The sequence below is a fragment of the Spermophilus citellus genome (genome assembly GCF_964194105.1).
Source record: "Spermophilus citellus genome assembly, chromosome: 6".
Classification (NCBI taxonomy): domain Eukaryota; kingdom Metazoa; phylum Chordata; class Mammalia; order Rodentia; family Sciuridae; genus Spermophilus; species Spermophilus citellus.
Window position 1 is genome coordinate 93,708,463 of NC_138187.1, and position 557,581 is coordinate 94,266,043.

The 557,581-nt window shown below is 41.8% G+C and overlaps 1 protein-coding gene across 1 annotated transcript; it reads left to right on the top strand.

Annotated features, from left to right (window-relative positions):
• Positions 1-2,713: 2,713 nt before the first annotated feature.
• ADARB2 (adenosine deaminase RNA specific B2 (inactive)) lies at positions 2,714-482,076 on the top strand (the record flags this gene model as incomplete). Its single annotated transcript, XM_081300315.1, has 10 exons — positions 2,714-2,813; positions 322,703-322,789; positions 333,709-334,616; positions 406,769-406,883; positions 437,818-437,986; positions 441,141-441,292; positions 450,301-450,469; positions 464,976-465,157; positions 479,942-480,120; positions 481,900-482,076. The coding sequence occupies 10 exons, from the start codon at positions 2,714-2,716 to the stop codon at positions 482,074-482,076; spliced, it is 2,238 nt and encodes a 745-aa protein (XP_081156441.1).
• Positions 482,077-557,581: the final 75,505 nt, after the last annotated feature.

Here is a 557,581-nt window from a genome sequence, read left to right on the forward strand (position 1 = left end):
CATGGCAGATGATCAACATTGCTCATTCTAAGCCCTGTCTGCGACAACAAAACGAAACCTATTAGGAACCATGGTTGAGTATAAAAATGTGTCATTGTGAACCATGTCTTTAAAAGCCTCTGCTCCTGGGGTGAGAGATGCACATTTTTGTCACTCTACCCTCATTCTTGTATCATCTCAAGCAATTGCATTATCACAAATATAATAAATAAAAGGAAGAAAAAAAAACATATCTCTGTTAAAATAAAATTTTCATAAATTACATGCAAATAAACAAATTTAGAAACTTCGAGAAAAGTGAAGATTTGTCAAGACTTTGACTAACTTTTAAATCAGGATCTGAACTAAGCATCAAAATACAGGTTTCAGTTTTATTCCCCTTCCCACTAAAATCAGAAGGAAAATATTACTTAGCCATTCTGTTTTCTGCCTACCCTCTCTACTGTCTTAATAAAACAAAGGTCAATATGTACGCATCTCAGAGGCAGCAACTTTGCTTTGGGTGATGATGGGGACATGAGAGAGCCATTAATAATTCCAATCTTGCAGTATTGTCTGAAACATCTTCCTTTGATGACTCAACACCGTGGTGGGTTTCAAGCAGACACCTAAGTAGGGCAGCCCTGGATTAGTGCAGGCATACGGTACAGAGCTCATAAGTTTCCAGGGCAGAGTCCCACAGCTGCATTTCTGGATATATTTAAACATTATATTCTTCATAGTGTAGGTTAAGTGGGCAAGCCATATACTTTTTCAACATTCACTAGAAATTACCAGCAGTAGTAAGTTGTATTGTGGTGGGATGAAAGAGTTGAATGCAGTGCAAAAGAGGATGTTGGTTTGATTGAAGTCATTGGCCTACAATGAGCTAGACATTAGAACCTTCTAAAAGAAAAACATACAAACAAACCCTACATCTCTAAAGCCTACCTGTAAGATTCTTTCAAAATCACTTGCTAAATCAACTTCTAAAAAATTATGGAGTAATTAACACATACCAGTTACTATTTCTACTGATTCAAAAGTATGAATGAACCTATGAAGTTGGTGCTGCTTTAAATCTCATTCTACAGATGAGGAGCCTGAGGAATAGTTTAAATAACTTGCCCCAAATCATAGCAGTAGAGTCAGTATTTAAAATCAAATATCTCTCTCTCTCTCTCTCTCTCTCTCTCTCTCTCCTCTCTTTGGTGAAAACTGAGCTATGATCTGTCAGCTCACCACATAACAACACATGAGTATGCTAATTATTTCCAATATTCCTCGGAGGAATTATTTTTTTTATATAAGGAAAATTACATGGAAAGGTTTAGGCCTATAAAGACTGTACAAAGCAGTATACATTATAAATATTTGTGTGCCATTCATATCAACAGGATAATGCAAGCTAATGAATTTTGGAGTGCATGGTTTTCAAACTATCATTATTGTAACTAATAGTTCATGTGATTTAAATATGATGCAATGATGATTGCTGGATTATATTCCTTCTTATATTTTATGTTAGAGACTTACGGTTCCCTGGGTATAGTCTTGAAATCCAGGATATCCCTGAAATAAATAAATAAATTGTATAAAGCTATTTCAATTTGCAATCCACCTCCTGGTAAATGCTACTTTATTTCATCCAAATGTCACATTTGGCAATAAAACTCTATCCAATGAGAGCCCTGTCTGCTTTTCATGTCATTGTTCCCTAAATAAAGCAACACATGAAATCAATCGCTCTCTGTAAAATTCAGACTCAGATCTTAACACCTCTGTCTTTACACAGTATTTTTCTTTTGCAAAGGGAACAGCCCAGGGTTATGAAGGGGGGTGGGAGAGGGGGACAATAAACAAACCAAACTAGCAAACAGAGAAACGCAGTCTCTGAGAAATAAATATCCCTAAAGAGGTTGTCTCCTGGGGAATTGCAAATCTCAATCCCTTTCAGAGGAAGTGAGGTCTCCGTATTTCTGAGTTATTTCCCCCTCGACACAACAAGCATTATAATGAATTAACTAGTTAGAAACTATTGGGTCAGAGAACCGTCTCTGCCTCTTTCTGAACAGAGAAAGCCGTCCAAGTGACTGCAGTAAGAAGCCTGGTCATCCCAGTATAGGGTCCCTCCAGTAAACCACCCCTTAGGCTTCTCCCAGATAAACCAGCCCTGTGTTGTGGGTCCCTCTGAGCAGCCTCTTTCCTTCTACCAGGTCCTGGGCAGCTCCATCCGTCCAAATGCGAGCTGAGTTTGCAAGCTGCCAGGGGCGGAGGGGCTGGTGCTGCTGATGTCAGAGCTAGGAGACAGTTGTGATTGGATCTAATTAGACTTTGCAGCAGCAAATAGACAAGCTCCCTGCGTGATTGGCTTCAAAGTGGCTGGTGCCAAACAACTAGCAGAGGTGCAAAAGTAGCAGCCCTGCGTTGGGAGCCCAGATGAAGAGGCAGCCCGAGGAGAGCTCCGGGGCGCTCAGGACCTGCGGGCGCACCTTTCCCAGCGCTTCCTGCCCAAGGAGAGGTTCCTCGCTCCGACTCCCATCGGAAGCTCTCACCCAGCTGGAACCAAGTGACAGAGAACAAGTAGCGAGAGCGCTCAGTTCTGGGTCCTAAAAAGTGATCCTGCTCTCCGATTTGCAGAGGCAGAAGCGCCGCGGCGGCGACAGCCGGAGAAAGAAAGGTGAAATTGCTTAAGGAGGAGCTCCTCTCCCGTTCTCCCGACTGGGTCTCAGCCATGGCATCTGTCCTGGGGAGCGGCAGAGGGTCTGGAGGGCTAAGTAATCAACTCAAATGCAAGTCCAAGCGGCGGCGGCGGAGGAGGTCCAAGAGGAAAGGTAAGGAGGCTCGCTCTGCGCTCGCCGCAACTCTCCCGGCTCCCTTCGTCCTTCCAGCTATCTCTGGGGTTTGTCTATTTTGAGCAGCTTCACTTTAGGATGCTGGTGGGATGCCCGCGCATATCAGGGCACAGGGAGTTCAGATCCTTTTGTAAATGACTGGGGGCTTCCTCAAGCTCAGAAGGGAAAGGGAGCCAGCAGCCGCTCAGCCAAAGATTTTTGACAAGAGGGCTGTGGTCCAGGAGCAACCATCCTTGGACAGGAGGATGTTCCCCTTTTCTAGGTACCACTATGCCCTCTCCGTACCCGAGGCTGGCACCGCTTTAGACTCTCTTGGAGGCCACATTATCAAACGGTGCCAAAGGAAACACTCACTTAAGCCAACATACATAAAACCGAGGGAATGAACCTTCTCGCCAGCTCTTCCTATCCAAATTGTCTCAGAGAAAGGAATGGGCAGCCCCTGAGGATCGCCTCCCCCAAACTGGCCGGCTAGTTTCTACTTAGTGTGGTGTCCCGTCATTTTGTAAACACTGGGATGTACAAAGAGCACAGGGCTCTCCTTCTTGGAGAAATATGCGGAAATTAAAACATGCAAAGAAATAAGCATTATGTCTTGTTAGCAGAGAAATACCCTGCAAGCACCAGAAAAAAAGAGAAAAGGCAACTGGGTGACAGGTTGCTGCTGACAATCTGTCATGCTATGCCTTGTTACTGATATTCTTGGAGATCGGCTGTATTGAAGTTAGTCAGTGTCATCACAAGCCGAGGGCTTTCACGTAAGGGCTAATTTTGTATAAAATTAGTGATTGCTAATATGAGAGGCAATGTCTTTAAAATGCCATCTTAGACTGAGTCCATTCCACAGAAGGATTCAAAGAGCATTCTAATGTTGTCCCTTGTTTCTCAGGAAGGAACTTGTATTATTGTTAGTTTCTTATTATGAGTTTGCAATTATAGGAGAAAGTTCAGGTCTTATTATTTGAAATGTGTTGATTTTTCTTTTTTTCTTTTTTTTTTACAATAGTGAATATAAAGCTGTAATGAACAGCTGGAAAGACACAACTCACATGTATCAGATTTTCCAGTTTTCTATGGCAGAACACATTGTTAAATGTAGTTGTGATCCTACATCCTCCCTGGAGAATTTTCATCTTTTTAATGGCTTAAGATAAGTTTGTTTCCTAACTGCTCTCCAACAGTCCCTAAGTTCTTGATTACTTCTTCCAATTGTAGAAATTAGCCAGTTAGTTTGAAGACATAAATGTCAATAGCAAACAGTCATTAATTATGATCACACGTCAGGACAACTGGGAGAAAATACAGCCTGATGAGTTCCTTATAATGTTTCAGAGGCTACAGTTTTAGGGGTGATTTTGTAATTATAAGCTTAACTCTTAAGTTACTAAAATGTATGCTTGCTATTCATATTGTTACTTGAAAATATTTTGAAACTGACATGTTAGTGTCTTTTAAAGATAATGCTAACAAAGTGATATTTAGAACGTGACAGGATTGCATAATGAATATAACTTTGAACACAGATAAAAAGAAACATAATCTTTACACTTGTTCATGCTTCCCAGTATTTTTTACTTAGTCCATTTAGATATTTAATATTCAAGAGTCTAGAATAATATTTTCCAGTAATGCAACCTATAAAAATGTAAGCTGAATGGAAATTGTTACCTTTCTTCAAATTCATTTGCCTTACCATTAAATGTCAGACATACTAACTTAGAAAGCATTCATATTCATCGTGGGGGGAAAAAAGAGAAGAAACCTGAGGAAAGTCTTCATTTGCTATAAACCTAACTGAAACAATTCAAAATAGAATTTTTACAGCAAAAAGCTCTTTGCCTTAGTAATTTTGACAAGACCAAGTCTCTTACTTTTTACAGCCAAATGTTGAAGGGGGTGGGTCATCAGGCTTAGTATACCAATTCACATTATGGGGAGACGTGTATGGAGCTGCCTTTCCTCTGGTACCTACTGACAGCTATCATGGCTGGAAAGTCAGATTGCTAAGTAGTCACTTTGCGGGGGGAAGTAAACAATTGCAAATGTACAACGATCAAATAAAAAAATAACATAACAAACTATGAGACACATTAAATAAGTATTTACATATTTCTGAGAACATACCACAAAATTATATGGGGTTCCTAGTTATAACAGATGCCTGGTTTTCTGTTCTACGAGGAACAATGGTGAGCTTAAACTTGTCTTAATAGTCATGCGTCTTCACTGTCCCTGAACCAAATAGCCTCTATTTTTAAGCTTATCTAATAATTAAACTCTGTCTTGGTTATAATTTAAATTCCCCAAGTTCATGGGTGACTGTTAAAAAATTCTAGTAAGGCTGTACTAACTGAAGATGCTGACTATAAGTACAAAGTATGCTTTTCATAAGTGAATAATACAGTTAGATAAATGTTGACCTTTGGCCTATGAAATTTATATTTTCACCTATTTTAATGGACAAGAGTCATTTTTGAAGATGCATCCTAGCATTTAGTTTCCCGGTGTCATAAGATGCTCTTCATTTTCTCTACATCTACTCTGAGTGCCTTTAGTATGAGATGCCTTCTATTGTCAGATCTATTTGCAGACTCTGAACGAAACACTCTAGCCACAGCTGAAGTGTGAGAATGAAACCACACCTTCATTATTGTTAATTACAATCCCTCATCATTCTGGAAATGAAGCATTTCCTCTACAAGGTAGATTTTAGTCACTGCACTACACAGGAACTAGTATGTATCTTCAAAACTAAAAAAAAAAAAAAAAAAAAAAATAGGAAAGGAAAAAAAGGTGGTAAGGGGAAGAACTCCATCACAGAATGTCACTTTTAGGGATTCATTGGCAGAACCTGCATTTCTTTCTCAGATAAACTTTGAAGAAAATTCTCAGAATAGATCTCCCCACCTGCCAGTCCCACTCTGTTGTTTTATCGGACATAGAGCTGTGCACTTTTGCATTTTCTCCTTGTGACATTGTTTAGTTGGAATTTTTTCTTAGAAATTATTTGCAAAAGATTTGTATTTTTAATTTTCTATAGAAATGAGACATGTCAATTTTTAAAAAATTTGGAACAAAGTCAAGCAACAACAAAAAAAGTGTAAGAAAGACAGGGAATATCTTATGTTTACATACATGGCAAAGCACACATCCTACATAACATATGAAAGACATCAATTTATCTTGCTTCTATTTCATTTGGAGGCTTTTAGAAAATAATAGTAGCACGTGCAATTTGTAGGGACTATTTCCTGCCATCTCTAAATGCTAACAGACTTCACTACTCACGGAGAATATGGGAAAATGCTTTTTTTTTTTTCTAACTCTTAGTAGAATTTTGCAAGGTGATTTTGCCCAACCAAATCTGTTATGTGGTTATATAAGAAAATATCTATTTGTATTAGAAAACAACTAAGTATGACTATTATAAAAGTAAACATTTTAAACCAAATAATAAACACAAAGGGTGAAGGTTTTTTTATTATTATTATAGTATCAGCTCAATCAGGTTGTTTAACAGAACTCATCAAAAACAATGTAGTACATTAAAACAAATAGCTTAAAAATTGATCAATCTCTGAGCCATGGGATAATGTCAGGATAATATGTTTGAGGAATCTCATAAATATCTTTTCATTTACTACTTTACTCAAACTAGTGCACATGTTCTGTTTGGCATAGCTGGGGTTTTCTACCTTTTATAAGGGTATTCACCCCCACACACAAAGTTATGCACTGGCATGAAGCATTTTGTAAATAACATATTTCTATTATCCTACCCATTACTGCATATAATGTGTAAAATGACTGAGGTTTGGGGAATTTTTTCTTAAAGTCTCTTTCAAGACAAACCTATTTGGAAATAGATTGAGAACATATACAAATTCAGCCATTTTCATAGGATAAATTGAAGGATGGAGTTTTAAGTGAGGTGTATCAATCATTCATAAACCAGAAAGAGGAAGGAACTTGGGGGAACTCTTTGCAATGCTTGTAAACCATCATTGGGTAAGTCAGTTCAGTTGAATTTGAGCATTGGCAATGGGATATGCCCCTTTTTCAGGCATTTGACAGCAAAACACGTTAACTCTTCACATTTAGATAGTATTCCAGGGGGATTGTTACAGAGTTTTAGAAAATTGAAAATAAATGTTGAGAGCACCCACACAAGGTAGCTCTCTAAACGAGAAATGATGAATCACGGGAAGGTAGTGAGGAAGAAGCAGGTTGCTGAACGTTGTGAAATGCAAATAAAAGTTGGCAAAAGAGACAGAATAAGTAGAGCAGATGGATGGCAGACGCCTGCTTGTTGTGAAATGAAATTCCATGAAAAATTAATGAAATAGAAAGACTGTGCCCTGGATGAGGGTGGAGCGGCTGCGCGACTCTCTGTCCCCTGAAATGCCAGCATCACCCATGCTGCTGTCACCCGGCTGGCGAGGGACACAGCCCTTCTACACCGCTGGCTCAAGCCCCGACACACTCTGCTTATCTTGTGCGCTGACAGCTCAAGAGGAAGAACTGGATTTAATGATAAAATCAAATTGATTAAACCGTTAGCCAGCATCTAATTGTGCGGGGCTTTTTTTTTTTCCTCTTTCTTTTAAAATTTATATGGGTGCCTCTGGTTTCTAGTGACCCGTGTAATAACAGTAATTTGAGATTGCTTCGAGGGCATTAGATATGATGAGTGAACTCGAATTTAGAATAAAAATGTGAGATTCATGCATTCGTAGCTAAATAGTAGTGATTGGGGTATGGCAGAGAAGCCAAGCTAGATGAGTGTTATATAAGGAAACATGGAGAAGAAAACTGTAATTTTCATTTTGGAGGCATAGAAAGGTGACTTATACTGTGTAATTATTTAGTTTTCAATTTTAAAACTATATTTAGATGCTTTCTGTACACATATGTATTGTGCATGTGTATATGTACATTATTTTGCTCTGTGTGTGTGTGTGCACAGGAACATACACAGAAAAGACAACTGACATACTTGTGTAATTTTTATATCTGCCTGCTTCTTTTTCTAAAATGCTAGAAAGTTATGTCAGTGTCTTTGTAGTACAAACAATTTTGAACAACTTCTAAAATCAAAAATAATTATATTGCTCTTCATCGTTTAAAAATATTATATCTAAATAGATGTTTCTGTGAGAAATTTGACTCCTAAATACTTGCAAATAAAAAATTTAAAGGGACAAATTTCCACATCATAATCAAGATTTTCAAAGCATTTACCCATTTTTACAAACTGGTACAAAAGCACAAAAGAAAAACAAAACTCAAGTTAGCAATGTACGCTGGTTCATGTATTACCAACAGCCCCAATTCATGTTGCTAAGTGTTTTTAAATATTAACCTAAATCAACCCCATATTCACAATTAAAATGTTTTTCTTCACTCAGAGAAATATATGCTGTAAATATTTGGTTATACAAAGACAACTATTTACTCCTAGCTGTTAGTACATTAAAAATCACATAAGAAGGTACTAATATCAAATAAAGAGGAATTTCTTTCAAAAACAGAAGGAAAAAGTTCTTTTTAAATTTTCCACCCACATGTAAATCTGAAAAATTCTTGTGAGACTTTAGAAAGCAGAATTAGAGAGTACATTTACAAACTGACAAACTTAGAGCAAGAACTACTCTTCTCCTGGAATACAATACTGTCTTGACCCCAGGATGGACATCTCTTCATGATGACCCAAGTTGAACTTTTACTTAGTTATTTGTTTTGTTTGGGAGGAAAGAAGGTCAGGGCTACTGCATCTGATTTCTTGGCTGACTTAGTGTTCGCAATGTCATAGCAAACCTGGCTCTTAGGCTCCAAATGTCCAGTTGCAAATTTATGAGTGAATCCAGTGGCCCCAGAATCACAACCAAAAATTTATAACTTGGAAATTAATTTGTTTGCTGTTTAAGAGATCTGTAATTTTTGCAAAAAATAAATTTGGCCCTTGTAGAGATAGCAGACTGTTTTTGAACAACAATATGTATTTGAAAATGAAGAGTTAATCATCTGCGTCTCCGGGGTTTTCTAAATACACTGTGGATATTTAATCATCTTTTATTTCTAGTTATAGGTATTGAGTATGAAGGGCAGGAAAATAATTATATTTTATTATGTTATTAATGGGGAATGAATACAATTAGTAGCTTGTTTCTAGTGAGAAAATGGCTAATAAATGTCCTCATTGTGTTAAAATATACAAATGTATTGAAATTCACTATCATTCATTTTAAATTCAAAAATTGCCAATACTGAATGTTAGCTTTTTAATCTCAAAAAATAGAAAACAAGCCATATACACATTTAATGTTCATATGAAGGAGGGGATTTTATACTTGGTTAAGAAATGTGTCTGATAAATAAAGCATTCATATAAACAAAGAAAAGCAGCATTTACATTTAAGATTAAAGAGAAATACAATACAAATGCTCCAGTGACTTTTAGATTTTAAGGTAATTTCTTTTGATTCCTAAGAGATGAAAGTCAAAAGCTTTTTTGAACTGTGTACACTTACAATTATGAGATCGAGGTGGGCTTTGCTGAGCTGCTTCCAACGCAGGAGAGCATTAGAACCAGCATGTTTGTGTAATTGCTAATTCGAGACCATGAACATTCACCCTAACAGAAGCCTCCTCACACCTTGTGAGATCCAGATCTCCTACAAAATAGAAAGAAAAAAAAATCCAGAAGCAATATAAATTCAAAGGTTCAATAGGGCAGGTGTTATTTTTAGTGTAAGTACCTGCTCAATTGTCTTAACGCTATAACTCAAATCTGGTTACATTCATTCTATTGAGCATTTTTATAACAGTGTCAACAGATAACTCATTTACCACATAGAGGAAGGTTTCTTTCCCTGGCTGTTGTTTTGCCATTTGGATAATAAATAAAACCGATACTGCTCAGAATATCTGTAAACCTCTTTGCTGGGGTCTGTAATAGAATGAGTGAATCTTAGGCCTAAATCTTAGCTCGACACTTTCACGTGTTGTGAGCATAGTGGAAAGTATTCTTTTAAATACCTTCACCAGGACGTGCTTTGGAGAATTTTATAGATTTAATTAACTTTTGCTGCTCCATTTATTTGAGATGAAATCCCTGATTCCTGTGTCCTACCGCCTCATCATTTTGTAATGTCTTACATGATTTCTCAAATATGTCTTATCAAATGTGATATTAAAATAGACAGGGGTGGGGGACTCAGTTTGCTCACGCTGCGCCTATCTCAAGTAGAAAATGCTAACATGAGTCGGATCCCTTCATATGATTAAAAAGAAACACAAGTGAGCAGGCTGCTGTTTCTAAGAAGCAGGACTGGGGGCTCATAATAAGCTTGGGCAAAGCGTATACCTAGGACGCCAATAACTGATTACAAAAGCAGATTGTGCTAGCCAAAGTCCATCGGAAATACACAGCTTTCCTCACTTTAAAATCAATGCAATATTTCCTAAAAGTTTAATTGCATTTGGAGAAATGCAATTTAATAAGCATGACAGAAACGTCAGCAAAATAGATTTTGACCTCCTCGAAACCCCAAGTCTGGCTGAGTTCACTCATCCCTGTCTACAACAGATGCTGCGCTCACATCGGGCTCCTGGCTGTGAAAATAGCCGTGTCCTTAAAGGAAATGCCCACCCTCTCTATATTAGACTGTGTTCAAGCCTAAGTACTGAAACAGAAAATGCATACAAATGTTCACAGGCTCAGACACTATCTGAAAAGATATAAATTTAGAGAATGAGAAACAGATTATTGAAAAATAGCATGTCTTACTTATTTTTAGGTGAAAAAAATAATGATGTAATTTATCCGCAGGCATGAGGATATTTTGTTCATGCTTCAACTCTAAATATTATTTCTGTAGTTAAAACTTATAAAAACACTCTTCAGATTCTAACAGAGTTCTAACAGAAAGCAACTTGTTAATCCAAAGCAGAGGGTTCAAAGAGAAATTTTTAAAATTCAAATAATTCCATACTTCCAATTTTCTCTCTAAAGAAGAAATAATATTTAAATAAAAATCATTTGTTAAATACCTAGGGAAAAGACTAAAACAAGAGTAATATTTGGAAAACTCTGAAACAGTTTATGGGGAATCAACTAACTTTGATAGTCCTTGAAAGATACTGAACTAAGGGCAGCCACCTTTCAAGGAATCTTTGGTGTGTTTCTGGTAACATTTTACTCCAATACCCGTACCCCACCCACTGTTGGGACCTGCAGATGGGTATAAATTCATTATTTGTTGAAATTGAAGGCTTATTTATTTATTAAGCATTTAGATAAAGTTATTTATTTTGTAAGTCTAACAAAATTGAGAGTTTCTATGATTTCATGTAATCACCTGAGATTTTAAACCAATTGTCCTTTTTCAAGAAAGTTAAGTCATGACATGGACTTTTATTTGTAGCTAATTAGTAAAATTTATTCGTTAAAATGTGCACTTGTGTGTTTTTTGGTAGATTCCCAATATATGTACATAATAAATAGGGAAGGCAGACTCAAGATTTAAAATGCATGAGCATTTATTGAAATATTGAATATTGAAATGTTAAGAGATTCTCTAACTCTAGAACAGCAGCACTCTAATATGAACTTTAAAAAAAATAACATAGAGGAAAAAAAAAATCTTGCCTTAACTTTTGAGGGAACAACTCTTTGAGAGAGAAAGTGGGAAACGATGTTGGTTTGTGACTTAAGGTTTTTAACATAGAACACTAATCGCTTAATTAGAAAACTTCCAAAACAATATCAATTGAGATTTCCCTTTGTGCATATTTTACATGAAACAAGATAAATCATTTTGTATTTATCACAAATATCTTCTTACACCATCATACAAGAGAGAAACAACCATGGTAGCCTAGAGGAGTTTAAAGAAGAAGAGGAAGAGTCAGAAGAACTCAGAAGATGCCTTTTTCTCATGCTTGATTAGAGTTCATGGCTCCTGAGTTTTATTTTACATAGCTTTTGATATCGAAAGCATACTTGATTTAAAAACCATGGTGCATACTATCCAACACTATTCTGTTTATGATGTTCCTTACACTAGTGTATGTGTTCACACAAGATCTATATTTAGTGAGTTTTTTTTTAAATTAAATTTTCAAGTTTCAGTAGGTCTCCAGTGCCTACTATGGGTTATGCAAAGAGTTAGACAGCACAAAGACACAAGAAAAATAAGTGGACATGGCCCTTCTCTCTGAGCTCATATTGTGTTATCGAGATCAAGCACATACATATGAAGTCAAAATGGAATGAAAATGAAGTACCATCACCCCGACACAATATTAGGTGTCATGGTAAATTTTTAAAAATACGAAATAGTTCCAGTTGTTTTTGCAAAATTTGGAATACATTGCATTTCCTTTATTTTTTCAAGTGAAACTCCCAAATAAAATTAAGCCATTAAAATATAAGTTCCTCTAGGTTTGAACATTTTTATTCCTTCTACCGTGTCAAAACATCATAGCTACTGAATTAAAACACACAAGAAAATTGATTTAGTTTTTGAAAGAACAATTTGTTAAAGAAATAGAACATTAAAGGAGAAAGGAACAATTTCTGCAGTGATTGTGTATAGGTGATGTGAGTTCTAACAGCCGAGGCAAGGAGCGGTTAATGTAGAGTTCATGTGTGAGGTGACAGCCACAAACCATCTTTGGGATAACAACGTCTAGGAAGGAATAGTCTCTTCAGGTCTTTCTTTGTAAAACTACATGCAAGTTTGCACGTCAGGTGCTGTGGTCTTCCTGTCATTTCCCAAGGCTGGTGTTTTCCTGTTATGCATCTTTGCATTCCCAAATTTAGCACAGTGACCATCTTATGGTACATCAACAATAAACATCTGCTGTGGAGTTATCGGATTGTGGTTGTAAACTTGTAAAACACATTGACTTATTTTTAAATCATAGTTACACAAATTGAAGTTTATCCATTCAACAAGCACTTATTGAGTACCTTGATTTGTGAGCCACCATTGCTGAATGATAAGGGTTAGGCAGTATTGGAAGCTCTGAAAAATGGTGTAAAATAGCCAGAAAGCAAATCTCAGTATGGTTCTGCCTTCTCTATAGTCTATGTTGAAGAAATATTTTGCAAAACTTCCCTTTCAGAAAACATGGAAGGCACTCATCTCTTCTTTGCTAAATCAGGCCCCTGATGATTGGCACTCTGGTCTCTCATCAGTATTTCACATGCAAGAAATGAAAAGAAATCCTCAGGACCAAACATATTCAAAACAGCCTCACATCTCTCTGAGGGAGCAAGCTTTTGTAGTCATCCCTGAGGATCTCTTTTCAGCCTCCTTCTTTTACTCCTGTGCTTCCCACATGGTCACCTGCCATCTCTGTTGGAAGCATGTGCTTCCTTTATGGATTCAACCACCTGTCAATCTCCCACATCAGTATCTGGCTCCCTGACTTCCTCCTCTAGGCAGTCCAGGCACTGCCAAGGGCTCAGCTACCACAGTTTCTGGAGGCAAGCATCATGCTACTCTCTGTAATGCCAAGGTCTGGAGTCCAGCCCAAGAAAGCAACTTAAATTACAGGCTCTTACTTGTAATATAACCTGAATTTTTTTTTTTGACCAAGGATGATCTTTGCTGGAGATCAGATAAAGTAGGATGGACACCCACCTGTCTGATACAATTTAAGTAGAGCTCATATATCTATATAATTATAGACGGTGATGGTATGCCCATGTCTGCTCAGTACTGTGATGCAGGATGGATGGTAGAAAAGATGATTGTCACCGAACTTGTTCCTTGCTTCTGTGTAGACAATGTGTTTCTTGCTCTCTTTTATCTTAATTATTAGATAACTTCAGAATCATATTTATCATCTACCTATCTATCATCTCTATACTCTTCATAGTAAGCAGGGGACATATATAGAACACATATCCAAAATGCAGCATGACAAGACAAAATTGTTTGGCAATTACTGTTGACTTGCTCATTTTCAGCCTGAGAAATATTGGCTACAGTAGTTAGATGTAGATATTTCTCTATGATCACACTTGGGAATGTTTGAAAATTTGACCATCAGGGAAACTAAAAATTCAAAACCAACAATTTAAATCATACAATGGATTGGATGCTACATGCTTTGCACATATTGATGCATAATAAATTATAAACTTCCCACAGTGAAATTCTGGCCCAAGCATCCATACTCTGCATTTTGTCCTGAAGTCAGTGTGGCTGAGGAAATCGTCCTCACGCTTGGACTGTTCTGTGTTGGGTGTTTAGGCTGTGCTGTTCCCTCAGTGCTTCCCAAGAGGGCTTGACTTGTCTCTCTTCCTTCTGAAAAGTTATTTCCTTATACCAGAGCTCTGATGGCCAATCCCAATAATTATCTATGACTGAGAAGACTCTAATTTCAATCACAAATGCAATGACATTATCTTCCATATTTAAAGGACGTTCCCTGTCACTACACTTCATAAAAATACTGAAAAAATAAAAATGGATAAATAGAAGAGAAATAAAAAATAAGTAGAAATGAGTCTGTCATCGCATTGATACTACTAAATTTGCAGTTTTCTCCTGTTGCAGACAAAAAGTACATTAACTAAAAATGTATGAAATCATATTTGTCTAGTTTACAAAGTGTTAGCCTAGCCCCAAAGGTCAGCACAACACAAGCGAGGTAGCATCCTGAAAGACCCATTGAGTTGAGACTCTTCTTTAGTGTTTTCAACAAGATTCACTTGAGAATCCAAGGGTAAATCAACAACCCACATCAGAATTGTTTAACCAGCTGTCTGTTTGGCCCCTGGGCAACATGATTAAAAATTCTAACTGATATTTATGGAGTACTTGGACTATCCTAAGAGCTTAGGGCACATTATCTCACTTAATTCTCCAACAACATTATAGCACAGTGAAACATATGGTCTTCATGTTGCAGAGAAGATGCCAGAACACAGGTTAGGATATGCACCTGAGGCCACACATTCAGGAAGTGGCTACATCAGGCATCATGGATGTCCATGGTCTCAGCAATGACACCCTGGTTTATAGAAAATTCTGCTGCTGCCTTCCTGGGTTAAGTGTTGATATTCCACAAAGGGTGGAGGGGGTTAGATTTCCCTAATTTTAATATGGAACCCCTGGGCAAATTTATTCTTTCATCTGGTTTTTCTCTTATTACTCTATGGGATCCCAAGCTGTGCCAAGACCCCAACAGACTGGATGACTTTAGCACAGAATGGAATAAAACCAAGATGATTAGGATAAGGAATACCCCACCCAACTTGCAGCCAGTGACCCCAGGACTCTGGCACAGCACCTGGAGGAAGGTCAGTGGGTGCCAGTCACTTGGTCATCTTGGGGGTACCATTTCCTACTCAGATGCTTGTGAAGCCCTGAGGTACTGGATTCTCAGGAATAAAGATAGTTCCAGAGGAAGATGTGCTCTAATCTAAAGATGCTTTTACCCAATAGCATGATGGGCTTCTTTTTATAATTAGAAGAGTTTACCAGTCAAGGATCATTTGCCTTGTGAATCTCCATGGGCTATGCATAGAGATGGGTGTAAACACAGGGATAGTAGCAAAAAAGCATCATGTGTATGTGTGAGCAACATATATATGGCCACATGTTTATCATCTCTTAAGTTCCAGAGATTTCTCTCTGCTGAACCACTTCCTTATCTATAAAATATGACAAGTTTTGAATTATAAGACTGTGATATGTGTCTGTGTGTGAATGAGACTTTATTTTAACTTGATCACCCCCTAAAACATGCTGTCTCCAAATATGGTTCCATTCTGAGGTGCTTACCTGTGTTTGGGGGAGACACTATTCAGCCCACAGCAGACAGAAAGCCACAGTTCTATTCACCTTTGGAGACATTTTCTAAACTCTAAAGCGAGCAGTCAGGCACTCTTTTCCAGAAATGTTATTTTTACCTCAGTAAGTGCCAAAAAAAAATCATGAATTTCAGTGTGTCACTGTAAAAATTCTCATAGATAAACCACAATATATCCAGGAGATAGAAAGTACTTATAGAAATGAACTAACATCATATTTGATGAAAAAATGTCCAGAAAATTGTCCTTGATTATTTGGGCTAAGTGTTGCCATCCAGCAGAATGAAGTAGACCTCTGCAGAGGCTTCTGTCCTGTCTCTTCCTCTTCTCCTGGGTGGCTAATGATGCATGCTTCTGGCTTAAAGTAGTGGGAGTTGTCAGGGATTCTAAGAGTTACAATGTAAATGACAGGAGGGTTTTCTTTTTTCACCTCCCACTGATGGCTCTTTTTACAACTTGAGTAGAATCAGTCTTGCATCTTTGTATGGGGAGATAAAAAGGAACCTAAGAGATGATTAACTAAACACCTTGCCTATGGATAGGAAAGTGAGACCCAATTAACAAATGTGGCTACTTTAGAAAGCTAGGGAGTGAACAAGCTGGATTAGATCCAGACCATTTCAGCTTCGATCAGATGTTCTTGACTTGAGAAGAGATCATGGCTCCGGTGTGGGATGAAACACACAGGTACTGAAAGGTCCCTAGGGGAGCCCAGGCCCCTGGAAGGATCAGACTTTCATTGTGAGGATGCACAAAATGCTGGAGCAGGTGTACTCTGAGAAACATGGAGTTAATTTGCATATAGGAGATGCCCATAGATACATTTCCACGTTGATTTTTAAACCAGCATCTCAAAATCAATGTTACAAAATCCCTGATATGAAGCCATATTACAAAGGGCTTAGAAGGGAAGTTCTGTACTTTGGTTTCCAGGATAGCATACAGCCAAGCTTATGATGTCTCCATGAATATGCAGGTGGATGCATGTGTGTACCCGTTGTTTGTGCGTGTGATTGTGCAGACAGGTAAAGGTGCACATATTTACATACACTTTCCACTCTGCTTTGACTTGTGCAATTTTCTGTTGTGAAAATTAAAGGAAACCTTAGAGATTGTTGAATTAAACTCACATTTGCAAACATCTTCCTTTTTCAGATGTCTCTAAAAAATGCACATTGAATTTCAAAATAATTATTAATTACCGTACACTTAAAGAATTCAATGAAATGAGATTAGAGAATAAAAATTTCCAAATTCTATTTCTCCAAAAACAAATAGAATAAAAGGAAGCCAACATGCCATAAAGATGCCCACAATACACATATACAACATTGTGCATCACAAGATAAGACTAGATGAATACACTGTTGTAATATTCAAATCAGTTAATAGTTTGTAATTAAATAAAGCATGGTATTCACAAAGCAAAACCCTGGAACCAAATTTAAATATTGTGAAGTGTACCCATCAGATTTAAATGCGTTTTTTTTTTTTTTTTGGTTATTGTGTATCTAGGTTTACAAAAAACACTCTGCATTACCTTGTGTGTATGTCTGTGTCTTGTGTACAAGATATTTTTCATCTACTTTCATGCATAAACAATGAGCTTAATGTTCCAATTTCCTAGATTAAGCTTGTCCAGATTCTATGCTGGCAATACAAAGTCAAAATCAAATTCAAATCCCTGGTAAACATATGTAGGTAAACATATGTGTTCTGTTTCAAATTTAGTGAGTAAATGAATGAAAAGTAGATTAAGAAATAAATTTGGATGCAAAATAGTCAAATGGGACATTTGAACTCACCATATTGTTATTGATTCTCAAAGTGTTAACTTAAATAAAAAAAATAATTAAATAAGTGAAACACTCCTAAAAAGTCCCACTATGCTCCCCAGAATAACAAAACATCTTTAAGTAGAATATGCATAAATTGACTAAAATGACTTCTCCTTTGTTCAAAACCTTATTTATACAGTCATTTTTACTTAAACACCTAAAGGTAAAATTTCTAGGTTTTTAAATTTTTAAAAACAAATCATTAATTCTTGATGGCATTTTATTTATGATGGTCCATGAATATGTATATTGAATTTCAAAACAATTATTAATTATAGTACAATTAAGGAATTCAATGAACTGAGATTAAATATCAGAAATTTCTAAATTAGAAATTCTATTTCTTTTTTTTTTGGTCAGGGATCTGACAAACAAAAATGGAAATATGAGGCTTCCTCATGCCAATTAACTCAAAGAAGTAGACTGTAGCAATATTACTTAGTTCTATGCTCTGGTCAGATGTGTGGAGGTGAGGGACCCTCCAGATATAGGACTGGGAGAGACAGGCATGCTGGGAAGACATAGACACCAGTTACATGAACCTGAGAAACAGCTTTGTCAAACGTGAACACATCATGTGGCAACGCTATGCACTGGACTGGGGTGACACATGAAAAGTCTATACATCTGGGTTAAATGGGATTCTGTGGATTTCTCTGTTGGTGTGATAGCAATGCATAAAATTCTGGAAGCAATCATCCCTCAGTATCCACAGATGATTGCTTACAGGACCCCCTTGGATACCAAAATCTCTGAATGCTCAAGTTCCTTATTTTAAAAAATGGTTCACTATTTGCATAAAACCTATGTACATCCTCTCCAATATACCTGGAAATCATCTCTAGATTATTACTAATACCTAATACCAAGCCAATGATACATCAATAGTTATTGTACAGTACTGTTTAAGAATAAGAGAAGCTTCAAGTCCCCATGTGTCCAGGACAGATGCAATTTCGTTTTTTAACATTTTTGATCCACTCTGGTTTGGTGGATGCTAAAGCCTCTGACATGAAGATCCTACTGTATATAAAATTCCTTTATTTTTAATGCCTCGATGACTTTACACGTAACACTTGTCTCTAAGCTTCCTACTTAAAATTGAATGTGTGTGTCTGTGTGTTTTTGTGTGTCTTTTCACACCATAATACAAGCGTAGGCACCAAAGTCAGGTTATTTATTATAAATAGATTAAAAACTGCCTGGGCAAACAGAAAGTATGTTAATTGTCAGTTTGTTTTGAAGTCTGTTTTTGATACTTGTTCCTTTGAAATTATTTTATATCAACACCAACATTTCTTCACTCTTATCTTACAACATATATTAAAAATTTAGATTCTAGCCATATTTTGGATCATTTTCTTCTCTTTGTCACCGCACATTTTCTAAAGCGATTTTCTGTCTACACAATTCAGATGATAATGAGTTAATTATGATACGGACATCATGGTCATTCTCTCTGCTGATATTCCCTTCAAACTGCGAAAGGCAAAAGGCTTGAGCTTGAAATTTACGTTTGTTAATTAATCTCTTCCTTCGTTCAAATAAGCACTTGTTTTGCTTTCAGTTGTGTTAATTGTATTTTTCCCTTATAAAATGTCACATTTGTATTATATTTTTGGAATCATCTTTATCAAAATAGTGGGAAGGTCAGACAGATAATGTTCAATAGAGATTGATTTAAGGAAAGATAACAGACACCTTAGCTCTCCCATAAGAAGCATCCTACTGAGCAAGTGCTGCCACATACCAGCCACACAAGTTTAGAAAAGAACAATAATCATTTAAATAAATTAATAAATGTATTTATGCATAATATATTATATATTTATTTATCATATATTTATTAATAGATTCATTATATGTATTTATATGATTCCCTCTTCTTTTTTTCAGTAATACATCGGTTGCTATCCCAAAATTGGCTTGGTTGAACTGTCTAGCTTCACTAAATGTTTCGTAAGAGGGTTTTCATGTGTCCAGAATTGCTCAGGTCACCCCTGTGTACACGTGCAGTCTATGATTTATTAGGAATAATGTGCCAATTCACTCATAAGGATCCTGGCTTGATAGTAAATCATACAGTCATATGTCCCATAACTAACCAAACCATACTAATAATTCTACCACATACTCAAAAATCCACCAAGATTTTTCATTTAGCAATTGTTTGTCAAAAGGCTAACATATAAAAGTAAATAAATAAATAAATAAAAGGCTAAAATATTAAATGCTTCTCAAGCTATGGAGCTAAGGGGGGAATAGCTTGATCTGCAGAAATCACATGTTTATTACAAGGCATTTTTTTTTTCCAAAAATTAAAAGATTTGAAATGTTGAACTAAGTGAAAGAATAAGTGGCTTAAAGTGGCGACATTCGCAGGTTGGAGTGCAAGACAGGGGGCACACTGGACTCTGACACTCTGGGGTTTTCTAGAGGACCCCTGGGAAAAGAGAAAAACAAAAAAAAACTAAGTTTTTCAGTAAATAATATGGTTAAGATAAGGAAGATAAGGTCTGCACTACAGTCAAAATAAATTTTCAATGTCTTCTTTATTAGGAATCAAATGAGATTGGAGGGAAATGCTTATCATCTCAACAACACGCACAGGAACCTCTTGCCCATGGCATCAATCTCGTGTCTCAAAGCCTGGGACTTGGGTGCCAGGTGAAAAGGCTCAAGCTGACCACCCATGCCAGGAGTGTGAGCCCTGGAATGCATTGGTGACTGCGGGGTAACCAAGGTGTCACATGGTCCACGAGGTGGAGCAGTCTGTGCCAGACCTCCTGGCCCACCATCCCCACTCAGGGATGCTCAGAGCCAGAACCTCCAAATAGCCTCTCCAGGTCCCATTCTTCTACATGGTGATGGCCCTTGTGTAACTTCCAGCTAAGGCACAGGAACAGCCCACGACTGACCAAGGGATTCAACTGTGGACCTCCCTGGGTATTTTCAGGTTGGCAGTGGCTGCAATGATCAGCACATGCCAAGATGGATTAGCAACCTTGTGATGATGAATTAACACAGGCAGACTATAAGCATGAGATTCCCACAAGGGTTTCTGGATGGTCCTTCCTGGTCACAAACCAAGAATGTGGTATTCAGGAAAGCTTAGCCCCAGAATCAAGAAAATGAGACAGATGCAATTTCTCCCAAATTATAATTATTTGTGTTCCATTTTCCACTTTCACAATGTCTGCTATAATGGAGCATCAATTTACTACTTGTGTCAAGTTTTTTTTATTTGTTCTTTTTAGTTATACATGACCATAAAATGTATTTTGGCAAATTATGCATACATAGAGTACAATTTATTCCATTTAGGATCCCACTCTTGTAGTTGTACATGATGTGGAGTTACCCTGCTTGTTTGTTCAAATGCTAGGAAAGTTATATCCAATTAATCCTACTGAATCAAGTTTCTCTTTATGTTTGCCTGGATGTTTTGTTGTTGCTGTTGTCCTCCCTCCATCCTTCCCTCCCTCTTTCCCTCCTTCCTTACTCCTCACTTTCCTATTTGTGGATTAGATGCTCCTGATTTGAATTATTCTAAGTCTCATTAAAGCGTAACATGGCATTTAAATTTTTATTAATTCCTATCATTTTAATTTTATATTTTAAAAATTTCAAAGGTTTTCACATACCACTCCAAATCAACAGGCAAGCTTCTGTCTGTATGCTTACCAGGAGTCTGGAGTCATTTCCAAAACAGCATGTGAGTGGGGTACAGGGACATATGCCTGTAATCCCAGAAACTCAGGAGGCTGAGGCAGGAGGATTGCAAGTTCAAAGCCAGCCTCAGCAAGGTAGTGAGGCTCTACGTAACTTAGCAAGAACCTGCCTCAAAATAAAAAAGGGCTGGGGGTGTGTCTCCGTTAACCACTCAGTGGTTAAGTGTCCCTGGATTTAATCCCTGGTACCAAAAATAAAGAAATAAATAAAGCAGGATGTGTTAATAGGGGGTGAGAGCAGTGAGCTTCCCGGGGAACCAAGGCCGCACTGGCCACTGCTGGAGAAACAAAGAACACGGAGGATAGGACTTACAGACCCCACTGTCAGAGACCATGGCTCAGATCGCCAGACCTGCTGCCTGCTGAGTTCCCTTGGCAATCTCTCAAGTCCTGGGAGAACAGTCAGTCCCAGTGACAAGACGCTGTGGTTTCTGCCCCAAAATTGTTCCAAAAAGTAGGCCAATCTCGTTCTGCAAATGGGAAGAGCACAGAGATTTTCCAAAACAAAACTAATGTAAAGAGCATAGGGCCAAAGCCAGGTGGAAGTATAGGAAAATTTTTTCTTGATAAAACAAAGGTAGCAGGCCCCATTTTCTTTCTTGCAAGAAGAGGGAAAGGTTATAATTAGGATAAAATGAACACATTTGAAAGAATGGACTCTCCAGAGAATTTTGGGAGTGCTTTTAATCCACAATATTGCAGTGAATCAAGGCTTACGTATATTTTATTGTTATCCAAGGTGCGTGTGAACTTTAGGGTTATTTCCTAGACATTTTGTTCTTGGAGATATTCTCTATGGTACCTCCTTGATATTCATAAGAGATATATCCTCAGAGATTTCAGAATCTTAAATCTGTCAAAACTTTTATAGCATGCCATTTCTCCCATGGAACGGGGTAAAGTAAAAATTCCAAATGGACTTCTATGCAAGATGGATTTGTTGTTGTTTTTTTTTTTTTTTAAAGTTTGAGGTATTTTGATTTACATATATTGAACAGGTTGCTTTGCTGTAATACTTCACACAGCTAGTGCATTTTGAAAATCTCTGAAGAAGAGACATATGCTATATTTTCTAAAGTTATTTCAACTATAAACAATTGGGGTGTGTGATACATACATTGTATGCACACTAAACATTAGTATCTAATAGGATAGCATTTAGGAAATACCCACATAATTAATCAGTAACACCCACAATGTTCACTTGCTACTTCACAATGGAATTCGCTACTAAGTAATTGACATTGCAATTTTCAATTTATCAGAAATGTCTATTTTCTTCTTAAGAACCATAATATTTTTAGAGCCTTTAACACCTTCATTACTGTCACCAGCTATATTGGACAAGTGCTTATTAGACTATTATTTTCTGGCTATTCAGAATCTAAATAACCTTTCTACCTGGGGAAGCCAAAGTGGCTGGCCAGCTTGTTTCTGGAGCTGGGGCCGTGGTTCATAAGTGCCTTATGGAACATGAAATGGCACACGGAATCATGAAGGGTGAAGCTTTTGCGAAGCATAACAAAAATAAGTAGCCTTATTTTTGTTCAGTAAAGCATCCACAGTTTGGAGCCAGTGGCTAATGGAGAGGGGAAAGCAGCACTGATGGAGAACTGGCCTATTGTAGTGTTTGCCACCTGGCTCTAGGACTTTCTAGAAAATTCCAGAGCCTCTCACTTTCTCAGCTGCAATAGCCTTCTTTCACTCAAGGAATCTTTGTGCATGTCAGATATGCTCCTTCAGTTAAAACTAATGGACTATTCAACTTCTTACAAATAAGAAGTACCATATTATTTTATTATCAGGACCTTGTAAAGATAATAGAACAAAAGATGACATAGGAAATATTGGTGAGAAGTGGATTTTGAGCCACTGGTCAGAGCATCTACCAGTTTAGTTATTTTAATGCATCATTTAGGAGACAATTATTTTTCTGAATTTGAATACTTACATAAGTTCTAATCCACAACTTTTAGAAAATCATATTTAATATGAGAAGACCTTGAAAGTTCATCAAAAAATTATTATTCATACAGTAAAAGAACACTAAATGCATATTTTATTTTTTTTCTTAAGCCATACTTACTTTGAAAAAGAATTTTCCATGATTGCCATAAAAGTATTGATAAAGTTTTACAAATAAAAATATAGTTCCAAATTGAATGGAAAACTCTGCAAGATATCATGACTACTATACCTAAACATTATGTAAAATGCTAGGCTTCCTGGTAGCCAAGGCAAAAAAAGAGAAACACAATGAGTTGGAGACATTTTGTTATCTAATAAAAACAATCAAACCACAGGAGGAACAAAATTAGATTATTTGATTTAGGAAAGAATGGAAACAGATGTAACTAATTGGGTATCATGACTATTGTTTTAGTCAGTTTTTTGCTGCTGTGACTAAAAGATCTGACCAGAACAGTTGTAGAGGAGGAAAAGTTTATTTGAAAGCTCACGGATGGTATCAAAGGACTCAGTCCATAGACAGCCAGCTCCATTCCTCAGGGCTGGAGGTGAGGCAGATCATCAGAGCAGTAGAGTGTGGCATAGGGAAGCAGCTCATGATCAGAAAGGAGAGAGAGAGAGAAAGAGAGAGAGAGAGAGAGAGAGAGAGAGAGAGAGAGAGAGAGAGAGGGAGGGAGGGAGGGAGGGAGGGACTCCACTTGCCTGATACAGATATATACCCAAATCCACACCCCCAATGCCCCACCTCCTCCAGCCACACTCCGCCTGCCTTCAATTACCTGATTGGGTTAAGGCTCTCACAATTCAATCATTTCCCTCTGAACCCTCTCACATCATCTCACATGTGAGCTTTGGGGGGATACCTCACATTTAAACCATAACAACCATAGAAGAACTTAAAAGTTTCAATGAGGCATCTGTTTTTTAAGTAGCTGGTTTCCAAGTGGCCGGGCTCTCCAAGGAGAGGTAGCTATGAATTGTTCTCCTGTGTAACTCAAGAAGCTCACAAGCTCTGTGGAGCCACTCTCTGTGGTTCAGGCTGGCACCATTGTGTCAAGCCTGTGGCAGGTATTAATCTTTTTATCTTCTATGGCAGCAGAGGCTGCATATAAAAAAATGAAAGATAATTCAAGTTAAGTACCAAATGTTAGAAGGAGTTGAGAATCCAGACCTAGAGTTTACCAGTTAAGGCTGAATTTTGAGGGTACCAAGTTTACATTCTAGATGGACAGGAAGATTCTGAAAGGCACTGAATGGACCTGAATATAGTTTAAATACATGCCCAAATGCTAGCTCTGACCAGTGAGTGAAAGGCACCACACAAATTAGAAATGCTCATGAAGTGCATTATTTTTAACTTTGGTTTTTAATAAATGAAATAAATATTAGTATTTAGCCTTTAAAATTTGTGCCTAAATCTTCTGCTTCTTATGCCAAGTCTACATGGAGACAACCATATCTCAATTTGCTGAGGCTCTTTACACTGCCATTTGTAAACTCAGTCTAAGCTGTGCAACCCTCCTCCCCCCACTGCACAACGGAGTGGACACTGACCTCCCATGCCTTCAGATTCTACACCCTAGTTTTTATGAACTGCTTAAACAATTTTTTATCTTTTCTGTCATTCTAGCTCAAGAAAAACCTTCCACTGCTTAAATTTTCTAGACACATTCTGACCCACCAGTTTCAACAAAATAAATTTTTAGGTGATGGATTGTCTTTTCATTGAAATAATAGGTTGAATCTCCTTATTCAAAACAAATAGCTGGAGCTGGAAATTAGCTTAGTAGAGTGCTTGCAGCTGGGTCAAGCAAACATGGATTGAAACTTGTGAAACAGAGGCAAAATAAGCCTTTCCTTCTCCTTTAAGTCCCTGGTATTTTGTCAGGGCAATGAAACTAACATGGCTTTTTTTTTTTTTTTTTTTTTTTTTGGTGGTAGTGTTGAGGATTGAACCCAGGGCCTTGTGCATGCAAGGCAAGCACTCTACTTGGCGGGTGTATGACTGAGGGAGACAGAAGCAAATGGAGAGAAAGAGCTGGGGTCTGTAATCAGCTAGAAAGTGAAAAAAAGTATGAATCTGGTCTCTCCGTGCTCCATATGAGCTCTGGAGCACGGAGTTTCTCCTGCAGGAAAAATTCAGTTGATGCATGTAGCCTGATGCTGTTTTCGCATCTAGGCATTCTGCTCCTTTCCTCTCTCCTCTGTCAACTCTGCTTCTTGCTAATCAAATTGTAACATCGTAAGAGCAATGTGGCCTGGCTTCATTTTCTTTTCCTAATTCTCTATGCAGCCAGGATAATTTTGTCAACAAGGCAATTGGGGCAGGTCAGGGGCACTGAATATTTCATTTGAAAGTCTGCACTAGTTAACGTAAACTTTTCTGAAATGATTAGCTGACTATGACTTTGCATATTCCATCCCATGCTATATCACCTGTCAACCTCTCCAGGTGTGTGTGGCAACCTCCTTAGTACCCAATATCTTCAGTCTGAATTCTGGTGGTCCAGAGCCTGACCCTCCCATGTCTTTTAACAGCCGGACTTTTCCTCTAACTGGCCACTGTTCAATCTGATGTCAACTAGTTGGCAACTGGAAACACAGGAAAGTGCACATGGTGTCATGACTAAGGAGTCTCCTGTAGGTTTGAAAACAGTTTTTGCCTGATGCACCTAAAATAACCTTGGTTTTAGTAACTGGGGTAGTTTTCTAGGTAGGTGAAAAGGGGGTCTTCCTGATGCCCTTAGTAGCACCCAACAAGCTCCTCCAGTATCTCCTATGAGAGGGACACCTACTTTCTCTTAAAAAAAAGTGTGCAAAAAAGCGGGGGGTGGGGGGGTGGGGAGCTACTCCTATAATCCACCAGTATTTCTTACCTCTGTATAAAACAGAGTCCATCAGACTATACACTGGGTACTTGCACAAGAGCTGTGTAAGTTCTTTCCCAAACTGGTAATTTTTACCAGAAAAAAAAAAAAAACTACTGAATTTCTGCTTGGTCAGGTTGTATAAAATGATTTTTGAGCACCTGTGATGTGTCAGAACACGAGCATAGATTCACTCATAAGTAAGGCATTGTTGTAGTCAATTTTTGCCCAGAAGGCACTTTGGGGCATGGATAATAACATCTGTTTTAGACCTGGCTTATAACGTTATTACCTGCACACCTTCTCAATGTATCTTAATCATATATAATTTGTAAACTTCTTTATTTTTTAATGAGTTTATTTTGAGTAACAAAAATTATGGGTGGTTTGAGAATTCCAGAGAACCAAAAGCAAACATCAGTTTAAAGATAAATGACTAAAACCCCCCAGAGAACGTATCTATGTTTTAATTCCTCATCAGCATGCCTTGGTGGCACAAAAGCAGTTCTGTATTGTATTTAATTCTAAGTAGCAAGGAGAATTCTACTACAATCTGGAATAACCTAGAAATGTCACAGCCCCTTTCTTCTTATTTCTTATAAAGAAGCTGTACATGTAAGCATACAATAACATGGACAGAAAAGAAACACTTTTTTATCATTTATTTACTTGAAAAAAGATAAATAAGCCATCAGTTTCAAGGGTGTTGGTATTCCTCATAGCTCTTGCTTACTGGAAGATCCAAAACAAAACTAAGTTACTGAAAAAGTAAGTGACTTGTCTCAGATCAGCTGGTAAATTTGCTCAAAATGTCTCAAAATCTCTTATTGTTGTCACTCTTTCTTCTTTGTCAAGTGTAGAAAAGCACTTTGGTAAGGCCTCCTTCATCTACCTCAAGGAGAAAAGAAATGTGTGCCAAGTTTCAATACTGAAGGTGTGCTCGTCGGCTATGACGACATTCCAGGATCAATACTGGCCCTGGCCAGGAACGACAGCACCCTCGGGGGTTCCTTCAGACCTGGGGCCTCATTGCCACTGCCTAAGCAGCATGCAGAGGCCAGTCCAGCCTGGGTGCTGAGTCTGGTCCCGCACCCATTGGAGACATTGAGTTCTGGCTTTATGTGCTGAAGGTGTAACCCAGCTCCCCTCTGAATGAACAGGAATAAGTGGCCTCTGAGAGCCAGCTCACAGCTGTCAGACAGGCTGCCTGGTTCCCCCAGAAACCAGGGTTTGGATTCAGTTGTCCCCAGCCACAGTAGCCTATTTGGGACCTGTTAGACAATGTACTGGCCAGGCTCAGAACAATGGTTAAAATGCCCTGCGTGATGGCAAGCACTGAATGTCCGATACAGACAGAAGCTAACCTGAACAAGAATGGGGTTCCAGAAACTGGATCCTCTGTTTGCTCATATTTGACCTTGCAGTGCTCTTGGGCAGTCCTCAAAGGTGTCCCTGGGTCATAAAGAACCCCTTCTCTTCTCCACACTGGTCTGAAAACTTGAGAGATAATATAAGGAGTGAGGCTGAAGTCCCAATGTAGTCGTTATGGCCAGTAAAGACATAGCTAAAGGCAGGCACAGGTGTGAGAGCCAGAGCAGCCGCAGGACCTCAGAGGTGGTGATAGGTAGGCACCAGAGGGCAGGCCACTGGGTCCTCTGACTCATGTCCGTCAAAAGTGAAGTCCCTCCACTCCCCCATGGGTGGCATGAATAAGGGCAGCAAGAGGCCAGGAGAGAGGGGAAGGTGCCCCTCCCTCCCATACACTCGGGGTACAGTTTCCAATTGCCATTTTATTCTTATTTTTCCCACTTATCCTCTTTCATGCTTGTGTCCTAATTGCAGACGCAGGGCCTATGTCATCAACTCCAAACCCAGGGAGACTCATAACTCTTTTTATATCCATGATATTTCTTTCAAATAGCAACTTTTTAGGAGGAAGGGTGGTAATTATCAAAGACGCACAAGATCCATGGCATGTATCCAAGCATCACAGTTTACTATGGAGGATTTCAAAACTCTGTATTTGTTATTAAGATTCAGAGTCTCTGAGTGACCGGGAAAATATAACTAGATATTTGTAAATATATTTAAAAAACTATGGTTGGCACATGAAAAATTAATAAACAGAATCTATCACTAGATGAGGACACCAGTTCCCCTTAACCATCTTCAGTGCTTGTTCCCCTTTCTGGTGAACTGCAAACCATCTTGGGTTTGGGATGTGGAGGTTTAGGACAGGCTGTCCTCTACCAAACACGGGGAGGGAAGGTTATTAGCACCGTGCGGGGACTGTGCTCTCAGGAGAGCCGCACGTAAAATGACCAGGGAAGAAAATAGCAGCAACTTCTCAAATTAGCATAATTAGTAATTATCTCTTAATAGCCCCACTTGGCTTTAGAGACTTGGCACTTGAAATTCTGCTTAAAGTTCAGTGAGGAAAAACAAATTTCATGCTAAAATGTCTCAATAGCACAGCTGAGCTGCCAAGAGGGTCGCTGGTTGAGGTTAGGGGAAGGAGGGAACCGTGGTCGCATACCTATGTTCTAGGGGTATAATCATGTGTATTTTGAAAGAAAATCTAAATAGTACATAGCATACTAGAACATCCCTATTTCTATCTCTCCCTTTCTGAGTTCAAAGATAGTTTCAGAATTGTTCCTCCCCTGAAAATCCAAGTCATTCCCTATGCTGAGGGTTATTCTATCTAATTAAAATATAATCTAGCTTCTCTTAGATTAAGTCATTCAAACTAAATGGAATATCAAGAAGAAAAAGATACAGAAGAAAGGAAAGAAACTTTCACACCTACATCGTCAGCAGATAATAAACCTTGCTATTTGCTTACTGGAATTAAAATCCAAATAAGATTTACAAATAAATTAGAGTCTTCAGCAAGAAAACAGATTCTAGCAAGGAATATTTTGTAACACTTTTGTTGTTAATTAGCTCTACTTATATACATTATAGCCATTTGTACAAAGTTTAAGCCATCATCTTACCAGACTGATCAGTAAACCACACTGGACAGTAGGTTTATATAGAAACATAAATAGGTCTCCACTTGGCAACTGTAGCACAAAGCTTATTCAACACATGGATAAGAAGCATATGAAATGGTGACTCTTTAGGCAATCTAGATAGAGGGTGAAAAAGTTCATCCAGAACTTTTACTCTCACTCCTCCTGGTTTAAAATGCTCCATTGACATCCTCTCCACAGCCCCTAGCTCCGTGAGCTCCCTCTGTCCATGATCATACCCCCTTTGTACATCTATCCATACCAGACTGCAACCCCACCCTCAATTAGCCAGCAGCAGGTGTTGGTTTTCACAGACATGGCTCAACGGCTGGCAGTTCGATTGTGCAATGGCTCTAGAGAGAAAAAGGAGGGAAAAATAATTTAATATTGGGAGGATTTGATATGATCAAGTGTTTCCATGCCTCTTGTGGCATTGAATCCTCATAAAACCCCAAGGAAGTAGAAGCTCTTATTTCCATTTTTCAGAAAAGGAAAAAACCTCTTCCAAAAATGATATAAAATATGGCAAAAAAAAGCAACTGAACCTAAACATTTCCCATGATGCCAGGCTGCCCCTCAGAACCTGTGCTGCTTCTTGAATCATCTGGCAATGTTAAAGCAGTTCAAGGGCCAGTCCATGAACAACACATGCAAATTCAACATCACTATCTTGAGTAGACAAGTCTCAGCCCTTGTTGGTGGACAGCAGAGTTCCTTGCTACAGGATTCTGAGCAGGGATTATGTACACATACACATATATTCACGAACAGAGATTGATTGCATATTTAGTCAGGGCTGACTGTTGTCATGAATTACTATATAAATGAGCACATTATTGCATCATCTTTGAGGGACAGTTTGTGCTTTCTCAGGCCAAAGTGTGGTTTGGGGGTCTACCATAATTAAATTGCAAATAAGTGGTTTGTTTGGCTTTGGCAGCCTGAGATCCTTTAACTTTGTCCCCTTTAATTTTCTCAGCTCACCTCTGACACAAAGAATTTTCCCTGAGTTTCTCTAATCTTCCACTTTGTACAGGCACTGAATTATATTGAGTTAAAGTAGTATCTCTGTCATCGAGAAACTGAAACACCAAGAGGCAGCAGGCAGCCCGCACTGTGCAGAAGCTAGAAAGAATTGCTACGTGCCGAGAGGTACCAAGAGCTCATCTCTGTCGTTTCTACCTTAACATGAGCATGAGTCAATCTGTCATTTTTTTCCTAGAAAGACCTGCATTTTAGGCTTTAGCACACTGTAGAATGTTAAAGACTTCCAATTGGTACTTTTCATGATGAGAAATAATTGTAGTCAGTTCTTGTTCTTAGAGCCCCTGCAATTTCACCTGTTGGTCAAGAGCCGCCTTCTCTGTGTGCATAGATCAGTCTGGTTTCCTCTGCAGGCAGAGTATAAATCAGGAAAAATCCTGAATTCTGTGCTACCTGGAGAATAGTTCTTTCATCCTAAACTTTAACTTCTTAGTGTTGTAAGCCAAATGTCTATTTAATGTACAACCAAAGGAAAAGTCTAACTATTTCTTATAGAAAATTGTAAGTAAAGTCAAACCAAGCGCACAATGCATCTCTATTAAGTTGCTGATTAGCACACTCCAAATGTCCTCATGTCCTCCCAGTTTAATGTCAGACATGGTATTGAGTACTGGGTACTCCCTATTACACAGGCCAGATTACTGGAGCAATTTTCAAACGCTGTTTAAAAAAAATAATAAAATTGACTTCCTAAATCAGGAAGAGTTGAAGGCTGAAGAAAGCAAATACTAGGAAACTGTATCCAAGTGATGATACAATAAAAAAAAAAAGGTTGTGAGAAAAAGATGATAACGTGAACTATCTGAAAATCAGAGATGAAACTGAGGCATCACTGGGTAATACAAACATTTACAGATAGAAGAAAATTCTAAAAAATGGGACTAATTAGAATCTGAAAAATGATTTGTAGTGCTTATCAATTTCTTCCTGGTCCTTGGAGCTTTCCCTCTGCTGTCTGACGTGAGGTAGATATGAAATGGAAGCAATAAAAGGAGTATTGTGTGGGAAGGTCAAGAGCAGATTGGGGTCACAAGTGCTGAACTGTGAAATTATAGGAAACCAGGACACCTTGAGAAGGAATGCTTTGAAGGATGTATTTTTGGAAACCATGTTTGTTATCATGGAAATCATTTGTTGTTGTTGTTGTTGTTTTTAATATTTTCTAGTTGTAGATAGACACCATAACTTCATTGTTTATTTATTAGTTAGTTTGTTTGTTTATTTCTTAGGTGGTGCTAAGGATAAAACCCAGTGCCTCACATGTGCTAGGCAAGCGCTCTACCACTGAGCCACAACCCCAACCCAACAGAAATCGTTTTGATATAAAAATTTAAAATCCTAAACCTTTTTCTACTGAATGTATTTCATTTTTCATGCTGGAGTGGGGAAGGACAGAAGAGCATGAAAGTTATAGTGGAGGCTCTGGGAGAAACCCTTTGGCCCGATAAGTGGGACATTGAGATGTCACTAGGGAGAATATACATTTTTTTTTTGTCTTTTAACAGCTTCCTATTAAAATGTCAGTACTCTGATAAAGTTGTCTTTCTGATTAGTGTGTCAATGTGTGATTCTTTACAGGCTGGGGATCTTTGACCTCACATATGGGAAGAAAATTATATTTGAGGAACCAGACTTTGGATTCTCCAAATTACTGTGTAGAGCTGTGCAGTCCCATAGTTCACAGTCTATAGAAGAGGCCTTCGGTTTGTTGGAAAGTAGGACTCTTTGTCTTTGAAATAAATACTCAAGAGACTCAAAAAGAACTGGTAAATGCCCTACTGGAACACCATTGGATTTGTTATCATAAGAAGAATTAGCTTCAAACCAGAATGTGCTATTCAAATACACAAATGCCTGTGGGTTGACTTCTCCTGGTTTCTAGAACAGAGAGAAGCCCCGGGGAGATGTGGCCAAGGAAGGCAAGATTTTGAAGCAGGGGGATATTTTCCTCTTTTGCTTCTCTTTTACTCTCCATCTTTCCAGTTCTCTTTCTACCCATTTCTCACCACTTTTCATGCATGGAATGTTCTGCTTCTGAGCAGCTAGCAACTTGATGTTCATAATGTCAACAGGCACACCTTTGACCTGAATCAAAAGCTGTTCAGGACAGCAAAAGTGCCAGGGACACTTCAGAACAGGGTGAGAAAACACCTGCAGAGTAGCAGACAAAGTAAATGAGAGCACCTGGCCATCCTGTACCTTCTTTTCTTTTATCCAATAAAAGCAGGTCAGTGCTTTATGCCACTCAGAGCGGCGCCATTCACTTCAGCTTTACCAATAAAAGCTAATGGTTGGTTAAGCATGTATGTGGACTGGAACCACAGGTAAGGAATAAAAAATAAGAAAATAAAAGGGCATAAATAAGAATATAAATTTTAAAATAAGACATTTAACTACTAAAAATTACCTATTCAGTATTTTGCAACTTTGGTATTTTAGAATACCTAAAGAAGAAATTTTTAGGAAAAAGAAAATTTTGATCTCCAGATTTAGATGACCCCAGATTCTTTTGTAATAATTTGTATTGTCCCTTTGACTCTTTATCTACAGACATCAGAGCTAGTTATTGACAGGAACCTTCAGCGTGACACAGTCCCAGGAGGCATCACAGTGTTCTTCCTTTGTAAGATGGCTTTGGGTGGTGACATATAAACCCATCCAATGGGGAATGTGAGAAGAAAAAAAGAGAGAGAAAGAAAGAGAGGGCTGCTTCAGCAAGTTTCCTCGACTGCCACTCCATGCTTTTGAGGGCAATTATATTCTGAATTTTCAGCTTAATCTTCTCTGCAAATCTTCGTCTAAACATTCTGTCTCTGCTAACCCCTGCTTAGCCTCCTGCCTGACCTCCTGTGACCTCCTTTGTCTCTTCTCTTACACCCCTTCTTTGGACAGCCAGGTCACATGCTATCCTTATTCATACTTGGTCTCTCCCGGTCCCAGCTGCCCCTTTGTCCCCTTAGTACTGCTGCTTTGGGTCTCTAAGCAGTACTGAAGCTAAGTGATGTGGTCCATCTCCTCCTGCCCCCACAGGCTTTGCCTTGTCCATCCTTCAAGCAACTCTTCTGATCCACAGCTGTCCTCCACAGTCACTGACCCAGAAGCAGACCTGGCCCTGTAAAACACAGCCACCTTGAGCCAACCCACCACGTCTTCCAAGCTTTGAAGCAGCCACTTCATTAAATGTGACCGTCATGGCAAAGCCACTCTAGGATTGCAGACGTTTGGGAAATGTGAAGAAATTGCTGCTTAAATTAAATAGAAAAATCAGTCTAATTTTGTTTCCAACTTTTATTGGAATTATGGTATTTTAAGTATAGTTTTTTTTTTTTGTTTTTTGGGTTTTTTTTTTTACCCAAATTGAAGAAAGTTCAAAATGACTTCTACCAGTCCTTTTTTCCAACAGCTTCATGCTCAGGGACTCAATATCTGTGGGATCTATGCCCCGTGTCCTCACCATCTCCCTTTTTCCTCTTCCCACCCAATCATAACTGGCAGGCTTCCTAGGAGGAAACAGAGGCAACGGGGCCTGGTGTCTCTACGTTCCCCTTTCTCAATAATTCCTAACCTGGGAACATCTTGATCTTGATGCATTCTACATTTCCAGGTTCTCTGGAGCCCTGCCAACTTTTTCTTTCCCTTAGAGTAATATCTCTGACCCCAAATAATTCCAAACTGCTTCACATGTACACCTCACAAAGCCCCAAAGAGACAGTCTTTTACTGATCCCATTCTGCAGAGGAGAAAATGGAGGTTCAGTAATGTCTCCAGGCCCATTCACTTGTGAGTACAGAGCTGGAACCAAACCCCCAAAAAAATGGGTACATACTTAAAATAGAAGTCCAAATTATATCACGGTGAATAGGCAGTTATTTGTGTTTTGATCTGTTTCCTTTCCTTCTGTATCAGAAATCCATAGCAAATGGGGAAAAGGAGATAAAGTACACTGCAAGCTGAAGGAAGAGTCACTAAACCTGTTTGATCAAAATGCATCTCACTGAAATGCCTCTGTGACAACACACACACCAACACACCCCTGCAGGGTGAGCTGACCTGTGATACTTCTAATGAAAGCACATGACAAGAGTAAGGGGACTCCTCCCTGAGGCCCAGAGCAAGATAGTTGTGCTCCTCTCCTGCTAACTTCTCAGTTGGCTCCCTCAGCCCACGGGAAGCAGGTGGCCATGCCATGAGTGCCCTTGGAGGGGACAAGAATGGAGCGGCCAAGTCTCACCTGAAGCACCACAGTGAGCCTGGGAGAGGACCAAGTGGCCAGGTCTTCAGATCAGACCACAGCCCAGCCAGCGCCTTGGGAGAACCTGCAGGGAGGCAAAGGTGCAGACAGTGTGTGTTCTTCCAGTGTCTTAACTTTGGAGATAATTCGTCACAAAACAGTAGATCACTGAAACAGCACCCAAAGGGACACCCGCAAACAAGGCCAGTCCTCTTGGACTAATTCTTCCCCTAAGGGGACGCTGCTTCTTCCAGTAGGCACCACACAGGTTCAGGTTCCCATGGTCAGCCTCATTTAACAAACATTCACTCAGAGTGTAAACCACATGTAACAAACAGAGGTCAGATAGCCAAATCCTGCTTTCAAAAAATGCTCCTACATGTAATAACCATCTGATTTAATATGCATTTTATCTTACCTAAGACAAACCAAGCTATAAGAAAATATTTATCTAGCTATTTAGTCAAAGTCATCTGAAATATTTTCTAATTTTTTAAAAATTATAATAAACAGCCTATTTCTTTCATTGTACTAATCTGACACAAAAATTTCCCCATTGCATTATTGGAAGGGATGCTCCCCCAAATACCTCACACTTTACCATTTTTCCATCTTCTTTCCTATTGTTAAATTTTCTCAGTGATACCAGTCAAGAAGCTCACCTGCTGCAGTTCTCCCTTTAAAAAAATTTCCCCTTTCTGGTTCCCAGACTGTGTCCCAACCACTCTCATCACTGCTTCCTGAATATTCCAGATCTCCCAGGCTTTTGCACGGCTGCATCTCCTTCCAAACGCTGTTCCTCCTTCTCTCCATGCGCTGCTGTGCACTGAGGCAATGATGTAAATGTCATTTTCCCCAGTGTAGGTGGAGCATTCCAAGGAAGACCCTTCTGACCCATAGCCCTAAGCCCACTCACATGTCCCTGTCCTTGCCCTCCTAAAAATGTTAAGTCCCACTAAGATAGGAGTATTTGTCTTTATTCTTATTAATTATTATATCTCAAGAACCCATGAATATACAGTATACAGTAGTATACAGTAAGTGCTTAATATTTGTAATGAATTAACGAATACATCTGTCTTCCCATGTGATCCAGCATTTTACACTCAAAATCAGTCTGCATTTGTTCTGTTTTTCTGATTTTAAAATGATTGAAGTTTCATGGCAGACATGTCTGCAACTATAGAAAAATATTGAAACGACAATGAAAATCAATGATCTGACCATTTAAAGATAACAGCAGCTGATTTTTTACCACGTACACTTCCAATCTTTCTCGCAAGGATTCTAATTTGTGGCAAAGAATGCATCTTGCATTATGATCTCCTTTTTAATAATAATATTTTTAATAATCACCACTTGTCATTGAATATTGTTGTACAGGAGGGATAGTCAGGGCCAAGAAATCCAAGCTAAACCTGTGGAAGGAAACCAAGCTGAAGACTGTTGGCACAGCGTACACTCCCAAACACAGGTCTTGGGAAAGCTTTACGGGAACAAAGGCAGAATATCTTGCGGGGCTTTAGCGGGAGCAGGGCCACTGAGGTTCAGCATTTTGAGAATGGAGGAATTGTCCTTATGGATTAGTAGCCATTGTTTGGACCATCTGGATTTTAATCAAGAGAGATAGAAGCAGGGGCAGGAGGTAACAGAAAAGATAAAACTCTCCGTGCTTCTGGGCCTCCTACCAACCCCAGGGCTTGGTGGCTGGCAGATTGAGTGCTGCCACCTCAGGAGGGGAAGAATCAGGAGGAAAAACTCCCTCTCTCCTTCCCTGCCCCACAGCCCTGTCATTCCAGAAGAGTTTGAGAGCTTGTGCTGAGCTGTGGTGGCTGTGAGATAATTCCATCCAAGGAGCACGGCTTACTTATTTCCTTATGACTATAAGTAATTGAGTTTACGTTTAAAAAAATGTAGCATTTTTATGGTATGCTTCAATATTTATCTGCCCTAGTGCGTTAGTCTTCATGTGTATGTGCCTGACTCCTTTTCAAAGTGAACAATCTACCTATCCAAAGTTGATAGTTTTAATCAATCAGAAATAGAATGCTCGATTATGATTGCATAGACTATGTCAACTTTCATTTGGTTCAGAGTTGGAGAGGCCTATTTGTCAACAGGTGCAATATGTACCTTACTTTTGCCCTTCTATTTCTTTATCATGGTTTTTCTTTAACTTCCAGTCTTCTTTCGCTTCTCACAAGCCAAGGATGCACACCACTTTATACAATAGAAGACGTTAGGAAGTGATGGGTCTTTCAGTTGCATGGAATTGTGACATGCTGTAGCTGGTAGGAGATAAATCCTTGATTTGATTTGATGGCATTTCTCATTTAAAATTGCTCTCCTATCAACCTTGGCCAAACAAGGTTAAAAATGTAGTCATTTGCCCTTAAACCATTTTAACTTCACTGTTTTATTACAATTAAGTCTGTTTCTTGGTCCTTCAATCTACTTTTAACTACCCTTTCACCACACAGAGCTGTGTCTTTTCCAACAGTAGAAAAGGCCTTTTTAATCAAGTTCTTACTCCAACACTTCTTCTATCCCCAACTGTAATGTTAGCCTCGGGCTGTTCTGCAGCTTCAGGAATGGAAACCTTTGAATCCTACCACCTTCGATGCATAGCATATTGTTATTCTAACAAGAAGCAGGATCTTTGCTGCCTTGGAAGGCAGAGGCTAAAGCTCCAGGCTGCTTTTGTTGCCAGGCTCACAGTGAAATCTGAGGGTTTATAACCACACCTGGGGACTGCTTGGACTATCTTTGCTCAGGGTGGTTCATAACAGCGCAAGTGACCTCCAAGCCCCCTGCCCCCTCCAGGCAGCTAGGCAACTGCCCCAATTCCTGTAGCTGTTTATATGAATGCACCTTTGGCATGGTGGAAAATTAATAATTTGGGTTCCTAATAATAAAGAAACAACAGATAAAATTTAACACCTAAAGCATTCGTAATTCCTTAGTATTCAAATCAGAGTACTTAACTATACTGTTTATCCGTCAGAGTACTTAACTAAACTTGTTTATCCATTATACTATGTTACCCCAGTCCCTACAAAATAATGCAATCTGCAGCCTTTAGACTGTTGACCATATAATGGAGTATTGAATAGTATCCAAACCCAAAAGATGAATAAAATAAACTGGAAGGACAATTTACTCATTATCTTGCACAGGTGACGGGTCTTATTTATCACAAAACACTCACATGTATATTGCAGAGTAGATTATACAATTTTCATTATTTTTCTAATATACAACTCAGTCCACCAAAGACCTTTCAGGCTTGCCTAGGTTCTTTGGGCTGCTTTATGAGATGAAAAGAGAAATATTCAGTGGTCATGTTGGGAAATACAGTGGGGTCAAGGGAAAACAGGATGCTGGTCATTGCTTATTTGTCTTTTGGAAGGATTTCGAGTATCAAGAGAAAGTATACTTAATTTAGGGAAGACTGCAGATTTGTGAGTGCTATCATCTCAGAAACTATCCAGGGAAGTTTCCAAACTCTGCTGAGGCACTTAGGTGTGTGATTAAGGTGAAGGGCGTTGAAGGTCACTCAGGAGGGGAGTGTCAGAGTGGTGGGTGGACAAGATGGAGAAAGCCCTGCCCTTGGATGACAGAGAGATGATGTAAAGGACAAGGTGAGCTGGACACATTGGGCAGACATTCTAGGGTGGAACCAGGGAGACAGTGAGCTAACTGTGGGCTGGGGCAGAGAAGACCTGGTGTCCAGTGTCAGGATGCACTCACTGTAGCATGTGAGAAATTAACACGTAGGGAGCCACAGGAGTGTGTGGGATGGGGATGGAGAGAGAATGTAATTTATAAAATTAATCATACTGAGGAATATTGTGCATTTTTTCTAAGAGATGGAATTAACATAATATCATTTGATTTGATTTACCAGAACTGGGTAAGAAACTGTCCATTCTCTACTTTCCACAGCTAGATATACCCTAGTTCCTCCTGTGCTGCCTTGTCTGAAACAAATGCTCTCACAGGGATGGAGTCAATTCACAGATACAGAATGAACATGATTGAAGAAAGTTGCAGAGAGCTAAGGGACTTGGGGAAAATGACAGGATCAACTGAAGAAGTCCACTGGGACTTCTTAATATCATGCTGAGATCATTGCCTCCAGCACACAGGAGACACTCAACTCCAGATCTTTCTATGAACTTGCTAGGGCTCATGACAGCACACAACAGGAAGAGAATAACTCGGAGCTGTGGGATTTCCTTCAGACTCGCCCTTGCCTGGGGTCAGGTGGACATGGAAAGTGCTACATTTCCCACTAAAAGACAGTTCAATAGGAGGTTTCCAGGTTTCCCACACCTTTGGTTAATCTGTGTGTTCGAATATTTTCTCACTTTCTCAATGTCTTTCTTTTCTACCTAGTTTCTTCTCACTCTTTCCTTCTTCTTCCCAATAAACATTTCCTATAAATATACTCGCACACTCATGCACATAGTCATACATATACACATAAATACATAATCTCTCACATACATCATGCGCATGCATACACATGCTCTTTCACACGTGTGCACTTATGCTCATGCCTACTCTCACACGCTCTTTCTCATACACCCTGGCTTCAGCCCGCCTCTTCTTCTTCATTTATCTCTGTAGCACTTTTACCTACTTATGTTGAGAGATTGTTCAACAAACACTTGCTGAATAAATGAGTCAATGATGATGGGGACCCTTAGCATGAGTATGTTGTCAGGGAAAGGAGGAGAACCATGCTGGCTGAGCTTCAGATTTGTGTTCTGCTCCTCCCTCTTGAGAGCCTGTTACAGATGAGGAAGCTGAAGCTCAAGGGTCACTACCTAGTTTATCCCATGTTGCATATGGTAAGGCCAAGGCATATCTGTTCTTATAGACCCTGTCCTGTCCAGGAGAAAAGGATTCTGTGCTCATCAGCTACTGTCCCTATTGCAGAACCCAAATCTCTGAGAAGCCACCTGTTTTTTTCAGGGATGCCAATTGTGGCTGAACTGCCCTACTGACCAGAGCCTGTGGGTCACAGGCTTTGCTCTTCTTACTGCATAAAATCTAAGGGGCATCAGCTGAAACATAGGTCTATGACCCTGCAAATTGCCAAAGTTTTTACCATCTCCCTGGGAACCTGGGTGAGTTAGACAAACTCCAGGTGCAAGTATGAGGCCATTTTGACTCTCCACACAACCGATTCAATTGAAACCAGCCCCACACACAAGGACACACCAGGCTCCAGCATGAAGACTGCACTCCAGCGGGCTTAGCCTGCTAAACTTCCGACCACGCTGCACCCGAGCCGCTGCAGCAACTTCCTACTGATGTCTCACATGTCTGCTTCCAAAAGTTAGGCTAAAAAGGTAGATGCACTTGACCTATTTCTCTAATTGTCCAAAATAGACCTTATATTCAATTCTATTTCAAAATATCTTTATTAGGACTGATAAACTTCAGTATTGACTGATATTCTATATATTGACCCAAGTATAAGATAAGCCAGGTTGACCAACCAGCAAAATCATACAGACCTAGAGAGCCCCACGAAATGTCAGCATTGCATTTGTCTCACTGTGCTCTTCACTCATATAAATTCTTAGTGAAAAGAAAGTGCAATTAATTGAGGGTAGTGTATGTAGAGTTCATAATTTGTATTCAATTAGAGACTAAACAAGAGTTTAAAATCAGCACTCAAGAAGACAGAATAAACATATGCATTATTTTTACTACATTGACCTTCACAAAAGATTGTATATTTCATAACAGTTTGCAGAGAATGAATTAGCTAAATAACATATTGCTATTCTTAATATATGGATTCATATACAATTATATGAATACAATATGCTATTTATATTAATTTCATGAATATAATACATTATTCATATAAATATATGAATGATATACAATTCATAAGTATGGATTTCAAAAGCTCTGAATTTCACACCCAGAATTGAAGCTTAATCAATATTTCTTACAGATAACATCTATAGGAAAAGTATACTGAATATTTTAGAGCAATACCTACTCATCAGAATAAAATCTAAACAAAAACATAAAGGTTGTAATAATAATCTAATAAGCATGGGAAATCTGTATGCTATGTACCCTAACAAGATACAACTTGAGATTAAAATAGTTAAAGATCTGGGAAGTCTGTTAGTAAAAACAGGCTGAGACATCCAGAAGCTACTTGGCTGAAGAATCACTTCTCTGTGTGATGCCTGCTGCCATACTAAGGAGCTAGCGTTCCCTAGAGTGCTTGTTGGGTAACCCCATGGAGTGGCAGTGCCCCTGCTTGTCTTTAAAAATGATTTTCAAAGTGAAAAGTCACTAACTCATTTATTAATGGAAATTCTAAGAAATGCATTATTTTGCTGTATTCCTCAGTATAACTAACTACCATAGAAATTTGGTGTAATTTTTCTTTTAGTTTAACCTTTTGTCTTCTTCACCTCTTCAACAACGGTCTCAGGTTAATATTGCAGATGCAGCTGCCATAGGAGCAAATACAACGTGACCATTCGTGACCATCTGTTGCCAGATACAAAAGACACATATGTTACAGTGTGAATGAATTCTGGTATCTTTAATAGGCATGTTATAATCCATGAATTTGACTTCAACTTTTGATTTAAAAACAGTGAAGTAGTTCTAAATGTATCAGATTATTTGGTTATTATCCAAATGGTTAATAGCTGGTTATAATTAGGGTTTTTTTGTGTTATATTTTTATCCCTTTACTATATGGAGCAATGACAAAAATCAAGAAAAAAAGAAAATAAATAATTGAGGGTGGTGGTTTTGTAGTCTCAGCACTTCCTGCCCACAGTGTACTAGCTAGCAGTAGCCAAAGGGTCCAGACATGAGGACCTTGACAGCCACTTCATCTCCCTAGACTTAGTTCGCTCATCTGGAAAATGAGGAGCAGGGTAAGGATTGATTCTAAGGCGACTTGCAGGTTAGAAACCCCAGGCTTTGATGCTCCCCAGTGCCCACAGCCTTCAGCAGTAGACAGCGCCATTCCTTCCATAATTAGAGATAAAAGGCTTAGAAAATACCTGAGAGATTAACACACTGGCGCTAATGAGTTTCCAGCCCATGTAGATGATGACATCAAATCCTTCCTCCTGGGTAGAGGAAGAGTGCTCCAAAGACTGAAGGCTTTGGCACTGCCTCCTGGAGGGTGGGGACAAGTGAGGAATGCCAGGTATTAACCCAACTCCTTGGGCTCTGGAGGATTCCATGAATCACTGCACAAGTCACAGCTAACCTACTAACTAACATAGCCCTCAATTATTTGGGATGGGCAAAATGGGTCTTCAGATTAAAATATTGTCCCTTAGCAAGTGTTTTGGCCATCCTCTGCCCAGAAGCCTGTTTTTATCATCCTATATGTTTGTTTATTTATTGTGTTTTTAAAAAATATTTGTAGAATTTAAGCCATGCAGGAGAGAAGGCATTTAAGGAGTTAATTATACATCATAAAGCATCTGATTTTACACAAATTTTCTGCACTTCGGTTGTTCTCATGATGCGGAATAAGAAGACACTACCATTCCCAATAAACACCTCCCCAGTAAGTAAACACTTAAAAGTGGTTTTCTGTTTGTTTGTTTGTTTGTTTGTTTTAATCAGGATCCTAGGACTTGAGTCCAAAACTACCTGTACAGCTCTGAAACTATGAGCACAGCCAATGTGGTTGTCTCTGAAAGTGACTCAAGCCAACAGCGTGCACAATACACACCTCACACTGAGCTTGCCTTCATCAATACTAAACAACTCTCTGCCCTCTGAGTTTCCTAGAGGATAATTTAAACAAATGAAAGAGGGGAAGTGTTTGCCCCAATTAAATCATTGTTGTGGTTGTCATACTGGTTCATTCAGTGAGAAGATTCTCTACCATGAATCTAAAGATCCATGCTGTATCTTATAAGTGATGCTTTCAATTCACACTTGCTCATCATCCACTGTTGCTCTCCAGTGACAGAAGGTACTCACTTTGGAAAGCCAGCAGTTTGGCTCTGGATTGTTTGATGGCATTCACAATCGTTCACTAAGTAAGGACGTTGTTTATCGAGCACTCCCCATGTGCTCTGTGTTCTGCATCAGAGATGGGCAAGGAGGGAAGCAGATATGCTTCTCTTTGAAACTGCAATTTATGTAAAGATGTAGATGTGAATCAAAAAGTCAAACACACACACACACACACACACACATATTTAGAAATAATTTTAAACACCAAATAAAGTACACAAAATCAGGAATATTTAGCTACAGCAGCTCACCTATGTTGAGGGGACAGAAGAAGTGAGATCAGAGCTGATGTTTGAACAGAACAAAGAGGGTGACCGTGTATGGGATATGGTGAGGGGAGTGGAGGGATGAGCCTAGTGGAGAAGCTAGACCAGTTTAGCACAGAGTGTACTAAATGAGAGCCATACAGGATCTTCTGTACTTCTAGTAGACACATATAAAGGGCAAGAAGAAGTAGAAGGAGGTGACATTAGTTTTTACTTTAAATTTTATTTAGCCCAATAGATTTAAATATCATCTTTCAACATTAGTCAACATAAAACATTATAAATGAGGTGATCCACTCGTTCTTTTCTCACGAGTCTGTAAGTCGGTTGTGTGTTTCTCATGGTGTGTCTTAGCTCATGGCTGGTGGCTGCCATATTGAAAAGGGCAAAGCCAGACAAAGAGAAAATGAGAACAAAACCTCTGAGGCATACAAACACAGCAAATTTCAGGAACAAACGCCATTGGTTTATAGTGGCTGCCATGATAAAGCACCACACACTGGCCATAGAAATTTATTTTCTCAAGTTCACAGTTCTGGAGGCTGGGAAGTACACTATTAAAGTGTCAGCAGGTAGATTTCCTCCAAGACCTCTCTCTTGGAGCTGGCTACCTTTTCCCTGCCTTCCCTCTTTGTGTTTGAGTCCTAATTTCTTCTTCTTGTCAGTCTGATTATGTCAGGGCCACCCTTATGATCACACTGGAACTTAGTCACCTCTTAAAAGAACCCGTCTTCCAACTCAGTCACATATTGAAGGACTGAGGCTTAGAACTCAGCATGTGAATTTGGGGAAACACACTTCAGCCCACAGCAGGCAAAAAATCAGTGGCACTAGCACCAGAAAAAAAGGGGGGGGGGCATGAATGGAGGTGGAGAAGTAGGCAGCGGGCAAGAAGAGCCAGCTCTCTCGGGAGCACTCAGCAGATAGGGCTAGCTCCTCACTTAAGTAAGATCCTGTGGGTCACCTGGAAAACGGATTATTGGGTCTATGCAGAGAAGGGTTCGGGAGACACCTGCTGAGAAGGGATGGAATCATGTGGCAGGATGGGGAAGACATGATAGTTTCCAGATGGATTGTGGAAGATATTTGAGAGGTACAGTTCACAGGCTTTGGAGATACCCTGGACATGGGATATGACAAGCAGGGTTGTAGTCTACAAGAGGGAGAAGAAAGAAGAACAATGAGGAATAATCCTTGTCTTGTTGTCCGGGTCTTCCTCTCCTGTACTTCATTCTTTCCAGTTGTGCTTTACTAGCCCTGAAGAACTCCTAGTAGAAGGACTAGGAAGCAAACGCCCACCTAGGACATTGATATACATAATTGAATACAAGTATTTGGAACTCTGCGGCTGTTCTCTAGGGACCCCACACTTCCCTCCCTGTCTGGCCCACCACAGGGCTCTTCTTCTGTCTTTGGATCAGTAATGATGCACCAGCACATGACAAATTGTGTTTGATATCTCAAAGCAGTTATGTCATAAGGTGCTAACATCCCAAACAGCTTGTTCACATTTAATTAGGTATCCAAGCTAGGCTTTCTGTTTCTGTTCCTTGTGCAGGAAACTATCATTAGTTAAACTTCAGCCATGCACGTGCTTCTACAAGCTGGGAAACATAAGTTAACACAGCCCTGTGGCATTAGCTGCAAATTCACAGTGGAAATTAATCTCTTTTCACTTAGCTCTTCATACCGACTGTTGTCTAAGAATAGCTGGTGTTTTAATGTGCATGTTTTGTTTGCTTTCTACCCCACCAACTCTTTGATATCAGGAAGTCTTAGGTAAGCAGGCTTTGCAAAAGAAGTCTCTTTCTTTCTAAAAATTATTGCTGCTTTAACAACAGAATCTCTAATTGCATTATTCCCATCATTTCAAAATTACCTGAGAGATGTAGGAAAAAAGATAACCTACTTACCTGCTGAGGCTAATGTGAATTGGTGGGTAATTTAACTCTATTCAAATCCTAAGTCCATATAGTCCTGAACCCAACAATTTCATCTTAACATACAGTACATGTATTTCCATGTATATGCATGTGTGTATGTGACAAAGAAGATTTTGAACAAGGATGTTTATTGCAACATTTCTTGAGAGCAAGTACCTGCTGCAGACCAAGTAGCAGCTGTCAAGAAGAGACTAATAAATGAATTCTTCTATGTCCTTCCCATGAATACTTTGTTTCCCTAAAAGGAACAGGGCAGATCAGTGTGTGCAGAATGGAACATCCTCTGAGACACACTGCTGGGTGTATTATTAGTGGTGTCTCTTCACCTCAAATGTCACGTGAACATGCATTTATCACAAAGGACATAGGGAAGGAGACGAAAGGCAGGGCCCTGAGGAAGTAACATGACCTGATTTCCATATACATACAGTCCTGTGTCCCTCCATGATGTGATACGTCCTGATAAAAGTGACATTAAGCGACTCCCTCATCATGGGAAATCTTACACCAAGTAGGATAGCAATGGCCTCACTGCTACTGTGGTATGTCTTACAGTGGTCTGTCACTGACAAATAAGTCACATGCCTTGTGACAATGGTTACAATCTTTGCGAATGTACATTTACCATATTATTATTACTTTTTATTATGTTTTACAATGTTTTGCAAAAGCTGTCCACCTCGTCACTTCAGTGACAGGCATGGGGACCGTGAGGAGGCTCTGAGGAATGGTGTGCAATGGCCACAGCAGTTTGCAGCCAGCTCAGCAAGGCCAAGGTGGTGCCAGTACCAACTTAAGTCACCATTTCCCTCCCAAACTGAACCAGTTCATTAGAGGTTGCTTGTTATTTTTAAGCCCGTTAGTGTACTGAGTAATCACCCTTAGTTAACTTTTCAAATTTATTTTTTTGTGGGAGGGAGATAGATGGAGGAGCTGGACAGGAGACAAGGTGGGAGGATGGGGAAGGCCCCCAGGGCTTCCTGGATTTCCTTCCACAGTAGTATTTTTCAAGGGCCCAACATGCTGCTTCTTACTAGGCACATGGCTTTACTGAGAGACCCCTCCACACACCCTCAGAAGCCTGTCATCTGAGTGTCATCCAGAAGAATGGAAATGTGGGGGTTCCAGAGCCCTACACTGCCCATCTCCAGGCCTGGAGCTTGTGATGTCATCCTGTCTGAACTAGATCATCGAAGAGCTGTGGCAGCACAGGCAAGTCAGCAAGGAAGTCCCCTCCCTGCTCTGCATGCCCAGCGCTGAGCCAGACCTCCTCCAGTGTGGAGGGCCACCCAGGCCAGGCGCAGGACCCCAAGGTGCGAGTGACAGGGTCAGGGGTTAGAAAATGTATGCAGGCCTTCAATCCACTCAGCCTCCAGATTCCTCACTGGCTGTCTACACTCGAAACTAAACCAAAGCTCACATATTCATCTCAGCTCTGTGGGACACCCTGCACATGCTTATTTACTTATTTATTTATTCACTTATTGATTTGCATAATGGAAACCGGTTACATTGCTTTATTTAAACTAATTGTGTTTTTCAGGCATATATTTGAAATAATAATATCATAAACAAAATACCATCTGCTCACAACCTTCTTAAAAGGAGACTGTGGATCTAATGACATATGTGATATGCAAACATTTAAATTATTGAGAAGTGCCACTTCATAGCCACTAGCAACTTTAATATTTACCTATTCAAACTTCCTCAAGAAGACAGTGGAACCAAATGGATGAGGTGGCTTCCTCTTCTTTCACCAAGTGTCTAAATGCTGTGATGCCTAGACCCTGTCTCCCCAGGGTCCCTATCACAATTCATAACTGGGCTGTCACCACCATTCACTATGTGACACTTAGAATCCAGCCAGGGACCCCAAAGACTTTAGATTGTATTCAGGAAAATCTTTTGCAAAATTTTTATTTTGAAAAAAAAACATTACTTTATTACTTAAATAATTTAATGCATATTTATTTTTATAAATTTATACATAAAATCTCTAACTTTACTCTCTTATAAAATAAGCCAAAGAGAATGATGAGGCTGTTTTTGTAGCATAACATTTTAAATCTGAGAATTTTGGAACCAGTGGATTTTGCTAACTTTGTTTTGCCCACCACTGTGGAAAGACTATTGATTGCCACAGATAAAGAATATGAAAATAGCAATCACGTTTTAAAATAAAACTCAAAATTTCCAGAAACTTTTCCTTTGTGCAGATATAGGAGAGGTCTGCTCTGAAATCCACACAGCAGCAATTTAATGACCTTGCTGAGCGGGGAGGGGAGTCTGGCTCGCCTTGTAAGTGTGCTGAGAATCAATGACAAGTAGACAAGATATAAGTATGTGTAAAACAGTTCAATTTCTTTATTTCAGACTCAATCATGATCAATTAGCTGACATTTGCACATGTCAAAGCTCTCTCTCTTTCTCTGTGTGTGTGTATATATATGATTATTGTTATTTGAGAGTAATAAACAATAAACATTCACTAATGTTAATATATTAATTATAGTATGCTTAATTAATATAATTAATATTATAACATTATTACTTTGTTCACTTCATAAAGTAGTTTAAGGCATAGCCTCTGATCTTAAAGTGTGCACAACTTAATCAGAAAAATAATATGCACATCTGGAGCAGAGCTGGAGTACACAATAGCATAGGCTAATTGTGCACTGAAGCCCATTCATAGTCTTGTACATTCCTTACCCATGTGATGAGCGTTCTTCTATTCTCTGAAGATTGATGGGCTCCATCAGCACCCTGCAGCCTTTGTTTCTTATCACCTAAATACCATTAGACCTTTCTCTAGTTTCACACAAATTAACTGCTCATCAATTTCATGATTGCACAAGCTTTGCAGCAGCTGTAGCTTTCAAACTATGATTACTTTAAATCTATTTGGTTCTAACTTCCCAGCACATGATCCTCTCTTTGTTCAACTCAATTGATTCATTCCAACTAGTTTATAACCAGGACATTCATTTCAGTTAACTATCTATCTGCACAGACCACAGGGAGGCTCCGCCACCGCCTCTGCCCTGTCTCCAGAACCTGCAGATGGATGATCCCACCGTGAGCACCAGCCCTCAGATTAAAGCGCTGGTCTCCACTAACTGGCTTCCATTTGTTTCTGTTTTTGTTTTGCAGACAGTTTTAAGAAGTGGGTGAAAACTCTAATAGCCCTCAAATACCAAGGATTATTTCACTTACAAGTATTTATCCTTTTGTGTCTGATTCAATTAAAAAAGAAAAGGAAGGTGGAAGAGCATCAGAGGAGCAATTCCGGGAAAGTCGAGGGTGACCCAGCCTCCAGGGGCTCTGCACACTTGACCCTCCCAGAGGAGGGCCAAGACCCCTTCTGCTCCCAGCCCATCTCCAGGATAGACAAGTGCTTGTTGTGTTTAGCTAATGACTTCCCAGAAGCTCACAGAAATGCAAGCAGGACCCCCTGGCTGTTTGCCTTTTTGTAAGGAGGTACTGATGTTCACAGTTTGAAAAGCTGTGAAATACCCCATCCTGGGGCCACTTCCCTTCTCTCTGTTGAATCTGTGCTGCACACAAGCCTCGAAAGGTTACTTTGCATTTTAAAATAGGAAAATATATATATATATGACTTTATTTCTTACGCTCCTTTGTATAAGGAAATGAGAATTATTATAATTTGTCCAAGAGAAAATTTAGAATTTTTTAAGGACCTGTTACTTACTAAAACTATATTGTTCTCCTCTATAAGCTCTTTGGTACCTGCATGTTATTTAGGATTCTGAGTATAAGGTAAGAGGTACTGAAAAGAGAAGAAAGAAAAAGGTGAATCTTATGATAATGAAATAGTGACCATCGTAGAGTTCCCATCACATAGTGGCCTAGGATGGATTTTGTCATCCAGTGAGTCAAAATGACAGTGAAGTGCGTACTCTAGTGGCTCCTGTCTCCGTCTCTGCCCCCCACCCTCTGCACAGGGCACACTCGTACGAGCACATGTGTACACACACCTGCTAGACACCAGGTAGCCTGCTCATGGAGGACCTTATTTGGCAGCTCACACTTCATCTCCTCTTGTCCCCAGGGCTGGTGAAATTCTGTCCCTCATTCTCCTCCCCCATCGGTTCTCACACCCCCACCTCTGAGCACAGGAGGAGCTGGATTTAGCACAACCTGCTTTCCTTGGGTAGGTTTTGCTCTTCATAAAGAATTCCTCCATAACTACTAAAATTGGAAACCCTTTTGGTGAAAATAGCTCGTACTTACCAAAGCCTCACCTCTCCCAGGAATATTTAGTAGTTAAAAATAAAACAACTGTTTAGGACATATTAAATAATCAAGGTGAATGGAACAAGGAGAACTCAAAGACTTATAGAGCTAATCCTATTTAGTCCAATGTATAACCTTTCAGTTAAGGGACATGAAAAAAGAGGAATCTAGAACTCACTTTCTAAAATCCAGTTCTGACATTCTCCTGCTTCCTTCTGGTTTGTCTATAACAGAAATACCTGAAGGAAATGTGCCCTTGTCATTAATTCAGTCCATTCACTCTTTCCATTTGGGAGTTTCAGGGAATAGCATTACAGTGTTCTAGACTGATGGGTAGATAGATCTTTGTATCTCTGTGTTCAGCTTTCCATCACCACCACGGATACCTGACACGAACAATTGTAATGGGGAAAGTTTATTTGCGCTCACAGTTTTGGAGGTTCCCGTTCATAGCAGACTGGTCTTGATGCTTTGGGGTCTGTGGTAGCACATGATGGGTAAGAGTCTGTGATGGAGCAAAACCAAACAACTCCTAGCTAGGACACAGAGAGCAGAAGAAAGGGACCAGGGCACCATCATTCCCTTTGAGGCACACTCTCAATGATCAGAACAGCTCCCAGTAGTCTTTCCACCATCTCCAGGTGGCACCAAGATAACTCATGGAACTTTGGAGACATTCCTGATCCAAACTGTAGGAGTCTCTCTGTGTACACAGATATACAGAGCTGTGTGCATATGTGTGCATATATGAAAACACACACACACACTTTTTAAATACAAAACTCTACTTTGAATATTATGACACTTTGCATCTACTGTTTCTATGAGATATGAAAAAAAAATTTTAGAGGATATTTTGCCAGTTCTAAAAGTTTATAGGAAATTAAAAATCTTTAGTAGCTAAGAAAGATGTCTTTAAGACTTCCACTGTCTTCTCAAAAAATTTTCTCAGAGAGAAGACTATTTTTCTGTCACGGGTTTTACAAAAGCCTATTTTAACTTAATAGAACACCATTGATGGAGTTTGCTTCTGTTCTATGGAAGTTTGCTTCTCATATTTAAGTGCATTAAAATGTGCTCTTTAGAGTCTGAGAATGCATTTTTTACTCCTGAAAGGGGAATTCTTCACATCTCTTTTTGATTATAGTACAAACTTCCACACTAAGTTTTAGAATTTTGACACATTGACAGGGTTTTTTTCCTACTGACCTAAGTGGCTCTTTATATAATCTTTTAAAAATAGCCTGATTCAGACCAGTCTCCTCTCAACTCAGAACCATGGTTACAGAGCACATTGGTCACCATTTTCTTATGTGACTGTTTGCCTGAACTGTGTTCTGGGGTCATCCAAACCAAGCTATCATTTCTACACTGCAATTTCTTTGGGAACAGTCATGATGTCCATTTTTCTTCCTGAACACTTCAAAATATGACAGGTGTATAAAGTTAACAACCAAAAATTTGTTGTTTTTATGAGTCTTGTCTGGATAATAATACCTCAGGGAAGCTGGCATTAAAACCCTGAGTGCCTTTCCCCCCGGACGTCGGTCTGGGGACAAGGCACAAGTTGATCTGAGAATAAACCTATTTCTGCCCTTGGCTTCTGACCTGATGAGCTTGGCACATAGCAGCCAACATCAAGGAGTGCATCTGGGGTGCTGGGAGCTTCCTAACACGAGGTAACTGTGAAACATTTTGAGCTGATTTTGCAATGGATGGAGTGGTCTGTGAATCTGGATGAGTGCTCACTTTTTTCTTCCTTTTGGAAAAAAAAATAGAGATTGTTAATGTGCTTTCCTGCAGTTTTCTTCTTCTCATACTCCACTTCCTGTTTTAAACATTGTCCTCTGAAATGGCATCAGTCTGATCAAATTGTATTTCTTATGAAACACAAGTTTAATGTTTTCAGAAATAACATTTTATTTGGAACCAAGATGCATGAGCTGACATGGAAAAGTGAACTGTCTCTGGAGTCAGACAAATCTCAGTAGGAATTCTAGTGCTACCTACTTCTATCCATGTACACTCAAACACAGGCTCCCCATTCTCATTTGTGAATGAGAAATAATGTACATCCCATGAGAAAATTATGAAAAAACACACAAAATGATGTATGTGTGATATATATATATATATATATATATATATATATATATATATAGAGAGAGAGAGAGAGAGAGAGAGAGAGAGAGAGAGAGAGAGAGAATGAATCATCTCTGCTACCACCCAAATAAACCTATGATTAATTGCAGGATTCAATAATGATGTGCTTCTTGAATCAGAATCCTCTGTCATTTTGTTGTCTTGATTTGAACCTTAGGATCTTATTTGAAAGAGATGTATCAGCCATTGGCCTTGGCAAGATTGTATTGCTCTTACGCTTTCTACAGACCTTGCCATAGTAGTTCTGACCATGAGGAGAACTGTGTCTCAAGGCTATCTTCCCCATCCATTTGAAATATTCTTTTGTTTTAGTAAACATACACAGTTTAAATTTCTTAGAATCACATCTAATGTTCTCCTCACCTCAACACACTTATTTGGCAGATGGTTGTAGACAACTTGGGTATGCTGCCCCTTGTTTTGCAGGTGGACGCCTGTGAATAGCACAGAACATATTACGAGCCCTCAGCTGCAGTTGATGGAAAGAAGATGTTGTAGACAATGTTGGCATTCAGAAATTATACCAAAACCTTGTTTAGATCCACATTAACGGAGGAAATGACCAACCTGGGGAGAAAGCAAATAAACTACATAGTACTGATGACATTTTTTAGTTTCTTTGCTTTCATTAGGTTGTTCATTAATTTGAGTAGATGGTTTCTTAAGACAGATCTTCAGGTAATCATTTCTGTGTATACTTTTCTACTGTAAATGTTAATTACTTAATTCATTGTTCATTTAGCAAAGTATCTCACCACTGTTCCTCCAGGGAGACCCTCAGTGGCTCCCACAACATATAGGAGAAGATTTGGACCATGGCATGACTGCCCTGATCTAACTTTTCATTTTTCTTTCTGCTAATGTCAGGGAGCTGTTGGCTTCGTGCTGAAGGCTCTGTTTACCTTTGACACTCAATGCTTTCTCATTCCTTTGTCTTTCCATCTTTGTGAAGTTCTTGTCCATCTTTTTTCAATTCATCTTTCATGAGTTAGAAAGTGCTTTCAATTTTATTTTAAACATCTGTATGAGCTAGCATCCAGGGTATACCAAGCACATAAGTATTTGTCTGTTAAAAAAATCAAGAATGTCATAGTTTGGCTGGGAGCTTCGAAGCCTGTGGAATTTCACTTTGCCCTCACCTGCTGTTCCTAACACAGTCCATCCTGGGGACAGCCCTTTTCTTCATTAGCGCTGATGCAGTTTGGTCTGTGCTATATCTACTTGTCCTTGAATCACTGCTTTAAATTGCTGCCCTTCCATTTGGGATTCAGTGTCTGGCAGGACTGTTTGCACAGACTCAAACCAAATGCCCAAACCTCACTGGGGACATTATTTGATTGCATATAAAATAAATGTTGTTAAGTGCCATTATAAGGGTGGAGACAGGGGGTTGCAGGTAGCAAAAGCCCCAGTGTGGTACCAGAGGGTCTTTGAAGAGCTCTGGCTCACTGGAGAATTGCAGAATAGTGGGGCTCTTAGAAAGCTCAAGACCATCCAATTCAATCACCTCATTTTACAGGTGAGGAAACTATGACCCTGAGGCCAAACAATTTGCCCAAAGCCATACAGATAATTTATTGCAGAGCCAGGACTAGAATCTATGTGTCCTAATTCCTGGTTTAGGGCTTTTTTATAAAAACTATACATGTCTGCCTCTTTAAGTTTGGGGCTTTCCTATAACAGGGAGAAATGAAATAGTAATAGCCATAATAATATTTCTTTGGGAATTTTTTTTTACAAGTTGTTGGAAAAAGGGACATTAAGAACCATGCTGCATGTGTTCTGGTTTAGAATAGACTGCTTTGAGGAAATGAATTTGAGAGAAATATATTCTGGTCTGCATGGCTTGGACATAAAAATTATTTTATAGCTACTACGAGGTAAACTTTTTCTTCCTAAGCAAAATAAATCAGTTGAAAACAAGTCAGAATGATGTGCATGCAGGCAGGGAGGTTCCCACAATTAGAAAACTGAGCTTTGTTCACAAGACAGGACTACTGTAGCTTCCCTTTGTTCCTGATCAGGTGACGCTTTTGCCTGACATTTTCTACTTCTCTGCTGACCCAGAGGGGTCCCTAACCCCCTTAGTTTAGTTTGTAGACACTCAGCCATCTCTATTTGTCTTGAGAATACATTGTTCTATTGGTATTGCCAGTGTCTGACAAATATATATATATATATATATATATATATATATATATATATATATATATATATATATATAAACTGTTATAGATGCAGTCCCCCATTATGAACTGCCTAGAATACAAGAGTTTTCATTTCTCAGATTTACATGTGTGTCCTCCAAACTCAGCCCAGCATAACCCAGATGCACGTGGATTGAGTTAACTCTAGCAAAAGACCAGGATTAGTCAGTCCATCCTGACCTACCCAAAGTGAATGGTTAAGACACAACAGTCCTGGGCATTTGGGAGGAGGAAACACATGAAAGATGAGCTTTAATAAAGCAGTAACTCTCCTCTCGCATCCGTTCACCCTCTCATTCAATGCATCTTAAGTGACAATCTCAGTAGAGAATGACATTGGAAAAATACAATAGGCTCTGTCCGTGCTTTCAAAAGTGCTCATGTATAATAACTGCACAGCACGGTGGGGAAAAGATGGCGGAGGAGTGAGAGCTGAGGAGACCTGGCAAGTGGGACTCAGCCCTGGTTGGAGGACCAGTAAGTCTTCGTGGAGGAAGCTAAGCAGGCCCTCATTGGGGGATCTTAATGGGCAAAGATGGAAAGGGAGGGGCCCTTCAACCCAAAAAGAAAAAGACAAGAGTTAAAGATCAGAGCATGGAAGGTGTGTGGTCCAGAAGTGACCAGAATGCCAAGCAGTTTATCTAATTATGGATTTTTTCACAGGACAGAGGTCACAGACAAATGGTTTAAGCAAACAGAGAGAAAATTACAAGATTCTGGAGAGGGTGGATGGCTCCCCCAGCATCTGGACTCTATTTAGCAGGTTTCCTTGACCCTGGGCAGCCTTTGAGTGCACCTGCTTTGGAATGGGGTGAATCCAAAGAAAGAGTCCTACCTGGGAGCATTTCTAAACAAACGGGAAAAAAGTGAAGCCAGGAAGCAAAATGTTGAGTAGAAAATAAGAAGGATAACATATGTCCTCAGTAGAAAGGGAATTGTCCAGTTGTCAACATAGCTGACATTTTTTTGAGTTTGATTCCAGTGTGGAGTCCAAGTGATCTGGTGATCTGAACATTTTCTCATTAAATAATAGATACCCATGTTCTTAAATTCTGGATGTGTACTAAGTCAATCCGCAGCTCTGAAATCTTGAATGTTAACCTTGATTGTGGTGGAGAGTGATCTGAATACTCGAACTCTAACTCTCCCTTCCATGGCCACAATGAGGCATTAACGTAAAAACGCCTCAATTAACGGGGTCACGTGAAATGAGATTTTAAGGGTCCCAGAGTTGCACCAAGTGCTACCCGATCACCTTGACTATAATCAGCCTTTCAGTCCAGGACAGATTTCAAGCCAAAATAATAGCACAAGGGTAAATCTCTCATTAGTAATTCCATTTATGCAAAATTCTAATTAGCTCTGCTTGGAGAGATATGTGTCTGATGATATGATGGAGCGAGGAAAATAAAGAGGCCTCTGCTGTTGTGCACACAGCACAGATCTCCTCTAAATAGGGTGCTCATATAATTTATCATCCAAACCAGGACACTCTTAAAAGTGAGAGAGGGCGCTATTAATAATTATGCGGGGACAATAGGCATAAACTGGGGCTGTCCCAGACAACCTGGAATGTATAGTCACCCGCCTTCCAAGGATGACTGAGAAATAGAGCGCCTTTCCGCCTTTCATTTCTCAATGGCCTGAGTTATCTTTGGAGATGAAACAGCAAGTGGCCCATATTTGTTTTTTTCAAGCCACCTTTCCGGAAATGTAGCACAGAACATGTGTTTCTTATTGTTAGATTTGCCCCAAATCGTGACTGATAGAAGCTTGCAGGACAATGACTAGACAGTTCAGTCACATCCTGGTTCTGGGGCTGAGGGCTTGAATGTCCGTGTGGGAGCAGATTCAGACTCTCCAGAGCCACGGAAAACCCTGTCCTCTTGCTTTATTTGTGCTAAGAGGGCGTCCAGCTCTAGGGACCTGTGCTAAGTACTAGAACCTACAGGGATGTTGGCAGATAGGATGTTGATCACTAAGAGCCTCCAGGGAGAAGCAGGGAGTAGCCATAGGAAGAGGGTTCTCACGGTCAAGAAAGCTGCTTCTAAGCATGGGGGCAGCGTAGGATAGATGGAAGGGGCCACTCTCATTGCCAAGACCAACTCTAACTTGTACTGGAGTCAGCTACAAGTGAAGTTGCACTATTAAAGAGAAATGAGCTCCTCACTCTGAAAATGGTCTAACTGTATCAGAACCCGTGGAAGGGACTCAAGGGGGTAGGTTACCCTGAACATCTTTTTAGGCTCTGAGATTACAAGAGGCTATCAAGGGGGAAAATGAATGTGGAAAGGGGTACTTAGTGTGACAGGGAAATCTGAGTCCCCAAACCCCAGCTACAAAGCCCTGAGTCTCCACCCCATCACACACAAGCCTGTGCTCATTACTCCACTGATTGCTGGGAGAGGAGTTGTTCAGGTGCTGCACTGACCCTGTGTGGATGATGACATGGGCATTTGCCAGGTTACTGCTGTCCCTTTGCTAGACACTAGAATTGCCACTTGCAAGTCACTTACTCCACTTCGAAATTTGTAGCTAGAGAAATTGGCCTGTCAAACCACGAGGCTTGTGGTACCTGCCAGGTGATCTAGTTTGTTCCCCTGGCATCTCCTGGCAGTGGAAATCAAAGAAAGTGATAGTGGAGAATTTGGTGCAAGAAGCAGGCTGTACTGAAAACTCTATGGTAATCTTCTGCTACCTGTAAGAAGAGAGAGCAGCACCATTTACTGGAAGTAAAATAAATACAAAGAGCAACTGTGTTAGGAGGGGTTTCCAGGAAACAGGGAACTTGATGTTCAGGCTGCTTCTCAGAAGAAGCAGGGAAGCCAGAATCTTCTAGGTCAGACAAGCAGGAGTCAGTGGTTAAACAACCTTCTTAACTCTTTGAGTCGAATGAGTTATTTAATAGGTGGATAGGAACACCACCTTGGGAGAATGTGACTCTGAGGTCCTGGCTAAATACTCCTACTCTCTTACCAACAGGTCCCACTGTGGCCTTTCCCTGGCAGTTCCCCTTCAGCCTTTGACCTCCTGCAATGTCACCAGCAACCCCACCTCCTTTTATGGGTGGGTATTTGTCATGTTCCTAAATGGGGTAGCACCAGCATAGTTCTGCCCAAATCCAACAAGTTCCACCATTTTGAAAACCTGTCGGGCCTCATTTCACCAAATCTGTTAAAAACTACTGCAGTCTTTTAATATACAAAGAGTCATGTTGTCCAAGTGTAGAATGGCCATCATCCACCACTTTTGTTCAAAGAATGTAATGACAAATTTCTTTTAAAATACCAAAACCCGAGGCTTAAAGAACACAAATTGGACCCATAGAGGGAAAACAATTATTTTCGTCTGAGCCTTGGTGTGCAGGTTTTCAACTCAAAGTTTGTTCTTTCATGTACCATTCTGTTCTTTAAATTGAAAATTAGCATGTTGATTAAAAATTTCCACCCTCTTGGGCCTCAATCCATGTTTTCTGAACTTCTAGGGTGGAAGGGATTTGCATGGTACCTGGTGAGCAACAGGGGTCCTTGTTTTCCAAGACAGGTGGTCAGAGGAGGTTCTTCCTCAGCTAGTAGGATGCCAGAAGAGGGTTTGACACTAAAGACATGTACCAAGGCTCCAAGACTCACTTTTTCCCCATCTCGTTGTGGCTCTCCTATGATCATTATTTCATATAGCAAATACCCTTTGCAGTAAAAAGGCAATATAATAAAATAAAAATGGCAATAAAAAGTAACGGTGTCAGTGAGGCATGGTGGTATATGCCTTTAATGACTGCTACTTGGGAGGCTGAGATAGGAGGATCATCAGCATGTAAGTTTTAGGCCAGCCTCAGCAAATTATTGAGACCCTGTCTCAAAATACAAAATAAAAAGGGCTATAGCTTAGTGACAGAGGGCTTGCCTAACAAGCATGAAGTCCTAGGCTCAATCCCCAATACTGGTGGCTGGGGAAGGATGTCTCTGAGAGCAGGCTGAGAGTTTAAAGTAATCACCTTGAAGTGTCTAAGATTGCATGTTTTGCTCTCATTAAACTCCTAAACAATTGGGATGCAATTGAAGGAAAGTCACAGTCCATTTAGCATATCATATGGTCATTTGCATGTTGAGATACATTATTAAAACAAAGGAACTATTTTTCTTTCAAAGGAATATCTGTGCTTTAAATATCTTGCTATAAAATGTATATGAATTTAAGACATTTTTTTAAAATAAAAGTCTCTAAGCTTGTAAAAGTCAATGACTCACATGCCAGGGCTCCTAAACAAGTCTCAGGTCTGTGAGCTGCACACAGAGAAGGCTCTTATATCTGAGAAAACAGGAACTCCTCCTGTTCTCTATAGGGTAGGTGGCATTTAATGCTGCTCCAGCATGTTTCCAGGAACATATTTACACAAACCACGCAATATTATTCCCTCACTGACCTGCTAATGGCACTTTTGTCCCATGGTGCACTGGAAACTTCCAGGTGGGATTCTGTAACCCAGGATCTTCTGGGCACAAAAGTCATAAGCCCACAGAGACACAAGAATCCTACCACAGTGATATGGCTAAGTGGGTGAGGCATTAAGCCTCCAAGATGTGCATATTTGTTCCACGTCTGAGAGGATTCAGACCTGTCTGATCCATATGGAAATCTGCAGCCCCTTCCCCTGAGTTGTCACTCAGAGCAGAGTCAGGTAGCTGCGCTTCTTGAGGGAGAGAAGAGACAGGACTTTTCTTTTCTCCATGCCAAGATCCTCAACATTGTCAGAATCTACTTGTCCCCCACTTAGTGAGTACCAGCAAAGTGTTTGGCATCTCTCTCAGTATTGTTCACACACATAGTCTCATTGGTGATGGACAATACTCCTTTGAAAGTGGCATTATTATCTCTATTATTACAGATAAGGACACTAGTTCAGTGAGATTGAACAACTAACACTAGCCTTGAGGGTTTTGTTGGAATCTAATCATGTGTCCATGAATCCAAAACCCCTGATACCCAGGCCCTAGTCTTCTGAGACCATCATATGGAGAGCAGGAAAAGATGCAGAAGGGATTTCCTTTATGAATGACTTTTCTGAGATTTTCTTAAGTACTGGACTTCCTAGAGATGTGTTTGGGCTCTTTTATATACTTGCAGTTGATTAGTGAGTAGAATGTGACCTTTGGTGCTGGTCACATCGAGAAGATGTATCATAGTATGAGCAAAAGGCTAGAAATCAAAATAGCATGCACTCTTGAACCTCTCAACCACAACGTGGGCAAAGGGCTTGGCACAGATAACTTGAGGTTTTTGGCTAACCATTTTTGTGCAGTTTGTCAGACCAACAATGTCACTATTTCATTTGAGGTTGTTGAAGCTTTTTCTTCTGACTTTTAACTAAGAGCCAGCTGAATACAGATCAAACCAGCATTATTTAATGAAGAGTGCCACCAAAACCTTTCAAAATGTAACCAATAATGTCCAGGAAGCCAAATTCAGCCTTTGCAGATGCATGCAACAAATTCACTGGAATTCAGCATAAAAATCACTCTAAGGAAGCAACTTAAATGTGTGGAGATGAATTTCTGGGGCTACCACTCTTGTCAGTTTTCAAACATGGAGGTTAAGGACATTTTTTAAATGAATTTTCCCAAAGAATCATCCCTAAAATAGCAAAAGAGAAAATGATGTGAAAAGTACTTTCAGCAGAAAAGCTCAGCTCTGGGCAAGTGGCCAATGTGGACATTCCCAAGGGTCTTTTCTCATCCCTCACATCTAACATTCAACTTCATTTGATTACAATGGCTAAAAACTCTCCTGCAGAATTTTATTCAGCCTAATAACACTATTACATGTTTGTTTTCTTAACTTCTACATTGAACAAATATTTATCATTTTGATTAGTTTGTGGATACTAAGTCACAGCCCTTTTAACAACCCTTTAGATAAAGTAGATGGTATTATTATTTTGCAAGTGAGAAATGAAAGCACACAGAAGATAAGTAACTTGCCTCAGATCTGGTCCCAGGAGTGGTTGGGTCAAGACACCACCCAGCGGCACCCGGAGGCCCAGACCACATGCAGCCCATAATCAGTAAGAGGCATCGCTGGAGCTGAATTGGTGCTCAGCCCTGAGAGTCTCTCTGCCACTCACTTCTTTCTCATCAACACAATACATTCAATCATTCAAAAAGGTTTGATGGTCATCATCTTCATAAGCCGGACCGTTTTGTAATGCTGAACCTGAGTTTTTTGTGTTCTTCTTTATTGTATGTCTTTCTTAGAATAAGCAATATCTACCAGATACAGTCTATGCAGTCTGTTAAGACTCAGAAGTGAATTTTTATGACTGCTAATAATAGGTAAAGAAATTGTTTTGAAATGTTCATCATGTCAGGTTGATTTTTTATTATTATTATTATTATTATTATGGTGACTTGGTTTCACAAATATTTTCCCTAAGGAAAAAAATATGAATGCTTGCTTAGGATACTTTGGTAGAAAGTTGCTTACTTAGAAAGTTCCTCAAAAGGGTCCGGGCTGTGGCTCAGTTGGTAGAGCACTTGCCTGGCATGTGTGAGGCACTGGGTTCAAGTCTCAGCACTGCATATAAATAAATGAATAAAATAAATGTTAATCACATCTAAAAAATACTTTAAAAAACGAAAGCTCCTCAAAATATGTACCTCATAAAATCACTTGTTTTGCAACTGTTAACACATCTATATGTGAATAAGTGTTATGCATCACACACAAACACACAGTCACAAAACAATCTCTCATCATTGTAATAAAATTTATGTTTTTGGAATTTGAGTTGAGGGCTATTCCAGATCCAAGGTTATAGCCTTTTTTAAGTTATCCACCAAACCCCTAAACAGAATCATTCACCTTGGAAGACGTTGCATCAGTAAGGAGCTGAGATGAAGCCAGTTTGGTCCGTGAGGTTGGGTTTGAAGCAGGACTGTCCTCTTCCAGTCTGTGAGTGTCTCTTGATAGTAGGGCTGGCAGCATTTGAAGAGCAGCGGAGGCAATCTCAAGGTTAACAGTGTGCTTCCCTCCCTGACTTGTGAACCACCCTGAGTAATTACTCCCCATTTCTAGCTCTTGGATGTCTCATTTGTAAAATGATTTGTCTTCACTAACTTACTTATTCCTCCAGAACAAACGATGTGGAAGTTGCTACATATGCGTTAGCAAGAGGTGGGAGGGGACATGCAGACCATGGAGCACAGCAGTGGGAGCAAGTGGTGCCTCAGAGGCAAACGCTCTTCTCAGACAAGACCTGATTTTCCTTTACCTGCTCAGAGATGTCCTTATTTTAATTGTAGTTGTTGGTACCTTTGAAGCGGTAAGCAGCATTCATTCAAGAAATATTAATTAGGGAATTTGCATTCTCCAGGGTAAAGCCTCACTCAGGGCAGTAGAAGAGAGAAAAACAGAAGCATCTAAACAAGAGATATGGTAATTTCCCAAGTGCACTGGTGGCCACCAGAGCCTGTTTGGGACTCCATAAGGTCAAGGTGGGACCTCAGTTCATCTTCCTACTGAACACCTCTCAAAGCTATCTCCATACATGTGTCTGAGCCTCAGCTGTCACTTCAGAGTTCCAGAACAAAAAGGAAATGAGATCATTCAGTGGCCTTTTAGCATCTCCCAGGAATCCTGCCCAAACATCTTGTTTGGTTTCCACAGACTACAGCACCCTAGCTGCATAGAAGGCTGGAAGGTGGGGTCTTAGCTGTGTTCAGGACACTAAGGAGGGAGAGGGCAAGGGATGGAGAGAAGTGGCCTTCAATCCCTACCCTTCCCATGTGCTTCCCGTGACTGCTGAACCTGGGCCCCAAGGAGGCATGTGTTAGCAGAAGCATAGGAATGAAGGGCCCTTTGTGTTAGAAAGGCCTGACCTGGGGAGAAAGAATGCTAAAGGAGATCCCAGCACTCCTCTCAGTGAAAGAGAGAAGAAAACCTAAGTATTTCCTCACATTCTGCATTTCTAAGCACATTTTGGCAGTATCTGTGGCAGATTAGCTGTGTGCACCTCAGTTTGACACAAAGTTATTGGGTATCTCTTGACGGCAGGTCACTGGATGTGGTAGAGCAAGGGATGCTATCAAAGCCAAAAAGATGAACTTACACTCCAGGGAGGATGTTGGTCATAAACACATGACCAAGAATCTAACTTGACCTTTTATGCTATGGGCTGTGACTCAAGATAGAATCCAAAAATGGGCAGGTGTGCTGCTACACAAAGGGGCAAGGTTGCTCTGCCCAGATTTAGCATCATGAATCTAGCTCCTGAGCCTGTGGTAAACTGAAAATGTGCCACGGGTGGAACATCCTAAATATTTCCAATTTGACAACACAGTCAGTGCTTCATCTGGGCTAAAATTGACTGGTATTACCAGTTTCATAAACAAAATAATAATAATAATAATAATCAAAACAAAAATACATATGCTTCCCCTAGCAAACCATGGTGAAAAACATCTGGTGGGATTCAGAAGAGCTAAGAAAGTTCCAAGGAGGGAGAGAAACAGATCACAGTCACCAGGGAGTGTACACATGGATGGCAGGAGACAGGATCTGTGCAGGCAGATGACTGGGATCCTCACTGCCCTGGAAACAGGCTCCGTCACTCAGATGAGTGAAGCAAGAGGCGGATGTGAGCACAGACAAGGAGGTTGGGAATCATATCTGAAAAGTGGTTGTATGGCAGGAAGACGAAATTACCTATCTTTGACCTTTCTTTTTCTTTCCCTTTTAAAGAGCTTGAAATTCCATTTAAAAATCAAAATAAGAAAAAGGCTTGAGGTGTGTCGCTGACTCACTCCCTAGCTGTGTAATAAATGTGATCCACATTTGTCTGCGCTGCTGACTCTCTGCCTCCTCCACGCTGCCAGGCGTCTGAGTTTCCCATTGTCTGGAAAGGTTCCTTGTCATGGTTCCTGTACAGACGTCCTAATCACCTGCTCATCATGGCTGTCTTACAGAAGTGGGGCAGTGACAAGAGGCAAAGCACAGAGGAGTTCAGGAAGCCCAAATCTGCCCTCAGGTCTGTGGGGTATTAATTAAGCCACAGCCTCTCAGAGCCTCAATCCCCTAAGCTACAGTGAAAGGCACTGAACTCCATGGGGGGTGGCAAACTCACGTGTTTCCAGGTACTGGGTAGATTATAGGAAGCAAACCAGGGCAGATGTCCTTCCTGCAAAGGAGGTGGAAGGGACCAGGTCATCATGAAGAGTGACAGCTGCTGGTCAGCATCTATCACCTGGAGGCCCAAGGAGGCAGATCTTCTGATTTTTCTAAGGGAAACTAATAACCCAAGTCATAATGTAAAACATCCTACTTTTTAAGCTGGAGAATTGCTTAAAAATTTAAAAATAATGTGACCAAAGCAAAAATCTACCTGCTGCTGGCTTCAGCCCTCTTAAGACCTATGTTCAAACTTCGAGAAAGATAATAAAGTTATTTTACTTCTACACGTCAATGTGCTATGACAGAAACTATGCAAGACCTTCCAAATCCTATCCCATATTTTAAAATTATAAAAGCAGATGAATTACTCTGAGTTAATCCAGTAGAGACAGGGCCTAGGGAGAGGAAGGGAACAAGGGAAGTTGGCAACTTGCCCTTCATTGTGGTGCCCTGGGATGCTGACCCAGTGTGCTACAGGTCTGCTGTTACCTGTTGAAGAATCAAGACCCCACTAAAGTTCTAGGTGGTCCTCAGAGCTGGGACAGCCCTTGGAGTCACCTGCAAGGTCTCACAGCAGAAGCCAGGGCTGAGATGCTGACTAGCTTTTGAACCCACCATGATGTTACTAATATGAAAATGATTCCCAAGCTTAATATTAATGGAAGTTTAATCTGAGCTAGATTGTAACAATATTTTTCCCAATATGATAAATCTTCAGTGCTGAGAGTTTCAAATGGACATGTCCTTGTTACCAGAGTCTGAGACTTCCTAGAGGTCCAAGTCATTATCTGATGCGACTGAGCAGATCCTTCCACCACATGCAGACGTCTTTTTTCACTGTGTGTGTGTGTGTGTGTCCATGTGCACTAGTGTGTTTCCGTGTGTGTATGTCTATCTGTGTGTGAGCATGGGGGCACACATGTGTAAGGTGCCTCTTTTATTCACATGAGGTAGATGTGTGTAAAGCTTTCAGGTCACCCCATCTACCAAGTCCTTGGCATCCAGCTGTCTCTGGGACTGCCCTTTCCTTTTCAGAATTGATGTCAACTCCTCAGTGAGGACACCTGTAGCTCCGTCACCTCATAGCTCTTTATAAAATTGTCGGGGAAAGAGAAGGTCAGCCTGCATGGCACTGTAGATCTGGGCCTCCACGGTTCCCCCCAGAACTGATTTACTTTCCTATACTTGGGCTTTACATGTAGTCAGCAAGCAAAAAAGGACAGGTGGGAATTCTACAGAATGAAAACAAAGAGGAGGCAAAGATTACAGAGCTCAGGGGTTCTTCCTGGTGGGGCTGAGCATTCTGTGACTTTGTAGTTAACACAGGCTGAAAATGCATGGGAATAAGAGAGAGAAAAGCAGTGGTGGGGAGCACTCTTTCCTTTAGGCTGTGGGAGGGCCTGGGCCAAGTACCAAGGTCCACTCACCACCACCTGAGGCCATTTTTGCTGCATCTTGTAGCCTGTGTTCACATTCTAGATCCTACTGCGCCATGAGGCTTGAAGAGGACGACATCCTGGCCCACCATGGAAAGTCTCTGCTTCACTCCTTCTGCCTCAGTGATGCCTAATTCCCAATTCCTCTATAATAATGGGTAGCATAATTCCTACTAATTAGACATATTCCTAGCAAATACCACATCCCTAATAATTGGACATAATTCCTAATGATAATTCCTAATTTCTCTGCAAGCCTGTGTGTCAGAGTGAATCCACTGGACCTTCCTGGAGTCATGATGGTCAGGTGGAGGTGTCACTGGATGACAGCTCCAGTAGACCTCATAAAACTTCACCATCAGGAACTCTCCAAGGATGGGTCATCATGAACAGAACAGATAGTCCCTAGAAGCTACAAAAGAGGGGTATTGCTTTATTTTTTTTAATTAAAATTCTAAGAGATTGAAGTGCCTTTTGTCCATTTTAAAAGTGTATGAAACATAATTCAATCTTTCCTTGGAGAATCTGGCTTATTATTTTTATCATTTAATCAGTTATCACAAGATGCAGCAGAACAGGGGACATGGGACCTCTTGAAATTACAAGGCTCTATGTCCTTTCATTGGACAGCCCAGATTGCTGTGTGCCACTTGAGTTCTTGTCCCTGTGTCCCTTCTTTACTTCAATTTTCCTCACTATTAGGGGGCCCACAAGCCCCTCTGCTGCTTCTGACTGGCTAAGTTGAACCTGTAGAGGGTTCAGAAACCAAAAACTCAAGATCATTAGATGTTTATTTAAAATACTAGCAAACTGTCTCTGAACTCATATCCCAGGAGTTTTCCACCGCACGAACAACACAAATGTCAACTGTATAACATTTGAGCAGTATATTTTGATTCTTCAGATGCCATTAAAGCCTCATTTCTGGAAAAGCAAAGTTTTCATACAACTAGGTCCTAAAAAGCTATCATAAAAATAACAAGAAAAATCATAACAGGCAAGTCAAACAGATGAGAAAAAATTCCAAACTATTGTCGCAGGAGAGTGAACCCAACTTCAAACACCAGGGACCAGTGTGGCTTTATAACTAAAAGTCGGGTCAGAGATTAGATGGGAGACTGTTGTGTTCATGATGACCCATCCTTGGAGAGTTCCTAGGATACCTTGGTGAGTCATGAGGGGTAGGTACATGAGGTGGTGGTTCTCAATAAACTGGTTTAGTGAGACTTCTATTAACACTGGCCATGGATAAGACCTAGTCCAGAGAGAGCCCAGAGGATCCTGACCAATGTTTGTTCAAGGAGAGTGTGTCCTTGTTAGGGAGAACTGACCTAGTCCAACACGTCACCAGCAAGAGCACACGGGTGGGACCCGATCCATTTTTTTATGGTTAGGGTTGATTTTTGGAAAGGTTATTAGACTTGAACAATAGCTCTTGTGAAATTCAAGAAGAGGATTAGTACAAATGGAAATCAGAATTTTATCATTACCTTCAGAAATCACTAGGGATAGCCCAGAACTTCTTCTAATTTGTGGCTTTTTAGGACAATTGAGCAGCACTCTTCTTGTTTATCTAAGGACTTGCAACAAATAATTTAGGACCTATTTTGAAGCCTGCTAAGTATGGGCTACTTAAACTGTCAAGAGTCCTCCAATTATGGTAAACATCTCTTTGAATATTCAGCTGTGAAAACAAGGATCACTCAGTTCCACTGGAGATCAGAAAATTGCTTAGTTCACATCTTTTCAGCAATGGCTGTTTATAAAAGCATGATTTATTTTCCTGGAACCATATCTGGAATTATCTACATAAGGAAAATGTTTTTTATTAGCAAGGCTATTTATCAAGAACCCCATTTGTAATTGGATAATTGATTTTACTTACGTATTGTATGAGTTCCACTTAAACATATCAAATTTGAGTGTCTATGGATTCCTTATAAATAACTATGTGGATGTTTTGCATGTTTTTTAATTATTATTATTTTTGTTCTACTTAGTTGTACCTGATAGCAGAATGTATTTCAATTCAGCATACACAAATGGAGCGCAACATTTCAATTCTCTGGTTGTACACAGTGTAGAGACCCACCATTCATACAATCATACATGTACCCAGGGTCATGATGTGCCTTCATAAACCACTTGATTCTGTTCTGATACCTAAGGAGAGAAAAATAGTCAAGAGATCTTAGGTATAATATCATAGTATCTGATTGATTAGAAACATTTAATTTAATGTTTGACTCATCATCCTGTGCTTTTCAATGACAGAAGATCATTACATCTATGATTTCAAATTCAATTTTGTTTGTGACAACTTATGCAAATAATTTCTCAGACAAATGTACCTATTATACATGCAAAACATTTTCTGAACACAACTAATAATAGAAATGTTAGTTTTATAATAATAAGTCCAAAAGAATCTAACTTTTTAATAGATTGTTTTAGGGATCATTTCAGATCTACACAAATGCTGAACTATGTAAACTCATACATTTTTGCCAAAAGTTTCTATGTAATCCTTTAGCAATTAAGTCTTATGAAACCTCCACTAATCTTAATTGTTTGAACACATAATGTCAAATAATTTCAACAATGTTTGTCAAAGCTGGTTTCATTAAATATTGGCCATTTTGAAGTCTCAGATTCTTTTTCTTTTTAATTCTTAATTTTCACATAATAATTATGCAAATTTTAGGGTTACAATGTGAAAATTTGATTCATGATTAAAATGTGTAACAATCAAATCAGAGCAATTAGTATGTCCAACTCCTCAAACATGTATCATTTACTTGGGAAACTTGAAACTCCTCATTTACCATTTTTTAGAAAATATATAATAAATTGTTACAAACTATAGTCACCTTACTGTGCTTTAGAACATTAGAACTAAGCTGAGATATGGACTAGCTAACATAAGATGTTGAATACCTGTGATGGCACAAACTATGGGAAACTAAGAAAAAGTAGTGTTGACATTGCTGTTGTTCATAATGGAAAACCTCTGATACTTTTCCTATGGGAAATGTGATTCAGGAAAAATAGACACCATCTTTCATACAATAAAGACCTGTGTGGTCCTAAGAATCTCTCAGCGCAGAGCACGGAACATAGAGCAGATACTCGCTCCTCCAGATTCTGGCGTGAGGCTGGGCTGGAGCTAGGAGACGTTGATTTCCAAGGATGTCCCAGGACTACCTGATGCTCAGGCTGTAAGGTGCACAAGTCCCCATGGTGCCTCCACCTGGCCTTTTGGCTTGTCTTGCTTCAGAAAGTCCCTCACATTTCTCTCCTGTTGTCTTGTTTCTGCAGCAGGGCTTCCTCTTTGTGGGTGTGTCGATTTCTCTACTCATGGATTCTTGGACCCACAATAATCACTGGTCTGCAGTTTAACTGGCCTATTACCTGATCTAGCATTGCCTCTCAGCCTTGAGAATCCACACCCACCTTGTCTTATTTATCTTGTGGAGCAATCTCATGAGACTCTGGTCTGTCCACTTGTTTCAAGCTGGTCAAGCTGCGTGTTCCTGGATATTGACTGAGTGTCTGACACTCCATCATTTCATGTATGATTCCTCTATGCCTTCAGATAATTCTCATTGCTCTTTGTTCTGGGTTCTGGAAGTTTGGTAAAAGCCCCAAGATTCTGTAAATCTCAGTTGCTTCCAGGGGCATCAATGCTGCTGGTCTGAAGACTTCTCTCTGGGAATCAAAGCCCCCAGAGCACCATCCTCTCTGGGGACTTCCCAGAGAACATATCATTCCACTCACAACTCCACTTCCACACCCAGTACAATCTTTCCTGCATTTCCTTTCTCTTGCTCTCCTCCAGGAGGAGAAGTTGACCTCCATGGGATGCTTCCTGAGTGCTGATGATTATTTTCATCATCAGTGATCACTTCTTAGCATGGGGCATATTTCAAAGAGTGCTGGATTGGAACCAAGTGGGTAGGTGCTGACATTAGCCCATCCAGCCCCCAAATGAGGCACTGGACCAAGGAACCAGAACTCTTGAGCTTCAGATGACTTGTGTGAAACAGAAAGTGCTGCCTGGATCATCTCCAGGGTTTGCTCAATTCTTCTGTGTTGGGAGTGGCTGTAAATCTGTTTTATTCCCCAGGCTGGCAATTGGTCCCCACATGCAGCTCATCTCTACTTCCACTGCCCCTCCTCATGACCAAATGGGATGTTGGACACAATTCCCACTTGGTGTGCTTTTTGAATTAGCTAGAAATGGTCATGAAGGTTTTATATTAACTGTTATGCAAAGCTTTAAATATTAAAGAAAGATCTAGGGCAATAAGCAAAGGAGCCAGGGGAAATAACCAAAATTAAAGATGTTGAAGTTGGAAGTTAGCAATGACCTAAGCCTTTTTCTTCTTTCTTTCTTAATTATGACTCCTCTACTTCCTGTGGGAAAAGAGGAAATCTTAATACATGAAGTTTTGGCAAAGTTAGTGATCTTAGTGCCAAAATACAGTCTCCTTCCGCTTTGTCCCTGGTCAAGGTATGAACATGATAAACCTTGGATGCCTATGGCCTCCTGGGTGTGATCTATTTTTTTTTTTACTTTCATTCTCTGTTATTCTGTGTTTCTTCTTCCATCTCATGTTAAACAATTAAAACCAAGCAACTCAGCCAGGCATAGAACTGCCCTAGATAGTGCTTGAGAGGGAATTTCAGAACGTGTAACACATGATACATGACACGATAGTGAGAAAGTACCACAGGGTGGAAAGAACATGGCCTTCCAAGTCAGCTGAACTTGAATTTCAACTTCTGCTCTTGCTATTTGCTGACTGTGACCATTGGGAAGTTCCTTAACCTTCCCAGCCTGCAGCTTTTTGTTTTTTTAATACCAAGAGAGAATAGTATTGCCTACCAGGTCAGTGAGATAATTAAATGAGATGATGAATGTAAAATGTCCAGCACATGGTATGCGTGGAATGAAATTATTAACTAATTTAAAAGTTATTAGTAAACTGTAGTTCTCTGGACAATGAAACTTCCTAAGAAGAAAGCCCTGATAGCAGCATCATGTAGGCCATTACGTCAGGTCTCTGAAGGATGTGGAACACCAGCAGCTCTCATTCTTACTGGTGAGAACAAGAAGACTGACAGTTTCCTACAAAATTAAATACACCATTACCATACTACTCAGAAACTGCCTTCCTTGGTGTTTACCAAATGAGATAAAACTTATGTGCACACAAAAATCTGCACATGGGGGTATCTTTATATAATTGCCAAACTTGTTCTTCCTTAGGTGGATTGACAAATAATTTGTGGTACATTGAGGCAATGGAGTATGACTTAGCACTAAAAAGAAATGAGTTATAAAGCCATGAAAGGACATGGAGAAAATGTATATTACTAAGTGAAAGAAGCCAGTATGAAGAGTCTTCATACTGCATAATTCCAACCATATGACATTTTGGAAAAACAAAACTATGGACAGTAAAAAGATGAGTGATAGCTAGGAGATGCCGTGGGGAGGGATGGATAGGCCAAATGTAGAGGACTTTAAGGTCAGTGAGACATTATTTTTGATAAACAAAAGAACTATATGACCAAAAGGATAGACCAAAGTATAAATTTAGTTACTAATAATGTTGTATGTTGCTTCAGTAGTTGTAAAAGATCTACCATTAGATTTCCTGTTAATAATCAGAAAAAAATACATGCAGGACAAGAGACCTTGTGGGGAATTTCTGTACATTCTGCTCAATATTTCTGCAGATCTAAAACTACTGTAAAATAGTTTGTTCATTTCAAAATACTTTAATGGCATACCATAATACTTTATTCAACCAATTTATTAAATGAAGTGACGATTACAAGTGATCACATGCATACTATATGAATTTAAATTTAAATTCAGTTTGTTCCAGAATATGCCTATATACAGAGATATTGACTATTTCACTCACCACATCATGGTCCACTCCATTTGGTTAATGGGTAGTTGGTAGTTGGTGTTCTGTGATGTTTATAATCTGTGTGTTCAAATGTCTGGTCAGTAGAGAACAAGAGAAGAGAGAGTATGCTGCCCTTTAGGAAATGTGTTCTTGTTTCTACAGAGTAGTCATTGCTGGTGAGGAGCATTCTAGGGCATACGCCTAGAATCCCTTGTGCATCAATGAAAACTGAGCAGAAATTATGTGACTCCCTTCCAGGTCATGACTTCTCAAGAGGCCTGTCTTTCTTCTTGGACCATCTGGGAGAAATAGTTGATTGCAGAGCCCAGCTTGCTCTGGGAAGCATCACCCAGATTCAACAGTTCCTTGAACAAGTGTCTAGTTTATGCAGCTGTGGTAAAATCACCACAGACTTAGTGGCATAAAACAATACCATTTATTACCTCAGTACCTGGGCTAGATGTGTAGTCACAGTGTGACTTGACTCAGCTCACAAGGCTAAGGTCAAAGTCTTAGGTAGGCAGGGTAACTCCTGGAGGCTCCAGGGAAGCTCACTTCTAGTACAAACAGGGAGTTGACTGAATTCCCTTGGGGGGCTATAGGACAGAGACTTCATGTCCTTGCTGTCAGTCAAAGGCCAGTCTTGGCACCCAAAGGCTGCCCAAATAAATTCCTTCTCATGAATTCCTTGTCACCCACTCATCTTGGAATCTCCAAGAGAGAAAAGGTTCCATGAGTTTAAGTGTTATTAAATCATCCCAAATAATCCAGGATCTCTCCCCTTTCTAGGGTCAGTAACCTTAAACACATCTGCAGTGGGACATCTTTGGGGGATTGTTTTGCCCATGTGCCACGTACTATAAACCACTGAAGTTTGGGCTTATTTGTTAAAGCATCTATCATTGCTTGAGTATGATCACTTTTACTTTCTCTGGCCTGATTCATCTCTCTTGGCCTGCTTCTTTTCCCAGTAGCAGTGCTTTCTTTCTTTTTTTTTTTAAGAGAGAGTGAGAGAGGAGAGAGAGAGAGAGAGAGAGAGAATTTTTAATATTTATTTTTTAGTTCTCGGCGGACACAACATCTTTGTTGGTATGTGGTGCTCAGGATCGAACCCAGGCCGCGCGCATGCCAGGCGAGCGCGCTACCGCTTGAGCCACATCCCCAGCCCCCAGTAGCAGTGCTTTCTGATGGAAGTAGAGGAAAGGTCTGGGAGCATGAGAGACTTGGGTCGCTATCTGTTTGGAGTCTTAGTGCATATTTGTGAATGTTAAAACCTTCCGAATCTCATCTGTACATTGTGAGTACTGGCAATGTTGTCTCACAGTTGTTCAGAAAGGTGATTGCAGAAACTCTATTCTTGGCACATGTTTATTCAATGAATGCCAACTGGACAGCATCCATCTCTGATCTGATGCTGGCTTTGTGCCCATTGTTTGCACCCCCCTCCATGTTTCTGTGTGTTCTTCTTAACTTCCCTGCACTCCCTTTACCTGCTGGGAGTCACTCTACAGCATACCTACCTCTTCAAACTGGTGAGGACAAATTCTAAGGCATCCAATAAAATAAAGACAATAAAGATAAAGGACCTATCCCAGTGCAGTTGCTCTAATTCTTTTCCTCCTGTGCTCCTGTAAGGAGAAGATGAGATGAGATTTCAGGGTAAGAAAGGGATAGCATAAGACATTGGCCATCTGTGACCTGTGAACATGGAACACCCTCCTCGAGCTGTGGTCTGCAGAAGAAGGGGGAGTGCGCCAGACTCCAACCCAGAGAAGGTGATTCAGGGCAGTGGGACATGATTAAATGCACCTTGGAAGAAAGAAGAGGCCAAATGTGAACTGAGATCTCAAGTGTAAAATGAAATTTCAGAGAATCAGGAAACAGGGGCACCAGGTTGACAAAGAAACGGGCAGGCGAGGCATCCACAGATATCCCGTGCTGCCTAACTCCAGCTATGCTCATTCTGTGCACCTGCTCACCTGATAAATCGGTGCCAAATGAGGGATCCAGGAAACTTGGGGGAAAGTAACAATAAGATGAATCAACTCTGTTTATGGAGTCTTGGGCTGGTCATCCTTAGGTTTTCTGGCTGATAACGTGAAATCCAAGGGGTGGCTGAGCCCTGGAGAAAAGCTCTGTGTTAGGTCTCTACTACTCATTATATGTGATTGACACAACTAGCTGTCATTCCCTTCCAATTTAATTCAGTATGTGTCGTCCCACTGGTTTGTAAACTTCCCAGGGATAGGACCTTAATAACTGTCTTTGTTTCACTCGTCTTAATGTAATTCCTGGCATGGAATAAAATTCTCAGTAAGTATTTGTTGACTCAAGACAGGGCCCAATGCATGTTAACACATCTGCAGTAGTTTACCTATGACTTGTCCTCCAGGAAAATGAGTTAATGCCATGTGCATTTTCTCAGGATAGAAGAGAAGCTGGATAATATCGAGCTTCCTTCCTGCCCTTCTCTCCACAGGTCATAATGGGTGGACAGGGAAGGAGGGTAGCTAAGCAGGAGGTCCCTACCCTCAGAAACTCACCAGAGACAACAGGAATGATCTTGGGCAATTTAGGAAACAGAGCAGCAGAATACAACAATTACTAATAGGGCATTATGTAAAATTGTGGATGTGTAACCGAAGTGATTCTGCAATCTGCATTTGGGGTAAAATTGGGGGTTCATAACCCACTTCAATCTAATGTATGAAATATGATATGTCAAGAGCTTTGTAATGTTGTGAACAACCAATAAAAAAATAAAATAATACTATCCAAAAAAAAAATCCCTGCAGAATCAAGCAGATGCTAAGAGCGATTGCAGATTGTTGTAAGACAAGTTTACAAAGGACATAAAAGTGGGACTAGTACTCTATAGACTTGAGAGATTGCTGTGTGTTTCAACCTCCTTGTTCCACAACAACTGGGAGGTTGTAGGAATTCAGACCACAGTGAACAAGTCCTGGGCCTCCAGACTTCTTTCAGTGAAGAGACCTCCTCAGTTTTACGATCCAAGGTTGTGTATCTGAGCATATTTTAGTTCTAGTGTTTTGCTTTCATTAATTTTGTGCAGCACCAACTATTTAATGTTTCTCTTTAGCAGAGTTGCAGGGGGTCTTATATTCTGTCTGGGTGGCTGGCACTTGCCTTTCTTCTGCTTCTAGATAGGATGAGAATTTGAAAAGCAGAGAAACCCTGGGGCAAGTCGGTAAAGATGGCCATTATCATTTATTAAGCAGGTGTTGAATGAATTGGTCTTTTTATCGTAATGCAGATTTACAGAGCAATAGGCAATCCATTTTTCAATTTGGTGTACTGCTTCTGATAAATTAACAGATGTCGATTGATTTTTTTTTCCCTCCAGTCCCTGTTTACACCTGACAGGCCGTACTTTATAGCTGAACAGTTATTTGAAGTTATAAACATTATAATTAGCAATTTTTTAATTAGGCTGACAATTAACAGGAGATTTGCAAAGCTGCTAATTTGACATGTCATACTCTCTGTAGTGTTTATGTTAACCACAACTTGAGTGAATTCAATTGAACAGAACCACAGTGTCTGGAAAAAAAAAAATCAGTCTCAGAAGGACCTTTCCTCCCCACTTGGCTGGCATCGTGACACTTTTGACAGAGGAGAGAAACTTCAGTGAGATTCTGCAGGATAACGGGACTGACAGCTGAACCTGAGACAAGAGAGGTTCCACGAAGACATTAGCTCAAGGTACACAACACAAAATCGCTTTCCATTAATTGCAGTTGAGGCTTGAGGCACACACTTCAAAGTCTTGGCAACCTAAGGCAGTTTGCGGCTTTGTTCTGATTCAAGGATGCTGCCTGAGAACAAAGCAACTCCTTAGACCTCCCGACCCAGGCGACTTTCCCAAGACTGGCAACTGGCAGGGTTACCAGGACTGGTGTGGTCTTTTCAGTGAGGAGTTTTCTCAGTACCCTATGTACTGTATTGAAACTGATAGAAGGAGAGAAGAGAGAGACACACAGACACACACAGACACACACACACACACACACACACACACACACACGGAAAGAGAGAAAGAGACAGAGTTTGAACCTCTGGATTTCTAGGAAACTTCCCAGATTTTCTCTCATCTCTCAGTGTTTTCCTATCAAAAGCTGCATTCCATTACAGCTCTCTGATTCTAGAATTCTAAAATGCTACACTGGCTTGGTGGGCATATTGCATTTAAATTCTTTGCCATCTTCTGGGTTCTGTTACTTGGTAACAGCTTCCAGTCAAGGAGATGCCATGTTCTGTTGGGCCCCCAAGAGGTTCAAAGAAAGGAATGTTCAGTCATTCGCAGTTTCCCAGGTAAGATGGACATTGGGACTCATTATCGCCACAATCTGTCTGAGGCTGAGAGAATAGGAAAGACATTACTTAAAATTTTTCAGTAAGAAGATAAGAAATTGTTGCTTCTTTGGTGCTTTGAAAAAGAGGAAAACATTTTAAACATAAGAGAATATGGATTTTTCAAGTGTCGTGAGTTTTCCCTGGTTTTCTTTTCCCAAGGCTGAATCTCACTTCCTATTCTCCATGAGCAAGCTATTAATTAAAATTTGCAATTCTACCAGAAACCAATTTATTGAAGTTGAGATGTGCCATTGAGCTTTGATTAATAACTTCTTGTTGCTTTCATATTTTTTTGAAAATCTAGATCTGAAGAAATTTGACACCTGGAGATACTGATTCTGAAACCTTCTTTTTGAACTTTTCATGAATCTGCACACTTCTATGGTGTACATTGCTAAAGAATATAATATTGTAGGTTTCAACATCACTAAATTAGTGAGAAAATCTAAGTTCCATGAGCACCTTTGTTTGAAAAAATTGAATGAACAGCATTGCTTTAGGAAATGAGTGTATCTGAATTCTTTTACCTTAAAGAAGCTAGCTTTTTAATATGTTTGCTTTGTTTTTCTCTGGCTTATCCTAATACCTCCACTTTACGTCATGGAAAGCCTCCAGTTTGAGCAACAGAATAGCTAAACCGTGAAAATAAGTTTAAGGTATCTCCTAATTATGATAAATGTATTCCCTTTTAAGATTATTAATTATGATTATTATAATTAATTTGATGCTGCTGAGAGCACTGGCCTGATGAAGTTCAGTCCTAACACAGGCAAATTCCATACCCATCCCACAAGGTCAAGGGTCACATCTCCATGTCCTTGACCACAGTGAAGATGCCAGTGTTAGGGAAAGACCTTTATGCAATAAGAGGTACAGTGTTCACAGGGCCAAATGCTTTATTATAAAGAAGCACATGGTTTTATATAATGAAATGTTCTGTCTCTCTTCCTCTCTCTCCTTCTCCAACTAGTAGGAAAGCCACACAATCTAATTTTCACACTTAAAAAACATCATGTAATATAGAATTTGCACCTTAAGAGATTGAAAAGAGAAGTTTCTTTCTGTTTGAGGTTAGGAGGCATAGCAGAGGAATAAAATCAGACACAGATCAAGGGACGGAGCAGGTGGTGAAGAACAGAAAATTATGCTGTGAATCCTTAGGCCTGAGGACTTCTGGGACCCTCAGATAAGCAAAACTTGGTCTGAATACTCTGTTAACCCAAAGGGAATTATTTCAAAATTACTCTATGGGATCTTAATTGATATCCATATGGATGATGCTATGCTTTTAAAAAAAAGGATAATTATTATGTACTTACTGCTTTAAGATGCAATGAAGTCAATTTTTTTAAATTCCAGAAATACATTATAAAATATGCCTACAATTATGTACAAACTTTACTCTTAAATGGGTTCATTTCATTATTCCAAAAATTAAATTTAGGCATTATTTTACCTCTATAAATTTTGATAAATGAGACATAAAATTGTGCGTGTAACTCACACCTTACAAACAAGAGTCATGGCTTACTTTTTAAAGCAAACTTTGTTGAAAGTCACTAATTTATAAACTCATGTGAAATGTACACATGAAAAGCACATCTCTTTCTTCCCTCTAGGAGATGATCTGACATCCACAATACTAACTGGGAACAGGGATTCCATTTGAAACAGTCAACACCTTGCCTGCCTCTGTACTGACCAGTTAGAAGGGCAACAGCTGTGAATTTGCTGCCAAAAGTCAGCTGGGCCCGTGAGGGAATTTTCTAATAAAAACTCATTCTCCAGCTTTCAATTGTTTTTCTTTTTTAATTCCACTTTTTCTAATGTGGCTTTCCATCTCCTCTCTAGAATCAATCAAAATGCTGAACTTTGACCCAGAGAATAGAATGTTAGAAAATAACAAAAAGATTTCAGTGCTCCTTGGCTGTGATGGTTCAACACACAGGACAGTGTTACTGGGGTTATTTTAGAACAAGTGGCTAATAGATGGCAAATTAGTTATAATTGAGTGTATGCTGCAGAGGTGTTTACTGCCTACCTATTAAGAGTGTTTTCCTCTAATGGATGCAATGAGCCTCACAGAAAACTCAGCCCAGGAGGGCAACATCTGGAGACCTCCTTGAAAATCTGCGCTTTTCCCTCTCTTCTAAACCTGCCTGGTCCCTTTGAATACTGGGTTATCAAAGAGGTACCCACTTTCCATGACCTTTGTGTTTGCAGTCAATTAAATGACAGTCCCCAGTTGTTCCAAGGTTTGTTTTTTCAGGATGATGTATGGTCACAGTGGCATGGCCAGGTAGATATACTGCCCAACTCTCTGGAAACACCCCAGAGAGAAACTCCAAGAGAAAAGCAGTAATCTATGACCACTGCTCAAATGCCCTAACCTTCCCATCCCCTCCTTCAAAGGGGATCGCTCCTCCAAAGACCTGAATTCTTGCATTGAAAAATAAAGATTCCTTCATCCCTCTGTCAGTCATCAGCTTTGATAGCTCCAGTTCCACTTGGAACTTAGCTTCACATTGTCACCAAATAAAGGACACAAGAAATGGAAATGCTGATATTTTACCCCTCGTAGATCCATCAACATATTATTGCAACCAATGCAATCTCAGTGTTTCATTGTAAGTGACAAAAATGGACCCAGCAAGTGTCACCGGAACCCCTGCCTGCCCACAGCCGAGGAGACAGTGAGGACTCAGGAAGAGATGTGTCAGATGGCAGGCATCCCTGCCATCTCTGAGCAAAGAGTTTGGGGCTGACCTGGCGGCAGGAAGCTTCCTCAGGCAGCAGCATCATAATCAATGGCTCCGTGGCCACCTTTACCAAACAAGACCTCAAACAAGTGCACTTCACTCTTGGAGGACCTGGGCCACTTTGCAAGGTGTCAGGACAAAAATGAGAAATAGCCACCCTCAGAGAATGCATGTTTCAGAGGAAGCAGCAGAAGATGGCAGTGAACACGAGGGAGGGGCTGGGCAGTGCAAATCCTGGGGAAGCAAGGACACATTGGACACAAGTGGGCAAGGCACTGCTGTAGCATGAACTACGAAGGCCATGAGGAAAGGGGAAGGAAGAGCAGGGATGACAGGCAGTGAAGGTGGCCACAGCTTGCTGAGGGAGGACCATTTCAGTAGAGGAGGTCAGAGGGAAAGAATGTAAGCTCCCTGAGGCTGGCGTGTACCCAGAACAGTGTCCAGGCCAAGCACATGGCAAGGCAGGGCTGCCAGGGAAAACGAGGCAGAGGGGTTGGACTGGGTGGGAGAGGAGTTTGGAATGTTCACATAGGCATCATGGGACATGGTGAGGACTCGTGTGGCTTTTGTTCTGATCAGTGAGACAACATGGAAGGCTGCAGCCCAGGAGAGGACCTAGACTGTGAAAGGATCAAGTTTTCATGCTAAGAACAGATGGTGTCTCAGTCTGTACCAGTGGCCCTAACAAAGTACCACAGAGGGGGTGACTAGTGGACAACAGAATTATTTCACATAGTCTGGAGGCTGAAGAGAGAGATCAAGGAGCCAGCTCCATCAGGTCCTGGTGAGGGTTCTCTTCCTAGATTGCAGAAGGCCAGTTCTCATGTCCTCACATGGAAAGAGGGCTAGAGAGCTCTCTCTGTTCTCTTTCCTAAGGGGACTAATCCTGTTCACAGGGTTTCAGCCAAATGACTTAATCACCACCCAAATGCCCCATTTCTTGATTCCATTGCCCAGGGGCCAGGATTTCAGGTCAAGAACTTGGAAGGATGGATGCTCAGGCCATAGCTGAGGACATGGGGCAGGGGGCAACAGGTGGGTGAGGGTCTGCTGTACACATCAGAGACATTGATGGTGTCACAAGAGGAGGGCAAGGTGGAGGGGAGGTTCTGTGAAACTCCAAAGCCAGACACTGTGATAGTCCAAAGCCAGTCTCTTGGTACATTGAGACTGGGGCAGGAGGGAAAGGAGAGAGTCAAGTTTCCAGTGCAACAAGAGGGAGCAGAGAGGGTCATTGTTGACCCAGGAAGGCTGGTGAGTGTGATTGGAATGGCTTGGCGTGGCCCCAAACACAGCAACCATGGGCTTCCAGAGCAGTAGCTGCCATTGTAGCTGAGTTAAGTCCCTACCAGGGGAGGTGTGTGACTTGTATTCCAAGAGCCACTGGAGAACAACGAGGGTCTGATTTGAACCTCTTGAGATGAAGCCTGACATCTAAATCACAGGTATCCAGGAAGCCAGGTGTTATCATCAGGAGAGTATCAATTTACTTTTGTATTGATCTATTCATCTCGCCTCATTTTGAGTGGATTCAGTGTGGCCCAGGATACCTGGGCTGAGGCGTCAGCCATGGAAGCAGAGACTGGGAGCTGGAGGACAAAGGCGAGGAGCAGGGATGCAGATGGCAGTCAGGATCAAGTATTGAAGGGGCTGCAGGGTGTTTATTGGCTGCTAGACCAAGGCATGGTGTTACGATTTGGTTTTGTGAAGATTGGAAAGGTCAAAACAAAAATTAGGAAAAGCACCAGGAGAAGTCTCACAGTTACTGGGAGAAATATCCAAGCAGCAGGAAGCACTGCAGACGGGCACTGTGGTGTGGTCAGCTCTGTGGAAGATGCAGGGATGTCTTTATCCAGCAGCCCTGGCAGCCTCTGCAGACTTCTTCAATATGCCGTCACACTGACCCCTGCCTGTGCTCCTCCTCCAGCACCAAGGGGTGCCACACACCAGGCCCTTCAGTTACTTGCTGTTGACCAAAAACCACATAAATAAAAACCCCATATAGAGAGGTTTTAAAAAAATCAATTCTTTACATTCAATTCAATTTATCATTTATGGAGGTTCTATTACATCCACAGTATTGGACCTGGTCCTGAATTCAGAGAAATTTAAGAGCATTTTGGAGATGAGACCAAACTTGCTGAGCACCAATCCTTACACCCTCATTGCCCTATAGACAGAAAAGGGCAGGTGAACACCACGGACAAAGATTGACAGTGACAGTCTTTTCTGTGCTCCCTCCTCCACAGGCCCCTACCCTATGGCTCCTTTTGCATCTCAGGAGAAGATTGTGTGGGCTCTTCTCCCTGCTGCCTCCCCAGATAGTGGCCAACTGTGACCGCAGGGCCAGGCAGAGCCAGCTTCCCACTCCCCTCTTCCTCATGGTCTGTCCCTAGACCAAGAAATTGCTCCCGCCTTTTCCCTGGACAGCTGGACTCCCCTGAAAAGTGCTAGGACATGTGGCGTGGCCTCACAGGGGCTCAGCCAACCTTTCGCATGGGGAAACTTAAGGTGACATTTCCAAAAACACTAGGATTGAGTGGCTGGAACAGGGATTGTCACCTCAGACCACAGGAAGGGGAGGTCTTTGTCATCTGAAATTGGGCAGCATTTCATAGAAGACACTGAAAGATGGGCCAAGGAGCAAACATGTGAAGGGAGGATGTTCTCTATTGTATACAAATCCGTAAATCACCACTATTGATTGATCGATTTGTCGAATGTAAGATCAAAACTTCAGGGGAAGGTAGGAGGGGGTTTGTTTATAGTAAAAGTTCATGGTCAAGTTTAGCAACATCTAATCTTCAACCAAAATAGATAATTAATGTATTTTGTTGGTGATGCTGTCCAGTACTAATAAAGCCAGTCTTTTTGTGGTTTGGTTTCATGAGGACAGAAAAGGTTGAAACAAAACCAAGAATAGGGACAGTACCACACCAGGAAATACAGTAATAAGAAAAAAGTAATAAACAGCAATTCTATCAAGAAATGACACTGTCCATCTACTTAAAGGGCCCATCTCTGTTGAAGAAAGTATCACCATGGTGTATGAATTACCTACTTGTTACCTGGAGGAGGTTTCTCTTTGTCCTGTGAAAGTAGATGTCAGGGAAGAGGAAAGAATTGAGGTCTGGGAATGAAGGTGGGTGTCCAAGGGAGGGCAGTCTGTCCTCTGGTTTTCCTGAGTTAGTGGAGCTGACCTGACAGCGACACCGGATGAATTAAATGCGAGGGGCTCTGGAAATTATTCTGGTCATTGCTGTATCCCTAGAGAGCCCAGCTCTCAGTAGTGTGCCCAGTGCATGCTCTCATTGAAAATCCAGACTCAAGCAGCCTGGTTGAGTTAGTACACACACACACACACACACACACACACACACACACACACACACACAGTGGGAAGCACTTTTCAGAGCCAGGACTAAAGACGAGATGCAGCCCTATCCAGAGTCAACAGGCACAGGGCAGAGATTTGATTTTCATACTATGTGACCACCCAGAACATCACAGGCATGAGGCAGCCAGTCAGAACTCATCCCAATTAGTTAAACACAATGATCAGAATCACAAAGAGCAATGCACATGCTACCCTGTTTGAGGAACCCCAAGGGTTTCAGTAGAGCTGGTGAGGCCCACTCCTTGTTTTTAAAACCATGATATTTATAACATACTTTAAATTTTTTTCACTTTCCATTTGTTCCTTAGCTTGCATTTTTTTAAAATCTTTATTTTTCTTAACTCTTTCTCTCAACAATTGAGGTTTTTCAGCTGATCTGTTTTCTAAGATGGCATGGAATCCGTAAATGATTGAAAGAGGGGAGAGAGCAGTCTGTCCTCAGCCAGACTCCTGCTGGGAACCCGAGTCATGTTTAGGTGAGAAGTCCCTTTGAGTCAGGCATCAGCAGTCCTGTGTGAACCATTTTCCAAGACATCCTCAGTAGGTCCTGGCAGCCCTCACTCCTCTCTAGATCAACAGGCTTCTGGATCCACCAAGCTCCAGGACACATACCCTACTGTGCCTCTTAGTGTCTTCATTCATTATGCATGAAGTGTGTCCCTTATGAAGCAATAATTATAAGTGACAAATTCTGTTTGTCTAAAATTTCTGTATTTGCTAAAAAAAAAATGCACTTAGTTAGCAAGGAGCTGGCATCCTGAATGCATGAGATGATTCTGGAACCACCAGCCAGTCAGAAGCAGCTTTACAGACAAGCATCTGCAGAGGGGGCACAGCTGATGAAGAATGGACCCTGGTCATCGGCCAGCAGGAATGTGGCCTCCTTCCTCATCACCTACTATTGCAGGATGGGAACAGTGCTGAAGTCCAGGCATCCCCTCCAGGTTCGCCAAGAACAGATCTTTTGGAGATCCAGTCCATAGAGGACTGGAGCAGCACACACACAGGACTCTGATGGAGACACTATTTGTTTTGAGCTGTTTATTTAAGCACAGGAGGATTCCTAATGGAGCCATCAGACCTTGCTCATTGGCTAATAGTTTAATTAGGCCCATCTGGAGGATGCTGTGGTGAGAACTGTCCCAGCTCTGATATTGGCAGAGAGGTAATTTGTCATCCTGTGGCCAGTGACTGGCACTCTCTCATCCCCTAAGCCATGCAGAAGCTGTGCCGTCTGTCTCATGAGGAGACAGTTCAACCTCTGAAACATTACTGTGACTCACCTTGATGCAGAAGGAGAACATAACAATTCTCCAAAATCCTTGAGATGACCTCAACCAAGGGAAACATGGCTCCTGATAGTCAGGCAGGCATTGTGACACCTGCCAAGCCTGGCACAGGGAAAAGGCGTCTCCACCTCGCATCAACCGCACATTCAAGTGGCTGTGGGATATCAGCATTTGTCAAATGCCCTCTGACCCTTAGCTGTGGGATATGACTCCTGGCTAAGAGAACCTGAGACATATGAAATTCCATCTCATGGGAGACCTTGCTGACTGCAGGGTGGGTCATGGGCCCAATCTAAGAGAGTAAGGGACAGATTAAATCAAACCTTTCAAGGACTGATAGCAAGGATTTCTGATGCAGTTAGATCCATATCTGACACTTCTATACTGGAAAGTTCTATAATGTCCATGAAGAAAAGACTCAAAGGAAAGTTCCATTTTTAGGTTGTTGATTTTTTTTTAATCTATGTTTCAAATCTGCTTACCTAGTTTTGTTTATGAGGCAGCACCTCTTATTCTCCCACTTTCTTTTGTAGCCGTTTCCTTTATCACAACTCCTAAAGTACTTAGCTTGTCAAATGTCTTATCAAAGTGCTTTTACTATCTCATAATGTGGATGCTGACTTCACCAAAACATCAGGAGGCGCCCGTTGCCAACCTAGCATTTTCTTCATCTTTAAGTGACATAGACTGAGAGTGAGAAGCTTCTAGATACATTGAGAGATCCCCCTCCTATCAAAAAATATAAACTAGCCTATAAATCTCCCTGTTTGTAGAGCTGTCATTAACTCCTGCTGCACAATAGTATTCAGAAACAGCCCTGAATATGGACAATCCCAAGGTACCTTTTACTATGGCTGCATCCTCTGTAGGAACAACTGGCAATGGCACATGCAATTTAGTTGCCCATCTATATTTGACATTATAAAGACCTTCAGAGAGAGTTTATAATTGCATTTATAATTGTGAAAAGGTAGCAGGTGGAATCAGCAGCCCAATCCAATCATGGAAGCAGGACTTCCAAACCATCCCATGTTTGTGTCATGGTCACCCTTCAAAAAGCCAGCAAGCACGAGATTTCACAAGCTCTCTTATGTGATTTTAGGAATAATTAGGTGTAAATCACAAACTCAAGAAGTTCAGTGGAAGTTAGAGACTCTCCTGTGTGCCTAAATCTATACTATGTTAAAAAATAATACAATAAATATCTAGAAAACCAGTGGCTCAGCAAACTGGTGAAAGAAAGAGGATCTGGAATTGGGTAGGTCCAGCACATGCCAGTGGCTGTCCTGCCATGACCCAACCCAACAGACTCAGGACCTGTCCCATCAGACCAGGATGCTCCCTCTAGTCTGTCTAGCAATCTTTCCCAAGTTATGGGATCATTCTTTTTTCACGTTTATATTAGGGCATTGTGGTTAACAGTGTGGCTCATTTTGATATATTCACATAGGCATATGACATAATTCGCTCCATTTCAGTTCCCAGTACTTTCCTGACCCTCCTTGCCTTCCTCTTCTTGATCCCTTTCCTCTACTCTGATGGTCTTCCTCCTGTATATTTACTGTGTTTTAATTGGTGCATTATATTTACACATAAAAGTGGGATTCATTGTGATATGTTCACACATGCACCCAGCACAGTTTGGTTAACTCCAACCCACAGTTCCTCCCTTTTCCCTCCCTCCTCCTTCCCCTCCATCCTCTTCCCTTGTTCCATTGTTCTTCCTTCCATTTGCATGAGATTTCTCATTTGTTTATTGCTTATTTCTTTCTGGCTTCTACATGTGAGAAAAGACATTTGACCCTTGAATTTCTGATTCTGGCAGGTTAGGATTGTTTGTATCTATCTAAACATTTCAGATACTCATAGCTAGTATAAAGAAACCAGTTGGGGACCAAAAAAAAAACAAAAAACAAAAATAAACTCACCCAGAAAACAAAATGGTGTCTGTAGACACAACTTAGGAGTTAAATAAGCAAAAGAAACAATAGAAGGGAGAAATTATTGCAGATTAGAATGTCCAGGAAAGATTAACTGTGACTACAGATTCAGGTGGATAGCTAGGTGAAGACAGGAAAGGTTTCTTATGTGACAATTTGGAATATGTGATCTGAAGACTGTGCTATAAGGGTCACATTAGACTTCGGAAAATCTGTAATGAGGTCAACTTACAGCATCATGTCAAATCAAATGCATTGTGGAGGATATTTTAAAGGATATAAAAAAAGTCCTCCTTTCTCCTAAGTTTGATCCATACCAGCAAATTAAGGTGATCCAACCACATAAAACTTGAAAAGTTTAAGTCAGTATGGTTGAGTTTAAATCTGAGATTTGGATCTATATATTAGTAGTTGTGTGTCCTGAGTATCTTACTTGGACTCTGATCTTCATTAAAGCATCTACTTTCTGGAGATTTCTGTATACAAAATCTGATAATATTCTTTGTAAATTGCTGTATAAACGAAAGTTACTGAAAGATAGCTCTGCCTACTATTTAACAGGTCAACCACTACCACTAACTAGCAGTTCAATATTGCACAATTGCATAAACCCTCTGAGTCTCAGTTTCCTCTGCAAAAATCAGTGGATAGCAGTCATCACAGGGCAGAGGCACTAACATTAAGGTCCAATGCACAGAAGATAGTTTCTCAAATAGATGGAGTAGAAAAAGTGCTCAATACATAGTCATCGCTTCTGCTACTACAATATTGATATCACTATTACAAGGTTCTAAGAGTATAACTTTAGGTTTAGCCAGTAATATGCATTAAAATAGGTAATTCCAATAGTACCAAAGGTTAAGCACACAAAAGCATGTTCTTATGAAGGCCAAAATCTCTCTGTGAACATAATTACAGACCAATTCTTAGACACACATTTATCTTCTAAATTTACACATCTTGGGAGAATACTGGATGGTTTAAAGCATAATATGGATTATTTTTAAAAACTATTGAAGTAGTGTGGGGGGAAAAATGAACCAATATTTTCTAGAAAAAAATAGACTTTTAAATAAACGTTTCAGCCATTTCTATTATCTCTTTAGGCCAGTCTGAATTAATTCAGTTTGTAAAGTGCCCTGGGGATGCTTGAGGAAGAGGTTGAGAATAAAACTTGCTGTACTTCCTGTTCTGTGCGTGGGAACTTCAAGTTAAAGAACATTGCTTTGTGCCTGGTTATGTGTGAAAGGGTTAGAAATAAATCTACTTTGAAGAGAGTGTTACTGAGGAAGATGAATTATTTTAGGAAGCAAAGGAGAGAGTCTAGGACAGATACAGTATAAACTTCATATAATAATCTTCAGAAGCTCAAAAGGCCAGAGAAATGTTACACTTTGTTTAAAAAAAAAAGCACAAGCTTTTTAGAACTGTAAAAATATTTTTTCAGGTTTCTAAGCTTTTGTTCACATACCTGTAAGTCCTTAAGCCCTAATCTTATAGAATTTCTATAAATTATTCCTCTCAGAAAATACAGGTACCTACCTATTTCAAATTTCTTGTAACAGCTTAATGGTATTTCAAGATTGGGAATTAGAACCTCCAGGTCCTGATATATCCTAAATAAATTAAATATTTTTTTCACATAGGGTCAATGGTGGGAAAAATCCCTGCTAAAAGGAAGAAATGGCTTAGGCCATCTTGCATGTTTTCCAGAAAGTTTCTTCAAAGAGCACTAAACACCCTTTTTCTAATGTTCCTAGAAAAAGTCATCAAAATGAAAAAGCCCCAAATTATTTATTGATCTTGGTGAGGGTCTCTACAGCTATTTATCTTTCTAAATTATGCCTCAAAAGCAATGTGGAGCTGTAATAAATAAAATCAATGACAGAGGAACCTATAGGAGAGTCTCAGTACAATAGTGGGCAGCTTTCTCTTCTGGATTTCATCCTCCCCCAAAACTATGTACCTGGGATTGGTCTTTAAGTATGTGGTCCTTCTTCCTCATCAGCCACCATCTTTAGTAGCTGCCTTGTTTCTGGAATCAGGGAAGCTCTGCTGTTTGCTGGTCAAAGGTACAGAGACCATGGCAGAATTACATCCTGGGATGGTATGCACAGCTGCTGAGAGCACTTGCACCTTGGTGTTATCTCTAGAGCCTCCCTGAGCTTAGCAGCACTCAGAAATAATCTCGAGTTCCCCCTCCCAAACATTAAAACAAATTCAAAAGAAGGTGAGGCATCAACCGGGGGATATCATGCTGTCCTAGAGTAGAGAATCTAGACAGATAAAGGATTGTTGCAATTCTGAGTTTGGAGAAACCAGCTCAAACCAAATATCAAATAACCTGTCCAAAGCCTTTGATTCCAGAGCATGCTCCTACTGTGTTGGGACAAGTTGTGTTCTGTTGCCAACGGGTGCTGCATAATACTTTTCTGGGATCATACTGGTGACATTGTGAAATCACTGTGCAATCACACCAGGCAACTCTATGATTAGCCTCAAAGAAGCACCTTTTCTGAATAATCCTCAATATCCACTAGCCACAAGCTGTTTTTCCTTAAAGGTCTATTTCTTTTTCTTATTATGCAAGACAACTGATGCTCATTGTTTGTGGGCCCAGATGATGCATAAAACATGTACCTGGGATACCAAGGTGAAAAGAAAGCTCTTAAGATGTGCACAGCCTGGGCATACGTGGGGACTCAAGGCCACACAATTGTGCTGTGTTTCATAAAGTCAATCTTGCTAACATAGCCGTGTGATGGAAACTGGTGCTAGATAGGCTGGCTTCCAAATATGCACAGTTTTTAAAGCATTAAGTAAATCCATATGTACTCTATTGAAAATACCTTCACATTCCAAGCTTACCCTAATCAGTCCATATCCAGCATAGATACTTTCCCCTCTAGGAGCACTTTCTGGACCTGCCTGCCTCAGGTGAGGTGCTCAAAGTCCTTTTCGTAGACTTCATTATTTGACAATGTCTAGTGCCTCTCGTCTGGGCAAGGAGCTCCACAGAGGCAGGTATGAAGTGTGTTTCACAGAGAACCTCGTGTGTTTGAGTGACTAGTTGAATTTATGAATGAATAAGTCTTGATGGATGAAGAAGAGTGAGGATGGAAAAGGTAACTCAAGGAAAAGTAAAGAGAAGCTGGTCATTGGGATGTGGGCATTTAACCGATGATATGGACCGGAGGGAGAAGGACCACTTGAACATCACTGAGTTATAACAGAGATGGAGTGTAGACAGTGGTGGGAACAGAAGGCAGGAAGGCAGCAGGTGTGGGCCTAGAGAGAGCTGGAGTGATGGGAGTCTCCTGTGGGTCTTGTAACTGGTTAGATATAGACTTAGTTAGATCATAATCATCTATTCAGTTTTTGGGCTGGTGTGACTGAGAATAGCCTCAGATTAGGCGAGGAAGCTGTTGTAACTGGGATTGGTCTGTAAGTATGTGCTCCTTCTTGCTAGCATCAAGAATCATAGTAGAGGCTTCATCTGGAAAGTGATCCTGTGGGCATCTCCCACCACATACCATGTGCTGCTACCTGGTGGCATGGACTGGGGCAGGAGGAGTTCCACCAGCTGTGCAGAGCTCCAGGTTTTAGCGGTCTGCTTTCATCTCTTACCTGAGCTCATCTGATTCCTCAGTAGTGACTTAGGGAAGCACTATCTCTTGGCCCCTCTCTCCTGAGACTTTAGAACCAATCCAGTCCGCTATACCCCCACAAGACATAGGTGAGCAGTGCCCCCAAGTTAGTGTGAAGCCAGTCTTACCATGGGTTACTGTTTCAACATCGTGGATTCTCAGAGCCTTTATTCCTGTGTGTCCCCATGTCCCTGGCAAGAGGAACCATTTTTGTTAGTCCCCTGCACTTGTCTCAGTACCTCTGACCCTCAGCTCTGAAGTCACCATTCCATGTGCTGGGAGCTTTGCCAAATAGGTTCTTTTATATTCACAAACCTCATGAGGATCCTATTCAACCACACAACAGCACAGAAAGACCCTATCCAACCACACTCCAGCAACCTACATTGTACCCCAGTCTTTTGCTCTGTGTGTACATGGAGGCATGGCATGCACTTTTGAAAAACGTGAATGAACATTAGCATTACAAAGTCACACTTGAAGAATCCGCAGGCATCATCATTTGAGAGCAAAATCTCATGTCAAAAATTTAAACATTAACAAAACAAAGTGAAAATCCAAACCTCAAAAAAAGGAGTTTGATGTCAATGCAATCTATCACTCTATTGGAAAAGTCATTTAAAAGGCTTTATATCCTTTTTTAAAGTATGGGACGCATCCGCAGCAGGGAGCTCTACAGAGCTTCTCTAGGACAGACAAGAAAAATTGCACATACACTAGCATCATCATTGACTGTCCACTTTGCGCTGGTACCTGGCAGGACAAGACAAAGCTCCTGTGACAGCAATTGGAACAGTCTGCACATTTCTCTGTCACTGCCTATGATAACCTGTGTCACTGCCAGTGTGCTCACGTTTTGCTTTCTTTAAGGAATAGCTAAAGCATTCCCCACTTCTTTGTCCTTCTTCACTCTGCTCCCCCAACCAAGCCTTGATAGCAAAGTGAGGTGATAGATGTAGGTGGCTAAAAATAGTTTGTTTTGCATGTAACATACAAGCAAGTGAATAATTTTCTTCTGTAAGCAAGATGCCCGGGGACAGGGAGAGCCTGGTGGCAGTGGCAGCTCAGGGACGTTGATGGAGTGCTGCTTCCAGCACAGTAAATCAGTAATGGCATAGCTTGGCACACTTGCGAATGCAGCTGCGGCCCAGAAGCAGAAAATATCAAAGCCCCGGAGAAATACTCCCTGCATTTAAAAATTATACTTGAGCTCTTTGTGGTTGACAGAGGGAATTCGATCATTTATTCTCAGCCAGTGTAAATGGTATAATGAATGCCCCATCTCTCTGCATTAGCTGTTTCCACTCCTGCCTTCAAGATAACCTGGAGTCTTTATTTATCCTGAGCCAGGAGATGGTCGAGTGAAGTATGTGTGATTTGGTAACGAAGCCCTTCGTAATGAAACAAGGGGAGAGGAGACCACGCCGCCTCTGGTTTCATCTCACTGATCTAAAGTAGCATCCAGGTTGAGGGGATGTTTTCAGGCAACCAGTCGGATCCATGAGGCACCTCCGTCACCATCACTACCACCATCACTACCTCCATCAAGTTCCAAATCACTTGCAGAGTTGGATTTAGAGATCGGGGAATGGATTTCTGCAGAGATAGAAAATAAGCCCAAACACCTCTTTTCAGAGTGGGGAACAGTTAATTTTGGAATAAAAGAGGCCAGATGGACAAGCCCAGTCCATCCTTTAAACAGTAGAGGGATGCAATGAGCTGTCCGTGGTGCTGATCCCACCTAAAGAGCTCATGGAGGTACCCCACTACCTCTTCCACCTAGCTTTGCACCTTTGTGATGCTGACATCACCGTTGCTGTTGCTGTTTTGTTTTGGTGAATGGGAATTAAATTATGGGATGACATTAGCCCCCGACTATGGGCTGCCCTCCAGACACCCGCCTTAGGGATGATCTGTAGTTTTCCAGTCCAGGAGAATTTAACATGTAAAGTATAAAATACAATGACCACCTCTGAAACAAGAGCATGGAAAAAAAAAATTGTCATTAGCTTTCTACCTCTGGATGTCTAATACAAAGACCTTGTATTAAAAATTCTGCAGAAGGGAAATTTCAGTATTCTATTTTAAAAATCATTAATATCCTATAGGCAAGAAATATTTTTTTTTTACTTTTCCCTCTGTATTTTGGGGAATATCTTATTTATGACACAGTACTTTAGATAAGGCAAGCATAGTAGAGTTTATCATAGTAGAGCTGAGTTTTAAATTCTAGCTCTGCTGCTTGCCAGCTCCAAGCTTTTAGAGATCTATACCTCAGTTTATACCTCTGTGAAGCAGAAAAGAGGCCCTCCCTCCTAGTTAATTGGAAAAATTCTACAAAAATAACATACACAAGCCTTTTAGCACTGTGCTTGTCCACAACAGGTAAACAGTTAATGCTGATCTTACTAAGCAGATGAAGGGCCAAACAGGATAGAATTTTCCTGCATGTAGAGGGATTGATACTGGAGCTCATCTGCTGCTCAAATTTCTCCTGTAAAGCACCTGAAGTTCTAAGTCAAGAGACTGAGTGTGTGAGTGTGTGTGTGTGTGTGTGTGTGTGTGTGTGTGTAAGTGAATGTGAGTCTATAACTGAATGTAAATGAGCCCGAGTATGTGTGTGGATACGTGCACAACTGAATATATGTGTGTGTGAGAGAGAGAGAGAGAGAAAGCAAGTGTAGCAAAATTTATTTATAGAATAATATAGCACAATAGTGTTTTAGAGGATCTCCCATAAAAATATTTATGATAAACACACACACACACACACACACACACACACACACACTTACAATATATCACACAGCCATATAGATCTCCCAGGAAATAGTAGGATTTGCTTTAGGTTGGTCTGTTATCTGTAAAATGCTTGGCTCAAATTATGCATTTAGTTTAGAGCATCCACCATTTTTTATTATTTCTCCCTCAATTGTGTTTTCCTCATATTTCAAGTCAAAATGTAAATGGGCCACTTGAGCCCCTTTAGCTGTGATAGACTGTACTTGCTTTTAACCTTTCCTGAAAGGTAGGATTGCTTTTTGCTCATTTGTCACTTTTCACCCACTTTCTTTTAAACATCACTAGTGATTATCATACTGAAAGGAAAAGTAATATTCTATCACCTCCTTTCCAACTTGTCCACATCAAAAAAATGAGCACCTAAACGGGAGAGAGCTTAAACTTAACTCCTTCCATCTAAGGAGCAAGACTCTGATGATCAAGTGAAATGAGACTGTTAAATTGAATTTCTACAAAGATACAATCTCTAGCAAGGTGCCTAAAGACGGAAGAAACAGGAATCCTGCATAGGATGCAGTGAGTTCTCCATCACTGGACATGTTTAAGCATAGCTGCTTCTTGACCAGTGGCATCTGGACATGTGTGCACAGTGGCCTAAAACATACTTCAGACCCCTCCCACCTGAATATTCCACCAAGGTCTGAAATTTGACTCTGAGTCCGTCACATGGACAACAACTCTGCTGCAAGGAACTTGTGGATTTAAGGCTCAGCCTGACCTCAGCCACCCCTCCCCTCTTGACAGCTTGTAACAGTGGGGCATAGACAGAAATCAGGAATGGGATGTAAAGCTTTCTCTTGGAAGTTGGGACAAACTCTTGGAAGTTGAAACAACTTTAAAAAAAGCTTATCTAGATCCAAACCTGGTGGAATATCCCAGGACTTTCTTGATTTCTGAGAGGCTAAGACATCCCTGAAGGCTGGGAGACTTCTTTTCTAATGGGTAAGTGACAACCATGGAAGCTCTGAGCATAGCTACCTACAAAACAGTGCCCTGAGCCAAGGACAGAACTCTAGGATGGGGCTCAGCAGACAGAACAGGCATGCTCTGATTCATGGGAAGATAGCCCCTATCATTATTCTAAAGTTTTCTGGCAATACTAGAGGCATGTTTTATATTGTTGCTACTCCAGCTGCAAAAAAAAAAAAAAATCAAAAAAACATTCACTATAAAGAAGGGTGATGGCCCTGATATTCCCAAACAGACATTCAGCGAGCCGGCTTCTTCCCAACTGGCAAACTGTGACGGGATGCAAGTCAGCCAAGTTCCCTTTGCTCCAGTTAAAAAATAAATAAAGACAGCCTCCTTGCAAGAGTTAGAAATATGTGAACACCTGGCATACCATAATAAGCAAACAGAGAATGACTAATGAATGGCAGCTTATTCTCTTTTGGCTCAGTCAAGACCTGGCCCTGTTGTGTTGTAGGCATCCCACCAGAACTGGCTACAGTAGGAGATGCTCCTTATTAGATGTGTGATCCTAGGCAAAGTATCTCAGTCTCCTCATCTCGGAAATGGCTGTAATAAAATGATCTGCTGCTTAGGGCTATTGTAAGAAACTATCTAATGCATAGAAGGCACAAAAAGAAATATTTGCTCGGTAGTCACCACTCAAACAAAGATAAATTTGGAATATATATTATTTTCTACAATTGGCCTGAAAAAAATCCTAATAAAAATAGAACAATAGACTGATGCTTCTTAAGGTCTCAATTGAGTAGAACTGTTTAAGAAAGCATGCCTTCAGCTACATTCATTATAGCTTTTATAAATGCCATTTTTATATTAATGCCAAAAGATTTATTTGACATCAAGTTACTCAAATATATGTACTTTTAGCATTTAAATTAACTTCTTGTCCAAGACTCTAAATGGGGAAATATGTCATCTTTTTTCAAACAATCAAGGCTCATTGCTAATTCAGAAGTTAATGACATTTTCTGACTATTTCCATATATTCAAGTATAATATCTACATCTGTCCTCCATCTCTCCTGGTACGATTAAAAGTTGCTTCATTTATATTGGGTGTTGGACTTGACAGGGTAATTCAAGAACTTTAATAGCAACTAATGAGAGTTGAAAATGCAACTTTTCACTGTAAAATTTTGTCCAGGTTCAAAAGAGTCTAAAAATCTTCTTCCAGTCACCCAACTGGTCATATTCTCCCCAAACTTTATTCTGTATCTAATTAATGGAAGCAGCTCAAACTCTCTACACTCACATAATAATATTTGCTGACTTTCCCCCAAGACAGACAATTCACCATTTTAATTTCTATTTTTCCACCTGGCACCTCAATGCAAATAATTTTAGAAAAATAGCCGAGGCAGCATGGTGACGCATTGAGAGCAGTAGGAGAACCTTGCTTGGCCTGTACAACAGCAGCTACCCCAACCCGTGACACTGAGCAAGGAGGCAAGTTATGGAGAGTGGCCACGGATATATCACCCTATGAAAATGTCACTTCAGAACAGTACCCAGTTTAAATTCTATATTTTTTCCTGGGGATAGCACAGAAGTCTTATCAAAAGAGTATAACACTAAGAACATGAAATTATCATAGGATATTCCCCACATGTTGCCATGGGTTCCATTTAATTTTCCAGTGCCAAGGAACATATGAGTCATTTCGTGGAAAATTATTTGAAAACTTGAAGACTCCAAAAGTCTTAAGTTGAGGGTAATTATTTAAGAAAAAAAATCAGCATCTACTAAGAAATGCATATTTACTTTTCAAGGGTACCCCAGTTTTCATTACACACATTTCTCCGCAGTAATCAAGGTTGGGAAACACTGTGTGATTATGGCTCTAATCAAGGAAGAATACCATAATTAAAGAGTGAAAGTTGTGACAAACAATGCTATATCCTTACCCGCTCTGAAATTGGCAAGACACGATTTAAATTGTTCTGTAGAAACAGGATTTACATCGTCACTGTCAGAAAAATAAATCACCAAGTCTCTGGTATTACCTGTAACAGGGACACTGTGGCCCCAGAAATCCTAAGATTTTCAAATTAAATGGCTTATTGCAGCAGTAAATGTTTTGTTCAGTGCTCTATGGAGTTAGGGATAGCTTTCTACTAGGTTTTGAGCAATCGTCTTTCACTAGTGAACGAATATTAAATCATAAGACATTTTTCAGATAACAAAGACTATTTCAGTGACAGAAGTTAAAGGGATCAAAATTTGATATTTAAAAAATTAATTTTTTGGATTATATGCAAACAGAATAAGTTCAACTATTATATGTTCAAATTTTTCTTACAGAGAGTGGTTACATTAACTATAGTGCCACTTTGGGTATCTCTCATGACTACTGGTGTGTGCACAGCTTTCCCAAGGTAGAAAGGCGTGGTTTCTTTTGTACTTTCTAAGCAGCTCCATCGTTTGGGTTTGCCCTCTCAGCCTTGCTTTTATCCTTCCACCTGCCTCGATTTGCTCCCATGCTACCCCTGAGCTGTTTCTATGTTATACTTCAGAAAGGAGCAACAGCACTCCCAATGCATACAGTTGTAGCAAAGGATAGTGATGTCCACACGTGGACTTTTGTTCAGTTGTTTGCACTACAAAGTAGCCTTGGTCTTTTTTCTTTTTCTTTTTTTCTTTTTTTAACTTTGGTGTCTGCGCATTGTTCTGACTAGTTCCGTTTGCTCTGTGTACACGGAGGCATTTTGATAGCACTACCAATAATGGTCCAAGGATGAAAATAAAGAGCAGTTCGGAGACCAGCCAAAGCCTATTTGAAAGGAAATTTTAGGGAAGGTAAAAGGGACCGAAATCACTCAGTGTGACAAGGAGAAATGGAGGGCAGCTGAGTGATGACTTTAACAGCTCTAAGAAAAGCATTGCAGTGGTTCTGCCCTAGAGGTAGGCAGGGATGTAGAGGGGGGGGGAGGTCTCAGAACGTACATCAAGGAAGTTCTGAGAAGGATGCTTAACTATGGAAAACTGCACATGGAGGCTGCTTTTTAATCAAGCAATAAGTAGTCATATTTGAGTGAGACTTTTTAATCTGGTCGTCTCTGGTGGTAAATTTGAAGTCAAGGCTTTTTGGTAAACACAGTTATGTTCTCTCAACACCTAGGTGGTCTAAGATGCAGCCCCTTGGGATGTTTCATCTGATACATTCAATATATGCATTCCAGTACTGACTAGGTCACGTTCCTAGGCATCACCCTGCTGAATTTACGACTCCATCCCTAAAATTTTGCACATAATTAATTGGACTCCAAAAACTCCTTATTAAATGAACTACTATACAAACATTTCACCTGGACAAGAACTTTAAATAATAAATGGGGATAATTGTTCTCAGGATAACCAATTAAAATTAACACCCATGGTTTAAAAAAACAAAGGCACTGTTGTATGTAAGGTGAATTTTAAAGTGTAAAAATGCCACAAACTTTCCCAGTGTACACTGTGATCTCCACACATATATTTACTTTAGATAACATGCATTGGTTCCTAAGGAAAAATTCAAATTTATGTCATATTTTAAGTGTTTAAGTGAAAATTGGATTCTATAAATACAGACTGGTTTACTGCATGCAGCCATGACAGCAAATAAGCTAGAATGAGAAAAAAAATCAGAAAAATTTAAAAGTGTTAGTTTTATAAAATAACAACTGGTCTTATGAAAATCTTATTAGAGTTAGTTAAAGCTGGGTTATTAATGAATATTTTCACATTTATATTGCTTTCAACCAACATTGGTTGTTCTGTTAATGAACTGAATTCATTTAAAATATTTTTATTATATATACATATACTTCTTTAAAGTGTATTAACTGGAAAGATTATATGAACATTGTGTTACTTCTAAATCTCTTGAAGCAATTTGAAATATTGTGATAAATATGAATTCAGTGCAGAAGTATTGCTGAATATATGACAATACCTGGCACATTCATTTCCAAATACCTTGCACAGCAAGAGCAATTACACCCGGCACACTTCAGAAGAAAGCAAGCCCTTACTGGGTAGAACAGGTCAGCTGAGAGGAAGAGGCTTTCAGTACAGAATCAGCTGACTGTGTGTTGTCTGAATTCAGGCGGCAACTCAGATGGGGCTGGGGAAGGAACTACATTGAGATTGACAAGGGCTAAGCTCATTCTTATCCCCGAACTGCACTGGACACATAGAGGATTTCTTGAAAGTGCTCCTGCCATTGTTTACTTTAGCAAACAGCACCTTCATGTGCTCTGTCTGAGCACATGTACATATATGCTTGCACATGTGTGCATGCACAAACATGCATGAGTGTTTAAGCAACTATATGTTTAAAATTTATGTCATTTTTATTCATGGGATATTTAATATAATGATGAGTTTATAATCCAATTTAGATTCTTTTTATGAACCTAGCATTAGCTTAGATATTAGCTAAAAAACAATTATATTTCTAAGATTTATAACTTTGGAAATCAACAGCATTCTATTAACTGTCATCTCACTTTCCTCTTCAAGGAACAAATACATCTTTCTAAGGTGACACATGCAGTGAGATCTAAGGTCAAGTTCATTGATACCTTTCTGTAGCAGTTTCAAAAGAAGAATGTGATCATTCTAATAGTTGTTATTCAGAATTTCTGTGACAATATAAATTAAATAAAGTCCTTTCTAATCATCAAAACATGATGAAGTTGCCATTGTTCATTTAGAGATTAGTGGAAAGCATATTTTGTTCCATGTGAACATGGTACACTGGAAAGATTATGGGACTTTGGTGTAAGACTAGCTGACTCTCAGTCCAAACATGCTCAGTCTCTAGGAATGTGGCCTCATAGTAGTAAAAACAGCGTCCTAATATTCAGGAAGGAAGCATAAGTTACACATTAACAGCGTAAGTGACATGTTCACAGCTATGTCACCATCACATCTCAGAGCTTAGCAATGGTGAGCACTTGATAAGCATCATGGGAAGGAAAAGGAAGGAAGCAAAGATGGGAGAGATGGAAGAACAGGGCAGAATCAGGATAAAATGTGGAAGTGCTTGGCAAGCTCTGTGCATCACAAACAGTAGTTTCTTCTTGGTTTGTGGAAGTTAGAAATTCCTGGGTTGTGCACTGATCCATAGATTTTTCTTCTGACATGATTCACAATGGGAAAGGATTCTACTAAGCTATATGCATTTCTCTTATATTTCTGTAATTCAGAAATCCAAACAAGGTGGTTCCTGTGAAAATAGGCACAGACATATGACTTAGGGCTTCAATATTGCTCTGCCCAAAATCAAGTTTTTGGATACAGGATCTAAACATCCACTACCTAGCTCGGAGTTACTACCAACTAGTAATACCCAAGTATTTGTACTTGGATAGAGCCTGGAGCTGCTTCTTATGACCAAAATGAAGATGCCCCATTTCTTCAGATTGAGATCTCCTTTAGCAAGAAGTAGAATGCCTTCCCAATCCCTCTGTCCCAGAAACTCACTGATGCAGAGATGAAGGACATCACCAGCTAAGCATAAGCCCCACATTTTGATTGGTTATAGCCTTTACCACCATGTGGAATTCTTTCTTTCTTTCTTTGTGTGTGTTCTGCCCCTGGCCTCACCTCAAGAGCATAAGCTTCATGATAGGCAAAGTCCTTGTCTTATTCACAGACCCACAGTGGCTTTTGACCCATAGTGATCTGAAAGAGTATTTACTAAATAGATGAAGAAATAATTATCTTCTATCTATCTGTGGATTGAAATGCTTTAGGCAAAACTACCTACTGCTGATTGGTTATCTCATAAGTGAACTATCTGGGCACTAAGGCTCTGGGCTGTTGGCAAGGCAATCCCAAGCTGCATGGTGCCCAGCAGCTGTGCCGGGATGCCTACAGGGGTCAAAAAGACACAACCTCAGCCAGGTGTATTGTGCAAGGAAAGGAATGACCAAGGCGGCTGAGTTGAAAGTCCTCTCTCCTGGACCTCCCTTTTGTTCCTTTTCTCTCATTTTCTGTGTCTCATCTCTGTGTCCCTGTCACCCTGCCTCCTCTCTTCAGGCCTTTTTGTATTAATGCCTTTCCTATCAGGTAACATTCAGTGTGTGTCATGACCAAGGCTGCCAAGCTAACCTCTGTGGGAGTCACAGAGTTAGTGACAGGTCAGAGCTAAGTCCCCTCCTGTGAATTCATACCTCCTCCCCAGTTGGCCTTCTTGGGGTTTCTGCCAAGTTCAAGAACACAACCCGATGATGTTTTCCAACCACTTCTTTAGCAAAGTTGCTGAAAAGAACAAAACTGCTGCCTATTGGTTTTTGATGAATTGTGTAGTTCCCATCATAAGCCTGTTGGGGTTTATAAAGAGAGATCCCAGTGTGGGAGAGGACATTTGGGGGAGGCTTAGTAAAGGGGGCGATGGATGACTGCACCTCGGGAAGGGTCTGAAGAGGCCCGGAGTAGAGAGGACAGAAATCATAATGGACACATCTGAGTACTAGTGACAAGCGTCCAGGGGTGATGAAGCTGTGGGCTTGAGCTGAATAGCAGGAGAGGACCAAAATGGAGAGAGTGTATCAGTATCCTTGTAGACATCCTGAATGTCGCCATAATGAGATGACTAGCAGTTCCAGGAAAGTAGTATTCTAAGAAAGAACCCTTCAATTGTTTCAGAAATTGACTTTTAAGAACTTCAAAGTGGCAGATAGAAACCTTGTGCTCTGATCCAAGCCACTCACTAGAGTGTGGTTTTGGAGTTGAACTCTCTGGATCTTAGTTTTCCTTTTGAAACAAAAGAGGAGGGGTGCATGAAATAGGTCCTAGGCTCTAAAAAGAAACAAACAAAAAAAACGAAGCCTCCTGAATATAAAGGAACACTTCACTCTTGGACTGTTCATGGGGTTTAGGGACATTTGAAAGAAGGCACTTGTGACTAGTTTAGGCCAGTTCTGGTGACAGATTCCCTTGGCGGGAACTTGCCTATTTGGGTAATGATGACTTTGATCTGACTCACCATGGAGCTTGAGGACAAGATGTCTGTGTGTTTCTCTTGTGCAATGCACTTGTCAGAGTCTCCAAGTCCTTCCTGAGATGAAACATGGTCCATCTACCTGCCGAGCCCTCACCAGGAACAGGGAAGCACAGACTGATCTTGAATGAAAACCTCAATGTCCAGCAGTGCTGGTGAGCCCCTTATTTGTAACAACCCAAGGCAGTGATGCCAGGTGCCCTCAGGTTGGAAGTGGCTCCAAGGCTAGGTGGGGAAAGCCCTCAGAACAGAGAGATGGGCCTCATTTCCTTTTTCCCCATCGTTTACAAGAGAGCTATGGACTCTCAAGGTGATTCTTTTTGTATTTCTCACAAATCACCAAAGTGCTCATAATAAATATTTTATTAAAATTCATTGCAAAACGTCTGAGGATTTGAATTTGTTCCCTCCAATCTGACTTCCACATCTAGAAAGGCATTCCATTTCATTTGTGTGCAGAAAAAAAAAAAAAAAGAGGAATCCAGAGTAGCTGAGATTCACAAGTGACATTCAGCAGAATGTCAAAAATACATTTTTGTCAGCAACAGCTCAGGAAGAAAAGGCCATAATTAAATTACTTTGGTTTTTAAAAAATATCTGTTCGCCTTGCTCATGCACAATAGCGGCTTATTAAGTTCCTCCCTGTGCCATCACAGTAGCGGAATCCTAAAATGTTTTGAAAACATTCCTTGGAGCCACACAACAATAATTAACAGCCTGGCAAGTGCTGAACAGCAAGCAGCTGATAATAACGCAGTCTAATGTCGACAGAATGCAATGAATCATGACAACTACCCATCGCGAGGAGGATTTACGCTCTGTTATCGCAAAGTGCTGATGAGGCCCCTCTTGGTCCTTTACGATGTCTGTATTAAGCGTCTCTTTTCCCCCTGAGTGTACCAAGGGAAGCAGAAGGAAGGCGCAGGGGGCTGGCTTTCTTAATGTGTTTACTCTCACTCCCCTCTGCACCCACTCACCAGGGATCTGCAAGGATGGTGGTGTCCTGGGGACCCGCAGCTGCCCATGGCCCTGACCCCCCACCCGCAGTTGTACCATAGTGGCAGTAAGGCCATTCCCAGAGTGACAGACATATGCCCACACTCAGCCATCAGCTTTCCTAGTCTGGACACTGTCAGGAGGAAAGTTCCTGCTGCTTTAGGACAGTGGCCCATCTGTCTGCAGTGCTGGTTGATGTTAGGAGGGCAGCAAACTGCAGGGACTTGCTGGGGCTTCGTGGCCACTTCCTACCACATCTACCTAAGTTCCTAAAAAGGAAAAGGAGTCGATACAGATCACTCTACACAGCACTAGCAGTGAAAGTAAGTGTTCTCGATGTACAAGTTGGTCAGGATTCTGACCTGTGGCCAGGAGGCATTGGTCCATAGCAACAGGCAGCATCTCCTCCCAGGCACAGCCCTGTGGGACTCTCTATTTCCTTTCAACAGGATGACTATGGTTAATTTATGAAAAAATATGACAGTAAATTAGTGTCGTATTAAATATAGGCCGAATTTGTCAGTTCCAGGCACATGCCTGGTTCCCATGCCATGACAAGATAAATTCCAATGTTGATTAATTACTGTCATCTATAGAATGATGAGGAGCAATGTAGGGTAGCTTGAGGGCTGGGGACAAAATCCGTGATAGAGGATCCCTGCTCCCAGGTGATCTGATTTCAGTGGAAAGAAACGGATTAATGTCAAAGTAGAAGGCAGACTCTCTGTAAAGAGGAGGGGAATCAGGGGGGACAGGGGAGGGGAAGGTAAGTGCCAGTAATGGGAGGAAAAATGACTAAAATGTGTTGTACGCTTATATGAATAACGCACCGCAAAACCCAGTGTATCGTAGAATTAACATGCGCTGATAAGAATCTTTCTAAAATGTTTACAAGCACATATTTATGTCTTTTAATATAATGTGGTGAGAGCCAAACAGAAGTGAATTCTAGTGAGTGAAACATACATAAGAGAGAAATTTAATTGAGTCGAGCAGTTGTTTTGTTGTTGTTGTTGTTGTTGTTGTTTGTTCTGTTTCATTTTGTTTGGCTGGGAGGATGGAACTCAGAAGTGCTTAACCAATGAGCCACATCCCCAGCCCTTTTTATTTCTTATTTTGAGGCAGGGTCTCACCACGTTGCTTAGGCCTTGCAAGTTGCTGGGATGGCTTTGGACTTGTGATTCCCCTGCTTCAGCCTCCCAAGCTGCTGGGATCACAGGTGTGCATCACCACACTAGGCAAAAAAAGTGGATTTGGGGGATGGGCCAGAATATGTGGTTTCGGGTGCTCTAGTAACTCATATTAAGAAGAAACTGGTTCAAAAAGATGGTCAAGTTCTAAACAAGTTTCATTTGCAATAGTGTTATGTCATGTTATGTTGTGTTATGTTATTTTCTGTGACAGAGAGTAAGTGATTAATGAAAGGATAAAAACCACCAGGGAGATGGAGGGGGAGATGGAGGACCAGATCTAACAGCTATAGAGGGAACAAACCAGAGATCATATCCATCCCTATTCCTAGTGCTGCTTTTGTAAAACAACCAGTGTCTTTACACCTTCATCTCCTATGATAAATCAACCAGTAGGAGTTAGCTCTACTAGAAATCCAGGAATTTTAGATGGTAATGCCATGGTCTTATATTGTGTGGGTAAACTAGATAAAATTTTTGTATCTTAGGTTTTTATACTTTGATTATGGGATCCTTGCAAGGATTAAGGTTTAAGTTTAAAGTCTAAGTTTTGTGTTAGTTACTGAGCTATTGCCCTTTAACCTCCAGTAGACATGAGAAGATGGTAAGAGAGAGATAAAAATATTACAACAGAAAGGCAATCAGGAGGAAAACAGAGAAGGGTCTCTCTCCTACATATGAGGCAATCTTGAATGCACAGATTGGCCCTACTCTCAAAATGGAATCAAGTGCCTCATGATCACCAAAGTCCTTCTCATGTCGCAAATCCAATAATACAATCTTCCAGGATTCCAATCTTCAGTAACTGGCTAGAAAAGCCACCTCCAAATCAATAAATCAATCTGAGGCTCGTCAAGGCCCCCTCTTGGGCACGTCTAGAGTTATTAAAATGTATAAGTCTTAGTCTCCGTGCTTGAGGAGCTAATGACATACCTGGAGAGCTGCCTCCAGGATGAGGGGTGAACGAGTCACCTCTGAACAAGTGAGGAGAGAGTCGGCTTCACATCCAGAGTGACCAGAAAGTGGTTCTCAGGAGAGGAGGTAAAATGAATCTGTGGGATGAAGAAAGGACCAGAGCCCGCAAGGCCAGGAGAGGGAAGCAGGGCATGACAAAGAGGAATTCATTAAGAGACCAGCATATGGTGCGTTTTGAGGAATGGGAGACATGTGACCACAGAAGAGCTCTGCATCTATTTGTGAAAAATTTACACACAGGGCAGTCAGAATATATAGGGTACTTCACGAGTGACTTTAAAGTTGTCATAGGAAGGACAGATGTCTAGGATGTCTATAGTCACCCCACTCTTTCCTTCCCTCCTCTTATAACCTAGGCAAATCATTTAGATTGTTTTCTCCTGTTGAACTAAGAGGAAGCCTCTACTACTAAAGACAGACAATCACTGTACATTTGAGAGGAAGCAAGTTTGCCTTATAGGGGTGTCCTGAAAACACCCATTATCAGAGCCACCTTGGTAAATGCACAAGGGAGAATTCACAACTGGGAGAGAAGGGTCAGACAGAGCCACCAGAAAAGACCACAGATGTTAAGTAGAAGCCAAATCTGGTATGTCACAATGAACCTAAGATGACAGGCCAGATGTGGCATTTGTGTTGGTGGTCATGCAGAAACCAACATCCATGCAGGAGAGGAAGCGCAGAAATAGGGAAGAAGTAAGCAAAGGTGGTGTCAGAATGAGAAGGAGCACATGGGGAGGGCAAGGAACAGAAAGAAACTCCAGCTTTGCTCGGGATTGTAGAGGAAGGCAACCAGGGCAAGAGTAAAAACAAGATGGCAGATGGGAGATGAGTCACAGAAGGCCTCAAGAGAGTTAAGAAGTTTGAACTGGGTCTTACAGGCTGCAATACTGAAGACTGTGCTCCTAGATTGTTTCTGTTGTCTGATTAGCCAAAAAAAAATTTTTTTTAGTTCTGTATTTTACCATCAGCTTAATCTTGCTCAGTACCAATTTGATTGTGCTCAGAAACACTTCACGGCTTTCCAGTTCTTAAAGAAGCAAGTGGATACTTCGTAGTAAGCTATTCAAGGACCTCCACAATATGAATTCAGACTACAAACACAAGCCCCACGTGCCTGCAGTCCTATTTCCCTTTCTGAGAACCATTTCCTCTGTCCATTGGTACTGACCCTGACATCATCACGGCCCACACTCTAGACAATACCCATCCATGCTAAGGTCCAGATCCAAGTCTCTGTAAGCTGCTGGTCCCTGCCCTGAGCTCCCTCACCTACTGTGACTGGGGGATTTGGTCTGCATTTTATGCTTGCTGCTCATTCACTAGCTATTTTCTTTTAAATCATGGTAAAGAGGCTGACTTAGACCTTAGACTCAACCCTGGATTCAAGAGCAAAATGAAGGAAGAAGACCCATCTGTCTTGTACCAAATTCCTTTTTGCCTTGTAGAAAGCAAGTTAGAAAATGTCTGTTGGGATCTGGATTTCAGGACTCATCAAAAACATTGAATAGTTTATGGAGATATTTTTCCAAATATGAACAGATACAGATAAATTCATATTTTTCTAGAGAGTGAAAAAATAAGAAGGACTCTTTGGATAAAACAACAGTGTGGGAAAAAATATGTACTTGAGACTGGAAACTTAGCTAAGGGGCAGAGCATGTGTATAGTATGTGTGAGGCTCTGGGTTCAATCTCCATTAACACCAAAAAATAAAGATTAAAAAATAAGTGCTGGAATCATCTCTACAAGTATGTTTGCAAATTTATTTTTGATGAGAGGTTCATTTTTTTAGTGTTTTTAAACTGATTAAATCAAAGTAGCATAACAGTATTTGTGATTAACCTTTACATTTTTTATTTCAAATCAAGAAAATCTCAGGTTTACAATAGCCATCTCCTCTTCCTAGTTTCTTTCCTTTTAAAGTACTTTCTCTACCTTTAGAGACTCTGAAGATGGAATTAGCAGTCATTTTCTTCCTGCATATCGGTAATGAATAATTATGCTGTCAAGCAGTACATAACTATTAATTACATGACTGCCTCTTTATTTCAAGGATTTATTTAATAATTTTTTAATAAAGAGTTACATATGTCAGTCTCTTAAAAACATATCAATCAATGTTATTTTCAGAGGTGGAGAACTGTCATAACCTCATGAAGATTCACTTGGTTTGTGATTATAGACTTCACTGATACATAGGCTTCATCCTTGCAATAAATGCATACAACATTTGGAAGCACACACAGGAGTCCCTGCCCTGGGCCTGCCCTGGGACACTAAGACAAGAAAATTGTGGGGTTCATCTCACCTGTTAAAAAGCCACACTGCAGAAAAGCAAGGTGTACCTGTGGTTCCATCAGAAAATAGGAGAGACCAAAATCATATTTAATGGTTCAGGCAGTGTAGATTTTTATCCTGAATCCATATTGGGCCAGTTGAGTTACCTGGCAAATCATTTCACCACGCTGTGCCTCAATTGGATTGTGCATAAAATCAGAAGAGTAATGATGTCTGTCTCATGGGGTTGTTAGAGGATTAAATGCCATAGTTCTCTAATAAGCTCTGTAAGTATTAGTTAGCTATTGTTACTGCAATGCTCAGCCTTCAGTATGCATATTCCTGAGGGTAAAAAAGAGCCATAGTCCCTGGTTCTTTATTTAGGAGGTCTCCAATCTATTCCAGAAAACAAGGAATCCATACACAAAGGAGGAGCACTTATGTACAATTGTATGCCAATAAAATACCAGCTAAGCGGGACAGACGAAGAGTTCAAGGAAATGACAGCTTGCTATGAACCTAGCACTACACATAGAAAACCATGAAGGATGTTGTGGGGTTTGGATGCCAATGATGGAATTCTGCAGTTGGTGACAAGAATATGGGATGCAGGGAGGGGTATGAAATCTAGCATCATAACAAGTTTTTCCCAAACAACACTACCTATATTTTTACTTAAGTGGAATAATGTAAGTGGTATTCAAGTTATATAGAATAAAATTTATTATTTTTTACAATTTTACTGATAGATAATCTTCCAAACCAAAATTCACCCATATTATTAGTACAATTTAATAACCAGTAAATTTATAGTGTTGAGTGATCATCCACCTCCAAGAAATCTTTTCATGCTGGCTTGAGTAAGTGCCCAACCTCATTGCCATCCCTGAACAACCAGTAATTGACTTTATACCTGTCCACTTTATATATCTTTATTTGCTCCTTCTAGACAGTAGGTATAAATAGCATTATATAATATGCAAGTTTTATTCAGTACCATTTTTCTGAGACTCACATTGTAGCACATATCAGGAAACATACACCTTTGATTTACCAAATAGTATCTCAGGGTTTGGAAACCCACTACATTTTGTCTATCCATTCACTGTTGATGGACATTAGTATTGTCTCCAACTCTTGTTGCTGTGAATGATGCCATTGTAAATATTCCCTAAAATGTCTTCCTGTGGCCGTGTGTTTTTGTTCCGTTTGGGTAGATTCCTAGGTATTGAATTATTCTGTCATATTGCAAGTGTGTGTTTCACCATTTAAGAAACCATTGCAATAGTTTTGAAAGTACGTATACAATTTTATATTACAACAGCAAAGTATAAAGGGTCCAGTTTTCCCGAATTCTATCCAATATTTGGCATTTTCTGTCCTTTTAATTAGTGATAAGTGAGTTGGTATATGACTATATCTCATTCTGCCTCTATTTGCATCCTGCTAATGGCTAGTGATGCTCAGAAACTCACCTTGTTCTTATTTGCTTCTTATTTAAATCATTTCTGATGTGAATTTTCAAAATGTTTACTTTTTATTAATTTTCTTGTATTAATATTAAGCTGCAAGATTCTTTGCACAATCTCAATTGATTCCTTTATCAGATAAATAATTTGAAACTATTTCTTCCAAGTTTGAGGCTTATTGTTTCATTTCTTCAGTGGTATTTTTTGAAGCAGAAAAGTTTTAAAATTTGATGAAGTTCCATTTTTTAACATTTCCTTTGATGGTCTGTGTTTTTATATCAGATCCAAGTGTTCTTTGCTAAATACAAGTACCAAAGAATTCTTTCTATTTTGTACCAGACATTTAAAACAATTTTACTCGTACCTCTTAATATATGATCCATTTTGAGTCCATATTTATATATGGTACATAGTAATGGTTTAAGTTCATTTCTTGAGTGTCATATATTGTCCCAGAACCATCTCTTTAAAAGGACTATATCCTTTTTCCACTGACATGTCTGAGTGCCTCCGTGGAAATTAGTTGTGAATGAATGTGCCCATTCATTTGTTAATTCTCATCTGTAAAATTAATCTAGATTATTGTGCTTTTATGGTAAATTTAATAATCAGCTAGTGTAAGTTTTCCAACTTTGCTCTTTTTTTGCAAAATTGTTTGACTACTAGGTCCTTTGTACTGTCATATAAATTTTAGGAGCAGCTCATCATCCTTCACAAAAAAAAAAAAAAAAAAAAAAAAACCTTCCAGGATTTGACAGGGATTATGCTGAGCTCATAGATCACTTTGAAAAGAATTGCTATCTTGACATCACTGAAACTCTCAACCCACAAACATGGACTGTCCCCACTTATTTAGGTCTTTAATCTCTCTCAGTGATGTTTGTAGTGTCCAGTATAGAAGTCTTGCATTTATTTTATGAAGAAGGTTCCTAGTTATTTATTTTTGATGCTGTTATAAATGTAACATTTTTTAAAAAAATTTTCATAGTGTCATTAATACAAACAAAAATAAACAATGTGTTTATATTATTCAGATATCCTACAAGTCTTGCTAAAATCACTTCTTAGTTGCAGTCATCTTCTTGTTGATTCTGTCAGAGCTGCTACATGGCTGATAATGTCATGTACAGACCGCAGTTATTTCCCTTAGGGATGCTTGCACTGGCTGGCCTGTTTTTGATTTTGTTTGTTGGTTTGTTGTACTATCATACTAACTAGAACAAGCAATAAGATATTGTGAAAGTGAGTATCCTTGCTTTGTCCCCAGGAAAGTATTCAACCATTCGTGAGTATGTTTGACGTTAGTTGTGATGTTTCATATTGAGCCTTAGTTAGATCAGGGAAGCTTCCTTTCTCTCATACTTTTTGGGAAAATTTTATTATAAATGAATATTGGACTTTTTTTTTTTTGGTACTTGCAATTGAACCCAGGGCTGCTTAACCACAGAGCCACATCCCTGGTCCTTTTATTTTTATTTTTTATTTTGAGATAGGTTCTTGCTAAGTTGTTGAGAGCCTTGCAAAGTTGCTGAGCCTGACTTTAAATTTGCAATTCTTCTGCTTCTGCTTCCCAAGCTGCTTTGATTACAGGCATGTGCCACTGTGCCAGCAATATTGGACTTTTAAAATATATTTTCTTGCATTTATTGTAAAGACCAGTGTATTACATCGTGCATTACATTAATGGATTTTCATAATTTAAGCCATTTTTTCCTTTTTATCCTGTCAATTTATCCTATTCAGTCTTGATGTACCTTTTATATGGTACTGGATTCATTTCACTAATATTGTGTTGATAGTATTTTTTTAAATTTGCATTCTTCATGAAAATTGGGCTGTAGTTTTCTTTTTTATGTGATATCATTGTGCTTTGTATCAACATAATATTGAAATCAAAAAACAGGTAGGAGCTGCTCCCCCCAACTCCTTGGTTTTATGAAGAAGTTTGTGAAAGATTGTTCTTGTTTCTTCTTTAAAGAGTGGATAGATTCACTAATGATATCATCTAGGCCTGGGGTTTTCTTGTGGAAAAATATTCAATTATTGATTTAATTTTATAAAATTATTATTGGTCTCTTCAGAGAAAAGAATAAATCTTTGTATTTTTAAATCATTTTTGGAAATGTGTGTGTGTCCAGAAATTTCTGTAAGTTATCTAATTGGGCATAAATTTGCTCACTAAATACTCTCATGGTTCCTCTAATATTTGTAGGTTGATAATAATGTTTCTTCATTCACACCTAATTTTGATAATTTGTGTTTTCTGTTTTTTGTCAGTCTATCCAAAGATCTTTCAATTTTCTTGGTGTTTGTCAGTCTAATAATTACAGATTTCTGCTCTAGTCTTTATTTTGTCTTACATTGAACTTAGATCTTTCATCCTTTCTGATAAAGGTGTTTACAACTATGAATTGTTTTCTTGGTACTGTTTTAGTGGCACTTCACAAATTTTGACATGCTGTAAATTTTTAAAATTCACTCACAATATTTTCTTATTTCCCTTGTGGTTTCATTTATCCATATGTTGTTTAGAGGTATATCATGTAATTTCAAAGTATTCATAAATTCCCTCTCTCTCTCTCTCTCTCTCTCTCTCTCTCTCTCTCTTTCTCTCTCTCTGATATCTTATTTAATTTCATTGTGGTCAGTAAACATACTTTGCATAATGTAAGTGCTATTAATCTTACCAAAATTGTTTTTATCTGGTGTACCATCTACCTGATAAAGCATTACATTTTTTCTTGAAAATTATATGTACTGTGCAGATACTGCATGGATTAGATTATCAATTAGATTGAGTAGGTTTATATTCTTGTTTAGATCTCCAATTTATAATTTCCACATAATTCTTAACTAAAGTAGAAAATAAAACTTTTCTTGATTTGCTGTTTGCATGGGATGTATTTTTCCATTCTTTTTATTTTCAACTTATTGGTGTCTTTGATTCTATGGTATGTAACTTGTAGAAAGCATTTAGTAAAGCATTTATCCAATGTGATAATCTCTTTCTTTTTGAGTATTTAGTCCACTCACATTTAATGCAGTTATTGATACAGGTGGATCTATATTTGCTATTTTGGTTTTTATTTTCCTTGTGTCTCCTGCCATTTTGTGTTTCTCATCTCTCCTTGAATGACTGAGTTTGCAACTTTAATTCTTGTGTTGATTATTTCACACTGCCCATCATCACAAACCAAGTGAGCTAGTAAGTGCAGACAAGAAGCGGCAGGTGATCATAGCCAACCCTCACCTGGCAGAATCTTTACTGGCTATACAGGTCAAGGGGAGCTTTTTGAAGGGAGGACTTGATGGTCTCTTCAACTTGTCATTGCCAGAAATCCTACATACAATTTATTTTTAGTGCTTTCAATTTTTTTGTTATTGTTGAATCTACCACAATATTCTTTCTACTAAAAGTATTCTCTTATTCTTTTTAGTTCACTGAGAAACTATCCATCATCATGTCCCAGGTTGTAACTACCTCAGCCTTGCTAGGTGGTATCAACTAAGATCCAATTTTAAAAATTAGTGATATTTTTTCAATTGATAATTGAAAAAAAATGACTCATTAAATGTGAGAATTACTTTAGGAAATAATGACAAAATGTTTTGTGACTGAATATTTAGTGTTTCCTATAGTTATGAGTTTTTAGGAATCTTCTCATTCCTTTTAGGTTTGTTTCCATTACAGGACTTGTTTATAGTAAATAAACTATAGGTGTTACCATAATATCCACCAAACAATTATAATCTTGGTTGTTCAATATCAGTAAAGGAGCAATAGTAATGGTGGTGCATATTTTTTAAAATAAAGTTAGAATCATAGACTCTTAAATGAGAAAAAAAACTCATCAATGAGTCCACTGTTCTTATTTACAGAGCAATTGTGTGACTCACCCATGGGCATAATGTTCATGCCAAGACTAGAACTTGGGTGCACTGATTTGGGGCGGCAGGAGACGGTGCACTCAAAGGGATAAATCAGTAAATGTATAAAGGTAGTGTTCTCAGTGGTGTTAGAATGTTGGGGAAGCTAAAGAGAACAATGAAGCACTCAGGGACATTCAGATTACAGAGAAAAGGGAGGGAGACATTATCTAAATTCAGGGAGGTTTATAACATGATAACAGAGCCACCAAAGGGAAGTCATGGTCTGAGGACGAGGAACACAAGAACTGGTAGGAACAGGCTGGTAGGAAAAGGACCCTAGAACCTTCCTTCCCACCCTCTGAAATAGGCCCTCCCATGTGTATCAGCTCAAACCAAGAGAATCCAGAGGTGATATGATGCTTGGATGTTAGTTTCCCAGAATGTAGAGCAAAGCACGCTGTGGTGGAGATAGGTTCCAGGCAGGAAATGGCACATCTATGACCCTCATTCTTTTTAGCCTGGATGAAACACTCAAGTTTCTAGCACAAGAGAAACACAAAGTCCCATCAGCACAAGTATTTTTGAAATGATTTGAACTCCGTCGTACTCCTATACTGGGATCCTCTTGAAATGTAAGCCACCATTGTTGTCCTTCCTGAATGGTGGCAGGAAACATGAGGAAAATGTAGAATTCATCAGCAAAAAAAGTAGCTGCCATATTCTTCACTTTTGAAGAATGTTCAAATGCCTGTATGTATAATTCTAGCCTCCTCCTGCCACCAACTTTGTGAAATTTCCCTTATGATTTGCAAACTCTTTTGCTAATTTGGGGGTGGTCTGAACCTTCATTCCCTCAGAATCCACATCTCAGTGGCTTTCTCTTTACTTGAGGTCACAGTTTTCCTCTGGTAAATACAATAGGCATCAGAGTGTTAGTGAATTCTGTGTGTCCCCAACACAGGTGTCATCGTAGACCCCAGGGTGTGTGAGAATCTCAACTTTCCTGTGAATCGCTTATGGCAGTAAGGACTATTGCCCCTTCCTTGCCGTTGTTCAGACACTGGAGAGATGAAAACACCCATGGAGCAATCTTAGCTTCCGACATAAAGACTTGGCCATGCTACAGGGATTCTGCCTTTGGTTCTTAACCTCCAAATCTGACACACACAAGGTTATAAGGAAAAAACACTCACCTTCCCATTGTGCCCTGGTTCTGGGCTTCCTTACCTCCTTCCTGGGGAATGGCACAGACACTCAGTTTCCTGCAAGGCACATGTTGCTCCTCCACGGGCAGCATCTCACCCACACAGCTGGTGCCACGACTAAGCCTTGAAGCATCCATTCTACCTCCGAGGGCAGGCACACAGCAACAGCAGGGAGTTCAGGAGCCTGGGCCAGGAGTATGATTTCCATGGAGGATGTGATGCCCAGGCTGCTCTGGCAGAGAATGGGCGTCTTCTAGCCCATGAGTGCTGCTGCGAGTGGAGTGTCACAGGAAAGAAAGGCAAGTCCTTAGGCATCAGCTCCACAGAGACAGGACTGAGAGTGACTCTGGAGTTTAAAGTGAGATTATGAAGCACAGTGCACCTTCCGGTCGCTTCTAGGGCTTTCCTTTATGGCCCATTTTCTCTGTGGTAATTTTTGGCATTATATTCTGAAAGCAGGGGCAGAGGAAGGAAGGAAAATAGGTAGATGGATGGAGGGGGAATCAAAATCAGTCTCTGAAGAATGTTCTAAATTTGTGTTTTAAAACCCTTTGCCTCACACCCACCTCAGAAACAGACACAAGGGCCCATGTGGCTCCTCCATGAAAAGACTGCCACAAAAGAGCAGAGCTCGTCAGCTCTGGGGACTCATTCATTCTCCTGGATCCAAAAGAAAAGGTGTATTTTCTAATATTCTGGCATGGAATCACTAAATAGGCACATTTTCTCACTACCATCTCACATTGAGGAACATGTTTTTCTACACCATGGGTGGAGCTAATTGACAAAATCCTAACATTTTCCTTCACTCATTTTAAACTCTATGGAAAGAATCTTCCAGAGTTCAATTTCAGAAACTGATCCATAATTGAGAAAAAGGAATCCATTGCCTTTTTTTTTTTTTTGTATTTCCTAATGTTCTAATTAAAACTTGCACTGATGTATCTAAATGCGTTTGCTGTACCTGGCTTGAAAATCCTCAGTGAGAATGGTTGAAGGAAAAAACAACATTTATTTCACTTTTAAAGGTTGATTATATAGTGTAATCAGATTTTTTATATTACTTGTCCTAAAACATAGTTTCACCTTTGATCATTTTACTTTGATGACATCTATACAAAAAGAAAAAAAAGAAATATCCATTTTCCTCTGCTGAAGATGGAAATGCTGTATTTCTCTCCTTAACAGCTTTGGCTGCTTTCAGGCTTGAATTAACGTGTGTGTCTGTGTGTTATATCCATGATGGACATTTAGACTTCAAGGTATAATTTCCAGTAAAGAAAAGGCATTTTATTTCCATCTGAATAAGCACTCTGTCATACTAACCAAGTCAAACAAAGTTATTATCTGGCTTTTTTCCAAGGTATAAAAAAAATAGAAAGGTCATATTTTTAATAGCTTTGTACTCCATAGTAATCAAATTTGTAAGCCTGGAGAAATAAACTCCTTGAATCTCTCCGTGCCCCCCAGCACACTGAACCACCGCCTGCTGCTCACAGGTGCAAAGCTGTGGGGCTGCTGGGCTTGCCTCAGCCTTATCTCAGTTATTAGCTTTGTACATGAAGGCACCATGTTCTAATCATAAAGTGGCAGAAAACAGCTAATAAGAACCATGTCTATTCAACTCTACCTTTGAAGACTGTACCAAAAGATAACTACCAGTCAAATTTCAGCTCGGGGACAAACAAGATTACAGCATGTAAACCTGGATACACTTAAAGTGTTAATGGATTACTGAGTTCGACATTAATTAAAATGAACACCTGCTCTAAAAGTCACTGTTGTTTTGGGTGACTGCACCGCATTGCTTGAAATTCTAAACAAATTACTCCAGAGTGTTTCTTTAGTAGACTTTCAAGTTTCATTTTGAAATTATGGATAATCCTTAGGTTTGAAGAATGTTTCCTGGGCATTAGCATCAAAATAGTAACGATAAGACATGGTAGGAAAAATTATAAAGACATTGTGTTGGAGAATCATAAAATATTATTATTATTACGGTGCTAGAGATCAAACCCACCCAGGGCTTCATGCATGATAAGCATGTACTCTACCGCTGAGCTACTTCCTTAGTCATTCATATTTTTGCTTAAAAATGTTTTCATGGTATGGCTCTTAGGCTATTCAGCTAACCACCACAATACACATTTCAATTGTGATCAGCGCTGATTTTGTTCCACCAAGAGTCATGTTGCTACCTGTAAGTAAATCACCTTACTTTGCATAGTTCCCTTCAATACATCCCTGCTCTTGAGATATTGGTATAAGAATAAAGATTATTTTCTCTGCCATACACGTGCTGCTAAACTGTCCTGTGGAGCCTCTATAAACCAAAGCTCTATAGATTTGTTTAAAAAAAACCATTTAATTGACAGGGACTATGATTCTAAAAGTAAAAAAAAAAAAGTGTCAACCTGTACATACCCTACAAGATTTTCATCAAAACTTCAGACCCAGTCAGACATGGTGGTACGCACTTATAATCCCAGCAATTCAGGTGGCTGAGGCAGGAGGATTACAAGTTCAAGTCCAGCCTCAGCAATTCAGGGAGACCCTGTCTCAAAACAAAAACTGAAAAGGGCTGGGGATGTGGCTCAGCAGTAAAGAGTTCCTGAATTCAATCCCTAGTACAAAAATAAATAAATAAATAAATAAAAAATAAAATTTCAGACACTAGTTTTAAACAAAATAAATTTCTTTCAGAAACAAATCATTTCAACCCAATATTTCAAAGTGGGTCTCAGAAACTTTTCCTCAATGTCAGATTGTAAATATTTTAGGATCTACAGACCAAGAAGCAAAACAGAATATAATATCAATACTTATATAATTATTTAAAATATAACCATGTTAAGATGGAAAAACCACTGTTACCCATAAGTAATAAAATAAATATTTAACAAATAAAACATTAAATAAGTAAAAACCATGCTACTGGCTGTCTTCATCCCAAGCACCATTGAAGAACAGAGTCTCATGTGTCATAGACCAATGGTCAATAATATAGTCTCTAAGTTCACAGCAACTGGAGTGGCAGAACTGTCTCCACCACTGGCCAAGCAACTTGGACACACTCTTAAATGTCTTTCTGCCCTAATTGTCTTGTGGATAGATGAGGATAATAATAGGACTACCTAAACAATATGGGGATGAGTAGTATTAATGATAGGAAGTACCAACTGAACAATTCTAGCACGGTTCACAAGTCTCCATTTCAAGAAAATTTCATGAGCACCTAGCACTCTCTAATGCTTTTTCCCATTGATATTCTGATATGCACCCAAATCCTTCTTCCAGGACTAAGCAGCTCAGGCCTCAGTGACTAACAGCTCTTGGGGTCTTGGCCACTGTAACAGCTCTGTTTGATGAATGCTATCCAGTGGTCCCTCCAGGACAGATGAGAGGTTGGTACATAAGAATGAAGATCTACCCCCTTCCCACCATCAGAAGAACACTGAAGGAGGCCCCAGCACCTCCACTGTTTGTCCCTGTATGTTGTGTAAGCTGTGTACCCTCTGTGCATAGTAACAGTCAACTCCCCTACCCCACCTACCTCTTCACCCCTCTCCAGGGGTTGAATTTCAGAGCACTTCCTGAAATGTCATGTTCATGAAAACCTCAGCCTCAGAGCCTGCTCCTGGAGTTCAGCTTGTACAAGTAGTACCAGGTAAGGGCTCAGGAACAGATGGAAACCATGGAGGAGGGGGCTCTACCGTGAACCTAAGGAGGAATGCTCAGAGACTCATAGGCATTGTGGACTGAACACATCCACTCCAATTTCCCTGGGTTGGGTTGGGTTGGGTAGATTTTAGCACACCCTTTATCCCCTGGACATGTGGCCTTCCTTAATTTTTGGTGGAAACTGTTTTGATGGCTTGGCATAGGATAGAACAGTGGGAAGTGACAAAGGACCCCAAGGTGAGGAAAAGATCCTTTGGCTAGGCACCTGACAGCACCACTCTCCTGATGATGGAAAGTCCAGGAATTTCCAGGGCTCTGTATCTCCATTTTTTCCACTATTACAAAGGTTTCTCTCAGAAGGGAAAGGGTGGATGGGTGAGACACAAAAAATATCTCATTGTTGGGAAAATATATCAAGTCACCTTGAGGTAAGGTCGTCTGGAATGAATCCTACATTTCTGGACTGAAATTACAGCAAAGGCAGAATTATTTTTTTCTCCTTTCCTTCAGCCTAATGCATGTGTCATATTCCTGTCTTAAGAATGTCAACAGGAAGATAGTCCTTGTTCCCAAGGAGAGAGAAGAGGGCAGGATGCCTCTAGGGTGAGAACAGAGAAAGAGAGAGAGACCAGGTTCCCGTCCTGGAGAGGTCCTCCATTTCCTGGGTATCAGGGTCTGAGAAGCTCTAGGAATGTGGGTCTGGTTCAGAGAAGCTGCAAGAGGGAGAAAACCAATTACCGGAGAGAGACTTCCATCCAGACAGGTGATTTCCAAAGGTAGGAGAGTGAATTTCCCCCTCGGATCAAATATACTGCAACTGTCTTAATGCCTTAAATTATTTGTTCTGAGAGTAATTTGAAAGAGGAACTGAGTATTACAGATTTTAGCAGTAACTGAGAGCACAAGTTGATTTCTGGGCCTTTGGCACACTGAAGGTTCAAAGGAAAAAAAAGATCAGCTACTTTTAACACATAGTCCTTTCACTCCAGGCCTCCAAGATGGACTTAGTGAGAAACACTCATGTGTGACATTCCTCAGCCTTTTAAGAGACAAGCCTCACTGGTAGAGGATTTCCTTGACATCCTTCACCTTCCTTTGGCATTCTAGGGTAGGTTACACACACGCACACGCACACACACACAAACACACACTCAAGCAGGGACCAGAAAATAAAAATTCTTTTAACATTGATAATTTAATATTATTTCCCATCATTAATTGGGGATTGAATTGTGTCCTCAAAATTTACATATTGAAGCCCCAACCCCCAATACCTCAGATGGGGACAGTATTTGGAAACAGGGCCTGTAAGGAGGAGAGTAAGGGACAATGAAGACATTGAGGAGGCCCTGATCAAACATGACTGTTGTTTTGGTAAGGAGAGTAGATTAGGCCACCAACACACATAGAAGCTGGCTCGGTGAGGACACGGGGAGAAAGCAGCCCTTTGCAAGCGGAGGAGAAGTCTCAGGAGGAGCCACTCTGGCCACACCTTGATTCTGGAATTTCTAGCCTCCAGAACTGTGAGAGAATAAGTTCCTGTTGACTAGCCCCCCCCCCCCCCCCCGCCAGGGTCTGGTGTTTTCTACGGGAGCCCAAGGAAATGAAGCCACCAGGATTTCACAAAACACACTAGGACAAGTAAGAAAATCCCACCCAGAGGTGAGGATGGAGGTTTGAGTGCAGGCTGAGTGCTCTGAGAAGGCAGCAACAACCTGAGCTAGGCGAGAAGGCACTGATGACACAGGGATGGCATCCAGGGACTTGCCTGGGAGCCTGGGGCTGTGGAGTAAGCAGAGCAGCTGCTGCTCCATCACCAGGAATCTTAGGCATGTATGCCCACAGAGGAGGCCAGGCCAGAAAGGCTGGGGAGGTGAGGCTCTGCAGGGGAAGAAGATGAGGCCCCAGCAGGGAGCTGACCCTGGGCAGGATGAACTGGTTCTGTCCATGGCCAAGTTCACCCCGTGAACCTCACTCCTACATCTCCAGCCAGCCCTTGGCTGAAGAGCTGGCCCAAAGTCCAGCCAGGCAAGCCCAAGAACTGTGGAGGGTATGCAGCTTGAGGCCCACACAGGTGTGACTTAAGGGCACGCTGGGCTGGTGGACAGCAGATTTCACTTCCTTTATCCTGTAACTCATCTTCAGTGGGCAACTGGACCTCCGCAGAGCTTTGCTGCTCTGTGTGAGGTAACATACTAGTTCCCAAATCCAGTCCCCAGCATGAACCTAAACCCTGTGTAGCCTCATATCCAGGTTCCACCGGCTCTGTCCCTACCTCAGTCTGTCATTCTGTAACCACATCTGGCTATTTTCTTAGGAGGTGGCTTTGTCCATTACTGGAGAGTGGTGTGTGTGTGCACTTGTGTGCACACGTGTGTGTATGCACTGTATTTCACTTTGTCTATGTGTGTCTCGGTGTGTGACTGCATCTGTCTGTGTCTGTGTGTTCCACGTGTATGTGTGTGCTAAAATGTGTACTTTGTGTTTGTGTGTTTTTATGTATATGAATGTCTGCCTGTGTGTGTGGGCCTCGGTTTTTCTATATGTCTGTACCTGTATGTCTGTGTGTATGTCTGTTCATGTACACATTTGTATGTATACATGTGTGTGCATGTGTACACATCTCAATGAACCATACTGCATAAAAGATCCTTGCTTGGCTTTATTTTAGTGAATGTTTTGTTTTTATCTTTGAAACTTTATCATAAGGTTGGAAAGAAAATTCACAAATCCATGTATGCACACTATCTCCAGGGACCTTATTAAATATTAGAACACAAATACTAATCATCATTGATCATGAAGTTCTCATAGACCAGAATAAGGCCAACAAGTCATCAAAGGATGGCCAGTTATGGAAGCAGCATGCAGGCTTCCATGGTGAAGAGTGGTACCCACTGTGCTAGACACTGCACCAGAGGCTGGACAACCAAACACAACTATTTGTACCGACTCCAAGTAAATTATTCAGGTTTTACAGATGCTCAGCATCCCATTTATATCCTTTTCATCATCTATTTTACCCAGAAAAGTAGCTACACTTACTGAAAATTGTCCTTCCCATCTTAGCCAAAGCATGCATTGAATGTCCATTAAGGGCCTGGCACTGCAGGAGGTGTGGGGACCAGAAAACAAAGCATTATTCTGGTTCTTGTCTCATGACTTGGGAAAAAGGAACCTTGAACATGCTGTGTCAGACAGCTGGGTTCTATGTGAGCACTTTGTGCAGAGGCCGCACTGTTGCCAAGGTACCAGCAACACATGGGCTCAGTATCTTCAGGGATGAGGTGAGCCAGATGGAGAGGACTCTGGAAAGATCGGTGAGGACGGTGAGGACTGGTCTGAGAAGAGACTGATGGAGATAAAGCCTCCTTCTCTCATCCCTCTCTCTATTCAAAGCCCACTCTGCTGGCCAGAGCTCTGGGGCCTGCCTCAGAAGATGGCCAACTGCTGCTGGCAGCCTTTTAATATATTTAGAAATATGGCAAAGGTGGAAAATAATAGCGAGTTCATCCTTGCTACTGTCTATCCTAGCTTTGGTGGCAGAAAGCATTGTGCTAGAATAAAGGTGAATCTTCTGCTAGGACTTCTTCTATGGAGCCAGGTGGAGTAGCGTACAGGTGCACCAAGGAGATGCCAAGACCCGGGTCCAGCTCCACCTTGGAGGAGCTCATGAAATTAGAATGACTCCAGGTGCTCATCCCTGATGGTTTCCTACCAGGTAAATCAACCAGGCTGCATGAGGTGATGGTAGCCTTTGCCTGACATAGCCATGAGCCACATAAGATGAGCTTCTGTCATTAATTGCTGTATATTACAGTTTATCGCAGTGCAATTTACTCTCTGACCTGTTGGTCTCCTCATAATAAAACAATCTTTAAAAGGAAAACAGGCAGTAATGATAAAAAATATTCAGCCATCCGGTTCAGCTGGTGGCTGCCCAAGCTTGAAGGTCTCTGGGCACCTTGGCTTAAATAGCTAAAAACAAAATTATAATAAACGGAAGCACGAGGAGTCAATTGGAAGCTGGCCTGCTAAAATCACAATGAGAATGGCAGACTGGGGCTGCAAGCACCCCGCTATTAATTACTTGCCTTTAAACGCCAGAGAAGTGTATTTAAACCAGACACCTGGAGAGGCTATTTGCTAATTGCATGCACTGTAATGACTACAAAAACGTGAAAGAACACACACATTTCTGCTACACAACTTGTCCCATCCACACAAAGCTAATATATTGATTATAGCCACACCCGTGCACCTGCGCTTTCCAATAAAAGGAAGGCTGCCCCAGCGCAGTCTCCTTTTCAGACACACTCGCAAAAACAGGCAGCATCCCCTGGATTTAGCTTTTTAAGCACACAATTAGGAGAGCCAAGGATCCTGTCCTAATACATGTGAATATTAAGTTTCCCTCTGTGCAGTCGTGGCTGATACTCAGGCTTGCGACTACAGGTTTCTACAAGGAACAGAAGACCTAGTGATTGGATAAGGGGAAGGAAAATGAGGCTGGGAGACCCCTGTTCATGCATCCTGGCCCGAGAACCTGAACCACAGAGAGAGCAGGCTGCTGGCCATGCCCCTTCCCCTCCTTGCAGCCTGGCCCCCTCCCCATGCTGTTTAGACATGGCACCAGGGCAGGAAAGAGTTAACCAAGGAGACAAAACCCACTGTGACCAGCAGGTCTCCTCGCAATCATCAGTAGAACTAGCTATTATAGCCAATTTAATAGCTTGAAAATGAACTCATTAGTGGTCTTTTATCAGTGGAAAAAAGTCTATTAAATCCGGATGTGTGAAGCAGCGGCCCAGCAGCTCATTTCCATCCCACTTGTGACCTGAACAAATCTGAGGAACGCTTTTCGGGGAGCGAGGGTCAGGCTCCATGCAAGGAGAGCCAGGGACCGCCGGCCTCCCCCAGCCCGTGTCTTTCCTGGAGGCCTTCACGTTCATTTACAGCTGGGTGGGGTGTTTTGCTTACCTCTTTCTTGCCTTATGTATTATCTGTACACAGCCCAATAATTTAGAAGGGCAGGAAAATAAGAGGCCACCACTCAGCTGCCAATTGAAAGGGGGCATCACTTGTGACCAAATCATCCAGCCCCGGCCACAACTGCTGAGCAGAATTTGAGACAAAGACGATAGATGTCACAACAGGGAAAAGGCCTTTCCATCCTCCCTCCTGTCTCCCAGCCCTCTCTCTCTCCTTCCTTCTCTCTGCCAGTGGCTTCTGAAGGCATCACAGGGCAGGATGCTCATGCACTACACACCCACTGATGATTACAATTCAAATTCTCTTGGACAAATGGCTCAGCTCAAGCACAGGCAAGCTGACTCTTCATTAGCTGTGGGACTGAGGGACCCAGTTAGCATAAATCTATGAGAAAAAATTGCAGGGCATATACAAAAGGCTTTCTCAGAATGCCTCCTTTTCTTTAATATCACCTGGACTTTCCTGGGCCCTGCTTCAGAAGTTAGTACTTGCTTTTATACTATACAGAATCATTTTTCATCTGCATGGGTCTTGTCTAGTGTATTAGATAATAAATGAGCTTATGGCAAAGATTATATTTTATCCTTCTCTTATAATCCCCCCCAAAACCTAGGGTAGTTTTCAATGAGGACGTGTGGACTTTATTCCCAGTTGTGGCAGGATTAGCACCTCAGGAACTAATTGGGTTGTCTTTCATTGTTAGTGCACACTCTTGTGTTAGGCATGGTCGGTAGGCAGCCGTCTTTGGAGTCACCAAGCCAGATGGCAATGCCACGCACAGCCATTGCTTGCCTATTAGAAGCCTCCCTTGCACTTATATTTCACACAACCCCTGGAGGTATGTTTCATTAGCCCCACAGGAAAGTCAGAAAGTGAGGCTCAGAGGAGCCAGAATGTCTCCCAGGGTTAGGAATCCAGGGGCTGCATGACTTCCAGTATGTGTGAACATGTAGGTGCCCCTGTACAGATCCAGAACTGCAGTGACACCCTCCTTCAAGTATTTCACAGATAGACAACATGGTACAACATGGTACAGAAGCACAAGCCCTTTCAGGGAATAATTTCAAATTCAAGTTTATTTCACAAACATTTGTTGGTGACTAAACAAGCCATGGTTTTTCATAGGCTCCTTGTCCCCAGGTGGGAAACAGGGACCAGCTTTTTGGAGTGATGGGGACTGGTCAGCTCTCCCAGTTCTCTGACCCACACTTTCTCCTCCGTCCACGTTCACTGGACTTGAAGAGAAAAAAAAATTCCAGTCAGAGAGGAATTACCCTTTTCCATTTCACTTCTGTTGCCTCTGGACAATCCACAGACTCTTCCTGGCTTCCTCATACTCTCTGTCTGGCATCAACACAGGTGTGGAGCACTGGCCTCATTGTGTGTCTGGTATCCCAGCCTCCTGTCTGAAAGCTTGCTTCCTCCTGCAGACCCCAAACTCTTTCTACCCTTGCCTTCTCTTGGCCTGTTAAACTCAGCTCTCAGCCTTGCTGGGAAGTATTCTTGTGGGTTCCTCACCTGGAACATCCTAGAATCACCTGCAAGGCTTGCTAACCCCACATTGGGGTCTCCAGCTTGTTGGGCCTGAGGCAGGATCAAGCTTTGTGTTTCTAAGGATCCCTGGTCTCACTGATGCTGCTGGTCCTAGGAGACCTTTGAGAACCCCTGATTTAAAGTGAGGATCTTCTGTGCCCCACCAGGTGCTAATACCCCAGGTAATAATCCATACTAGTAGCAGGAAAAGCTGGGAAGAGAAGAGAAACAAGGGATTTTGAAACCCACCAAGGAATAACCAGTAAAGACAGGTTAATTTCCATGTAAAAACAAATTCTGAGTGCCATAGTTTCCAACTGAATCACTAACAAATTGATCATGATTATTAGGCTCTTCAAGATTTTGAATTGTAAAACTGCTTCTGTTCACCCAACTGACTTGCTTTATGGACATTTTGTCATGAAAATCAATATTTTATTCCATCTTACTCATTGATTTGGGGCATTCATTTGCCAAAATTGGGCTGCTATTCCTCCTGGCATTCTCTAATTTGTACAGGAATTCATATTCTAGGTCAATATATATTGAAGCCCTTAAGCATCACTGACCCTGCCACTGAGACATCTAGAGCAAAAATCCCAATCTTGTGAAAGGTAACGACTCCCTTTAAATGTCAGAAATCTCTTAGATCTTATACAGTTGTAGATATAGATTGGGCATTGATTGTTCCAGAAAATGCATATAATAACCAAAAGCCACAGTGACCTTAAAAATAAGGCACATTGGGGCTGGGGATGTGGCTCAAGTGGTAGCGTGCTTGCCTAGCATTCGCGAGGCACTGGATTCGATTCTCAGCACCACATAAAAATAAAAATGAAGATATTGTGTCCACCTAAAAAACTAAAAAATAAATATTAAAAAATAATAAGACACATTTATTTATCCCAATAGAAAGGTAAAAATAAACTGTATATATATATATGCAGAGTTAATCCCAAGTGCAACAGTAAAGAATTCTTAAAGGGAGGGTCACCCCTCATCCCCAAGCCAGCCTGGCCATACTGTCAGTAATGATAACCCTGGACTTTTGACTGAATCCTGAATCCAGCCTTCCCAGATAAGATCACTCACTCTATTCAAATCAGAATCACAGGTTTACACAGGAGAAAGGATAACCAAGTGACATTCTGGACACATCACTCCCCAGCACTAACTCTAATATAAGTGAGAGTGACATAATTAAAGTAGGAGCTGCATGTAATAAAAAAAACTGATTAAATTAGTGACCAACAAACGTCTGGAGGTTCCCTGTAAATCACTGACTGATGGGATGGAGGCACACAGTGACCCCTGAGGCCACAGAGGCCAAGCTGAATTTGCCAATGAGATGAGAAGACAGAAAGGGAGAAATAATCTGTAGAACTTATTTTCCCCCAGGGGTAGTCTATTTGGAAACAGCTTATTCAGCCTGGTTTTACATAGATGAGATTTTCATCATCTCTAAGTTATTTTCCCAACAGGAAAATTTAATATACTATTTATTAGCATAACTCCATTATATAAATGGGTTTATTCTGCTATTACAAAAATAATTGCATGGAAAATGTGCCCTCTGAGTTCTCTGACCATAATAGTTTGCCATTCTTTCTTTTTCTAGTCTTCCAAGTTTTAGCTACAAAAGTGGGCACACCAGAAGGAACAGATGAAAACAGTGTGCTTTAGCACAAAGGATGAGATTAGGAGGTATTTGTAGTATTATTCAAATTTGGAGGCACACAAACCTCCTCACTACACTTACTGCTTAAAGTGATCAGGTGCCCTTTCAATTCAGAACCAAATCAAATATACCTGATAACTAGTGTTCGTGCATGGAATGAGTAACACGTTCTCACTTGCTAAAGAGGGACAGACTCAGGCAAGGTAAAGATCAATTACAGAGACTATATTCATGCCAGCAATTTCCTTTTGAAGTTAACAGTAATTAGAGTATACTACTCATTTCAATGTGGTAAAAGACAGTTTCACCAACTGCTTACAAATTATTTCCTATCACAGTTTTTCAGATGCCACCCTTAGCTATTCCAAAAAGGATTATTGGTATAACCATTTGGTTCAGATGCCCCTTCAACTCTGAATGTGTGAAGCATCCTTAATTTTCTACTTTTTCATGTTCTCCCCAATCAACCAACTGGTTCTTCAGTCTCTGTGAGAAAAGTAGCTCTTGACCTTTAGTGTTAGGTAAATGTAAATAAATATAAATGTGCACATTTGTGGCCATGTATGCTAGTGTCTGATTCCAGCAATTACCTAAAACTTTTTAAAATGTGAAGCATTTTGTTTCTTCCTAGTTACAGAAAGCTAGAGAACATTCAGCCCTCTGCCTACTGTCTGCATGTGCAGCTGTTCTGTATACAGTAGGCCCAGAGGAAAATGAGGTAAAGGGAAGGTATCTTTCCACACTCGCACACACGTGCACACTAAGGAATCACTCAGTCTCCACATCTGTATGTAAAATCCTACACAGCAGTGCCAGGTAAACACTCTTGAGGAACTTCACAAACATTCTCAAAGTCCTGTGTTTGTAGTTCAGATGTCTTTCCCCCACTGCTGGTAATGTTGGACTTCCACAAGGGAAGAGGATTCTGGTTCTAAAAGCACAGCCCCAGCTAATGACAGGTGGCTCTCGATTCTTATCTAACATGGACCAGCCCAGGCCAGAACTAAACCACATTTCGGAAACTGTTGTCCCAAATTTATTTAAACAGGCTCCTAAATTTGTGCTGAAAAAAAAAAACTGAAAGAGACTGACACATAATTAATTAAAGCTGTCTGAAGTAAACAAATTCTCTAAAGGCATAAGACAATTTTAGAGGGGTGGGTCATGCTGTTGTTCAGACTAAAATGGTTCTACCCATGCTTTTAACACCAAATATTTCCCCCGGGTTTCATAGGTCATTTCCTCGATAGCCTGACTCACAGGGAGGGCCTTCAGAGGCCCGTGACAGCCAAACCAAATCTAAAGTTGGCCATAGCCATGAGATTATTGTGACATCTTCACATTTTACCTTACAGGACGCTGGTGAAATTTGCATGTTATCAATTAAAGGAAATATTTCTAAATGTGATCTCTACCTTTAAATAATTGTGTGGCCTTTAAAAGAATATAATGGTGATAGCTGGAGAACACTCACTGTAATGATATATAAAGCAAAATCTATGGTTTGATTTTTAACAATAAGTCTGTCTGGGAGGCTGGAGGAACCTAGATCAGAGAAAGTACTGAATTTTACAGATGCTCAGGATATACCAAAATCTCAGCCCAGATAAAAGACAGATATAAGTTTCAAAACATTACAAAACCAATCTTTGTAGTTTGGCCTCCTAAACTGTGCTAAAATATTCCTAACCATAATATGCAAATATAAACTGTGGTATGCAATCAGAAGAGCTCTTTACCAGCCCTCAGATCCACGAAGTGCTGAGACTATGAACTTCATCGGCTTTAGGGTCAATGTCTTTCAACCAGCTACCAGTCTGAGACCACAGACAATGACTTAGAACCTCAAGTTCAGTTTCTTCTTACATAAAAAAGTCACATCAACTTTGAATAATTTTTGTAGGATAAAAATGAGATGATGCAAAAGAGGCACATGGTATTTACTAACTTTAAAAATATTACTAATATTTTTGTCAATGTATCAGGAAGTTTCTTAAGAGTTGAGATAAAATCTCTAATCATAGCTGAAAGTTGAGAATAAATATTGATAGGTAGCTGATTATTTCATACTAGTTTTTTACTAAGCAAATAAATGGTCAGATATTTTGGGGTCAGTTTCTTACTATAGAATTTGAAAATGGTAGGAAAACTGAGCATAGTATTAAAATGTTATGAAATTGTAATCTTTACTAATCATTAGTTGCCCCCTAGAATAATATTTTGTGAGTTACAGTACAAATGACACAAGTTTAAATTGTAGCATAAATAAAACCCTACATGACATGTGACACCTAATGGACTCTCAATTATATTCACGTTTCTCTTAGAAGCCAAGGAAATCATTCTAATCAGAATAATTTCAGGGGCTATGGAGAGAGTGTTGGGGAACTTTCTTTTCATAGTCAATGAGAGATCACAGCACTGTGTGCAGGTAGCAAGGCTGGCCCTACCTGGAGCTTAGGGATTCTAACGTCCTAACAGCTAAATAATTGCAGGAGAAGCTGTTGCTGTCTCTTGGCTTTTGACTGATGTGACACTGGCAGTCCAGGAGTAACTACTGGCACTTTGTCCCTGACACTGCCCTGCTTGTCATCCCAAGTGGGCTGCCATACTGATTTCTCTAAAAATTGATCTTTGTCTCGCTTGGCTCCTGGGCTGTGGGTTATGTGTGTGTGAGTGTGCGTGCGCACGTGCATATGTGCAGAATGATACAAACAAGGTACATTCTTGAAGAAATAGCCAGGGCAGCCTATGTCCTGCTCTGCATTGTGATGGAGTCAGTTTCCTCAATGACAAGAGAGGCCAAGTACCTCCTCATTTATCACTGCAGAGTGAACCGACATGCCAAGAGATGAGGGGAGGAGGAAAAGAAGAATAACCTCCTCTCCTCCTCCATTCTTCAAAGGATCTGTCTTTGGGAGTGACTTTCCCTCGCAGGCATGTTGTGAAGAATAGCTAATTTGGGCAAGGAAGCGCTGGAAAATACAAAGTGGAGCAGAAGTGACATTCAAAGCAGAGTGGACCTGATTTCCAGGGACTCTCGAGGCATGAAGTGAACCTTGGGGAGTGACTCACCTATCCCAGTGCAGTGATTTCCCACAAAATACATTCAGCCAGTGCCAATTAGGTAAATACACCCCTGGGTCTCTGAAAGAGCGACCCCTGCGCGTATGGGTGAACACACCTCTGTGCAGGAGCAACCGTCACTGGATTCTGCTCTTCTCACCTCAGAGCATCAGTGGGAGTTTCCTGCCACCCTCAGAGCCCTGGGGGGCACCTTTCAGTGGAGACTCTGTCTTCCTCAGTTTGTAGAGAAGATGAAACCTACACTGGCTCCCATTGACTCTCTTGCGGGTACTGTCCACAAGAGTTGACCTCAGAGGGAGGTTTTGTTAAAACGATGGGTCCATGAAGAATACCTAGGTTTTCTTCTCATTTCTGGGTTTCCAGGAAGGGAAGGAGACTTCCCTAGTATTATTCTTTCCTCATCTTTGGCTTGGTGTTCTTTTGAAAATAAGTTGTTGAAATTGTGATCTCTAAGCATTACTTTAATAAATGTTCCTAAAGATATCTTTGAAAGAAATCTTGAAGTACCCCAAAACACAGACAACAACTACCACCGCTGCTTGCCTTTGGGGTGGAGGTGTGGTCTTTTTGCATATGTCATCTTCCCTGCCAAGGATCACGAGATGCATACCAGCTTGTAATATGAGAAACTCATTAACCCAGCATCTATTTACAATGTGTGTACAGCATGCCAAACTTTGTGCACAAAGGAACAGACATGGGTCCTTCCCTCCACTATCTGACTGGGACACTTCAGCTAAGGTAGGTGTTTCTGCAAAGAGCAGACTTTTGATCACATTGTTCCCAAAAAGCTTGTTATGTTATGGCAAGGCACAGATGGGGAAATTCATTCAGGGCACAGGGAATAGTCTACTGCAAGAAGATGGTCAAGCCAGCAAGAGAATCTGAAAAAAGTTGGCTTAGAATCAGAGAGCAGAGTTGACCTTGGACTTGGTCCAATGATCACATGCTAACAACGCCTGGTGCCTGCCTGGTGCATGACCATGTTTTCTACCTGGCCATTGATGCTGGACTCAGGCAACTGTTAACATGTATAATGAAAATCTATGGGAGCTCTTTCAGAAGCTCACCATTATACTTGGTGTCTACAAAGAGGATGTAAGTTGGGAGCTTCAGGGAAGGAAGAAGCTGGTAAATTAGCTTCCCGTTGTTGGCAGCCAATCTATGGAGGATGGAGACTCGCCTCATGTTGTATCTGAGTGCTGCAAGCTCTTCACACTAAGAGATTATTTCCTCCAATAAATCATATCAAGCCTCAACCCTGTGTGGCTGCATGAGAACCTGCCACTGCCATCAACATCAGAGCGTTCTCACTGTTGTTATTGTTACTATCACCACTGCACCAGCTAATCCGCTCTGAGAACCTCCTGCCAAGAGTTCCCTACATATCATTGAATGTGCTCTCCACCAAAACCTGAGAAAGCCAGTGTGCTGTTGTGGATCAGGGGCTTGAGGCTCAGGGAATCATGAATGTTTGCAAAGACAGAATGTAGGTGCCTTGGAGACCGTCAACACCTCTAGTCGACACCCATTCCTTGCAGTTGTGTACAGCTTCCCACTGGAATCTTAATTTCTATTGTATTGGGTCATAGAGGTAAAGGACAGTAGTCTGCTGGTTGTGGTATTGCCAATGCCAGTTCCTGTAAGTGTCACTGTGAGTTAGGGACTGATTCAAGGTCGATGCTCAAACAGGCACCTTCGCAAACTATGACTTCTCTCTGCAGACAGATAATCATTTCCTGCCACCTCTGTTCCTGTGCTATTTCTGCAACATTTGGCTGGCCAGCAGGTGAACCTGACTTTGTCATGGAGTTACTATGACTTCTTAAAGCATAGAAATAATTTTTTGAAAAAAAAATTTTTGGCTTACATTTTTAAAAATTGTTTTTCACAAAGACAGAGACAGGATTCTTAAGAAGCTGTTAGCATTTTTTTTTCTTAAATCTCTTTAATGATCTGTGCCATATCCATTTGTCATTTAAGGGACAATTGGGAGGGTGACAACTTTCCATTAACAAACTGAGTGTCTTTGTTGGTCATGAAAGTGTACTAAAGTACTCCTCAGAAGCACACCCTCCCCCAACCCATAGCTCCTCCATTAACGAGTTCCTATCACACTCAGTACATCAGGAACATACACATGCATCACACAGAGGGTTATATCTAAGGTAGTAGTGGTAATAATGATCATGATGATGACAATAGGAATATTAACCCTACTAATAGTTCCTGAATGCTTACAGGTCAAAGCACTAAGCACTTTATACATTTTCTCACTTAATCTTCACAATAACCCTATGATTCGGGATCTATTATCATCCTCATTTTGCAGATCAGCAAACTGAAGCACATAAGTAAGTCCCTGGTAATAGAATGGTGAGATTATCCATGGCCTTTGATCAGTGTTTTCCACCACCCCTGGACCCTGAGGCCTTTTATCAAGCAAGCCAGAGGTGGTGGAGGATGGCTGGTACCAAATCACACACTCGGGAGTTGGAGTTTTATGTTTGAGATGCACTATTAGCTCACAGAGTACATTTCCTCAATTTATCATTTAAATTTTCTCTTACGTCTTTTCATCAACGTCGCACCCATGACATGTGAGTTCTATTTTCGACTGCACAGTGGAGGAAGGAAGTACATGTAACCTATAAGCCCTCCATCCCCTCGCACACCTGTCATGCTCTGTCCTTGGGTGTCATTCAATACAATAGGTACACAGAGCGGCCAAGGAGGCCTCCTGGTAGGAGCCACAGGCTGGTGTCTGCCCTTAACATGGGCTTCATTTATTCCAATCTTAGTCCCTCAGCCTGGGGGGGGGGGGGGCTTTTTGCTTCCATCCGCAGAGTTCGGTTCTGCCTCCTAACTAGACCTTCCTTCTGAGTTCTGTGACTCCCTCATGGAGCTTTTATCTTTTTTACCCTTTTGAGAGAGTCAAAATAGCCAAGTGGCTCCCAAGCTCCACTGCAACCAGCTCCTAAGAGCAATTTCTGGTTTCCCACTGAGTGGCCCTGAGATTTCTAGTCCACCCTCTTTAGTCTCCTCACTGCCTAAGGCTGCTTAGGGTAACTTCTTCATCATGGCATAAGGTTAATGGTCAGGCCCTCGGGGAATTGTGTGTGGATCAGCATCAGGACCCCAATACATTTGCCACTCATTTGCAATTCATTTATGAATGGGCACCTTGTCTATTGTGGGCTCCTGAGTAAGACAGAGTGATGAAGAATTACTTCAAAGATGATAAAAATTACAGTCATCTAAATGTCTGCTTTATTTTTGCAACATATACATATCCAAAAAATGGATTAAAAAAAGAAAAACCCAGAGGGTTTTACTTGAAAGGCTATATTTTCATTTCATTACTGTCACTTGCAAGATTTTAATGAAGGCTTACAACTCTTCAAAAGAAAGGCACCATCAGCTTTGAGTATAATTATTTTATGCTCTTTGCTTATATAATCATAACTCCTTAAGTATGTGGTCAGTAGTTCTGGTGAACTTTCATGAGCCAACCAGCCCCTGGGCAGAAGGCCCACTTCACCTCTAATATAACACACTCCATGGAGAGAATTTAGTCATTATGTACCTCTGTTCACTTAAGCTTAGAAAGAAAATTGGGACCAATGGTGGGAAATTGAATAAAGAAGGGCTCAGTCCTCTGGGCTTCATCCAGTTATGGTCTTGTTCCCAGTCTCCTTCCCTGCAGGTTAGCTATCCTCGTTCAGTTCCCTCACCAACATCAACATGATGGCTCTATTGTAAGAGCTGTCAGGCCTGCCCAGTGGCCTCTGACCAGTTGTGTTCCACAGATGGGAACATGCTGCTTGGTGGGTACTAACCCTGTCTTCCTGTTCTGGGCAGCTGCCCTCTCCCCTAGGTTATACCACAGGTAAAGCCCCAGTCACTGGTCATTGATTGTCATCTGAGCCATTGCCCAGAGTGGTGGGCATTTCCTGTCCTTCAGACCCTCATCCTGTTGAAAAGCACCAGTGCTTTTATGAGACTTTGCCCATCATCCAGCATAGGATTTTGCAAGCAAATATTTGTTAAATAACACTTCTTGCCTGGTGTTAGATTTTATTCTCCTAACTCCTGACATTAGTATTATTAAATCATTAAATGAGAAATAATACTTGTAGGGAAATAACGATGATCCCCTTCACAGGAGGAATTCTCTGTTAGCCATTTTGTCCCCAAATAAGATAGATTTGTTGGTTTTCTTTTTCCCAAGAAAATGAAATATAAGAAAGACAGTGATGACATTAGCTTGGGTTGTCACTTTTTTCCTCATCTAATGACATCATTGTCATGAAGTAACTCCTCAGACTATGTTACTGTTATTTCTGAATATGAATTCTTGAATTACAGAAATCCTAAAGTTAGGTACAACTCCACACTTCAGTCATCTGGACCACCTTGTGCCTGGGAGTTTTGCAGGCATGAATGAAGCCTGCAGATGAAGGCAGAGTCCATGTCATGTGGTCCAAAGCCATCCATTCCTGTGACCCACGTGATCTTTCTGTTCTCCCTGTTACTTTGTCTCCACTCTGAGACCTTCACCATTTCATACAATGGTTTAATCATGGACAGACACTAAACACACTCTTGAGTATGTTTCTTAAATACAGAATCTTCATCTTTTTCTTCATCTTGTAAACTTCTACTCGTTTTTTTTCCAAAAAACAGCTCACAGATTATCCACTAGGAGAAACCTTACCTACATTAGAAATATGCCATTACCCAAGCCTCAGCTCCTCAGCGACATTCAGGGCACATCCCAGACCTCATGGCCTCCTGTGCCACTCCTGCTCACTGTGTGTCTATAAACCATTCAGAGCAACCATAAGCTCCTGAGAAAAGGCTGCATTTTGTCCACCTTCAGATTCTGCACACAACCTGACTCCTAGCAGATACTGAGCAGGTTACAGATGCTTGATCAGTGCTCATCAAACAGATGCATAAGTGAATGAACTGGCCTTGTCAAAGGCAAGTCAAGGCGTTGATGGAAGGGTATGATAATCAGATGTTATACTCTATATACATATATGATTATACAACCAGTGTGATTCTACATCATGTACAACCAGAAGAAAGTGAAGTTATACTCCATTTATGTATGAAGTATCAAAATGCATTCTATTGTCATATAATTAGAACTAATTAGAACAACACCAAAAAAAAAAAAAAGAGTAAGATGAAGCAGTCCAGAGAAGGAATTCCTAATAGTAAAATTCTGCTTCTCCACTACTATGGTTTTCAAGATCTAAACTCCTGCACCTGGCTACAGAATGACTGAGGCTCTTTAAATGATTCCACTTCCACTTTACATTGCTCCAGTGGCTTAAGCTGCTTTAAATGTTAATTTTGCAAAGGAGTCTTCTGGGCAGCCAAGAAAATGATGAACAAATGTTTCCAGTAGCATTAAAGCCATTATGAAGTATTTGTCAGAGTCTTTGTGCTGGCACGATAGGGTGTTAACAAACACACAGATACCAGGCTGCGTGCTGCTCAACCCACTCAGAGAGTTTGGGCCATTTTACAACTAATTAGCGGCATCAACTCATACCAAGCGTCCATGCCAAAATCCCGTCCAGTGAAACTTGGTGGAAAGCATTCACTCTTGGAGGCTGAGCTCTGTAAATGGTCCCATCACTCAGAGCTTTAGCAGAAAAGAAGAGAGAACAAAGCTCTGGGTACATAGAAAGCCTGATATGTACTGCCCGGTATGTCATAATGCAAATGCGTAAAAGTGCAGTTACCAGACAAGCGTTCATGCCAAAGGTCTGTTGTGTGTATCTTTGTGTCCTACAGCTTTCTGAGCTCAGTGAGATGGATCCTAATTTAAGCATGCATGTGAAGCACTTTACTCATTGTCAAATGCTATTCTCGGGCAAAGGATTATTCTTATAAATCTTTCCCAAACTATCCCACCAAACACTATATTGGTAAATAAGAGGAACAGGGCCAGAGGTTAAATAAATTTAGAAAAAGCCGTAAATGCATATATGCAGTTAATCTGCATGTTAGTGTTTCCAAGGAGTCTCACTGTGATAAGCAACTCTACAAACTACATAATTTAAACAAGGCTTGGCCAAATTATCTTCTTTCATTTTTTTTAGAACTCTTTCCTTTTTTTTCCAAGGCTCTCACTTATCAATATTTCACAGAAATGGTGTACAATGGAATATCCTTTGGAAATTATTGTGGTTTTTTAATTGCCACATTTATATCTAATTGCTAGCTACCAAAAGAATATTTGATGTAAGTTAAAGAAATTCAAGTCCTCTGAGCACTCTTATGGTGTGCCTGACGCCATGTAGAACCAAAAGAGGACATTTAAAAGGCAAAGCTTGGAGAATAGGAGCCTATGAGACTGGGCAGGAAGCATCACAGGGCAATTTGGGGGTCAGGCACTGAGGGAGCTTGACTTCATTGCACTTGAACTGCAAAGACTTTGAGCATTATTACAGGTGTCGGAGACTTTTAGCATCTTCTTCCAATCCTTCTTAAACAGGATCCCAGATGCACAGTAAGTTGATCCCAGAGTACCAAGAGAATCTGTGGAAGATGAGAGGGTGTAAAATCCTCATACACCAGGGTCAGATGTAGAACAGAACTTCCCTTCCCAGGAGAGCCCAGACAGTTCTTATGGCCTGGGCTTTTGATGAAGGTGAATAATGTTGGCTGGAAGAATTTGATCTTGCATTTTCCAAGACTAACTGATGAGCAGATTTTCTTTCATTATAATAATTTATCACTTACAAGATACTAGAGCTACACAGAGACTGCTGAATAATAGATGAAATTGTGCTGAACCAAATCTCTGCCCTAAGGAGTTTTCCATGTAGAGGTGTAAGTACAATCGTGTTAGACAAGCATAACAATCCAGCTGCCTTGTCAAACACGTCCTGGTGAGTGTGTGTGTATGTGAAAGAGAAACAGAGAGGTAAAGTACAGAGTGAGAGAGAAAAGCAGAAAGAGAGATACAGAAAGAGAAATTGGAGATTCACTTAATATGGAGGATACAATGACAAACTGTATTCTGTCAATTGGGCAGACAACACTGGAGATAATAAGGGAGCAACATCACCCTGCAAGGGCATGGAATGAATCCATCAGGCTACAATGAAGACCCCAGGCCCCAAATACAACCTCACTATCTGGGAGTCCTGACATTCACCAATAAATACCGATGGGAGACTCTTCCCAGCTAATGCTTGAGCCATGCTTGATAGGAATGGAACACGAGTTGAGAGTGAAGGAGCACTTTTAGGAGTAGGGAAGGATATAAGATGACCAAAGACCACCTTCACTGGTTCTGTTAGAGTCACCCTGGGTGCAGGATAAGGGCAGTGACAATCTGAGATCATCTCTGATCACATCCATTGTTCTTCTGAGTAGTGTTGTCTCTGAAATTCAGGACATCTTGTTCTCGCACATGGTGTTGGTCCTGGTACTGAGGTTCACTCATTAAAAATGTTCACCACCCTGGCTCCAAAACTGTTTCAGATGCATAACGTGGGAGGTCTTCATATTTGAAAGAAAGGAAGACAGTGTAGATTAAGTAATACCACAGTAGAGTTCATGAAATCATACTATAACATAAGAAAATACATACATGTTCTCATCAGACAGAGTGTGATGAGGGATGAAGAGTGAGTCATTGAAAGGTCCCAACTACACGATGCTTGGGGTGTTGGACTTTGTGTCTGAAGGGTCCTCAAATTCCACACTTCCCAGCTTTTCTGTCTACCCTCATTGATGAACTGCCATGGAATGAAAAGCTCATCATCATCAGCCCTCCTCTGCCTCTCTCCTCCCTTGGGTTAGGTTGTTTTCCAATCATCCTTTTAGCAAGCAGTATCATGATAGTTATAATTTTTCAGTATTAGCAGGTTTGTAAAAGAAAAACAAGATATTACTTAACAACTAAATAATTGAGCAGTCTTTCCTTTTTTGGAAGCACATAATAGAAAAATGAGGTTTGTGTCTGCTGGAGATATAACCATGAGAAGTTGATTCCAGCACACAAAGAGACTACAGCTACCTTTCAACATGCTGAACATAACTGGATCCTTCTTCTGCAAACTTGTCTAAGTTTCAGCCTTGTCACCACACAATGACTTCTTATAAGCTGGTGAACTTCCTCTATCAAATTAATGAAAAAGTACCTTAGCAGAGATGTGTAATGAATAGGTAAGTGTTAAGTGTTAAATAGAATAGGAGGCTGCATATATCCCTTCCCCACCACACACACACACACACACACACATGCACACACACGCACACACAACACACACACACATGCACACACACCACACACACACACACCACACACACACACACCACACACACACACACCACACACACACACACCACACACATACACCACACACACACACACACACACACAACTTGGCATTTTGTCCTGAGGAGAATGCTCAGTTTCTTTTGTGGCTGCTCAAGTTCCCTTGATTATTTCTTTTAGACTTGGTGCAAATGTCTAAGGGTAATAATTGGTCAATGCACATTTGGGTGGACTCTGAGAGAGTGACCAAGCAAGAAACGAACCTCCTCACACACACCTCATCATGCCACAAACTGCCATTTTGATATCCTAAAAATGAACATCAAATCCAAAAGTTAAATTCTTGATGTTTAAAGGCAGGAGGAAGATGTGGAGGAGAAAGAAGAGAAAGAAGGAAGCAGCAGGTAGGAAAAAAGGAAGAAATTGTCCTTGGAGGTTCTCTGGGCCAACCTCGAGTTCTCTTCCGGTCCTTTTTCAACATACCTGGAAGCTCTTCACCCTTCCCACACATGCAGAAATAGGGTGCTCATTCTTGTACCACAACCTATTTTATTCTTGCATGACTATACCTTGCTGAATCCTATATATATTGAGTAAAACATCTCCTTGCATCTTCTGCCCATTATCCTGGGTAGTTCTGCCTTCTGCAGGCAGCAACAATAAAATGATAACTTTAAATTAATAGGAAACAGTGACCTCCTTCCTCAACCTCCACGTACCTCTCTTAAGTCTTCTCAAGTCTGTCAAGTAGCATTTCACCATTATTCTCTTTAAAATACAATGAGTAGAATTTCAATACGGTTCTCCATTTTTTCTCCCTCATGGGTGGCCTAGTGACCTGCAAATCAGCATAACCACATGCTTATTAGAAATACAGATTCTCAGCTCCCACCCCAGATCAGCTGAAGCAGAAAACCTGGAGGTGAGCTGGGCAGGAATCTGTGATCTGTGTGCATACTTGTAAGCCTTTGGACAATCTTGGGCCTCTGAATTTGGGAGGCACCAGCCCAATTAAGACAGAGCAGATCAGGCTTCAAGCTGACTCCAAAATGGGTTCCCTATTTCCATGAAAGGATCCTGAGTTCACTTTACCTTTTAAAGGACCTCCATTTTATTTGCCAATATTGATCTTGCCATCTGCTAAACATGGCCAAGTCTTTTTCTCATGGGACTTTGTCAAAACAGGTCTACATTCTTTATCTCCAGAATTGAATTTGAACTGAAATGTAGGAATTATGTTTATACAGTTGAGTTTTATCTTTTTGCTTTTGTTCCTTGATCCATGCCTGTCAAACTCACTTTCTCCTTGTCATTTCAAGAATTCAAGAGTTCCTTGTATGTTTACTTTCTCTAACGCCATCTCATGAGGATAATTTCTCTACTTGCACCCAGGCAATATGCATGCTGCAAAAGGTTGGGTGCTGGTCTGTGACAAACCCTCAACCACCATCCCTCTGTGCCCGGCTCTTCACCAGTGTTCAGCCTCTGTGCTTCCCCTTACCAGGGAGGCATTTTTCCCAAGATCACCTACCCATGGAATGCCCATCTTTGGAATTTCTTGTCTGAATTGCTGCCTCTCAAAAATCAAACACAGAGACGATTTTGTCAATCAAGCAAAGCTGATCAATTAAAAAAATTTAAATAGAAGAACATGGCCTTGGCATAGCATCCATAGTAGTTCAAAAATGGGAAATTAGAGGAAAGTAATTCTAGGGTTTGGACCTGAGCTGGTAACTTTAAGGTTGTCTTGCCAGGCAGTCAACTGGTGGGGATCAGGCAGAGTTCACAATCTCAGAGGTTAGAACTGGTCAGCATGCAGATGAGAGCCTCAAAGAAAGTGGTCATGATAAGTACCTGTAGGAGTTGGCTCAGTCTTATCATTTGAAAGCAAGAATTTTCTGGAGCTATTATTTGTGTTTGTTATCTTATTGTTCAGCACACGCAGGCAGGCGAACACACACACGCGCACACACACACATACACACACACACACACACATGTATGCATACCTATGTAAAGATCATCAGCCCTGTCAAAGTAGTGACTTTCACATATATTTTTCTTATTTCTTTTTCCCCCAAGAGAAGCAAGAAAGTCATATATTTAAAACAAAACTAAACTCTTATCAATAAGGAGTGATACATCAACAGTTCCCCCTTTTGCCAAAAGGTTGCCTAGAGGACTACAAAGGTCCCCAGAAGTCCAAGGAACTAAACTAATACCCTAGGGTCTCATACCAGAAATCATTGTTGATTTTTTTTAAATTTGAGACCAAAATCATTACTTAGGGCAAACTAATTTTATATCTAAATTATGTGTAAACAAGAAAGGAGATGAGAACCTTTGGTAGCAGAAATGAGTATACAAGTAGTTACAATAATTTTAACCAGAAATGAAAAAAAGAAATCTTTTGAGTGTCAGGAGACAGAAAATTTGCAGTTCCCTAATGTAATGGAGTACACTCTTATAGACTTCATTTTTGTTTTGGAAATGAATTCTTCCACAATGGAGATACTCTGGTTAATTTAAGTTATAATTAAAAACAACCCTAGCTTATATATTGATTTCATTACATTGTATTTCATTTCTGTTTATTGTTTCACATTTTAATGAGTTAATAAAGGAGCCCTTTTATGTATTGCTTTATACTACTTACAAACCCAAACTACTTTTTGAATAGAAATCACATTTGTGGAACTCATTTTTTTTGCCTCCCACTACGATAATGAGGATGTTGTTCAACCTACATTAAATTGTCAAGGAGAAGCCAGGAATCCATTATTTGCTTAGGAGGTAGTCTGTTTTCTTGGTTTTTCAGGTGATATCAACTCTAGTTGCACTCGAAAGACAAAAGTCTGGAGAAAGTTCCTGTCACCACCTGTTAGAAGAAGGTGAGGTCTTCTCTGGGGTTCAGAGTGCCGGTGACGTCAGGAGCTTGCGATCTGGACAGAGGCTCCAGGTGAAATGCAAGCCTGGAGACAGGGGCGCTCCCCCACAGCAGGCTTCCCTGCTTGCTCCAAGAGAATCCAGACACCTGGAGAAACAGGAGAGGAGCCATCCCTTGTCAACATAGCCTCTTAAGTCCAGGACTCTTTGTTTTCAAACCAAGGGAGCAGAGTCTGCTCAGCTGATGGTCTTCAGTGTCTCCTACTTCTTGAACCCCTGGGGGTTCAGAGACCTGGGATTTTTTTTGTCATTGTCACTATTTTTATGGTACTTTAATAACAATAACAGAAAACAAAGTTTTCAGATCCTCAGCAAAATGGAGTGGAAAGTGCAGATTTCCATATGCTCCCTGCATCTTCACTGTGCACATCTGCGGTCAAAGTGGTGCCCTTGTTTACTTCTGGTGCACTACATGGCTGCATCCTTGACACCCCAAGACCACAGGCTTCTATTGCTCTTGGCATTGCACATTATGAATTTGGGCAAATGGGAAATGATGTGCATCCACCACCATGGTATCAGATGGAGTAGTTACATGCCCTGAAAATTCTCTCCTCTGTCTCTTCATCCCCCGCCCCCCAACCCTTGGCCACCGTCCATCTGTTACTGTCACCACAGGTTTGCCCTTTCCAGAATGCCAACACGTTGGAACCATACAGTGTTTAGCTTTTTCACACTGACTTCTTTCACTTAAATACAGGTATAACTTCCCTCCATGTCTTTTCAGGGCTTGACGGCTCACCTCCTTTTAGCACTGAATAATACCCCACTGTCTAGATGGACCACAGTGTATCTCCTCCCTCTCTACCAAAGGCCACCTTGTTTGCTTCCAAGTTTTGACAATTATGAGTACACTTGCTGTAAATGTCTCTGCACAGGTTTTGAAATGGACGTTAATTTTCTACTCCTTTGGGCAAATACCAAGGAGCACGACTTCTCTATCATATGGAAAAAGTATGTATAGTTTTGTTAGAAACCACCAGCTGAGCTCCCCCGCGCTGTGCTTTTTGCACTCCCATCAGCAGTGAAGGAGAGCTGCTATTACTCCGTGATCTCACCAGCATTTGCTATTGTCGGGATCAGGGATCTGGGTCATTTTGATAGATGTCTGATGGTGTTTTACTGATGTTTTAAATCTGTGTTTTTCTGAAGATATCTGGAGCAACTTTTCATACATTTATTTGCTATCTGTATATCTTCTTTGGTGAGATATCAGTTAAGGTCTTTGGTCCATTTTTGAATTGAGTTATTTTGTTTTCTTATTGTTAAATTTTAAGAGTTCTGTATATCTTGTAGATAATAGTCCTTTATCTGACATCTTCTGCAAATATTTTCTCCAAGTCTGCGACATGCTTTCTCATTCTATTGATATTGTCTTTCACAGAACAGATGTTTTTAATTTTAATGAAATGCAGCTTATCAATTATTCCTTTCATGGATTGTGCCTTTGGTGTTGTACCTGCGGCCATCTAGATTTCCTCCTACATTATCTTGCAGGCATTTCATAGTTTTGCACTTTGTACTTAGGTCTGTGATTCATTTGGATTTCATTTCTGTGGAATGTAAGGTCTTTTTGCTTGTGAATGTCCAGTTGCTCTAGTGCCTCTGCTCCTTCGTCCGAGTTCAGCTGACTATATTACTGGGGTCAAGTTCTGGGCTCTCTGTGCTGTTCCATTGAGCTGTTTGGTTCCCTTTTCCACATGCATTGCACTGTCTTGGTTCCTGAGGTTCATAGCCAGTCTTGAAGTTGGGTCATTCCAGTTCTCCAACTTCATTCTTCTCCTTGAACATGGTATTGGCTATTCGGGTCTCTTGTCTCTCCTTGTGAAATTTAAAATCAGTTTGTTTCTATCCACAACTTTCTAGGAATTCAATGGAGATGTTGTGGCACCCAGACATCAAGTGGGAAAGACACAGGTTCTTCCTACGCATAATGTAGACTATCTCCCGATTCATTTAATTCTATTTTGACTTTTTTTTTTCAACACAGTTTTGTACTTTTCCTCATATTGACCTTGTACATATATTTTGTTAGATTTATACCTAAGTATTCCATTTTTGGGGTGGTGCCTTGGGTTCTTTTTGACTTAATTTTTCACCATAGGAAGTCATTTATTTTCCTGGGGCCAACAGAACCTCATCTAAAAACTGCTGCTCTATATACTGCACAGTGCTGCTGCAAAGACCAAATAATAAATCAACTTTGAAAGCCCTTTGTAAAATGCAAAGCTCTGTGGATGCTCAAGATCATATTTATATTAAAGGTCCTGCCAGTATTTAGAATTCTGTGATTCTTTGTAAGACAGTGACCCCTCATCACCATCTTGTTGTGTGGCGTTTTTCACACATCTCCTGGGAGGCAAAATTTGGGGACGTTTGATGTTGAAACGTGGCCTCTGTGAAAGCAAGTATGGGCAAGTGTTGATCTATGGCATGAAGTCACAGTTTGTTATAATCCTGGAGAAGAGTTTATCCTGTTATCAGAACATGACCAAATAATTACTTTATGGTGATAGATGGCATCCCACAGCTACCTGGAGAAATAATATTGATTCTAAGAAGTGCAAAGTGGACACCAGTGGGAATCAGAGGAGCAACTACTCAGTCCATAAATTGGGGAGTGCTTTCAAAGACAGGCCCATGATGAATCTCTCACATAAGTAATCAGTTCAACAGAGCTGAGAAGGTTCTTACGTTTGCTGGATCTGATCAGAGATGTCACGACTGTGAAACCAGCATGAAGGAGAGCTATAGGGGGTATAATCACCCTGGTCTAGTTGAGGCTGATCTTTATGACTGTGCTTCCCTGTAAACTACAACATGGGGGGTTGTTAAGAGCAATACAAACAGCCTGAGATGGTCCCATCTGCATTAGGGTTGGGGTAGGACCATGGAGTCCTTCAGATGTAGCTTTTTTTTTTTTTTTTAAGAGAGAGAGAGAGACAGAGAGAGTTTTAATATTTATTTTTTAGTTTTTGGTGGACACAACATCTTTATTTTATTTTTATGTGGTGCTGAGGATCTAACCCAGTGCCCCGTGCATGCCAGGTGAGCACGTTACCGCTTGAGCCACATCCCCAGCCCCAGATGTAGCTTTAATTCAGGCTCTGGAAATTAATATCTGGCTGAATGTATCTGGGCATACTCATTGCCTTCCAAATGTGTGATACAGTAGTTGTAATGGAAGTGATAATAACTTCATAGCTACATAACTATTATTGTCATTAATTGAAAGAAAAGGTGGAAATGATTTAAGAAACATAATGCTTGGGTTTGCTTGCTTTTTAAAACCCATTTCTGATTTCCAGTGCCTGGATGTGACTATAACTACTGATGTTTCCTGGTTCCTTCCCCAAAACAACATATCTGGAAGCCCAGGGGCTGGGCAGGGCCACAAGGATAACAGGAGAAATGAGTTTGCTTCCTGAGGCAAAAAAGGTGGAGTGGAGCTTGGGGCAGGGTCTACTGATTACTGGTCATGGCATGCAGGCCCCCAGCAGAGCGTCCTGCTACTAGGAAGCATCCAAGACTGATTCTTTTTTTTTTTTTTATTTTTTTTTATTGGTTGTTCACAACATTACAAAGCTCTTGACATATCATATTTCATACATTAGATTGAAGTGGGTTATGAACTCCCAATTTTACCCCAAATGCAGATTGCAGAATCACGTCGGTTACACATCCACAATTTTACATAATTCCCTATTAGTAACTGTTGTATTCCAAGACTGACTCTGATCACACAGAGTCATATCATCTCCTACTGCAGCCCAAGTAGCTGGCTAGAGGAAGCTCCGAGATGGTTCCCTTTTGTCCCAAGGTGCTCATCTACCACTTAATCCATTTTTGCATCTCATCCATCATGTAAATGAAATGTGGAACAGCCCCAAGCTTCTTCAAGAGGCTGTTAGCCCTCAACAGCAAGTAGTTCAGAGATGATTAGATTAAGAAGGTCCACTCGGACCGCAATTCAAGGGCTGTTTGTGCAGTTTGAGTGCAAGCTGACATGGGTGAGGGCGAGAACTCTGAGGGGCTGCTGATAGCATCCTGCTCCAGTGAAAACAGCTCAGTGGGGCTTCTCCTGCAGGAGGCCTACGCTAAGATTGTGTAAAACAGTCCCCAGTCCCATCCCTCTCTCCTTACATATGTATGCCTTTATCTATTTATCTACCTACCTACGTACCTACCTGTCTGTATGTATATATGCTTACATGTGTATGTCACTAACATGTGTATTGATATAAATAAGCATGCCCTCATATGTGTGTGTTACATATGCATCACTCAATATATGTAGATCTACATAGATGCTGCTATACAAACACACGCATTCACCCATTTAATACTCAGAAAACTTATGTCATGTAGTAAATATTATCAAATATTTAAAACAACCTCTGTGTATGGTAGGTGCTATTATGGTTCCATTTTAAAGCTTTATGTTGAGGCTGATTAACTGGCCCCAGGTCATAGCTAATGGGCAGTGAAGCCAGGTTAGGGACCCAGCTGACTGCTCCAGGGTCCCTGCTCTGTTGTTCCATCCTCCTGCTGTCAGAAGGAAGGAGCTTCATGGCTGCCCATACCCCTGATCTTAGGGAGGATGATTCCTGCCCCTGGACAGGTAAACGTGGAATCAGCCTGGAATTCCATGTCCCATGAACTTGGCCATGTCATCCCTCTCAGTGCTCCACGGGAGAGCTCCCAGGGGAGAACTTCTATCACATTGACTCGACCTCATATAGCTCTAGGCTTCTTCTCTGCACATTGATCATCACTTCAGGGCTATAAGTTACACACCAGGCTTCTCCTAGCCCAGGATTCCTTTCTGTTTCCAGTGAATCCATGAGAACATAAAAAGGCTTATACGTATTCTCACCGTACAACCCACTAACTCTGCTCCTTGGTAATTTATCCAAAGGAACTGAAAATTTGCACTTGGACAAAAACTGCACATGCATGTTTATAGTAGCTTTATTCAAAGTAAGTAAAATGTGGAAGTACCAGATGTTCTTCAGTAGCTATGTGGACAAAGAAATGGTGGTACATCCAGAAAATGGAATATTATTCAGTGCTAGAAAGAAATGTACTCTCAAGCCATGAAAAGACATGGAGGCATTACTAAGAAGTCAATAAATATATATATAAACTCTTTCCTGTGTAATCACAGCTGTATGACATTCTTGGAAAAGAGGAATCACAGACTCAGTGGACAGAGGAGTGGCTTCCAGGGTTCAGGAGGGAGGGTTGAATAAAAGTTAAAAAGATTTTAGAGCAGTGACATTGGCCTCTGTAACACTGGGTGGTGCCATGATGGTGGATGCTATTGTCATTGTCTATTATCATTATAGATTTGTCCAAACATAGAACATACAACACCACGAACAAAGCCCCGGTGGACATGGACCCTGGTGATAATGACTGATGTGTCCCTGTAGATTCTCAATGTCACACAGCTCCAGTCTCCTGGGGAGGGGCTGATAACACAGGAAGCTCTGCAGGTTGGGGCTAGGGACATAGGGAATTCTCTGTACCTTCCCATCAGTTTTGCTTTTGACTTTAAACTCCCTTAAGACATAGTTTTTGTTTTTGTTTTTGTTTTCCTTTTTCAAAAACAGAGAAAAGGCCTAAGGCGAGTTTCTTCATATCCCTGAAGAGATAGCTACCACACAGGAGCACGGTAGGTACTCTCCTGCAGAAATGTGCCATACAGTGTGGACCACTCCAGGGCAGTGGACTGCACTATATAATCTGCTTGTTGGGCTCAGCCACCACATTGCAAATCTTTGGAGAGAGTGGCCAGAGTTTTAGAATACAGGGGATAACTGAAGTTCACTGGGTGATCAGAGAGGATTTCAAAGGTGAGTCAGCTGCCAGACACTGAGAAAGAGTTAGAGGTTTCAGGGAGAGAATGGCACACACAAGAATGGTCACCAGACCATGCAGGACCCATAGGGAGCTGAGCTCAGATGGCAGGTAACAGAGCATTCGGGATGAGGAGCAACAGGTGAGAGGGTTAGAGGTGTCTGTTAGGACCAAGGAACTCTGCAGTTGTCTTTGCTCTTCCTCACTGGGCAATCTGTAACTCCCCTGCTCTGATGTGAAGCTTTTACTTTATTTTTTTTTTCAATGCAGAATTTCCGTTTACATAGAAAGCTGCAGTGCTCAGCTGCTTTAACACAATGCCATCGTGACACTGAGTTGGAGCATATTGTAGAGTCCCCCCACCCCATGCCTGTAGCTGTATCAAATCCAAATCCAAAAGGAAACTACTTTGTTGAATGCAGGCTGACTGTGTAACTTGACAGCTGAATAACCATATCTCAAGTCATAGTCAACAATTTTCTTGATTCTTTAAAAATGGGGAGTAACTGGGGCTAGGTATAGACTATAATCACCCCACTTTCATCTTTCTTTAATAAAATGCAGAAATTATATGAATCAACTACAAACATAAGTGTGTGGGGAGCCTAGCTCAGCAGTAGACTGAGGGTCTTGTCGTCCTTCTGTTTATGGCTGGGTTTCGTGGCTCATTCACCCCTGTAAATGGCATCTCCCTTCACAGATGCTGGGTGGGGGGCGGGGGTTGACTGCCTGTGTCACCCCAACCTGGATAGAAGGATGTGCCAGAGGGCACAGGCCAAGGGGGGTGGGAAGGCAGGCCAACTGAGGCAGTGTAGGCAAGGGTCCCCCCCATCTCTTGATCCCCTGGGTCCTCACCCTGCTCTGTCACAGACTGGGCTGGAGGACTCCCAGCAGTTCACCTGCCTCCAAAACTTCTGCCAAGGCCCCAAGCTCCAGGTCCACACCCCGACCCAGAGGGCTGGCCTGTCTCATCAGCCCCAGCCAGACTCCCAGTGTGCTTCCCACGCATCCCCAACCCTGAGTCAGAAGCCCCACTTTCCTTCAGTGAGCCACAACCAGGGCACATGGGGCTGTGGCTATGGCTATGGGGGGAGGGTGTGAATGTGTGTATGTATGTGCTTGTATGTTCATATATGTGTATATTTGTGTGGCGTAGGTGTATATGTGTGTGTGGGTGTGTGTGTACAGTGTGGTGTGTGTCTGTGTGTACTGTATGTGGTATAGGTATCTGTGAGGGTGTAAGTGTCTGTGTGTATGGTATATGCAAACATGTACATACTTGCCTCTGTATGTGTATCTCTGGGCACAGGTGTGTTTTTGGGAAAGGAACATGGCAATAAGCCTGGGTACCTTGAGGAAAGAGGATGTAGAAGGAGTGGATACTCAGTGCCCCAGTAACCCCCCAGCGCCTCAGAGAGATGGCTCCCCAGTAGGACCCCGGGAAATACCAGTATGTGCCCAGGGTTTGCGATCTGCACTTGGCCCAATACTAAATGCTACTGCCAACTAAATTTTAACTTCCAAGTTGCCCTAAAGATAAAACTCCATGTAGGTTTCAGAGTCACTAATAATAATGAAATGAAGTCATGTTGTTTACATTTTTTAAATTTAAATATGTCACAACATAGACTCCTTGAAGAAAAAAAAAATAGTAAACAAAATATTTTTAAAGTAGTTATTCAAACCTGGGCTAAATCTCCATGTCACGTTTTCAGCCTGTTTTTTGTCGGCCCCAGCTCTGGGGTTGAGGCCCGGTCTAACCCTGCTCTCTGCACCACATTGGGAAATGATGGGAAACCTTCCTACAACCTCCCATCGATTTGGGATGAGACCACCTCCATCCTGCGAACCATGATGGTGAGGAAGAGGGATGAAGCCCCTGTGGGAGTTGGCCCAGGTCACACAGCACCACACACCAGGAAGCCTGAGCAGCCATGGTTCGTTTCCTCAGTTCTGGAACTGACTCCATGATCAAGGTGCCAACTTCCCTCTAACCCAATATGCCCATGTCCTTCCTTCCACGAGGACATATTGGGTTAGACTCTGCCTCAGGGACTTTGGTTCACCCTTATCTCCTCTTTAAGGCCCCATCTCTAGAAGCAGTCACATCCTGCGGCCCTGGGTTTTTAGGGCTTTGTCAAATGAATTTGAGGGGAGTACAACTCAGCCGCCACATACCTTGATTATTGAGTGGCTCTGGAAACATGGTATAACAGTGGTCACCGCTAAGGTTTCCACCCTCCCCACCTGTCAGCTGCTCAACAGGGCTGGTTTTTGGTCCTACCCACCATCCTCACTAGCAGTGACCCCAAAGCCTTTTTTGTATTGTCAGGAACATTTACAAAACACCAGCCCTTGTCAAAGGCCCTGGTCTCTGCAAGGTCAGCACTAGCTTGGAGCCAAGCATCCCAGATGTAGTATAAAATTGACAGACAAAATAGAGCATATCTAGTTATATTTGAGTATCAATAAACAACATAGTTATAAATATCTTTAGGGACATACTTTTACTAAAATGTATCTTTTGTTCTTTTGAATTTCATTTGGGCTGGGTATGTTAGTCTATTTTTATTACTATAATGAAACACTTGAGGCTAGATCACTTTAAAAAAAGAAAAAAAAAGTTTTATTTTGGTCATGATTCTAGACATCCAAAGTCAAGGGCCTACAGCTGATAATGGCTCTCTTGCTGGATTGCCCCAAGGTGGTACAGGCCATCACATGGTAAGAGACAAAAATATATATTTGTATGTCTGTATCTCCTGTCACTTATAAGGACACCTGTCAGTAGATTTAGGGGCTACCCCAATCCAGGATGATCTTACCTCAAGGTTGTTCACTTAATTATACGTACCAAGACCCTACTTATAAATAAAGCCAAATACACAGGTTCAGAGGTTGGAACATGAGCATATCTTTTGGAGGCCACCGTCTAACCCACCACTGTTGCACCCAATTCTTTCTGGAGGTTCTAGGGAAAGATCCTCCCTGTCTCTTCCAGTTTCTGGGGACTCCAGATCTTCCTCAGCTTGACCACATCACTCCAATCTGTGCCTCTTCTGTCTTTACGTGGCCCTCCGTTCTGTGTCTGGTCTCCCTACCTCTTTTTACAAAGCTGCCAGGATTCAATTGCGGGCCCCCTACCCTGATGACATTATCTAATCCTGACCATTTCCCAAAGGCCCACCTCTAAACACCGTAGTAGGATTAAGTGCTTGCCCCCTAGTACCTCACAATGGGGATTAAATTTCAACACGTGAGACCTTGAGGGATGCTCAGCTCATATCCAAGCCCCAGCACTAGGCACTTGAACTTTAAGTCTGGCAACTCCAGTGCAAGGCCATGATTGGCTACTCACCCTCCCTTTTGCTGACTCATAATTATTTTAGCCATGTTTTCTGGAGTCACTTCATGAACTCCAAGGTAGAGAGTTTACAAAGCACCTGGAATGGTGAGGGCAAGAATGCTCCTTAGACTAACTGGCAAATATTGCCATTGAACCTGTGCAGTAAGCTGATGAGAAACCCAAATGAATGGACATCACTAAATCTGCTCTGTCTGGATATGTGTCAGGCACTGTGCTGAGCAATTAAGAAGCACCTTCATTTACCTATCAGATCCTGGTGGAGATGACTTATTGTCTCCAAGTCTCAGGATGGGGATCTGAGACTTGGAGAGGGGAAAGAGACTACCACAGAACCCACAGAGGGGAAGGGGAAAAATGGGTCCTGAGCCATGCTTGCTGGAGTTCAAAGGTCCCCACTCACCTTCAGACGTGTGAGCTGCAATGCTGGCCCTGAGTCTCAAATGTAAACCCTTCCCAAGACACACTGACAGAAGAGGGGCGACAGCTTTCATGGCTAACCAGATGCAGGAAACAGGATGCTTGGTCTCCAGCTAGGGGAAGCATGACTCACATCAGCCCACTAAATGCTGAGAAATTGCCTGCCACAAAAGCAGGTTTAACAATGTTTGGTCTAAAGGGCCCCAGGCATGATTCACCCAGAGCCTCAGCTCCCCTCAGCTCTTACCAGCATAGTATGCTACCACACAATAAAATCCTACCATGGTATTTTCCAAAATATTCCAGCACTTTCCAATATTTGGGAAGTGCACAGACCTTTCCAATGTCTCTGGCACTAGATTTGATTTGATTAGTTCAGGAAGGTATGGAAGAGAGTATGTCTGCACCCAGTTTGTCATTTTTCAAAAACACCTTAGAGATGACTGCCATGGTATCTGGGTGTCCACAGACCATGGGAGTAAAATGTGACCACTACCATCCTGCTCATTCTGGAAACAGGATAGATAGGACTCATCCTCTGCCAGTCTGCATGGTACTGAGATTCCCCAAGGCCCAGGGAAATACCCCTACCCCAATGGGACCTGAGAGAGCCCCTTACTCCAGTGGACACTGAGAGCCCCTCACCTAGCAGACACTAAGTGTCCGGTGAGGGGTCCTTGTTATGCTTTGATTGACAGAAGCAGAGACCTTGAAAAGATACGCCTTGGAGGAGGGAAGGGACCAGACCAGGGTGGTCAGACTCAGAAGGGCTCTCTCACCCTACTTCTGATACTCCAGCCACATCCCTCTCCCTGGGCCACACTGGCCCATCTAAACATCATGGGGCTTGCTTCTGAGTCTCTTAGATTTCCTGCCCCTCCCTGTATGCCACAGCAACCCTCTGCTGACCACTCTGGTTCTGCCCCCTCAGGGCCCAGGGAGCAGCACACAGGTGATAGGAGCCACAGAGGTGCATCCAAGGTAGGAGGAAGGCAGAGGAAGTGAAGAGGGACAGAGAAGTGGACAGGGGTTCAGATGCCCAACATGTGCCTTTCCATGTGTGTATGCAGACCTGAGGCTGCAGAAGAGTATTTAAAAGCAGGGTAATTTATGGCTCTCTGACCCAGCAGGTACTTACACTGAAACACTGCTTGCAGGTTTGTGTATTTCTCCGCTGCGAAATGCATTGCTTTGGCATCTTTAAGACCCATTATTCTCCGTGATTACCACCTGTGAGCTGGCAAGGAGCAGCCGTACGTTTTCCCCTCTCAGAGAAGTATCAGCAGTGAGAACACAGAATCAAACCTCTCTACCTTTTTAATGAGCTGAGCAGCCGGCCATTAATTTATAGCAGCTTTTTAAGCAGCTAGTGGGATATATTAGTTTTAATTTTTTTTAAGAAACAAAAACAGCAGAATTGCTCTGCTCATAAAATCCAATCACAGGCATGCCGTTCTGTGAGGGGGGAATTAATTAGCACTACTTATTACGGTTTTACTGTTATTGATTCATTCTGCTCTATCAATAATCTTAATTCACCCACAAAAACCAATCCAGTTTAACAACCTGTAAAAGGGAGTCAGGAAATCAAGTTGCCTGTTAAAATATTACTTTCCAGAGCTTTCTCGTTTGAGCTTAGCTTTTCTTTTCTGCTGTAAGCGCAGTCCCTGAGTTGCTGGCCCCTGGAACTCCCCGTTGGTGGTGTTAGACACCCTTGAAAACCTCCCTCGAATCTGTCCCACATATATTGTGCCAGGTGACTGAAACTCCCTTGCAATGCTGGATTGTGTCTGAAATTCAAAATACTGAAGCTCAACCCCCAGCATCACCCCCAAGAATGGAACTGGGTAAAATAGGTGGACCACCAATGGGTGGTCACCAGTATGACTGGTGACCCTATAAGAAGAGGAGATTAGGACACAGACACACAAGGAGGGACAATTGTTTTAAGACACAGGGAGAAGGCAGCCAAAGAGAGAGACCTTAGGTGAATCAACCCTGTCCATACCTTGGTCTTGGACTGAGACAATAGCTTCCTGCTGTCTGAACTACCTGGTCTGTGGTGCCAGTTGCTGCCACCCAAGTTGACAGACACACATTCCATCCTCTTGTTTCCAGTCTCTTCCCAATCCATTAGCTCTTTCCTATAAACTCCACATGTCACAGTGTCCCCTCCCACTACAGAGCACCAGGTTTCTCTGCCTGGGACTTAAAGCCCTTTAATCAACAGGATGCCTGTAACCCCTCATTATCCATCCATGCGCTCTCCCAATGCATCCTAACAGGAGGCTTTCTCCACTCCATGGGTGTGCAGGAGGCCTCCTCCTTTCTACATCTCCCTCCAGGCCTGCAGAGGTTTCTCAGGCCACCCAGCAAAATGTTGTATTGGGAGGCAGAGGAAAGAGCCTCCTTCTGGAAGTCTGGAGGCTTGGAACTGGCTAAGAGGCTGGGCTTCTCCTGTCAGTCTGTATAAGAGTTATGAACATCCCTGAGGTTTCCCAGGGAAGTGTTCTCTAGACTACAGAACATTCTAGAAGGAATTCTGCCTTAGAGGAAGGAAGTGGGGAGCAAAGCCTTGACCCCACACTCCCTGACTTCCCACCTAGAAGATGCCTTTCTATCCAGCCTCAACCATGCACCTCTGAGCCCCAGCTTAACAGCTGCTGCTGAATCCTGCAGCCCATACTTACCTGTCTGGAGTGTCATTTGTGGTCAATATCATATGGCTCAGTGCTTTGTCTTATAAGGTCTTATTTTGTGCTTTGTGCTTTGTATGGGTGGGTCTTGCTTTTCTGGCCAGATAGCCCAATACTTCTGAAGGGCAGAAGCTGAGCCTTCTGCCCTCATCCTATTTGGAGGGAGCTGCCACCTAGGCCAACCTCCCAGGGCAATGGCTATCTCCAAGTGCAAGCCACCCTGTGGCCCTCTCCTGGTTTGGCTGCCAAATAGTCCAGGTGGCTGCTAAAATGTGCTCTCTTTGAAGAAAGGAGCTTCATCTCCTAGAACCAGAGGCATCTCAGTCACACCCTTTGGAAGCTCATAAAACAAACATGGTTGTAATTCCTTGTGTGCACATTTTGTTTCTTTTCAAAAGCTCCTTCAACTACAAGACATTTTGATCCTCTGAAAAAAGCCAGGTACATCAGGGAGATATTATCATCATTGTTTTAAAGCAAGAAACAATCCCAAAGGCTAAGCAACTTAGTTTATGACAGAATGAGGATAAGCATCCAAGCCTCTCCTTTTCCTGTTGAATGGACTTTCCACACCATGTGTTGCTGCCCTTTATCACCTGTCAGGGGGAGCCAGCTATGGTGGCTACAGGGCAGCAGGAGGGCCAGCGTGGCTCAACATTCTGAATGGACTCCATCCAGACCCAAACACAGTCTTCAGAGAGCTCAGAACAGCCCGGTACCCCTCAGTCCCAGGCCTCAGCCCGGTACCCCGATGGACAGCCAGGCCGTGGAGCCTACTGTGTCCAAGACCATAAGTAACGGGAACTCTAGGCATTTTCTTCTCAGTCTCCAGAAGGACCACTGAGCTCTTTTCCTCCTGCGCTTATGGAAGTGATCCAAGAGGGGCTGAGGCCTAGAAGGAGCAGGAAGAGGAGGAGAGAGAGCTGAATGCAGGGACCCCACCTAGGAAAGGGAGGCAAGAAGGAGGCTGCCCACGCTCTGATTCAGAGATGCTCATTTCTCTCTCATTGCCATCTTCTTTAGGACATGGACCTAAGGGAGTGGAATGGCTGCTGGAAGAGAGTAGGGCCCAGGTGGGCGCCCTGCAGGGAATGTCTGCACTTTCTCATGTACTCCAGCCACTCAGGTTCCCACACCATGCTGAGCACGAGCCAGTTTTATTCCCAGGAAACAGCTGAGGTAGGGCTTGGTCTTCAGCATTTGCAACATGAATTCCCTGAGTGCCGGTGACTGGAGATGGCTGCTCTGCCAAGCTAATTTGGAATGTCCTTCTGGAGCCTAAGATCCCTGATTCCAAGGCTTGCTGAGCCCCTTCTCCCTTACTCTGTGACAGGAATGGGACCACCCAGATAAGCTATGTGGAGCACCTGACTATTTCTAAGTGAGCATTTGCAGAAAAACCCTTTCAAGTCTAAAGCCCTATTTCCCAGATCCTCCATATGGAGGGTACTTGCTGCCTGAGCCAACTCTAACAGTAGCAGGGACCCTGTGTCCACAGTAAGTGAGACTTCTGGGCCACTAAAGTCAAAAAATATTACTATTGCATGTGGGCAGCCCAAGATCTTTAGACCAGGCAGAGAACAGAGACACACAAGCCAGAAGCAGATGTATGAGTCACAAAGGGAAGGAAAGACATGGACGTGCACAGATGGACAGTTAGGAGCACACAGGGCCCACAAAAACTTTGTCAGCAAACACCCAGCACAGCAGAGAGGGTGTCCTGGCAAGGCTGTGCTTGGACTCTGTCACCCCAGCCCTGGAGAGCAGCCCCCTTCCTGGGAAGACTCAGGCTTGGGACAAGTGCTCTCTGAGTCCTCCTTCCAATCTCTCCTTCCCTCCATGGGTTCCAGAGGAGGTGGGATAAGAGGTGAGGCAGGGACTCTCTGTCCTCCCACACTGAGCAGGGAAAAGGGGTGGCTTATGATGGGTACAGGCCTGGCCAGCCGTGGAAACAGCACTAGGTTTTGCAGGTGGTCAGGACCGCCACCTGGGATTCTGCCGGTGAAGAGCTGGTCAAACCCAGACAGAGGAGGTGCCCTGCTGTAGCCTAGGGCTGCTCCGGTGGCTGAGCTATGAAACAGATTCCGAGAAGCTTCCTGCACACACAGGAAGGAGACAGTCACCACGGCTAAGCCTCCCTCGAGCTACTGCCAAGGTCCCAAGATTAGTCTACTCTTCTGGTGGAGCAGTTGACTACCTGTCCAAGCTGAAGGGACCCAGAGGTTTGGGGGCTGCTGTGAGTCACCCACAAAACACAGTATGGTTTCTTAGCCAGTGACCCAGAGCAGGACAGATTGCTGAGCCCTTCTGGTCCCCACTCGACTGCCCTCGGAGCTTCTCAGGGGATGCTGCCTGCCCTACCGCATCTGCAATCCCAGATCACTTTCAGCAGAAAAACACCTGAATCCCAGGGGCAGTTTCGCTCTGAACAACTCCTCATCATTTCTCTGTTTTACTTCCTAAATTTATAAAAAGAAAAAAAAAAAGCACAGAAAGCAAACACAACTGAAATGAAATATACTATTACCAGCAAGCACTATGCAAATATTTTCATGAAACGGTAAACAAAACCTGTCAAACAGGCTTCCTTTTAAAAAGTAAAAATAGATCAAATGTTGCACCTCCAAAAGTATACTATTTTATTTGAGCAATGGATCACTATACACACTAGGTCTGTGGCCAATTATGAACCTCCCTTGCTGGATGAGAAGATACCCAAAGGCAAGCTCCTCAAGGGAGCAGAGTTAAGGCATGTTCTTTCTTTGAAATCAACTTTAATTGGAGGCTCCTATGAATCTATTCTTAGAAACAGGGATATTTTCACATCACTCAATACCTATGTATTAGGAGAAATAAATGGAATTAACTTAATTCCATTAAGTTGAGAAGACCCTGTAATACATTTCCTCTGGGAGGTAGATTTCCCACCCCAAACTCAGAGTTATTTGTTCTATATTATGCATCTAGAATCATCTTGACATTAATTGTTTTAATTAGATGATCAAAGTAGCACAGCTGACATTTCCAAAAGAGGGTCCAACTCCTACAGAAAAGTTTCAGGACATCTTAGAGAGGGTTGCCATCTCTATGTTCCCATACTTCATCTGGGTAACCCCCACACTTGCCTTGACATCTGCTCCCCTATCCTCCTGGCTGGGACTTGTACCTTCTTACTCCCCTTCAAAATCCCCAACTCCTTTCCTGTGGTTCTTCTTTTCTGGCTCACCTACCAAAGAGCTATCCCAGTAAATAGAGTTTATAGGTGAGAATGGCTGATATAATAGACCAATGCTGCCCAAGGCAAAACATCTGTCTGTCTGCAGGGGCTTTTACCAAGAAATAATCTCATCCTCTAAATATCAGGCTGAAGAAAGATGAGGGTGAAGAGGCTTCTCTTAACCTATGCAGGGAACATGTCTGTCTTACTCCACCCTTTGCCTCTCACACCTACTGTGTGTGACTGACTATTCTAGATGCTGGAGGAACTGAAGGTCAATCATGTTAATCAGGCCCAAATGGTAAAAGTACAAAGGGAGAGGAGAGAGAGTTAAGTAAATAAGCATTTTTAATACATTTTACCAAATGTCAGTCTCTAACTAAAACCTGACTTAAGTTTACCAGTACTCAAACATCTTTAAATGAGGATGTACTCAACTTCAAAAAAAAATTATTAAAAACCAAAACCTTGGGGCTGGGGATGTGGCTCAAGCGGTAGCGCGCTCGCCTGGCATGCGAGCGGCCCAGGTTCAATCCTCAGCACCACATACAAACAAAGATGTTGTGTCCACTGAAAAACTAAAAATAAATATTAAAAAAAACTCACAAATGGTTATGTTATAGCAACATGCAATTAAAATCCTCTAAATCACACTGAAGTTTAATAGCTATTTTAAAATATGCACATTTATGTACACATAGGACTAGACAACTTGCTTTAGCTCCTAAAAGCCAACCTATATTATTTTCATGCACAGAAAAGACTGTTTCTTCCAGAATGACGTTCTCAGCAATGATTTAGTAATTTATTCAAGGAAAAACACAATGACAAATGATGTCAATTATTCTGAGTTTCCTTTTCAATTTAAATAATAATTGTCAATATCCCGGGGCAGTATGGAAATGTAGGGATGGAAAGCAAGAAGCCCCAAATTTTGTTTTCTTTTAAAAAGTCATGTAGAAGAAAGTATTGCACATAATATCTTATAATAATTTGAGCAATATTCCATTTTGAGAAAAAAAATGATGCTTTAGAAAATAATTTCTCTGTGTCTAGAGTACTAAGGTAAAAGATGATCAGATTTATAGGCAATTAAACCTTTAACTGATTTGAAGATATGGCAAATGGATACATCTAATTTCTAAAGAGGAGACAGGTGCTAAGGTAAAAAATACTTATTTCCTAAGGCTTCCTCCTCTGCAGCTCATCAGAATGGAATTTAAGAATAAAATTAGAAACTGAAAAATAGACTGCATAAGAACCCAGAGGCAACCTTTGTTGACCTCATTATGTGTTGTAGATGTTGGGTATCAGCCATGCTCCCATGGGAGATGGAAAGACTCTGGTTCCCCAGCAACGCAGACTCCCAGTTCCCCTTCTGCAGGCAAGGGTTGTGGTAGGCGCTGTGTATGGGGTGCCCTGCACCAGGCAAGAATCCATGAACAACCGCTGCTGGGATTTCAAACAGGTTACTACACAAATCCCACAGCAAGCTTTCCCTCTGTGTCTGACAGTCTCTCTCTGTCTCCATTTGTCTCTGTGTCTATCTGTCTTTGTCTGCCTCTCTCTGTATCTGTGTCTCTGTCACTCATATCTGTCTCTGTTTCTGTCACTGTTTCTGTGTTTCTCTGTCTTTCTCTCTCTCACTGCATTTCTCTTTCAGCCTGTACCTGTGCCTGTTTCTTTCTCTCCTCTTTCTCTCTTTCTCTTTCACCTTCTCCCCTCTCCTTCCATCTGACCTCTCTCCTATCTCAAGTCCTTCCAGGTCATCATATAAATCATAACTTGCTCATCTGAAGAAATGAAAGTATCCCCAGTGACCCACGGTAAACAAGGGATCCTACCACGTGTGTTTTGTTCATCAATAAAAAGTTAAATCATTTTAGATTCAAACGTCAGCATTTCAGGAGGTGGGGTCAGCATCCATCAATCAAATGCACTTTTGCTTCAGTGAGCGGAGTGTGCTTCCAAACAGAGAAGGACAACATGGGCACCTCCACATGGAGGTCTAGAGCTTCCTTTCATCCTCCTTCCCTCCTCCCTTTGTTCCTTCCTTTCTTCACTCACTCCCTCCTTCCTCCTCTCCCTCCCTCCTTCCTTCTCTCCCTCTCTTCTTCCTTCTTTCCTTCCTTCCTTCTCAGTTTTTAAACCGATTTCTTAATGAATGGCCTTTTAATGATACTGTAGATATCTGGGCTAAAATGCAGATGACCTCTGTTGAGACCCTCCTGCAGATCGGCAATTAGGGCTGCTTTTCTCTGTCACTGGTGCCTTGTCCCCTCCCTTCCTCACACCAAGGGAGTTTCCTGAAGGTTGTCTGTCTTCTAGAACTGTGCCCCATAGTCAAATCGAGCCACTCCCTCGGACTGTGGAGGTCAGGCCCGTGCCTTCTGCAGGGTGTCTCCACTGTATATAAACTGCCTCTGGGGCACGGGGCTCCTGTGAGCAGTGACAGTTACCTGGGGCAGTTCGCAAATGCTTGTCTCTTGCTGGTCACTGAAATGTAGTCATTTCTCTTCTTCCTTCTTCGTCACTCTTCAGCTGTGGTTCTTGTTAACTGTTCAAGTTCCCTGTAAACTCAGTGACTATCACAATGCCTGGCTTGTGGCATATGTCCCCCAAAAGGAAGTTGCTCTAGACAGGGAAAGACTGGGTTATCAACAGCATCTTGACTTGTTCCTGAGAGTCCAGAGCAAAGATTGCTCCTGGATGGAAGGGGACCTGTACCATAGGTCCATTCTGCTGCTGAGAAACAGGAAAGTTTACCTTTCTGGAACTCAGTTTCCCATGTGAAAATGCTTAGCTAATCGTTTGCACCTCTGCCATGCACATGACAGTCCTTAGTCCTGTAGAAGAGTATGACTGTAAGGAAGAAAGGGTAACACACTCCCCCTCTGCTGAGCATCCACAGTATAGTCAAGAACACTGCAAGAGATGAGGGTATCTGCAGTGCTTCTAGAAGTGTCTTGTGAGTGCTCAAACAGCTAAACATAAAATCACTGGGTATGCTAGCCTGGCCTGGAGGGCAGGAAAGTTAGTAGTGTTCTCTGTCTCTCTCCAGAGCAGCGGTGGGTGTCAAGGAGGGACACAATTCTGGGCAGATTGAGGTAGATCTGGAAGGAGGGTCTGCGGTTTATGCCTAGTAGATTCTGGAGCAGGGACCAGGGGAGGCACCTCTGAGCAGGGAGCTGAGGTGAGCTGCAAAGGTCCAAACATGGAGCCTGGCTGAACCCAAGGCAGGGAGAGCCTGGCTCCACCTGTCACGTCCATGGAGAATTCTTGTACCCAAGGTTCAATGGATAGCAATAGAAAGGACATTGGCAGAGCACTGAGTCAGTTTTCTTAGAACAGGATTCACAAGATGGTGGAAAATTTTTCCAAAAACTGGACTGCATCGTTCCACAGGCACACATGGATCTGTGAGCAGGTTTGTTTTTCTTGAGGGAGGAGCTCCAGACTTCATTTCACTATTATTCTAAGGACTTCTTCTTCCACCCTAACCAAAGCAATAATGATGGTCACTAAAGTTCATGACACCAGGCGGGTGGTCCTTCACTTTCTAAAATTCTACAATTCTACATACCCCCTCTGAAGTCTAAGTAGAACACAATTAAGAATTCTTACTTAAATTTTATTCCTCTGTCCCCAGGATTTTTTATTATATATTCCTGACAGGAATGTTTATGTTTATATATCTCCACTGCTGATTTTCCTAGTGCTTTCAAGTCAATCGTAGTCACATTTTATATTCATAAAAATTACTCTAGCTAGACTTTAGAATTTAAAAGAAAGTATATTTTCTGGAAACGAATATTTTTTTATTAGTGCATTACAGTTATACATAATTTTGAAGTTCATTTTGATGTAATCATGGTCTGAGGACCAGCATGGAATATATCTTACTCCACTTGAGTCCCCAGTAATCTTCCTTTCCTTCCCTCACTCCTCCCTCCTCCTTCCCTTCCTCTACTCCACTAGTCTTCCTTCTCTTTATTTATAGTTTCATTTAACTAGTGCCTTATGATATACATAAAGGTGAAATTCACCTGGGGTATATTCATATATGTATATAGGATAGTTTGGTCAATTTCATCCCACTGTTCTCCCCATTTCCTGTCTCTCTTCTCTTCCCCTCAATCTGCTTCCCCTACTATAACTGATCTCTCTTTTCTTTTCATGGAATTCTGTCCCCCACTCTTTGTTTGTTATATTCATCTAGCTGCAAGCAAATTTTAAGCAAAGCCATCTGCAATTAATCTACTTTAAGAATTTAGCAATAGGAAAGGTAGCAGAATACAACAGTCACTAATATGCCATTATGTAAAAATGTGAATGTGTAACCGATGTGATTCTGCAATTTGTATTTGGGGTAAAAATGGGAGTTCATAACCCACTTGAGTCAAATGTATGAAAGATGATATGTCATGAGCTTTGTAATGTTTTGAACAACCAATTAAAAAAAAGAATTTAGCATCGAAAATAATTGCATAGATACATATAATGGTTATATACCAAACATATAGAACAGTTATAAAGCAAACATGCAAAAGCAAATAGCATATGGATGTCAACTTTCAGTTTAGAATGCAAATAGCCACATCTCATAAAGTGGCAATAATTTTTTAACTAATGATCAGAGTAGTGATTCCTCTGGTTGAGTCAGCCTTCTGCTATGGGAAAGTAAACATCACTGAGCCACATGACAATCTTTGTTACCCAAAATGAACATGATGCCTTTTCTTCCCTACAGTACCTCTCTACCAGCACTGGAACCCTGTCCATTATTTTCAAATATCTTTACTTTCTCAGCAGTACAGCTATTAAGGGAAAGTAATTAGGATCTCATGGTACCTAGTCTTCAGAGTAGCAACTTTGGGGGAAAAAAGTAGGATTGCCAAAAATGAAGAAAAGAACAGTTTCTTGGCACTGTCCTTTGAAGGAGACATGGACTAGAGGGATAATGTTTGTGTTTTGGGTTAAAAGCTGCAATCTCTCAAATGGGCAGGGGCTACTACCAGAAATCACATGGGATTCAGACAGAAAGGAAGTCCACTCTTGACAGACCCAGCCACTGGCCTCCATGCCTGTGAATGAGAATGAAAGTTTTACATGTGGTAAACCAACCCTACAAATAAGCATTAAATATTTTCAGTGAGATACATACAGAGGATTGCTTTGTTCTTACTGGGCCAACCTCAACCTAGAGGAGAAATAGCTTTCACAGCAGTACTGAGACCCTCATCTGTCATTCATGGATTGACCTACAGGAAGAGGTCCAAGACCACGGCCTCACTCTCTTGCAATGAGTCACAAAGAGAGAGATCTGAAGGGGAGGCTTGAGGAACTGGGGATCTCATGATTTATGAGCAATTCAGGCTGGCTTTGGGAGGAGAAAACCTCCTGTCTTTCCCTTTGCCTTAGACAACCAAAACAACTTGCTTAAATCAATGGATTTTAGCCTGCATTCACTCAGTGGGATGCCTCATCTAAATAGGTTTTGATGGGAAAACCAAATATTTATTAAAAAAAAAAAAAAAGATAAACCCAGCTCTCCTATAATTAGAAAGTGGGAGCATCTCTGAGAAGTCATTGATCTCCAGTAAAGAAAGCAGAACTGTAGTTTGTTACTTTTTTTTTATTGTTTTCTGTGTTTTCATCCTGTCATTATTTCCTGTTTCAAAATGACAAGAATTGTCAAATCTATAAAGAATCCTATGAAATTTCTTAAAATTTCTAAAATCATTTGAATTCAGCCCAAAGGAACAAGGAAAGTAGCTGTGCGCGTGACTTTGGTTCTCCTGGTGTCGTCCCCAACATTTCCTTCCACCGCCACTGACCTTGCAGGAGCCCCCTCCAGGCTCCCTGGGCCTGTCTGTCAAAATCCAGGCTAGAATCTACTAGAGAGCATTTGGATTCCCAGTGACAGGTTAGCTAAGCACATTTGCTATAAACCCTTAGGGAATTTGTGTGTGAGGACAGGCCAAGGGCAGAAGAAGAGTCTTGCTGTCCCTGGGACCCAGGCCTCTCCACTGTGGACCTGGCCTCTGGGGGACCCTCAGGGATCACCTAAGAATCCCAGGACATGTTTTGACTTCATAATATATATCAGCATTTCAGGAGCTTATATATATCATGAAGTCAATGGTACATGTATCCTGGTACATTATCAGGAACAGGTTGAATAGGAAAAAAAAAAAAAAAGAATTCATTCTGTCCCCTTCCTTCCTTCCATGTCACAATGATGTGTATTTCTATAGAGAGCAACGGAGTCCTTGGTGGGGACAAATGGAAGTTTGGCATTTATCTCTGGAGACCTTGTCTTTCCCATCTGACTTTGCAGCTCAAGTGCTTCTGTGTTTTAAGGTCTCCCAGGAAGGGGGCCGAGTGTTTCGTCACTGGGAATGCTAGCAAAAGTTACTTCTAAATGTTTAACACATGTGCTGGGCATTGAGTTCAAGTGTGAACAAGATAACAAAGTATTCATTCTCATCAAACTTAAATTTTAGTGGGATAAAATAGGTAATAAATATATATTGTGTTAAGAAGTAAAAGTGGCTTTGAAATAAAATTGAGTGAGATATGTGCTGACCACTGACCAGGAAAGGTTCGGATGTGAGTTTAGATAGGGTCCTGGGTGGGGCCTCTCTGAGAAGATGGTGCATGATCATAACCTGAATGATGGGAGGTAGAACCATGGGGTTTCAGTAGCAAGAGACTCCAGGCAGCTCACATCTTCACTCCACACCTGTGGGTGCCTGGAAGCCAAGTTCACTGCCAGGTCTGGTGGTGAAGTTGCTGAGGCTGAGACCTGAGCTGTGGCTCCTGGTTGGCCCCTCCATGTGGCTTGGGCTTCCTTAGAATATGGCGTGCCCAAGACAGTGAGCACCAGATGGGGGTCAAGAGAGCTGTACAACCCAGCTCGGGAGCTCCACAGTACACATCCGCACTGCAGCCCAATCTGTGTGCGAGGCTCTGGAAAAGACCTGCCAGGCTCTCGGAGAGGGAAGATAGACCCCAGCTTTTGATGGTGTGTGGTGAGGATTTGGAGGAGAATGTGGGGCTGGAAATGCTGCCATGCTCTTCTTGAAAGACACCAACCACAAATACCCACCACAATGATGTGGACAAGAGAGGATGGTGTTCTAGACAAGGTGTGAGGTGACAGGAAGGGATCAGTTTGGGAGCAGAACTCCAGGAAAGAACTGACAGGAGGGAATAAAGGAGAAATTGAGGGTGACTGGAACCCCTAATTACTGTCAGGGAAAGACTACAAAGGGAAAGATTCTAAAATCAATGTCCTCAGTATCCGAATAGAGTATTGAGTAGGCAGTACTTACATGATCTAGGAATCAGGGGAGGTTAAAACCTCCATGAATTCTATCCATGGAGATAAAAACTTAGCAGTGGACAGTATTCCATGTTGTATATAAAATTTAAAGCCGCACAACAGATGAGGTCATCTAAGAAATGAGTGTTGGGAAAGAAGAGGAAAGAGCTCAGGTCTTCTATGAGACCCAGCAGTCCACATTTGGGGAGACAGAGAAGAGAAGAAGGATCTGTCAGAGGAGACCAGAGGGAACAACCAGTGAGAGAGAAGGAAAGCCAAGAGAGCAGTGTTCTGGAAGCAGGGAGAAGCAGGTGCTTCAGGAAGGGAATGCCGAAGGTCTGCTAAATTTCCAGAATGATGAGGTCTTGGGTAGGATTGTTGGGGGAAAAAAATCTCATCAGACTTTGTTCAGTAAAGAATGGAAGGAAATGAATTCTTTAAAATTTTACAGTATTCGGTAGCAGGAAAACCTGTGAGATGGAGGAAGTCATCTGTGTGAACTTTGGATGGGAAATTCTACACTCATGGAGTTTTCTAGTAAAAAGTAAAAGCTGATGATGTCCAAGCAAGAAGGTATGAAAGGAAGAGAAAGCCTAGAGGTGATGAGAAAGGATGGGAGGCAGCATCCATGGGTGCTGCTGCAGCTGTGGGAAGATGCTGATGTTCTCCAATAAAATAAAATTTTAAAAAAAAGCATGAGCAACAGCTAAGAATGAGGACAACAAGTAGATGTGAATGGAGAGAGGAGAAATTGTAAAATAGTCCTTCCAAAAAATGGGATTATGGTTGGATGGGTGAGAAGCATGAGGAGCTGCTTGAGGCTCATGTTGTGAATTGTAGGTGGCACAGCTGGCAACATTTGCTACTTCTGTCCTGTCACATTTCAAATGCTCAGGTGCAGACCTGAAATGGGCTGTGAGTTGGAGCCAACCAAGGCTGGGGTCGCTCCAAGGCTGGGGTTGTTCCAGGTGAGCATTATGGAGGAACAGAGCAACTAGGGAATTGGGAATCCAGAGTGAGTTCTGAACAGACACCAGCAGACAGGTGGCCACAGAGGAAGGACAGTGGGCCCAGCGGATGGGAGATGGGATGCAGAGGGAATCATTGAAGCCAATAGTATAAAAAAGTAAGAGATGAGATTTGGAAAGTTGGATGCCTAAAACTGAGGTTCTAAAGGAGGTTCAAGGGGATGATCATAGGAAGAGACTAGCAAAGTAAAATGCTGGACAAATTTCTGGAGGTAAAAATGTTATAAAGGAAAGATCAGTTATTACCTTCATGAATATTGAGATCACCAAAATTAAGGATAGGAATGGAGGTAACTGGAGGCAATGTTCCAGGTACCACAATCTTTTACCCACAGAAGAGAAATGTACAGAAATTCTTAAACAGAGAGCTGCTGTCTGAGGGCAAGGGCTTCCAAAGAGCTGGGGTTGTAGTTAGAGGGTGGAAGGGCTGAGGGAGTTCAATTCTGGGCATGGTTGTGTTTCAGCACAACTTTGTTCACAAACACTGGAGAGAGCTTGTGTCTTCAGGTTCCAGTTCGCAGATGGCTGGTTACAGGATTCAAATATGGTCTGTCAATCGTTAGCATCACCATATCACAGTCACCTGGGAACTTGATGGAAATACAAATTCCTGGGCCCACTCCAGATATTGAATCAAGATCATCACTAATAAGATCCCAGATGATTTGAATTCACAAGCAAAGTTTGGGAAGCACCAGTGGAGAATGGGTGAAGAAATACTCAGAGAAAATGTTGAAGTTGGAATGCGGAATGCTTTGGGGACCAGACTTTGAGATCAGCCTCCGACAAGACTGAGAATCTCTTCATCCACAAAAGTGAAAACATAAATCCAAAGATCCTAAACAGTGCATGTTGCCACTTCTCTTTTATAAAACCCTCTCAAGAAAAGGGTGTGTTCCCTTTTACAGAAACCTTCTGGAGAAATGGTGAAGAGGAAGGAGGGTTTCTTTGTAGATGTTCCTTGTAGGCTGAGAACAGGACCAGTCCTGTTACCCTGAGGCCACTCCGTTTGCTTCCTCTGCTAAAGTTGAGCCATAGGACCTTTTTCTCTCTTATCCTGTGAATTAATCGAATTAAATGCTGTATAGACAATCAAAGGATTTGGGATCCTCTGAGAGTTGCTAATCTAGAATATAAAATACAGACAAGGAAAAGGAGCGAGCTCCAATTTTAAATACTTTCCATTTTTTCATTAATGTGCCCAACATACTTGCTTTTACAAAACTGTAAATTCTGCCTTTGAGTCCTAGCATATTTAAAATGGGGTCTCAGTTTCTTAATCAAGCCCATTTGCCATTCTGTACTTCTGACAAGCGCATACTCATCTTTTCTAGAGACAAGCATCTCATTCATTTCAAGAATTCACAGATGACAGGTTCCCTAAAATATTATTAGCCCCCACTATTCTTAAGAGGGAAATTAAGCTACCAACTTTATTAAAATAAACCCCCCTTTAGTGTTGTAATATAGAAGTTATTTTCGAAGCAAGACACAAGACAGACTTAGAAACACATGTTGCTTCAAATGTGAGAAGGTTTATGAAGCTCTCAGAGAGAGTTAAGTACCATTGGGTGTTATGGAGAGCAATGCTCTGAAGCCACTTTCTTTGTTGGGGGAGGAAGTGGGACCTGCTAGAGCAGCTAGAACCTGGAATTGGAGGAATGGCTGTCAATGGAAAGGCAGGGCAGGGAAGAGGTTCTCAGCTCGTATTTCCAAAATGAAGTTTTAATTTCTGCTATATATCAGGAAAGAGAAGAAACATTGATGGTTCCGTCAGGGTCCAACCAGGAACAAAATCTCTGGGTGTTCATATGAGAGGGAATTGATTCCATAGTAAGGAGAGGGCTGGGATGTCCAAAGAAAATGACAAGGAAGGTAGAAGCCCCCAAATCCTCAGCTTAGAGGGAGGAGGGGAGATGGGGTATGGACCCCAGAGCCTAGGGCCACCAGTAGCGACAGACCCAGGGCACCACCGTCCTTTAAGACCAGAGGGAGAAAGATGCATGACCTCTTGAGACCAAGCTGAGGCATCCAGGAGAGACCAGATCCTGGCTTCTGTACCCTCTCAGAGTCCCAGGGACTCAGGGCCACCTAAAAAGCTAGCAGAACCAGGCACAGGGAGAGAAGGACCCAGTGTGGCAGGCTCCAAGCCAGCACAGCCTCCTATCACATCCCAAGCCAGGAGTCTCTAAGGTCCCTTTGCCTATCATTTGTACAGTTTTCAAAACTCTATTGATTCTAAGTGAATACAGATTTCATTTACAAATGAGATGAGTGGGATTCGTGTTTGAGGAAGTGGGAAACTCGTGTATAGATCTGCGGCTTGTTATTTCTGCCATCGTCTCTTTGCTTAGAAGAAAAGTGTAAGGTTTTATTCAGCCAGTGCTCTAGATACCTTTTTTATTCTTAACCTACTATGTCAGTTCTCTCAAAAGCATGTATTTTTAGGCTTCTGGATAGAAAGGACTGTGGGTTCCTCTAGGAATAACTTGTTTGAAATCAAACAGCAGAAACCAGGATGCTTCTGAACAATGTGAAGACGGCGCTGCCTACTCCAGTCGATCAGAGAGTCCTCTCCCTTTGATTTCCATTTCCACAGTGGGAACTGCATACTTTGCGTGAGACCCGCTAGAATCTCCTCTCTGATTAAAGGGACTTCTTGCTTTCCACTGAATCCTCTCTCCCATGATTAGGCCAAATGCTTTTGTGAGAAATCTGGTAACTCTTGAACTGTTGAAACCATCAGAATCCAGTGTTTTTGTCGCCGGTTGCCAGTTCTCAGAATGTGCCCATGTGCCAGAGAAGTTTGAACCGGATCCAAAATGAGTGCACCATGTAGCTTGGGAAATTTTAGCAATTAAAAGCAGCTAAAACTAAGCAATTTATGACTTACAGATGTCAATTTATGACAGAAATCACTGCATATATTGTACCAGCAAAGTGACATTTATTTGGTAATTAATGATTAAAGCAGTAATTTCCCAATGTTATTGGCCACCTGGTGTCTGATAGCATTTAGAGAATGTGTGCTACACAGCTCTTCTCACCAGGCTGTGAGGACAGGATGCATTCCTGTCAATGGAGCAGTGTCTCCAACAGAGAACTTTCTGCTGTGGGCTGGACTGTTCTCCCCACTCTGTCCCTGAGTGTCCCCAGAGCAATTGGCACAGACCCTAAGGTTAATGTACAGTTTCTCCCTCAAAAATCTTTACAAATGTTTGCTGAATGAGCAACTAAATAAATGAACTAATTAATGGTTCCATTGCATGGGAAGCAAAAACCAAAACAAATATAGAAAATGTAGGTCAATAAAAATATCTGCTCATATCACATGCATCTATACTACTCCTCCTGGAGAAAAATATCTGGCTGAACCAGGTCTGACTCAAAGGATGCTATCTGGCCTCAGAGTGGGAATAAAGCCTTTCTCTCCCTCTCATTCTTCCTCCTCTCAGCAGACCATTGTCCCTGATACCTTGCACCTCCCTGACCAAGCATCAGGCAGAACAGCAGCCCATTTCTCTGTACTGGCCACCTCTGCAGGCAGCACACCAATCCTGGTCGTGCCATCACCGTGTGCAGTGCTGCATGCAACCTGACCTGAGCTCTCTGGACTCTGCTTCCCTCCTCCCTTCACTCACCCAAGTGGATGCACCCGCAGTACATCTGCTGATGATGTCTCTGTCACCCTCGAGGCAGTGCAGCAAGGGGACCCAGGTCTGTGCCTGCCTTGGAAACTGGTAGCACAACTGGCCTCAGAACACGCCTGACAATCTCAACATGAAAGTCTCTTAACCCACAGCCTTACCCCACCACTCTCTACTGTTGAGGGCCACCCTAGGGACTGTCTGCAATGCCACCTTTAGGGAAACATACTTTGGAGCAGCCTCTCAATCCTCTTTGGCCAGTGACTTCTTAGCACAGATAAGAGTGTTTTGTGATCAGTTATGAGGCAGGAGGCTCCAGATCCCATGAGAAGTCTTCTGCCATCTTAGAAAAACTCCATCCATGCTCAGAGAAGGGTGTGCACCCACCGCCCCCATGCCCTCCACTCTCAGGCTCCCTCTGGAGGCCATACCATCCCCCCCTAGACCATGTGCCTCAGCCCTTCCAGTGTGAGAGCTGGTCACTTGTGGCCCCTCTAGCATCCAGTCATCTGTTTTGTCATCTGGCTCTTCGAGGTGGGTTCCAACAACAGGACGCTTCCCTGTCAATAGAGCAGTGTCTCCAACAGGGAACTCTGTGTTCTGGGCTGTACTCTTCTCCCCCCCTCTGTCCCTGAGTGTCCCCAGAGCAATTTGGCACAGAATCTGAGATTTATGTCATTTCTGCCTCAATAATCCTTACAAATGTTTGCCAAATGAGTGACTAAATAATAAATAGCTTAGCCCCAGTTTTTCCAAATTCATCTATTTGATACCTCACTTCCCAGACAAGTCCACTGCTGCCAGCCTTGCAGGTTTAACCTGCTCCAGGTCTTTGCTCCTCCCAGGCCTATTCTGCCCCTGAGAGAGGGAGGCTGGGAAGATCCCCAGGGCCGGGGTATCCACAGGTTACTTCCTGAAAGGACCCTTCTTTCTCTTCTTTTACCTGTTTTATTTCTAAATTAATAGGTAAGATCTTGTTGCAAAAAAGAGTCGTTTTACTAATAATATAAGTTTGTAAGATACGTGTTTGGTGAGTGTTGAAGACCTAAAGGCATGACTTACTAGAGATGCCAGAGTAGTCAGGGACACAGGTAGGCATAAGGACTATGGGCACATCGTGGTGTCCACTACAAGGAGGGGTGGACAGAGATGGAGGAACAGTCACTCCTTTACTTGGCTGACCTAGACTTGACCCTGACCATCAGCATAGTATTCTTTCATTAACAAGTAATGAAAATAATCGTTTTAGGCTTTTAGAATTTTTTAAGAAAAAAAAGGATACTTGGGTGCTTGGCCTTGTTGAAGGCCATTACCAATGAGAAAATGTATTTGACACAGATATGGCTGTTTGAATTTCACCAAAAGAACATGACCAAACAGCATTGACACTAAGAAAGAAAGTGTTGGCTTAAACAAAGTGCTTTCTTTTTAAAAAATGCATGGAAGAATGAAATCCATTCATTCATTTGTTCTTCTTCATGGTCCAACTATAGCTTTTAAACTCTATGCAACTTGCTTCCCATAACTCTCGGGTTACTGAGGCTAAGACCGCAGGAAATGGGAGTCTTGGTGAATATTGGCTCTTTTCACTTTGCATACGAATGTTCTGTGTATACTTTGACTTGCAGATACCCTGCATCAGGCACTGGAAACACCTTGACTCGGGAGGTGGAGCCTAAGATTTTCATGATTAGCGCCCTCAAAGTTCTTTGGTAAACGAGCATCAATGTCCACATGGATTTCATTAATATGTCCTAAAGGGGAGGGCTCCTTTTAAAGCAGAAACATCCATTCTGCTGATTGGGTCAATAAAGGGAAGATTATAACAGCTAGGTTCCTACATATTCCATCTTTTATCTTTAAAAGTCAACTAGTGAGGGCTGGGGTTCTGGCTCAGTGGTAGAGCACTTGCCTGGCAGGCACAAGGCCCTGGGTTCAACTCCCAGCACCGCAAAAGAAAAAAAATTCAACTAACAAAATAAATTAGTGGGAACAAAGAAAAAGGCATCCCAGAAGGACAAACATAGAGCTCCCCAGTGGCTATGCAGGCTTCCTAGACCTGGAAAGGGTTAGAAAGTTTCTGCTTCTCTGACTTAAGCTGCCAAACACCTTCTTCTTTCTCAAAGCAGGGATAAGAATACTTATGTTGGACCCTGTGTTCCGTTCAGGGTGATCTTAACAAAGTACCACAAGCTGGTGATGTAAACAACAGGAGCTTATTCTCACAGTTTTGGGGACCAGAAATTCAATATCAAGATCATCAAGAAGTCAGCAGAACTGGTTTCTTCTCAAGTCACTTTCCTTGCCTAGTAGACAGTCATCTTCTCTCTGTGTCCTCAAATGGTCACCCTCTGTGTTTCTGTGTCCTAATCCCTCCTTTGCAAGGACACCAGACAGAGTGGATAGGAGCCCACCCTATGGCCTCCCCTATCTATCTCCAAACCCTCATATTGGGAAGTCCTGGGGATTAGAACTTCAACAAATACATTGGGAGGGTGCACAGTTAGCCCATAACAGCTCTTTTCCTACTCTTCCTTATATTTTAAAAATATAGTAAATTTTAAGGATCTGCTCTTTTTGCTCTGAGTTCTGTGCAAAACCATCCAGAAGTAAACCAGCAGTTCTCCTTCACCCATTTGGAAGAATGGATAACCCTTCTGTGGGCTTTCCCATCTGCACAGTCAATGTATCTGTCCAATGTGCTCCTCAATCTAAAGAACCTGTAACCAAATTCCACAATCAAACCATGTAATTCTGAAGCCACAGGATTGCTTCAAGTACATTCCATTAAGACTGTTCCATGTGAGCCTGTGTAACTGTGACCTACCTGAAGGATACTGGGGGTGCCTGTCTTCAGATCTCAGGTAAAGAAAGGTGTCTTGGACCCATGAGCTGCTAGGTTTTAATCAACAATAGAATGTATGCACACTTTCATCAAGTGATTCTGGAAAATGTTTTGACTCATTCTTGGTTTTCAAAGACCTACGGTGTCTTGGAGGTTTCTGGAGCCAAGCAAAATCGGTACCATTGCATTGAAAGTCTCAAAGAATGAGCTTTCTTAGAAAATAGCTGCTATTCACCATTCTCAGGCCAAAGGTACAGTAAGAAAGGCATTTCTATGGTACTTTCAGGTTAGCACTTCCAGGAAATTCAGTAAGAACAAAGCAACAAAGAGGTGCTTGAAAATTTGATCAGAAATAAGAAGAGGAAAACAAATCAAATATAGTCGTGTGTTTGCTGAGCAGAGAGAGAATGGGCTCCATGGTCAGCTGAGCCTGCAGTAAGAAGCGTTTCTGGTGAAGCCTGCAAGGGTGGGGTACTGGCGAAGGGGCCAGGTTTTCAGAGCCACTTGAAGAGACAAAAATATTTTTGGCTCTGCTGGATGTGTAGAATTTTCTGGTTTTTTTTATGTACAAGTGCTTATCTTTAAGTCTTTTCTGAACTCTTAAAAACATTATGGGACTTATTTTATCTGTGGGGAGGGAATCTCCTCTATTATAAACTCATATTATTAAGAAAAGCTCAAGGTTCAGTGGGTATGCACTGAAAGCAAAAGAACAGAATCAAAGACACACCTGCTATAATAAGCTCACAGAATAGAAAGGCTCTCTGCCCCCCACAACCCTCCCACCACTCTGCTGTTTCTTGGCGGAGCAACACTGTGTGCTCCCCAGGTGGGCAAGAAGAAGAGTGCCAGGGTGTGTTCTCCAACTTTGTTTTTTGCTAAGTCTGCTTTGTGTTTAAATTAGGAATAAGCCCATCAGATACAAGGAAAAAGAAATACTAATTACTTCATGCCTTCCAACCCCACACTCAACACAGTAATACTTGCTTATCTTTATATTGATAAAGTCAATTTAGCTTTTTCATCATTGTGACCAAAAGACTTAACAAGAACAACATAGAGGAGCGAAGTTTACTTGGGGCTAACAGTCTCAGAGGTTTTGGTCCTTAGATGGCCAACTCCGTAGCTCTGGCCCTGAGGTAAGGCAGTACATTTTGGTAGAAAGACATGGTAGAGAAAGAAGCTCAAGATATGGCAACCAGGAAGCAGATAGAGCTCTGCTCACCAGAGATAAAATCTAAATTCCAAAGGCATGCCCCCAATGACTTCCCTCTTCCAGATATACCCAACCTGCCTACAGATACCACCCAGTTAATCCACTTAAGCGGATTCATGCATTGATTAGGTTAAGGCTCTCATAACCCAACGATTTCACCTCTCAACATTCTTGCACTATTTCCCACATGAGCTTTTGGGGGACACCGCATATCCTAGTGCCACACCTCCTCCAGCCATGCCCACTTGCCTACTGTTAACCACCCAGTATTCCATTCAACTTGCCAATTCATCAAATGGATTAATCCACTGATGAGGTTATAGGTCTCATCCTCTATCATCTCACCTTTGAACATTGCTACATTGAATATCACGTTTCCAACACATGAGCTTTCTGGGAAACATTTCATATCCATATTCTAAAGGTAATCTTTCTTTTATCCTCATTTGATGAATAAGAAAACCAAGGCTCCCAGGATTGAGTAACTGAGGAAGATTTCTAAAGAAGCGGTGAAGCCTGTTGGCAATCAATCCCAGTCAGGTCTAGCTCCAGCTTTTGCATTGCTAACCCCCACCTCCTACTGTCACTTCCACGGTAGGAATTTAATAAAACATGTGAAATGAAAGAAAAGCATTTGGAAGAGATAAACATACCAAAAATTGGTCCATCACATGGCCTGCTGGTGACCCCAGCTGGACTCATGACTTGCAGCCCTGTAGGTCAGCCCTAGGTAGATCTCTGTGCTGTCCAGGTCTCTGCTACTGTTCTTAGATCAGTGTGTATCCTACAACACTCCTGTTGGCCAATGCCTGCCATGGAACATGCTTCTTCTGCACATCTTGATTTTATGGAGCTCAGGCCTTTTTCCCGGGTCCTGCTCTGACCAGGGTCATCCTTAATTCTTTGACTATCTCCTGAGCTGCATTTGCTTTAGTTTATCTTATCTGTTCTTGACATGCAGTGTTCATTCCATGGTTCACTCTCTCCCCAAAACCAGTGTAAGTGTGTTAGCACCTCCCTGTCCCTCCTTCCTTGGAACCTCAGCAGTTGCAGCTCTCTGTCTTGCCCAGCAGTATGCTGATGAATATCCAGGGCTTATCCAGCTTTGTAGCGAGTAATCTGTCAGGGCCCTTTTAGTTGGAATGGTTATCAGGAGCTCTGTAATGGGTTCTGGACCCTTTTGACCTCTCCACCATTGTTCTCACCCTTAGCCCAGCTGTGGTCTTCTAAATCATTACCTTTCTGGCTGCAAGGCAGAATTTCTATAGAAATTTTAGCTTTGGCTTTAATGGGCAGAGAGATGCCTTTAAGGGATTATGCTTTTGTCTGAGAAGGAAAACATGCAGGACACAGAGGGAAGGGAGAAGCTATGTTTTCTACAGGGACTTGGAGCAAAGCGTTGCCACTTAAGAGACCACTGATGGGTATTGACTGTGGTTCCTCACCTCCTCTGATAAAGAACAGGACAGAAATAGACTGACAGTCCTTTCAAAATGCAAGTTGTGGGTGGTCATTGCAGAAGTGGAAAGGGAATCACCCCCTTCTTCCTAACTAGGGGAACTTCCCCACACCAGCCCCCGCCTAAGATTGGACTGGAGCATGAAGATGAAGGAGCCACCTAGATTGGAATATGGTCTAGGGCGTGGAGCACTGGCCCTTGCTCCAGCTGAGACATAGCTATAGCGGGAAGATCTTTACTCAGCAGAGCCTGGGTCACTCAAGTGCTTCAGGTGGCTGACAAGTTGTCTGTGAGGCCATTGACTGACCTGGGGTGTCCTGTACTTCTGCCTCTGGTGACATTAAGGATTTTCTTGTTGCTTTCAATGATGTGGGGTATGGTCAGCTTTCCATGGTCCCTTCCTGATGTCTGCTACACCTATTCCCATGACAAGGTGACATTCCTCAGACTGCCATGGCAACAGTACTTCCAGGGCTGGTGAGACTCCTTTCCCTGAGGGGAGGCGGAAGAGAGGGAAGAAAAATCAGCCTGAAGGAGAGATAGTTATGGACCAATTTTTGGTATGTTTATCTCTTCCACACAAGATTGTCAGGTTTGCTTCCCACATTAACTCATTCTAACTGTCTCTGCATACAAGGATATCCATCCTCTCTGTCCTACTTGATCTTAATTGGGTTTTTCTATGCGGAATACCAAAGGATCTATGGCTTATTTTTGAAAATATCCTCATCAAATTGATTTTAGTCATTTTGAATTATCTTTAAATTTACAAAAGATAGAAATGAAGCAAGAAGAAAAATGTAGATAGATGTCCAGAATCCAGACATAAGTGTCAACCATATCCACCATCTTTGGTTCTGGAGTATTCCTGCAGTATAATAAATACTCTTATGAAGGATGGAGGGATGGCCATACCATTCTACATGCTCTTCAAAATGTATTGGACCCTCATAACACAGGCACAATGAACTCAGGGGAAATAGCTGTGAGACAGTGGGACAGATGAGGACTGATTTTTCAACTACCTTGTTGGAGATAATTAGAAATTGGCTTATGGAGTGTCCCAAACTTATTAGGGATCACTCATATCCTTGCTGAAAGTACACATGTATATACATACAATTCATATATACACTTCTATGTGTGAGTTCATATACATTTGTGTGTGTATTCCTTGAATATATACATCATGCATTATCTAGACTTTACCTTTGAGTATGGTTTGGATATGGTTAGAGTGTGTTCCCTAAAGATACATGTGTTGAAATTTAATCCCTTCATAAGATATCAAGGTAGGAACTTAATCCAGTATGGTATTTAGAACTAGAGCCTCTGAGAAGTGATGGGATTAGATAAGGCCACTGGTAAACGTGGAGTATGGTATGACATGGAGTTAGGCCATTGGATTATTTGTCTCACAAATTTGAGGAATGAAATCCACAGACACAAGGGTGAGAGCAAAGTAACAGGATTTATTAGAGTAATAGAAAGAAAGTAAAGCCCCTGACAAGGAGGGGACCCAAGAGAGAGATGCCAGCAAGGGTCTGCTGTCTAGGGCTTTTTAAAGGCGTATCTGATGGCCCAGCATAGGTGGTTGGTGCCAGCATGGACCAATCAAGCTCTTCAAGCTCTGAGTTTAATAAGTCAATCAGAAGTGCATGATTTCAATCTCACATCTGCATAATTAAAAGGAGGGGTCCAACCTTGTGGTTTAACATGTCTGTTAGGGAGAGGAAGCACTTTGGGTAGGGGTCTGCTTTGTGGTCAGCTGTTGTTGCCAGGTCAGGGGCGGGGTGACTGAGGAAGGCTGCTGTGGTTGAAGCTGTGGGGAACAGAATCGGGTACTCTCAGAAGAAGTCATGTGGTTAAAGTGGACAGGGAGCAGCAAGTCACAGGATGTCCTCAGACCCCATGTCTCCTTTCAGGTTGGCCTGTTGTCCCCTCCCCTCCTTTCCTTCTCCAAGGCCCTTACCCTGGCTGCCTATGGGAGATCTATCTTTCTGCCCCACAAACATGGAACTCCCATGATTTGGGTGGCTTTATAAAAGAAGGGAGAGACCAGAATAGACACACACCCACGTGCTCCCTCATGCTTGCCATGGGATGCCCTGCATGCCTCACGACTCTTCCAGGAAAAAGGGCGTCACCACATGGAAGCCCTTGAACCTCCAGAACTAGGAGCTTAAATAAACATCTCTTTTTTATAAAGCTACCCAGCCTTAGGTATTTCATGGTAGTAATGTAAAGTGAACTAATAGACGTGTTAACTTGACTTTGCAAGTCACATGGACTTTACTTACTATATAAATGTATTATACAAACATTACATGTCAAATAGGCTACTATTATATTAACTTTACATATTACATATATTTTATATTATACTCATCTTACATGTGATATACACTTCACATATGATATATGCTTTACATATTATATGTACCTTACATATTATATAGACTTTATATATATGTGTATTTATGAATTATATGCATTTTACATTTTACGCATAACAGACTTTTCATGTTCCCTCAGTGTGGGGATCTATTCACATACATGCGCTCCTGCCCCCTTCTCTGTCCTACACCCTGGCATTATCCCCTGGCATGCCTGGCTGCACCTGTCACTAACACAGTCCTCCCTACCCACCACCCTACAGACCCCCACCCTTTTTTGCCCTGGCTGCTCTCAGGCGAGGTCCACTACAGCCCAGAAGGAGCAACACCAAACACCAGTGAGTTGCTGGTCTGTGCCACTTGTGGTCTGTGGGTCATGTGAAAGCCCACAGTTGCTGCTTCTGAGGAATCTGGGCCCACCCTGAGCAAAGGAATGGAAATGCAGCTGTAGAGCCCACCCATGGTGGGGCACCAGCCAAAGTCCGCTACCACAAGTGCAGTGAGCTTATGCTACTGGCCACAGGGCTGGGACCACCAAGATAGGACAGTGGTCACTTACTGGCTGGTGGTCCCAGAATCTCTGCAGCTCCAGGTCCTCCCAACACAATCTACGCGGCACCCCAGGCTAGATTAACCCTGTGTACCTTCTCATACCCTTCCCATCAATCTTGATAGTTAAACATCAGTGGGATGGGAATCTCATGACCACACAGCTGGAACAGTGTGATTCCAGGACAGCCTACTTGACAGCCAGAAAAACACAGATGGCAACCATCATCACTGTACACTCAGTTCCAGGAGTCTCCAACTACGTGTTCTTTTTTCATCACAAATCTTGCTTTCAGAAGACATCGCATGGGCCATTAGAAATACTTAGCCCCCTCTTGCAAGAGATAAGTTCTTAAAATACAGACAAATTGACTGAAATGGGATGAACTTGAGATTTTTGGCCAGAGCTATCTCACATTAGTGGAGAGGCTATAAATGTAATAGTTCTCTGCGGCTGGCACTAATAAGTGAGCCCGGGGCTGCCCCTTTACAAAGAACGAATAATGAATACAAGTCTCTGGTTATTCAGAAGAATATAGGCACAAATATTTCCATCACATAATTTTTCAGATGTATTTTTCATTTCAAAAGCTCCCTTCATCCATTGAAGAATGAAGTTGGAGACAATGTATCTTTCTTCTGATGTTAACGTTTCTGGTCCAGTGTGAAATCTCTTCATCTGCAGAGGGTTTGTGAGACATGAATCATTCCGAAGGCTGAATAAATGCAACAATGGACAGAATAATCTGTGTGCACTGTGATGTCTAAATTGTCCTTCAATTAAGTTTGAGAGGTTTGTGAGAGCTTTAATTGATCTCTTTTTAGATACAATGAGCTATCAAAAATGGAATACTAAATAACAGGCTTTTTTGTCAGTGGATGCTATTAAAGGGAGTAGGGAGCTATTTTGAAATGTGTCCTCAGCATATTGATTGCAAAGGGCCCTTGACTGGCTCTGCAAACCCACCTAGAGGACATCCTTCACAGGAGTCATCCTTCAGAAATGTGAAGGTCCCGAATGCTCAGCCCTCTTCAGGGGGACTGGAGAAGATTCAGCAAGACGCTGAGGTTCAGTCTTTCACGATTTCATTTCCGATTCGTTTTTCTGGCCATGCATATCAACATCCTACAACATAGGAATACAGAGAATAGGGAGAGGGAAACGCACCCCAGACATTTTCCAAGATGGAATCCCACCTGCTTCAGCAACTCAAGGTTGATGAAGATCTCACTTCATCACCACTCTCAGCAGGGCCTGAACAGCCCAGTCGCCCTATTGCAAGTTGGAAAACAAGGCTTGCATGACAATCTGTTTGTGCAGAATCTAACTTCAGGGCCCACACTGTGCCTGAGTGGGGAATCTCTGCTCCCAAAGGCACAGAAGAGACTCCTGTCCCCATGAGATATTTCAGGAGGCTGCCCAGAGTGCTCGGGGTGGTGTAAGCTGTCTTACCTCCATCTTATTTCTGACTATGCTGGCTACTGAACAATTCCTTATTTCCGGGTTGTGGAGCAGATGTACCCTTCTCCTTGTAGAACCTGTGAACTTTCCTTGAGGGACAAGACAACATGCACCAGCCATGAATGAGCAACTGAAAATAAAATCCTGTGTTTTTTTTTGTTTGTTTGTTTGTTTTTTTATTGCTCTGGAAAATGGAAGACTTGATTTGCTTCTTAGCTTAAAAAGAAATCAGAACTGTCACCACTCAGATAAAATCCAAACTGTCTGTTACACCTCTAATTATCAGCTTGCCTTCTGAGTAAAATGGTACTATTCAATTATTGGTTTTTGTTCACTTGTCAGCTACCAAAAAAAAAATTATCACTGCTTTCAACCACTAAAAGATCCAAAATTCTGCAAATTGCTTTTTAAACATACTCACTTCAGACCCAATACCTCTCTGCAGAGTGTCAAAAACTGTATAATGTCATGTTGCTTGCAAACCATATTTAATGTGGCTGTTTCAATGGTTTGTTGTACATTATGTAATTTTATTGAAATGATTTCTTTTGTCACCACTTTCTATGTGGCTCATTTTGACACTTCCCACTTATCACATAAAATATAAGTTGGATCCAGCCCCTGTAAATAGAAGCAAAATTGTCAAACAATAGGATGTTGCTTATAACCCTTTGTGAAGTTATGGTAAGAACCAGCTCTACCAGGTAGATTAATTTCAGGATTCCAGAAAAGGTGAGCCTCTTCAAGGTCCAGCTCATTCTTTATCCTTCCTATTCCAAAAGAGTGAGACTGGCCTCGTTAGTGCAGTCCTAGAGTCACTACTCTTGAACGCTAGCAAGTGTAACATCTGCTACCTCTAGTCCCTGGGATCAGGGCACACTGTAGTGGCTGAAGTGTTTACATCAGGCCAGATCAAGACATGGAAATAACACTAGCAGCTCATTATCAGGCACTGAGCTGGTACAAGATTTGTCATGAAAAGACAATTCTCCTTTATTCTCATTATCAGGTTTTTCCTTAAAACACGTAAAGTGAGTAACAGACCCTGTTGCACGTATGGACAAAAAGAAAAAGAAAAAATTTTTTTCTGAAAGAGTTCAAGAAATTTTAAATAATATGTCAAGGTCCCAGTATCATGAAGGCAGACTTTTATTATTGCCACTCAAGTTTCCATATTGAGCCACACTTATATTGTTATTCCTTTGCTATAATTTCATAATGGAAACTCTGGCCTTAAACTCTATTTTAGCCAGCTTTTCATGGCTGTGACTAAAGAACCTGACTAGCACTACGAAAAGCTGACGAAAGGTTTATTCAGGGGCTCACGGTTTCAGAGGTCTCCATCGACAGTCAGCAGGCTCCATTCCTTGGAGCTGGAGGTGAGGCAGAATACCATGGCAGAGGGTGTGGCAGAGGGAAGCAGCTCACACGGCGCTCAGAAGGACAGAGAAAGAGACTCCACTCTCCAGATACAAAATATATACCCCATGGCCCCGCCCCAATGAACCACTTCCTCCAGCCATACCCCACCTGCCTCCAGTTACCACCCAGTTAATCCCATTAGGGGGTAATTTCACTGATTAGGTTAAAACTATAGCCCAATCATTTCTTTTCAAAATCTTCTTGCATTGTCTCACATGTGAGCTTTTAGGGGACACCTCACATCCAAATGATAATAAACTCCAAAGACGCATGTCCCAGGGCTGCTATTAAGGCTATGTGGAGCTGGTAAGGTCACTTCCCCTCTCTGTTCTAATACTCTGCACCTGCCCTAAAAAATATGCCTGCTGCCCATCAAGTTCCAAAGACAGTGAAAAGGAAAGAAGGAGTACATGATTTATTTCCTTTTTTTTGTAAAAGCAATTTCAAGTTTTTTAATTTTTCTTGGGATGATTTAAGAAATGAAGTTTTATACCCAGATATTTGGAGTCCTGATTCATGATTTTAGTTATTTATGAAATAAATACATACATAGATTCATAGTTATGCGTCATCCAAAAGAGTGTCTTCTCTGCTCTCCATATCAGATGCTGCTTTCTGAAGACAGATGGGAAGATGTTAATAGCAGACATTTCCAATAGGTTCTTCTGACTGACAGTATCTCCTGACCCTAAATCGTAGAGAGAAGGGCAACCCCAAGCCTTGCAGAAAGACCCTACAGGGGAGGCCAGAATTCCAGAATACCACAGTTTCGGTGGCTTAAATAACAGAAATCTGTTTTCTCAAGTTTAGCAGCTAGAAGTCCAAGATGGCAGTGCCTGTGCAGCAGTAGAGTTCCTGGTGAGGCCCCTCTTCTAAGCTAGTGAATGGCACCTTCTCACCTATCTTCTAGTGATAGAGAAGGAGGGAACTCTGGGCTCTCTCTTCTTGTCAGGGAGCCCAAACTCATGGTATCATCTAAACCTAATCCCCTTGACAGGTCCCACCTTCTAACACTACCAGCCCATTGGAATCATGAAGTCTGCATATAAATTGGTGGGACATATTCAGTCATTAGCAAAGAGGCTGAAACCAGTCCCTCCAGCAACCTGCACTCTCAGGCCATTTCCCCAAAGTTTTCTGGGCCTGGTTGTTGGACCATGGTCTCATCATTTTCTTCCCTCTTAAGAGACCAGATTCTGAGCTGTCCAGAAAACCATGAAAGAAATGTAACTCTACCTCCCTTTGAAATAAATGAAACACAACTGGGCAGGAGGAGACCTGTGCTTACCCACATCTGCAACCCCACCCTTTCCCTGAACCACTGCAGACCAGAATTTAACTTCTATTGACTGGTAGGGGCTGAGGGTCAGGGACAAGGAGATTCACCCGGCCCAGGGAAGTCACACCTCATTAGGAGGCCAGAGGTAAGCAGAAGCGCGGACCTGTCTCGGGACAGCTTGAGTTATGTTGACAGGGTCCCCTCAAAGGGAAGCAAGTGTCCTGGCAGCAGATGAAACATGCTTCACTGTCACCTTCCACCCACAATAAATGGATGGCCTAGAATCTCACCATCAGCGACATTGCTATCTGGGGAAAAAATGGAAGAGTTGAGTTTGATGTTATAAATCACCATAATTTGTTACAATTTCCAAAGACAAATATGACAGGATGGAATTACTTTGCTGCGCTGAGGCAGTCATTTGCAGAAGCCATAAAGTGCCAGTATAAATCTAAAGACGAGATATATTTAATCTGAGGAAACGGAGCACAATATCACTTCGGTATATTGTGTTTACCAAGAACTTAGCTATCTGCCTATTGCCAAATGTTCATTTCATTTCACCCTTTGAATAAGACTGATTCCTGGATAAAGAGTCCGTTGGCGTCTGGGAGGGATCCTCCTCCATGTTTCACATTTGCTCTGTTGAGGAAGAGAAGAGCTGGCGTTCTGTTGCCCAGGAACGATATGAGCAGCAGCAGAGTCCTGGCAGAACTCACGGTTCTATGAGCACCCTACCCAGGGCAGACTGGAGGAGGAGATGAGACGGGCATCATGCTTCATCAGGAGCCTGCTGAACTCATCACCGCTGGTTGATGGAAAAATGGCTCCCGTTTGTTGCACGTCCACTCACTCATGCAGCCTTCCAGTTCTTGACACCTCTGTCTCCAAACTCTATCCTGGTACTTCCCTGTCTGTAAGGAGCTATGTGCATGGATTGTAGCTCCCAGAAACAGATGTTAGTAGAAACATCCAAAAGTGAGATCAAAAGTGAAACTAAAGTACTGAAGTGAGCACCATCACTTCTACAAACTCAGGCAGGGTCCCTCTACCCTAGGAGAAACATCATTTTCATTTGAGAAACATCAAGGAATGTAACAACAATGAAATGACGTAAAACTGGCTATTTCTAGAAACTCTAATGAGCTGCTGTTTGGATCTGCCCCATACCAGCAATTCATCTTGGTTCTGAACGACTGTGAACTCCTAACCTGACGCTGACCATGTGAATGATCCTTGCACCATACTCACTGGGACTGTGCTGTCAGATGGACACAGAAAGGATAGACTTGCAAGAAGTAGCTCCTGGTCATCTTTCAAAAGAGAATAAATTATTAAAAACAGAAAAAAAATCATATGCCATCCTTCCCCCAAACCAGTAGGAGTTTGTCATGCAGAGGAAAAACCACTGTAAAAAATAGAAAAAAAAAAACTGTAATAGTTTGAAGGCTTCGCAGAGCATCTGGATTGCAAGTAGTCTGAAAAGCCCGGGATGGCCCCAACTTTCCTGCATTGGAACCCAGGGTGCTCTGAGTCTTCCTGCAAGTTGTGGGAATGGTTAATTCCAGCAGCTGGCCTGTGGCAGTGTCTCAGCCCTGTGTCCTGGCAAACCTGTGGCACTACAGAGCCAAATGCAAATACGCCTGTTTCCAGAAGAGCAGAATATCTTCCAGGTGGTTCTAAGCCAACACTGGACACCCCACACAGCAGTGGGCACTGCACTCAACCCTTTAGAATGCAAGCAAATCACAGGATTCTGGGAACTCAATGGCAAGCCTTGTATTCTCTGGCATCTGCAAGGACCCTGGAATTCTCGGCTCAAAGATTACCAGGAGAAAGTAAACTCAGTCAAATTGACTGATAACCAGCAAGTGTTCTTCCATGACCAGCTGCCTCCAAACACTTTGTAATGAATTATCAAATTCATGTGGGGATGGGGGAAGGACATATAGTTAGCATAGTTAAATTCCCACAAATTGAACACACAAGTTTATAAAACACCTGATCCAGAAATGGAACTTTTCCAGCACCCCAGAGGCCCCCCATCCTGTGCTCTCTCCAAGTCCTCAGCCTCAAGGATTAGGACCAGCCTGACTTCTAAATGCATAGATTAATTTTGCCCACTTTTCCAAACATGTGATCACACACCCCTACTAGAAAACACTTTTTTGAGCAAGCATTTTATATTTTTCTTATTTATGTATTTATCTTATATATGTGTGCTATTTATAATGCTTCTATATGACTTACACAATAACCTGTACACAGTGCAAGATAAAAAAAATATGATACATGTATTAGGACTTCTAATACTTTCTCCCAACATTCAAGACACCAATGACTTTCAATATAACTGCTCTGTAGAAGGCAGGGAAAAGAAGGACATAATAGGGTTCTAATCAGTGCTTATTTGGTGTGAGATATTTAGAATTCATTACTGCAAGACATTCCAAAGTATTTGGACTTCCTTGATTGGCTACAGAAAGTGCCCAACAGAAAAGCAGGTCCCTTCTTGCCTCATCCGTCTGTGTCACTCTCTGCTGCCTTGGTGTCCCCAAGATGCTTATGCAGAAAGGCATACCATTATAGCGATGTTGTAGCATGACGTGAAATATTGCACTTATATCCAGTGTCATTATCAGTTAGACCCTCTGAGAGTTACCCCTCCAGTGGTTTTGATCTGGTGTGGAAATTCCCCTGTGTGGCCCTGGACATGGAAGGTGGAGTCAGCTTTTATGTTTCTGCTTCTCTCAGTAAGCCAGATTATGGTGTTTCCCTAGGATCTTCTGCCTGTGGGAAGTCCCAGGGAACTCCCCATGGTTAGAGACATGTATCTTTTAGGTAACTAGTGAGTCTTTCCTTCAAATGTTTGTCTTTTGAAAAAATCTCTCCTAGGGTGTCATATTGCCAGTTGAAATCACCAGGGCATGAGACTTCAGCTGGACTTGGGGGACAAAGGCCTAGAAGTCACCTGATGTCCCTCCTTCCTTGTAGTTTCGTAGTCACCCAAGCCTAGCATCTGCCCACTCCCTAAAACTGAATAACAGTGAGAGGGGAAGAAGACGTGTTCTTTGGACTTGCCTCTGTTGAAATCACCTCAGCCATCTCTTCTACTCTCCAAGTCCACCCTCCATGGAAGGACACAGGCAGCATGTCACAGCTTCCCTGTTCACTGTATGCCACATGCATCATTAGCTCAAGACAGCTGTCCCGATCTCCACTACTGATCTCCACTGTTGTTGAAGTTCCAAGATTCACATCTCTATCTTTACTCCCCATTTGGACTGTAAACTCAAAAATGCACGAGTTATGTATTTTATTTATTGGAGTTTCTTGCCTGTGTCTAGTACACTGCTGGCTCCATACAGCAGCTTTTAAAACAATACACTGGGCGAGGCAGGAGTAGTGAAGAACAAGCCCTGGGGAGGACCAGCAGTGAATATGAGCATTCTTTGGGGAAAGTGCTTAGGATGCTTAACAGCCCCCAGGAAGCAGCTAGTTGGCAGGAAGACAGAAAGGGAAGGATGGTGGGAGAAACAAAAGCATGCTCTTCCTGTGCAGACCAGATCCTATGCAGCCTCCTCCTCATACACCCGACTCTGCGAATGGGGGCCAAGAACAGGAGCCAGGTCCTGAGACACCGTCAAGGCCAGCGGACATGAGCACCAGGCTCACTGCAACACTCGGCCATTCCCACCTCCCACCACACTGCTTGAAAACCTCCTTCCAGCCTCTCCTTCCATCTCTTCAAACCAAGACCTCTATTTCCTACCCAAAGCCTTCCCTCTCCTCCTGTTAAGGCTTTATTTCCCATTTCTCTCCTGGGGTTTTACTCCATTAATTTTCTAATATCTCCCTGATCTCCCAGGTCCAGGGCTGCCAACTTCCTTGAACACAGGACCCATCTGTACAATTTTCTAGTTATTGAAACCCTTTGAACTCTACGTGCCTATCACTGACCAATATGATAGAATAAGCCAATTCACTAAGAGTGTGGACTTGGATGGGAAGACTTGAGTTAGGTCCTGTCCTCATCACTCTTTAAATGTTGTATCTTATGCACCACCATATGCCTAGCTTCCTGAACCAGAGGGTGTGCGTTAGTGAGGGCTGGCATCTCCTAAGATCCTTTCAAATAAGAACCTCGGAAGCCTAACTAAGTCGTTACTGGACCACCCCACTTTCCTGCATAAAGTCCTCTTCATGAGCTCTGTTCCACCAACAATCTGACCCACACTTAGCTCTTCAAATCCATTACATGCCACTTTCCACTTGATACGCATAATCTGTTGAAATCCAGCTTATGCCATGGTTCTCATTAAGCACCATGTCTCTGCTCATAAACGCCCTCTGGGGCCTTGATTGTATCTCCTCCCTGGATCCCTTGTCTCCTTGTCCTTGAGTGGACACCCTGTTATGTTTGATCAGGAGTAAAGACTTCTAAGGGGGCATCTCCCTCCTGTGGGTCAATGTTACAGGCTGGGTGGGTCCTTGCTCTGTGCTTCTAGGACATGGGGTCCACAGACCTCTCAGAGCTTCTGTCAAAGCACACATTGCACTGTATTGCAACCATCTGTCTACATGTCCCACTAGAATAGATGTGTCGATGCCAAGAGCTTCTCTCACTCACTGCCTCTCCATCCCTCCAAACTGACCCTCACAGCCAAGGTTTATGAAGACACTGAGTGTGATTCTGGGTCCCAACTCGTCACTTGGAAAGAGTAGAGGTAGCTTATGAGGACATGTTTGACACAACAGGTCAGAGAAGAACATTCTAGTCTGTAAATCATCTTTCAGTGATGTTAGTAAGCCAAAGTGTGATACCTGAAAAGTTCTATCAAGATAAATGCTCAGGCTCCATAATTAACTCCTTGAAGACAGGCCTGTGTGTTGTCTCTGTGCCTCTCACCATGTCTAGCACAGGGCTTTGCCTGAGTAAGCTGAGGAAAAGGGAACTAAGCCCTGGTTTCTTACAAATGGCCCTCTTGGGACCAACCCTGGGAGCCCTGAGTCCCCCACTGACTGTGTTGTATGGAGCAGCTGTTGGCCCCTGCTTCTCTGGTTTCTGTCTCCTGTAGCCACCATCCCTATTTCTTCCAAGAGTTTCCTCTCCCTGGGACTCTGTGGAGCTGAATGTATTATAACCTGCGTCCTCCATCTTCTGAGGCATCCACTCACCTTTATGGGGTGAAGTTAGACCCCTTGCAGAGGCTAACAGCAAAAAACAAAAAATGCTAAAGGAAGAAAAAGACCAAAGGAAAAAGATCTTCAACACCCCTGACCAGAACACAGAACACATCTTAAGCATTTTGAGAGGTCCCAGACTTGTGAACCCAGTAAGGCTGGTGACCTGGTACCAGCCTGTGACTGTGTGTGACCCAAGGTACAAAAAATGAGGAAGTAAGTCAGACTAAGCTGGGACCTCAACACACACCTCCACTCCCCAGCACTCCAGTGTGCTTCCAATTCATCCTATCAAAATCACCCCTCCTGGGTCTTCATCTGGCTCAGACAGGAGGAGACATTGGGAATGTGAATATAAAAATGCCAAAGGCCTTCCAAGCTGCTCTGGCCTTTAACTTCCAGTGGAAGAAATTGTTCTGTACTCTTTTACACCTAGCCTGTGTCCTTTGAGAAACCAAATCAACCTTGTTCTCTCTCTCTCTCTCTCTCTCTCTCTCTCTCCGCCCCCCCCCGTCCTCCCTCCCTCCCTCCCTCCCCCCTGCCCTCCCTCCCTCCCCCCCCCATGTCATCAAAACCCAATATTTTCATCCTGGATATCCAGGAAATAATTACAACTATACTTTGTGGTTTTAATAATCTGAAAAATGTCTTAAAAATACTCACATATGATTGAATTAAAAAATGTGTCTCAAAATGCAGTAGCCACAGACTAGATATTGACTGACTCTACTAGGGCCATGATGGTCCAATAATATGAGGAAGGAAGTTAAAGAAGTTTTCCTTCACCACAGAACTTATTTGGGTGCTTAATATGCTGCAGTTATCTCCAAAGAGGAGAGGAAACATGTGGCAAATCTTTCCCAAGCTATTTTTTTAAGCCTCTAACTGTGGAACATAGTTTCAGAAATATCCTACTCGCTCACTGTGAATCCATCCCACTCTGCATTTAGGGCAGCACATTTGTGGCCAAGGCAGCAACCAATGCTTATACCTATGCTGAGGCATTAAAGTCAGGAATTAAAATGGACTTGAGGCCCTAAGCATCCCTAAAGTGCTCCCCAAGTGGCCATGCACTCCTGGTAGGAGTCACATCATGGTGATGCCTGGGTCACAGCCTCCACGTCTGTGATTAAAAGACAGTGTTGACACAGGTAATAGTGATTGGGTCTCGCTGCTCTCCAGGGCAAAGAGGAAAACTTAATGAGCATGGCTTCAGCGAAGGTTGAATGCCAGGACCCTGCCCTACACCTCCCCTGGGCTGCAAAATGGAATGTGATTTCTCCCCTTCATTTACGTGAGATCTCATTACAGGTAGTGCCTGGATGCCTGTGGGTTTCTGTGGGTCTCCTGGGGAAAGCCTGAGGTGTTGCCATGTGTCTTATTATCAAGATTTATGCTCCCTGGAAACCCTCTGCTCTCGGTCCACGCTTGAACTTTCTGGCTGGGAGCTTCTCCACACCCCACCCCACCCACCAAAATAAAGGCCTTATTGACCAGCTGGAGGATAGGCCTCAAGCCTGTAACCAGCCAGCCGCATCTTCCTAAAGAAATGTGCTGGTTTTCCATCATTACTGCTGGTGTTTAGGGATATAAAAAGCCCATGACTTTGTCTCGGGCCCTGGCTGGGGTGCCCAGCATGTGGCTGATAGGATGATATGCTGGGGTCACTGCCCAATGAGGTGTGGATAATTTCTATGAGATAACATTTCTCAACAACTTGAAGACCTTTTTAGACATGATCCCTCATACCCTGTTGGGATAGTAATTCCATCTAATTCATGTGGCCTTCAGAAAACAGTACACTGAAGTTGGAGGATATTTGCCATGGCTCACCAAGCCCGAGGCCCCAGCCAGGGCCTCCTGATTTCACCATTTAGCCTGTGACCTGCACTGACTGGCCAGCTCTGCCCTCATGCCCTTGCTATTAACTCTCATTAAATACACTGTAAAGAAGTGAGCCAGGAGCTGACCTCTTCAGTGTTTTGCATTAAAGATCTTAGCTGAATACTTAAGCCCACCACTTGTGGAGGAGGTCAAGGCTTCCAGCCCTTCTACCAAGATGACCGTGGTGGATGTTCATCCACATTTGATAGTTGGGAACTGGAGCTCAGGGATCACAGGGCCCACTCCATCAGCTACCTGATGCCCGTGAGGTTAGAGTTCTCACACCCTCCTTAAGTCCTTGAGTCCAGGAGGCACAAGCCTCCTTGAAGACAAGCTGGAATGAACCCCTCCACAGCCCACTAGAGGGGCCGTGACAGCCTCCATTGGAGCAGCCATGGAGAGTGGGCTGAGGATGTTCCCCCAGTCTCTGAGCTTTTTTTTTTCCCAAACTCAGGGAGTGAGAGCAGCACAGATTGCACCCCGCTGGGAGCAATTTCCTATCTGTGGTCCCCCTGCTGGGATGCACATTCAGCATCCATAAGGAAGTCTGCACCCAACACCAGAAATCCTGGAGCTATAGAAGGTGAGAGCCAGAAGGATCCAGCAAAGGTGACCACAGAGAAAGGTGCCCAAGGAAGAAGAGGGGAACTTCCTCGAAAGGTCTCCATGAGCAGGGTTAGAATCTGGACATATTTCACTTACAGAGAGAGCAATGACTTGAGGAAAGAAGTTAAAAGCAGGGTTTCAAAGAAACACAGGCAAAGTTGTTTCCCCCCTCATGACAGGCAGGCAGCGCCCCTTTTGCAATCCCAAAGAGTCTCCTCACCCAGACATGCCACCCCCAGTGCCCAGCACAGGGAGGTAGCAGCTAGAGAACAGACAGCTGTCCTAACCCTGCAAAAGCACCTCTCAGGAGAGCTCCCCAGCCCTGCTGTGAGGTGAGGACTGTTATCCTGTATTGGACTTCCAGTGCTTCCAGCCCTGACACAAGCAACCTTCAGCACCCCAACTCCCTGGCTCTTGGAACAGCCTGAGCCCTCACAAGCACACCCACTGAGGTCGGAGTGATTTGTTGTTTGATTGCCTCTCCTGCTCTGTCAAAAAGCAAAAGCTACTCTCAGGTCTGGCTTGCTCTGGGGCAAGAGTCAATAAAAGGCAGAGAGAGGTCCCCCTAGGACAGCAACACACATATTTAGATAGGCTTGTGTTTTTCTGCTAGAGCTGGAGCTTCCCTGTGGTATCCATTCAGCCAGCTTAGTTTTAACATCAGATAGAGATCTGGTCTGTCTTTTTGTTTTGCAGAATTACACCATCTCAGGCTCCCTGGGTTCTTTCATTCATGTCATCTCCACATCTCAGAAAACCCCAGCCTGTTCCTGTTCCATATTTTGTTTTGTAGACAGACCATCAGAGTTACCATATTGCTTGGAAATAATGGCCAACATATAATGTCTTGTATTTCTCAAAGGAAACATCTCCAACCAGCAGATGTCACATTACCAAATTCTGATCCCTGATGGAGACATCGAGTGTGTAGACAGGACTCAGAGACCTATGTGGACATGAATCAGGCCTCCAACATATGGCCAGGCAACCTCTCTGGGCCTTGTGCCCCATTTCTTTAAAATGGGAACAAAAATTACAAGTTGATGAGATGCATAAGCATTTGTAGAACATTTAGAATGTTCTGTCAAGGAACAGGTGTCACATGGGTGATTGATTTCACAGAAAATCACTCATAGGACAACTGTGCAGGTGCCACGGTAAGATTTCTGATTAGGAAAAATTGCCACCTGCTCTTGCTTGTTTGCACTCTTTGGCCATCCAGTAACTTTCTGCTACCCCTGGAAGGGACAGCAATAGGAGGCCTTGCTCCAATACCCTCTACCTGCAGCAACAAAGGTCATCTTCAGGCTTTGTGAACTGAGAATGACTCTGCTCTTTCTTAACCCTGTGACAGCTGAGAGTTATTTGGCTTAACCAAGGATTTACCTATGATCAACAGATGGGCAGACCCCATCTCAGCTCTTCCCAGAAGACTTGGCTCATGGTCCAATGACCAGACGCAGACTCATTAAAAAAGTGACTACTCATCTAAGATATAAACCAATGAGCTCACTGACCTGTCCAAAAGCATGTCCCTCGAATGAATAAATTGGGATGGAGGAGAAATACTCTAGACAATCTCTTCAGAAAGCCCCAATTTAGCTTTTGAACGGTAATTTTTTAGGCTGATTTTCAGAACTGCATCGCTTTGTTTAGTTGGAATGGAATTTATAGAATATGCAGAGAAAATTCCAAGAGGTAATTTGCTTTCTTCTGAGTCAATAGCATGTAACAAGGTCCCGCTGTGCAGAGGGGCTGGGACTCATGCTACACACACACCCGTGTTTTTCAGCTCATTATCATAGTGAGGGTTCTAACATTCATTTGTGGCTTGTGCTTATAGAGTTAGTGTAAGATAAACTGCTAACGCATTGCCAAGTGATAGCTTTAACTGCTGGCAATGGTTAGAAAGTATATAAGGAGGCGTCTTCCTGTGTGTATGTGGAGAACTATGTAAGAATCAAGTCAGGCATCCCAGCTCCCCACCAGGAACCTGGCCTGCCTGAGACTGAAGGAATGAGGACGCTCCAGAGGCCCTGTCCAAACTCACCTAAGGACATGTCCCAAACTGCTAAGGACAAGCCCCACCCAGCCCTGGTATCAGGAAAGAGATCAAACAGAGGGACCTGTCATGGAGTGGACACTATGGTCTCTTTCTCCAACATAAATAGAAAGCCATTGATCACCCAGGATCAGAACAGGAAATAATGTGAGAAGATGAGTTAGGATGATAATGGTAAAGTGCTGCTCTTGATATTGGTTTTGCTGGTTTCTTCAAAGAAAAAAAAAAAACACAGTATAGGGAATTAGAGATAGATGTAGGATCGTGGAGGGAAAAAAAATAGCATCAACAAAGCATTCAAAGAACAATTTGTCTTCAGGAAAAGAAACATTGATGAATAAGAAAATGCCTGCAGAGAGTAGGTGGTGGGAGCATTAATAATTAACTCTCTGGGGACAGTGCCCAAGGATTTTTTGCCCTGTTACAAATTATAGGCCTAAAAGTATTTGTGGCACTTAAGACACGATGTGATTTTTTTTTAAAGAAACACACAGAAAATACATAAAATACTGAAAGGGACTTTAAAAGGTATTGAAAATCAGATATGGGGCTGGGGCTGGGGTTCAGTGGTTGAGCACTTGCCTTGCATGCATGAGGCACTGGGTTCGATCCTCAGCAGCACATAATATAAATAAATAAATAAAACAAAGATATCGTGTCCATATACAACCAAAAACAAATTTAAAAAAATAAACAAATAAAATAAAGGTATTGTGTCCAACTACAACTGAAAAATAAATATTAAAAAAAACAAAAATCAGATGGAATATAGGCTATGTATATTCTTTCAGAAAGAAAATGGATTTTAAAGGTACCATTGCAACAACACCTAGCCCATAAAGCAATCATCTCAGTGAATGAAGTACTTGGCAGAGTTGTGATTAGTGTGGAATATTGTAAATCTGTAGTCTACTTTGAGATGGAAGTAGGATCTAGATCTAGGTCTATAATAGTTTCTAGCAGGATCTGGAAACTGTAAACGCTAGAGGCCCAGGAAGTCCTTACATCTTTGGAATATTGGTTGCACCTTTTGCCAAAAGGTGCTTAGGAGGAAGAGGGGGTTTTGTGCTGGACAGCAGGATGCTACATGATTTTTGTTATAAAAAAGGGTAGATTTGTAAGATGAATCCTGTGCTCTCAGGAAGATGAGACCTATTTACTCATTCACTTATCCAGACATTTGGCGATTATTAGCAATGTGCTTCCTGTGTAGAACACAGGGTTTGGCCCTGAAGGTCCAATGGGAGCTGCCCAGAGCCTATGAGCCTGGAATCTAAGAAGTGAGCCAGGGTTCAGTTATCATATGACGACTAGGTTGAAAGCCTCTTGTTCAAGGATCTGGCCATTAGGAAGGCAGAAGTGGTCAGAATAAGGAGATGACAATTGACCAAGCCATGAAGGAAAATTAGGATTTGAGGAGGTGAAGAGGATGTGTTACAGCCAGGGCACTTGTCTGAAGTGGGTTCAGGAAGCAGGAGAACCTCAGATACCTGGAGCAAGGAGGAGGGAAGGCACGGTGGGAGATGGTTTGGGAGCCTTTGGGAGCACCCCTATTACACACTGCCTTAGAGGCCCTGTTGAAAATCTGTTTCAGAGGTCATTGTGTGTTGAAGGGCTTAGAGTGGAAGAATTCCATAACAGGTTCATGACTTACAGGACTGTGATGGCTCATTGTCCAGAGGACACCAGAGGGGAGTTGGTCTATCTAGAACAAGTGACACTGTAGCAAATGGTGATGGGGACTCCTTAGGACCTGAGTGGATTAGAACAAGGAAGGTGTGATCATTGCCAGAATGTTCAGTTTGGAAACTAAATGAGGAAAACCGAAGAAGAGAATATCCAAGTGTTACAGGGGACAGATGAGGCAAGACACCAAATAAGAACAGGGAGCAGGTTTGATTTGGCTACAGCCAGGTTCAGAGGGCAGAGCTTTTGCTGTGATCAATCAATCTGCCCTGAACCCTGAGTTCAAGTAGTTTCAGAACTTTATTCCCAGCGTGTAAGGGGAGGGGCTCAGAAGTTCACAGTCTGAAGTTCACATAAAAGCAGCTCTTTCTTTCACTGTTCTGTGCAAGTTAACCCTTCAAGAACAACACCTGAGAAGGGAAGAACTTCTTCTTCTCCCCTCTCTTTCCTCTCCTTTCCAGCTGTTACCATGGAGCCCCAGTTGGTAACTTCTCTTATCTTAGAAATGTAGACATCTCTGTGAAGCTCCAGCTCAAGGCCAGAGGACTTGATAAAGGATTTGTCCTTTCTTTTTTATTTTTTTATTTTTTTCTTTTATTTTTATTTATTTTTTTATTGGTTGTTCAAAACATTACATAGTTCTTAATATATCATATTTCACACTTTGATTCAAGTGGGTTATGAACTCCCATTTTTACCCCGTATACAGATTGCAGAGTCACATCAGTTACACTTCCACTGATTTACATATTGACATACTCATGTCTGTTGTATTCTGCTGCCTTTCCTATCCTCTACTATCCCCCCTCCCCTCCCCTCCCCTCCCCTCTTGTCTCTCTACCCCCTCTACTGTAATTCATTTTGCACTTGCAAACACGCTTCTACAAACTACTATATTGGATAAATGTTTGTGAAAAACTAGTCAAGGGGCGTTTAGCACCTTGGAGTGCTGATTTCTTCCAGGCCAGTGGCCAAGTAAAATAGAGCAACAGGAAAATAGGAAGTTTACCTCCATTGAACTCTTTTGTAGAGGCTCTTTTGCTGATAGTCCTACAATCAATTATGGTGATGATTTCTGGAGAAGCTTAGTTAAGATTTTCTATGGAGGAGGAGGTGCCACTACACAAGAAGAAAAGACAGGTGGTGGATGTGGGATATGTGAGGTCAAGCAAGATGAGATCTCAAGATTGTCCACTCAGTTTGTGATCATGAAAAAGATCATCAGTGACAATCCATGTATGTGAAGAGGGAAGTGTTCAATAGGGTGATGGGGCTAGAAGTCCCATTGCAGTGTGGCGACTGGTGGGTGGAAGATGAGGAAAGGCAGGAAACAGGGGGATTGGGGGTCCTAGGAGATAGCACCAAGCAATTAGGGAGCAGTTTCTCTACCCTGATGCTCTGGTAAGATTTTTTTTAAATATTTGGAATCTCTTTTAAGGATATGGTTAAAGCAAAGAACACAGAAGACAAAAGCAGAAGGGCATGGGATTCGCCAGGTGGGCCTTGGCCCCTGGGTGAAGGAGAACTAGGTTCTCCCATCACAAAAGAGGCAGCAACAGAGGTGGCCATGGTGAGGGCAGGTTGTGTTTCCCATGCTGGTGACCCCAGGAAGCTTAGCATTTCCCATGCCCTGGCCTTCCTTAATCTTTGCACTTCATCTGACAGTGAGACACAGCACCAGTCACACAGCATTGACGAACTTGGTAGGAATTTGCTGTGGAGAAAGCAGCAGAGCCCATTTCGGTGAGGAATGCCTAGAGCAAAGTGATCATAGAAAAGGACAGTGGTGCTGCCCAGTTTTCCTGAATCAGACCCACTCAATAAAGTTGCAGCCTGCACCTGAAACAAGCCTGGGGCAAGCTCCATGGTGGGAAAGAGCCATCTGGGAAAACCTAGGAAACTTGAAGGTCACAGGGGTAGGACTCATCCCATCTACTGTTCTTGTGTGGTGCATAGATGAAAGAACCCCTTTGGAACACTCACCATGAGGTAAACCTGAGTTCAAACTCCCCATTCTATTTGCAATTCCCCCATTTCTCTCTTAGGCTGTTATTATCTCACTCTAAACCTGTTATTCAGCTTTTGGCCAAACATGCCAGCATCTAATTGCTCTAATTGCAAAGAGAGTCATCTGTCCAAAGAAGGTCTTATTCACCTAAAGGGCAAAAGGGTCACAGACCAGCACTGGGGAAGGGAGCTATGGGTGATGGAAACCAGCAGAAATTTGAATGGATGCAAACCCAGGCTCTATGGCATCACAGAGAACCTAGATGATTAACCTAATAATTCTGTACCATAGTTTACTAATCTATAAAAAGCAGATAAAAAAATGTGCACTTCACAGTATCATAGGCAACAAATGAAAAGCATTAGCCTATATGTAATTCCTTAACTGAATGACATACAGAAAGGACTGCATATGTAATCATTCATAGACTATATGTTGGATCAGTCATATTTGAAAAAATGAAGTGGGTCAGGGATTTTAAATTTTCCCAAGAAGGTTTCAAATGAACCAGAAATGGAGGTACATTATTCGATAAATTTTGAAAGATTTGGACAGGCCAGCAGGTCAAGCAATGGAACATTTAACTCACCCGGGACATGGAATCTCTGTGTCTTTCAAATAACTTTAATAAAACTTACATGCATAAAATGAGTCTTCTAATTACTTCAGATGGAGTCCAGTGGTGGTGAGTGTATTATATAAGCCATTGCTATGTGTTTGGCAGGAGGCTCTGTGCACATTTCGGTTATTCACAGCTGCCTCAAAAAAAAAGTGCAGTCCATAAAGTGTGGGGGCTGTATTGATGGTGGCATTATTATATGTCTCTGACTGCACAGATATATCAGCCTGGCATTTTTCTACTTACTCTAGGAATTTTATAAGGTACAGTTCAATGGCATTCTTGCTTAGTGAATAATTTTAATTTGGGCATCCGGAATGATAGATATGTGAATGTTAGCGACAGCAAAGACCCATCACTCATCCACTTCTTCTCCCGGTTGCTGCTTGGATCACTCTCTCTGCCCTATCATCTATCTGATGTTCTCACTAATACAACCTTAAATATCTCAATCTGGAAGGATTCCCTGCTCCTTTAATAAAATATGTGATCAAACAGAAGGAAGTGTACTCTAATATGATATCATTCTCCCGTTTTACCCAACCAAATCTCATCGTACAGTATTTTTTTTTAACTTTCTAATTATCCTGTATGTGGATTGATGAGCTTTATTCATAATGCAAATAGCATCTTTCTTGCCAGTAATATGAATTGTATTGATTTGGTTTCATTTTTGTTGATTATCTTGTTTGATTGATTAAAAATGAAAATCAAGGATCAAGATAGTTTCAAATGCCACCAAATTTACACTAAGTTGCTACTGTAAGTGAACTCCTTAAAATCATCAAAGTATAAGGCACTACCTTATGTCATCCTTGAACTTCCACAAAAATGCTTGTCTAATCTGAAGGGATAGGAGTGGTTTTATAAGGAAAAATAGTCATGCATTTTAAATACCAATAAAATCATAAATAAAAGAGGATCTAAAAGCTGATCTAACTATAACCCACCTAAGTCACATACTTGGCCGCACAGATTACCATAAGGAATTGGAAGCAAGTTTTTATAGTAAGCACTGTATTTTTAAAATGAAACATGCTCTGTGAGCATTCTATTGGGATTCTTTTCCTTTGTCCGTCTTCCTAGGAATCTAATCAGTATCTGAGTAAAGAGTAGAAAAATGTCTTTTTTTTTTTTTTCTGTAGTTACTTGGTTGATACTATCCCCAAATGCTGAAGGTTCCAAAAACTTGCAGTTGGGTTGATTTTGGAAGTCATAGCTCAGAATGGAATTATTTTCTATATTTCATATAATTATCAATAAAAGCAAACTCAGTGCTCAGGATACTTCTGAACCACATCTCACTCTGAAAGAGGCCAGCTGAGATGATGTAAACACCCAAGTAGCAACCTCTTCTCATTGATGACATCTGTGTTGTTCTATGTGGCCAAATATGTGACTTAGGGAGGTGTACTGGGACCAGAGGAACACCAGGTAACTAATACTGTTGATTCTGATGGCCGAATCGTGGTCAACAATAGCAGAATGCCATCTCTTCTGCTACTCAGGAGACCAGATGGATAGCTCATCCACCTGGTGTTCAAGGTGAAGGGATAGAGTGCAAATGCACACCCATTAACACCTGCTCTATTTGCCCCAAGTCATCCATCCCACTTCTTGTGTGCCTCTTTTTCAACTTTCTCCAGTACTCACTCAGGGAGCAAGACTGTCCTGCCCGCTAGCAACCTCGTGTTTCCCCACGCAGCCATCTCCCTGTAGGACAATCTGGACCTCTCTCCCTCAACACTCCAGCTCCCTCACACACATGGAAGAACAGCTCTATCAGCCAGCAGCCACAAAGGTGAAGTTATGTGCAAATGGCTGGTGTCTCTTTTTGAGGAGCTACCTGGACTGTTGAGACCACCCTCTTCACTAAGACTCACAGACAACTCCTCTAAGGCAATTGGAAACAGAGTGGCACACAGGGCTGATGGCAGAATCATGGTCAACAATGGCAGGCTGTTGAAACTTTTTTGAATTGACAGTTTCTCCAGATGCCCATAGAACTGCACCAATGGCAGGCAAAACAGAGATAAGAGTGTTTCAGAATAGACAGAGAAAATGTAGAGTTTTCAGATTCAGAAGAATCAGTTAAGTGAAATAAATGTTTTCAGATTACAGATCTACTCCATTCAATAGGATTATGAAATTTCTGAAAAAAAATATTATGGCCATCTTTTGTAATTTCATACTATGGCTTTCGTGGTTATTATTCCAAATGTTCAGAATGATGGATTGTGCAAAAATGAATCTGTGTAACTTGACTTGTATGTGTTACAAGTAAAATCTGAAATCCCACTTTCCCCAAATATACACAAAGGCAAGAAATTGTTTAAGCCTGATTCCTGTATTTTTTATAGCCATTAGCACATACAGCATTTTCTGGGGTGGTATCCTGGTGTGAAAGTGAGGATTTATAGAATCTAGTCTTATTTGTGAAGTTATTATTATTTTATTACTAAGCCCATAACTAAAGCTAGAATGCTTATTTAAATTGGCAGTTAGCTGTGTAAATCCATGAATTTATGGATATAAATTATCTTTCAACCTTGAGACTTAACATAGATTTTTCTGTGCTATGTTTCTGTGTATTTCACTTCAGCTAGAGTGCACGGCACTAGCTCTATTATTTTAGGCACAGGGCCCCCAGGCTTCACATCAGCCCTCAGTGTTAATAGCCAATCTCTCCTGGAGCCCCCACAGCACATGTGCTCATCATACATGGGCACATGGGCTCACAGGCACATGCGTGCATGCACACACATGCACTCTGACCCCATTCCCACCACCTGGCTGCAGTGTTCTCTTAATCAAAAACAAAGAGAAGGAAAGCATCTGCCTACTGCAAACACTCGGAATTAGGTTCCCATGAAAACCAAACAAAAAGGCAATAGAAAGAGGAAGTGGGAGATATTAAATTTTTCATTAGGTCCACTGTTCCAAAGCGTTTAGGCTTTGGGCTCAGGAAGAGTTTTCTTGCTGACCCTTCATCTAGCCTTTTGGTAAATCCTCAAAATCTTGATACCAGTGGGTTTGAAAAATCACCTAAAAGATCATGAAAATGGATATACACTTATTGTGGATAAATGAGCTTATTAAAGAATCCTAATAATTTAGATGTTATTTTAAATCTTTTTTAATGAATCGCAGGGATGAATGGCTATGGCCTTAGAGGGGCTTATATGGGATTTATATTTGATGATTTCCATAGGTATTAAAACACCTGCTATACCTGAATGTTTCATAATCATAGAGCACCAATCTTGGTTTTGCTTTATTGCACCAAATACATTCATTGTATTATAAGAATGTGTTGCATTTTAGACTTTCCTACAAAATTTTATGTACCTTAAATATAGTGACTGTGTGTTATCTATCTGCCTATCCACTTATCATCTATTTATCTATCTTCACATCCCCAAGACATCATCTGAAGCACAGTGTCAAATAAATAAATAAAATGCTTAATAAAAAAGAATAGATGAATGAATGGATACTGAATGAACAAATAAACCACAGTGATTGACACAACACAGAAAGTTCTCAGTAAGTGCTAATAATATAGGCATTTATGTGGGATGAGCATTTTTAAAATAGGAGATAAAAAAGAACAACATATTAGAAATATTCAGAACTTATGTTGATCTGGTGATAAATGCAGGATAAGCAGGCTCTGGCTAGGTTTGAGAGGGATTATAAGGCAGAGTTAAGAATTTTGAAATCATTTCAGTGAAAATTGAAGCAATTCTTTGTTTCTAAGACAGAAAAAGCAATTATTAATTTGGAAGATACAAGTTTGGAATAATGTTACTATATTAATGATAAGTAGAGAGTCAAAAATGTCAGGTCTGCTTTATTGTTAAAATCTTTAGAACCTCATAATGGAGACTGATGTGATTGATACAGTGTTCCAAAACTTCAAAGCAAGTCCTTGAAACAAATCTGATATGAGCTGGTGACAGCCCAGAGATTCCAGAAACAGTTTTCTCAGTTTGCTGAGCACAAGGCTGTATGAATGTCCAAAGGAAAACACACACACACACACACACACACACACACACACACACACACACACTGAACTTCCTGACATGCAGATGGGGGATAAAATCACATCCTCCTTCCACTTACATAAAATTTGGTTCTGATTTTATGATAAGATTTATTTTCAACTTGTATGTTATGTACCTAAGGCAATATTTTCAGTTTTCACTAACAAATTTGTCATTAGATTAGACAGAGGTACACATATGATTTTCATGTTTGTTCCCCAGTAAAGAAAATTAAAAGCTGAGCCTGAGAAATAGTAGTCATTGGTAATTTTATATTTAGGCATTCAGCATTGTTGATTTGCTAAGAGAGATATTAATTGGTGCTACTATTGGTCAGAGAGGTAAATTACAGTACAGGCAGCAGAGAGGAGACTAGAATGTTCTCTCACATTCTGTCTAAACCTGGTCCAAGCAGAGAGTCTGCTTAGTGTAAGGAGATCTAGGTTTGAAACATACCTAAAAAGAGAGCTTAGAGGCTTTACAACCAATAACATGGTAATCCTCCATCTAGTAAGAGTGAGCGGTCATTAACACCTTGGGGACACAAGAAATACCAATGAAGCTGTGGTTAGGAGCAGCTGGCAAGATTCAGAGCCCCACCTATGGGAGCATCACTAAGTATTTCAGGCACAGCATCCCCAACAAATAAAATCTGGAAGTTTTCTGAAAAGTAGGACTGAAGTACTCTCTGAGGGCTACTGAAAGCTGTGGTAAAAATACACTAGTTTAACAACTAATGTATAAAAGTTCAAAGGAGCTTTGAAAAAGGAAAAAGAAGAAATATAATTGCTGAAAAGAAGTAAATTGTAAGGTCTACATTAGTACCTAAGAATCTCTGTCATAAAAGAGCTCCCTCACACACCACAGGCACACAGCGCATACAACTGCACACACACACACACACACACACACACACACACACACACTGAGCAATAGCAGATAATGAGAACACAGAAACAGAATAGTTATACTGGTCACACAAAAACAGGGAGCTTCAAGCTTGAAAATTCACAGGCACCTGCATTTACTGTGGTTGGTGAGATGTTTTTTTCTCCAGCCACTATTTTTTACAGATTCTGGTTCACAGGAAAAGCTTTTGGCAAGACCCTTATTTTACTGACCTAATGTGCTCCCAGGGTCAGGAACCCACAGCTAGTGCTCCCAACCCTTAGAGCTCTCATCCTACATGAGATATCCTGTGGCTTTCTCCCTCCAAGTCTTGCAATTTGCAGGAATGCAGGTGAATGATTTCTGTAAGCCTTGACTACATGGTTGTATGTATGGCCTTGGTTACTTCCAGCTATTTCAGAGGCAAAACTAACAATGAGAAGTCCCCTGTCTGTTAGCATGCAGCTATCAGCATCACAACAGCAGCCTCAGCACTAACAACGATGGCACTAACCATTTGTTGGACACTTATCTTGGTCCAGGCAAAGAAAAATCCTTTGCTTTTTCTCAATAGTCATATGGGGAAGATGTTTTTGACTAAGAATTGTATATGAACAAACTGAGATTTGCAGAGGTTTGTTTTTTGTTTTTTGTTTAATTTGTTTTAATCATTTATACGTGATAGAATGCTCTTCGATTCATTGTACACAGGTGGGGCATGATTTTTCACTGCTCTGGTTGTACAAAAAGTAGGGTCACACCATTTGTGCAATTATACATGTATCTAGGGCAATGATGTCCTTCTTATTCCACCATCTTTCTTATCCCCATGCCCCCTCGCCACACCCCTTCCCTTTAACCAATTCAAAGTTCCTCCACTTATTCCATGCCTCTCCCCAATATGGATTAGCATCCACTTATCAGAAAAAACATTCAGTCTTTGTTTTAGCTTACTTTGCTTAGCTATCCCCTCCTCGGTCTATACCCAAAGGACTTAAAAACAGCATACCACAGAGCTGTAGCCACATCAATGTTTATAGCAACATAATTGACAATAGCCAAACTCTGGAACCAACATAGATGCCTTTCAATGGATGAATGGATAAAGAACCTGTGTTATATAAAAACACAATAGAATATTACTTGGCAATAAAAGAGAATAAAATTATTTATTTGCAGGTAAATGGATGGAGTTAGATAATATCATGCAGAAGTTTTTTTTTTTTTTTTTGGTTTGTTTGTTTGCTTTTAATCTGAGATTGTACAGGTGATTAGTGAGTCAGGATTCATAAACAGGTCTATTGGATGTCAAAACTTGTTCTTAACTACTGCATTGTACTGCCACCCCTGAGCACCTAGAAGCCCACTTCATGTATTTGAGGGGAAAATAATAATATATTCATAACAAACAGAACTTTTCATAGCATTTAAACATATGCAATTTCTATGATTAATGTATAATCTATACAGCTGTTACAACTCAACCTACCCTGTCCCACTATTAAGTACATGGGTATTAGCTAAGTGAATCACAGTATCTACTCTAATTGATTTTGAATTTAAGGATTCAAAAGCAAGAATGACAGTAGTGTTGGCCCTAGACTAACTAATTTGACATTTCTAAAATGTGTTCTGTCAAATTAATTCGTAGTCCAACCTTATTCTCCGAAATGGAAAAGATCCAAAAACCATCTTAAAAGTGTGTGTCTTGAGACTATATACTTAGCAAATATTTAAATATGGTTTGATATCTTCATTATGTAGAAAACAATATCCTCTGAGAAACTCCTGAGAGTTCACCACCCAGGAAATGTGTGACACCATTTTCCCTCATTTTCTTCCTATAGAAAGTGACCTATATCAAGAAAAAAAATGAATGTAGCATGACACTCAGTAATTTTGCTCTAGCTACATGTCCATAGCAGGCATACTTGACAATGTGGTTCTCACCACTTTGTATTAAAATATCAAAAAGTAGACACAAGCTTGGGAATTGGAGAATGTTCTTTATTTCTGTTATTCAGCCCAAATGATTAAGTTTTATCATAGCTTGGAAAGAAGAGTCTGTCCCATTGTCCTTTCTTCCATAAATTTAGTCTTTTATTTGTTTATTTGCTTGTTGTGAATAATGTAATGTATGACCATGATAAAAACCCAGACAATTCAGACAGGTATTAAAAATGAAATTGAATAATCACTCAGGACACCACCACTCAGACATTGATTTAAAAAAAAAAAAAACCCTTGGTTTACATCCTTCTGGAGATGTTTTCATACATATACAGATACACAAACTCATTATAAAACAATATTATACATGCATGCAGTTCAGCAATTGGATCTTTAACAATAACATATTTAAGTCCCTAAGCAAATATGCTATCAATTTGAAGGCTGCATATGCTCCCATGTTCAGATACGGTCTGATTTAGTTTGCTTTTTGAATGTTCATACCATTTATACTTCTTGATCTTATTAAAAACATCAGCACTATGCAATGAAAATTTTCCAAATTGCTTCTTTGGGGCAAGTTCTTCAGTGAAGATCCTGGGTCAAAGACAGCAATAGATAACATATCCTGTATATGGCTTTTAAACTTCTGAAATGAATTTCCAGTTGATAGAATGTAGACTAAATGGCAATAGTCAAATATTCTATAACTATTTTTAAGAGATGTTTGGTTTAGATGTAAGGTGTTTCCCCAAAACTCATATGAGACAATACAAAAAATGTTCAGAGGTGAAATGATTAGATTATAAGAGCTGTGACCTAATCAGTGAATTAATCCATTTAATGGATTAATAATTCCTATGGACTAATGAGTAGTAACTTAGGCAGGCAGGGCATGATTGGAGGAAGTAGGTCACTGGGTTCCATTACACACAACATATGAATACATGCAAATTTAAAAATAAAATATGGGTTAAGCATTAAATAGCTTTAAAAGCCATTAGTTGTCTTGATATTGAATAAATCATGTAGGTTTCTAACTGCTTTTTTGTTTAGGGGTGTGAGTGTATTTGTTTTAGTAAGTATGGAATAGTTGAACATCCTTGTAATATAGTTAAGTAATGTAAATAGTTAAGTAATGGAATAGTTGAACATCCTTGTAATTTCATCTGGTCTTTTAGATAATTTTTATTTGTTTTAATTAGTTATACATGACAGTAGAATGCATTTATGCATTTGATATATCTTACATAGATGGGGTATAATTTCTTATTTTTTCTGATTGTACATGTTGTAGAATTACTTTGGTCATGCAGTCATATATATATATATATATATATATATATATATATATATATATATACACACACACACACATATATATACATATGATAGTAGAAGGAAATAGACATAATTATTATATATATATATATATATATCATATATATATATATCATCCCTATCCCCACATACCCTCCCCTCCCCTCCCTCCACCCCCCTCTACCTAATCTAACTCTGTCCTTCTCTAGTTCCCCTCTTATTGTGAATTATCATCCTCATATTAGAGAAAACATCTATTTTGACCCTCTGCTTCACATGCTTACGTAAGGCCTGAGGCCCCCTAGTTCCATGGGCAACATGTTTTCTGCACTGATTGTAGGGTCCTGTATGTATAACTTTCATTGCTAGAGTGTTTTTTAATGGTTGATCCTTTGAATACAAAATAAATATTGTCAGTTGTGCTCCATTTATTATTTTATCCTTGCATTGGTATTACTTCTCACTACGTACATCTATTTCAGAGTGACATAAGAATTAGAGGAATGTGACTTATGCTGTCTTTCACTCACTAGAGACATTTAGTGACCATCTAACCTGTGGCCGGCACTGCCCTTTGCTTTGAGCTTCTTCTTGTAAGAGAAAAGAATGAGACAATAACCTCTTTCCTCATGGAACTTATATTCTGGTAATTCAGATGAGGAAACAGGGGCCCAGTGAAATTAAATAACTTGCTGGTTAGTTAATGATACAGCTGGGACAGAACCCTGATCTATGTTCTCAAAGGCATGTTCATTTCACTGTTTTTTGTTAGAGTGAGTTGTACTCACTGAATCCCTACTGTCTTGGGAAAATGCTCTGGAGTCACGTGTGAGTCTCCTGAAAATGTTGCTAACTACAAACCAAAGTGACACACGGTGTTAGCAAATTTAAAACGTGAAACTTCAATATCTGAAAGTGAATAGTCCCTATCCCTTCTTAGACATATTGAGAGCTGAGCCAAACCACCACTGGAAATGTCCACTTGACATCCCATAGAGCTTTCTCCAGATAATACCAGCTTCCATAATTGCTTTTCCCTAGAGGCTATTATAGCATTCCAGGATTTCTCTACCTCCTTTGTCTTTTAGTGAGAATATAAAGAAGGACAAGTAAAATTCAGTGCTGAATATTAATTTGCTTAAATAATCTGAAAGGAAAAAAACAAGTCATAATCATTCCTTATCCAATCACCATTGAAGCATACCATGTTATTGTCAAATATAGCAAGCAAGCAAGCAAGCAAGCAAGAGTTATTTCCAGGGGTCACATCTGAGTGACATTATCTCTCACACACTTGGTGCAGCTAACTCAAACTTTGAATTTGAAATTTTCTAATGGAAATCCTCCTGTCAGCAGGCAAGGAACCTGACAGTTGGAATCACCAGGATCAAATGTGCCTCCCCACAGCAAGTGCGCAGATGAAAACCCAGGAAACCGCATAGAAAAGAGGGCCAACCTCTCTTGCTACTTCAGATGAGTAATGACTCCTTAATCCTAGCATGAGAAAGGCTGAGTCCAAAGAGGCACGTTTCAAATAAACTACCTGGCAAGTACCCCCATTGGCTCTCATCGCCTGGGAAATTTAAAATCCAAACACTTCAAATGAGGCGATTTGCACCCTTTTTGTTATCATTTCTACATTATTCTGGTGCTTTAACCTATTTTCCCATCTTTCTGTTGCACTACAATTAGAAGTACATGCACAGGGGCATGCGTGGAGTGCTGCGCTCTAGACAGTATTAGCATGCAACCCCATTCAAAGGAGTGTTTCTTTTCTAATCCTTATTATGGTGTGAAACGGGATGACATTATCATAGGAGATTAGGCAAAACTTCATTTTCTCAGGCACAGAACAGCTAACACAGGTAAATAAGAGATGTTCAGTGCTACGTGCGTCGAGAATGCCTGCTAGAGTAATGAGCTGGCCAGCCGGAAGCATCCGAATCTGGGCTCTGCCTCATGAAAGGAAAGAGGAAGAACAAGTCACCTGGTTGAAAAGTGGTGTTAAATATGGTTGTCAATCAAAATTCTCCAGGCTACCTTCATCTTTCTGAGGTAGGAATGATTCTCAAACAAGTAGAGAGGTGGTGTTTAATTTGGGGTGAGGATAAAGGACACACTGGCAGAGAGACAGTTTCTGACACATCCTCAATAGATGAACTGAGCTTAGTGCTTCTGGAATAACTGCAAGGTTTGCAGAGGGACACACACACCTCAGAATTGTCCCCCAGGAGAGAACTGGAACCGAGTATCCCTGGGCCAGCTGCCCCCACCTTCCATGAGCACCAGTGATATCTACCCCACCAGGGCTGCCTGGTTGGAGTATGATTTGCGTTTTTTCCCACCAAAATCTGAATTCTGTGCAAATTTCCTACTGAAAAGTGTGGAAACAGCGCAGGAATGGAAAAAGTCAATGATAAGTAGTAAGTAAAACTGAGGACTAGACTCAAGAATCAAGATAACGTAGGCTTTCCCAAAATCTCAGAAACAAGCATCAAAGAATCAGAGAAATCTGCTCCCAAACCATTAAGAAAGAAGTACGTCATCTCTCCAGGTGCCAACTATATAGATCAGCACCCAACAGCTTCCTAATGTACCAGAGCCTGGATAAAATATTTGGGGATCTCAAGTTCCATTTTTGGAGGGACCTGGAGTAGCACTAGCAGCAGAGCTTGGGCCTGTACTGAGGCACAGCCCTAGGAGGTAAGAAGGTCCATCCTACTTTGTTACCAAAGTGCTAGTAAGGCTAGAAGAGAGATTGCTTCCAGGGTTTGGGCTACATCCTGAAGGTCAGTTGTCCTACTCTTCAAGGCCTCCTGCCAGCAGGATCAGTACCATCATGTGTCTTGGCTACATGATGATCTTTTAAGGACATCCCCACTGTTCTGTAAGGTGGCATTTCCCCCGCATTAGCCCAAAAGCTGGAAAATGTGTGAGTTAGGCTTGAATTGGTCATGGTCACAGCAAAATAAGCCCAGGGACACCAGTCAAAGGGTCCCAAGTGCCCTCTCAACCCCATGACCAGGAATATCCAGGGCTAGCCATTTAGACTGTGTTAGCCGTACATTCAGACTTCTTTCTGGTCACATTTAAGCAGAAACTCAAGCTGCTTTCTGGTTATTGTGTAGTTTTCTCTTTTTTATGATGCTACACTGCTGCTGCTGCAACAGTTTTTCCAAAAAGTTCCAAAAAGCCTCCGGCTCAAATTTAATTTGAACTTGGCCAATAGATTTGTCTTAACAGCTATAAAACAAGGGTTTTCAATTCTTGCCAGTGGTAAGCGCTTGTTCACATTATGATCTTTCCATTTCACTCTCTCCTTTGCCTCTTTTCCATTTTCCTTTTCTCCTGTGGCTCTGGCAGTCGCCTCTTGCCTTGAGAAGAGAGAGTTTTCAAGAATCCAGTGAGTGCTCGATCCCAGCCTTTTGCTTTTGGCATTGCCCGGAGCACTGGCTTCTGCTGGTTCCCACAATGCAGCCAAATTACATAAATTTCCACGTACTTGGCAAGTTGTATAAACTCTTTATGAAGCATTTCTTATTCTCACAACAACAAAAAACAGCAAATATCTGTACACCAGGATTTTGAACTTCTTGGGTGGCAATCTTCTATGTGATTGCAGAGACCTGCACTGCCCAATCCAGTAGCTCTTGGCCACAGGCAGCTACTCCAGTTTAATCAAAAGTAAAGAAAATTTAAAATTAAATTTCTCTGTCCCACTGGCCATATTCTTTTATTTAAAATTTTGCTTCATTTTTAACTGAAAATAATGTTATATAATTATAGGGTGTGTATATTTATGGGGGACAAATGTTTCAATACATATATGAATTTTGATCAAATTAAGCTGATCACATATCCATCACCTCAAATGCTTATTGTTTCTTTGTAATGAGAACATTTGAAATTCATGCTTTTAGCTATTTTTAAATATATGCTACATTATTATTAACTGTGGTCACATGAAGTACAATAGAAATACCTGATCCTCCTCACTAGCAGAACTTTGTGTCCTTCAACAAGCTTCTCCTCTTTTTCCATTGCAACCCACATACCTAACCTCTGGTAACTACCATTCCATACTCTATGAGTTCAACTTTTATAGATCCACATATCAGTGCATATCAGTGAAACCACAAAGTATTTCTCTCTGTCTGGTTTATTTCATTTAGCACAGTTTCCTTCAGGTCCACTGGGTTTTCAAAAGACAGAATTTCCTACTTTTTAAAACCTGAACAACATTCGTGTGTGTGTGTGTGTGTGTGTGTGTGTGTAAAATATTTTAATCCATTCATTCACTTAGATTTTTTTTTCCATAACTTGGTTATTGTGACTAATCCTCTAATGAACATGAGTGCAGATATCTCTTCAACATACAAACTTAAATAAAATAAAATTGCTAGATCATATTGTAATTCTACTTTTAGTTTTTGATCAACTTTCATACCATTTCCAATATGGCTGTTGTAATGAACAATGCCACCAAGGTGGCATCTTTGTCAACACTTGTAATCTTTCATCTTTTTAATAGCAATCAATCCAACAGGTGTGAGGTGATAGCTCATGCTAGTTTTAATTTTTATTTCTCCAGTGATTATTAATGTTGAACATGTTTTTTTCATATTCCTGTGGACTGTTTGCATATCTTTTGTTGTTATGAAGAAATAAATATACCTTCAAGTTCTTTCCCAGGGACACTTTACAACTGAGCTACATCCTCAGCTGTTTTTTTTTTTTTTTTGTTTTGTTTTGTTTTGTTTTGTTTTGTTTTTTTCAGACAGGATCTCATTAAGTTACCTAGACTGACTTCAGGCTTGTGATCCTCCTGATTCAAATTCCCTATTTGAATGGTGATAAATCTGTCAAGTTTTGCTTTATATATACACTTTAATTTTTGAAAGTCACGGTTGCTAGGTAAGGTATTCTTGATTTGCAAGTTTCTTTCTTTAGGACTTTGAATACATCATTCCCCTTACTTCTGGTCTACAAGATTTCTGCAGAGAAATTCTCTAATAGTCTTATGGAGTTTCCCTTACGCTTGATGATTCGCCTTTCCTTTGCTGCTTCCCATTCTCTGTCTTTAATTTGTGACAACTTGATTATGATAATTTGATTATTATCTTTGCATGGATACCTTTTGTTTAGATTTGTTTGGTGTCTTTCTGGATCTGGCTTTCTATTTTTTTCCCTAGATTTGAGAGGTATTTGTATGCCATTATTTCTTTGAATATGTTTTCTCTTAGTCTCTCTTCTTCTACACACTGATAATGCATGAGCTCTCCCACCTGAGGGTGCCCCATGCATCTCTTAAGCCATCTTCACTCTTTTGCATTCTACATTTGTCTTCTAATTCTCAGTTTAGATGACACCCAGAGATGTATCTTTGAGTTCATTGATCTTGCCTTTCATTTAATTTGGTCTGCTATTAACCCCTTCTATTGAATTTCTCAGTTCAGTTACAATGTCTGTTGGCTCTATGATTTGTTTAGTACTTTTTAAAAACTTTCAGTGTCACTGTCAAAAGTATTAGTTTGTTCTTGCAATGCTCTCTTGACATAAACAAGAATGTTATGACAACTATTTTGAATTTCTGATGAGTAAGTCACATATTCCTCATGCATTAATTCAGGTCAGATGTATATATATATATATATATATATATATATATATATATATAGAGAGAGAGAGAGAGAGAGAGAGAGAGAGAGAGAGAGAGAGAGGGAGCGCAATGTTAGAAATTGAACCTAGGAGCACTTTATCACTGAGATACATCCCCAGTCCCTTTTAATTTTTTTAAATTTTGAGACAAGGTCTAAGTTTCTAAGGATCTTCTTATTTTACTGAGGCTGGCACTGAATTTGTAATCTTCCTGCCTCAGCTTTCCAATTACGGACATGCACCACTGTGCCCAGATATCTTATTCTTTTATTGGAATATGTAGTGGAAATTGAACCCAGGGTCTCCCATGGGCATGAGCTCTACTACTGAGCTTCATTCCCAGCCCAAAATGCCTTTCTTTGGGAGGGGGACAGGGACCAGGGATTGAACTTAGGGGCATTAAGCCATATCCTCAATCCTATTATTATTATTTTTTTATTTTTTATTTAGAAACAGGGTCTCACTGAGTTCCTTAGTGCCCCACTTTTGCTGAGGCTGGCTTTGAACTCGAGATCCTCCTGCCTTAACCTCCTGAGCTGCTGGGTTACAGGCGTGCCCAAGATGTATTTTAAATCTGAATTTTAGTATGAAAATAATCATACTGTCATCAGTGATTGAAAACAATGGTTAGAAAAAGCTTCTACAAGTAGGATTTTTAAAAAATATAATGGAACTTGAGAAGTAATTCAAGTATTAAAAATGTCCCAGCCTTGATTTAAGGAAAGCGCAAAATGCCTGGATGTGTGGTTTTCCATATAGAAAGGGCTCAAGCTGGTGCCCCTTTAAGATCCCAAGCTGGGACTCTCATTTAAATTCCCTTTTCCATTTCACAGCTGTTACAATGTTTTCCAAAAAGACTCTGGAGCTTAATTTGGATTTGAGCACTTTTGAGCCCACACAGACCTAATGAGAAACTGCACATCAGCAGTCTGGTACCACTTACATATCCTTTTCTCAAACAAATAATCTAATACCTCTTCTGTGAGTCAATGAATTTATTAAAGACAAATAGTCAGTCCTGTCTGCAAATCCTGCAGAATGCAGCATTTTGACTAAATGACATTTAGCCAAGTTGTAACTCTAATGGCAAAGAAAACAGTAGCAGCTCAGGCCTTAAACTTCTGTCCCAGGGTGAATATCATTTCCAATATCCTGCACAAATTCTTTGAAGGGTTTGGGCCTGGAAAACCCCAGAGGGCTTCTTCAGAATTAGTTAATAGTGAGAAAGCATCAGGCTAAATTTATTGGTTATCGTCCCCCATGATTGCATAAAAAATAAAATTAAAAGGAAGCCTCGAAAGAATAGTTTATCAAGCTTGGTAATGGTATCATCGCTGACAGTGAGGTCATAAAAGCATATTAGTGACCCCCTGATGGAACGTGTTTACTGGTAAAGTCAAAGAGATTGATCATTTTACCCAGGAAGTGGCATTTGAGTTCAACATATTGCTGCTGTTAGTCTGAAAAACACACTAATCATCTCATGCACGGCACACAATAAAACTCTGAAACAAGGCACAATTATGGGGTCTTTATAGACCTACTGGCTCCTCGAGGGATGCTCTGAGATGCAGTCTATTTATAGACTGCTCTTCTAGAGAAGCTGGAGCCCCTGTCCCTTAGCTCCCCCAGCAGTGTGGTGAGGTGCAGGAATCTTCCTCACCCAGAGCCAGACATCAAGAATATCCCTCAGCAGAGCCTGGCTCAGCATTAGCCTTCCAGGAACTCTATAGACTCCAGGCGCTTATTAAAATCAATATGGGTTTCTGTCTCAGTCCATTTGTGCTGCTGTCATGAAATGCCTGAGACTGGGTCATTCTTAAACAGAAATTCATTTCATACTATTCTGGATACTGGGGAGTCCAAAAAGTGTCAGCAGGCATGGTGCCTGGTGAATCTAGGTGTCCTCACATGATGTGAGGGATGGAAGAACAAAAAGGGAACACAGGACTTTCCCTTCAACCCCTTTTATAAGAAGGCAACACCAGCTCTGAACAATTCCATCTTTTCACACTATCACATGCACTTATGCTTCAACATATGGATTTGGGGGACATATTGAGATCATAGCCATTTCTCAAAGACTGAGAGATTAAATAACCATTTCAGAAATGCATGTAAATTTCCACCAAGGTTTTAAGAGAGTCTCACAACAGCTCCAAGAGGAGATTTGCTAGATTCTCCTCACCTTATGAGTGCGGAAGTTGAGGCCCTGTGCTTATTAAGGACTTACTTATGTCAAGATTCAGAGGCAGCTTTGTCCCATGGTCAACAGTGACATCGGAAGCTTACCATACCCTGGCCCTGGGGATAGGAGGAAGCAAATGACCAAGGAGGTCTCCCCATCCACTCAGCTCCCTCTTAAATACATTTAACTAATCAAAAACCAAAAATAAAAAATTAAAAAAATAACTTCTCAATGGTTTATTGGCCACATGCTGTGATACATAGTCCATGCATTTATGCATGATCTCATTTCTTTTTTTTTTTTAAGAGAGAGAGAATCTTTTTTGTAGATGGACACAACACAATGCCTTTATTTTTATGTGGTGCTGAGAATCGAACCTGGGTCCCGCCCGTGCTAGGCACAGCACTCTACCGCTGAACCACAATCCCAGCCCAATGATCTTATTTCTTTATGAACATGTGACTTGGGCACTTGGAGTTATCTCTGTGGTTGGGACATACAAGGCATAGAGCTATTCACATGACAGGTAAATTGTAGAGTCTGGATCAGACGTGCCTAAAATTGAAGAAAAGCTCCAACCACATTCCTTGTGTCTGAACCATCAAGAAACCAATGGGAAAAAAAAAATGTTTCATCATTTCGTGGTCTGCCATTGAGAAGATGGCAAAAGAAGAGCCAGTCAGACTTGGTGACTGAGGCACACAGGACCTTCCACTCTTACTCTCATGGGTCCTCACATGGCACCAGGAAGGCTGCAATGACCGCAACCACATTTCTCAGGGAGTCCAGAGCTCACAACAAGGCAGAAGAACTCCATCAAACCTGATCCTGCCTGGAGCCCTGCTTGTTACAGGGGCCCTGCTTGTCACCGAGGCCAGGAAAGACCCTCAAACTTAGCTTCATTCCCATTCCCAGCCACAGATGATGTCTGAAATGAAACCTTCATTTAGTAGATTGTAATCCTGTTGCTCAAAACTGTCGATCTGATCAAGTGTACACAGGAGGGCAGAAGTTCAGACTCCACTCAGCTGTGCTGTGGTCACATTGACAGTAGGAAGAAAGGGGCTGGGACTGGATTTGGATACAGGTCCAGGCAAGGAGAGCATTAGAGAAAAGACCATAACCACAGGACCCTGAAAATGTATCACGTTGTGTTGCTGCCTCTCCCGGGGGGTTCTAGAATTGCTCCTTCCTAAATCCAGGGCACACTGAGGGATTTTTTTTTTCACCTAAAGTGGACTCTTCCTTCTTCACCTGAACATCCCAGCTGTGCTCTGTTTCTTTTCTCTGTAACATATCATCATCTCCCACATTCTACATATGGATTTGTTTATTGTGGTTAATTTTACTGTCTCCTGCACCTACTCCCAGGAAGTCCCTAAGCAACGACTTGAGGAATGAGTCATTGATAGCCTAGGAGTCAGAACACTTCAATCTCAGATGCCAGCTTAGTCCCTTTGGACACCATTCGAAACACCATGGACTGGCAGCTAATGAGGGACATTTGCTTTGCCCTGATTCAGAGCTTAGTCTAAGATCAAGGTCTGGCAGATCTAGTGTCCAGGGAGGTTCCCACTCTTTAGGCACCTTCTCTCCCTGTCCTCACATGACAGAGAGCAGAGAGAAGAGAGGCAGTTCTCTCTTAGCATATCAAAAGTGTAGACAGACTTTCTTTTTCAATAGGATGGCAGGAGGTAAAGTTGAAATGAGCTGCATGACAAACTTGTATAAACAGATTTACACTTCATTAAATATTTTTACTGACCAATAGTCACCATATTATTCATTTTATATGAAAACTATTCTAAAATATTCAATGTAGGTAATCCCAAACATACCTGATATGTTAGCTGCTCATTATTATACCCCAAGACACAGTAATATAGATGATCAGATCAAGAGTTAATGCATGTTATCAGGTGTTCAAAGAAACAACTGGTAACAATTAGATGATTCTTAGAGTGTGTTTCTGATTTTGAGATCAAGGAGAGAAAGAGTCCTGAAAACAGATGAAATTGTAAATTTCTTCACTACCTTTTTGAAACACGCCCCCCCACAAACACACACACAACAAACACACACACACACATACACACACAGAGAGAGAAGTAGAAGATGATGAGACTCCTAGTTTAGAGATTTTTTAGTAAAAGAAGATGTTTGTTGAAAACAGATGGCAAGAAACAAGAGCAGCGGACCTTCCAGGCTGCCGTGGGGCGAGCTGCCCATGGGGGCCCTCGGTGTGGTCGTTAGAGCAAATGGCTCAGGGCTGGAAGGTGCTTGGGTTCCAGCTCAAGCAGAACGAGGCTTTCGGCAGGAAGGTGTGTGTGAATGTGTGTCGGATGGTGCCTTAGGGAAATCATTTAACCTCCCCAAGACTCAGCTAACCCAACCATAAAACTTCCCTAGAAAGGAAAACTGGCATCTGAGTTATTTGTTTGTACCAAAAAAAAAAAGAAGAAGAAAGAAAGAAAAAAGGCCTACTTTAACATCACCTCTTCCTTCATGGTTGTCATCTCTTGGCCTCATCACTTTTAGATGTCCTGTTTGTGTAGAATACGGGGGAACTGGAACAACATGCTGCAGACCGTGAATTCATAATTTGCCCTATCCTGTGAGCTTGCATTCTAGAACATGGGTCCCAAATTTTGGGACTTCACAGTCCAGTGCAATTTCAAAAAGGGGTGTTGACATGACACACGAGTCTGGCAACAACTTTCATCTTGTCTCTCAAAAGCAAAAACTAAATAAATAAAATTCTATAAAAAAATTTAAGTACAAAAAATGTCAATTCATGAAAATTTCATTTCAATGGTCTTCCTTTTCAATTTTTGTCATGGACTGAGGGATTCTATCATGGCCATCCCCTAGCCTGCAGACCGGCATCTTGAAGCAGTTGACCCATGTGCTAGAGTGGAAAGGCAGCTCACAGCAGTCCACGTTTAGAGCACCAACTCGACCTGGACAGCAGTGTGTACGCAGGTGTAAAAGCATACCTAAGTCAAGTAGGTTGGTCAGTGGATTGTAGTGAGGTGCCCAGAACAGGGCTGGACTGACTGCACAGTGTATACACACACACACACACACACACACACACACACACACACAATCTGCAAAGATGTGCATTAGGACATCAGGGAATTTTCAGAGCCAAATGGATTATTTCCCAGGAAACAAACAGAAGAGTAAGAGGTGAGCCACATTTTAGAGAAATCAAAGCACTTGACATGAGGAAAAGGTAGGATTGGCCTGTGGGTTGTGGGAAGATGGAGTTCAGGATGTGGCCTGGGGCAGAGAGCATGCATGTGTACAGGCAGCAGGAGGGGCTTGCTGTTTGGTGTCAAGGTGTCTAGGTTGAACAAACATAGAGGGAACACATGTAGGACTTGAAGTATGAAAGGAAAAGAACTAACTCATGTAGTTCAAGCCACGCTTTATGGAACACAGTCACACCATTCACTCTGTGTAGTATTTACAGCTGTTTTCGTCCTTCCTCTGTGGAATTGAGTAGTTTTGGTAAAGACTCACTGGTCAAAAATATCTATTATCCAGCCCTCCACAAAAGGCATGTGCCAACACAGGTTTAAAATGTGTTGTCTGAACAAAAGAGAACAATGTGAATATTCACTGATATTGAGAGTGGGGCAGGACTGCAGTCGTGTGCTCTTGTGCTTTGTCAGGGTTGTCACAGCGTTTGAAGGCTCAGGGAGGTCATTGGAAGGACCCTCCAGGAGTGCTCATTTCAAACAAAGCATGGGCAACTAAGGGGTTGGAATGGATGGAGAGTGGCCAGAATGAGTCTTTCTGAAAGAGTGCTATGCCTATTAGCCAGGAATGGTGTCCAGCAAGAGGATGGAGGAAGGCAGAAAACAGATGGACCACATGATACACCAAGTGTGGATGTCCAGCAGAGACTGGAACCAGGTTGGGGAGCTCCAGGGAGATGTGGCTGCCTGTGAAGGGGCTCTCTGGATCTTAAAGCAGTACAGCAGAAGAGCCACTGCTTTTGTCTGCATCAATGTCAGGACAAAGTCCAAATTCTTACATCAGGGGTGCTGCTCACTTCTCATGGAGAGTCTGAACAATCTGCCTGTGCTGGGAGCCTTATGGGGCCACATTTACCTGCATCCTTAAAATCAAATAAACAACGCTGAAACATACTTGGGTTTTGTTTTGGAGGGATAGCGTACACTCAAGAATTTTGAGTTAGAATCTTAGTATCACTCTGTAAAATTGAATGTCAATTTTCATGGCATAAAGTTTACATCGCCAAAAATACGAAGAAAAAGTATTTACTCGTTAACATGACAGGATCCATTTTATTTTATTCTTTAATAAAGCCTTCAAAACAGTCTGACTTTGAATGACAAGTGGTTATCTTCCTAAAAGTTAAATGTGTATGTATTATTTGGGGGTGGGGGCCAGATAAATTTAATTAACAAGGCTCCAAATAGTGGAAGTAGTTACCATATTCTTTTAGTTTTTTTATAAATTCATATAAATTTTGTTATAAATGTCCATGTTATTCATGTGTTTAGGTTTAATCTCATTGCTATTTCTTAATGTTTTTTTCAAAAGTTATTCAAAACATAATTAAGATAATATGCTAGATTGCAGCAAAAAAAAATGAGGAAATGGGTAAAATAGTGAAAGAAAAAAGAAATGGCACCATATGGTTATGCTATTACAGAGATCTATCCAAAATGTACCAATATTTTTTTAAAAAATATTTAAAATAATTCTTTCTTACATGTTTAAAGATTTTTTAATGTGATAACCAGATAGCATGCTTCTTTTTCTTCTTTTTTTTTTTTTTTTGTCTGACAGCAGTTATGAGGAAAAACAAATGTAAGGTAAAACAGGTTGTAAAGTGGATTATTTAAACCATGAAATCTGTTACATTACTCTTAGGTACAGCCCATGCAATCAGTAGAAGTGGATTCAGACATCTTATTCCCACAGGTGTGGCTCCCACAGACTGGAATAGGGCATGGGGACCCACAACAAGCAGGCAGAGGCTCACAGTTTATTTAGTATAGCCTAGCTCCTCTGCAAAAATATTAAATGTAGTAGGTTTACTTTTTCTGTGGGTTTCTGTGTCATTCACTCTGAGTTGGGAGATAACCACAGGAAATCCCAGGAGGAAAGTTAGGTTTTTGAAGGCCACATGTGGTTTACAAAGGCATATCTTATCACTTTTGAAAGACATTTGGGTATGTTGCGTGCTTGCATACATGTATTTCTGTGTAGTACTGAATTAAGTCTTCTTCCTCAGTGTGGATATGAGAACTATAAATATTAAAAGTGCTTTGGAAAGTCAAGACTCTTTACATGACTGGTCAAGCAGTTGTGAATGATAGTGCTGTCGCAGGGCATAGATGACAGTGCCTCCAATGATCCATCCAAGCAGTAGGCAGATGCAACAGGGACCCAGGCCACCCAGACAGGGTCAGTGTAGTGTTCTTGCTATGTGTACAGAAGGGGCATCGGGATGGGTCTTGATGAATCCCCAGTAGGTACCCTGTAGCAGCCTCTCCTGCAGGGTCCTGGTGTTCTGGAAGTTGCCTGGCTCTTGAGTTCTAATTTCAGACTTCAGCATGCTGTTCCCAAAGGGTAACATCCACTGCCCTGCTTCCATGTCAGGTAGGCAGTGGCCATTCACTCAGGCACAATTCTGAGACTCTTTACCCTGCCCTCTCCCCAGCTGATTAGCAAATCCATTGGCTTTTTCTGCAGTTGAGATACTGAATTTCTGCCCTACATGTTCTTGTCAGTGAAGAAAACCTTGAATTTTGTTTTCTAATCCTCCTGAAATGCCCAGTGGGGAGAGATGATATTTATGGAGGATTGTCTGAAGGACATGAAGTCCATAAATTCCCCTGGCTAGTTTACATTTTACCCTTGGATCAAAACAGACTGCCAGAGAGCGATATATTTGAGCTGTCTTGATTGAAGCCCTCTGTGGAATTGTTTCTTGCTAAATTGATTTTTGCTATTTTTTTTGTTTTTAATTGAATTAAGGGTAATTGTAATAAATAGAAACTGTGTGTGTGTGTGTGTGTGTGTGTGTGTGAGAGAGAGAGAGAGAGAGAGAGAGAGAGAGAGAGAGAGAGAGAGAGAGGGAGAGGAGAGAGAGAGTCATTCAAATGCAGATTCTTGATTTCTGCCTTCTGTGATTCAGACTGTGTGGCCCAGGACTCTGCATTTTATTTGGCTTCCAGAGTGATTCTAATGCAGTATGTTTTGGAAAAGATTGTCTTGGAAATTGTTATACAAAATTACATATAAGAGGATGTGAGGGGAAAGGGGAAAAAAAGAGAGAGAGAAATGACTTACAGTAGATGGGGTAGAGAGAGATGATGGGAGGGGAGAGGAGAGGAGGGGAGGGGAGGGGGGATAGGAAGGGGATAGGAAAGGCAGCAGAATACAACAGACACTAGTATGGCAGTATTTATAAACGTGGCTGTATAACCAATGTGATCCTACAATCTGTACACGTGGTAAAAATAAGAATTCATACCCCATTTGAATCAAATGTATGATATGTCAAGATCATTGTAATGTTTTGAGCAACCAATTAAAAAAATTGTCTTGGAGAACCTGGAGAGAGCTTCAGATATTTAGGTCTAGAAAAAAATTATGTATATATGCATTCCTGATTCTGTGTGCAATTTCAGGAGTCTCAGAAGGGTTTTCACAGAGAGCAAATTAAAACCTCATTTCTATTGCAGAAATGTTTAAGCTACACAAACACACCACCCCGTCACCTCTTTAAAAAGGCACTCTAGAGACCTATCTCCAGATTTCAGAGATAGCAACAAGTGCTTTTACAGAATAAATGACTTATTTTTGCCTTATAATACCTTGAATTTTGCAAAGGATCAAGATAATTTCTTATATTGGCTACAAGGAAGCCACTGTCTAAATAGGCAATTGAGACACTAAATTTTTTCCCTGAAGGTTTTTTTTAAAAAACAACAGAGAGAGAGAATTTTTAATATTTATTTTTTAGTTATCAGTGGACACAACATCTTTGTTGGTATGTGGTGCTGAGGATAGAACCTGGGCCGTGCGCATGCCAGGCGAGCGCGCTACCGCTTGAGCCACATCCCCAGCCCCCCCCTGAAGGTTCTTATCAGTGAAGAAAACCTTGAATTCTGTTTCCTAATTCCCCCGAATTATCCAGTTTTTATAAATATTAAATATTTCTGCTATTCCCATTTTATTGACCTAATCAAACTTTTCTTTACTACAATTTACCCCAAAAGATATTTTCATCTTTTTGTACTATTGCTATTTATGAATGAGGAAAGATATAATTAAATAAATTATTATTTTATGTTAACATATAAGCTAATGTTTTAAAACCAAGCTATAGGTATCAAGATGGATTTGGGAATTGCCATTGTTTCTGTTACACAATCTTTGTGTGCATGTGTGTGGTGCTGGATATGGAACACGGGGCCCTGCCTGCGCATACTCATCAAGTCCTCATCACTGAGCCACACCTGCAGGCCTTATGCAATCCTTTTAGATCACTATGAAAACAAAATTCCACTAGATGTGACTTCAGAGTCATGTCAGGTCTGTCCTCTATAATTTTCCAAAGAGAGAAAAACATAGCAGTACTTTGGTTTATGTAACACATAGTTAAGTTTTAAAAACTATTAAAACACATTAAGAAACTTGGAATAGTAAGGAGGACTATACAGATAATAACACACCTCATAAGCCAGAAAGGGGGAGGACGTGGGAAACGGGACTCAGACCTGGATTCAGCAGGGATCACTGTTCAGACTATTAATAAGTAGGGACCCAGGCCTGACAAATACTACAGGTTTTCAAGGAATCTCGCTTTCAAATATAGAATTCACTAAATAAAGTACATGATGCTGACTAAAATATGTAGTGCAGGCAACATGTAGCACATGGGCTGCCATTTATAATAGCTGTTTATTAAGGGTTAAAAGAATGTAGAATTCACCACCTTGTGTAGTCAGAGAGGGGACTACATTGGGGAGTGATGTGTGATGAATGAGAGATGGGGGAAGGGTGATGAGTACGAGATGGGTTAAAAGTGAGTTAGTGGTGATTAGTGATGGGAGGTGGGTAATGAGGGAATGAGGGAGGAGTGAAGACTGAGAGATGAATGGCAAGTGAGTGGTGGGTAAGTGATGGGTGAAGAGTGAGTGACAGGAGTTAGGGATGGGTGAGGAGTGAGTTACAGGAGTGAGGCATAGGTGAAGAGGAGGGATGGGTGAAGAGTGAGGGATGGGTGAAGAGTGAGGGATGGGTGTAGAGTGAGTGACAGGTGATGAGTGATGGGCATGTGTGATGTGATAAGTGAGTGGGTGATTGATAAATGTAGCAAGGGATGATTGACTAGTGAAGGATGAGTGATGAGTGATGGGTAATGAGGGATGGGTGAGCGATGGGTGAGGGGTGACAAGGGATAAGTGAGGGAGGATGATGAGTGACATGCGGGCGATGGCTGGTAAGCCCGTGGTGACCCCTAGGTGGTGAGTGACGGTGATCAGTATAAGCGGGTAAAGAGGAATGGGTGAAGACTGGTGAGGGGTATCGAGTAGCTAGTGGTGAGCAATGGCTGGGTGATGGGTGATGAGCAGTTGACCATGAGCCATCAGTGAGATGTGGAGACTGATGGACCAGGGACTTAGTGAAGACTGACTGGTGATGAGCCAGTGAACGTTGGGAGTAGAGATGTAAGAGTGAGAGGTGAACCGTCAGTGAGAGGTGGGGAGATGCTGGGTGCCTGGAGCAAGGGATGGAGGTAAGAAAAAGATAAAGACAAAATACATGCCCAGTGTGTTCAAAGCCATTTCCTGCTACTCCCTCTCCACCTTTGGATACATCTTCATACTGTTAAGGTGACTTCACACACACACACCTTGATTTATTAACATGCGTTAAATACATTAAAGGAAAATAAGATAATAATTAGAATATTCCTTGTAGGTCTAGAAATTGATCTTTTATTATTCTTGCACAAGGGGCTTGTGCTTCCATGTGGCCACATTGGAATATTTCAAACACGTTTCCTCTTGTTTGTGATGGAGACACCTCCATTTAAGTCAAGCCCACTAGCTATGCCACACATATTCTCCTGTACAAGTAATCGATAATGACTTTTTTGCTTTGTAAAGCGTTGTCACTTCTCATTTTATAATTATGAAATATAGGAGCTATTACACTAGATTGCATGACATACATATCATTAAGTAGGAGGGAAGACTTCCAGAACCAACACAGAAGGCTAGCTGGAAACCTGCACCCACCTCTGAGACTTCCTGTGTCCTTTCACAGAATAGCTACCCTTCCACCTGGGCGCACCCACGACTCTGTCTTTTCAGATGACAACTACCTCTTTAGATTATAGTTCTACCTTATCACTTAGGTCTTATTACAACCTAGGTTGGTTTTGCTTGCTTCTGGATTTTATTAAAAAAAAAAAACTCACGTATATAGTCTGCTGCTCTACTTCTCCATTCTGCATTATTCTGTGGTATCAGCCATGTTGTTGCAGGCTCCATCCACAGCAGGATTTTGAATATGCATTGTGTTCATACCACCACTACACACTTATCCATTCTAATGGGGTTGGATTATTTCCACTTTTGGTTTTTGCACTTGTTATATTTTTGTGTGTGTCCTCAGGAACCTCTTATTTATGAATTTATGGATGGGATTACTTGGCCATAAATTATGTGTAACTTCATATTTATTAGATAACTCTGAACAGTTTTCCAAGGTAGCTACTGATTTACACTCCACAAGCACTGAATGAGAGTTCCTGTTGTTCAGCATATATACAAATATTTGATTTCATGAGAGTTTTTTATTTTTGCTAACCTGGTAACATGAGCGTCTTCCTACCTCTAGAAGAGACTTGTTCTCTCCCACCCTCCCCAGCCACATCCTCCTCCATACCAAGCTTCCATGTCCTCTGAGAAACCTTCTCCACCTCATCAACCAATGTTCCACGCCCCTCCTTCAACACCTATGAATTTTATACTCTGAAACAATTACTTCTGCAGATACCTCGGGTGTGTACGTGGATCTCTCCGATTAACTTATAAACTGTGGGAAGGCAGAAGTGACATTTATATATGATGATTTTCCCTACAGAACAAGTTGATTTTCAAAGATGATTCCAGATTGAAGAGTGATTTAGGAATAGTATTTAAAAGAACGTAGCTGGTGTTTGTGTGTCTGTGTATATTTGTGAGTGTGTACATAAGCATGCCATTTATGAGAAGTTTTGGATCAATTATACATAAAGAAAAGAGGAATTGTATTTAACACAGCTGAGAGGAACTGGTAGGTTAGAAAACAGTTTGTCAGTTGTTCTTCATTTTAAGTGAGCTTTGTCTCTAAAATTGATCTCAAATAAAGAAATAAATTTTCAGCAGACTTATTTAGAAATGTCTTTTGAATCTCTAAAATTGAAGAGAAGCATTAAGTGTGCAATATCGCACATAATGCAGGCAGGTAGGAAAGAGGTCTAGAGCACAAATTCTCTCATCAGAAGGGCCCTGGTTCATACTTGGACTGTCAGGTGACATCAGTGCTTGCTGTGTAAGTCACTTAACATTTCTGAGATTGGTTTTCCCCTTAAAAATGAACATATTGATAAAGCTATTTGTGTGAAATTCACAACAACTTCTTGGGCAAGTATCAGACCATTTCATTTTTGAGATAATTTAAGGTCACAGAGATTAGGGACAAGCCTTTGACCCCAAAGCCAGGGACCACCACAAGTAAGGCTGGATGTAGACATCTCTGCATCTGTAGTCCTTGCCGTTGAGCCACAGTGGTCTAAACATCTATCCTAAAAACCCTCAATATTTGACTGTCTCTACTCGATGTCTTAGCCTAACAGGCCAGAGTACTCATCAGAGTACCCACTGCTCATGGCCCAGGGAGCACTGCTCTTCTGTGATGTAAGCTAAGTTACATGATAGGAGGGAGGAGGAGGATGATGATCATTAGGACCGGGATGATGCTGATGACAATAAGGATGATGTCAATGCCAATGATGATCTCCAGAAAGGTTTGTATTTCTTTGCAGATTCTAACTCAGTAGCCGGGGAGATTTACAAAGCTCATCAAAACTCACCCATTACTAAGACCGAACCCTGCTCCATATCTTTCTTAAGACTATGTTCTCCCCAGATCTAGCACCATCGGCTGGAATTCTGGGAATCAAACTGAGCACAGATGTTTAAATTAATGGCATAATAGCCCTGTTTTGCATGTATTTTTACTTGGCAACAAGACTTTCAAAGTGCTTTTAATTGGATTCAGAGACTATGTCCTCAGCAAGGTGGAAGACCTCTGGGGATTTATGTAAGTAAATGTAAATATTAACCAAAAATTAATCTCACATAATAAATATAAAACTTACATGTTTCCTCCAATATGGATCTGCTAAATGGTTGAGGCTTTTTTTTTAATGGTAATTCTCCATAAGCCATGTGCTACCAATGAGGAAATATTCTTTCAAACTTGATTTTTGTAGCTGACCTAAAGGAATTCATACCTCCAATATGCATTGCTGCTACTTATAATAAAAAGCCATTTCTAGATCAGCCATACCATAAAGATTGAGTCTAAAAGCAATTTAAACCAAAACCAAACTATGTTAAATTAGCAAATAATCTAAGATTTCCTAGTCAGAAAAAAAAATGTGTAGCTGTGGTTTGGTTGATAATTTAAAATAGTCAAAAAGATAAAACCTAGCCAGGCATGGTGGTGCAAGCCTGTAATCCCAGTGGCTCAGGAGGCTGAGGCAGGAGGGTGGCAAGTTCAAAGCCAGCCTCAGCAAAAGTGAGGCACTAAGAAACTCAATGAGACCCTGTCTCTAATAAAAATACAAAATAGGTTTGGGAATGCGGCTCAGTGGTTGAGTGACCCTGAGTTCAATCCCTTGTACCAAAGAGAAAGAGAGAGAGAGAGAGAGAGAGAGAGAGAGAGAGAGAGAGAGAGAGAGAACCTAAAATTTCATTAAACCAATAACAACTTAGATCTGGAACCAGAATTAGTTGCAGAATTTCAGTAAAAGAGAGGCTTACAGTTTGTAAAGGCACAGGGCAGTTTGCTTCCAAGCTGCAGGAAATACCAGGAGAAATTTTTACTAGATTATGAATTATTTAGGGTTATTTAGGGCACATGGTAGACATTTGATAGGTCAAACCCCCCCCCCAACTTATCCTTCGGCTCAGCCTGTATTTCTGTTTAGGAATTTGTTTGTACAGTTATTGTATAACTCTGAAATGACATATTTGTGTTGTCATTTGGCTATGGCAAGTTTTCCATATTTCAAAAGAAGTGGAGCTAAAAGTGTAGCCTAGCAGTTGGTGTTCTGCCAAGCTGAAAATAACATTTAACAGGCTCTTAATCTATCGTATGGGTTATTGTCCCCGAGAGTGCCGTTGCAATCCACAGATTTAAAAAATTAGAACAAAGGGTCATTTTCACTTAGCATTCATTGCTGGTAGTGGTCTGATTGTGGCTTTGTGATCAAACAGAGTTTCTCTAACAAGTTCAGCATTTCAATGTACCACTTATGTAAATGTTTACATTCTTAAAAGTAAATAAGAAGCAGAAATCTAGGCAGGAAACTTTTTCAACCAAAGGTAGCTGAGTAACCTTAGATCCAAAGCTGATTTTCAAAAAGAGATGTGAATATTTAATGATATGCTCATTACTTAAAGATTTTTAATTATTTTTAAGAGAATAAAACATGGGCTAAAATGTACTTTATTGTTATTTGTGGGTTTTCCCAACTTTTCTACTGAATACCTAAAATCAGGGTTCTGAGTAAGAAACCATGAGATAGACCATTCCTGCAGCACAAGAGGCCACACTTGAACATGACTCGCATCCCAGTTCCCAGATTCAGAACATGTGCTCATGCCTGCTTTGAAGACCAAGGGCATGACCACATTTCTTTTATAGTATTGTACTCCCAGCACTGAGCACTTCACAAATACTTGGTAAGTTAAGGAAAGAATTAACTAATTAGTGAGCAAATCAGTCAAGATAAGCTACTTGGGAATATCATATCAGTGCTGAGGAAAGTGAACTTGGGCCATTTGGTTCCTCCTTTAATGCTTTCTTTGTAGCTCATGAAGGAATTGACCATTTTGAAATTGTTGCATCCTCTGAATCTTTATATAGTCATTATTGAATCTACCATGGTGTAAAGCTGGAATATGCACAGTTGATGATACAAAATTGCATCCAAAGTAACCAACAGAAGATGGGTTCAAGGTATCAAGTACTCAAGTACGAATTAGCAAAAAATAATTTAATTTTTCTCTAATGTATATCACTTTATACTTTGTAAATAGGATATCACTTTCATTATCAAAGAACAGAAATAAAATATGTGACAGGTACTATGTGGCCAAACATCTGAATTCCTGTTTTTTAGTCCAGAGCACATTTGATTATTTAGTTCAAAGGTGCATTAGGCAGTGATTACTGACTGGTTTCAAATTTCTGATGAAGTATTTTTCAATCCTAGAAGTATTTTAAATTGACTACAAACTGAAAATTTTATGTCATGTAACTATAAAATATGCACATAACTTTTTAAAAAGAACCGTTTCTTTTACTGTTTAAAGTCACACTATGCCTTGGAAGCATTTTGTGTGGCATTGCTTGGTAGGGGGTTTGTGTGGTATTAAATATTCACTGAATTCAGTTAATAACAATCAGTATTTACAGCTGCCCCACGCCTCTTCCTTGCACTTGGCACAAAGCTCAAATACCTTACCTCATCCTGCAAAGTCTTCTCTTTCTTTTTGACCTCCTCTCCTCCCTCCCTCCCGCTGGCTCACTGTCCCCCAGCTGTCCTGGTCCATCTTCTGCTCTCCAGAGACTCAAGGCTCATGTCCACCAGCAGTGGGAGCAAGTTTCCCTGACTGACATCTTACCCTCCCTCAGTCTAGGCTCAGATGAAGTGTCACACCTGTACAGAAGGCTTCTGTGACCACATGTGAGTTTCCCAGGACTGGGAAGATGAAGAGGTTCAAAACTACTGAAATGTAGCCTTTCGCCATTCTGAGGCTGAAGTCCAAAATGAAGGTGTCGGCAGGGCCACTTCCTCTGAGGGCTCTGGGGAGGACCTTCCTGCCTCGTCCAGCTTCTGACAGTTCATCAGTGTCCCTCTAGTCTCTGCCTCGCCCTCACGGGGCGTTTCCCCAGTGTGTCTGAATGTTCACAGGGCTACTCTCTTGTGAGGACACCATTCGAGTCACATCATGGTCCTTTTTCCCAACAGGATCACATCTTAACTAATTACAGCTGAAATGACCCTCTGTCCAAACTAGATCACATTCTGAGATCATCAGGATTAGGGCATCAATGTCTCTTTTTTGGGGGGGACACAATGTAACCCCCTAACAACCACTCTGTTATAAAGAGCTCTTCTGTCATTATTATGCCCAGTACTGTTTGACTTCTCTGGGTGGCACCTATTGCAACCTGGTGTGTCTTGTTCATTCACTTGTCTATCATTCAACTATCTGTCTCATGCCCCTGAGCTGTAAGTTTCTCTGTCTTGCCCTCTACTCAGTTCTCTAAATAAAAAAGCAGAGACCCAATATAAAGCTATAAAATAAATAAATGATGCTTACATCACCAAGTAAACTTAACAACAACAGTTAAGGGCCAGTAAAGAGAGATGACAACCACCTTCATGGTGTAGCATTTTGCAAACTGGAAGTAGCTTTTTTTGCATATCTTATCTCTTGATATTTGCAATGATCCAGTTAGACAAGCAAGAGATGCATTCTCTACTTTTTAACATGAGAAAGGTGAGGCTCAGTGAGGTGAGCCACTTAGCCATGAGAAGCAGAGGCAGAGCATGGAAACAGGTCTTTTGACTCTACATTCATATTCTCTCTCTCTCTCTCTCTCTCTCTCTCTCTCTCTCTCTCTCTCTCCTAAAATTTATTATAAACAAGCTCATTGCCTTGTTGAGGGGTAGCATGTATACACTCAAGAAGAAATAAAATAAACACAGCATACCACAGTCTGTGTCAAAACAGGTCTGGGGCAGGATTTTCTCAAGGGGGTGGGGCTCATTAAATCTGATTTTGTTCATTCCATTTTCATTTCCCGAAAAAACAATGCACTTTGGTTTGGGACTTTTTATTAATTGGCCATTCTAATTCTCAAGCAGAGAGATGACTGAGGTGACAAAATGTCAGATCAGGTGGGCTTCCCCTGAGGGTAGTGCTCGAAGGCTTTCCTGTTCTTACTCTTTGTCTGAAACTTCTGCAAATCAAGGGCCGTGGCACACTCTGTGGGCCCAAGAACACTAGTGTCGATGTGATTATAAAAATCAGACTAAGTCACAAGATTCAAACCTAAAAAGAAATTGCAAAGTCATAAGGACTTCAGAAGGCAATTACTTCAGCCGCTTAGGCGTTCATTGCTCTGAGAAGATACTAAGCTCTCATAGTATAGCTTTCAAACTCAAGTTTAGACTGCCCACGTTTAGGTTTAACCTTGGCATCCAATTTGCTGGCTTGTGTTGTTCACAAGATAAAAGGCATATAGGCTTCAGAAATGGGAGAACCAAGTTCAGTTCTTAGTAGGTTCATTCCAATTATTAGATTATCTTTGATGAGCCATTTAGCTATTTTTTAAAAAATATTGTACCATTGATTTTACGTAGATAGTTTGAAAAGAATGAGGTGTGTATAGATACAAGACTATTTTAATACTTAGCCTATACTGATTTTGGTTACTTTCATATAATCTCTAACAAGTTCTTGCTTGCTGCTCCTATTCTTGCCTTTTTGAGTGACAAAATCATCCTCCTATTCCTTGAGGGCAGGTTCCCATGGTATGCTCTGGGTGATGTCTCCCTTGTGGCCAACTGTAGACCAGCTCCTTCTCCTGGGCTACCTACCTTATTGCTTCCTTCTTAATGATGATACTTTTCACAGGCTCCTTTCCCTGATGGCTAGTCTATGCTTCCATTTCTCTTCATTCAGTGGTTGGTCAGCCGGGAGGGTCATGTGCGTCAGCTTCCCATCATTGATAAAATACCTTTGAAAAATCAACTTAAGATGGGAAGAGATTTATTTTGGATCACAGTTCCAAAGGTTTCAGTCCAAGATTGTCGGGCCCCATTGCTTTGAGCCTGTGGCAAATCAGAGCATCATGGCAGAGAATGTGATAAGGCAGAGCATCTCACCTCATAGTATCCAGGAAGCAAAGGGAGAGAGAGAGAGAGAGAGAGAATAAGGGATGGGGTCCATTATCCCTTCAGCAACCCCCTCACAGACATCTGACTTCCTCCCTTCAGGTCCCATCTCCTAAAGTTCACCACCACCAAGGAGTGCCACCAGCTAGGGCCAAGCCTTCAACACACGGGCCTTTGGGCACCTTCCAGATCCCCACTACAGCGAGAATGATGTCTCAGTTCCTTTGCATCCACACAGCAGCTTGTGCAGACAAACCCACATTACATAAATGTCTGTGGTACTTTAATATAAATGTCCCACAGTATTTCTTCTCTGACCCTCCTTCAGTATCACCAGATGTCTCACTGAAGAGATAGAAGTGGAGAGAAAGAATTTTATAACCAGAATTTTATAAGAATTTTATGGCTTTTTCCTAATATGCTGGAATCACCCTGTGTCTTTCCCATCCTGCATTGTGCTGCAATATTATATCCCTAAATGTTCCTATTCTCCTCTATAAGTGGTGCTTGTGTGATCAGTTTACAGTTCATCTTATTTAAAACTAAGAAGATTAAAATAATTGAGGTGGTTTTTACCTAAGAATTATTATTCAAAATCACTTTCCCTCTTTATGGTTTTTCTCATGGTTTAAAAAATTCTGAAATTGGCATTGTTGTCTTCCTTCTGCCAACGCAAATGGGCAAATGGAAAATCCCAAATTTGTGGCTTTGCAACTGAGCAAATGCACTATGAAGATGTTTGTTCCTTTGGAATCAAAAAAAAAATTCTAGATCACAGGGTGTTGAGAAATGTGAATGGTGATTTATGTACAAATGCCACCAGGTGACTTAGGTTCAGTGTTCTAATGCTCAGATATTGTCATAGATACAAGGTCCTGCCTTGCCAAAAGAGACAAGATTAGATGAATCTGTGCTCTTCCATGAGTAAGTGAGAATGTCTAAGAGCTAAAATAACAGAGAATAATTTTGATCAATAAATGAGTAGATTGAGAAGCATTTGGCCATAATATTTTGCACAGCCCCAAGAAATCTGGAAGAAATAAAGCCAACAGATTTGAGCTCTGTATTTGTCCTGGCGGGCCCACTGCCAGAAGTCTGTGTAATCAGAGGCAAAGAGATCCATCTATATCTTAGGAGAGGAGGTCTTCCAACTTCTCTTAAAGGAGAGGGCAAACCCTGTATGATAAAGTCTCTCTGGACAGATCAAAATGTGTTTCCATCTCATCCCAGTTTACTGACCAGGAAGAAATCCTCTCCTAAAACAGGCCCTGTAACAGAGGGTCCCCAAGAACCTCAGGTATGTTACAACATTGCCCACCTGAAGAAGTGAAGATGCACCAATGGCTAGGTAGAAGAGGCAAATGACTCATAGAAGGTGGTTCTTCACAGAATCTAGGAGCTGAGAACTCATAAAAGATAGATATGCAATGAAATGCAGAATACCTGAACTTAAAGAAGGGAACTTGCATTCTACTCTCTCCAATAATATCTTCCTTTCTAGATGGCAGGGATAAATGATCCTCGAAGGGGTCCCCCAGCCTGAACAAAATCAATGACAACATAATCTTTGGTGGAAAATATAGTCCCAACATGGTCCCACCACTTTGCTGGAGCCACTTGGCCATTTGTCTATTTTTATATCAATTTGGTAATGTACTCCCTGAAGGTCACTCTTTAGGAAAGGCCTTAATTAAGATTTCTGCCTGCAGCAAATTGTAAGAACTGTAATACATCACACTCTAGCAACCCAGACACAGGTCATTGGCTGCTCAGACCCAGTCATGTGGTGTGAACAAATATTACCATTTTCATTTTGCTGTGGATCATTTTTGAATGATGAAAAAATCAGTGCCAACTACAGAATTTTTATGTATTTTTTTCACCAAAACTGAGATCATGTGTCTATATCTTTTAAGAGAAAGTATTTGCATCAAAATTCTATATTGGCTTATAAATTATGAAATAGTCATGTGGTTAAGAGAGATTTTAATATACAAAAAAAAGAATAGAATGGATACTTTCACAAAGCAAATGCAGAAAAAGACAGATGACCTTCTTTGGCAATTTTTGAAAAATGAGGACCTGATACATTAATATTTAAATTTGTACAGTGGAAAGACCACTCCACTCTAAATTCAATTAATTTCCATCCATCTGTTTTTTCCTTCCGAATCTCTGGAATCATGCAGGCACTCTTCTGATACCAAGGGCAATTCCTTTTAACTCACAGTAGGTGAAACACTGCCATTAACTACCCTTTTGTTTTTCTGACTACTCTTGATTCTGCAGAGATTTAAAATTTGTATTTAATTCACCTGAGCCTGAAAACATGAACTGTAAAACAGTTTTACACTTTTTTTCACACTTTATACTGCCTAAAACCTTTTCCCAAGCCCTATTGTATGATGTATGTGTTCATTTTTTTTTTTTTTTTTAAATCCGGCTGTGCTTTCACAATGAGTCAAATGTTCCAAGCAGTGCTCTGTGACCTTTACCCTATCTGACACTTGGCCCCAAATGAATTGTGAGGTTATACTCTTTATTCCAGTGCTTAGAGGCTGGAGTAGGTCAGGACAAAGTTGAGGTCAAGCCCATGCTGTCTCCAGTCACTAATGGGGCACTTTATCCCCTTCCCCTTGGGAGCTACAAAAAAGTCCAGCTCTCAAGCAGACCTCTCCTGTGGTTCCTGTCAATTTTCACTAGCAAGGTCTTACCTTGCCAAATTAAGTTGTTTTTAAGCAGCATGTGTGGAGTGTGTGCAAAGAATGTTTATTTAGTCCTTCAAATTTTTGCTAGCTTTAAATGATTTGTAAACAAAGTGTTCAAGCAATTTCAGTGTTATAAAGGTTTATATTAGGTTACATCAGAATCAGTCAAGAGCCTGTGAACCCCTTTGTCTGAGCTCCCCATATTTACCAATCTGACATCTCAGGTTTGCTACCAAAGGCTTTGGTCAAACAGAATGGGGACTAAAGACCAGCCTTCTCAATGTCCAGGGCTCTAGTGGCCCTCTGCCTACTCAACTCAGCGAATACCTTGGGTTGGGGTCAAAGATTCTGGATTTTTTTTTTTTTTTGACGCTTCTTCAGATGATGTTGACAACAAGGACTAAGAGGCTCAGATAGTCCAATCCGAGAAGTCTAAGTCAGAAATGAAGAAAAAGGTTCTACTTATTTTCTTTTTTCCTCTTCAACTTCAAAACCAACAATGCATTTCCTATACCTCCATTCAAACAATGATAGCTATTTTTGTTGGCATTTTGTATCTGGGAACATCTCTCTCACACACACACCCAGATTTCTGGCTTGAAGATATTTCTTGAAATATCTTAAGGTCTTATTCTCTCATTCCTATGGGATAAACAGGGGCTGCAGGTGATCTCTGTTCAGTCCCCATGAATCTCTGTCACCCACAAGCTAGCAGCAGAATGCTGATTTCTATTCATCATGACTTTTGTCCTGCCTCATTTCTGTGAGGTACAGATTGTTGCCTATATGCCCACATGGCTATCAAAATTTTTTTTACAAAAACAGAGATGAAGAAAAATACAGAACAAGATTGTGTAATAGCAATCTTAACTGCTTAATACAGTCAAAGCAAATTTGTATTATAAACCCAGTTTATTTTCCTTAGTTTTAGGGAGTTATTAACTAGTCCCAAAAGACATTTGTGTTTTCAATCCCTAAATCTAAAGTTTTCAGAATTTTTATTTGTATTTTTCAGTTTTCCAGAAGGTGTATTTAATCACCTATCTAGATATCTGGTCTTACTTATGTAGAATATATTCTCACCTATGTAGAATATATGAATGATGCAGAATTTAAGGAGAATAATGCAACAATTCAGAATTCTCTTTCTCACCTCCCAAAGAGAATAGATCTCTGTCACACTTGCCATGTATAAAGTTTCAATGAGCTGTACATTGGTGCTTAATGAAGGACTACATGTGTACAAACATACATGTGCATATGTCTACACATGTGCATATGCATACACACACTTATATGTGCACACCCCCACACTCTTCTTTTATTGTTTCTCTAACAAGGTTTGTAGATATAGCTTGAGATAATTAACCCAGTGACAAAACTTGGGGATGAATGGGCAAGCCACATGGTATCTCTGGGAATGGTGCCCCTCCTCCCTAAAAAGACATATATATGAACCAGAAATACAACACCTTAGGGCTCTCACTGGCTAAAATAGATTTTAATTTCCTGCAGGGCTTCTCAAACATCCAATTGCTGAAATGAAATGATGCAACCAGAAGAGGGAGGGAAAGTCATATATTTTATTTTTCACTGGATGAAACCTGAGTACTCCAAGCCAAGGCCAACATTTTGTCAATTAGTATCACATCAGAAGTTTGAATTAGAATAAGTCCTGGTCCCAGTGTATGGAATGCTTCATGCACACAGTGAGGTGATCGGGTGTGACTAACGAAGGAGATTCATTGCCACTTGGATCCACATATTGAATACTGTTGTAAAAGTCCAGGCCTTCACTGCAAGATGGAGCATTATTATTATACTCCATCAAGGCATGTGTCATGATGCGGTGACAGGACGGCACGGGACAAGTTAGTGCTTCAGCCTTGTGCATCTGATGAGGCAAGGAATCAACTGCAGCTGGCCAGGCCTGGGACAACTGACGGACTCCCTTGGCCCTCCCTGCAAGACAGACAGCAGCTAAAATCTGGTGGGTGGGTCATTTTTTAACATGTCTGCATACATAGATACACACCAACCTGCATAGCTACATATGCACTCACCTACGTGCACGTTCCATATGTATCTACATACATATCTATATACACACCAACCAACCTGTGTACCTGTGTGGGTAACTATATACCCAGGCTTTCTCCTATATATCTACTTATATGCCTACATATGTACATACCTACACACATGCCTACATATGTACTTACTTCTATATGTCCTTAGAAACCCTCATATGAACACATGTGCGCTTGCCTCTCACATACTGGCATGCCTATGTGTGTGTGTCTACATGTACACCTACGTATGTACCTACTTTAATACATACTTACCTACAAAGGGACCTACATCCCACCCTATATACCTACATATATACCTACATTCACACCTATGTATGCACCTACCTCCCTGTTTACATTTCTTCCTATGTACATATCTACACTTCTATCTCTCTATGTATATACGTATCTGCATCTGCGTGCATACCTACATAAACACCTATATTCTCATCTTCATGCATACCTATATATTACCTCTATACATACATACATACTCACCAATATGCACACACACTTACGTACCTACAGAGGCATCTAGTCACTTGCAATCATACATGCTTTTCCACCTACATATAAAAGCAATTTTTTTCAGCTCTGCAGAGGATCTAACATAAGTCCTTGCCCAACGAGGAGTCAGGAGAATAAAATCCATTCGGATGCTTTCTGTTCCTTATGCGCAGTGCTGTTTTCAGGGAGATATAACCAGAGTGGTGGAGTGGGGGAGGCGTGGCATTGATGTGATTCTGACGCCGTAGGCGATGGAGGGAAAGAAGGCACCGCCGTGGTGGGGGTATCGACACACAGGGACTCTCAGCTGTGGAGTGACTCTTCTTCGTTCTTAATTTCACTCACATATGAGTGTTTAACATGATGGTGCATCATGAAAATAGGAGCATTTAAGGAAAATTGTGCACACAAGGAATTTTAGCTCTTTTTTTGTGAGTCACTTTTCAAACCAATTTTCAAGGATTTTTCTCCTTTGCAGCCAAATGAGAGAAATAAAGTCTGCACATGAGAGATAGTATTGTCCTGGGAAATATCGAGAGGATTAATGTATTTTGACTGAAGCTAGCAGGAAATTGTGCTTCAGCCGTGCTTATGGGCATATTGTGAACACGTCACATCAAGAACAATTTGTTAAACAAGAAATATCGGTTGTAGAAATGGGAAAGCAAAATAAATGGGGAGAGACAGATTCAATGGTGGCTTTGATGTGCATCTGCATTGTTAATAAATGAGATGCTGACTCTTTCATTCAGTAAAAGAAAAATCCCCTGGCACACAGTGGAATAAGAAAGGAGGTTTTCATTTAAGTTGCTTCCATGTCATATTTGAAACTGAAGAGGTATTTCTAACACTGTTGATTTGTCAATTCTTTGAAAGTTGAAACGGTTTGTAACAAGCTCGATTCTAGTTTGATTAAACAAATCGCATTACAGCCACTATGTATTTACTGTCTTTTGAAACTTGTCAGTGCTAAAGTCTCTCAAAGAAAGACAGTATCAGAGGACACACCCAGGTCCCCATGTAATGACAACAAAAAGGTAATTAAGAGTCACCAGCAAGTCAAACATTGCACCGTGAGTCAGCCCATTCCATGTCTGTTTGCTGTTTTTATTAGTTGTTGCATTTGGGATGAGGACGAGGCGAGTCATTTTTTTAAATTTCTATTGGAATCACATAATGATCAGTAGACTATCTGCATGTGATCACATAAAAAGCACCATTGAAAGATCAGAAAAATAACATCCTAGGACAGAAAGGACAAAGAGATTTCTGAGTTTTCCACAGGGACCTCTGTTTCTTCTCAAACAAAATGCTGCTGAAAATTAGCCACTCTCTGGAGAGCTCAGTATTATTTTCTGTAAACATTTGTATAGCTGGGACAAAATGACTGTAAAATTTTCTTGGAATTACTCCAAATTGTGAAGCTGTTGTTCAGGATGCTGAGACTTATTACGTATACCATTAGAACCACGTAGTTTTCAGTAATGGGGTTGCCCAGATCCTGGAAGACCCGGCACTAACAGCAGCCAGAAGAATGACAAACAAGATAACTATGCTGTTGAAGCAGAAGATTGTTAAAATATGCCATTTTGAAATTTAGTATTATTCTCAGCTTTTACATGCAGCATCATTTGTATCTATAATTTAAATTCTGTAGCAGTTGTAGAAAGAAGAAACACAAGAGAGAAGTAAAAAGGTGTACTATAGTTTCAAAGGTTGAGTTAGTGGTAGTAATTAGAACACCACAACTTACAGGAACATTGAACTCAGATATTATTAGCATGCTTCCAAAGTCCCAAAATAGAAAAAGAAATATGTTAACATCCTCTCTAGAAGCAGGATACAATGTAATTCTATATGCAAGTTAACATTGTGTATATGTAATTCATAAGTTGAGGTATAAATTGAGCCCTGGGCTTCCTTGCCATGGAAGTCTACAGGCAAATTCGACCATTTTACAATTTTGTGTCAATGCTATTCATAAAGAATAAAATATACCAGTGTCTCTAAAGCAACACAGAACACAGACAGAAGGGTCATGCATGAGCTTGCTTGTAGGCAATATTGATGGAGAATCGGGTTATTCCCTGTTGCGTGTAACAGGAATATCATAAGTAGCTGGATGGTGTTTATTGTAGTAAAATTCACGTAACATAAAACTGAAAATTTTTAAGTGTACACTTCTCGGTGGCATTAAGAGTATCTGAATTACTATGCCACCATCACCACCACCCATCCACAGAACTCTTTTTGTCTTCCCAAACTGAAGCTCTGTTCCCATTAAACACTAACTCCCCATTCTTCCCCTCTCCGAGCACCTATTTTATTTCCTTTCTCCATGAATTTGACTATTCTAGGCATCACGTGAGAGTGGAATCATGCAGTAATTTTTCTTTAGTGTCTAACTTATTTAACTTACCAGAGTCTTCAGGGCTTATCTAGTTTTAGCCTGTATCAGAATTACATTCCTTTCAAGAGCTGAATAATATTCTATTGTGTGTAAATGCCATATTTTGTTTATCCATTCATCCATCAGTGGGTATTTGGTTTGTTTTTACCTTTTGACTAATATGAAATAACAATACATATTCAGTTATCTGTTTCATCCTCTGTTTTCAGTTAATTTGGATCTGTACCCAGCGGTGGAATGTGTGTGGTTTGGTTTTTTTTTTTTTTTTGGTTGTGGAGATTTAACCCAGGAGCACTTTATCACTGAGCTACTTCTGCAACCCTTTTTATTTCCTATTTTACAACAGGGCCTCACTAAGTTGCCCAGGCTGGCCTTGAACTTGCCATCCTCTTGCCCGAGCCTCCTGAGTTGCCAGCATTACAGGTGGGCATTATTGTTTTTGAGGAGCTGCCATGCTGTTTTCCACAGCTGCTCATCTTGCATTCCAACAGGTTATCCACAAGAGTTTCACTTTCTCTACACCTTCACCTGATGGACGTGAAGGAGCAGCTCATGGTTTTGATTTTTATTCTTCGGTTAATGAGGAATGTTGAGTATCCTTTCAGGAGTTTCTTGGCTATTCATCATCCTCTTGGGAGAAATGTCTATGCAATTTTCTTCCCCTTGTTAGAATTTGGTGGTTTATATGCTGTTGATTTGCATTTTCTTATTCATTATGAATATTAATTTCTTATCGGATATGATTTACAACTATGTTCTTCATTCTCTGGGTTTTCTATCTCTGGATGGTATCATTTTAATGCACAAAAGCTTTCAATCTTAATGAAGTCCTATTTACCTATTTTTTCTCTCCTTGCCTGTGCTTTTGGTGAAATATCTAGGAAATCATTGCTAGATCCCATGTCCTGAGCTTCTCCCCTGAGATTTTTATAGTCTTAGGCCCTATGGTTATGTCTTTTGCCCAATTTGAGTTAATTTTTGGACATGCTCTCAGGTGAGTCCAACTTCATTATTTTAGACATGCCAGCTTCCCCAGAACCATGTGTTGGGAATACTGTCCTCTATTTATTGGCTGGGCACAATGCCTTTGCCCAAAATACTTTAACCATCTATGAAAGCATTCATTTCTAGACTGAGTTCTAGTCACTAGTCTTCATGTCTGTCTTTCCACCAGTACCACACTGATTTGAACTGTTCCTCTGTAGCAAGTTTTTTTTTTAATTTTGTAGAATACAATCCTTGTGTTTTCTACAAAAGATTATGTTATATATGAAAGGAAATGATTTTACTTCTTCCTTTTCAATCTCTCTCTCTCTCTCTCTCTCTCTCTCTCTCTCTCTCTCTCTCTCTCTCTCTGTCTCTCTTCCGTTCCTTCTTTCTTTCTTTCCTTCTATTTTGCCAAATTGCTCTAGTTAAAAGTTCCAAAACTGTTATCTAGTGGAAGCAGCAGAGCAGGCACCCTCGTTTTGCTCCTGGATTCTAAAGAAACTCCCAGCCTTTCAACATTGAGTGTGACATTAGCTTCGAGTCCTTCCATACGGCCTTCATCAAGTTGAGGGAGTTTCCTCCTATTCTTAGTTTGTGGAATGTTTTTATGTTTTTTTTCTTCTTTATTTTGTTTATTTATTTATTAATATTCATTATTTTTTAGTTTTTGGTGGACACAACATCTTTGTTTGTATGTGGTGCTGAGGCTCGAACCCGGGCCGCACACATGCCAGGTGAGCGCGCTACCATTATGAGGTGCTGAGGATTGTACTCAGTGCCTCACATGTGCCAGGCGAGCACTCTGTCACTGAGCCACAGCCCCAGCCCCTGTGGAAAGTTTTTAAAGACAGCTGATTCTCTTCCTCCAATATGTAAACTCAACAGATAATCCAAACTGTACAGCAGCACAGGCACAGGCTCGAACAGTCAAGACAACCTGGATTAAGCACAGTTTGTCTTAATACTGAGAGAAAAGCTAAACCGTCTCTAGATAAATGAATGCACAGTGTGTCCTTCAAATATTCTTCACTGTAAACCGTTGTTCTCCACTTTGACAAACATCAATCAATTGTAAAATGCATCCCTCAAGCAACTAAGCAATTTGTCCTAGTGTCCGGTGTAACTGACTATAAATCAATTACATGTCAGAGCCACTAGAGCCTCTTCCCATGCTCTACCCTCCATGAGCCCAATCTGCCCAAATCCTACACATAGTTCAGGATGCAGGGGTACACCCTGAAGTCAACACTCTCTCCACCCTTCTGTTTACTATAATCCCTCCCAGAAATATAATTTCTGTTTAAAAAAAAAAAAACCTAGGCCATGAGATCCCCGCTACCCTTCCTCTCCCTTCTCTCCCCACCTGCCAAACTAAAAATGTGCATCTCCTAGTCTGTGCTGTCAAGGCCCCGGGGCCATGCAAACCAAGCCCGGCTGTATTTGAGGAGGGGGTTCTGAAGGTCTCTGTTGGATGATCTGCTGCTTTCAGGGTTCCTGGGAACCTGTCCAATGTAAGGGCTTCTTCACAGAGCCCCCAGGATCCACACAGCAGATAGCTGTCTTAGGTTGTGGTCTATATCCCAGGTCCTTGACATGAACTCAGTCCCTCTGAACAGGATTCTACTCTGCCCAACTTCTGCTCTAAGAATGGAATATTATACTCCCAGATTCTACCTGAGATCTTGGTCAATCCAGACTGGTCATTCTGCAGTCGAGAGGCTGAGATGTGACCACACACACAAGAAATTCTGCCCCTTCCTAGACCAGTGTGGCTCACAGCATAGGTTTCACAGTCCCATCGTTACTAACCATCCACCTTGGGCACTGTACCTAGGATGCCGGAACATCCTTGGGGGCAATCCTGCTGGCTGTTGATCTGTTTCCACCCCCCTTCTTTATAGGTCCCTATTCTATCTCTCCCTGTCTGCAGTTTATATATAATATTGCTTCCAGGCGATTCAATAGTATTGTCTACATGAGTCAGAGGTTTACTGAGAACGTAGGGGAAATAATGTTACAATTAGTGTGCATTTTCTAGTACATTGCTCAGTGTTTCAGGGTTAGAAAGACTCAGGTGTAGACCTGTTCAGGCAGTATTGGCATCTTACTTATTTTTGCATCCCCTAGATCTTTATTCATAGGCTCTGCAAAGACTTTCTAGAAGTTTCTCGGACAAGTTCTTCATTTCACAGAAATTGAGCACAGGTACATACTATGATTGCTCACCTGGGCATGATGAGATCTCACACAGTCCATTTTACAATCCTCTAATGGGGGGAATCTTCCCTGAGATGGGCTTCAGAGCATAAGTAAGCAACTCCAAGCATATGATAAATGCCACTGTATTCACCCCAGTGTGCAGTGCTCTGGGAGAAGGTCATCCCTGCCATAGAATTCATTTATCTGATAGTTAAATCTAATTTGTGGCTTAAAGAAGTCCCAAATTAGATTTAAATATCAGATAACATATGTATTTAGTCTCTAAGCCTAAGAAAAACAGTAACAAAGAAGTTTAAATATCGAATTTATCTTCTGACAGGAAATACACAGGGGGCACTTTTTGGTCCCCATGTTTATCTATTCATGTATTACTCTTCATTGTTTTCAGATACATCATCAAGGGACCATATAAAAGTCTTATCCAGTAAAGAAGGAGTATTAGCCCCATTGATAAAAGACAAAACCAGAGTTTGTCAAAGTTGTCCTGGCTCAAGTGCACACAGCCATTGAAAAATGAAGGCCCCCGAGTTTGGTGCATTCTCAGGGGGCATCAAAGATGCTTTAGTTGATTGACTTGAATACTCAGTGAGCTCTGGGGAGAATTGCTATGATTTGTCTCAAGACTACTCTTCTTCAACCTTAGATAGCCCCAAATTTTTATGGCTTTGCTAAGGAAGGAAATGACATGGATTATCAGTTGTTTGGAGCTTATGGATTTAATGTGGCTGCAACACTCTTGGGTCCCTAGTTCAGGGCCAACATTTGAAGTTCTCTTGAGAGCCATAATCATAATGACCTGGAACCTTCTGGCAGTTTCCATCTGGACACCTCTGGATAACTCAGGGGTGTGCAATGCTGAAGGCTGCCTATGCCTCCCCTGAATGCGTAAGGTATCACCTCACACTTGGTAAATCCACTGTGCAAATCAGAGTTCTGGCTGCTGATGGCCTTTCTGGTCTGGTTGCCATGGGAACGGCGGTCAGATGGAAGAGGATAAGGTAAGAGGAAGTTATAAAAAGAAGGCTGTCTTTAAAACCTTACCTTGTCTCCCCCATCCTTGTGTGTGTTTCCATGGAAGCAGCAGCAATAACCACTCACCAAATGCATTCCAGGGGCCTTTGGCTTCCCGGGCTGTCAATCAGACAGCTTAGGCCTCCTTTCAGGAGACTTGAATTCATCCCGTAAGAACTGGAAGTTTTATGAGCACATTAACAATGCAGGACTTTGAAACCCAACTGCCTGGAGCCCCAAGCATCACGTTTTCCCTAGTGAAGCTCATCTGGGGCAGGGCCTGGCGCTCCCTCTTGAACAGGGGTTTGTCTGAGATCAGCAAAGGGCACAACTCAAGGCCCAAACCTGAACCTTCACAAACTGGTTTCCTCCCCTCCCTAAGTGGGACTCGCTCTGACTCCCTTCCAAGTTCTCCCCACCCACTTTCTTTAAAACAAAAAAAAATTCCCCTTGTCCTCTTTTGCCCCTTACAAGGAGCTTTCTAAATTGTGTCCCAAAGACACTCTCTCCTACTCCATCCCCTCCAAAGGGTGTTGTACTTTTGTAGGTTTCTCCTTGTGTGGTGACAATCTCTCACCTTCACAATGTATTTCTTTTGTTAGAAATGAAAAGAGTTTTCACTGTTTTCAAAGCAATAGAGAATTCTCTCACAGTAATGTTTAACTGCCTCTAAGACAAATGATTTTCACCTAGATTTGGGGAGAAACAGAAGTGTTGGTGTTTTAGAGTGAATAGAACCCGTTTTCCTGCGCCCAGAAAATTCATACAATTATCTCCTTGGCCGCCTGTGCAGGTATTTCTGTGACTAATTCCCAATGGCCTTTGTATCTTGAGATAAAGCACAGGCACAAAAGGGTAATTGATTTACACATTTTCTTTCCATTGGCCAGTTCTATCTCTTCAAACTTCAATTTCAGATTTATGCAAAATATCCATCAAGCACAAAACATTCACAGAATTCCCATAACAAGGTCTGGCTTACATGATTGAACTTTAAAAAATATGAAAGACATACGAGATTAAAAAAAACAGGGCATCACATTATTTTCTTTTTAATGTGTGTCTCCTCATTTATAAATTTTTTAGACCATGAGGAAAATCCTAAGAAATAGTTAAAAGATTCCCAATTTTCAGAGGTGAGCTCAGGGAGAATTAGCTGACTATCCCTTTGATGTCACTGTCCTCTTCACTGATAAGGCAGTTGAGGCTTAGGATAGATAATTTGTTGTTCAGTGACACAAATCAGGAGATGAGAACAAAGGCCACCTGTCTTCCATTATATTACCTTAAGTAAATATGTAACAAAATAAACCCTTGAATCACAGGAAGAAAACTGCCCAGGTAAACTATTAAACACACCTGTGAGTATTTTCCTTTTCTCCACATTAGCTATTTAGAGCTGCCATCCGTCTCTAGACAAGCAGAAAAGGAACCACCACCTCCTTGGCTTCAGTCTGGGAGGAAGAGGGTCCCCTGATCACAGTCCATCCTGTGACTCGGTCACACCTTCTCCCAAGGGAGAATCACTTTCCTCTCTATGTTTTTGTTTTTGTTTTTTAATACATGCATTCATTCGTTGTATCTACCAATAATTACTGAGCCTCTAATACGGGTCCTCCTAACATGGACGGAGCAGTAACCACCTGGGCCCTGCTGGCATGGGCAGTTTGCAGTGGCGAGGGGAGGGGGAAAAATCTACAGTCAAATGCATAGAAATGTGCAGAAAGTGCTCACTCCAGGATGACCAATGGCCTCTGTGTCACTGAGACCAAAGGGCTCTTTCCATCCCTCACTCTGGCAGACCCTTTATGACCGATGATGCCATTCATCACTCTTGTCTCTCTGAGCCTTCCTCCTTTCCATTTTGCAGCCCATCCCTCTTAGACATGAGTAGCTATTTAGCCTGACTTTGTGCACACACATAACTCATCTTCCCTGAAGGTCTTTACCCTCGCCAGCAGGGTCCTGCCCATCCAACCCCACACCTTCTCCTATCCATATCGCTGGTGTGAGTTAAAGATCATCCCAGACCTCTGTCTCTTTAAATAGATGATCTCATCAAACAATTAGTAACAAAGATCCCACCATGTACTATGCTGTTCTATTCTAGGTCCGTGGGACAGAAAAGTGGCTTATATTGTATTAGCATGTTTTATCTGGTGCACACAGCCCCACCAGTTTTCTCCCTGGACCTGTCACTCAGGTTCCCAATTATGCTCTATGTGTGCTGTGCCAGTTTTCTAGAATGCCATCTCCTCTCCTAGTCCCCTTCCTCCCACATCCACCCCTGCAGAGGTCTCTTTATTATCCAGTCTCTGTAAAGACTCTGTAACCCCCAGCTCCTTCCCCCATCCCATGTTTTCTTGTGTTCTGTGGCACTTCAATCATAGCAGATTTTACTTAGTGAATGTCTCTAGCTCACCCCCCACAGGGCAAGGTCCTGTGTCTCCCTAGAGTCCATACAAGGATCCTCAGAGCTCAAGATGTAAGATCCAGGAGTCAGTGGAGAAGGTAGCCATTCATTCCCAGAAGAACACATGAAGTATGCTGTGAGACATGGCACTATGACATGGAAGAATTGAGGTTGAGATCTTAAGATTGCAAGCTCAACAGTGTCAATAGAATGGGACAGATCAAGCAATGTTCACCATCTGAATTCTCACGTTCCTCAGGCTTCTCCTACTTCCAGAAATTGCCCAGTGCCCTTTTAAAGTTCCCAGGATGAGCCACACACACTTCTGAACTCTACCATCACACATACCATCTTCCTCACTCTAGAGATTTGCTTCCTTTTTTATATTTCTCATCCTGGTAAATGCCACCAGTATCTATCCAAAACCTGCTCTCTCCCTTCATCCCAGACTTTGATCTAGGAGAAAGATAGCAAAAATGTCTGGGATAAAGAAGGAAGTCCTATAAAGGTAGATAATGTTAACATATCTCTGTTCCCCTCCCTCTCCCAGCACTACCTTAATTTAAGCCCTACATCATTTCTCACCTAGATAACCATAACTCTGGTGACAAAGTGGTTTTCTAAAATGCAAATCTAATTATTTCTGACTTAAACCCTTCAGTGATTTTCCTGCCACGTTGGCATAGAGAGCATGGTCTTGAGCTTTCCCATGAGGCTCCCCTGCCCCTATCTTTCATTGTACCCCTCCACCCCTGACCCCTTCCAGAACCCGCTCCATTGTGCAGCCACATTTTTTTTTCATAGCCTCTCAAATCTATCTCACTCTTCCTCTCCTTTACCTATTAGAGACATCTCTTCCTGGAAGGGTCCCCTCTTTCTTGGCTGATTCTCACTGGTCTTTCAAGACTACACTTGTTTTGCATTTTTGCATAAATTCTCCTCTGTTCCCCCCACCAAGAATGACATAGGCTCAACTCCATCACTTCCCAAAATTGTGCCTTCAGCGGCCACTACTCCCAACACACAGAGCCGCCTTCTACGGACTGCTCCAGGAACCTAGGAGTTGTCAAGGACTGTGCCTCCCTCAGCCCCCAAATCCAGTATCTTCAAACTTTCATTAAAAACTTGTGCTGCTCCAGATATTGTTATGGTGGACTTAACATCATAACAACATTGGGGACCTAATGTCCAGTTTTGCTGATGAGAAAACTGAAGTTCAAAGAGAAAACTGATATCCCTGATGTTATATGGCCAGTAAGTGGGTTGGGGCAGGGGGAATTAGGATACAAATCCCACGATACTGGCTCCAGCTTGCTCTGCATCAGGGTGCAGGTTCCTACGGATACCCTGTCCATCACCACTTGCTGGTGATGCGACCCCTCAGCAGCTCTCCAGTCTGCCCATTCTTCTCTCCTGTTGCTGACAACCTCCAATGCTCTCCTAGACTACAGCTATGACTCCCCAGCTTGAGGTCCTTCATCCTCTATTATACTACCACCCCTGTCCCTGGGCCTAATGAGTTATCCATACCCAGCCAAGCAGGTCTCTTCTCTGCATGACTCCTTGGTGGCGTCCACTAGCCCTTGGAATATGATCAGGAAGCCTTCAAATAGTTGGCATTGCCTCTGTGCTCTGTCTGATTTTTCCATTTCTGGACCTCAACTCTTTTCTTTCTCTACTTCAGCCAAGACTTAAGGTCTTCTCAATCCTTAAAACAATGTGAAAGCTAATTCCTAACTTTCTGACAGAACTTTCCATGTGATACTTTCTCCCTCTCCCAGAGTGGACAATTTCACTGAGTATTGGAGTAAAGCAAACATGTTCTGACTTCCAAAAAGAGATGAATATATTATAAAAACTAAACTTAGTAAGTACAATATCAAGCTCAGGGAAAATTCTAGGAAACATCCTCCATTGGATCATTAACAAATACTTGAAACTGCATAAAGCAATTGCACAGATTGACTGAGGAGAAGGTATGCTGATGAATTCCTTGGCAGATGTAGATTATTAGATCAAGAGGCTATGGGCTGGGGATGTGGCTCAAGCAGTAGCGCGCTCGCCTGGCGTGCGTGCGGCCCGGGTTCGATCCTCAGCACCACATACCAACAAAGATGTTGTGTCCTCCGAGAACTAAAAAATAAATATTAAAAATTCTCTCTCTCTCTCTCTCTCTCCCCCTCTCTCACTCTCTCTTAAAAAAAAAAAAAAAAAAAAAGAGGCTATGGAGGCCACAGACACCATTATTTCTTACTGGTTCTACTCATCTATCTACCCAATATAATCCAAAATCCCTAGTGAGATCAACACGGCTCTCCCTGGTCGGTGCCCATTTGCCCACACCCTGCTACACCCAGCCTATCTCCAACACATGGAACTCCTTGCCCCTCGTTGACGTACCATATTGCTTGACCCCACAGGCTTTGCTCCCACATTCCCTTATCTGGATTGCACTTATCCCGTGTGGGGATCCTGCTAGTCCTTTGGAAAAGGTTTCCATGAAAGATCATTGCTACCATCCATCTCTTATTAATCTACCATTACACATGCCACTGTTTCCAAATCATATTTCTGATACATTTTCTCTAAAAAGTATCATCACTTCTTGCATCTTGAGTGTAGATACTATGTCTTATTTGTCCCCATAGTCTCCTCATCTGGCATACTATAGGTGCTCAGAATGCTTATTGAACTCTTAGGCTGATTTTTTTTTTTCTCTGAAGGAAGATGTAGTATGGATTGAGTTAAAGCATATAAAGAGTTGATTCATAATCATTTAAATAGCCAGTCAAAAGCTTAATTACTGTTTTGTTCAAGTGACCATACTCAGAGATGACAGGTTACAGGGAGAATGATCTGTAATGATGAGGCACAAGATGCTGTCCTTGGCCCTGACTTCCTTGATATTTTAGATGCATAAAAACCTTTAACATAAATTCATGAAGGCACACAAACCTGAGATGCATGAATAATATAGTGGATATTAAAACGTAAATGCAAAAATATCTTGCCATTATGTAAATAATTAACAACATAAAGTCTAATAAGAAATCACACAAATTCTACACTTAATTTTACCCCCCAAAAAAATAAAAGGAAAATTAAAGAACAGAAGAGTATTTAGTTGTCTACTGACAATTGAAGACATATATAGAGTTCTGCTAGCTCTGGAGGGTTCCAAAAGGAAGGCAATGGGTAGATTTTGCAAGAAAGCATATACTAATGTAAGAAAACTCTCTGGAAATCTCTACAGAATAAAATCCTTTGTGAAATAGTGAGTTCACATCCTTTTAAGGCTGGAAAACCACGTACAACCCCCACTAAGGTGCTGCTCTGCCAGGAAATGTCACTTTGTACCTCTGGAATCTTCTCTTTGGTTCTCACAAGAAATTGATTCCATAGGTTTTTGTCTGTGTTTATGTCTAATGATCATTCACATAAACCAAGGCATGAGTCATAAAACTTACTAAAAACTGGTGTTCTTGAGTTAATAAAGACTGAAATTATATGTTTACAATAAACTCTGGCTGTTAAAAAGCTCCTGTTACCATATGCACACACAGATAAGTGGAATTCCTGCAGTTTGGGAGAGGAACATTTGTTAGGAATGCATCTTTAATGTTATTTTGAATTACTTAGGGTATTAAATTGCTGCCTTTCATTCTGTTAAATATAAATTCCTTTTTATTTCTCCTCAACATTTTCAATTATCTTGTTATGTCCCATTTGTTGCCTGGCAGGTCCTATAGTAAGCAGAAATACATGCTTGCCCCAGAAACAGCTGGCTTATAATTTGCTGTCCCTGGATTTGGAAAAATATTTGCAGGGCAGTTGAAACATGAGTACCCAATACACCTTTTGGTAATGTGCATAAGCATATAACACCACTCTACTCTGCTCACATTGCAAGCAATTGTTGTTTAATCTGAGTGATTTTACTACAGACAAGCAGAAATGGGTCTGTAAGGTTGCGCAGGGTTCCTTTTGGCCTGGACTGTGCCTGGGAAAGTTTGAGGCATGACTCATGCCTCAGGGAGCAGATTAGGCTGGAGAGCTAGCGAAAAACATTCCAGTGCTGCCAATCTTCGGTTCTCTGTTGTCCCCTTGACAAAGACCAAGGGACTCAGGCTTATGTTCAAGTTTCTGCCTCACGTCCACCTGTAGTATCCAAACTAAACTGCTCATGGCTCCCCATGAGGCCTCTTAAACTGGGTTGTTCTCTTTCCTTTTGTTGGATCTGTCCTATGAGTTCAAAAGTGACCCCTGCATTCCGTGCTGATGCACCTTCCAATTGAATCCCTTTGAAAATATATCTTGTCATCATTTCTGGAACTTCCTGAGCACTGAATCTGTTTTTCTCTTATATCCCTTTCTGTATGTTATGATGACTTTGATGTCTTCTCTAGATTAAACATCCCTTTCTATATGTTAATAAGACTATGATGTCTTCTCTAGATTACACATGCCTTTGAGAAACTGGCAGTATTCTATTTATTTTTTAAATATTTTAAACCATTTGATAAATGTAAGAATGATTAAATTGTCAGTTGAGAAAGGTACCATCTAACCAATCAATTCAATAAGGTGATTTCATGATTTTTGAGTCAATTATTCCCCCAGTTGTCATTGTTTATAACTTCCCAACAAGCCCCCAAATTTAAGTGGCATAAAGATGTACACTCATGATATTCAAGGTTTGGCTATTACCATCAGACAGCCAAGTGAAATTCACAACAACTAATGGTTTTTTATATGTTTTTGCACTTTTTAAAGATTAGTTCTAAGATAGGACTTCAAATAATCCAAACAGAAAAGGGAATAAAGATGACGTAAGTCAAGATGTGACTACTAGATGTTATCTGAAAACTTTGCATTTTGCCAATCAAGAGAGGGTCATCAACTTCAACAGCTTCAAGCAGTTAACAACATGCTTTATGGTGCTGGAGGAGGAGAGAGGCCCTGCTCCATGTATACAGTGGGGAAAGCACCCCAAATTAAACTCTGCCTGAAGATTCTATCTCCAACAAAATTGACTCCTTTAATGTCTGCAATCAGCATTTTATGTAGGAAGGAGAAGAAATGGATGCAGCTGGAGGCCACTACCAATTCCTAGAGGGCAATCTGAACAGATCGCATAGCAAGACTTGGCTGCTGTGAAAAAAACCTGGGCGGGTGATCAGGTGATCAGACCAGCTGTGCCAGTCGGCAAGTCACTCCAACTTTCTGAAATAGTGTTCTCATCCACAGAATAACAAAATTTTTGGCACAGAGCTCACAGTCTTCTTCCAGATATCCTATTCAATAATTCAGAAAGAATAAAAGGTGTCTTGCTTGGACTTGGAGGCTTATCACCTACCATGAGATCTTTTCAGCATTGGTTTTACCATACACACAGCGGCCTCTTCTGTGGGTGAAAAGGAAAAGCAACTGAAGTTCTGAGTTAGAATAAGGAAAATGTCCTTTGATCTGTGGCAAGAACAGATTGTATGATGGTGGAGTTAGGAAGAGAAGTTTCCAGACCTCAATTACCCAAACCACCCTACACACAGATGGACAGAGCTCTCTCATCTCCACCATTGGTTTCTTGCCACTTTCTGTTTTGTGGAGTATTTGAATAGGGTGTGCACAGTATCTGGGTGCTAGAACCATCTCGTGCTCTATAAGCTAAGCATATGACTGTGACCGTATCATAGTTAGTAGGTGTAGACAAGTTAGACAGTGAGTCAGATCAAGCTACACCAGGGAACATCCAAATGAATCCACAGTAGGGAGTGACAGTGTTTCCAAAGGAAGAGAGCTGCTTGTATCAGAGGCCTGGGGTGAGGGGTGCAGAATGTGTACCTGAGCTTCCCCAAGGCAGTCCTTAACAATTCCACCCTGGTCTCTGACTCAAAGCATTCTTCTGTAACAGACTAAATAAGCAACTGGTTTTGACTTTGTTTTAAATGTATGGGTGCCTTTCCTTTCTCGCAAATATTTAATTTTTAAGTATTTTTTTGGTTAAAAAGATAAAATAAAGGTAAAAAAGGAGAGGATTGATCCCAACAACCTTGTATAGATGACATATTAAAAACATATTGGCCGAGAAGCTACTATTAAAAATAGCTGGCATAGTAGCTCAATACATTAGTGTGCTAGTCTTTTGATTCCACTATAATTATAGGAAGAAAGCTTCAATCCCTGCAGTGGGGGAGCATTTAAAATTACAGCTGAGGTAGTAAATTACTGGTCCTCAATGTCCTAGTCAGACAGATTGCTTTCATTTCATGAAGAGGGACACAGTGCTGTGTCAGAGCCAGCTTCCCCCCGGTGAGCTTAATGTGTTCTATTTAAAAGCACAAGATGGAATAAAGGAAGTAGTAGGAGATTTTACAATCTGCCAGCATAAACATTTATTTTTATTTTCCCAAAGCATGGAGTGCCAAAATTGCATCAGGAATGCTTACATTATTCATTTTGATTTTTGCTTTCTGTGCCTCCGGGGAACAAAGCTGACCAGTTAATAATCAGTGTGTGTTGTTTTTGCTGGGCACAGTTTCAGTAGTGGGTTTAATTCTCAGATGGAGGTGGCACTGTGCCTTTTGTGTTTGTCACTTCACCCTGTCCCTAAGCCTCCATCTTGCTCCTGTGCCAGCAATTGAAGCGATGGGGCTTTAATATGTCAACACAGCCCAAAACAAAAACACAGTTGGAACCGCTCTCTGACTGGCTTTCCAACCTCAGTCTCAATTCCAAGGAACTGGGGAGGAGGCAGGGCAGGAGAAGGTGTTTCTCATGAAGCTGTCCAATGCCTTAATTAGTTCTTCAAAACCCAACTGGGCATTTTTCTCCTTTGGTCCTGTCAGAGTGATTCTTGCTTTGAAGACCTGAGAGGAGCAGGAAGGAACAGGAAGGCTTTTTACACACATGTTCTGTCTAAAGCTTGGGCATCTCTCAGTTGGTAGCCAAGAGCTAAATTGATAAGCATTTGCAGCATTAGAGACATGGACAAAGTGCCTGCTTTTTCAAACCAAAAGTACTGTAACTTTTATATAGTAGATATAAACCCAAATCTCTCTGCCGGTTTATGAGAATTGATCATAGTGCAGCAGAAAGGAGAGAGAAATGCAGTCGATACATTTGAAACCAAAATTTGGAGTTGCCCAGTCAAGCCTCATTCTTCAAAAAAATGATAAACCAAATGCCCCTCTACTCTCCCATCCTGTAGAATCCCCCACAGTTCTGAGCTCAGCACTCAGGGCTATGCCTAAATTTATCCTTCCCTGGCCATAATTTACATTGCTGTAAAACCTGTACCAAAGACCCAGGCCACCTCTGGCTAATCTGATAACTGTGTCAAGGGACTGCACCATGATTTTAGGTCCTAGTCCTTCATAGTCAGACTGGAATTTTATTTTGGATCCTCCATGAAGAAAATACTGGGAAACTAATGAATTCTGAGAATGGGAATTTTAGTTACGGTGACAGAGCTTTGAGGAAAATATTCTACAGCCTATTAACCTCCAACCCCCACCATCATGTTCACTGGGAGTTTCTACTCTATTGAGAACAGGGCTGGCCTGAACCCAGAACCATCCTGTGCTGTATGTGACTTTGGATAAGTCGACATAAGCTCTGATAGGTAGTTCCCACACCTGCCATTCCAAGAGTTCCTCACCCACGTGTATGACAGTTTCAAAAGATTTCAACATAATTTAAACAGGGCTAACACTTGGAGAAAAATGATATGGAAACTTTCAGGATAACTGTCTCTCTGTGCGCCACCCCAAATTCCCCTGAACAGCATGAGACCCAAAGGGAGAAAATCCATCTTGTTTCTTTTTTCATTCATCAGAAGCTCTTTCAGTCAGCTTTTTCACTGCTGCGACTAAAAGACTCCAACCAGAAAAATTGTAGAGGAGGAAGAGTTTATTTGGGAGCTCACAGTTTCAGAGGTCTCAATCCACAGACAGACAGCAGGCTCTATTCCTTAGGGCCCTTGGTGAGACTGAACATCATGGTGGAAGAGTGTGGGAGAGAGAAGCAGCTCGCATGATAATCAGAAAGCAGAGAAAGACTCCACTCACCAGGTACAAAAAAATACCCCCAAAGCCATGACCCCAATGCCCACCTCCTCCAGCCACACCCAACTAGCCTTCAGTTACCACTCAATTAAATCCATCAGATGATTAATTCACTGATTGAATAAAGGCTTTCATAACCCAATCATTTTTTCTCTGAACCTTCTTGCATCATCTCACACATGAGCTTTGGGGGATACCTCACATCCAAATCATAACAGAAGGCATAAGCCACATGTTGTCACAGAGGCATTTGAACTCAGATCTCCCCCGAGACCTATGAGACCACCTGGGGATAAAGGCATGGGAATCCAGAGAGGATGCAGCAAAAAATCCAGGGCCAGGTAAAGATGGTCTTATGTACCCTGGCTCAGCTCATGGTGGGCTTGATGGGGAGGCTGCAGGTGGCCCCTGTGCTCCCTTGAAGTGAGTGCAGAGAGGGATGTGGGGTCTTATCAGTATCCCTTTCCACGTTGGCAATGCACTTGTTACCCCTCAGCTCACAAAGCCAGCGTGGATTTAAGTTCTGATTGAATCCACCAGGCTTCCTAGATGTGTAGTTGGATCCCAAGCATGAGAAGGAGCCCAAAGATGCCAGAACTGTGAATCTACACCTTTCATCAGCACAAAGACTGCTGAATATTCATAGAAAAAAAAATCAGTCATGCTTCAATCACACCCCTGGCCACAACCTGGGAAGTAGGAACCAGATGCCAGCTGGTGGCCAGGCTGATCGAGCAGCCACCAAACAAAAGCCAGGAGAGGAGAGTGGGCTTCCCCCCCTCAGGCTCTGAGGTTCCCCCAGGCACCAACACTCACAGAAGACCAGACTGGAAGGGATCCTGGGGGGCATCCAGCACACCTGCCTCATGCATGCATACAGGACAAAGCTGGCATGTGCTAGTGGCAGGGCGGAGCAGAGCTGAGCTGCCTGGGCCGCTACATTATTGGGGGCTCTGGGCACAGTAAGCACAAAACACACGTGGAAAGAGAGAGAGCAGTTGCTTTCGGCACAAGCTGCTTTGGACCAGGCCCTCAGCAAGGTGTTTTATGTGGACTGTTTCAATCCATCCCAATCACATCCCTGGAAGATGATTACTTATACTTGAGAAATGAGGAAAGTGAAGCTCAGCAACAGAAAAACCATAAGGCCACAGCCTGCCAGGCCCTCCCTGGTCGTGACCTCCGGAGCCAGGCTTCTTTCTAAGCCAGGAAGCAGGGAGCTGGTATCAGGTCTCTGAAATGAGCTGCTGCCCACAGTTGCTGTGCCATGGCTCTGGGTTCAAGCCCCATCTCCCTGGTACCTCACCTGCCCTCTGGAGCTAGCAACTCCAGGGAGACAGAATTGATGGCAGAGGCAGCCTCTTCTTCCTCCAGCTAAGACACCTTCCTAGGGAAATTGAGCACCAGGCTCAGGGCTCACACTGGCTGCCTGCTAGAAGGGTCTGGAAGCTCACCTTTAGGGTAAGATGGCTTTAAATTAGAAAAGAATGCTTCAACATCATTTCCTTCTTTATGTTCTTCAGTTTTTACAAAGTGAAGTAAATACAGACATAAAGTGAGTTTCTTAAATACCACTAGTGAACAAAAGGCCCCTATTTGGCCATTAAGAGAAGATGAGCACAGCCCATCTCACAGGTAGGGTCTGCAAACACCCCTAGGAGAGGCCTCACCAGGAAGTCACGCACAACCAAGAGTCAGCGCCTCGTTCCTGCACCAGAGGTGATCAAATATCCTTTTCTTCCTTTTTTGTTTATTTATTTTAAAATATGCATAGAACTTAAAACTGACCACTATAACCACTTGTAAGATTCTGCTCAGCGGCATTAAGGGCATTCACATTTACACTACCATCACCACCAGCCATCTCCAGACTGTTGCATCCCCTTCAGTGGACACTGCCGGTTGAACATGAGCTCCCCAGCCCCGCCCAGTCCCTCTCTGCCTCCAAGAATTTGACCATCTTAGGAGCCTCGCATGCCTGGCAGACTACAGTGTCTCTCTTTTTGTGCCTGGCTCAGTGCATCTAGCATAATATCTTCAAGGTTTATCCTGGTTAGTCCTTTCTTATCATTAAAAATTAAGGGAAAAAGTTTAAGATGTGACTTTCCCTTTTTCCTCTTCTTCCACGTCTATAAATTTAGTTTTTGGTGTATTTCCCCCCTGAGTCTTCCTACCAATCCAATGGACATTTCTGTCTCAAGAGAGCTTCTGTGTGGGAGTGAGGGGGGATTAGTCAGCCAGCACTGAACCAAACGTTTAACACAATTGTGGGAGATCTCCAGTTGACTCCAGGGCTGCTTCTCCCGCTAGGAGCTCAGGTAGAGCTAGGAGGACATGGGAGGCTCAGGGCTTCTCTGATGTTTTCAAACTTTATCTTAGTGGAATTTTCCTGAGATATAATTAACATATGGTACAATCCACTCTGCTGAGTACACAGTGCTGTGAGTTTTGACAAGCACATAGTCATAAACAGCGTCATCAAAACATGAAATAGTTCCATTGCCCCAAAACATTCCCTCATGCCCTCTTTGTAATCTGTCCCAGTCCCAGCCCCTGGAAACCACAGCTTTGTCTCCTATCCCTATAATGCTCCATTCCGAGAATTTCATGTCAATGCAATCATCCCACAAGAATCATTGAATTTGGCTTCTTTCATGCGTAACGCACCTGAGAGACCCTCTCAGTACTTTCCTCATTTGTACTGCTGAGTTATATTCCATGATGTGAATGTACACCAATAGGAAAATGTTTTTGATTGTTGCCAATTTGGGGCAATTATGAATAAAGCCACGGGGAATGGTCATGTACAGGGCTTCATGTAAACAAAAGTTTCTCTCTTTGGGAAATGACTGAGATGTAGTGTTATTGGGCCATAAAATAAGTGCATTTTTACTTTTGTAAAAAATACACCTCTTTTCCAAGGTGTTGCACTTGTGTGGGTTCATGCCCTAAGGAAGCTCTCGGTACTCTTGGTCATCACATGCATTGGGTGTTCTCTCTCTCTCTCTCTCTCTCTCTCTCTCTCTCTCTCTCTCTCTCGTTTTAATAGCATGTGCAGGTGTGTCATAAGGGTTTTTATCTGCACTCCCCTAAAGACTGATAGTTGATCATCTTCTGGATTTATTTGCCATCCATATCTTTTCCTTGACAAAGTGTCTACTCAAATTCTTCTCTCCTTTTTATATTGGGTTATTTGTCTTCTTACTGTTGAGTTTTGAGGGCGCTTTACTTAGTTCAGATACTGGTACTGCACTGGATGGGTGATTGGCAAATATTTTCTCTGTGTCCTAGGCTGAGACTCTTCTTTTCATGCTCTTAAGAGCACATTTCAGGGGGCAGGCATTGGTACCACCACTGAAATCCAATCTAAATTGTATTTTAAAACAAATTTGTGCCAAAATACCTCTCAGCAGCACAAGTTCAAACAGACTCATGTTTTGGTCTACTGTGAGAAATAAAACTGAACACTTGTTTGTTCTGTATACTAAGAAAGAAAAAAAAAACTTTCATTAACCAGTTGTAAGATGATTCTCATACTAACATGAGTATACACATTTATTTTAGGAAAGCCTTGATCAGTCACCTTCAATGGGAAAACCAATGACATTGAACCCACTTTGCTTTTCGTCCATGACACTAACCAGGACAACCATCTCACATGCCTCCATTTGTGACACACACTGAATATTTTTGAGCACCACCTATTAGCCAGGCCCAGAGGTCCACAGACTGGTTACAGGTAGACTCTGTCCTTTGGCGAGGTGCGGACAGGTGGGGACTGTGTGTGGCAACTGCTGGAGTGAAGTCCTCTACCACCTGCTGTCAATGTCCCACACTGGAACACTTCTAAGGACACAGCAGTGCCCCTTCCCATGCACCCTCTTGTTCAAGTCAGGAGCTCGATTTGCCCCAGCACCCCTCCACCACCCTGGCTTCACTTAGCTACCATGGGGCAGAGATCACATCAATGACCTACAAAGCCACCAAGATGGTCACTCTCCTCCCTCAGGCCCTCCCAGTCTTCATGCAGCCCCCATCTCACTGCCCCTCCAGCCCACTTGTCACTCTGCATCCCAAGGCGTTGTTCTAAAGCAATTTCAAACCCAGCTCCTGTGGGCCCTGAGAGGGGAAGCGGTACGGACGTCAGGAACCTGTCGGCCCAACATGGCTGTAAATTGAGTGTTACAGAAAGTTCGGGAGTCTTCAGGAATACATGGAGATTTTATTTTATATATATTGTTCATGTTTATAAGGTAATTTGATTGTATGTCAGCTAGCACACTCACAAGGACACACACACATGCAAATTAGGTCGTTTTCAGGTCCCCCAATCCTGTCCCATTCTGTAAATTGCCACAAGCACCACGACTCTTCTTGGTCAAAAAGTGGCCCCGGTGGGCAGCAGAGGCTCAAGCAGACCTGTGTTCCATTGTAACTGTGATTACTCATTGTATCATCGACACTATTTTACACATCTCTGTAGACTTCCATTCACCAAGAGGTTGCTGAGGAACCTGTGTAAAACACTACCAGGCGGCCAGTTGAGCCAGGAGAGAATGGGCACTGTGGCCCTGGGTGCAGGGGTGCTGGGGCTGGGCAAGGGCTGGCAGTACAGAGGCAGAGCTGTAACTGTGCTGTGGGAAGAGGGACAGGCTGAGTATAGCCCTTAATCATCTCACTTTGGAAAATAGAAGCCTGGTGGCAAAATAATCATTAAGCCAACTTGGAAATCATCTGTGATGCTTTAAAGGTGGGGAAAAATAAGATTTAAAAAAACTCACCTTGTAGCTTAATTAGAACAATTATTTAAGGTCTACCAGAGGCCAGGGTATGCACAAGAGATTCATATCTTTCAAAAATCTTTCTTGAAAGAGTGCTTTTTCTGATCAGGGCAAATGTCTTTTTAAAAAAAAAATGATAAGCAGAGAAAGAATTAGATAAATTGCCCTTGAAATTTCTCTATTCTCATTTGGTGAGAAATAAATCATCCTACTCGATGATAAAAGGATTATGAATTGGATTCTCATTTCCTCACCCCGGGAAGAGCTATAATTACAATGACCATATTTCCTGAACCAAACATCAGGACCACAGGCCTGACAAGTACATGTGTACCTGTAAAGACAATAGAAGGAGTTATCTAGAATGGAAAATGACCTGCAGGAGCTACAGCGGCAATAAGCAGCTCTGACACAGAAATAATTTGGTTTCAAGGCATTTCTCATGATGTCATTGGGGTAAGATTTCTTTGTCGAAGTCTGAAGTGTAAATTGTTGCAGACGTTATTTCCTCACATCCCCGTCTATGACACTCAGCAGACGCTGATTTTTAAGAAGTTAATTCAGTTGAGTCAAACTAACAACTTCTCTCATCTTAGTAAAGATGAACAAAAACAACAGAATATATAATGTCCAAATTAGCATTTAAATTTGGCCATAAAACCTGCCAGTGTATTGTGTGCAAAATTGCTTTTCTCATATTTGGTCCATTGAGTATTTGGTCTATCCCACTTTAAGCAAATCTAATACTAAATTTTTAAAAATATACATTAGGGAGCAATAATGTGTACTGCTAGATGGTTCTTCATTTTACAAATTTTTCCACCATTAGATTCTTTTAGGTGAGTACCGCCCCACTTATTTAAGAATTAATAGATTATTAGCTATTAGAGTGAAGGGCAAGCAGGAAACTGTAATGATGTCTTTGCCAGTTGAATATCCATAAGCACAGAGACATTGAGTGTGAGGTTTGGATGTCAATCAATGGGAGAGTGATTTGAATTTTGGACAAGGTCTAAGTAGAGCATGCTGCAGCAGTGGTTTCAATAGGCTAAAGAAACTGAGCACCAAGTTTCTGCATGGGGACTACACAGGAGAAAAAGTCTTTCAAAAACACACTCGTGGAAGATTCTGCTGGCAAAGGCCTTGGCATCTCTGGAGGTAAACGTAAGGCACAGAAAAGGCAGACCATGTGCTTTTAAAGATAACCATCATCGTGAGGCTGGCATACATCACTGCTTATGTAAAAGAGAAAGGAACTGACAAAAACCAGAAAGAGACTCCTTACATCAATGTTCCTGGAGTCTAAGTCCAGGAACTATTAGTCACCTGGGGCTCCCATCTAAATACCAGACTCGGCAAATCAAATAACTGACATTTGCATTCTCACAGTTCTGGAGGCTGGAGTCTAAAATCAAAAGTGTCAGCAGGGCTGGTTTTTCCCAAGTCCTGTCTCCTTGGCTTGTAGATGACAGTCTCCTCCCTGTGTCCTCATATCATTGTCCCTCTGTGCACACCGCTGTGTCTGTGTGTGCAGATTCCCCCTTTTTATAGGGACTATGACATATTGGATTAGGGCCCACCATAATGGATGAATGCTAAATTAATAGCCTCCATGAAAGCCCCAACTTCCAAAAGCAGTCACGTTCTGAGATACTGGAGGTTGAGGCTTCACCATATAAACCTTCAGGGACACAATTCAGCTCATGATATGGAATGAAATCAGGCCTGGGAAAGGAATGACTGAGCCCAGGGAGCAGTGCAAAACCTAGAAACATTGGTGGGGAAATTGGCATCTCAGGATGGGAGGACATCATTTTGGGAATTATGGAGGGCATCCATGCAGAGAAGGAAGAAGGCTCATTATGGAGCACCTTCAACTCCACATATTTGAGCCTTTCTTGGGGACAGTGGAGGACAAGGAACCACTGTCAGTCCTTGAGAAGGGAGTCGACGTTGTGGCTTCCTTCTCTTCATTATTTTTGGCGATCAATAGAAACTACAAACAATAACAAAGCAAAGAAGCTTAACTTCATACAAAATAATTGATCATTAAATCAGGGAAGACATGAGTTTGTCTGAGACCCAAAGGGCTTCCATTTCAGTGGAACTTTGGCTTAATTACTTAGCAATTCACTGGTGCCAGAAGATTAATGGCAACTGTGAGTTTGAAATGAAGTGCTTGTTTTGCAAATGGGGAAGCATTTGCAAGAAATTTGAATGTACACATACACTGTCTTCCCATGGAGCTTGCAGAGATTCAGATATATATATATATATATATATATATATATATATATATATATATATATATAGAGAGAGAGAGAGAGAGAGAGAGAGAGAGAGAGAGAGAGAGAGAGATTAAAGGCATAACAGAGACTCCCAAGAGGCTGTGAGATGCTTTTATGTTGGGGGTTAATGAAGTGTGTCTTCCATGCCACAGTTGGAAAGAGTCTCTCAGAGGCAGAATCAGAAAAGAGAACGTGACCCGAGAAGTCAGCTCAAAGCTGTGATTGCTCATCCTGAATAATTCAAAATCTTTCCAGAATTGGTTTATGAGTGCAATGCTGTTTCCATCACGATTGTTGATCTCGGTAACTTTTATGAGCCCTCATGGTTAGTTCTCATCTACAGCAAGCTGAGTCTTGGGACTTTAAATTTATTTTTTATTTTAGTTACCCAGAAAAGTATTCTCTTAAGATGTTTTGTAATTATAATTTGTTCTATTTTATTCGAAAAAGAATGTGGTTTTGAGTACAAAAATCTGTTCCAAGAGATCATGAGATGGGGTTGATCTTTCCCAGGCAGTTGGAAGATCTAATTTTTCTAAAGAAGTTGGGGTCTGCAGGGGGCGCAGAACAGGGCTACTAGTGACCTTTTCACCACCCTCCATAGCCTGGTGTTCACCTTCTGATTCATAGTGCTGTCACCTCCCCCAAAAGACCACCAGATGACCAGTGCATGAAGCAGAGCAGAGTTCCCCGGGCTCACTGTAAGGGGACCTTCTTGGTAAAGCTAGAGCAAGTCTTCAAGTGGGAAACCAGGGAAGGGGATTTGTAAGGTCTGGGACCTGGAATGGGAAGAATTAAGGCAGGTCCTGAAGCATAGGACTTCTGCTTCAGAAGAAGCAGAGGACTGGTCAGGGTGCAGAGTTCATGATACAAGTTTAGATTATGAGGCACAGCCACCAGCAGTCTACAAATGAGTCCCCAAACTGCAGTTGATAAGCAAGCTTTTAGCTGATTCTCAGGCTTACCTCCCAGGGGCAGGTATTTCCTGGAGAAAGTAGTGAAGTTAGTTTGCTTGGTCCCAGTATTATTTAACACAGGGACAAGCAATTATATTGTTTTCTGTTCTCAGTGGTAGATAAGGTCTAAAAAGGATTTTTAAGCTTTTTTCCTTAGCTAGGACTCCAGGGGAAATTAAAGAGTAAAATTTTCATTGACTTGAAATATTTAGTTATGCATGGAGTTATATATTTAATTCAGCTCAAATAATTTGCCAGAAAAGGCATACAAGTAATTATAAACACGTTTTTCTGAATATCTTATTACTAATAAAACTATTTATCCACTTTTATGAATGATCTGATCAATGTATGAAGTACTACAATCCTGTAAGTGACATGTAATTAATTTTTTTTTGCTTAAAATAATGTGTGTTTGTTTATATTCATGTAAGACATATTTGTGTGGTGCCAAGTGAGGAGTGGGTTGGGAAGAGAGAGTAGTTTACTAAAGTCATTTTCTTCTGGAAAATTCAACCTTAAAAATAGTGTCTTCAGTTAGATGATTTAAAAATGGATTTATGTCCTTTTAAGGAATTTAGAAATTAACAATAATAAATGACAATTCCCTCAAAAATAGTTGTACCGAAAACATTATCTTTTAAAAATGAAGCAATCCTAATAAGAAAGATTTTCTGACATTATAAAAAAACGGACCCAACACATTGAACTTATTTTAGAGAATAAAATGACAATATCCCAAACTTACTGCTGGCTTTGTCCAGAGTTTAACTTTTTATAAAGAAAAATCAAATTATTTTTATTTATGTATTACCATTAAACTGTTTCTTCTGTTTTCTTTTTTTTAAGTTTGTTTTTTTTCATTTTTGTTTACTTCAATCTAGCTGCTTAATCCACAGATACACCAGTAATTCAATATTATCATAGTCTGAATTACCTGGCACCCTAAGTTAGTAAATCTATATTTCCTAATTATTTTGCTCATCATAATCATTATAAATTAACATTTTAAATTCAGAGAGTGACTATTTTTAAATACATATCAAATGATTAAATTTCTTCCAGGTGGTGCTTGATTTGCATCTGGCTAAAGAACTGTGAAGCATCTGCTTCTTAGCAAATCGCCCTTCTCCCACCTGCAGTCCTCACTAACAGCCATCTGTTGATTGCTTGGATATGTAAGCAGGACCTAGAGCTCCTTGTAAATAAATTGTACCTGTGAAAACTATGTTCTTCAGTACAATGTTGCACTCCTTCCTTGGGTGGGGGAGTCCGAAAGCAATTAAATTCCAGTTCTGTGTTTTGTAAGCAAAATTCTACAGTGTGATTAAACTTATGGAGAACTTCCTCTGTAACTTACTGGGTTTAAAACAGCCACATGGTCCAGTCTGAACTTGTGCAGAGTATCATAAGACATGAAGGAACTGCTCCTGAAGCTTGGCCAGGGTCTTCTCTTTTCCTTTCTTTTTTAAAAATGTAAAATACATATAACATAAATTCGATCATCTTAACCATTTTTAAGTGTACATTTCAGTAGCATTACATATGTGGTATACAACCATCTCCACCATCCAGCTGCAGAATATTTTCATATTTCCAAACTCAAACTCCGGACCCAGTACACACTAACTGCCCATTCCCCCTTCCCCTGGCATTATGCTTTCTGTTGCTATGAATTCAACTACTCAAAGCACCTTGTATAAGGGAATTATGCAGAATTTGTCCTTTTGTGACAGGCTTGTGTTACCTAACATAATGTCCTCTAGGTCCTTCCACATTGTAGCTTGTGCCAAAATTAGTGTCTTCCTTTTTAAACCAACTAATAGTTCTACTGGTGTATATGCCACATTTTGTTTATCCATTTATCCATCAGTTGTGTTGTTTTCAACTTTGGGGTATTGCAAATAACGCTGCTGTGAACATGGTGTACAGACATGTCTTTGCTTTCAATTCTATTAAGTTTATAACTAGAAGGGGACTTGCTGGTCCATATGGCCATATAATTTTTAATTGTATGAGAACAACCATGCAGTCTTTCATAGCATCTGAACCATTTTAACATTACTTCCCACACTATACACAGTTTCATTTTCCACCATATTCTCACTGACGATGATTATTATATTTGGGGTGGGGGGTGGTCAGCCATTATAATATGATTTCTCACAGCCAGGCACAGTAGCACATGCCTGGAATCCCAGCTACTCAGAAGATAAAGGCTTATTTTATCTTGCAAGCCAAGGTCAGCCTGGGTGACTTAACAAAGGGGGGGGGGGCAGGGCAGGGGCTTTAGATGAGCTAGGCATGTAGTTTTGTGGTAAAGCACCCTGAGTTTAATCCCCAGTGCCAAGAAAAAAAGTGGAAGGTATATGATATCTCATTTTTGTTTTGATTGTGTTTCCCTAATAATTACTGGTGTTGAGAATCTTTACATTTGGGCCTTTTGTATACCTTTGGAGAAATTTCTATTCTTTTACCACGGTTTTAATCAGGTTCTTTGTGGTCTGGTTTTGTTATGGTTATTGTGTTCACTTGTAGGAATTTTTAATATCCAGACTGTATAAAATATTTGCAAATCATGTATCAGATATATGATTTGCAAATATTTTCTACCATTCTATGGATTACCTGTTAACTTTATTGATTGAGTCCTTTGGTGCACAAAAGATTTTAATATTGATGAGTTTCAACTTATTTTTTCTTTCCTTCTGTTTTTGGTGTCATGTCTAACAAATCATTGCCAAGTGCAATGCCATGAAGTATTTCTTCTATGTTTTCTTCTAATATAATTTTAGCGCTTAGGTTTTGGATCCATTTTAAATTAATTTTAGTACAGTATTATTCATTTTTGCATGTAAAAATCCAGTATTTCAAATGTTATCTTTTGAAAAAACAATCCTGTCTCTATTGAATGGTCTTGGAACACTTCAAAAATTTTGCTACATATGTGAGAGTCTATTTCTGGGCTCTATATACGGATTATCTGTCTATACTGAAGTCTTTATTGCATTGTTTGATTCCTGTATCTTCTGGTACATGTGAAAGCTTGAACTTTGTCCTTTTCCTGGATTATTTTGACTATAACAAGGCCACTTGAAATTTCACATGAATTTTAGGAGAAATTTTTTCTCTGAAAAACATAGAATTGGAATTTTGATAGAGATTTAATTGATTCTTACTTGTATTATCATCCAAATAATATTATTTTCCTATTCATAAACATGAGATATATTTCCATTTATTTCTGTCTTCTTTCATTTTTCAAAAACATTTTAAGGCTTTCAGGTTACAAGCTTGTGCCTAGTTGGTTAAGTTTATTCCTATGTATTTTATTAAGTTTTCCGCTGTTATATATTGAATTGGGTTTTTTTACATTTATTTTCAGAATATTAATTACTAGTATACAGAAATATAGCTTATTTATGTATTGATTTTTGAATTCTGTAGTGTTTCTGAATTCATCATTAGTTTTAATAGTTGCCCACTCCCTGTGGAATCATTTGGGCTTTCTACAAAGGTCATCTGCATATGTAGATTATCTGAATATTGGATCTTCCGCATATGTCGATTGTTTATGTATAAGATGTTACCCACAGAGATAACTTTGGTTTTCCCTTTACAGTTTAAATTTTCTTTATTTCCCTTGCCTAATTGCTTTATCTAGAACTTCTAGTACAATTTTGAATAGAAGTGGAGAAAGCTGATATCATTGTCTGCATTCTAGTATCATGGGGATAGCTTACAATCTTTTCATCACTGAGTATTCTGTTACCTTTGGGATTTTCATATATGGATTTGTTATGTTGAGGCAGTTTCCTTCGACTCTTAATGTATCCATGTTTTCATCCTTCTTCTGCATCCATTGAGCTGAATGTGTGTGTTTCCCTCACTCATTTGTTGGAATGATGTAGTCTCTCTCAGTTGGATTTTAATACTGAGCCAGTCTTGTCTTTGGGTAATAAATTCCACTTGGTCCTGTTGTATAATTCTTCAAATGTACTGATTAATTATGTTCACTGTTATTTTGGTAAAGATTTTTACATCACTATTTATCAGATAGGTCTATAGATTTATTTTTCTTTAGGGTCTTTGTTTTGCTTTGGTAGCAGAGAAATGTTGACCTCATACAGTGAGTTGGGAAATTTTCTATCTTTCTAATTTTCTTTCCATTTCAAGTTGTTTGTAGAGGTTTGGAAGAGTTGGTGTTAATTCTTCTTTAAACATATCGTAGGATTTACCAATGAAGCCATCTGATTCTGGGCTTTACTTTGTTGAGATATTTTTAATTATTGACATAATCTTTTTACTAGTTATACATCTGCTCGGGTTTTCAATTTCTTAATAATTTAGCCATACTGGGTATTTCCAGAATTTTTTAAATTTCACATTCGGTATTAAATATGTCTGTGTACACTTGTCTATAAGACTTTTTTGTAATCCCTTTTATTTTTGTAAAATAAATAACAATGTCCTCTGTTTTATTTCAACGTCCTCTGTTTTATTTGGTTATTATTATTAATCTTTTTTCTTAGTCACCTTAGCCAGAGATTTGTCAATTTTGTTCATCTTTTTGAAGAATTAACTCTCGGTTTCATTGATATTTGTATTAATTTTTAATTCTCTATTATAGATCTAATTTTTATTATGGCTTCCTCTGGGTAGTTTTAGAATTAGTTTGTTCTTCTTTTCCTAATTGATTAAAGTATAATATCTGATTTGTAATTTGACATCTTTTTAAAATTTATATATTTACAGTATTAAATTTCCCTTTTAGCTCTGCTTTCACCACATCCCCTAAGTTTGGGAATGTTATTTTTTAAGTAGTCTCAAAATAATGTCTAATTCCCATTGTGAATTTTTCTTGGAATCATTGTTGTTTGATCCATTCATTTAATAATACATTGTTACCTCCACATACTTGGGTATCTTCTCATTTTCCACCTGCTATTGATTTCCACCTTAATTCTATTGTGATTGGAGAAAATAATTTGTATTCCATCTATCCTTTTAAATATACTGAGACTTGTTTTATGCCCTAACCTATTGTCTATCCTGGAAAATATTCCATGTGCACTTGAGATACATGTGCCTTTTGTTTGTTGGATAGAATGTTCTGCATATACATGTTAGATCAAATTGGTCTATTGGGTTTCTCGGGTTTTCTGTTTCCTGATTGGTCTTCTGTCTGGTTTTTCTATCTATTATAGAAGTGTATATTAAAGTCTTCTACTAATATTATGAAGCTTTCTCGTTTTCTATTTTATTTTATCACTATTTTCATATATATTAGGAGGTGTGATATTTGGTGCATATGTATTTATAATGTTCCTGGTGGATTGACCCTTTTATTATTATTAAAGTTCCTTTTTGTAGCTTTTTAGCAATTTTTTCTAGAAATTACTTTATCTGATATTAGTATAGCTACCCTGGCTCTCTTTGTTACAATAGATATGAATATTTTCCCAACCATTTGTTTTCTACTTATACTCTTTTATCTAAAATGAATCTCTTGTAGACAGCATATAGTTGGAGACTGTTTTTTATTTTAATTTATTTTGCCAATCTATGTCTTTTGATTGGAGATTTTGATTCATTTACATTTAAAGTAACTGTTCATAGGGAAGATATATGTTGTCATTTTGCTTTTTTCATCTCTTATTACTTTTTGTTATCATTTCCTTCTTTCCTGTATTCCTTTGTATTTAGTTGATTTTGGTAGTAACAAGGCTTTTTTTATCTTTCATATATATATATATATTTGTTTATCAATGTCTTTCCTCAAATTTGGGAAGATTTTAGCCATTATATCTTCACACAACCTTGCCAATCCTCTCTTTATCTCTTCTTATAAGATTCTCATCTTGCTAGAAACAAAGGTTCTTGGAACCATCCCAGACCTACTGAATCAGAGGCTCTGGAAGACACTCAGAAAAATATGTTTTAATAAGCACCCCAGGTGATTGTTATGCATGCTAACATTTGAGAACTGCTGTCATCGACTTAATTTCTAAGAAACTATTTGGGACAAAAAGAGAAAGAAAAAGGAAGGAAGGAAGGAAGGGTGGATGGAGAAATATGTAGAGAAAGAAATCCAAAAGAGTCCTTTTTCCCCCAAAAAAATATTATTCAACATTGGACACAGAGGTTATGTCCATGGACCTGGGGACCTAGATTTACATGCCTTATGATTGACCAGTGCATTTACAACTGCTATCTCTCTAGATTTGCTATGGCATCATGCCACCAGATTTAAGCAGCTGGAAAATTATTGTCATAGATTAAACCAAACAGTGGCAGAGACTCTGACTTTGAAGAAGGCTTATCTGCCTTCAGGCCAGGCACCTGCCTCTACCCATCTAGGGGATGTTGTTGCTCAACAGCAGGGACCTTGACCTCAGCTCTCACATTGTCTGTGACTCGAGTTCTATTATTTCATGCTATTTTCATACATTTGTCCTTGAACAAATAGCTGAGATAGTCAGTGACCTCTCTCTGAAAAAAGAAAAAAAAAGTTTGAAGTTATTTTTCTCAGAAAAGTAAAAATCAGATTTCTCTACATCTGTAGGCCAAATGCCAAACGTTCCAACCCTCTCAGGTACGGAACAGAAGAAAGCCCCGATTCTGCACTGTGTTCTGCTCTAATGATCACCTGTCCCACTGGGTTCTTTGCTGCTCACCACAGCTCCTTTCCTCATGCACAGTTGTCTCTGTAGGTACGTCCCTTTCCCTTGTGACTATGTTTCCTCCCTAGTAGACATGTCCCCATCTCATATTTCCATGACTTCTCCACATAAAAACATGTCTCCTCTTCATACATGTGTGTTCCCTCTTCTATAGGTATGCCCCCCAACTTCTACAGCTGCATATTTTCTTTTCACATGTGTGGCTTCCAGCCTTTTTAGGCACATAATCCTAGCCTGTGTGTCAACACCAAATTAGCTCAGACTTAGAACTTTACACTATCCTGTGTATATTTATTAGTCTATTCTCTTCTACTATGGTAAAATACCTTAGGCTGGATATTTTACAAAGAAAAGAAGTTTATTTAACTCACAGTTCTGGAAGTTCAAAGTCTTGGTACCAATATCAACTTGTCTCTAGAGAGTACCTTTTAGAAGATGGCAGCACAATGGTGGGAGGAAGTGTTTGAGAGAGAGAGAGAACAGGGCAAGAAGCCAGAACAAGACTTGGGTCCCATGAGAACAATATTAACCTTCTCTGAAGACATGCAAACAATGACCCCACAACCTTCCAGTGCCCACCTCTCACAGGTCCCATACATATTGATATCACAAAACTGAGAACCAAGTTCCCAGTGCTTGAGCGTTGGGGGACAAGCACACACGGTAGCAGAGAACTCAAGTATCAAGACAAACTGTGTCACTTGTGCTGTTCCCGACTGAGTCCACACTTGGTCATGTTCTCCATCCTGAGGACAAAGGCTGCTCGTGCTCCCCTGTTTACACACACTGCTGCCTTTCATAGAGGGTGCACTCTTAGCTATATCACCAGTTTATCACTCTGTAAAGTGTTGGGGGCATATTACTGGGTATACCTCCCCTCCAAACAAACAAACAAAGTTGTCCATTGTAAACTATTTTCAGAAAATGCTAGGTAGACAAAGAGGTTAAGATTCTATTTCTTTAAGCCAACTAAAAAACTTTAATAAGATGTTGAGAGTCCCCAAAATGTGAGAATATTTTCACTTTCCAAATTTTGTTCGAGGACAAACATTTATTTTTTGCTTTTTGTGGTGCAGTCTCACGAGAGCATGTGGCAGATGCCCCCAGCTCCTCTGCTCCTCCTCCACACTGTGCCCTGCACTCAGGAGCTCCCTCTGCAAGCACTTTGGATTGCATCAGCTTTGGCTGGCCAGGGTAAGGGGCAAGTGACAGGTGCCAGGATTCGACATCTTGCTACACCCTGGCAGCTGTGTTCAACCAGTGAGGAGCAAGAGGCAGGTAGCCACCCAACTCCAGGTCTCTGGGGTGGAAGCTCTAGGGCCCATCTTCCTGTGAAGGCATCCCAGTCTCCCCCACCTCCCCACACCCACCCCCGAAGGCCACCTGGTTCTAACTCCAGAATAACCTCCTGCACTCAGATTCCCATCTTTGAAATTGATTCCAGGGAAAATAATGTAAAACAGCCCATTTTTGTTCAATGACCTTTGTGATCAGTTCACCTGGGGAAGAAACAGAAAACCAGGCAAATGGAACCATCAAAAAGCTAATGCTGAATAATTAATAATTAATAATAATGAATTGTGGGTCAAAGGAATCAGAGAGGCCATAGCAGGTGCATGAGGATGGTCTGAGGAGCACAGTGAGACCCCTGGTGCTGAACAATCACCGGGGGTGTGAGGGGAAGGGCAGGGCCTGGCTGAGCTCACATCCTTTAGTATTTTGGGGGGAGTCCCTGCCTCCACTAGCACACACAATGCAATCATAGCTGCTGAAGGAAACAAGATCGTGGAGGCCACAGAAAGCCACGTAGGCAGATAACTTAATAATGCTTTTCAAAGTCTGTGAAAGTCTTTTAAATAAAGAACAGTCATTGGATAAAATGATTTGCCCGATTCTGAAAAGGCAGGAGAAGGGCTTCTAAATGGGATAGAGACTGTGTGTAAAGAATTCCTTCCTCACTCAAGAAAGGGGCTCCCTTTCCTATACCATCAGCACAGGGATGCTGGTGAGGCTCTCCACGCAAGGCAGAGCCCTGCACTTTGGGGACTCCATGATGACAGGAGCCCTCCTGCATGGCTGAAATCGCATCAAGGTCAGTAAGACACGATTAGAATGCACAGGCGCCTGACGGCCCCCATATCCTGCCCTCCGCTAACTGAACTCACCCAGATGTTTTCTTTTCTACTCAGTGAAATGATGACATTATTGAAGGTTAATAGTTAGGGTTTATCTAAATTAGGTGTCCATAAAGTTCTTAATTTAGCCATTGAGTGCCTAATAGAGATTAAATTGGACCTGGAGATACTACATTTCAATCTTGCAGGAGATACATGGCACAAACCTCCGAGGGCAAGTCTCACTGAGAAGCCCCTCCTTTTAGGAAACACCTTTAGCTTCTGCTAATAAGAACCTCAGCCCCTGGGATTCACATAAAGTCTTATGCCTGCTTTCTTCGTCAGCTTTGTCCTTGGAGAATTCTCTTTGGATGAGAATCTGCTTTCAACAAGAATGATTTCCAGGAATCCTTTATAAGGCTCTCTGATCTGCTAGAGCAGAGGATCATGGAAGGAGTTAGTTTGGGACAAGGGAACAAAGTAGGTAGGGTTGACAGATATGAAACTTTTTAAGGACTGTTACCTTTAAGGATTAATTGAACCTGCTTAAACACAGTGCAGGAGGATGGCTGAACAACAGATTGATAAAGGGCAGGTAATTAAAGGGGCATCAGCAATTAGGAAAGTGAGGATTATGGACAATGGAGTGTGGATCTAATTGTCCCTGGAGGCAAGAAAAGAGAGGCCATTTCAGATGAGATAGGCTTTGTCTTATGCAGACTAACAAAAAGATCAAAGGAGCCAGGGCTATCAACAGCCCAAACCATCTATTCTTTTTTTTATTATTTTTTTATTGGTTGTTCAAAACATTACACAGTTCTTGATATATCATATTTCACACTTTGATTCAAGTGGGTTATGAACTCCCATTTTTACCCCGTATACAGATTGCAGAATCACATCAGTTACACTTCCACTGATTTACATATTGACATACTCATGTCTGTTGTATTCTGCTGCCTTTCCTATCCTCTACTATCCCCCCTCCCCTCCCCTCCCCTCCCCTCCCCTCTTCTCTCTCTACCCCCTCTACTGTAATTCATTTCTCCCTCTTGTATTATTTTTCCCTTTCCCCTCCCTTCCTCTTGTATGTAATTTTGTATAACCCTGAGGGTCTCCTTCCATTTCCAAGCAATTTCCCTTCTCTCTCCCTTTCCCTCCCACCTCTCATCCCTGTTTAATGTTAGTCATCTTCTCATGCTCTTCTTCCCTACTCTGTTCTTAGTTACTCTCCTTATATCAAAGAAGACATTTGGCATTTGTTTTTTAGGGATTGGCTAGCTTCACTTAGCATAATCTGCTCTAATGCCATCCATTTCCCTCCAAATTCTATAATTTTGTCATTTTTTAATGCAGAGTAATACTCCATTGTGTATAAATGCCACATTTTTTTTTTATCCATTCGTCTATTGAAGGGCATCTAGGTTGCTTCCACACTCTTGCTATTGTGAATTGTGCTGCTATGAACATAAAAAAAAAAACACACACACACACAAAAACAGGCTTTGGATAGTGTTTGGGTGCATGGACTCCTTATGCTGGGGCTCAAGAATAGATGGTTTGGCTAAAAAGAGCATGCCAAACCATCTATTCTTGAGCCCCAGCATAAGGAGTCCATGCACCCAAACACTATCCAAAGCCTGTTTTTTTGTGTTTTTTTGTTTGTTTGTTTGTTTGTTGGTTTATTTTGTTTTTGCAAAATACATGGGAGGTTAGGCTGCATGCGTGTCATGTGGCCTGTGCATGAGGAAAGTCGCAATTATGAGGGAAACCTGGAGACCACCTGAGATAGCAAAGGAGGGACAGGCAGGGCTGCCATGGGGTGGGGGCTCTGGGTGGTAGGAAGCTGGGGAGCTGAGGGAGCCCTATCCCATTCCCTTGGAATCTATTTCCATGAATTATGACCCCACCTTTCTCTTAATAAGAACCTGAAAATATTCTTTTAGAGAGAGGCTTGCCTGTTCTTTCCAAGGCCCAAGTAGGTGAAGTCATGCAAGTTTCATGCCTTTCTGGGATGCAACTGTTTGTTTATATATCGGTTTTCTTTCTGTTGTTCTTTTGCTTTTTAAATGAAGCATGTAGCTTCCCCATGAGGCTAATAATTGCTCACGCTGGGTCCAGTGTGGCATGAAGTTCACCTGGAAGGGAGTCTGTAGGAATAAACAGAGCCCTTGTGGTATCTCCTGATAGTTTAGGTGATTTGACAGGTTATTCTATTATATTGCTCCTAATTTTCAGAGCTCCAAGGATAGTGCCTGCATTCTTAAAATACGAAAGTAGAGTAAAAAACCCTATGCTAAACTGAGGAGCATGGGTCTTCCTCACAAAAAAAAAAAGAAAGAACTATTTATGACATCAACTGGCATTGAGTTGGGGCCTCTAGATGTCCTAAGACATAACATTAATGTATCATCTGATATGAAAAAGAGTTAAAACCTCAAGATTGTTGGCAACCATTCAGGGCCATACAAGGCCCCACATCTCAAGAAAATATTGTTGTCATCCACTGGTCACTTCATCAGCATGGATACCCAGATGGTGATCGCTCGTCACTCCATCAGACAGATGCTCTCAAGAGCTAAGATGCCCGGGTACCATGAACCTGTACCTCTGGCAGTCCCCAGTCCACTGACATCGTCACAAGGGACACAACAGAGAATAATGGACACAAACTCTTACTTGTCTAGGGACAGAATCCAAACCAACCATCTGAAAATGCAAAGTTTCTTTGCTATCTCAGGCTACCTTCTAAAAATGCATGTGAATTTTTAATTCTATTTCATGTTACATCCAAATTAATTTTATTATTAAAGTAAGGTTTGAAATTCCATGATAGTTAAATGACTTAAAATATTTTTCCAAATGTTTGGGTGGAATTTATTCTGCAGGAAGATGAGAGAGCTTCATCCCATGGTGTCATTTGCCGGGAACAAGCCCTGACATCTGACCCCCAGCCCCTGGGGCAGAAGGGCAGCCTTACCAAGAGCTTCCATTCCTCCCACAAGGCCCTTTCCACCCTACACCCATATCTGCATAAACAGGTATTTATAGGCCATACATATTCAAACTTGCATGTTTTATTCAAAACTAAGAACACTTTATAAAATTTGAACTAATTTCCTCATATACTCAGTCCTTTGAATTATTTTTCTTTCACCAGCTTAAACTTTCCTTTGTTATTCCATATTGCACCCTTCCTGACAAGCTCTCTAACTCATCACACACTTTCCCAGGGTTGTGGGCCATTCTACAGTCTTCCCTTGAGGATGGTTCTCCATGCGACACGTCCCATGCCCCTGGCTATGCTTTTAATAAGACTTTCCCTGTTCTCTTGAGATTGTTGCTTTTCTATCTTCTGAAGTGGGATAATCTATAGAATCTTCCTGGGTTCCAATTCTGGGCATTTTAAACTGGTTCTGCTACCATCTCTTTTCAGGGTGTGCCTAAAGAACAGGACCTCTACAACAAAAAATGTTATTATTACTAGTATTAATAATGTTATTATTATTATTATTATCATCCTTAAAACTGTTAATGTTTCCATGGAAGTTGCATATACCAGGTGCTATGCTAGGTGTTTTATGCTCTAATCAGCATGTAATTAATCTTCGGCACTATCCTTGAGTTATTATTACTTCCATATGGAGGAGAAAACTGAGTCTCAGACACCTAACACAGTTCAGGGAGACTGCATCTCATGTGACAGGCTGTATCAATGTTGGGTGGATAAATTAATAAAGTAAATATTGTAATGATAATATACATAATACATAATATAGATAATATAATAATAATAATAGGAAGGGGCTTTGTTAAGAGAATAACAAACTACTAATACGTCTGAATTATGACCCTGAGGTTGTAGAAAAGAAGTAACTAGTAGTTTCAATCCTATCTACCAAATTAGAATAGTGAATCTAGACTCTACACAGATGGACATTGCTAAATCTAGACTGAATACAAGTGGGCATTGGCATCCTAAGCATTTCATCCTAAATGAAAATAAGAATGACTTGGGAAGGTTTTTAAAATTTAAAATACAAAAATTGGGTCCCACTCCAAACCAGATCAATTAAATCAGAAGTTTTGGGAGTTGAGGGATACCTAGACTCAGGTGCAAGTCAAGCTTCTCTGGAGATTCTAGTTCAGCCAGGATTGTGATGTACTGTGCTAGAGATCTCTGAGAAGCTAGGGTGAAATGGAACCTGCTAAAAAAAGAATCAGGCTAAGTCCTCAAAGAGATGGAGCTCATAAGAGCTGACCAAGCAGTCAGTAATGGCCAGCACTAGCTGCCAGCTGGAGAATGAAAACAGAGCCCAGGCATGCCGCCCATGCATTCACTGGGATTTGGTGTGGGTACCCCAGGTTCCAGAATCCTTGGAGTGGTAGAAGTGGGAGTCCAGCCTTAATGAAAATGCAGCTGGAAGCAACCCAACTCTGACAAATCATTAGGTAAGTTTAGGAATGTAAATGTCCTCAACACAGGGCTGGATCTTCTGTTGCCTGTAAACAAATATTCAATTTCTTTTTTTTTTCTTTATAGTTTTTACTAATTGACTCAACAGGTCATTCAGTGGGGCAGTGTATTGATAGGCTCCATCCAGCTCCAAACACTAAGAAAATGCACCACCTCGGCACATCAGAAGTGATGCGTAGCTTGGATTGGTTCAGTGGCTAGTTTAGAGGTGTCAAGGATCCAGGCTAGGTGCACCTCCTCATCTCTATACAAACTTCATCTTCAGGGTAATATCCTTTGGGTGCAAGATAACCCCAGCAATCCTCTATTTGCATCCAGACATATAAATACCCAGCGGCAGACATATTTTTTTCCTGTGCATTGCCCTGAAGAAGTGAGAAGACATTTCGTGGTGGCTCCAAAGAGAAAACTCTGATACTATTTTTACCATGATTAAATTACAAGCCAACCAATGGCGCTGGGAATAGGCCACTGTGAGTATCTCAAATCCATCAAGATTAGTCCCTGGAGTTAACGCCAGGGACTGTCAACAGGAGGTGGACATGTGCAGAAGTCAACACATTGTGGAAGCTCAGGCAGGACTGGTAAAGGATGTAAAGGATTCTTTTTTACGGTTTTAAAGCTGAGGCTAACTTTGCTTTCCACATTATACTGTTACCCTCCCCGCAACTACATGCCCCCCACCCCCCACCACTGGTCAATCTCTCTCCGTCCCCTGCCCTCTGTGCTGGGGATCAAACCTATGGCCAAGGTCTCACATATACTTGCATGCTAGTCAAGGGCTCTATCACTGAGCCACACCCTAAGATCCCCTAATTATTTTAAAATATCCTCATTCATCAGTCTCTTCCCTATAAGATCTTTTCTGGATAGCTTTTGTTAAAGCATATTGCTGTTTTTCATTTCAGGTCCTTACCCTATATTTTTAGCTTTCCCAAATTCTATAACCCTTCTCTGTTATAAAAATATTTTATTTAAACAAAATAACCATTTTCCACCAGATTTTCAAAATAGCCAAGGTAACTGTGATGCTTATCATACAAATACTGTATTTTCTCTTCCTTAAATAAAAAACTAACATTAGGGCTGGGCACAGTGGCACGTGCCTGTAATCCCAGTGGCTGGGGAGGCTGAGACAGGAGAATCACAAGTTCAAAGCCAATCTTAGCAAAAGTGAGTTACTAAGCAACTCAGTGAGACCCTGTCTCTAAATAAAATACAAAATGGGGCTGGGGATGTCGCTCAGTGGTTGAGTGCCCCTGAGTTCAATTCCCAGTACCAAAAAAAAAAAAAAAAAAAGCTAACATTAGCTAATAAATTGTTTCACCTGAATGTCATCAGCCCTCTTTTATTCCTTCAAAGGGAGGTACTTGAGTCTCCTTCTGTATACGTTTTACTGATTGCTCTAGGATGAGAGCAATAAAAATAATAATTTATAAAATTATAATTTTTTTAAAATTGTATAATATTCCTATCTGTGAATGTACACATTCTACAAGAAAAAATCATTGATAAAATAAAATGAAGAATTATTGTCTTGGGGCTGGGGTTGTGGCTCAGCAGTAGAGTGCTCACCTTGCACGTGCAAGGCGATGGGTTCCATCCTCACACCACATGACAATAAATAAAATAAAGGCATTGTGTCCAACTACAACTAAAAACACTTTTAAAAAAAAGAATTTCTGTCTTTAGATGCTACTTGACCAGCTTAACTTATTTTATAGTAATATCCAATATTTAATTTATTTATCACGTTTCTGTTTTTCTCATATTCTTGTTTCATTTTGCATATTCTACCTCTTCATGGGTACATCATAAATATTTTTTTGCCCTGCTTCCTTCTTTCTGTATTCTAGACTATTAATTTCCACTTTTGGAATGTCTGCTTCACTTTTTAAATTATTTTATTATGAAGAATAGCATTAATGAAAAAATTTTACTGAAGTATATTTTTCTTTTAAAATTTAATAAAATTAAAGCCTGTCATTCAGGTTTAAAAATAAAATACCCATAGCATTTCCTCCCCCATCTCTTTGATACATTTTATTTTTATACATCATAAACCCCAATCTATATCATTGTTATTTAGATAATCAATCTATTTTATAAGATGTAAATACAGAGAAAAAATTATATGGTCCATGTAGTGACCATTCCTGGTGGTATTTAATAATTCTGTTATTTATTTATTTTGTAGATCAGTATTTTCATTCACTATCATTTTTCTTCAACCTAAAAGATTTCAACGTTAATTTTTATGAGAGTTAGTTGGTAATATTTCCAGGTTTAAAAAAAACTTTTTTTTTTGAAGGGAGGGAGGATACAATATCTTTATTTATTTGTTTTTATGTGGTGCTGAGAATCGAACCCAGTGTCTCACGTGTGCAAGGCAAGCACTCTACCACTGAGCTACCACCCTACGACCTATTTTTAGGTTTTTTATAAATGAAAATGTTTATTTTGTCATCTGTGAAAGTTTCTTACTGGGTGTAGAATTTTAGGTTACAGTTGTTATCTTTCAAGTCCTTTCTCTCAGAAGTTGTTCTACAATCTTCTCATTTGTATTTTTTCTGACAAGAAATTTGCTATCATCCTTGTATTTATTCCTTTGTACATTACATTTCTTATTTCTCTGGCTCTGCTTTTGATTTTTTTCTTTATAATGTTTTTTAATAAATTGGTTATGGAGGGCTTAGTGTAATCATCTCCTCTTCCTCCTCCCACTCCTCCTCCCCATTCCCTCCTCCTCCTCCTTCTTGTACTCCTGCCTTCTCCTTCTCATGCTTGGGGTTTAATAGTCTTAATAGTCTTGAAGGTTTTAGAAACTTCACTCACATCTGAGCTAAAATTTCATGAAATCAAAAAAGGGCCTATGTCACAATTTGTTTTATAGGGTTATAAAGATGTTGTCAGTCCCAAATTTGATCTCCTTTTCCTAACTTCTTCATAGAGCTTGTTGTACATGCATGTTTTACAACACAGGTCACACGTGTGTTTCAAACCTCTACATTATGCAGATTAAACACCATAGAGACTATGAGTACTTTTCCCCCTCAACAATTAAAGAGCATCAATTTTAGGCTATATATTTGTACTACTCTTATATCAAAATTATATATAGTCTCTCTTCACTCAAAACTTTAATACCTGTATAGCTGGACTTTCATATTCTCTCCTTATTTTGTTCTTCCTGTAAGAATTACATTAACATCCTCTACCATATCTCTCCCTCCTCTAATCTGAGGGCCACATTGCCCACCATGAACAACTTTTTCTGATCTCCACAACATTTGGAAAAAAAGATAAATATCCCATTTTACAGATGAGAAAGCAATTCCAAGAACTTAAGTGATATTTCCAGGATAATCTTAAATATTTGTAGAGCTACAACATGTATGCTGTCTTTTAACTTCTATTAGCATTTTCTCCTATACTGTTCTAATTCATTTCACGCAGTGCTCTAAGTAGTATCCTACTGACCTGTTCATCCAAAGGTACCCAATTTAATCCCGTCATTAAAATGCTTTAGGTAAATCTGGCATATAAAATTGGGTATCCACTGGCTTTAATTAGCTAAGAAGTTCCATTCATGTTTTACAATTAAGTGATTAAACAATTAATTTTCAAATATTTCCTTAATGAAGTCATGATCTTCAAGAAACCAAATGCTTTAATTAAATTAAAAAGAATAAAACAGAACATTTGCATAGATTGAAACCTTCTGAGACAGTCAACACTCCCCGAGTATAAGTCAAGTACTTTCAAAAAGTATGGAATGAAACAATTTATTTAATAAACAAGAAAATAATGCTTATCAAAATCTACCATAAACCAAGTATTGTAATGGATACTAATAGAATAAAATTCACATATACTATTTTAATCCTCACAAGAATACTGTAAAAGATAGATAAAAATTACAAATTTTTTTAAACAAAGGTATGAATTCTGGCTCAGGGAGTTCAAGTAACTCTCCCTAAATAGCACAGCTATGAACTGGCAGAGCAGGAACATTAATCCATGTCTTCTGATTCCATGCCTAGTATCATTACCCTACAGAGCAACTCTATAGTCCCATTAAACTCTGTGCTCCCATTTAGTATCTCTTTAGCCATGCTGTGTCATTTAATACCTCTGCCTCAGTTAGCTCCCTTATAAAGTGGGAAATATAATAACAGTCATGTCATAGAGTTGTTGTAAGAATTAAATAAACCAATATGTATAAAGTCCCTATTGGGTACATTATAAGTGCCCAATATAGATTGGCTGTTGTTGTTCTTACTTCTATTATTGGTACATTTGTGTATTATTTGGTTAGTTCACAATGCCTTTTCTTAGCTTCAAAAATTATCATCTGAGGTTGTAAAAATAATATTTCCATTGCAGAAATGGAGATGCAAAGGCTCCAAGGGACTAAATGACTTTTCCAAAGAATTATATCCAGAAGAAAGAACAGTAAGGACCCAACCTTGTGATTTTAAACTTCCTATTGTTTTCCATAACAATAAAGCGTTAATTCAATGATTTCGTATTACTCATTCCTCCTGTCCATTTGCTAACCTATTATACTAAATGCCAATTAGCAACATATGGTCACAATTAACTCCGTCTTCAAAAGCACAGTGAAGAATGCCTCTTCTAAGATAGAACCTTACTATAGGAGTAGGGGCTTGACGTGATAAAAGTGATTCCAGGCAATCTCGTTTTGGACTATAGTGTCCAAAAGTACAGAAAAAGGCTAGTGGGATTTTCACCTATTTTATCTCTCCCTCAAAGGATTGAATGATCCACTATAGAATTTGTTGTTTTCCTAACTGTACTATCAAAATAGCCAACCTTATTTCTCACTACCAAGATTCTTCCTACCATCAGACTTATTGGTCCATAAGCTCTTTCCCAGAACTCTGTAGTCACCCTTGAACCTCCCTTTCTCTGATTACCATTGTCTTCATTAATACCACTGAAAATATATTCACTTACATTATTGTTAACTTTGAATTTCCTCAACTTTAGAATAAGCACTTTAAGGGCCTGAATCTATTTTTGGCTTCTGATATCCTCATATCATATGATTTGCTAGTGAGCATATGTAACTTGTAAATGACAGATGGAGGGATGGATGAAAGGATGATGGGTATTTTTTTATATTTCCAGGAAAATATAATTCACTGCTGATGAGTGCTATTATGGACTGAGTTTTTACCACCCTTGATATTCTTCAGTAATGCTCATTTAATGGAGTTTTACTCATTTTGATTCCCAGTGAAGTACAAGCTATGAGAAATGAGTTGTGATATTAGTGAAACTCATACTGATATTTGAAATAAAAAGTAAGAATTGTGTTACTATAAACATTAATGTGGCTGTGTCCCTATAGTCTGCTGTTTTTAAGTCCTTTGGGTATAGACCAAGGAGAGGGATAGCTGGGTCAGATGGTGGTTCCATTCCCAGTTTTCCAAGAAATCTCCATATTGCTTTCCATATTGGCTACACCAATTTGCAGTGCCATCAGCAGTGTATAAGTGTACCTTTTTCCCCCACATCCTCTCCAACACTTATTGTTGTTTCTCTTCATAGTATCTGTCATTCTGGCTGGAGTGAGATGAAATCTTAGAGTAGTTTTGATTTGCATTTCTCTAATTGCTAGTGATGATGAACATTTTTTCATATATTTGTTGATGGATTGTTTATGATGTTTTGAGAAGTGTCTGTTCAGGTCCTTGGCCCAATTATTGATTGGGTTATTTGTTTGTTTTTGTTTTTGTTTGGTGTTTAGCTTTTTGAGTTCTTTATATACCCTAGAGATTAGTATTCTATCTGATGTGTGAGGGGTAAAAATTTGTTCCCAAGATGTAGGCTCTTTATTCACTTCACAGATTGCTTCACAGATTGTTTCCTAGATGCCCTTCAGTAGATGAATGGATTAAAAAAAATGGAATATATACACAATGGAATATTAATAAGCAATACAAGAGAATAAAATTATGGCATTTGAAGGTAAATGGCTGGAGTTAAGAGAAGATAATGCTAAATGAAGTTGGCAATCCCAAAATAACAAATGCCAAATGTTTTCTCTGATATAAGGAGACTGATTCATAGTCGGGTAGGGAGGGGGAGCATGGGAGGAATAGACGAATTCTAGATAGAGCAGAGGGGTTGAAGGGGAAGGGAGGAGGCAGGAAGTTAGAAATGATGGTGGAATGTGATGGACATCATTATCCAATGTACATGTATTAGTCATGAAAAAAAAAAGAAGTAACAAGTAGCTGTTTGTAACAAGTTTTAAGACACATTCTTGCATCTTGAAAAGTGTTGAAATTTCCTGTCCCTTCCTGGTCCCATACACAAAGTGTGTTCCTTCAAGAGAAAAACTAAGAACTTGAAAATTATAGGACATGGTTAAATGCAAATATTGGCTTAGTTTTTTCAGAGAATACAAGAAGTCATTAAAACAGACTAAAATTTGCAACATATTTAACAAATGGGATATATTTTAACATATATGAATTAATCCCTTGCATACTAGGAAAAGAAATCAAGAACAGTAAGTTTTGAGGAAAAAAAGATGGCAAAAAAAAGTCTGTGGCAGGGACGAGTTGTGAGCTCTGGGTTTCTAGCATGTCTCCCACATTAAATGAAGGGAAGGACTTTTGTGAGGAAAAATGAGCCCTAAGCAGAGGGATAAATACAATCTTTAGTTTGGATTTATCCTTGATCTGTGACTAATTAAAGGAAAACTTGAATTAGTTTGCACTTGATCTCATCTTGGAAAGATCAGTGGTTTTTCCCTTCCATTCTCTTCCTCCCAGGCCTTCCCATCCCACCATCAGAGTCACTTCAACTCAACTTTCCACACTGATGTTGTTTTCTTTCCTCTTTTCTATCTTCCATCTTCATCTAAGCATGGTCATCTTGCTTTTCAGATGATTTTGTTCGTTTTGCCTTTGCTGTTGTCTGTTTCGTCCATATGGCTATATGCCCTGGGCTTTCCTTGGTCCATTTCTATTTTATCCTTGGTCATAATGCTCTCCATTGTCTTTCCAAGTTTTGTAAGGATATAATAGAAGCGGCAAAGTACTAAAATAAATTTTCTATTTTCTGTGTTTTTTATCATAGACAATATAATATCTGACTGAGTTCTTATTTGTCTTTCATTTAATTTCATAAGTAGTGAGTGCCTTATTCTCAAAAGCGTAGCTATTGATCCATTCGTTTTATGAAATGTTTGTTGTCGATAGTTTAGCAAAGGGGTGAGCTTGGAATAACACTACCATTATTTGAACAGACAGAGGAGTTATTAAATGAAAATGGTTGATTTTATGTTTTCTACTTATATTCTTTTTTATCAGTTAAATGTCAAATATTGCATGGCCCTCTGTACTAGGCCTATAGTATGAGCTTAGTAAATGAAACAGAAAATATTAATATTCACTAACACAGAACACTTAAATCTTAGATTAAATATAAAATGATTACACAAGACTATATTTATTGTTGGGGACACAAAAGCCCTAACTCTGTTTTGATCTCCCCAAGAAAGCTTAAGAAGTTAAGTACTTGTGTCAGGGTGATAAGGAGAATATCTGTTGCAGAAAATCTAAATAATTCAAATCTTCGACAATTCAGTAATTTAAATTCATTCCCTTAATAAATCCATATGGAACATTTAACTTTATAATTATTAGAAAGATGCTATTTTATGAATTTTTAGAATGCATTGATTGAAAAATCAACCTGAAAATTACTTGACTTTTGATTTTTTTCAATGTTAATTAAAACCAGTGTGTCAAATAGCCACCCTGTTTACTTGTGAGTTGACATGCAACATAAAATTAAATGAATATTTATTTCCAGAGTAAAAGGAAAGAGTTCAGAATAACAGAATTAGCACAAGTTACTTAATTTCTGAGTTCAATTCCCACATCTGTGTGAGAGAATAATGTCTTGTTTATCAATGTCAATTTTGAAAGTTAAAGTAGGCCCTCTGTATAAATTATTTATTTATTTTTTTTTTTAAAGAGAGAGTGAGGGGGGGAGAGAGAGAGAGAGAGAGAGAGAGAGAGAGAGAGAGAGAGAGAGAGAGAATTTTTAATATTTATTTTTTAGTTCTCGGTGGACACAACATCTTTGTTGGTATGTGGTGCTGAGGATCGAACCCGGGCCGCACGCATGCCAGGCGAGCGCGCTACCGCTTGAGCCACATCCCCAGCCCTGTATAAATTATTTAGCATTAGCATCATCAACACTCACATAAATGCTAAAATCTTTTTGATTATTACAAGATTGATAGGTTGTCATGGAAAAAAAGACATAACAATAGGTCATGGGAATAAATAAAAGTGATTGACTTTACTTCCTGGGAAATCTTTATGAATGAAGAGTGATGCTTACTTAGTAGGAAAGATTGAATGGGAGAGTTCAAAGAGATGGCATGTGTAAAAAGCTTAGGAAAATGATTTTAGTTACTATTGTTTTTCATTAAAAGTTTCCTCCAAGAATAAGAATTATATAAAAACAATGAATTTCTGCATCAACTTTTATTCTTGAAGTTGCCTTTTTATTCTAGAAGATTAACCATGTAAATGCTTCTTTCTTTTAGAAGCTGAAAGTACATGTCAAAAGCGGTTCATATAAAGGGGAAAATGAAAATACTAAGAAAGAGTATTGCTTTCCCAGAAACATTTTTTGATAGCTTATTTAAGGAAAAACATTGCCAGAAATACTAGTTTTTCTATTGTCCCCCTCCCAATATTATAGGATAGTCTGACTCACTGGATAATAAAAGGCAATTCAGGGGACAGAAGTTATTAACCACCTAACAACAAATGAAATTACAAATCTCTTGCACAGTTGCAAAAGCTGACATCTGGTCTACCTGACTACAATATTCAGGGAACTGGCCTGCCACTGAACCTAACAAAAAAGGGTCAGCACAGATATCTCTGTAGTCTGAAAACTCTTCATTCGTCTAGGTCTGGAAAAATGTGGGGTGAATTGTGTGCATGTGTTTTTTTTGCTGAATGCTTTCAGTGTCTTGGCTGAAACACAAGAAACACTGAAAAACACCTGAATCCTTGTAGTTCATGTCCTTCTGAGGACCTCATTTTTCCACTTATACCAGTCTGATTTCCAAGTATCCCATTTGTTTCTTCTATCAGACCCTAGAAAACACATCATGGAGTATTTTGCAATTAATAACTAGTTCATGGTTTACAGTGGACCAGAATATTGCATGATCCTGGTGGATTTACACTAGACATTAAATATTTTTTAGGAAACCAGTATAGAGCTACTTCTAGGACAGGATACAAATAATTACTCTTTGGAAAAACTAAGAATTCAAATTGGAAATAAAATGCATAGCTGGTGTGATTCTCCATCCTGACACACAAACTGCAAAGTTGGGAAAGTTAGTGAAGTATGGGTCCAACAATCCATCTATGAAGCCAAGTGCAACATATTTTAAAGATGGTACCAATAAAGAGAGAATGTGTGTATGAAGAAAGAGAGTAATAGAAATAAATCAAGTACTGGAAAAATATTACAGATATGAGAGAGAATATTAGGTATTATTAACACCATGAGAATCAGAATGATTTATCCAAAGTCATTTATTTAATTAGTGGCCAAGTTCAGTTTGAAATTCAGTTTGTGTCTCTCAAAAGCCAGATTCTGCTCAGTTCATCAGTAGTACTATTCATAGTGTAAACATGCAATTGGACTAGAGGAACCTGCTTAAATTCACTGGAAAAAAAAAATATGCAAACAGTTTTTGTGCAAAGTCCAGAGCTGATATTCCACTGAGACTCTACTTGCAACCATTCTGCCTGATCCAGAAAGGAGAGAATGAGGTAAAGACTAGAAAGAAGATACAGCATGATCTGTGGAAATCTCCATTCATGAGTCAAATGAAACCTTGCAGGCAACTGATATCTCAGTGCATAAAAAATTAAAGTGTAGCTTATATTTTACAAACATATTACAACTGTAACTCTATAGATACTGTGTACTCTATGAATGTATGTGAACTCTAACTCTGTAGGTGTGTAGTACTATAAATACAAACAAAGCTTTATGTAGATGAAAACTATATTCATAAAAACTATAATTAATTTACCTACGTTTGTATGCATGCACATATATACATGTATATGTATTATACATACAAATATACATTCACATATGTAAAGCTATTTGTACATCTATGTATATATGCATTTGTATATATGTGTGTGTATACATAAATTTACCAAATTATTTTGTAAGACAAGTTTACAGAAAATGTTCTTTCCTATTTACATCTTTTACAAAAACTATTTCTAAAGTTTACAAAAAATGTTCTTTCCTATTTACATCTTTTACAAAACCTATTTCAAAAACTATTTCTAAATTGTCACATATTATTTAAACAAACTGTGTGTCAAACTGTGTGTGTGTGTGTGTGTGTGTGAGATTGTAAAATAATTTTCCAATATCCCTCCTTTCCCCATTGAATATGCTTCTTAAATTTCCAGGTCTCTGAACATAGCTAATGGTATACAATAGACAGGCTCATTCAGGTGAGCAGAATATATTGATTCTTATAATTGTATTTATCCAAATATGTAACGACTACACAATTTTCTAATTTTTTATCCAACTGGCATGAACACAGATATGCTGAGATTAATAGAAAATGCCAACCAGTAAGAAATACAAGGATTTTGCATAATGTCTTTGAGAAGAATATCCTCCTTGAAAGAGGATACAGTCAATAATAAATCAAGATGCTTCAGGGTTACATGAAGCGGCTGAATTTTCATCACCGGAAATAAGTCCTTTTTATTTAAATGAAATCACTCGTTTAGAGCAAAAATGTAGAATTTGAAATGGCAGTTAAGGTAGCTTTTCCCCAAGGGAAATATAGATGTATATGTGCACATTAATATATTTTAATGTTCTACTTCTAAAAGCTTTAGAAACTGGGAAATTTTAGAAAACAAAAATTAAGTGTTCATGATGCAAATGCTTTTTTTTTGTTTTGTTTTTATAAAGGTGTTTTAATACTACCAAGTGTTGTAGGAAGAATAACCCAATTCGACCCTAACATTATCACATATTATTATTTTGGAGTATCAGAGTAGCTTTTGAATAAAAAGCCAGGCATAATTGCCTTTTTAGCTGCAGGTTTCTCCAGGTTTAGTGCAAGAGAAATAAATGTGACTGCTAAAATTCAGTAGTTTTTTAAAAAAAATAAATAAATAAATAAAAGATCTGAATTAATTACAAAAGAAATGGAAAAAAAAGACAGTGCTTAGGAGATGATAGCTTTTCCTCATGATGCTTCTCTACATTGTAACCATCAAGAAAATTAATAGACACTGACACATGTGAGTGGCACTGGGATTGCCATGTTTGAATAAAGGTGTCCTCCAGTGCATGTGCACACCCCACACACCAGAGTCTCGCAGGAGTGGCTTCTATTATAAAATGAAGTTACAGAAGGTGGTGACTGGGGTTTGACCCTAAAATGCCCTCCTGACTTGTGTAGTTTGTGGATAATGCATTGACCTCAGCTAACATTTGTTTAGTTCATGGGACCAACATACTACAGGGAAAGGGGGCGTGAGTCGCTGAGCAGGGTGCCCTAGCTCAGGGAGGTTTATGGTAACGACTTTCTTTCCAAGGCATCATTACAGATTTTACTGAATGTCTTATGAATGCTGTGTGGACTAGAATCCCCTATGAGGCCAAGTTTTTCAGGTTTCTCCCTTCCCATGTTTGTGACAGGAGTGGCCAGGAGAGGCAGAATCAACCCAGTGACAAGAGCCCGTGCTGCACAGGAGCAGATGAGATTCTCAGCTTTGCATAAGTTTTGTGAACTCTGCAGTCTCCCTGGGAGAGTGCAAGGGAGGTGCTTGGCAGGGCAGCAGCTCAGATGGCAAAGGGCACAAGGTGCTGGTGCTGAGGAGCTGTGGTAGGAGCCAAGAGAAGAACAAACTCACCCTAAGTTAATGATTAAAACTACAAAAACCTCCTGGACCTGATTTTACACAAAGGCATCTCTTCAGACATTGCCTGAACCCAGCTCTACCTTCTCACCTGCAGAGGCTCCCACCGTCCCTCTGCCTTGGGGTCCCAGGCCAGCACTCCTATCTTTCCACTCACTAACCGGGAATCCTTCAGGCCAGGGACACCTCATTTTGGAGGCACGGTGGCCTCTAGCTGGAGTGGGTGAAGTACCCTCCTTCATACTCTCAGGGCTTCCCCCCGGACTTAGGCATGGCATCTGTATTTCAAATTTCTAAAGTTGTGGGTTTGCCTCACTCAAGAATCACCAGTGCGTGCAGAAACCTGGCATGAAGCAGCCCCGCAGTGAAGGTTTGTCAGATAGATTAATTTACAAAGAGAAAAACAGTGATGAGCAAAACCTCAAGTTATATTTAACGTGAAGCCTCTAACACCTGTCCCTGCTCCCATCGCCTCTTCATGTCATCTTAGATCGTCTGTCGGCTTACCCTAGATCTAGTGGCTTAATCCAATTCCTTCTTTAACATCTTGTGTAGAATATTACTGCTTTCTTTATGATTACAAGAAAGTCAGTGCATGCATATTAAAAGATCCATGTTGTTCTAAGATATAACCAATAACAGGAGAGGAGAGGAGAGGAGAGGAATAACAACAGCGGTGATAGAGAAGGGAAGTGTAAGATAAGAAAGAAAAAGATTTTATCTACTCTTTAGCAAGATTCCCCAAATCAGGCATCTGAAGTGACTCCCTAGATAAGTATGGTGCAGACCAGCCTAGCAGGCTTCCTGTCAAATGTATTTTCATTTGAACAAATGTATTAGAATCCAAGAAGCCCAATCATACTTGTTGCCAACCCATAGACAAAAGACTGTCTCAGCTGGGCCTAGTGGTACATGCCTGTAATCCCAGCATCTTGGGAGGCTGAGGCAGGAGGATCGAGAAGCCTTAGGTAACTCAGTGAGACCCTGTCTCTAAATGAAATATATAAAAGGTCTGGTGAGTTGACTCAGGGGTACCAAAAAAAAAAAAAAAAGACAGTCTTTACAGTGTGGATGAGGGCAGTGGCAGTGACTTCTGACCTGCATCCACACACTTAGGTCCATGTGGGGGTGTTCCTATACCTATTCAATAATATCCAACTACATTCTCCTTTCAGGGTCATTTCTTTGAGAGCCAGGATTTCTGGCTGCATACCAAAGGCTTAAACACGAAGTTTCAGAATCTGTTGTCTGCAGGCCATTGGATATGCTTTTTGGGTAATGAGTGTTTTGTCCTACAGCAGGTTAATGAGATTTCATCAACTAAAACAACACCAGAAGCACCACCACAGTTTATGATCATGATTTAGTACATCATTTTGATTATGAAATTTATGCAAACATAAATCTACATATCGCCGTAAACATTTAACTAAATTTTTAATTAAACTTTTAAGATAATTATAGGTTTACATTTCATTGTAAGAAGTATTACAGAGATATCAACATGTACCCCTTACTCAATTTCCCTACAATGAAAACATCTTCAAAACTATAGTACAACATTATAACCAGGATATAGACATGAATACAAGCCACCTATCTTATTCAGATTCTTCCAGGTTTACTTGTTTAGTTTATTGTCAGTCACGTGTGTGCATGTGTTGTGTGTGTGTGTGTGTGTGTGTGTGTGTGTTGTGTGGGGTGGAGGGTGTACAGGTGTTTAGCTCCATGGAATTGTATCCTGGATGAGGGCTTGTGTATCCACCATTACCATCAAGGCACAGAACATTCTGTCACCACAGGATCCCTCATGTTGTCCTCTTACAAGCACTCTCACCTCTCTCCCATCTTCAACCCCATCTATAACATCTATAACAGGCAACCATTTACCTGTTCCCCTTTCTATAATTTAGTCACTTAAAAATTGATATGAAAGGAATGATAGAGCAAGCAACCTTTCGAGCTGTTTTTTTTTTTTTTCTTCACCCAGCCTAACCCCTGGAGATGTATCTGTGTCATTATGTCTATGAATGCTTTGTCCTTTTTACTGCTGAGTGGTGTTTCCTCGTGTGTATAAATGGGTCCTTCATGGAAAAGCATCTGAGATGATCCTAGCTTGGGGCTCTTATGAATTAAGCTGCTATGAACATCCACATAGCAGGTTCTATGCATTCATAAATTTCATTTCCTCTGGGATTAATGCCCAAGAAGGCAACTGCTGGGTCATATATTAGTTATATGCTTAGTTTTATAAGAAACTGACAAACTATTTTCCAGAACGGTTGTAACATTTTACATTCCCACCAGCAACACACAAGTAGCCTAGTTTCTCTATCCTGACCAGTATCTGGTATGATCACTACTTTTTTCTTTAGCCATTGGGCTAGCTGTGTGGTAATAGCTCATTGTGGTTTTAATTTGCATTTCCTTAATAGCTAAGGATGTTGGACATCATTTCATGTACTTATTTTCCAACTGTATATTCTCCTTAATAAAATATCTCCTTCACCTATTTCTAGTTGAATTGTCCTTTTGATTACATTCAAGTTTTGAGAATTCTTTACATAATTTAGATACTAATTCTTTGCTCAATATGTTGGTTTACAGATGTTTTCTTCTAGTCATTAGTCTGGCTTACCCTCTTTGGGTCTTTTGTAAAACAAGAGTTTTCAATTTTGTTAAGGTCCAATAGATTGAGTTTTTCTTGAAAGGATTGTGCCCCTGGGTCTCATCTAAGGATTCTAGCACAATTTATTGAAAAGCTTTCTTTCCTCCATTGGATCCTTTGTTTACCTTTATCAAAAATCAGTCAGGCTTATTTGTGTGAGTCGATTTATGAGTCATCTGAATTTTCAAATTCAAACTTGGATGTAAATTTTAAAAATCATTTCAGATAACAGACACTATCATGGTCCCCATGTCTGCTCTTCTCCACTTTCCTGACTGTGAACACATCCTTCTAAGGTGGAGCTAGGAAGCAGTGCTTAGCTCCTGGGTGCCAGGGCCAGGTCTTGTTCACTGCTGAACCCTAGGGCCCAGGAAACTCAAAAATTAGGAAAATGCTAAAGTTTGTTGAGTAGATGAGTGAAAACAAACAAAATCATAAGCATGATGATTATGGATGAATGCATAATTTAATTTAAAGAATAAGTGAACCAAGATGCAAGGGTTTTTTGTTTTGTTTTGTTGTTTTGTTCTTATGGTGGACCTGGGCTGTACCATAAAGAAAGAAACAGCAATGTAAGTTAATAGTATGATGAAAGAGGTCCTGAGCAAATCCTCTGATGACACAGAGATGCTCGCCATACCTTGCGTGGAGCTCTGCCTCACATGGTTGTGACAGTTCACATTCCCACCAACAACACATGAATAGCCCTGTTTCTCCACCCTCACCAGCATCTGGTGTGGCCACTATTTTTTTTCTGTAGCCATTGGACTAGCTGTGTGGTAATAGCTCATTGTGGTTTTAATTTGCAATGCCAAACATCAGGGACCATGCAGAAGACACAGCCTCTGCATGTAAGAAACTTCTTTTCCGGAAGGAAATCCAACTAAGAATATGGAGTACATTTGAGTTAGAGTGAGTTAGAGATGATGAGGAAGAATCAAAAAAATTGGAAAACATCAAAAACCAAGGGACCTGTGTGTCTCCAACACTCGACTCATTAGCTAGATGCCATCAGACATGTGACCTTCTGAGTCTCAGTTTCCCTGTTGGTGAAATGGGAACAAGCATCCCTCTCATTCAGTGTTGCTGGCGGAGTTAATAAAAGGGCATGTGGCCTAAGGCAGCCATCTGATTCCTAAAGACTCCTGTGATTGTTTTATGCATAGATGTTCCAGCACAAATGAGCAGCTGGAAAAGTCATGCTCAGGAGCCGTCAACCTTGGGAAGTCCAAGCCTGACCACAGGACCAGGGGGCAGGGATCTGAATCCACAGTAAAGTCCAAACACGCCACTCCTGGCTTCTCTTGGCAGGCATGGTTTGGGACAGGGGTCTCTTGAGGACAGTGATCTGGGATCTTGCTTTGCTGCCTCAGTTACTTTGTTTTAACACAAAACTGCTTTTTGAGGAGCCAGTCCCTAGTCTGATGAGAGAACCAGGGTGAAAGGGACACAGAATGGTCACAGCATAGACCCTCAGCACTGGCCAGAAGCGGTCTTCCCCACGCCAGCCCTGGGTTTCTTCCAGATCAGCCCCACAGGCCTCCGCCATCCCAACACCTGTTCCCTTTGCGCAGCTTCTAGGCCAGTGAGGCTCAGTGGCCATCCCTGTCTCAGACCCTCGGCTCCGTCTACTTCACATTCTCAGCTTTATTACAGGTAATAAGCTCCACCCCTCCTCTGCAGATTCAGATGTGTTCCTTCTCCCCCACATTCTTCCTTTGTTTTCTTTTTAGACTGTGAAAGAGCACAGAATTGTATGTTTCAAAGAATCCTGTGGCCCAGTTTAATGTCACCAGCATGTGGGAGATTGATTATCCTGTGTTGGTGATCTGTCCTCCGCGTGGTTTAGCTTCATGCCACTGACCAGGGAGCTGGGGACACCATCTTCCCTTAAGCCACCAGCCCTTTCACCTGTCAGATGTTGACTCCTATTCTCTATATTCAGTTAGTTTTGTTGTTTTAGATCAAATGTTGAACATAAATAAAACTTTCTGACAAACAGCACTCACTATTCAGCCTTTTTGAGGAACACTACCCCGTGAAATCTGCACCTGATTCAGCTCCATGGGGAGTCATTCTCTCTCCTCCATGTTTGCACATCTTTCTCAGAAAACGAGTTATGGTTGGAAGTTGGTGGCTTTAGGCAGGAGTTGGTATTTGCTAATCTATTTCACCATGTGTGCTTGAACACGAGTGATATCTTTGTGGCGATTAAAAGGAATCTGCTCAATCATGAAATTCAAGTTACAAACCAACATGCCGACAAGAAGAAGTTCAAGAAAGGCAGGAAGTAAGGGGTGGTTGAGTCAGGAACAAAGCGTGCTTTCATGGCAGGTAACTTCTGAGACTTTCCAAAAGCTCCAGCAGAGGAGGGCTGTTCTTCGTAGAGATCCTGATCCTTCTCTGAGATCTGAGGCCTGTGAGCGCATGCTCCACGGAGACCTGCTGAGTGATAAACAGACAGGACATGCAAAGGAATCCTCAGGTCATTGGAGGGTCGCACATCTAGTCTCAGACATTGGACACTTCACATATTGCTCAAAAGATGTATAAATTTAAATTTCCTCAACCCAAATAACATTTGTTGAGCATCTATTGTGTTCTAGGACAAAGCATATTATCCATTCTGTAGGAAGATTAAAATTTATTCTGGGAGACAAACACCTAAATGAATGAATGTCATTTAGCATAATGTGTTCTGAGAAACAGGTGGTGTATGAGGTAGTGGAGCCATGACCAGATCAGGCCATCAGGAAATCAAATGAAGCAGACAATGAAATCTCAATTGTTCTTTCTGCAACTCAAGACAAATTGCAGAATAACGGGACATTTCCTTTGACCAGAAAACCTTGAAAGATCAAGAAGCAAGACAGGTTCTGTGCTCTTTGAATTCTGACCACCTCACCCTATTGTTTTTCCAGACAATAATGAGGGTTGCACAGGTGTGCACACACATACTCAGACACACATCAGAGCACGAGGAGGGATAGACTCATTCCCCTGTTACTGTGATTAGCTTTTTCCACACAGCTGCTAAATGCTTTTGGAGAGCTTACGTTGAAATTTCAGCTAAAAAAAAAAAAAGTCACAGTTGATGTTACTTTGAACAGCTGGTGGTTTCCTCCACTCACTCCCAGGTGGCCACAGTTCCAATTTGTGGCTAGCCTTGTCTTCAAACATCTCGGGGCAACCAAAATACGACAGGATGACAGATCGTCCTCTCAATGGATACTGACAAACAAATTAGTGCAAAGATGCTTTTCGTAGCAGACCAGATGTGTTGAGTTCTATCATATGGAACAAGCAATGAGAAACTGTCCGTGCCCCATCTGTGCCTTTTATTTTTTATTTATCTCTCTCTGTCTTTTTTTTTTCAGTCTCCTAATGCACTATCATGACAAAGTGCCAAATTTGCATGCGCATTTAATGAGCATGTTGAGAGACTTAGCCTCATTGCCATGTCTAAAACTTTCCTAGGCTATAAACCAAGAAATTACACCACCCAGCCACAGAACTCTCAGGGAGAATACAAAAGTAATTTGTAAATACTCCACTAGAACCTGAAACTTTACTACAAGTCAGTACCCACCAGGTAGCGGCCATGTAGCATCGCACTGCTTGTGTGATCTGTACCCTGGCTCTGAGATAGACTCCCAATGGCAAGGTTGAGATACGGCCTTCCTGCTTCTCCTCATCAGACTAGGAGGTAGCTAGGTAAATAGCTCTGGGCTCCTCTTACCCCCAAAGCCACACTCAAAAATTCTAATATTCTCCGGGTTCCTTAGCTAAGATCAATCAGCAAAGTCTGAGAGCCTCCGGTATATCTAGAATCTCACTAAGAAGCAGGAGAAAAGGGAAGATGGGTCAGGAATGGTCTCCCCACCTGCCCAGAAGCCCAGAATCCCCTGCAGTGCCATGAACCCCCATGGAGATGCCCAGCAGTGCACTTCAGCCATGGTGAGCCTGACTCAGGGCTTAAGGCCAAGGGAAGATGGAGAGGTTTCTGGAAGTCTCATGGAATTGTGCAGAGTACCCAGGAGCCAAAGACCATTTTAAGGAATGAATGGTAATCAGGTTAGTGAAGAAATAAGGGCAGCAATTCCAGGAGAGCAGGGAACCAATGGTCTGAGCCAGGCCTGTAACCTGTCGGCTTCTCATCTCATCTTCATGAGGCTGAAGGATGGTTACAGGGGTATAGTTGGAGAGGTGAGCTAGAAACCAGATGAATCCCGGCCACAATGAGAGACTGTGAGGTTTCTGAGCAGGTAGAGAGCTTGTCCCCACGTGCCCTTCCTTGGGGTGGGCTCTAGGGAAAAGTATGCAAGTTGGGGCACCTCTCTGAATCTATAAAATAGGAAAAGCACACATTCTACCTATCTCACTAGGTTGTTTTGTAGCTCCCAAGAGCTCACTTAGCTGCAGGAGTTACCATTAGAAATACCCAAAAGGTGGATGCTCCTGTCGCCACACTCCGAGTGGTCATCTTTATGAAGACTCAGTGTAGACGGAGGGAGAGGGAGCAAACAACAGGCAGAGGGTGTACTGATGTCCTTCATACCTGGCTGCTGCTCAAATCTAAGTGCTTTAGAAAAGCTCAGTGATTCCTTCCCATGTGAGTAATGGGCAGACAGCGTTCTCTGATGCACATTAACAGATTAGTGGCCACTGTGGCCATAGTCGTCAGAGTTCAATGCTCAGCTGTTTCATTCCATTTTCTGCTGCTATAACAGAATGTCACAGATCGGCAAATTGTAAGCAATATAATTTTATTTGGCTCATAGTTCTAGAGGCTGGGAACTCCAAGATTGAGTGGCCACCATTGATTGGCAAGAGCCCTCTTGACTTGATTGATTCCACATAATTTTAATCATCCTTTTGACATAACTTGACATCCCTGTTCTATTCCTCCTGCTGACCTTGGATCACAAATTTATGGGGGTCAAGAACTGAGTCTTTGTTTGCATGCGCAGCCTTGAGCGTTGGTGGAGGACTCTGGCCTTTTTTGAGCATCGTTAGCTAGGAGCAGCTTTCAGATTCAGTGTCTCAAGCCCATTAGTCTCCCCTAGAATATGAAGCTTCAAGATGCTTTTCCATACAACACCAGAGGAAAACAGCCCATCTGATGGGTACATTTCTCAACCCCTCCTCAGAAGACCAGTATGTCAAGGGAAAGAGCAATTAGGCAAAATGTTTTCTTCCTCCTATTTTAGTCTAGAAGTCCTTCAAGTACTCTATCTGGATGTAAATGCACTGACTCAATAATTAGAAGATGACTTGTGTCCCCACCATTCAACCACTTTCCCATCAACATGTCCCCTGCCCTGGGGCTCCCTTTAGGTGGTGACAGGGTGGGTCTTATGCTGTAAAGGACAAAGACCACAGTCACCACCAAACTACAGTCATGAGCTCTCTTAACTCCACATTCCCTCGTGATGCATCTCATGGTGTTATCGAGCACCTTGACTATTGGCACGTTTCATACCCTGTCATCCAAGTTCATAAAGGCAAGCTTTTTGTGTATCTTCACTAGTGCTGTCACCCCAGGGCCTAGACTAGTGCTAATTCTTGGTGCATGTCAATAATACTTATTTACTAAGTTAATACAATTCTACAATGACCCAGATTGTAGACAATAAGAAGTTCAAATCCCTATATGACCTGCAAACTCCTATAGCTTTTAGAAAAAGGCCAATTATTTTCCAAAAAAGGAAAAGTAGATTTTTTGAAACCACAAAGCAGCGACACTGAAATGTTTGATATCCCTTGTTTTAGAATTATTGAGTGTGGCCAGTTAATTCCCAGATCCTGAACAGCCCTCTTGCCTGGAAACCTACAAGTCTGAGCAGGAGATAGGAACTACAGGATACATGGATGGGCAAATGTGCACCGGTTTCTCACTCTAAGGCTTTGCCTCCCACTCCCTTTTGTCTAGATTAAATTAAGCCAGGTCCCATCCCTACTCCACCCAGCATCTTGCCCATTCTGGTCACCTGGGCTACCATCCTTGACTTTGACCAGAGCTGGAGAGAAGAGGGGCTTGAGCGCCCCTAGTGGTGAGCGATTTTCATTAAAGCATTAGATGGAGAAGAGCAAAGGCAGAGTCCCAGGTTGTGTAAGAGTAGGCAAAGGAGATCTGAGCAATGCTGGACTGATGAGAATTCTCCATTGTCACTTGGAATGGTCGGTCCATCTTTTCTTTACTTGCAGACTTGCTAAGGGTGAATGCATAACACCAGCTCCTTTGGAAATGTCCCTTACAACCCAACACAGATTTTAGTACCCTGTCTTTCAAGACATTCTAATTTGCTGCTGGTCCTGGAAACATGTTAATTGACAGGGTCCTCGGGAATTATATTTTCTTGCCCTTATCTTTCCAGATTCCGTACCCTGAGTGCAGAGTGAATGGTTCCGGCTGCAGGCTGTTGCTCACTCTCTGAGAACATCATGCTTTCTCCTCATATTTTTCAGTCAGGCTATTTCATTTCCTCTGCCTTTTTTTTTTTATTCCTCTTTCTGGAAGATGAGGACCTGCCATCATCCATCAGGGATTTTATTCTTCATCGTGAAAAGCCGTAGCCCAGAGGCCAGCTTCTATTTGCTATGTAGAGACGGAAGATCAACCTCAACTCCAAATTTTATAAACCTCTTATAATAAAATCCCCTCAGATGTAAATGCACTGACTCAATAATTAGATAAATACACCCGACTACTGGTTACCAGTCCAGTGAAGGATCTAATTATATTATTTTCAGTGACTGCGCTGATCTGACAATCTCCCATCAAATATCTGTGTCTGCTTTTTGCTGGCCTTACACATAGCTATCGATGTAGAAATACTTATAAAAGTAACTGCTCAAACATGAAGACCACAAGGCAGGAGCTCATTAAACAAAGAAATGGTGTGAGCTGTGCTATGTACTAGATTAGAACTCGAAATGATATTTCCTGCTAGCAGGTAAGGTATGGGCCTTTTAAATATTATTATTCATATTTAATCATGCACTGAATGCTCCTGCCTAATTGCTAAATGTTTTCTCTTGTGCTTAAATTTTATGCCACAGATTATTAAAAATTGACTTTACAATATTTATTTTACTTATCTTCTCAAGCCAGACTGGGCTTAGCCCATAGATTTGGTGAATTATTAATTTTTAAAGGCAATTTGTGCTACATTTTACACTTGGATGATGTCCAGAGAGACCCTGGTTTCTAGTCCAGAACTTACAGGACTGAATCACTTTGATTCATCTTTAATCTAAAGACTCTTAAAGTTCATAGCCAGAGATGTAAGAGCTAATGAATCCCTCCGATGTAAGTGAAAAGCTAACAAGCACTCAGTTAACATTTAGATTCATGGGATGAAAGAGGAAACTACCATTTCCAGCAGGTTATCTGAGCAATAACCTTGGACAACATAATTCATTCGGTTATATAACAAGAGCTGCTTAACCACATAATGAGACATTAATAAAAACCACCAAGCCCACAAACACTGCAGCATCACCCTGAATTTTCTGCAGATCCCCAGTGCCAGCCTTCTGGAATTACCACCACAGAGTTCACCCAGTTCATCTGGTGACACTGCGCCCTCCAAAACTCACCCCCGGCTTTCCTTCAATTCAGTCTACTTGGATGAAAGCCAAAATAAACTTCTCTTATGCCAATACCCATTTGATTTTTTAAAAAAATAGTACATGATCGTGAGTTTCCACTGTCTATTCACTAAATCTTAAATTTAAATTATTGATTAAATTTGGAGTAGGCCTCTAGGCACCAAAAAGTTAAAATGATTAATAACCAAATGACTTGTCACCTTACATTCCTGTGTCTATATAAACCCCTGCTTTTGGTTTTCTTGTCTGAAAACCAACTTTGTCTAAATGTTTGTTTCCTTAGCACTGCTGTTTTACCAAGATCCAGCCTTCAAAGTAGATGCCTTTCTTCTCTCTGCTATTCAGGAAGATAACATACAAAAGGGGTAGAGGAAGCAGGAAATTTTTCCTAGAAAATTAACAAGAATTGAGAGAAAGATTTATCTTTTTAGAGTGTCCCTGCAGGAACTTTGCATGCCTTGATCTATTTGCAAAAATTTGAATGCTCATTGAGCTTGAAAATCAATGTTTTGTCAGCGTTGTTCACCCTAAAACTAGCCAGGGTTCTGGGTGGAAGACAATGAAGACTGATCCCATTGTTTTTCACTCACTCTGGCCAGAGACAGCTTTTCAGTGTAGACTTCTACATGAGCATAATGAAAATAATTTGCTCAGGACCCTGGAGAGGGGCTTTTTTCCCCCAATGCAATTACAGTAGTTCTGCAGATACCTTGAAGAAAACTTTAATTGTGTGACAATCAGTATTTAGAGTTTCTCCTTAGCACCTAGTGCCCTGTCTCTAGCCAGAGGACTCCCTTGGAATGAGGCAACAGAGGAAGGAAGATATGGCTGACTAAACAAAGGAATAGGTCTTTGAAAAATATTAAAACTGGAGCCCTAGACCTGAATCCAGAGTGCTTTCCTGAAGCTTCAGGGGATGCTCACAACTGACTCAAAATTCAAACGAGATGTTTCTCTGCTCCAGGACTGATTTTCACACAGACACTTTAACAAAATTCCACTAGGCTTTCTGCTCCAAAATCCAAGTCTCTACAAACATCTCAGCCTTCTGCTCAGGAAAGCCCATGGAATTACCTTCATATGGTTTTTTAAATGCACTTCAAGTAGTTTATTCATTAAACATTCTAAGCATTTGATTTACAAAGAAATGAGCAGGGTGCTTTCCACTAATAACCTGTGCATGCTGGTGCCTGCTCTTCAAGGATAATTTTCTATCGCACCGTGTAGGGCCACAGCACTCGGTGCTAATATGTGGGGTCGGTTTTACTCATCGTGCAAATGCCTGTTGAGTACCAGACACTTTGGTGACATGGTAAGTGGAGAGCTGCTAAGTGGCAGCTCAGCACATCCTGATGAATACAAAGTCAAGGTCAGGAACGGTGTGCTGAGCCCTGAGAAATGGTACCCGCCCTAGGCCTCGTGCTCACGGCTTCCGTCCAGGAGGAGACAGTTCCAACCCATGCCACAGATATGGAAAGAGGGGAGAGAAAAACCAATAAGACAAAAATACCAAAGCCAATGAGATCTCAGACTTTGGTCCATGTGTCAGGCAAATGTTGTAAACTCTATTCCTATCAACTTTGATATGATTTTAGAAATACCATTTATTCCTCTTTTTCCTTGCTCAACTGCAAAATGATAATAAGAACAATAATAATATCCATCCTTCAGCAAATCTTCATTGGTATTATGAGAGAATAAGATAATCTACACAGGAAATTAGCAGAGTACCTCCGAAATCTTTTAACAAATCACTTGGTCAGGTCTACACTGTCCACATACTTTGTACCCATATGGTCTATATTTCTTGACCATCTGGTCTACAATTCTGGGACATCTGGTCTACACTGCATGCCACCATCCACACATTTTCTGTGTGTGCATATCTAGTGGATATGTCCTGACTATCTGGTCTGTATTTCCTAACCATCTGGTCTACACTTCTTGACCATGAGGCCTACATGGCATACCACCATCTATACACTTCCTCACCATATGGTCCATACTTCCTGGACATCTGGTCTACACTGCATGCCACCATTCACACACATACTAATCTTGTAGTTTATATACTTCCTGACTGTCTGATCTATGCTGCCTGACCACCTGGTTTATACTTTCTAACAGTTGTCTACTTTTTTGGGGGGGCAGGGGGGACAGATGGTAGAGGGGTACTTAACCACTGAGCCAACCACTGAGCCACATCCCCAATCCTTTCAAATTTTTTGTTTGTTTGTTTGTTTGTTTTGTTTTGTTTTGAGGTGGAGGAGATGCTGCTAAGTTGTTTAGGTCCTCACTAAATTTCAGAGTCTGGTTTTGAATTTTCAATCCTCCCACCTCAGCTTTCTAAGTCACTGTAATTGTAGGCATACACCACCTGACCCAGCAGCTGTCTACTTCTTGACCATCTGGTCTGCGTTTCCATTTACCATTTCTGGTCATCTCTCATGCAGGACTTGCTCTGTGGTTCCCACATCAGCAAAACAGGACATTCTGACAGGGCAGATCTGGCTGGGGCAGGGCTCCTCTAATGGAGGTCTCACCACTTGACTTAAGGGATGGGACCTGCTTCTCATGGAGAGTAAGGGACTACATAGTTCTCCTTTTCTAGGCGAAGCACTGGGCAGAATGCCGTCCTCACAGGCTTGCAAGGGTCGCTTATAGAGTTTGACTTCTATCCCATGTCCATCTGTCCATCAGCTGAGTGCTCTATATTCCCCCATGCTGAGCAAACAAAGTTGGTGGGGGATGGGGACAGGAGCAATTACCAGGAAAGTGGGTATGGGTGAGCAGGGGTGGACACCTGACCTAAGTTGGAAGGGAAAGGGAATCAGGTAGGGGCTGCCAGGAAGGGGGACATAACAAGGTCTTGCAGACACTTGGCCTGGCAGAGAAGAGGGTTAAGGATGGTGTCACCATGCTCAAAGGCTCTGGAAGCACTTGCTGAGGCCCAGTAGCACATGAGGAGACATATAGCTGGGGCAAAGGGGCCGGTCAGGTCTCATCTTCACACCCCAGCAGTGAGCATATGCAAGGGGATTTTGAAGAGGGAAGAAACCCACCAGATTTCATCCTAAATCATACATGTGCTAGCAAGTCCCCCCAGAAGACCAGATAGGACTGACAGAGGGACAAGTTTGCCCAGGGCCAGAGATGAGGCCAGAGTGAGGTTGAAACAAGTTGCTGGTGTCAAGACCTGCCCCTCATGTCCAGAGATGCATGGAGGCTGTGGAGCTGAGGTAGGTGTGGACAATGGCAGGTGACAGGAGGACTCCTACCAGAAAGTCTTTAGTCCACTGGGGCAGGTGGAAGCAGTCCCAGCACTCAGACCAGGAGAGCTGAGGTCTTTGCACTCCCAGGGTCTCTCCAGTTTGGCCTGCTGTCACCTGGGGCCAGGTAATACTACATGTTAGGGTCTCTCTGAGCACTGTGGGGTGTGGTGCAGCATCCTTGCCTCCAGCCATTGAATGCCAGGAGTACCCCCACCCCTTATCACAGTGTCCCCAGACATTTTGAAATGTGTCTGAGAGTAAGATTCTGCCTTCCAATTGCATTGGCTTAGCACATAATGAATATCTGATGTTGTTTGTTTGGCTTAACTGAATAGAAATCCCAGTGTGAATCACAGATACTGGATAAGAAATTCTTTATCCTACTTAACTGAACTCATTTCCAACATTTATTGAATATTGCTAAATATTTCTATCCATCTTGGCAAAATTGACTATATAACTTGCAAATCAGCTTTTATTGAAAACTATTTGGGTTTTGACAAAAAAAAAATTTCAAAAGGATAGATTTGTCATTGTGCCTGTGAGCACCCTTGGCAATCAGCCTGCAAGCTTTTCAAGGACAAGGCTGAAGTGCCACTCAGCAAAGCGGTGAAAGCCCAGAGGTGTGGCCGGTTGGAAATCTGGGCTGCACTACTTAGCAGCCTGCCACCAATGCACCAGGCTATTCTGCAAAATGGGGCTGTGTTCAGGCCCCTTCTCATGAGAGAGCAAGAACTGAAAAAGGCATGTGATCATATGATAAGCAATCACTACATTTATTATTTTGTTTGCTAGAGGAGTAGGTAACACTGAATAGGCAATTATTAAGTCCTAGCATGGCCCACATGTGAATTTAGTGCCATGTGCATGAAAAAATAGAAATAGAGCTTTACTACTTAGAACTTAGCCTAACCAGTACAGGGAGCCCTCATTCCGCAGGACGGAGCACATCTTCTGTCCATCAAACACCCACTTCCCACAGCACAACATTACATCTGTGTTTGGGATCACCCAAGGCCCTGCTTCATCTCCAGGCTGTTAACCACCCAGGTTGACTCTAACCTATCCTGCCTGTGGCCCTTCTGTACCCAAGCTCAAGTTTAATTTAAATATGCACTTACAGATTTGTTAAAATGTCATTTGTGAAAGAAAGAAAGGAAGGAAGGAAGGAAGGAAGGAAGGAAGGAAGGAAGGAAGGAAGGAAGGAAGGAAGGAAGGAAGACCATTTCTTTCAGCAAACTTTCAGGTTCCTTCTCTAACCAGTTCTTCAAGATGATAAACAGGCAAAAGGAATCCAACTCTTTAAAATGTTTGAACTTTCTCTTAAAACCCTGAGAGCTGCCTCAAAACCAAACTGTCCTCCCCATCAGCCTCTGAGGTTCCTGAGGATGCCCTGAGGCCCTTCCAAGATGCCCTGAGCCAGCTCAGGACAGTTTTGGAGCTAAGGTTATTACTAAGAGAAAGCCCTTGACAAGGTACAAACATCTCAATTGCTTCCCACATGCACGACATGTGCTCGGGAGGATTTGAAGATTTCTCAGAAAATGTGTGTCCTCCTCAAAATTCCTGGTAACTTGACTGGAGTGAAAAGTAGAAATCAATGCATTAGGTCCATTGGATTCCTTAAAGTTGATGCACCATTGCTAGGCAGTCTTCTAAGTCAATTCTGGGTTAAAGTTATTTTAAACTATAGTTTGGAGTCTTTAGTAAAAGGCAGCTATAAAATGATGGTTTCAAAGTTTCAGTTGAAAATACAGAATAATGAAGGATGACTTTTGCCACAGGATCATGTATCTGTCAAGCCCTTAGGTTGCGCTTGCTGTATACCTGGCACTCTAAGCTCTTTGTAAGTGTTGCCTGACTAAATACTCATTGAAATCTTGTAAGTATGATTCGGTCTACACCTTACAGCTAGAGTTTGTCCCTAACACCCTGTGCTGCCTCCTGAGGTAAAGGCTGCAATGTAGCTATGTGGCATTGGTCATCAGTCCCCAGTTCTATCTGGGACCACCCCCAGCCAGGGCCTGCATGGGAGGTGCCACCCCTTTAGGGAATCATCCCCACCTAGAGACACTATCAGGAAGTTACCTGAAGAGGAAATGGGTCAAACTGTTGGTTTTGGGTTCAAAGAATCTTGGGTCCAGCTGTTAGTGGGTTATGAGTTAGAAAAATGCTGTCTTAGAAAGTTCTGATATTTCCTGATACCTTCTGACCTGGAGAGGGACAAGAGAGAGTGGGGTTATGCTGTGAGGCCGGTCCCCCAGGCTAATGGAGTCCCAGGTACACTGGAGAGGCTCTCTGTCCCCTCTGGAGTCAGGAAAGTAGCAGCACAGCCTCACTGTCATGCCCGTGCCTCAGCCACCCAGGCAGCCTGGAGAAGAGAGGTCACAGGAGGAGGGGACTGCCAGGACCAGAAATGTCCTCAGCCGGGAAACCTGAGTCTCTGTGGGCCCGGAGAACCCTGGAGACAAAGCCCAACCTTCCACGAGGTTCAGCAGAGACAAGGAAGCTAAGGCTTCAATGGTGAACAACCACACTGTGGTCCCAAAGAGCTGCAGAAAGCAGAGCAGGGAGCAGCCTCCATCCAGGCTCCAGGGAGGGCTGGGTGCCATGAGAAAAAGAGGCCTCTCTATCCTGCAGGCACAGCATAGCAGAGGAAGACCAAGGACAGGCCTTCCTCACCCACAGCACCCCAGGGGCTGATCTCAACTGGGATCTGGGGAGGAGCAGGAGCAGCTGGAGTTGGGAGAGAAACTCGGAATTGCCTGGGTTTGTGGGGGCAAGGGCTGTGCCCAACCAGCAACAAGCAAGGTTCACAGACATCAGGCAGAAACTCAGATGAAGAAGGTGCCGTGCTGCAAATCTGAGTGTGTGTGGCTAACATGGTGCACGTGGTTTATGCCTGACTTCGTGGTGAATCAAGGCACTCGCTGGGGGCCCCATGGAAGCAAAGAAAGATGGAGAAGACTCTAGACAGGAGAACCAGCCCTGGTGGTCACTCAGCCCTGGCACTGAGGAGAGGCGCCCTGAGCTGGTCTTTAGCACTTCTCAGTGAGCAATTAAATCACAACCATGTTCCTAAGTTAGGGACATCTGAATCTGAGTGAGAAAACCACTCTGTTTAGCTTCAGGTCACATCAAGGTCACAAAACACACAAAGATGGGAAGACATAGTTGGATAGTTTCATCATGATAGGAGGCAACTCTTGCATGCCAGGGACCTGGGCAGGCAATGTGAAGGTGACTTCCCAGCCTGCAGGAGGGGAGTGTGCCACTAGTGAGGTAATGGAGTGAAGGAATAGAAGTGTGTCTGAGAGTGGAGGGTGGCTGGGAAGAGGCACCTGAGCCTGCACAATGAGGAGGAACTCATCACATCTCCCCAGAGTGCAGTCTAGCTGGCCCAGCTTCCTCTGGGCAGTCTCCAGCCCACTTCAAAGGGCCCAGTGCTTCTGCAGGTGGGTTGCAGTTTCCTAGCTCAAGCAGCTGAAGCCACATGGGGCATTGAGGCCACCACCCTCAACCTCCAAGCCTGCAGAGGCATTCAGTCATAGGAATATCCAGCCACCATTCTGAGTGGTCATGAGAGGTAGCTCCCAGTCACAGATGTTTATCCTGGTGTCTCTCAATCTACGAAAGTGACGGGCTGACCCTGTAGAGGCCAGGTACAGAGTTCAATGTGTAGACAATTCACACACACATACCAAGAAATACCAACAGCCAAGACACCTACAAAGATGAGCATTAGAAACTACAGGCAAATTAAAATAACAAGATGTACATTTTTCATTTTGAGTGGACAACAGTATTTTAAAATAGTAATGCTTATGGCTGGTGAGAGTTAAATGAGATGGACACATTCAATGCTCAACCATTGGTCTTGGAACTCAGTACAAACTTTGTGAAAATAATTCAATTCTGGATATCAAGAGCATTGAAGTTTATTTATTCTCTTTGACTCAGCTCTTCTATCTAAAAATATTAACTAAAAGGTAGCCAGTGGTGTGGCAAAAGATTCCTGTGTAAAGCTTCTCACTACAACATTAGTAATAATATATGGATTTCATATACAGATATACATATGTATATCTGTATATGGAATATGGAACTTTATAAACATATTTTGTTATATGTTTTGTTTTATGTTATATAGACATTGAAACTCATGTTGGAAAACCATTTTAGATAATGAAAAATTCTCACAATATGAAGTGGGGAAAAATTCAGGATTACAAAACCATGTAACACATGATCACAATTTCATTAAAAATGATACAAACACTCAGGTTTTTACAAATTAAATAAATCTCTGTTTATCTACTATCTTTAGCTCTCAAAACAAGATAGTATAAAATATTCTGCAAGTTGATGAATGGTGTGTGCCCTTGGCAGGTGGGGTTATAGGCAATTCAATTTCTTTTTTTAAAATGTTGTATATTTTCATATTCTCTGTAATATAAGACATCCATTTCTCATTACTCACTTAACAGGGAAAGTCTGTGTCTCTTTCCACCAATACCACCCAGAGCAGATACCATCCAGAAGAGAGGGAACCTCTGAGCCGACAACTGGGTGGAGAATAGGCAGCAGAATGAGTAGGCTTGGGAGGTGGGCAGAGGGCCCCACAGTCAGAACCAGGGTGAGCTCACTCACAAACCTCATCCCTCATCAGACACTAGGATTCTGAATTCTCAGATGCCCCATAAATCCTCTCTGATACTGCTAGTCTAAAACAATGGCAGGAATGACCAGAGCCATGGATTCTTGCCCTAAGAAATGACCAAGCAGACTCTAATTCAGTGGCTTCTCTGTCCTTGGCAACCTGTCTCATCAAACTTCTGTTCTCTCCTCAAAGGCGATTGCTCTCTAAGTAAAGCCCAACCTGCTGAGCAAAGGCTAGTGGGTAAATGAAGGACTCTGTGGGAGCTGGGGCATCATCTAGAGACGGCCCTCCTCTCAACTGGCACAAGTTCTCAGGAATAACTGTTGCTCAGTGAAGGACTCTTTCCCTGTGAGGTTCCAGGGGACATCACATCTAGGATCCCCTTTAGTGGTGCTTGTAAAAGATAGAGGTGAGCCTGTAGGTGCCATGGGCTGTCACCGTGGACTTCCTCTGAAGAGATGGACAAGAGGGGCAGTTAAAATTCAGTGACACTTAGCAGCTAAGCCAACCAGCCCTACCACAGAAATAATCAATCAACATGGAGATCTGTTGTGTTCTGCCTAGACTTGTCACCATGTCAGGGAATAAGGGAGCTGTCAGCAGATATTTAGTAGACTTTGTAAGTGCTTGTATAAAATAACACATTTAATTTAATGCAAGGTTGTAAAAATAAGTGGACTTTATTGCTGCTGGCCCTATGCAGCAGCATGGCAGAAATCCAGGAGACATCTCCCCACAGGGCCCCGGGCCACTCAGTCCTATCAACTGGGCTTATGGAGGGCACTGGCTTCTGCAAGACATCTCCACTTCCTTCTTTCTCTTTCACCTGCTCATCACATATTAACTGAGGAAGTTCACAAACCATCTCTCCATCTAGGAAGGAGGCAGGAGACAGGACCCTGGGCCAAAGAAATGGAGGGTGTTAGCAGGAAAGGAGGAAAGGGTCAGTAGGGCACCATCTTGCAAATATTTGGTATCCCTAGATTGCCACCCTGATGCCAGCTGTAGAAGTGACAAAGAGATCTGCCTTCCGCGTGGCCTGAAGACTATGTTACATATACTTTCTACATTTTCTTCTCAGTTCACCTAGATTTCCCAACACCATGCTTTGTTTGCCTGATGCCAAGTTGATCCAGAAATTAGATTGAATTTCTCCAAAGTTTGAAAGGTCTATAAATCCGTGGAATGAAAAGCCAAGGCCAAGTTCATTTCTAGGAACCAGTAACATCTTCATAAGGAAGTTGCAGAGATTAAGAAGAAAGGAAACCCTGGAGGAAGACGGCCATCTGTGAACTGCAGCTACCTGGTTCCATCTGCCACGAGGACAGCCTCCGTGCCCACTCTTTCTCCTTCCCAAGCATCATGTGTGGACAGCTTTAGGACTGAATGGGGACAGGTGCAATGTAAAGTGTCCTCTTACAACAGATGGATTTATGGACACTGGGTGTCTTGAGAGCAGGGTGTGTCCAGATCCAAGTACCTGGAGAAGATCTCACGTGCAGAAGGCAGGAGGCATGTGAGCTAATGAATCCATCAGCCAGAGCAGCTGGGTCCCACAATCCAGAGTGGCATTGTGATCTGCTGATCATTCAGCAAGCTCATGAAGATGAAAATGTCCACTTCTATCATGGTAGTCTATTTTAAAAAGAATAACTCATGGCCCAATTCCAAAGGCAAAGGACTTGATAACAGGTTGATTTTGATGCCGGGTTTTTGGAGGCTTCCATATGCATTGTGAATATGTGGGTATGTTATGGTACCTTATCTAGATGGAGTTGTGGGACAATTATTTATGGTGATCTCCTATTTTGTGGAGGCTCTGGGTTCCAATGGCCTAACTTTGAGCAAACTACTTAGTCCCTTCATGCTGGTGCTTCCTGGTTGATATAAAGGAGATTCTCCTTTGGCTCAGACAGCAGGACTTGTTTTATGTGGGAAGCTTCTGCCTGAGACTTAATTTGAGCAAAAGAGGACATGGGAACCTGCTGCTTAAACAAGCTGCACTTTCTTGAATTATTTAAACAAAGAGAACCAACAGAAAATATGAGCTCCAGGAAGTTAATGTGCTGCTTCCTTAGGGATGAGAAAGATGGTCCTTACAGATTTAATTTCAGCTCCCGCCTCAGGATTTCGAAACACTTGCTCATCACTTGGCCTTTGGGGATCTGGGCAGAATCCTCTGGGGCCACAAGTTTCACTGCTGACCAAACAGAACAAAGGAGCCGAAGCAGCCTGGCTCTCACCCTCCAGGGAGCTTTAAGAAACTCACTATGAGCAGAAGAGCCAAAGGTTTGCTGGGATGGGACGCAGCTCCAGAGCAGTGGCGTACACACCGGCTCACTTGGCCATGGCACGGCCCCACCCTAAGGTCATTTCAAAAGTAATGACCTATTTGTACAATGACTGTTTTCACTAAAGGCACAGGAAAAGGAGTGGAGCCAGAACCCTTCAAAGTGCAACCCACCCCAGATCACCCACACACAGGATGTCCTCAAAGGCCTAAGGACACCAGCAGAATGAGGACCATCTAGCACCAAGCCACACTGCCTTGACACTCAAGGATGTGCACTATGGGCACCTGCACCTGTGGGGGGTGTATGCCCCACCCCCATGTGGGTCCTGATGGCACAGCCTGCCAGCATGTTTGGGAACATGTCCCCTGAAGTTTGACAGGCCATGAAGGAAGCCTCCCGCTCAGCTCCCTCCACAGGAACCCTCCACACTTCCCTGGGCTCCTGCTTTCCCCATGGCCACGGCACAAAGGCAGTTCCTGGCAACAGTTGATTCCATTCAAAGAAAGGAGTTTCCACCTGTTCCTCCTCGGTAAGGGGCTGAAACAATTACACTTCAATTAAATATGTGGTGGGGCTTCTAGAACTCACTGTCAATGCATGAGTCCTGGAAGTCAGCCTAGAGCTTCTGGGATGTGAAGGCAGCAGAGACAAGCCTCACAAAGAGACTCCAGCCCTGGTTCACTGTGAGACTCGAGAGCAGCCGGACCCTGATACGTGAGCCATTAGGATTGTGAGACTGCTGCTCATGGCCATCACATCTGGTCAATGTCAGTGGGACAGCAGCCCTGTGACCATGCCCAAATGACACACCTGTGAGCCAGCCAACCTCTCAGCAGTGAGTTGGCCAGGACAACAGAGGACAGTGGAATAGCTGCAGTGATAAATGTTACACAGGAGGAAGGACACACTCCCAAATACTATGTTAAATAAAAAAGCACATGGGTCGCAGTCAGCAGCTGTGAGAACCGCAACTCGTCCACCTCCAAGTGGGCTCCTGGGTGGTCAGTCATCTGTCCTCATAGAAGGGTAGGCTGCACAGTCTCCTATGCTTGTGAAATTGACTTCTCGTTTCAGCTTGCCCAAGTTAACGGTCTAAGTCTATTCATTCTGGCACGATTCAGGTGGGAATGTATGATAATGGCCCTTTACCGACTATAGTAACAGAAAGTTCTTTAAAAACTGCATCACAATTTCAAGGATAGTAACCTATACCTTGCCAACCCCAGACTTAGCAGTTAGTCCTGAATCTCCATATGGGGCTTCAGCTCTCGTCCCACATAAGACACCTGTTCTAGTCCACCAGGCAGAAGAGGTGGGAGTGATGGCTGAGACAGGGTCCTTCTACTGACCCAAAGAGGTATTATAATTCTCTTTACACCAATGAAGAACTTGAAACCAGTAGAGAACATTCCAACGATTTTGTAAGGAGAGTTTTCTAGGTTAGCATGTATTCAGTCACAAGTGTTAGAAAATCAGTCTTGGCTCATGGAACTGAAGAGCTGAGTATCAGGGCTGACTCAGGCCCGGCTGGAATCAGAGTGTAATGGTGGGTTGTGGCTGGCCATTCTCTGCCTCCAACTCTCTTTTTTTCCATGTTGGTGACACATGGTGTCTAGAGGGTCTAGTCTCTTGCAACTGTAGGACAAATACAGCAGCTCCAGACGCATGTCCTCACTTCATCAAGCAGGTGGAGAATTGCTGGAGTCCTGAGTCTGACTCTGGTTGGCCTGGCTTGAGTCCTGTGCCCACCCATAAAAGAATCAGCCATGTGGCTTCTGGGCATGTGACAGGTGCAGCTACACAGGACCCCACTTAGAAAGATCCTGCTCTTGGCTTAGTGCTCTGATGTCATTACCTTGAAATGCTCAGTGATTTTTTTTTTTTTTACTAAAGTGCTACATTTTCATTATGCTTTGGACCTTGCAAATTCTGGAGTCCATTCTGGCCAGGTGGGTAGGTTTATGCTGATTTAAGTTTTCAAAGTCTATCTTAGAGCTGAGAAGGGGGTCGGTCTTACCCAACCAGCAGGCTGAGAGTGACAAATGGGTGCTCCCCAGGGAAGAGGAGGATCTGTTTACTGGAAGGGAAAGGGGTTCTAAACACTCAAGACAATGGACCCCTACTAATGAGAGGGACTCACATCAGATACTTGCATATAAGACCTTTATGCCATTTTAGCCCATTTCATCAAATATCTTCAAATGATTGATATTATTAAAATTTGTGTTTGATGTAGAAGACATAAGCACAAATTTTCAAGTAGGTCTAGATTACATAGATGTTTCTACACAACCTTGGGACTAAAATTCTCATGGCATTGTTTCCTCGGTTAAACACTTCCTATAAGGGTCTGACACATAGTAGCCTCTCAACAAATACTCAGAGACTGAATTTTGATGAATAAATGGCTCATAAATAACCTTTAGAACCTACCCACCCCTGAATAAACCTCCCTCAACATATAAAAGTGACATTTGTACCAAAACAAAATTAAATAGTTTCCCATTTCTTAGCCCTCACCCTGGAGCTCAGCAATTCAAAGCAAAACAAAATCTTTCCATTGCATTACTTAGTGAATGTCTGCAGGGCACCTCCAAAAACATTAGCTGGGCCTTCTGATAGTCCATATGTCAGCATTTCTCAAGTTTGTCTCTTGGAACAGAAGATTCACAAGATGCTCAGGAAAGACATTTGCAAGGTCATGGAAGAGCTATGCACTTACTCCATCTCGGATATTTCCAAATTATAACAGCCTAGTATGCTTTACCAGCCCTGAGAAGCCCTTCAGTAAAAAAGTGTATTTAATTTTATAGAACTCAGCTTTCCACCAGCGTATTTGCACATGGAAACTTTTTGGCAATAATATCTACTTTTGTTTGGCAGCACACACTTTGGAAACTGCTCCTTCAGACCTTACTGTGACTTCCTATAGACAAACACGAAGCCTCAACTTGCTCGGGTGGCTTGTTCATGTCTAGGAAATGGTGGAACACATAGAAAACTCTAAATTACACAGAACAGAGTTGCACACCCATCAGCCCAGATCAGTCTACCAAATCTTTATGTGGCTTCTATTCTCCATTATAAATTGGGGACATAAAATATAAACAGTATGCAGTTTATTTTCTGAAGTGTTTTAAAATTTAGTATGGTCTTGATACTATGTCAGCTCCCATTGATTGGCATTGGTTGTGCGTGTCCTTGTGTTGAGAAGGACTCTGAGGTTTTATCTAGTCTTTGTGGAATGGGAGCTGTGACAATTAGCAGGGGGCCACAGGGCACCACCTGCCCATCATCGGTACTCCTTGACCTGATGGTACTCTGAGTAATAACTTTGCACTCCAAGAACCCATGAGTTAGAGGGGACTTTTTGTCCCCTGTGGTGTGTCTGAAAATCAGGGATGATGCCACAAAGCACCTGCCGTGGTGCTTGACCTATTGTGTCTGCTGGGTAAAGTTAAACTTCTGTGTTGTTATCTGGCGGCTACCATCTCATCCGGCTATCACAGACCTCTCTGTCACCGCCTTAAAGCTGAGAACGCACAGTACCCACAGTTCATGCTTCTTTCTTCTTCATTGTTGGAAGGCTAAAATCTGGACTGAAATCCCCCAGGCCAGCCTCACCCCTGCTAACCCACTATAGGGCCCTTTGCCTCTGGAGTTTCTTTCTGTAAGGGGGGACCCTGAGGTTGGCCCTTGCTATGCTCAGGGCTGCAGGGACACCCAGGTGGTAAAGACATAAAGGCCTGCTGGCTGATGTGCGGTGCCAGGGATCAGTGGGCTCTCTGGGCAGCGAAGGGCCTGGCAAGCCTCTCTTGCAAGACTCTCTGGCTTCCTTCTTGCTCTCTCCGATTTTTCAGTTCTTGCCAGAGCCCCACATGGAGTAGATTCCAGGTGAAGAAGTGACAATTCTTAATACCTTTTCACACTGCTTATGCATCATTTCTGGGTTCTGTCCGATTCAGCCTGGCAGGGCAGCCTGGATCACACCCTGAGTGTGGCCTTGCCCCCAAAATAACTTCCCACAGCCTTGACTGTCTGATTCAAGACACATAAGGAGCCAGACACAGGCAAGTGGAAAATGTCCATTTGCCACACTTTATTACCAAGCCTTGGTAATAATTCTATACAGAATGCAAAGTAAAAGCATAAAAAATGAGCCTCTTAATACCAGGAAGGTGGCAGAGTCGCCCTCAGTGTGGGCAGCCTTTTATCCCAGGCCCCAGATCCTCGGGAAACATGCCATGGCGTGTGAGTCTCACCCAGACAGAGGCTCACCGGGAGCCCCTAATAACTCAGGGTTTTTTATCGCCGCATGTCCTCAAGCCAGGCATTGGACGGGAAAAACACTCTGGAAACAAAATTAAATAGTTTTAGATCTAATTTTACCAGGCTGAACGAGGCTACAGATTGATTTTCGTAGAATCTAATAGAATGGAGCACCACGCGGCCTATCTCACAGCAAATCCATCTCCACATTGTGCTTTTTACTTACTTGGCTGTTCACTAGAAGTAATAAGAAGCTAATATTTTACAAGGCGATGTGTTTCGCTCTGTAAATGGCCTCTCGCTCCAAAGCTGTCGTGAATGCTCAGCTCCAGTCCCCGTTTGTCTCCTCAAATGCTTGCTTACATTTTGTTGTGAAACTACCACCGGAACACTTTGTCCCTCTTGCCAGAAGGAGAAGGCCCCAGGGAGACCTGTGCTGCTCCAGTGACCCCACGCTGGAGGGTCATGGACAGAGGCCATCCCCGCTCCAGGTGACAGAGCCAACCCGCCCCATCTGGTCTGGCATTCTCTGTCCTTCTGGTGGGACCTCCAATCATTCAGTCAAGGTCCACGTGTCTCCCTTCATCCAAACCCATGAAGCTCTTGTCCCTCTGATGCTTCCTCATCCTCAAAGCCAGCTTTCAAAATGACAAGAATCAAAATGGGCACAAGCTACAGAGCTGGCTCCTCTCTGAACAACAGGCATACTTAAGGTGGGAAAAGAAGTATCGCCATGTCTGGAGAAATACTCTACCTGTGCGTCTGCCTGGCCCCACGTGCCTTCCTTAATGGAATGAATGCCTCCAGGACAGCCACCTACCTGGGTTTTGTCAGGTATTATTATTGTCACCCATAGTCTTGATGATGCAACACAGGTAAACCTTGTCAGGTCCGTCACCCACCTCCACACACACACACCCTTATTCAATGACAAGAGAATGCACTTTCCAGATAACACTACAATACCCCTAATATGTGAAAGTTCAGTCTAAAGCCAGGATCACCCACACAGCAGGAAAATTCCCTGCAGGGTATTTTAACACTTCTAACATATCTGAGAATTTGTGAACAACTTCACAGGAAGCCGAGAGCAGAGAGACCATACGAAACAGGGCAGGATGACCCTGTTAATTGACTGGAATTTCATCACAAAGAGGCAAATGTTGAACTGCCCTGAAAATCAGTAGGAAATAAAGATGTTAAATCCCATTTTTCTAGTGCCCACCCATTACATAAAGTGGTCTCATCTACAAATCTTTGGTGGCATAATGCTATTACAGATTGAAAATATCATCCTTCGTTTACCTAATTGCAAATGAGATTTCTGAGATGGGAAAGTATGAGACAGTTTTCTCTTTTCCCAAACTATAGACACCATCCTATTGGAATCTTAGGAAATGGTGGGTGGGGGCACTTCCAATAAAGTAACATGGATCCTGTTGGCCTTGGCAGGCCAGGTGCGGGAAGTCAGGCTATTTCATTAGTGCTTGGAGACTGGCACATACCTCAGGCAAAATAAAATAACCTGAAGCCAATGACTAAGAATCCCCTTCATTTATTTTAATCCATGTTTCCTGTGTCTGACATTATCCATTTTTGCATTCAATGAACATTTACTGTGACCTGCTAAATGCCAAACCCGTGCTGGAGTCTAAGAGAAGATTTTCCAGGGGAAAATGGTGCTCAGTGCCATTCTTGCTTGGATGTTCTCTGTGGTTCTCCAGCAAGTTACTGTCCCCATCAAGTCCCAGGAGAACCCATTCCTGCAGGATGTGCTGCTGATGCAAGAATAAGAAAACTGTCTTCTCCAAAAGTGAGCATAGCCTTTCGGGAGCTGAGGTGTTCAAAACAATGCAGAGCCAAGTCTGAGCAGTATTGGGGGGGTGACAGGAGGGTATAAAAACCTCGCCCACATTTATTTCCACATCTGAAATTCTTCCCTTAAAACTGAATGCTATTACTCAATTGTTCTTTATTCTTTTTCAAATATCTCAAGGACAGAAATTGGCAAATTAATGCTTTGTACTTGTTCTACCTATGACCCCGAACTGGGGTCTGGAGATTTCCAGGAAAGCCTAGAAAGTTTCTCCGGATCATGGGGTCAGGAGCTCATAGAAGGGAATTGTCATTGCAACTCTGCCAGGAGAGAAGGATGAGAACTTTGTCTTATAGAAAGGAGTTGGCAACAAAACAGGAGAGAGCAGGAAGGACCTAGAAACGAAGGTGCTTCGTTGATGATCTTTTGATTGAAAATGTTATATGTCTTGAGAAACATTCATTCAGCCTTCAAAAATTATTTTGGAGCATCTGCTCTGCACCAGCATCTTGGATTTGGGGAATGCAGCAGCAAGTTCAAGGTGGACAGACCCCCAGCCCCAGGAAGCTGTGCTCCAGCTGGGAGAGATAGGCATTTAACAACAAGTGTGATATCTAGTACCAGTGGTGTGGAGGAAAGAGGGAAAGAATGGGGAGTTCTAGGCTGTGTTCTTAGGTCTTCAGCTTGGTACGTGTCCTATAAATCTGGGCTGAATAAATGGATGGTGGAATGAGTGAATGGCAGGCTGTTTCCATTGTTGGTTCCAATAATCCACACTTAACAGAGGGAGACCTGAAAAATAACAGGTGTAACAGGTGAGATGGGGGAGGATCCAGGCAAGAAACAAGGGGCCCTCTCACACTCCGTAGGGTTGTGTCTGTCAATGTGTGTGCCCCCATCACATGTGACTCTCATGGGTCACTGGAAGAGCCCACAGCCGCCTTCTTCCTGCAGTTATGCTCTGGTCAGCCTCTAAAAGGTTGATTTAGCTGCACTCATTCTGCCTGAGACAGACTGATGAATAAACCAATCTATTAGGGAGGTTAAAAGTAATAAATATCATTTTCATACATTAGCCAGAAGCTTGATTCTAAAGGAAAATAATTAAATTTAGACTTGCAAATTCAGGTACTAAAACTTTGACCTGCTCTCTAAACAATTACTTATGTGATCTTTGTTCAATTTTCAGTTATTAGAGCATCCAATGGAGTAAACTAATCCATATCAGAAATGAGAAATCAGCCAAATTTCTAAATGTGTTGGGGAACATGGACTCATTGTTGACAATATGGCTAACTGATGTCAAAGGAGGATAGGGTGACCTCAGAGAGGTTTTGTATCCTAGTTCTAATTTTCAAATAAGCTCAATTCAACACCTTAATAAAGCTAATATTAGGAAATGAAATAGAAACAAACACTAGATCCAATTGCCTTCAGGAATGCAAGTGTCAAAGGAAAGCCTAATACGTAGAAGAGAGTTATTGCACCATGAGATGTACCGAGACAAGGCAGACTTACTGATCACATACAGCCAACTACGGGCAACATGTTTTGAGTGTGCATCACACCAGGGACCAGGCTACGTTCATCTTCATGAAAACCCCATGATCTAGATGATGGTGGTGCCCTGCACATTAGACATCAGGAAACTGGGATTTAGGGAGATCAGACACGTGGGACAGAATGTTGCAGGTTACATGTGCCTGCAACCCAAAACTGCCTGTGGAGACAGCCTGCCAGCCAAGCCCGGGACTCCACCTTCAGGGAGGGACAATCCAGTTGGGGCAACGGCACATGGAGGGAATTACTGGGTTTTCTGAGGGCACATGCTGTGGGCATTGTGTTGGAGGAAATCAGAGGATGAGGTGAAGAGCAGGAAAGCTCTCAGGTGCATCATGACCTAGCCATTCTCTTACCAAACAACTACCAGGACCTTTATAAAGTACAGACTTTCGATGATTTACATCAAGGACCATAAAAGAGTCTCAGGTATGAGATGAGGGGAGATGTGTCTTTATCCACATGCACCCCTCCCCATCAGCAGAGGGGTTCCTTCATCCACATATGCTCCTTCCCTTAGAGGTTCATGCGATGGTCTTTGTAGCACCGAATCTCATCACCACAAGCTGGTGCTTCCCCCTGTAAAGTTCTCTCAAGGTCAGTCTCAACAACATTGTGCAATACACGGAGCCCTCCAGGGCCTGGCTCTCTGACCATTGCCCACCTCTGACTGCCTCCTTAGACTGTAGGAACTTATCTGTAATTCCAAGAACTCTGTACCATCTCTTATTTTGTGGACCTCTGCTTGGCCTCCTGCAGAGAACAGTAACTTGGGCAACAAGTTAAAGGATAGATTGGCAAACACAACAACAGATTATTGCAAAAACCATGTGAGAGCTCGGGTGGTGAGAGCCAAGTGTGGAACCAAGAAATGACTAGAGGCTGCGCTCTACAGAGCTGGGTAACCCATTTAATATGTGGAGTGAGGAAAACGGATAAAGAGAAGCAGCTCCAGGGTTTCTAATTTGGACCGTAGGTAGATGGTACTAAATGGGTCAGAGAAACGCTGGACATGATAGAGACGCTCCTTCTGTGTTGAGCAGATCAACTCAGAAACGTCTGTAGAAACAATCGGGTAAAACATCTAGTGGGAAGAGAGGAGTTTGACTTTAGAATCAGAAGGGGGTCGGGGATTAAAGAGCACAATTGCCTTCAGGCTACCCACCTTCAAATGAGAGCTTGGTTCCTAAGTAGGGTGACCTTATACTTTATCTTCCAAACTGGGACACTTACGAGTTGAATGATGCTATTAAAGATCACACCAAAATGACAGGACAAACTGGGACAGGCCAAGGCACACAGGGACAGACTGTGCCCTATCCCCAGAGCACTTGCTAAGTAAATCAGGGCAAATGCTTCTCATGATATCCTCAATGTCACTATGAAAGCACAGTCTAAAGCCCACACCCACATGAAGAAATGTGCCCTCTATACAATAGAACCCACATCAAAGAAACTTAACACCCACACTAGACACCATCCACAACAGTAAATAGCATGTTCCTGCAAGGTCAGGGACTTGACTTGGGCTGTATTCTTATGGTGCAAGGGATACATATTGGGAAGGGATATAAGGAAGCACGCAACACACATGGTCCATAATTAAAGTTCCACTGAGCTATGGAAACTTGTGTGCAAAACAACCCTATCTCAGGGGTATTCTTGGACAATGCACTACTTGAAAACCCTGGAGAGCATCCAACTCAGTGACTGATTGGAGTGACCAGTCATTCACTGGTGGGAGTGATGGTTGAGGGTTGACTTCCAGCATAGGAAAGAAAGGAGGTGCCTGTCTAGAGAGACCTACTTAGAAAAACAGTTTTATTTTTTTTTTTAAAAAGGAAATAGTATGTAAAAATGCAAAGTAAATCAGTATGGGTATAATGTTTCTCCAAAGAGGGAAGGAAGGGAGAGGAAGATGCAGAACCCATAAAGAACCAACAACAAAGACTTTGGGCTAAACACATCTATAGAAGCAGGAAATTCAAAACCACCCTGGAATTAACCATTACCGTGTCAGGTGTTACCTTCCCACCATGGCTGTGACCCACTCACTATAGTCCTCTGAGGACCAAGCAGGTCTATAAGGGTCAATGCATATTTTATGAGCCCTTCCAGCTTCCTGCTGGCTAACTAACAGAGTCACTGATCAGAATCACAGTCTAGTCACGTCTTGTAGACGTTCTCGTACATTTACTCATCCTCCAAACCAAGTAAGTAGTAAAGGCACCTGATCCCAGCCCCAAATCTACCACAGTTTAATCTATCACAAGAGTCCTTGGCCTCCTGCTCTCTCTGACCAAGAGCTCCTTCATCTCCCGCAGGTGGTCCCCCAACAGAAATTAATACTTAAGGTGGAAGTGATGGACACAATGAAACGATTAGATTTAAAGGTGTTCTAAAAGGCACAGGCCTTTTGGAACTGATAGTAACTTTGCCCCTTGTCTAGATAAGAGCCAACACATACAGAGCACAAAAGAAGAAAACATCTGGGGAATTTCCTACAGCAACATGAAACTAGGATAAGGGACATCATCTATGGTTGTGTGTGCCAAAGGGTGGCTGAGTGCTTATTTCAAGGGGGGAAGGTTGGTATGTGGAGAAATACAGTGCAAGCTGTATCAAGACTTCCCTGACTGCCTAGATAATTGCAGAGTGCAGTTGCTGTCACAAACAGGTGAGTTTCTCAGCCAGGTGCACAGTGGGCTGCAGATTCAGGAGGCACTTGCTGAAGAAGTAACTCTGAGGAGCTCAGTTCCTTGGTTTAGTGGAAGGACATTCTGCCAAAGGAGCTGCTAGCTCCCTGGTCTGATGTCAGGGTCTGAAGCAACAGAGCAGCTGAGCCCCAATCTCTCCACTTGTCTCACTGTCACTCGCTGCTGTGGACCATTCAGACGCCCCATATAGAGAAGGTAGTCATAGAGAGGCTGGATGGCCTCTAGTCCAAGCTCTGTGACCCCAGTTGTGCAACATGACACTTGGGCCAGCAGCAAAGGGAGAGATCCTGCAGTAGTGCTCACATCTTAAGTCCACTGTAGAGAATTATGTCATACAATTTCTAAAAGCATCCACTCCCAAATGGAGCGTAGAAAGAAAATGTTTAGAACTTTGCAAAGCCACAGAAGGCCTTGGCAGATCATTTGGAAAGCTATGAGTCTCTCCAAGAGAAGTGTGAACACACACCTTTTGAATCTTATTCCTAATTTAAATATACTTTCTTGCAAAGATTCACCTTCCCCTGTCAATCACTTGTCAGACCATCTGTGCCTGTGCCCACCGTTCACATCTGGAAGAGCACATGGAACAATCTGGTCTATGCTTGTTTGTGTTTAGGCTTTTTCTCTATTTCCAAAAATAAACCAAAGTTAGCTGGAATGCAATATATATATGTATGTATATATATCTCAAGCCACGGATGTCTGCATGGTCTTGGAAACTGTAATCACTGTCTGCTCAAAAACATACCTGCGATATGGCCCAATATTAACACAATAATCTGCTCTAGGAGGAACAAAATGACTTAGAAATGAGAAAGTAACAGATTCCATATAAAAGAGCTCTAAATTTTGTCAAGCAACTAATTGGCAACCATGCTGCTAATGCCTGCGAATTAGAACCCACATCTGTGCGCACACGGTTACTAATAGCCTTCATCCCTGCCAGGAGCTTGCCGCAGCTTCCAGGTAGAGATTGCTTCCAAGGTGTTTGGGAATTTGAGACAAATTGAGGAGTTGTGTATTTCCTGCACTCCCCCGAGGCTTCAAAGGGTAAAAGGAACTCTCCTCTCATCTCCCTCTTGCTTCCAGCCCCCACACAGAGGGAAGCATCCACTACTGCCAGGCTGGCAGACTGGGAAGCCTGGGACTCTGAGGTCAGCACATGGAAAGGCAAGAGTTCCAGAGGGCAAGGTAGTACCCGGAGTCTGGGGAGGTTCACTCACAAAGCAGGAATCACTGCCTCATTCAGAGTTTCAACTCCTTGGAGTAAAAACATGGAACAATTATTGGGTGCTTTTTTTTTTCCATTTCTCCTTTTAACCCTATTCTGTTTCATCCCCCTTTCTCTATCCCTCAATGAATCTCAGGCAGAATTCACAACTTTCTCTTCATTTTTCAATTCATAGAACAATCCAGTCCAGATAAAAATTTGCAGTCTCATAACCAAGTGGAAGCCCATCTCAGAGAAAGACAAGAGTCTCTTTGTTTAATTGACCAAGGTTGCCATATGTCTGCCTGGAGATGTGGAGATAGCTATCTATTGGAGATAGCCAACAGATCATTCAGGTCCCTTTCTTTACAAGTGTCCAAATGTTGGTTACCTCATGGAGCAAACATGGAGGTGATTCTGAGGGCCCTGGATCTGAGGTTCTCCCCGACACACAAACTTCTTCCTATTTTCTCCCTATTCCCACTGCTCATCTTTCACAATCCATAAGTTCTATGCCTTTTCCTCTCTGGTCCCCTGGGACTCCCAACTCCCATGTGCGGCTCCTCCCTTTCCAGATTGGTAGCCCACTGTCACTCTATGAGACCCTGCCTGGGTTCAGAGATGGAGTGCCTCATCAATGGTAGACATTATTATGAGCCATTGAGTCTTACCTAATCAGTCGCTCCCTAAAAAGGCCTCTCCAAGGAGGTGAGGTCTTTTCTGCAGTATTTCATCATAGCATCAGAGTCTGAAATTATGAAATTAACTATGTGATAAGTTGAATGGATATACTAGTATGCTAGGGTTGCCATAATGGAATACCACAGGCCAGGAAGCTTCGATAATGGATTTGTTTTCTCGTAGTTCTGGAGGCTGAAATTCAGGGCATCACCAGGGTTGGTTCATCCTCTCTCCTTGGCTTGTAGATGGCCACCTTCTCCCTGTATCTTCACAAGGTCATCCTCTGTGTCTGTGTCCTTATCTCCTCTTCTTAAAGGACACCAGTCATTTTGCATTAGGGCCAACCCTGATGACCTCATTTTACCTAAATCACCTCTTTAAAGGCCCTTCTCCAAAGACAGTCACATTGGAGAGACTGGGGGTTGGGGCTTCAACCCCCTCAACTCCAGGTAGATGCAATGGAGCCTACAAAGCCAGATGAGTGACCTATACTGAAGACTGGACTCCTGTTTACTTGGGTATTTTCAGGACCAAACTCATGAGTTTTATCCATCTCTGAAATTGCAGGAAGAGAGTCACACCTTACAGTCACCCAAAAGAATCAAACCTTCTTATGTTTTACAAAACTTAGCAACAACCCAGAGCCTTTTTTAAAAGTTGCCTAAACCCCATTATGTGGTCATAGGATGCAAGTTTGAAAGCAGTGTTTTTAAATCCATGTTCCTGAAAATTTGTGAAATAAATTCTTTGCCTTTGCTCCAAAATGTTGCTCCTTTTCTGGGCCTGCTTGGAGGTTAATTTATTTCCTCACTTCCCAGGGTAGCCCACCTGTTCACACTGATTTGCGTTTGTGTTTAGATAGAAGCAGCACCCACCTACGGACATACCTGTATCCCATTAGAATATACAGTTATGAAAGAAAGTGGGTCAGGCTTGAGGGAGGCCATCTGTCAGAGTGTGTTTTGGCAAAAGAAAAACATAAGAAGGGAACTTATAAAAGAGGCTGAAGAATTGTAGCCCAAGGGTACCGACAGAGTTCTGTGGAATCCAACTGTCAACCTCCTTTCCCAACTATGTAATTGCTCAAGATAGCTGCACTAGATGTGGAAATGTACGTGGCCTACAAAGGGGAAGACAAAAGTAGAAAACCTCACTTTCAATTTTTGAAAAACAGGATAGAACCAAAGTGTTCAATTTATGGATATTTTTTAAATAACCCATCCCATAAAATATTCAGTCCTCTTTAAGAGGCAGAGGGTAAAATCAAATTCTTAGGTGGTTTAGCAATTATCATTTTTTATTAAAATTTCTAGCACATGTGTTATTCCACATGAGTTCTCCAGATAATTGACATGAACCAAAAGTTGTGGGTTTTTTTTCAATTTTTATTACACTGGTAACAGTTGGTTTTTAAGTTGTTTATGAACAAAACAGTGTTTGCATCCATATGTAAGCTCCAAAAACATGTAAGCTTTCCCCAGTCCCTCAAATCACTGAGCCAACTAGTCTGCGAGTGGTGGGTGGAGGTGCATCAAGCTGATCTCCGGGCTGTCCCTGCAGCTCTTGGGGGTGACTTCTCCCTTTGTTGAACTTCCACACAGTTGTCTTGGTGTGACTCTCAGGATGGCTCCAAAGGACTTGAAGTGATTTTTCTTGTTGCAATATCTAATCCTTTCTAATATATCTGAGACTTTCACATCTATAAAATAAGCAAAAAAATAAAGCCTGAGTCCTGATAAGTGAAGCATAAGTGATCGTATAGTTTATCCTTTCCTCGTACCCACCTATATTTGATCTCTTTCATGGTTCATTTTATTCTTTGTATATAGACTCAATAATACCTTGTTCTGTCCCCCATTTCCCCTTTTTCAGATTATATAAAACTTTCAGGTTTGATTCCTCTGATTTATTTTTTTGTCCAATCATGATTTTTGGTTTTTTAATTTTTTTAATAATAGAAGTATAGTTTACATGATTTGAAATGTACAAATTGGATGTGCTACAGCTCCATGACAAATGCATATACGAGACACATACCCCTATCTAAATATGGAGCCTTTTCATGGTGCCAGAAAGACCTTCTTGTCTCTTCCCAGCCCATCTCCAACCCACCCTGAAAGGTTCTGGTTTCTTTCCCATGAGTCAGTTTGGCCAGTTCTGGAACCTCTCAAAGAAGATCCCATAGCACATTCTCATATGTGCCTAGACTTTTTTAAAAATAATTTTTAAATTAATTTTTTATGTGCCTAGGCTTTTTGCTTGAAATAATGCTTTTGAGATTCATTCACAGCATACTGTACCTTAATAGTTCAATCCTTTTGCTTTCTTTTGCCTGTCTTGCTCTGTGCTATTCCATTATACGAATGCACCATGATTTGTTTATCCTTTCTTCTCTTACAAGCATTTGAGATCCTTCCAATTTGGAGCTAGGATGGAATTTCTAGAAATATCCCTGTACAAGTCTTTTTTCTGAACATACTTATTTCATTTACTTTAGGTAAATATCTAGAAGTTGAGTTGGTAGGTCATAGATAGGTATGTATTTAATAGGTGAAATATTTTTTAAAGTTTTCTAAAGATATTATGCCAACATATGAATTATGATTTTTTCTATATCTTTGCCCGTATTTAGCATTCTCAGTCTTTTTTTTTAATTTTAGCCATTCTAAGGGGCATTTACTGGTATCTCTTTGCTTTAATTTGCATTTCTCCAGATGTATACTACTGTTGAATACTTAGCTACTTATATATCTTTCATTGTGAAGTTTCTATTCAATTATTTTGAACATGTTTTATAATTGGACTTTTTAACAAAGGGCATTATTAAGGACAAAAAAACTTAGGTTGCAAGAGTTTTTCTTGTATTGTGGATACAAAATATGTTTTGAGTTGTAACATATTATCTCAATCTGTGTCTATCTTTTAGTTTTATTAACAGCATTATGTCAGTGAGTTGAAATTTTTTATTTTGACGGAAATTGATTTACAATATTTTTACTTTACTGTGAGTGTTTTCTATGTCCTAAGAAGTATCTTCCTACATGAAAACCTTGAGACAAATCTCTAATATTTTCTTCTAGAAGATTTCTTGTTTGGGCTCAGAATTTATTTTTTCTAATATGTTGTTTAATTTTATTAGCACTGAGAAAATGCTCTCTTTTCTCATGAATTTCTTTTAGATCTTATTGAAAATTAGTTGATCATGTATGGATAATTCTATATCTGAATTTTTTATTTTGTTCCATTGGTTTGTTTATGTATCCAAGGCCATAACTATATTATATTTGTTCTTCATTGTCAATATTTTTTTTTACTATTCTGGGTCTTTTGCATTTCCATAAAAACTTAAAATTATTTTTCAATTTCAACAAAAAAGCCTATTGGATTATTGATTCAGATTCTATTGAATCTGTGGATAAATTTGGAGAATATAGATATTGTTACAATCTTGCCTCTTGTGAAAATACTGTAACATTCCAATTAATTTCTTTCAGTAATATTTTTTAAAACGTGAGTGGAAAATTTGTCATGTCTTCTTTTTCTTTCAAATTCTAGATACTTCACACCTTTTTATGCTAACACCATAGTATCTTTAATTCTATCTTTATTTCTTATTACGTACATAGAATCATGTAGAGTTTTATATGTTAGAGTTGTATCTAAATTCATTTGTTAGTTCTATTGATTGTTTTAACCTTGTGTTAAGAATTTCTATATCTATAATCACACCATAAGAAAAACAGAGTCTTACAGTTTTCTTTCTAATCTCTGTGACTCTCATTTTTCTTGTTTTATCACACTAACTAGTATCTCTAATGCAATGTTGAATAGAAGTGGTGAAAAGACACATTCTTACCTTGTTCCCAATCTTAGGAAATCATTAATCTTTAATCAATATATATAATATTAGCTGTAGATTTTTGGATAGTCCCTTTATCAACCCATGGAACTATTCACCTAATCTTGTTTTTAGAGAATTTTCATGAATAATGGGTGTTCAATTTTGTCAAATAATTTTTCTGAGTCTATTGACATAATGGTTTTTCTACTTTATTTTGGTAACAGTGAATTATGCGGATTGATTTTCAAATATGAATCCATATTTGCATATCTGGAATAAACTGCACATGTTCATGTTAGGTCATCCATTTTTGCATTAGGCAAAACTTGGTTTGCTACTATTTTGTTAAAGACTTTCATCTGCTGATGAGGACTATTTGTCTGTAGTTCTTGGGTTTTGTTTGCTTTGTTTTGTTTTTCCTTATAACATCATGACATGGTTTGGGTTTTAGATTAACACTGACTTCATTAAACAAGTTTTGTATTTTTCCCTCCTTTTCTGTTTTCTGAAAGATTTTGCATAAAATTCATATAATTTATTTCTAAAATACTTCTTACAATTCACCAGAGAAACTATCTAGGCCTAGGGGTTGGTTTTATGTGAGTTGATTTTGGGCTCTTGGGTTTTCTATTTCTCCATCATGAACTGTGATAGTATTTGTCTTTCAAAGAACTTACCCATTCATTGTGTCTATTCTTTTCATTTAGTTTTCTCTTTCAAGAGTAAAAATTTCTTTAGTGAAATTCAAATATATATCCTATCATTCTCATATTAGTTGTTCTGTATTGAAGATGTCTTGTTTTTCTGACTGCTTTGAAAACATTTTCTTTACCTTTTGTTCTCAGCAATTTAACTATGATATGCTATGCTTTGGTACAGCTTTCTTTGTGTTTATTCCAATGAATATTGATTGATCTACTTAGAGCTGTGATTTGATGTTTCTAAAAATATTTAAAATTTTTAACTATCATTTAAAATGTTTATCTTACCATATATTTTTCCATTCTTTCTTGAATTCCAATTATATATATATATATATATGTGTATATATATATTATATATATATATATTCTTTCCTATCTGTCATTTTGTTTTTCCTCATGCTTCAGCTTTGATAGTTTATATTGACCTGTCTTCAAATTTACTTATATATTCTTCCAAAATGACCAAACTAATGATAGATCCATCCAGCAATTTCATTCTTTCAAATACTATATTTTTTAGCTTGAGAATTTTCATTTGTTTCATCTTTAGAATTTCCATTTCTTTATCAACATTTCTATTTACTCGCATGTCCAAATTTTTCTTCCAGTTTTTAAAGGTATTTGTAACACCTATTTGAAGTCCTTATGTGCTGATTTCAATATCACTGCATCTTTTCCTTCACCTGTATTTTTCCTGAATCCAGGTTATTTTTTTAGAAATGCGCTTCTTCCCAAATTGAGCAATGCTTTCTTCCAACTATTAACTGCTGGAAATTGAGGGTCCTGTATTGCTAAAAGTCTGGATTTTACCGTTTCTCAACTTTTCTTCCAGCAAGCAATTTATTACTGGCCAACTAGCTTGACCATTTCAAAGACAGTTTTATTAAGTCTTTGTTAGGACATGTTTAGAGTAGTCCTTTCTCTGGGCAAGGGGATCCCCAGTCCTTAATCATGACCTTTCTAAGAGTCCAACTGAACACCAACTCTAAGTGAGGCCTCTCTACCTGCCTGATTCGAATGCCTGTCCTGGACTATGCAGTCTCCTGAAGCTTCCTTCAGTTTTCACGTCCCCAGAAGCTGCTTTCTGCCAGATTCATTGAGTCTCCCTTTGCTTATCTGCAGCCCAGCCTTAACCCAAGACATCAGAGAATTCCACAAAGGCCTCTGGATCCATGTCTCTCTGTGTGCAGCTTCCTGCTGCCCTCAGTTCTAGTTGCCTCAGTGGCACAAACCTTGATCTTTGCCTTTTCAACCTGTCAAAATTGCTGTGTTACTAAAGTCTATCTTTGTACTATGACAAGATGCTTCTAGGCAAGAAGTTTGGGAAATTATGAGACTCATGTCATATCCTTCTCTTTCCTCAGAGATCGGTCACTCATTGCCTGTTATCCAAACTCTGAAAACAGGTGCTTCATATATTTTGTCCAGTTTTATTATTGTTTACAGTAAGACAGCTGGTCAACTTCCAGAAAATTTATCACAATCAGAAATGTGCTCATTCATTGTTACTGACCCTCCCTTTCTGCTCACTCACTCTGGGACTGAGGATGTAGGCTTGGGATCATGTAACATTTGTGTGTTCTCTGCTCATGATGGAGAATATGGTACATTTACCATGTCCCTTCCTTACCTAAATAGATCAGAAAGAAATTGGTAAGATAAACCAAAAAGTCGTTGGACCCTCTTTTGGTCCATGGCCTGCTTTTGGGAGAGGCAGGGTAGAGAACAGGTCCTCCTGACTCACATGCAGGGAATGCTCTTCAGCAAGCTCTATATCTGGGTTTCAGAAATCCTGATAACTTTTGTTTTTTAATGCAATTAGTGATTACTTTTGCAGAAAACCCATGTAATTGTTCTATTAAAATCAACCCAACCCTCAATTTAAGTTTTTTATTTCTTGAATCAAAAGTTATTTATTACATTACTCTTCTTGCTTTATTTTGTGGCATTCGAAACAGAAAAAAATATTGTTATTCTGGTTTTAAATGTATGCAGATAAAACACAGGGAAGTTAAAGTTCTACAAAGGCAAGGCAAGGTGCGAAAATCCAGAAAATTTTGCAGCTACTTCCAGGAGAAATTTTCATTCTAGAAGAAAATATAGAAAGATAAAGAGTTCCTTAAATAGGCTTTGCTCCAAGAGAAGAAATCCACACTTGGAAACATGTACACATCCCACAGCCCTATGGACAAGTCTAGGTGTGTCATTTAGCTTTGGGGTTAAAGTCTTAGTTTCTTTATATGGAATAAAGAAAACAAAATCGGGTCCTAGTAATCATGCAAGTTAATTCATAACCAAGTAACCCAGTGTCTTCAGTACACGTAGTTATTTTGATTTGGCTAAGAACTACATTTACCACTTTAACAATAATTCTTTTTTGGGGTGGAGAGAGTACTGGGGTTGAACTCAGGGGCACTCAATAACTAAGCCACATCCCCAGCCCTATTTTGTATTTTATTTAGAGACAAAGTCTCACTGAGTTGCTCAGTGCTTCACTTTTATTTATTTATTTACTTACTTACTTACTTTAGTGCTTTGCTTTTGCTGGTTTGAACTGGTGATCCACCTGCCTTAGCCTCCTGAACTGCTGGGATTATAGGCATGTGCCACTATTCCTTGCTTGAACAATAATTCTTAACATTTAAGATTTTGTATCAAAGTTTCTTTCTGGGAGAGACTCATGAATCCCTGATATTGAATACAACATTGTTATCTATATTTGTTTTCTCAAGGAAGATAATCATAGTTTACATCATATGTGAAGCTAAACCTCATCCCAAAATGTTAACAAAAAACAGTAAATAAACAAATTGGGATATTTTAATTACTAAACAAGATGAGGAGGAAATCTTTAAAAACCTAAAATACACTTATTGCAGTAAGTATATCTCTCCTCCCTATTACACTGTAGTTTTTCCCAAACTGTCATGACTTCAACTCAATAATAACTTTAGAATCTATGCTTTGCAGATTCCAACTATCCTACATGATCTCATATGGTTCCAGGAAAGAGCTTCTACATCTGAAAATGCTTCCTCATGTGCTTCAAAAATATATAAAATCATTTCAATAAGGGCAAAGACATTATTCTTCAACAAGTAATAAGGTTTATTTTGTTTTTTAGTTTTCAATATTTTTTATTGGTTGTTCACAACATTACAAAGGTTTATAATGCAAATGTCCTGGAACATTTTAAGTAATGCATTAAAACCCCCACACTGTGGTATGCCTAATGTGATCAGACCTTTCCTGAAAACAGTTCTTGGCTCCCACACCAGAGCAAATCCAAGCCTGCTGTATCTCTCTTAGGTCAATTTCCAATGGAATGGATTCACTTCAGATAAACTGGACCGTGAGATGAGAATGCCCAGGGAGCTCACCAACCTCCTCCTTCTAGGCTTTACATTCAGAGAGGGATGATGCTGGAAGAATGGAGAATTCTGTGAATCAATTACTCCAAAAATATCCACAAATGGTTCAAAGTATGGCCTCTAGTTTTTAGCAACAACCTGTATGAAAACAGGTGTCTAAAAGATGTCTCTAAGAAACACACAAAAAATAGAATGGGTTGAACATTGGAATCTCACTGAGCCGGTTGAATGTTGATACTGAATGGATAAGTGAATTTATCAGGGAAGCTGTAAAGAAAGGCATTGACCTCAAATAATTTTGTTGTACTTTTTTCTATATAAAAGATTTAATTACTCACTCTCTTTATAAGGATATTTTGAAGACACAGTCTGTCTTCCTTAGAAACCATTGTTTCTCTGCTTTGTATGTACTGTCCACAGTATGATATTTCTCTATTATACAGTGATGGTGGTAGTAGATAATGGTTGGAATTTCAAGTGTATTTACATGGTAAACAAGTGTTAGCAACTCTGTTAGTTTGGTTTGTTTAAACCGGCCTGTGAAATGTACAATCCACTACACTAGAGAAAAGAAAAATTGATAGGGCTTAATTAGGGCTAGATAAAAAATGGAAGGAACAGATAATCCAATTCTTTTCTTTTTTGCCATAGTGACTATTTATTTTCAAAATATTTAATTGACACAAAGCGTATATTCAGAATGTGTAGTATGATAATTTAATATGTGTATACATAGCCAAAATCAAATTAATTAAGCTTTCCATCAACACTTATAGTTACCTTTGTGTGTGTGTGTGTGTGTGTGTGTGTGTGTATACTCCTTAAGACAGAAAATCTGCTCTTATCAATTTTTAAGTATACATTAGTATCAAATATAATCACATGCTGTGTGTTAGGTCTCCAGAATTCATTATTCATCTCATAACTGAAAGTGTAGATCCTTTTGCCAATATCTCCCCATCCAGCCCATTTCTCCAGCCCCCGATGACAACTGTTCTAATCTCTGCTTCTAGGAGTTGGAACTTTTTAGATTCCACATATTAATGAGATCATGCAGTATTTATTTTCACTTAGCATAAGTTTCTCCAGTTTCAACCACATTGTCACAAATGGTAGGATTTCCTTCTTTCTAAGGCATACTTTCCACGGTATGAGAATGTTTATCCATTCATCTGTTGATGGACATTTGAAGTGCTTCTGACTCTAGGCTACTGTGAATAATACCACTACTAACATAAATGTGCAAATATCTCCCTGGGCTTCGATTCTTTGGGGTATAGATCTACAAGTGGAACTGCTAGTTCCATGGTGGCTGCATCTTTTCACTTTCCCACCAATAGTGTACAATGATTCTACTTTCTCCATTAGCCATTGTAGTGAGTAAGAAGTGGAATTTCCCCGAGATTTTCATAACATTTCCCTAATGGCTAGTAATGCTGAGCATCATTTTTGTGTGCTAATTGGCCATAGAGTATCTTCCTTAGAGAAATGGGTTTTCAAGTTCTTCGCCTGAAATATGAATTCCAGATAAATAATGAGTAATTGTCTCATTTAGCTAGCCCTCACACAATTTTGACAATATAAGTATACTTGAAAAAAAATGTGGTATTTATCTGAAATTCAATTTTCACTGGGTGTCCTGTGTTTTTATTTGATAAATCTAGCAACAGTAGAAAGTAAGAACTTCGGCAGATCTTAAATAAAATCTTTAAATAATTTCACAATTTTGTCAAGGTGAGCTCTGAAATAGTCCAAGGTATTTTTGTGGGTGTTTGGCCGGTAGTCCTGCTTTATTAAAAAAATTTTAATTTCATTTTGAGATCCTCCAGACTAAATCATTTGAGCTTCACAGTCTTTGTGTAACATTATTGGACTCCCTTAATGAAATTATAACTCAAGCAAGATATTTCATTCTCTTGTAGTAAATTAGCTTGGGCCGTGAGAGTTCAGAGAGAGCAAATCCTTCCCCGGGTTTATTCTTCTTGTTTGATAGAATGCAGAAGGAGCAGGCGTTTTATATTCGGGTTATTTATTGTTCTCTTTGTGTGAACATTATATTGTTGCCTGTCCCTGTTGGAAACAACAGCTGTTAACAGGCTTCTGAGTGAATTTCAATGTGAACTCCCCTGGCCTCTGGATAGCTTGGCTAAGGAGAAAACAGACTCAACCTCAGGAAAAAAATAAAAATAATAATAAAAAAAAAGGAGCAGGTTTCAGGCTGCATCCAGATGCCTGAAGGCTAAGGACATATAAAACCACCAGTGAGTGTTTTCATGAGAAAAAAAAATCACACTTCGATCAAGGTATACAGTGCCCGTGGGAGCCCCCTGGAGACAGTGCTCCTCTGTAGTGCCAGAGGCAGACAAGGCGCAGAGTGCAATGTGAACACTGAAGCCCCACTAAAACACCCTGCCCTTAGGGGTGATGCCCTCAGAGGAGGGAGAAAGACATCAGCTAGCAAAGCAACTAAGCCCTTGGTAGAGAGTTCACCCAGCAACTTGGTAAGAAAAGAATAAGTCACTCTATCGCAAGTCTGCACCACACTGAATAAGTAGTGATGGCATTTCCATCCGTAGCCTTTTAATAAATGTGGTCAATATCCATCCTGCAACAAGGAGTTCTGCAGATGCAGGGGCATCAGTGGGCAGCTGAGAATCCCTGGGCTGAGGGGCTCATGTGCTGTGTCTCTAGCAGGCTGTGTTCCGGTGCAGCAGGTTCTATGCACACAAATACTCCCAACTCCTAGCCTTTAACTTAGTCAATGGAAATCACTAAGATGAGGATATCCTCCTTGAGCTCCCTTCCTTGGTCATTTTTTCTCCCAAAATACCTCTAACCTACAATTCCTTCACCTCTCTGTTTAAGAGGAGTTTCTGAAACTGTGGAGGAAATATTTTATTGGTCCTGAGTGGCATTTTCTGGATTGGTCCATTTTGTCAAATGTGCTGTGCTTGATGCCTGGTACCCAGGATGCCTGGCCACCTCACTTTTGACTTCCTGGCTACCAGGCCATTGGCAAAGCACAGTTCTGGAATTGCATCGTCAGCATCCATCATACTTGGCCATTTCCAGGAGGGACTGTCCAGACCCACCACCCTCATTATCTTTATGCCCATCTGACCCCTCTTAGACATCTGCTCAAATGTCCACTAGGTAACATGGCTATGGTTTTAATAAGCCCATTATAGTCATGAATTTCAAGCCCCTAAAAGAAATTCTCCTTAACGAGGAATGACAATTGAATATATTATAATGAGGAATAATAATGGTCTTGTTCTCTATAAATTATAAATTGTTTTACTCACCCTAGTTCCTCTCTGGGATGTGACCTTGCTATGATGGGCTCTGGCTCACCCACCTGGTAAGTAGATGCAAAGTTGCTACCTGAAGACAATTACTGAAAGTTTTAAGGGACAGGAATGCGAGCAAGGAAGATGCCAAATATAATCGAAGAAAGATGGAAATCATAAAGTTTCAAATTGAATGGAGAGAGGAATTTGATAAAATGCTGTCAGAAATTCAATAAAAGACAGAGCCAGAATGAAGTGTCTAAAACCAGAACGACCTTTCCACCTCCCTTGTCCAACCCCTCGGTAATAAGAACATATGAAAGCATTGAGTTCTTCTGAAACTCGATGTCAAAAGTGCATTTCCTGTTCTTCTCTTTCCAGACAAAGTAAGCATATTGTCCACCTTCCTCGCTCCCTTCAAGTACCTGAGCCCCGGCACCACCAACACGGAGGACGAAGACAATCTAAGTAAGCGGCTCCCTCCCCTCTGCCTCAAAATGTGGAGAGGTCCTTGCTTGATATGGGGGGTTTCCTGCACTGTCCCTAAACAATGAGATCCTGGGGACCATATGAGAGGGGCTCTGGTCTTCCCCAAAGCAGGAGCTCTGCTCCCATCCTGCCAGGGAGCCCACCCTCCTCTGCAGCGCCATCCTTACCTGCAAACACCTCCTCCCACATAGTTCCATCCTCACCTGGAATCCCATGCTCACCTGGAGGCCACGATCACCTGAAACCCCATCCTTACCCAGAATCTCATCCCCACTGCAGTTCCATGTCTTATCTGGACTTCTACCTCCATTCTTTTGTGGAGTCCCATATTTATCTGGAATCCTGTCCTCTCCTGGATTCTCACCTTCAGGTGCATGCTAATCCAGAGTCTTGTCTTCACCCACCATCTCAACCTCACCACGTCTCACCTGGAATTGCACCCTCCACCTTACCAGGGACCATCCTTACTTTGGGGTCAGGAATATATCAGTAATTTCTAAGTGACAGAGGACCCTAGGGATTGTAGGAAATAATCCAGTTTTCTTAAACCATCTCCTTCTCCCTTTCCTTTGTTTTCCTCTTCAAACCAAAAAAAGAAAAATGATTATAGTTTCTTAAAACATGGTTTGTACCGCTGTTGAATGAGGAAAGAGTTGGACTTGAGGCTCTGTGTTGAAACAGTTCTGGCGCATAAAACTGGAGAATCGCCAAAGCAGCAGCGTCAGGGTCCTATTTTAAACAAAGCCAGTTTAGAAAAGGGATCCAAGCAGTCTCTTCTGCTCAGCTTAATAAGGACAGCCAGAGTAGACATTGCTGGTGATGTGTGTGTGTGTGTGTGTGTGTGTGTGTGTGTGTGTGTGTAAGAGAGAAAGCTAACCCTGGGAGCACTTAGCTTGCACTATACTCTCCTCTCACTTGTAGCATATTGTAAAGCATTTAAAAGAGGGGGACAAAACATTCCCAACCACATGAACACCTTTTTTGAATTTTAATATCACCTAACAGATGGGCTACTTTTTCTCAACTAAAATGAGCTAAATTGTGCTTGTTGTGGGTTGGAGAAGAAGCAAGGTGGCTGCTAAGGTTGTTGCTTGGACCACAAAGAAGCCATGGCAGGGATTTCCATGGGAATGTTGTCCATCTTGCCATCAGTTTTTAGGAATTGCAGCACACCTGTGTGATGGACAACCCCTCTCAGTACTAGTGATGGAACACAGAGCCTTGTACCTGAGAGGCAAGTGTTCTGCCAACAAGCTATAACCCAGTCATTTTTATTTTGAGACAGAGTTTTACTTTGTTGCCCAGGCTGGCCTTGAACTTGCAATCCCCCTGCCTCAGACTCCCAAGGAGCTTGGATGATAGGTATGCACCACCACACCCAGCTCAGACAACATAATTATTAATGCTAGTGGAAACTGAGTTTATTTCCCTGTCTTACTCAACAAAAGCAAAATCATAGAATCACCCAAGGTTAGAAGCAGAGCAAACATTCATGATTACAGACTTGGATTCCTTCATTTTCTGGAGGATCAAGTGAAGGGATAGGGAACAGGGGAAGACTCCACCGGAACCAGACAGGGACTCTTAATCCTGTCTTCAGGGTTCTCTCCTCAGCAAGGCATGCAGTGAACATGTGGCTATTTATATTCTCTCATAATCTAAATTGGAAAATTTCCAGATCAGCCGAGTTATTGGGTTATTTCAGAAACCTTTAATATATGGAGAGAGAAATCTGAATGCATATGCAGGTGGGGTGGTGTTCTGACGCATGGGCAGCGCTGTGTGGGACACTCATGGCAGGAACTCCTGCTCTGCCTACTGCTGTCTGCTGCTGGAGCTGCTGGAAGCCTGGGGGAGTCCAGTCTCCTCAGGAGAAAAAGAAAGGAAGTATCGAGGCTAGAGAATGCTGGGGAAGTGAAGAAAGTGGTTTTCAATGTACAGAAACACAGAAGCCACCCTTCAATTCCAACCAGAGGCCCAAGACCTTGAGAAATTAACTGTCTGGAGCTTTTGAAAAGTTCCTGTTTGGCTCTTGAGGTTTTGAAAGAGTGACCCACCATGAAAAGTCCCCCTACACCACCATCCCATAGCAGCAGACAGACTCCCTCCTGCTGTCCGCACAATCGGGAAAGCAGAGCCTCCTGTGAGCTCCAGGACTTGGCATGCGCTCCTACCCTCAGACTTGCCAGCCTGGCAAACTCGGACCATGAATTTCACCTCTCGGAGCCTCAATGCCTTGTTTGTAAGATGAGAGTCGTCAACCCCCTGAATCATGGAGTTGAGGAGAGGCAAGGACTCAGAAACTTTCAGTCAAGATTGGCTAATGCTCATTTCCCCCTAATTCTGTTTATTGGCCAGTGGGTAAAGACTTAGAGATACAAATAACTACTAATTGTTTATCATATGTTAAAACGTTTTAGAAATGCTTGGGAATCTCATTTTCAATCAATGGATTGATTACCCCCTTTTATATAGATGCTGTTAATTAAGTAGAAAATGTTACTATCATACTGTTTAAGATAGACCTCCAAATGAATGGGGCCTACCTTAATAGTACCCTCTAAGCATTGTCAATGAAATCTTGCTGATTTGCTGTCTGAATGATACTGGAAAATGGAGAAAGATGTTGTGGATGTGGTATGATGTTTGTGTGTGTGTGTGTGTGTGTGTGTGTGTGTGTGTGTGTTTGGTATTGTGGTGAGTATGTACAGATGTTTGTGTGATGTGCATGTGAACATGTAGTATGTGAATATGTGTGTATGTATGAGTGCAGGGGGACACAGGTACATGGAGAACACACACGTGATCCTGCTCTGCAGCTTCAAGTCTTGTGCTCTTTCGTCCTGGTGACCTGGTGTGTCCAGGCTGCTCTGATGTGAAGATAGTTCATATCTAACCATGGCATGGATTCAATCATTCAGTAATCTGCTGTGCTTCCCTGCTTCTGCCGGGATCCCTGGCAACCTGGCACATATCACAACTCTTTCTGAAGGTGTGAGTCACTCGCCTTAAAGGCACTGAGGAGGGTGACAGGGAACAGGGAACCAGGACACACACAGGACATACACACTCTACCTGAGGGAGGTGATGTCAAGGAGGGTCCTGGAAACCAATGAGCAGCAGGCTGAGTGTGGGCCGAGAGATGCCCATTCAACACCATGCTTTCAAGATCCATCTGCCTTTCCTCATGAGCTCTGGAAACTTTCTCTTTCCAACACTGGCTCCCTCACCTCTGCTGACCACTGCCCAGAGCTTGAGATTCAACCCAGATAACCCATGAGGAATGACCAAGATCAAGACTTCAGACTGGTCTCAAATCCCACACCTGCACCCTTGGGGATCTGGTGGGGGGGGGGGGGCTCCTAGCCTGCCATAGCCGCTTACCCCTGCACACTTGCAGTATGGCTTCATGGGGTCATGGGTCATCTGCCAACTGTCCATCCTGATGCATCGTCATGCCACATGTCACCAGCAAATGCCAAGACCAGGCTGCTGTCTGCCAACCCAGCCCACAGCCTCTGGGCATGAACCCTAACATGTCAGCTTTCTTGTACGCCAAGTCCTCCCTCCTGTGCGAATGAGAACTCAAGCCACCTGCCACTCTCCTACCAGTAAGCCCTGCCACATAGAGGAAGGGTTGTTCCTTTTTGTTAACTGGGGCTGCTTGGCAGCAGAATAACCTTCACCAGGAACAATATTATCTCTTCAAATGTAGCGTGGCGCCTCGGATGGCTGGTTCTCTGGAGCCCTCCTGACCTGGCAGACACACCAGTGTCATTATTAGTGATGCATGTGATCCCAATGATGCCAACCCATGAGGGGAGCTGAGTGTGCATAATGACCAGGCGGCGGACGCTGGTTCACAAGGGAGCCAGCAGAGGAGGAAGAGGCCCATAAATAAATTCACAAGCAAGTCCAAGCTCCTGCACATGCAGCAGATGAATGATAGTAGTGAGATGCTATCAAAAGACCCCAGCCTCCTCCTGGCATCCCTACTTTTGAATGATGGCAACCCAGGTCACCAGACATAACCAATCCCAAAGAATATAATTTCACACAGACAGTAAAATTTAGCCACAGGTATGCCAATATCAAATTTTGCTCTTCTTCCCCAAAATGAAATTCTTTTAGTATATTAAACCTTTAAAGTTAGCACTGCGATTGCTGATACTTATTGTCAAATGAGATAATGTGCTTATGAGGCTCAGGAGACAAGTCCATGTGTGAGAGAAGGGGAATGGAAATAATTTCATTTTACATTTTCCCATACGGATGCCTCCCTGACTTACACATTTTCTTTTAGTGCCTGGCAGGCTTCAAATTGCTCATGATTGTCCTATTACTGCTTGTGGTATTTATCTAATGTAGTTTGAAGTTATTTACCTGCCTTTTTTCTAATTTCCACAATGAAAGGACATATGTAACTCTCTGAAAAGACCTTATAGAAGTCACAGTTCACAGACGTCTCCTTTTAATACTGTCTTGTAGAATGAGACCATTTGCCAGTGTGTCTAGGCTGAAGGGACATGCACAGCACTGTGGGCACTGAGGGATGCCACCCACCTAGTCTCAGTGGGGGGTGGATTTCATTACAGAACATGTTTGGAATCTAGTCAGGAATTTTCCAAAGGGGAAGAGATGTGATATGAGCCCCAGTGGGGCAGGTGAGGTTGGTGGAGGGGCCCTTCCCTCCCCACAGAGCCTCCCGTCTCTGCCTCCCCACCAGAGTGGGTGCCCACGCACATACACAGGCTCTGGCTATGTTACATCCCAGGTACTGTTTACCTCCTGGAAGCCTCTGTGGGCTGGTAAGAAGCAATGGCTTCTGGCCCAAGTTAGTGACCCTGAGAAGCATTCCAGTAGCTATGGGGTATGTGTGTGTGTGAGGCCGGGGGGGGGGGGTGGTGGCGGAGCCAGAAGGAAGCAGGGGATAGAAACCTTTACATGAATCCTGATGTCTGCTGATGTGACAAGTGACCCCAGTCTGCTGGCCCCAATAGCACCACCAACAGTAAAGAGGCCAGTTCCTTACAGAGCTACTTCCAACTCTAACATCCTACAAGTCTATGGGTGTCAATTGGCAAGAATAAGAATTATTTGGTAGAATGAATTTCAGAGATGAATTAAAGGATGCAGGAATTCCTCTATCCTCTTATGAGCCGTCCATCTAAATTGTTCTAAGTGTGCACATGTGCACTTTCAGAGTCACTTTCACTGCAGAAGTCCCTCAAACCCCACCATCCCAGAACCTCTGGGAGAATCCCAGGCCACTGTGCTTCATGCCCTCAAGGGCTGTAGAAGTGACTGTCAGAGTTTTGGGTGCTCACAATCACCCAGCATCCCAACAGCAGAATGCGCATCCGCAGCTCCTGCAGCTCCCAACAAGCCCCAGGTGGAAGCTTCTGTTTCCAAATCACACAATGGGCTCCTGAGGTCCTGAAGCCAAAATGGCCAAGGTCTCACACCAACATGCGGATAGGGCAGAACCACACTGCTGGGCTCCAGGGACAAGCAAGCCAGCTCACCAATCTGTGCCATGAGGTCTGGAAGCTGCTTCCTGAGAAAAGGTCAAGCCTCTGCCAGCGATGGGTCAAAATATAAAGAGCGACAGCTAGGGAAAGCACAGGCCTGCATGAGACAGCTCCAGGGATCAGAATGGAGGGAACAACTCAGAAACAGTATGTCCCTGGTCCAGCCCTAGCAGGAGGAAGAACAGAACCATCCATCTGTCAGGCAGACTAGGCATGCATGAGGCAAAGTCGAATTTCCTTTTTCTTGTCTTTTTTATCATATTTATTTCACATATGTATGTGTGATATGATATTTGGGCACACACACAAATATATATATATATATGGTGAAATGATTACTGCAGTTAATCAATTGACATATTCATTTCCCATATCACCACATGTGTGTGTGTGTGCATGTGTGTGTGTGTGTGTGTGTGTGTGTGTGTTAACCGGACCTTAAATCTCCTCTCAGCCAATGGGCAAACACCAAATCCACCAGAGGCACCCTTAGAAATACTCAGAGAAAGCAGAAAAAGTGCAAAGATTTGTGACATACCTCCAGGGAGCAGTTCCCAGGCAGCAGGAAAGACAGGAGCAAGCAAAAAGTCCCCAACGTCTCCTCACAGCCCAAGTGTAGCTTGGTATGTGCACAGACCCCCAAGGACAGGAAGTACAGGACTGGGCTGGGAGTCCCCGGTGCAGACACAGCCCTCTGCGTTCAGGTTCTGAAGCACAGGGATGGTGGGCCTCAAGCATATGCGGCGATAAGTAGCTTCCCTCGCCCACATTGACAAGTGAGAGCTTTCCTGGTCTCCTGACCTTTTATCTGTGGGTTATTATATATGACCATTGGGTATGTGAAGCCTATTAGCTAAATGGAGAAAAAAATGAGCATAATTTCCTGGGTCAGAGGAGGGGAGTGTGATGTATTTAATGCCTTCCGTACGGAAGAAGAGAATGTTAGCCTGTAAAATCAGAGTAGGAGGCCTGAGAAGACCCTGGGGAGGATTGCTGCAGCAAGAGCCTGGACTGGCCACCAGGTACTGGGCTCCAGTACCTTCCAGCAGCTTCGCAGCAGGGGAGGGTAACCCTATGAGGTGGAGCTCGGCTGGCACCTTCTCCCAGGGCCTGAGGTGGTACTACAGGAGGATTATAGGTGTCTATGCTTCTCCCACTGCACCCAAGTGGCCCTAAAAGAAAAGACTAGGTTTTTGCTTCCTATGCACTGGTGCTCAGCAGATTCTGGCTAGTGTTTATGAGAACAAATGTCTGCCTCGCTGGTCAAGACAGAGACAGGGGTTTTGCTGTGTGAGAAGCCAGTGCTGCTCCCCCCTTGGCCATGTAGAGGGAGTGGGAGGCTCTCCAGGTGGTAGACCATGATCTCCAACCCAGCACACCAGAGATGAGGGGACGGCTCACCCGTCTTTCTGGGGTATACTGGAATTTCTGGAAAAAATTGATGGAGAATTCCAGCAAACAAATAAACAGGGAGAGAACAAAAGGAAACAAATGAGAAGTATCTACCTCGCCATTTCCCTGCTCGTATCAAAAAAGACTGTCCCCTGTGGTAGTCATGCTTGTTCACCTTACAGGAAAATACTATTAAAATCCTCATTCATGACCACCCACAGCCTCATAGGCATAAATGACTAAGGAATCATTTGCTCTCTCACCTGCTGGACCCCAGACCCTGTGGAGCAGTCACTGAGCCTCCTCACATCCCGAGTCTCCCAGAACAGAGACCAGAGCCCAGGCCCCAGCTGGCTTTGCTGTGCTCGCTGGGATCCAGAGTCCAGTTAGAACATATGGGCTAAGGTGTGCGGGCATGTGGGAAAGTGCTTGTGGGCCCATGGAAAGGATGCTAATCTCTCTAAACAGGGGTGCTACCACCTTGGAGACTCTAGCTAGTGTCTAGGTGGAGACCAGAGTCTGCACCCTCCATGGGTTGTTATTAATTACTAAGACAGGGCTCCCACCCCACAGTGATTTGTGCCATGGAAAACCTCAATTATAGCTATCATAGAATGTTGAAAGCTTAGGGGAAAAGCATTGTGCTGTGAGCTCCCTTTCTCTAAGATACAACAGAGGTCATCTGATATGCTGGCCACTTTAATCACACTAACAGTCTTACTCAATCCCCACATTGTAAGAAATCAATAAGAAATTAGAGCACTCCAAGCAAGTTCCAGGCAATCTAGTGTGGGGGTTTGGGAATTGTATTGTTTGTTCCTTTTTCCATTTGTAAGTTCAGTTTGGAAAATCACAACAGCTAATCTGATCTGCTCCCCTTTGGCTTGAAATACCCTTAATGGTAGACTTCCTTGCTGAGTACATGTATACCCAAAGTGCATAATGACGAACAAAAATGGTCAAGGTTCAGTGCTTGCTATTTATTCCTACTGAAATGGATTGTAAATGAATGTTATACACCTACAACTATGAAGTTCTCAGATGCACACTTTTGAGTAAAATAACCTCCCCAAATTTACTGGTTTTTAGAAGCAAATTGAGAGTAACAGAAGCATTCACAATTCAGAAAATTAAACCAACAAGTTGAAATCACTTTCAAAGCAGAGCCTAGCACCTCCTACTGGCACAACCTCCTTATAGAGACCTGTGAGACTTATGGCTGTGTGATAAATAGCTTAACCTGACTAAGAGGAGGCAGCACACTCTGAAAAGAACACGCTCACCTGTCAGCATAGCTCTCGAAATCACCTGATTTTCAAAGGCATCTTTTGTACCTGGGAAATTGTACTTCTTTCTTTATTATCCTCCAACAACAATGTCACAAACCAAGAGGTGGGGAGCACCTGTGCGTCAGCAGGTCTCAGCCTGACAGCTTTCAGGCCGCTTGAGGGAAATCTGTCCACATGTAACCATCCAGGTCCCCAGGGCCTGTGGTTAAGCTATGGGTTAGCTATAAAAATTACCCTCAGTCCCTCAGTTTCCACTTGCTTAATGAGAAAAATCTCATTCACAACCTGCCACAGAGACAAGACCTCCCAGTCCCTGAGAACACATCTAAAGGGCATAAATGAAAACATGTCTGTGGTCCTGCCTGACCAGGTCAGCTCACCTGGTCACAAGGGATGCAGACTGTGACCTCAACTTTCTCATTATCTTCCAAAGAGCCCCAAAAGGGGTGTCACTATACAATAGCCAAGATAACGAGGGAAATTACTTGGTCCATAAAAATCAACTTTGTAGCCACAGCACAGATGAGGGCAACCTGTGACTCCTAGGATTGAATCATATCAGCCAATTACTAAGCTGCATAGGCTTTGTAAGCTACTTCACCTCTCTGATCCTGAGTTTTCCCACCTGTAAGGTGGTGATTCTACTACCCAACCCCAAAGCTGATGTGAGGAAGAAGAAACATAGCAAAGTCTGGAATAAAAGAAAACAGGATGACTCACTACCAGAATTCCCAGGGTATTTTACAGCAAACTTGAGTTTAGCATTTCAGAGGCATACTCCCCAGTGAAGGGCACCAGGCCCTCAGGAGGTGATCTGGTAATTCACAAGTGAGATTTTTCTAAACAAAACAGCTTTATCAGGAAACAGTGGCCCAAGATGGCTAGTCCAGAAAAATTAAACGATCTCTAAATTCATCCATAACCTGCAGTTAACAAGTAATTATTTTGCTAAATTTACTTCAGATAACGTTTTGCAGAAAGTATGAAACATTACAGATACAAATAAGGGCACCCCCTGGCCTCTAATCCCATCTCCCTCCCTTCTTTCCCAGGGGGAAGTTTGACTGTACCTTTATTATACAGGTGCCTGCAGCTTTACCACACAGATGTGATTACATGAGCAATAGATAAAGTTGGTGTTCTTCTCATTCATATTTATGATATCCTACTCTGGATTATTTTGCAAGCTGATTTTGTCACCTAACATTTATTTCTGAGATTTATCTGTATTGAGGCATATAGTCTATCAGATATAATTGCTATACATTTTTCTGTAATATAATTATACTACAATTTATTGCTATTCCTTTAACTGTGGGAACTTAAGGCATTTTCTAAGTTTTCAATTTTGCAACAATACACTGCAATAAACATCTCTGGAAAGGATGCTAATCTCTCTAAGCAGGGTGCTTCCATGCATGAAAGCTTCTGTCAGGTGCATCCCAGCAGCAGAATCACTGAGTAGGGTATGGACCCCATGCTCTTCATTGACTGCTCCCACAATGCCCTCCAAAGGAGTTGTGCTTGTGCTCTCTGCCACTGACCCATAGGTGCATACCCCAGCATTGTTAGTCTATTTTCAATATTTGCCTAGCTGGATAATATGGCAAGAATATCAGGGGCACAAGTCCAGGCAGCAATCAGGGTCCCTGCTGTCACCACCAACCTGGCTGCCTAGAGCATCCCCAACTGTCCATTCAGACCCATGGTTCCCACCCCATCACATGGACACATTGACTTTTTATCTAATGCCAGTGAAGTTCCCAGGGGATGACAGACTTGGTGTGTGTGCTGAGTTTTCAGAAACCCCAGGCAATTCCAGTAGTAACAAGCCATGTACCTGTGGCCCTAGATAAAGCCCATGGGTTGTTCCTCCAGGATGAAGCTGGGAAACACTTTTTCGGAAGACCAAGTAGTAAATAGCTCATACTCAGAGTTATGTGATCCTTGTCACAACTCAGCTCTGTTGTTTTTACTTGTAAATAGATGGTGTGCCTTTTGCCCACAAAATGATCTACCAAAACAGGTGGTTTGCTGTGTGCCTCCACTTGGTTGGCTCCTAGCCATCCCCTCCACCTGAGGCCCCAGGAGACCCCGGCCTTTCTCACCTCCCATGTGAATTAGGGACTGAATATTGTAGAGCATGTCACCAGCAGAGCCCTCTTCCTGGGGTGCTGGGGGTATGATAGGCATCAGGCACTGATCCTGGAGACCCTGAGAGCAAGTGGGAAGGAAAGGGTCTCCTTGTTGTAGGAAAGGCTTTTGATGTTGCCAGGAAGGGCCCTGTGTCTTTTTCATTCTGGGGAGGCACTGGCAGACAGGAGGGAGGGTACAGGGGCAATGACATCACAAACCGCCTTTGGAGCAGCTGATGGGGAGCCATAAGCATGGCATGCTCCTACTCACTTCCCTCTCTCTGCTTCTTCTCAAACTCAGCTCTGAAGTCCCCCAAGGATGTGGGTCCTTCCTTCCATGGGCACCTGGTTCCCACAGGTGAATTCATTCCTCACACTCAGCACAGGCCATTCCTTAGGGCACACTTGATAGGCCCTGCTTAGGGTACTGATGGCAAGAACTTCATAGGAATGGACTTCAAGTTTCACAATATGGTCTTTAGTAATAGTATCTATCACAAGTGGCAACCTGCCAGAGCCCTGGGTCATGACTAATTTGTTCTCACCTCCAGGTACCAGCAGCACTGAAGTGAAGGAAAACCGCAATGTGAGTAACCTGGGAACCAGGCCCCTGCCACCAGGGGACCGGGCCAGAGGAAGCACACCCAGCATAAAAAGGAAAAGACCCCTGGAAGAAGGGAACGGGGGCCACTTCTGCAAACTCCAGCTGATCTGGAAGAAGCTCTCATGGTCCATGACACCCAAGAACGCCCTGGTCCAGCTGCACGAGCTGAAGCCAGGCCTGCAGTACCGGATAGTGTCCCAGACAGGCCCGGTGCATGCCCCGGTCTTTGCAGTGGCTGTGGAAGTAAATGGACTCACGTTTGAGGGCACAGGGCCCACCAAGAAGAAGGCCAAGATGCGGGCAGCAGAGCTGGCACTGAAGTCCTTCGTGCAGTTCCCCAATGCTTGCCAGGCCCACCTGGCCATGGGCAGCGGCACAAGCCCATGCACAGACTTCACCTCTGACCAGGCCGACTTCCCAGACACGCTGTTCAAGGAGTTTGAGCCATCGGCACCCAGCGAGGACTTCCCAAACTGCCGCCCTGTGGACACCGAGCTGCTCTCCACAGCCTACCGGCAAGGGCGGCTACTCTGCCATACTCTGGACCTCATGGGCCAGGCCCGGCCGGACAGGGCCAGACCGGCCCCTGCAGCTCTGGGTGAGAGGAACCCAGTGGTAGTGCTGAACGAGCTGCGCTCTGGCCTGCGGTACGTGTGCCTCTCAGAGGTGGCGGAGAAGCCTCGCACCAAGAGCTTTGTCATGGCCGTGTGCGTGGACGGGAGGACGTTCGAAGGCTCAGGACGCAGCAAGAAGCTGGCCAAGGGCCAGGCCGCACAGGCCGCCCTGCAGGCCCTCTTCGACATCCGGCTTCCTGGCCACACCCCCAGCAGGAGTAAAAGTAACCTCTTGCCACAGGTGAGATTTCTCAGGTAGCTGCCTGCAGGTGGAAGGATGCTGGGATGGATGTAGCTGGGGCTCCTTGCCATGATGGGGGAGTGGGCAGGCCCCTCTCCTTCTGTGGCTGTGAGCAGAGTGCATCCCTGAGTTCTGGCTGTCCTAAAAAGTCTCCCCTTCCTAACCTTATTGAGAGCAATTTCCAGGCTTTTTGGAGAGAGAGAATCATGAGAATAAAGGAAATAAACAAAGGAATAGAGGAACAAGAATGTCAACGCTCCAACTTAGCAGAGGTGATTTTTACCATGATGACACCACATGCTAGGGAAAAAGGGCAGCCAGTGTGGAGGGATTGATTGTCGGGACCCTTCTCTCCCCACTGAGAGGGTCACACCACAGGAAGGGCAGGCTTTGTTTGCCAGGCCTCTCAGTAACTCAGGAGGCAGCTGAAAAGAGCAGGAGTAACATAGGTGAGTTGTGTGGGCATCTGGTTGAGTTTCTAGCCAGGGAGGCTGGAGAGACTAAGCAGGTGGGGATTGTCCGGTTGGAGGCCAGTGCCTCTGGGGCCCTAGATGAATGCCAGGTGGGGGCTCCTCCCTGGGACACTGGTGGAGTCTCAGGGTCAGAGGGCAAATATGTGCTGGAAGGCAGAGGTCAGTGGAAATGAAAATTAACAACTGGAGTCTTGCTTTACTCCGCCAACACCATCATTTCCCTGGCCTCTGTATGCACGATCATGGGTCTGCTTTCCTACGTGAGCTTACCATCACCCATTAAAGAACCATTTTTAGCATGGCCTGTGTGGCAGGAACTATTCTCATACCATTTTAAAACAGCCTTATTCTGCCAAGTCTTGTAATTGCTTATTTATGCAAATTATCTTTTTTCTTATCATTGTGAGAATTATTTGTGGGCATCACTAATGTAGTAGATACAGAAAAATTATCTTTATTCATTTTGGGCATCAATCAAGGAAAGAAACACTTTACATAGTTAAAAGGCACTTAGGCTGGTGCGGGATTCATCATAAGTACTTGATAATTGTAAGTTATTTCTGTGATCGCCACCATCACTGCATCACAACACCTAGAAAGGAATCCATTATTTTGTGGCGGGAGATCACGAATCTGTTAAATAAAGCTGGGTACCACCAAAACCCCAGCTACTTGTTCATACTGCATGCAGACACAAAGTGCATAAAGGACTCCCACACACGGAGTCCAAGCTGAGTAGAGCACTGACTTATTTATTCACTCCATATTTATTTGATTCTGAGCAGACAGGGGATAGACAATGGGCAAAGCAAGTGTTCTGCTTCTCACAAAGCCTGGACAAGAGAAGAGAGAGACTAAATAAATGAGGTACTCAGATGGAGAGAGGACTCCTTCTCCTCCCACCTCTACCTCCTGTTCATTCACTTAAGTTCGAATATTTATTAAAACCTGATGATCATGCGAGGGAGCAGGTGGGAGGGGTTTAGACCATAATCTCCATAATCTAGCCTTTAGACCTCACCATCAAATAAATACACAATCCAAGTGAAAACAGAGAACTACAAAAGCAAGAACAGCTTCCAGACAGGTCCCCACACATCTCCCAGTGGGCCTTTCTGGGACTTGACCTTCTCCTTTCTTTTGCCTACATCTTATTTATTTTCCTCTCTTTTTCCTTTCTGTTCTGTTTCTCTATTATCCATCCTCTGAACTTGCCAAAACAGCCATGAACGTGCTTTACCCCTGCTGCTTGGGGAAGGGCTGAGCAGGGCAACTTGTCCCTCCCTGAGGCTTCACATGACCTTTGGCATGACCTTGGTCAGGGAGTGTCTCTTGCCACCTTCTCGGAGAGGTCTCCACCAGTGTTCTGTGCCCCCCCTTCCACTGCTATTTTACTCTCATCCAACCTGATACTGCTATAGCAAGACCCTGGCACCCTGCCGGGGGCTCTCAGCCAGGCTGAGATTCCTCCATCTAGTAGGAAATGTCCTCTGCCTCCCCCACCCCTCTCTGCAGCTTCCCACCCTGAGAAATTGAAGGATGTCAGTGAATTCTGGGTGTGATGCCTCCTTCTTTCATGTTGTCAGCCCTGAGCTCTCACGATGGAGAAACCAGGCAGCACTACCACTTTGTAATAGTCATTTGACCCCAGAATGCAGCACATCAGTTAAAGCCACGGCTGCTAAATTATTTTTCTCTGACAGTCTGCTAACCACTCCGACTGGATGATGAAGGGCGCAGAGCGGCGTGAGGGTTGCAAGCCATTCATCACACCATGGCATGCCGCCATGCAGGGGGGCTTGTTATCCTCCCTCTCAGCCCCCTTGAGATGTGCACCCCTCAACTGGGTGGGGGCCAGCTTTGACCAAGGGTCTCAGGACAGGGAATCCCAAGCAGTTTGAATTAAAACCTTGTCCCAATGGAGTCTGGATTCAGGGGCGGGGGGGGAAATCAAAAGAAAAGATTTCAAGAATCACTGTAAATGCTGCCTAAACCCCACCACCCCAGGAACTCTGCCTGTGCATCTGCCTGTCTATAAATCATGAACTGCTTGTCAATAGTACATGGAACCTCCATCTATAGGTCATAGAACCATCTATTCACCATGGACCCCCATCTATAGAGCATGGACCATCCACATTCATCTTGCTTCCTGCTCAGCCAGATCCCTGTTCCCAGGGGCAGCATGACTATGGAAGCATGACTCTTACCTTTAAGTCCCTAGAAATATGGCCCTTCATGATCTGTATGCAACTTCTCTCCTAATAACATCTGTGGGTGGAGCTAACCAAACATCTTCTCAAATCTGTACCCATGCTCTCAGAAAAAGGCAGGCTTGGCCTCCATTGAGCAATGACACCTCCACTAAAGTCAGCTTTAGGAGCATGGTTGGAAGAATGCAATTTCTGCAACTTGGGTACTGAAAAACATCAGTATTTAATATTCTTTGCCCAAATATCCACGCTTTGCTACACACAGGCAGTCAGACTGCCAGGACAACAAACCAAAGTGTGTTTCAATGATCCACATGTCACTTCTATAGCTGCCAATAGATGCTGGGTCTGTTTAATGCTTTAACCAATGGCTGGGACTTACCAACAAAGCTTCAAAGCTATCTTAGTAAGAATTCTCCTGTGTAAGTGACAGTCTGTGAAGAGTGTTTCATGTGTGACAGCTCATTAGGAATAGCTAGAGTAGCATGTTTAAGATGCTGCTGGAAGAAACGTAGTGGGTTCTCCAATGGGATCAGCGGTATGCATTCCAGAAAGTGGAACCTCCTGGTTGTTGGAGAGTCCTCCTGATTCCTAGTTGGAGAACTGTTCTGCCTGGGACTTGTGCACCTTGAGAGTATTATGGGCTGTTCTCAGCCTCCACCTGGGGTGGTTACACCAAAGAGCAGGTCAGGGTCTTGCTTCCCAGCAAGAACAATTGTAAGGCAGCAACACCTGTGCCAACTTACCTCCAAAGCCTGTATGGTGCATCTGTGGGCATGCTCTTAGTCATTGTGCTCATAATCCAGACCTGTTTGCAGTCGGGATTCTGAAACAGTAAGTTCCAAAGCATGATATTCTCAATGAAGTTTTAAATCACAAGTGTGATTTTTCTATAATTGCATCCTCACCCTTTTCTGTACCTGGAGGGTGTGTTGTAGAACCTGGCTGGCCTCACACTCTCAATTTCTTGAGATCTGACTCTTGGCCAGAGTGAATAAGCCAAGTGTCCATTAAATTCTTTAAAGCATGGGGCAGACTTCAATGTTCAAGGTTTACTATGCTGACAGAGTATGCAGGCCAGGGACTCCATAAATATCTGTTGATAACTGCAGTGCCCACCGGGAGATGGCTGGGAGGCTCAGTCCAAATCCTTCATGTTTTCTTTATCTGCAACTAGTACAATATTCCTCTGGGCTAACCAGACACTTGGAAGTAAGAACAAGACTACATGAGAATATAAATACGCATTACCTTGGAAGCATAGTCATGAAAAATGATAAAATCACAAAACCTATTCTATCTTTGGTCTTCACTTCCCACACCTAGCATGAAAGAGTTGAATTCATAAAAGCATAAATTCAGCAATAAAAGCATATTTTTTAGTATTTCCTTTCCATGAAAACTTGTTAGAAAAGAGAACAAAGTATACTATAGTAATGCTATTTTTTAAAAAAATAAAAATCATCCTGGCACATAGTAACTCTAAAAAAAATAGTTTATTGGGTTAGTTGTAGACTTCTCATTCATCATCAATTAATTATTTATTTTTTTTTTCATTTTTTAAAATTTCTATGGCAAGATCATTGGTGTTGATATGCCTGCAAAGAAAAGAGTTAGTCAAAGAAACTAAAATACACCTTTCCCTTGGAGTAAGAGAGGGAACACCTTTGAAACTAACTCATACAGATTGGCTGCTCGAATGGAGTCCTTTAAGGTCATTTTAGGGAAAACTATCCTTGTGGCTTCAGTCCTAGCTAAGTCTTCCATTGCACCACATGCTTCCTCAGTACCTTATTCTATGTCCTGCTCTTGGCAGCTATTAATATTAAATGGGGGGAAACAAAACATGGGAATATACAAAATAATTGAAAAGAACCACTTTTTAAGTTTTGAGCATTTTAAAGCACATTTTGATCAGACTGTTGTACATGGTCCCATTTCATGAAGTGTGTTCCTAGAATTATCAGTGGACCTGGGGACAAAGTCTGCGGCCACTCTAGCAACATTTGCACTGCAGGACACAGATAAGCTGTCTGCACCTGGTCTCTGTCCTGCTCCTGAATGCCTGGGTGACCCCCAGCTGCCTTTGACCACTTCGCAGATTATTTTTCTAGTCTCATTCCCTCCATGCTAATTCATCTTCTTTGAAAAAAGCAGCATTTTTACTTTTGGAAAGCAGAACTATTCATTAATATCACCATAACAAATTAGCAATGGAAAGGTCCCCAAAGTTTAAATAGGCTTAAATTAAAAGTGAATAGGTGTGGAAATTACATTTGCTTAGCTTTAAATAGCTTATTGCCCCCTATGCCTGAACTGGTTTACCTGAAAACAGATACGTTTCTCTAGAGCCAGGACATTCACCCACATGGGGTCCTCCTCACTAGACTAGGTATGAGGATCCCCTCACACTTTCTCGAAGCTCCAAGTAGAGACAGAAAGTGCTGACTCAGCCATTGGCCAAGTGTCAGCCTGTGTGTGACCCATTCCAGAATGCCATCTGAGCTGATACGCAATGCGGCTCTACAAGCAGAAAGGAATGATCCTGGATTCCCAATGATCTTCTCAAAAAGGTCGGATTTCTTTACACCATGGCAAAAGCATACATTCTAGTTTATAGGCAGCTGTAGTTTGACATTGTTACAGCTTTTCTTAGCTCTGACTTCCTAACATCTCCCTGAGGTGCTGGGAGCAGGGTCAGAACTCAAGGCACCCCGGGACTCACAAGAGCAACAGACCGTGATATGAACTCCACCTCAGGAGAGCATCTGTCCACAGAGAAATCCAAGCAAAACAGGCCTCTACCTCCTGCTGAATCTCTAAACTTACCAGCCAATCTGGGGTCTCAGGAGATGTTTCTCTGAGCTCTACGGTGGTTACCCGATGATGAGGGGCACCAAGCAGCAGGTAGCAATGCTTCTTCTCCTTTGCCTTTCTCACTACTTAGAGACTTGAACCCTGACCACTCTCTTCAAAAAGTTGGAAGCATCAGGAATCAAAAGTACCTCCTCCAGTGGAACTGCCCTAGGCATAGCCTCAAAGCTGGAGCTGATTCCAGTAGAGTTAGAGTTTAAAAGATACCTGAGCCACTGACTTGAGAGGACCTGATCATCAGCCCTAGAGTGGGGGGCTGCCCCTCACCCATGAAGGATTTCCATCTAATTTTGTGGAGAAAGAAATAAAGAAAAAGGTACTCATAGTTTACTCTCATTATATGTTTTATTGAAATTGAGCAATTTGTGTGGACCTTGTGCAAATATATCTGCGAATCACTCACCTTAAGACAGCAGCACATACAAGTGCTTATATGCCACCATTCAAGTCAGAGAAAATCAGCTTATTACGCCGACTGCCAACTCTATGCTTCAGTCAACCCCAAATTAAGCATCTCTCAATGTCCCATCCCTTCACTAACCCATCTTTTAATATCCCCCTTCCCAAAGCAACCAAAATGATGAGATCTTTGCTGTCTGAACTTCATCCCTTCCTTTCATACCATCTAGTGTCAGGAAGTAAGTGTTTTAATCAGCTTTTCATTGCTGTGATCAAAAGACCTGACAAGAAAAACATAGAGGAGGAAAAGTTTGTTTGGGCTCATAGTTGCCAAGATTCAGACCATGATCGGCCAACTCCATAGGTCTGGGCCCAAGATGAGGCAGAACATCAAGGCAGAAGGGGTGGTGGTGGAGAAGAATGTCTCAGAACATGATGGCCAGGAAGCAGAGAGAGTTATGTTCATCAGGGACAAAATATAAACCCCAAAGCCATGCCTCCAGTGACCCACCTCCTGCAGCCACTCCCTACCTACCTTTAGTTGTTGTCTAGTTAATCTATATCAGTGGATTAATCCACTGGTTAGGCTACACCTCACCCCTCTTATAATCTAATTATTTCACCTCTGAAAATTCTTGCACTCTCTCATGAATGACTTTTGGAGGGATACCTCATAACTAAACCATAACTGTAAGAAAGTGGATAATGTCGCAGATTGTTAAATAATTATTTGCATAATTCATGAATAAGAGTCCTAAGTATGAACGAACATATGAGCCACTGGCTTGGACCCAGCCCACATAAACACCGGGCTGATTCTTTGTCAGAAAGTGTGCATTTCAGTGATCCATCATGGAAGAAAGGACACTACCTGCCTTGGTGCCATGATAGCTCATCCATTCAGCATTTCCTAAAAGAAAGGAAAGCCAACTTCTCTAACCCACAGAATGGAGCGTCCTGGGCGAGGGGGTGTGAGGCTCGCAGGGCTATACCCATGGGTAAATGTGCCACCCTCTATGCTGCACTCCTCTCCCAGAAGCTCAGGCTGTCTGGTCAGCCTTGAGTAGCCACAATCAGTTCACTCTCTGAACCACTCACTAACCAAGGAAGAACAGTTCCTTGGCTGCCTTTTTATAGATTAAAAAATAGTCTTTGTTTAGCTGTGAAAATGCCTTTCACAGCCACTCAGCCTTGGAAAGGGAGGGAATCGTTCCACCCCACAGAGAGGAGTCACTGGCGTGTGCCACGGCATAAAAACCTGCGCAGCCAGGTGAATCCAGGGAGGGCGGATTGGTGGCACCTTGGCCTTGGCACTGGCTTTGTGCCCACCCCTGCCTCTCTCTGAGCTGTGGGGGTGTGGCCCTGGGAACAAGTGTTTGAACTGAGTACTGTGAATTTGGATCTGTGAAGGGAAATATTAGCGATGTAAACTGTGTTCATAAAAACCCTGGGAGAAGGAACCAGAGCCTTGGCTTTCACCACGTGGGACGAACGTGAATTCCACATTCTTTCTGAGCATTCCTCATGTGCTGGGGCAATGAGAATGTGCCTTTCCTATTAGATAACATGATGGATTTTCCATCTACAACCCTGTATACCTTGGAAAGAGGAGAGCCTGTGGCCAGTTCCTGCCAGGGCTTGTCTTAACTCCTTGCCCAGCTTTTACCATCCCCTTTGGGTAGAAACTAGTTGTTACAAATTTGTTTTCATAAATAAAACAGCCTCTCATGGAGGCTGAACACGAGAGTTTCTAATATCAAAGCAGGTTGAGGGTTGAGAAATTAATTTGTTTAGAAGCTGTCTGTTTGCCGTTATGGACTCTTATTTATCTTGACATTCACTGTTATTTCACATGTATACACGATCATCATCAAGGGCTTGAAGCAGGGCAGGCCCTGGAAGGGACTTCCTGACAATAAAGCCAGAAATCAATTATTAGAGATGATGTCAAATTTCTCTTGCTGAAATGATCTTAGTGTATAACTTGGGTAAAAGATTGAATAGAAAAAAGTTATGTAGGAACTCAGCCCTTCTGTCCCAGAAAATGTTCAATAATTCTACAACTCCCTTAGGAGGAGAAAGAGGAAATGCTTTCTGAATTTTAAAATTGACTTGTCTGAGGTGAATTCCCATTTCTTGAAGCCGTGATGGGTTGCTCTGCAGATACTTGGTGTGAGAAAGGTGTAGGGAGGGGAGACAGAAGAGACTCGGGGGTGATATCTGGAATCAAGATATCATCCTGAGAAGGGGCTTCTCCTCCAGGTTGGGGCCACCTTAGTTCCTCCAAAAACAAACATCAAAACCCCAAGTCCTCTCACTGTCCTTCTGGGTCAGATAAGTACCCTGGCATGCTCAGCAAGCTGGGACAAGCTGGACCTCCCACAGACAAGCCCTCCTGGTTCCAGTAACCAGGCATCCTTAGGGTTTCTGTGGAATTCTGTCGTTTCCACCTATACACCCTGGACTGGTTCTTCTCTGAGCTCAGCTCTAAGATGGAGCTGTGGGCCCACCCTCTAGCAGCCGGGTTCCCAAGATGTCCTTGCAGCCTTGGAAAGCTCTCTGCTTCTCTAAAGTTGTGCTCTCCCCTCCTCTGCAAACGCTTGACACCATTTAAAGCAGGCATTGTTGGGTTTTCCTTCTTTTAGCACCTCCACATTCTGGCTCTTGTGGCCACAAACACCCTCTTGTGGCCCACAGAGGAGGTCAGGGTGGCCTGTTACAGAAAGAAAACACCCTCCTGCAGAGCCAGCCATGCCTGAACTTTGCCAGCGTTTCTTCTTGTCCTGTTTTCTCAGAAGAGGAACTGACATCCAGAACAATAGTGCAGACACTGTTACTACACATGAAAAAAAATCTTAGAAAACCCCTCTTTAATTAGGCATTGAAGGCTTTTTAGACACTTTAAGATATATATATATATATATATATATATATATATATGTATTTATACAACATTTAATATGCTTTATATGTATGCAAAAGATGCATTATACAATGTGCAAACAGTGCATACTATGTTTATATGACATACATTTATACAACCTATATACAATGTACCCTGAACGTTTACACAATAGCTTCTACCACTTTTCTTTCTACTGAAACATGATTGGTGAAATTCAAGAAAAAAGATTATACAAATATGTATCTCAATCCATGTATTCCCAACACTATGTTTGGAATTTTCAAATGTAACTAATAGAACTATTCATTAGTTAAGTAGAGTCTAAAGCCAAACTTCACCAATCATCTCATCATTTTATAGCTACTATCAAATATAGTGGTGATGGCAACATTAGTAGCTAATATTTGTTGGGCACTTCCTCTGTGTTGCCTTTTATTCTAAGGACTTTACATGTAACAGCACTTTCAATCCTCAAATAAAACCTGTGAGGTAGACACAAATGATGTTCCCATTTTTTCAGATGAGGGCATTGGGGCACAGAGAAGCTATGCTTCTTGCTCACAGTCTAGTTGCCATGCATTAGCACTGGGAGAATAATTATAGATAGGTCAGATTCAGGCTGTCCTCTGGATGCCAACCCGCCATATTCTCCCAGCCTCCAATGGCTTCCTAGGCTTATGAAGGGATGAAACACTTAGTTTAAAAAGCAGTTTGTGACTTGGTATGAATGACCCAAAAAGTGTTTGTTATTACTTCCAAACTTGGAGATGTCATTGTGGACTAACAAAAAGGAGTTGACTATGTGAAGGGAAAGGTGGGAAGCTGGGGTGCGGACACACAACTCGGTCTCATATAGGCAGGAGACTCTTGACTATATGGAAGCCTTGTATAAGTGCTTGGGAGGGAAGCCTGGAGGCCACCCCTGGATTCAGATCCTATCATGCACCCACTGTGCAGCTCTCTGATTCTGGCGGATGCCTCCATGGGGAAGGAAGCTGGAGGAAGCCCACGTACAGCTCCCCCCAGGGAAGATCGCTCTTGTCAGCAGGGAGCCTGCAGCCTCACTGGCATAAACAGGCTTTGTTGGGGTGGCCTGTCCCTCCTTCCTTTGGGATTCGTTGTTACATTGAAAAGGAGAGAGACAGCAGAAAGGAGATGGCAGTGGGAGAATGCCAGCATTTAAATGAGCCAGAGAAAGAAAAGAAGAACACCTCAGAGACAGAGGAAAGAGTCCCCAGGCACGGGGAGCCAAGGGGACACAAGGATGAGGACAAAAGCACACATAGGGGACTGCCAAGGTTGCCTTTGCCTCCCCAACCCCAGAGGACACCCAGGGAAGAGCCCCGCTCCTTGGAGGCTTCTCTCATTCACCAGTTGCAGCCAAGCCTCCTGCTGTGCTTTGTCTCTGCAGCCACAGCCCAGTGAGTTGCTGGGCTGTTTTCATTTGCACCCTGTCTCTGTGCTGTCGCACTTGCCCCTAGCTCAGTTTATGCTTTTTGTAGAGAAAGCCCTCAGGACCAAGCAGGAGCTCTGGACACACCAGGGGCCTGAAGTAGCGTGGTGATGGCAGAGGCCACATTAAGTCCAAAAGTCAGCATCTGGAATCAGGACCCCACCCTTGGGCTTTGTATCCTGAACTTCTGCTCATCCTTGTGTGGGCTCAGGCTCCCTGGGAGAGCAATTACAGAGTGGGGCATGTAGGAGGTTCGCTAAGGTTGGAGGAGGAGAAGGAAGGGGAGCAGAATTCTGCAGGGAAGTCCCTCAGACCCAGGGAGAGAAGAGGGGAAGGAGCACAATTGGGCTGAGACACCACGTGCACCAGACAGGTTCTGGGCCAACCCCACAGGGAGCTCCAGCACAAGCACTGACCTGACCACATGAGCAAGAATGGCAGGTGCCCCTGGACTTGGCCATTGCCTTCAATGTCCCAGGAAGGGGAGCAGCTTGAGCACCTGCAGATGAAAAGGTGATACCCAGGACATGGACCCCTGACCACTCACCTGCAGATTGCAACCTCCAGGCCAACAGCCCCTACTGGCTGTCTAGAAAAACCCAGACTCCTGGGACCCCCATCCTGAATCAGCATTTGATAAAAGCAGGCAATAAAGTTTTCTTTATAAATGTCAAAGATTATTTCCAGGAAGCTTAAAGTGATGGATGAATGTCCTTCCCCATGAAAAACAATTTGGTAGCCACTCCCATCTCATCTCCTGACAACACAATGTACCCCCACACTTGCAAGGGCAGGATAGGCACCACCATGCCAGTGCCCTTGGCTCATTTCTTCTCTCTGTCTTTTCTTCTCATTTCTTCTCTCTGCCACTCCTGCTTTTGGCCACTGCTGTGGTACCTACGTCTCTTCCACCCTTGGATCCTTGATTCCTTGCCTATACCATGGGGTGAGCATAAAAGCTCTCCATTGACAGAAGAGCCAGGAGGCTCAAGTGGGTTAACACGAGGGCTTAGAATAGCATATAGCACACTGCAGACCCTATGGAGGCATCTATCATTCTCATTCCAGGGACACCAGCTCTGGAAACATGACATCTATGGGCATATGTGCCTTTTTGGAGAAAGGAAAGGGAGACATAGTCCAAGAAAAACTTGCATGAGCTCTCCTAATGCCCTTTGTATGGTAGGGAGAGAGCAGCTTCTAAAATGCTGAGGGGCAGCAGGGGGCTGGCTGGGGAGGTGAAGATCTGGGGTCTTGACAGCTTTTGGCACTCCTGAGAGGGCCCCTGGCTCCCTGGGCCTCAGTTGCCTTGTCTTGGAAGTAAAGGACAGTGATTGAATGCTTACTTTCAGCTCTCATGTTCTGAGAACATAAAACCTCATATGAGATGCCATCTGTCAGTGTGATGTATACAGTATGGGAGAAATACGCTGGCGGCCACTTATCTGATAGCATTTAAAGAGCAACAAACACACACATCACCATGTTGACATACAATCTGCAGCATCTTGCCCAAAACCAAAACTTGTATTTTTCTCCCTCCTGTGGTGCTTTCTATTAAAATCTAGTTTTCTAAATCAGAGGAAAGTCTGAGGACCCAGAGCAGGTGGGAGAAGGCAGAGATAATGCTCTTGCTCTCACCTGATAATTGTGTGGGCTCTGGCTGGCTTAAGGAGAACCTGCTGCCCCCTGTATAGCATGCAGAAATGGGGATAAAGGTGGAAACTTCTAAGGATCTTTCACCTCTAACAGTCTCATTCTCCTGCCTCTAGCACCTTGGCACTGGAAAACTCTTTGTAAGGATTGGCGGCCAGCTTGCTATCCATTCTGTTGAAATGTGTGGCATCTAGAAGTGTTTCCTGTCTCACCCAGGCTCTCTTCAACACCACCCCCGCCCCACCACCACCACCACAAATGATCCCAGAACATTCTGAAGTGCAAGGACTCAACCACATTCATATCCAGTCTATGCTTCTTATAATCAACTCTTGTTTTGTATGTTGATTTTGTGAGTAAAATGCAGTGGCCACCTGGGTTCAATCCCTCAGATTTGGAGGGATGCCTAACTGCACAGCAACGTGTGAGCCTTTGATGACACAAACTCATTGTTCCCAGATCTCAGTCTGTCCCCCTTCACCTTACATACTTGTCACTCCCTCATCTGAACATCTCAGAGTCTAATGATGCATGGAGGGTAATAAAGTGGAACAATAGTTTGTAACAATAGCACCACAATTAAATGTTTTTTAAAATGTGTTTTTCTAAATTAATGCACTCAGTGGAATTGTGAATGCATTCAAGTATTCAAAATTAAAGGCATACAGACACTAAGCATGAGAGAAGCTTTTTAAAAAATACAAGAATGTTTCTTCTGATCATGATCATAATATATACAATGATAAAAGCTGTCCTCTGCCTTCCTTGTAGGTTTCTCCATTTTGTCTTAACCATGTTTCATTTGTGACAATTTTAGTAAAATTAAATGGATGGAGTTGGAGAATATCATGCTAAGTAAAATAAGCCAATCCTACAAAACCAAAGGCCAAATATTTTCTCTAATATGCAGATGCTAAATCACAATAAGGCAAGGGGAGGGGGTACTAGAGAAGAATAGTGTGACCTTAGATTAGGTAGAGGGAAGTGATGAGGCAGAGGAGAGGATGTGAGGATAGAAAAGATAGTAGAATGAAATAGACATTATTACTTTATGTACACATGACCAATATTATTTTGCAACATGTACACTCAGAAAAATGGGAGATTCTATCCCATTTATGTATGATATATCAAAGTGCATAAATGCATTCTATGGTCATGTATAACTAATTAAAACAATTTAAAAATTAATTTTTAAAAAAATGTTTAGTAAAATGTCTCTGGATATAGCATTTGGGGTTGAGGTTCTGTTTGTTTATCTAAATTGAGAAATCAAAGTGAATGTTTCTATAAAATACATGGATTAGCTTATAGCATGCATGTAATGTTGTTCTGGATCTCAATGCCTAAAAATAGGAATTTGGAGTACTAAAGAACAGATCAAAAAAGGGAAAGATATGCAGGAATGAGGCCTTTGTAACTAGCACAGAATTCTCCTCCTACCTCACAGCAAAGAGGAGGATGCAGCCCTGAGCTGTCCTAACAATCAGAATTACAAGACCTCCTGGACCACCCCAGCAGCCCTGGCTGTATATCACACTCTCAGGACAGGAAGGCAGATCCTTGAAGGGCCCTGTGCATGAAGTTGGGAGGGCTCAGCCACCATCAGTTCCCAAGGGCTGCAGCAGAATGTGGCAATCAACAGCTAGAGGGTGGTTGAGGTGTGATAGCTGTGGTCATGAGAGTGTACTCAGGCTGTCGGGAAAGTCAAAGATGATCAACTCTGATGGAGCTGGGAGAGTCTTGTGGGCAATTTACAGACTTGAATTTAAGTTCAGTTCTACCCCAGACCAGCTGAGTGTCCTGGGAAAGCTTGCTTATACTCTCTGCATGTCCTATGTAAAATGACCAATTTCCTCAATGAGCACCTTGGAGGTCCAAAGCCACGAGGTATATGAGAATTTCCCCAAACTGAGCAGTCCTCTTCAGGCAGATGTGATTCTGGGCCTGATGGCAGGTAGGGTCAGGGATCATAACAGAATGGGTTTCCTAACTCAGAACCCAGAATGAAGCCCAAGTGGCCACCAGTCACAGGCAGAGCTGCAAAATGCAGGTGTCTTTACACTCAGTGCAGCCCTCATCCTGGAGCATCCAAGAACAGTCATCTTCTGCAGGTCTGGTTTCACTGAGAGGAAGTGCAAAGAGAAAAATCAACTTTCCCAAACTCTCTTCCCCTGGAAGGAGTTGGAGTGGGCAGAAGCCAAAGGGCTTCTACAAGGGGTTGTAGCAGCCTCACCTTGAAAGGAACTCAAGGAGGCAGGAAGCACCACTCCCTGATCGTCTGTTGATGCCGTGGCCATTAGCCTGAGCTACACAGGATGTCTCTGTTGTAGTTGTAGTTATATGTTGTAGTTCTGAACAGGAACTTTAAGGTAACATTGATTCAAATTTCAGGCCTGGGTCTGGAGTGACCATCTGTGGAACTCTGAGAAAGTCACCTCACCTCTTTCCATGACATAGGAATGTTGATTGAAGAGGCCACATGGTAGGGTTGTGTTAATGTTTACACGAGACGCACCCTGGCAAAGGGCCAAAATTTATAAAAGGGTAAATTTGACTATCACTATTTTCACTTTACTAATCTTTGAAAGTGATTAGGATAAATGGAGAGTGAAGGGGCTCCTGACAAAATGGTGCCAAGACTCAGAGGTTATTGGCTAGTCACACTTTCCCACTGTCTGCTGAAGTTTAGATCTGACTAAATTCAGATGCAAATTTGGCTGAATGAGACATGCAATGATGCTGTAACAACAGAGTCCGGGAATGGACACATGAAGTGGAGCATGTAGAAAAAAATAGAAGTATCCCAAAATATTTTTAAAAATCATAAAAGGAAATATTGTGGGGCAGGTGATTTTCTGGCTAATGCTAATTGAGTCTCAGACCAACGTGACTCTCAACCTATTTGGGGCCACAGCACACAAGCAGGGGGACAATCACACACACAATATGTTCCCTGTCCACTTGAGCATCAACCTATAATCCCACCCCCTTATCCTCTCAAGAAACAAAGTCAGAACATAAAATAATGCTGGGAGAATAATTGTAAAGCTATCAAATTTTATATCAAAAGGCTATCATTCCAAGCCTTCTGTATTTTATTGTTAGGAACCAATTCTTTTTCAAAAATCTACATTTGGTCACAGGTGAACAGTTGTCAGAGACGGGCACCTCTCTATTCTTTTGAGTTCCCAGGGGAGCTTTAAGGAACAGAGTCAAAAGCAACTACATTCTTATTTCCTCTGCCAATAGCAATTGTTCAACTTTTGAATACTAGAAAAGCTCTCTCTATCTTAGTTAGTGGAAGTATTTATTTTAACATGGAAAAAATTCAAGGTTTGGCTCTGTAACCTAGATTGGTTGAATTTCTGTTGTGTTTGGTTTTGTTTGAAGTTGCTATGTCCATTTTTAGCCCCTTTTGTAATGTGGGAGGCAAGAAGGAAAAATGAAAACAGCAAAAATGCAGCCAGAGGTCCACATTAACATCTTTGTAAACTACTGCGTAAACTAATAGAAGACGCTTACAGATCCTTCATATGAAAGGGCCAGCCCAGAATGCAGCCCCACCACCACCCTCACCAAAAAAAGACTTCTATTTATTCCTCTAAAAACTGGAGTGAGTAGAGGATTCAGAGACACACTTTACTAGTAGTGAATGCATCAATGCTATTTTACCAATTCTGTAAGATGCTGACTGATCCAGTTTTCCCACAAGAACTGAGATAGCTTTAGGGATAGGCCCCTGTAGAGTGTGATGGATCAATGTCCACCCATAGGATGGATAGAAAGATACCTTGGTACAACCCCAGCTTGTGATTATGCAACTGAGGGAGGGTTGGGACAGCCAAGGAAGAGAGACAAGAAGATACAACAGAAACTTGAAAGCTAGATCCTGTCCGACCAAGAACAGGAAAGAGTCTCCATTGAATTAGATCCTTTGTATTCAGGGCACAGGACTCTGGGCAGACTGCTGGTGGCTGGAATGTGGAGATGAGTTAGAAAGATCCGCTCCTAAGGTCCAGAACCTCTAGGAATGAGACGAATGTTGGACTAAGCCAGGTGGCAGTGACCCAGCCTCCAGCCCACTCAGAGGAGAGACTCATCCATTACTCTGTTTTCAGAAGCTGGAAGCTGGTTGGCTGGAGGAGAGGGAGGAGGCACCTATGTTTGCTTCCAGCCTCCCCCACTCCACCTGTGTGTCCAACCTGCTACAAGACAGGAGGCAATAGAGAAGCTGGCTCTCTTGGAGCTATCCCATTTTCACTTTAGATTTATTCACAACACAGACAAAATTGTCAAACTAAAAACTAACGGATCAATGTTTGTGGATCTGTATCCTAAATAGAGAATCAGCCACTTAAAACCTACACCATTCCAGACAATTCTTAACATAATTTTCCTGTTTTAGTACTTGCCTGTATAGTGTATGTGTGGGTGTGGGTTTGTGTGTGTGTGTATGTGTGTCGGAGGGGCATTCACATGTGCAAGTGTGTGTGTTGGGAGGGAAAAACCAAACATTTTATATAACTGGGATCCAAAGAACAGAAATTGGAAATGGGGAAGAACGATAAAATGTGAAGTTTATCTATAACATTGTGGTCAGGAACCAGAAGCAGTGAACTGAGAACAGTCAGTTGAAAGGGTGTGGCACAAGATAGCTAAACTCTTGGTTGAATGAATTTAAATATATTGGACTGAACTTCTGAATAATGTTCGATTAAGTACTTATTGGTTATGAATTAAAAAAGAAATGTGTGCTCCGTTCTTTAACACACCCTGTTCTAAATGAGATGTCCGTAGAGTTTGGGGTTGGTTCTCCAGCAGAGTTCTCCCTCGTAAGCCTTGTCCATGTGTGCTTGTTTCAATGAATACTTCTCATTGAAAATAGTTGTTTTTATTTCAGAACATCATCAATTCCAATTCACTTTGCTAAGTGCCATTGAGGTATTAAATCATGATGCCAAAGCAAAGTGAATGTTTGTCCCAGCTAATGGCACAACATCAGCACAACATTAAAAGTATGCAGTTCACACAATTTGAAGAGCCCCGGGCTGGATTACCACCAAGGAAGCAAATTCTACAGTTATCCATTGCCGTAAATAAAGGGAACGCCCCCTTTATAGTCTGACCAGTTACCTGGAAAGACTTTATGGCTCACTCCTTAACTTCTCCTGGTATTTAAAAAAGAGAATTAAATAAAATGAAATCAATACAGTAAAACAGTATGGATAATTAGAAGGGCCTAAATTAAAGAAGGGGTGCCAGAGATTTCATTGTAATCTCTCCAGCTCCACCCAGGATAATGCTGAGAAGATGATGAAGGACCAAGAGGTGGAAGGGGCTAGCAAGGGTCTCCTCCATTGTGCACAAATATCACTTATACTGCAAAAAAGCCAGAGCTCTCAGCTTGGCACTCACCACTTCAAACCAGCCATCACGTTTGGCCTGTCATATAAACCAAGTGTGCTGGCAAGATGATAGAGCTGTGCCGTTAGCATCTGTAATTAGAGTCTAAATCCTCCATGAAACCCGGTCTAAGTATTTTTTCTTTCCTGATACTTTGGTTATTTGACCCAGAAATTTAATTTGGAGATAGGCATGTGCACACACATGCCCCCCCGCCCGTGTGCACAAACACACACACATGCATGCACCCCTATACCATATTTTTTGGAACATGTACTATATGAACCTACTTCATATTTTTCCTGGTAATTCACTTGGTTTGTAAAAGTCAATTCTTAGTTACATATGAAGCATACACACAAAAACCTCTAAATAAAAAAGAGAGGAAAGTGTCTGAATCAGCTCTAAAATAGCTTCATTCAATATCTGTCTGCTGATTTGGGGGTATCTTGAGTCATTATCTACTGTGGATTGTGGAAGAGAGGAACAGAGGGGAATCCTAGGGTAGGTGGCCGCACACACGCTGGAAAGGTTACTGCCGCTGAGAATCGCTGATGAAGACCAGGAGTAATGAGCTGAAACGTTCTCTCCAGCACTAAGGACAAGAATAAAACTTCTCCTGACATGGGGAGTCCTCAGTGGGATGAGGAAGTATAATTTTTTCTACAGAGAGGTCTCATGGTCTTCTGAGGGTAAGTGGGCTATAGGAAATGTCTCTTCCATGAGCAACCCTTCATAATTCACAAGCAGCCAAACCTAAGAAGTTGCAAAGGTCATTCTTATTTTATCACAAGAAGAACTATCCAAGGAACCTTTAAACCTTTCATTTTCCTTATACAGAGGCACAGTACTCATACATCATAATAGAGAATTATCAGCCTTTCTGCAGTATGGATATTCATTTAATAAATATGGGAGAAGAGGGGTTCCCTGATGTATTAGGAATTTTGAGAGATACAGAGATGTTCATGAGATCCAATTATATCTTTTCGATGCTTGGAGCATAAATTAGGCACTAGGTATTTAAGACATTGAGGAAACAAAGATAAACATGATAAAGTCTGTTAAAAAAAAAAAAAAAAAAAGCTCACAGTGAACAAGAGAGACCACCATGAAAATAACCACAGAATAATGAGATAATTGCTGGAACCGAGGTGCTACTTCATTCCTTAAAGTGTTTTGTCTGATTATCCAAAGTAACATTTTAAATGCTTTAGGAGATCTCATTGTTTCAAAGTCTCCTGCAATGAGGTGCACGGAAAATCAAGGAATAACTTTGAAATGAATTGGTGCTGAATTTATGCATTCCATAAATTTGAATGTTTGCATATTGTGGTTTCTTAAAATGGGAGATGTATTTAGAAATCACTGGATTTTACAACCAAATTATTTTTGAATAAGAGCTAATTATGTTTATATTTGTTATGAAGATATATAGAAACATCCTTTGAATGGTCATATTAACGACCACGACCAAATGCAGAGACCCATTTAGCACTATTCAAACCCAAATTCAACATTAAGGCACTTGAAAGGCAGTTTATTTGTAATGCAAACATATTTCTGACTTGTGTATGCTAAATAGAGTAAACCAAGCAATGAGCTATCTGCAGAAACAATGAGATAATCAGGATGTGCAAATTTTGCTTTGATAACTTTTGAAATCAGAGAAAAGCGAGAGTATTTCCCATCTAGTCAGGGACTTCTTTATTCTTATTTAAGACGTACCAAAATATTCCTCAGGATTAGAAAGTTATAAATGACTAAGTTTGATCCTGAGTCAATCAGTGACTTGCAGTCAGGACTACCTACAGTGATCCTGGTTTCTACACATCCACCCATCCATCCCTCCTGTCACCTGTCCTTCCCTTCATCCGTCCATTCATTTCATAAGTATTTATAATAAGCATTACTCCACCCTGGGCTGTGAGGTAGGTGTTGGGGACACACTGAGAGGTGAGCACGACAAAGTCCTTGCCCTTCAGAAAATCTCAGAATCTTGTCAGGAGGTTGCTCAAACTGTGGCCCAGTAACTCACAGCATAAAATTTACCTGGACAGAAAAATGTTTAAAAATGAAGATACTAGGCATTTATTCCAAACTTAGCAAATCAGAGTACGCCGGGTTGTATTTTTTTAACAAATACTCCAAATAATTCTTAGTCATGCGAAAATTTTAGAATTCAACTCAGGGAAGGATTTGAAATGAGAACAAGTCATTATAACATGTCATATAGTGTCATGGTAGAGACATGTTAATAAAAGGCCAACTCATCCCACAAAAAGAAGACTCTCTGAGCAATGGCCCAGCTGGGTCCTCCACACAAGCTCCACAAAGAAATCATACACCCTTTAAAAATCAAATATTAAAATAAGAAGTGTAACTCTGTTCAAATACATTTGGTTTCTGAAGGAAATTTCCTTATAAAAGGAAAACTTCAAATTATACAGAAGACTATCCACTATGAGATCTTAAAGGACTCATCTATTTAGGTTATAAATCTATTTTTTAAGGTTACATATCTTAATAAAGGATCCCATGTAAGTAGCCAGTTTTGCAAATGTGAATGATAACAATAAAAGCATTTACTTATATAGGTACATACATATGTATATACACACAAATCTCTAGATAGCACATATATAAATGGATGTGCACATACACATTTGTACACATTAAAAGGAAATAGTCCTACTCTCTTGAAGCTTGTTTCCCTTTAAGAAGCAGAGTGATGAATCTGCGAGGCTCAAACATGACAGCTGCAATATTACTGTGATATTACCAATCGCAATTATCAGAGAATTTGATAAAATATTTTCAAATGCATTTGACCAAAAGCAGTGGGCCTGATCGCTTTCAGATGACATGTCATTAATTGATCCATTTGCAGATATCACTAAGCACCTCCATAAAACACCTGCTCCCTCTAAATGTTCCCCACTCTACCGCTGGTATGGGTAAGACCGGTGAAGCAGTTGACCCACCCCCACCCAAAAAGCTAAAGGCAGAAATAGCTCTCACTGTGTCTTTAGCCTAATTGTCCCAGCGTAGTTGAATAAGATGTGTGAACATTTGTATTGTGAGATTTATTTATGTGCATTTGTAAAAAGATATTTTGAGGGCTCCATGTACATTTCCTTCGAGAGACTTCTATTTCACCAATCTGGGCAGTGAAGGGGGCAGGGATTGCATTTCAGATTTGGGCCGCCTCTTTGCTTCAATGAATTAGCAATCACTGTGGCGTTTCAGGTGAGTCTGATGGAACAGAAGCAAGGCAGACAGCAGCAAGGAGACGAGCTGACAGCTTACTCCTTCTAATCAGGCTCTCGTAAAGCAGGTGCTTGTGGGAAGGCAGCAGCTTCCATTGCAGCATACGTAACATCTCCTCTCCTTCCATTTGGCTTTGAGATGTGTGACTGATAAATCCTCATCATCTCGTTCCCCCAATCATCACACCTGTCTAGCCCCAAACCCCAGTTCCCTTCCCACATATACCGTTTTCTGTAAGAAATTTTGTTACACACACACACACACACACACACACACACACACTTTACTCATTACAGGTATTCCATATTATTAAAATGAGAAATGACATGCAGAATTATAAGGAAAATTACCTTTTCAGGCCAACAATCACCCTCAAGATAAATTTGGGCTCATCAACAAAGCCCAGTGATGCAGTTTAGCAAGGTGGTTAGACAAGGGACTGGGAAGGCTGCCTGAGCCTGCTCCTAGACTGTGCCCTGCTGTACTCTCTGCCCAAGTTCTGTTGAATTGGGACAGCAGAGCATTTACCCCTTGGGGTCTTTGTGAGCAGGAATGAGCAGTGCCTGGTACGCTTTGAGATACCAATTCCTTCCCTGAATGGCTTCACTAGTTGCCTAAAGATTGCAAAACCCACGATGACTCCAAACCATGCAATTATGGCATCAAAGTGAATTGAAACTGAGAGAGAAACTAGTAAAAAATTTAGTAGACTCAGCTAAGTCTGGGGCACTTCTAATGAGCTTGGCAATTGAATGAGAAACGGATCAAGCACTTTTCTTTAATGAGCTTAGGGACTTGTGTCCTGAGATGGCCACTTGTGATTGGAGTCACAAATCAGTAGTAGGAAGGCAGAGTGGAAACCAAGAACCTACTAAATTCAGACCAAGGCTCCGCACACACCAGTTCTGCTACCGTTGACAAAAGTGTCTGTTTCGATTCATGGAGTGGATAATTTTTTTCCTCGTTTTTTTTCCCTAAAGACAAAGAAAGAGATAGGGACAACTGGACAACCTAAAATCTAGAACAGGGAGAAGAGTGACTGTGCTTTCAATGTAATCAGATAAATTATTTTGATAAGCAATTGAGTCAAAAAATCACACAGAGCTTTGGGGATTATTCCTCGAATCAATGGATGCATCTTGTCTGAATTAACCAAATCAAACCACTAGATGTTTTTGTATTGAATAGTCACTATAACAGAACCAAAATTACAAAACGTATGAACGAGGGGGAGGGGAGGCAGAAGGTGCCCAGATTAGAGAGTTCTCTTGATCCTCCTCATCCCCTGTCTTTGCTCCATGAGTGAAAGAACATCTTATGCTGCCTTGAAGTCCTTTGGATTCCTATGTCAAAACATCAAAATTATGCCATTTTTTTGTTTTTTGGAATAGTTTTCAATAATTGACAAAAGGCATTTAATATCTGTTAAATGTCCCCAAAACAATGCTGGGGAGCAAAACCCTCCTCTCTAGCTGTCTTGCAGATCCAAGGTTTTAACTTATTCAAACCAATGAGAACACAGAAAACCATGGATGATTTTTGTGATTCAAATCAAAATAAATCAAGTCCAAGTCTTGTGCCTATTGACAGTTGCAAAAATATCTTTTCCAAAAACCTTTTTAACTACCCAAATAACAACTAATACATGACAGGGGAAGGAGGTTTCAGAAGAACCCCTAAAATCTCTCCAAATAACTCCACATGCATGGCCCATAATTGATCAATATAGTTCGCTAAAGTCTCCCAAGCATGGAGTGTGCAGATGTGTCCTTGGAGTAAAAGAGGAAACTGGAGCTTGTATTGATACTTTAATTTCATTATTTCCACAATAACTTTATTGAGATATAAATCAGTTGCTGTAACAATCACCCTTTTAAAATGTACACATTTAGTTTTTAGGATAGTCATAGCGCTGTACAACTATCACCACCATCAAATTCTAGAACATTTTCATCACTCCAGCAAGAACCCATTGGCATTTTTCTCATCCCTGGGCTCTGTATAACAGCCATCTTCTTTCTGTCCCTGTGATTTGTCAATTCATGTAAATAGAGCCACATGGAATGTGACCTCCTGAACCTGCCTTTGTTCATTTAGTGTACTATTCCCAAGGCTGAGCATGTTGAAGTACACAGCTTCAATTCTTTTTATTGCTGAGTAGTATTCTATTTATGAATGCACTAAATTTTATTTTTCCTTTTGTCTGTTGAGCTATTCAGCACATGGGTTGTTTCCATATGGGACTAGTATGAATAAAGCTACTATGAACATTTCAGTAGCTGTTCTTATGTGGATGTGTGCTTTCATTGCCTAGCAATGAATGGAATTGCTGGGTCAAAATGTATCTGCCATTCTGAGAAACTTCCAAACTGGTTGTATTACTTTCAACCCCATAAAGAACCAACAAGGGCTCTAAGTTCTTTGTCCTCTTCAGCATATCCCCTTTGTCTTGGATTTTACCCTTCCTAGTGGTGTGATATGTTATCTTGATGTAGTTGTAATTTTCATTTCTAAAGACATCAAGCATCTTTGAATGTGCCATTTGCCATTTGTGTATTTTCTTTGGGGAAATATCTGTTTAAATATTTGCCTTCTTTTATTTGAGTCTGTTTATTGCTGAGTTATAAGATCTCAGTTTATACTCTGGAATATAAACACATTATCACACACATGATTTTCACAGATTTTCCTCCCACTCTGTAGGTTGCCCTTTCCCTTTCTCTCATGGTGCTCTTTGAAGTATCAAAACTTGTAATTCTGTACTTTATTTCTCAATTGGAGTAACCTATTCTGGAGTCTTCCTAATAAGCAACAAGGAATCAGAATAACCAAGATTTGATGGAACCCCACTGCATCACACTAGGAAACACTCGATGGAATCCTGTCTTGAAAGACAAATGAAGTATCTGGGATGGTACCTGACAGCAGAATCTGACTCCAGGATTGTCCTGGGAAGGACTGTCCCCAAGCCACCAAATACGGACTTTTGTTGTGTGTGTGTGCTGAGGATTAAACCCAGAGGTGCTTTATCGCCAAGATACATTCTCAGCTATTTTTATTTTTATTTATTTATTTATTTGTTTTTGTTTGCTTATTTTTGAGACAGTCTTGCTAAGTTGCTTAGGGCCTTGCTAATTTGCTGAGGTTGGACCCAAACTTGTGATCCTCCTGTCTCAGCTTCCCTAGTCACTGGGATTACAGGCATGCACCACTACGCCAGGTTCCAAATATGGCTCTTAAAATTAAGTGGTCATAGAGGGTAGCATTTGGAGAACAATTAATAAAATATCTAGACAGGCTATAGAAAAGAGCCTTCAGCTTCCAAAGCAACTGGTCAGAGAAGTGAAATTCAGACATAAGCTATTGGGCAGAAACCACAACCAGGGAAGTATTAAGGTTTGAATTAGAAAGCAGGGTAAGGATCCTGGAAGAGACAGAATTAGAAACCTACATGTAAAACCCCCAAAGCCATAGAGCTGGTCATGGTGCCAGCCAGACCTAGCCAACTGCCCCACCACACAAGCGATTGTTATAAATTTTAAAAATGTCAGGACATTCTGTTTCCAATCTGAGCAATTTTTGAACAAGTAATACATGTTAATAGGTTTAATTATTTAAACTCTGAAGAATTACTGGAACAAGTGTATTAGCAGAAGTTTTGCTTATTATTTTATTCACACTTTCATTATTGTTAATGCCTAGATTTCCATTCAGAAAGAAGCAGTCTGACAATTTTTACATCTCAACTGGCAGCAGGCACAAAATATGAGACAGCTGCCAAACAGCTCCCTGTCATGCTGCAAAGTGCTATTACAGCATTTTGTTAAGCCCTTTATCTACATAGCTGCCACAGGCAGCATGCGCTCAGGTGTGAACTTTGCACTGAATCAGAGGCAACATGTCTGAACTAGATGTACCATAAATTAGCCCAGTGACAAACTTCTAGAGCCCCCTTTCTCTTGCACTATTTCTTCATAAGCAAAGTGAAATAAGAGTTTTACATGGCAAAGCTCTGGAGGGTGATTTTGACACAGGCATAATGCAGCAGAAAGCAACAAGACCTCTCCTTCTTCTACTTTATCAACCAACCTGAGGAGGTGCGTCCTGCTCCAATACCTGTGAAATATGATGATCATTGAAATATGTAATCAGGTTTACACTGTTCAACAACAAAAAAAACATTAAATGGGGTTTGTGTCAGTCAGAGTGCTCCAGAGAAACAAAACCAATTGATTATATGTTTATGAGATAGATAGACAGACAGACAGACAGACAGACAGACGATGGATAGATAAGCTCGTGCCATCTTAAGGGCTGGAAAGTTTTTTGTCCATCTGCAAGCTGGGGAGCCAGAGAAGAGGGTAGTAAGGACTCAGTCCCAGAAGCCAGATGCCTGAGAACCAGGAACACTCAGGACACAGCCTTCATCTCAGGACCAAAAGTTGGAGAATCTGCCATGGTCCCTGGAGTCCCTGAAAGTCCCAAAGTACAAAGGACAAAGAGCTTGCAGTCTGAGGTTCAATGGCAGCAGTCTGAGAAACGCATTCTGCTTGTGGGGGGGGGGAGAGAGAGAGAGAGAGAGACCTCATTCTCCCACTTTTCTGTCCAGCCAGTCCTCCAGTTTATTGGATGTGCTATGCACCTTTGGGATGAATCTTCCCCTCTGTTTGCCGTCCCACACACCAGTCTACTCTGAAACACCCTCAGTGACAGGCATACCTAAAATTGTCTTCACCTGGCTCTGAGCAGCCCTCTGTGCAGTCCATTTGACACCCAAAATTCATCGATGCAGGGTTGACTTGAACAACAGAACCTTCCTGGATTGATTCAAGGCAGTGTCCACAGCACAGCTGTTCATTCTATCGCACTGACCTGGCGTCCCCTACTTCCCTAGCCCGACTTGTAAACTCTGCTTTTCCACTCTCACTTACAAGCCTGCCTCTGAGGTACTGCTGTTTCTCATGCAAGGTTGGTATTAACTATTCATTTCCTAACTACCACCCCATTAACTATAGCCAGGGGTTTCCTGGGATTCCTCTCCCCCGCCCCATGTGGCGGTAGCCATGCCACCATGGTGACTTGACATCCATGTGTATAATCTCCCCAACACTCCAACACATGTTTAAAAGAATACAATGCCTTTCTGTGCCTGTGGATACCACCTTAGTGCAGGTCCCCCAACTTTCCTGACAAGATCATTACAAGACTTCCTCCCCTCAAATCTATTCTCCATGATGCTGCCAGAGTAATCCTCCTAAATCTCACGTCTCACCTGCTCAAATTTCCTCTGGTGGCTCCCCATTACCTTTATCATAAAAATCAAAGGCTTTCCTATGAATGCAAGGCCCTTCATGATCTGGACAAAATGTATGAACTACCTGCATCGTGTCTTTGCACAATAATTATTAAATAGCTTTCTGCCACTATAACAAAATACCTGAGGCAATTAACTCATTTTGGCTCACAGTTTTGGAGGTTCTAGTCCAAGATTAAGTGGCCCCATTGCTGTGAGCCTCTGATGAGGCAGCACATCATGGTGGGACTTTGTGGTGGAGCAAAACTGCTCACCTCATAAGCCAGAAAGCAAAGAGGAAAAAGAACCTGGGGTCCCAGGAGCGTCTTCAAGGGCATGCCTTCCACTGACCTAAGGAAGTCCCATAAGACTCCACGTCCTAAAGGATCATGACCTCTCTATAGAATGACCTCAGGGAACAAGACTTTAACACATGGACCTTTGAGGGACACTTATCCAAACCACATAAATAATGCATTTCTACCACCTGATATTCTGATGACCCAGGTACCACTGCAAATACCATGTCTCCTGCCTGAAGAATCCCTAACTTTGACTCAGGTCTTTTATCTGCACTTCAATCCTCAAGTACTTTCTTCTCCACCATGATTCCCTGGCAACACTTTCTGGTCCATCTCCATCCTGGGCAGTTCCTCTTCCTTTGCACATCCTTTTATCTATTGAAGGTACATTACTGTTATATGATATTCCACTTCACCATTAGCATCTGCTTTCTGCCTGCCTCTTCCCATTAGTTTAAAGGCTGTGGCTTATTTCTCTCCATTCCCACTTCAGTTGAGGATTTTAGCATAAACAAGCTCTAACAAATATTTTTTGGAGATGGGTGATATAATATTCTTGTTTTCTTGGATTATGTTTTTTTCCTGCTTATGATCCTCTTCTCCTTTTGTAAGAATAGGTGAGGTGCTTCTGTGGAATCCAAAGTAAAATTACTTCCTCAAGTTCACAGAAAAATAGTAATTGAGATGAAATTAGTATGTGTATCATCTCAATCATGGGCCATGTTCTTTCTGCTGCATCATGTTTATCATTTTGCCAATGCCATGACATAATTTAAAATAAGTATATAATTCTATTTTTTGTTCCTCAAAAGTTTCTCACTTTGTGTTGTTGGAGAGCTCTGGGTGTTTTTGAATGAGGGAACTGAATTAATTTCCAAGAACATTCCTTCAGTCTTAACAACTAGTGATTTATGGATTGATATTTGTTTAGCCTTTTATGTTATAAAACTCCTAAAAGTACACACTTAAACCCACGTAAGTGATTTACTTTTCTACATTTAACTTTGTAGTTAAACACCAATTTGCTAAGTTTACCCAAAAGAAAAGGTCAAATTCGCTTGCATTCAATTTTCCAAGATCAGATTTTCTTAATCTTTGTGTATTTATTTAACATTTTATTGCCTTCCATTTCTCAATGATTTCCTAAGACAGAATTGATTAGGAAACTATGTCTTCAAAGCAAACTATAAATTAAACTTACAGAAAACACAATTAGCTGAAGAGATAGTGGACTTTATATGGGGTCACTATGGCCTGGAGCTTTGAGAAGATTAATTCACTTCCAGAATAAGCTGTTAGTTTGAGTATGCTTATCTCCATAGGCCCATTTGTAGGGGTCTTTTGTAAGAAAAGCAGATGCCCACCACTTTGCCATACCATGGATGTTCTTCTATTCTCAGGAGTTAGAAGGAAGTTTGTGTCTCCAGCCCGGAGCTGTGTGGTGGGTGAGAATGTACCATGGTGGAGAATGAAAAAAATAACTAGTAACAAAAAGGGATCCTGAGGTCTTGAACTGTTACTTGAATGTCCTATTCTTATTCACTTTTCTGAATGAGACAAATGTTTCAATATGGAGTAAAGTCAACTTCCAGTTATTACCTCAAATTTTATCCTGAGGTAACACTCCAGTGGGAGAACATTAGCCCCTGTCTCAACCAACTTAAAATAGAGTTAAGAACCTATGAAAAGAAAATGATGGGCTCATAAATAGTAGGGTGCCCTTGTCAAGCGGTGAAGAGAGGTGAGGTATAAAGCTGGCACCCTGGATATACTCAGAAAGGAAGCTGGTGGTTCAATGGTGGTTCGTACATACCATCTATGTACCAGTGTTGGATTGGTCCTTCTGCAGAATCACTCAGAGAGCTTCTTTAGCAAACACCTTGACTTCCCTACTCAAACATTCCGATTTGTAGCTTTGGGATGAGGCCCAGGACTTCATGTGTTTTGTGGGGGTGGGGGGACTTATTTTTATTTTAGTTATCATAAATAAGCATACCATTTTAAGAAATCATACAAAAATATTCCATGTGCCCTTTACCTAGTGTCTCTTAATAATTACATCTTGCGGGGGGCTAGGGTTGTGGCTCAGCAGTAGAGCAATCCCCTAGCATGTGCGAGGCCTTGGGTTCAATCCTTAGCACCACATAAAAACAAATAAATAAAAATAAAGGTATTTTTTAAAAATAAAATAATTACATCTTGTAAAACTATACTACAATTTATCACAGCCAGGATTGGGGCTTTAATAAAAATCCACTCACCTTGTTCATACTTCCCAGTTGCAATTGCACCTGTGTTTGTTTGTGTGGTCCACCACCGTAGTCCAGACACAGAACATCTCCATCCACGGTGGCCCCACAAGTAGCCCTTATATAACCACACCCGCTTCCCTCCTACCATTTATGCATCTTTAACCTGTGGCAACCATATTTATCTGTTCTCCATTTCTATAATTTTTCATGCTTCATGAATCTTATATGATATTGTATATAATATCATCTTCTTTCACTCAGCATAATTCTCCTGAGATGGATCCACTTGGTGTGTGTATCCAACCTTCACCCTTTCTAATGATGAGGAGTACTTCATGCTGTGACTGTATCACCATTTAACCACTTATTCACTGAAGACCATGTGGGTTGATGCATGCACCTGTTATAAACACTGGCATACAGTGTATGTGTGTGTCTGTGTGTGTGTCTGTGTGTGTGTGTGTGTTCATAAACTTCCATTCCCCTGGGGTAAATGCTCAAGAGTTCAGTTACTGGTTTACATGGTCATCACATGATTAGTTTAATAGGAAACTGCTGAGATATTCTCCAGGGTAACTGTACACTCCCACCAGCAAAATACCCGTGGTCAGGTGTCATCTCTGCCTATGGGCATTCGATGTTAGCATTACTGTTTAACTGTGGCCCCTCTGCCTAGTGTGCCCAGACATCTCACATGGTTTGCATTTGTATTTTCTGAATGACCAACAAAGCTGCACGTCTTACGTGCCCCTCTTCCATCTGTAAGTCCTTTTCACTGAAATGCCTTCATGTCTTTTGCCCAATTTCTAACTCGGTTATTTATACTGATGAGTTTTGAGAGTCTTTTGTATCTTCTAGATACTACTTCTCCATCAGATATGCAATTTGTAAACATTTTCTCACAGGTTGGAGCGCATTTTTCACCCTTTCAAGGGGATCTTTCACAAAGCCAAAACTTTCCATTTGAATGAAATGAAATAGTTTGATTTTGTTTTCCTTTTATGGCTCTTGTTTTTGGTGTCAAGTCTAAGAACTCTTTCCCTTGCTCTAGATTCCAAAGATTTTCTCCTGTTTTTTCCTAAAAAAAAAAAGGCTTATCCATTAAGTCTCTGCTCTGCTTTTAGTTAATTTTGTAGAAGGTGTGGGCTTTACGATTTACATTGATCTTTTCTGGTTTTTGCCTGATGGCTCCAGTGTCCTTTTTTGAAAAGGCTGCATCTCCTCCATTGAGTTGCCTTGGTACCTTTGTAAAACCAGCTGGACACGTTTATGAGTCCACTCCTGGACCATCTGTTCTGCTCCATGGTTCTGAGTCTACCCATCTACCAACTCCATGCAATTGGTTGCCGTAGCTCTTGAGTGAACATGAGCATCAAGTACAGCAATTCCTCCCACTTCATTCTTCTTTCTCATAAGGTGGATGCTTTAGTTATTCTAGGATTTGACTTTCAAATTTGAGAATAAGCTTATTAGTATCCACAAAATATTTGCTGAAATTCTATGTAAGAATTGTGTGAGACTATAGGTCAATTTGAGAAAAATTGCTATATTTACTATGCCAGTCCTCCCATCCATGGACAGAGTACATAGCTCCATTCACTTAGATCTCCCTTGATGTCTTTTATCAGTATTGTGTGATTTTCAACATATAGATCCTAACAGTGTATTTTACAATTTCACAATATCCTAAAAAATAAAAAATCTGAGGGTGTGGGAGTGTGGGTCAGTGGTACAGCACTGTCCTAGCACACACAGGCCCAGGATTTACCCCCAGCATCATAAAATGAATAAATAAATAAAAATGAAGACTCTGTGAGGTCTGATGAATTTGGTGATGACTATACTACAATTACCATAGCAGTACTGGTTCCTGGACCCTGAACTAACTCTATTAGTTCATTTATCAAGATAAGTAGCTTCTATAATAGGGCTCTCCTCCTTTTATGAGTTTCAATTCTTTCTGAAGCTCTGATTGACTTTTTTTTTAAACTGTCCACTAAAAACCAAAGAGTTGTCTTACTTTCTTGATTCTAACACTGTCAAAATAAATTCAACACAGCTGAGTCCTCTCTTCCTCCTGAGCCAAATGTGATGGAGTTCAAACAAGCCTTTTCCAGTTATGTGTTTCTGACACCATCTTACTCATGTACGTTGTTAAAAATGAAATGTTATACATCATTGAATTTTTAAGGTCCTTTTGAGTGCATTATAATTATTTATAATATTGGAGTTCATTGTGTTATATTCATACATGCACATATTTGAATTTTGAAATAATTGAAAATTATGTCTGTAAGTTCCGGTTATTTTTCCTTAGTAATTTGTACAAAAATTGTTATAAATGCAACACCTTTTCTTAAATACAGTGCACCAAGTATGTTATTTTTTCTGAATCTCTTATCATCCTGGACTTATGCTCTCTGACTTATGCTCTCTGACAGTGGAATGAAGCTGTCAATGGCTGCTATGATCTCTTGGATATTTTCTATTTTCCTTCCTTAAATGCCTTCAGATGGTTATATGTTCTATATTTACTTGCCCTTTTTTAATATTTCATTATTTTTCCCTCAACATTGGCCTTGTAGACATATCTTTGTTCTTTTCTCATTATTTCTAAATTGGTGAAATTCCCTAGATTAATTATTATATGGCCTAAATCAAAAGCCCGTGCAGTGTCGGGCATGGTGGCACACACCTATAACCCTGGCAGCTTGGGAGGCTACAGCAGGAGGATCACAAGTTCAAAGTCAGCCTCAGCAAAAGTGAGGTACTAAGCCACTCAGTGAGACCCTGTCTCTAAATAAAAAACAAAAGAAGGCTGGGTATGGGGATCGGTGGTGGCATGCCCCTAAATTCAATCCCTGATACAAAAAAACATTTGGTTAGTAATAAGGAAATTCAGCTTAAATAGCTTATAGAATTAGGGGGCAGGGAGTGTGCAGAATTTGCATTCCAACTAAAGTCCATCTGGCTCTGTGCCTCCGGTTTTTTTTTTCTTCTATGCTATGAGGAGTTGTTGTTTGTTTGGGTTTGGGTTTGGATACAGACAAAATCGTTTCCAAGACAGACAGTGTCCACCAAGGTTTTCAGCAAATGGCTTTGAGTCCTTTCTGCCTACAAAAAGCAGGATTTAGAACCAGACACAGGAAATCAAGTTTATGGCCCATCCTTAATGATATCCATCTCTCCCATCACCTCTCACCAAGCTTCAAAGACTTTTATTAAAAAGACAGCGAGGAATGTTGAGACCTGCACTTTTCTCTGGTACTGAGTTATTTGGAAATATCACCAGGGACTAATTTATGTCTCCTGAGTCCAGTGCTTGGGTTGCTCTGAGGAGGTAGAAGACAGCAAGGAAAAGAAACCCCAGGAGGCTCTCCATTTCTGCTCCAGGCTTCCACCTCGGGCCTAGGGGTCCACAGTATTCTGCACAACCTCGCTCCTTCCACCAGCCTTGCCATCCCTTTTCCTCTCCTGCCTTCCCAACTAGAAGTCGGGCACCGAGGCCCACAGGCAGAACTGGGCCCATGAAACCTACCCAACTACTTCCCTGTGAAAGCACAGGGGTAACCAGTCCTGAGCCATTTCAACCTGAATAAAAGTGCTTGTTGCTGGGAATTTTTCCCTGAAACAAAGTCTGTTGCTTTATTTAAGGCAAAAGTGATATTAAAATCGTGGCATTACCCCGAATCTGAGACTGTTAGTGCAAAGGTCTTTTCTTACAAGGGGACTCTTTTAAACAGTGCAGGATGGCACTGCGTCTTTGAATAAGGAAGACACTGCTGAGCTCTTCCAAGGCAGCTGACTCCCAGCTGCAAGGAAGGGAGGAGATTGGGTGAGGCCAGGCTTGGAAGCTGCCTCTGAGAGTGGGCAGAAGCACAGGTCTATATGGATACCATCATATGGGAAGAACAATAAAGAGCAACAGGATGGATTTCTGCTCCAAATTACTTATATGGGTTCTTAACTACACAGTCATATGGTACACCAGTCTGACAGATGGAAGTGGAAATGAAACCTGTTGTCTAGAGGATGGGAACTTTACATTTTTTAGTGTAATCAGAACGTTTCACAGTAAAATATGCTCCTACTGAAGAACAAATCCCAAGGATTCTACACTGCCATAGGGTACTAATGCAGTTAGGTTTATAGTTGCAATACCACAATGTACATGCCCAGGACCTACCCTCTAAAATGTTTTATTACAGTGCTTAAAAAATAGCACCGGGCATATTATCTTCAGCCTTCCAGCCCTTCTAAGTTCTACTATTTTCTTCTTAAGGAATTGTTTTATCATCAGTCTCTTATTTTGTTGTTCACCATATTATTTCCTCCCATTATAGAAAATAGGACCTAACAGGCTGATAACAAATCTCATAATGGCTGCTATCTGGCAGAATGACAGTTAAAAGCCACCACCACCAAAGTGACCAAATAATTCATTGTGAAAAACCCCCTCTCCTCAGATAACACTTAAATGGGACACATCACAACTACAAACTGTCACACCATGGTCTGGTGGTTTTTCTTAGCTTGAGAGAGCACACTTGGACTTTACCAAGGAAAAACCTGGAGACATGAAATTGTGTCCTTGCCTGAGATCAGAGACTGGCAAAAAAGACAAGGTTGCCAAAAATCAAAACAGCATCCCCATGATGTGACAAGAGATGCCAGTTACCAGAACCTAAATCTGGGAGGCTTACTTATCTGAATGAATCACTGGTTTCTTTTTTACACTTCAAATACTTTTGCAAGCCCCACTCTGCTGAATGAAAGACAAAAATGTTTATTGAGACTTAACTTCTTCTCAATAACTTCTTCTCAGAAGCACATTGCTAGATTCCAGAGCTGCAACCAACATCCAGAGACCCCACTAAGAAGGACTCAGTCTAGTCATGTGGCTTCACTTTGACGGAGGTGAATGTGCAATTTAAAAGATTCTTTGAGTCTGAGGATCCTGAGACAGGACACGAGGGTGCTAGAAGAAGGGAAGGAAAGGGGGACCTTGAAGAGGGGAGAAGAGGTTTTGCAGGAGCATAACCACCATGCTGCAAGGGTGTGTGGTATCACTATCAGACACTACTGGTGGCCAGTGCCTTGTACATTTGGCAATATATGCCAGTAATTTTTAAAATGTTCACACATACAACCCTGTAACTCCACTTCTGGAAACCCATCCAAAGGGAAAACTGAACACTGATAAGGGAAAGTCAAAGAAAAGGCAGTTACCACCAAAGGAGCCAGGAATCAACTACAGCGTGCAATTGTGTGTATAACATCTAATTCCTGGAGGGACAATAATGTCCCAGGAAGTAAGTGCCACAAGCTACAGAGGCACTATGATGGAGCACAGAATACCCTAGTGTTCAAGACAAAGAAGAAAATACGAGTTGCATAGTCCCCAGAGCTCTTAAAGGAAAAATACCAGCTACACATTAATCAAGAAGTAGACACTTTATTTCAAGTTCTTATATGAGAGGAATTGATGTAGTGAGTCTTATCAATGGAGATACTGTGATTATAATCATTTTGTTTGAGATCTTGCTAATCCATCATCATTGCCTGAATATATCTTTGATTTTGCTTTTTGATTATGATAGAGGGCTTTTGATATAGAGAAATTTTAATATATATCTCATCTACCTTTCAAATGCTTCATTGATTTTTCTGTTTTTAATGCCTTGAAAGATTCTTTTCCACCCTACCCCAGGAACCTTGGAAAACATTCATTTATGCTTTCTTCTACTACTTTTATATTTCATTCTATATATTCTTTTATATTTTATTATAGGTTTATAGTCATACAGTAGTTGGGTTTATCCCAACAAACTCATATATGCATGGAATTGGATTTCAGTTCATGATCCCCTCTTTTTCTTCCCCCATTTCTCTCCCATTTTTTCTCCCCTCCCCATTCTCCTTCCTCTACTCCACTAGACTCCCTTTAGCCCATCTATTTATTTGCATTTGATTAGTTCTTTTAACTTATACATAAAAATAATTCCCTGGGGTATATTTATATATGCACATCGCATGATTTTTTAAGAAATCATTCCACGTTGCTTCCCTTTCCCATCCCTCCACTCTGCCTCTTGATCTCCTTCTATCATCTGCATTATATTTTGAGGTAAGATTCAAGATGGCTTGCTTGCATCCATCCTAAACACATTTACTGAATAATGATTTCCCTCTTTGCTGTCCCTTCTCCTGCATTATACATTGCTTGCTTATGGCTAACAAAAAGTCTTCCTCAGGTAACAGCCCTGTCCCACAGACCCAGCCTCATCCCCACACTAGTTCCATTTTGTTGAATGGCTCTTACTTTATGGTGCATGTCAACATCTATGCAGGTGAGATTTCCCTCTTTATTTCAAGTTTCTAGAGTGTTTTTCTATAATCTCCAACCAGGATTTTGGAATGATTCGTATGTTAGATATATTTATAAGTCAGAACTTGCCTATCTATTGTGAATAGTTTTCTACAGAAGAAATATCTGGAGATTGGTACTGTCCTTGCAGCCTGCTGGAATTTGTAGGGTGTGTTCTGAGAGGCTGATGAGAGTTCTGAGAGTTCTGAGAGTGATGAGGGTGGGCACTAGGTTGTTTTCTGTTTATAGCTGACACAGCACAGCAACAAGAGAATCTCACACTCTTTGGTACATTCTTTCTGACAAGGATAAATTACGTTTTGACAATACTCTTTGGGTTCACAGAAGGCATTCCCAAATGTAAGCTCCCTTGGTCTTTTTATCAATCCTAAACTGAAGGAGTGGGCATTGTCAGCCCCACTTAAGAAAGAGGAAATGGATGCTCAAAGGAATCACAGTGGAATGTGAACTCCACAAAGGCAGCTTCCTCTTTCACTTCTGCAACTTCCTCAGCACCAATGAGTCTCTCAAAGATTGTGTGTTGAGCTAGGAAGTCTATAAATAAATGGATGGATAATCAAGAAATGAATCAAGCCACTCCCAAAACTACGAATGTATCTGGCACTTACTGTTTCACTATCCTTGAGAGCCTGAAAGCCTGGGTCCAAGAGTTCTCTCCAGCTCATAGATGGTTCTCAGAGTCTACAGGGAGCAATCAGTGTTAGAATTTAAAAGAAACTCCAGTGCCTTGGGGACTGCAAGAGGTTGCCAAAGTAAACCAGTGCTGAACTGGACCACTATGGGCTTCATCGAATTCTCCACCGGCGGATTAGTCTCCTATGGATGGGATTTTTCTTGCTTATGTTACTATGCGAATCATGTAACAGTAAATATCAAAAAATGGCATACATTTTATTTTGTCTAAGCACCACTTTAAATTGTGCTGCACAATAGATATATAAGTAGTAAACACTTCAAATCCATGCAGAGAGGGTAGAGTCCTCTCCTAAAATGACTGCTTTGTGGATCAGAGTCCAGCAAGAACCCAGCCCACCCAGGCTGGGGACTGAAGGAGAATGGAGTAAGATCACCTACCCAGCAATGAGCAGAGCATAGGGATGAACACAAGCCTGGAGCCAGTGGAAGGGGGGAAAGAGAGAGCAGCTATTGATCTGGCTACCTGTCTAAACTGTGCCTGTGGTTGAGGGATGCTGCCCACCCACAGAGGACAGAGCAGGTCACATACATGCACTGACTCACCTTCCCCAGGCCACCTCTGTGCCTGTGCCCCACTGGCAGACTGGAGCAGCATCCAGCCTCTTTGAGCCCTGGGAGGATGGGAGACAGATGAGAACACCCAGCAACACTGTGAAACTAGCTTTATCCAAAGGCACCATGGCATCCTGCTCAGAACCCACCCCAGAAATAAGTTTTCTCAGGAGTGACCTTACTTATATGAAAACTCATCCAGAGGTATTAAAATTAAGCCATGTTTACTCAGCTATTTAATCATCTTCCTTTGCTGAAACTAATAAAGTTATGTGAGATCCACACTGTTCTGGAAAATTCCAGGCCATACGATTACTTACAAAGCCAATCGACTATGCACGTAGGGGTCTCAGTGATTATGTAATTATGCTTAGGATTATGCTTGATTATGTAAGTGATATTTAGTGATTAACTCTCAGGGAACGTTATCTAACTTGAAGTATAGAAGATGTGGTGTACTAATTATTTTAAAATTATGTCTGCCTGCCTCCATTGTCATTTTTCCTAATAAAGTAGAAAAGGAAGGTGTTAAGCACAAGTGAGAAAAATACAAAAACATAAAAATAGGCTAAAATAAGAAGTACAACAGAAAGAGGCAGTCAGCAAAAAACTACAGGGTTGGGGGGGAGGGGCCCATTCAACAGCCTTTCTAAAAATGGAATTATTTTATTTTGCCACGGCAATGCCCATAAAAATGATTTTCCTTCCAGCTGCAGCAGTGGCAGCACAAGAGGAAATGGACCAGATCTTAGATTGGGGGTTTAACTGGGAGAAAAATGGCTAGGCTGCATTTTGCACACAAGCATGCACATGCATACATGGACACACACACACACACACATACACACAAATACTGCAACCTTGTGCTTCAGGAGCAAGAAGCAGAGCCCATTATTCATTTGCAGCAAAATGATGGGAAAATCTATCATTTTAGTATTTCATTTTCAGGGCTAAATTCAATGAAAATCTAGTTGAGTTTTACCCAAATGGCATTTCCATTAATGCAAAATGGAGACTTTCAGAGCTCCCTCTGTTAACTCTCTACCCGTGAATGTATGGAGGGCAGAGAGAAGAGGAGCATCACAGCACTGGGTGTCTGTAAGAGACCCAGGGTTTTGCACCATTTCATAAGAACCAGAATGATGTGTCTTGAATACAAAGGATTTACAGGTACTATCACTTTTTAAACAATCCTATATGGGGTAGGAGGAAAAATCAATAACCATCAGAAGGCTTGGAATTATTTTAGGTCATACAGCAGCATGGGGCTCACACAAATATGGAGGCTAGATCAGGGTACACACTAGGTCAGACTCTGTCCTCAACATCTTCCACACATTTCCTCATTTAAGTCTTCCAATAATCCTACAACACAAGGGTTGCTATGACCCCACTTTATGGATAGGGAAACCAAGGTGGAGAGAAACTGTAACTTGGTGAAGTTGGCAGAGCCGTGGGCAGAGAGGATTCAACCCCTAGCAACCTGGTCCCTGGTGTCACTCCCATCAGGGTACCTCTTAAAGGGATCAGCCACAGACTCAAAAGTGAGTCTTGCTTTAGAAATTCAATGACAAGCAGGAACATCTCTGCTTTTCCATCTGAGCAAGAATGAAATGAAGAACTGTAAAGTTCATAACTGGTTTAAAAAAATTAAACTTTTAACATTAATTGCTCCTGAACATTTGTGAGTGCCCAAAATCCTGACATAAAAGCTTTAATTTCTATGCAAAGCAGATAGGATGATTGAGTTATAATTAAAATGGTAATTATACCCTTAATGCTCCATATTTGACTTTTCAAAAAAAATGTTATGCTCCAAGAAAAGCTATTTAAAGATCAGAGGAAAATGTTTGAAAATGAATGTATTCAAGACATTTTAAATCTTTTAAAATCCAGTTATTGATTTTAACATGCTTTCAAGTGTAGTCTAAAACATTTTCTTCATTTATTTTGGTCGATGGAAATAATAAAAAATCATTGGAACGTGAAAAGCTTAAACGAAGGCAATATTCTGGAGGTTGATATTTAAAGTGATAAATATTTGAAATGTTGGGGCGTAGAGGGAGGGACGTCTCCACCTGTAGACTGATGGCTGAGAACCTCAAGCCCCACCCAGAGTGGGCAAGGGAAGAGCCAGCTGGTAGGAAGGAACCTTGGGCGACTCCCTTTCCGGCTTTGGAGGTGCTACTCCAAGCTCCACTACTACAAATATGACATTTCCTTTGATCCTTCATTGACTGTTTAGAATTTAAAAAGAACACCTAAAGCTATAAATCAAATGTCAGGTGCGGCAGTCTAGTGGAACCGTATCAATATTTCATGATGTATGGCTTGCTGGGAGGCTCGGAAGCCCTAGTCTTGCCAAAAACCGCATTCGCGATGCTTTGAGCTCACCCAGCCGTGCTGGGTGCCCGGCCGCAGTCAATGAAGGCTGAAGCCAGGAAACCGTGTGCTTTGGCAGGAGAGCCCCCTGCAGACTTCATCTGTCACCTGCGGCGCACGCACTTCTAGCCCAGTGGCTGCTGGCTGGGCTGCTGGCCAGACCATGCTCCCTAGCATCCTCTGGCCAGTCCCCGGAGGGCGCACCCACCCACCCCCAACCCCGCCCCATGGGAGGTGTGGCTTGGGAAGAAGGAAGGAAGGTCTACACCTTCTCAGGTCGCTCCCGGCCTCCCTTCCCCTTCCAGAGACTGGGGAGGGGAGGATCTCTGGGCTCTGGGGAAGGATTCCTTCCCCTGCCCTATTTCTGAGAGGGCAATGACGGTATGGGAAGGAGGACTGAAAGCAAGGCTGTGTGCAGAACCCGAGTGTCCTGGGGCACCTTCTTAAGGAGTCTGTCTTAGCTGGACTTTTCTTCCACCTTTATCATTATGAAGAGGATGAAATATATCCTAGAGATTTTTGCACCAACAGTGAAATACCTAAGAGTATGAGAGACCCCCAAGTCGACCGTGAACCCTACAAGCAGCAACATGGAGCCTTCTAAGCAAGTGTCAGCCCCTCCAGAACCTCTGAACCTCTCCATTCTGGAGGGCATCTCCTTGGCTTCTGTTTGTGTGTGGTTTGATGCCTTCTGAGGGGCCTTTCTTGCCTAGGTCAGGCACATGGTCTTCACACCACAGGCAAGGGAGGTGGACATAGCCTCAGTCACAGCAGGTCAGGGGCTGGAGCAGCCAGAAAGCTCAGGAGCCCAGGACTCCAGAGGTGGGGGCTCTGAGGAGGTCCTGGCCTTGGCAGATAGAGCTCAGCCCCAAGTTGAACTCAGGAGGAGGGATTGGAGGCTGGAGCAGAGGTTGGGCAAGTAGGGGCTGTCTGCTCCACTAAGGGCCCCAGCCCTCCTAAGTGGAGGTGCCAGCAGCTGGGGACAGCAGTGGTCCACCACACGTGCTGCCTCTTCGAGGATGGGGTAAATAGAACACAAATGATCAGGGACCGTGCACATACTGGAAAGGTATCCTCCTGAAGGGCAGGGGCTTCAGAGAAACTTCTTGCTCAGTTTTGCTGAGAAGCAGATTAAGACTGCAGCACATGGGCAAGATCCACCTGGGCATGATTTTCCTGGAACAAAGTGAAGAAGTGGTCCAAAATGCACTGCAAAATGTCAGCGTACAAATGACTAAAATTCTAATGCAGGAACCCCAAGTTTCCCGGTGCCTGGAGTCTGAAGGCTCCTGAGCTGTCTCACCATCATACTATATTTCCTTTCTTCATCAAGAGTTGAGACTAGATATTGCCCTGTATAATGTTCCAAATGACTGGTTTTCAGATGTAGTGAATTTCAGAAATATTAACCAGTAAGCAAAAGACACATTATGGATCTTTAGCATTGCCAGTTGGCTGGAGAAATGTGTGGGGAGGCAGCATCGATAGCCACGAGCATTTTGGAATATCTACAATCTCAGAAAGTTAAATGGCAAGCACATTTTTGTGAAAGCTTTGCATAACGGAAGTTTGGCCTGTCTGATTGACTGGCACGGGTGGTTTCCTTGCTGTGCGTGTAGTGTGGCGGCTACAGCTCCCCACCTTCCCTCCCACCAGAGGAAGCAGGAGCCTGCTGTCTGAGCAGCATTAACTGCTTGTGCTCTGTTTGGGTTTTGTTTCTCCTGTTATTGCAGGAAGCAGTGGCTAACAGGCAATGTCTACTGTGGAAATTGGTGCTTTTTGCTAGCAGGGACTCTTGTCACAAAGATCAATCCACACTTGAAGTAGATAATCCCTCGTGAGTTGTAGCAATATTTTTTATGATGAGTAGTTACAATTCTGCTTTGCTACTTAGTGTTGGGCATTTAAAAGGGCTCTCTCTGTGAATTTTCTGCTCATTCACATTAGGGACCCTTGATAACAGCAGGGCAACCACCATGCTGTGTAGAACAAGAGGAAAGGCTCTGGGAAAAAAAGGACTGCAGCAGGAATCTTCCAGAACTTCAGACCACAGTTCTGAGTTGGCATGAAAATATTAAGGACTGTCCCCGCCCCATGTCCTTCTCCCCAAAGCTGGCCCTTCTCAATGAGCTCTTCCTTGCAAAATGGAACCCAAAGATCCATACTCTCCTGTACAAATCCATCTCCACTTGCATGGCCCAATGCCTAGCACTCACGAAGCGCTCATCAAACATCCTTGGAAGAATTGGAGGAATGATCCCAGAGTTAACTGCCTCGGTTTTGAACCCTGGTTGCTACCATAAGCCTTGTGACTCTCAGTGAGTTCTTCATCTTCTGTGCATTCTCATCCTCTGCAAATGAGAAAAACAGCAGTGCCCACCTTGAAAGGTTATTGTGACAATTATATGAGAGGATATATATAAAATGCTTACCATGGTGCCAGCATAAAATAATAAGCAATTGACGATGAACTTAGCTCTCTCGTGATCACCGGGAGAGAGGGAGAAGTTCAAAAGACACCAGACTTAGGTGAGCCTTGAAATCTGTTTGAGGGAAGATGGCATTCTGATCATAGCCCCATAACTGGGCCTCAGGCCAACCTGGCAGCTCTCTAGGTGCTTTCCCTAGCCCAAAGTTATAAGTGGCCACAGGTATCTCCTGGGGATTGGTGGCCTCTGAGAAAAGCCAATGGTGCTGCCTTTTTCCCATAAAGTACAGAAAACAAAATGCAACCTGCACATCCTGAGAGGAGCTGCTCTGTCCCACATCTGGTGCAGGGCCAGCCTGCCTGCATGCTGCCCCAGGTTTCCACAGCTTCAGAGTCTGTGCAAGGCACAAGCCAGAGATGAGAGCATCGGCGAAAACCAGCTGCCTGGGAGTTGAGGAACAGACAAGCAGGAAAGTTATTTTTCTGTTTCATTTCACCTAGAAGAAGAATTATTGATTTTAATACTTTATTTTCACATGAGTTTATCTGAGTGACAGGTGCTACTCAGGTCATGCCCATGAAGGGGAAATTAGATTCTGGTAATTAAGAATCTCATCCAGAGGTCACAGGTACTGAGGAGGATTAAAGCTGTTCACTGGAGCAAGCACAGAAACTCTCAGGGGATTAGGACACAGACTCAATAATTTCTTCCAGTTTCTTAAATTACACTTAAATTCTCAGGAAGGCTTAAGATCCAGCCCATTGGTTCCTGAAAGAGCTGCATTTAACTACGCTTCCATCATCTCAGGGCAGAGATCCTAGTGTGAGCGCCTTGTTCAGGAAAGGCTCCCCAGTCGCCATGCTGAGGGTTTGGGAGGTGGGACCCAGGGCTGTCAGAGGGAAGAGCCAGCTCAGGGAGGAAGATGGATGGAGGTAACTTCACAGGTTCTTTTCTCATTCAAGGACTTTATCTGTGTCATGGCTAGTCTCTGTGGACAGGTGTCCTGTTTTAGTCTGCTTTTCTATCACTGTGACCAAAATACCTGACAAGAACAATTTTAGAGGAGGAAAAGTTTATTTGGTGCTCACAGTTTCAGAGGGTCAGTCCATAGATGGCAATTCTGTTGCTCTGGAGATAAAGCAGAACACCAGGGCAGTAGGGTGTGGCAGAGGAAAGCAGCTTGGGATGTGACAATTAGGAAGGACAGAAAACAGGGACAAAATACAAATCTCAGCGACTCACCTCCTTCAGCCATACCCTGTCTGCCTACAGTCACCATCCAGTGAATCCATTCAAGTAGATTAATGCACTGATTAGGCTAAAGCTCTTATAACCCAATCAGTTCACCTCTGAAATTTCTTGCATTGTCTCACACATGAGCTTTCGGAGGACTCCTCGTATCTACACCGTAACATGACCCAAGCCACTTCAATCTTCACTGAGTGCCGGGTAGACACTGACCATTGAAGGTATTCATTCAGACATGTGAAAATCTATTATTAAAAAGTAAAACCTTTAACATCATTTTGTTTTCATTTTCAAGAACTTGCTAAGTCTCTATTGCATTCTTTCAGAGAGTGTCTAACACACAGCATCCCTGCAAATCCACAGCACCCCTTGTCCCCAGGTCAGGAGACACCTTGAACAAACACAGCCCCATGCCCTGCTACTGCTGCCTCAGGTCTGGATGACACCCACCAAAAAGCCTAATCAAAACCAGTACCAAAAACATAGGTATCACTGACAGCTGTGACACAGACACCTAGTGTGCGGTGTATTTGCAGAGAGTGGACAGGACAGGAAGCCTGCTCCATGGCTGTGCCTAGCAGACCACGGGCATCCCTGCTTCAAGAGCTCTCGCTGTCTCTTCCCAGGGGTGGGACTTGGGTGGGCTGTATTATTTGCTTGAAATCACATAAAGGCAGTGCTTGAATTTAAATCCAGATCTCCTTATTAGCCCTCACAATTATTATTCTTTTTACAGTTTCACTACTGCCTTACTCTTGAATTATTGTGGATATTGCTAATATCCACATCTAGATTGTTGATAGCCATTATAGTAATCATCTGACTCTCTGGAATGCTTATTTATTCCAAAGCACTCATTTTAGCGATTACATTGGAAAATATGAAATTTCTGTTCTTGTAGGTATTGTCACAGTCATATAGCTTAACTTGATTCTAAATAAGTTCAAACTTTAGCTTTAATTTTTTTTGACCCAAGATACTAAAAACTATTTGTTGTCTTTACAACCCTGTCTCCTCTTGCCCTGTGCCACATCTACCAGAAAGGAAGAGTCAAGGTGAAGAGGGGAAGTGGCACTGAGGATCCCGCACCCTGATTAGTGAGCCCCAGTTGCCCTTCCTTCCTGCTTCTCATCCTTCCCTGCCCAGAATTCCTCTGTCCTAATTGAGGGGCTACACACTCAGAAGCACTGAACTGGCACAGTAACATCCCTCATGCCTGGGACAAGGTCTGGCGGAGTGGGCTCTTTGTAAATATCTTCACAGGCAATTAATACATTAATTTACTGCAGGTCCTTCTATGACCCATAGAGTTTAGAGAGCAACTTTAGACCACTTCTTCTCTTTTCTTTGTCTTCTCCCACACATGCACACAGAAAAAAAAATAAGAAGTTTTTTTCTGCTGATCCCAATATCTCCATAGTTCATCAGGAGCGTTTGGTCTCCTCACAGACAACACGCCATTTGAGGCTGCTTATCTAGAACGGGAAATGTCAGCAGCATCTGGGAGAGTTTCTCATCACCAGGTAGTGTGGGAATCAGAAACCATCCCACTGTGCAAATGTAAGCATCCTCAAATCCCTTGCCCAGCATGACAATTAGACTTTGCATAGTGCATGGTCCAAAACAGGCCCCCATTAAACATTGCTGAATTAACAAGTGAACAAATAAAGCAGCAAGAAATTGTAGAGACTGGTGAAGTCAAGGACTGAGGACCAGGTTGAAGTGGAGACTAAAAGATAAGAACTAATGGAGGGAACACAATGTTACAGAAAGAACAGAAGCGAGAGGGTTGAATTTAAACTGGAATCCAGAGGACAGAAGGAGCTGATTCTGGAAAGTTCAGGTAGAAGGAGGCTTGCAAAGCTAGACCAGCAGCAGAAGTCCCCTGTCTGAAGAAGCCAGAAACCAAAGGACAATTGGAGAAAGATGTGAATCCGGTCTGAAGGGCCCTGAGAAGAGCAGCAAGAAACAGGTGGCTGAGAGGTTTGGAAGGGAGACAGACCCATTGGGATGAAAGCCTCCTTCCTGCCCCCAAACTCTGGGTTCTCTTCTCCAGCTCAGCCAGTCTGAAACTGAGCTCTGTAGACCATGGTCCAGCCCATTCCAGCTGCCTTGCCCGATCCTAAGCACAGATGGCTATGCCAGGGTAAGAAATGATCATGAGTAATTTTACTAAGATCCCTATTGTTTAATGGAAGAACAGCCATTGCTCTGGTATATTTCACAAAACTTTTCAAAATTTAAGACGAAAACATTGCTACTGATGGCAGCTAATTTCACCACCAAATCCCACCATGACCAGTCACAAGTCTTGCAAGTCTTGCAAGTCCTCTAGATGTGCCTTGTACATCCCAAGGAGCATGGTGAGCCCATACCCAGCCAAGAAAAAAAAAATAAGTTGTTTTCATGATGCCCAAAATGAACCTGCAGTGAGAATGAGGGTCTATAAGCACTGAGCAAAACTGAGATTGAATAGTCAGGGTTCCCCTAAAAACCAACTTCACATCAGCCAGCAATGATACACATTTCTCTTAACAAAGTGCAAGGCTCAGGACCTCCAGGATGACAGTCAACATCTCTTGATCACCCTTGGGGTATGGAATACCAGAGGCAACCTCAGAAACATCCCAAAACAGAAACCCTTCTCTAAGTTCTATGGCTAAAATGCCTGTAGAACTTACTGTGGGGAGGTAGACAGACTTCAGTATAAATATCCACTAAACAACCAAATTTTATAGAAAAATTATTGCCTCTCTGCTTCCCCCGGTCCCCCATCAGAAATCCTTCATGGGTATGATGGAATTTGACACTTGCCAAAAGCAACTTACAAAAAATACTTTCTATATGTCCTAAAACTCTTAGGCAGCTAAGAAAACAAGATGCTAAGAAAAAATGTGCATTCCATGCTTTCTATCCATCTTGTACTTTCAAGAGAAAAATAGAAATAAAAATCTGTATTTCAAGAGTTCCCCATGCTGGGGAGGGAAGGGAGAAGTGCTAGGGGTGATATTGGCCAAATAATGTTGTTATATTGTGTGCTCGTACGAATATGTAACAACAAATCCCACCATTATGTATAGCTATAATACACCAATTTAAAGATGTAGACAAACAAGAGTTCCCCATGCTGTTAATCACCCACAAAACTGAATTATATGATGAGAAATTAGTTACCTGGACAGCAATTAAAACAGCAATGAGATACCACTACATATCTATTATAATGCCCCAAATCCAGGACACGGAGGGCACTAAATGCTGGCGAGGATGCAGAACAACAGGAACTCTCGTTCATTGCTGAAGGAAATGTAAAGTGACACAGCCTCTGTGTCACCAGGAAATTGGCAGTGTCTTACAAAATTAAACACATTCTCACCATATTATTCAGCAACCACAGTCCATCATGTTTACTCAAAGGAGTTGAAAATGTATGGCCACACAAAAACCTGCAGGCAAGTGATTATAGCAACTTTATTTCTAATTGCTAGATTTTGGAAACAAGATGCCCTTTAACAGGTGAAGGGATAAATAAACTATGGTACATTTAGACAATGAATATGATTCAGTGCTAAAAATACATCAGCTATCAAGCCATGAAAGACCTGGAGGAAACTGAAATACATATTACTAAGTGAAAAGGCAGCCCGGGGACGATGCCAGGGGCACACGGTCTACAAAAGGCAGAAGTATAGATGACAGAAAGATTGGTGGTTGCAAGAGGTTAAGGGGAGGGAGAAGCAGGTGGGAAACTGAGTGTCTTTAGGGAAGTGAAGCTCTTCTGTAGGATGCTGTAATAGTGCAGACATGTCATTATACATTTGTCCAAACCCATCAGCTGCACAACACCAAGAATGAACTCTGGTGTAAACCATGGACTCCAGGTGGTGATGATGTGTAAAAATGGGTTCATTGACTGCAGCAAATGCACCAACTGGCCCAGTGTGCTGATAAAAGGGGGTGCTATGCATTTGGGGTGCAGGGGTATATGGAAGTCTATTTTCCACCCAAGCTTGGGGTGAACCTAAAACTACTCTAAAATATATAGTCTATTTTAAAAATTAGATATCTGATAGGATTATACTAGGGCAGTCTGCATAAAATTCAATGACAGGAAATAAGCCACAAGGAATTTTATAATGATTTCCTAGCGTTGCCTGATATTCATTCTAGATTCTAATTAATCACCCTAGTATTTAATCAGCCTAACTAATGACCCTTGAGGAGGGAAAAAGGGAGGGAAAGAGAGAGGGGAGGAAGGGAGAGAGAAGGGAAAAAAGGAGCATCAAGATTGTATAAGGTTGGTTTTCTGGATGATTTTATGTTGGGCTCTGGTTTTCTATAGTCTTATAGGTTTGTGTTTAAAAACATATATAAGGTCTTCCACTTACCAACAGTTTAGGTTCTAAAATTCATCTGTTCAATTCTAACTTATCCCATGTGGAAGACAACTGTCACCCTCTGTTGGTGGCAGCCAGAGTTGGTAACTTTTGTTAGACCACTTAATTTTTCTCAGGCCTGTGAGCATTCAAAAGCTAAATTGCTTCAATATTGGGTTTTAAATGCAATTAAATAAATAACTCAGGTCTTTCATCTTGTTATCTTTAAAATCAGTACACACTGTAACTATAAATCTATCAACCTGTTAAACCACTGTGCAGTAATGTAATCAGTACCGTAACCAAGGCAACTGGGAAGCATGGCACAGGTCCTCACTGCTTTACCACAAGTGGTGGGCTTTGTAAAAGTACTGACATTTTCTGGTATTTGAGCAATATGACTCAGAATAGGTGGTCTTTAAATAAGAGTGACACACTGGTCTGGAAACGGTGGACAGAGGCACGCTCAAAGCAGATCAGCTCTGTGCACACCGGTCCCATTAGAACAGCAGAAACCTAACCGCAGCAATGACACACTTTTGCATGTGTGGACGGCTCAGCTCCTCCCAACACAGTGCCTATACATGGCCTCTTTTGGTACAGTAACTACACAAGGTAAGAGCAGGTGTTATCACATGCATTTTATGTGTGAGGAAAAACGCCTCAAAAAAAGGGTCAATTATCATCCAAAGCCACAGAGGGAATAGATGAAGGAGGCGACCACAGCCACTCCTGTTTCAGTCAACATCTACGGAGCACTTCTTAAGGCCCTGGGAATTTAGAAATAAAGGAAACAATATTGTGCTGGGGAGGCACCTGGAATCTTCTTCTGAATAATACTCAGTAAACACTAATGAAGAAACAAATTGTAACACGGGGTGGAGTGGGGGGCAACCTAAGAAAGTTTTTTTGGAAAATTGCAGGAGAGCACAGGAGGGAAAATTAATTAGCAGAGGAGGTGGCATTGCCTGAGCTGGTCCCTCAGGGAGGTGTGAGCTGAGCTGATGTGAGCAGAGGAACAGGGCACCCGAAAGAGCAGGGTTTTGGGTGTGGGGTGGGGCAAAGTCGTCTGTGGATGGCAGGACCACCTGTAGGTACAGACCCCACGGAGGAGGAGGTATAGTGAGAGGCAGATGCAGGGATGGGAGGAGAGTGTGGAGAGCCATCGACTGGCACCCGCAGTCCTCTGATGGGTTTGATCTGCGTGTGATATTTTGCCTACATTTGAGAACAGTTGATCTATTGGCAAAGCTAAGAGGGTTTGGATATAAGAAAGACAAGAAGCAGAGAGACAAGAGAAGACGCTACAGTTCTTCTGAGAAAATAATATTCCCCAAAGCACTCAAAATAGGAAGAATCTTCTTTAGACATGCAGGAGGCAAAGAATGTAAAATTCAAGCACAACATGTACCACTCATCCCTGTAGGGTGAGAAAAACACAGTCATCGAGACTGAAGGAAATGGGCAGGTGTTCCGGTCCCTGTTGCCAAGGCCCACCCTGAGTGGTCATTGAAATGTGTCACTGAATTGCCAGGTGTCGAGGTAGCCAATTAGGACAATAGCCAGATTCAGAGTGACAGGGAAGCCTTTACTCATTTAGTGACACAGTGTTAGGAAGAGGCAAAGAGGGCCAGGTGACTGGAATCCTTTCACTGCGGAGAAGTCCCAAACAAAAGGCTCCTGCCCCTTCCAGGGCCTGAGAGGCCAGAAGGAGGAGGAGGAGGAGGAGACATGGAGGAGTGAACAGGCACAGAATCCTACTAACTGCAGCCCTACCTGCACAAGTCTGGTGTGGGGAGCTCAGCTCTCCAGTGAGTCTGCAAGATAAAGTCTCACCGTCCCCTGGGAAATCATGTACAGACTTTTAGCCAGATTTTCACCTATATGCAGATCAAATTGTTGGTTGGCACATAACCAACTGACTGTTCCATTTTCTGCAATCTCAAATGGGAGAGAAGTCAGTCTCCCAGAGGAAGATGGCCCAGGAAAGGGTGTTTGGGAGGACCAACAGCAAGGGGTCTATTTGCATTTCTAGAATGTAGTGAAACATGCACCCACCAGCCTCTCAACTCTGGAAGCAAGCCCAGGGTTGGTGTGGCTGAGAGGAAGTGGGTATTTGTGTGCTGGTTTCCTGGGTGGCCACAGTGGGCCACAGGAGTCCTCCCAATTCAATTGATTTCACAGTCCGGAGTGTTGGTTACCTGTGTACCGTAACAGTCCAAATATATTAAAAGGAAACTTTCGGAAATAATTTATAAGTTGTAAATAACTTTTATCAAAGTATATTATTATAATTGTTGTATTTTATTACTTATTATTGTTGTTAATCTCTTACTGGGGCTAATTTATAAATAGAGCTCTATCACAGATACTGTATCTTTAGGAAAAGGATGACACACATAGAGTTTGGTATTATCCATGGTTTCTGGCATTGACTGGGAGTCCCAGGATGTATCCCTTGAGGATAAGAGGGATATAAATGCATCACAACTGGATGGTTTTAAACAAATTTAAGAAACGTATTATCTCTCAGTTTTGGAGGCCAAAACTAAAATGGAAGTTGCAGTGGGGTTGGTGTCTTCTGAAAGTTCAGATGGAGGATCTGTTCCAGGACTCTTTCTGGCTCCTTGGGTGGCTGACAGTCCTTTCTGTCCTTGGCTTGTGGCTGCATCTCTTCCCTCACCACCTTTGATATCACATGGTGTCCTCCAGGGTGTGTCAGTATCCAGAATGGTCCTGGGGTGACAGACTCTTATAGGAAACAGATATGGCCACCAGATGGCAGTAGCATGCACAGGCAGAATTTGGGTGACAACTTTGGCAGGTTTGCCTGCAAGGGATGTCCCTCATGGCTGAGATTGTTCTGAGAAACTTACAGCAAGGAGGTCAAGGGAACTCCTGGGGAGAGGGGACTCAGAGGGAGGGCTCACTGTTTAGGCTGGTGGACAGTGTCTGGGTCAGAGAGTTCCAAAGGGACCCAGCAGCTGGAGGCCTTATAACTACAAGGCTACATCTTATCAATGGATGACAACTGTATGGTAAGTTGTCACCAGGTATGTACACAGGAATGCACTGAATAGCTAAAAATCTGCTTGTTTGGGCTAGTTTTTAAATAATTGGGTGCCCGAAATCTGAGTCTGGCTCTAAGAGTTCTAGACCTGCACTAAAGAAATGAACAACCGAGGTGCCAGTCACAGAGGCCGGTTGGCTCTTTTGTAAAACAGTTCCCAAGCCTCCCTCCCCTTGCTGTCACAAAGCCACCAGTCACTGGATTTAGGATTCACTGTGAGCCCAGGTGGTTTTGTTTCTAGATCCTTTATTATTTACAGCTGCAAAGACCCTATAGGGTCCTAGAGAAGTCCCTGCCTATGGACAGGGAATGCATTCCAACACCCCCACTTGACGTTCTAAACCACATACGCTACCAAACCCACATATGTCATGTTTTTCCTAACATATGTTATCTAATTTACAAATAGACACAGAAATAGATAACCACAATCAACCACAAGAACCAATACAATGGAACAATTATAACATTATGCATAATAAGTTTCTTTACACTTAAGAATTATTTATGTCTGAAATTTTCTGTTTAATGTTTTTGGACCAGATTGACCATGGGTTACTTAAACCATGGAAAACTAAAGCATAAATAAGAGGGAGCCCCTGTATTTCCAAATGAGGTCACATTTTGAGGTTCCAGATGGACTTAAATTTGGGGTGACACCACTCAGCCCAGTATACTTTGTTCATTGTTGTTTGTTTATGTAGGTATTTTGTATTGAAGGAAACAAAGACAAAAAATACACAAACAAAAATATTTGAGGGAACAAAGTAAGAAAAGAGAGTTACTGACAGACACTGTCCTAAGGGAGATGGAGGAAAAATAGAAATTCATTTGAGAATCTGAACTAAGACTCTTGCACATCACTGTGATAAGAACATGTTTCAAGAAGTTGCCAATCCAAGAGGGATACAATGTAAAAGGAGAAAATCTGACCCTGAACCACAGTTGCCAGCCTTCAGAGGCCAGCCTGTGCCAGTCCAAACCCAACCAAATGTCAAGACTCCTAAGTAACTTATAAATACTCATTGATTAAACCATTGAGTTTGGGATGGTTTGTTCCACAGCACGTACTTACTGATACATCACACACACACACACACACACACACACACACACACACACACACATATGTTTTACTACTAAGCTCTGTAATTAAGTTTTAAAGAAACTCCAGTTCTCCAACATTAGGTGACACTAGAAGATTATTTCTCTGGTGATAATATTCTTAAATAATAAATAAAACCATTGAACCTTATTTAATATATCAGACAGATAATTCAAAAAATCAAAAATATTTAATGAATCCCTCTTTACATACTCAGATATTTCTGATCTTAAATAAACCAAGATGCTAGAGACAGAAACAACCCGTCAGTGTACTCACATGGAAAACAAAGACCCCAATGGCTCCGTGTCCCAGGCTTCTGCTGCCAGTGAAGCCTCTGCTTATAGTCACTCCATCCTCCCTGTTCACTCTGCTTTTCCTTCTCCCAAATTTCATTATATAAATATTGGGGATATTGTCCCAATCATTTTTTTAATGAAACTTTGATGGTCTATCTGAACATTACCTACATGGCCTACGAGGCCAGAAGTGCACATCAATTCAAGTCAACACATCCTGCTCCGGACAAATGCAGATACTCCCCACATAGCTTCCTATGTCAAATTGTCTCGCCTTTTTCAACATTTCATAGCACCTTAAAGGTCATTTCTTGTTTATTCTTTTCCGATTTTTCTCACTCCCATGTCACACTCATGCTCCCAGCCCCCTGTCCACCAGCCAGTCAACATTTACAAATGTCACTGTGTCAAGCTCTGTGCTAAGCATTATGGCAAGATCCCAAACAGAAAGATACTGTCTTGGCCTTCCAGGGGTGTTGAAGCGTAAGTGGCTAAAATGAGATGAACACACACAACGGAGACCTCCAAACTGTTCCCACTAGAAAGACTGTAAGCTATTCCAAAAAAGGCCAGATCGTTACCTCCTTGCCAGCAACTCTCCACTCAGGCTACACATTGAAATCAGTGTTTAAAAACAAAGGTCCCCAGCCTCATCCCCAGGCATTCAGTGATCATTGGTCTAGGTTGGGGTCTTGGTGCTGGAATGTTTTTAAATCTCTCCAGGAGAATATAAAATGCAGCCAGGGCTGAGAGTCATTACCTTATGCTGTGGGTACACATGGTTGTTAGAGTTGGGGACAGCTGCCTGGGGATGGCTTCAGAATGGAGGTGTGTCTTAACTCAGTGAAGGGTAGGAGTTAGTTGGAATTCCATCAAAGATGTGATAATGAACTCAATCAAACTTTGAAGTTGGAAGTGAGAGAAAAGGAAAGCAAGAAAGCATAACCCAATGGCTACCATCCCATGATGGGGTTGGAGCCATTACTTCAGGAGGAAGCTGAGTAAATCACCCAGAGGAGAAAAGAAACGTCAGTAAAACTATCTTCCTGGTCATTAATAGGACATAGCTTGAAGAGGTTGCCATATTCTTGGAGTCTCAGTTTCCCCAGCTGTAAAATAGAATGTCAGTGTGTTAATACTTCCTTCTCCAGATAAGCCAAAGGACCCATCAGCTCTATTTGCAAATGATCTCATTCTGCTGGAATGTGCTGCTGTGAGCAGCAGAAATAAGGAATTATTAGTCATTCTGATAACAAATAAGAATAAGTGACAAATGATGTCACTTCTGCCAGGTCCTATTGCCATCTCAATTTTTCCAGGGTTTCTATTCTTACACACACTCTCCTGATGATAAATTTCCACACACCAGCCTCCAGTTGACATTAGAAACGGAATCTCTCATAATAGAACTGCAAAAACATTCTGATGGAGGGATATGGCAAACACCCATCATGTTGGCCATAGTTCATCTTCAATAGTAGAAAAGTTAAATTCTCTCTTATCTTGGATGATCTATTTTTGTCCCCTTTGCACCTCCCACCAACCACTCGGTAGAATGCTTACTTCGGGCAGGTTTCCTTCCAAGCCAGCTCTGGGTTTTTCTTTGTTTGCACCTTTTCCCAGACAACACAGGCATCCACCCCCTCCATGCCCCCAACCCTTCCCAAACCGCAGATGCTGTCTTTTGTTTTGCATTTATGTTGCAAGAAAGACATTGCCCTGCTGACACTCTGAGAAGCATCAGTGAGTAAAGTCTGTTATACAGGCTGCAAAGCCATCTGGACTTTCTGCTGAAAAGGTTGGACATGGTTTTAGGCAAGATTTTTATCACATCTGAGAGGGAAAAAAGTCTTGAATGCATTACCATCTTCCAAGGTTGGTGTCAGATATTTTTTCCCCTTGTCAGTTGCAAAACAAAGCCAAAAAAAAAAATGACAAACAAAAGGAGTTGAGAATGAAGATACACATCTCCAGAGAAGCTTTGTCAAAGGTAGCAGAGTATAAACAAAAAATAAATTAGTTTTGGTTTTATCAGAAACTGGACAGACCTCCACTGGTATAATAGTTTGTCTGGCATTTCCAAGGAGTGCCCTTAAAAATGCAAAAAAAAAAAAAAAAAAAATTGAGATGCTCACAACAAAGGCAGAGATTTGCTTGCTAAAACCTATTAAAAGATTTTTAAACACATAAGAAGAAAGAGAAGGAAAGGGGTGAAACAGACCACATAAAAGTAAAACTGCTTGAAAATCTTTCAATCTTTCATATTCTCTCTCTCTCTCTCTCTCTCTCTCTCTCTCTCTCTCTCTAACATGCACTTTTCTGAAAGGGTTTCAGAGTAGAATGTTGGGTATCTTAGCAACATAAGTTTTTTTTCTCCCAACCTATGGAAGAGAGGCATCAGTGGGTTCTGATATCAGCAGTCTTCCCATAATTCTCCTTTGGAGAATAGGTGACAACTGGCCACTGGACCCTTAGTCTCTGGGTGACTTATTGTGCAGCCCTCGGGTTATAGACATTCTTGGCAATGAGCAATTGCTGTGGAACCTCAGACTGAGACCTGAGTGATCTTCTAGAAAGCACCATACCACCAGCCAACACTGCGTTGTGAACTGTGGAGTGGATACAGGACATAGCACGATTTCCTTGTGACAGATCTTGAGATGGATTCAAGACCCTTATTATTCTTGACACAATATGGTGTGAACAAGACACCTAACTAATATATCTGGGGAAAAGTAATATCTGCATATGACAATTTTGGGAAGAAAGTATCTTAATCTTGGTGGACCTCGTAAGAAAGCATTTTGTCTAGATAAGGGGGATAAATAGGCCTCACAGTACAGCAATGATTATTGATCCCATAAAAGTAATTTGTGTCAATTTCCCTAAACATCTACTTCAACAAACACGCATTTGTGTCTACTACTCTGTTCCTGTGTTCTGTGGGGGTTAAAAACATAGTGTTCCTTGTCCTCAAGGTGTGCTTAATTAATTTGGAATTCCCTTTTGAACAGATTAGAAAACACAGGACCAGTTACGTACATTAACATGAGAACTAAACTTGGCCACATTTCCTAAAGCACAGTACAGAAAAGCCCTTGGGTTTGGGAAGGAAGTAGCTCAGGACTGGCTGAAGTTACAAAGGACAAGCCTAGGCAGGCCTGGCCAGGAAAGCTCCAGAAGCAGAGATGGAGGAAACTGCTCCAGTTCTGAGTGGAGAAAAGGAGCACACTAAGACACCGAGGCCCTGGGCCTGCAGGTGGCTGGAGGGAAAGGCGCAAGGCCAGGGGAAGTCCGGGTCAGTGAAGACAGATGCGGGCTGGGCTTCCAATGTCAGCATGGGGGCTCTGTTGCTGGGTCATTTCAGACCTGCTCCGTGGGAAGGGCACAGAAAGGTCATGCAAACGAAGCCCTGGAGGTGGTTGATGGTGGAGGAAAGCAAAGGGGGTGGAGGCCGAGGAGATGCGAGCAGAACCCAGAAGGATGTGTTGTTCATGTCCTGCTACAGATCCATTTCTGTTAGAAGATGGGTCCCAAGCACTCACCCAGTTACCATGGCAACCCATCCTGATTATCTACCCCTTTGTGAGGCTGTTCAGAGAGTCTGGAATCCTACAGCTGGGTCAGAGCCTCCCCTCTCTGGTTGGCACTGTGCCGCTGTAAAATTCCTTAACTTGAGGTTGAACTAATTACCCCTGAACTAGGTCCAGTCTCGGGCATGCCTGGGTCCTTTGGATAGGACTCAGTTCATCTAAATGAAGGCAGGCCTGAAAAAGATGGGTGCTGGCCTGCTCCCAGTTGAAGTAAGGCAAGGGCTAACTAAGAGATTGACAGGAGATGAATGAGTCATTGGGCTATGTGACCCCTGGTGTGTAAAGAAGACCACTGTGTCCATCTGCCAACAGGACACCCTATGGCAGCCTGTACTCAAATCCCAGTTGCCTAGCAGCAGAGAGGGACAAGGAGCAGGCCCTTTCACCAGCTGAAGCAGATGCAGACCACCCTCCTATCTCATGCAGTCAGGTACATACTCCAAGGAGCCCTTGAGAGTTCAGCTTTGTGAGAGGGACAGGAGCATCACCTCAGCAGAACCAGGAGGTGGTGGGGAATCTCAGAGTTTGAGGACTTCAGGCCTGTGCCCCTTTGCACAGTTTCACAGAGCAGTTTGCAGGACAGCTTTAGGGCCAAGAGAGAGCCTAGAAGACTTGGCAGCAACCATCAGAGCAAGGGGACTCCATCCTTCCTCCCTATTCCAAAGGACATTCATTAGTGCATATGACAAAGCCAGACAACTGAAAGACCATGTGGATCAGAAAATGCAACTCCTCTTTTATTGTAGAGAAAAGGCTCTTAAAGGAGATTCTAAACGCAATTCTGCTCAGGAGCCCAGGTGTCTTTGGCCAGAGCTGGCAACTCCTGAGGGGGGCTGTCCCACACAGCTTTCCTGCCAGAGACAAAGCCACACCCTGCAGACGGCAACACAGCACTGAAGCACAGGGAAAACTGACATGCCAATTCCCTTAAAGCAGATATCACAAAGAAAGGTCATCAGGATTTAGAGGGCACCTTCCCTGCCCCCACTTTGTGGCCAGCTGGAAACAAACAGAAACCAAGCAAGTTCAAGTTCCTGTAACATCTAACACTGCAGCGGCAGAGCTCTTCTTTCTGAGTGGTGTTGGTGAGATCAGCATCTCAGAGGAAGCTGGTGGCAGAGCAGGGAAGACACCCCGGTGGGCATCACATTCTCCGTGTGTAACAAAGAGGATGGGTAACTCACGGAGGGTCTGGGAGGTGCTTTCTGTGTCTGGCACCCAACCACAGCAAGACACGTGCCAGGCTCCGCCCACACAGTCCTGGGTCCTCCCCCCTCCGGCCCCTCCCCTGGCGGCTCCTAACACTGGGCACCATTCGCTCTGAAGGTTTCCCCCGTGCTTCGCCAGAATGCACTTGAAGGAGCCATCCTCCTGTCATGTATTTAAATTAAACAAATTTAAAATATCACCCGCTGAGATGGACTATGTCCACCATGTTTTTTGAGATACTTTTTTTTTCTAATCTTATAGAGTTTTGCGATCTATTCTGGCCCTTACTAAGTCCAGATGACTTCTCTCCAAGAGGGCATCATATGTGTAAATGAGCAATTGAAAAAAAGACAGAACAGGGGTGGGCAGGGCTCCAAACAGCACAAGGGCGGTGGCTATTTTAGCATGAGCAGGGGCTCTAACCCACTGCATGCTCCACAGATGAGCAGCTGACTCCCGGGAAAGCTCAAGACTGGCTCTGCCCGGGTTTTATTGGCGCCTCAGATGCATTGTTTGAAATTATTTCACCATTTTAATCTATTTCATTTCTCTCCAGAGGCTATTTTCAGGGAAAAGAAAGCAGATTAGGGGGCAGAGTAATGAGACAAAGAGGGCTGAGGGCCTCTCCTTGGTGGCAGTTGGAAGCCAGTAGAACATTGACTTCATGCTGCAGTTTTGCAAGACAAATATGAACATTCCCTGTTATTTAGCCAATAAGTGCAAAACTTCTCTTAAAGTTAACAAAAGCTGGAGAAGTAAATATGACTTTCTTTACGGAGCAGTGACTTTTCCCCTGGGAATCTTTTCCTCTAGATGCCTTGAAACAGTTCTTGTTTATGACTTCTTAGATCCAGATGAACGCAAACAGCCATGAATCAACCCCAAACCAAGGGCCTCATCTGTTACCATCTTCAAACGATCTCACTAATGAGAATTTAAAGATTCTAATTAAAACCAGACTCAAAAAATGCCTTTCTGAGCTGATCAGAAAGCACCAATTTAACAAAAACAGAAATATTGCATCTTCCCAATGTGGTTTTTAGTTCATTTTCTATGTTTTTCTAGGATTCCAATTTGAAAGTTGATTGTTAAAGCAGAAACTACTATTAAAATATATAAACAGATTTGTGGTCATCTAACATTGTAGGAAATTGTGAACCATTACCAATTCGTCAAAGGGAGATGGACAGATATCTTTACACACAACCTTCATCTTTCATTTATTCAAGATCTACTCAGGATCTTTTACCTTACACTTGTCTGAAATCCTCTTTTAGTAAAAAGTCCTTGAAAAGCATTTCTGATAGCCTAGTCAAGAGCCAGATGTTGGCGCTCAGACTTATACATTGGTATTTGAATTTTAACCCTCTCCCCCACACAAATCACTAACCCAACTCCAGTTAGTGGGCTGGCTTTTCTGTTGATCACCTCATCCATGTAACAGGGGTGCAAGTACATGTCCCTCCTTCCCCGGGGCCTGGCAGCATCTGCAAGTATCAATGTCAGTGCCTCTGCCTCTTGCCAAGAGGAGGAGTCTACACTGGGCTGCACTGCTTCTTAAGTAACCCATGAATTTCAGCTGCTCTCTGCCCTCCTCTCTCCAGTGCAGACACTGCTGAGCTGAACAAAGGCCCAACTCATTCACACACACACACAAAAAAAGCAGAGGACAGAATCTATTTGTCAGACATAGTGTGGAAAGGTCAGCTCCTGACATTGCAAAGACTTTGGTACCCATAAAGCATCAGCTACTCACACAACTATGCTCCCCTCTTTACTCCAAGCAGGTCCTTTAATTTTAAAACATAATTTTCTTCATTTTTCCCTACCCTTCCCAATTATGTAGAATTAAGACACACTAGCAATTCAAGAATGAAAGCACCTTAATGCCTATAAAATTGGAATTCTAAAATGCTACCAACCACCAGCCTATTCCATGTCAGTTCTAACCCAGCCTGTCATGGGGGCTGAAGGACCTCCTTGTTCCCTGGCCAAGAGTCCTCTCATCCATCAGAGGGCCCAGAGTGCAGGGAACCTGTCTGTTCTGGTCCTGGGCTGGACTGGTTGGCTGGGACACATTACCATCCCCACAACAGGTGAAGATAGCTCAATCTCCCATCAAAAGGCCTGTTGTTGCCTGAGAGTGTTGTGTGTGGTGAGGCCTGCAATGACCATGGACAGAGAAGGGAGCCTCAGCCCAGGGAGCAGGTGGTTAGCCAGAGACACTGAGGATGGGAGTGAGGTCACCTATCACCAAAGTGGCATTGAATAAGACATACTAAAGTCTCACTGTGAAGGCTCCTGGTTCTCCACCCAGGAAATGGAATCACCTGTCAGGAAGTCCCTGTCTGTCCAGCTCAGCAGCCCCTGGCCTGTGCTGGCTTCCTGCCCTTTGGCTTTCGTGGACATAGTCCCTCCCTCCCCCACCGGCTTCCCCCTAGCTCCTTCAGATCCCTCCATGTCTACACAATAGCTGTAAACTTTGGTGTATGTAGAATCTTCTGAGCTTCGCCATCAGAAGCTTTGGTCCAGTCAACTGGGGCAGGGCTTCTGCAGATCCAGATTCAGGCAAGCAAATTCCTACTTCAGGTGGCCCTGAAGTAGGAATTTGCTTGCCTGTCTCAGGAAGTCAGGGGTCACTGATCACTGGCCCACTTAAACTTCTACAGAGGAGGTGGTCCTAAACCCCAAATTTGTGCAAGAGGCAGATTTAGAGTGTCTCACTTCTGCTCAACATGAATGTCCTTACATTCACGAGGCTACAGGCTCATTTTCTCTGGAACATAAGTAGTACCTGGCCTCTCCCCAAATGTTCTCTCCACAGCATCTCTAAGGTGACACTCGTCAAGGGTCTGAGTGAGCTTGTGTGCATCCTGGAACCAAAACTCACCGCCTGTGTGCTCTTGATGAGGTATATTATTTTTCTTAGTTTCAGCTTGTTCATCTATAAAATAATACAGTCATTGCAACTGTCTTAGGATCGTAATGGAGATCCACAGAAATCACACTCACTGGTGGTAACTCAGAATAACACCTGATATACAATGAACTCTGAGAAATATCAGCTGCCATTGATCACAAACTGTTTTGTGTTTCCTCTTCCATATCATAGGCCTTTTTATAGAGAGGACCTTGTCTTATTTATCTCTGTATTTCATTAGTGCTTGCTCAATAAACTTTGATTGATTCTTTTCCCCGGGGGACAAGTAGAGAGATGAAATAAAAGCAGAAACGCTTGAGAAATAATATCTCCACGATGGCTTCTCCTCAGGCCAGCTTGGAGACAGCGGCTTGTCCACAGGGACAGCTCTGACAAACACCTTGTCAGTTCCTTCTGACGTCCCTTCAGGGGAGGGCTCCAGAGGCAGCGTGCGCACATGGAAACCTCCCAGAGGCACAGTCACGTCTTGATCAGAACAAGCCCTGTGCATTTGCCAGACATTGTGATTGCGCGTGCTTATCCTCAGGCCTCCAGTCTGATGAGGATGATGAACATGTCAACAGTCACATAAGAATGTGACCTGAGCTAAGAAATCCAAAAGGAAGAAGTACCTAAGTCAGAAGAGAGTGTATCAGGGCACAAGTACTAACAGTGTGGGACAGCACAACTCCAAATAGCATTTATTTGATGCTTGAAGGTGTTGCTGCCTGAGATATTGGCTTCCAAGTTTTAAAAATAAATAAATCGTTTAAAGGCATTAAAAGAGCAAGCAAGGAGTTTAATTGATGAGCATTTCTTCACCAAAAATTTGATTGACGTTTTCACTAAAAATGACTAACTGAACCAGTTGATATACATGCAATTTCCCCTGAAGTTTGTCTTTGAATCCAAAATATACCCAGCATCTCTGTCTGTGCGTGTGGAGTCAAAAGCCCAGAGCATGATTCAGCTCATTATTCAGGTTCTTCTGAAGTGAATGGCACTATGAGTGCAGTTGTTGGGGGAGAATCACATGGGCAGACATTGTTAACCCAGCTGGGGTGGAGAGAGGATTCCAGTAAGCCACTTAACACAAATGTTTCAGGAAAGCTGTGCTGATCATGTGCCTTCTCAAAATCCCTGCCCATTTAGCCACTCCAACATGCCGCCTTTGAACAGCTCACTACTGAGAACACTTTGATTCCGCCAACGATGCCAATGAGTGTGGAGTATTTCTGTATTTTTTTCTAAGAACTTTACATTTGCACAAGGTTAGGCAATAATAATAACAACAGTTCATATCTGAGTACTAGATGCTGAACACACAGTGCTTTGAACTAGACCCACTATCTCATTCAATCTTAAAATAATCCTGGTGATGTAGGTACGACTCCTGCTTCTGAGAGGAGGAAATTAAGGCATGACATCATATAGCATTAAGAATTAGCTGATCCAGGATTTAAATCTGGATCAGTGTGATGTCAACGTGACTGTTTGAAATCCCCCGGCTGTATAAGCTCTCAGAGTATAGGAATGCCTAACCACATCAGTGTTGGTTAAAGCGGCATGGAGTGAAGCACCAAAACTTAGCAGTTTACAGTAGCATCGTGAATTTTGCTTACAAACCATTAGGGGCAGGGATGGCTCATAACTGTTCCACATGGCATTACATGGGGCCATTCAGTGGGGGAACATGGGACCCACTCACATTTACTGGCAGGAGAGGTCAGTCCAGCTGTCATCAAGGAACTCAGCCTGCCTGGGGCTGGAACCTCAACTCTTCGCCATGAGGCTTCTCCAAGGATTCCTGAGCGAACAAGACACCCATGGGTCACACTTTATGATGCCGTTCACAAGTCGCATTGCACCAGACACTCCCCACAGTCAATAAGGAGAGAGCACAGAGCCCACTGCTGGGTGGGAAGTGTGAATAGTCACTGGTGGGTTGAACCAGTAGGATGGAGATGCTGGTGATCCATCTATACTGTATTTTGCTCTGTGTTAAAATATAGTAGCTTCTAGCCTCAGAATCAGTGTATGTCCAGCCAAGGATACTTCAAATGAGGACAGTCACACACACACAAAAAAAGACCTTGGAAAAGCAACATACAATCCTGTGCTGTTACCTGTCAATCATGGTGCTCTCAGTGCTTCTAAAACACATATTTTGTTGTGTCTTTTGGGAACATAGCATATTCCCCACCCTTTTTAAAAAATGCATTATCCAGAAACATTGTATGGTAATGCCATAGGCAGAGGTCTCTGCCATAATTCAGAATCTCAGACCCAGATGTCATTATTACGATGTGAAGAACCCAATGACGCAGAGTTGCTAATTGTCCCTTGGTGGTTGCACAGTTGGGAGAAGATGGTGGCAGAACTTACCGATTTCTAATTCCATACTGAGGGATTTCCTTCTATACCATGCCTGTGATAAAAGGTTTTCACATCTCATGCCTTCATCCAAAGTTGTTATTGGTCTCTGGGTAATTTGAAATATAGATTAATTGAATAGTCAAGTCATTTGAATTATTTAATTGGACAGTGATTTTTGCCAGTCCCTGATCTTAAAATTAATGAGGATTTGTTGTGATTTTTAGCAAACGGGACTTGTTACCAAGTCAAAAAGACTGCCATTCCCACAGAAATACAAAGGAATACTAAGATGGAAGTCAGGGAAGATCATCTTGCATTTTCTCAGATTATCTATGAGGCTCTCTGGCTGGGTGATTTTTCTAGCAGCCTTTCTCCAGCCTAGAAGGCATGGATTGTTCCAGAGGGGGGACTAGTGTGTTGAACAGCGCTGAAGAGGTGCTCCATGTCCATGTGGCCATTTGGCCCTCACTTCCTCTGCTGTTTGCAAGCCCAAGTTCCCTCTCACCTGCCCCATCACCCCAATATGCTGCAAAACAGAGTTCAAGGAGAAACAGTGGAGAATGTGTTGCTATTGGTTTCCAGATTCAGTCTTACCCCACCCATATGCAAATCTAACCTTTTTGATATTTCAGCATGATAAACCCAAAGACAGGATTTCAACAGGAAAATATTTACTAAAGGCTTGCTCCCTTATAATCTATTGATTTTAATATCCCTACCACTTTGGCTGAATGTCAATTTTACCCCGAGGACTGCTGTTGCAAATTTGAGCACATTTTATTTATTTATGCCATTCAAAATATTAGTATTAGCAATGCACAAAGTTTGAGTCTTGCAATGTTCCTATTTAAAGTTTATTTTTCTGATTTGAATAATGCCAGTAATTTGCCATGATAATCGGGGCCAACAGGCAACACAAAACACAAGCGAACACAGCATTTTGTTTTATTCTTTGATGAAGTATGGTAACGCACAGCTCAGTAACTATGGAGCCACTTCCCCACTTAACCTTTGGAATCGGAAGCACCTGATTATCACCATCATTTAACAAGATGCCAAATCATCTCTCCTATGACCATTTCTATTCCAAATGTCCAGCCTGTGCCAATTTGTGCATTAATAGCTTCCGTGCTGGTATCTCAGATCTCTGTTCTTCTGGGCTTCAAGGGTAGCTCAGGGCATCACCTCAAGATTCCACCACCACCACTACCCATCTCAAGACCAACATCTCTCCAGCCCTGTTAGAAGCCAGCTGCTCTGTCAGGTTTTACTGGGAGGTGTCTTTCCCAGCAGTATAAGCTCTGGCTGGGAGAACAAGAATGGCTGTGGAAGATACATCAGCCCCCCTGTGCTACCAAGGGACCCTTTAGCAGGCATTTCCTAAATTGCTAAATCACCAACAATAATGAGTACAGCTGGATGTCTCTCTTTTTCATATTTAACAAAGAATTTATGTTGCGAATGACTCTTCTGTTGATTATTCAGGCTTTTTTGAGCAGGTTTTAGAGTTTCCCTGTGGAGGGCTTTCTAAATTGCAAAGCGCCATCCTACCATCCTCTGTCCAGCCTCTCTCAGCCCCTCCCCTGTTCCCCTGTCCACTGCGGGAGACTGGGTTCTGGATGGCAGCCCATGTCACCCTGAGGTTGTCTAGAGGGGACCTCCTCTTAGGAGACTCTCTGCTCTTCCCCTCAGTGACTAGATGGGCTGGACCATGGAGGGTCCCCTTCGCTCAAGTACCAAAGCTCAGCTATGTAGACAGGCTTTACTTTTAATTTCTAAGGATTTATAGCATATTGTGAGATTTGTGTTCTGAGACCTTTAAGCGCAGCAAATAGTGTGTGTTAAGATTGGCAGCTACAACTCAGCACCTAGACCTCCACAACTCCATTTCTGCCTCAACTACTCATAGTTGCTTTCAAACTAGCCAAATGACCAAAGATCCCCGCGCTTTAGTTTCTTCATCCCTGAGAATGCAGTTGTTGGTGGAATAAAATGACCAACAGTCCCCAGCAGAGCTCTAGGAAAGTAAAGAGCCTGGAAAGAGCCTTGTGCCCATGCACAGAGTGATGTATTACGCTCCCAGGCAGTGACTGTCCCACTATATTCCAAAGGAGACCACAAACTACAGACTTCACAATGACTCAGGACCCCATGAGATACCAGGGCATGTGGCCCCTTTCACACATAGCTCAGTTACACCACGGAGCAGGGTCCCTTGGTAAACAGCCCTTTGGTCTCCAGTTGACATCTGAGCTCCATGCGGGAAGAGTAACTGCTTGGTTCTCTTGGGGAGTGGGTATCCCCTATAAGAGTATCTGGACCCGAGAGAGTTCCGTAGGGATTCATTAAAGATGAACCCCGTGGCCTGGCATCTGGAGCTGTGCTCTGACCTGGTAGCCTGTCCAATCACTTTCTCATCATTTACTCTGCACAGATTCTCCCTTGGGCCAGATTGATCTACCCCTCACCAGATCCCAAAAGCAGGCTTCCCACCTCTGCATTTCCTCAGATGATGGCTTCCCCTAAATTTTCCTGCTTCTCTTATTCCTGCAATTTTAGATTATATGACTCCTTTAAAGCCCAGGGAGCCTTCACTGACACCCCACCTCCAACCTCACCCAGAAGTGGCCTGTGTATATATCTACATAGATGCACTAATGAGCCGCATGGGACATGTGTGCCACCTCCACCTGCACATCGATCCACATGATCCCTAATAAAAATAGATAATGGCAGTGCTAACATGAAGCAGTATTCAAGGATTAATTTAAAAAAAAAATTGGAAAGTGTTGGGCAGGTAGGGAGCTTTCAGTGGCATTCACTGTAATTACCATTAACCAATGCAGTTCAATAAAATCATAAGCATTTGTATTGCATATATAGACATAAATAGGAAACAGGCAGAGGACCAGACAAGCTAAATCAAGAAAGAGTGCAGGTCTTGCCAGGCATGGTACTGCACAACTGTAATCCCAGTGACTCAGGAGGCTGAGACAGGAGGATCACAAATTCAAAGCCAGCCTCAGCAACTTAGCCAGGCCCCAAGCAACTTACCAAGACCCTTCCTCAAATTTTTTTTAATTAATTTTTTAAAAGGTTGGGAATGTGGCTCAGAGGTTAAGCACCCCTGGGTTCAATCCATGGTTCAAGAAAAAAATAAAAGAAAAAAACAATGAAAGAGTACAGCTTCTAAATGCTATAGGAGTCTGGCGAAAAATGAACACCAAGATCTCAGACATCTGAGAAGCCTTTCTGGCCTTCCAACTTTGTAGAGAGAGCAGCGTAGGGTTGTTTGCCTACCTTGTATGAAGCAAGTGCAAAGTTCAAGTAGACTGACACAGTACACGTGGGTCACAAGCATCACATTGCTACTGCAGAGCCTCAGACATTGGTACTGAGTCAAAGGCTATTCAAAGACAGTACTGATTTCTTATAATATACAATGAGGTGTCTAGGTCCTCAAGGTCAAGGGGAAGTGCCTTCCATTCATCTTGGAAGTAATAATACAACATAACTTGGCCCATGTGCTCAGAAAATACTCTAGAAGTTAAGTGGTTTGGGCTGAATTTAACATATCTATCAATCCTATGAGAGTGAATGAACTCCTTGCAGCTCCAAAAGCACACCTTGAAATTTGAATTTATAAAATTAATCAGTCACAAGTTTGTTTCTGAGCATTTTAGCTCCTTCTACTGTAAACCAAGTGCCAGGTGGGGAAGAAAATCAGGTTATTGCAAGGTCTGATTAGTTGGGTTTACAGTAACCAACACTGACTGTATATATTAAATCCCATGTGATTAAAGCATTACAAGCTTCCAATGTGAAATTAGACAAGTGAATATGCCTCTCTATATGAACTCCAATTTTCTGTCTCACTTCTAAACCCCGTGTAATCAAGAACAATGTCATTTACATACCCAAATTCAACTATGAAAAACTACATACAGCTGCAATCATGTATGTTATTTAATTAAAAGCCAATCACTTAAAATAGCTGTGCTGTGGAGACAGCAGGCAAGGGACAGGGCTTTCTTTAAAAAATAGGGTACAGAGCAGAAAACCTCCAGGGCTTGCTTTCTCTGGACCTTTCCAAAGCCATTTTTTCCTCAAAAACTCCAGCAAGTCTATAAGAAGAAAACTTAGGACCACATAACAGATGTTCTTCTTCCTGATAGATAATGATTATTTACATTCTCTCCTCCTTCAGCTTTTAAAAACCAGCAAAACTAAGGGTCATAGTTCAATAAATAAAAATTCCCTAAAATTATCCCTCCAAAACCTGTTTTAATTGACCTCAGTTTATCAATAATATATGTGTGTGTTTGAACAAACACAAAGGTATTGTAGACCTCTGACCCACACATAGAAACCAAGCAGGGCTGGGCGTGGTGGGGTGCACCTGCAGTCCCAGCTATTCTGGAGGCTGAGGTGAGAGCATCACTTGAGCCCAGGAGTTTGGGGCCAGCCTGGGCAACAAAGCAAGACCTTAACTCAAAAAAAAAAAAAATCAACCAGGTCCTGAAAGGATGGAGAGAGGTGCAGAAACTGAGGTAGATATGACACCTACCCAACCTATTCTGAGACCACTGTTCAGCAATAGTTAAGAATAAATTTGGAAGTAGATTATTAATGGAGTTGAGCTACCCCCCTCACCATGATCTTCATAAGGAAGTGAAGACCTATCATGTCGGAGCTCATAAGCCAGACTTGTGAAGGTGGTCATGGGAAGGAATACCAGCTAAATATCAAAGAGATAAATCCTCACCAACCAACTAAAAACCTCTCTATATTTTAATTAGTTCACCACCCAAAGTAAGAAAAGTTAAAGAAACCTTTGCCTTTTTTCTTAACATTCACCTTTCTAAAACATTAGTGAAAATATATGCTTAATATAAATGTCATGAACCCCTTGGGGAAAAAATGTTTCAAAATAATAAAGAGAAAAATATTATAGGGGAGGAGATTTTTTTTAATGTCTTCCTGGAGCCTGCCTGGGTTTGGAGGTCAGTCAACCAGCACCTTAGCACCAAGTAAGGAAGTATTCAGGTTAAATGAGGTCCTGAGGGTGGGGCCCTGATCCAATAGTGTCAGTGTCCTGATAAGAAAAGACATCAGAAAATGCGCTCTCTCTCTCTCTCTCTCTCTCTCTCTCTCTCTCTCTCTCTCTCTCTCTCCCTCCCTCCCTCCCTCTCTCTCTGCCTCTCTTTCTCTCTCTGTCTAGGGTATCATTGTCACCCAGGGGACATGAAGGGCAGCATCAAGGCAAAGGATTGTTCTCAAGCCTTAAGACTGAATGGTACTGGCCCCACTAGGTCTTAGACTTGCTTAGGACAAACCACCTCCTTCTTTCTTGCGATTTCTCCCTTCTGGAATGTGAGTGTCTCTCCTGTGTCTGTCACGCCAGTGCATTTTGGAAGCACAGAACTTGTTTGCTTTCACAGGTTCACATCTAGAGGGGAATTTTGTCCCCAGATAAATCATACCTGGAGTCTCACCCATACCTGATATAGAAGCTCTTTAGATGAAGTCTTAGGGCTTGAGACTTTAATGTCAATGCTGGAATAAGTTAAAACTTCTGAGACTGATGAAATGAATGTGTTTTGCCATGCAAGAAGAAAATGACTTGGAGAAGGGGGCAGAGTGGTACAGAATGGATGCTTGGGTCCCCCAAAATTCAAAATTCATATGCTGAGCCCTAATCGTCAATATGGCTGTTTTTGGAGGTGAGACCTCTAAGGGAAGTAGCTATAGTTAAAGGAGATCATCAGAGTGGGTCTTTGTTGTCCTTAAAAGAAAAAACAGATACTGGTAAGCTTGCTCTTCTTTCTCTTGTCACATTCAAAAAAAGGAGGCTGTGGGAGCACACAGCAATGAGACCCATCTTGCCAACACCTTGATCTGGGGGTGTCAGCTTTTGGAACTGTGAGAAAATAAACTTCTGTTGTTTAAAGCCACACAATCTGCATTAGAAAAAGACTATTAAAGTTGAGGGGGCGGGGAGAAGATTGAGAATATGAATGAAAAACATTTTCCAGATTTTTTTCCCTAACATTTCTGCCCTTTAGACAGCCACTTCCTCTCTAAAGTTCACCTCTGATCATTTCACGGGTTCACACACTCAGCCCTCTGTTCCAGTTTTGCACCCTGATTGGTGTCATCTGGGATCACACACAGTGCCAGGACGGGGCTGAGAAAGTGCAACACCAAGGTGAGCCGTGTCCCCAACCAGGAGTGCAATATTAAGTTGAGATTGTATCATTAAAAGCTGGAAATGGTTAGAAAACCATACGAGACAAAATATTCATAAACCCCTGCATGGACGTTGCCAGTGCTGTAACCACAGTGGGCTGCAGAAGCTTGAGAGGACCTCCAAATGCTGGAAACAAAGAAACGTTTTCATCAGAGAATAGGATTTTAGAGACAAATGGAGGGTGAGCTTGACTGATTTAGAAACAGGGTCTGGCATCAGTGGTGCACACAGATATGAGAAGGGCGAAATGCCCCACCCACGCTGGTGGGAAGCAGTCACACCAACTGGAGCTGTCCCTCCCAGGACCAAGTGTGCAGCATGCAGCACCCAGCACCGTGGTCATACAGCTGGCAGCTGCGTCCCAGGCCCCCTGGAGACAGCTGGGTTGGGGGACACTCACCAGCAAAGTCACCACACTGTTTTGCTCAGTTTGAGGCTGTCTCTGCTCGCCAGAGGTCCTTGTCACTCTCTGAAGAGCACAGCCCACCTGAAGTCCCATTGGCCTATGTGCTTTACCAAGTGGAGTGAGCCAAAAAGCCCTCATCTGTGGAAATGCTGAAATCCAAAAGGAAATGTGATTTGTTCTGCTTCAGCATTTCCTCAAATGATGCCATTAGAGAATGGCTGTGGCTCAGGGCTAATTAGTTCAGAATGGGTGCAAAGCATCCTGGGATATAGATCTGGAGGGTGTCCAGGGACCATGGGGCCTCTGTGTGCATCGTGGCCCTTCTCAGGATGACGGTGCACATTCAGTCATGTTTCGTTAGCAGTGGTACTGAAGCACTTGAGGGGTCTCCAGAGAGTCCCACTTTTCCTCAGTGCGATCTAGTCACCATGTCAGCATGAAGGGTCTGAGTCAAATCTGTTGGGTTTAAGCTCTGTGTCTGCCACATTCGGGCCATGTGATTTGGTTCCATTGCTTCATTGATTTAAAAGGACAATATCAGTGCCTCCCTTGTGAGGATTAAATGGGACAATGCATATGTAGGACCCAGCACCATGCTTGGCACATGGAAGTCTCTGCTATTGCTCTTTGGTTATTTCCCCATCTCTAAAGGAAGCAGAACCGTCCTTAAGGTTTCCAGAGCACAGCCAGTTAATGCATACTCTCTGACATTTCTTGGTGGTTTGGGGACAGCTTATTCTGAGAGCCTTAGGGAGCCCTATCCAGCAGACACACAGTATTGTTGGGCATTCTCATCACCCTTGGACATGGAGAAACTTGATTTTATGAAGAATAATTGAAAGCACCATTTAGAATATCTCGGTAGAACACACAATGCACGGGAATCAGTTGCCTAGCACAGTGAGATATTTTAGAAGAAAAAGGTATAACTTTGCCCTTGAAACTTAAAATCTTGGGGAGTGGAGATTAACATACATGAACAATTTGAAATTGATTCCAGAGGATAAAAGGACAACGGATAGGCTCACCCTCCACCCACAGGATGCATCCCAACCACCTACAGGAAGTCATTCCCCACAGTTGAAGCTCAGGTGCTTCTGCCAGTAAAACAGCTGATGGATTTCTTCTCAATTGTTGTCGTGCTACCGAGCTGTTCAGAGAGACAGCACAACTCATTCTTTTACCTGAGAAGTAGAAGTTTGCAGAAAGAAATGTAACAAATCCCTCTCTTCTTTCAAATTTCATCTCAAACATTAGCTTTAGACAAAGATTCTCTGGACCCCTTTGATGAGATGGGAGCCCCTACACCTTCCTGCCTAAGCCCCACCTGCAAGTGACTATAGAAACAGGTGCTTTGAGCCCAGGGACCAGCCCCACCCTGCTTCCCAGACCCAGCCCAGACCTCAAACCCCAAAGCCTTACAGAACACAGGACTCCATCCATCTCCAGGGACCAGGCCAGGGCTGTCTTACTGAATCCGGACCCAGAAATATTTTCTCCCTCCAGTGACACCTAGCAGCCCTGAAAGGGTAGAGATGGGGACCCCACGCACGCCACAGGCCACATGTGATAGGGGCTACTGTTATCTCTTTGTTATTCATTTGGATATGGGGCTGAGCGGCTGATTTTCAAATGCCAAGGTGATAGCTGAGGGCTTTGGGATTCTCACTCTGAGAGCTTCACTCCCCCTGGAGGTAGGAACTCTATAGTTCCTGTCCCTTGGCCACCCCTCCCCAAGCCCCAACTTGGCTCCAAGTTCTCAAGAGGCGCAGGTGGTGTTAGATGACCTCCACTTGAAGAGTTCTGATTTGTTGTCAGACCCTGTCTTTAGATGGGGGAGGCCCCTTCTTGATGAGGCCCAGGGACTGTTATGAGGCTCTTGTCTACTGACTGGCCCTGTGGACATTAATCCATGACCACAACGCTGTGATCTGGACACCCAGGGAAATCAGATCAACACTTTCCTCTTCTCACTCAAATTAAGAATTAGGTTCCTCCAAACCAAGAAGTGGAAATTAACCAAATTCATGCCTCTGTGGAAAATGCCCTCTCTTTTACAGTATGAAGTTGAAGGACAAGTTGCAGGGGGCTGAATGGCAGCCCCCAAAAGACTCATCAGATCTGATGACAGTGACCATATTTGGAAAATAGGTCTTTGCAGGTGTAACCAAGTTAAGAATTTTGAGATGGGCTCATCCTGGATTACCCAGGTGGGTCCTAAGTGCTTTGATTAGTGTATTTATAAGAAATAGGAAAGGAAAAGACACACACACAGGGAAGAAGATCACATGAAGACCAGCAGAAATTGGACAATGTAGCCCAAAGCCCAGGAATTCCTGGAGCCACCAGAAGCTGGAAGAGACAGGAGGGATCCTGCCCTGTTGCCTCAGGAGGGAGTGGGCCCTACTGACCTAATCTTGGGTTTCAGCCTCCAGAACTGTGAGAGCATAAATCCCTGTTGTCCAGATTTTCCCAGCAGCTCCAGGACCCAGCACACAGGGTATGTGGGGAACATAGACTGTCCTCTCTGGACCTCAGTTTCCAGGACATAAAAGGATAACCTAAAGCAACCTCCAAGCCTCTACAATTCCATGTCTCTGTGGCTTCACACCAAATAGCCTGGGTGGGAGGAGCAGCCAGGGAGACCTCAAGTACACAGTGGTGCCCAAAGAGCCAGGGCTTGCTCTCTTTCCTCTCCTCCCAGCATCACACACAGTTTGTGTGGCATCTGTCCTACATAGGGTTTCCATATTTACTTAAGGTGCATTTGAAAAGCAACAAGCACTCACCAGCACAGCTACAGTAGTTCAGGGAAAGGCCCAGGAATCCCAGAGGCTGCATCCAGAAGAGACAGCACTGGCCCTCCCTCTCTGCTGCCCACCTTTACTGCCCACTGAGGACTTGGGAGGGGAAAAAGCATCAGATTATTTTTGCAGCAGGTGGTAGCACTATTTTCACATGGATATGTTTTATTGCATAAAAATTGGATTTTAAAAAACTCTTTATCTCTCTTATCTTTTTATATCAGAAATCTGTCTATATCTGCTTTCATGCCTTGTACAATATCAAAATGTACCTTTTGAAAATATGAAAACCCAGTCATCCCCCAAAATGAACTGCTTACCCACCTTATGGATACACTGATGGTTTGATTTGGCTACATAATGGTTTTGTCAATGCAGCAAAGACTGAGGGAAAATACACAATAAAAGTAATAGTTACAAGCATCATTTTTAGCACCTGCCAAGTGTGCAGCACTGAGCTAAGCATTTAGGGAGAACCAATTCATTCTCTCCTCACAAAAACACTATCAGATGGAAATAAAAAACAGGGCTCAGGGGTTTTGAATGACTTGCCCAAGCTCAGAGGTTACAGAACCAAGACTCCTAGCAGGTTTCCCTACTCCAAGGCCTGTGACAATCACGCCACTCATGTTGTCCCTAGTGACAAGTCATGGGGCCTCACATTTAGGCAAAGGTGATGTTTTAATCACAGGACCTGGAGGGGTTGGAGGAAGGATGACCACAAAGCCATGCTTTCTGGGCTCTGCAGCTTTGTTGCCATACATACACTTCTTTTACAGAGATATGGAGTGGCTTTAGGACAGCTCAATAGGGGAGATTCCAGCTTGGTGTGCACACTTCTGTGTGTGCATTTGTGTATGTGAGTGTTTGTGTGTGTGCATCTATGTGCATACATGCATGTGCCAGTATCTGCGTGTGCACACACGTGTACATGCATTGTGTATTATGACTGCATGCATGAATTTGTGTGTATACACGTTTTGTGTATATGCACATGCTCTGTGCAATGTGTGGTCTGTGTGTTCGTGTGGACATTTGCAGGAAGGTGAGAAAAGACCTTGGCACGTGAGCTATAGAGAGTTGTTCAGCCTGGAGAGTACCTTGAGATGTGCCCACTAGTTAAAAATTGGTTCTGTGATACTGAGAAGAAAGTGGTGGCCAGTTGTCCAACATGTGCAAATCCTCCCTCCCCTATCAGGATGCTTTCAATCAATGTCTACCTGGAAGACTCTTGGGAACCTACTGCTCTGGGGCAGGAGAGGGAAGAAGGAATTGAGCACCAAACCCATGCTGAGGTCTCTTGACCAGGCACAGGTCTAGATTTTTGCCATGGGTGACACTGGGGGTTAATTACAATCAACTCTTTCCTAAGGCCATTGGGCAAAGCCATACAGACAGCAGTCACATGCATGTGACAGCAAGAGCTGCTCTATGAGGGGCACCCCGGATGCCTACATGATGGGGTCGAGGCTGAGAAGGAGAGGACACAGAGCAGTTGTTCACCCGCTGCTTCTGCTCACCCGTCAAAGAGCCCTGGTGCTTGTGTCTTTCAGGAATTCGCCGACTCTGTGTCCCAGCTGGTCACGCAGAAGTTCCGTGAGCTGACGGTTGGCCTGACGTCTATGCATGCCCGCCACAAAGCACTAGCAGGCATCGTCATGACCAAAGGTAACCACCTCTTCCTCTCCCTGTGGAGATTTTCTTCTCCAAAGAAAGGAGTGTTCGAATTTACCTGACTGGGGGGCCAGCAGATTCCCTGTACCCACAGGGATATGGCAAGAAAGACAATACGGAACCCAGAAATCAGGGGCCAGCACTTACCAGCAGCACCCTACAAGCAGTGGTGGCACAACTCGCCTGCCAGGGCCCATCTGCATGAGCTCCTGTCAGTCCCATAGACAAGCTGTCAAGGCCTTGGCTGATCTGTCCCATTAGGCATGTCCCCATTTTCAAGAATGATGCTGTATTTGTAAAAGCTGGAGTCTGAGGCCAGACCAGGCCACCAAAAAAAGTCACCTGAAGCTGATAGGTAAGGAGTTGGTCCATCCCTATCAGCCCCAACGTGCCCACAACTAGGAGCTGATGCTTCCCCGTGTGCGGATCATGTGTGTCACCATAGGTCTTGGCTCCAGGGCAAGGAGGTAGAGCCCCACTTGGACAAGGGAGGTGGAGGTGACCTTTCAGAAAGATGTCAATTGTCAAAGTGTCTGTTTCCCATGGCTATGGCATCTATGGGCCTGTCCGAATGCAGACTCCATGCATCAGTCCTTGGTGGGCGAATAGAGGAAGGGAAAGGAGGGGACATAAGAGGACTCCGCAGAGGCAGGAAACCAAGAAGGGACATAGTAGGACAAAGGGGGACACTAGGGAATAAGGGACACAGAAAAGACACAAAGGGCTATGGAGGAGACAAAGAGTAACACAGATGGGACATAGAGGGACATAAGGAGGACACAGAGAGAACACAGGGGAAGGGGACACAGGGAAACAGAGACCAAAAACAGGGATCACAGAGGATATGGGGGAGCAGAGAGAAGATATGGGGGAGATTCAGGGAGAGACACAGGGACGGGGAGGCAGAGGGGACATAGGAGAATGCAGAAGACACAGAGGGACACAGGGTGATACATGGGGACACAGTACACAGGGGACCCCAGAGGACAAAGGGGAACATGGGAAGACATGGAGGGATACATAGAGACACAGGATCACATGGCAGAGATCTGCCCTCTTGCTGGGGTATAAACCAGCTCATGAATTTCCTCCTTTCTGTCAAATCTCCAACCCAAACTGATCCCAGGGATGGAATTCGATTCTAGAAAACAAGACTGACCTGTCCAGGGAGGTCAGCTCTTTAATAAGGCCAGGAAAAATTAATCAGATTTGTGGAAATGTCAAATTGCTAACCTATAGTAATTAACCAGCTGGTTATTCAAATTAACTATTTTTATTTCCAAAGTTTTGCATGAGTTTTAATGGCCTGCTAAAAAATGATTTTGGGTCATTCAACACTCACACATGACCCTGCAGCACAGGCAGAGGCCAGGATTGAAAAGAACATCAATCTACCCATGTCCAAAGATATGCAAAGTCAGTTTTAAAAATCAGATGACTGGGCTTGGGATGTGGCTCAAGTGGTAGCACGCTTGCCTCGCATACATAAGGCACTGGGTTCAATCCTCAGCACCACATAAGAATAAATAAGTGAAATAAAGGCATGCTGTCCATCTACAACTAAAAAATAAATATTTTTTTAAAAAATAAGATGACTGGCATGTGTTTCCTGTCATTCTAGACCCCCGTGGGGCCTCTCCAGTGAGGGAGAACATTGGAGCAGGAGCAGAGCGGTCAGGACCCTGTCTTAGCCGTGGCACAGGGCATGTTATTCATTTAGCCTTTCCAGTTCAGGCCTCTTAGTAAAATGGAACAGCAAAGCTTCCTTCCAGTGTCACTTGTTGAGAAAGACAAAGTGTACAAAATGTTCAAAAGGTGAACATTACTTTATAAATTCAGTGCACTGGTCTAAGCCAAAACTGTTCCATTTTGTCAATGATAACATTGTATGTGGTGACATGCACACCACCCAGAAAATTTCATTTTCTTTTTTCTTACTAGGAATAAATAAATAAATAAATAAATAAATAAATAAATATATCTTTTACCTGTTTGCCAAGTCACATAGTCCCTGAATCATAGAATCATAGTTTCTGTGGATGGGACCCACTTCTGTCCCTGACTACTCCCTCAGGAACCTCTGCCCCTAGGACCTCTGACATCTGCTTCTAGTATAGACCTACCGTCTTCTTCAATATCCTTCTTCTCTTCTGTTTCTTTTTTTTTTCCCTTGTATCAGTGCACCCTTGGGGGTAGAGGGGGGCAGTCCTTTTAAAAAGTGAATAGGAGATGAATTTGAGGAATAATTACATACCTCAAGATACCTTGAACTGGTTCTCATACTACCTTAATAGTTGCTCTACGTGAGAAATGTTAAGCTCAAAATTATTTTCTCTCAGTATTTTGAAGTGTTTTTTTTTTCCATTATCTCTTATCTAATAAATATGTTGAGAAACATTACAGATCTGACTGACATTCTCTTTGCAGGAACCAGCACCCACCTTGGCCCAAGGAAGGAAAGGTCTTTTTTTAAAACTTGGATATTTTGTAATTTCCTAAGAATGCATGTGGGTGTGAGCCTTTTGCCTTCCCTGACATATTTAAGCTGCTTGTGTATTTTTTTTCTTGTATCAGTTCTTTGACGAATTCATTCCGTCATACACATTTTGTTGAATTTTCAATATCTGAACTAATCATCTATCTTTTCCCTTTTTTACTTTCCATCTCTTTGGTCTTTTGTTTTTTGCAGATTTCTTAATTTGTCATAAAGATCTTCCACTGTACCCCCTGATTTTTGCAGTCTATTTTTTTATTCAAGACTCTCCTTAATCTCAGGGTCCTTCTTTTTCAAGGATTACTCTTCTTGTTTTGTAGATGTGATGTCTTCATGCATTTCTCTGGGGAGACTCGCCAGCAAACGTCTAAGTTCTCTTCTGTCCTCTGATTGGTGCGACTCCTCTGGGACCCATGGCTCTCTTTGTTATCTTCAGTCTTGCTCTTTTATCCTGCTTATGGTTTTTGTCTGAATATTTGCACTTGTGAATAAAATATCCTATCAATGGTCCTAGACCCCAGGCACAAGTGTCCTCTGCCCTTGTGCAGGTTGACCAAGTTTCCCCACAGGCCTGGCCACATGAAAAGACTAGCTGGCTCTCCAGCTCCGGTCAGCTGTTGCCCCCTCAAGCTGGGTGAGCAGGAGCAAGCCTCTTGTCACCAAATGAGGAATGTGCTGCTCTGTGAGACAATCCTTCCATCAGGTCTCCTCACTTTTCTCAGGCAGTTCCTTCCATTCCTTAACCATGAGATTCTTCATTTCTCATCCTAAGAGAAAGCTTCAATTCTCAGGTGTCCTCTCCAAGGAGCATGGAGATTTGGCCAATGGGGGCCACCATTTACTAAAGCATTATTCAATGCATCCCCCTTTCGGGTCTGCACTTGCTCCTGGCTTGTGGACCCGTGGACTCCGAGCCTGAAGCTCCCTAGGTTCAGCCTCAGAGATGGAGCTTCCTCCTCCCGGCAGCTGATATTTGGAGCTATTCTCTTCATTTCAGCCTCTGCAAACTCCCACCATTTTACATCTTCTAGGAGACTCTGGGAAGCTCTCCAGCCATCTCCTTTTCACACCATATTTCAGATTTGTTCCCATTTGGGGATGTTTCATTTCAATCGGTTCCATAAAGGGAGAAGAAAACACAGTTGTTGTTCACACTCTTGCACTGACGCTGGACAGCATAGTGGGCTCTGCAGTCAAGGAACAGCTTTGTGAAGAAAGTCCAGTATTTCCGTGAGAAAGTGGTTCTTGAAGGAGTTATTGATGGTGGTGACTTTATTTAATATGCACATTTATCATTGTGATAGCATTTTCACACACGTCAATCAATTTGATTGACACAACCCTGGGAAGTGGGAAAAACAGGGCTTTTTGCTGTCACTTTGAAGAACTATAGACAATAAAAACAAGAGGCTAAGTAACTTTCCTAAAGTCGTAACAGTAGGAGGAAGGGCAGAACTAAGATGTGGGTTGTGGAGTCCTGATCCTTTGTGGCCTCTGATCCCCTTTAGACACATACATCAGGATCTGGGGGTAACAATGCATGTTCTTTATGTGTAAAATTATTTTTCCAAGTTTATTAGACAAATAGGAAAAAAAGAGTTTTCTAGTATACATTATTAAGATCAATTCCTGGAAAGGAGGTTTAAAGCTTTGTTTTTCTAGTCTAGCCTGCAAAACAAATTCAGAAGCTCTGGCTTTCACAAATAATATTCCCCATTTTTGCTAACGTGAAGTTTAATCATTCCATAAATTCTCTAGAACTATAAGTGTTCTGGAAAAAAATACACATCTCTGAAAAACAGGCTGGTCAAGTTGAAATTCACTAAAATGGTTCAGCATAATTGCTGAGATTGTTAAACACTCTGGACAACAACCAGTCCGGTCTTACTGGGGGATATATGAAAGAAACAATTCATTGAACAACAGTCATTCATTTTTGCAAGTTCTGAAGTGAAGAGTGTGGTTTGCTGGGTGCATTTGCCCTGGATCTACCCTGTGCACACGAGGTAGTCCGTCTCTGCACCGTACTGTCCATGCTTCCAGCTTGAGTCAAGAATCCTGTTGCTGTGCAGAACCAGATAAAGCTGATATATAAATGCTATTTTCCCATTGCACTTGACAAAGCATGACAGTTTAAGTACAGTTGAAGCCTGTTTTCATCATATGACTAGTGTTTGTGTCTGCTCGCCTTCATCAACACCTAGAAGAATCCAGATAAAGTAGTTTACTCCCCAATATCTCAAAACCTTCCTTTCCACTTTCTCTCTGAATGACTAGCAATCACCTCGATCTTGAAATTAAAAGCAGAATATTTTTATTTATAGTCAGATGAGTCTAAGGAAGATAAGCCAAAACAAAGGTACCAGACAAAAAAATCCTCTAACAGAAGCTTCACACCATGTGAAAGATGGTAAATTATCAACTGGGTTTCCAAGAATTGATCTTAGTAACTTCTAAGTAGATACAAAGAAATATGAAGTAGATGACACATCTCCATGGATCTGTGCAGGCACATTAAGATTTACAGAAGCCAACATCTTGGGACATTTCGGAGTGCTGATGGGCAATTGATTTTAAATCTTTGGTTGCAACCATTAGGTTCAGACTACAAAACGCAGGATAGATTGTACAATGGTGTGGCAGACACTGGTGTCGCTTGAATGCTGTCCCATTTATACCAAACACCTTTCCTTAAGATAAAGGGAAAGAATGTCAGTCCCCGACTGGACTTCTGTCCCACCCCAACTCCACTCATGGCTCATTTAGAGACAAATAGTTTAGTCTAGAATAATTTACGAGGTGCCAATAAAAACCCTCAAAGCTAAATTAACCCTAGAGAGGAGAGAGAGCCCTGACCACCAGCTAAGTCCTCATAAAATGCTTTAATTTATTCCTTCTCTTAAGGCAGTGTTTAGACACAAGTGCATTTTAAAAAGGGAAGAAGAAAATTCTTTTGCTGCACTCTTTGGAGATCAGACACTACTATCAAAGCCCCTCAGACACTTCTGCGTTTTTCTGATCATTAGCTCATAACTGAGCATTCGATTTTAGCTACAATCTAATTGCCCAAAAGCCTTCACTGAGCAAAGAAAATCCAACACTGTACCTCAAGGTGATAAAACTGACCTCTCTTTATTCTATTCTCTTTATTCTAGATCTTTTTTATAGTTTAGTGGAAACAAAATACTAAGTTCATTGGTGAAAGAAAAAAAATTAAGAGAAGACTCTGCTACTGCTGTTTGCCTAAGAACCTAGGCAATGTTTCGGGGTGTTAAACTGTGTTATCTTCTTTAACAAGCAAAAACATTCACCTTCGCCATAGGAAGATGCGTCCATTCTAAAGGTCTGGTTAAGCATGCTGTGGAAGGAAAGAGGGAGGAAGGGAAGGGAAGAGATACAGAGAAAGAGAGAAGAAGCTAAGGAAGAAGAGAGGAAGGACAGGAGCTTCAGAAAAATCATAGTGCTTTATTAAATAAAAATACTCAGAAGGGTTCGGGTCTTTATGAACAGATATGAAACGGGGTAAAGCTGTCACCCTTTGAAGTACTTGTGGACTCTCAAACATGGGCACTGGGGTCACAGTTTCTACTCCTTTCTGATCTAGTGGACCCTGTATTGAAATTCCTAAGGTTTTTCCATCCACATGAACTGATGCTGAGAGAACTGCTCTGTGGGAAGTGTCGAGGGTAAGTGGGCTGCTTCAGACATCTCTGCATGGGAACTTGGGGGGAATTCACACTCAGGAAATCCAAGATCTCAAGGCTTAATGGGGTCCATTAGTCAGTGTCACGTCGCTATTATAAATACCTGAGGATTATCCTTCGGTCTGCAGTGTCCCCTGAAGGCTTGTGTGTTAAAGGCTTGGTCCCCAATGCAGCAATGTTCAGGGATGGGGCTTTGGGGCCATTAACCAAGGAAAAGTGTTTCAAGTCACCAACTGGATTTGATCCCACAGTAACTCGACCAGCTGGGTCAAGAAAAGACGAGGAAGCATTATGAGGTTAACAGAGGGCTCAAGTCAGGGAGTGGAGATTTCCAGATCCTACGTGAGTTTCCATCTGAACTGTTTCAAGGATGATCCCTTATCTGCCTTCTTGAAAACAGCACAGAGCAGAGGACACAAATGAGAATATCAAGCTTGCTTACAGGCAGAGAAAGCACTGCCACTTAAAATATTTAGAACATGAATCATTTATGAGTTGTGGCTTTGTGCTCTCATTATTTCTGGTTTGAACACCAGTGAGGAGACCTTGTCAGTCATCGTTGGTGCACAAAAGAAAGGACTTCTCATCGACCAGACCAGGTGTTCCATATTTGCTCCTTTGATATAAAAGAATGATTTACTAATGGGGCAAAGAGCAAGCTCGGCCCAATCCAAACAGAGAGATGAGTAGATTTTTCAATCTATTAATTGCACAGAGTTGGATGTCATTCTATTTCTTTCTTGGGAGTAGGATGAGGGTATGGAATATATTCACTGAATGCAAAATTACCTTATTTATATCCAGTGAAACCCTTTACAATGTTGATGTTTGGGGACATAACTAATAATAAGCTCATCTGGTCACCTTACATCTTTTAATGTACGTTATTTATCACATTGGATTCCCATGCATTTTGAAGTTATGTCATTTAGGAACACATCTGGCTGCAGGAAAAGAGAGAGCTGAAAAGCAGTGTCTTAAACAAATCCCTTTTTATTACTCTTCACATAAACAATGGCTGGACAGCCGCAGCAGACTCACCCAGTTCAGGCCCGTGATGGTTTCAGGGTCTGCAGCTTCCTGGCTCTGTAGTCATCCCATCCTGAAATGGCCTTTCTTTTTTGCATCAGCAATGACTGACAGCGTCTCCTCACTGGTATTAAAACACTTTAGTAGGGTGCAACTGCCCAGAAGGATAACTCCCAAAATCTGAGCCCTAAGTGCAGCCGGACTTTGACTTTTATACATAAGTAATTTTGGAGTACAACAAGGCAAGGGAGTTAATGCAATTCTATTGGAGGGTTATTCTACATTCCTTATGTGGGTACAAGCTTGTCAACAACCCAGGGACTCTCATATAGCTTGGGGACTTTTCTTCCACTAACCCTAAGGGGTAATGTTCTGTCCCCATTGCTGTTTCCTGCTTCTGCTACTGAGTTATCTTCTACAGGTACCTGTTAGCCACTGCAAGCCTATATGGTTGAATGTCAGTAAGCAGAGCTGCTGTGTGTCAGCGTGCAAAACCACAACTTGTCAGCTCTTAAATTGCTCAAGTTCCCATTTTGCTCTATCACAATGTGACTACCAACAGCCAGCTGAAAAAAAAAAATGGATAAATGTGCACCTGCCTTTTTCACATACCTGTGTTCACCAAGTTCACCTGGTCACAAGCTTACCCTGGAAGGATTGTTGAAGACAGGTTTTCAGGGCCCTCCCGAAGAGATGCTCTTTCAACAGTTATGGGGCTTGTTCACAGACAGCTGGGAACGAGAGATTCTTCTGTTCAGAAACGTTTAAGGCCAACAGCTTGTTTGGTGTCTTGTAGGCAAGAAGTGCTAGTTCTTTTAGGGCTGATGGAGGCCACATAGCAGGCCAGACTGCTGCCCAGTCCTCTTCCATTCTCTTCTCTGGGAAGAAGGTGAGCAAAGCTGGTACTGCATGTCCTGGGGTTCCCCACATCCTGACCTCAGAGGCAAGAATCCTACACAACTCACCCTCCAGAGCCTGAGGACTTCACACAGGCTGCTTTCCCTTCATGGTTATTCCTCCCTTGTCATCTGACAGAGGGTTATGCTCCCTTCAGCCCAGGGCAAACATCCCACCCTCCCCCTCCCACACTGGCTTTGTCTTCTGCAATCACCCCACCCTCTCAGAACATGTCCACAGGTCTGTGGGAGGTCTGATCACAGTAAGTTACTTGTCTCTCCTTCCTGACCTGTGAATATGTGCTGATGAAAGGGCTTTGGGATCTCACCATTTGCAGCCCCACTTTCTTAAGCTGTTCAATACACATTGGATGGATGGATGGATGGATGGATGGATGGATGGATGGATGGATGAATGGATAGATGGATGGAAAAGGATTTTAAAAACATGCCCTGGACACTGTAAGTGTACTCTTCATTGAGTTTTTCATTAGCATATAGACCAGAGCTGTGTTCTTATATATTTTTCAGGTATCTCCAAATTTGCTCTTAGCTTCTCAAAACAAACCCTCCTGTTCTCATACAAAGAACATATGATTGTGGTCAGTTTAAGGAACAATAGATCATATGGTTTTGAATATCATTCTATCTGGAGATGGCAGGAAAAGCCTGGTTGCAGATAGATAAACACAATTATAGGAGAATTGAAATATATACAAAACTAACAGCCAGAAATTATGACATTTAAAACTCTTTAAACTTTACATGATTTTCTTTAATCCTCAAAAAGCTTTTCATGGGTGGTGGGACTGCAAATTGGTACAATCACTATAAAAAGTAGTATGGAGATTCCTCATAAAATTTGGAATGGAACCACCATTTGACCCAACTGTCCCACTCCTCATTTAATACCCAAAGGACTTAAAATCAGCATACTATAGTGACGGGGCCACGTTAATGTTTATAGCAGCTCAATTCACAATAGCAAAACTATGGAACCAACCTAGGTGTTGTTCAGTAGATGAATGGATAAAGAAAATGTGATATATATTTTTTCTAATGGAATATTATTCAGCTTTAAAGAAGAACAAAATTATGGCATTTGCCAGTAAATGGATGGAGTTGGAGAATATCATGCTAAGTGGAATAATCCAATCCCAAGAAATCAAAGGCTAAGTGTTTTCTCTAACATGTGGATGCTAATTCACAATGGGGCAGAAGGTACTAGTGAAGAATAGAGTTACTTTAGATTAGGTAGAGGGAAGTGAAGGGAGGGGATGTGGGGATAGGAAGGATAGTAGAACAAAACAGACATTATCACTTTATATATGTGTGTGTGTGTGTGTGTGTGTGTGTGTGTGTGATTCTACAACATGAACACTCAGAAAAATGATACATTATATCCCATATACGAGTGACATATCAAAGTGCATAAATGCATTCTACTGTCATTTATAAATAATTAAGACAAATAAATTTTTAAAAAAAAATCCTTTCCCAGATGAGACAACAGAACATAGTTAAATTTACTTGAACAAAGTCCAAAGTAGCAGAAATAGGGTTACCTGTGCCCTAGAGCCTATTAGTTTCTGCCTACCAGAGCCTTATTATCTGTTATTCTTTACAGATGTTTTGTCATTTATAAGAAAACACACAAAACACTGACACATAACTTATTTTCCCCCTAAAATCAATGTATTTGCAATATTGAGAGAATAAAAGCCCAGGAGACACTGCTGTCTTCCAATTTCTGGAGGCTACTATCAATCAAGACCCTAGTAGAAGAAAAATATTCCATCAAAAGCAAAACTGTTTTCTTCAGCCTTGGCCCAATCCCACACCTAAAGACCAGACACGCCTCAGGCAGGCATTGTTAACTCCACCTGATTTTGAACTAATTAGAGGAAATCTAGAGGATGGAAACAAAAACTTTGGAAGAAAAAGGATTTGCTTTCAGGAAAAGATTGAAAATACAACATAGATGTTAATCAAATAATGACTAGAAGAGGGATTGCAGGTGGGTCATGATATTCTTTGCAAATATTCAGAGACTGCAAACCACCAGGAGGCTGCGAGCTCTTACAGATAAAACCTGAGTAACAGAATGGAACCCGAGACCATCGTTTAGCCGAAGATTGGGGAAGTCTTCCTAATGCTAAGCTCTAATAAACTGTGGAAGAGGCTTCCGGAAGGGATGTGTGGAAACCCTGTTACTTGAGTCGTTAAATTCCATGGACATGGTATTAGAAAACAGGGAGTCAGAATTAATTATACATCACACCCGTAAGGCAGTCCACATGTATGATAAAAAATCATCCCTTTCTGTCTCTGATTTATGTAATTTGGGGATTTATTTCTTTGGTGCAAGTTGATATATTTTATGTTTGGTTTTATTCTTAGAAATTTGTTAATGTTTTCCTCCAAGACAGAGAGATATGAATAATATATATATATAGTGAAACTTCCATTCAAAGAGTAGAAACAGGTTAAGAATTACTTAGTTCTAATTAAGTAAATAGATGTACTTTCTTCCTAGAGCTGGGGGGGGGTGTGTGCTGAGGGTCTGCTAATTGTCTTAGTCCACCTGTGCTACTATAATAACATACCTGAAACTGGATAATCTACAAACAACAAAAAGTTATTTCTTACGGTTCTGGAGGCTGGAAAGCCCAAGAACAAGGTGCTAGCAGGTTCAGTGTTTGCTGAGGGCCTAGTCTCTGCTTCCAACAAGTGCCCGTTTCTTTGTCCTCCAGAAGGGAGGTACATCGCATCTTCACATAGCAAAGAAATGGAAGAGCAAATAAGACCTAGCTAGTTCCCTCCAACCCCTTCAAGCCAGCACAAATCCACTCAGAAGGATGGGACCCTCATGCCCTAATCCTTTTCCAAAGGCCACGCCTTTGATACCTCTTGTTTATGGGGATGATGTTTCAACATGAATTTCGGAGGGACACAAATATTCAAACCATAGCACCCACCATCTTGGAAGTCCTATGCATCAGATGTCAGCCAGATTGACAGCTGCCAGACTAGTCATCTTCTCTCCCAAAAGTAATTTCTCTGGTGAGAAAGAGGAAGGAGGTAAAATGATGTCATTAGAGGACTGGACCAACCAGTTCTGGGACTAAAAAGGTCAATGCCAGAGGCCAGCCAGAGAGTTACATTCACCTGCATCAAAGCCAACCACAGGCATGAATCCCCAGAGTGGGGGAGGGGAAGAAGGGATGCTCTAAAAAACTGAAAGTGCCTATAAGAGAAGAATCCAGCCTGAAACACTTGCTAGTCCAACAAAGGTCCAGCATCTGCCAAATCCAACATTCAAGTAAGAGCTTTGTGTTGGGCTGTGGTTTGAATGTTTGTCCTCTCCAAACCTCATGTCAAGATTTAATTGCCACGGTGACAACATTGGGAGGTGGGGCCTTCAAGCAATGCTCAAGTCTCTAGGATTTGAGTTTAAGAGTGGACTCAGGAGGATTCCTGAAGATGGCGGCGAAGGGAGTGCATCACCCCAGTGCGCCACATCACTGTGCGGGAGAAAGACAAGGAGAAACAGCTGAAGGCTATCTTGTTGTGAATTTCCAGTGAAATTGAAGTGCTCCAGAATCTAGTGGATGGATTTCCATCGCGCGAGGTTCGGCTGTGGGGGCTCGGTCGGGGGCGATTTCTCTGCACGGAGGGTCGCATTGCCTGATCTGTGGACCGCCCCGCAGTTGGAGTCTGCGGCGTGTGCTGGGAAGCGGCGAGGTGCCGGAGCGGGAGTGCAGCGATGCGGATTCTGGGGGCTCCTGCCAGTGGTGCAATGGCCACGCTTAGTGCTGAGTTCTGGCTTTGAGACAGAGGAGAGAAGCGGTCCAGTTCAATTCTCGACACCAGTCGGACCACAGAGGAGGACAGCAGCCGCCATCTTGGAGAGCTGATGTAATCATACCTGTTTTCTACTGATCTCAGCTCATTCAGCTACGGAACAGGTGATTTCAGGCTGGTATTGGCCTGCGTCTCGCAGACAGATCGCTCAGGCTCGGGGCTGGAGAACCTGTGGAGAATACTCCTTGGGGCTCGCTCCTGGCAAGGCGTGCGCCGGGCTCTGAGCGGCCGGATTCTGGTTCCCCGGGCTGCTTTGGCCCAGGGCTGGGGAACCCTCGGGGGTCGCTCCTTGGAGCCTGCTCCTAGCAGAGCGTTGCCGGGATCGGAGAGGCCGGGTTCTGGCTCCCGAAGCTGCTTTGGCCCAGGGCTGGGGAACCTGCGGTGACTTGCTTCTTGGTCCGGGTCCTGCTGGGTGCTGTGGGGGCCAGGGGGGCAGAGTGGAGCTGCCGCCTGCGCCCAGAGCAGACCAAGTGACCCGCCGGCGTGGTATCACGACACCCCAACTGCAGCTGGGGCCGAAGAGAGTAGCCGCCCATGCCTGGAACAGGACCAGCGACCCGACGGCGCGGTAGCCAAGTCACACCATTTGGAGTAGGGGCTGTGCAGAGCCGCCGTCTGAGCCTGCAAGGTAGGCAGACCTGCAACCCACTGGCAGGACAGGCCCGGTAGCCTGCCAGCGTGGTGGACAAGTAGCACCGAGGCAGTCACGTCACACTGGTTGGAGTGGGGGTGGAGCAGAGCCGCCGCCCGTATCCGGAAAAGGCCCAGCGACCCATTGGAGAGGCAGTCGGGTACCCCCACTGGGAGTGGGAGCTGAGCAGAACTGCCACCCGAGCTCGCAAGGTACGCAGACCTGCGACCCACTGGCGGAACAGGCCTAGAGGCCTACCAGTGTGGTAGACACGTCACACCAATTGGAGTAGGGGCCGAGCAGAGCCGCTGCCCACATCCGGATCAGGACCAACGACCGGAGGGCGTGGTAGTTACGTCACCACAATTGGAGTGGGGGCAGAGCAGAGCCGCCACCCGCGCCCGCAGGGTGGGCAGACCTGCGACCGACCAGCATGGTAGACAGATCACCCTAATTAAAGGAGGAGCACAGCCACTACCCGCCCTGCAAGGGAGATTTCCCAACTATACAAGAGCAATATAAATAAATAGGGGGAAATTTTCAAAAACACAACAGTTTCACCAAGCAGAAAGAAACGTGAGCAGTATGAAAAGACAAGGAAAGAAAGGACCACAAGCAATGCAGGTCAACTCAACTTTAGAAGAGGTAATAGCTGCAACAGATGGAATGTAAGATAAAGAGTTCAGGATATACATGCTTCAGATGATCTGGAGTCTCAAGGAAGACATGAGACAGCAAAATCAGACAATGAAAGATCACTTTGACAAGGAACTACGTAAACAAATCCAGGAAGTAAAAGATCAATTTCACAGGGAGATAGAGGTAATAAAAAACAAACAAATAGAAATCCTAGAAATGCAGGAAGCAATAAACCAACTTAAAAACTCAATTGAGAATACTACCAGCAGAGTAGATCACTTAGAAGATAGAATATCAGACAATGAAGACAAAGTATTTCAACTTGAAAAGAACATAGACAGCTCAGCAAGACTGCTAAGAAACCATGAGCAGAACATCCAAGAAATATGGGATAACATTAAAAAACCAAACTTAAGAGTCATTGGGATACAGGAAGGCACAGAGCTCCAAACCAAAGGAATAAACAATCTATTCAATGAAATAATACGAGAAAACTTCCCAGACTTGAAGAATGAGACAGAATCCCAAATCCTAGAAGCCTACAGGACGCCGAATGTGCAAAATCATAAGAGATCCACACCTAGACACATTATAGTGAAGATGCCCAGCATACAGAATAAGGAGAGAATTTTAAAAGCTACAAGAGAAAGGAAGCAGATTACATTTAGGGGTAAACCAATCAGGATAACAGCTGATCTCTCAACACAGACTCTGAAAGCTAGAAGATCCTGGAATAACATATTTCAAACACTGAAAGAAAATGGGTTCCAACCAAGAATCGTGTATCCGGCGAAATTAAGCTTCAGGATGGAAGATGAAATTAAAACCTTCCACGATAAACAAAAGTTAAAAGAATTCGCAGCTAGAAAACCATCTCTTCAAAAAATCCTTGGCAAAACATTACAGGAAGAGGAAATGGAAAATAACATTGAAAACCAACAGTGGGAGGTAGGACAGTAAAGGGGGGAAAGCAATCAAAGAGGAAAACAAATCAGGTTTAATAACATTAATAAACAAATATGGCTGGAAGAACAAACCATATCTCAATAATAACCCTAAATGTTAATGGCTTAAACTCACCAATTAAGAGACACAGGCTAGTTGAATGGATCACAAAACAAGACCCAACAATATGCTGCCTACAGGAGACACATTTAATAGGAAAAGATATACATAGACTGAAGGTGAAAGGTTGGGAAAAATCATACCACTCATATGGACTGCGGAAACAAGCAGGAGTGTCCATACTCATATCAAATAAAATAGATTTCAAGCCAAAGTTAATCAAAAGGGATAAAGAGGGACACTACATACTGCTCAAGGGAACCATACACCAACAAGACATAACAATCATAAATATATATGCCCCAAACAATGGTGCAGCTATGTTCATCAAGCAAAATCTTCTCAAGTTCAAGAGTCTAATAGACCACCATACAATAATCATGGGAGACTTCAACACACCTCTCTCACCACTGGACAGATCTTCCAAACAAAAGTTAAATAAGGAAACTATAGAACTCAATAACACAATTAACAACCTAGACTTAATTGACATATATAGAATATACCACCCAACATCAAGCAGTTACACTTTTTTCTCAGCAGCACATGGATCCTTCTCAAAAAATAGATCATATATTATGTCACAGGGCAACTCTTAGACAATATAAAGGAGTAGAGATAATACCATGCATCTTATCTGATCATAATGGAATGAAACTGAAAATCAACGATAAAAGAAGGAAGGAAAAATCATGCATCACTTGGAGAATGAACAATAGGTTACTGAATGATCAATGGGTTTTAGAAGACATCAAGGAGGAAATTAAAAACTTCTTAGAGTTAAATGAAAACACAGACACAACATATCGGAATCTATGGGACACTTTGAAAGCAGTTCTAAGAGGAAAATTCATTGCTTGGAGTTCATTCCTTAAAAAAAGAAAAAACCAACAAATAAATGATCTCATACTTCATCTCAAAATCCTAGAAAAAGAAGAGCAAAACAACAGCAAAAGAAGTAGAAGGCAAGAAATAATTAAAATCAGAGCTGAAATTAATGAAATTGAAACAAAAGAAACAATTGAAAAAATTGACAAAACTAAAAGTTGGTTCTTTGAAAAAATAAATAAAATCAACAGACCCTTAGCCATGCTAACGAAGAGAAGAAGAGAGAGAATTCAAATTACTAGCATACAGGACAAAAAAGGAAATATCACAACAGACACTTCAGAAATACAGAAGATAATCAGAAATTATTTTGAATCCTTATACTCCAATAAAATAGAAGACAGTGAAGGCATAGATAAATTTCTTAAGTCATATGATCTGCCCAGATTGAGTCAGGAGGATATAGACAACCTAAACAGACCAATAACAATAGAGGAAATAGAAGAAACCATCAAAAGACTACCAACTAAGAAAAGCCCAGGACCGGGTGGGTATACAGCAGAGTTTTACAAAACCTTTAAAGAGGAACTAACACCAATACTTTTCAAGCTATTTCAGGAAATAGAAAAAGAGGGAGAACTTCCAAATACATTCTACGAGGCCAACATCACCCTGATACCTAAACCAGACAAAGACACTTCAAAGAAAGAAAACTACAGACCAATATCTCTAATGAACCTAGATGCAAAAATCCTCAATAAAATTCTGGCGAATCGGATTCAAAAACATATCAAAAAAATTATACACCATGATCAAGTAGGATAAATCACTGGGATGCAAGGCTGGTTCAATATACGAAAATCAATAAATGTTATTCACCACATCAATAGACTTAAAAATAAGAACCATATGATCATCTCGATAGATGCAGAAAAAGCATTCGACAAAGTACAGCATCCCTTTACGTTCAAAACTCTAGAAAAATTAGGGATAACAGGATCATACCTCAACATTGTAAAAGAAATCTATGATAAGCCACAGGCCAGCATCATTCTGAATGGAGAAAAATTGAAGGCATTCCCTCTAAGATCTGGTACAAGACAGGGATGACCTCTCTCACCACTTCTGTTCAACATAGTCCTCGAAACACTGGCCAGAGCAATTAGACAGACGAAAGAAATTAAAGGCATAAAAATAGGAAAAGAAGAACTTAAATTATCACTATTTGCAGATGACATGATTCTATACCTAGCAGACCCAAAAGGGTCTACAAAGAAACTATTAGAGCTAATAAATGAATTCAGCAAAGTGGCAGGATATAAAATCAACACACATAAATCAAATGCATTCCTGTATATCAGCGACAAATCCTCTGAAATGGAAATGAGGACAACTACTCCATTCACAATATCCCCCCAAAAAATAAAATACTTGGGAATCAACCTAACAAAAGAGGTGAAAGACTTATACAATGAAAACTACAGAACCCTAAAGAGAGATATAGAAGAAGACCTCAGAAGATGGAAAAATATACCCTGTTCATGGATAGGCAGAACTAACATCATCAAAATGGTGATATTACCAAAAGTTCTCTATAAGTTCAATGCAATGCCAATCAAAATCCCAACAGCATTTCTTGTAGAAATAGATAAAACAATCATGAAATTCATATGGAATAATAAAAGACCCAGAATAGCAAAAACAATGCTAAGCAGGAAGTGTGAATCAGGCGGTATAGCGATACCAGACTTCAAACTATACTACAGAGCAATAGTAACACAAACAGCATGGTACTGGTACCAAAACAGGCGGGTGGACCAATGGTACAGAATAGAGGACACAGTAACCAATCCACAAAACTACAACTATCTTATATTTGATAAAGGGGCTAAAAGCTTGCAATGGAGGAAGGATAGCATCTTCAACAAATGGTGCTGGGAAAACTGGAAATCCATTTGCATCAAAATGAAACTGAATCCCTTTCTCTCGCCATGCACAAAAGTCAACTCAAAATGGATCAAGGAGCTTGATATTAAATCAGAGACACGGGGTCTGATAGAAGAAAAAGTTGGCTATGATCTACATACTGTGGGGTCGGGCTCCAAATTCCTCAATAGGATACCCATAGCACAAGAGTTAACAACTAGAATCAACAAATGGGACTTACTGAAACTAAAAAGTTTTTTTCTCAGCAAAAGAAACAATAAGAGAGATAAACAGGGAGCCTACATCCTGGGAACAAATCTTTACTCCACACACTTCAGATAGAGCACTAATATCCAGAGTATACAAAGAACTCAAAAAATTAGACAATAAGATAACAAATAACCCAATCAACAAATGGGCCAAGGACCTGAACAGACACTTCTCAGAGGAGGACATACAATCAATCAGTAAGTACATGAAAAAATGCTCACCATCGCTAGCAGTCAGAGAAATGCAAATCAAAACCACCCTAAGATACCATCTCACTCCAGTAAGATTGGCAGCCATTATGAAGTCCAACAACAACAAGTGCTGGAGAGGATGCGGGGAAAAGGGTACACTTGTTCATTGTTGGTGGGACAGCAAATTGGTGCAGCCAATTTGGAAAGCAGTATGGAGATTTCTTGGAAAGCTGGGAATGGAACCACCATTTGACCCAGCTATTCCCCTTCTCGGTCTATTCCCTAAAGACCTAATAAGAGCATGCTACAGGGACACTGCTACATCAATGTTCACAGCAGCACAATTCACGATAGCAAGATTGTGGAACCAACCTAGATGCCCTTCAATAGATGAATGGATAAAAAAAAATGTGGCATTTATACACAATGGAGTATTACTCTGCATTAAAAAATGACAAAATCATAGAATTTGGAGGTAAATGGATGGCATTAGAGCAGATTATGCTAAGTGACGCTAGCCAATCCTTAAAAAACAAATGCCAAATGATAAGTGTTGTGGTAACAACACTTAAAATGAGATCTATACATGCAACAAATTACTAGTTGCACAGCACAGTATTGTTAACTGAAGCACCATGTTATACAGTAGATCTCACTTGGCAGCACTGAAACTTTATGTCCCTTGACCAGCAGCTCCCATTTCCCTCCCCTCAGTTCTTGGCAACCACTATTCTACTGTTTCTATTCACTTGACTACTTTAGATATAAGGGGAGTAACCAAGGACAGGGTCGGGACGAAGAGCTTGAGAAGAAGATTAACATTAAACAGGGACGAGAGGTGGGAGGGAAAGGGAGTGAGAAGGGAAATCGCATGGAAATGGAAGGTGATCCTCAGGGTTATACAAAATTACATATAAGAGGAAAGGAGGGGTAAGAGAAGAATAATACAAGTGGAAGAAATGATTTACAGTAGAGGGGGTAGAGAGAGAAAAGGGGAGGGGAGGGGAGGGGAGGGGAAGGGGGATAGTAGAGAATAGGATAGACAGCAGAATACATCAGACACTAGAATGGCAATATGTAAATCAATGGAAGTGTAACTGATGTGATACAGCAATCTGTATACGGGGTAAAAATGGGAGTTCATAACCCACTTGAATCAAACTGTGAAATATGATATATTAAGAACTATGTAATGTTTTGAACGACCAACAATAAAAAAAATAAAATTTAAAAAAATAAATAAAAAAATAAAGTGCAAAAAAAAAGAGTGGACTCAGGCTGTTCTTTGGGGATGGGGCTTGTTGTCACAGGAATGGGGGTTCACCCCCTTTTGCACTCTCTCTTGCCCTTCTGCCATGTTCTGCTGCAGCAAAACGCCCCTCCCCAATGCCTACCCCTCGATCTTGAACTTTCCACCCTCCACAAATGTGAGACAATAAATTTATATTTGTTACAAATTGCCCACTCTGGGGCATTCTGTAATAGGAGCACAAAATAAACTAAAATAGGCTGTTTCCACCTTCTTCCTCCCCCAGTTTGTCCCTAAGGATGGCAGACCCTTGGAAATAGGGGTGAGGAAGCAACAGAAGTTGGGGGAGTTTTCAGCTTATGTAATGTCCAAAGTGACCACTGCATGGAAACGGTCACTTTAGTTGATGAGGTCAGTCAATGTCAAGGGGACTTTCTTACCTAAGAAAAGAAAAGAGCCTCCATATCCAACTGCAGCATAAGTCACAGCCGCCAAGGTGACAGAGGGACAGAGGGAGGAATAAAGAAATGGTGTTCATACACACGGTGAAATATTATTCAGCCTTTAAAAAGGAGGAAGTCATGCCATGTTTGATAACATAGATGAGCTTTGAAGACATTACACAGAGTGAAATAAGCTGGGTCAGGATTCCACTTGTATATGGAATCTAAAGTAGTCAAGTGAATAGAAACAGTAGAATAGTGGTTGCCAAGAACTGAGGGGAGGGAAATAGGAGCTGCTGGTCAAGGGGCATAAAGTTTCAGTGCTGCCAAGTGAGATCCACTGTACAACATGGTGCTTCAGTTAACAATACTGTGCTGTGCACCTAGTAATTTGTTGCATGTATAGATCTCATTTTAAGTGTTGTTACCACAATAAAAATAACTAGTCGTTAAAGGAAGTAAGTATAAAAACGTTATCATAGTGTCTGACTTGTAAAACATGTTTAATAAAACTAGACATCCTTTGTTCAATGAGAAAAAATAAGCATAAGAATCAATATTAGCTGACCAGGGGAGGAGAGCAAAATAAATGTGAATGATCAGCAAGAAAAAACAAATCAAGTTTGTTTTGGTTGCTTTCTAACTTCATCCAGTGCACACTGCTGGTTCAGCATACACTGCTGGTTCAATCACTCTGAATATGGCCCTACAAAAAGGCTCACTGGCGCCAGCAAAAGATTGCATGATCTGTCATTTTTTGCTCCTTCCCTCTACACCTCAGTTATCAGTGCTGATGAGTTACTCAGCACCCCCACACTTCAGTTTTATCACCTCTAAAATGGGGACAATAATAGCAGGCATGATGTAATGCATTCACAAAATAGCAAGTACTCAAAAACTCCTTATTTTATTATTTTTTTCTCTTTAGTTATACATGTATTTTGACATGTCATACACACATGGAGTATAACTTCCCATTCTTTTTGTTGTACATGATGTGGAGTTTCACTGGTCGTGTATTCATATATGAACATAGGAAAGTTATGTCTGGTTCATTCTACTGTCTTTCCCATTCCCATCCCTCACACACTCCACCTCATCTGTTGTGACTCAGTATTTGCATATCAGCAAAAACATGTGGCCTTTGGTTTTTGTGGATTGGCTTATTTCACTTAGCATGATATTCTCCAGTTCCATCTATTTATCAGAAAATGCCATAATTTCACTCATCTTTAAAGCTGAGTACTATTCCATCCGTATATGTACCACATTTCTTTATACATTCATCTGTTGAAGGGCACCTAGCTTGGTTCCATAGTTTAGCTTGTAAATTTAACTGCTATAACATTGATGTGGCCATGTCATTATAAGTATGCTGATTTTAAGTCCTTTGGGTATATGCCAAGGAGTGGAAAAACTGGGTTAAATGGTAGTTTCATTCCAAGTTTCCTGAGGAATCTCTATACTGCTTTCCAATTTGCAGTCCCACCAGCAATGTATGAGTGAACATTTTTCCCCCACATCCTCGTCAACTTTTATTGTTATTTGTATTCTTGATAATTGCCATTCTAACCGGAGTGAGATGAAATCTCAGTGTAGTTTTAATTTGCATTTCTTTAATTGCTAGTGATGTTGAACATTTTTTAATATATTTGTTGACTGATCATATTTCTTCTTTTGTGAAGTGTCTGTTCAATTCCTTTGCCCATTCACTGATGGGGTTATTTTCAAAACAACGATTGTTTTTTGTTTGTTTGTTTGTTTGTTTGTTTGTTTGGGGGTTTTTTGTTTGTTTATTTGTTTGTTTGGTTTTTTGGTACTGGGGATTGAACTCAGGGGCACTCAACCACTGAGCCACATCCCCAGCCCAATTTTGCATTTTTATTAGAGACAGGGTCTCACTAAGTTGCTTAGTGCCTCACTGTTGCTGAGGCTGGCTTTGAACCCCCAATCCTCCTGTCTTAGCCTTCCAAGCGCTGGGATTATAGGCATGTGCCACCACACCTGATCCAGCCATTGTTTTTATCCCCATCTCAGAGTGACAGGTGTAACGAGACCAACCCACGGGGGGAAAGTTGCAAAACCTTTTCTTCATGAGCCCAACTGAAGTATTTTTAGAAGTGACTTACCTGGGTTTCCCAATTTAAATTACCTCCATACATCATAAAGATGTTTGAAAGTATCTGAGTTGGACTACCCATATTCACTAACTGCCTTGTAAACCTAGTCTCTCAGCAGATTTAGGATCTCACTGGTTCTCATATGTCACACAAAGGGCCCATGGGGTGTTTCAAAAGTAAGACACCTGGAGTCAAAGCAAACTTTTCTGTAGACTGGGGACTCATGCTGCTAAAAGGTGTCCTCTGACAAATCCTCTTTCATCTTGGAAAGACATTACCACTCACACAGGGGGACGCTTCTTTCTAGTTGCATGTCGTCCCTTTATTCACAAGGGCTTATTTATAGCCATCTCTTTGGACCATATATTATTTGCCATAGTTGTAAGCTCCAAACTTTTGAAAAGGAAAATTTACTATTGATATTATTTAATTGTCATTTTATTGTATTGTATTGTATCAAAAAGCCTACAGTAAAGCTTTCCCTCCATCCATCTCCTAAGCCACCTGTTCCTGTCCCCCTCACCCCCTTCCCACAACTCTAATCACTGATATTTCCCAGATATTATTGAGAGAGGACACTAGCCACCAGCTCTAACATCACCACACTTTCTTGTGGCTATGACAAGTGTTTAAGGCCCTGAATACTCTTCCCTGGAACACTTGTTAGGGCTGCTTTTGCAGCAAGCAACTTTGAAGGATGAGAGGCTATTCCATCTGGGAAAGAAGCAGACATGCTTGCCGACCCCTCCCAGCAGGTCATGAGTTTCCAAAGCTCATTATCCCCTCAGCTGCACTCAAACCCACTGTCCATGCAGCATCCTGTGCGGCCAGGCAAACGGAGGGGTAGCAAATCAAACCTGAAGTTCCTGGTGCTGCCTGCTGCACTGGATAACATCCTCTGTCTCTGACCGGGGAGTTGTGTCTTCCACCAGCATCTGTCCAGACATGGCAGGCTAACACTGGTATACCTGCAGGATGAAATCCCAGACTGACAGGTGCCCCTCCAGTTTTTTTATACATGTGCGAGGAAATGCCTGTATGTTCTTATCTTCCTTTTTTTTTAATACAAAAGACAGGATATTAACCACATTTTCTGCATCAGGATTTTTTTTCACTTAACAACACATCTTAGGAATTTTTCTATAAACTGAAGAATTTCTCAACCCATAGTTCCACAAGGTTCCAATATACAGATGCTATAAATGAATCCCCTATTGATGAACACTTAGATTGTTATTTTGCTGTTACAAACATTGCAGCAGTAAACATATGTCTACATAAATCATTTTCATACATATACAGATGTATGGATAAAATAAATTTCCATTTATAAGTCTAATTGATATTGCTACATTGTCCTTCAAATGTGTTCAATATACATTCCCGATCACCACTTAAAAAAGTTTTTCCATTGTCTTTCCAAATGTACATTAATAAACACTTGGATACTTACCAATTTGATAGATAAGAATTGTGTCTCTCTGCATTTTAATTTAATTTTTTTATCAGCAAAATTGAATTTTTTCCATATTTAAGAATCACTTATTTTCTTTTTCCAAATTATTTAGTTAGCCTTTTCCCATCATTCTACTGGAATTTTTTTTAATTTCTATAAGTCCTTTATATATTAGTTATAGTGATATGTCTGTGATATAAATGGCAATTTTTACTAGTTTTCTCAATTGCCTTTTTACTGCCTTTAAGATACTTTTTTTCCTATGCAGAAATATTTTTTCATTTGCATTTAACAATTTTCCTGCTTTGGGATTTTAAGTTATGATTAGAAAGTCCTTTTCCCCCCATCAAGGTTATAAAGAGATTATCCCTCGTTTTCTTCTAGTAGATATAGATCTTTTTTTAATTGAAGTTCATAATTTCCACTAAGGTTCACTCTTGGTGTTGTACAGGGGTTTGGCCAAAAGTATAATCCATCATTCTAATTTCATGCACTGATGTAATAGTTTTGCTGCCCCAAAATCTCTGTTTGGGCCTGTTAATACCTCCCCCAATGACCCCCAGCAGCCGTTCAGCTTTTCACTATCTCTCTAGTTTCACTCTTCCAAAAACACCATACAGTTAGAAACATACAGGGCATGGCCTTTTCAGATTGGCTTCTTACGCTTAACAATATGCATTTAAATTTTCGCCACATCTTTTTGTGACTTGACAGTTCATTTCTCTTTAGTGCTGAATAGTATTCCATTGTCCTGATGGACCACAGCTAATTTTTCCATTCACTCACTAAAGGGCACCTTGGTTGCTTCCAAGTTTAGGAAGTTATGAGTAAATTTGCTACAAAGATTCATGTGTGGTTCTCCCTTTTTTAAACATCTAAATCTTGCTCTCCTTGGCATTCATTCCAGTGATGGTATAAGATAAAGATTGGATTTTACTTTTCAAATGGCTCTTGAGTTATGAAATGAATGAATTGAGTGGTCTCTCTTTGCCCTGGTGATTTGAGGTGTTACCACCTTTGTCCTGTTCTAAATTCCTCCTTGTGTGGGGGCTGATTTCTGGACTTCTCTTTGTCGTACTTGTCCACGTCACGTATCAGTACCAGTGAACCTTGTGACCCACTGGATCCCTGTTCTCCCATAATTCTCTGAGTTTCACTTTAAAACCGGCTTTCCTCGTTCAAAATTAAGTAATAAAACAAAGCTACACTTTTGAACCAGGCATCTTGGTCCAAAACACTATCACTTTTTTTTGAAGTCACACTAATCTTATACATCAATTAGGAAAGAATTCGTGGTGTCAGATCTTCCTGCCTAAGAATGTAGCATGTCTTCCTGTTTGTTCAAGTACTATTGGAATCCTTCCAGGGATTTAAAGTTTTATTCATCGTAGTTCTTGCTCATTGCTTGTTAAACTTATTCCTATTACTTTGTTGCTGTTGTAAACGGGGTTGTTTTTCCTTTATAGTTCCTCTCTGGTTCTTGGGAGTACATATGAAAACTATTGATTTCTGGATATTAACTTTGTTCTCTATCACCTTATTGAACTCTCTAACAGTATTTCAACTGGGCTCTCCTGAGGTTTCCTCCTATATGATCAGAGCGTGTTCAGAAGATGCTGCCGTTACCCGCTGCTTTCCCATTACTATTCTTCTAATCTCTTTCCCTTGTTATGTTGGTTAATAGCTTCAGCAGATGCACAATGGAGTTATAGTGATGGTCTTGGCATTTTCCTGGGTGTAGTAGAAATCCCTCCAGGGTTTCCCATCCAGCATGATGCTGTGTGTGTGTGTGTGCACACGCGCGCGTGTGTGTAAAATCATGTTGGAAAAAAAAATCCCTTTATTTTACTTTATTGAGTTTTTATCCAAAGTCATGGTTGAATTTTATCAGATACCTTTTCAGCGTCTGTGATTATGATCATATTTTTGTATTTTATTTCTTTATGTAATCCATTTTCACATTTCTGGAATAAGCTTATATTGTACTGTTGTTTTCCTCTGCTGTTTGATGGACAGAATTTTATTTAGGATTTTTTATATTCCTAACCCAGGGCCTTCTTTTACTCCTTCCCCGTGTTCTCAGGTGGATAATATCCATGATGCAGGCATTAGATGGCGACAGTCTGAGGTCGTCCTTACTTTAATATGCTCCAGAACACTGTTAATAGCCTTGAAACCATCTGCCACTTAAAGGCTCAGTGAAAGCTACAAAACTAGCTAGGATTGGTACTTGGGTGGAGAAGGACTTCTCATCACTTTTTCTATATATCTTCTAGAAATCAGTATGTTTGGTTTGCATGATCATTTCTCATGCTGTTCTGCTTTACTCTCATATTAGTTTTATGCCATTTTATAAGAAAAGAGACAGCCAATAATTACTATATATTGAGAGATGCTTCCAGACAAATTTACATTTTTTTCTAGAACAGTGTCATTTGTAGGATCTTAACATGCTAGGGTACCACCCCAGGCTCCTTCCTACCTCCTGCCTGCTTCCCAGCTGCCCAAGTGCCTTCTGAGAATGCCCTTGGATTGAGAAGCCAGAACCCCCCGGAAATGGCACAGCAGCAGACTGGGACTGAGCATAGAACTCTCAGCCACCTTGCCTCAAGGCAGGACCATTCTGTGGTATCCTTCAGATTTCAGAGTTTTTTTTTTTTTTTTTTAATGAGGTCAGCCTCTGTCTAGATTTCCTCAAAACCTCCTTCTTGCCCAGCTTCTTCTTTTACTTGTCCTATTTTCCCGACTCTCTCAATAAATCAAGAACCCCAGATTCAGCCTCTGCTTCCAGGTAGCCTGGCCTTAGACACATTAGACAAAGCATTATTTATGGCGTCTACAAGCATGGGGGAGGTGCAGCTTTGAGGTCCCCTTGCAATGACCATTTGCTCCTCACCCCGGGAATCAAGGGTCTTCATGTGGGAAACCAATATGTGGAAAGGAGAATGTCATGAATTTCTGTGTAGTAACAGGATGCTTCTACTCCAAAAACCACTAATTCACACATGGAGACGAATGCTCGTAAGACCAGAAAAATCATCTTATTTCAGTACAAAAGGAATGATCTTTATCTGAGGAATAAGCATGTACCGTAGCACTTTATAATATTTGTGGGTCCCCCCCATGAAAATTTCATATTTTCACACTAGAATTGTAGGATGGGAGAGTGAAAGAAAAAAAATCACCTACTTAAATGCTAGTTAATAAAGACTTTGTTCCTAATACTTTTTTGCTTTTATTTTTCTATCACTGCCAAGTTCTATTTTCCAACTCATAAAATTGATAGTGCCATCAAGTCACCCTCCATGGGCTTTGAGGGACCAATAATGAGCAATGTCTGCCTTATCCTCTCACCCAAATTAAGACTGTTGGCATTGAATTTGGCCATTCTTAATAAAAAATTTTTCAAGCTTTTATTTTTAACTTGTAATTCTTAAGCATTTGTTTTCTCTCTCTCTCTCTCTCTCTCTCTCTCTCTCTCTCTCTCTCTCTCTCTCTCTCTCTCCCTCCCTCCCTCCCTCCCTCCCTCTCTCTATTATTTCAGTCCCCAGGGTCTTTTCTCTGACTGCCTCCACCCTGCCGCATTTCCAAGTCCTCATTGTACAATGTGCAGACTCTAAACCATTGCAACAGCCTCTCTCATCTGCTACTATGGCATCTCCCTCCACTCATCCACTCACTGATCACAATGTCACTGCCCTGCTCAAAGTCCTGGGTAACAACTCCCCAAGCTCTTTGCATGAGATGTAACATCTTCAGGGTGGCATTCACGAACCTCCGTAATTAATTTCTACCTGACTTTGAAGCTGAACCACCACCACTGAACAAATCTCCCACTGGTACCAAAACAGACTTCATTGTCCCCAAAAATACACCTGTGCCTTTCTCCATCCACAACTTTGGATGATGTCTTCACTCCACCTCAGGTGCCTCTTCCTACACCACATGACACACCAAATTTCCAAAATCTATCTAAGTAGCAATCTCTGTGTGTCTTCTTTCTGTCTGTCTGCCTCTGTGTCAATGCTAGTGACATTCTGTGTGTAGCACTTAAGTGATATTCATCACACAATATCTTATTTTGTACACATTTCTGTCTCTGCATCATGTCCCTAAGTAGATGCCACAGAATAGGACCACGTCTTAAATACCCAGTATCTCCTGTGTCAGTTAGCATGGCGCTGGCGCAGAGGAAGTGGGGTTAATGAAAAGTGAATAAGCAAATAATGCATTTCTTGAGCCACATAATTGTACTGAAGATGACAGAGCCTGGAGTCAAGCAGGGTTGAGAATTAATGGAGTGAAAGGAAAGCAGTTTATTTTTTCTACAGCTATAATCTCCATGGCATCAAGAGAAGAGAACCAGGCCAGGACCTCAAGAGTAACAGTACCTGTTCTCAAAGAGTTGCCTGTTTCTAAGTTGGGCTACGTGTGTCCCCCCATCAGAATACTGAAACACGAGAAGAAATGATTAGAGATGTTATTTCCCATTGCTCTGAACACATACTTTAATGAAGCTGGAGTCTGCAAAATGATATCTCCATCAAGGTGGCTCCTCATTAACTGTTTCACAACTGTCCATGTGACACTTTAAAATGGTCCACATAGAAAATAGCACCCAGACACCTGAGTGAGCAGCTGGCTGGTCCCCCTTCTCAGAAGCTTTAGGCCTTGCTGACAAACCATTGTCAGCACTGTCTCTGGCCCCACAGCCAGAGGTAAGCCAGTGAATGGCTGAGCCACAAGGCTGCCAGAACCTAGGGTATGGGCAGCAGCCAAATTGCATCTGCTGTTAAACTTTTCCTGGGGAAGAAAACACAGGAGTTTGGTTGACTTCTATTCTTTGCTTTTATCAAAGCAGTATAACTGTGACTAACGTGTCCAGTTGCTTTGTGAGATCACCAAGAAGCCAAATCCACCACCAAGAGGGACACAGGACAAGGACGGCCCAACCCAACTCCAGAGTCCTTTTCACAAATGGAGATTACCAAGAGAAACCAGAAGGACAGCAATGAATTAATGGGTGGGAGGCAACAGTGTACAGGGCAGCCTTGTTAAGTGGGGAAGGAAGATGGACAGACAGTTAGCCCAGCTGCCAGAGCGCTCCAGAAGCAGGAGTATGTTGCTCCACCAGCCACCATGGAGGCTCACTGAATGCATATGGTGGGCCAACCCTCCATTGATAGCAACCAAGGGAGTAGATGTTTGCCTGCACCTCCCTGCCTCTCTTCCTCATTCTCCCCTCTGGTCTCCATCCCTTTTCCTCCTTTCTGTCTCTCTTCTTATGTCACAAAGGAAGATCCAAACTGTGTGTAGGGCAGGAGAGGGCAGATGTTATCTGGGGTTAGAATTGAGTTCTCAAAGGAGAACATTTCAAGTCCGAGGAAAAAGAACATATAAAGAACTTCTGATATGCTCAGCACTGTTTGCATCGGAGGAAGTAATTCTTATTAAAAATGAAAAGTCTGCTCCTGTGTGCCCTCAATTTACATATCATATTTGTAAAAAAATGGTTCACATTTACCAGAGAAATCAGCTGCTAAACCACTACTCTGCACTGACCATTCACGGCATAGAATCTAGAACCCAGCCAACAGTGGTTTGCTCAGTGTATGGTAGAACTAATAGGTGTCCCTGATACCATCCCTCGACATGCGGTTGTAGTGCCTGGAAAATCAGATTTGTTTTTGAGTCAGTAACATTGACTGGTTTGTGCCAGGCAATCTATATAATTGCCCATACTCCTGGGGAGCTCCTTCTTAAAATATTCTGTGGAAATTTCAGCTACTCCCCTCAAGGAATTTACCCTAAGTGAAGAGAAAATACACATTCACACAGGGATTGATTAGAGCAGGAGAAAGAATCAACTTTGACTTGAGGTTTTCTAGGGTCTTGAACAAAAGTAATCAATATCATAGTTTAAAGAAAACGAAGTTTGAATGTTGTTTTTTAAGGTTCTTTGGGTTTCGATCAATGCAGAGAACCATTTCATTGGCAAGTTTCCTTTGTTTATGATTTGAAATGAACATTATCCTATGGAAAGGAAATCATGAAGGATCCCATGCTTTTTCATGTTAATATAAACAAATTATCAGCTCCTGTCCTGAGAGTTGATCCTATCAAGGGAAAAGGTGAAAATAAAGAGGCCACTACGAGGGGCGGGGAAGGGAGCATCTCGGCAGCACCACGTTCTGTGAGTGGGAACCCAGGACTCAGGGAGATAAAGAAAATTGGCCCCTTGATAAGTCTGAGCTCCAAACTCTCTGCTCTTATGGCTTACAAATAGCATTTAGATACTAGTAATAAAACTTGAGGCACTTGGTGAGTTTGTCCCTGGCTGTTCTCAGAGAGCCATCAGGATCTCTCAGTGAGTTGCATATGACAGGAAGCAAGGCGAAAGCCCTTTCACAGTTCTAGAAACCAAATCATGAAAGTGCCTGGTTTTCAAGGTTTCCTAAGCTCTAAGGACCAGCTGCACTGTGATTCCTGAAAAAGACCAGGAAGGAGGAAAATGGTTCAGGGCTGCAAGAGGCTGGCCCTGCCCCTGTGCACCCCATGGAGGAGGTAAGGGACCATGGCCTCTCAGAAATGGGAAGGGGAAGAGAGGATGTCTGGCTGCCGGCTGCCTGCTGCCTGCCAGCTGTGCCCCGGCTTCTCAGGGCTAGTAAGTGGGAGTTGTGTGGTCTAGAAGTGGGAACCTCACTCTTTCCTGATGTTATTGATTTACAACACTGTTTTTAGGCATAAGTTTCAGGAAGTACAAAATGTCACATAGATGTGTTTTTCCTAAACTATGAGGTCAGAGCCAAGCCTGGATCCTGGGCATCTGCCATGGGTACAGCACAAAGCTCCTGCCCCAGGCAGCTACCAAGTGCACTCACCTGGGTGTGTGACTGTTGCAGCCACAAGCTCTCGGTCTACTGTGCTGTTCCCTCAATGCTGCTGAGATGTCTGTCTCTGCACAGAAATACACAGGGGCACCAGCCTGTGAGCCGTGGTGCTGGAGGAGGACTTCAAACGCCTCCCAGCCCTGCTGGCCTGTGCAGTGACCCCTCAGCCGGGTTCTGCTTTTTTCTTAAGCCACAGGCTGCTTCCTGTCCCACCACATGCCCCCTATTGTTCCAAGCCACTGGGCCTTGACTTCAACAGTGTTAGAATTTTCCGGAACTAAAGGGCAAACCCATGTTAAGGTCAGAGAATGGGAAAGACAGGTGTCTCCACAGCACATGGGACTGAGAACCAAATGGATAGGCCCTGGAGGACTTAGAGAGAGGAGCATGTTTGGAGTGGAAGGTACAGGGGACCTGGCTCGGCGGCTCACCTGGCTCCTGTGTTCTGAGGGGCAGCCATGCTCTCCTACAGGAAGGAGGAACAAGGGCAGGCCGGCCTCAGGCTTATACCTTGTCTCCCCCTACACCCTGGGCATGACAAATAGAGGGGTCTGCAGGGTGGGGCTGGGCTCAGGACCCTTCCTTTGCCTTCACCCACTCCCAAGCATAGCACATGCCCGTTAGCTCACCTGGGATTGAAGATGCAGTTGTTGACATGGAGTGCAGGGCAGGTGGCAGAATTTCTAGGGTAGAGAAGGTGATTGGCTCACAGGGCTGTGGGCACTTTGCTCTTCCCTTGGAGTCTCAGCAGCTGCCCAGCTGCCTCCTGCTTCAGACTGGGCTGGCCCTGTGTCACTTCTTTAGTGGCAGGTCACCATCCTAACTCCGTCATGCCCATCTTTCCCTAAGACTCTCCTACACGAAAGTGGGGGAGCTTCAAGCTTCCCATTTCCCATGAGATAAATTATCAGCAGCTCACATGCAGCCATTTGGGAAAAAACTCAAGGGTGACCATGCTGATCTTGGCTTGAGAAGCCAATAGACATCTCAGAGTGAACACTGTGATTCCAGCTGTTTTCCGGGGATGCAGCTTGAAAGCTACACAGGGATGAGGTGAGATCCCACAGGAGGCACCTTCTGTCACTCACACAAACCCCATGACATAGCAAAGCTTCTCTGCATGCCAGCCTGGTAAACGTTGAGGCTGCTGCTTATGGGACAGTGGGCAAAGTGACCTGCAGCAGGTCTCCCTATGAAGTCCAGGCTGTTCTGACCACTCTCTGTGTCCCACAGGCTTGGACACCAGGCAGGCACAGGTCATCGTCCTGTCCTCGGGCACCAAGTGCATCAGTGGCGAGCACATCAGCGACCAGGGCCTGGTGGTCAATGACTGCCATGCGGAGATCGTGGCCAGGAGGGCCTTCCTTCACTTCCTGTATGCACAGCTGGAGCTGCACCTGAGGTACGGGGCCCTGGCCATGGCTGCTGGGACTCCAGGGGCTGGCTGCTCTTTGATGGGTGTGTTGGCACACCACTGCTGGTGAGCAGCCAGGGGAACAGAAGGGGGACCCACACCAGCTCAGAACACACTGCTCCCTTCATCCTGGCAGACACCTTCCCAGGGTGCTCCACGAAGTGTCCCCTTCTATTCAGACCTGAGGCACCCTTTGAGCACCAGCAAGATCTGAAACACCAGGTCCCCTCCTCATTACTCCATGCCACTCCCCAGGAAACCTGTTTGCCTACAAGTTGCATATACACATACCTCCACACAGCTGCCCCCACATGGACACACTCAGGGACATGCTCATTCCATTTGATTATTTCTTTTAAAACATGCAGGGGCTCATCACAGTGTCCCCAAAAGTCAATCTTCTTCATGAGGCTTGGATCCACTACAGTCCAGAAAGCCACAGACACAGTCATGGCTTCATCTCACGTGCAGTCCATGTTCAGTGAAGGTGTTTCTCCAGTGACATGCTTGGACTCTAAATGCCAATAGCATGAAGACAGGATCCAGCTCTAGGGACAGCTAGAGGAGCACAGAGGAGCCCCCCAATGCTGGCTTCATATGTGCCCTTAACTGCTTTTAATTGAAAGCAATACTCTTTCCACCACCAGCTTCCAGTTAGGTCCAGAATGAGCATTACAGGAAGGAAGGAAGGAAGGAAGGAAGGAAGGAAGGAAGGAAGGAAGGAAGGAAGGAAGGAAGGAAGGCAGGCAGGCAAAGGGAAAGAATGAATTCACTATCTCTTGGGAGACGGGAGATATTGCTCTCTCTGAAACCCATAGCTGCATTGACTGCACTGAAGGTGCGTTCCCTTACTGTGTGAGGTAACTTGGATCAATGTGCCTGCTGTCTGATAAACTTTCATTTCAGCCATGGAAATGTGCCAATTTGGAGGCGGCCTCTCTGCTCAATTTTGACAAGATTGTATCCACCTTGAATGGGGCCCACAGGGCAAGATTTCCATGGGAAGCAGCGCCACCCTCTCCCTGCTCAGTCTTATTTTAAAAATTTCTCAGCCAGGGAAATTTCTTACAGAGTCGAGGTTTCTGTAAGAGTGGCCAAGGCTATCTCTCAAACCTAGGCTCACAGATGGCTATCATTTTGCTTCCCAAGTGACAGGCTCCAGTTTCCACTGGACAAGTCCCAGGCAAGCAGCTCTTACATATGACAAGATGGCCAGTCCCATGTTGGTGCACAGTACCTTCTAGCCCTTGTCCTGCTGGGTGAGGCCATCCTCTCTTGGCCTCATTTCACCCTACATCCCCACATTCCCAAATGTGTTCAGTTTTCTAGACCTTGCCCTCAGGTAGTGGGACTAAAGTAACCAAGGATGGGTTCTGAGATGTTACCTGTCTCATTACTCCACCTCCAAGTGTATTTTAATAAGGGCATTCTGAAACAGAGGCCACTGAGACCCCGAGAAATGTGCTCAGAGGTTGGAATTTTCAGTGTTCTCATGACAGCCTTCTCCAGCCATCAGGAAAAGGCAGACTGTCACCTGGGCTGGCATCTCTCTCTAAGACACATTAAGGAGCAGAGATGCAGGTGGACTAGAGCGCATGTCTCGGATGCATGCCTGCACTGAGCTATTCGGTCACAGGGTTTGATGGCTGTGGGTCTCTTTGCCAGAATGTTCCTTCCCTGCATCCTCCAGCTGCCCTTCTGTAGCCTTTGAAGCAGTGTTCCTCAAATCCACTAATAATGGGATCTCAGGGGGGCTCTGTGAGTGACTCATCATGCCCATTAGCATGTGCAGCAGCCACACAAAGGGAAGAAAGGCCCGAGTATATGCCAAACAGACTCAAATAAAAGCAATACCTTAATACACTCAATTAATTTTTATCTGAGCCTCTGAGCAGTGCGCAGAAGCCTGATATATTGCCCCATCGGTTCCAGGAGGCCCGCCCAGGCGCAGCTAGAGTTGAACGTAAGGGAACAGAGTTGGAAATCTCTCAAAATGCAGAGAAGGATTTCTCCTGAATATCCAACTGCTCAGTTGGAAATATTTCCAAGTACCCTTTCCTCCAGTTGGTGTAGTGGGAGGGAATCAGGCCAAGATCTGCCAGGAGTTGGCTGCATGCCCAGCACTGTGCTGCCAGCTTGCAGGGTGGGGGCTCAAAGACAATGTCTCCCATCCCTTCCCTGCATGGGGGCACCAGTAATGGCTTATGAAAAGCCAGCTACAGGGAGTGAGGTTTGAGCCCCTTGGCAAACCGGGAATGTTGGTCCCCAGGATCCCTGGAGGAGCTCACTTGGGCAGAGGGAGGGTGGGTGGTGGCCAAGGAGTAAAAGGCACAGCAGCAGAAAGGCTGGTAAGGCACCTCCCAGGTTTCCTGGGGAGAAAATGTCTGTTCTGCTGCCTGTGAGATCTTAGGGCCCAGCAACACAGAATCCATCACCAATGGGGCATAACGTGTGAAAACAGCCAGACTGGCAGAAAAGAGGATGCAAGAAAACAGGGAGAAGAAAATCCAGGAGAAGAAATGCAGCCACATTGGTGCAGCACCCAGGCTGGGGTCTCCCCACCTCAGCGGAGGCAGGGGCCTCTCACATTAGAGTTTAAAGGCTACCAGGGAGGTTTCCAGGAGTAACAAGCCAGAATTCCTCCAAAATGAAGCAGTTTAGATTTGTCCAGATGCACCCCAGGAAGAGTCTGTCCTGGTTGCATTTTTATCTAGCCCTGCTGAGGACCGAACTCCAGCCCCCTTTTTTAAAATCCCTTTTCTGCCTTTAATGCTCACATATGTTACCCATCAGGACCAACAAGTCTACAGTCTTGCCAGACATTGCCAAGAGAAGCCTTTGTGAACCCGAAGGATTAGGGCTTTATAAACTGTAGACCGCTGTCTCTGCGTAAGATAAACCTGAAATGTAAATGCTAAGACGGTGAGGGTGGCGGGATTTCTGCAGCTTGTTTGCTTTCACGTGGTTTCCCTGCAGCCTCTCTCGGAAGGGTCTGTGCAAGGAGCAAACACAGTGTGGAGTGCGGAGAAGAAAAAAAAATTAGGAGCAACTCTACCAAACAGGACAAAAGCCTCCTCGGCCTGGCTGGAATATTTCTGGTTTGGTTTGTAATAAATGACCCAGATCCTCTTCTTGTCCCCAGCAAGCGACGAGAGGACTCGGAGCGATCGATATTTGTGCGTTTAAAGGAGGGAGGCTACAGGCTTCGAGAAAATATTCTCTTCCATCTCTATGTGAGCACGTCCCCCTGCGGAGACGCGAGACTCAACTCTCCCTACGAAATCACCACAGACCGTAAGAGACAACATATTTGCCTTTTGTAAACAAACAGCGCCAGGCTCCCCTGTTTCTGGACTCTGTCCCAGGCTGCCTTGGCCCGGGCACTGTGTGTGTGTGTGTGTGTGTGTGTGTGTGTGTGTGTGTGTGTGTGTGATGGCCACTGCTCTAGGAAGCTGGAAGAGGATTCAGCTGCAATTAGCTAGATAATCATACCTGCAAAATCTTTGCCTGAAATGCCCAGATCATTGGCAGAAAAGTAGTTTGAAGCCTAAAATTAGCTTTTCAATTGCCATAGTTCTCTGCTTCATTTTAGTAGGTCACACCGTCCCTGTGTCCCAAACTGGAAAATGGAATGAAGGAAAAGGCAAATGAGAATTACACGGGGTGAAAAGCAAATTCAAACCAGCTCTGTTTTCCTTTGTTTGCAACTTTGAGGAGAATAAAGTTCCACTTTGGGAACAAAGTCAGGGGTGAGCCCTGCCAAAGGGTTGCCCCAGGTTAGCTACATAGTTTCGCAGGACCAGCCCCTCCATTCTCATCAGTGGAGGAGGGACAGACAGCATCACATGCCCTTTGCCCCTCCTCTCATCTGCAAAGAGTGGGGACATGGTGTTTCAGCATTGGAGGACAGGCACAGCTCCACTCTGTGAGGACACGGGGAGCTCCATTCTAGAAAAAGTGTCGGGGCTAACATCTCCACCCTTAAATGCTATTACGAAATTCTATGACTGGGCCATACTCTTCCAAACTCTTTCTAGAAGCAGCCCTAGGAGAATCTCCTGATGTAGGCAATGAAATTAAATATGTATATATGTATTCCTACCACCCCAATATAATCACAGTTAACATTTTTATCCCAGCTAAATAAAATATGAAAATAATATAAAATTTATAAAATATTTTATGCACAAAAAAGTGTATTTGAAGAGGGATCTAAGAAAGATACTGAAACATAAAAAGTATATTCTATAGTCAGAAGAAATTTCCAATAGAAACTCAATAGATGATGCACAAAGGTTTGGTTTGGCCTTCTGGTTTTCCTTGCATGGAAGGCTACATATTCTAATTACCAAACTCAGGAAAAATAAACATTTATTGAGTACCTGCTGAGTTGTAGGCCTGTGGAAAGTGCCACCACTAAATATAAAGAATGGGGGAGAAAGTATCCAAAATCTACATGTGCTTAGCCTGAAGCCTGGAAGCTGGACCAGAGAAATACATTCTCCTTTTGCAGACTCTCCTCCAGCCCCATCATTTCCCCTTTGGAGAGTAGTTGGGTGGGAGTCTCCATAATGAGATTCTAAGTGACCTTTCCACATCCTTTGGAAAGCAAATGGGAGAACCAAGTGGAATTGAGAATCAGAAAAGGTGACCCATTAAATATCAGAGAACTTTAAAGGAACTGCCCCCAGGAGGCTGAGAGGGCTGGGGTGGCTGAGGCAATGTGAGACAAAGACACCAGCCCCTCTCAGAGGAAGCAGGCATAGCACAGGCTGGGTGAGACCACAGAGGACATGGTTTTACTATTGTGCAGCTCTCAGAAAGAGACAGACAGGAAAACAACATGGAGCTGATTTATTTCCCTGGGAAATGCCCATTATGCTGGATGTACATGATACCAATTTGCTCTATAAGTAAAATTGTGAAATTTGGTCCATATCCCAATAGACAGCTACTAGGAATTATCTTTCCACTTTTTATCAAAAAGTTTGGCATCATGAAGACTCAACATAGGAAGCCCTCAGATCGTAGAAGGAAAAGTTCATGAGACATTTGCGGCTGGCTCTAATTTATTCAACTTCTTCTGTGGCCCATGTGTCCCCAGCAGAGTCAGGAGAAGGCTGAATGAGGATGGCAAGAACCTCTCCACGCCTGAGACCTCCTGGTCTCCCTGGGGGACAGTTCCAGCTCATTGAGCTTCCTGTGTCTCTGTACATCAAACACAACTGTGGCCTCACAGCCCTCATTCCAACTTGCAATGCCAGTGGTTTAGAAAAACAAACAAATACATTCTCGGAGGCACCCTGGGGTTCACTTCCAGCCACAGATGTCTTTTATTTCATGGTGCTTTTAAGAAGTGGCAGGTGCTGCTAGGAGGAAAACTAAAGCGTTTTCCTCACATTTTTATTGAAGATATGCCAGGCCAAAAGGAGCTGCTACTGCCTGGGTTATGCCTCTAAATTAGGTTGCTGTCTCCTGACTGTCCCCACTGGGGCAGGTGCAGAAGGCAGGCCCTTAGCCAGATGCCACACATTGTTCTCCCCTATTGGCTCAGTAAAGACAAGAAAAACCAAATGCCTGCATTCCTCTGCTCGGGAAGAGTCTTTGAGTTCAGCATTGCTCACAGCTCATGAGGCAAGCAGAAACTCTCAGGAACGAATTCCACAATTTCCACTTTAGAGAAACTCACTAAGAACTGCTTTGTAATAAGAGGGTTGGGCAGCTCTCCGTGTTGCTGGCTCCATTGCTACCCTTAAAGGAGGGTTATACCACTAGAGAAGGGAATGTGAGTGATGGGGTCTTTGCTTTGAGGGGCTCCTGCCAGGGAGGCAGTCACTGGTGACAAGCCCCCTGCAGGAAGACTTACACACAGATGCTGGGAAAACTCCAGTTAGGACTAGTCCCTGAGAAGTCAGCAGCCAGCACCTTCTACCCTACAGATTAACCCGTAGAACCCTCAGCCTCACACCACTGCTCAGAGGGAGCCAGACTCCTAGATGAAGCCCTGGGAACCACACTGTCCCCTGGCCATCACTGTGGCTTCATATGCTCACAGACACAGAGACTGAAGAGCACAGACAGGTTTTGACAATTCTGCTGAGTACCTAATCCCGGCTCTAAGAAGCTCATGCCAAAGCAAAGGAAGCTCTAACCTTGAGTCCTGTGGACCTGCAACTGTGCTACGATCCCCTCGCCCCTGCTTCTCCCTCTCTCGCTCATGTGCATGAGCACAGATGCACAAACATTCATGCACGAGTATGTGCACACACTCACAAACACTCAACAGATTTTGAAGCATCGGAATCAAAAATATCTAGGGCTTGACTATGCCTAAGAGAAGCTTGGGAGCTTGAACAGGTGATCTAGATTGTTCCCCTTCCCTTTAATGAATGAAGGGACACAGAACAGAGCATAATAAGAAAGTTTTCTGTCAAGTTTTAAACAATCATTAAAGTAAAGACCAGATGCCAAAAGGCCTGTGAGAGACACCATCCCTCTTGGAATTTCTAGGAGCCAGTTTCCAACCCCCACAAACTGCAGAGAGACTGCCTTCCTCCAAGGGCCTCTCTGGTTCACAGCTGTTCTGGTAGCTCAGAAGGTTTCCCAAATTTCCTGAGCCCCATAGGTCAGTCTGCTGGACAAGCTCCTCAATCCAGGATTCAGGGACTGAGTTCAAGGGACCATCAAGAAATTTTTCCCATCCAGCCCCACTTCCCTGGGATACCTATGGCTAGAGAAATTCTGTATTCGGCTTTTCCTTTTTTTTTTTTTCCCCTACCAAAACTTTCATCTGAATGGATCACAAAGTCTCCTTCTCTGGAGTCTTTAAATATAATATCAATGTCAACTGGCCCACAGTATTTTGAGAAATATGTTGCATGCAAGCTTAGAAACTTATTAGATTCAGTTGTTTCCAAACCTGGTTTATCTATCTGGGTCACTTGAGAAGTCTTTACAAATTCAGGTTCCTGCCATTCACTCTTTGGCTGAGATTCTGTGCAACAGGAATGGAGTGGGGTCCACTAAGCATCAGCATCAGCCACATTTCAAATCCTTGGATTTAAACCCCTTTAAGTCATCTCCAGTCCACACGGGGCATTTGTTTCTTGCAGGCTTAATGGAGAGGTCTTTGAGGAGAGATGGAATGGCAGAGTACCTGCAAAGGCTAACAAAGCTCTGTGGCAGGACTCCACCATGCAACAGGGTGGGCAGGTGCAAAAGGCTTTTGCTGGTGTGTTGCATGCACTGTAAAGGAAAAGTTGTTCCCGAGACAGCTTCTGCAAACTAAGGTCTCTGATCTCACCCAAGGCATAGCTACTCCATCTCAGGCCATTCAAAATTGCTAAGTGCTATGATTTCCTCCTGCACCTAGAGGATCAACCAATAAGTCCAGGTAGAGAAAAATGCCTAAAGATAATGTTCCTTTGCACAACCAGGAGAACTGTGCTATTTGGGATTTTGTTTGTTTTTATTTACAAGGTCAGAATCAGGACTCTGAACACTTCTCTTGAGGGTTGGGGGCACCAACTGCCACCAAGGAGAGACAAGACTCCCTCCAGACTCACAGTTGACAATGCCATTTCTCAGTGCCTCAGAGGCCTGAGCTAGAGTTGAGCAGTTCTAATAAGATCCTCAATGTAAGACTAGAAGGATCCAGGGTACCAAACTTTTGCTGAGCAAATTTTGTCCCCCTCCCAAATCACCAATCCCCTCACCTCCCTCTTAGAATGACTTTTAAATCACCTGATAAATTCAGTTCTTATGACCATTGTCCAAGAATTTCACAGATCAAATTTTCCAAACTATCTCCCTCAAGATGCCATGAAAAAGAGCAGGATTACATCTTCCATTTATCTGCCAAGGTATGATAAGTGCCTAGTATATTCACACCAAGCCTGTTCCACTCATTATAGAAGAGCAGCTGAGGAGAGTGAACCAAAATCCCGTAGGAAGTCAGGAAATCTAAAGTACAGCTCTTTAAATTCCTTTCTTCAGATGTCCTACTGAGTTATGGAAATGCACAGTAAATAATAGTTGTTCATTGCAGGATAATGGATTTTAATAGTCTCATAATTTTGACATCATCACTACCATCGTCATCATCAAATGATGACAAAGGTCACCTATATGACCACGTGGCAATTATTACAGGTTTTATTATTACAATGAGTAATGGATTGCTTCACAGATATATTTTCTGCAATATTGCTTTTGGATGAAAGATGATATATCATGAGCTATGTAATGCTTTAAATAATCAATAAAAAATTAAAAAAAAAAAATATTGCTTTTGGAAACAGTTTGGAAATCTAACTTTTATTTGATGTATAGCCTTATGGGGTTTTGCAGGCAGGGGGTTGTTTTTTGGTTTTGCTTTGTCTCTGTCCCCTATGCCATGTTTTTTGTTTTGTTTTGTTTTGTTTTTAGATAACTCCACTCGGAGGTCAATGTCTTAAATTGTCATTTTATTGCCACCTCCTTTAAATTCTCCCCTAAACATAAAATATTCATTTGAAGAAAAACATTTTTAAAATATGTTACTAATCTACTTTATTAATTCCAGAAGATAACAATTTTAGACTAATAAGCACTATAATGACGAGTCTGATGATTTGGAACATCAGAATTGGCCTAGAATGTTCCAATGCATTTGAAGGTAGCTCTGTGTGCATGACAGGCCAGGCCTTGACATTTCACACTTGCACGGGCACACCATCAATCCACCACAGCTGGGGGATTGACATTTCATTCTGCTTGAAGTGGCATCTTCAGCTCCCCCCTACCTCTCACCATTAGCCAAGACAGAGGCGGGGAACTGTCTCCCCAAGTCCACCAACCCTGACGCTCACCCTGGGACCAATGAGCCCGTGGGAGGAGGCATGCTACAGAAGGTGGCAGAGACGTGACTCCTCCCAGAATGAGCACTCTCGGGAAGCTCGTGCACCTGGCTCTTGAGGCAGAGGGACTCTAGCCTGAGAGTTTGGGTTTCCTCCCAGAAACCAGTTGTTAATTCGAGCCAGGCCTCTTGCCGTCACGACATTAAAGACGGTGAGAAGCCAGAAAGGTTTTGCAGTATGACAGGCAGCTTTTGAGGTCTGGGAAATGATGCCGTAGTTGAAGTATTAGGAGATTGTGAAGACAGCATGATTTACAGAAGTAGACATCAAGAACCACGTCCCCTGAAGCACCAGTGTAGAAACTGAGAGGCACGCCAGCTTCTCCATCTCCAATGCTGTCTACCACAGAGAGTCCACTGAGACCCCACCTGGATCGTGTAGATGTTCAGATTAAACCAAGGTTCATGCAAGCATTTTTGAGTCATGTGAATTATTTTCTGTTCAATTTGTCATCATCACCATCACCATCGTTCTCACTGCACCATCAGCATTACCTTTACCACCATCGTGGTCATTGTTACTGTCACAATCATTATCATTCTCATAACCATCACCATCATCACAATCACCATCATTACCATTATTGTCACCATCACCATCATCACAATCATCAGAATCACCATCACCACCATTATTGTCACCATCACCATCATTATCACCACATCTGCCATCATCATCACCAACACCACAATCATCACAATCACCATCATCACCACTATCATCACCATCCTTGTCACCACTATCATCACTATTGTCACCTCCACACTCACCGCCACCATGCTCACTGTCTGATCACCAGTGCCATTTAATGCTGTACAGAAGGGGGCTCCCCAGGCTCCACTTTTCTCCTTGGTTCCTCCTTCCGTAGATGACTCCTAGACAAATCCCAACTGGAGCTCACAAAGTAACTGGTTGTTTGCAGGATGAAAAAGTGATTTGAAACCTCTCAAAAGTTGACTCCCCTCTTGAGAGTCTCCCCAAAAGATGGCCCATAGGTATGGTGAATTTAAGAACTTCAGTTCTTGGAACTGATAAGAAAGTGCAGTGGAAATTACTCTGGTGTGTCAGATTAAAAAAAAAAAAAAACCTATGTTTACTATTCACCATTCAGTGCAAGTAAATGAGGAGAAAACTCTAGCTACACAACTTCTGAAACTTCAATAGAAACTTTTTAGAGAAAGCATCTAATATCTATTCATGTCACTATAAGTATGTAAATGTTGGAATCATTAGGCTCTTTTATATATATATATTTAATGTGCAAAGCAGTTAACCATTTCTCTCATACAAAATAACCCAGACTTATATACAGAATTTTCTAGGGAAAGAAAAAAAAAACAGTGTAAGGCTTCTCTTGTTCTTGCTAGTTCTCCAAATAACTGTCGGGATATGGTATAGCATATGAAGATGGATGTGTGTCAAGAGGGCCCTGGAAGGATAAGAACCCAGAACCCATGAGGGAGACATAAGGACACCTTGAGGCTTGTCATTTCTATGCCTAAAAAAGTCCCTACCCCATAGAGGCCTCCATAATAAGAGGCACTTGAGAGACACTGAGGTGCTCTGAGCTACACCCTACCCTCACACACGCCACCTCGTTTAATCCCCATGGCCCGGGAGCAAGGTGATATGAAGAAGGTAGAGGAAGTAAACACACAAGAGGAAGTAACCACGTTGTAGCCTGTAATCTACTTTCCCAAGTTCACATAGCTCACCACCTGTTTCTACATGGCCCCAAAGCTAAGCACGTTCTCACAATTTTTTAATGGCTGGAAAAAGTGGAAGGAATAATACGGCCATCCCCTGGTAACCATGGAGGATTGGTTCCAGGACCCCGCTGTGGATACCAAAATCTGTGGATGCTCAAGTTCCTTATATTAAATGGTGTTGTGTTTGTGTCTAATTTTTGCACAACCTCACGTCAGCTCTAAATCATCACTAGATTACTGACCCCTCCTAATGCAATGTTTGTGGTATGTAAATGGCAGTTACATTGTGTTGCTCAGGGAACAATTACAAGAGAAAATGCCTGTGCCTGTTCAGTACAGACATGATTTTTTCCCAGATTTTTTTGAACTTCGGTTGAATCCAGAGATGTAGAACCCATGGATATGGAGGGTCAACAGTACTTCATGATGTGAAAGTTAGATGTTCAAATCATATATTCAAATTTCAGAGCCCATAAGTCAAGTGTTGGGAAACGCAGCCATGCTCATTCATGATGTGTTATCCAAGGCTGCCTGTGCACCTCAGTAGCAGAGTTGGGTGGTGGTGGCAGAGACAGAACAGTGTTAGTCTCTGAGATGTTTGCCCTCTGCCCTTACAGGACAGTAGCTGACCCTTGCTAGCAGCATTGCTCTGAAGCCCATCTCTTTTTGTTGTTATTATTCTTTTTAGATACACATGACACTAGAGTGATTTTTTTGTGGGGGAGGGTACTAGGGATTGAACTCAGAGGCACTCAACCACTGAGCCACATCCCCAGCCCTATTTTGTAGTTTATTTAGAGACTGGTCTCACTGAGTTGCTTAGTGCCTCGTTTCTGCTGAGGCTGACATTGAACACTCAATCCTCCTGCCTCAGCTGACATTACAGGCATGTGCTACCATGCCCAGCCAAGAGAATGTATTTTGACATATTATACACACATGAAGTATAACTTATTCTAATTAGGATCTCATTTTTGTGGTTGAACATGATGTGGAGTTATACTAGTTGTGTATTCATCTATGATCACAGGAAATTTATGTCTGATTCATTCTACTGTCTTTCCTATTCCCATCCCCCCTACCTTCCCTTCATTCCCCTTTGTTTAATCCAATGAACTTCTATTTTTTCCTTCCCTCACCCCTTATTGTGTGTTAGCATCCATATATAAGAAAGAATGTTCAGCCTTTGGTTTTAGGGGATTAGCTTATTTCACTTAGCAGGATAGTCTCCCGTTCCATCCATTTACCAGCAAATGCCATAATTTAATTCCTCTTTATGGATGAGTAATATTCCATTGTGTATATGCACCACATTTTCTTTATCCATTCATCTGTTGAAGGGCACCTAAGTTGATTCCCTAGTTCAGCTCTTGTGAGTTGAGCTGCTATAAATATTGATGTGGCTGCATCACTGTAGTATGCTGATTTTAAGTCCCTTGAGTACCAAAAAAGTGAGTTAACTGGGTCAAATGGTCATTCCATTCTAAGTTTTCTGAGAAATCTCCATACTGTGAAGCCCATCTCTTTACCATGTCCCCACCATCTGCTTCTGTTACTTCTAAAACCTGCCTCTTGAACTCAGTCCCTGCCAAGACCCTTGGATGCAGCCTGCCATGCTTCCCTCTCAGCCCACAGAGCCCCCCTAGCTCTGGGCGGTTGTGTCTGCCACCTCTCACCACCACCTCTTCTTTCCTAGTGAACAGCAGCAAACACATCGTCAGGAAGTTCCGCGGGCACCTGCGCACCAAGATAGAGTCTGGGGAAGGCACAGTCCCCGTCCGGGGCCCCAGTGCAGTCCAGACGTGGGACGGCATCCTGCTGGGGGAGCAGCTGGTCACCATGTCCTGCACGGACAAGATTGCCAGGTAAGAGCCCGCCTGGCCATCCCCTTCCAAAAGTCAGCTTGTGGTCCCCAGTGGGAACAGCAAAACAGCAGGCCCTGACCCACATCCCTGTCCTGAGTGAGCTCAGAGAAACACAGTTTCTGCCACGGGGAACCTAGAGCCCAGCGCCTGTCTTCCACAGGCAACTCACATTCTCACACTTTTTATTGCATGTGCTTGAAGTAAAGCTGCCTAGAGAGAGCAAGCACCTGGCAACGTCAAGTTGTGGCTTCAGACAAACATCACCACTGACTGGGCCTGCCATTCCTGAATAGGCTAGTCATTGTCCAAATGGGCCACAGAATCGCCTGGGATGCAATGGGCACTTGCTCCTCCAGCCTCTTGCTTTTCACTAAAGCCTGACAATCAACCAGGGAAAGATGTGGACTTCCAGCTGCAAGAGATGCCACTCCCCCTGGACCCAGAGATATATTCATTCTAGAAGTGCCAAAGCCCCCAAATGCTAGTCTCAGAGAGGGAGAAACCGCAGGGTGAACAGGAGGAGGAGGAATTTGCAGAAAGGGCATCTTGTCTCTCTCACAGAGAGCCTGCTAGTTAGTGAGAGGCCCCAAGCCAGGCAGGCACAGCCCCGCTCTCCCCACACCTTGTTCTGATGCCCAAGATCTGTTTCTCCATGCTCCCACCCCCAACTTCAGTTCTGACACCCCGCGGATGCCATCCCCACTACAGGATCGTTTCTGTGACTTTGGTTTAGAAAATAGTCTAAATAGGGGGTGGGGTGGGGGGGGCACAGTGCTGGAGTCTGCCTAACCCCATCCAAAGCCATTCCTGAGGACAGTAATGACAAGTGGTCATGGAACACCTAAGCCTAGAGTGAATCCAAAGGCCTCTTGGACACTCTGATAAATGTACTGAACCTGTAATTTATAACCCAAGGAAAACAGGACCGCATGCAAATGTGGTCTCTAAGCAAAGGCGCAGCCCCAAATGCGAACAACCTAACTGCCCGAAGACCCACTGCGTGGACGTGTTTGAAACTAGTCAGGAGGTGAGAAGGCTGGTCTCACAGGACACTGGAGGAAAGAGACTGGGGAGGAGACAGGGAAAATGAAGCCCAAGGAAAACCAAGCCCACTATCTTAGCAAGGACCATGAGGTCCTCAGCTGCCCGTCACCACTGCAGGATCTGGGGATGGAAGGGGAGCATGGGTAATCCCTCACAATCCCCAGCCCAAGTGCAGCCATCCCAGGAGTTCCCCAACAGAGAGACGCCCCAGAGCATCCTGAGAGCTCGATGACTGAATGAGGCTCTTCACCTACTAAAAAACTAAAGAACTGATGTGCTCACTCTGGAGAATAAAGCACAAAGCCGGAGGGTTAGAGAGATTAAGTTCCACTTGCAATCACCGGTGGGGACATCAGGCAATGTGAGAAAACACAGAGCCAAGGAAAGAAGTCAGCATTGCCAGTCCCGGAGGACAGGGGAGACCCCAGGGCTTCCTCTTTCTACCCCTGCCTCCGGCTCTACCGTAGACCACCATCTTAGTGGCCTCTTGGAGGCTTTCTGAGGCTACAGGGCAGATGAAACATCAGCCCCAAAGAACTGTGATTCCAAATTCTCGTGGGAAATTACCGAATGGCTACAGGAAAAATAGTGCCATTTACTTCCCTGGCTTTGATTGCTCCTGGCTCCACAGAGCAAGAAGAGGGCCTAATGACAATAAATCAAAGCACTGATTTCTGTATCAAAGGGAACAGCCCATAGTCGTCAAATAGCTCATCTTTCAGAAGAAAATGTATTCCTCCTTTGTAATGTTTTCATCTATTCATGGAGAAAAAGAAAAAAAGCAGCAATTTTCACTTTAACAGAAATTCTCTTGTGCCCTAAGATAGCATTGGGTTTCTAAATTAACTCTCTGACTCCCCAGAAAAATGAAGTAAATTAATGCTACAGAAATGAAATGAAATTTTGTTGTCTCTGGGATCTTAAACATCAATAGACAGTAAATTAAACAGGGGCTACAAAACCCGAGCTTTATTTGCTGGTGGTGGGGCTATCCATGGTAGTGCGGCCCCTCAAAAGTCAGGCTTTTCTCTTTTTAATAAAATCTTTTGAAAAATGAAAGTCCACACTGCACCCCCTTTGGGGGTTTTCAAGCAGTGTCCTGCCTGGGGAAAGATTCTAGACTGATTCTGCAAGACAGTACAAGTCTGGGACATCGTGATGTTCTAGGCTCTGGCCGGGATCCCCAGGGTTAATCCATAGGGTTAATCCACACCTGCCCCTCGGGGTGGGGTTCAGTAGCTGCCTGGTCTCTTCCGACTCACTTAGACCTTCATCCCCAAATCTGGGTAGTGGGAACAGGACAGAGGGCACAAAGGAGGGAGGAGGAGGCGCCTACAGACCTTGAAGATGCCCCTCACCCCCTTGCTCCCTCCCCAGAGCCCACTCAACCTCCTGCCTACTTCTCTGCTTTGCTTTGTCTTCTGCCTGGCCACAGTGCATTCTCTCTTCTCCATCATTTCTCTTCTCTCTGTCTCTCTCTCTCCCTGCCTCTCCCTCTCTCTGTCCCTGTCTCTCTCTCCCTCGCTCTTTCTCTCTCCCTCTATCCTCTCTCTTTGACCCTCTTCTCTCTCTATCTCTGTCTCCTTCTCTCTGTCTCCCTCCCTCCCTCCCTCTCCATCCCTCATCTTCCTCCCTAGCTGAGCCCATCTCCTCTCTGCTCCACTCACACTCCACTACTGGATCCTCCTGAGGCTCTCCTACTGCCTCCCTGCCTCTTCCCCACTCAGGCCACCTCTTTCCCTGCCCAGATGCAACCTCACCCTCTTCAGGTCCCACCCCCATCACCATGTCCTCTCTCCTGCACTGAAATTGCAGGAATTTGTTTTCCAAAGTGTTTGCTTCTGTGCTGAACTGTGACCTTCAAGGGATGGTTCGAAGCCACTTGATTTGCATGGTATCTGTCACAGTGAGATGCACACGATGGCCCCCAATAAACAGTATTTGTTGGTAATGATGATGAAGACAGGGCCATGGTGACCATGACAATGACAGAAATAATGCCACCAGTTCTCAACAGTCCGGTCTGGGTCGCGCCAGAGTGATTGGCATCGGAACACATCCTTTAGCATGGACGTACTCGTACTCCCGCCATAGTCAGAACCTGAGCATAAGACAAGGATGCGAACGCTAAGGCATGAGCTATTTTGAACAGAGGCACATTTGCCATTTTTGAGTGGGAACATATGTTATGCTAATGATTCAAGACCATAAGCATCTGTGACATGCATTATTTGTACAAAGGCTTTGCAAAGAGACCATCTGATAATGGATGTGCTCATCTGCTTTCTGTCCTGTACAAAAACAAAAATTCAACCTCAGGCTTAAATAATGTTCAAAAATAAAGGACTTTCATACACAAATACAGATGAAGCCTTCTAACTCAATGAATTAATAGCCCTCGATGCTCTTTGGAGAGTGAGGCTCTGAGGACACAAAGACACAGGAGTCACAGTCTTTGGAAGGGTGGGGGAGGCACACTGGCTCTAAAGACCACAATACATGATGATTGAGCCTGGAACAGAGGCATCCTAGAACCAGTTAGGCCTGAGAGGGGATTATTGAATTTCCAGGCAATTTTGAAACTGCAGTCATTATTAAAAATGAAATTACACAAATTTACAACTAAGTGATTATACTAAGACCAAAGTAATAAATACTCAAAACTCACCTGGCCTAATTATCTTACTATTATTTATGCCCTTGAAATTATATACCCCTATTATATCTGTATGGGGGAACACAAATAAGCAATATGCTTCTCTTCTGCCCAAAGTCTTTCCTTCTTCCCAAGTCTGCACTCAGCACCCTTGCAATGGCGGCTTGGAATTGTTCACACTGTGTAAATTGGCAAAGGCTGCAACTTTACTATTTTTAAATATTTTTAGTTGTAGTTGAACATAATACCTTTATTTTGTTTATTTAGTTTTTTACGTGGTGCTGGGGATCAAACCCAGTGCCTCACAAGTGCTAGGCAAGCGCTTTGCCACTGAGCCACAGCCACAGCCCTATTATTTATTTGTTTGTTTGTTTATTTTGAGAGCCAATATTTATCAGCATAACACTGATACCACTGCATGTCAGTTTGGTGAGATCCAGGACATGTACTCATAGCCTAGAAATAATGTATTTGAGGCTGTGTGTTGTCAGTGTGTTGTCTGTCCCCGCGGGCCTCATTCCCCCTTAGAATTTAACCCTCCTGTCAAACTCTAAGCTTCCTGTGGGAAGGGAGCCTGTCTTATTCTACATGACATATTCCGTATCTGGCACAGTTGGTGCCTGCATAGATTAGGCACCATGAGTATTTATGGGAGAAACAGACAGGTGGTTGAAAAGCAAGATGAGAGAATGGATCCATGAGAGACCGAGTCCCACACAGGCAGTAGGGTGTTGGCACCCTCTCCAGCCTGTGCCTGAACTGCTTTGCAGAGCTGAAAGGGAGCCTGTCATGGTCAGCAATGCCATACTAATGCCTATGTTGGCCCTTGACACTGACTGCACCAACCCTCAAAAACAGCCCATCCGTTAGTGGGTGAACAGGGCTGAAAGCCACGTGGAGAGGGTGTTCTAGTCACCACAGGGAGTCCAAGGCCGAGGGAAGGGCAGGTTCTGATTCTGAGAGCCTTTCTATCCTGTCAAGTCATGCACACTGGACTCTTGACACCCCTCACATGGTACAAAGGCATAATGGGGTCAGTCATCAGCAAATATTGACTGGATGAATGAATGAGACTTACCTCTCCATCAGAACAGCCCAGATGTGAACCATGAAAAGGCACCTGAGAGAGTGCAATGGGGAGCCAAAATTTAAAACATTTAACTTCCCACCAAGGCTGAACTGCTATTTGTGCTGCCCAGAGATTTTTTTAGCAACGTGTCTGTAAGCGACTAAACCTACTATTTTCTTGGAAAGAAAATAAGAGTCTGATCCCAAATGATGCTGAAACCCAGTCTCATATATTTAGTAAGCTAGAAATTTCTTGTATTTTGTTCTATTGATTAATTAATTAGTTTATTTATTTATTTTGTTGTTGTTTTGGGTTTTTTTTTTATTTCTTTTCTTTTTTATTTTTTGGTACCAGGAACTGAACCAAGAGGCACTTAACCACTGAGCCACATCCCTAGCCCTTATTATTATTATTATTATTTTTATTTTGAGACAGGGTCTTGCTAAGTTTCTAAGGCTGGCCTTGAACTTATGACCTTCTTGCCTCAGCTTCCCAAGTCACTGGGATTACAGGTATGCACCATGGTCCCAATTAGAAATTTAGAAATGTCTATATTAATAGATGCAGTTTTACATGAGAGGCCATGAAAGAAATAATCCACTGACTTTTTTATCTAAATTTCATGACTTTCATGTTACAACATGAAAGAAAGAAGAAAACAAATGAGCCAGGTACAGTAGCACACACCTGTTATCCCAGTAACTTGGGAGGCTAAGGCAGGAGCATCACGAATTCAAGGCCAGCCTCAGCAAAATTGAGGCACTAAGCAACTCAGTGAGACCCTGACTCTAAATAAAATACAAAATAGGGCTGGGGATGTGGCTCAGTGGTCAAGCACCCCTGAGTTCAATCCCCAGTATCAAAAAAAAAGAAGAAGAAGAAGAAGGAGACAAATGAATAAAATTGTAATTTTAATTAAGGTAGGATAAGTACATCCACTACACACATCTGTGGTTCTCTTTGCAAATTCCTTTCAATATCAATGAAAAATGAGTTGGAGCCTATTGTTTCCACAGATCTAAATAAACAACACAGCTAGTTATTTCCCACCTACACAACAAAACATAAAGCACAGGTGGCACCTTTTTAGGGTGATACAGAGGTAATAATATGCTTAAGTGACCACAGGCACCCTTCTGAATATGGAGCTTCATGAATAACACTTGATTTCATTTTACAAAGTCAATGGTACAGTCTGCAGGAAAGTACGAAAACGTGTTATAGAAAGCTTGACATTTTTCAGGGGTTTATAACGCGCCATAAAGCATCACAAAGGAGACCTCTCTCACATCTCCATACATATCATCTCATGGTCCAGAGTGTGCCTTCCTTTGTCCTCTGTGTAACTTTGGACTTTCTCTAGAACTCCTGTCTGTAGGAGGCCCCTGTGAAGAGAGTTAGTGTTAAGGGAAAGTGACAAATTCTTCCACTGGTGCCACCCATCAATCCCAAGGACCTGTCTAGGACAAGACCCTCCCTGGGAGCCAATCAATGCTTCATGACCAGAGTCACGACTCTCTCATGAGGCCTTAACTTCTCTAGGAATCATTTAATGAAAACATCTCTCCCCATCATAAGAGAAGCAGCCCACGTGCTGGAGTGCTGGGATGAAGGCTCTTGCCCAGGTCCTTCTACCCAGGTGCAGTTTTCCCCACCATTCATACAGCTCCTGGAGCTGTCACCAAGCCATGTTCTCCTTGCTCCACTGGAAACACTGTCCTGGTCCCTAAGGGATCCGTGATTAAGCTGCAGCTGGACACCCCAGCCTGTTCACAGGGCGGAGCCTCCGTCCCACCTCGGCACCATGACAGCCCTGGTCCTTCACTAGGTGCTCGTTGGCTCCAGAGGAGAAAGAACTGCCTTCACCTGGTAAAAATCTTCTCTTCACCAGGCACGGTGGCACACGCCTGTGATCAGCTCCGGAGGCTGAGACAGGAAGATCTCAAGTTCAAAACCAACCTCAGCAACTTAGCGAGGCCCTAAGCAATTTCTCAAGACCTCATCTCTAAATAAAATATTAAGAAGACTAGGGATGTGGCTCAGGGTTAAGCACTCCTGGGTTCAACCCTGGTACTAAAAAAACTTTTTTAGTCCTCTGTGCACTCCTTGCCTTCCCCAAACCCTCCCCCTGCCAGTGCTCCTAGGAGACAGGGACCACCGCTCACACCTCCAGACTGGGTGTTTCCGCTCTGAGCTGATAACCATGTAACCACTTTGAGTTATAAAGGATCTTAAAGAGCCCACAGGTGTTGCCACTCACTGTGACCAGTAGGAAGCAGTGGACAGAAGTGAACCTGCACAACTTGATTGGCAATTTGGGAACAGGAAAGGTTTTCTAAGACAAAAATCTGGAGGTCTGGAGCCTCCTTCCCTAGTGAGGCACAGAGGTCCCTAACAAAGGACAAGCTTCCCTGATCCCTGAGGCTGATCAGAATAGGCCAATAAAGAATGCAAGAAGTTTCTCCCCACAGAGGAAAGGACATGAAAGACTGGGACAGGCTGCTGCGCTTGACGTGCCCACATCACAGCCAACACAACTCGTGACAATGACACTGAGGACAGTGGACATCACAGAGCTTGGAGGATAGAGCTTTCTGTGGCTGGGGATGGGGGTGAGGGCGCAGCACCCAGATCCAGGGCACCATCAGCACAAGAGGGCCCAGCTCTGTACAGGGTTTGAATTTTCTTTAAAGGGACCTGGTGGTATTGAAGGTGACTCTCGAGTGTAGGCAGAGCAGATGTTGATCAAAGTCATCATTGTTAACTTCACTTCCCTGACATGGGAACACAGGCTCAGAAATACACATGTGCTGGCCTGGGAGGGCTGCCTTCTTCAGCAATGAGCTGGGAGCCTCAGGTTTCTAGCATTTCTCAAGCCCCTGCTCCCCTGCACACATGGGTCCCCGAGTTGTCACACAGACTGATCACAAGCAAGCTGGGTGGAACCTAATACACAGCTGGGCATCTGATTTCTTGAAGGCTTCATTACAAACACAGTCCCCTTTCTGAGGCACGCAGGTGTGTCTGGCCTGAGTGAGGTCACCCCGTCCTTCAGAACCAGTATAGTGGTTGGAGGTCTTCTGCCTGAGGGACACCTACAGCTGGAAGCCCAGAAGCAGGCAAATCAGAAGCAGCAGAGTAAGCAGGAGAGGGAGAGAGCTCTTGGCTTTCCCCTGGGTGGGAGGCAAGAAGGCCCTGAAGTCTGCAGAGGGGATGTGCAGCCTGATTATTTTTCCTTCAAAAATAATTTTGAGCTGGGCGCGGTGGCACATGCCTCTAATCCTAGTGGCTTGGGAGGCTGAGGCAGGAGGATCACAAGTTCAAAGCCAGCCTTGGCAAAAGTGAGATGCTAAGCAACTCAGTAAGACCCTGTCTCTAAGTAAATTACAAAATACGGCTGAGGATGTGGTTCAGTGGTTGAGGGCCCCTGAGTTCAATCCCTGGTACCAAAATAATAATTATGATAATAATTTTGACATTGAACATAGCATGAAACAAAATCAGATTCCTTTGTTCTCGATCAGAGTCATCAGAATTACCAAGAAAATTCATGGACCCTGAAAGTCCTTTGAAAGCGAAATCGAAATTTCCTTTTTAGATGTTTGAGTTGAAATCTTGGAGAAAAATACTACATTAAAGATAAAAAAAAAAAAAACTAGTTCAAATGTACCAAATGGGGAGAATTACCCACACACTCCTCCCACCCTCATGAGCAAACTGACTTTGCACAGAAAACAAAACTAAGCCTCTGTGGCCACAGATCATCCTAAATGCATCAGCAACCCTGGGTGTTAGGATTCATCAGGGATGAGCACCAGGAAAGCCTGCTCCAGGGCACTGCCTGAGCCTTTGTGGACATTCCAGAGAACCGTGAGGGGGGCCATGAGGTATTTGCACATGCAACCTAATAAAATGCCCCCAGATAAAAGAAAACCAGGACAATCAATCCAGAAAGTATCAAGAAATAACCTGTCATACTGCTGAAAAGACGGTGCAGACTTAAATGAGATCTTATATTTGAAGGTTTTCTTCATTAAAAAGACCCAGAAAAAGAAGGGAGAAGAAGAAATAGCAGCTCATATCCCAACAGTCACAGAAAACAGCAGTCAACTGTTGCTATGTCCCACTAACCTTTTTTCACTGACATTTTTCCCTGTTGGGGTGTCCATGGACACTAGTTTGCTTCCAAGCCATGGCTCGCCACCACAACCATGGCTCTTTTTAAAAATAACGAACACTTCAATGCATGCGTGACACGGTGCCTAATAGTCACGCCGACTGCGAGATGGCTCCCCTTCCTGGATGTCCGGGATGTTTCCAGAGGATTCTACTGTGTGAACTATTTCCAAAAATAACCTTTGTAGGAAAGTCTTTCTCCAAATCTCAGAGTTCACCCTTGGAACATACTCCTCAAAGTAGAATTACGAGGGAACCCACCCCCGACAGAGGGTGAACAATAGGTTCTCAGAAACAGGGGACATGATGGCATGGCCTCATATAGAGAGAGCTGGATAGTGCCCCCAGGAGAGAGGTCCAGGCCTGTGAGTGCAGCCTCAGGTGGCAGGATTAAGTTAATGAGGGTAGGTGGAGGTGCCTACCCTACCAGAGCCTCCAAGTGAGACTACATGTATCCTCCTAAGAGGGAGGCAGAGGAGGTCTGGGGACACACACCCAGAGGAGAAGGCCACTTGAGAGCAGAGGCAGAGATCAGGGAGCACCAGTCACAAGGCAAGGAACACCATGGATCGCCGCAGCCGCCTGCAGCTGGAAAAGGTGAAGGAGGGTCCCCCCATCTGGCCGCGTCTCCAGAGGAAGCAAGTCCCTGCTGACACCTCGACTTTGGGATTTGGGCCCCCAGAACCGTGAGAGATGCAGTCCCATTGTTTCAAGTCACTCTGCTTTGGGTTATCTGCTACAAGTCTTAGGAAACTAATACAGCAAGGTAAGAGGAACTACTCATTTAGTTTATCTCTCTGGAAAATCATGGAACCAGAAAAAAAAATCACAGTAAAATCTACTCCTAAAAACCCACCAATAATATCATTAATATTGAAGACTGAATGAAACCATAGAAAGTCATCGTTTCGCCTCATCAGTGAAAACTGACCTTTAAAACCATAGATTAAAGTTGAGTAGCACATGGCCAACAAACCCTGCCCCTGCGTGGAGCAAGGGACAGATGACGACAAGCACGGTTGTCACATCCCACATTCTGCAGATGCAGCCTGTTTGTCGGGCTCTAAGAATTCAGTTTACTATATTCTCACCACATAGCATCCTTAAAGAGTGAGGAAAACCAGAGAGGTGTTTTCTGCCTTTGTCTCTAAGAAGCAAAAGTTGGAGTGGCATATGAAAATCTAAATCTTCTGGAACTAATGCTCCTTTAGATATGGTTTCTAATTTTAAGTGCCTGAGCTTGATTATTGATCACTACGTGTCTTTAAATGAACAGATTAAAACTTTCTCCATAAAAATGAACTGTAAAAAATGATAGCTGCTCTCTGGAGAATGAGGCACTGATCTCTAGACTTAAATTCCAGCTGTGAAGAGAAAACTCCCCTTCTGAGCATAAAGATCTGCTGCTCAGTATCCTCTCAAGCCCATTTCTCCCTCCTTCTCCCTGCACCTTGCCCACCTGGGGAAAATATTCTGACATCCTTCCTTCTTGATTTATCAGCAGGTACCTTATCAAGTCTACCAAAGTTAAATGAGAGCATTGTTCATTCTCCTCATCTCAAAATATAGGTCCCTTTGCAATGATCACACTTGTAAACACCCAACCCAAATACTCAGTTTGGTTTAAAAGTCTTTTTACCTTTTTCACATAGATTGCTTGATGATTTTTATGACATCTCTGAAATGAAACTTCGTAAAATCTCTAATAATGAAAGGAGTGATTGATTCAATCAAACTTAAGAAATATATGAGAGCAATAGCAACATATCAAGAACTCTGCTGTAGCTGCCACCTGTCTCTGCTGCAGCAACCTCACAAAATGGACAGAGTGGCTGATGATTCCCACCCAAAACACAGCCGGCAGCCCATCCCCAGGAACTCTGTCTAGACAAGTGCAGACAAAAGGAACTGGGAAGCCCAGCTCTGCAAAACAAAACTAGCAGCCTAGTGAACAAGAGATACCACTCAAAGACGAGAGTGGCCTCTCCATCCAGGACATCCCCAAAGATGGCTTACACACAGCATGGATACCAACTCTACATACTCCGAGCAGGGGCTTCTGGAGCAAGAGTGTGTCCTAATATGAGTGGGGAGAGGCCAGGCAGGATGCCTTTAGGAAAAGGAGGCAGCCACACAGGAGAGGACGCACATGAGAGGCCAGGAGGGCAGGTGGCACCTGTGCCTGAGCAGACCACTTCAGGGGAGCCAGTGCAGGTTTGGGGTGGGGCTGGGAAACGTGCACTCCTGCCGAGTTCCCAGGTAAGGCATGCAGCTGGCTCATCCTGAATTGGCTATTGCTCAAGGCAGCAGGAGGTATTCCAGAATGGCCTGGCTGGCCAAACTACGGACTTGGATTTGACCTCCTCTTTGGACTCCAAAAATCTACATAAACTACTCTGCTCAGAAGTCCTCTACCCTGATTCACATAAGAATCATGGAGGGAGCCCTAATAAGGGCAGATGCCCAGGCTGATCCCAACCAGTTATGCCAGAATGTGCATGGGGATGCAGACACCCGGGGATTGTCAAGGCCTCCAGATGATCTGGGGTTCAGCTCGACTGCAGGGCACTTGCACGTCCCTGAAGACTGTGAACACTGGGTCCTCGGCACCCCTCCTGGACTCCACAGCCTTCCAACAGACATGGGGAGCTTTCTCCACTGGGTAGATCCATCCACAATGAAGAGAGCGTAGGAAGTGTGTGTTTGTATTGGTACCTGAAAATGTTACCACCCACTTCACTGCAGTTTGGGAGAGCAGCTTCTTTCCTTGGGGCCACATAGAGGCGGTGAAAACAGCAGACAGGAAGACAAACTGATTGCTATTCTCTGCCTATCTCCAAAGCCACCCATGTGGAGACAGTCTCCCATGGGGCCTATCCTATAAGGAATCTTGTCATGTTCCCATTGATATTGGGAGGCCATGGTTTGAACTCTGCAAGGAGATTGCATCTCTTGGCTAAAGAGAGGCTGTCTTTCCCCAGATCTCTCCCCACTTATCTGTGGTATTTCAATGATTGACAAACAGAGAAAAATATATTTATTTAGGGATTATCTATATTGAAAACTAGACATGGGATTTTTTTCTCTGTCAACATTGTGGTAATATCAGCTATTTGAACAAAAGGAGAGGTATTTTTCCATTCAGTCCTGAATGCTGAGAATTCTCCAGTTTATATTCAGAAAGACATTTGGTTTTATTGATTGTGTTAGTTGAATAAGTTTGAATTCCTATAGCCAGGCAAGGAGGAGGTTGGTTTTCTCTTTATTGTCAAGGTTATTAGGAGGAAACCAGTTATAGAAGTTGTTTGTCTTTAGACGATCCTATAGAATCAGAACCACTCAGATCTGTTCCAGAAGTTTGGTTCAAAGCCAAATTCTTCAACAGTCTCAAATACCATGATGTCTCTCCTGGCGATGCTAATTTTATTTTTTAATACTTTGCTATTCTAAGGAGTGCTTTGTTATCAATGGAGAATTGTACATTTCTCTGCTTTTAATTGGGGAGACATTTTTAAATTGCACTCACAGTCTGAGAATTAATAGGCCCTATTTAGAATGTCTGTAACCCAGAGTCTTGCTCTGATGGTAACCTTTCCTTGGCATACTTTCCCAGCATCCTTTGCTGTAACGGTGACCTCTTATTGGCACACTTTCCTTTGCAGCATCCTTTGTTCTTACAATAACCTCTATGGGCACACTTTCCACCATCTTCAAATCTGAAAAAGAGGTACTAAAAGACAGCGACTTTGCTGTATTTCTCCTCGGTTTTTGGTCTTTCTTCTCATCTCAAATTTAAGAGAATGAGCCACAGCCCTAGGTCAATACTCAAAACCATTAATGTTATTCTTTCAAGGAAAAGCTCAGGCACCACAAACCTCTCCTGGATTTTGCAGATATTCTGTAAATCGTCAGGGAAAAGCAAGGAAAAGATAGAAGAACCACATTTGGCATGTCAGAGCATAGTGGTAGAAATACAGGTGGAGGCATGAACATTATTACCAAATGGAGGGGTCCTTAAATATCAGTAATAAGTACCTGTGCTTCTTTCCGAAATGTCCTTTCCCTTGAAACCTTTTGACATTCTCCCTCTGATCGGAGCCTGCATGTCCAAGGACAGCCCTTCCCTTACTTTCTGAGAGAATGATGTGACTTAAAAAAGTGACCACAATATTTTTTAAATGAAGTTATGCAAATCTGATAGACTAAAGTAAATGTTTCATAAAACCAATGACTGTTTAAATTGTAGGACTAAATTGTTTGTATATAAATATTACCTTTTATATTCCATTGGAGTTTTATGTAGATGAACACATTACTTTAATGACCTGCATTTACAGAGGGAGAGTGTAAGAGTTGCTCCCTGAAATTCTCGCCAGCCAGATGGCTGCCTTTTCTTGCATGAGATTAAAAGATGTTTCTCATTCACCGCGATGCTTCTGAGGCAAATTAATATCGCCAGCTAAATTGCTTGTGTTTTTGGAATAAAATTTAAAGAGAACTTTTTAAAGCAATTGGTGTCACAGGTTCTCAGAGCAGATTGCTCTCCAGGTAGAGAGACATTCGGTAATTAATGGAAAGAATTCTGTGTTAATTGACTGCTTCGGGAAGGGAAATATAATGACTCCTTATTAATCATGAAAAGAGATGTACGGCATGGAGGCCCCACAATAATTGCTGGAACAGTGGAGAAATGTTAATTAATGAAGAGAACAATGATGTAAGAAATTAGCTGCATAATGCTTGCCACCGATGGAGGTTGGATTTTAAACACATTATTTAGAGCGAAAACCACAAAATGTTGCCTCCAATAACAGATACGAGGAAACTCTTGCCACCAGAATTCAAGGGGGAAAATCCTTCCGGTGCTCCTGGCATCCTTGGTTGAAGAAGCTCCGTCTGCATGGAGCTATATTTATTTCAAAGAAAATGGCCTTGTCTTTTTCTCTCTGATCTGGACTTCTAAAATCACAATCATCCCTAGACCAAAACAAGGTCATTGATTAATGTCATTTAATTTCAACACAGTAGGTCATTCTGACTGCTAAGGACAAAGGGAGGCGGAAGACAGTATTTTTCCCTAAACTGAAATAAACGAATTGAATTTCTGATATTTCCCAGCTAATATAAAGAAAAATTCAGATTCGCTTTGGGGACAGAGTGTCTTTTTTAAAGAATCTAATTTTAAGTCCCCAAGAGAACATATAGCTTCTTCTATGTCTAACAGCTCATTTTCTAGAGAAGGAAGCTGAGTTTATTAACATGCAGAGGCGCTGCTAGCTCAGTCCCACTGCGTTGGAGCCGCTCAGAATCATTAAGTGGCCACAGGCCAAGGCCAGCCTGATGGCTCTACTGTGTCTGGGCAGCTCCCAGGCAGGCCCTTCCAGCATCTGCATGATGGGAAGAGTGACACCTCGAGGACCAGTTTGCTGAAGGGCAGAAAGAAGCCCACGCTGCACAACAGGCTGCTCCCTCGGTGCCCCAGGTGGGCAGAGGGCTGCTGTCCCTGTGCCCTCCGGCAGGTGAGAGAATCCCACCCACTCCACCCTTGATTTTCATTCCAGGTGGAACGTCCTGGGACTACAAGGAGCTCTCCTCTGTCACTTCATCGAGCCTGTGTACCTCCACAGCATCATCGTGGGAAGCCTGCACCACACGGGCCACCTCTCTCGGGTCATGAGCCACAGGATGGAGGACATCGGCCAGCTGCCCATGTCATACAGACACAACCGGCCTCTCCTCAGTGGTAAGTAAACACCATCGGGGAATCCACAGTCTCTTCCCTATCAATGGGCCAGCTGCAGACAGCCCCCAACGGTACCACTGCCAAGTCAGAGGCAACTGTATTAATTCTGATGAGTAACTGTTGAAGATAATGAGCAAAATTTCAATGATCTAAAGTCTTAAAAAAGAAAAGGAGGCAAAACAGTGTGATTCTCTGAATACAGGAATAGGCAGCATTTTAGCCAAATTCACAATGGGACCCAGCACATCTCAGGTCACTGTGACATTTTCACTGCAGTGTATAAAGGAGCCAGTAAACATAGACCCCACTAATGACCTGCCTAAGAGGCCCCAGCACCACCCCCCCGGGGCCCTTCTACAGGCAGCATTGCAGAGGGACATGCAGGTGGGGGAGGAGGGGCAGGAGAAGGAAGGTGGCAGCCAGACCCCAGGGCCAGAAGTAGGTCTGCAGGACCCAGGGTCCCTGTGCTCTCAGGGGCAGGATGGAGTGGGCAGCAAGGTGACTCAGTGAGCTCTGAGCCAGGCCACAGCTCCTACCAACCTCCCACAGAGCACAGGCATCCTTAGAGATCCCTGGCACTTCATCCTGCCTTGGCATACAGCTGGCCACAGGGGTCATGGGTCACACAGCCATGAAAACATTGGGGAACCTGTCAGGTTCTGTGTGCACTCAAAAGAAGCCAATAGGAAGTCTTAAGGGCTTTTTTACCCTTGAGGCTTTACCCATTTACCCACTGTGCCCACTGGTCTTCCACATTAAGCAAACGTCCCGGATTGTGGAAATGAATGGAAGGAATGTGTGGATTTTAATAATGCTCTGTAAGCCTCATTGTGGGAACATGGAGGAAAACACTAGGCCCTTGGGTCAGCCCCCTGGCTGAGGAGAAGAGCTCTCTTCAGAGACTGCTGGTGGCAAAATCAGACACACTGAGGAAGAGGCGGATATACCTATACCCAAGGGAGGCACAGCCTCTGCTCCAAGATCCTAGAGACCAACACCCCTGAGCTTTGCTGCTTTAGTTTAAGACTAGATCACCAGAAAGAGAAAACATAAGATTAAAAAAAAAAGCTAATTTTAGTGTTGGAGATGGAGTACTTGGGCCTAAGATTTATTCCCAAAATTCCAAAATTTTTCTGCATTACAAAACCAGAGGCAAAGTAGGGCCTCTTGGGAGCAGTGGTGGGATTTAAAAGAAATAATTCATGCACAACACATAACTACGCTAGGCAGGTACTTAAGAAAAGATGTCTCCTATCACAAAAGTGAATCCATTTCTTCATTTTTTCTACAATCTCGACCATTCAAAGACTGAAAACCTTCTATGTATTTTTGTGGGAGATAAGATCACAGACTTTGAAGTTAAAATACAGAAGGCAGAAGAGGAGAGGTTTCACCTCTATACATCCCTAAGAGATCATTGTACCTTCATGTATTAAAATTTTTAAATTTATGAGACCCTATTCCTAATAGTCTGAAATCCCACCACCTTTTCGTTAGCAGTGGAGAGACTTTCGTGGCATTGGATTCAAAACCAACTCATGTTGGGACTGGTTTCCCCTGTTGTCACATCCACAAGATCTCCCAGAGTCTTGTGAATGTGCAGTGAAGGAGAACTTGTAGTGAAAATTAACGAACTTCAGCAAGCTATTTGAAAGAGGTGGCTATATTTGATCCAGAAATGTTAATTAGATGTTAACTCATTAAGGCTTTACCTTTCTTTACTATGACATGGAGCTGAGCTATTGTGGAAGGGGTGATTCCTTTACTACCATCCTCGGGATAAGTTAATATTAATAAAGCAAGATGGCACCTCCAGGCTAGGGGGACCTTACCTTCAGTGCACCTGCTCTGCTGCTATTTATTCTTTGTCCCCTATCCCTACTTCTGCCCTCAGCAGATCACCTATCTCCTTCAACCTCCACAGAGGTGTTGTTGGGTCTTAGTCACTAAGTGGTCTCTGATGTGCCTGGTGGGCAGAGTCTCAGTTCACCTCAAAGGTCGAAGCTAAAAAAATCTCTGCATTTTGATCCAACTGATAGCTGTGTCCAGGGCTGCAGAGTTCCATGGCCCAAATCATAACAGCTTTGGGGCAAGGAACAGCCTATGGGTAGTTTCCTTGGAGCTGAGAGGAGGTGAACATTGAGAGGCCTGATCTGAATGGGGCAATTATTATAAAGTTCTGAAGTCTCTTTCTAAAGATGGCTTGTATCGTTTAGAGAAGGGAGTTCTTGAATAGGTATTGCCTTGCAATATACCAAGTTCATGACATATATTTTCTCATTTGATCTTCACTCCAACTAACATCAAATGGTATTATCTACATTTTTTCCTATGTCAAAAGAAATCCAGATAAATTCAATAACTTGCTGAAGATGCTCTATCAACAGGGAACAAGATTTGAATTCAGACCTGATTGATTATAAATCCTAAATTATTTCAATGCACCACACTGCATTCCATGGCAAAATAGTATAATTTCTTAGATATCTATTTTTTTTTATTTTTTTTAGTTGTAGATAAACACAATATCTTTATTTATTTATTTTTATGTGGTGCTGAGGATTGAACCCAGATAGAACCTCACACATGTGAGGCAAGCGCTCTACCACCAAGCCACAACCCCAGCCCAAGATGTCTATTATTTTTTTAATCACATAAAAATTAACAGTGCAAAGAAAGACTAGCTGAAGAGATGGCAACATGTAACTAATGGCAAATTGGTGTGGGATTGGCAAGGCAGCCCACTGAAGCTTCTTGAACTTTCTTCTCTGCCCACTGTTCTCATGATCTCTGAGATAATACAAAGGACCCGCCTGTTGCAAGCAAGGAACTGAACGATTTGCCTCCAACTCTGACTCTGTAGAGTCTAAACAGTCAATAATTTCAGCAATTCTGATTAAAATATTACTTTGGGCTCAGCTTCATCCTCTTATTTGCTTTCATTTTTCCTTTCTTTCTTTCTGCCATATGTTCTTGAAATCAACTTCTTACTGTGGTTGAATGGCCAGAACAGCTCTGAACAAGACCCAGCGTGGCTGGTTTGGAACTAGTTGAAAACGTTCTCATATTGGGTGCCCACCAAAATGTAGTGTAGTTCTTAGATTGATTTCCAAGTTAAATTTGAGTTTGCATCTATTTGGATGAGTTACAAGTTCTTTTTTCATGATTTTAGCTATTTGGGTTGTCCACATTCTTCTGTGTTTATTTACTAATAAAGAATTATTTAAATTTCATAAGAACAAGGAAATCAAAAATACAAATACAACCACTGTTACCAGGTTGTCACTGTCAAGGAAATAGCTTCTATGCCTCCTTTGGGTACCAGCACATTACTGTCTGGGCATCCAGCCTCCATGATATGCTCTTTTTAAATGATATATTCATCCAAGAACATATCAACATAAATAAAATAGGAATTATCTTTTTTCTTTAAGTGTGAAATCAATGAATTTTTAAAAGACAACAAAGAGAAATACAGAGTAGCCTGACATGGTTGGGTGGTGTGACATACAGCAAAGCTTCTGAGACCCCTTTTTTACCCTCTCATCCAGGTGACATCTGCCCCATCACAGCCAGGCCACTCTGACTAAATGCTTTAGTCTGTGCTTAGGTGTTTATTTAGAACATGATTTTCACTATTGTAGAAACGCGAATGAGCCTAAACCTTGGTATCTCACCTGCACCCAACCCCCAAACAGTGACTGCATTGGTCTTGATGGATATTTAAAAACCAATCATGCAAATTTTGAAAGGAAATCATCAGAATGTCTTGCAAAAAAGGAGAGAGGTCTTGGATAAAGACAATAATAAAAAGCACACTCAAACAAGCCAATGAAATTTGCTCAAAGCTTCCTCAAGGTCAGTTTGCAGAACTGCTGAGAAGATGAAGCTCATGTATTAGTGGAATGAAGGCCTGCAATTTATATATGGCTTACTCAGTTTGGGGTTAGAAAGAAGCAGCCAAGCTGAAAAAGAAACCCTTATTGACACAGTCATAAGGTGCATATTAATATTCTTGCAAGATATACTTGAGGACTTCTGCACACTCCCAGCTAATCTATGGTAAACTTCAGGACCAGAAGCCCATTGAAAAGCTATCAAGATCCAGAATTCCTCAGCAGAAGGTGCACTGTCACTCAAGAGCAGATACCCAAAAGGAGGTTGCCATTGATCTTTCTCATGAACTCAGCGAAAATAAAATGATAAGCATAATAATTAATAAAAATCTGAACTTGAATACTCATCTTTTTAGAAAAAAATATGACATAAAACAAATTGAATTTGACACCTTGCTCTACCAAGCTCAGGATATATGCTTTTGTGAACTCTTAAACTCACGTCTAAATTTTACTTTTCTTCATTAAGAAAAAATAAATCACATCAAAGAGAAAAATCTGGAGAGGATGGATAAATTCTTTGTTCAAGTCAATGGCTTATTTAACGGTTATGTTTTTCAATCCTGAACTTTCTTTGTTCACAACAAAGATAAACCCGTATGATTTTTTTAAAAGTATGCAACAAGATCTTGGCAATGAACTTGAAACTTGAGAGGGAGGTCCAGAAAATTGATTGGTAAAACCATGAGCTATTAAAGACTCTTGGCCTATGTTCATGTGATGGACATTACAGTATTGGTGATAAAATAGATCATCAGCCTTCTTTCTTCATAATACACATTTTCCTGAAATAATAAAACTGGATAGTTGGCATGACTATCAGAAGATCCTTCAGACATTCATGTTGCATAGCAACTTAATTAATCAGAAGTTTGTTACTTATAAAAATGTTCGCCAACTATAACTTGAAAAATTTTACCCAATACCATTCTATTTTTTGCATTCTAGATGCCTCTCTGATGCTACTTATATTCATATCTTTGTGTGAGTTCAGATTTTTAAAATATTATCAAACTAAATTGAAGAATCTTATATAAATGTCAGGCCTCTTTTAATTCAGGAGAAATTTCTGAAATTAATGATCAATAGTATTTTACAAAATAATTCACTGAGGTGATAGCAAATATGTTTTTTTCCAGGTGGTAGGTAATTTGTAATGCTATTTTTACATTCCAACAAATATAGCTAGATGATGGATAAGCAACAAGTTTTTCATTAAAGCTTTGTATAAAATGTGTGATCTTTAAAAGAACTTTTGAGCAGGCTTTTTGTCCTTTTATAACTGATTGAGGAAAATACTTCAATTGTTGATACATTTAATTCATCCAAACATCAACGAGCTTATCAACATAATCCAGACATCCTTTTAGTCATTCAACAAATACATATTGATTACTTATAATGTGCCAAGCCCAATCCTACACTGGAAATCAAGAAATGAATGAAATGATCAGAAATCCAAACTGGGTAATGGCATCTCAGTATGGAAGACAAACAAACAAGAAGCAAAATGTAAGTTTATTGTAGAAAAAAATAAAACAAAAAGAGGCAACTAGGAAATTGGAGCTTAGTTCCAAAGAAAACTTCTAGAATGCAACCTGGCAGCGCAGAAAAGAAAGTATATTAGGGTTCTCTAGAGAAACAGAACTAAAGGGGTAGAGATGAAAGATAGACAATAGATATATAAATAGATAGATACAGAAGATACTTTTGTTATAGTTAAAGCTTTGTCCCAGGGTTTCATAAACTGACTTCCAGACCACTCACGTATAATCTAATCAAGCCTTTATTGAAGCACACCGGTGGCGGCTGACCAGAACATAAAGCTGTTCCCCTGATCAGCCCCAAACAATTGCAAGGGTACTCCTTATAAGCCTGAAAACCGCAAAAGGGATGTTCAGGGGTTCTGGCCAATGCAAGCAAGCCAGGTTACAGAAGCGGGACAGTTCAGTCAAGCGGAGGGAAGCCTAACCAATCACAGTTAGCCCAGTCACCCCAGTTACAGAAACAGAGCCCCGTTACCCTAGTTACAGAAACAATACTCCATTAGGTAGTTCCATGTTCTTAAAGGTTTCTATAGCAAAAGGAAAAGAACATCTTGCTCCAGTCATGACTCTTCTACTTGGCATGGTTGCTTTACAGGATGAAGTCATAAAACAAAATGGAGTCACATTTGCTCCTACTATCACACTTTAAGGATTTGGCTCATAAAACTCTAGGGACTGGCAAAGCTAAGATGCACAAGGCAGACCAGCAGGCTGGAATCTCGTTAGAAGTGGGATCTGCAGCACGGAGTCCAGAAGCCATCTGAATGCAGAATTTCTTTTTCCTTAGGAGACCTCAACCTCTGCTCTTAAGACCTTTAACTGATTGGATAAGGCCCACCCACATTGTGGAAGGCAATTTGCTTTACTCGGTGTCTACAGAATTCAATGGTCATCACCTCTAAAATATCTTTACAGCATTCTCTAGACTGGTAGTTTTCTAAGCAACTGGACACCACAGCCTAGCCAGGTTGACACACACAATTAAACACACAAAAGAGAGGTGAAAGGCAGAGTGAGAAAACCGGATACACAGGTAATAGGATTTCCAGAAGGAAAGAGAAAGGATGAAGCTGAATTGAGGTTTAGAGAAATCATGGCAAGGAACTTTCCACAACAAATGAAGAACAGGAAACTGCAGATCTAGATGCACTCCTACTACAAGAGGAAAACTTTAAATCCTCATCTCAGCAGTAACATTTGCCTAAAGAAAACAATCAAGGACAAAAACAAAATCTCAAAAGTAGTCAGTAGTCAGCAGATTACCTTTAAAGGAGCTATATCAGACTCATAGCTGATTCTTGGAAAACCAAAAAAAAAGGGGGGGGAAGGAAACGCCATCTTTAAAAGTGCTAATAGAAAATTAGCCTCAATTTAAAATCTTGCTTCTGGTAAGAGTATCCTTCAAAAATAAGGGGGAAAAATAACATTGCCAGGAAGACAAAAATTGAGAGACTCTGACTCCACCTCCTTGCTACTTGAGCGTAAGAAAAATGACCATGAATAGATAATGCAGAATAAAAAGCAAGGAAAATCGTTCACATTTTCATTTGGTCTGAAACTTGGCTTATGACTACATCTTGGATACTACAGTGGCAAGAAAAAAACAAATTCAAACCACAATGACCATATTCTGATGAAGCTCCTTTGTTCCACATCTTTTGAAATAATTACAATCCTTACAGGGACCAAGAATGTTATTATCTGGTTAAAAAAAAATTTAAATGCAAACTTATTCTCCTGCCATGAAATTTCACATCTTTTGATATGGGTCTAGGCACTTCAAACTATGTGGAATGAAAACCGGAGTCCTTTAGCCTCATGAATAAGGTCACAATCCCACTGGCTCTAGTAACACCATACCTGAATATCAGCAGAGCCAAAAGCTCTCCTGAAAAAAGATGCCCAGCCTCACCAGCCCAGTGACATTCACTGTCCCACACAGCCTTCATGGGGTGCAGCCAGCATGGTGACTTGTGATACACACCCTTCAATCACATGCCTTTGACCATTCGGTTGTCATTAACTAGTGGATAAAGGCAGCGAGCAACAGACTGTAAAAGACTGTTTCTTCAAATACCCAGAGACCTTGTCAATGCCCTCTTACCACAGAGAGGACCGACTATCAGCCCCCAGTCCTAACTCTGCTGCACATTTCATATATTTTCCATTGAATACGCTCTATTAAGACAAGACAGTAACTATAAAATTACTGGCAATTGATGATGTTCGTGTTAATGATAATGAATAAAATTAATTAATACAGGTTAGTACTTGGTTACCCCAAATCCATAAATTTATGATAAGTTTACTAATTCTACTTCCGTTACATGTGTCTGGGAGGGCGGGGGGGGGGGGCGGGTGAGCACCCCCAGGGTATCTGACAGCATATAAAATTCAGGAGGTCTCTTCTATTCCTGCAACTTTATGATTCCACACATGCCTGGAAGCATGCTAGTCCATTCATTTCACAAAATTAAATGTAATGCTACTTTGTATTATAGACTTGCCTCGATTCATGTAAAAATTACATCCCTGAAATGTCTTGTGTAAATTTAATTTTGGAAAAGTGAATTACATTTTAAATATAGTAGGCTCACTTGCTATTTAAAGACATGCTATAATGTCTCACTTATATAATGCCTTTTTCAGCTAAAAGTAAATAAGGATTTTTAAAGTAAGGCATCTTTATATAGCTATGTGAGCCATACTAAATACATTTTCATGGATCAGTTGTGGATTCACTCTCTTTGCTCTTAAATAATGGCCAGAGTAACAGCAGGGGTCCCAGTGACAACAGTAATAATCTAAGAGCAGCTGGCGGGAGGAGAAGGAAAAGGGACATGTTGTTAACTGATTCCAGGTCATTCTTCCAGGAAGTCATAGACATGATATTTGACCTTGGTTTATTTCCAGAGCCCAGCCTATTTACATGATTGTGTCACTAAAATGACAGGGCACTCAACCTCATTGGGCCCATCTCCATCCGTTAGTGAACCTGACAGGATCTCTGTGACAAGGCTAGTAGAGACCAGCTTATTCTCATGCAGATCTACCATGAAATAAGATATCACTCTAGGAAAAAAATCACAAAAAACAACTAGGTTGTGGGACATATTTACAAATCAATGAGTGTCAACACACCTCTAGGTTAGGTATCAGGTTGAGCAAACTTCCTTTAGCACGTTTCCTTTAGAGACTATTCTGATAGAGAAACTGATTAGGAGGAGGAGTTATTTCCAAGACTGTTTGGAAGTAATTACTAGAGGAAAAACAGTGCTAGATCCTGTTCCTCCTCTAGGTGACACAGGTTTTCAGGAACACCTTTCTTTCTTCCCCCTTTCTTGCCCTTTCTGCACAAGCCTCTAAGTGCAGGATCCTGCCCGATGGAGGCAGCCTCAGCCTTCAGCATTCAGAGAGCAGCATTGCTGTGGCTCTGTTCCTCCCTTGTTCTGCTCAAGAGCATCCACAGAACTCTCCTCTGCCCAGGCCATCAACCTCAAGAAGAGGGAGTCTGGCTGGAGGCAATCTGAGAGATACCTGTTTTCTCCCAGCAAACCTGCCACTCTGCCAGAGAGCAGGGCCCAGAGGGCAGGACTCCTCCTCCAGGAAGAGTTTGCACTTGGTTCATAAACCGAGTTCCAAATTTCAGAGTTAGTACTTGTTCTAGGCTGAATAGTGGCCCCCAGAGATACCCAGTCCTCATCCCTAGGACCCAAAAATTGCCTCATTTGGAAAAAGGGTCCCTGCAGGTGTGATTAAATTAAGGTTCATGAGATGAGGAGATATGAACTATCTCAGTGGGGTCCTCCATGCAGTCTCATATAAGAAAGCCCAGGGAGAGGCCAGGCAAAGGCAGAAGCCAAGATTGGAGTGATGTGACCGTAAGCCAAGGAATGGCTGTAGCCAACAAAAGCTGGAAAAGTCAAGAGGGGTCGCCCCCAAAGCCTCCAGAGAAAGGAACAGGGTCCTGCTGAAACCTGGACTGCAGAACTGCGAGAGGGTAAAGCTCTGACATTTTAAGCCACCACATTTATAGCAATTTGTTTAACAGCAGCCAAGGAAGCTGAATACAGTGCTACACAGTTAGAGTATAATTTTCCCTACAGATGGAAACCAAATTAAAATATGCAGTATTGTTCTTGTGATATAAAGCAATTCACTAAAGACAAAATTTACTAATGGCAAATTTCCCAGGGCTCCTATTTAGTTTTATTTTTTTTTAATATTTATTTTTATTTTTTTTTTTTTAGTTCTCGGCGGACACAACATCTTTGTTGGTATGTGGTGCTGAGGATCGAACCCGGGCCGCATGCATGCCAGGCGATCGCACTACCGCTTGAGCCACATCCCTAGCCCCTTTAGTTTTATTTTGATTTGGTTTAATTTCTGGTTGTCAGGGAACAAGTGCCCGGAACCTTATTTAGGGCGATCTACAGAGAAGAAAAGGAGGCCCCAGAATGGGTGTGTAATGAAGTCCACAGACTTAAGCCAACGCCATTTATCACATGGCGGTGTCTGAGTGTTGGTCTGTCATGGGTTCATGATGAGGACATTCTTTTCTTCTTGGCACACCATTGGCACAGTGTTCAGGTTTTCTGGGCTCAGACCACAAAAGCGCTCCCCTAAAATCTGAACCAGGACTCAGGGTACCAGGTCAGCTGTCACACTCTGACCCATTGCTGTCTTTCACTGGAGGCAGACAGCTGAAGAACCTTCTGAGGGGCTTCATGCTGTGAAGTGGGGACGGGAGGTGCTATTATACTTTCTGAGTGCATTAGATTTCCAGGCATGTGCTAATGTGTTGTCTTGAGGAACATGTGGAGCAGGTCTTAGTCAGGTACACCTGGGACTGTCATTTACTATGTCCTTGGGACTCCAGTTTAGTCTTAAATCATTTCATGTCTGATGTCTACTTCAGGAAGTATAGCCCAGGAATTTACACTCTTCTTTCCTTTTCAAAGTGCCTAACCATGGAGAGAAAAAAACACAATTAAACACATAAATACAAACCAGATTTTCATTTCCAGATTTGAGCAAACGTGTTCTCATCCTGTCCAGTACCATCTAGATATCACATACGATTCAACACTGAGTTAGACAGTTTGGGCCCTAAGTTTCAAAATCCCAATGCTCCTTGGCCTGAAAAGGCTCAAATACAGTGTGAGAAAATGGATGAATGAGCTCTTGAAAACGCTCCATGGAGGATCCTGGGTACATGTTGACAGGCAGGAATTACGAAACAGCACCCAGAGAGTCAATATAAAATGATAAAATCAATATAGAAACAGTGAGGTCATTCCTATATGTGAAGAAGTTTCCTTTGAAACCAAGAATCTCCTCCAGGATGAAATAAACAAGTAAATTAGGGGCCACCTACTGAATCCTGTTAATATATATCCAGAAGATCAGCTCAGCTGAGGAATTATATATGTTGATGTGATACAAGATCAAGGGAGAAATGGAGAGAATCATCCTGAAACAGGAAAATAGAAAAAACAAATCAAAGTAGCACAGATTGGCAAGAGGCATTTCATGACAGGTAGGAAAAGATAGCCACCCCAGAGCTTTCACACCTGTTTCCAGGAGGACTCATCCCTCTGGAGTAAAGAAGTAGCCTGGTGCTGGTCAATGTTTGGGCAATACAACTACTATCCCTAGCTCCATCACAGTGACCAGGAGATTCGTATCTGTGCGGGGTTTGCCTGCAGAAAGAGAATATCACGTCAGACTGACATGAATGTTCTCTGAGGTCATTGTTTGTTCTGTTGTATGTTGGTAAATTTACATATTAGATTCAAGTGAGTCTGGCACAGTGGCTTCATCTCCTTGGGTATAATCAGCAGCAATCGTTAATTACAGTGATGTCAAAAATTGTACTGCTGGCATGAATATTTAGTAAACATTCCAAGTGCTTTATCTTTATGGTGGATTTATTTTTAAAGGTGGATGGTGAGATTGTCATTCTTCCAGGTTGCTTTGGAAAGTCTTTTGTGTTGTTGTTGTTGCAAACAAAGGACAGAAGGGAGATAATCCTTAAACTAGAGGCTCAAAGTATAAGTAGACAATTAGGTCTCCTACAGAGGTATTAAGGCCATATGTTGAACAAACACATATGAAAACAAAAATGTTTAACAGAAAAGACATCCTGGCCTTTGGTCAATGAGTTCTCCATTCCCCAAAATAATTAGGTGTATCTAAGTAAATGGGGTTATTACCTAATTGTTCCAGTGAATGGAGTAACTGGGAACATTTTTTGATCTGCATGACTTTGAAAGCACTAAACAAACTAGAGGTGACCTTTAAATCTTCCTCCAGATGGAAATAACAATGTCCATAATACTTGATGCCTTAAAAGTGCTCTTATCTGTCCTGTTTGATCTTCACATCACCTTGTGAAACAAAGTTACCCTGTCAGAAAGCAAAGGAAGAAAAAGAAAAAGGGTCCCAGAGAGAAGATGAGCCTGGACTCAAGTCTCCAGATTCCTGAGGCACAAGCCTTGTCTGCAAGTGGAATCCCAGGGGCCCATCAACCACACCTTCCCTCGCAGCATGTCCTGTGTTCCTTCCTTCCTTCCCTTTTGCCCCCCCCCCCCCACAACGTGGAGCAGAGCGCATGCAAAGTTGACATGAGCACCCTCATGGCTGCCTTCCCAGTGCTATCTGGGCCCCCGTGAGGCTGGCAGCCAAAGATGTTGGGAGCAGAGCCCAGTGAGGCTGCAGCTGGGCCCTCTCCAAAGCAGGTGTCTGTGCGCTGAGAGCCAGCAACACTTTGACACACAGAGAAGAGGGCAGGAGGCGACGCGCCCTGCCAGGAGCCGGGCATGTCCCATGATGACATCAGGCACTCCAGGGTTTCCTCTGAGGTCAGAGTTTAGCACCTTGGAGAAAGCCAAGCTCTGAGCCTCAGTGGTCAGCCCTGACCATTGTAGAGACTAGAGGGATGGGAGGGGAGGAGAGAGGAGAAGGAGGACAAGGAGGCAGCCATGCTGCTGAGCCTGGCTGCATAAATCTGGGGCAATGACCGTCTCTCTTGGTACCCAGTCATCCCTGACCTCAGCAGCTGCCACCTCCTGCCAAGGTGGTCCCTGCCCAGTAGGACAGCCCATGGCTGCCAATGGGCCAGATTGTCCCCTCTGCCCAGCTCTCAGGGGTGGGCAGCTGCCACAAAGAATCACTTCTAGGAAAAAGCTGACACAAATAGAATCAGCCTAAACACCCAACACTGGCCATGCATGACCAGAGGAAGGTCAAGGGTGACTTTCAGTCTGAAGTCCAGGCTGTGTAAGTGGCAGACAGAAAACTCAGATGTCAGTGTACTCAGAGACTGGCCTCTGTTCTATCCAAGAAGCCCCTGGCCCCGGGGTGAAGCTGGGGACATAGAAGGATCCTGGGGTCTGTGGCTTTGCAGCTCTGAGTTGATGGGCTCTTCCCCAGAATTTAAATGAAGGCTGTGTCCACAAAGGCACTGTGTGCTGAGCTTCCACTCAGCACGGGAACAGTTCCCACACGGGGAGTCTGCTGCAGGACTTGCACTGTGCTCATCTAGCCAGTGCTTGGCACCTGGACTGCTATCTCAAAACTTGGGCTCCTCTACCAACATCAGCAACACATGGCTGGGACTTCTGAGCAGCCATCCCAGTGGCCTAAACTCAGTGTACCTGCCAAAAGCTCTTGGCTTCTCTGCAGGCTCCCATCTCTCCAGGATGCAGGGTCTGTACTTGAGAGGCTCTGCTGCATCCCTTTCCCTCATTCATCCTGCTGAAAAGTAGGACCCAAGGCACATGGAGACATGGGCAGGGCTAGATCGTCAGGACCGACCTTCATAAGGTGAAAATGGACAAGGGGGCCAAGAGGTCCAGCTGGGCTGAGTTTGGGGAAGGTATCATGGAGATGCTGAAGGGGCCCTGGGCGTGGTGAGAGATTCAAGAGGCACTGATAGGAGGCATGTGACCAGGGTTTCTGGGTTACAAACCAAACATCCCAGAATATTCTTGGAGTGAACAGAGACTAAATTCCTTCTCTACTAATTTTTATGGTTGGACCATGAGACTCAGCAGAGACTGGACCATATGGCACAGCCTCTAGAAATGATGAGGGTCAAATCTATTACACACAGGGTTGCCACAAGGAAGTCCAGCACGTGGAAACCATCTGGCCATGGTCATCTGGGGCATCTCGCCTCCAAACTACTGCAGCATGGGGACCTCCCCAAGGTCACAGGTTGGCAAACATAACCTTCAGGAGGCAAGAAGAAAGACAACATATGGGAAGCAAAGCAGCACCACAATATTAGACGGTTAGGATCCTCAGGATGGCGTCCCTGGAAGAGGAAAGCCAGGCACATGCTCACCAGACACCTCACCCAGCATCTTCAGGAAGTCCTGATCAGCAGGGGGAGCACTGCAGGGTGGCTGGGCAGGAGTTGATACTGGGCTGAGGTTAGGAGCTGAGAAGTGTGGCTGGCCCCAGACTGAAAAGTGAGAGGGCTCTGCTTTCTCCCTCCACTCTGCTGTAGGAGGCTGCGACCACCAGGTTGGTGGACTCCAATTCAAAGACACAGTGGACAGTCTGACAAGGGGAAATTCACCTTAAGACAAGGACTTCCCTGGAAAATCTGGATGCTTCTTGGCAGCACCAGTTTCATGGACGCATGACTCACCCCAGGAATCTGAGCTTAGTAGAACCTACATTTGGATTCATATTCTGCTGTGGTCTTAAAACTCTTGATAACTTTCAGACAAGGGGCCTCTCATTTTTATTTTTGCAGTGAGGCTTGCAAATTTTGTAGTCAGTGCTATTTCTGCATTGTTTGTTTTCCCATACTCATATATCTCTCTTGTTTATATTAGTGGGGGTTTTTTCCTTATCAATTAAACTATAAGCCTAAGGATCTGCCTGGTATTATTTACCACCCAGTGTTTTACCTTGAAGAGGGCTGGGCATGCAGTGAGTGCCAAATAAACACACTTTCTTAACTTGTTTATACGTGGTTCTGTTTGTTCATTAATTCACTCAACAAACATTTAGAGAAGGGGAAAAAACCTGGGCTGAGTTTTAATTATTACAAAACTGCCCATAAAAATCCTTTAAATTGAAAGGTTAAAAACAGAGACCAGCAGTGACTTTTGAGCATGAAACTATCCTCAGGGCCGTGCTTGATTTCCACCTTCCAGTCTTACAAGTACAATCACCTCAACGTGAACTGCCCTCGTTTTGAAGATGGAAAGCGGAATGACATGTGTGACTCTGCACTAGGGTCACCGCCCAGGATGCGCTCTCGAGGGAGGCCCATGCAGGGCCGGGATGTTAATGCTTGCTGCTTCCTATCTCTCTCTTGACAGGAGTGAGTTATGCAGAGGCCCGGCAGCCAGGGAAGTCGCCCCACTTCAGTGTGAACTGGGTCGTGGGCAACGCGGACCTGGAGATTATTAATGCCACCACCGGCAGGAGGAGCTGCGGGGGCTCATCCAGGCTCTGCAAGCACGTGTTCTCTGCCCGATGGGCACGGCTGTATGGTAGGGTAGGTCGCACCTGTCCTCTCTGGGGTAAAGCTGGCTGCAATAGGATGAGGCTGGTGGCCAGGGACTGTTACTTGGTCTGTGATGAGGTTGATGTAGGACACAAAAACCAGCTCCCATAGTGTTTTCTCCTCCCCACTGCCTAGGTCACTCAGCATGTCCCCGTAGACTTGAGACTCCACCACCCAAGTGTGGTCCCCAGACTAGCAGCGTGGGAGCTTGGGAGGTCACATAGGAAAGCTTACTGCAGAACACAGTGTGGCCAGGCCCTGCACCCGCTGTACCCAGGGTGTCATAAGAAAAGCACAAGGAAGCATTTTGGAGTCAATACTATCCTTGGTGTTATTCCTAATATATTCAGATATAAGGAAGCTACGAAAGTGAAATAATTTTCCTCAAAATTTCACAAGTAGTGAATTTCAGGGTCAGGATTTCTCCCCAGCCCTGAAACCTACCCATTTCAGAACCTGCTTCCTCCTCTAGAAATAAGGAAATAACTGTATTTCTGGAGTTTTAATGGAGATGTAGGTTTTCATGTGCTTCCAAAGCATAGTAGATTGTAACCAAAGCGGGGGGAAAGAAAGAAAGGAAGGAAGGAAGGAAGAAAGACAGAAAGAATAACCAGAAATAAATAAATAAAATGTTTGGCTTAATTTTCTATACTTTGTACTCAGGCAATGAATCCAAATAGAAGTAACCGTGTTAAACAGTGTTACAGCCAATGTAGCAACCAGTAAAGGAACAGCAGAGAAGCACAGAGACTTAATTATTGTTGTTGTTGTTGTTGTTTTCTTTTCTTTTGCTTTTTTCTTTTTTTTTTTTTTTTTTGCCAATTTAGAGAGCACTGAAAATTGCATATTTAGCTCTGAGCTTAGCAGTGGCTTCTGCCTCTGCCATAGCCATTGCACATGGACATGGGTCTGTGGCCAGACATCCTACAGCTCTGACCCAGGGTCTCAGCCCTGGCATCCTGCTGCTGGGGCACTTTCCCATGTCTCACTTCTAGAGAAGCACTGATTTTATCTTACTAAACAAACTAGGCCTCTTCTTTTCCTCATGCTCAAAAGGACATCGGCCAGTGAATGGGCATGCTGATCTACAAACTCTCCCCCAGAAGATGCTGCAGTGTGATTTGGGGCTCCCCATCACCCACCTGCCCTCCCCTCTTCCCCTCAATGGGGGAATTGAAGCCATATTTGACTCCTGCCTTATGTGGGCTCCAAAGCTTTGCCTGTTACAATTTAGAAGGCTGATAGGGAACCCATTATATTTTTTTTTTGTCCTTTGGTCAAATAACAAAATAACTCAAAGCCCTTCCTCTTTCCTGCCTGCCATGATGTTTATTCCCATAGTCATTCATGGCCACTGCCCCATTTTGAGCCCCTAATCCTCCTCCAGAAAGAAAAAACAGTGTTGAGATTTTTTTTTCTTGTGCTGGGAATTGAACCCAGGGCCTCATTCTTTCCAGGCAAGCAGTCTACCTTTGAGCAACAGAGTCTAGATTTTTAATAAGAGGCAAATTATATGTTACATGTTTGTTAAATCATTCACACTTCTGATGAAGTTTTCTTCATAACTGAGTTTTCCAAAGAATTCCCTGATAGGAATGGGTCACTAGCACCACAGTTGCTTTTTATAATATTTTGGGTTTTTGTTTTAAAGGAAGAGAGAAAGAAAAAGAAAACACTGAGCCCAAGAGCTGGTGTTGGGCTAAAAACTCCTTTGGTAGAGGCTCCTATTTGTGCTGGTGGTTAATTTCTTTTTTCTCCTTCTGTCCGCAGCTGAGCACATGGACACCAAGCCATGGAGACACGCCATCCATGTACTGTGAGGCCAAGCTGGGGGCTCACACCTACCAGTCTGTTAAACAACAGCTGTTTAAGGCTTTTCAGAAAGCCGGTCTGGGCACCTGGGTGAGGAAACCTCCAGAGCAAGACCAGTTCCTACTAACTCTCTGAGTCACTCTCTGACTCTTTTGCTACTGGACTGGAGTGAGAAACCTGGAGAGGAGGCAGCCACATGTGGAGCCCTGTGGTGTGTCCATCAGTTCTCAGCATTCTTTTTCCCTCAGTGTTCCAGAAATCACACAAGTGTACAATGTGTGGAGGAGCTACTAGGTTTGAATTCGGGACCTGTTGCTTCTCCCCAGGCTGCTAGCCTCCACGGTCCTGTCCATCATGCCTGGAGGTTAAAGTGCCCTTGCTTGGCTCCATCGCTTCTTGGTGGTATCAAAGGGGAAAAACCTCTAGTTGGGTGTGAGGAGCTTAGATGCAGCCTTGAAAAGTGGTACTAAAGCGTGACTAGTTAGAAACAGCCTCCTACACCATCCCCTAAGCTTCCCTTCCCTTCTATGAGCCTCTATAATGATGTGTTTGGGTCTCATTAGCACACATTGATGTGACACTTCAAGATAAGCCAAGAGTAAAGAGAAAAGCCATGGGCACCCCCAGCCCAAAGAAACCAATAGGAATGCTCAATTATTTTCATTATTCATTTAGATCTCTCCACTTCTTTTCAAAAAGGATTTGAGTTGCACAATATCAGAGAACAACTAAAATAAGACCAGAGAAATGAAAACCATTCTTGCCATGCAGAGGAATAGTAACCCTAGGCACCAGTGCTCCACCACTGCGATGCAAGAAATCCATTTCCACAGTCTTACTGAGTGCTGCAAACCAAGCTATGCCTGCTCTGTCAATCACAGCTCTTGGTTTCTTTTGGCAGGTAACAATAGGCATTGAAGTTTGAGTTGTATCATTGTCGGCCACCACCCTACAATTTCCCTACCAGATAACAAGGAAACTGAGTCTTGGATCAAATCCGAAACAAAGTCCAAAAAAAAAAAAAGTCAAAATAATCTTTAAGCTTGAAAAGCTACAACCTCTCTATTCTTTCAGGTCCTCCGATCACCTTCTTGCATAACAAAAAATATCAACTTATGACAGCTGCCAAGATGCAAGAAGCCAAGTTCTATCACATTTAGGACAGGCATCCAGGTTCACGACTGTACACAGGACCATTTAGCATCATTTGCTACGAGGAGAGGTGCTGCGTCCATGTGAGGGCAAGGTCCTTCTCAAACATGTCAGTAGTCAACCCAAGTTCCTTGAGTTATTATTATCTTACCATGGAGAACTCATTTCTAACATTCATCATGCTAGTTAACAAGTTTCTAATTTCTCCAATTAAAACATTCCTATCTGAAATGCATTGTGCTAAGTAACAAAGCATAGAAGTAGCTACCTCTGGAGTATGAGCTTCCTAGTTAGAATTCCAGCCGCCCACTCCCTAAGAGTGCAAGCATTACATCACACTGTATATACTCTAGCACATAGTACAAATATCATAGCTATGAGGCAAAAATGAAACAAACTGAGTTGTAGCTATTTGATACAAGAAAATAAGAAGTAGAGATATTAGTATGAAAATAGAAACTCTTCGTGGGATTTAATATGAGACCAAATTTATGGCTCAAGTCCTTTTAGAAAAGAAAACGGAGTCGGTAGTAGACAACTACTTCAAGATAAAGTTTTGAAAGTTATGAACATGATTTTGCAAATAGATAATTCATGTTAATCTTTCACAAAAAAAATTAGAAAATAAAATGAAATCTTTATTCAGTGTACAGGCTGAGATCAAAGGACCAGTTTAAAATTTCTGATCACCTGATGCATCACTAGGATGATACCTAGAGAACCAAAAAGCCCTAAGGGCTGGTTTATGACTTAGACACTGTCTCTCAACCATCTGACATCTGGAGCCTTTTTCCGAAAGTGGAGGCCCCTTTAGTTCCTGGTTGAAATCTGTGAGCCGAACCTCAAATTCCTCATATTCTGAGTTGTTGTTTGAAGAAGGCATACACACATTATATCAACATGCTCCAGACAGTGTTCTTGTACAAGAAGGAGATTAGCATTAACAGCAGGGTCTTCTCCATGACAGGAAAGAGGCAGCATAGGGCATCCTACAAATGGGCTCATGGTGCCACCTGTATGATCTGAAGCAAAGAATGTGGGAACTCCTGAACTGTAGCTATGTAGCCATGATTCATTTTGACCAGGGCACTGCTCTCCAGAAACTACCCAAACTTTACTAAAACACAAGTATCTACTGAGGAAAGCTGGCCAGTGACTCCATTCTCCCCGTCTTAGCATTAGCATAGCCACTTATTAAGTCAACAGGAGACTCCTTGGAAGGAAAGATGGAGGCTCTGCCAAGGTTTATAGCAAGAGAAGAATTTTTTAATAACTTTATTTTATTTGTTCTTTTTTTTTTTTTAATGTTTATTTTTTTAGTTCTCGGCGGACACAACATCTTTGTTGGTATGTGGTGCTGAGGATCGAACCCGGGTCGCACGCATGCCAGGCGAGCGCGCTACCGCTTGAGCCACATCCCCAGCCCTTGTTCTTTTTTTTTAATGTGCTGAGGATCAAACCCAGTGCCTCACCAGTGCTAGGCAAGCGCTCTACCACTGAGTCACAACCCCAGCCCAAGTCAAATTTTTAATGCACAAAAAGTAAGCTTAGGAATCAGTGTTTTTTGTAAGGAGTTATCTGTGAATGTGAAATGGGGAGGGAAAGCTGGGGCAAAGGAGGAAAGAATCCCAGGCCCCATAAGGAGAAAGGAGAAAGAAACTGTTGAGACCACCAAGGTGAGCAACAGGTAGGGAAGCCGGGGCTTAGGAAAAGATGATCTTCAAGGGATGGGAAGAACAGAGGGGAGTTAAGGAGGGAGAGTGGAGAATTGAATCCTTCACGCTCTGAAGCAATCCAAGTTAGGACCACATACAACGACCAGATTGTGTCACATGAATGCTGCTCCTGACCCACAGAAGCCTGACCCATCTGAGTGGTGGCCAGTCACAGGATCCTGACACAGCATCCGGTGTACCTGGAAGGGGCGGGTCATGTCAGCTCTGAGACCAAAGAGCCAGTGCTAGACACCTAGGGATTTCACTCCTCTGGTGTTTGGAACACCCCATCGCAAATTTTAAGCTAGGGTCAGGCTGCATGGCGACTGCTGAGTGGAGTAGCTCACAGGGTTCTGTAAGGAGAATCAAGCACAAATAGGGGAGGAGTAACTTGGTCACCCTGAGGGGAAATATATATATATATATAAAACCAAGCAGAACAAAAAGGATAAAGGACAGAGACCCCCAGGCTTCTGTCACTTTGACCCTCTGTCCGTCTGATTTGCCTCAAAACTATCATCCCCTTATTTTTTTTGTGTGCCTCATGCCACAGAAAAGCTCAAAATCCTTGGTTCTAAAGTTTTCTGTCTGCTATATTCATACCCATTTAGCACCACTACTAAAGTCCGAATAAAATCAGCATCATCTGTACCTGCCTCAAGACACACGCAAAGCATGCTTTCCTACTGGGGAGAGAAGCAACTAAGGTTTCCTGCCTGGTTCTGAGTCAAAAAGTCTGTGTCTGATCATTTGCAAGCTTTTCACAGGCCTGAGCTCTGGGAAAGGCCGAGTGGCTGTGCACACTCTTCTTGTCCACAAGGTTCAGAACAATGTATAATATCAAGTTATTGAATTTAGGATTTCCTTGGTTTTGGTTTTTGTCAACAAAAGGATTTGCAAGCCTATAACTATTGTTTCCTTTTTATTTCTGTGATTCTCTTTAAACCTGTATATATCTTCCATTCCACTACTGATTTTTGTGATGTCTCGTCCTCAGAAACATCAAGCTAAGTTACTTTTCCAACAAACTCTTAGCTCATATTTTTCCACATGATTTCCTTTTCACAGGGAACTATTCTTATCAATAAAGTTGAATGCTTTTTTTTTTTTTGGTTTGGCATTTACCATATCCGGAGAGCCATAAATAGTAAATACATAGTATATCAATGCCCAGAGTAGAATAGTTAGAGTATTTTGATGAGATCCTATTTTTAGATTATAAATTTCAAGATGAACCTATAGTATCTTGTTTTAAAAAAAAAGACAATTTAAACTTAAATATAGTAAACATTTTTAATTTAGGGAAGCTTATATACTCGTTTTTTAAGAAGCCATTCTAATAAAGTAACATAATTGGCCCAAAGTACAATAAATAAATACCACTTTCTAACAGCAACCAAAGGGAAGGTAGAAAAAGTCTTTCTTTTTATATACTACCATTTGACAACTCTTACCACTTCTTTTGGCAGAAGTCTCACGTGGCACTCAGCAAAATCTGACATACCTTTTTGCTGGTGTCTCTGTTGTCCTTCTCTAATAGAGTCTGCAGAATCCAGACTCTAGTCCAGGACTGGGAAACTCACTATCCTGCACATTTTGAGTTTTGCAGAGGTTACACAGGAAATGATATAGCTCCCTGGGACAGTTTTATCTGGGACAAATCCACCCCTCTGAGGTCTTGCTGGTATTTGATGCCTGAGGGGCGGGACAGGAGGGCGTAGTGTGGAACGGAGGGAGAAGCCTTGGTGTGGGGGGACTTGCGCTGTCCGGGTCCTGAGGCATCACAGCCCCACTGCGGGACAGTCGGACAGTCGGACAGTCGTTTCTGGGAGTGCTGGGAGGTCAGTGACTCTTGTCGAACTTCTCTCACCAACTTTGAATCAGATAAGATAAAATATGGTGAGGTAAGCAGAAACAAAGAGATGATAGATAAAGGCCACCTGAAGGGACACAGAGAACCAAGGAAGCTTTGTTGCGACAAAGTTTCTCCCACCCCTCAATTCTGGGAAGACAGAGAACAAGGTGACCTTCGCCGCAGCTCTGCCTATTCTCTCCCTCTCCTTCTTTTCCCCTTCTTACCGTCTTCCCTACTCATAAATTTCTGCTTCCTTTGTTCTGGTTCCCTGGGGTCCCCAAATCTCAGGCATATCTGCCTCGGAGCTGATGCATGCAAGCAGGTTGATGCTCAGGTGAGGATGCTCTTGTAACACCTTGACTACAGGGATTTGCCACCATCTTTTTAGACTCCTGGGAACATGTCCATTCAATCTGTCCTCCCACCAAAAGGGACTGGGATGGCCACATCTCTAGAAATTTAGACCAAACAAAATCATCCTGCAGGGAAAGGTACACTGTACCAAACCCTGGTGAAAGAAAAATCGTATTTCCCAGCTCATCATTTCAAACTCAGATTTGGAGAGATGAAGTAAACTTTCAAAATGAATATAAAATTATCTGGATTCTAGTGCCTCTTTTCACACAGACACTAGATTTCTATCACTCTGCAGTATATGCATCAATTTAAGAAACCTTTCCCGGCAGTGCCCAATTAATTTTCAGCATTTTTTTAAGCAAAATGAACTTAAGAGTCATTCTTAATTGAAGGTTGTACATACAAAGCATGATTGAATGGCAATATTGTACCAATGGATGTACATTTGTAAGATTTGTAAAAAATCCAAAACCTTAAAATATGAATTTACATATGTTAATTTGCCTCTAAGTTCTGTAAATTGCATTTCAGTGATATCTGATAAGTGAATGTTTCTGTTAAGTGAATAAAAATATCAAGTAAAATTGTTCTTTCCTGGGTTGTTGGGCCTTTTTCATTAAGCAGAGTTCCAGGAGTATCTGAAACCCCAGATTGTATAGATTTAGCTAGAATGCAATAAATGTTGGCCCACTCTAAAGAAAGGCAAATTTTCTCTTAGGGCTTTTTCTTTTTATAACAGCAGACTATGCAGGAATGACAATTACCAGCTCAGATATTACCCTTATGGATTTAATGTAAAATAACTAAATTATCACAGAATTCAGAATGAAAAGATATATCTTTAAGCCTTGAATCAGCATATCATTAATGGTGTAAAGTGAATCGTTTCACACACAACTTTACACCTCAGTTTTCTCCATGTCAAGTGTGGAAAATAAGACTTATCCTACTACTTTACAAGATTGCCAAGGGGAATTGATGCAAATCAACATGTTACAATGTTTTGAAAAGTTAACACACTATGAATATTTAATATGTCCTGATTCTCCACCCAAATTTACCATAACATATGAAATATAGGTGTTACAGATGATTTCCCTGTAAATACTAAGCCAGATGGATAAGAGAAAAAAACTCAAACATTACTTGGGGATGTTGATCTCTATGCTGTATGCACTAAACATTCCATAATTCAGTTGAGCATTTGCCCAATAACACATTTTGCTCCTTTCCAGTGACATAAGTTTGGACACAAGCATATCTACAATGGTAGAGGGTTTGCTGGCTGAAGGAACTTTGATTCTCTTATGTCAATCTAGAAATGTGCAAAATTACAAGATTTACACACAGATCTTGTACACTATAGTATGAGTGATCACAGTTAAGCCTTCTTGTTTGAAAATATTTCTCTCATCTATCAAAGTGTCTGAAATTCTACCGCACTTTCCCTTTATTCCAGAGTGAGGATTTCCTCCATTTTTTTAAGTCTGTGATTATTTCCCATCAATCACAATGATGTTCAGCTCAAGTAAGAACACATGAGGTCTCAGGCAGACGGTAGAGATAAGGGTGTGGGGATCTGACACATTCCCCTTCATCCTCAGAAGGGAGAAGCTGCTCTTTGTTGATTATTAATGTTCTAAAGAGCTTCTTGGTTTCTAAGTCTGAGAATAAGTTACTCCTAATAGAGGGGATAATTAGGGATCAGGGCTTTAGTAGGAAATAAAGGAGAAACGAAGCTTCTCCAAGGCGAATATCAAGGCATCTGAGTTGTGATCTGCTTCAGAAGTCATCTGGTCTGAATTACCAAGCTTTGAGAATCTGAGTATCTGGTGGCAAGTATTATTTATTAACCAAAGGAGAGAAAAGTCTCCAAACTAATCGTTTATGGTCTCCCAGAATTGACTCTCAGGGTTGGTACCCAATGCCTGCTGTCACTCACAGAGGACCCCCACCTAAGGGAAAAGCATCCACCATTCTTGGAAATGAGTGGTCTGATGTCTGGTAACCTCTTTCAAATTAATGGTTCTACATATATACCCAAGTCACCCGGCAAGCCGGCAGGTCCCTACCTACCAAGCCTGGAGGACAGCCTCATTTCTTGGGGCATTTTTCTTTCTTGTTGAGAATTTTTTTTAAAGCATGAAATATGAAGTTTATGATATATTGTCTTAGTAAAAGCTTTCATGGAAGTGCGTGTTCCCAAGGAAAGTAACTGGAGTCAACTCTGATTCTTAAAATTTGATAGGTGTGCATGAAGGTTGAAGGACAAAGTGGCCGCAGCCGTGGTTTTAAAGCCTTATGATTGATCACACCCCTGTCCACTGTGGAGCTATTAAATCAAGTTCCCTTAGTCAGGTTTCACTTGATGACAGAAATACACTCTTCTGAGTATTTCCAAAAGCCACTGCTCTTAAAGGGCCAGATCCCCAAAGAGTCTTTTTAATGACAAAGACGAAGCCAGAACAAGACCAAGGATAATAATGATGGCTACAAATGCTGACTTACCCCCAAAGTAGCCACATTCAATCCCCTGTAATTCAGAATTGTAAATTACTTGACTGACCCTAAAATTGAGTTCACTAAGAACTTCAGTAGTCAAAGTCCCCCTAATCGCTCAAACTCAGGTTTGCTAAAAGGGAATTTTCACTAATGTCCTGCACTCAGCTTTGGGGAAACAAGCTAATAAACTCTTCAAAGACAGATGATTTGGCTCTGTGAGGAAGTGGGCTCAGCAGAAGTCATCAAAACGGGATGCCTTTCAAAAGCAGAAGGTTGCACTTCCAGTCCTGGCTCTATAGTTCAGTAAGGTCTGTGACCTGAGGTAGGTAACAGTACTCTTTCAGGAATTTTGAATATAACATGGAGTAATCAGAGTGATAGTAAAGATTATATTTCTGTTACACTGAAAGATGTCGTACACATATCAGCTGCTTTCCCTCAGATATTGAGCATAGTTGGCGGATGTCTCAGGTGAGTGAGTTGCTTCCAAGGACGTCTCCATTCAAAGACACTGCAATTGTAATGATGAGAGCAATACAGCTTCCCAACATTAGAAAGTATTGGGGCATGGAAGAAGGATGTGGATCCATGGAAGGTGATAGGTAGTTCCCAAGAACGAGGTGATGCAATTTTTGTAGAAAAAAAAAAAAAAAGATCAATCATGTAAAAATATTTTTTAAAGAAGAAGAATATGAAGACTTTGAAAAGATCATTAACAACAATGAGTATGTTTGTGAACATTAAAGGGGAAATGTCATTAGAAGATTAGAAGCAGTCTTCTGACACAGGGAGGTAAGGGGAAATTATTAGCAGGCAATGGAGATGGTGAGCATAGATGGTTGGCTAGGAGACTTAACTAGAAAAGATGAGCTAGAGGCCTCAGCTGAGGAGGAAGACTGTCACATGAAGGGCTCCTGAGCACACAGGGTGTTCAGTGGAAGGCGGGGTGCTCAGGGCATTCTACAGGGACAACCAGCACCCTCAGGTGCAGCACAGAGGGAAAGTCCAGAGCTGACCTCAGCACAGCCATTGCTTTCTGCTGCCACCCTGGAGTCACCTCGCCCTGGGCACAGTGCACATTATAATGTGAGCCTTCTGAGAGTTTCTGCCAGAAAGCAAACTCCACTAGGGCAGCAATTGGGGACTGCCGGTTTTGTCTTATTTGTTTATTTGTGTGTTTATTGATGTGTCCACAGTACCTAGCATTTAGTTGGTGTTCAGTAAGTAGTTGAATAAGCATTTCTACTGTTGGGAGGGGAACAATGTAGGGTATGAAATCAGGACTTGAGAAAGAGAAGGGGAATCTTCTTCAGGCACCCAGCACAAATGCAAACTCATGTAACTCTAATTGTCTTTTAAATCCAGATAATATGACAGGGGGAAGAGTCCACTGACCCCATTTGTAAACAAACACATTCCAACCTGAAGAGGGTTGTTCTTGAACCTGCCCTGCACATTTCATGTGTTCACTCCCCCCCCCCCCCGCATATCTCTCTCTCTCTCTCTCTCTCTCTCTCTCTCTCTCACACACACACACACACACACACACACACACACACACACACAATCTAATTGCATCTTAAAATTGCATAAACAAATCAAGTCCCTGCTCTGGAAAGTCCTCTCCTTTAAAAAGTACCTGCTCACACCTGTCTCTGCACATTCCATTCCACAAACACAAATATAGAAGCCTGTTGAACAACATCACTTTTCTCTTAGGCCTCTTAAATTATACTACATGGATGAATGTCCCTTGTAATCAGAGCCCTGAAACTGGCTAATGTGGCCACATCATGCCCCAGCAGTCAACTGACAACCTCCACGGAAGTGAGCATGTCCCCAGAGCCTGCCCATTAGGTCTCAGGCTTCTTGGATCATGACCATCAGTTCCCATTTGTGGTGCACATGGGCTCCATGACATGTGATTAGTGACAGGCCTCCAGAAACCTTGGTAAGGCTCAATCAGAGGTCCCAGACCACGAGGGTCTCCAGGTACTCAGCAGGAATCAACAGAGGGTCAGGTCTCAGTCCTTTCAAAGACCTGCAGGACAAACCAGGAGCCTCTAATCAGTTGGGACATTGTCAAAAATGGGGCCATGGGTTTAATGATTGTAGAGTAATTGACTACTTTCTGACTAATGGCAGTTTGAGGTTGGGAATATGATTTCTCTGCTCTCCACATAGTTCATGACACAACAGGCTTCATTATTTTCAATTTTGGTCACCTGAAGTGACAGAATTAAAAATAAATTTGAAGGTACTCTGCAATATCGAGGGCCGATGGTTGGCAGGAAAGAGGGCATCCAGCCACCCAGGAAAGTTCAAACGTACAGAAGCAAAGAACACTTTGTCAGGTGACTGCCTGCCCTGGGTGGCTCCTTCAGCATGAGGCTTTGGTCACCATTACATTTCAAAAGCTGGATGCTCTGTCCCCTTTCCTGGAGGTATTAGACATGGAAAGAGATATGCATTGTCTTTTAGAATATAAAGTATGTCATCCCCAAGGAGCAAACCCCAAGAGTTCCCCACACCTTGTGCTTCATGCCCTAGCAATGCCCACTTGTTAATAGGGTTGAACTTTCCCGTGACCTGGCTCATGCCGTTCCTATGCATTGTATTAATCAGGGGTATCTAGAGCGAAGGACCCAGCAGGACGGGTAGATATTATATAAAAGGAGAGAGATTTACTTAAAGAAATGGTCTCACACAATGATGGAGACTTGCTCCATTCAAACTACAGGACAAGGCAGCCGGCTGGAGACCCAGAGAAGAGGTGCAGTTTGAGTCCAATGGTTGTATGCAACAGAAGTCACTTTTCTTTGGGTACTTTGGTTCTTTCAGGCCTTAAACTGACTGAATGAGGCCCATTCACTTCATGGAGGGAAATCTGCTTTACTTAAAGTCTATCATTTAAAATGTCAGCCTCAACCAAAAGCACTTTAAATGAATAATGTGTGACCAAATGTCTGGGCAGTAAGATTGGCACATAAAATTAACTATCACATGTATGAAATACCCTTCCTTCCCTACTGAGCCTTCATGCTCACTGGAAAGTATGATGCACTCTAGTTGCTATCAAGAATGGCCCTAGGAAATATATTACACAGATGGGATTCTACAGTTGGATCACTCTCTGGCAAGCTGGCTTAAAGGGACTCCATGACTAGTGGCAGGATTATTGATGTTTCCCAGTGCTGCTGTGAATATATGGCCAGATGTGAACTGAACAAAATAATAGGGGAAGAAGATGCACTTCTTGGTGCAAAATCTCTGGCACTCAAGCAATACTTTGAAGACTGCTGGATTCAGTGATTATTTCTGGGTACTATTGGTACTTTGAAGAGAGACGATAATGGAGTAGGATAATCAATAATCAATTTAAAGCAAAGTGCAACCATCAGAAAGCTTCTTTGGTAGTCATTTCAATACTCATCTCCAGCAGCTAGATAGACAGAGCTGGAACCAGGCACAGAAATTAACTTGCTGAAATTCAGAGGAGATTAAATTTAATTGAGGCAACACTCCTGTACCCAAATCAGGAAGAGATGAGATCCTAGGACATGAGATGGTGTATCAAAAAGATTCACTTAAGAGCTTTGGGACCTCAGTTTACCCTGAGCCATCAGGGTCTGAAGAAATGGTCTATTTGCTTGAAGACGAGGTGGAAACCTCAAATAATTGTGTGCCTTACAAAACACTCCTACCTCCCAAGGCACTGGATAAATAACCAAGGTTGAAATTTCATACAGAAGAACCCAGTAAGGAAGGAAAGGGATCATATGCCGGAGGAACTATAGGACCCAGCAAGTATGTGCCAGCAGGAACTGGAAGTGAATGCCTGGGAATCCTCAGAACCCTGCACAACCAAGTGGAATGTGGAGTTGGATAAAGAAGAGTTTTCCACAAGAGGGCGCTCTTCTGTGTTGCAGGCACCTTGTGTATTATTCAGAATTCTCCAGAGAAATAGCCAATGGGATGTGAGCCAAGAGAGAAATTGACTAACATGATTAGGGAGGCAGTAAGGCCAGAATCTGCAGGGTAGACCAGTAGACTGGAAATCCAGGCAGAACGTTGAATCTGAAGACCATCTGGAGGTAGAATTCCCTGTTCTTAGGGAAATTCAGTCTTTTTTTTCCCAAAGGTCTTCAGCTAATTAGATGAGACCCATCCATATTATGCAAAATAATCTACTTTACTCAGCCTACTGATTTAAATATTGGTATTACCCTAAGTAGGGAGGAAAAACTCATATAACACCTAGATGGGTGTTTGACCAAAAAATTGAATATCACGGCCCGACCCAGGTAACACATAAAATCAACCACCACACACACTGACAGGGACCACCCAAGAGACGGTTCTAATGAGTGGAAGAGTTGTCTTGGAAGATTAGGAAAAGCATTTCCATTAAATGAAGCAAAGATACCAAGACTAACATAGAAGACTATGGAGGAAATGGTCCAAAGTCACCAAGATATGATATAAAGACTCAAGAAGCAGGGATGTTGGAAGGAATCCCTGCATAAAGCTGTACTGACTTGCTCCTTCCCTGCGTCCTGGAGGCATGGCATTTACCAAGGCAATAAGGTATGTTGTCTGTGGCTGTCTCTAGAGGTCAGAGGTAACAGCAGAAAATACTGTTTCAGAGTTGCCTCCTGAAACAGTTGTCACCAAATTTGCTGTGTATACAGATAACTTGGCCTCCAGTCTCAGATTTTCTGGCTTTGAGGTATAGTTCAGGGTTTCTCAAGCTCAGCACTACTGATAGTAATGGGTACTGAAAGATATTGAGCAACAACCCTGACTCTAACCCAGGAGATATTGTAGCATCTCCCTCCTTTGTTGTGACACTTAAAGATGTCTCCAGACATTGTCAAATATACCCTGGAGAGTAAAATTACCCAGGGTGGAGAAACAATAGTGTAGGTACAACTTAGCCGTCTAGTTTTATTAAAATATATTTTAAATATTTTTAGTTGTTTATGGATTTTTATTTATTTGTATGTGATGCTGAGAATCGAACCCAGTGCCTCACACATGCTAGGCAAGTGCTCTTCCACTGAGCTACAACCCCAGTCCTCAGCCTTCTAGATTTTTAAAAGTTATTCAGGTAATTCTAACATGCAGTAAAGTTTGAGAACCACTATCTAGAAAAAAATGGAAATGGTAGAATCCTGGAAAAGAAAAGCTGGAATCCAGTTGGCAGTAGTAGATTATCAGAACAAAGAACAGTATAACTATTGAGATTGGCATCCATGAGTGCTAGACTACAAGGATTTATCCTGGTGGCTCACAGAATGTGGTGTTCACAGGAGAATAGATGGTCATCAGTGAGAATATCATTCAATATCAATAACATAAAAAAGATGAAGTATGAATGAGCAGAAGACTAAGATCACCCACTCAAAGGAAAGACATGATTTCTCCCTCAATCTCTAGATCTGAGGTAGCTCTCAGATATGGAAACATCAACTGAACATCACAAAATGAAGTAGTCATTCAACATCTATATAAGCTTTTCCAGAGGGTTCAGGGAACCGCACACACAGGTGAGCTATTCTTCTATGACACCACTGCTGTTGCAGACGTCTCTCCAATACTGTCCCTCTGTGGCCTCCTTGGAGGTTCCCAGTGACCAGTTGATCAAGGAGGGAAAGACTTATGCTTGGTTCCCAGACTTGGTACATGGAAGCAAACCACAACTAGACTTCTCAGCTCCACGACACCACTCAGGGGCAGCATAGAAAACTGGTGAGTTGACTTCAGGCAGCAAACCTTGTCATTCACACATTTAGAGAGAAAATTGACCCAAGGTAAGAATACATGAGATTCATAAACAATGCCAAATGGCTCACCGGGTTGGTCAGGGGCCCAGAAGGAGAAAGATTGGAAGTTCAAGCACAAGAAGGTCTGGAGAAGAAGCCAGTGGACAGGCCTACAGGAGTGGGCACAAAGTGTGACTGTATGTATTTGGTGCTGATGCTCACCAGAGAGCTTGCCCCGCAGACAGGATGACTCACGGCAGACTTCAGCCAACCTGTGTCCTCGGATATCCCAGGGCATGGCCAAGGATCTCATGGACAAAGTAGCCATGGGGATGGAGGCTATGTTTGGACCACTCAGCATGGACTTGCTCTCATCCAAGCTGGTCCAGTTCCTGCTGATGCTGTAGCCTCACATCTGCCCAAAAAAAAGAGCCCATTGACCTTCCCTTGGTTGTACACCATTCTTAAAGAAAACCAATGAGTCATTTGGTGGCAAATTGTTTACATCAGGACACTTCTTCCCTGGAAATGGCAATGGTTCATCTGGATATATAAGTTTGTCTTTCCTGAGTGTAGCACCTTAGCCAAAACCCTACCCAGGTACACAGAGTCCATGACCTGACCAATATGGGGTCACCTCAGACCAAGAGACCCAGTTTACATCAAAGACGGCATGACAGTGTGACATATGACAGACCATACAAAGCAGTGAAATGGATCTTTTTTGTTGTTCTTTTTAATTAGACATGACAATAGAACATATTTTGACATATCATACAGACATGGAGTATAACATCCCATTCTTGTGGTTGTAGATGATGTGGTGTTACACTGGTCATGTATTCATCATATATGAACATAGGACAGTTGTGTCCAATTCATTCTATTGTCTCTCCCATTCCCATTACCCCTCTTTCCCCGCCGCCACCATTCTCACCTATCCAATGCAGTGAACCTCCACTCCTTCCTCCCTCACCAACCTATTGTGAGTCAGCATCTGCATATCAGAGAGGACATTTGGCCTTTGATTTGGGGGGATTGGTTTATTTCCCTAAGTATGATAGTCTCCAGTTCCGTCTATTTACTAGTAAATGCCATATTTCATTCTTCTTTGTGGTTGAGTAATATTCCATTGTATATATATACCACATTTTCTTTATCCATTCATCTTTTGAAGGGCACATATGTTGGTTCCATAGCTTAGCTAATGTGAATTGAGCTGCTATAAACATTCATGTGGCCATATCACCATAGTATGCTAATTTTAAATCCTTTGAGTATATGCCACAGAGTGGGATAACTGAGTCAGATGGTGGTTCCATTCCAAGTTTTCTGAGGAATCACCATACTGCTTTCCACAGTGGCTGCACCAATTTGCAGTCTCACCAGCAATGTATGAGTGTACCTTTTCCCCCACATCCTCACCAACATTTATTGTTACTTATATTCTTTAAAATATTGCCAGTGAAAGGTATTCTTGAGGATGCAGCTGAGGCACCTTGGAGTCACTCTCCACAAAAGTGAGATACTGTCATCCTGAGTTTATTACAGACTATAAACTAATGGCCATTATGTGGTCTGTGTCCCCAGTGGCTATTAAATATAATTCTGGAGACCAACTGATGGAAATAGGAGTGGATCCATTCCCATAATCCCTTTACACACTTAGAGAATCTGTACTTCTCAACCTGCAACTTCAGGGAGACGCATCAGCCACTGAACACAGTAAGAGTCACACTACTCTGAAAGTAACTGCTGCTATTGGGTCACCAAGGGCTCGTTGTGCCTGTGAGCCAGGGGAGCAAATGAGGTGACTGTACTGGCAACAAGAATTGATCCTAATCACCATGAAGCACATGACAGGGTCAAGGAGCTGTATCTTTTTTTTTTGCCACTCAGACTTCTATTGGGGCATCTCTTGACAATACTATGACAAATTTTAGCTGAAATTGACACATAGAGCAACCAGAACTTGATGAGAACATGGTGACTAGGGGCTCAGACCCTTCAGGGATGAGCCTCTGTTAACTCCATCAGGCAGGTCAGCCCAGTGTCAACAGGCGCTGGCCCACTTTGTGGCAACAACAGCAGAGACGGGTGTTGGCCAAGGAGGTGCAGAATCTGGAATGAGTGATGGAGTAAGGAGACAACAGCTGTCCGTTCCCACTGCAGGACAAACTGCACCATGGGAGCTCTCATCCACCCTCTGACCCAGTCCTCTAGAAATCTTCCTAGAACTTGGAACCATTGAGGAACCTCGAGAAGCTATGCCAGGCAGAGAGAATTTAATGAGAACCAAAGACTGACGCTCTTGCCTTAAGAGGGTGCAGTGCTTGCCCCTGATCTCTGATCTCCCCCAGCATCAGGCTGAAGCCGGCTTGGTGCTTTCCTCTGTGCCTTTGTTCTGAGAGCATTTGTCCCCGTGGCAAGGAGAACCCCAACCCCACCCCCACCCAGAGCACAAGGACTTTGAAGAGGCTGCACTTCCCAAATTAATGTGCAGGGCAAGGGCCAAAGAATAAAGCTTACCATTGTAACAAGATCCCATTCTAAGTGCAGGATAAGGTAGCCTACAGCCTCCTGTGGCCTCTGATGTCTTAACCTCCTCACAAAGACCCAAACTCTCCATTCTTTCTAGCTGGAGCCTCCTTTGAAGGGAAGGGCTTGGCTCCTTATTGCCTAAATTTAACGCAGCCATTAAGCTTCTTCACAGAAATATCAAAGACAGAGTTCCCGGTATTTTCTACGCCTTATGAAGAACTATTTTGCATTTCAAAGGGAAGAGCACTAAGCTGAAAGCTCGTAGGAAGAAGGGGCTGTTTAATGGCTGGAATGGTCTATCATCAAGCCCTAGCCAGCTGCCAATCAAAAGAGCAGAGAGGAATCCCCAGGCTGAGACCCAGTCTGCCTGCGCGCTCCGCTGGGTTGGTTCACGTTTTGTTCAGAATTCACCACAGTGGTTTCTGTTGCTCCTGATCTGGACCCAGCCCTGACTTTCACCTGAGTTGATTTTCTTCTAGTGAGTGGAGGCTAGTCTCACCTAGCACCAGAAAGACCCACGTTCACCATGCAGCTTTAGAATAAAAATACCTACATTGAAGGATTATTATGAAGATCCAATAAGATAGTGCATATAAAGGGCAAAGTCAGCTCTCAACAAATAGCAATAATAATGAGAGTAGTTATTTAAATGAGTGACTATATCAAGCAGGAGTGAATAGAGAAGGCATAAATATTTGACATGTGCTTGCTGCCTCTGCTGCTGCTGCTGCTGCTGCTGCTGCCGCCGCCGCCACCGCCATCAGGTAAGGGAAGGACAAGTGAAGCTGAGGAAACTATTGAGAGCCACAACCAAATCAAGATGGCGCCTGGCATTTTGCCAGAAGGAGTGGTTGAGGGGTAGCGCCAGCGAGCCATTAAGATGATGATAATTAAGTTAAGCTGTGTGTAATTATTAAGATAATGACTGATTGCTGTAACTGGATGATGCTAAATTGAAACAAGCTGTGTATTCAGTTGTGTATATAAACCTCTGCTGTCCGGCAATAAGGCGGCTCCTGCTACTTCAGGTGCCCGATACTTTTGAGTTCTCCCGAAGTTCACGTTGAGTTCCCATGGAGTTCCCGTTGAGTTCGCGTGGGTTCTGGAATAAAGTTCGTTCCTCCTTGAATCTACAAGTGGCTTGTGACCTCCCGGTTATTTGTGCCCAGCCAGACTACGGCAGGAAACATTTCACCTGAGAGGCAGCTCACTGATTGGCCCATCATCATTGGATGTTAGGAAAACCCTGCCTAGTGTCCAGACTTATATTATTCCTGCTTTGACTAAGCTGCAGGCCAAAATGTGGAATGGTGGCACTTAATCCTGGGAAGACATTATCCTGGGACTCAGAGAACCTGAGTACACCAGGAAATTTGAAAAGAAGTTGGAGTCCTGCATTAGTGGGGAGGAGCAAAAACTAATAAAAGTTCAAGTTGCAATAAAATTAAAGACAAAGATTCCATCATGACATAACCCATCCTAAGCAGGTTGGCTGCTCTGGCTGAGCAAGCGAGGCCAATGCCAGAAGCTGCATCATTCCTGAACTTTGAAGTGAAGTGGCACTTCTCCACATTCTAAGAAGTGCAAAACTACCCTCTTCATTGTCATCAAAGAACTTTTATTGAGCACTGAAGGAGAAAGCTGTGCAAGGAGAACAATAAAATAGACATAGCTCCGTTGTCCTGGAGCCTGCGACGTTTGACAGAGAAGACCGCCTGGTCTGCAGCTGTCGCAGGAGAGGACTGCTCATGATTCAAGGCCGTTAAATCCAAAATTAGTACCAAGAATCTGCAACAAATGCCTGCCCAGACAAAAGACAGGGCACAAAGGAGGGACTCAATTCATGTTTATAGCACATATAGTCTCTCCCCTTGGGGAACCTCAGCCTAATCAGGGAAGTGAAGAGCCACTCTGCTCTCTCCTTTCCCCAATTCTAGTCTACAACTTGCTATCCTTAAATTAAATCTCCCAAACTCAGAAAATCAATGTATGTGAAGTGGCAAACGCAAGGCTTAAAATCCCAGCCTGTGGCAGGGGAAGCACACAGACACGAACCCTCACACTCTCTAAACTCAGAACATGTTATTATCCAAGGAGAAATGCTGTATTATCAGCTGTCTCTCCCTAGAGCCAAATCTCCCCAGGCCCCAGTCACCTCAGATCTACCTTCTGTGACTATAGCTTTGCCTGTTCTAGACATTTCATATACACTGGATCTTACAATATGTGGTCTTTGTGTGTGGTACTACTAAGTATGTCAGAACACTCTAGAATCCATCCATGTTGTAGAATGTATCAGTACTTCATTCCTTTTTACTTCTCAACAACCTTCCTTTGGGATGTATATAACATATTTTATTTTCTCATCCATCAGTTGATGGACTGGCTATTCCCACTTTTTGAAAAATCACAAATAATGCTGATTAAAACGTTCTTTACAAGCTTTTGTAAGGTCATGTGTTTTCCTTTCTCTCAGGCATACACCTAGGAGTGGAACTTCCAGGTCCAATGGTGATCCTATTCTTAGCATTTCAAGAAACTGCAAAGTTTTCCAAAGTGGTTGCATTATTTTAAACTTCCACCAGCAAGGCATGAGCATTCCACTTTCTCTACGTCCCTGTCAACATCTACTGGGTATAAAATGGTGTCTCGTGTTTTGATTTGCAGTTCCCTAATGTGTGTTTATTTGCTTCTTCTATTCTTTTTTATAAAACTATCTATTCACATCTTTTGACCATTTTTTTTTTTGTTATTTGTCCTTTCATTATTGATTTACAAGATTTCTTTATATATACTGGATACTACTCCTCTACTAGATATATGACAAAACCAATTTGTGCATTGCTATCTCACTTTCTTGATAATGTCCTTTGAAGCATGAAAATATTTAACTTTGGCGAAATCCAATTTGTTTTTATTCTTTCTTTCTTCTGCTTTTTCTGTCATATCTAAAGAACTATTGCCTAACCTAAGGTCAAGAATATTTACTTCTATGTTTATGTCTCTTTCAAAGAGTTTCACAGTATTATCTGTTATATTTATAACCATTTTAAGATCACCTTTTGTTTATGAAATGAGGATGGGGTCCATCTTCATTCCCCACTGAAGTGCCTTGACATCTTTGTTAAAAATCAATGGACTATAAATGTAAGAAATTATTTCTGTTCTTTCAGTTGTATTATATTGATGTCTCTCTCAATTCTTACACCAGTATCACTATTTTTATTACTGTAGCATTTTAGTAACCTTTGAGAACAGAAAGTCTGAGTACTCCAATTCTGTTTTTCTTTTTTGAAAATATTTTGACTTTTATGGATCCCTTGTAATTGCATAGAAACTTTAAAATTGGCTCACCAAATTTTGCAAACAGGCCAGCTAGGATTTTGGTAGAGATTGCATTGAATTTATTTATCAATTTGTAGTAGTGTTGCCTTCTTAACAATACTAGCTCCTCCAACCCATGAACATGGTATGTCTTTTCTTTTATTTGGTTGTTCTTTAGCTTCTGTCAGCAATACTTTATAGTTTTCAATGTTTAAGTCTTACATTTATTTTATTAAATTTATTCTGTAGCAGTATTTTTGAAGCTACTACAAATGGAATTGTTTTCTTAATTTAATTTTTTGATAGTCCAATGTAAGTTTATATAAATACAATAAAATTTTGCATACTTATCTTGTATCCTGAACTTGCTGTAACAGTTTCTTTGTATAGCTTCCTGAATATTTTCTATCACATGCCTGTGATTCCAGTGACTTGGGGGGCTGAGAGGTACAAAGCTAGCCTCAGCAACTTAGTGAAGCCCTAAGCAATTAGTGAAACCCTGTCTCAGATTTAAAAAATAAAATGAGCTGGAGATGGGGGTTAAGCAACCCTGGGCTCCTGATGCCAAAAAATTATATAATTTTTAAAAATGTGTTTATATTTTCTATCTACAAGGTCACATCTCTTTAAACAGAAATCATTTTATGTCTACCTTTCCAATATGAATGTTCTTTACTTATTTTTCTTGGCTAACTTCTAAGAACCTAGAGTACAATGTTGAATAGAAGTGATAAGAGCAGACATATTTATTTTGTTCCAAATCCTGGATAAAATGTAATAAAAATGGACAAGATATCTGAATAGAAAATTTACCAAAGAAAATATATAAATAGCAAATAGGCATATGAAATGATGATCAACATCATTTGTCATTAGACCAATATGCAAATTGAAACCATAATGAGATACTGCTACATAACTATTACAATGACTGCAGTTCAAAGGGGGAAATAACACCAAATGCTACAGAGTGAAAAACAACATAAATTCTCATTCATCACTGATGCAAATGCAAGATAATACAGTCACCTTAGAAGATTTTTTGAAAATTTATTTTAAAGTTAAACATAGAGTTATACTATCCAGAACTCTATGTGAACTGAGAAAAAAATAAAAGCACAAAAACATACAAATATTTATATCATCTTTATTCAAAATTACCAAAGTCTGGAAACAACCAAGATGCCCTTCAACAGATAAATGGATAAACAACATTTACATTTACACAACGGAATGAGATACTTACCTAACCTTTCTTTGTCAGTTTTCTTATCTATGATATTGAGATAATGGCTATAATTAATCCTCCTTCATAGGATTAAATGAAGATTGTCAATGAGAATTAAATGAGATTAATATAAGAAGCACTTGGAACTGTGCCAGACCTGTGTATCAGAGATCAAAAAAAAAAAAAAAAAAGATAAATCTTAACTGTACTTTCCTAAGTGAAAGATGTCACACCCAAAGGTTGTGTTTTGTGTAATTCCAATGACATGACAAACTGGAAAAGGCAAAATCATGAGGGAAAAATACAGAAGAGTGGTTACTGGGAGATGGAGACTATAAACTTGGGAATTTTTAGGATGATGGAACTGTTATTACTGGGGTGTTGGACGTATGACTCTATGCATTTGTAGAAACCCATAGAACTTTATACCATGAAAAGTGAACCTCAATAAATGCAAATTTAGGGGCTGGGGTTGTGGCTCAGTGGTAGTATGCTCACCTAGCATGCATGAGGCACTGGGTTCGATTCTCAACACCACATAAAAATAAAGACAATAAAATCCATCAACAACTAAAAAATATATATTTAATAAATAAATAAATAAATGCAAATTTAAAATAAAATTCCAAAATGGAGATAGAATCTGATAAATAAATCCAGCAGAATTCTAAAAGTATGCAAACTCATTATAGAAAGCAGGTAAGAAATAGACACTGACTAAATACTAATACTAAATACTAATCTTTGGTATTTTTACCGAATGTGAAAGAGAAAAATAAATGTACATAAATATTAAACTCTAGTCTTCATATTTGTTCAAAACAATGAGAGTTTATAATCCTGAATATACTTTACATCTGTACTAGAGTTGAACAAATAAGTAAATAAATGGTATATATTGGAGCTAGATCTCTTAATACCAGAGAAAGAAGTTACAAATAAACAAGGGAATAACCTTGAAATATACCCTGTAGTAATGCATTGGAGTCGAGACACCTATTTAAATTCACATTTAATTAATAGATGATAGATATGTATATAGAATCATACATATGTATCTTATGGGTCTGTATCCACATTCCTGACATAGAGATTCTAAATTTCTTATAATTTCCTGAGTGTTAAAGGTGGTAGAATGCCTTTTGTTATAATATTTGGTTCTTGTACAAAGTCTCTAAGACTCTCAGAATTTTCTAAGTGATTGGAGTACCCATAATTATTTATATTAACCCCTTTCAATCACAGTTGGGTCTGTACTAATGACATGACATGGAGTTAAATCCTTCCATAGCCTTAGGCTGGAGCTGGTCCCCAGAAGCACCAAGGGATTACAGAATCAGGGGATTGGTACTTCCAACCTCCAGGAAAGTGGGATAGGTGGCCAGAGTTCAAGCTCTACTAAAACTCTTGGGCAATGAGATTTGGTGAATTTCCGGGTTGGTGAATACATCCGAGTTCTAGCATGGGGTGTGCCTCAGCTCCACAGGCACAGAAGCTCCTGGACTCAGGCTCCTTTCAGACCTCACCCTGCTACCTTTTCTCTGGCTGTATCCTTTGTAATATCTTTATAATAAACCAGTAAGCTTAGGTAACATAATTCCCTGAATTCTATAAGCCTTCCTAGCAAATGATCCAACTCAATATTTCCAGGAATTATATCCAGTTGGATAGTATCAGAACTGAATTAAACAAACCCAGTTGATGTCTGCTGGAGAATTGCTTGGTGTGGAGGAAAAGGACTGCACATCTGGTCACAGAAATGTTGGCATTGAGTGTGAGGGTATAGCAGGGGGGAAACTGGTTTTTCTTTAACAATGAGCACACAAGCACCTGGATTTTGGTTTCTAAATATCATTCTTCAGTAAAGGGAAAATGGCATTTACCAATGATTCTTTGGTTAATTGACTGATTCAAAAGCAGTCACAAGGAAAAATGAAGATGACCCTAGAAGACCTTACTATATCAAAAGATAGAAAGCATTAAAACACACATGCACTTAATGTTGGGGGTATGTCCATGGATAGAGAAGCCAGCCTGAAGGAGTTTCCAATGGCCAATGCTGGAACAATTTGAGAAGCACCAAAAATAATGTAGTATCATATCATGACTCAAAGTACAATATAAATACACACATCCAATACTGATGTAAGTAAGTGATTGATTAAAGAAAGGGTGAGAGGAGAAGAGAGAGCTCTTCCTTAGAAAAGATTTCCAATACAATAAGGAGACAATCCCCTCCTCTAGAAGGTAGAGCTGAATCCGTCCCCTACTTCCCTACCTGAGAATGGGCTAGACTTACTGAATTATTCACAAAGAACAGAATATGAAAAGGAAAATTAGTAATCTTTCAGTGGAGAGACCTGGCTGATATCACATTAACCAAGGTTGGTATCATCAGTGGTAAGTCATGTCAGTAGGACGCACCCCTGTAGCAAGCACGCAGTACTCTCAAAAATCCATGACCCCAATGCAGACGTGAGAAAAATATCAAAGAAATCCAAAGTGATTGACTTCATACAAAATAGAAGAGCAATACTCTTCAAAACTGTCAAGGTTATGAAAAATAAAAAGAGAAACTGTCGGAGACTGGAGGAGACTGCGGAGACATGACAACTAAATGCAATGTGGAATCTTGGATAAGGCACTGGGACAGGAAAACACAGATGGAAAACGTGCAAAACCAAAATCAAGTACAGAGCTTGGTTATTACTAATGTGCTATTGTCAATCTATTAATGTTGTTGGTAAATGTACCCTGGTCACGAAGGATGTTAACACCACTGAAAACTAGGTGACAGATACACAAAATTCCCTCTGTATATTATATTCTCAAATTCTGTAAGTCTAAAATTACTCCCAAATAAATACTGTATGAAAAACAAAAACAAGACTTCAGCATATTTGCCAATTCAAAATCAATAAAAAAATTGATTTTGTTTCTCTGTGAGAACTTTTTAACTTTTAAAATACCATTTATATATGCATCAAAAATATGAAGCACTTAAGAGTAACTCTAGGGACTGGGGCTGTAGCTCAGTGGTAAAGTGCTTGCCTCACATGTGAGAGGCACTGGGTTTGATCCTCAGCACCACATAAAAATAAATAAAGATACTGTATGTTCACCTACAACTAAATAAATATTTTTTTAAAAAAATAGTAACTATAACAATAAAAGCTGGATATCTTTATGAAGAACAGTATAAAACTTCATTGAGAAACATTAAAAATAAAAAGATCTAAATAACAAATCGGTGTCCCAAGTTAACATATTGGAACACTTATTATTTTAAAATGTCACTACTCTCCAAATTGATTTCTAGATTCAATAGAGTGCAAATCAAAAATCCTGTTAGACTTTTCTTTTCCTTTAACTCTGGGCATGCGTTATTAGAAATCGTGATTTATTATAAAGCTCGATTAATTAAGATATTGACAGAGGGATTGGCAATGAAACAGAATGGGAAGCTCAGACATGGAGTGGGATATTTGGACACTTGATAAATGACAGTGGTTGAACTATATAGATCATTGATGCTGGGACAATTAAATATTCATATAGAAAAAAAAAACAAAATTCTACTCCATCCAATTTCCCACCATATACAAAAGTGAATTCCTGTCATGTTAGTCAGTTTTCTGTTACTATGACAAATACTGAGACAACCAACTTAGAAAGAGGACTGGCCTATTTTGCCTCCGTTTTGGAGGGTCTCGTCTGTAACCAGATGACCTTGTTGCTGTTGGGACTGTGACAAGGCAGCACATCACAGTGATTCATGTGGTGGAGAAAAACCACTCACGGCATGGCTAGGAGGCAAGAGAGAGTTAGAACCTGGCCAGGGCTACTCAGGCCCCTTGGAGGGCACTGCCAATGACCTCCCGTAGACTCCTCCCCCTGAAGGTTCCTCCACCTACCAATAGAGCCAGCCTGAGGATGTCTTTGACACCAGGGCCTTTGGAAGACATTCAAGATCCAAAGGATCACAGTTGTATTGACGGGAAGTGTGAAAACCTTCACAAGTTCAAATAGAAATCTACCTCATCAACCTTGGAGAAGGAAAGGATTTCTTAAATAAAACACAGAAACATAAAACCTCTAAAAGATGGATAAATTTGACTACCTTAGAATTTTTTAAATCTCTAGAGTGCAAAAGATATTTACAACCTATATAACTGACAGAGGAGTTCCTATGAATCCAGGAGACGAAAAGACTACCTCATAGGACCCAGAAAACAACGTAAAAGAGAACACTATTTTCACAACCAGGGACATGGCCAATGAAGACATGAAACCTTACCGGTGATGGGGGAAATACAAATTCAAAGCCACAGTGAAATCTCATATGCAATCATCAGATTGGCAAATATGTGAAGGTCTGAAAATACCAAGTGTTAGCAAGGATGTCAAATGTGAGGAACTGTCATACACGGCTGATGGAAAGTAAACCAGTCAGCCACTCTGAACGATAGTTTGGCATAATTCACAAGACCAGCCGCCTAGTTTTCCCAATGCATAATGAAAATTTCTGAATATTTTCCCAATAAGGGCCCCCAAAATCAGGGCCCCTTATTGGGAAAATATTCAGAAATTAAAGATAGTAACAGCAGGCACCTCACGTGACGGCACAGGCCATGTGCCCACGAAGCCAGGTTTGACTGCAAACGTCTAACAACCCAGCCATTCAGTGTCTGGGTATCCACATTACATACACACTGGCAGATTTGTGCCCTGCTCATAATAGCAAACCTGCATGGTGGCTGGTCTCCAAGGTCACCTCTCCCAGGGGAGCTGAACCTCCCTGTCCCTGTCTCTGTCTCTGCCACACAAGTCCCTCCAATGGATGGGGTAGGCCTTTTAACAAACAATGTGGTGGGTGGAGATCTGTGTGACCACACAGGTGAAGTCCTACAGAGCCTTCTGAGACTTCTGGAAGACTCCGACTATCAAGGTCCTCCTTCTAACCAGGCATTACCCATGAAAAGCCCAAGGCAGGGACAGCACATTGACACTGTTTCCATCCACTGCCCCAGGACTGCTGATGACACCCTGCACCTCTCAAGGGTCAGTGAAGGAGGAAGCCTTTATTGTCAATTCAGGAGCTGTTTGTCCTTTTAATACTATTTTACTGATATCTAAGACATGACACTAATCACACATTAAATATCTATCCTGTGGCACGTGGGCTGTTCACAAGAACAGGTGCAGAGTCTGGCCACCTGTGTATACACCTGTAACTTGTCCCCCACCTATAACTTGTCAGGCCTTAGTGACTACTTAATCAGTCCATGCTTCAATTTATTCTTCACTGACCACAATAAGGTCATGTAGAAGTGCCTACACACAGAGATGGGGAAAGTGCTTGAGTCTGTGCCTGGCCATCAAGTTAGCAGTCAGCAAGTATCAGCGATGCTCTGTGAGCTGACCTCATGGATGTCCTCTGGTGTGCTGTGACCCAAATCGTGTCGGCACATACTCTCCTAAGCAACAGGATTTTGTTAACCGAGCCCTCTGAGTCACAACCAGTCGTTTGGCGATACTTGTGCATTGTGCTCTCTGAACAAGGAAGAATTAAACATATTTTCTGTCAGTATTTAAGAGCCACTGGAGACAGAACTGTCTCCATAACAAGCCCAGGGCCCCCGGGCTGCTTTCTGTCAACCTGACCCTCTGTCAGAGACCACAAGTTTAGGGCCTAGGGACATTGAGCCCCTGAATGGCTCCCCTCTCCTCCTGCCCGGCACATAAAACAACCTGGCCTCATGCAACAGCTGACTCCACACTGCATCATTTTTCAAAATAAAGCAAAGTGTCAGGCTGGGTTTCAGAAATTCCCTGACAGTCCTGGCCAAAAAAAGAAAAAAAAAACCCAGAGGCTCTCACAGGAGTGGAGAGGAGACCAGAATGGGAGATGTGGACAGTCAGAGCCAGGACATTCTGAAGGTTGAAATTAATCACCAGATGGTCCCAGAAGCTCATTTTCCTCACTCAAGCAACATAAGTGGAATTTCTTCTACAATCTCATGAAGCAAAAAAGTGGGCACCTTATGTAGTTCCATAGTTTGAGAGTTTGATTGAACATGTATTAAGCACCTATTACATATGAGATATAGGGAAACATAGGGTTAGAGATGGACAGGCAATTCTGCCCTCAGGTAGCAAGTGTCCCAGACCAGAGAACAGTCCAGTGTGGTGTGCAGAGTACAGGAAACCAGAGGAGGAAAACTTCCCCTGTCCATTCATCTGCAGAACTGATTTCTCATCTAGGATGGAGAGAAGAGAAGCTTCATAGCTTCATAGGACAGACCAGATAAATTAGTGTTGGGCTTAATTGTTGCTGGGCTTAATTGTGTATATAAAAAACACCAGCACCTGAGAAGACCCTGAGACTTTATAGAATAACCAAGATCAACACTAGCAACATCACCACATGAGATGCCGGGGACACTCTGATACAAGAATTGTCTTAAAGATGTGTCACCTCTTCACACTTACACCCCCATTTAATTTCCCCCCTTTCTGAATATTACCACCTCTGCACACAGAGAGATTGGTTTCCTGAAGGCTCTAAGCACTCTTGAATAGACCTAGTAGCCACAGCCCCAGTACCTCTCACACTTACCATTTAAAACCAAACACCAGCGTGACCCGAGAAGTCTGCTCAGAAGAATCAGAGCAGGGAAAGGGCAGGAAGAGGGTGAGGACAGAGACCAATGCAAGATGACAGGTGCTGGGGACCAAACCTGTTCAACAACGCGTGTTTAGAAATTTCCATGATAAGAAGTTTCAAGAGGAGACAAAGTAGGAAAAGATAAGCAATTGACCATTATTGCTGCCCCTCAGAGTTCAAAGTATTTCTCATGCTCTCTTCTTCCTGGCAAAGAGAAGATCTAAGGCAAGATTCCCTGTGGCTGAGGGGGCAGTCAATGACTGGGGAAGACTGAGGGGCTGCTTGGCTCTAGTGAGAGAAGGAAGAGACCCTGGGGTGCGAGAGGAGAGGGGAGGACAGGAGAGAAGCCTCCGCCACAGAGGAGGAGGATTTTACAGAATTTCCACATTGAATCTGTGTTGTTTCAGTCCCTCCCTGAACCCACTAGGAAACCTTCTAATTGTACTTATGGGTGAGTGTTTTTGAAGAATGTGGGGTGTGTGTGTGTGTGTGTGTGTGTGTGTGTGTGTGTGACTTTGTACATGTATACAAGTGCTGCACTGCCTGTAGGTATAACGTGAGTGTTCTGGGTGAGGTGTGTGCACATGTGTGTGTGCATGTGTGTGTGTCCTGGATTTAGCCAACAAGAGGTGCTGAGAGCCTGGGATTGTGGCTCAGCGGTAGAGCGCTCACCTAGCACGAGCCGGGCCTGGGTTCGATCCTCAGCACCACATAAAAATAAAGGTATTGTGTTGTGTCCATCTACACCTAAAAAATAAATATTTTAAAAAAGAGGTGCTGAAAGACCCAGGTGCAGGAGTAGGTGATCAGGGTGTCCGTCTCCACCCTTTCTTGCTGGCTTCTTCCTAGCCTCATTACTCCCTTGGATCCTTGGCACTGTCTCTCCCACGCTTTTCAGCCCCACATATGCCCACAGTGCCTCAGCCATGAACCTTGTCAGTTTTGCCAAACCCTTCCCTCGACTAGTTTGAGCGGCAGCTGTCTGGACATGCTGGCTGAACTAGCCTCTCCACACAGAACAGGAGAATATACCAACAGCCCGGAGCTCAATGTCCACACCCAATTCTGTCACTTTTCAGTGACAAGATTTTGCCCAAAGTTGTTCACCTGTCTGTGAGCCTCCTTTTCTCTTCTCTAAAATGGGGTTGATATCATGATCCAATGGACTACTATCCAGAAATTGTAAAATGTAACCAGCTACACAACAATAAGCTAGCAGCAGGTGTTGTATTAAATGTATTGTTATACTTCCCAGCAACGTCCACAGAGCATGCCCTTCCATAGCTGGGTGGACTCCAGGTCAGGGGTGTAGCCTTAACACTGATGAACTCTGACCACCAGCTGTGTGGGCACAAGCGTGTTCTTTGTGTTTCGATGTTTTCTCCTCCATAAAAAAGGGCTCTTATGGACCCTGCCTCATGAAGGTTTGTAAGGACCCTACTGAGCATAGTGCAGACACGCTCAGGGCTTAATTAATGTTTCTATTGATGCATTTTGATGAGAAGGAGAAATGAGAGAGCCCAGGGTCCCTGCACTTTGAGGAACTGGTGACTTTGTTCACTGGAGAACCAAGGAGATCAGAGGGGCCTTTCTCCTGCTTCTGTTTGGTCCCCCAGTGAGGCCAGCTGCTCACACCTCGAGATAAAGCAGCAAGATCCAAACTATGCTGCTCTCTTCTGGAAACTGCTGGAAACTGCACGGTTCACATGGACACAAAAGTCTTTATGTGAAAGACAGAGGTGACGGCCTCCTTTGTAAACCAGTGAATCCCTGTAGATACAATTCTCCAAACCCAGAATATAAGTTTGGACACACTTTGAGCTATACACAGGGCTTTTGGGATGGGCCACCCATCACTGGGCTGGACGAGCCAAGGAGAAGAGCATGACCCATAAGATAGGCTCAAAACCCACCTCTCACAGAGAAGATCTCAGCTCATCCAGGCCTCATCAGATACTGAGGATTTGAAAGAGGGACAAGAAGTCCTACCAAAATTACATTCAGCCAAGTTTATCATGTTTCTGTGTTGGGACATGGTTTCAGCTGCTTCTACCAACAACAGAGAGGGGTTTATTACTCTCCCCGGAAAAGCGTGAAGACGTCTCTGGAGGTGGCAGGGAAGGGAAGGTGGGAAGTGTACCATGTTCTTTTTTTGGGCTCAGGCACTCATTCAGCCTCACTAAGGCATGCTGGGAACACAGCCCAGTGGACACCAGGTCAACATAGACAGGAGACTGGACATCAGGGGACAGGCAAGTCCCCCAATGGAAACACACCTGGGGTGCCGAAGGACTGCCCTGCCGCCCACTGGGGTGTCAAGAACCCAGACCCCACCTCTGCTTCCCACAGTGACTCACTCAGGTTCAAATTAACACACCTTTCCTTTACCCACTGCCCTGGACCCTCTGAGGCAGGATATCATGTTTTGATAAGCCTGGCAAAGAGAAGGCCCTCAAATCCTATTTTTAAAATAAATGCATAAAGCCATAGAAAGCCAAAGGAAAGGAAGCTTTATCAACGCTGTCTATCACAAATTCTTCAACTCCACTACCCCAGGGGTCCATTATGAGATCCAAGAAAGCTACACTGGAAAGCCCAGAGCAAACCGCCCAGGCACACAGGTTCATTGCGCACCCTATACAACCCCCAAGGGATGCTGGTACAGAGCTTGTGCACGCTGGTATCTCTGCCAAGACCATGCCAGCCACACCTATTCTGCAAACCTAACTTGGCACCTAATCATGAGCCCTTGGGGTCCAGAGTTTGCTTATATTGTGCTGCAAATGGAAGCATTTAAAACTATTAGTCTCTGTAAGTATGCTACACTTCTCTGACCACATCAAATAATACCTCTTACTAATTTAATAAGAATATTAGCACCTCTCCTACAGGGTGTTTAGGAGACTGGAAATAAAAGGTGTACAAAACATCTGAAAGGTAATGATCATTAATAAATAATAGTTATTCATTAATTTATCAGTACCCAATAACTCATTATTGATAGTGGTGTGGATTAAGAAGCCCTTATTTCAGAAGGGTATAATTTTATTTCAATTGGATATAAATTTACATACATTTGTCTCACCTCTAGATAGTGATTTACCTGAAAGCAGGGAAGATATTTTTCTCAGGGATTTACTATGTAATTTTCAAGTTTTCAAATCAATGGGCATACCCTTTGTCTACAGAATCAAAATTTATAATAGGCTCCTCAAATTAAAGGATTTTTATTGGTGCATATTAATTATACAGAATGGTGGATTTCATTGCTGCATATTCATGCACACACAAAAAACCACAAATTGATGAGCTTCATTCTCCAATACTTCCTCCACCCCTCCCACCTCCCTTCCCCTCAGCCCCTTCCTCTACCCTACTGATCTCCCTTCTCATTAAATGGAGTCTTTTTTTCCTTCTATTTTACACTTATAGTGAAAACACCCAGGATTTTTCTTTGAGTCTTGACTTATTTCACTCAAAATTATGGTCTCTGGTTCTATTCATTTTCCTGCTAATTACATAATTTTGTTCTTCTTTCTTTTGGGCTAAATAAAACTCCATGACACATATATACCACATTTTCTATATCAGTTCATCTGTTGACGGACTCCCATGCTGATTCATAAACAAGGGTATGCATGTATCTCTAAAATATGTTGATTTTAGTTCTTTGGGATGAATATCAAGGAGTAGTATAGCAGTTCATATGGTAGATCTATTTTCAGTTTTTTTAGGAACCTCTGTACTGATTTTCACTGTGGCTGCACTAATTTACATTCCACCACGAGTGTATGAGAATTCCTTTTTCTCTGTGTCCTCACCATCATTTATTGTTATTGTATTCTAAATGATTCCCATTCAAGCTGAAGTAAGATGGAATCTCAGTGTAATTTTAATCAGCTTTTCCCTGATGACTAAAGAGGTTAAAAGTTTTTTCATATATTTGTTGGTCATCTATACTTCTTCTTTTGAGAATTCTGTTGGGTTCATTTCCCTATTTGTTGATTGGGTTGTTTGATTTTTTAATGGTGAGTTTTTTTGAGTTCTTTATATATTATGGATATTAGTCCTTTCAGAGGAGTAGAGGGCAAAGATTTTCTCACATTCTGTCAACTGTCTCTTCATTCTGTTGTATACTTTGCTATGCAGAAGCTTTTTAATTCTATATATCCCTTTTATTGATTCTTGGTATTATTTCCTGAGCTATAGGGTCCTATTCAGGAAGAATTTGCCTATGCTATGTTGAATTCTTCTAAGAGTTGTAAAGTTCTGGTCATATACTTAGAACTTTGATCCATTTCAAGTTTACTTTTATGAAGGGTGAGAGATAGGAGTCTAGCTTTGTACTTCTTCATATGAACATCCAGTTTTCCCAGCACCATTTGTTAAAGCTGTCTTTTTTCCAATATAAGTTTTTGGCACCTTTGTCAAGGATCAGACAACTCTGGTTAAATAGCCTTTTCTCTGTGTCTTCTATTCTGTTCTGCTGGTCTATGTGACTCTTTTTATGCCAGTATTCTGCTCTTTTAGTTACTATGACTCCACAGCGTAACTTGGGATCAGGTATTGTGATGCCTCCAACATTGCTTTTGCCCCTCAGGATTGCTTTTTGTTTTCTGAGTCTTTTGTTCCTTCATGTGAGTTTTAGGATTGTTAGTCTCTAGACCTGTGAAGAATGTCATCGGTATTTTTGTGGAGATTACTTTGAGTCTTGGTAATATGGCCACTTTTACCAATATTATTTCTGCCTATCTATGAATATGGGAGATTTATCTTCTAGTGTATTCTTCAGTTTCTTTCTTCAGAGTTCTATAATTTTCATTATAGAGGTCTTTCACCTCATTGGTTAAGTTTATTCCTAGGTATTTTATTTTGTTTTGTCTCATTTTGTTTTGTTTAAGCTATTGTGAATGGAATTATTTTTCTGGTTTCTTCCTCAGCAAGTTTATTATTAGTGTTTAGAAAAACTATTGATTTTTTATGTTGGTCTTATATCCCACTACTTTGCTAAATTTGTTTTTCAGCTCTAGAAGTCTTCTAGTAGAACTTTTAGGGTCTTCTAAATATAGCATCATATAGTCTGTTATTTGCATCCCTTTTATTTCTTTCTCTAATTGCTCTGGCTAAAATTTAAAGTACTGTGTTGAATAAGAGTGGTGAGAGTGGACACCTTTATCATGCCACTAACATTAGTGGAATACATTCATTTTTTCCCCATTCATTTTGATGATGGCTTTGGGTTTGTCATATGTAGCCTTTATTATGTTGAGGTAAGGTCATTCTATCCATAGTTTCTTCAAGAATTTTATCATGAAGGCAGGCATGCTGAATTTTGCCAAAGGCCATTTCTTCATCTATCGAGAGGATCATGTGATTTTTGTCATTGGTACTATTTATGTGATGTATTACATTTATCAATTTGTGTATATTGAACTATAGTTGTATCCTAGGAAGAAACTAAACTTGATTGTTTTAATGTACAGTTTAATTCAACTTGCTGAATTTTATTCATGATTTTTGCATCTATGCTCCTCAGTCATATTGGTGTATAGTTTTCTTTCCTTGAAGTATCTTTATCCAGTTTTAGTATCTGGGTGATACAGTCTTCATAGAATGAGTTTGGAAGTGTTCCCTTCCTTTCAATTTCATGAACTAATTCAAGGAATGTTGGTACTGGTTTTTCTTTAAAGATGCTAAAATTCAGCTATGAATCTATCAGGTCCTGGGCTTTTTTTATTGAGAGTCTTTTCATTACTTCTTCAAAACATTTTTTGTGATTTGTCTATTTAGGTTTTTCTGACTCCTCTTGGTTCCATCTTTGTAGGTCACATGAGTCTAGAAATTTGTTCATTTCTTCTAGATTTTTCAAATTATTAAAAGATAAATTGTCAAAAAATCCCCTAATGATCCTCTGAATTTCAGTTTTATCTGTTGATTATCCCCTTTAAATCTCTGATTGTATTAGTTTGAGTCTTCCCTCCCTATCTTCTCTCTCTCTCTCTCTCTCTCTCTCTCTCTCTCTCTCTCTCTCATAGTTTGGCTAAGAATTTATCAATGTTATAAACTCTCATTTTTTAGAAGAATTTTTTGTTTCATTGGCCCTTTTTATTCTTTTTTAGTTTCTATTTTGTTAATTTCAGCTCTAATCTTTAGTATTTACTTTCTTATGTTACTTTTAAGATTGGTGTGTTCTTATTTTTCTAAGACCTTAAGACATATCTTTAGGTTGTTTATTTGAGATCTTACTGTGTTTATTTGAGATGTTTTTAAAAACCATATATGCACAACTATAAATTTTCCACTTAACATTGCCTTTGCTCTCTCCCAGAGATTCTGGCATGTTATGTTTCTATCTTCATTTGATGCTAGGTATTTTATAACTTCCCCCTTAATTTTGAAGTAATTACCCACTTATTATTCAAAAGTGTATTGCTAATCTCTTTATATTTATGTAGTTTCTGTTTCTTCTTGTTGTTGATTTCTAATTTCATTCCATAATTATCCAAAAAATGCAAAAAAAATCAGTTTTTTGTTTTGTTTTGTTTTGTTATATTTTGCTAAGACCCATTCCATGGCTTAATATGTGATCAATTTTGGAGAAAGTTCCATGAGCAGCTGAAAAGAATGTATATTTATTTTTTGTCAGATAAAATATGTTGTAGAAGTCTGTTAAATCCAATTGGTCTATAGTAAAGTTTAAATCTGATATGTACTTGATTTACTATAGGATGACCTATTAGTGAGAGAGATATATCAAATTTCCCCATATTTATTGTATTAGGGGTCTACCAATTCCTTTATATCTAGCAATTTTTTTATAAAAACAAGAGCCCCAATATTTGTAGCATAAATACTTAACAGTGATTATATCATCTTGTTGAATTGTTCCCATTACAAATATGTAATGACCTTCTTTGTCTCTTTTAGCTAATACTGGCTTAAAGTCTGCTTTGTCTGATATGTGAGTAGCTTGCTTTCAGATTCCATTTTCTATCCTTTACTTTGGGTCTACAAATGCCTTTGCAGGTGAGGTGTGTTTCTTGGAGATAACATACAATTGGATCTTTTTTATAATTCAATCTGCCAGACTGTGTCTTTTAAAAATTAAGAACTAAGATCATTTACATTCAGTGTTATTAAAAGAAGTATGTGTTAATGTCTGTCACTGTGTTTATTTTTCTAAAGTGGTTCATCTTTTCCCATGTTTTTAATCTTTCCCTGTTGTGTGTAGGATTTCCTTAAACATCTTCTGCAGTGCTGGCTTAGTAATCATGAACTTTAAAGCTTAGCTTTAAAGTTTTTTTTTTCTTTGATTTTCAAAGACACATTTGTGAGATATAGTAATGTAAGTTGGCAATTGATTTCTTTCATGGCTTGAAATATATTATTCCATGTCCTCCTGACCTTTAGTTTCTTCTAAGAAATTTATTGTTATTCTGATGGGTTTGACTTTATAAGTGATTTGTTAAAGTCAAAGTCAAAAGGCCAAAATTAAGAAGCTGCAAACTTTTAAAATTCTTTATTTGTCCTGAATTTTTGGCATTCTAACTACAATATGTTTTTTTTTTTAGTTGTAGTTGAACACAATACCTTTATTTTATTTGTTTATTTTTATGTGGTGCTGAGGCAAGCGTTCTGCCACTGAGCTACAGCCCCAGCCCCTAACTACACTATGTTATGAATAAGTTCTTTCTGGTCCTGTCTATTTGGAGATGTGAATACTTCTAGTACGTCCATGACCATCTCTTTCTCAAGATTAGGGAAATTTTCTGATTTTATTTTAGTTTAAATTTTCAATGTCATTATTCTGTATCCCCTCTCTTCCTCAAAGCTTATGATTCTTAAGTTTGGCTTTTTAACATTGTCCCAGAGTTCTTATATATTCTGTTCATAGCTTACTTTGTTTTTATTACTGTCTGAAGGTTTTAATTCCTGCATCTTATCTTCCACCTTGATCTTCTTTCTTCTGCTTAATCCATCTTTGGTGAGACTTTCCTCTGAGTTTTTTTATTTGATTGAGTTTTTCATTTCCAAGTCCTCAATGGTTCTTTTTCAGGGCCTCTCTTTGTTGAAATGTCCTTTCATAGTCTGCATTTTCTCCCTTAGTCATTCCTTAAACCTTCTTTTAATTCATTGATCATTTTAACAATATATGTTTATTTTTCTATTTATCTATTATTTTTTTTAAAGAGAGAGTGAGAGATAGAGAGAGAGAGAGAGAAATTTTTTTAATATTTATTTTTTTAGTTTTTGGCGGGCACAACATCTTTGTTTGTATGTGGTGCTGAGGATCGAACCCGGGCTGCTCGCATGCCAGGCGAGAGCGCTACCACTTGAGCCACATCCCCAGCCCTCTATTATTTTTTTTGAGGGGGGAGTTTGCTAGAAATTGAGCCCAGTTTTGCTTTACCACTGAGTTATAGCCCAAGTCCCTTTCTTATTTTTTATTTTGATACAAGGTGTTGCTAAGTGGCTCAGGGTCTCACTAAGTTATTGAGACTAGCCTTGAACTTGAGATCCTCCTGCCTCAATTTCCCAAGTCGCTGAGATTGTAGTAGTATGCCACCATACCTGGTCACTTTTTGAATTCTTTGTTCAGCATTTCCTTTGCTTCTATATCTCTGGGTTTAGCTGTTGGGGAGTTTTAAAGTTCTGAACGCACTTTATTGCCTTGTTTTCTCACATTACCTGTTTATATGTTGAAATTTGCTCTTCTTTTGGAATGGGTATCTCTACCACTGTTATGCTAGGGTCTTTTTAGTGAGCTGCTTTCTCTTTACAATGTGCCCCAGGCAGAGAGTTTCTCTCAGTCTCAAAGTGCCCACTCAACATCTAAGGAAAGCTGTGTCCAATCCCAAGCTCCGATCTGAGAGGAGCTCATAACCATCGATAACAGCTAGAGCTTGAAAGCAAGTCATATACCAACATACAATGAAACGTTACTGAAAATGTTCTCTACCACTCCATTAACCAAAGCAAAGAAAGGGTACATGATTATATAGATTAGACTGAAAATTAGGGAACAGATAAAGTAAAAACAATATTAAACTATATAGAAAATAGAGGGAAAGGGGATAGAAGGGAAAAGAAGAGAAATAAAGCAGGAGAAGAGGGATAGAAGATAAAAACAAGATGAGAAAGAAAGAAAAAGGAAGGAGGGAATACAAAGCAGAGTAGGAAAAAAATCTAATTTAAAAACTTTTTAAGTACTTAAAATTATATAAAAGTATGAATAACAAGTAGTGGTGGGAAGCCAAACAAACCAACATAGAAGACAATACAGGTGAAACAAAAAAAAAAAAAAAAACACATATGAAAAAGACTGAAAGCTTTCCTTGTCAAATATTAACATGTAGAGACTTCTCTCGGGGGCTTCAGAATTGAAATCAGCCAGGTTCAAAGGCATAACATCCAAGCCCTGGCTGCATATCCTGACCGCCTCGGAGCTTAGAGGTGGTGTCTGTTGGGCCCAGTCCTGCCTTGTGGACTGTGTATTTGTTTTTTCTCACAGCTCGCTCAGGCTCTTGCTTCAAAACACTGAGTTCTGTGGAACTCAGTGCTGTAGCCTTCACATCCGGTTTTGGCCCCCCTTCTTCCTCATCTGTTCTGAACCAAGGCAGTTCTGGGTGTTCTCTTGTGGGCCTGTGAGCTAATGGGTCACCAAGGAACTATGTCCTGCCTGGCTGGTAGCCAGGTTCCTCCCTGGCTGGTAGCCAGGTTCCTCCCTGGCTCAGGCAGCAGTTTTGTGTGCTCTCAGGGTTTTCCTGGAGAGAGGCACTGCCGATCAGGGTTGACCACCCCACCCTCCTACCATGCAGACCTAAGTGGCTCTGAAAATTTTGTGACTGGCCTGGGAACCCAAGTGCCCCTCATATTGCAGCGGGGCTGGCACTGATGTGTCCCCTTCCCAACAGATCAAACCTCTCAGGCATGAGCAGGGCACTTTTTGTGTCCCTGGGAATCTTCAGTGCACTAGGAGAAGTGGGTCTGGCTCTGTTCCCTTGGTCAGCCAGCAGTGTCACTGTCTTCAGGGCCCAATAATCACACTGCGCCAGTCATTCAGATAGCTTGCTGCCAGGTTCCTGCCTGTATTCTCTGCTGAGATCTCCAGGGGAGATGAAGATACGGGGGATCATGTTTCCCTAAGGTGCAGTCTTAGGGAATGGGGCTTAGGGAGCCCCAACAACATGCTGCCTGCCCCAGATCTCCACTTATCAATGAGAAAAGCAGAGTCCTTCTCTTTGGACTTCCCACTGCGTAATTGTGGACACAGCTGAATTCAGACAAAGCTTCCCTTCTGTCACTGCTTCTGTTAACAGTCTTGTCAGATAGGCCTCTCATGCGGTCCCTATGCATGACCCCTCCCTGCTGACCTGCCCTGGCACTGTCATGGGTGCAGTTCAGAACTGATGAAATCTTTCTCACCCTCTGTTCCAGCAACCAGAGTCTGAGTGTCTCAAGCCTCTGCCCAGCAGCAAGGCTCAGCACATTCCCTCACTCAGCAGCTACTTCCACTCCAGCCTGGAGAAGAACTGGACATAAAGCCTGCTTCCCAGCCAGTTGAAAAGGATTTTTTTTTAATCTTTTCTTCTTGGGGGAAAAAAAATAATGAATAAGAAGGCTGAGAATATTGATTGTAACTTCCTGGTTCATGGTAACCAGGCAAGGTATCTACAGACATTAGATTGTTATTATCAACACAACCACCTCATCAAGGTTATCAAATTCTTAACAGGGGATCTACATGCCTAACAACACAGATGTCCCTGGCCAGGGAATCTGAGCCCCAACACCAAGAGAATAATGTACCTATGTACTCCCTCTTCAGAAAATCCAGCACAGGAAATTCTAAGTGACCCAGTATCTAAAAGCACAACAGTTTAGAGCTAAATTCCAGTTGAACTTTATCATTATTTAATAAGCAGGTAAATGCTTTTCTTATCAAAGAAAACTTTTCAGTAAAAATTTCATACCATTGCTCCTACAGTATGTGAGTACATCTAAGGCACAGTTATATCTTCTGCAATGTCAAATATAAATGTTATTTTATGAAATTGTCTTGTGTATAAAATGAGGCCTACTTATATTTTGTAGAGCCCAATGATTATTGGAGAAATTCCTATCTTAAGAAAATAGCAGAGCCAATCTGACTCAGGAGACATCTGCCAATAGACAGAGACTATAGAGTAATTCTTTTGTGAGCTTAAAGAGAAATAAGATCACATGGGAGGTACGTGATAATTTAAAAATAAATGTTTAATGTTGAGATCCACAACTGAAGGGGCCCCAGCAAACTTCCAGCTGCCAGCTGATGATTGGCTCACAGCGGCCCCAGCAAACTTCTAGCTGCCAGCTGATTGGCTCCTCTGCGGTGATGCTCATTGGGCTGTTTCCCCGCCCTTTCAGACCATGGAGCTACTCATTGGGGGACTTTTTGGCTCCGCCCACATGACACAGCCAATCGGCCTCAAGAGCAGGAGGAGTGGGGGAGGTTGAGAGGCTTGTGGGAAGCTGGTGGTGGCAGTTGGGCTCTGAGGGTTTTCATGAGGACCTGTGTGGTGCAGTGTGTGTGTGTGTGTGTGTGTGTGTTCTAAAAATAAAGTTTGTTTCTTTTGACAAGTGGCTCCTGAATTGTGCCCAGCCAGACTGCGGCAGTTTAATTATGATAAATAAATAAGTCATGTTGCATGTCAAAGCTGAAATACTATTTCATGTTATCAGAACATCCCAGGTAAAGGAGAGTGTGCTCTGTTGTCAAGTGGAAAAGTGGGTTTCTATTGAAGATACAAAACTGATGATACTCAGCTGTTATTAGTGATTTTGAGTGAGGGGCTTGCCAATGGCATTTTTATAACTAAGGCATTTTGCACTTATAATTTTGAAAAATAATTATTTTCAAAATATTGATGCCAACTTACTTAAAATGTGAGAGAGATTTGCCTAATATTCTAATATAATACAATAAGAAAGAATATGAATGCATTCATTTCCCTTTTTAAGATGAAAAGTGATTTTCTTTATTTCTTCTCTCCTACTCAGAGATCTTTTTAAGCCCCTTTCATGTGAAAGGATGATTACAGGGGAGCTGCCCTCCCATGGACAACCTGTCTCTTGCCACCCTTACTGCTGTCATGCTGATGTCCACCCACTTTTGATTCCATGGGGTTTACCTAAGGAGCTTGACAAGGTTTTGTTTTCCTGGTTAAAAACACCATTGCTGTTCCCACATGGGACCAAAGCTCCAGGCGAGGTGTTTCATGGTGTCCCAGATGCCACACTTCCCTCATCATCTCATGCACAATGGTCAGTCCACAACTGGAGAACATGTCTCAGTGGCTTAGTCAAGACCCAGTTCACAGGAAGCTGCCTTGAAGGGTCATGAGCCACCAACCAGAAAAGGTAATGGTATTTGGAGGTGCCGGGGAGAAAGAGGATGGGATGCCCTTCACTATGTCTGAATTATTCCATGTACACAATTCTCGAACTTTGAGTGATCCACTGGTAATAATAATAATTTTTTTAAAAAAAGTAACCCAGGAGGCAGTTTATTGTGGTGGTTGGAAATCAGAGCTGAACTTCAACCTTTACCATTTGGTCTGCCAGCTGAGTGCATGTGTGGTTCAGAACATGGTAGTTAGAGTGAATGACCATGAATTCCACACATGAGCGATATTTACCTTAAACTAAAAAGTATCAATTACTTGACCTCATACTGGGATCTTGCTACCCAATTTTCTTTGCTTTTAGACCTTACAATTGTAGGAAGTAGATATTGGGGGCCTTACATAATAAATGAGAAAACTAAGCCTTGAGAGCTTAAGTAACTTGTTTGACATGCCACAGCTATGGAGTTTGAGTACTTGACCTCCACTCATATGCCTTTTGGCTCTCCAGAGCAGCAAAGGACTTGAGGCATTTATGGTTTGGATCTGCAATCCCTGCCCCCAAGAGCTGATGTGTGCAAAGTATGGGCCCCATTGTGGCAATGTTCAGAGGTGGAGCCTTCAGTTAACGATTGGATTGTAAGGCTCCGATCTCATCAGTGGAGGTGAGAAGAAGCAAGTCACTGGAGACATGTCCTGGAAGGATTTACATTTTCCCCAGCCTCTCATATCCTTTCTCTCTCTCCTTTCTGGCTGCCATGAGCTGAGCAGCTTTCCTCTACCATATTATGATGTTCTGCCTCACCTCAGGCCCAAGGAAATGGAGCTGGCCAACTATGGACTGAATTCTCTGAAACTGTGAGCCAAAATAAATCTTTCCTCCTCTAAATTGTCCTTGTCAGGTATTTTGGTCATGGCATTGAAAAGCTAACACAAGATGAGTGGACATTTTCTTTAACATGAGGTTCTTCCAACTATCCACTGAGAATCTATGGTTCTCCCACCAATGGTTCTGAAAGTTTCTTGATATTGTAACCACAGATTCACAGTTCCTGGAAACCTTCCATGCAGAAGTCAAAGAAATAGATGACATTTGGGGCCTCTGGCCAACATCAAGGAACATGTTGAGGGAACCACAATGTGTTGATGTGACATGGTTCAACATGCCCCTGAGGAACACAGCACCAGGGTTTGATTGGTATGGATCACATCTACTTCTAAGAATTAGTTTGGGACCCTAAATGGAGACCCAGAAAACATATGTCTATCTCAAACTTCGTCTTATATAGAGAATATATATATATATATGAATATATAAGAATATATATATATAATTTCTATCTAAGAACGTTTTGCCTTTGCAAGACTGGTCACGTTGGAGAAGAAGAGCCAACAATGATCCTACTCATAGTTATTGATGAAATTCTATATTCATTAGCACAGTCATATATAACTCCTAGGGAAGGTCTTAAAAAGATCATGCATATGTGTGATATTATCAAACACATTATAAAAGAGTGCATGGATACTTTCCCAGTGATTCAACTTAATAGACTATGGAAATAATTTGCTAACCAGGCCAAGGGTAGAAAATGCATGTGGACAAAGGAGCCAGACGCCACCCTTATGTCATCACATGTCACAAATGCCTACCATTGGTCAAGGATGATAGATGAGAAAGTGCCATCCACAAACTCATACCAACCACAGCTATTATTAACACAACATATGCAAGCCTTGCAATGATGCAGTCTCCCAAGTTGGTTCAGTTAGATCACCTCTAGTCATCCAGAAAATAACTGCCATTCAAATCTCCTCAGTACCCATCCCCCTTCCTAATTGCATTCTGATGTCTTGGGGAACTTCCTTTCTCCCATCCTTTATTGACTTGATGGGACCATTTCTTGTCATAGAAGCCAGAGAATCTGGATGGACCCTCCCTCTCCCTCAGAAGAGAGGTGGGCACGTGAATCAAGCTGTGAAACCTCACTCCTGAAACTTATAATCTTGAGCTTAGGAAATACCCAACTAAGTGATTTCTGCTGAGCAATATGGGCTCAACATCCTCCTTTTTAGTCTCTGAAAGTGCCTGAGCTCTTTCCTATCGGCCAACATGTCGGAAGACCCTGTGAGACTCTGATATCCTGCTAACATATTCCTTCTGATGATTCACCAGTCGGCATCTGTTGTTTATATCTGGAAACCCCAACGATCAAACAACACACAGCCTGTTCAAGAACAGAAAGTAACATCATTGACCTATGAAGGTCTCCACCACAGGGGGAAGGTCTTCCAGACAGAGCTGTGTTAGATTTGAGAGGGCTTTTCTAGTCACATATGGTATTTGAGAGAAATAGCAGTCATCAAAATTATGGTAGTGTTTTCCTTTTAGAAAATTCAGAAGCTGCAAAATCACTCTGGAACAAAATGTCAGTGATATGCAAAGAAACTGAACAACTTGCATGTGAGTTGAAGCCAACACAGAGCTTCCCTCCCTCAGTACATACACATTCCCTCTTTCATATCAATTCTTTAAAAATTGTTAGAAAAATGAATATAGGTTCATTCCAAATAGCTACAATACAAGCCAAGGCACATTAAAACCCAGATGTCTCAATAGGGGTTTTGGTTTTACTCATTTCCATTTCTTGACATGTAATTCCATCATCATTCATCAAAGCAATGGACCACAGGGTCCTCAAGCCCTTGGAAAAGCCAAACTCTCCATAACATGTTTATTTCCTATTACATCTTTCCTGTCTGCTCAGTAACAGAATGTCATGAAAAATATCACCCCTATTCCACCACAAGCATACTGTTATGATTTGGGTCTAGGAATGTCCTCCAAAAGGCTCATGTGTCAGGCAATGCAGCAGTATTCACAGGCAAAAAGATTGGAGGGTGAGAACAGTGACCTCATCAGTGGAATAGTCCATTTGATGTATTAATAATCTGAATGGACCACTGGGTGGAAACTGTACGCAGATGGGTGTGGCTGGAAGAGGTAGGCCACTGAAGATGTGGTCTTGGAGACTGTATCTGTTCCCTGGCTCTACCCTTCCCTGCCCCCATCTCTCTGCTTCCCAGCTGTCGTGAACTGAGCACCTTTCCATTGACACATCTTCCACCATGATGTCTCTGCCTTGGAGCTGGCCAGCCATGGACTGAACCTTTGAAACTTCAGGACAAAATAAATCTTTCCTTCTCTAAATTGTTCTTGTCAGTTATTTTGAGAACAGTGGCAAAAAGTTGACTAACACTCATACATTATCCCCTAATAATCAAAATATTCTCAGAGAAAAACAAAACAAGACTCATCTTTCTGCTCACCCCCCAAGAATTCATTGGAGCCCACATACTACCAGGCTTCAAACTGAGGCTCTTGGTTGTCCAATTAGTTGTCTTTGAAATAGCTGCACAGAATGAAGGCACCAGTACTTCCTCATTTAAGAAATCAGAAGCTGCAGGAGCTCACAGTGCCATCAAAGCCAAGGAGACATTTTCATACATGCAAACCTTCATACAGCTTCCTCTGCAAACATGTGGCGAGCGCTCACTGAATTTCCGGCTCTACTTCGAAGTCGCTGCATGTTTTTTCTTATTTCCTTTTATTTCTTTACTTTATTTTTTGTAACAAGCCAACCAAGTGTAATAGCAAATTGATTTTTATTGAGGCAGCTCCAGCAGCATGCTAGCCAAACTCCCATACCTCCCCACTTTTTGGAAAAGCAGGCTCTTCATCCTTAAAAATGTGGTTTGAGGTTTGAAGGTCTTATCTCTCATCAGCAACCTAACTGGATTTAATTGTTCTTGGAGCAAGTAGCCCAAACAGCCACAGGCCAAAGGCTCCTATAGCTGCTCCCAGTTCAGGAGGCACCTTTGGAAAACTGCCTTTGACCTCGTTGGCGAAGAATGTGGGTGGCAACATTGGTCTCGCTGTCCGTCTTGCTCTGATTCTCCCAGAAGCGGGCCCTGAGCCAAGGGTTATGGTGCTAAGAATTTATTGAGAACTGCTTTCAAAGAAAAAATGGTCAAGAGTTGGAGAAAGAAAGGAAAAGAAATCAAAAGAGGTAAGAGAGTCGCTCGTGCACATAAATATAACCATCTGCAAAAGTGCTAGCAGACAGGCTGTCAGCCCAGGTGGTAAGCAACTTCCAGGAGCAGCATACCTGTAATGTATGGAGTAGACAGAGCCATCCTGAACTACGAGATGACTTTGAAAACAGAAGTTACATTTAAAATTTAAAAAAAAAAAATCTGCCTTGCTTACTTATAGAGTTCACACTAGGCCTTGGTAGATGGCTTCCAAACTTAAATATGAGAGAGGAATAAACTCCCACTTTTAAATCAGTCACCTAAAGGTCTCATTAAAATTCAGGTTCTCATCAAAGAGCCCCAGGTTGGGACTAGGATCAGACATCTCTAAAAAGTCCCCAGGTAGCTGAGGCTGCAGAAATGTAGACCACACTTTGAACAGCAAGGGATTAAGCTGCTATATTGGGGGTTTCCCATCATTCACCACTGAAATTAATCCCAACTAATTAAAATATATTTTACCATTTGAAAGAGAAATAAATTTCTATCTTCTTTCAGTCACTTTGACTTGGGATCTCTCCATTAAACCTCAAAAAATTAATACCCCTCATTTCCACCTAATTTCATTCAGGACACAAATGAAAAATAGAATCACACAACTCTTTGGAAATTGAGCTCCGTCTTCATGACTCAGCCCATGAGGGGACAATTAGAAAGGCTGTGGTTTGGTGGTGATCTGATGGTGACTCCCAGGCAATCCCATATCTTAGAAATCATAGAGTTCCACACACTACATATATGCGGGCTTTACTGCATGCAATTTACCCTCAGCTGCATCAATGCATACGGTGGACAGAGCCGTGGAAAGGGGGGGGGGGACTCTTGGACGTTTTCTTGAGGATTCTCTGTGTTCCCTCTCTCCAAGGGCTAAGCGTGCACACTGACTCTGAGGGTGTGCAGCGCTCTCGCCTGTGTTCTCACGCCTGCTGAAGATCCTCTGGCTCTGCCTACCAGGGAGGATGCCCAGTGCACTCGCTGCGGCAGGAGTAGCGGCCGCTGCGCCTGGAACGCAGCGCAAAAAGCAAGCTCTCCTCCACAGCGAGCCTCCTGCGAACGCTTTCTTGCCTGCGGAGCTGAAGGCTCGCTGGGCTTCCGCCTCCACGGGCTGGGCTGCTTTGATCCAAAGAAAGGCCGTGTGTTTGTCTGGCTAGTGGCACCCGGCACTCTGCTCCGTGGATTTTAATTGGGTCGTTTCTAAACACACAGCCCTGAGCCCGCTGGAGGCGCAGGAGAGGCTTTATTCTCGGGTTCAGCGGCGGCTCTTGGCAACTAGATGTTTAGAAAATCAAGCTCTGTGGGGAATTATAAAGTGAGAACTTGGGGGCTTGGGCTGCAAGACAGGCTGTTCTGTGTGCTTGCCGAGGAGGTTTAAAGGACCCGAACTGCTGTGTGGGCTGAGCACCCCGCGCGGCCCTAGCTGGTGCGCACGCCTGCTCCTTGATCCAACTGCCTGCAAAACGCAAACGCTTACTTTGAGCCCAAAAGAGGAAAGTTTGGGATATCTTTCTGAAAGTTTATTTTGGCTAGTGGGTTGAATTGGGATTTTTTTTATTACTCTTAAACATCACTGAAGTCTTTCAACCTGCATATTACTTTTTCATGTACTTTAATCAACATATTCTTTTAATGATTGTCCAAAGAAGCACCCAAACCCTCTTTTGTTGGTGAAGCACCAAGAAAGGAGTTAACACGAGCCTCTTCTTGCACATGTGACTGTCCTTTCGCAAAAACTTAAAAGAAAATGGAACTTCTACCCCTGCACAGGCCACATTAGAGCAAGCGCTGCCTGTACAGGTGCTGTAGATCTTTGGTTCTGTGCCTGGGGGAGTCACCAAGGGGCACCTCTGCTGTCACAGAAGATTGGGAAAGGAACCACCCGCCATGTCCCACAGAGATTTGAAATCAAATATCTGGGAGACTGAACTCCTTATCTTTCATTTTTCCTCCCAAGAGCAGTGCTTTTCTGATTCTTCCGAGTTACCTCTCCTTCTTTGATTCTCCATTCTCAACATTTCCCTTCCAGAAGCATTTTTCAAATACACACCTAACAGTTAGGTCTTGACATGTACCTTCACTGGGGAGTCCCACCCAGGCAGCCATGTGAAGACAGGGCTGCTGGGCTGCTGCCCACCAGCCTCCCTTTGGGATGCACACATGTCCCCCATTCCCAAGAAAGAAATGAGAAGAGGAAAAAAAGTTCAAGCAGAGGATAATCTCTCAGGATCTCTGCCTAAGGCTCAGGGTTGCTTACTTAGATATGTGTGTCAACAGACAACAGAAGGGGACTTTTTCTCCAGAAGGCTTCCCATATGGACAGCGGTCTGTACTGAGAAACTGGCTCTCTCCCCCTTACAGCAGGAGAACATGCAGGAGCTCACACATACACACAAATAAACTGATCACAACATTAAAGCTTTGTGAATCCATCTCCTCAAAGGGGGCCACATCCCTGCTTGCAACAGGCCTTTGTTACACAGCACATCACAAAAATGATGTCATATTTATAGGGGAAAAATCATCAGATGCAGCAGCAAAAATATTTTTCAGGACTCAAAAAACAAAAACCAAGCCGCCGTTTGACGAATTTGTTCTGTGCTTCTAAATGTGATGTAGAAAAAGTTAATAAATGAGGTCCAGGTAAGCCTGGGGGGATGGGGGCTTCTTTAAATCAGGGCATCAAAAGTCCCAGCACATTCCTCACAGTTTTAAGAGAGATTGTTGATGGGCATATTTCAAAGCAAACAACACCACTACCCTGACAGGCCAATTATATTACCTTACAGTGCCTACAGGCACATAAATTATACACTAACATATTTTAACCTACTCCTAAGAAAGCAAATGTGGAGCCACGAGGCTCTGGCGGTCTGACGGCGCGCTCTGCCCCCTGGTGAGCTCTCAGGGAAGGACTCTGCATCCTGGAACTCCCCACCCCCAGGAGCAGCTAGAGACCCAAACAGATGAGCTCAGAGGAAAATGGAGGGGAATGCAAAACGGACAGGGCAAGCTCCACATCTCTCTTAATCAGAGATCGAGAGAAGACAGGAGTGATCCAAAATGACAGGTACCCAAGGCATCTTCAGGAACACCAAAGTGGATTGAAAACAAGAGCCCAGAAAAACGACAGGATGTGGCTGGGTAGGGAGGAGGGTTGTTAGAATTGAGGAGGTTTCTGCTGGACAAGGAGGCATTCAACTTGGGAAGCTTAATAGAAAGAAGCGGAAATAAGAGCCTATGTTCACCAGGTACGCAGGGGCTGGAGGGCTCTGGAGACATTCTGTTCATTTGTAATATTTTAAAACTACAAGCGACGGATTATTTCCTTGGGCTCTTTCTTCCCGACAGACATCTGGTCTGCTACCCAAATGTCACACAGTGTTGGGGTGACATCAGGAATCCAATAAAGTGCCTCAGGAAGAATTAGAAATCTATGAAACGTCCAAACAACAAAAGAATCCAATCGGGTGTTTGTGACCCTTCCCCATTTACTGAATATTGCAGCAAATGTTTGAACACAGTAAGAAAGGACTCCCCACTCCACCCAGTCTCCATCCATTTCCTCTTCCTGAAGTTGCAGGCTTCCGATGATTGCTGAGCCCCTGCCTAAAAAGGCAAGTCCTTATTTAGACTCACATTTTCAGATGAATTATTTTCAAATGAGCTACACTCCCTTGAAAACTGATATTTCAGTTAAGAGAAAGTCAAATGAAATTATAAGCAGTCTTGTAAAATCTCTCAATATTTGGAGCGATACCTCCCCACATGTATTGCAAATTTTTTTGCAACAGAGATTATATTTTGTGACCCTAGTGTTTCTGACATATTAGCAAAAAGTCCAAAAATCTCAGTCTGGAGACATTGAGACCCGGAGAACAACTTGTTCCTGTTAAACAACTTTTGTCTCGTTTGAGGGAAAAACGAAACATAACTAAGGCTGGCAAATATCGTTTTAGAAACTTGTTGAAGATTAAAGAGTGTAAAACAAGAAGCTTATTACAAAGGCTGTTGGAGGCTAACATGTCATAACACACAATAAGTTTAAATGACACCGATAATTGCAGCCATTACACAATTAATGTAGTTCCTACCGTGGCCTTGGAAAGAAAATTATTTAGAAAGGTCAATGTAAAATTTATACCAGCTTCAATGTTCAAAATAACAGCCCCTCAAAAATTTCCGCATCCTAACCCCCATATCCTGCAGGTTTACTATGACACATGGCAAGGAGGAATGAATGTCACAGGGGTTAGAATGCTAATCAGGGAGATTATCCAGCATCATCCAGGAGGGTCCAATATAATCTCAAGGGTCCTTAAATGGAATAGTGAGAGGAATAAATAGGAGGAAAGCTAGACTGCAAATAACAATGATGAATATGGTGACAAAAACCCTGGTCCACAGGATGTTGCTGGCCCCAGAAAGTGGAAAGGGCAGGAATCAGAGTTTCTCCAGATCCTTCAGAAAGGAACTCAACACTGCCAGCACCTTGATTTTAGCCCAGTGTTACCCCTATTGGACTCCCAACCCACAAAATCGTAAAATAGTGTTGTTTTAAGCCACCAAGTACCTGCTAATTTGTTACAATAGCAATGGAAAACTAAGGCATGGGCCTTCACAAAATTATAGATTTACCTATTTGTTGGGGACTCCTTAAACTACCACCTGATATGGAAGTACAAAAGGTTTAAATATATAGAAAAGGTTAAAATACTGACTTTTTAACTAATGGTAATAAGGTTGCCCAACGTTTTGGTCTTAACTGAAAATTTTACGGTGTATTTCATTTCACCATCTGTTGATTAGCATCTTTGAAGATTCGCAGAAGTAGAATTCCATCAGTCCGAACTGAGGTGAATTTCCGTTTATTCTGCACAGGATTTAGCATCACCTGGCCCACCTCCATTAACACTGAGTTGGTAAAATACCCAGAACCATATGTGGGACAAAATGTGAGAACACAAGGAGTGAAAGAGGAGCAAGAAGAAAAAGAATGTCGGAAAACACAGGAGAAAAGCTGGAGGGAAACAATTGAGAGAAGAGGAGAATGGCAACAATTTTTCAGCAACTGAACTTTCAGCCACAGAAATAAAAGAATAAAGATTCACAAACAGAAGACCAACAGAGATGTGGAGAGAGAAAGGCAGACATGTTATTCCCAACGAGACTGTGCCCTTCCCTCTGCCCAGTCCAGCTCTGTCTCCCAGAGGACAGGGAGAGTGAACAAAAGGGAAGGCCAGGGGACAGGTGGCTGGACCGGGCAGAGAACATGGACGTGATGGCCACTGAGCCGGCCTTTTCCACCCCAGGCACCTACGTGAATAAAGTGGATTTACTTCATAGCTGGACTGGGAGTCTCTTTAAACAGAACTTGAGAATAGAGCGCAATTCTGCATCGCTCCCTCCTTCACTAGAAGTCTTCAGATATGGACTAAACCATCCGTGGATGAATGGATACAGAAAATGTGGCATATATGTACATGGAATTTTATTCAGCCATAAAGAAAAATGAAATTATGTCATTTGCAGGAAAACGGATGGAACTAGAGATCATCGTGTTAAGCGAAAAATAAAACTCAGAAGGTCAAGGGTCATATGTTTTTTCTCCAATGCAGAAGCTAGAGATGGGAAAGGAAAAGGTGAGGTGGATCTCATGAAAGTCAAAGGGTGATCAATAGAGGAAAGGGAGCAAGTGATGGGAGGTGGGGAGGGAGGGGGAAGTGCTGGGGAGTGATATTGGCTGAATTGTGTTGTTATATTGTGTGCACGTACAAATATGCAACAACAAATACCATCAGTTTATATATCAATAGTGCACCAATAAAAACGTGGGAAAAATATAGACAGATGCCAACATTATTTTCTATACCTAATATGTGCGTATTTTCACAAACAAAGCAGTTTCCTTTTTACCCTGAATAAGCAGAAGGGAAATGATGATTAAAAATGTTGTGTCTTCTATAGGTGTTTTTGGCTGCGTTTAAACTACATTTTATCATGCCTAAGTTGAAAGCTGGGAAGACCACCAAGGAACCGAAGTTCCTTTTCTTTCCTAGTTGGTCTCTGGTTTGCAAGAATAGAAATAACTTCAGGGGAAGAATAAGGTCAGTTATCCCTTTAACACTGGCATTCTTATTCATTAATATGATTTTTTAGAAATACATTAAACTTTCTGGACTTTATGATTTATTCTGTAACATTTACAGTACTAGATGTGCCACGACTATTATATATGTGAAATTTGTTCAATTTTCTAATCAATCATCTCAAGCAACACATTGAGTTCCCTCATGCCATTTCCCATCAGCACAAATGCCTGTGTTCTGAGGTTTGGAGAAATTGGATTTGGGTGGCAGGGAATTGGTGATTCATCCATTGCCAAAGCCAACTTTCTGAAGTTTCAAAATGGGACAGAAGCCAGATGGTTGTTTAAGTTCAATTGCTCATATGTGTGATTTCAGTTGCCCAATGAAGAAACTGTGAAATTTCGTGTATGTGTGTGTGTGTGTGTGTGTGTGTGTGTGTGTGTGTGTTGGCCATGAGTAGAGTGAAGCCCTTTATCAAGTTATAATTTAGGAAATGAATATTGGGAAAATAGTCTGCCTTTATTTCTCATGGGGCTTTAGATATTTTGAGGAGAAAATTGTCATTCTGTGGTTCACCTTGGCACTCTCCACAGTGTGTCCTTCTGACTGTCCAGCACCTGAATCCCCTCTGAGACCTGGAAAGTCCCACCTCCAGTGTGAGCATGTGAACACCCCAGGCTTGGGCCTGGCTGGCAAAAGTGCGCCTTTAGCAGTCATGAGGTCGTGAGGGCCAGTGGTCTTAACCAACAGTGACAGTTGAGAGTTTTCTTTCTGGGGGTGTCACAATCATTCAGTTATTGAGTTTCTGGGTCAGACAAGCAGCAGGAGGTGCCGTGACATTTGTCACTCCTGAGAATCACAATGTCCCCAGATGGAGGGTGTGGACTGTCGTGGGGTGTAGTCTCAGATGGGAGCTGCCCCCATCCAGAAGACTGCTGGAATGCAATCAGCTCCTTTTCCTTTTTTATCTGCAAGTATATGTATAAAAATCCACAGAAATGCATAAATGACAGGTATGAAATTTGATTGATGCACCCAAGTACATACTAAGCAATCAATAATGGTAGAATTCATTCTTGGTAAAGTCCTACACTCTGTTCTCACAACTTCCTTAAAGCTGAACAACACACCACTCACTCCTTTGAAGATGTTTCTACCCTTCACATAACAGCTCTCACTATCTAGTGACAACCCTGTTGAATCAAGAACAGAGAGGAAACTCCTCCTGAGAAAGTCACATGTTCCTGGCAAGAGGGTATTAGGGGAGAAGGACACTGGGGTCCATGTCTAGTTGAAGGGCTGGTGTGCATACCAGTTACACCCTGTTCTTCTCTGGGGAATGCCCTTCTTCAGGTTTCTTTCCTCATTTCTAATGAAGCTATGAACAAAGCGGGATGATTAAAGAACCCAGAAAGTGATTTTTTTTTTGACACATCATTCAATTTGCAACTCAGAAACCACCTGCTGAACCATTTCAAACTAAACCCATCTTTTATTTTCCTAAAACTCCTGAACTGAAACAGGAGAAACATTTCATGACCTGAAATACAGCTCATTCCTGGAAACTTCTGACAAGCAGTGTCATTTGCAAACAACCCATGGGAATATCTGGAATATCTCTTCTCAGTGCCGTGGTAGAAATGTCCACAGAGGTGGTATTCACTCTTCTCTCCCTGCCCGCAGCTCATGAGGCTTGGAGTACTTGACCAAATTCTGATGGCATGGAGATGTGGCCGTTTCCCTCCATGTCACAGATGGATGCTGGAACCCCACACACTGTGGGTTCCCAGCAGGTTTGCCTCACAAAGGGACTTCCCAGACAGAAGCTCCACAGACTGTCCCAGAGGGACAGTGGCCTCTCTGCATAATTCAGACATGCTATGGTGTTCTTATGACAGACCCTCATCGCTCTGATGCTGCTCATGGAAAGTGTCTTCTAAGGTCACAAAACTCTTCACCCACAGTCTCCTCTGCTGGGCTAGGCCAACTCATCATCTAATCCTCTTGTACTTCCTCTCTTGTACCCTTCATCTCCAGACGCTCCTCCTGGGACACCCTGGGGGTTCCAAGCTCTCCTCCCCAGCTCCTTCTTCCTTTCACTCATGAAGACCTTTTTTTTTCCCCTTTTTTTTTTCTTGTTTTGTTTTGTTGATTTTGGCCAATACTTGAGATTAAACAGAGGGGTGCTCTACCACTGAGCTACATTCCCAGCCTTATTTATTTATCTATTTACTTTCTTAATTACTTGAGACAGAGTCTCACTAAGTTACCCAGGCTGGCCTCAAATTTGCTATCCTCCTGCCTCAGCCTCCTGAGTAGCTGGGATTACAGGCTTGCACTACCATCCCCAGCTCACAAAGACCTTTGTGAGGTCAGCCATGATGCTCCTTGTGCCCACTAAGTGTACCATTCTGGTAACATGTGGATCATTCACGCTGCACACTCTCCCTGGAAGGCAGCACACCTACTTGCTTTGGGTGAGGTAGTTCTTTGCACATCTCCACTTGGGCTTAAACTCCTAGAGGAAGATATCCGGTAAATTATTTCAATATACCACAGGCATACAATGAAACAGGGAGAGGGTAGAGAGGCATCTGCCATTGAAGCAGAGAGAAAAGTCCACAGGGTGTGTTGTAGTCAGCTTTTGCATTACTGTGACCAAAATGCCCACCAAGACCAACTTAGAGGAGAAGTTTATTTGGGGCTCACACTTTCAGAGGTCTCAGTCCACAGATGGTCAACTCCATTGTTCTGGGCCCAAGGTGATAGAGGGGCACCGTGGATGGAAGTTGCTCCCCTCATGGCAGCAAAGAAGCAGAGAGAGAGAGGAAGGGGCTCTGGGAAGATGCAGCTTCCAGAGCATGCCCCAGTGACCCAGCCCCTCCTGTCACACCCCACCTGCCTACAGTTACTACCCAAACTCAGATGGACTGATTAGGTTAAAGCTCTCAAAATCTAATTGTTTCACTTCTGGGATATTCCTGCATTAACAGGAGCTTTGGGGACACTTCATATCTAATCAGCAGGGTGCCTGTCATGTGTGTGCCCGCGCATATTTATGCAGTGTTGTGTGCGTATGTGTGTATGATTGTGCATGAGTGTGCTTGTTTGTGCATGTTCCCATGTATGTATGCATGTGTTTTGTGTGGATGTATGTTCATGCGTGTGCTTGTGCACACCTACATGTGCATTCTGCCATGTGTTATGTGTGTGTGCATGCATGTATAAGTGTGGTGTGGGCATGTGTGTGCTTGTTTGTGAGTACCCTCTTGTGCATGTGTCTGGCATTTGCATGTGTGTGAACTTGCATGTGCGTGTATGTTGTCCACATGTGTGCATGTATGTTAGAGGGGAAATCAGGAGGACGTGGATATCCAAGGATTGATGGGGAGGGGAATTTGAGGACAAAGCAGAAAATCAGTCATACCTGGGTGTGCCCTGCAGCACTGCCCACCGGTCCAGGCCCAGCCTCTCCACTACACACAGGCTCCTGAGACCAGTTAGAATGTCCCTCCTGTCAGGGAGGATCAATGGTTTCAGAATGGCAGAGATTGTGGAAATATTTCCTCTTTCCTTATCTCTCCCTCTTCCACAAAGAGAGGCTGCCGGAGCCACTCAATCTAACAATAGATCAGTTTTCCCACCAGGCACTGATCTGCAGAAAGGGCTAATGTGCAGATTAGAAATGGACACTGCTGAGGGAAGCAATTTCCACCCTATCATATTTGAAAACACTGATAACTGCCATAGTAACCAACTCACTGCCTTGCAGCTGCCTTTAGCTGGGTCTTCACAGCCGTTTATTGTGGCCAAGAGGTTAAGATAGCGTAGCTCTCGAAAGCCAGGCAGAAATGTGGCCAGGACACTTCGTGGGGATTTAATGCTTCTAAATTTAAAGACATATTGATGTGATTGTGTGTGCGTATGACAGGAATTAAACTCAGCACCCATGCTCCCCACCACTGACCCCTCAGCACCAAGCACGTTGAATGTTAGTCATAACAGCTAAGTAGAAGAAATATGGATTTTTATTGTAAAAATCTTTCCGTTTTCCTGTAGGCTTGAAATTTTTCATAATAAAAGACTGTGGGAAAATGACTTTTGACATAATGAGCACTTGTCATCCAGGACATCTGAGATATCCAAGTGTGGGGCTCAGCATAGAAGTAGGCTCTGGAGGTAAACTCTAGAACACAGAATCAGCATGTGCTTCACAGAAGGCAAGCTCAGAGCCCTACAGGAGCAGGCAGGTAATGAGACTGAGCAGAGTGGGCGCAGGAAGCCAAGCCGACCTGAGTCACAGCCCAGCTGCCCACATAGGGAAGTCCTGCTTCCGCTCCAACTAATCAGATAGGGTGGGTGGATATGCTGGCCCTGTTTTGTCTGGCATTCTAATATTTTCAAGAAAAGGCAAAAATATGAATTTCAAACCTTCCGTTCCATAAATATTGGTTACGTTTAAAAATTAACTTAAAAATAAAAAAAAATAGTGTACTTTGTCTGAAGGCATCCTTGGGAGTAGTCCCTGGGATTCTAGCAAATCTCTTTCCTTATAAATCTACTGGGATGATTGTACCACCTGCCACCTGGGAGAGCTGTTCCAGCCGTATGCCCTTTACTGACAGCCTTGAGCCCTCTCTCCAGGTGACCCAACTGGTTTATCTAATCTTCAGAAAAGATGCACAATTTTTTAGGAATTTTACATCCCATGAGTATTAATTAGTTGGATGAAATTTTGCTGGATTCCTCCTTCCTGGCATGTTTGAAAATCTTTGAAATATGAAATCTGACCACAAGTCAGAAAAGTAACAGAAAACATAAACTGCTTCACATCCATATCAACATTAAATGAGTTCACCATGTACGGATTTTGAAAATTCCTGGACAATTCAAACACAGGCCTTCTGTGTCACCTATAACCACAACATTGTGTTGCCTTTCCTGAGTAGTAGATATGTTAACTGACTATTGGGAGGTACACAAAGAAGAAAGGGTGACAACATTATCTTCCCTGGTTTAAAATACTCTGAAGTCCTTTCATTTCTGACAGGTGCTTTTTAAAAATCAAGGAAAAATGGATTGAAGCTAATAGTAACAATAAAAGCCTAAAACTTCTTTTTTAAATGATGGCATTGACCTATCTAGGTAGAGAGCAAATTCAAAACCAAAAGCAAGATGGTAGATTTAAATATAACCTTATGAATAATCTCTCTACATGTAAATAGTCTTCATACTGCAATTAAAAAGCAAAAGGCACTATGTTGAACTTTAAAGCAAAATTTAACAGTATCTTGGCTATAAGAAATGCATGTACACATACAGACACAACTTAGAGAGGCCCTAAGCAATTTAGTGAAAACTTGTCCCAAAAGGAGAAAGAAAAGGGGATTGGGATGAGGCGCCATGGTTTTTGTCTGAGAAAATATTTCTTCTTCACATTCACAGGATAATTTCTCTGTATACAAAATTCTAGACTGATGATGGTCTTTCAAATTTTTAAATTTCCCTCCATTCTCTTCTTGCTTTCATAGTTTCTGACAAGAAATCTGATGTAAGTATGACTATTCCTCTATGGGAAAGATGGGGTTTTTTCCTCTAAAATCTTTCAAGATTTCCTTTTTGTCTTTGGTTTTCTGCAGCAGGAAGATGATATGCCTAAGAATTTGGGGTATTTATCCACATGATGTTCCCTGAGCTTCCTTTGTTATTTGGTTTCAGTCATTAATTTTGGAAAATTCTAAGCTATCATAACTTCAAGGGTCTCCTCCTTCCTTTCTTCTTTGAAAGAAGATATTCCCAAATGTGCATATTAGAGCTTTTGTCATGGTCTCACAGTTCTTGAATATTGAGCCTCTTAGACCATTCTTTTTCTTATTTGCATTTCAGAGTGGATGATGTCTATTGATCTATCTCGAAGCTCGCTGATTCCTTACCGGGCCATGTGGTCTATTGAACAGCCCATCAAAGTCATTCTTCATTTGTTACAGGCTTGTTGGTTTCTAGTATTTCTTTTTATTCCTGGTTTCCAGCTCTCTGACCACATTACCCATCAGTTTTTGCCTGTTATTCACTTTTTTCACTAGAATCCTTAGGCTAATTAATCATACCTGTTTTTAAATTCCAACATCTCTGCCTCATCCAAGTCTGACCTGATGCTGCCCTTGTCTCTTCATAGTAGTTTGGGTTTTTTGTTTTGTTGTTGTTGCTGTTTTGCATTTCAGCACACCATGTAATTTTGACTGAATATGAGACATGATGTATTGTTTGAAGGGAACTGAGGTAAACAGGTCTTTTGTCTGGGGTGTTGTTTATCCTGGCCAGGGGGGCATAGGGACGATGCACCCTTCCAGGGCATGCCGCACTGACCCATCTCCTCCATTTTTCACTTACAGAAGTTGCTGTAGTAATCAGAGGCTTTGATTTCCTCTAGTGTCTTCCTCTATACTATTGTCTTGGGTTTCCTTTGAAGCTCCTTCTTCAACAGAGCCTATGCCTGTGGCTTATCCAGCTCTAATCTGCCATCCTTGTGCAGGAGATTTACTCGTGATGGTAAAGCAGGGTGGGGTTCAAATCCCATAAGGGTCTCAGGGGATGCTCTTGGTGGGCCTGAGCCACTAAGTGACTCTCCGAGTGTTTCACCCTCTGTGAGACAGTGTTGGAGTCAGCTGTTGCATTAGTGTGACCAAAATATCTGACCAGAACAACTTAGAGGAGGAAAAGTGTATTGGGGGCTTATAGTTCCAAAGGTCTCAGTCGACAGATGCCAAATGCGTTGCTCTGGACCCCAAATGAGGCAACACATCATGGGGGAGGGGCCAGGAGATGAAAGCCACTCAGAACATGACAGGGTCAGGAAGCAGGGGGTAGGCGGGGGATGGGGCATAGGGAAGACACCCTTCCAGGGCATGCCCCAGTGACCCGCCTCCTCCAGCCACACTCCACCTGCCTGCAGTTGCCACCCAGTTGTTCAAACTCAGATGATCTGATTAGTTACAGCTCTCAAAATCTAATCATTTTACCTCTAAATATTCCCGCATGAACTGGAGCCTTGGGGGACACCTCCTGTCCAGCCCACAGGGAGGTTGACAGGGCTGCAGCTGAGTGGCTTTCCTTTCCCTAAGGCAGATGAGACTCCAGAGAAAGCTTCTCCCTTGCAGAGCAGTCCTCTGTGGTGAAGCAAGCTCTGCTTCCCGTCAGTGGTCATTTCTCCCTTGTCCTCGCCAAACAGAGGTCATTTTTCTCCCACTTTCGCTGTGGGAACTCGGTGGTGCTCCTGGAAGCCAAGCCCGTGAGACTGTGGGAGCCTAAGACTGGGCCTCTAGGACCTTGAACTCCCAGGCTGGCCCACGCCTGGCCTCCATCAGCTCATCGGCATTGCCACCCAAGTGTCCCTTTGCACTTCTGGCTCTAGCACTTATGCTACACAAGCTGTTGTTCTCTCCATCGGCCTCTCTGTTTGGGGGTAGCATTTTGCCCTGGGACCTCAATTCTCTAATGAATCTAAGAAAAGCCACGCCTTAGGTTTTTTTTTTTTTTTCAGTGTGTGTGTGTGTGTGTAGGAGTGACAACTTCTAAGCTCTTTACATGTCAGGACAGACACTGGAAGCCTCCAGCACAACCACTTGGGCAAACCTTTAAAGTTAAAAATATGCCCACTGGACCAGACACAGTGGAGCATACCTGTAATCCCAGCCGTTCAGGAGCATCACGAGTTCAAGGCCACATGGGCAAAATAAAATCAAAAAGCCTAGGGGTGTAGCTCAGTGGTAGAGCATCCTCAAGTTCAGTCCCCAGTACCACAAATATAAATATATACACCAATTGTATATATTTATATTATATAAATTTGTAGAAATTTATTCCAGAAAGATGAAAGTATATATTTAAATATGAAGACTAGTTTTATTTGAAGGGGCCAAAAATTGGAAGCAACATGAATGTCCATGAACAGGTAAAAATAGATAAACAAAAGCGTTATATCCATACAGCAAAAACCTGCTCTACAAAAAAAAAAAAAAAAAGGGATATGTTAGTATATGCAATAAAATGGATGAATCTCAAACTCGTTTTTCTGAAAGAAGCCCAAAATAAGTATGTAAGTATATATTGTATAATTGCTTTTATATAAAATTCCAGAAAATGTGAATTGATCTTCATTGACAGAGAGTACACCACTGGTTCCCCAGGGAGGGAGTAGGGCCAGAGGGGGCAATATGTAAGGAACACAAAGGGGCATGATCATTTAAGCATTACCTTGATTTTAGTGATGATATGTATGCACATACTTGAAAACTTATAAAGTTTTACACTTTAAATATGTCAGTTTCTTTTTTTTTAAAGAGAGAGAGAGAGAGAGAGAATTTTTTAATATTTATTTTTTAGTTCTCGGCGGACACAACATCTTTGTTTGTATGTGGTGCTGAGGATCGAACCCGGGCCACACTCATGCCAGGCAAGCGCGCTACCGCTTGAGCCACATCCCCAGCCCCTGCCAGTATGTTTCATGTCCACTATTCTACAATTAAGCTGTTCAACATAGAGAAAAACCAAAATTAGCATTGTCTGACAAGGATTGGCTACAGAACAAGAAACAAAAAACACTTAAGTTTACCAGAAGAACATTTTATGTTATTTATTAAGAAAAACTTTAGAAACTAGAAGATATCTGTAATGCCTATGTATTGTAGAAAATGATATTTTTAGCTAATATTCTACTTTCCACCTATTCAAATAATGCTATTTTCTCAAAACACAGGCTGTGAGAATAAAAATTCTTATTCCAATATGTGGCCATTGCTCAACATGATTTTTGGACTGTCTCCTGGATTTGAAATTATCTTCAGCCCCACTTTATGAGCAACATAAGAAAACTACTTTTATTGTTTTATGATCACACCTGGTAAATGAAATCCTTATTACATTTCCTACTTGAAAACTAGGATTTCTAAAATGTATTTGAAAACAGCCCAATTTTGACACCCTGTAGCACACTGCCTTTTTTACAATTTCCTCAGTGACCATTTTTCCAAGAACATTCTCTTGGAACAAAATTGACTTTGTGTTCCCTCCTATGGAATGTGCAAAAAGCCAACATTTCATAACCACAAAATCACATGTTTGTAAATGAAAAAAAAATAGCTAAAACCTGAAGTGAATCAAATGTGAATATACAGTAAGTTCAAAACCAATGCTATAGAACATATTAGTATAATTACTCCATTTTATCAGCATTTGTTTTATCCATCTTTGGCATCCACACACTTTCTCTTTAGGATTTTTAGGTTATTCCCTAATTATAAAATATTAGACATTAAAGGAAAATGATAAAGACATTTGTTATGAAGTATGAAAATTGAAGTGCCGAGTTGCGTGTTCTCACCATCCAAATTAAAGACAGAACGTTGCCAGTTCTGAGCTCTTCGCTGATCCCATCTCCTCTCCCTGCCCATCCAGCCCTCCACTCTTAGGCTAGATTTTTATGTTTTTATTCCCTTGTCCCAAGATATATGAAAACAGAGATAGATGATAGACAGATAGATAGATAATAGATGAATGGATAGATAAAACAGATTACAGATAATGGATGGATAGATAATAGATAAATATAGGTAGATACGAGATAGATGGATGGATAGATGATCGATGGATAGGAGCATTAGGTGGTAGCTTTGTTTGGCTTTTGTGTCTTATAGAAATGGTTTAATTTGTGTATAGTCTTTGATGGCTTATTTTTTCATAATATTATATAGCTGTATGAGTTACTCATTTTTAAAAAAATATTTTTTTTAGGGTTGGGGCTGTGGCTCAGTGGTAGAGCATTTGCCTAGCATGTGTGAGGCACTGGGTTTGACCCTCACCTCAGCACCACATAAATAAATAAAATAAAGGTATTGTGTCCACCTACAACTAATTTTAATTTATTTTTATGTGGTGCTGAGGGTTGAATCCAGTGACTCACACATGCCAGACCAGCGCTCTACACTGAGCCACAACCCCAGCCCAGCTCCTTGCTTTTTATTGCTGTGTAATATTCATTGTGTAGACATGACAATTTGTCTGACCCCCATTGATATTTGGGTTGCTTCTGTTTGGTGGTATAACCTTGCACATGGGAAAAAGGTCCTTCAGGACACTAGTTCTCAAACTGAACAGCAGAATTACATGCAGGAGCTCAGGAGCTTGTTTAAAAGGCAGGTTTGTGTCTCATCCCCAGAAATTCTGAGTCAGTCATTCTGGGATTGAACCCTTTGAATGAGAACTCCATTTTAACTAAGATACTTAAGATGATTCTCCAAACACTACATTGCAGTTTCTAGGTGTGGTTCTAAATCCACCCCTTGTAACTGCAGACAGGGAGACATGAATATCCAGGCTCACAAGAGCATAGTTTCCCAAAGTCGCTGTATTATGCGATACCCCAACCAACAATATTCAAAAGTTTTAGTAGTCTATATGCCCTAGCAATAATAATGTCACTATGCAATGCCCTCTCATTTTGGTCTTCGTGTTCATGTTCCTGATTTCTATATTTTATTTATTAACTATCCAAATTTCCTCTTTAGTGACATACCTGTTTTTATCTGATGCCCAATTCCTGATTCTCCTGTACACATATAGAATTTTGCTTTATTTACTATTCTGAATAATAATCCTTTGTGAGTTATATATGTTGCAACTGTGATTTGGGTTTTTCACTTCATCCTTTCTATGGTGTCTTATAATGAATGAAACCTTTTACTTTTAATACAGTTGAATCAACCAATCTTTTTTAGCAACGTTAATATGGCTAATGCATTTTTTATGATTGCTTAATTGTCTAATAAACCAAAAGTTATAAAAATATTATTTTTTAATTTTAATTTTTTTCTTTTAATATATCTAATAGGTAATGCTGGAATTTATTTTAGTGTGAGGTAGAGATCCAAATTAATTTCATTGTGAATAGATATAATAATTAAATAGGCCACTCTATCAGTCAAGAGTCTCCAGAAAAACAGAACCAGTAAGATATACAGAGCTATCTAGAAAGAGACCTATTTTAAGGAATTGGCTCATGCAATTATGGAAGCAAAGAAGTCCCACAACCTGCCTTTGGAAAACTGGAGGTCCAGGAAAGCTGATGATGTAATTTCAGTCCAAACTTGAAGGATTAAGAACCAGGGGAACCAACAGTCTAAGTCTTTATCCAAATGTGAGGGCCTGAAAACCAGAATCTCTGATGTCCAAGGGCAGAAGATCAATGCATGGATGCACCAGTTCGAGGAGAGAATTCACTCTTCTTCCATCTTTTAATGTTATCTTGGCTCTCAATGGATTGGATAATGCCAACCAAGACTGGTGAGGGAAGATCTTCTCTACTCAGTCTACTGATTCAAAAGTTAATCTCTTATAGAAACACTCTCAGAGACACACCCAGAAATAACATTTTAGCTGTTCTCTGCACACCCCTTAGCTCAGTCAAGTTGACACCTAAAATAATTAACCATTTTGTTCACTTTCTTCCCACTGATCTATGATTATACATGCTGAAAATTTCAAATTTTAATTCATATATATATATATATATAAATCTGTTTTGATTTCTGTTCCTATTCCACAGGTCAATTTTCCTCTCTTTCCCAATGTTCACTTTCTTAATTACTACTTTACCAGTCTTAAAGTAAATCTTTTTTCTTTCCATCCCCTTGTTCTCCTCTTTTCTTGAACATCTTGCTCACCCTGGCTTTTGCTTTCAAATAAATTTAGGAACCATATTATCAGATTCAAACAATTGTGGTGATTCAAATTGAAATTGCATTGAGTCTACTTGTCAAAATGGGAAGAACTGACATCTGTACAGTATTGTCTCTTCCTAACAATGTGATGATCCCTAATTTTATTAATATTTTATTTTTTTAAGCTTTAAAATATTTCTGTGGATGATTTCAAGTCTTCTCTTATTGTTATTTTTAGATTCCCTAACCCAGATATCTTACATAATTTTGTTACAAGTATAAAATGGAGACTTTTCAGATACTGGGTAATATATTTTCATGGTTCTAAAATAAAAACACTAGAAATAAAGTCACTTCCATCCCTCCTCCCTTTTATCACATTGTCCAATGCCCTTATGGTGACTACGTTTTATCTTTCCAATGTGTTTAAGTGGTTGTATCTGAAATTTTACCACATATATAACCACTTCAAGAAAGACTAAAAAGTTAATCACTATTTCAATAGCATAGTCAAATAATAAAAGAAAAATAAATCACTAACTCTAATCATATATTAATTTTACAGAAGTGTTTGTTGGTATTTTGAGAATTATGAAACTATTTTGTCATAACTTTTTTCTTTTTACACTATCTCCTTAAAAAGTGCCACTAGCTTTTTATTTATTCCAGTATGTCTATTTCACACTCATTCTTGAAAGGTAGTTGTTTTGCTGAGTATTTAATTCTAATAGTTTTCTCTTAGCAATTTGAAGAACTCACATAATTTCCACTCTGACTTAAAAAATATGCACAATTCTTGCAGAGATCAGCTTTCTGTTCCTACTGTAAAATTTTCAAGGGAGAGTCCTGATTAGGGGGCAGTTTAGGTGTACTGTCCTCTCAACCAGTCAAACATACATGGAAGAAGGATCACATAATGGAAAGTGACTCTCTTCCTCCAGTAACTATATGGGTGAGAGAAAGAAAGTGCTCAAAGTGTGAGAAAGTGATAGTGTTGTTTGTGAAGTGGTGGTGGCAAAATGCCTATGGGGGAAATTCAAGATGGCAGATATAGGAAGTTGCTCCCTGGCTCAGGACTCAATGAACAGGAGTATTGCTTCTCAGCAAGGTGGGTGTATCAAGAGGGAATCTCCTGAAATTCAATATTACATGGACAGTCTCTCAGTGACTCAGAAAATCAGGGGTATTGAACAAAAAAAAAAAAAAAACAAGAAAGAGTACATCAGAGCCAAGCCAGTTGCAGCAGCCACAGCAGAAAGAGTTTACCACAGAAGTGAGGGAAGCACAGAAAGAGAAAAAAGAGGACAAATTGGGCACTGAAAGACCCGGAGAGCATAAAAGCAGTCTGCAGTCAACTGAGCCAGAGGCAGCTCTGTGTGCTGCTGTTGGAAAGTGCTGTGTTTCTCAATTGGCAAGCAGAAATCTGAACAGAGCCAGCTTGCTGCTGCTGCTGCTGCTGCTGCTGCTGCTGCAGCCCCAGAAATCACAGCAAACATTGCCACACTGTCCTCACAAATACCGACGTGGTCTAGAGCACACCTAGTAGAAGGTGATTAATACAGGAAGAAGACCGTATTCAGGGGGACTCCAGTCAGAGATCTGGTGGGGAGTGCAACTTGCTTTCCCTTTGAGTTACAGCTCACTTGAGACCAGCTGAAGGAGGTCAGGACACTTGACAGGCAGGTGTGACATCTTCAGTGACTAACCCTGGGAAGGCCTTATTCATGGGCAACAGAGAGTGAGAAGTGTGCAGAGAGTTGGCTCCTCTGCCCTCTGATTTCTTGGGAGGATCCTGACTCCCAGCAGAGGTCCACATCTGCCTGGACCTAGGGATGTGGTAACCTAACCAGTCCAGACTAGATACTATCCACCAAAGTCCCTACAGCCTGATTGGACCAAAGCCCCAGCACCAGAACTCCCCTCACAGAATCTCTAGCAGCCCCACCCTAGAAGAGCATGGCCTGTCTGGTTGAAACTGTAATCAACAGGACTTTCCATTCCATCCTACCTCCTACGGGGGAGAAGGCATGAGACCTATTGCCACCAGCTTCAGTTTTAAGCCACTCAGGCTGGCAGCTCAGTGAGCAACACAAAAGGAGAAAATGCTCAACAACCCCCAGCCCTTGTTCTAAGGGGTTCCCAGCCCAAGAAGAAACAGAGAAAAGGTCAGCCACAGGCAGCGATCCTCTGTCCATGTCAACGGTTCTCACCACCTCCATGAAGACAATTCTTTCATTAAGAATCTGTGTGTGGGCTGGGATTGTGGCTCAACGGTAGAGCGCTCGCCTAGCACGTGCGAGGCCCTGGGTTCCATCCTCAGCACCACATAAAAATAAAATAAAGATCTTGTATCTATATACAACTTAAAAAAAATAATCTCTGTGTGTGTGTGTTCTTGCCAACCTGATTGCTCTATGAATACACAGATACCTATTTTTTTCTCATTTTAAAAATGATCATTACTTACTAGTCTTGTCTTTTGAGGGTTAGGGTTATTTTGACATGGTTTGGTTTGGTTTTTCTCATTTCTCTCGCTCTCCTTTCATCTCCCTCTCATAGACACACTCTCTTCTTCTCCCTCAACTATCTCTTTTCTCCTCCTTTACAGCCATCACTTCCTAGATCTCTTCTGGTTTGTTCACATTTTGAACATTCTAAACTTTCATTCACCTTCCATCACAATTTCTTTTCTCTTAATAAATTGTATTTTTAAGCTTCTTTTTTAGAACTATTTGGTTAATGTAACTCCTGCCGCTTCCATTCATGTTGGTGCCATTATTGGTGCTGTGGATGACATAGCTGACACCTGTTGTTGACCTGAATGTCAGACCTAGACCACAATTATTGACTGTTTTGACTGTTGATAACTGCTGACCCCACCATTCCTGTTTTTGTGGTAACTAGTGTTGTAGATGTCATAGTAGACACTGACTGTTTGTTTTATATTAATGCTACATATTGTTCTGCTCTTGTTTTTTTTTCCCCCTCTTTCTGTGAGGTGCCGGGAATCCAGGGGGACACATTTCACAGACTAGAGATTCTGTTGCAGAGCAAGCCCAGCTAAGAGACAGGACCCTTTGTTCCACACACAAGCTAACCACACTCAAACTCCAACAATACTTTAATTCAAACAAGAGACAAACACCCTAAACTAATGACCAAGCCCCAAATAGGAGGAAGGGGGGAAGGGCCTCAGGTCCCACTCATGGAATCCTTTCCTACAGAAAAAAAAAAAAAAAAAAAAACAGAATTAACACAAAGCCTTCAGACACAACTGCAGGGAGTCTCAATTTAGATCACTCCCATACCCTGTTAGAATACAGAATATTAAGTCAGAGCAACCACAAGGGGTGTAGCTCACACACCGACGATATACAACACAGTTGCCAGATCTACAAGAAAGATATCATTCTTTTGATACCTAAGGACAAAGTGGAATCCTCAAGCTCTGGCATAATACATGCTAATCAGCACCAAAGAATCAGCAGGCAAACTATACTAAAAAACTTATTTGACTCCTGGGCTCCCTATACGGCGAGCAGGTGGATGTACGCGTCGCTACGTGCGTGGGTGCACGCTCACGGCTTGTAGTCCCCCGCGAGAGGGCGAGTGGAGCCAGCTATGCGTGCCGACGGGGACTGGGGGCCCGCCACACTGAAGCGGAGCGGAAGCGCCGGGGAGGTGGAAGTAGAGCCCCCCTCAGGTTACCACCAAAGAACATCATTTTGGTTTAGGGGCTCCAGTTTCTGAAGCTGAAAAATACCAGAATACTCTCCAACTAGAACAAGAAGTGAGAAACCAAGATAGATTCATCTCTACACTGAAATTACAGGATCACTAGGCAATGCTGAGCTGACGTGGATCTGGGGCAAACAGTCTGGGCCTCTCAGAACACACTCTGAGCCCCGATCGGCTGAATTCAAGCTCCCGTTCGCCTGCTTCCCGCAGACAAACAGCTGTGACTCACCACTAATCCATCCGGCTGAAACAACTGGTCAGCCCTTCTCATCCTACGGAGGTAAATGCCTACAGAGCCTTCATAGGTAGTGGCCACAGGTTTGAAACGGGGCTTGGGAGAGACAGTAAGGACCCACCCGTTGCATTGGTCGCCTGGCAAAGGGAAACGAACTGTCGCCATTTGCAAGAGATACCACCATGGCAGAGAACTGACGTCATCAGACTGCGGCGGAGGAGATAACTTCATTGAAACAGGTGTGTAATTCCCTAGCCTTCCCTCTCCACACATCGGGGAAACCTTAAGGGCCCCTCTCAGCTCTCCCGTGAGCGCGATAGCCAGACCGAGGGAATCAGAGGTGGTGCGGGACCCGGGCAGCGGAACTAAGGCTCCCACCAGTGCTGACAGCTGAGGTCTCTTGCACCAGCTACCAGGGGCGTGGCTACCAGAGGGCAAGAAAAATTCGCTGAGGATTCTCAGCCCCAAGCTCTACAAACTTAGGGTCTGAGGGAATGGTAAACTGGAAGAGTGTGCCCAGTCGTTCATGAAAACAGGGCTCCCGGGAGCAGCAGACGTGGCGTGTAGCCAGTATTGTGGTGAGTGGCGCCCGTGAGAGGGGCCTGGCTAGAGGAAAAGTGGGAAGTGACTAGACACAAGAGGAGGCCCTAGGCACTCAGGATTGGAGACTCGCCCAGTCTGGGAGGAGCTGCTGCACAGTGATTGGTTCCTGCGTATTGACAGGAGAAACTTGGCCTGGTGGGCACAGCGCCACCTATTGGAAGAGAAGTTAATCAAACTCTAAGACTGCATTTATTAGTTTTTTTTTTCTTTTCTTTTTTTTTTTGATTTGGGTTTTTCTTTCATTTTTATTTTTCTTGTTGTTTTTTTAAATTTTTTTTTACATTTTTTAAAATTTTTTTCTTCTAATTTTAATTTTAATTTTTTTTATTATTTTAAAAAATTTTTTTTTTCTTTTTTTATTTCCTATTTTTTTTCTTATTTTGTCTTTGCATTTCTTTTCAATTATCTTATCCCCCCTTCCTTGAATTCTACCTGCTTACTCTCATTCTCTTTAGGGACTTCTTCACTTCCCTTCTAATACCATTCCTCCCAAGCATCAAATAAATTTATAGGAGTAAACAGTAACTCAGCAGTCAAACAGAACAAGAAGTAACATGAGCAGCTTCAAAAAGCAAGGAAGAAAAGGAGTACAAACAATGCAGGACAGCCTAAATATTCAGGAGGACCTAGAGTCATCAGAAAAATGGTCATATAAAGAACTCAAGGAACACCTTAGACAGATGGAATGGAACCTTAAAGAGGATACAAGACAGCAAATTCAAGCAGCAAAAGAACACATTGAGAATGAATTACATAAACAGGTAAAAGAAGAAGTTAAGCATCTTTATCAGGAGATAGAGATTGTAAAAAATAATCAAACAATAATTCTAGAAATGAAGGAAACGATAAACCAAATTAAAAACTCAATTGAGAGTATCACTAACAGAGTGGAGCAATTAGAAGCCGAAACGTCAGATAATGAAGACAAAATATATCATCTTGAAAAGAGTCTAGCCAACTCAGAAAGGCTGGTAAAAAAATCACGAGAAAAACATGCAAGAGTTATGGGATAACATAAAAAAACAAAACTTACGAGTCATCGGGATAGAAGAAGGTACAGAGATTCAAACCAAGGGAATGAGTAACCTGCTGAATGAAATAATTACAGAAAACTTTCCAGAAATAAAAAAGGAAACAGATATACAAATTGAAGATGCATACAGGACACCGAGCACACAAAATCACAGTAGACCAATGCCAAGACACATTGTTATGAAGATATCCAACATACAGAACAAAGAGAAAATATTAAAAGCTGCAAGAGAAAGGAGACAGATTACATTCAGGGGTAAACCAATAAGGTTAACAACTGATTTTTCATCACAGACACTGAAAGCAAGAAGGTCATGGAACAATGTATTTCAAACACTGAAAGACAATGGATGCCAACCAAGAATTCTGTATCCAGCAAAATTAAGCTTCAGGTATGACAACGAAATAAAAATCTTTCATGATAAACAAAAGTTAAAAGAATTTGCAGCCAGAAAACCAGCATTGCAAAGCATCTTGAGCAAAACACTACACGAGGAAGAAATGAAAAACAATAACCAAAACCATCAGTGGGAAGTGCCTCGGTAAAGACAGAGGGCAAGGGGAAAGATAATCATGGAGAAACAAACTAAATTTTTTAAAAAAAGGATAAATAATCAAACATGGATGGAAGTACAAACCATATATCAATAGTAACTCTGAATGTTAATGGCTTAAACTCTCCAATAAAGCGACATAGGCTGGTATCATGGATTAAAAAAACAAATCCAACAATATGCTGCCTCCAGGAGACACATCTGATTGGAAAAGACATACACAGGCTGAAGGTGAAAGGATGGGAAAAAATATACCATGCACACGGTCCTCGTAAGCAAGCAGGGGTGGCCATCCTCATATCAAATAAAATCGACTTCAAGACTAAGTTAATCAAAAGGGATAAAGAAGGACATTATATACTGTTAAAAGGAACCATTCACCAACAAGACATAACAATTATCAATATTTATGCACCAAATAATGGTGCTGCGACATTCATAAAACAAATTCTCCTCAAGTTCAAGAATCAAATAGACCACAACACAATAATTATGGGTGACTTCAACACACCTCTCTCACCATTGGACAGATCCTCCAAACAAAAGTTGAATAAAGAAACCATAGAACCCAATATCACAATCAATAACCTAGACTTAACTGACATATATAGAATATATCAACCATCATCAAATGGATACACTTTTTTCTCAGCAGCACATGGATCCTTCTCAAAAATAGACCATATATTATGCCATAGGGCAACCCTCAGTAAATATAAAGGGGTGGAGATAATACCATGCATTTTATCTGATCATAATGGAATGAAACTGGAAATCAATGATAAAATAAGGAAGGAAAAATCCTACATCACATGGAAAATGAATAATATGTTACTGAATGATCAATGGGTTACAGAAGACATAAAGGAGGAAATTAAAAAATTCTTAGAGATAAATGAAAATACAGACACAACATATCGGAATCTATGGGACACAATGAAAGCAGTTTTAAGAGGAAAATTCATTGCCTGGTGGTCATTCCTCAAAAAAAGAAAAAACCAACAAATAAATGAGCTCACACTTCATCTCAAAGCCCTAGAAAAGGAAGAGCAAAACAACAGCAAATGTAGCAGAAGGCAAGAAATAATTAAAATCAGAGCGGAAATCAATGAAATTGAAACAAAAGAAACTATTGAAAAAATTAACAAAACTAAAAGTTGGTTCTTCAAAAAAATAAATAAGATCGACAGACCTTTAGCCATGCTAACGAAAAGAAGAAGAGAGAGAACTCAAATTAATAACATACGCGATGAAAAAGGCAATATCACAACAGATGCTACAGAAATACAGAAGACAATTAGAAATTATTTTGAAAAACTATATTCCAATAAAATAGAAGATAGTGAAGACATCGATAAATTTCTTAAGTCATATGATTTGCCCAGACTGAGTCAGGAGGATACACACAATTTGAACAGACCAATATCAATGGATGAAATTGAAGAAACAATCAAAAGACTACCAACCAAGAAAAGCCCAGGACCGGATGGGTATACAGCGGAGTTTTACAAAACCTTTAAAGAAGAATTAAAACCAATACTTTTCAAGTTATTTCAGGAAATAGAAAAAGAGGGAGCTCTTCCAAATTCATTCTATGAGGCCAACATCACCCTGATTCCGAAACCAGACAAAGACTCCTCAAAGAAAGAAAACTACAGACCAATATCTCTAATGAACCTAGATGCAAAAATCCTCAATAAAATTCTGGCGAATCGAATACAAAAACATATCAAAAAAATTGTGCACCATGATCAAGTAGGATTCATCCCTGGGATGCAAGGATGGTTCAATATACGGAAATCAATAAATGTTATTCACCACATCAATAGACTTAAAAATAAGAACCATATGATCATCTCGATAGATGCAGAGAAAGCATTTGACAAAGTACAGCATCCCTTTATGTTCAAAAATTAGAAAAACTAGGGATAACAGGAACTTACCTTGACATTGTAAAAGCTATCTATGCTAAGCCTCAGGCTAGCATCATTCTGAATGGACAAAAGTTAAAGGCATTCCCTCTAAAATCTGGAACAAGACAGGGATGCCCTCTATCACCACTTCTATTCAATATAGTTCTCGAAACACTGGCCAGAGCAATTAGACAGACGAAAGAAATTAAAGGCATAAAAATTGGAAAAGAAGAACTTAAATTATCACTATTTGCAGATGACATGATTCTATACCTAGAAGACCCAAAAGGGTCTACAAAGAAACTACTAGAACTAATAAATGAATTCAGCAAAGTGGCAGGATATAAAATCAACACGCATAAATCAAAGGCATTTCTGTATATCAGCGACAAAACTTCTGAAACAGAAATGAGGAAAAACACTCCATTCACAATATTCTCAAAAAAAAATAAAATACTTGGGAATCAACCTAACAAAAGAGGTGAAAGATTTATACAATGAAAACTACAGAACCCTAAAGAGAGAAGTAGAAGAAGATCTTAGAAGATGGAAAAATATACCCTGTTCATGGATAGGCAAAACTAACATTATCAAAATGGCGATATTACCAAAAGTTCTCTATAGGTTTAATGCAATGCCAATCAAAATCCCAACGGCATTTCTTGTAGAAATAGATAAAGCAATCATGAAATTCATATGGAAAAATAAAAGACCCAGAATAGCAACAGCAATTCTAAGCACAAAGTGTGAATCAGGCAGTATAGCGATACCAGATTTCAAACTATATTACAGAGCAATAGTGACAAAAACAGCATGGTACTGGTACCAAAACAGGCGGGTGGACCAATGGTATAGAATAGAGGACACAGAGACTAATCCACAAAGTTACAACTATCTTATATTTGATAAAGGGGCTAAAAGCATGCAATGGAGGAAGGATAGCATCTTCAACAAATGGTGTTGGGAAAACTGGAAATCCATATGCAACAAAATGAAACTGAATCCCTTTCTCTCGCCATGCACAAAAGTTAACTCAAAATGGATCAAGGAGCTTGATATCAAATCAGAGACTCTGCGTCTGATAGAAGAAAAAGTTGGCTCCGATCTACATATTGTGGGGTCGGGCTCCAAATTCCTTAATAGGACACCCATAGCACAAGAGTTAATAACAAGAATCAACAAATGGGACTTACTTAAACTAAAAAGTTTTTTCTCAGCAAGAGAAACAATAAGAGAGGTAAATAGGGAGCCTACATCCTGGGAACAAATCTTTACTCCTCACACTTCAGATAGAGTCCTAATATCCAGAGTATACAAAGAACTCAAAAAATTAGACAATACGATAACAAATAACCCAATCAACAAATGGGCCAAAGACCTGAACAGACACTTCTCAGAGGAGGATATACAATCAATCAACAAGTACATGAAAAAATGCTCACCATCTCTAGCAGTCAGAGAAATGCAAATCAAAACCACCCTAAGATACCATCTCACTCCAGTAAGATTGGCAGCCACTACGAAGTCAAACAACAACAAGTGCTAGCGAGGATGTGGAGAGAAGGGTACACTTGTACATTGCTGGTGGGACTGCAAATTGGTGCGGCCAATTTGGAAAGCAGTTTGGAGATTCCTGGGAAAGCTGGGAATGGAACCACCATTTGACCCTGCTATTGCCCTTCTCGGACTATTCCCTGAAGACCTTAAAAGAGCATGCTACAGGGATACTGCCACATCGATGTTCATAGCAGCACAATTCACAATTGCTAGACTGTGGAACCAACCCAGATGCCCTTCAATAGATGAATGGATAAAAAAAATGTGGCATCTATACACAATGGAGTACTATGCAGCAATAAAAAATGACAAAATCATAGAATTTGCAGGGAAATGGATGGCACTAGAGCAGATTATGCTTAGTGAAGCTAGCCAATCCCTAAAAAACAAATACCAAATGTCTTCTTTGATATAATGAGAGCAACTATGAACAGAGCAGGGAGGAAGAGCAGGAAGAAAAGATTAACATTAAACGGAGATATGAGATGGGAGGGAAAGGGAGAGAAAAGGGAAACTGCATGGAAATGAAGGGAGAACCTCATTGCTATACAAAATTACATATAAGAGGTTGTGAGGGGAATGGGAAAATAAACAAGGAGAGAAATGAATTACAGTAGATGGGGTAGAGAGAGAAGATGGGAGGGGAGGGGAGGGGGGATAGTAGGGGATAGGAAAGGTAGCAGAATACAACAATTACTAATAGGGCATTATGTAAAATTGTGGATGTGTAACCGACGTGATTCTGCAATCTGCATTTGGGGTAAAATTTGGGGTTCATAACCCACTTCAATCTAATGTATGAAATATGATATGTCAAGAGCTTTGTAATGTTGTGAACAACCAATAAAAAAAAAAGAAAAAAAAACTTATTTGAAAATATATTGACAAATTCATTACAACCTGATATCCCGGAACACTGGTAAGAGAAGGCAGTTACCTGACAAGGCCCACATAAGAGTGGAAGAGAAATTCATCCCTAAAGTGCATAAAATCCAACAGAACAGTGGCTGGAGGAGAGGGGGGAGGCAGGAAGACTGAGAGTCCAACATCAACCTCAGCAACTTAACGAGGCCCTAAGCAACTCAATGAGACCATGTCCCTAAATAAATATTAAAAACAGCTAAGGATGTGGCTCAGTGCTAGAGTGCCCCTGGATTCAATTCCTGGTACCAAAACAAAAAACAGTAACAACAACAACAAACAAACAAAGACCCAACACAGAATACAAGAAATATGAAAAAACAAGGTAACATGAAATACCAGATAAATAATTCAAAAGGATGATTATAAAAATGACCAATGAAATCCAAGTGAATACATAAAAAATGAAATAAATTAGGGAAGTGAATGCAGGATATAGATGAAAAATTCAATAAGGAGATACTGGAAAAAAAACAGAAATCTTGGAAATGAAAGACAAAACAAAATGTTCAGTTGAAACTCTAATAAAGTAGATTATGTTGAAGACAGAATCTAAGAACTGGAAGACAAAGTGGTCAACCTTGAATATTAAAGAAAAGGAAAAAAGTAACCATGACCAGAGTATACAAGAACTCTGGGACAACATGAAGAGACCAAACTTAAGAATCATCAGAAGTGAAGAGGGTTGTGAGATGAAGGCTAATGGCATGGCAAACTTCTTCAGGGAAATAACAGAAAAGTTTTCAACAATTGAGAATGAGATGGACATCCAGATGGGATGCATTCAGAATCCCAAAAAAATAACCTCTCCATTATACAATATAATTAAAATTCCTAACATACAGAACAAGGATAGAATTTTAAAAGCCATAAGGGAAAAGTTCAGGTCATATACAAAGGCAAGTTAATCAGAATTGATTCTGATTTCTCAGCACAAACTCTTAAAATCCAGGAGGGTGTGGAACAATGTATTCCAAGTACTATAAGAAAAAAAACTGTCAATCAAGATTGCTATAATCCAGCAAAGCTATCCTTCAGAATCAAATAAGAAATTAAAACAACCTTCCAAGACTAAAAGCACAAGAAGTAAAATCAAGAATCAATAAATAGGATGGACTCAAACTAAAAAGCTTCTTCTCAGCAAACAGTCAATGACAAGAGGAAAGAGCCCACAGAATGGCAGAAAATCTTTACCACATGCAGCTCAGATAGAGCACTAAACTCCAGGATATATAAAAAACTCAAAAAAATTAACAACAAAGAAACCAAATAGCCCAATCAATAAGTGGGCTAACAAACTGAACAGACACTTCACAGAAGAAATACAACTGTTCAACAAGCATAAGAAAAAACGTTCATCATCTCTAGCAATAAGAAAAATGCAAATCAAAACTACTCTAAGATCTCATCTCACTCCAGTCAGAATGGCAATTATTAAGAATATAAGTAACAATAAATGTTGGCAAGGATGTGGGAAAAAAGGCACACTCATACATTGCTGGTGAGACTGCAAATTGGTGCAACCACTCTGGAAAGCAGTATGGAGATTCCTCAGAAAACTTGGAATGGAACTACCATTTGATCCAGTTATCCCACACCTCAGTTTATACCCAAAGGACTTAAAATCAGTATACTACAATGAAACAGTCATATCAACTCACAATAGCTGAACTATGGAACCAACCTAGGTGCCCTTCAACAGATGAATGGATAAAGAAAATGCAGTAAATATGCAAAATGGAATATTACTCAGCCTTAAAGAAGAGTGAAGTGAGGACACTTGCAGGTAAATAGAAGGAGCTAGAGAATATCATGCTAAGTGAAATAAGCCAAACCCCCCAAAACAAAAGCCAAATGTTTTCTTTGATAAGCAGATGTTAATCCATAATGGGGGGGGGGGGATGAAAGAACTTTGGATTGTGCAGAAGGGAGTGAGGGGAGGGGAGAGGGTATGGGATGGGAAAGGCAGTGGAATGAGAACATTATTACCCTATATACAAGTATGATTACACTACCAGTGTGACTCTGCACCATGTTCAGCCAGAGGAAGAAGTTGTGCTCCATTTGTGTAAATGTGCCAAAATGCATTCTACTATCATGTATAACTAATTAGAACAAATTTAAAAAGAAAAAAAAAACAACCTTCCAAGATAAGCAGAAACTAAAAGGATTAATGATTACCAAGCCAGCACTATAGAAAATACTTGAAGAAATACTACACACGGAAGAAATAGAAAAGAAACCCCAAGGCTCTCAAAGGACACATCTTATTTGAAGTGTAGCTAACAAAAGAGAAACAGGACCAAATTAAATATTAGAAATTAATCAAAATGGCAGGATTTAATAAACGACTCTGTAATAGCACTGAATGGAAGTGGTTTCAACCCTCCTATTAAGACACAGACTGGCAGAATGGATTAGCAAACAAGAGCCAACTACATGTTGCTTATAAGAGACTCAAAAGGAAAAAGCCACAGGCTGAAATGAAAGGCTTGAAACTGATACCTTGGCAAGGGAGCCCCAAACAAGCAGGAATTAAATTTTTGTCATATCCAACAAAGAAGACTTCAAGCCAAAATAAATCAGAAGAGACAAAGAAGGTCACTTCATACTGGCAAAGGGAACAATCCTATAGGAAGATGTAACAATAGTAAATGTTTATGCCCCAGACATTGGTGCACTGAATTATGTAAAACATACACTACTCAAAAGACATAGATAGACCCTAGTACAATACACTGGTTGATTTCCACACCAGTCTCTCACCAAAAGGTCACTGAGACTTGAACTCAGTAAAGATTATTTGGACCAATAAAAATATTATTAATCAAATGAACTTAACAGACATCTATAGAATATTCCACAACAGCCAAATTCTCTCTCTTCTTAGTTGCACATAGAACATTCTCCAAAAAATAGACCATATTTCAGATCACAAAGCAACTCAGAAAATACTTTAATTATATCATCCCTTGCATCTTATGCATCTTATGATGACCCTATCAAGATAATGGAATGAAATCAGAAATCAACACCAAAAAAATTAAATCAATAACCCCCAACAAAATTTATGTAACTACATGGAGATTGAACAATAAACTTTCCATAATAATGTACAATAGAATAAGTCAGAGCAGAAATTTAACAATTTAGAATCAAACAAGGGTTGGGGTTGTGGTTCAGTGGCAGAGTGCTTGCCTCACACATGTGAGGCACTGGGTTTGATCCTCAGCACTACATGGAAATAAATAAACAAAATAAATAAATAAAGATATTATATCCAAAAAAAATTTAAAAAGAAACAAGAATAGTGATACAATATATCAGAACTTCTAGGACATTATGAAAGCAGTTTTAATAGGGAAGTTTACAGTTTTGACTGCCAACATAAGAAAATCAGATAATAAAGCAACCAAATGATACACATAAAGGCCCTGAAAAGCAAAAACAAACCAATTCTAAAACCAGTAGAAGGAAGGAAATAATTCAGTAGAATGAAATAAATTAAATCAATAAAATAAAGAATTTTTTAAAATACCAAAAGGTCACTGAGCAAACTAAGCAAACAAAAAGAGAAGTGAAACTAAGCAAACAAAAAGAGAAGACCCAAATTAATAAAATTAGAGTTGAAAAGAGAGAAATCGAGACAGTCACTACAGAAATGCAAAGTATTGTTTGGGACTTTAAAACCTGGAATTTATAGACA